General features: G+C 54.8%; 26 protein-coding genes, 2 long non-coding RNA genes and 1 pseudogene across 125 annotated transcripts; 17 read left to right on the top strand and 12 right to left on the bottom strand.

The window, feature by feature from the left end:
- The first annotated feature begins 4,839 nt into the window (after positions 1-4,839).
- Positions 4,840-28,746, top strand: Tjp3 (tight junction protein 3). 4 transcript variants are annotated; one of them, XM_087201342.1, is made up of 21 exons: positions 4,840-5,221; positions 14,091-14,150; positions 14,238-14,347; positions 15,158-15,260; positions 15,827-16,154; positions 16,538-16,641; positions 17,799-17,958; positions 18,105-18,222; positions 18,892-18,950; positions 19,275-19,341; positions 19,519-19,675; positions 20,026-20,134; positions 20,279-20,516; positions 21,531-21,742; positions 23,797-23,892; positions 25,396-25,466; positions 25,729-25,939; positions 26,009-26,109; positions 26,287-26,538; positions 28,097-28,143; positions 28,523-28,746. In XM_087201342.1, the coding sequence occupies exons 2-21, from the start codon at positions 14,103-14,105 to the stop codon at positions 28,623-28,625; spliced, it is 2,694 nt and encodes an 897-aa protein (XP_087057468.1). In that variant the 5' UTR covers positions 4,840-5,221; positions 14,091-14,102; the 3' UTR covers positions 28,626-28,746. The 4 variants fall into 4 exon arrangements, with proteins under 4 accessions (XP_087057468.1, XP_087057469.1, XP_087057467.1 ...); XM_087201343.1 differs by having other exon boundaries at positions 4,963-5,221; positions 14,061-14,150; XM_087201341.1 differs by lacking the exon at positions 4,840-5,221 and adding an exon at positions 11,326-11,493.
- A 60-nt stretch (positions 28,747-28,806) lies between these two features.
- On the bottom strand, positions 28,807-36,172 carry Apba3 (amyloid beta precursor protein binding family A member 3). 2 transcript variants are annotated; one of them, XM_013065949.3, is made up of 10 exons: positions 36,022-36,172; positions 33,679-34,278; positions 33,554-33,593; positions 30,937-31,082; positions 30,768-30,854; positions 30,536-30,697; positions 29,783-29,962; positions 29,488-29,700; positions 29,253-29,372; positions 28,807-29,100 (listed from the first exon to the last, which is right to left on the bottom strand). In XM_013065949.3, exons 2-10 carry the CDS (start codon positions 34,243-34,245, stop codon positions 28,888-28,890), a joined length of 1,728 nt encoding a protein of 575 aa, XP_012921403.2. In that variant the 5' UTR covers positions 34,246-34,278; positions 36,022-36,172; the 3' UTR covers positions 28,807-28,887. The 2 variants fall into 2 exon arrangements, with proteins under 2 accessions (XP_012921403.2, XP_004865916.2); XM_004865859.3 differs by lacking the exon at positions 36,022-36,172 and adding an exon at positions 35,412-35,574.
- An 82-nt stretch (positions 36,173-36,254) lies between these two features.
- Mrpl54 (mitochondrial ribosomal protein L54) lies at positions 36,255-39,980 on the top strand. The gene is made up of 3 exons (XM_004865860.4): positions 36,255-36,463; positions 38,790-38,955; positions 39,456-39,980. Exons 1-3 carry the CDS (start codon positions 36,346-36,348, stop codon positions 39,586-39,588), a joined length of 417 nt encoding a protein of 138 aa, XP_004865917.1. The 5' UTR covers positions 36,255-36,345; the 3' UTR covers positions 39,589-39,980.
- Positions 39,981-45,119: 5,139 nt separating this feature from the next.
- Matk (megakaryocyte-associated tyrosine kinase) lies at positions 45,120-51,231 on the bottom strand. Of its 4 annotated transcripts, none has more exons than XM_021244836.2 (13): positions 51,092-51,231; positions 50,075-50,133; positions 49,707-49,820; positions 49,500-49,615; positions 49,180-49,399; positions 48,785-48,878; positions 47,874-47,939; positions 46,895-46,994; positions 46,735-46,819; positions 46,587-46,660; positions 46,291-46,486; positions 45,657-45,743; positions 45,120-45,582 (listed from the first exon to the last, which is right to left on the bottom strand). In XM_021244836.2, the coding sequence occupies exons 2-13, from the start codon at positions 50,081-50,083 to the stop codon at positions 45,262-45,264; spliced, it is 1,482 nt and encodes a 493-aa protein (XP_021100495.1). In that variant the 5' UTR covers positions 50,084-50,133; positions 51,092-51,231; the 3' UTR covers positions 45,120-45,261. The 4 variants fall into 4 exon arrangements, with proteins under 4 accessions (XP_021100495.1, XP_021100496.1, XP_021100493.1 ...); XM_021244837.2 differs by lacking the exon at positions 51,092-51,231 and adding an exon at positions 50,791-50,808; XM_021244834.2 differs by lacking the exon at positions 51,092-51,231 and adding an exon at positions 50,248-50,770.
- An 8,723-nt stretch (positions 51,232-59,954) lies between these two features.
- On the top strand, positions 59,955-64,268 carry LOC147821187 (uncharacterized). 2 transcript variants are annotated; one of them, XR_015447457.1, is made up of 2 exons: positions 59,955-60,429; positions 61,048-64,268. It is a non-coding gene; the product is annotated as an uncharacterized LOC147821187 (long non-coding RNA). The 2 variants fall into 2 exon arrangements; XR_015447456.1 differs by having other exon boundaries at positions 59,955-60,688.
- Zfr2 (zinc finger RNA binding protein 2) lies at positions 62,411-95,010 on the bottom strand. Of its 8 annotated transcripts, none has more exons than XM_087201344.1 (18): positions 94,930-95,010; positions 82,055-82,163; positions 81,052-81,353; positions 80,876-80,948; positions 80,466-80,605; positions 77,778-77,930; positions 77,513-77,690; positions 74,833-74,952; positions 74,079-74,218; positions 73,543-73,675; positions 73,060-73,238; positions 72,015-72,183; positions 69,442-69,580; positions 65,977-66,071; positions 65,616-65,711; positions 64,432-64,543; positions 63,572-63,669; positions 62,411-62,934 (listed from the first exon to the last, which is right to left on the bottom strand). In XM_087201344.1, the coding sequence occupies exons 1-18, from the start codon at positions 94,965-94,967 to the stop codon at positions 62,704-62,706; spliced, it is 2,505 nt and encodes an 834-aa protein (XP_087057470.1). In that variant the 5' UTR covers positions 94,968-95,010; the 3' UTR covers positions 62,411-62,703. The 8 variants fall into 8 exon arrangements, with proteins under 8 accessions (XP_087057470.1, XP_087057471.1, XP_004865918.3 ...); XM_087201345.1 differs by having other exon boundaries at positions 62,411-62,865; XM_004865861.3 differs by lacking the exon at positions 81,052-81,353 and adding an exon at positions 75,515-75,675.
- Positions 95,011-101,700: 6,690 nt separating this feature from the next.
- Atcay (ATCAY kinesin light chain interacting caytaxin) lies at positions 101,701-125,375 on the top strand. Of its 4 annotated transcripts, XM_004865867.3 has the most exons (13): positions 101,701-102,009; positions 104,366-104,481; positions 108,532-108,590; positions 112,166-112,384; positions 114,727-114,912; positions 115,164-115,266; positions 115,669-115,800; positions 117,522-117,608; positions 119,106-119,204; positions 119,934-119,969; positions 120,479-120,550; positions 121,318-121,350; positions 123,072-125,375. In XM_004865867.3, exons 2-13 carry the CDS (start codon positions 104,405-104,407, stop codon positions 123,079-123,081), a joined length of 1,113 nt encoding a protein of 370 aa, XP_004865924.1. In that variant the 5' UTR covers positions 101,701-102,009; positions 104,366-104,404; the 3' UTR covers positions 123,082-125,375. The 4 variants fall into 4 exon arrangements, 3 of the variants coding, with proteins under 3 accessions (XP_004865924.1, XP_021100599.1, XP_021100598.1); XM_021244940.2 differs by lacking the exon at positions 108,532-108,590; XM_021244939.2 differs by lacking the exons at positions 101,701-102,009; positions 104,366-104,481; positions 108,532-108,590 and having other exon boundaries at positions 108,611-112,384.
- Positions 125,376-125,493: 118 nt separating this feature from the next.
- LOC110345923 (uncharacterized) lies at positions 125,494-142,083 on the bottom strand. Of its 9 annotated transcripts, none has more exons than XR_015447455.1 (4): positions 141,991-142,083; positions 128,749-139,092; positions 128,536-128,630; positions 125,494-128,377 (listed from the first exon to the last, which is right to left on the bottom strand). It is a non-coding gene; the product is annotated as an uncharacterized LOC110345923 (long non-coding RNA). The 9 variants fall into 9 exon arrangements; XR_015447454.1 differs by having other exon boundaries at positions 125,494-128,913; positions 129,490-129,593; positions 129,736-139,092; positions 141,991-142,082; XR_015447451.1 differs by having other exon boundaries at positions 125,494-127,511; positions 128,279-139,092.
- Positions 131,360-136,416, top strand: Nmrk2 (nicotinamide riboside kinase 2). 11 transcript variants are annotated; one of them, XM_021244947.2, is made up of 7 exons: positions 131,360-131,514; positions 133,282-133,372; positions 133,860-133,908; positions 133,997-134,153; positions 134,654-134,725; positions 134,850-134,956; positions 136,168-136,416. In XM_021244947.2, the coding sequence occupies exons 1-7, from the start codon at positions 131,483-131,485 to the stop codon at positions 136,392-136,394; spliced, it is 735 nt and encodes a 244-aa protein (XP_021100606.2). In that variant the 5' UTR covers positions 131,360-131,482; the 3' UTR covers positions 136,395-136,416. The 11 variants fall into 11 exon arrangements, with proteins under 11 accessions (XP_021100606.2, XP_004865928.1, XP_021100604.2 ...); XM_004865871.4 differs by having other exon boundaries at positions 136,163-136,416; XM_021244945.2 differs by having other exon boundaries at positions 133,845-133,908.
- A 7,315-nt stretch (positions 142,084-149,398) lies between the features above and the next one.
- Positions 149,399-157,528, top strand: LOC110345938 (lamin-B2-like). Of its 4 annotated transcripts, none has more exons than XR_015447445.1 (6): positions 149,399-149,699; positions 150,135-150,316; positions 155,009-155,942; positions 156,708-156,827; positions 156,938-157,042; positions 157,364-157,528. XR_015447445.1 is itself a non-coding variant. In XM_087201374.1 (4 exons), the coding sequence occupies exons 1-4, from the start codon at positions 156,062-156,064 to the stop codon at positions 157,403-157,405; spliced, it is 306 nt and encodes a 101-aa protein (XP_087057500.1). In that variant the 5' UTR covers positions 155,973-156,061; the 3' UTR covers positions 157,406-157,528. The 4 variants fall into 4 exon arrangements, 1 of the variants encoding a protein (XP_087057500.1); XR_015447446.1 differs by having other exon boundaries at positions 149,429-149,699; positions 155,761-155,942; XR_015447444.1 differs by lacking the exon at positions 155,009-155,942 and having other exon boundaries at positions 149,459-149,699.
- Positions 157,529-157,820: 292 nt separating this feature from the next.
- Positions 157,821-161,139, top strand: Timm13 (translocase of inner mitochondrial membrane 13). The gene is made up of 3 exons (XM_004865872.3): positions 157,821-160,206; positions 160,296-160,364; positions 160,640-161,139. The coding sequence occupies exons 1-3, from the start codon at positions 160,087-160,089 to the stop codon at positions 160,736-160,738; spliced, it is 288 nt and encodes a 95-aa protein (XP_004865929.1). The 5' UTR covers positions 157,821-160,086; the 3' UTR covers positions 160,739-161,139.
- A 427-nt stretch (positions 161,140-161,566) lies between these two features.
- On the bottom strand, positions 161,567-190,902 carry Tmprss9 (transmembrane serine protease 9). 4 transcript variants are annotated; one of them, XM_021245061.2, is made up of 19 exons: positions 190,857-190,902; positions 181,321-181,487; positions 178,641-178,768; positions 177,174-177,241; positions 176,844-177,019; positions 175,090-175,131; positions 174,691-174,804; positions 173,680-173,851; positions 172,857-173,131; positions 170,981-171,117; positions 169,539-169,842; positions 167,737-167,908; positions 166,851-167,122; positions 166,116-166,252; positions 165,189-165,591; positions 163,071-163,242; positions 162,480-162,745; positions 162,263-162,399; positions 161,567-161,866 (listed from the first exon to the last, which is right to left on the bottom strand). In XM_021245061.2, the coding sequence occupies exons 2-19, from the start codon at positions 181,460-181,462 to the stop codon at positions 161,705-161,707; spliced, it is 3,279 nt and encodes a 1,092-aa protein (XP_021100720.1). In that variant the 5' UTR covers positions 181,463-181,487; positions 190,857-190,902; the 3' UTR covers positions 161,567-161,704. The 4 variants fall into 4 exon arrangements, with proteins under 4 accessions (XP_021100720.1, XP_087057464.1, XP_087057465.1 ...); XM_087201338.1 differs by lacking the exon at positions 175,090-175,131; XM_087201339.1 differs by lacking the exons at positions 178,641-178,768; positions 181,321-181,487; positions 190,857-190,902 and adding an exon at positions 178,328-178,518.
- Positions 190,903-193,652: 2,750 nt separating this feature from the next.
- Sppl2b (signal peptide peptidase like 2B) lies at positions 193,653-206,961 on the bottom strand. Of its 6 annotated transcripts, none has more exons than XM_004865876.4 (15): positions 206,814-206,961; positions 201,989-202,108; positions 200,685-200,867; positions 200,242-200,331; positions 199,949-200,088; positions 199,523-199,665; positions 199,340-199,436; positions 198,597-198,713; positions 197,750-197,831; positions 197,568-197,642; positions 197,398-197,460; positions 197,180-197,279; positions 196,737-196,814; positions 195,977-196,137; positions 193,653-195,246 (listed from the first exon to the last, which is right to left on the bottom strand). In XM_004865876.4, the coding sequence occupies exons 1-15, from the start codon at positions 206,868-206,870 to the stop codon at positions 194,977-194,979; spliced, it is 1,776 nt and encodes a 591-aa protein (XP_004865933.1). In that variant the 5' UTR covers positions 206,871-206,961; the 3' UTR covers positions 193,653-194,976. The 6 variants fall into 6 exon arrangements, with proteins under 6 accessions (XP_004865933.1, XP_021100569.1, XP_004865932.2 ...); XM_021244910.2 differs by having other exon boundaries at positions 195,913-196,137; positions 206,814-206,960; XM_004865875.4 differs by having other exon boundaries at positions 199,523-199,662; positions 206,814-206,960.
- Positions 206,937-214,241, top strand: Lsm7 (LSM7 homolog, U6 small nuclear RNA and mRNA degradation associated). The gene is made up of 4 exons (XM_004865878.4): positions 206,937-207,022; positions 207,473-207,563; positions 212,520-212,591; positions 214,020-214,241. Exons 1-4 carry the CDS (start codon positions 207,017-207,019, stop codon positions 214,160-214,162), a joined length of 312 nt encoding a protein of 103 aa, XP_004865935.1. The 5' UTR covers positions 206,937-207,016; the 3' UTR covers positions 214,163-214,241.
- An 8,638-nt stretch (positions 214,242-222,879) lies between these two features.
- Positions 222,880-239,639, top strand: Lingo3 (leucine rich repeat and Ig domain containing 3). 2 transcript variants are annotated; one of them, XM_087201724.1, is made up of 2 exons: positions 222,880-222,986; positions 224,320-239,639. In XM_087201724.1, the coding sequence occupies exon 2, from the start codon at positions 235,748-235,750 to the stop codon at positions 237,524-237,526; it is 1,779 nt and encodes a 592-aa protein (XP_087057850.1). In that variant the 5' UTR covers positions 222,880-222,986; positions 224,320-235,747; the 3' UTR covers positions 237,527-239,639. The 2 variants fall into 2 exon arrangements, with proteins under 2 accessions (XP_087057850.1, XP_004865936.1); XM_004865879.3 differs by having other exon boundaries at positions 222,886-222,986; positions 235,703-239,639.
- A 2,255-nt stretch (positions 239,640-241,894) lies between these two features.
- Peak3 (PEAK family member 3) lies at positions 241,895-247,317 on the top strand. Of its 2 annotated transcripts, none has more exons than XM_087201725.1 (4): positions 241,895-242,261; positions 242,933-243,036; positions 243,537-244,066; positions 244,626-247,317. In XM_087201725.1, the coding sequence occupies exons 2-4, from the start codon at positions 242,934-242,936 to the stop codon at positions 245,412-245,414; spliced, it is 1,422 nt and encodes a 473-aa protein (XP_087057851.1). In that variant the 5' UTR covers positions 241,895-242,261; position 242,933; the 3' UTR covers positions 245,415-247,317. The 2 variants fall into 2 exon arrangements, with proteins under 2 accessions (XP_087057851.1, XP_004865937.3); XM_004865880.3 differs by having other exon boundaries at positions 242,902-243,036.
- On the bottom strand, positions 247,237-250,361 carry Oaz1 (ornithine decarboxylase antizyme 1). Its single transcript, NM_001289840.1, is given in 5 exon segments — positions 247,237-247,755; positions 247,842-247,927; positions 248,099-248,271; positions 248,492-248,637; positions 250,152-250,361. Coding segments are annotated over 5 exon segments (684 nt in total). The 5' UTR covers positions 250,298-250,361; the 3' UTR covers positions 247,237-247,621.
- A 9,512-nt stretch (positions 250,362-259,873) lies between these two features.
- Positions 259,874-264,989, top strand: Jsrp1 (junctional sarcoplasmic reticulum protein 1). Of its 3 annotated transcripts, XM_021245052.2 has the most exons (7): positions 259,874-259,932; positions 261,487-261,640; positions 261,919-261,956; positions 262,539-262,656; positions 262,923-263,096; positions 264,176-264,255; positions 264,370-264,989. In XM_021245052.2, the coding sequence occupies exons 2-7, from the start codon at positions 261,523-261,525 to the stop codon at positions 264,883-264,885; spliced, it is 1,044 nt and encodes a 347-aa protein (XP_021100711.2). In that variant the 5' UTR covers positions 259,874-259,932; positions 261,487-261,522; the 3' UTR covers positions 264,886-264,989. The 3 variants fall into 3 exon arrangements, with proteins under 3 accessions (XP_021100711.2, XP_021100709.2, XP_004865944.2); XM_021245050.2 differs by having other exon boundaries at positions 264,176-264,989; XM_004865887.4 differs by lacking the exon at positions 259,874-259,932 and adding an exon at positions 259,988-260,413 and having other exon boundaries at positions 264,176-264,989.
- Positions 264,990-265,106: 117 nt separating this feature from the next.
- On the bottom strand, positions 265,107-268,275 carry Amh (anti-Mullerian hormone). The gene is made up of 5 exons (XM_004865886.4): positions 267,221-268,275; positions 266,662-266,804; positions 266,396-266,504; positions 266,134-266,293; positions 265,107-266,042 (listed from the first exon to the last, which is right to left on the bottom strand). The coding sequence occupies exons 1-5, from the start codon at positions 267,627-267,629 to the stop codon at positions 265,181-265,183; spliced, it is 1,683 nt and encodes a 560-aa protein (XP_004865943.2). The 5' UTR covers positions 267,630-268,275; the 3' UTR covers positions 265,107-265,180.
- A 167-nt stretch (positions 268,276-268,442) lies between these two features.
- On the bottom strand, positions 268,443-276,415 carry Sf3a2 (splicing factor 3a subunit 2). 5 transcript variants are annotated; one of them, XM_013065851.3, is made up of 9 exons: positions 276,229-276,415; positions 272,438-272,604; positions 272,145-272,216; positions 271,133-271,179; positions 270,725-270,834; positions 270,333-270,382; positions 270,121-270,261; positions 269,351-269,419; positions 268,443-269,273 (listed from the first exon to the last, which is right to left on the bottom strand). In XM_013065851.3, the coding sequence occupies exons 2-9, from the start codon at positions 272,561-272,563 to the stop codon at positions 268,557-268,559; spliced, it is 1,332 nt and encodes a 443-aa protein (XP_012921305.2). In that variant the 5' UTR covers positions 272,564-272,604; positions 276,229-276,415; the 3' UTR covers positions 268,443-268,556. The 5 variants fall into 5 exon arrangements, with proteins under 5 accessions (XP_012921305.2, XP_021100708.2, XP_012921307.2 ...); XM_021245049.2 differs by lacking the exon at positions 276,229-276,415 and adding an exon at positions 275,685-275,820; XM_013065853.3 differs by lacking the exon at positions 276,229-276,415 and adding an exon at positions 275,542-275,718.
- Plekhj1 (pleckstrin homology domain containing J1) lies at positions 275,755-278,009 on the top strand. Of its 4 annotated transcripts, none has more exons than XM_087201563.1 (6): positions 275,755-276,014; positions 276,246-276,312; positions 276,598-276,664; positions 277,186-277,276; positions 277,372-277,435; positions 277,516-278,009. In XM_087201563.1, the coding sequence occupies exons 1-6, from the start codon at positions 275,755-275,757 to the stop codon at positions 277,624-277,626; spliced, it is 660 nt and encodes a 219-aa protein (XP_087057689.1). In that variant the 3' UTR covers positions 277,627-278,009. The 4 variants fall into 4 exon arrangements, with proteins under 4 accessions (XP_087057689.1, XP_004865941.1, XP_004865940.1 ...); XM_004865884.4 differs by lacking the exon at positions 276,598-276,664 and adding an exon at positions 276,107-276,174 and having other exon boundaries at positions 275,844-276,014; XM_004865883.4 differs by lacking the exon at positions 276,598-276,664 and adding an exon at positions 276,107-276,174 and having other exon boundaries at positions 275,844-276,014; positions 276,246-276,402.
- A 270-nt stretch (positions 278,010-278,279) lies between these two features.
- On the bottom strand, positions 278,280-327,613 carry Dot1l (DOT1 like histone lysine methyltransferase). 8 transcript variants are annotated; one of them, XM_013065844.3, is made up of 29 exons: positions 327,283-327,612; positions 316,054-316,097; positions 314,120-314,194; positions 311,452-311,566; positions 309,608-309,836; positions 308,183-308,277; positions 307,380-307,442; positions 303,792-303,847; positions 303,105-303,184; positions 299,210-299,278; positions 298,325-298,431; positions 297,467-297,508; positions 296,544-296,654; positions 296,168-296,402; positions 295,229-295,342; positions 294,580-294,671; positions 294,398-294,499; positions 293,917-294,054; positions 293,447-293,572; positions 290,903-291,390; positions 290,662-290,797; positions 290,001-290,147; positions 289,591-289,720; positions 287,360-287,943; positions 286,753-286,958; positions 284,870-284,934; positions 283,435-284,376; positions 282,309-282,918; positions 278,280-280,646 (listed from the first exon to the last, which is right to left on the bottom strand). In XM_013065844.3, exons 1-28 carry the CDS (start codon positions 327,361-327,363, stop codon positions 282,344-282,346), a joined length of 5,247 nt encoding a protein of 1,748 aa, XP_012921298.1. In that variant the 5' UTR covers positions 327,364-327,612; the 3' UTR covers positions 278,280-280,646; positions 282,309-282,343. The 8 variants fall into 8 exon arrangements, with proteins under 8 accessions (XP_012921298.1, XP_087057683.1, XP_087057684.1 ...); XM_087201557.1 differs by having other exon boundaries at positions 278,280-282,918; positions 327,283-327,613; XM_087201558.1 differs by having other exon boundaries at positions 278,280-282,918; positions 311,452-311,515.
- Positions 327,614-339,936: 12,323 nt separating this feature from the next.
- Ap3d1 (adaptor related protein complex 3 subunit delta 1) lies at positions 339,937-380,157 on the top strand. 10 transcript variants are annotated; one of them, XM_004865890.3, is made up of 32 exons: positions 339,937-340,269; positions 352,675-352,770; positions 354,198-354,278; positions 356,371-356,451; positions 359,173-359,280; positions 360,013-360,142; positions 362,865-363,004; positions 363,139-363,212; positions 364,699-364,748; positions 365,549-365,598; positions 366,216-366,264; positions 367,356-367,501; positions 367,785-367,933; positions 368,028-368,258; positions 368,893-369,124; positions 370,017-370,162; positions 370,588-370,729; positions 371,293-371,364; positions 371,946-372,021; positions 372,149-372,360; positions 372,706-372,779; positions 373,107-373,287; positions 373,862-373,933; positions 374,274-374,381; positions 376,131-376,280; positions 376,455-376,502; positions 376,800-376,989; positions 377,364-377,452; positions 377,587-377,672; positions 378,322-378,443; positions 378,615-378,694; positions 379,037-380,157. In XM_004865890.3, the coding sequence occupies exons 1-32, from the start codon at positions 340,174-340,176 to the stop codon at positions 379,130-379,132; spliced, it is 3,657 nt and encodes a 1,218-aa protein (XP_004865947.1). In that variant the 5' UTR covers positions 339,937-340,173; the 3' UTR covers positions 379,133-380,157. The 10 variants fall into 10 exon arrangements, with proteins under 10 accessions (XP_004865947.1, XP_087057692.1, XP_012921300.1 ...); XM_087201566.1 differs by having other exon boundaries at positions 378,518-378,694; XM_013065846.3 differs by having other exon boundaries at positions 371,916-372,021.
- Positions 378,057-384,589, bottom strand: Izumo4 (IZUMO family member 4). Of its 6 annotated transcripts, none has more exons than XM_004865896.4 (9): positions 384,320-384,589; positions 384,143-384,223; positions 383,978-384,049; positions 383,401-383,427; positions 383,228-383,303; positions 383,075-383,122; positions 382,397-382,414; positions 382,146-382,303; positions 378,057-381,845 (listed from the first exon to the last, which is right to left on the bottom strand). In XM_004865896.4, the coding sequence occupies exons 1-9, from the start codon at positions 384,531-384,533 to the stop codon at positions 381,796-381,798; spliced, it is 744 nt and encodes a 247-aa protein (XP_004865953.1). In that variant the 5' UTR covers positions 384,534-384,589; the 3' UTR covers positions 378,057-381,795. The 6 variants fall into 6 exon arrangements, with proteins under 6 accessions (XP_004865953.1, XP_021100713.1, XP_021100714.1 ...); XM_021245054.2 differs by having other exon boundaries at positions 382,146-382,160; positions 384,320-384,588; XM_021245055.2 differs by lacking the exon at positions 382,146-382,303 and having other exon boundaries at positions 384,320-384,588.
- A 213-nt stretch (positions 384,590-384,802) lies between these two features.
- On the top strand, positions 384,803-401,352 carry Mob3a (MOB kinase activator 3A). 3 transcript variants are annotated; one of them, XM_004865902.4, is made up of 5 exons: positions 384,803-385,112; positions 390,984-391,123; positions 396,625-397,132; positions 398,404-398,606; positions 399,633-401,352. In XM_004865902.4, the coding sequence occupies exons 3-5, from the start codon at positions 396,712-396,714 to the stop codon at positions 399,660-399,662; spliced, it is 654 nt and encodes a 217-aa protein (XP_004865959.1). In that variant the 5' UTR covers positions 384,803-385,112; positions 390,984-391,123; positions 396,625-396,711; the 3' UTR covers positions 399,663-401,352. The 3 variants fall into 3 exon arrangements, with proteins under 3 accessions (XP_004865959.1, XP_021100716.1, XP_004865958.1); XM_004865901.4 differs by having other exon boundaries at positions 384,806-385,112; positions 390,984-391,099; XM_021245057.2 differs by lacking the exon at positions 390,984-391,123.
- Positions 401,353-417,769: 16,417 nt separating this feature from the next.
- Positions 417,770-431,108, top strand: Mknk2 (MAPK interacting serine/threonine kinase 2). 16 transcript variants are annotated; one of them, XM_004865907.3, is made up of 16 exons: positions 417,771-417,927; positions 418,037-418,168; positions 419,443-419,625; positions 422,342-422,429; positions 422,533-422,634; positions 422,713-422,810; positions 424,971-425,050; positions 425,298-425,371; positions 425,644-425,748; positions 425,833-425,888; positions 425,998-426,093; positions 426,554-426,748; positions 427,424-427,588; positions 428,029-428,076; positions 428,300-428,343; positions 428,806-431,108. In XM_004865907.3, the coding sequence occupies exons 2-16, from the start codon at positions 418,118-418,120 to the stop codon at positions 429,041-429,043; spliced, it is 1,623 nt and encodes a 540-aa protein (XP_004865964.1). In that variant the 5' UTR covers positions 417,771-417,927; positions 418,037-418,117; the 3' UTR covers positions 429,044-431,108. The 16 variants fall into 16 exon arrangements, with proteins under 16 accessions (XP_012921301.1, XP_004865964.1, XP_004865963.1 ...); XM_004865906.3 differs by having other exon boundaries at positions 428,800-431,108; XM_087201381.1 differs by lacking the exon at positions 419,443-419,625 and having other exon boundaries at positions 428,800-431,108.
- Positions 431,109-434,378: 3,270 nt separating this feature from the next.
- Positions 434,379-439,613, top strand: LOC106007821 (serine/threonine-protein kinase PDIK1L pseudogene; annotated as a pseudogene).
- A 5,879-nt stretch (positions 439,614-445,492) lies between these two features.
- On the top strand, positions 445,493-457,926 carry Btbd2 (BTB domain containing 2). Of its 2 annotated transcripts, XM_087201385.1 has the most exons (10): positions 445,493-445,561; positions 445,674-445,895; positions 451,692-451,811; positions 452,549-452,705; positions 453,636-453,741; positions 454,228-454,425; positions 455,626-455,818; positions 455,966-456,053; positions 456,612-456,758; positions 456,866-457,926. In XM_087201385.1, exons 3-10 carry the CDS (start codon positions 451,729-451,731, stop codon positions 457,025-457,027), a joined length of 1,134 nt encoding a protein of 377 aa, XP_087057511.1. In that variant the 5' UTR covers positions 445,493-445,561; positions 445,674-445,895; positions 451,692-451,728; the 3' UTR covers positions 457,028-457,926. The 2 variants fall into 2 exon arrangements, with proteins under 2 accessions (XP_087057511.1, XP_004866134.2); XM_004866077.2 differs by having other exon boundaries at positions 445,508-445,895.
- A 3,921-nt stretch (positions 457,927-461,847) lies between these two features.
- Csnk1g2 (casein kinase 1 gamma 2) lies at positions 461,848-488,858 on the bottom strand. Its single transcript, XM_087201386.1, has 12 exons — positions 488,621-488,858; positions 469,363-469,794; positions 464,737-464,777; positions 464,592-464,661; positions 464,335-464,483; positions 463,924-464,158; positions 463,767-463,852; positions 463,602-463,686; positions 463,364-463,512; positions 463,134-463,217; positions 462,949-463,055; positions 461,848-462,859 (listed from the first exon to the last, which is right to left on the bottom strand). Exons 2-12 carry the CDS (start codon positions 469,547-469,549, stop codon positions 462,805-462,807), a joined length of 1,248 nt encoding a protein of 415 aa, XP_087057512.1. The 5' UTR covers positions 469,550-469,794; positions 488,621-488,858; the 3' UTR covers positions 461,848-462,804.
- Between the last annotated feature and the right edge of the window lie 1,033 nt (positions 488,859-489,891).

Genomic DNA, 489,891 nt, shown 5'->3' with positions numbered 1-489,891 from the left:
TATACTATTTCTATTTTTATTATATATTTATAGTATATGAATTGCATGTTTACATTAATAAATGCCCATACTCATATAAGTATAATACAAAAAATATAAATATCTGTGCTAATATTTCTGTTACGCTTTCGTGTAATAAAGTTTCATATTCATACAGTGTATTTGATTTTGCATTTATGAAATATGAATATAATAAAGTATATAAATGTTAAATGTTTATATTTTTACTGGTATGATTATACAACACCATTATATTGTTTACGTAATGATATTCATGTATATGAATAATATAAATACATGAATAACAAATATATAATTAAAATATATGATGTGTAACATATGAATGTATCATGAAATATGAGTAATATAAATGTAATAAGCACATATATAAATATATATTTGCATTTATTTATTTTTTGTTTTGGTTTGGTTTTTGGTTTTTGGGTTTTTTTTGCAGTACCAGGGATTGAACTCAGGACCTTGTGCTTGTGAGGCAGGCACAGCACCATTGAGCTAAATCCAGGCCCTGCATGTTATTTATATATCAATAGTTCATTTATATTATTCATATAATAATGTTCATATGTATGAATCATATAATGTACAAAAACATAAAAATCTATTTGTGTATTCTGTTATGCATATTATGTTTATATGTATATATAAACATATATATGTATATATAACTTAAACTTACACTTGATATCATATTTATATATTTGCGTGTTTCCTTTATATATGAATAATAAATATATTATTCATATAAACATCAATAACAAGTGTAATATATCAGTTGTATTTTACTAAGTTCAATATATGTTGGGATTTTATTTTATTTTATTTTTTGTACTGGGGATCAAATTCACGACCTTGTGCTTGCAAGGCAGGCATCGGAACCACTGAGCTAAATCCCCAGCCCTGTTTTTTCTGGTTTTTTTTTTTTTGAGACAGGGTCTTGCTATTAGTTCAGGCTGGCCTTTAACTCACTATGTAGTGCTGGCTGGTCTCAAATTCATGGCAATCCTCCTGCCTCAGCCTCCCAAGTGCTGGGATTACTGGCATCCAACACCATGCCTGGCTTGGATATATGTCAAGTATATAATAATATGCAATAAATACCAATATTGGGCCAGGGATTTAGCTCAGTGGTTCCGGCACCTGCCTCACAAGCACAAGGTCCCAAGTTCGATCCCCAAAAACAAAACAAAACAAAAAAATAAATACCAATATTAAGCAAAACTTGCCGGAGCTGTAGCTTAGTGGCGCTGTGCCTGCCCAGCAAGCGAAAGGCCCTGAGTTAGATCTCAGCTACTGAAAAAAAAAAAATTAAGCAAAAATTTGTGTGCTCTTATTAAAATATAAATATTAATATGCAATATATGCATAGTCCACATATTAATGTTCATAATTATAAAATAAGGGCCAGGGATTTAGCTCAGTGGTGCCGCTGCCTGCCTCAAAAGCACCAGGTCCTGAGTTTGATCCCCCGGTACCACAAAAACAACAACAACAAAAAAAAACCAAAAAAATAAAATAAGTCATGATTACTATATTATTATAACAAGAGGTTAAATGTTTATACCTTTGTGATCCCTCCCTAAATTAGGGACATATTTTTTTTTTGGTTTTATTTTGTTTTGTTTTGTTTTTTTGGTACTGGGGATCCAACTCAGGTCCTTGCGCTTATGCAGCAGGCAGCGAAACCACTGAGCTAAATCCCCGGCCCTAGGGACGTATTTTTTGTGATTTTGTTTCTTTTCTTTTTTTATTTTATATTTTTGCCCTACTGGGGATTCAACCCAGGGCTTTCACACTGAGGTACATCGATAGCACTCAGTAGTGAGTGCTTACCCAGCCTATGGGAGGCCCTAGGTTCCTACCTCAGCCATGAAATCCAGATTCAAGGTGAATCACAGATCCTAGCAGAGGCAGATGGTCAGAGAACTCTTTTATTTATTTATTATTCTTTTTTTTTTTTTTGAGACAGGATCTCTCTAAGTTACCCAAGCTGGGCTCAAACTTGCACCCCTCTTGCCTCAGCCTCCCAGACAGCTGGGATGACAGGCGTGTGCCACCACACCCATTTTCTTACTACTAACATATTCCCAGGACCTGACACCAAGCCCAACAGCCAGGAGACAATAGCATTTGAAAACATCATCAGCCAGATGGGCACTGTTCTCAGCCTCTTACTGGTGGGGAGCAGGAGCAAGGAGAGGATTGGGTGCCTGCTCAGGGGTCGGGCAAGGCTCAGAGCTGTGCATGCACCAGGCATGCCCAGGGCCTGGCTTCCATCCCTGCCCCAGAAGGCAAAAGTCCTCCCGTGCCTGGGATCACACGGAGCCTCTGCTGTGGCCCATTCCCATGCAATCAATTCAGAACACCGATGAAGGCCATGAGATGGCCTGGTGGATTTATCCATGACACGGTTTGATGGTTATGAATTCTTATGATCTGGGAATTCATAACCACTACTGTGGTCATCCCAGCACTCTGGGAGGCTGAGGCAGGAGGATCAAAAGTTCAAGCCCAGCCTGGGCATTTAGCGACTTAGCAAGGCCCCATCTCAAAATAAAAATAAAAAGGGCTGGGATAGAGGTCAGTGTGAAGGCCCTGGATTCAACCCCCAGTACCAAAATATAAGAGTAATAAATAAATAGCCAGGCGTGGTGGTGCACGCCTGTAGTCCCAGCACTCAGGAGGCTGAGGCAAGGGGATTACCGTGAGTTCCAGGCCAGCCTGGGCTACATTGTGAGTTTGAGGCCAGCTTGAACTACATAGCGAGACCCTGCCTCAAAAAGTAATAAATAAATAAATAAATAAATAAATAAATAAATAAAAGGAGAGTTCTCTGAACATCTGTCTCCACTAGAATCCCTGATTCACCTTGAATCTAGATTCCATGGCTGAGGTAGGAAACCAGGGCCTCCTGCAGGCTGGGTAAGCACTCACCACTGAGCTGCACCTGAAGGGGGTTTGGTTTGGTTTGGTTTTTTCAGTGCTGGAGATTGAAGCCAGGACCTTCACAATGAGCTCCATCCTGAGCCCAGTCTGGGCTTTCATGAGCTCCTGGGCCATTTGGGTTCCTGCAAGGTTTGAGGCTCTGATTGCAGCAGCTTGAGAAAGCCAGGGGTCAGATCTCAGTGCCAATCATGAGAAGGAAGCAAAAAAAGAAACAAAAAAAACACCAAAAAAACACAACTGGAAAATCAACAATTGGCATAACAGGCATGATTTAGAGATGCGGAAATAACAGTCGAAATAACCTATTAACAGAGGTAAAGGAGGCACTCCGGGGGGCCCATGTCCTCTCCATGACCTTCCTCAATCTGATGACTCAGTTCTTTAAAATGCACACATAAAAAATAAAATCTTACAGCTGGTTAAATTGGCCCACACCCATAATCCCAGCTACTTAGGAGACTGAGGCAGGAGGATCCCAAGTTTGAGCCAACCCTGGACAATTTAGGGAGATCCTGTCTCCAAATAAATTTTTTGTGTGTGTGGTACTGAGGACCAAACTCAGGACCTTGTTCTTGTGAGGCAGGCGAGGCACCACTGAGCTAAATCCCTGGACCTAGAAATTAAAATTTTAACTGTGGGTGTGGCTCAGTAGTGAACAACCCTGGGTCCCTCCCACTCCTTACTGCAAAAATAAAAAAACAGCGAGTTTTTTTTAAAAAACAGGGAGTGGTGGCACCCGCCTGTCATCCCACCCTTGGGAGGCTGAGGCGGGAGGATCACTGGGAGTTCGAGCCAGCCTCCACTACATAGGAAGACCCTGTTTCAAAACAAACAAACAAAAAGGCTTAGTGCTGGGGTGGAGGGGCAAGACGAGCTAGGGAGGGAATGACCGAGAGCTTCCTTCCCACAGCCCTGCCTCACTGTCCCATTTCAAAGATTAAAACCGAGGTCGCGGAGGTGCGATCGGCTACCTGGCTCCTGGCGCCCCCTGGTGGCCACAGTGGCAATGACCGTCTGCAGGAGACACGGAGCTGGTGGGACTTGTTCTCATCCATGCTGCTCTTCATATTCCATTCATTCACTTGTTCATTCATGCCAAGAGCATGTGTTGCGCCTGCTGTACACCTCCCACTGCTCTAGGACACAGAGAATGAACAAGGCAAAATGCCTGACCTTAAAGACAGCAAACGGGGTCGGGGATTTAGCTCAGTGGTGCCGTTGCCTGCCTAGCAAGCACAAGGTCCTGAGTTCGGTCCCAGGTACTGCAAAAAAAAAAAAGACAGCAGAAGAACCAGGCGTAAGCTACTTTCAAGGGCTAAATGCTTACAAAAGAGCCAGGCATGGTGGCACACATCTGTATTCCCAGCACTGGGGAGGCTGAGACAAGAGGATTGCTGTGAGTTCAAGGCCAGCTTAGACTAACAGTGAGTTGGAGGCCAGCCTGAACTACATAGCAAGACCCTGTCTTGAATAAATAAATAAATAAATAAATAAATTAGACAAAGAACTAGAAAAAACTTAGGACCCCCCTCAAAATAAAAGACCCCATGGAGTAGGGGGCTGGCCCTAATAGGCAGTGCTAGCAGGCGCAAATCTACCATCCACCCCACACAGCCTCAAGCCTTCAGTCTTGGGAATAACCCCAGGAAGCAGGTGCTGTGTCCCTCCTTTTACTTTTTATTTTTCCTTAGCAGCACTGGGGATGGAACCCAGGGCCTTACATATGCTAGTCAAGAACTCACTGAGCTGCATCCCAGAACTTAATTTTTTAAAATTTTGAGACAGGGTCTCACCAAGTTGCTAAATTGCCCAGGTCAGCCTTGAACTCACAGCGATCCTCCTGTCTCAGCCTCCCTAGTGCTAGGATGACAGATGTGGGGCACCACACCTGGCTTCTGTGCCTTCTCAGGCTGTGCAGGGCACAGGTGAGTCCCGGTGTCCCCAGCCTCTGGCCCAGCAGGGGTTAAGGCTGGTGGCTCCCACATGAGGTAACAGCACCTTGCGACAGAGATGCACGCCCAGGCTGGCGGCCATCCTCACGGCCACTCTCCTGCCCGCCCGCCTGTGCACACTTTCGCCGGCCCCACTTGGCAAGGGACCTGTTCTCCCATTGCTACCACGACAGAGGACAAATTGAGCAGACGGGCCAGCCGGCTGGAGCTGCAGGTTGGGGTCTACGCCCTGCCACCCATGGGAGGCAGGGACCCAGCTCCTGGCTCCTGTTGCCTGCCTGGAGTCCACGCACCCTGCTAGACAGGTGAGTTGCTGGCACCCCCAGGACTTTGTCCCAACCAGGCACCCCCAACTTGGGGCCCTGGGACCCCCGGGTGGCCTCCCCCTTAGCTCCCAGGAAGCCGGAAGCCGCCCCTGTGTGGGCAGTGACACAGTTGCCACGGACTTGCCTGGCTCTGCCCGCCTGGCAGCTGCCCAGGACTCCGCTGGGCCTTGAAAGGGTCATTGTTGGCTCAGGTGCTGGGGGTGCGAGGAGGGGCCAGGTTGCTCTCTGGTCTCGAAATCAGCAGCAGGGAGGGGACAGGAGGTGAAAGCTGGCCTGCCCTGGCGCTGAGCCTCCTCCTGGGACTTCCTAAGGGACCCCAAGTTTCTGTGGGTGGCACAGGCATGGAAGAGAGCCCCAGGAACTTGCTTTATGTTTAGGAGCAAAATCTCACAGCTGAGAAATGTGAATGGGGGGCTGGGCACCCAGGGAGAACAAAGGACGCCTCCCTCTGGGGGGAGCACGGCTTGGGCGACAGGAAGCTTTTCTGGGTCACTTGCTCCCAGAGATGACAAAGGCAGCTTCCCGGAGAAGCCAGTGTCCGATTGCATCTCAGGCCTCCTAGTCCAACCCCAAGAAGGGCCTCTGTGAGCCAGCTATGGTGGGCACCCCTGTGATTCCAGCACTCAGGAGGCTGAGGCAGAAGGATCACTCTGAGTTCAAGGCCAGCCTGGACCACATGAGACCCTGCCTCAAAAAAACAAAACAAAAGAAGGCCATCTGGGGCTGGGGCAGGCACAGAGTCCAAGTCCTGAGGATGGAGGGGGCTTGGCAGTGAGGTCACCCAGGACATCATGCTGAGAGCTTCGGGCAGTCTTGGGGACACATCTCTGCCATCGGAGAAGGAGGCCAGATGCTCAGACAGAGCAGGGCCTGTTTCCGGCTCTGCCCCGTGAGGACCCCAAGTCACCAGGTCACTGGACCAGGAAACAATGAAGTAATAGATTCTAGGGCGGGCTGGTCACAGTAAGCCGCTCCACCCAAGTCAGAATTCAGAGCACAAGGCAGCTGTCCCATCCGGCTCTCTGTTCTGCGCAGGAGGAGCCCGGGACTCAGAGAGGGGCAGCCATTCCCCCAGGGGTGCACAGCGGAGCAGAAATCACAGACAGACGAGGGAAAAAACCCAGCGGTAGGAAGTCTGGAGCCTGTTCCTGGGCTCCAACCAATGCCCGGGAGCAACGTCTCACAAGCGGCAGGCTGGGCTGCTTGCTTCCCGGTGACTGAACTCAGGGGGAAGTCCAACCTGGCCACGGGATTTCCAGCCTTCCTCCTGGGCGTGGCCAACAGAGCCGCGTAAGGCGGAGCCTGACACCCATTGGAACCACCTGGTTAATGGCAGCCTGGGCTGGGGAGGCACCGCCCAGGGAGGGAATCTGTATCTATGGGGCGGCTCCTGTCTACGGGGTGTGTTGTTAGCACACCTCAGGGCTCTGCAGTGAACAAGAAAGACCTAGGCCCCTGCTTCTGTGGGGCTTGTGGGGGGATGGAGAAAATGGACAAGAAAAAAATATCCAGCTGTGGTGGCGCTCATGAGTCACCCCAGCAACTCCAGAGGCAGGAGGATCTGAAGTTTGAGCCCAGCCTGGACAATTTAACAAATCCCTGTGTCAAAATAAAAAATAACAAGTGGCTGAGGATGTAGGTGAGTGGTGAGCTCTTGCCTAGCATTCATGAGGGTTCCATCCCCAGCACTCTGAGAGGCTGGGGCAGGAGGATCTCAAATTCAAGCTCAGCCTGGGCAATTTAGTAACTTAGTGAGACCCTGTCTCAAAATAATCCCCAACTAGACCTTGGCTAAGCCCCACAGAGGACTGTCCACAGAACCCCTGCCCAGTCCAGATCTCAGGACAAGGATGTCCACATGCGGTCCTGGGCAGAAAAGGACAGGACAGGAGATGCCAATAAGGGTTGAGTTCATTGTCTTGTATCAATGTTGGTTTCTTAGTTTGTTTTTATTTTTGTGGTTGGACCCAGGGCCTTGCCACTGAGCTACATCTCTAGCCTTTTTTTTTTTTTTGGTACCGGGGATCAAACTCGGGTCCTTGCACTTGCGCAGCAGGCAGCAAAACCACTGAGCTAAATCCCTGTCCCCTTTTTTTTTTTTTTTCAACTTTGAGACAAGGTCTCCCTAAGTTATTAAGTTGCCCAGGGTGGGCTTGAAATTGAGATGCTCCTGCCTCAGCCTCCTGTGTAGCAGAGAAGAAGAGCATGCACCACCATGCCTGGCTTGATTTCTTACTTTTGATCAATAATCCACAAGAGTAATGTAAGATGTAAACAGTAGGAGAAATTGGGGATGGAATACATGATACTTCCCTGCATATTCACTTTTCTACAAAGTTAAAATTATTCCCAAGTAAAATATTTATTAAAAATAAAATAAACTGTGCCTCGCAAGCACAAGGACCCAAGTTTGATCCCTGGTACCAAAAATAAATAAATAAATAAAATGAACTGCTGGGCATGGTGGCACATTCCTGTAACCTCAGCACTCAGGAGGCAGAGGCAGGAGGATACTGTGAGTTTGAGGCCAGCCTGGGATACATAGTGAATTCAAGGCCAGCCTGAAATACATAGAGAGATCCTCCTCAAACAAACAAACAATAACAAGAACAACAAAAATAATAAAATAACCTGCAAGCCAACCACAAGTTTGAGCCTGGCCTTGGCAATTTGGTGATGTAGGGAGACACGATCTCAAAATAAAATAAATAAATAAGTAAAAAGGACTGAGGATGTAGCTCAGTGCAAAGGTCTTAGGTTCCATCGCCAGTACCATAAAATAAATAACCAAAGAGATGAACGATAAATAAAATAATCTCACCAGTGCAGTAGCATAGACCTGGTATTCCAGCACTCTGGGAGGCTGAGGCAGGAGGATCTCAAGTTCCAACCCAGCCTGGGCAACTCAGGAACTTAAAAAGACCCTGTCAAAATAAAAAACAAAGAGAGCTGGAGTTGGAGCTCAGTGCAGAGGCTCTGGGTTCATTCCCAGTACTGCAAAAGAGAGAAAGACAGAAAGAAGGGAGGCAGGGAGGGGTCGACCTGGGGCTGGACTCGCTGTGTCTCCCACCTCCTCTCAGCCCGCTGAGCTCGGTTTGCAGCGGTTTCCTGAACCTGTGGCTTCTCCCTCTCCTCTGCCTCCACCTGGTCCCACTCAGTTCCCAGCTCCCAGCCTCCCCTTCACAGCCTGTCCTCCCTAATGTCGCCCCCAGAGGGCGCCGTGAGCACTGAGCCAGATCCTCCCGCCTCTCCCCTCAGCCTTCCATGACTGCCGCCTTCCTAGGGCCAAAGCCCAAGTCCTCCCTGCATCCCACAGGGCCCTCCCGGCCCACCTCCCGGCCCACCTCCCCACCTCCTTCTCTGCCCCTGGCTCACTCTGCTCCAGCCACACGGGCTCCTTGCTGCTCCTGCACCCTGCCAGACTCTGCCCTGCCCTAGGGCCTTTTCATGCCTGTGCCTCTGCCTAGGACAACCTCCAGCCTCACTCAAGGCTCCTCTCTCTCCTCAGCTCTCACGGCTCCCTCTGCCTGGCTCCTTTTCACCCAGGTCACTCCAAATAATATTCATCCCCTGCACCACCCCTCAGAGTAGCCACCCATGAGCCCCCAGCTCCTGCACCCTCTCCCACTGCTAGGTGCTCTCAGAAACCTAGTTTGTGCTTTTTCTAGGGGTAAGGGAGTTGAGATAGAGTCTCACTCTGTGGCCCCGGCTGGCCTTAAACTCACAGTGACCCTCTTGCCTCAGCCTCCCAAGTGCTGGGATCATAGGTGTGCACCACCACACCTGGCAGCTTACGTTTTTATTTGCATGTGTGATTGTCCCCGTCCTGTCTCCCCAGGACCAGCACTCCTGTCAGGGTGGAGGCCACCTGTCTCCTGGGGTCTGTTCTCCCGGTCTGCAGCCTTGGCAAACAGACCAAGGGCCTGGCTCCCGAGGACATTCTTGGGTACCGGTCAGACCTGTTTGGCCACTGATCTAACCTGAGCCTTCACCCAGGGAAGCAAATCGGCCTCTACCAGGAAGACCCCAGCCCAGCCCCCACCCTGGGCCTCAGTTTCCCCAGGGACACTAAGGAAGGACCACAGCTCCCTTCTCCCTTCTGCCACAGAGCACTGTTTCTCCCTTGGCCGATGCTGGGGCTGCGGCTTCTGTGATCTGATCTCCCGGACGTGGCGTCTCTGGGCATTTGAAATACTTTGTTGGTGGGATTCTGATTGAGTGGCAGAACGAAGGGTGATTGTAGTAGGTTATACATGGCAGAGTTTTACTTCCACACAGTGAGCTGGAGGACGGGAGTGGTGGTTAAGCGGACGACAGCACCAACCACATCTGTCATCCCAATGAGGATGGCAGGCAGATCACCACAAGATCAAGGCCAGCCTGAGCTATATGACAAGTTTAAGGCCAACCTGAACTTCATAGCAAGACTCTCTTTTAAAAGAAAAAACAATATTGGTGCTAATGGATACATAGTGAAGGCTTTCTAAGCATCTGACACACAATCACTCATGTTGGGTGAACTTTTTTTTTTTTTTTTTTTTGGTACCAGGGATTGAACTCAGGACCTCGTGCTTGCGAGGTAGGTGGTGGCACGACTCAGCTAAATCCCGGGCCCCACAATCACTCGTGTAACCCTTGGAGGCAGGTACAATTAGTGTCACCATTTACAGATGGGGAAACTGAGGCACGGAGCCTGTCTGCGGTTTACACGAGGTCACACAGCTGGAATAAGGCAGCAGCTCAGAGTAATGACTTCTTCCAGGGCCCCTTTAATCTTCCCAACTATTCTGGGATGTAGAAGATTTTATTTCCCCCAATTACAGAAGTAAAAAGGAGTGCACTGAGAGGGTGTACTAAGAAACTTCCCTGCCGACACACAGCAAATAGAAAGAGCTGGGTAAGAACTTGCCTAGCCCTGAGGTTTCTAATGGGTTCTCAGAGAAAGGTCAGGCAAAAATATATCACTCTGGGGAGTCTTTGCGGGGACCTCAAAGGTTTTCATTATGTACCATTGCCTTGCTTGTCTACATGATGAATTCTTCACCAGCCTTCAAAACCCCAACTGCAGTGCCCCTCTCTTCCAAGAACACCCACTCTGGGAGTCTCCTCCCTGCCTTCACTTTCTCATAGTCTGTGCTTTCTCTTCCTGCCCAGAGCTGACTAATTCAGGCTGGGAAAGGGGTGTGTGTGTCTAGATTTGACCCTTTGACCACGGAGTTGGGTGGGGCTCGGCAGAGGTGGGCTCAGGCTTATTTATTTATTTATTTATTCACTTATTGTTTTTTTAGAGTCAGGGTCTCACTCTGGCCTCAAATTCACTATGTAGCCCAGGCTGGCCTCGAACTCGCTGTGATCCTCCTGCCTCAGCCTCCCGAGTGCTGCTGCGAAAACAGGATTGCACCCCCTACCCCCATCCCCCACCGCCGCTTTTTCGTGTTTTGAATGGGGAGGGGTTGTGGGTGGTGCCTACAGCCGGCGCCCACCTAGGTGGCTTCTTCCCTCCCCACCCCAGGTAGAAGTCCAATCTCGGACTGCCGAGGGCGAGGCTGGGCTGGGTGAAAGGAGGCCTGACCTTTGCTCCCAGGAGCCTGGCCAATGTCCTCCAGCCCCGCCCACCTCCCCTGCTGGCCCAGGGGCTCAGCTCTGGCGGGGTGTGGAGACGGAGCGCAGAACTTCCTCCCCTTTGTGAAATGGAGTTGTAAGCCTTCCGCAGATGGACCAGCCTGCTGGAGATGGAGTGATCCGAGCAGGGCCAGGGCTTTCTGCCCCTCGATAAACTCCTCTTCCAAGAGCCACCCTCGAAATATGCCCGTTTCGCGGATGGAAAAACTTTGCACGCCTCTGGCTCCGTTCCGAGCGTGGCTGCAATCCGCTCCGGGTCTTCCTCGCAGCTTGGCCGGCTCCGTCTCTAGCGCCCGGTGCGGGCGCGGGCTCGACAGTGTGGAAAACCCGCCCTGGATTCAGTGTCCCAGGACCGGAGCCCGCGATGGAGGCAGCGAGGGGGAGCCCCGGCTCCGCCGCTTCTCGGAGGCGTGTCGGGCCGGGGCGGGGCGGGCCGGGGACCTGGAGGAGGAAGAGGGGCAGGTGCAGCTGGGAACAGAGGAGCGGGCCGGAGGCGGGCGAAAGCGGGGCTCCCAGCCCGCCGCGACCCTCCCCAGCCTCCTCCCCTACTCCGGGGTGGGGCGAATTGACTGTTTCCAGGACTCCCGCGGGCAGGGGCCGCCGGAGAGCCCGGGGGGTGGACCATGGCGGTGAGATTCCAGGCGAGTGGCTCGTGTCGGGCAGGACGGGGAGGAGATGGGGAGCGGGGTTGGGAGTGGGACCCAGGACCCCAGGACACCCCTTACCTACATAACAGATGGGTAAACTGAGGCCCAGAGGAATGCGGGGGCCAGCCCAGGTTGCACCCAGGAAGTCCAGGCGTGTCTGCGTCCCCGTCCCCGTCCCCCCAAGTCTGTCTCCTTTATCGCGACCTTTCTGCCAATTATGCTGTGCGTTTGGGGGGCAGTGACTCACCCTCTCTGTACCTCATCTGTAAAATGAGCGTCCAGCATTTTAAAGCAGGACGCGGCGCGGCCCGCAGCAGGTGTCAGGACCGCTGTCCACGCCGGCCCAGGGCTCCAGTCTCTCTCTAACCCGGGACATGAGTGGTGACTTCATTTGTGTTGTGAGTTCACCGTGTTGAACGCCGTGAGGCTACGGGACAAACCACCGCTGTTGATTTATTGGGCGCCGAATGCACACAGAGCTGTTACCCGGTGGAAGTGGGGTGCCTGGAGCCCAGATTTTGCACACGAGCAAAGGAACCTGGCTGGGGTGGGTCGAAGATGGTCGATCTTTGCATCGGGCCCCAGAAGGGTAAACTGAGGCACGGCCCTTAGCCCTGGGCCACCAACTCCGAGCTGGAGGGCTTAGCGATTTGGCTTCCCTCAGCCGCCAAGCAGATCGGCCGAGTCCGGAGTAGCTGAAAGTTTGTCCCCCAGCCTCGCTCGGGGCCTTTGTCCTGAAGAGGGGCGGGGCGGGGGAGGGGGCTCGGGAGCCACGTGCTGGGCTGGGTGACTCGGGCCCAGCCCTCCCCTCTCGGGCGGCGCCAGTAGGTGTTTCTGTCGGACAGGTGGTGGGAGGTGGGGACAAATCTCCCCCCGAAATTCACCTTGCCGGGGGCGGGGCTCTGGACACACCTGTTCTTCCACCTTCCAGCGACTCCGCCCATGCTCTCCCAGTGCCTGGTCCGGGAGGGCAATTCTGGGGTCCCAGAGGCCCAAGCCCAGCCCTCCGGGAGCCCCTGACTGGGTATGCAGGAGAGCCAGAGCTGGATTTGGACCCCCTAGGACCGGCCAAGGGGAGGATGCAGCTTGTGTGTAGAAGGAGTTAAGGACCCAATTTCTGCAGAAAGAGACAGTAGCCCTGGGGCTGTGGAGGATGAATAGGAGTTTGCATAGGAGTCCAGCATGGCATGACAGTTAGCTGGCAGGAGGGCCAGGATCTGAGTGGCAGGGGACAGCTACACAGAATCCCAAGGAGGGTGTTCTGGGCAACACAGAACAGACCACCAGGGCAGTAATTTGAGGGAAGCTCAGCCAGCCAGCTGGGTTAATCCCTGGGGCACTGGGGAGCACCGGAGGGTTTTAGACAGAGTCCCTGGTATCCACGGAGATAACGCGCTCAAGCAGGGACAAGCCAGGACCCCCTGCCTCCCTGCTCCCACAGGTACCCTGGACCCCTGGGGACTTTTCCTAAAGTACAGCCAGGAAATCAAAATTCCTTGTGTGGGGGGGGGATTTGCATTTAATCATGCAAAGTATAACATCAAAACAACGAAAATATTGTTTGGAAGCCAAGAGCGGTGGTGCACGCCTGTCATCCCAGCACTCTGGAAGGCTGAGGCAGGAAGATCAAAAGTTCAAGCCCATGGCTGGGGATTTAGCTCAGTGGTTCTGCCACCTGCCTCGAAAGTGAAAGGACCTGAATTCAATCCCCGGTACCAAAAAAAAAAAAAGTTCAAGCCCAGCCTGGGCAATTTAGTGACTTAGGGAGACCCTGTCTCAAAAATAAAAATAAAAGGGGAAGCCATAGCAAAAAGCAACAGATCCCTTGGGTCTGTGTGCTCACTTGGTGACTGACCTAGTTCCTGCATACCTCAATTTCTCCATCTGTGACACAGGGGTGGTAGATTGTACCTTCAATTAAATGAGATACTTTGGGGACCAAGGAAACCCTTGCTCACTCATTTGTTTGGCAAATACAGATGGGTTACCTGCTGTGACTGGATGTGGTTTAAGCCAGGCTGGCTATGGCTGAGGCAGATAAAGATCTTTGCCCTCAAAGATCCACACAATATCCTGGGGTCACCTTTTGTGAAGAAATAGTGGGTAGTGGTCAGGGGTGACCTCACCCAGGAAGTGGGGTGTGAACAGACACCTCAAAAGTCAGTGAGGAACATTCGCAGAGTGATTCAGATGGAGGGCACAGCTGTGCAAATGCCCTGAGGCAGCATGGAGGATGGGATGATACAGGAGCACCAAGCATGTGGCTGGAGCAGAGGGAGTGAAGGGCAGAGAGGGAGGAGTAGAAGCAGGAAGGGGAAAGGCAGGCCATACAGGGCCCTGTGGGCTGCAGGAGGACCTGGGCTTCGGCCCCAGAGAGGTGGGAGCCATGGAGGGCTGAGGGCAGAGGAGGGAGGACATTGCGCCCTCTGGAGGCTGCTTCGGGTAGGACAGGCTGTGGGAGAAGGATGGGAGTCTAGGCCCAGGGCAGAGGTGGCTGAGCTCTGCCAGGCAGAATGGGCCCTGACTGGGAACCGCCCCCCCCTTGCCAGGCCTGATGCCCCTTTCCCATCCCCTCCCAGGAGGTGGCAGACATGGAGGAGGTGACCATCTGGGAGCAGCACACGGCCACACTCTCCAAGGTGAGCAGGCCCCACCCGAGCACCCATGGTGCCCTCGTCCCCGTGTCCCACCGAGAACACTAATGCTCTTGTGTCCCTGTCACTCAGGATCCGCGCCGGGGCTTCGGCATCGGCATCTCCGGAGGCCGGGATGGGCCCAGCGGCTCCGTGGTGGTGTCGGACGTGGTTTTGGGAGGCCCCGCTGAGGGCCGGCTGCGGTGAGTACCAGGGCGCCCGAGGGCCTGGCGGGTGAGGACCTCGTGGCCACGGCCCAAGGCGGGAGGGCCTGGCACCCTCGGGCTCCGTCAACACCAGGCTGTGCTGCCCGCCCTCCCGTCCCCTGGGTGCTTCCTGGTCTGCCCTTCCCCGAAGGTCCTGGGTCCCAGTGGCCCCAGGTTCTCCTGGAAGACAAAGCCCCAGAAATCTCTTTTTTGGCAGAGGGAAGGGAGTCGCTGTGTTCTGAACCCATGGGTGTGTGTGTGTTGGGATTCCTGAAAATATTGTGGATAAAATGGTCCTGGGGCCTAAGAGGCTGATGGGCAAAATGGCACAGCTCAGCCCAAGGAGAGAAAGAGTGTGACACACAGACAGGGGAGGGGAGAGAAAAGCAGAAGGACCTGGGGAGAAACCCCAGGATGGTGGCGCACACCTTCGATTCCAGCTCTCAGGAGGCTGAGGCAGGAGGATCGCTGCAAGTTCGAGGCCAGCCTGGGCTCCATAATGAGTTCAAGGCCATCCTGAACTACATAGTGAGACCTTGTCTCAAAAAAAAAAAAACAAGTAAGTAAAATAACTGGAAAAAAGAGCAAAGTGCCAACTGTAATTATACCTTCATTGTGTTATGCTGGTTCCACCGCTGGGCCCATTTCACAGATGAAGTGACTGAGGCCAGGAGGCCTGGGGAACTGGCCAGTTAGACCTGGGCATTGCAGACCTAGACTTGCCGAGGACCGTGGGGGCAGGGGGAGAGGGATCCCAGGCAGGGTGTTCCCAGGGAGGCCTCAGCCTGAGCCCCGCCCCTCCCTCAGGCCAGGGGACCACTTGGTCATGGTGAATGGGGTCTCCGTGGAGAACATGACTTCGGCCTTCGCCATTCAGCTTCTGAAGACCTGCACCAAGATGGCCAACATCGTGAGTGTATGGGGAAGTGGCCCTGGCTCGGGGCCATCCCGTGCCCTGTGCTCGGCTGAAGCCGCCTGGCTCAGCCTCCCTGGGTGTACACAGTGTAATCAAAAGCATAGTGAATGTTTACATTTTTAGAAATGCTAGCGGGGCTGGGCATGCTGGTGCACGCCTGTAGTCCCAACACTTGGGAGGCAGAAGTAGGATAATCTCTGTGAGTTTGAAGCCAGCCTGGGGTACATAGCAAGTTCAAGGCCAGCCTGAATAAAATAGCGAGATCTTGTCTCAAAAAAAAGAAGAAAAAAAAGCAATGCATGGTGGCCTACACCTGCCATCCCAGCACTCTATGAGGCTGAGGCAGGAGGATCACAAGTTCAAGCCTGGCCCAGGCAACTTAGTGAGTTAGCAAGACCCTGTCTGAATATAAAAAATACAAAGGGTGGGGGGTGTCACTCAGTGCAAAGGTCCTGGGCACACGAAGTCTGGCCATTGAGGCTCGGAGAGGGCACCCCCTGCCTGGGGCCAACCTGCCCCGGCCCCTACCTTGGCTGAGCCCTCCTGTCCGCCACTCACAGACGGTGAAGCGACCTCGGAAGATCCAGCTGCCAGCCACCAAGCTGGGCGCCCCTGGCCCAGGCCGCCAGGACTCGGATGAGGAAGTCGAGCATGGCCGGGGCTATGAAGGGGACTCATCCAGCGGCTCTGGCCACTCCTGGGGCGAGCGCTCCCGCCGGCCAAGGACTGCACGCCGGGCCAGGGCCAGCAGCCAGGGGCGCAGGAGCCCAGGCGGTGGGTCCGAGGCCAATGGGCTGGCCCTGGTGTCCGGCTACAAGCGGCTGCCCCGGCAGGACGTGGGCATGAAGCCCTTGAAGTCGGTGCTGGTGAAGCGGCGGAACAGCGAAGGTGACAGCGGAGGCCGGGCCGGGGCACTGAGGCCGTGGGGCCCTAGGCTGTGCGATGCCTGGTTCCCGATTCCTGGGACCTGTGGCGCCTCACCTGAGATAGCAGAAGGGACTCTGCAGATAGCCTGGCTTGGTGACGCACACTTGTGACCCCAGCGCTCAGGAGGCTGAGGCACGAGGGTCGATACAAGCTCCAGGCCAGCCTGGGGTCCATAGTGAGACCCTGATTCACACAAATAAAAAAAGTTCTGTGGTGTAGCTTAGCACTCCCACGGTTCATCCTGGTATCGGGGAAAACCCATGGAGATGTCATCGGCTAGTGGGGTGAGGGCACAGTTCTCCAGCTCCTGGAGCCCTGCCTCAGTTTCCCTCCTCCCCCTGCAGAGTTCGGGGTCAAGCTGGGCAGTCAGATCTTCATCAAGCACATCACAGACTCTGGCCTGGCTGCCCAGCACCGTGGGCTACAGGAAGGGGATCTCATCCTTCAGGTGACCCGGGCTTCCCACCCCGTGGGTATGGAGACTGAGGCTGGGCTGGGCAGTGCCACAGAGGACTTTGGAGATGGTTAGGCATGGATCTCCCCTCCCTCCATCTCTTGTGCATCCACTGCCAAATGTTGGTTTCTAGTAACCCCTTGGGATTGGCTGTTTCCAGTATCCTCAAGCTTTGCTGTGCTTGAGAGTCCTCTGTCCAGCTGGCTACAATGCTGCTTCCTGGACCTGCCCTAGGGGTGGGAGGCTCATAGCCTGGAGACCAGGCTTGGAAGGACTGCCTTGCCTCAAGTCTGGATTCTATAAGTCTGTTTCAGTGATTCCTAGTGTTTGGCTTCCAAAGCACTCTCTGCTGATTGTTTCTAGTGTCTCCTTGGATTTCTTTGTTTCTAGTGACCTTGAGAAATAGTCTGTTGCTGGCGGTTTAGGGCAGACTAGAAACTGATAACTTGGTGGGGGCACTAGAAACCAACAATCCCTGGAATTATCAAAAGGAGACACTCGCAAGGGAAGATGTTAGAAATGGTGTGAGAGGTCCTTTCAGGAATTGTGTTTCTAGTTGGCCTCCAGATGTCTGTTTCTAGCACCTCCTAGAGATTCTGTTTCTTTTTTTTTGGTACTGGGAATTGAACTCAGGACCTCTCGCTTTTTTTTTTTTTTTTTTTTTTTTTTGGCACCGGGGATCGAACTCAGGTCCTTGTGTTTGCACAGCAGGCGGCGAAACCACTGGGCTAAATCCCTGGCAGGACCTCTCACTTTTGAGGCAGGCTCAGTGCTACTGGGCTAAATCCCCAGCCTGAGATTCTGTTTCTTGTACCTTTAAGTGGCTAATCCCTCTTCTTCAGTTAGAATTGCTTCTAATACCACCCTCAGATCAGTTTCTGACATTCCCTGGAAAACATGAGCTTTTCAGGAGAGAGATCATTTCTAATTTTTCCCTACTGTCCCCCACTCCTTATAGATTATGTTTCTAGAGTTCTGTGGACAGTCTGTTCTGGGTGACATCTCCACCCACAGCATGAATCCTCTTTTAACATTTGTCCCAGGGGAGTGTCTGTTTTTAGTAACCCCTGGAGATTGTCTGTTTCTAGTCCTCCCACCAAGATATCTGCTTCTAGTATCCCCATCTCTCACTCCTTCCTGGTCCCTTTCAGATCAATGGGGTGTCCAGCAAGAATCTGTCGCTGAATGACACCCGGCGGCTGATTGAGAAGTCAGAAGGGAAGCTGACCCTGCTCGTGCTGAGGGACCAAGGCCAGTTCCTGGTGAACATCCCGCCGGCCGTCAGTGACAGCGAAAGCTCTATCCTGGAGGGTGAGGGGCCCAGGCGGGTGGCAGCGGCTCAGGTGACAGGAACTTACCTACAGTCACATGGCATGCACACCGGGCCTTGATGTCCCCCCTGGGAAATGGGTCCCAGCTGGCTGGGGTGACAGTGGCTGACCAGTCCCCTCCCCCAGACATCTCGGACCTCAACTCGGAGATGTCACAGGCACCACCTTCACACGTCCCACCACCACCCCGGCACAGGCAGCAGAGCTGGGAGCAGCTGGAGGCCAGCGAGACGGACTCCCTTGAGTGCGTGAAGCGGGTGGGGCGGAGCCCGGGAAGTCAGTGTCACTGGTGGGCGGGGCTTGGAGGCCAGGTCTAGTACCCAGCTCCCAACGTTAGCTTCTCACCGTGCCCTCATTTGGGGCAGACAAGCATGCCTATCTCTATTCCTCTTTTTTTTTTTTTTTTTTCTTTTTTGCAGTACTAAGGATAGAACCCAGGGCCTTTGTATTGAGCTACATCTGCAGCCCTTTTTATTTTTTGAGATAGAGTCTTGCTAAGTTGCTAAATTGCCCAGGCTGGGCTTGAAATTTGAGATCCCCCTGCCTCAGCCTCCTTAGTACCTAGGATCACAGGCATGTGCCACTGCACCTGACTAATTAAAGTGGTTGTTTTTGGCGGGGGATTTAGCTCAGTGGTTTCCCCGCCTGCTAAGCAAGCACAGGGACCTGAGTTCAATCTCCGGTACTAAAAAAAATAAAGTGCTTGTTTTTTATTTTTTGAGATGGGGTCTCACTATGTAGTCCAAGCTGGCCTTGAATTCACTATGTAGCCCAGGCTGGCCTCAAATTCATGACAATTCCCCCACCTCTGCCTCCTGAGTGCACCATGCACCACCACGCCTGGCTTGAAGTGCTCTTTAAAATCACCCCTCCAGATCTAACTTTGCCTCATTCCAAATCTGTTCCCCACCAGTGAGAGCCCCCAGCCAAGGCGAGAAAGGTCGTTGGATTCCAGGACAATCTCAGAACCAGGTGAGGGCCGGGCTGGGGACATTGACTCTGAGCACCAGCCTGGGTTTTCTGATCTGGCCAGGGGGGCTGTGCCAGGCGGAGAGGGAGGGGTTGGCACCAGTCAGACAGAGGTGGAGCTGGGGGCAGGGCGCCACACCATGCCTCCCAGCACTCAGGAGGCTGATGGAGGAGGATCGCTGCGATTCTGAGGACAGCCTGGGCTACATAGTGAAACTCTATCTCAAAAACCAAAAAAAAAACCCAAACAGAGATGGGGGAGGGTTTGCGAGGGGCAGGACGCCCCAAGCAGAGGTTGAGAGGCCAGAGGGCTGGTTTGTCTTTCAGACTCGACCCAGGGAAGCAGCAGGGATGCTTACAGGGTTGCCAGCCTCCAGAGCCTGGAGGCCCATGGGTACGTCCAAGCCTCCAAGGCACCCACAGCTGGAGGTCACCCCCTCCTGGAGCAGCCTCGTCCTCCCCCAGGTTGAATGCGGCCACCCTGGGGCTCTTTAGGAAACTGAGGCTGGGGGGCAGGGCTCTGCCAAGGGTGCCCGACCTCCTGTGGCCTGACTCGCCTCCCCTCCTGCAGGTACAGCCCCGACACCCGGGTGGTCCGATTCCCCAAAGGGGCCAGCATTGGACTTCGACTGGCTGGAGGCAACGACGTGGGCATCTTTGTGTCTGGAGTGCAGCCGGGCAGCCCAGCTGACGGGCAGGGCATCCAGGAGGGGGACCAGATCCTGCAGGTGACAGGGGACACAGTGGTGGCATGGGCTTGAATTTGAGAACCTCCTGCCTCAGCCTCCTACATTGCTGGAATGTGGTGTGTGCCACCACGCCTGGCTCAGTTATCCATATTCTGACACAGTCACCGTGGTGGCAGCTCCTGTAGCAAGATGAGACCCTTGTGTCTCCATGACACAGCATCCTGCTGCCCAGGGGGGTGACACCTAGGCCCAGAGCTGTCCCTAAAGTGCCAGAGCCCTGGACAACAGCCCAGGGTGCAGTTGAGCTGGGCTCTGCTCCTAGTGGTTGGGGTCTCGCACATGGCCAGGGGGTGCCCCAGCCTGGTGGCCTCACGAACCCCTTCTGGCAGGTGAACGACACGCCCTTCCGCAGCCTCACACGGGAGGAGGCCGTGCAGTTCCTGCTGGGGCTGCCGCCCGGGGAGGACGTGGAGCTGCTCACCCAGCGCAAGCAGGACCGTGAGTCTCAGGCTGGGGGCTCCAGCCTCTGCCACCCCCGGGCTGCGGGTGGGGGGACCCTGCCCAGGAGGAGAGGACGGGAGGGGGAGGGGGAGGAAGGGGTGGGAGCGAGACGTGGAGCCTCACACGGCCCCCTGCCCACAGTCTTCAGGAAGATGGTGCAGTCGCGCGTGGGCGACTCCTTCTACATCCGCACACACTTCGAGCTGGAGCCGAGTCCTCCCTCGGGTCTGGGCTTCACACGGGGCGACGTCTTCCACGTGATGGACACGCTGTACCCTGGCCATGGGCACGGCTTCACCCGGGGCGGCCTCTGGCTGGCAGCGCGTGTGGGCCGTGACCTCCGGGAGCAGGAGCGGGGCGTCATCCCGAACCAGAGCAGGTGCGCCCCGGCCTCAGTTTCCCTGTCAGGAACCACCATCGCATCTGTTCCTAGCAGTCCATTGGCTCCTGAGTTTCCCGCTGGCTGCTCTAACAAATGACCTTAGACTAAGTGGCTTTAAATGATGGATTGTTTTGTTTTGGTGGCATTGGGGATGGAACCCAGGGCCTTCACACTGAGCTCTATCCCCAACTTTTTTTATTTTTTATTTGAGACAGGGTCTCACTAAGTCCCTAAGTTGCCCAGCCTGAGGCTCCAACTTGCAATCTTCCTGCCTCAGCCTCCCAGAGTGCTAGGATGACAGGCGGGTATCACCAGGCCTGGCTTTATCTGGTCTATATGTCAGAAGTCCTGAACTTCAGGTACAGGCAGTAGGGCTGCTCCTCCAGAGGCTCCGGGGAAAACCCAGGTTCCCGTCCCGGCTCCTAGAGGTGCCCACAGGCCTCGGCTTGCAGCCCCATCCTCCATCTGCAGAGCCCGCAGCCTCTCTTGGCCTCTCACCCTCCTGCGCCCTCTCAGCAGGACCCTGGGGGACACTGGGCCCCAGATGGTCAGGGTGACCCCCTCTCAGGGTCCTTCACATGATCCCATCCACAGAGTCCTTTGTGCCATCAAGGTGAAACGGCCACAGGTCCCCAGCATTGGCATGTGGCTTTTTGTTTTGTTTTTTCCTTAGGTATCCTGGGCCTTAGCGCTTAGCTACATTCCTAGTCTCCCCCCAGTTTTGTTTTTTTTTTGGTTGGTTTTTTTTTTTTGGTACCGGGGATTGAACTCGGGTCCTTAGCTTTCGAGGCAGGCGGTGGAACCACTGAGCTAAATCCCCAGCCCATCCCCCCAGTTTTTGAGACAGAGTCTAAGTTGCTAAGTTGCCAGAGCTGGGCTGGAACTCATGATCCTCCTGCCTCAGCCTCCCAAGTGCTGGGATTGCAGGTGTGAGCCACCACAGCCGGCCTGTCTTGGGGACCCTCTTTGTGGGGTCCCAGAGCTCAGGTTGTCCTCCTGCTGCTCTCCCAGGGCTGAGCAGCTGGCCAGTTTGGAGGCAGCACAGCGGGCCGCAGGCCTTGGTCCCAGTTCATCCTCCAGCTCCAACGCCCGAGCCGAGTTCTGGCGCCTGCGGGGCCTTCGAGGAGGAGCCAAGAAGTCGGCCCAGCACAACCGGGAGGATCTGTCGGCGCTGACCAGGCAGGGCCACTACCCACCCTATGAACGCGTGGTGCTTCGAGAAGGTGGGTGTGCGCCTGACATTGGACCTAAAGCCCCGGCCATTTCCCTCTCCTGGCCAAAGACCCCTGCCTGGGTTACCCTAGGGGCAGAGGGAGACAGGAAGGGGCTGCATTTTTTTAAAACCAGTTCCACCTGGGCATGGTCATACACACCTGCAATCCTAGCACTCAGGAGGCTGAGACGGGGTAATTGCCATGAGTTCGAGGCCAGCCTGGGCTACATAGTGAGACCTGTCTCAAAATAAAAAATGAAAAGGGCTTGGGTGGGTTGGGGGGGTGCAGTTGTGTAGTTCAGTGGAAGAGCACTTGCCAGCATGTGTGGGACAGGGCTCCATCCCTAGTACTGCAAAAAAATAAAAATAAAAAAGAAAGATTTGATGCCAGGGATTTAGCTCAGTGGTTTCACTGCCTGCCGTGCAAGCGCAAGGACCCGAGTTAGATCCCCAGTACCAAAAAAAGAGAAAGATTTGAAATTTATTTATTTACTTACTTACTTACTTTTGAGCCAAGGTCTCACTACATGGCCTAGGCTGGCCTAGAATGCATGGTGATACTCCTGCCTCAGCCTCCTGAGTGTTGGACAACAGGTGTGCATCACCACACCTGGCTAGTTTATTTAACATGCTGCATCCAAAGTATAATTTTAATAGATTATCAGTAAACAGGGCTTTTTTCTTGGTACTGGGGATGAACCCAGGCCCTCTTGTATAGTAAGCATGAACTCTTCCACTATTTCACCTCCAGCTCCTATACTTTCATTAACTTTTTAAAATCTAACACCCTATATTCCAAGTATAATTTAAACATAACATCATGTAAGAATTATTAATGAAACATTTCTTTTTTTCTTTTGTGGTGCTGCGAATGGAACCCAAGGCCTCCCCGCTTTTTTTAGGGGGGCTGGAGACAGGGTCTCACTATGCAGTCCAGGCTGGCCTTGAACTCACTGTGTAGTACAGGCTGGCCTGGAACTTGTGGCAATCCTTCTGCCTCAGCCTCCTGAGTGCTGGGATTTCAGGCATGCACCACCACGCCTGGCCCCATTTTAAAATATACTATGCTAAATAGTATATTTTGGAATTATTTGTACTGGGAATGGAACCCAGGGCCTATGCACTGAGCTACAATCCCAGGTTTTTTTTGTTTGTTTTGTTTTTTTTAAACTTTGAGACAGGGTCTCACTAGATTGTTAAGCTGCCCAGACTGTGCTCTAACTTTCAGTCCTCCTGCCTCAGCCTCCCAGAGTGCTGCAGTGACAAGCATGAGCCACTATACCTGTCTTTACCACAATTTAAAAGAATACAAGAACAAACCCCAGCACAATAATCATTTCTCTTGCTGAGGACCAGGGTGGGAGGAAAATCTCATCTGAGTCAGAAGGGGAGGAGATTAAGCTCCTGGCCTCCAGGGAGAGGGATTAAGCACCAGGTGGAGGAGACATTAGCAGAAAACGGAAAATGTGGGGTAGCAGGTGCCCAGCTGGCTCAGATTGACCTCCAGGGAAGCCCTCCAATGGTCCCTTCAGCTGTTACCCCAACATCCAGGGAAATCCTAAAAATAGGAGGGTACCAACCCTTCACTTCCAACCCGAGCCAATGACATTATACAGACCTGAGTATATCGAGAGATTTTGCTTGCAGTGCTGAGTGGAACCCAGGCCCTTTGCACTGAGCTACATCCCCAGGCTTTTTAAATTTCTTACTCTGAGACAAGATAAAGTTGCCCAGGCTGGGCTCAAACTGGTGATCCTTGTGCCTCAGCCTCTCAGAGTGCAGGGATGATAGGCGTGTGCCACCACCCCAGGGCTAGTTTCTCTTCAAGGACAAAACCCAGCTCTGTCCACATCAGCTCTGCCTGCACCCATTGGCCAGAGCGGAGTCATATGGTCAGTTCTAGCTGCAAGGGCGCCTGAGAAATGTAGTCTTCTTGCCGGGCAGGCATGGACCTGGCTATACATGTTACATACATGTACAGGAGGTGCACAGGTAGCCATGCAAAGCCCTAGCCATCTTTGGCACAAATTGGATCCTGATTCTTGTTGTTATGCTGCCCCTCAGCCAGCTTCAAGCGTCCGGTGGTGATCCTGGGGCCTGTGGCAGATATCACCATGCAAAAGCTGACGGCGGAGATGCCTGACCAGTTTGAGATTGCAGGTGAGAAACCAGGTCAGATGCAACAGGCTATGGGGACAGCATGAACTGGGGCAGGCAAGATCCCCAGAGGGGCTGAAGGTTTGACAGCTGTGGAAAGTGATGCTAACGCGGAGCTTAGAAATCTGTAGGTGTTGGGTCCGACAGGCCCACTTTCTGTGTTCTAGGTGCTGGGGCTGACCCAGTACCTGCTGTGTGCTGGGCAAGCACTCACCACTGAGCTGCAACCCTGGTCCTTTTTATTTATTTTAAAAAATTTGAGACAGAAGCTTGCTAAGTTGCCTAAGCTGGCCTCAAATTTGCAATCAGTCTACCTGCCTTAGCCTCCTGGAGCGCTGGGGTCAGTGCACCACTGCGCGAGGCTCTGAGTAAGATGGGAACCCCTTAGGCTGGGCGCTTTGGGGTGGCACGGGGCCCTCTTTCCTTGTGTTCTTCCTGCCCTTGTGGACACAGCAACATCCGGGAAGCTTTTCCAAAAGCTAAATCTGACACACAGGTTTCCAGGGAAGGGAACAGAGTGGGAGGTGGCTCCTGGGAGGAGGCCGGAAGTGGGCAGCGTCAGGGCCACGTCCTTAGTCATTAGGGAAGTGCAGGTCCACGCCAGGAGGGGCCACAAGCACGCCCCCTGGTGACCGGAGTGAAAACAAGATCAGAAGACTGCAGCAGCTGGGAGCATGAACAGCCGGAACCCTGTGCACTGCTGGTGGGAGGCATGGTGCCACCGCCTTGAGCAACAGACCAGTCACTCCTCTAGAAACCACACTTTGAATTTAGGAGGCAGAGGCAGGAGGATCAGGAGTTCAAACCCAGCCTGGGCAGCTTATCGAGACCTTGTCGCAAAAAAAAAAAAAAAAAAAAAAGGCTAGGGTGCAGCACTATGGCAGAGCACTTGCCTAAAGACTTAGGAGGCACCAAGTCTATTCCCAGTACCCAGGGTCAGGGGGAGGGAAATAATCAAACATTACCCAGGTGTGATGGCACATGCCTTTAATCCCAGCACTCAGGAGACTGAGGCAGGAGGATCACCATGAGTTCGAGGCCAGCTGGGCTACATAATGAGACCCTGTCTCAAAAAAGAAACAAACAAAAAAATCAAACATTGAATATTGTGTGATCTAGCAGTTCCATTTCTGGGTGTCTCTGCCCAAAATAATTGAAGGTGGAGACTCAAATAGATATGTGCATATCTATGTTCACAGCAGCACAACTCACAATAGCCAGAAGTGAGAAAAACCCACGTGTGCATCCATAGAGGAATGAATACACACAGTGGGGTCCATCTATATGCTGGAATATTACTTAGCCAGGAAAAAGGAACTCCTGTCACTGCTACAGCACTGACAGACGTTGAGGCCACAGTGCTCAGGGAGCTGAGCCAGACACAGGTGGACATGCACCACGGGGTCCCACTCCCAAAAATCCCTGGGGGGTCAGATCCACAGCCCGGAAGGAGGATGGTGGTGCTGGGGCACCTCAAGAAGATACTGTCACCTTCCCCTTCCACAGAAAGCATATCTCGGGCTGACAGCCCCTCCAAGATCGTCAAACTGGACACTGTGCGGGTGATCGCAGAGAAGGTGAGTGTGTTCTGGCTGAGGTCCTGTGTCACGGATAGGGAAACTGAGGCCTGGACATGCGGCCATGTGGTCCGGCCTGTTCCCGTGCCCCACCAGTGAGGCCTCCCGCGGAGCCGCTGTTGGAGTGTTGAGCCACAGTGGACCCCAACACGCTGGCCTGTGGCTGTGAGCGTCAGGGTCCACCCTGGTGCAGACTCTTCATCTTTCCCCACGCTGTCTCCTGGGTGTGTTCCTCTCTCTCAATCCCCACCCCACGGGACAGGACAAGCACGCGCTCCTGGATGTGACCCCATCGGCCATCGAGCGCCTCAACTACGTGCAGTACTACCCCATCGTGGTCTTCTGCGCCCCTGAGAGCCGGCCGGCCCTCAAGGCCCTGCGAGAGTGGCTGGCGCCCGCCTCCCGCCGCAGCACACGCCGGCTCTACACACAGGCACAGAAGCTGCAGAAACACAACAGCCACCTCTTCTCAGGTGGGGGCGCTGTGGGCCCGGGCGGGTCCCGGCCAGGTCCCTTGCCAGGCTGACGTGCCCTTCCTGCAGCCACCATCCCCCTGCACGGGACCAGTGAATCCTGGTACCAGGAACTCAAGGCCGTGATTCAGGAGCAGCAGACGCGGCCCATCTGGACCGCCGAGGACCAGGTACCGGGTGACCGGGCTGGGCTTGGGAAGGTGTCTGGGGTCTCCCTGAGCATGGGGGCACGGCGGGGCTCAGGGCGGGACCTGAGATGAGGGACTCGGCTGTGCAGCTGGGGTGAGGTGAGGCCGGGGGGCTTGGGGTGGTAGTCTCGGCTCAGCCAGGGTCCCCACTGTCTGCAGCTGGACGGCCCCTCTGAGGACAACCTGGACCTTCCTGGCCACGGCCTGGCTGACAGCTCTGCAGACCTCAGCTGTGACAGCCGGGCCAACAGTGACTACGAGGAGACTGATGGCGAGGGTGGGGTCCACACGGATGTGGATGAGGATCCCCCAGTGCTGGCCTTGGCCCGGTCCTCAGAGCCGGTGCAGATGGAGGAGGAGCCCTCGAGCCTGAGGGATCATGGGAGAATCCCGGCTCCCCGTGATGCCCCGGTGAGTAGGGCCTGGCTGGGGTCCCAGCGAGGGTCGGGGCAGGGACACACTCTGGGAGAACATGGTTTGAGGGACTCAGGCCCAGAGTGTGGGAGCCAGTGATCACATTAAAGCTAGAAGAGCTTCCCACGGTGGCCAAGCATGATGGCGCACCCTATAATCCCTGCACTCTGGAGGCTGAGGCAGGAGTATCACCATGGGTGCAAGGCCAGCCTGGGCTACATAGCAAGTTCAAAGACAGCCTGAACTTTGCAGTGAGCTCATGTCTGAAAAAAAAGCCATCACTCAGTAACCATGTAGACAGCTTCCAACCCCTGGGTATCAGATACTCATGACCCCTGTTGGCCGCAGTAGAACCTGCCCATGTCCCCCTGTAGACTTTATTCATTTAAGGAACCAGCGTCTCCAAGTTTCCCAGGCTGTGCTTGAATTTTCGATCCTCCTGCCTCAGCCTGCCAGAGCGCTGGGATGATAGGTGTGCCACCAAAACTACCTAGCTTTCTTATAGACTTTAAAGCATCTGTAAACTGGGCATGGTGGCGCAGGTCCGTCATCCCAGCACTCAGGAGGCTGAGGCAGGAGGATCACCATGAGTTCAAGGCCATCGTGGGCTACATAGTGAGACCCTGTCTCAAAAACAAAACAAAACAACAAATCATCTGTAAAGAAGGTTACACCTGATACCATGTAAATGCAGTCCAGGCAGCTGTTACACTGTATTATTTAGGAATAATGGTAAGAAAGAATTCTGTCCCTGGTCGGTACAGATTTTCTTTTGGAATATTTTGGATCCGTGGTTGGTTGAATCCATGCATGCGGAAGCTGAGGATGTGAGGGCAGAGTACTGCAACCTCGGTATCGCTTTCCTCATCTGGGACAAATGATAACAATGTTGGCATCATGGGGTTGAGAAAACTCCATGTCCTTAGCCCAAGTCTCAGTTTACTATAGTTGGATGTTCAAATGCTTATTCAAATGTTTATTCTTCTAAGTGGGGCTGCCACTGGGAATTCAAAGATGCGCCTTCTCCCAGACCTTCTCTTGGTAAATATTCTGGCGCTCTGGGAGGCTGAGGCAGGAGGATCACAAATTTGAGCTTAACCTGGGTAACACAGCAAGACTCTATTACAAGACAAAAAATACAAAAGGGCTGGGGTTGTAGTTCAGGGCAAGGGACTTGGGTTCAATCCCCAGTACTGAAAAAAAAAAACCCAAAAAACAAAAATCCACTATGATGTCTTTGATTAGAATGAGCTCCCTGGGGTTTTGCAGTGCCCAACCTGCTCAACTGTGCATGGCAGCTTGGTGAAAAGATAAGTCACTGTCTCAGCATTGCATTTGTGAACTCATTTAAGAACTCAAGCTGTCAACAGCCCTCTGGGGAACCCAGATCTTTGCTGACAGGCTGGGAGAGTTCGTCTAAGGTCTCCTTCCCTTCTTAGCCTCAACTTTTTCACTTGAAATTGCGAACAACTTGCAAAGGTGGGGAAGGCTTGTGGGTTCACACTTACTGTGCCCTGGGGGTTGACAGGAACCTCCTTTCTCCCTCTTCCTCCAGGTGGACAGGCAGCACCCCCAGGGCCAGTGGCACCAAGACAGCATGCGGTAAGGGCCTCTGTGCTCAGGAGTGGGGCCCCAGCCCTTCCTGTGGCTCAGACACAGGGGCTGAGGAAGCAGTCTGGGACCAACCTGGGGCTTCTTGATGCCTGTAGCCTAGTGGTTGTAACAGAGCGTGACAGAGCCACTCCAAGCCCCTGAATTCAGGGCCAAAGGAATAAGGATCCTTTTCCTGCCAGGACTCTGAAGGCTTCTTGGAGGGACTGGAGCTGGGGCTTTGTAGGATGCACAGGAATTTGTTCCCAAGGCCCTACCTTCACGGCCCAATCTCACTCCATCTCCTCCCAGCAGGGTCGGCCCCAGGTAATGGCAGGTGAGTCCATGTCTTCCCCACCTGAGGCCTCTACTCTTACTTCCTGATCCCCAGGACTTACGAACGGGAAGCCCTGAGGAGAAAGTTTACCCGAGCCCGAGACGTGGAGTCCTCAGATGAAGAAGGCTACGACTGGGGCCCAGCCACTGACCTGTGACCCCACTGGGTTTCTACCTGCAGGCCCTTCCTTTGCCTCCCTGGACCCGAGATTCAGTTTCCCCTATAGAACCTAGAGCCCTCCACCATGCTTGTGGCCTTTAATAAACCGTGTTTTCACAGCACTGGCTTCCAGGAAGGGCCAGGGTCAAAGGTCTGGGCCAGGGGATCGGATCTGAAACTGTGGTGGCCAAATAAGCTTTTAATCCTTTACATGGGAGAGCGGTGGGCAGGGATGAGGCACTGTGATGAAGCGCGCGGGCTCACAGGTACACGGGCTGCTCCTGGCCGGTGAGCAGGCGGTAGGTGGCGGCTGGCATGGTCTTGATATGCACCTCATCATGGGCCTCGGTGAGCAGCTCGATGATGCGGGCGTGCGGCGTGGCCACCACGCTCTGCCCGTTGATCTCGATGATGCGGTGGCCCACGCGGACGCCCCCGCGCTCAGCGATGCCACCCCGGAGAAGATTGCAGATCTGGGGGTCAAGTGGGATTCTCAGGAGGGCAGGCTGAGACTGACAGCCCCGCCCCACCCGCCCCCTGCTCTACCACACCCAGCCCGCCCTGGTCCCGCCCACCTCAGCCCCCCCACGCCAGGCCACACCCACTGCCCCGCCCCGCCCCTCACGATGCCATCTTCCACGCAAAATCCCAGCTGCTCCCGTGAGTGCAGTCGGCGGATGATGGCCGTGGTGACCGGTGGGCAGTGCACGATGCTGAGTGTCACCGACGTCTGTGGCTTCACCTCCTGCGGGACAGGAGACGTTGGCCTCGCTTGCCCACCTTGGCAGGCTGCAGCCTCCCTGGGGGCCTCAGTTTCCCCACTCGTTGCAGGAGAGCTGGAGCCCAGATCCGGGACTCACACGCACGGCAGCCTGGCATGCGGCCAGCGGCAGCCCCACTAGGCTGGCCCCGTTGACGGCCGTGACGCGGTCACCGATGCTGAGCGCGCCAGAGCGCTCGGCCGGGCCCCCGTGCAGCAGGTTGGCGATGACGGCCGTGGGCAGCAGCGAACCCCAGCCCGACTCCACCAGCGCCACGCCCAGGCCCTCGCCACGGCGCTTCTCGATGCGCACCTGGGACAGAGAGGGGAGCTGCTGGGAGACCGCGAACGGGCGGTGTGGGAGGCCAGGCAGGGCGGGCGGGGCTGCGCCTCACCTCCCTGCAGTTCTCACTGTCGGAGAAGTGGGCCAGGTCGCTGTTGTGCAGGTGGCTGGCGCTGGCGGCCCCCTGGCCTGGCCGGGTGCCCACCTGACTGGGCTCAATGCCGCTGTCACGCAGGAAGAGGCTGTAGGCCACGGCGAAGGCCTGGCCAATGGCCTGGGCAATGACCTGGGCCTGTGGGGAGGTGGTGTGTCCGGAAAGCATCCTACCTGCCTCCTTCAGGGCCCTGTGTCCTCAGAGCTGGGCCCTCCTGGGACAAGGTCCTCAGGACACAGCCTCCTGCCCTGGGGGTTTGGGGGACCTGGGGGAGGGGCTGTAACGGAGGAAATATATGGCAAGGACAGAGGGGAGGTATCAGTTGGCAAAGGCTATAGGAGAGTTTGCAGGATAACCACAGCATGAACTTATCTACCATTAAACTGGGGCTGTTCCTGTGGTAGGCAAGACTGGGTGTTCACTGGGAGGGCCTTGTAACAAACTCCTATTCATCCTACAAAGCCCAAACTCCAATGTCCTCTCCACCTAGAAGCCTTCCTAGTCCTGCCAGGGAGAACATTCCTTTCTCTTGGCCCTGGCTGCAGAGATTTGGAGTGGCTGTATCTTGGCTATGAGGCTTAGGGCACCAGTAAGCCATAGCTATGTAACTTCTTCAGCCCCACAGCCTGAGCTCAAGAGCAGGAAAGATTGGGGAGGCGGGGAGGCAGCTGGGGGTGACAGTCACAGCCTGGTTGGGACCCAGGAGCTCACATCTTCTGAGTGGAAGACGTGACACAACATCTTGTACAGGCGGCAGTTGTGGTCCTGGGCTCCAGGCTTCCGGGCCAGCCGTCGCCGGGCCATGAGCACCAGCACAGGGCCGATGTCGGCGATGTAGGAGATGGTCTGCAAGGCGTGGTCCATCATGGCCTCCTGGGGAGAGGGCGGTGAGCGGGGCCTTCCCCGGCCAAGCCCCTGAAGCCCCAGGCCGGCCCGGTCCTACCTGGGAGTCAGCCGTCAGCACCTTGATCCTCCTGGTGGACACGAAGAGGTCCACCCCTGTCATGGGCTGGGTCTCCCCATCAGGGGCCTGCGGGGCAGGAGGAGGAGGTGGAGCCCCGGAGCCCACCACCCGCAGTCCTGCGCCCCTCCTTCCACTCCCTCAGCCTCACCTTGACACGGGCCATCGCCTCCTGGGCCTGGGCCATGCGCGTGCTGGGGGGCGGGTTCCGCTCAGACAGCAGCTGGGTGGAGCCCAAGTACTTGGCCCCAAATATGACGCCGTCCAGGAGGTCCTCATGGTCACAGGGCCCAGGTACTGAGGGCGATGGGCAGTTCAGCCTTCAGGGCATCCCCAGGCCTGCCTACCCAGGGCCCTGCCACACAGCCCCCAGGAGTCCAGAGCCCTCAGTCAGCCTGGCCCGGTCAGTGTGACCCGGGCTGGGACCCTCTGAGGTCCAGACCCACAACCTGGGCAGACTGGTTTCTAGAACTCTTCAATAAGGCTGGAACCAGACAACCTCACTGCGGATTCTAAAACCAGCAATGTTCTAGAACTAGAGTCAACCCCAGTCCAGACCCAGCCGCATCTGCTCATCTAGACCCTGCTCCAGTCAGCCCAGGGCAACAGGTGACTCCAGTCTGTGGCTGTGGAAGGAGACCACTGCCAATTTCAGGGCCAAAAACTCCCTGAGCGCCCGGAACCCCACATGGCTCCAATCCTGGATTCTGGAACTGACTGACTTGTGTGGCTTCAAACCACACAATCCGGCCAGGTCATCCAGAAACCAACAGTGCGCCAGAAACACCTTCCCTCTACAAGTCTGAAAGTTCTGCTTTCTTCTTTTTTTTTTTTTTTTTCAGTGCTGGGGACGGAACCCAGGGCCTTCACACTGAGCTACACCTGCAGCTCTTTTTTTTGGTACTGGGGTTCAAACTCAGGACCTTGTGCTTGCAAAGCAGGCGGCAGAACCACTGAGCCAAATCCCCAGCTCTCTTTATTTTTTACTTTGAGCCATAGTATTTTTGCTAATTCACTAAGTTTTCCAGGCTGGGCTCCAACTTGCTGATCCTCCTGCCTCAGCCTCCCAGAATGCTGGGATTACAGGTGTGTGACACCATGCCTGGCAATTTCAGTGTTTTTAAAGTGTTTTTTTTCTTTATTTTGAAACAGGGTCTTGTTATGCAGTTCAGGCTGGCCTTGAACTCACTATGTACCCCAGGCTGGCTTCAAATTTGTAGCAATCCTCCTGTCTCAGCCTTCTGAGAGCTGAGATTACAGGCACGTACCACCACACCCAGCCTTTAAAGTGCTTTTTATATGGCCATCTAGAAAATTCAGTATCACTCATATGGCTCACATTCTATTTCTACTGTCTGGTTCTGCTGAAGAACTTTCTGATTACACCAGAACTGGACAGTTCTGCCCAGGGTTCTGGTTTCTAGAACAGCAGATAAACTCTGCTTGCTCCACATTCTAGAATTCTCCAGTCTGACTAGAACCAGGCAAGTGTGTACAACACTCCAGAACATTCTCATCAGCCCAAGTCCCTTTAATCCAGGACTACAAGTTACCAGGAGTGGTGGCACACACCCATAATCCCAGCGCTTACAGGAGGCTATGACAGGAGGATTGTCACAGGTTCGAGGCCAGCCTGGACTACATAGCGAGATCCTGTCTCAAAAAACCAAAACCAAAACCTAAAAACATCTAGAACCACAAGCAACACACCAAACTCTGGAGCTCCCTAGGTGAGTCACAGCTCCATCCGTAATTCTAGACCTTCTCAGTGCCACATGGCCCAACAGCCCCTCTTCCATCACCACCTTAGAACTTGCTACTGACTTAACCTAAAGTAATATGGAGGACAATTCCAGAACATTCCAGATGGCTAGAGTTGGTTCTTCCTGTGTCTTTAGGGGACAAACAAGCAGCCTTTTCTAGAAAGGCTCAGATGGTTGATATTTTCATTTTCGTGGACCAGATGCTCCATGCCCTAATCATGGGCAGGTCTGAGTAACTGGAGCTCACAGACCGGCCCTACACTGACTGCCACAATATCATTATGCCACAGACCTCACAGCACATCACACATGCGGTCTGTCATTGACTGACATGTCATTATGTGGCACATGACTGTACCCAGCTGTCTTTATCACACCAAAGCAGCCAGGCAACACAGATACAAATGGGCTGTGTCTCGATAAAACTTTATTGACAGACATGGAAATCTGAATTACACACCATTTTTATCTGCCAAGAAATGCTACTTTCCTTTTTTCTTTTTGGAATGAGGGATAGAACCAGGGCAAGTACTCACCACTGAGCTACACCCCTAGCCCTTTTTACTTTCTATCTTGAGACAAGGTCTTGCTAAGTTGTCCAGGCTGACTTTGAACTTGGGATCCTCCTGCCTCAGCGTCCTGAGTAGCTGGGATGTCAGGTGTAGGCCACCATATCCAGCTCCTTTTTTTTCAACTATGTAAAAATACAAAAGCCACTCTCAGCTCCTGAGGCCTGCTAGGACCGGCAAGGGCTGGACCTGACCTACAGATAACCTTTTGCTGACTGATGTTCTAGAACCAAGTGCTGTCAAGGGCCACGCCTGACTCATGTCTCACTCTGGAACATTCTCTGGAGCGTCTCTTCTAGGTCATCAGGACTCACCCTAAAACCACCCTCAGCCTCTCTAGAACTTCACCCTTGTTGGCACATTTGGTGCGGGTCTTGGGCACTGTTTCAGGGAGTCTGGACCCGAGTCCCAGGGCCAGGGTGGGAGGGACACTCACCTTCCTGGAGGGCAGGGCACGAAGCTAGGGCCTCAGGGTTCTGGAAGAAGACAGAAGAGGGGCTGGCCTGAGTCCCCTTGCTGGGCTCCAGGCTGCAGAGGACCCATGGAGGAGGCAGGCGCTACCTGGGCACCAGCCAGCGATGGCCTTTCAGGTGTCACCAGAGATGCAGTCTCTGGCCACGGCTCGGGGGAGCTGCTAGAGCTCCTGCTATCCCCCTGCTCAGCAAAGCCTTGCTCTGCCCAATTGGGGGGTGCAGGCTCCACATCGGGGTCCCCGGGGGGCTGCAGCAGGTGAGGCGCCGGCTCCAGAGACTGGTGGGGACAGGGCTCGGGAGGGGGGCACTCCTCACACCGCAGCAGGCTCAGCAGGTCGTCCTGGCTGGCCTCAGCCGACAGCGGCCTATGGGCAGCGACCACCTCCTGGGGTGCCAGGCCATGCCCCATAGCCATGTGCAGCTGGCAGGGGGTGTCATCTGGGGACAGGCTCGCCAGGTCCCCCGGCAGAGCCTCGAACTGTTGCACCAAGTCCTGGACACTTGATCCTTCGAGTTCCATCTGACTCAGGCTGCTGGGGCCTCCGGGCACTGGGTCCCATGGGCTGTCAGCGGTCGGGTCGCCAGGGGGATCAAGAGTCTCCAACCCTATGGCTCGAGGCCCTGAGGGGGACTGGGGTGCTGTCAGGAATTCCATGCCTGGACCCAGGCTCGGGCTGTCATCTCAGGGCTGAAAGACAGAGACCGGAACTGGAGGCTTCCCAGCTGCTGCTGTTCCCACAGGCATGTTTAATCCCCACTGTGCCCTGCAGGGAAGTTAGGTCCCCACATTCCTTTTTTTCCAGGCCTGGGGATAGAACCCAAGGCCCTCACACTGAGCTCCATTCTCAGCTCTTTGTGTATGTGTGTGTTGACTGGGGGGGGCGGGTACTGGGGATTGAACTTAGAACCTTGAGCTTGCAAGGCAGGCGAGGTGCCACTGAGCTAAATCCCCAGCCCGTGGTGATTTTGAGACAGGGTCTCACTAAGCTGCTAAGATGCCCAGGCTGAGCTCCAACTTGGAATCCTCCTGCCTCAGCCTCTCAGAGTGCTGGTATCACAGGCATGCACACCCATGCTTGGGTTAGGTCTCTATTTTACAGATGAGCACACTGAGGCACAGAATGGGGGCAGTCGCTGTAAGGCCCAGGGTGTCCCTTGTCACTCTCAACTCCTGCCCATAGATGGACTTTGTTCACTCCAGCCTTGGTTCCTCCAAGTCCTCCTGCCCTAAAACGTGGAACCCAGGCTGGGCACACAGTTCTTGCAGACTCGGACGCAGGTCCCAGAACCCCAGACTCAACTACTCCTAGTTTGGTGACCCTGAACCTGATACCCAAGACACCCAAATCAAGACTTCAGGGGCCGGGAATTTAGCTCAGTGGTTCCGCCGCCTGCCTCGCAAGCACAAGGTCCTGAGTTCGATCCCCGGTACCAAAAAAAAAAAATAATAATAATAATAATAAGACTTCAGATCTGGAGCTCAGAATTAGCACCAAAGTCTAAGACATCACAAGCTGGGGCCCAGTGGAGCGCGGTGATGCACGCCTGTCATCCCAGAACTCTGGGAGACTGAGGCAGGGGAATCGCAAGTTCAAGCCCAGCCTGGGCAACTTAGCGACTTAGCGAGGCCTAGTCTGAAAATTAAAAAAAAAAGAGCTGTGGATGGAGCTTAGTGCGAAGCGCTGAGTTTAAACCCCAGTATCTCCAACCAAAAAGAAAGGCGGACCCCAGTCTTGAAACTTCCCACATCACCCCAAGAACGACCAGACTCGGACCCCAGACCTACAGCGCTGGCCCTAGTGTCCCCGCTTCCATACTCACTTCCTAAACCGAGGTAGCTTCCACCCTGCGCGGTCCCAAGGACCCTGAGTCCCCGGCCCAGTCCTGGCATTTCCGGACGGTTCTGTCAGCAAGCGCAGCTGACTACCCCATCGGTTTAGTAGTCAGCAAGGCGCCCTGACTCTGGGCATGCGCAGACTCGCGGAACCTGCTGGGAAATGTAGTCCTCCCAGCCTGTCTCACCAAACGAGAGCGCTAGGGCTGCTGCGGGTATTGGAGACATGTGTTCAAATCCTGTCATTTATCCCCGCAGGGGGCCCCAATACTGCAAAATGGGGTCATTAATAGGGCAGGGGATTTAGCTCAGTGGTTCTGACACCTGCCTCATAAACACAAGGACCCCAGTTCAATCCCTAGTACCAAAAAAAAAAAGGGGGGATCACTAATCGCTGCCTGCTTCTTATTGCTGTGATGGCACAAAGGAAGAAATGGGGCTGGGAAATATTAAAAAAGAGTGTAAAGTGTGCTCTTTGGAACTTTGGGACACCCAGCTAATGTGTAATATTTTAAGCAAATTAGTAACTGAAGAAGGGCAAGAAGTCAGTGAAATATCCTTTAAATATCATACAGGAGACATCCTACAGGAACTTACCACATATACAAAAGTTCATGAAGCCGGGCATGGTGGTGCACAACTATAATCACAGCACTTGGGAGGCTGAGGCAGGACTGCCGCGAGTTCGAGGCCAGTTGGACTACATAGTGAGTTCAAAACCAGCCTGAACTATCCCTGTCTCAAAAAAACCAAACAAACAAAACAACCACAAAAGTTTAATGAAATCAAATATAATCCCTGGGAGAACTACACTTCCCAGAAGTCCCCGGGAGCCTACAACTCCCAAAGCATTCCCCTCCTCCCCGGGCTGCAGACGTCTCTCTCCGGGAAACGTGCGCGTGCGAACAGTCGGCATACGTCATGGCGGCCTGGCGCCTCTTTGTGGTTACCCGTACGTGGGCCGCCTGGGGGCCCCGGGAGCTCCCAGACCCCACCTACCCTGGAAGACTCTTGGTTCGGTATTATGCCAAGAAGCCAGGTGAGCTGCGTTAAGAGGGAGCAAGAATGGGGAAGGTGGATACACGTGAGATTGATAGTGCGCAGGCGCTGGTTGAGGAAGTGGGAGTTTAGAACCACTGCGCAGGCGCCTGTCTCGGAGAAACCTTGGGGAGAGTCAGGGCGCAAGCCCCAGAATGAACCCGCGAGGCCCTTGGCAGTGTGCTCCCGTTATGTGGAGCAAAGACGTTTCACTGCGCAGGCGCGAGTTGGTGGGGTTTGTAAGGGTGAGGCGAGTGGTGAATTTAGGTTCCAATACTGTTCTTGCGTCCAAATCATTGTGTGATCCAGGAATTGGAGAAAGACAGAGGTCCATTCAAGTTTGTTTTGGTTTGCTTTGGTTTTTTTTTTTTTTTTTTTTGGTACCGGGGATCGAACTTGGGACCTTGCGGTTGCGAGGCAGGCTGCGGAACCACTGAGCTAAATCCCCGGCCCTTGCTTTGGTTTTTTGAGAAAGGGTCTCACTCTGTAATTCAGGCAGGCCTTCAACTCACTATGTAGTCCATACTACCCTCGAACTCACAGGGATACTCCTGCCTCAGCCTTCGAGTGCTGGGATTATAGGCATGCGCCACCACACACAGCCAAAGTGTTAAACTTTATTAATTTTTTAGCTGGATACAGCTCATCTGATCGCCTTTGTTGGAAGGAGGAAATAGTCAAACGTTAAAAACACCTGAAGCCAAGAGAGGGAGACTTTTTCTATGAGATCAACAAAAAGAATTAAAATAGAATTGAAAGCGGGGCATGGTGGCGAATCCCTGTAATCCTAGCCCATCACTTTGTGAGGCTGAGGCAGGAGGATCCATCCAGCTTCAAGGGTAGCCTGGAAAATATAGTGAGACTGTCTGAAAACAAAAATTTTAAAAATAAAATTTAAAAGGGAATACGTTTAGTACCTAATTTTAAGACTTCTTCTAAAGCTACAGTAATCAAGGCAGTGTTGGTGTAAGGAAAGACTTACAGATCATTTGAATAAAACAGAATCTAGAAATAGAACCACACATATATGGTCCACTGAGTTTTGAAAGATTATTTAACATTAGCATTTTATAGAATATAAACTCAATTCAAGAGCTGAGGAAGAGACAGTGTTTTCAGCAAATGGCACTAGAACACCTGGTATCCGTATATAAAAAATTAACCTCAACCCTTTTTTTCCATACATGAAAATAACTTGAAGGAATCTATAAACCTAAATAAGAAAGCCTACAAGTATAAAACTTTAAGAAGAAATTATAAGGGAAAATATTTATGAATTCAGGGTAGGCAAGAACTACCAGCTGTAGAATTTAGTCCAATATTTTTCTCCAACTAGTGACAGGATCATATGGCTTTTTCCTTTCCTCTGTTAAAGTGATGACTTTTGGGGGTGGATCTTCCAATGCTGAACCAACACTGCCATCCCTATAACAAAACCACTTTCTACATCCTGCCAGATCTGACTTCCAATAGTTTGTTTTGATAAACAAATTTCTATCTATGTTCATACTTTTTTCTTCTATTATCTTTATCCAGTTTTGGGATTAGCACAATGTTGAGTTCCTAAAATGAGGGGAGAAGTGTTCCTTCTTTTTTCTGCTTTAATTGTTTGATATAATCTATCAGTTAAAATGTTTATGAGCCTGCTGTTGTCATATAGGTAGGTTTTCAAGCTAGGAATATACTTTCTTTAATAGGTGCTATTCAAACTTTATATGTCCTCCAGAGTTAGTTTCATTAATTTGTCTTCCAAGGTACTTCTTAGAAGTTGTCAAATTTATTTCAAAAAAGATTTTTGTAATATGCTTTCTATATCCTTTTAAATTCTGTAAAATCTGTGGTAATGTCTCCTAGATCTTGATATTGTAATTGAAAAAATGTATAACTGATACTGTGTAACAGGAAGAAAAGGTCTAAAAGAGCAGGGGAATTGGGAGGGGTAGGGGAAGGGAAAAAAGAGAAAGGAAAAAATATGAGAAGAGGAAAAAAAAATGGAAACAAGGTCTTTGCATATTGGGAAGGGTGGAGGGGGTGAAGGGAGGGCAAGGGAAGGGGAAAAAAAATAAGAACCAAGAGACTCATGTAATGGTACAAGATCCCAATGATGAATGTCACTGTATTGTCTACCTAAAATGTACCAGTAAACTTAATGGGGAAAAAAAAAGGGAATGAGTCACTTCAGAGCATTATTTGATGCTGGGTCTTTTCCCACACAGTCACTTTGTAGAGGACAGTAAGGCCAAGGCCACCCAGAGAGGGTCAGGAAGGGAAGTTGGGCTTCCTAGGGTGGAGCCAGGCTGAAAGGACTCCTGCCCTCCTCCCCGCAGTCCTGAAGGGATTGAAGGGCAGCAAAGGTGGTGTGGTCGGCGAGGCCCTGAAGGACCCGGATGTGTGTACAGACCCTGTGCGGCTCACCACACACGCCATGGGCGTCAACATCTACAAGGAGGGCCAGGATGTGGTCCTGAAGCCGGACGCTGAGTACCCAGAGTGGTGAGTGCCCATGGTCCCCTCCTCTGCAAGTCACACCCAGCCTGGCTGTCCATGGGGTGCTGGGTGCTGTGGACCCACCAGAGGATGAGACTAGAACACATGGGAATCCCCAGAAGTCAAGCTCTCTTTTTCTCTTTGTCAAACATTTACTGAGCCCTAGATATATGTCAGGTCCTCTTCTAGGTCCCAGGGGTCTAGAGGGGAACAAAACAGGCAAATATCCCCCCTCTGTGGATCTATTTGGGGATGAGGCAGATGCAGTGGTGACACACTTCTCAGAAAGGCAGTAGGAGGGTGACAGGCCGGCTGATCAGGTCTGAGGCTTTGAGAGGGCTTCCCCGGGGAGGTGATGCATGAGCCCAGGACCTGAGTGGGCCCAGCTTGTGCAAAGGCCCTGGGGCAGAACTGAGCCTGGTGCATTAGAGGAGCAGTGGAGAAGCCCTGTCACCACTTCTGCCTCAGGAGCTACACAGCCCTGACCCCCTCCCTCCTCCCATCAGGCTGTTCCAGATGAATGTGGGCCCCCCCAAGAAGCTGGAGGAGCTGGACCCTGATACCCGAGAGTACTGGCGGCTGCTGCGGAAACAGAACATCTTACGAGAAAACCGGCTGAACCGGAACAGGAAGTTCTAGTGGACCAGGAGGGGCACAGCATGTCCCCTCCCCGCCCAAGACTCTTTACAGGGAGAAAACAGACTTTGACAAGAATCTCAGGAGGCCCCAGCCTGGGCGTGTGTGGCCCCACAGTGAGGCTGGACCAGCCCCGGGTCTGTAAGGACCATTCCAGGCTGGGCACGGTCCCCAAGGCTCTGGCGGAAGGAGTACGGCACTTGCTTTGGCAGCACATATACTAAAACAGGAGGAGCGTGAGTTTGAGCCGAGCCTGGGCAACCCAGCAATTTAGTGAGACCCTGTGTCAAAAATAAAAGGGCTGAGGATTTAGCTCAGTGTGAAGGCCCTGGGTTCCTTCTCAGCACCACAATAGAAAAGAAAAAGAAATAAAATGACCTCCCTCGGCAGCCCTAGCACACCTTGGCATAGTGTGATGTGGAGACACAGTGGGGAGCTGGCCCCCCCTGACTGGGGGTCCCAGCCTCCTCCCAGGCCTGGCTACCTCCTGGGATCTCCTAACCTGGTCCACAGGCCCTGACTCCACCCTCACAGGAGAGGTGAGCCAAGCCAAGCTGGTGTTGGTGGCAGGGGATTCAGACCTGACCCCCACTGGGGGAAGCCGGTAACAGCTGCAGGCACTGCTGGGTCCGGGTGCTTGAGGACTCAGATCTGTAGCTGTCCACCCCGGGGCCTTTTGTCCCCTAGTGGGTGGCACTCTGGGGCAGGGGCAGCCTCAGGACTGCCGGCCAACACCCTTACCCTGCTCAGCAAGCGGAGCTGGGGGAAGGAACTGCCCTTTTTCCCCTGGGGCTGCAGGGGTCCTCATGGGCAGTCAGGAGCCCGGGGCCTGGTCCTGCCCCAGCCCTCCCTAGGTGACCCTGAGTCTCATCCTGGTGTCCGGCTGTGGGGCTTCCTGGGGTCAGGTCCAAGCCTGCTGGTTGGAGGTGCCCAGTTAGGGACAGTGGGGCTTTTGGGAGGACACTGCACCGTGAGTCTGCGATGGCTGGGCCCCTCGTCTCGTCCCCAGGCCCCTCAGTCCCATCCCAGGGAAGTGATCGCCCTCATCCTCTGAGCCAACCGTGCAGCAGCTCGAGCTCACAGCCCCGCCCACCCTGTCCCACCCATCATCCCCCGCTGCTCCAGCCACAGGGAATCGCTGACCTGGCTCACTTGTGCTGCAGAACTTTTGCTCGGCCGCAACTGAGCTGCAGGGCCCTGCACGGCTCCTCCTGGTGTCTGCTGAGCTCCCATCTGCTCTGTTAATGCTGCAGCCCCGGCCGCACCGTTACCCTGTGTGGTCTTTTCTGACGCTTCTCACTGATGTTCAGAGTCCTGTGCTTTGTGAGGCAGGTGCCGGAACCACTGAGCTAAATCCCCAGCACCCCCGCCCCACCCCGCCCCGCCCGAGTCCTGTGCTTTGTATGTGTGCCTTACTGCCACGTGGTGCTTGTGCACAGGGATACACCGGGTGGGCTGGCCGTCCGTCCCGGGTGTAGACAGTGGGGTCGAGAGGAAGTCTGGGCCCAGGGTGGCCCCTGCAGCCTCCCTGTCCCAGGCCTTGCCTGCCCTGCCCTGCCCTGTGTGGGTGGCTGCCCCTAACCCTGGGGACGTGCCCTCGGGACAGGCAGAGGCTGTGCAGCCCTGGGAAACTGGCCTCTCTCTCTGTGCCTTGGTTTCCCTTGTGAAGTGGGGCTGACAGCAGAGCAGCGGTGAGGGGCGGGCTTGTGTGTCGCAGTGCTGACCTTGGTCATTCCTGGGGGAACAAGCCCCAAGAGCCGGGTGCGTTGGTGGATCAGACACGCCCAGCGGTCCCCGAGTGCTGGCCTGAGCCTGCTTGTGCTCCTTGGCTGGCACCTGAAGCGGTGCCTCCTTCAGTGTGAAGCCGTCCACAAAGGCCAGAGCCAAGGTGCAGGGTCCGGGGACACCTGCAGCCCGGGCCCAGGAGGTGGGAAGGGCAGGTATTCATAGCCAGGGCTCCAGGGGCAGCTGCACTGAGGCCTCGGGAGCCTCAGGGCTGCCACCGCCCCACAGCCGGACTCCAGACGCTCTTGGAGGAGCCACTTGGCCTGGGTTCTGGAACCACAGCTGCGGAGTGGGGAGAGGGCTCTCTGAGCTCAGCCCCACCGCCTCTGCTCACCGTCCAAAGCCTTCCCAAGCTCTCAAGGGCTCCATTCTCCACTTGGACCTCGAGCCCTCATGCACGAAGCTCACCGAATGCCTCCAGCCTAACTCCACACCTTAGCTCATGCCATGCAGACGTGTGTCCTGGATGCATGGAAAAACACCTTTTCAGCTGGCAAACTCCTACTCAAACGTCAAGGCCTCCACTCCCCAATCCCTTCCTCAGGGAAGCCTGACTGTCTTTTTGTCTCTACTCCCCACACACGGGGAGGGCCCATATCTGGCCCTGCCTCCCACCTTCCAAAGGATGTCACCTCCAGGTAGTGCACCTTGGCTGCCAGCTCTGTGCAGCTCTAAGCTGGGTAGTGGGAGACCTCGAATTCACTCCAGCTGGTGCAGATGGGACATGGTGAAGATCCTGTGGTTGAGCGGCGCTGCTCCTTTGGGGCCTCCTCGCTCCGCGCCCCCAATGCCTCTCCCTCTCCCAGGCTCAGGAACAAGGCCCCTCCCCTGACAGCAGGGCAGCGGGTCAGTGGGTGTGGGGACAGCGGGAGGCGCTGTCAGCCTCCAGGGATGGCCTGCAGTCTGCATTGCTCTCCCACGGCCCAGTGTCTCTGTGTGGGTCTCCCTATGTAGCCCAGGCTGGCTTTGAACTCGCAGAAATTTCCCTGCCTCGGCCTCCTAAGTGCTGGGATCAGAGGCCTGTGCCACCACAGCGGGTATGGTGCCCTCTGTGGTGCGTCAAGGACCCCAGAAAGGAGGAGATTGGGGGACTGCCCCCTGAAGCTAAGTCTCCACCACTGGGCTCCCTGCACCCCTCCTGCCCACGCCACCTGCCCACACTCTGCCCAGAGCCGCCCCGGTGTTTCGGATGCCCACTCCCGGCCTGTTTCCCTAGCTCTAAACTGGCACTAGGACCTACTCCACAGGAGCCTTACAACTCCTCAATGAGAGCAGGCATGGTGGTACACCCGTGCAATCCCAGCACTCAGGAGGCTGAGGCAGGAGGATCACCATGCATTCAAGGCCACCCTGGACTACATAGGGAGATCCTGTCTCAACAATTTTTTTTCAGTGAGGTGAAAAAAAAAGGCATTGCAGGGCCAGGGATTTAACTCCGTGGTTCCGCTGCCTGCCTTGAAAACCATACTGGCCGCAAAAATGCGACCTCAGGAGGGCAGGGGTTACAGGGTTGCTTTCTTTTCTCTTTTGTTTCCCTCCTTCCCTCCTTTCTTCCTTCCTGTCTTTCTTCTTCTTTTTCCTGTAGTGGGAATTGAATCCAGGGCCTTTACACTGAGCTCCACCTCCCGCCCTTTTCCTTTTTTTTTGTACCAGGGATCGAACTCGGGTCCTTGCGCTTGTGCAGCAGGCAGCGAAACCACGGAGCTAAATCCCTGGTTCCTGCCCTTTTCCATTTTGAGACAGAGTCTAAGTTACTAAGTTGCCCAGGCTAGGCTTGAAAATGTTAGGTAATTTTTTTTTTTTGGTACAGGGGATCGAACTTGGGTCCTTGTGCCTGGGAGGCAGGCAGCGGAACCACTGAGCTATATCCTGGGCTCTGCTTGAACTTATGATCCTTCTGCCTCAGCCTCCCAGCGTGCTGGGATGACAGGTGTGCACCGCCATGCCTCACAGGGGTTGCTGTTTTAAAAAAGGGAAAGTGGTCAGAATGGGAGGCAGGGCACCAGGCTGCAGGCTCTGGATATGATTGGATGTGAAGGTGGGGTGCTGGGTAGCCATGGGGGGTTATAATGCAGAGGCACCACCATCAGCGGTAGGACAAGTATCTATTGTGGTAGGCCAGGAGCCAGGAGGAGGCAGGGGCTGGCGCCCAGTGGGAGAGCACAGAGCCTGGGCAGGGCAAGGGCAGCAGGGAGGGTGAAGCTATTCCCCAGGGAGGAGCTTGGGGGCGGGGGGAGTGGGGTGTCTCCTCCTGCCTCAGCTGCCCCATCCTGCAAGGGGTTTCCCAGGCACTGTGACCATGTGTGGAGGAAGGTGGAGGCTGGGTGAGGGAGAGGTGGTCCCCCAAGAGCCTTTAAAACACCAGGAACCACTTGGGTCTCAGACACCATGAACTGGTCCACCCTGGTGGGTTCAGAGGCGCAGGGGCTCAAGAGACTCAGCCGGGCTGAGCAAGCACTGTCAGCTTAGAGGGGATGGGGGTCAGGGGAGGGGTGGGACAGGGCCCTTTGCAGCCGGGCTATACAGGCCCTCTGGCTCCCCTCCCCCCAAAGAACCAGTAGATCCTTCCTGGTACTGGTGGGGAAACTGAGGCCAGTGGGTGGGCGGGGCTTCCAGAGGACATGTGGGGCGTCAGTGTAACTGGAAAATCTTTTTTTCTTGTTTTTTTGCGACAGGGTCTTGCTATGCAGTCCAGGCTGTCCTTGAACTCACTATGTAGCCCAGGCTGGCCTCGAACTTGTGATCCTCCTGCCTCAGCCTTCTGAAAGCTGGGATCACAGACGTGTGGCACCACAGCTGGCCACTTTGCCTCTTCTGCCTCTACCACCTGCCCTGCTCTTGACATCCAGGCTCCAGATCCTGGAGCCACATGGACACAGCTCTTTCGCATCTATGTCACCTACCTCAGGTGCTGGGTGACAGTGACCAGAACAGACTGAGGCAGGGCGGCAGCGGGCCTCCCCTGCACCCCTCCCCGGACAGGCAGTGGCTGTATACCTACCTGCCCCAGGGTGCCCAGCCCACCACACCCTCTGGAAAACACCCTGCTGCACGTGGGGGTTGCCCAGGCCCCAAGAAGAGGCAGAGTGCCCAGCAGAGGCCAGCTGGTCCTCGTTTCCCCAGGACCTCTCTACTGTGAGCACTGAAGTCCTAGGTCGTGGAAAAGCCCCCTGTGCAGGGTGAGTCCCACTGTGTGAGGAGCCACACAATGACCCTCAGCAGTTCCGTCCGAGTCACCAAGCAGGCGCTAGGTCCCTGGACATTTGGCCTTTGTCTGAGGACAGTGTCACCTGTGAGCTGTAACACCGGGGTGTGGGGTGCCATGCCCAGAAGGGTCAGCACACAGTAAGTGCTCAGTAGGGGTCCACTGAGCGAAGGGGAGGATGGGTAGATGGGTGGGTGGGTTCAGGGCACCTGGCTCCTCCACTGAATACCTTGTCCTGTGGGCCGACTGCAGTGGGGACCCCATGGCCCCAGGGAAAGGTGTCCCCACAGTAGCCCGTGGGTGGGCTCCAGTTCACGGGGGGGGGGGCAGGAGCCGGCTAGGTCCAGAACATAGGCGACCTAGGACCCACAGTGCCTACCCGCAGATTGCCACCCGGTGGGGGCTGGAGAGGCCCAGGGTCTCTGGGCGTGGAGAGGACCCAGCGAGCACACTCATGGGGCCGCCGTGCGTGGGTGGCTCCTGGCGTACGAGGAACACGGTCGCAGGTGGAGGCGCGAGGGTCAGAGAGACGCAGACAGGCCAGTCCTCGGAAGCAGTCTTTATGGCGGCGATCGCCCTTCGTTCCGGGGCTGCGCGGTCCACGGGCTGCCCTGCGCCCCGGCAAGCCGGCCCTGCACCCGCCACCATCTCGGTCCTCGAGGCCCTGGTCCCACATTGGCGGGGGCTCAGGGCTCCTGGCTTAGGGGCGAGGGGGAGCCATTGGTGTCCTGGCTTCCGCCTCCGCCGCCACCGCCGCCGCCGCCTCCGCCGCCGCCACCGCCGCCGCCACCGCCTCCGCCACCGCCTCCGCCTCCTCCGCCTTGGGCCGAGGCGCCCGCGCTGCGCAGCTCCCGCGCCAGCTTCTCCGCCACCTTGCGGAAGGGCGGCCGGCGCGCGGGCTCCGCCTCCCAGCAGCTGCCCATGAGCGCGTGCACGGGGCCTGGGCAGCCCTCGGGGGGCTCCATGCGGTACCCCTTCTCCACCGCCTCCAATACCTCCTTCAGCGACTGTAGACACAAGGCGTGCGCGTGGGCGGGAGTCTAAGCCTGGAGACCTCGGCCTCGCCGGGAACGCCACTCACCATCTTGGGGTATGGGGCCCTTCCGTATGAGAAGACTTCCCACAGGAGCACCCCAAAACTCCAGACATCTGACTTGCTGGAGAACTTCTGTGGGGTCAGAGGGCGGTTGAGGTGGGGCCCCCAAAGTTCCTGTTTCTTTTTTGGGGGGAGGGGTAGTGGGAATTGAACCCAGGGCCTGCACACTGAGCTACACCACCAGCCCCTTTTTATTTTGAGACAAGGTCTCCCTAAGTTGCTAAGTCACCCAGGCTGGGCTCCAACTTGAGATCCTCCTGCCTCAGCCTCCCAGCGTGCTGAGTTGACAGGTGTGGGTACCACCATAGCCGGCTGCCCCCAGGTTTGTGACCCTCCCTCTCTGGTCTCCTACCAATAGACTCCACCCCTCAGGCCCTCCACAGTTGAGTGGCGCTCAGACTGCAGGGCAGAAGCTCTGCCCACTTCAGTGAGGGGGAAACTGAGGCCAAGAGAGGGGGAAACTGTGGGCCTCTTGTTTAGTAGGCGGCACAGCCATTTCCCTTAGAGGTTAGAGAGGCCCAGGGATGGACTGAGGGTCATGCAACAGCGCTGGGCCCCAAGCCAGCTCTGCAGGACCCCAAATCCTCGGGAGGGGGTGGAGGGTCGGAGGGAGGCTCACCCCATGCTTGAGGGCCTCGGGTGCTGTCCACTTCACCGGCAGCCGGCTGGAGTCCAGCCCCTTGCGTTCGGCTTTGGCCAGGCCGAAGTCGCTGACCTTGGCCACCAGGTCCTCGGACACCAGTATGTTTCGGGCGGCAAGGTCGCGGTGGACCAGCTTCTTGCTCTCCAAATACTCCATGCCCTCGGCCACGTGCCTGGGGAGGGGCCTCGGGAAGCTCCCGGCTCCTCCCTGCCCCGTGCCTCGGTTTCCCCGAGCTCAGCACCCACCTCCCCCCCGCGGGGGCCCCCACTCACAGCGAAAACTGCAGGAGCTGAGCCGCATTGACGAGGGCGCGGCCCCGCGTGCGCAGGAAGTTCACCAGGTTGCCCTGCAGGTGGGGGACGCCATGGGCTCCGCCGCCCTGTCCCCGAGCCCGCGCCCGCCCGCTGGCCCGCGCCGAACCTTGCTCACGTACTCCATGACGATGTACAGGCCTTGGTGCAGGATCACGCCCAGGAGCCGCACCAGGTTCCGGTGCTGCAGCTTCCTGGGGGGCACAGGTGGGGGTGAGGACCATCCGGGACCCCAGCCCGCAACCCCCACCGAACCCCGGCGCGCGCACGTCATCACCGCCGTCTCATCCAGGAAGGCCTGGGCCGTCACGTCGCACTTGATGTTCTTCACCGCCACCTTCTGGCCCAGATACTCCCCCTGCAGGACAGCTGAGGTGCGGGGAACAGGGGTCAGGACCACAGCACACAGGGCACAGGGCCACATCTATGCACCCCCACGGCTGCGAGGTGGGGCCCAGAAACAAGGCCCACGGCCCTACAGGCCCCAGACCCAGCTCTGAGAGAGGCAGGAAGCGAGGGGGTCCGGAGGCGCCCCGGCCCAGGCCCAATCCGGTCCCCTCCTATTGTCTGCAAAGCCCTGAGTCTCAGAGTGGTTTGCAAGTTTTTCTTTACTTTTTTTCTCTTTATTTCCTTTAGGAGGGTGGGAATTGAACCCAGGGCCTTTGCACTGAGCTACATGGCCAGCCCCTTTTTGTCTTTTATTCTGAGGCAGGGTCTCACCAAGTCACTAAATTGCTCGGGCTGGATCTCCAACTTGAGATCCTCCTGCCTCAGCCTTGCAACGTGCTATATGGTTTAAAATCACTCGGAGCCAGGCATGGTGGGGAACTCCAGGAGGCTGAGGCAGGAAGATCACAAGTTCAAGCCCAGCCTGGGCAATTTAGTGACTTAGGGAGACCTGTCCCAAAATAAAAAATGGAAAGAGCAGAGATGTAGCTCAAGGTGAGAGCCCTGAGGTCCACCTCCAAGAGTGGAAAAAAAAAATGGAGTACTGATCTCAGGCAAGCAGAGAGACCAAGAACAGGGAGAACCTAGCAGCTCAAGGAAACTGTTCGGATTGCCTGGCCATCAACCCAGGTCATTCACGCCCAGGACACCTGCTATCCACCCCCCGCCCCCCACAACAAAATTGGGAAACTGAGGCTCAGAGTGTGCAAGCTCAGCCTCCATCACACAGCTCGTAGGCACGAGGAAGGGTCTGAATTCAGCCTGGGCCCCTGCACCCTTGCTGGTGGCCCGCACCCTCACCTCCGAACTCCCCCTCTCCAATGGGGCTGCCCAGCGTCAGGTGCTGCAAGTGCAGGAGCCAGCCGGCTGCGGGATGGAGAGAGGTCAGAGGCACCCATGGCCCACCCCAGACCTGTGTTCCTCCAAGCCGGGCATCTGGCATTGCACAGGGCTCCGGCCTTCCTGTTCCTCTCCCAAGCGCCCTCATTCCCTGCAGCAGCTTCTGGAGGCTCCTCCTCTTTCCCCCCAAGACACAAGCTCTGAAGTTGCAGGCAGTCAGGGTACACACTGGTCTCTCCCAGGCACGGTCCCCAGGACTCTGGGGACACCATCATCAGCTGGAGAGGCTGCAGGGATGACTGGGGAGTGGAGGCCAGGCACTGGCTTTTGGCCTTGAATAATGAGCACTGCAGCACTCAGGGGCTGGAAAAGCATTTCAGGGGAAGGGAACAGGACACAAGGTGGCCCAGAGGCATTCAAGAAATGTGGATGCCATGATTAACACAGGGATGTGTGTGGAGCAGGAGGTTCACAGAGGAGCCTGGAAATGCGGTAGCCACAGAATTCAGAGCAGGGACGGCATGCAGATAGATTTTTCATGCTAGAAAGATGTCTTGGAGCCCTGGTGCAGGGGCCAGGATGGAAGGGGAGCTCCTCCAGGAAAAAGGCTGGGGCACGGAGGGCCTTGACTGGTGTGAATGTCACTCCTGGAAGGAACTTGGCCTTGGAGGGCACAGGAGGTGGGCTGAGGTGCCAGATGGAGTTCTCAGGTCATAGTGGCTGATGGGGACACAGGAGGGGCAGGTGTGGTGGTCTGGTCTGTACGGAGCTTATGTGAACCTGTGAGTGACCCTCTGCCGGGCAGAGTCCGAAGAGTGGCTAAGGTGGGCCAGGAGGGTCCCGCCCCTGCCCCTGCCTGGGGTGACTGTTACCCCTGGCCAGCTCCTCCTCCGCCGACTTGGTCCCCTGCTTCCTCTTGGGCTTCACGAGCTTGGTACAGATGGGTCCCTTGTCCTTGCTGTAATGCTGGGGGGCAGGGCGGGGTGGTGTGAGCATGATCTGGGGCACAGGGAGCCCCTGCACCCATCCCTTCGTGGGTGGGGTCTCAGGGCAGGAGCTGGGGAGCAGGAGAGGGGGCTGGGTCCCTGCCAAGGTGGGCCGGTTTCCATGGGAACAAAAGGCTGCAGGACCCCGGGCCCAGAGGTAGAATCAGGGTGACTCAGGTCACCCAAGGGGTGGGGGTCCACGGGACGCCCCCTCCATCCGGGAAAGATGCGTCTCCGGGGGAGAGGGGGGCTCCCAAGGCCCGGGTGCCCTGCCCGGCCACCTCCACCATGTCCATGAGGTTGCAGAAGCACACGGCCTCGTCGATGGTGAGGTGCCCGTCCCGGTGCAGCACGCGGTAGTGGATGACGTCGCGGCCGAAGCTGACGCACAGCACGTAGTCGCCGGGGTGTCGCGCAGACTCGCGCACCAGGAACAGCCCGTCCTCGGGCGGCTGCAGCTGCTGCACGGCCTCTTGGCCCGAAATCTTCCCGTGGAACCACCTGCGGCGGCGGCGGCACCGAGAGGGCGCGTGGGCCGCCGGGCTGGGGACACCTCCGGCCCACCTGGTCCCCCAGCCCGGGCCTGCCCTCTCCCGCTCACGGCATGAGGCTGAGCTTGGGGTCCGCAGAGAGGGCCTCGCGCTCCCGCAGCGCCCCCGCCGCCAGCAGCCCCTCCTGCCCGCTCGCGTGGTGCTTGGCGCGGTACCAGCTCTTGTTCTGTGGGGGAGCCGGGGACAGGGCAGGGGTCGGCTCGGGATCCCGGCGCGGCCCCTGCCAGCCCGGCCGAAGCGCACTCGCGCGTCCTCACCTCGCAGGCCTCCAGGATGGTGACCACGTCGCCCTTGCGGAAGGCCAGCTCCCCGGGCTTGGGGCGCGAGTGCTCGCACCTGGTGATGCACTGCGTACCCGGGGCCCAGCGCCTCTGGGAGTGCAGGGCAGGAGGTGGAGGAACATCCAGGAGAGGCGGGCAGAGCGGAGCCGGAGCCGATGGGGGGACGGGAGGGACAGAACAGAGCGGCACGCGGAGAGGAGGTTAGGGCGAGAGCGCGACTTAGAAGCGCCAGAGCCCGGCCCCGGTGGCACGGAGGTCGGCGCGCGTCCTCCGCGGGGTGGAGCTGAGGCCCGCGGGCCCCTCCACCGCAGGGTGGGGGCAGGCGCCACGCTGGGGGTACTCACCGTTGGCATCCTGGCTGCGAAGGGCGGCGGTGCCCGGCTCGGGCGGAGCGAGGGTTCACCTGGGGAAGGGACAGGCAAGCTGGGGGCCCCGGTGTCCAGTTCCTTCCATCCAGCGGCGAGGTGGGGCCGACGGCCACGAGGAGAGTCCCCTCGCCCCTTGGAAGAGACCTTACCGGGGAAGTCCCTTAGCCGAGTCACGGCCACCAAATGCCAACCAGGAAGCCACGGAGCCTCACCCCGCCATTGCCCCCACAGGGAAACTGAGGCCCGAGACAGGCACAGAGGCGACGGTCCCAGGCTGGAGCGGGGTTGGGGAAATGGTAGGCTCAAGGGCCCGCAGCCAGCAGTTTAGGGAGCCGGGTGCCACCTGACTGAGCGTGGCTCTTCCTCTTTCCCGGCCAGTGGCCCGGCCGCAGTGAGGGCAGACATGAGTCAAGGTCATTCCTGAGAACCTCTGACCCTAGGGTAGGGCGGGGCTGGAGCCTCGACCCAGTCTGGCTGGCTCCTCGGTCCCCCACGGGAGCCTCTGTGATTGCCCCTGCCCTGCCTAGAACGGAGGCACCAGGCACCGAAGTCCTCGGCCGGGGCCTGGAGGCTCCTGGCTGCCTCCATGTCCCCAGGGCAGTGGCGAGGTGCGGGTGGGGAGCAGTGAATCCCATTCCCGTCCTCACTCCGCACCCCCATAGGCAGCCCCGCCCGCGCGTCCCCACGCATACCGATGAACGTACACACGCGCGCGCCCGCAGAACACACCCGGGCCCTCCCTGCGCGCGCCCGCGAAAGCCACCTGGAGACAGGTGCGCGCGTTCGGCGCGGCCGACACCAGAGGAAGCGCGCACCTGGCCCGCGCTCCAACACCTGGCGCGCGAGCTTCACCCGGCCCGGTGCGCACAACTCACGTGCGCGCGCCGGGGGATCGGGGCCGCGCACCCACCCCGCCGGGATCCCCCACCCGCACCCCGAGCCCTGGGATTCCCCACCGCCGCGGGGCGTCTCCTCCCATCCGCCAGTGCTCACCTGCTAAGAGGGTGCCTGCGGGCCGCGCTCCGCGCCCGCCACCAGGAGGGGCCCCCGCAAGCCGGCTGCGCACCCCGAGGCGGCCCGGGCTGCACAACTTGGATCAAGTTGCTGCTTCGTTTCCTCATTTTTTTGGAGAGGGGTGTAGGGGCGGGGGGCAGCCGGAGGCGCCGCGGCCTGGGAGCCCCCGCGGGTCCTAGCGCCGGCCGCACTGCGGTCCGCTCCGCGCGCCGCCTCCGTCGCCGGCCCCTCCCCGCCCCGCCCCCACTGTCTCCGGCGCCTCCTGCGCGGGGCCCGGGGGGGGGGGGGTCCCCGGGAACACTGGAGGTCCCTGACGTTGGCGCCGCAGGGCGCACACTGGCATCCACCCTGGGGAGTGGGGCGGGGGGGGGGGTGTCGGATGGCGGAGCAGGTGGCGCGCGCGAGTGCATGCTCGAGTGCACGCGCACGGGCGGGGTGGTGGGAGGGGTGAGCTGCCTATCTGGGAAGGTAAGCAACCCACTGAGCGATGAAGACCCTTCCCATTCTGCAATTCTGGCGCTCTCAGCCTCACTCCTTTTAGGTTGTGCTGCAGGGATCTGTGGGTGCTTGCCACAGAACAATGGCACCCCCAAATGCCAGCCACTATGGGTATCATCATCAACAGGAACGGAAATTGGGGCCAAGTTCGCTCTCCTTTGATGGACATCACTCTGGGTCTGGCCGCGGTGGTGGCCCTGGGAGCGGCCCTCACCCACCACAGGTCACAGTGCTGAGGAGGAATCGTCAGTGACACAGATGGGGCTCACAGAGGGACGAAGGGGACCCAGATGCCCGGGGAGGCCGCGCCTTTTTATTTCTTTTTAATCTTGGAGCCTGGAATGGAACCTAGAACCTTTGCAACTGAGCTTCATCCCCAGCCTGTTTGATTCTTTATTTTGAGTCAGCATCTCACTAAATTGCCCTGTCTGGGCTTGCACTGAGATCCTGCTGCCTCAGCCTTCTGTGAAGCTGGGATCAAAGGCATGCACCGTCATGCCCAGCTACCTGTGCCTTTTTAAATGTGTTCCCCCAAGGGACTAAGCATCGCTGACTCCGCCTCTCCCTTGAGTCTGGGAACAGAGGCCCAATAGCAGAACTCCAGAACGTCACACTGTGGAATATTATGCGGCAAGGCCCGGGAAACTGTTGAGACCATGCACTTGGCCGGGAATTTAGCTCAGTGGTTTCACCGCCTGCTGCACAAGCACAACGACCCGAGTTCAATCCCTGGTACCAAAAAAAAAAAAAAATTGTGAGACCATGCACCTTGATCCCTTTTGTGTTACCCATGAATCAATTGGAGGGGTGGGGACGTCCTCAAAAGCGACACCTCCACCTGTAGCAGTGGCCAGAGGGGGGGAAGCAGATGGTTCCCTAGTGGTGTTTCGTTTTGTTTTCATTTCCCATTGGCAGCGGCGCCCGCATTCAGCACCCACCGTTCTGGAGAGCTAGCTTTGAGGAGGCCTAGGCAGTGGGTCCCCCAAAGGGCCGGGGACCATGCAGCTGTCACTCTGTGGTCACGCGGGGCTCACACCTTATGGAAAGCCCCTACAGCTTGCCTGAAATAGAAGCGTCAAGAGAAAACAGAGCGGAAACCCAACCAGGACAGGTCTGTTGTGAGCCTGAACGTCGCATGCAGGCAGGGCACCATCTCTGCTCACAGGCGCCTGTGCTGCGTGGTGAGGGGCACTCAGGACACCCTGGGACCGATGGAGAGGCTCCCTGGACACACCAGGGATACAGAAAGGGTGCAGGAGGGGTCAGCTTTTTCTCGATGCAAATTGATGATCTTGATTTTTCTTTTTTTCTTTCTTTTTTTTTTTTTTTTGGTATGGGGGATTGAACTTGGGACCTTGCGCTTTTCAAGGCAGGCGCCGGAACCACTGAGCTAAATGCCCGGCCCCTCTTTCTTTTTTTTTTTTTGAGACAAGGTCTCGATATGTAGTCCAAGCTGGCCTTGCACTCACTATGGAGCCCAAGCTGGCCTCAAACACATTGATCGTCCTGCCTCAGCCTCCCGAGTGCTGGTGGACTTGCGCCCCACACCAGGCTGTAAATGGATCTTGTTGGTGCTGGAGATGCACCTAAAGCCCTCCCCAGGGCCCCTGGGTGTGCATACAGGGCACTGAACTGCACCTGATTTGAGGAAAACAGATTTGAGCCTATGACTTATCTGGGTCAGAGGGAGTGAGGTTCCCATCCAGGGATGCAACCAAAAACTGGCCACTTTGAATCTCTAAGATTCCATGGCTCTTTGAGTCCCCAGAGGTGGCAACACCACATATCCTGCTTCCAGCCACCTGGCTGTCACCCCACTTCACTGGCCTGGATGGAAGGAATGGGGGAGGGGAGCTGCACCTTGAGAATGCACTTCTGTTGGGCCCTGGTCCCCTGAAGGCTGGTGACCCAGGAGTCCACCCCTTCTGATCTTGCTGTCACTCCTCTCCATTGCGTAGCCAAGGAGGGGAAGTGACTGTGGTCCTCCCTTGCTCTAGATCCTTCCATAACTCCCCAGTGCCTGTGGGACAGAGCCCAGTGAGCTCAGTTTGGCACCCAGAGCTCTCCTTTCTCCTCCCACTGGGCTCCCACACTCCAGAAAGTAGGGCCTGCAGGAGTTCCCTGCAAGCAGCTCCCCTTCCCACATCCGGGTATCATTCATCTCCATCTTTGCATGAACACTGTTCCTCAGATTCCCAAGGTCCTCAAAGCCACATTTCTCATTTGAGGCTTGGAGGCCCAGGGAAGTGAGAACACTTGCCTGTGGTCACACAGCTGGCCAGGGCCAAAACAGTCGGCAGACCCCTCCGGTGGACTGCAGACTCCTGACAGGCATGCCACAGCACTTATTCCCCTTTTCCTAATGCCGCCATAAATCATAATAGGTAGCAAAAAAGGGAGCTGAGTGACAGGCACATTACACAATGCATCCTTTAAGATTAGCCTGAGTTCCATGGCATGGAAAACCCAAATCATTATTGAGGGAGGCCATTCAGGGCTGTGTCAGGGTCCCAGACATCTGCCATCTTGTTGCTCTGCCTCTTAGCACACAGATTTCCAACTCTAAAGTGGCTGCTCCAGCTCCAGCCATTGCATCTGCCTTCCCAGCCACTAGGAAGGAGGAAGGCCAGGAGAAGAGACCCGCTCCTCCTTTTAAGGACTCTTTTTGGGAGATCATATGACTTGTTCCTTCATCATAATGTGTGGAATGTGGCCAGAAGACCACACCCAGGAACAGGAGAAGCTGGGAGACATCTTTAGCTTGGAGGCTGAGGAGAGAGAGTTGCTTTGTTTACTAGCTGCATCCTCTCCTGAATGTCATCTCCCCAGGGCAGGGGACTTGGACTCTGTCACTTTGCTGTGAGCTCAATGTCTGACTGGCACATAGTGGGTCCTCAAAACAGACCCCCCACCCAGTACTGGGGATTGAACCCAGGCCATCTGCCCTGAGCTCCACACCCTGCCCAATTTATTTATTTATTTTTGGTACCTGGGATCGAAGTCAGAACCTTGCACTTTCCAGGCAGATGTGGTGCCACTGAGCTAAATCCCCAGCCCCAAGGCCATTTTATTTTTAATTTTGAGATCGGCTGTCACTAAGTGGCTAAGTTGCCCCAGGTTGGGCTTGAACTGAGATCCTCTTGCCTCAGCCTCCCAGAATGCTGGGATGACAGGTGTTCGCCACCATGCACAGCTTCAAAATCAATTTTTGGGGGGCCAGGGATTTAGCTCAGTGGTTTCGCTGCCTGCTTCGCAAGAGCAAGGGCCCGAGTTCAATCCCTGGTACCAAAAAAAATTTTTTTGGTACCGGGCATGGAACTCAGGACCTTGTGCTTTTGAGGCAGGCGGCGGAACCACTGAGCTAAATCCCCGACCCACAAAATAGATTTTTAAAGCCAGCAAAATTTGAGGGGAGTTAAGGAGCAGCGCCTCTCACCTGGGAGGGAGGCTTTTGTTGCATCATTTGTTTTTTTTCTTGGTCTTTTTTTTTTTTTTGGTACCTGGGATCGAGCTCGGGTCCTTGCGCTTGCAAGGCAGGCGATGAAACCACTGAGCTAAATCCCCGGCTCTAAAGGAAAGTTGGAATCATTTTTTGGGGGGGGGGGCATACTAGGGATCGAACTCAGGACCTCGCGCTTGTGAGGCAGGCTGCAGAACCACTGAGCTAAATCCCCAGCCCCTCTTCTTGTTTTGGGGGGGTTTTTTTGGTACCGGGGATCGAACTCATGTCCTTTCGCTTTCGGGCAGGCGGCAGAACCACTGAGCTAAATCCCCGGCCCAGCTAAATCCCCGACCATCTTCTTGGTTTTTTGAGACAGGGTCTTGCTATGTAGTTCAGGCTGGTCTGAACTCACCTTGTAACCCAGACTGGCCACGAACTAGCGGGGATCCTCCTACCTCAGCCTCCAGCGTGCTGGGATTACAGGTGTGCCCTACTACACCCGGCCTCTGTTCCCATTTTGCAGACTGGAAAACCAGGCTCCCAGTTGGGTACACGGGAAGGGGAGGGGCTGGGCACTGAGGTCGCAAGGACACCTAGGGCGCATGCGCAGGAGGTGGCCGGCCTAGGGCGCTTGGAGCCAGGCGGGTCCAGGCGGGGCGACTCGGGAGAAGCTGTCCCCGCCCATCCTGTCCTCAGCCCCAGCACTGTCTGATTGCATTGCCCCAATTAGCACACCTTTAAATTTAGCTTTTCTCCCCCTGCCTGGGGACTGCGGGAATCAGGGGCGGGCGCTGGCTCTTTCTAGGAAAACGTCACCTCTCCTTTGGCGACACCAGCTGTGGGCTGCGGGCCTACTCCATTCCCTGGGTCTCTCCAGGCCACCTGCTTCGGGTGCCTTGATGGGAAGCTGTCTGCTCTCCCCGCTGTGCCCGAACTCTTCCTTCATTGACTGAGTTGGGCTGGGTGTGGTGGCAAGGGCTGTGATTTCAGCATTCTGGGAGGCTGAGGCAGGAGGATGGAAAGTTCGAGGCCAGCCCAGGCAACTTAGCAACCTACAGAGACCTTGTCTTAAAATAAAAAATAAGGGCTGGGATGGAGCTCAGTGTGAAGGCCCTGGGTTTCATCCTCAGTACTGCAAATAAATAAATTAATTAATTAATAAGCAAGCAAGCAATGTGTGGACCATTCCCAAAGGTTTCATTGCTGGGCCCAGTTCTGTTTCTCTGCATTACTTCCACGTTTCCAAATAGTTTTACACACCTCTTCACTTATCAGTTGGACATTGTCTATCAATTATTCCTGAAGGTTGAGATTTACCTAGCTCTTTGGGAGTATTCCTTCCTTCAAATAGTATTTTTATGTTATTTTTTTCCATACCAGGGATCAAATTCAGGACCTTGGGCTTGCCAGGCAGGTGTGGCTCCACTGAGCTAAATCCTGGCCCTCAAATAATATTTAAAAAAATTTTTTGGCATATCACCTCACTATGTAGTCAAGGCTGGCCTTGAACTCATGGAGATCCTCCTGCCTCAGCCTCCTGAATGCTGGGACCACAGATGTGTGCCACCAGACCTGGTTCCCCCAAATAGTTTAATCATACTGTTTGGTTAAATGAATATTTGGTCTTATATTATCATGTGGAAATATTGCCCACATTGGAGCAGCATACACTAAGAGTACTAATCTTCTAGGACATGCTTTTTGATTTCTCTAGAGTTAATGGTCACTTTGGTTTTATGTGTCTATGAATCACATCCAGGTTTTCCTGTGGCTGCTGCCTAGCTGTGGTCCTGGCTCCTCTTTTCTTTAACACAAAGGGAGCTCTGCAATATAGCTTCTGCCCTTTAGTTTGCTCCTGTATTTGGGGAATGTGCAGCTCCTTGGATTCCAGAGAGAACATTTCTTGCCTAACTCGTTGCAGGAGCCCAGACTGACATGACTGCAGTCATCTTGAGTTATAACAGCCAGGATGGTTCTGGAATGACCCTGGAGTGTTTACCTCCTGCAGAATTTCCCAGCAAACCATAAATAAGCACAACCTTTGCCTGTTCTGTAGAATTTTCCAACCACATTCTGAGCTGAGCTGTCAATACCAAGAATGTGCCCGGGGTCTTTGATAGTAACTAGAGATAAACCAGGTACATTAGAGCTTGGAGGAAGTGGCTTTTTCTTTTTGGCCAGACTGGGGGTGGTATCCATGGCCTTCTCACTGAGCTAAATCCCTAGCCTGTTTTATTTTAAGACAGGGTCTTGCTAAGTTGCTGTGTTGCCCAGGCTGGGCTCAAACTCATGATCCTCCTGCCTCAGCCTCCCAAGTGCTGGGATCACAGGCCTGAGACATTTTGCCCAGTTAGGCAAATTTTCTTCAATGATATCATTGGTGATTATTTCTTCCACTTTTCCATCTTTGTTCTTTCATGTCTGGAGTGCTTCCCTCCCCCGATGTGGACTTCTTGGATTGATCCCCTTGTTTCTTTTCTTTTCTTTTTCTTTTTTTTTGAGACAAGGTCTCCCTATGTAGTTCAGCCTGGTCTTGAACTCACTATGTAGCCCAGGCTGGCCTCACACTCATGGCGATCCTCCTACTTCAGCCTCCCAGTTCTGGGATCACAGGCATGCGCCACCACACCCAGCAATCCTCTTGTCTCTTGCTCACTCCCCTTACCTTTTTCTTTTCATACTACTTTTGATGCCTTTTCCTTCACACTTTTCTCCAACCCTCCTGTTGACATTTGGGCTATCAAGACTTTTAAAAAAAAAAAAAAAAGACTTTTCATTTCCAAGAGCCCTTTCAGTTTTTAGAGATTGTTCCTCTTTATTTATTATTATTATTATTATTATTATTATTATTATTATTATTATTATTATTTTGTGGTGATGGAATGGAAACCAGAGCCTCCTGTATGCTAGGCAAGCACTCACCACTGAGCTACATTGCATTTGAGGAATTCTATGTAGCCATGAAAAACTGTATATCTTTCCACAATAGCCAAAATGTGAAAACAGCCCAAATATCTATGGATGGACAGACAGATGGACATAGTGAGGTCCAGCCACACACTACAATGTTACTCAGAAAAGGAGCGAGGCTGTGACGCTCACCACAGCATGGATGGACCCTGAGGACACCGTGCTCAGTGAGAGACGCCAGACACAGAGGACACAGCATGGGCTCTACAGACAGGAAATGCCCAGGACAGGCGACTCCAGAGACAGGAAGTGGACTGGGGTGCTGGGGCTGGGGAGGGGATAGTGTTTCTGGGGTGATGGGGTGTTCTGAACTAGTCAGAGATTATGGTCATACAATATTATGTTTTTGTTTTTGGTTTTTTTGTACTGGGGATTGAACTCAGGTCCTTGCGCTTGCCCAGCAGGCGGTGAAACCACTGAGCTAAATCCCCAGCCCATTGTACAATATTATGAATGTACTAAGTGCCAATAACATGTGTACTTTGAAATGGCTGACAAGGTCAATTTTTTTTTTTTTTTTTTTTTTGGTACTGGGGATCGAACTTGGAACGTTGCACTTGCAAGGCGGGCAGCAGAACCACTGAGATAAAGCCCTGGGCTGACAAGGTCAATTTTATGTCTTTTACTACACTTAATAAATAGATGTGGCTGGGTGCAGTGGCACACGCCTATAATCTCATCTACTCTGGAGGCTGAGGCAGGAGGATCTCAAGTTTGAGGCCAGCCTGGGCGACTTAGCCAGTTTCTTGTCTCAAAATAAAACAAGTAAAAGGGATGGAGATGTGGCTCTGTGGTGGAGGATTTTCCTAGCATGCGTGAGGCCCTAAGTTTCATCTCCAGCACTGATAAAAAGGTGTGTCTCGTAAAATCATCAGAAAAATTAGGGGACAGGAATTTAGCTTAGTGGTGCCACCGCCTGCCTCACAAGCACAAGGTCCTGAGCTTGATCCTCGGTACTGAAAAAAACAAAACAAAACACAGTAACTTCAAGAACCAGGTGATATATCAAAGTCATTATAATGTCCAGTGAGGGAAAAGCTGGAATCAAAATAGTATAAATGGCCCATCTGTAGCTAACAGTGTATTTTTCAAGAGCTGGTAGGAAATAGAGTTTGATGGCAATTGATTAATTTGTTTCCCCTTTTCCATTTTTTTCTGAATTTTCAAGGTTTTTTAAAAAATAGGAAAACCTCACTATATTAGAAAAACTGAATTGTGGTAAAATATATATAGAATTTGCCATGTTAACCATGTAAGGGCCTAGTTTAGCAGCATTAAGTGAACTCAGCCGGCTGTGCGGCTGTCCCCACTGTCCACCCCCAGCTGAGCTCTGTCCCCAGAAAACGCTGACCCTCATCTCCTCCCCAGCCCCGCACCACTGTCCTCCTTCCTGTCCCTGTGAGTTTGACCATGCTGGAGCCTCCTGGAACAGGGGTCAGAGTCGCCCTCCTTTTCATAGCAGTGTAATAGTCCATTGTGTGGCCAAGCCACATCATTGTGCCTCCCTCCCTCCCTCCCTCCCTCCCTCCCCTCCCTCTCTCTCTCTCTCTCTCTCTCTCTCTCTCTCTCTCTCTCTCTCTCTCTCTCTATATATATATATATATATATATATCTGCTTTTTGAGGCAGGGTCTCCCTTTGTAGTTCAGGCTGCCCCTGATCTATTAGCCCAAGCTGGCCTCGAACTCATGCCAATCTTCTTTTCCCAGCCTCTGGAAAGCTGGGATTACCAGCAAGCACCACCACTCCCGGCTCTATCTCTTCATCCTTCGATGGACACTCAAGGTTGTCCCACCTTTTGCTTGTTGTGAATCATGCTGCCAAGAACATGGCTGTGCAGCTGTTATTTCCCAACATGTTTATTTTCAAAACTGGGCAGAGGTGGGTAAGCACTGCCCCAGAACGCCTTCCCCACCTTAATGGGAAACGCATGTCCCCTCTCACAGGCTGGGCAGAGCCTCCCGCTGCTTTCCTGAAGTACCTGCCTGGCCCTAGAAGCCAAATCAAGGAGGCGGCTGGGAAGCAGGCGCAGTTACCCGTCCCTGCACACAGGGCAGAGACAGATGCTCCTCGAATCCCCGCGGGGCACTAATTTCAGTCCAGGGCCTCGTTCACGGCGACCTTCTCCTGCTATCCGTGACCTTGCCGAAGGAGCCGCAGCTCTGCCCTTGGGCTTCAACCCTCGGCCACCCGCCCCGCCAGCTGGGGTTACTGCCCCGCCCCGCGCGCTCTGCCCGCACTCACGGCGTCTCCTAGCAACGCCGCCGCCACCGCCGCAGCCGCCTGGGTCCCGCTAGGCTCTGGGGGCTGAAGTTCCCCGGGCGGAGCCGGCCGGCACCTCGGGCTTCCGGGCCAGAGTTGTTGCTGTCCCGCCACCCGCCGGCGGGCGCGCCGGGGTCCCCTGTCTGGTGCGCCCAGGGCTGGGGTGCCGACGAGGGGAGGAGAGGTTAAGAGCAACTGCGGTTCAGGCCTGGAGCGCCTCCCACCGCCCAGACGGCGCGTCCATCTGGGCCGAACTTCGCTCGGCAACTGGCAACCGCGAGGCTTTGCTGCCGGGCTTCGGAGTTGCTGGGAGGCCCGCTTAACTCTTTCTCGGCAGGGCTGTTTTCCAGCCACCTGGCGGTGACAGCGACAGTCTGCTTTCCTGGGGAACCGGGGGTGGGAACGGTGAGGGGCGGGTGGCGGGAAGGAGGGAAGAGGAAGAGCGGGAGGGGCGGAGGGAGGAAGCGGTCCGTCCTCGCTCCTGGGGTGCACAGCAGCCGGGCGGGGCTTTCCACGAAGCTGCTGTTGTGGGTGTCACACCTGCCGCGGCCCTGGTCAGGCCCTGCCCTTCCCCTGTCCGTTTCTCCCAGTGCCACCCCCAGCTACGAGATGGACATAAATGGCATCCCCTTAACTGCTAGGAAGATCTGCTGGGTGTCACAGGGCGTCTTTAAGCATCCAACGGAGAGCTGTTTATTTAGCTCCTCGCCTGGACTGGGCCTGCCCACAGCGCGAGTAATACTTTCACCATTTGTGCTCTAAAGGCTGGACGGGGTTATGTGACAGGGAGGCCTCTGAGCAGGTGACACTGGACCAGGCACCTGAAGAAAGGGCGAGGAGGAACATCAGAGAAGAGCTCACCGGGCAGTGGGAGCAGCATGTGCCAAGGCCCTGGGCCAGGACCAAGATTGGTTCATCAGAGAATCTGCAGAGAACGTGGATCTGAGGTGGAGTAACCAAGGGACAGGGTAGTAGGTCAGTACACGAGGAGGTTTTGTTTCGGTCTGGGGTTTAATCTTGATGGGGAGTGGGGTTCCTTGATAATTTAAGCAGCAACTGCTACCAAGGATGGAGAGATCAGAAGTGGAAAGGGTTGGATTTCCATGAAAGTTGGCTGAGAAGCCAAAGGAATCCCGGAAGACTCCATGGCGCAGGGAGCCCCTGCCAGCTGGGTGGGTGTGGGAGAGGGGGCAGGAGAGGGAGCAGGCTGGGACTGTCCCATGCACCCATCCCTGGGGGACTGCCTGTGGCCTGGGGCCGGCAGGGCAGAGCCTCCCCTGGAGGTCTGAGTGGTCACCTGTGTCCTCTGCTAGCTCTCCAGGACACCAGCTCCAGCCAAGTGACTCCTTCACTGTCTGTCTGAGAAGTGTGCCCCACCAGGCTCCCTGGCTGTCCCTACATGCCCACGAGTGTGCCCCGTGTCCCCCCCCTCAGCCACCGCCACCTTGCCTGCCTCTCACCTGCAGCCGGGGAGCCCCAGGCCTGGAAGCTGTGACCCCTGTGCCTGGTGTCCTTATCTGAACCCCTCCTGCATCCTGGGGTTTGTGAGGAGGACTGGGGGGCGCTGAGGGGACGTGGGGTGGGGTCAGAGCCATCTCCCATTGGCTTAGACGCCGCCTCCCCCAGGAACCCTGGAGCCGGTGTCCTGCATGTGCATGCCTGGGTGGGGTGGGCACAGCCTGAGGGAGGCCCCCCTTGGATGCACAGGCGTGGAATCGTCTGAGCAGGATGGGCTTTTCCCTCTCCAGGCACTGGGAGGGAAAAGAGGGAGAGGGGGCAAAGGAAACACCTGCCTCAGGCTGGCTGAGACTGGAGGCTGAGTCAGGATCCTCTCTGCAGAAGGTATTCAGGGAAAAGGCAAGACTACAATGTGTCTGGGGTCAGGCTAGGACCGAGGCTCACAGGTATCCTGAGGAAGCCCACCAGGTGTCCTGAGGGTGAACCTGGCTCAGGCCCTGCTGTGCCCAGAGTTGAGGTCTGTTCATAGCTGGGCAGGTTTGGAGCTGGGGATCCATGGACCCTGCCCACTGCATGGGGACAGCACCTGCTTCCCACCTCCCAGCCTGCCTAGGGACCTTTCTGAAATTTTCATAGCCAACCACCCCGCCTTCGATACTGGGGACCAAGACGGGTCACCTACTTTATTTTAAGTGCACACACAGCAGGGGTGTTCAAAGCCACCAAGAAATACCAGTGTTTGGGCTCAGCCATTGGGAGACAGGGCTTTGGGCAAGGGAGGAGCCCTTGGGGCCACCCAGTGTGACTTCTCAGGTATTTGGAAGGAAACAGACAGAACATGACTAAAAAAGGAAAATTTCCCTGTCCCATGTCAGGGACCAAGCAGCAGCTGTCTGTGTGCACCTGCACCCAGGTGTGGGCCCGCCCAGGTATACAGAGGGGCATGAGGACCCTGGGGTGGCTCACACCAGCCCCTCTCCACCCTGCCGCCCCCGCTTTCTGTCCCGTGTGCCTTCCTCGACCTTGGTCTCACGAGGCCTCTTCCGGAAGCGCGGCCGGGGCCGAAGGGGTTCCATGCCGAGGACCTTGTGGATCTGCCGGAAGGCCACCATTCTCAGGGCGTGCTGTGAGTGACGGGGTCTTATCAGGACGCTCTGCCAGGCTCTGCTCCCCGGGTCCCCACAGATGGAACCCTGGGGACACAGGGCCCATGTCTGTGCCCTAGGACCAGCCCTGTCCTGTGCTTTCTTGAACTGCTGAGCTCCAGCTGAGGTCAGAGTGGGGGCGGATTGTGGAGGATGGCAGGCGGGGGCTCTCCTGGGAGCCCCAGGAATGCTGGCTCTTCCTGCCTCACTGCAGGGGCCCCAGAGCCTGCCTGCCAGTGATTCAGCTCCTCCCATAAAAGTGGGACCCTGTGTGATTTTTTTTTTTCTTAGTGGAGATTGAACCCAGGGCCTTCACACTGAGCTGCATCCCCTAGCCCTTTTTATTTTATTTTTTAAATTTTGAGGCAGGGTCTCGTCAAGTCACCCAGGCTGGGCTCAAACTCAAGATCCCCTTGCCTCAGCCTCCCACACATGTGCCACCATGCCTGGGTCAGATTTTTTCTTATAAAAGCTTTCTGAACGAGGAAGCCATGGCTGGGGCTCGGAGTTTACAGATTGTGCAGCATGGCCAGCAGGACCTGAAGTCTAGGCCTCGTCCCCATGGCAGCCACAGTTCTGAGCTGCCAGCCCCACTCTGGCTGGTTGTGTCCCCACGAGCAGCCCTGCTGTCCCCAGCTGCCGCCTGTGCCAGGAGTCTCTGCAGGACTGCTGGGCTGTCCCCTACCTGGGCACTGGCCGTCACATCCTCCCGCTCCTGCTCCGTCATGGAGTCGAGCGCGTCCATCCGGTCTTTCTCACAGGGATCCTGGATCCCAGGTCCGTCTTTTTGAGGAGGAAGCAGGAACAGCAAAGATGCAAGGTCACCCTCATGAGGGTCTGCTGGTGACATAGGCCACTGTGCCACACCATAGAACCTCAGGGGTTCACGGCCCCCTGACCACAGGCCCTGCCACGCACACCCGGGTCACACCTGTGTGTGCTGGGCACAAATGTGTCAGGCAAACAAACCACGGGCACAGAGTTTTACCCCGGGGGGGCGGGGGCTGTGGGTGTGGGTTTAGTTCTGGGGACCGAATCCAAGGCTTTCTCACTGAGCTATATTCCCAGTCCTTTTTTTACTTTTTATTTTGAGACAGGGTCTCACTAAGTTGCTAGCTGGCCCATGCTGGTCTTGAACTTGCAGTCCTCCTGCCTCAGCCTCCCAGGGTGCTGGGATGAGAAGTGTGTCATCCTCTTCTCCCACTTGGCATCATCCCGTGTCAACAAAAGCTACTGGAACTGCCCTTTTCAGTGTCCTGTTCCCAACCACCCTAGGGAGTGTCTGTTGTGCCACTGCCTCCCTGGATTATAAACCGAGAGCTAGACAAGCTATCTGCTGCCTGCTTCTTTTGAATAAATAACAACATATCCATTCAAATCCATTTGAATCAGGTATCAGCCGGCCTCGTGACGGGGGCAACCCCGAGGGTGGACCCCTTCCTGCTCCTGTCGCACTTCTGTCCCCCGGTGGCCATACCGCTCTCTAGCCTGGGTGCGTCGCGATCACCTTCCTGCCTCTGCTGAAGTGCGCATGCGTGGACTCACCTGCCAGGAGCGTGCCCGTGGCCACGCACTCCAGGACCCGCCGAATGGCGTCCCCGGGGCTCAGGGGCCGGGATGCGCTGCTCAGTGCCTTCTCCACCAGGAGCTCCATGGCCTGGGGGACAAGAGGGACACAAGAGGGGACCTGTGCTCTCGGGGACCCCAACCAGCCCTTGTCCACCCAAAGCAGCTGTATCAGGGCTCGACCTGGGGAGACCCTGGGGGACCCACAGGCCCCTTGGGCACAGCCCCTCAATCCTCCCTGGAAGATGGGCTCCGGGGCCTCTGCAGCCCCCTGGCACCTCTGTGGCAGCTTCCCCACCTCTGTCCCTTCCGGTTTTCCACCCAGGGTGCCTGAGTGTCACCATGGTCCCTGGAACATTTAGCTAGGGTCACACCTACTCTGTGCAACAAGTAGCCTTCCTCTAAGACGCCTCTCCAGCCCAGCAGGTCCCTGTCACCCCAGCTCCTGAGGGCAGGGTGAGGACATGCATGCAGGCAGCCTCAGGACACTGTGCCGTGTCTGGGTGCTTGTGGGGTGGGGTGGGAGTCGGGGGGCCTGGGGCCTCACTGGAGGGGGCAGGGCCTCTTGTCTCCACCTCCCTCTGGGAAGGGCTCTGATGGGGGAACATCAGAGCTGAGGGGGCCCCTGGGGTCAGGATCAGGCCCAGCTCCCCTCTGATGCCCTGGCCAAGGCAATGGCCGCTTGTTCTCTGGTGCCACATTTGTGTGGTCTCTGGCCTTACTACAAGTTTGAGTTTTAGGTAGTGACAGTCCAAGGAGGCTATGGCCAAGGCCTGTCCCAGCCCAGGGCCTGAGGTGATCCTCGACCCTTATCCACCTGTCTGGGCTGAAGCTTTATGTGGTCCCTTCCTTGAGCACTAAGTGCTTGGAAGAGGCACAGTTTTTTGGTTTGTTTGTTGGAACCCAGGGCCTCCACCCTGAGCTCCATCCCAGCCCTTTCTATTTTTATTTTGAGACAGGGTCTCACTAAGTGGCTAAGTTGCCCAGACTGAGCTCAAACTTGCCATCCTCCTGCCTCAGCCTCCCAGAGTGCCAGGATAACAGGCCTGTGCCACTGTGCCCAGCTAAGAGGTGCTTTGCTTGGGGCGATGAGATCTGGCTTCTCAGCATAGCAGAACCTCCTGGGAGTGTTTTGGGGGCCCAAGCGCCCTGCACTGCCGTACCCAGGCTGGTAGGGCCCCCCACGTGGGCACTCGTTGGCGGAGGTCCCGCAGGACCCTGATGATGATCGCACAGGGCTGCAGGCTGCTGGCTCTTGCCTTTTGGGAGGAAGCACATGGTTAGCTCTCAGGAGCCTCAGCTGTGTGGGGTTTGATTTTTTATTATGAGATGGGAATCTTGCTAAGTCGCCCAGGCTGGGCTCCAACTTGGGATCCTCCTGCCTCAGCCTCCCAGAGTGTGGGGATGACAGGCGTGCACCACCTCGCCCAGCAACACCCACCTTTAAGAGACCAGCAGCCACTCATGAGGACCCTGTTTGGTGACATGGCCCGCTCTCCCCGTCCCCACCCTCACACCCCTGACCTGGAACCACTTGGCGTGGCGGAGGGCAGCCAGGGACTCCAGGCACTTCTCGGGGCTCAGGATGTCTGGGTCGGGCTGCGCTTCCTCCTCTTCTTCTGCAAGTAAGAGTGCGGTGAGCCCCAAGGCTGTGGGGCCAGGACAGTCCTGTGCTGCTCTGCTGCCTCAGTGGGTGGCTTGGGGCCTTGTATTTATCTGGCAAGAAAAACCACCACAAAACCCTCCTCTCCACAAAGGCTGTGCTGCACAGGAGCCAGTTCTCTGGCTTTGGTTCTGCCCCTCCTCAGATTAAGGTCAGCGTGGTGGCGCACACCTGTAAATCCCAGCACTCCGGAGGCTGAGGCAGGAGGATCCAAGTGAATTCAGGGCCAGCCTGAACTACAAAGGGAGACCCTGGGTCAAAAAAACAAAAAAAAGGCCCAGGGGTTTAGCTCAGTGGTTCTCTTGCCTGCCTCAGAAGCACAAGGACCCAAGTTCGATCCTAGTACCAAAAAAATAAAAAACCAAAAAAAAAAACCCACCAAAAAACGAAAACAAACTACAGATTTGGCCTGGATTCCAGAAACTTCCAAATACACCCTGAGATGTGGGCCCAGTGTGGTGGCACACACCTGTCATCCCAACTATTCAGGAGGCCAAGGGAGGAGGATCTCAAGTTTGAGCCCAGCCTGGGCAACTTAGGGAGACTGTGTCTCAAAATAAAAGGCGCTGGGGATGGAGCTCAGTGGGAAGACCCTGAGTTCCACTCCCAGTACTGAAAAAAAAGACAGAGAGAGAGAGAGAGAGAGAGAGAAAGAGAGAGGAGAGAGGGAGGGAGAGAGGGAGAGAGGGAGGGAGAGAGAGAGAGAGAGAGAGAGGAGAGAGGGAGGGAGAGAGGGAGAGAGGGAGGGAGGGAGAGAGAGAGAGGAGGGAGGGAGAGAGAGAGAGGAGAGAGGGAGGGAGAGAGGGAGAGAGGGAGGGGGAGGGAGAGAGCAAGTTTTCGGTTTGTTGGGGTCCCAGGATGGAGCAGTTTCCCTCTGGGGCCGAGAATGTAACACACTGCCCTCTCTTGGACATGTGGAGGTGGCACAGATAGGTGTGTGTGCAGAAGGGGGTTTCAGGAGGCGGCTCCCCCTCCAAGGCTGGGAGGGGACACTGAGGGAGCAGCCACAGGAAGGGCGCGTTCCTGGTGGACCAGCTCCCACCGGCTGTGGGTTGGAGAGTGTTGGGCATCCCATCAGGATTTGGGGCCTCTTAATCTGTCCAGTCAGGACTCCCAGAATTCATTGATTTATTTTGCAGCACTGGGGATGGAACACAGGGTCTTTGCAATGATCCACACCCCGGGCTTTTTTATTATTTTATTTTGAGATGGGGTTTTGCTCTGTTGGCCAGGCTGGCCTTGAACTTGGCATCCTCCTGCCTCAGCCTCCTATGTAGCTGGGATGACAGGCGTGCGCCCTCACATCTGACTTCCGCTGTGTTTATTTTTCAGATGACTGTTAATGACATCTGATTATGGCTTTCCACTTTTGGACATTTTCAGTTTTGAAAGCAAAATGATCAAAACTGTACTTTGTGGCCCTCTGGTCAAACTCCCCCCGAAATTAAATACAGATCACACGGAGGGTTCAAGGATGTCTATGGTCTGGAAAACCGGCCTGGAGACTGTTCTAGAAGGTTCTGGAGCTGAGAAACCAGGGTGCACAGATGGGGCGACTACTCTGCTCTCCCAGGAGTGGCATCTCTGCCTCCAAAGCCCCCCAGCCCGTGTCGGTGGCGTGTGGCCCTGGTGACAACAGGACACTGCTCAGATCTGCTCACTGCAACCACTTCTGTGGCATTTCACCCTGTCAGGGGCCACAGGGACCAGCGCTGGGCTGGCGCAAGGGGAGGTGGCCGCAGTGTCCCCCCACCATGAGACAGCCCCTGCAGCCTGCCTCGGGCTCACTGCTGTCTCTGACTCACTTCCTCCGCTGCCCCAAACCCAGTTCTTCTTTTTTTCTTCATCATCTAATTTCTACTTTTTTCTGAGTTATTTTCCCAAATAAGAATAATCTAACCTACCCTTTGTTTATGCTTACATACGTAAAAAAAACAGCCTGGCAACAACAGATTTATGGAATTGACCTTAGAAGCTATTTGCAAATTTCAGATTTAATTTGTGTTTTATGCATTTTTTTTTCCTTTTTGCAGTCCTAACAAGATAATAATCCAACAAAGGAAAAAAAACAGGGGCTGGGGATTTAGCTCAGTGGTTCTGGTGCCTGCCTTGAAAGCACAAGGTCCCAAATTTGATACCTGGTACCAAAATAAAAAAAAAAAATTGAAAAGTTGGCCCGGGGTTTAGCTCAGCGGTACCACCACCTGCTGCCTAAGTGCAAAGTCTCAAGTTCAATCCCTGGTACCAAAAAAAAAAAAAAAAAAAAGGCAGAAAAAAAAAAGTAATTTTTTTCTTTGGAAACATCTTTTCTTTTCTTTTTTTTTTCTTTTTTTTTGGTATCCGGGATTGAACTCAGGTCCTTGCGCTTGAGCAGCAGGTGGGGAAACCACTGAGCTAAATCCGTGGCCCCTGAAAACATCTTTTCAAACCAGGTGTGGTGGTGCATCCTGTCATCCCAGGACTCCAGAGGCTGAGGCAGGAGGATCACCATGAGTTTGAGGCCAGCCTCAGCTACAGAGTTCAAGGCCAGCCTGAACTACATAGCGAGATCCTACCTCAAAAAAACAAAACAATAGCCGGGCATAGTGGTGCACACCCATAATCCCAGCACTAGGCAGGAAGACTGTCAGGAGTTCAAGGGCAGTCTGGGCTACATAGTGACTCCAAGGCCAGCCTAGAATACACAGCAAGACCCTGTCTCAAAAGAAATGGGGGAGGGGGGAAAGAAAAGATCTCTTCAATTTTAGTGTTTGTCATGGACAAATTCTGGATAAATATATATATTTTTTGATACTGGGGGCCGAACTCAGGACTTTTTGCTTGCTAGGCAGGTGCAGAACCACTGAGCTAAATCCCCAGCCCATGGTTGTATATTAATACATGTATGGCTGTGGAAGTCTGAAGGGCATTTCATGACTGGTTATGAACATCTCTAAATTAATTTGCATTTGAGAAAATCACAATTAATTATCCTTTCCAGATCTAGGGGTGGAGTTCTTTCTTTCTTTTCTTTTTTTGCTTTTCCCAGGATCAAACTCAGGACCTCGCACTTGCAAGAGAGGCATGGTGCCACTAAGCTAAATCCTGGCCCTCTTTCTTTTCTTTACTTCATTTTGTGAAGACAAGGTCTATGTAGCCCAGGCTGACCTTGAGCTCATGACCTTCCTGCCTCAGCCTCCTGTGCCTTGGGATCCCAGCTCCCAAGACTTAGCTCTTGTGCCCCCAGGGGGGTGGGGGGAAGAGAGGAGCCACAAGGCTGTCACTGTGGCCCTGAGGATGGGTGTGAATGGCACCCTGGAAGCGTGAGTTGGAGGGGCCGGCCGCACCTTGGTCCGCAGAGGGGTCCTGTCGCATCAGGGGTGAGGTGATGGACACGGTGACCTGCATCCTGGGCTCTTCACAGGAGGAGATGACAACGCTGGCTTCGGGGTCAGAGGAGACTTCGTACTTGTCATCGCTCACCATCTGGGAGGTGCGGGTGCAACACAAGCCCCATTACCCCTGCTGAGGCTCACGGGCCACCGGGAGGGTGGGGGGCGGTGTATGTGCAGGGCCACACATGCTGGCTCCTGGGAGCTGCCCTGGGCTGGGCACTGCCATGGGACCCCACAGGGGCACACGTGTGTAGACATGTGTGCTGTAAGCGTCCTCCTTATGTAAAGGATGCCCAAAAATCAATAAGAGCAAGACATGTGGTCCAACAGGGGTGGAACGAAATGGGCAAATGAAATGACAGAAAAAGAAAACACAACCCTTTTACCACAGTGACAAGAATTATCCCCATGATCAGAGAAAGCAAATCAAAATTCATGGAGTGCCAGGTGTGGTGGCACACGCCTATAATCCCAGCACTTGGAAGGCTGAGGCAGAAGGATAGCTGTAAGTTTGAGTCCAGCCTGAGCTCCATAGTGAGTTCAAGGCCAGCCTGAACTGCATAGTGAGACCCTGTCTCAAAAAAACAAACACAAAAACAAACTATCATGGAGCTGGGCATGGTGGGACACGCCTGTCATGCCCACACTCTGGGAGGCTGAGGCAGGAGGATGCAAGCCCAAGCCCAACTTGGGCAACTTAGCCACTTAGAAAGACCCTTCTCAAAATAAAAAATAAGAAGGGGTAGGGATGGAGCTCAGTGTGAAGGCCCTGGGTTCAACCCCCAGTACCACAACAAATAAAAGTAAAACAACACTATGATGAGATACCATCATCACCTGTGGGCCAGACAAAGGTGTCAAGGCCTGTGCGGCAGCCCAGCCTCCCCATCCATGGTCACACCATCTGCGCTGCCTGCATCCACCCCTGAGCCCGGCCTCCCCTGAAATCTGCCTTTCTCCCACGCAGGGCTCCCCTGGGAGGTGCCCTGGGGCTCTGTGTACAGCCTGGGCGGGGCAACTCCAGCTATTCCACAGCCACGGCCATGTCCTGGGGACCCAGACTTCCTTCTCTTTGGAACTGGGCTGTCAACTTCTAGAAAGCAGCGCCCCCAAATTGGCCATCCCTGCTACCCCCATGGCACCCAGCAGGTCCTCAGGGGACGTGAGATTAAATCCCAGAGGTCGGAACATATCGCTCCTCTGCTTTGGACTCTGCGGTCTCCCTGAATCCCACCTCCTCTCATGGCCCTCAGATTCAGCTTGATCCAGGCCTTCAGGCCTCCTGCCCAGCTCTCCTGCCCCAAGTTCAGCCTCTGTGTAACGCTTTTATGTGCAATGCTGTCCCCCTCGGGCATCTCGTGGTGTCCTGACATCTGTTGGGGACGCTCGCCTCCCCTCACCTGTTTGAAGTAGCCCCAGTTCCCCCGGTTGCTCGCTCCATCCCTGAGGGCTTTAACTTCTCAGAGGAAGAACCAGAAGTGAGCTGGCTAACGCCTCTTCACCCTGGGGTCTGCCCAGGCCCCAGTCAGTTTCTACCTCTCACTGGACAGGTTGGGGTGGTGAAGGCAGATTCCCCAGAGTACATGGAGCAGACTCAGGGCAAAGAGACTAATCTGGGATCAGATTTGTTTGTTATTCTTTTTGCAGTAGTGGGGATTGAACCCAGGGCCTTTGCCCTGAGCTCCATCCCCAGCCCTTTTTATTTTTTAAATTTGAGACAGGGTCTTGCTAAGTCACTAAGTTGTCCAGGCTGGGCTGGAATTCATGATCCTCCTGCCCCAGCCTCCCAGAGTGCTGGAGTTACAGATATGCACCACCACTGTCACTGTTGACTTAAAAAAATTATTTTTTTTGAGACAGGGTGTTGCTATGTAGCCCAGGCTGACCTTGAACTCACTATGCAGCCCGGGCTGGCCCCAAACTCACAGTGATCCTCCTGCCTCAGCCTCCCCAGTGCTAGGATTGGAGGCTTGCGGCACCATGCCTGGCTTCTGCCCACTTTTCATTATGGTTTAACCTCTGCAAGGGTGGCTGTGGTTCTGAAGGGTGGGTGTGATATACATGACTGTCCCTGTGGCAGGACATTTGGACAGTTTCTCAGTTATAGCCTGACTTCTCTACAGCAGGGGGCCCTGAAGTTTCCAATACTCTCTCTCTGCAGCAATTTATAAACATGAACTCTCACCAGGCATGGTGGCTCACGTCTGTCATCCCAGCCCTTTGTGAGGCTGAGGCAGGAGGATGGCAAGTTGAAGCCCTGCATGAGCAACTTAAAGAGAGCCCGTCTCAAAATAAGAAAAGGGCCAGGAGTGTGGCTCAGTGGTGAGCATTTGCTTAGCATGTGCCAGGCCCTGGGCTCCATCCCCAGCCCTGCGCAAGTGTACACACACACACACACACACACACACACACACACACACACACACACACACACAGAGCGAACTCTGGCTGGTTTCAGGTCCCGATCTCCCAGGGTTCCTAACATGGTGACCTCAGGGTCGCGCAGGCGCAGAGCGCGGCCTTACCAGGAGCTGCTGGGGCAGCCGCTCAGCGATTCTGCACAGCAAAGCACGCGTGGGCTTCTGGGAGCAGAGCAGGGTCAGCCGCACGTTCCGTTCGCCCCGCAGGACCAGGCCCTTGGCCAGGATGCCAACCCGCATGACACCCTTCAGGACCCGCGGAGAGGATGCCAAGCTGCAGGGAAGAGCAAGGTGTTGGCCTTGGGGAAGGGGCGGGGGACCCCGGGGGCAAGGGCAAGGGGACTGGCAACACCCTGAGCTACCCTATGCCTCCCTCTCCTCTCTCTCTCTCTCTGAAATCAAACCGATACAGCTATGGAAAGGACGCTCTTCAGAGGAAGGACTTGGAAAGCTAACTCCTTTAGCGATGATCAAATCATATGACAATTAATTATGAATTGTTTTCTTTTCTTTTTGGTACCGGGGATCGAACTAGGGTCCTTGCACTTGTGAGGCAGGCGATGAAACCACTGAGCTAAATCCCCGGCCCAATGTGACAATTAATTATGGCTTGAGGGACCTTCCTGCTCCTCAGCATGATGATTCAAGCAGATCTTAATGACATTCTGTTCTCTGATTACTCAGCCATCCTTCGAGGTGGGGGAAGTTGGATCAGAATCACACGTAGCTTCCTGGAGCTTGTAGTTAACCAGGTTCATGGGGTTGACTCATCCTTTGTGAACTGCATTCTTCATTGTTTGCTTTTTTTGTGGTGCTGGGTATGGAACCCAGGGCTCCCACATGCGAGGCAAGTGCTTGGCACTGAGCAACACCTCCAGCTCTTTGCATTCCTTTATTAAAATGTTGAGACACAGTTTTGCTAAGTCTCCTAGGTTGGCCTCCGATTTGAAATCCTCCTGCCTCACCCTCCGAATGCTGGGATGCCAGGCGTGCGTCACCATGCCTAGGTGACAGCTAGGACTTTCTCCTCTGAGGGCTGTGAGCTTGTAGCCGCTGCTCTGGCCTCTGTGGGCCCAGCAGCCGCTTCTGTTCCTTGCCTGGCCCTCCGCCCAGGGGTGTAGGGCTTGGGGGACAGGACTGACTCCACTACCTGCACTCCCCCAAGCTCTCAGTGTCCTCCTCGGTCATCAGGTCGGACACCAGCCTGAGGGCCCGCTCCACATGCGACACGGCCTTCTGGATGGCCTGCAGCTCTGCTTCTGTGGGGTAGATGGCCGCGTGCTTGTACATGACGTGGCGGTCATCGCTGGTCTCCGGCCGCCGCTTGGCCTGTGGGGAGAGGTGGCCCTCGTCTAGCAGGGCTGAGGGGTCTCAGGCCCATGGGGCATGGAGGGGCCTTGCAGGCAGCAGGGGGGCCAGAGCCAGGGAGCTTCAGAGCAGCAGCAGGATGGGGAGCCAGGGAGGAGCTCATGGCAGTCCTGTCTCGTTTCTAGGACAGAGGCTGTGGTTTGGCCCGCGGGGACAGAGGACTCCGGATGGCCTCAGGGTGGGGACAATGGGTATGTGATGAGGTCCCCACCATATGATGTCCCCAGGGCTGCGGGAGGCTGAGATGTGGGGAGGTCACACCAACCTGGGCCCGGGCTGCCGGTGTCTTCGGCCTGTCCGCAGGGGATGGAAGGGCCCAGGCAGGGGATGAGAGTGGCTGCTCCTCATCCTGGGGCCTCGGCTCCTTCTTCTGGTCCCTGTAGTGCACCTCGTGGGGCCTGGGGACCAGAGGACAAGGGGCTGTGAGGCCACCAGGAGACTGAGGCTGAGTGGCCGCTGCCCTGGGGACTGTCTCCAGCACCTCCCACCCATTTGCTGCCACCGGACACTTCTTAAATCAGGTACTGGGCGGAAGATCCTCTGGAATTGGGAGGTGCAGGAGGAGATGACAAAGTGACTCAGGGATCAGAGGTCAGCAGACAACAGAGGTCGGTGGACACAGGACTGCAGGCTCCTGCTCACAGCTAGGCCACCTCCCCAGTAGTCTGCATGGCGGTGACACTGAGCTCAGCACCTGCTCCACTGTGACCCCGCCCCAGCATGGGTGGGACAGCAAGGCAGTGCACTGCCTGGACATCCACGTGGGGAAGCAGTGGGGGCGGCCTGTCCTGGGGGTGGCACCTCAGCTCTGCCTCCCAGCGCTTTCTGGTCTCCTCCAGCTGCCGCTGCATCAGCTGCCGATGCTTGCGCGCCTGGTCCTCCCGCAGCTTCTTCAGCCGGCTGGGCCCCGTGACAAGGGGCAGGCTGGGGTCCACTTTCCTCTGGAGGGCAAGGTGGGGTCACCAACGTGGGGCAGCCCAGCCATGAGACAGCCTAGCTGCATTTCTGGATGGCTGGGTTTATATCCCTCCAAGTCTTCAAACTTCTTGCTCCACTTCTCCATCCATCCACTTCTCCATCAACCCTTTCCTCCCTTCCTCCCTTGCTCCTCTGGCTCCTGAGTGATGGGGCTGCGTACATCCCTGCCGGTCAAAGCAGTGCAGGAGGAGCCCAGGAGGGACTACCCACAGCTAAGAGAGTGGAGAGGGCTGAGCCACGGGCAAGACTGCAAGGTGGAGGGCAGCACCATGGCGGAAGAGAGTGGGGCGCGCAGGCAGGCAGGGCGCCGTGTGCGGTGGGCGAACGAATCCCCAGCAGAGGAGGGGCCGAGAGGCTGCCGCAGACCTCACAGCGCCCAGTGACCCAGGACAACATGCAGGACACTTGGGTCCAGGATGTACCATCCAGGTTTCAGTCCCATGGAGGTAAAAGATGCGCTAGGAGCCATGAACCAAGGTGTAGAAACAGAACCGGGGCCCTTCCCCACGCAGAGCCCAAAGTTAAGCCAACCGCGTGGGGCCCCTCGGGCGGCCCGGACTCCCCCTGCCGGACGCACCCGGTACTGCAGCCGGTGCCGCCGCCCCCGCAGGTGCAGGTCCTTGGCGTTGCGGTCGTTGAAGTTGCACTGGCACAGTTTGCAGCGGTAGCGAATCACTTTCCCTTGATCGTTGCACACCTACAACAGAGCACAATTGCCATCCGCTTCACTAAGGGATAGGCCTCCTGTGGCATGGTCCCAGCTGGTGTCGTTTGTCCCCGCAGCCCTCCTGACGCTGAGCTACATCCCCAGCCCTTCTTTTTTATTTTGTGACACGGTCTCTGTTAAGTTGCCCAGGCTGGCTGGAACTGGACATCCTCTTGCCTCAGCCTCCATACCGCTGTGATGACAGGCATGTGTTCCATTCCCAGCTTAGCCTGATCATTTTGCACATTTGTACAGGTGATATTCTGCCTGTGGTTGGGAAACTGTTGCGTGTGGTGGTGGGGGAGCAGGAAACTAGGAAGCTGGTCAGGTGAGAAGTCTTAGTTGGGCATGGTGGCACATGCCTGTTCACCCCGCTACTGGAGAGGCTGAGGCAGGAGGATTGCACATGCCAGCTCAGCTTGGGCAATATTGTGAGACCCTGTCTCAAAATAAAAATATAAAAGGCTGAGGGCACATCTGAGCGCTGACACTTGCCTCGCATGTGTGAAACCTGGCCCTCCGTAGCATCACAGCAGCAGCAGCCTCAACCTACCTCCTCCACGAACTCCGGGCCCACCGGCTCTGCAACCCAGCCCCCCGCAGAGGCTTCCTCGGAGCCCCTCCAGGCAGCCGTTTCTCCGGGCCCCTCCGACTTGGACTGTGCTGCTGTTCCCTCCTGGGGTCTGCTGCACACTGTCAGTGGCTCGAGAGGCCCTGGAGGGGAACAGCTGTGTTACTTGTGACCGGTTCTAGCCAGAAGCCACAGCCATCCACATACCCGCCAGGCCATACTGGAGTGAGAGCCACACAGACCTAGGTCTGACCTTGTCCCTTTCTCCCTTGTGGTGGCCATGGGAGCCACCTGGTGGCTGGCCTCACTCTTCAGTGAATGCTGTCAGATTCAACATGACACTAGTGTCAACGCTGACACCAAGGGGAAGGCAGGAAGAGAGGGAGGATGGCGGGATCTGCCCAGTAACAGGGATTGTTATGAGGACAGAGAGGGGCTTATGTAAGAACTGCTGTCTGCCATGCTGTCACACAGGCCTCAGTCTAGGGGACAACCTGCCTGGCTTTGTCACTAGTCATGGACCTGCATCACATCGGAGCTGCTGTCCTCACTGACCAGGACAGCCCAGGGCCTTCACACTGACCTACATCCTGAGCCCTTTTTTATTTTTAGACAGGGTCTTGCTAAGTTGCTAAATTGCCCAGGCTGGGCTTAAACTTGTGATCCTCCTGCCTCAACCTCCAAAGTGGCTTGGATGACAGGTGTGCACCTCCATGCTTGGCTTCTTTCAAAATAACTTGCAAAGGTTTCATGGTCTGAATAAGACCCTTAACCCCTCCTTTGTTCTCTGGACACGGAGGTCATGCCTGCCTACAAATGCCAATCTTGTTTGTTGTTCTTTTCTCAAATACACACTCCTTGACTTTGAAACAGTGTGTTTCCAAATCTGAGAAACCAAAGATGCAGATTCAAATTTCTGCCTGGCTTTGGGTCCCTTGTTTGAGGGACCCATGAATTGTACAAAATCTATAGTCCTTAGTCGATCAACTATCAAACAGTGGGTGGAGTAGATTGTATGTTAGCTCTATAATTGGGCAAATTTGTGGCACCTCGGCAGAGAGAAATCTATCAAAATTCCTTGATTTTTTTTTTTTTTTTTTTAGAATTCCTTGATCTGATATTCAAATTCATACTGTGGGCTGGGGTTTGACTCAGTGGAGTGCTTGCCTAGCAGTTTTGAGGCCATGGGTTCATCCCCAGCACTGCAATTAAAAAAAAAAAAAGTGTTGGGATTCAGGGCCCATGCCTGTAATCCCACCACTTGGGAGGCTGAAGCAGAAGGATCACTGTGAGTTGGTGGCCAGCTTGGAATACATAGCAAGACCTGTCTCCCCAAAAAAGCATGTTATTATTCAACAAATTATGCTGCCGAGGCCAAAAATAAAACGAGCATCTCCTCTGCTCAGCAAAGAACATGGAGATCCAGAGCGGAGACGGCTGAATGGGCAGGACTGGCTTGGAATTCCATCTCCACAGCTGGCCGGGCGGACTGGCCCAGGCGCCTGACCCTCCCTCGCCGCGGTTTTCCACCTGCACATTGGGACTGGTGGCAAGATCACCCGAGGGAGTCGAGGCGCAGTGCCGGGCAGTGCACACTGGGCTCTTAGCAGGGTGCTTGGTGTCTCCCTGGGCATGAGCTCCTGTGTACAAGCGGGCTGTCCCCACTCTGGGGTCCACAGGCGAATGCCCGCAGGCCCACGCGGGGAGGCAGGGGCCTAGGGGCGGAGCCTCAAGGTGTCCCCACAGCCGGTGCCCACAGAACTCATCAGAACTCACCCCAGCGCGGGGCAGGAAGTGAGGGGCCCCTGCCGCTTCCGTTCCTGCCAGTCCCCTCTCCCACGCGTGTTCGCAAAATCACGGGTCAACCCTCAAGCAAACATTCACGTCCACGCGTACAGCCACGCGCACACGGACCCACAGACCACGCCCACAGAGCCAGGCCACGCCCACACAGGCCCCGCGCACGCGCAGAGCACGCACCCGCGACGTGCACGGTGGAGGCCAGACGTCTCCGGGCAGGCTCGGGCCCGTCGGGGGCGCGCGCGCCGGAGTCTCCCGAGTCTTCGCGGGCGGCGCTGTGCGGGGCGCGGGAGCCGCTCCTGGGCGCGGGCTCGATGGTGGGAATTGGCTTTCCCAGCCTGGTGTGCAGCTTGAACACCTGGAACGGACGCCGCCGCGGTCAGGGCCGCCCTGGAGAGCCCGCAGCGCACCCCGCAGGCTTTGCCGGGCCAGGCCAGGGTCGAACCTTCTGGTGCCGGGCACCCCGGATGTGCGCGTCGTAGGCGTCCTCCCCAGTGCAGGACACGGAGCACAGGTCGCAGTACAGCGAGTTGCCGTCAGGCCTCTGAGCCGCCTCCTTCTTCCGGTGCTTCTGCCCGTCCAGGTGCTCCCGGTAGGTCTGCCGCCAGAGCGAGCAGGTCAGCCGCCGGGCGCTGTCCCCTCCCGCAGGCTGCGGGCCCAGCTGGCGGGAACCCATGGGAGACAGAGCCCGGCTGTCCCCACCCTCTGCCCGCTGGCGCCCTGGAGAGGGACGAGAGTCCCTTTATCAGACACAGCAGACTCAGAAGCCAGCCTGTGACGCCCACCTACTTGGGAGGCTGAGGCAGGAGGATCTCAAGGTTCAGTCCAGCTTGGCAGCTTTAAGACTTAACAAGACCGTGTCTCAAAATAAAAAAAGGGATAGGGATATAGCTCAGTACAAAGGTACTGAGGTTTAATCCTCAGTGCTGCAAAAAACAAAACAAAATTTATTTTATGTAAAATAAAAGACATCAGTAAGGCTTCTTCCTTTTTCTAAAAATAAGCCAGTTTCTTACAAAATCCGCTCTGAGGATTACACATTTAGTTGGGGGCAGGAGGTGCTGTAAAAGAAACTTCTGGCATTTCTGAATTGGACCTCAGGATCTAAAGTGGCAGAACAACGTCACTGCGATTACTTTTTAGAAAACTGCTAAGAAACTCAGCCATTCCAAGCGACAGGAGCCAGCGTGACTCACAGGCTTTCACATCCGGGACTGCTGTGCCCCAAATCTCAGCCTGTGGGGTCTCACCCGGAATCCCCACTGGGTTCTTGGAATCCTCAACACCAGGCAACCCACAACCCACTTTTTTTTTTTTTGGTACCAGGGATTGAACTTGGGTCCTTGCGCTTGCGCAGCAGGCATTGAAACCACTGAGCTAAATCCCCAGCCCGCCACAACCCACTCTTCTTGTGTGGGTCCCCTCAACCCCTGTGCCCAGGCCTGGGATGAACATAGGCAGGAAATCTACACCATGGCTCTATTCTAGAGAGAAAAAACATAGGAGGCAGACCCAGCACTCTGGGAGGCTGAGGCAGGAGGATCTCAAGTTCCAGCCCTCTCTCAGAAACTTGGCGATTTAGGAAGACCCCATCTCAAAATAAAAGAGGCAGAAACATGGACAGGGTGGAAGGCGGGCATCCTACTGTATACTCTAGAATATTTTTAAATCTTGAAACTTGTAACCCAGGGTATTACCTAGGCAGCAGAATAAATACACTCATGCACGCAAATTAGGAACAGAGCCTGTGGAATACAGCCTGGAAGGCTCCACACTGAGGCGCTGCCAGCAAGTTATTTCTGGGTGGAAGGATTTGGCTACAGGCGCCTCTTGCCTGCTGTCATCACCCACACGGGCTTCCACCAAGTGTGGTCCCATTTTTCTTTATTACTTACTCCTTTTTTTTTTCTTTTTTTCTCCAATGCTGGGGATGGAACCCAAGACCTCCCCCATGGAGAGCACTCACCACTGAGCTACACCCCCAGCCCTTTTAATTTTTATTTTGAGACAGGGTCTTGCTAAATTGCTCAGCCTGGGCTTGAACTTGGGATCCTCCTGCCTCAGCCTCCTGAGTAGCTAAATGATAAGTGTGGATTACTGCACCCGGCCTTCATAGCCCCTTCTAACTCAGTTCCTGAGGGACTTGCCCTGCCTGAGTCACACTCCATATGCAGGGAGGGGGCTAGAAGGATGAAATCATCTACATCCTCTGCTTTGATGGGCCTCGCTCAGGGACAGCACAGTAGAAGGGAGGCTGACTTTGACTTGGGAAAATCCCACCTCAGGGGCTGGGGATTTACTCAGTGGTTCCAGCACCTGCCTCGAAAGCACAAGGTCCTGAGTTCGATCCCTGGAACCAAAAAAAAAAAAAATCCCACTTCAGTGGACAACTGGAGAAATGCAGCAGTGTGACCTGAGGCTCTCCGGGCAGCAGGTGAGAGGGCTGAAGGCTGTTGTGTGGTCACAGGTTGCCAAGGACAGTGGTGCACACCTGTTATCCCAGCTATCTCGGAGGCTGAGGCAGGAGGATCCCAGGTTCAAGCCCAGCCTGGGCAGTTTAACAACCCAGCAAGACCTTATCTCAAATAAAAAATACAAAAAGGACTGGGGATGTGGCTCAGTGCAAAGGCCCTGGGTTTGAGTTTGATCTCCAGTACTGGAAAAAAAAAAAAAAGATGAAAAACTGGTCTTGTGTTTTGCCGAGACAAAGTTCTGAAATTATCTGTCCAGGAAGTGTGCCTGTGCCCTCACCTGGTTATTTCTGAGCTTTATGACAGCATGCCTGCCTGTCTGGAAGGGAATCCTTTTTCTCCTAGTTATGAGAATAGTTTTATAAGTTCATGGTAGATTACTTGATCTTTTTATTTTTTCCCCAGTACTGGGGATCGAACTCTGGACCTTGTGCTTGTGAGGCAGGCGGTGCCACTGAGCTGCACCCCCAGCCCAGGAACTCCTTCTCTCAGGTGTCTGGAGCGCCATCTCCCACATGGGCGCACGCACCGGCATGCACGGATGTGCGCTTAGGCTCAGCAGTGCCCCAAGCTCATCCGCCCACCCTTGGCCCCACCGCTGCCCGAGGGACAGGGCCAGTGAGGCTGTGGGGATGTGGGGTGTGCGGGTGGGGGCCTCTGACCTGCAGCCCGGCACAGCTGACCCTGCAGATGTGGCAGTAGTGGAGCTGGGGCTGTCTGGTGCCCACCCTGGGCTTCGGTAGTCTGCTGGGACCCCTGGCTGCCGAGGACACAGACGAATCATAGCCAGGGGAGCTCGGTCCTAAGAGGGAGAGAAAAGTGAGAGAGACAGGAAGAGTCACACATACCACCGGGTAACTGGGGACAGTGATGTGGGGCCTGCTCATCCCTGAGCTCCATCCCTGGCCCTTTCTATTTTTGTTTTGAGACAGGGTCTCACTAAGTTCCCCAGGCAGGGCTTGAACTTATGATCTTCCTGCCTCAGCCTCCCAGAGTGCTGGGATTCAGGTGTGCGCCGCCACACCCAGCTCTGCTGCTGTAGCTTTAATGAGGTTCCCCTGCGGACACTCACCTGGCCGGCAGGGTGAGTCCTGTCTGTCCTGGGAGCTGCTGCTGGCTGGTGACCGTCTGGAGCTGTGACTGCCCTGCAGCAGGGTTTCCACAGCACAGAGACAGGGAGGGGCAGCTCAGGGACATGGGTGACACGCCCACACCCCGCTCAGCGCTCATGCTTCCTTTCATCCCCACCTGCTGGCCCGGCCCCCTGCTCTGTGAGTGGCCCTGCTCAGGGACACAGCGAGGAGCCAGGTGGACACACAGCTCTCCCAATGTTCATTCCCAGCAGCCTGCTGGCATTTACAGGAGGACTCTGGCTGCTGGGTGGCGTGGGAAGAGGGTGGGTCTGGAGGGAGAAATCCTCGGGCCGGGCCTTGTCGAGGAGTGGAGAGAGAGCCAGGCAGGGTGCACACACTGCCTGTAATCCCAGCACTCTGGAGGCTGAGGCAGGAGGATTCCCATGAGTTTGAGGCCAGCCTGGACATAGCGAGACCCTGTCTCAACAAAACAAAACAAAGAATGGAGAGAGGGAAGAAGAGGGTGGGTGCCAGGCTTGGGTCACTGAGTGGTCTCCATACCGAACCAGGGACAAGGTATGGGTGGCAGGAGCAGCACACTGCGGGTGGCCTGGTTGGCGTGGGGTCCGGGCATCTCCCAGGGCACACACAGCGCTAGATCCTCGGGGCCCGAGCTCTGGGCGTGGGAAGGTGGGGCTGACCAGCAGGGAGAGCCCCTGGACAAAGGAGCCCTAGCTCCTGGGAGCCTCCCGTGCTGGGGACAAAGGTCTGCCTGACCTCACTGTCCCCAGTTCCACTGAGTGCCCCTTGGAGGTACGAATGTGGCGTTTTGCCAGAGCAGGGGCTTCTCAACTAATTTACCTTTTTATAGTGCTGGGGTGGAACCCAGGACCTCTCACACGCTGGGCAGACACTCACTACTGAGCCACACCCCACCCTTTTAAGTTTTGAGGTAGAGTCTTGCTAAGTTGATCAGGCTGGCCTTAAACTTGCCATCCACCTGCCTCAGCCTCCTGAGGTGCAGGTAGGATGACAGGTGTGTGCACCACCGAGCTGGGCTGTGACCCCAGGGACACAAGGCATGAAGGAAAAGGTACAGAGGACCATGAGAAGGGGTGCAGAGGGGAGCCCCCATGCTTGCCCACGCAGCACCAGCGACATGTCCCTGTAGCAGGTACCTGGGAGGTTGGGGCACTGGGCCCTGGTGGCTGGGCAGCAGGGTCCTCCCCGAGAGCAGTGTAGGTAGCCCCAGAGGCCTGGAGGGGAAAGGCCGAGGGAGGCTCCGTGCTGGAACCACAAATAGACACAAAAGGCCCAGCAGGTCAGATGAACGCTAAGCAGTATGCAAGCTGAACGTGTAAATCCCAGCAACCTGGGGACTCTGTCTACATGGCCGACCTTAACACAAGAGACCCTTCCCAAGCCTGGGGACACGGTGTGACCTTCCTTGGGAACCAGGTAGTTTTAAAGGCTGTCATAAAAAATAAAAAAAATAAATAAAATAAAAAAGTTTAAAAAAAGGGCCCAGGATTTAGCTCCGTGGTTCTGCTGCCTGCCTCGCAAGCACAAGGTCCCGAGTTCGATCCCTGGTACCAAAAAAAAAAAAGAGTTAAAGGTTGTCATGAATTAACACCAGCCCAGTAGGGAAGGGGGTATCATTGGGTCTGGTGTATAGATGGGGAAACTGAGGCACAGTGAGGAGCCAAGTCCAGGCATAAATCCATTCAGCTGCTTCTCAGATAATCTACTTTGAGCAAGTCTGTTCTCTCACCAAGATTCTTCCAAGTGAGCGGGACATGGTGGTGCACGCCTGTCATCCCAGCACTCAGGAGGCTGAGGCAGGAGGATCACTGGGGGTTCAAAGCCAGCCTGGGCTCGAACTTGTGGCAATCCTCCTGCCTCAGCCTTCTGAGTGCCAGGGCTGTAAACATGCACCACCACACCCAGTCTAAATTGAAAATCTTGTAAGTCGAAAAAACATTGAATACATCTGAACAGCTGAGTCCCCTGGCTGCCAGAAACGTGCTCAGGACATATATAATACCTCAGTGGTGCAAGTTCATCTTAGGCAAATCCCATCTGAGTTATTTATTTGTTTTTGAGACAAGATCTTACAAAGTGGTCAAGCTTGCCTCCAACTTTCGACCCTCCTGACTCAGCCTTCTGAGTAGCTGGAATTACAAGCATGTGCCACTGCATCCAGCTTCAGTCAGTAGTTTTGTGCCTTTTCTGCTGAGCCTTCCTGCAGCATTGTGTCCTTGTTTCTCAGCACCGGGCACAGGCAAAGCCACATGCTTTGCATGCATTTCTGCACAACTCCCTTCTCCCAGGCAGGGCTGCACCTGCAGTGTCCTCTCGCGTCCCCAAGTGGCCTGGCTGCCGCACTTCCGCTGAGCTCCTTCTCTGTTCCTGGCTGCCCCACACCCCACACTCGGGAGCTGAGGTGTCCCACGTGGGGCCTCCAGCCTCGTGTGGCTCCTGGGCCCACTCAGTGTGGCTGAGGAACGGAATTCCAAACTTCGTTTCAATTCATTTAGATTTCAATCCCTGCATGTGGCCAATGGCAGCCACGGTGGGTGCCAGAGATCCAGTACACCTTCATCAATGAGTCTTGTCATTAAGATGCCCACAGCTCTGTGGCTGTCCTGCAGACTGCCCGGCTCTGGGGCTCTGGGCAGGAGGGCTAAAGGTGGTGGCATCAGAGGCTTTTTTTTTTTTTTTTTTTTTGTAACCGGGATGGAACTCAGGACCTTGCGCTTGTGAGGCAGGCAGCAGCAGCACAACTGAGCTAAGTCCCCGGCCCTTTTGTTTTTATTTTTTTGAGACGGGGGTCTCACTATGGAGCACAGTCTGGCTGCTGTGGAACATGCTGGCCGTTCCTCCAAAGGTAAACCATGCCTGGGCACAGTGCCACATGCCTGTTACCCTAGCACTCAGAAGGCTGAGGCAGGAGGGTTGGAAGTTCAACTTAGCGAGTCCCAGTATCAAAATTTTAAAAAGGAAATAAAAAAGACTGAGATATGGCTCAGCAGTGGGGCGCTCCTGGGTTTGGTCCCCAGTACCACAGGCACACGCACTGACCAAGGGGCGCTGGCAGAGAGACGATGGCCCTCACTGAGTGCTGAGCAAGCCTGTTTGAGGAAGCAGCCCATGAGGTTTGTCTCTAGTTGGGGACTTATGTCCCTTTTCAGCCACAGTATGGCACACGGGGCCCAGAGAGGACTGAGGGGAGGGATTTAACACTGGCAGCAGAGTGTGGCCACACTCAGCCACCATCTGACTCAGGTGTTGTATTGTTATGTTTTCATAAAAGCCCTGTTTTTGAGGATCCCATTGGTAACAACAGTTTTTATTTGTGGGGTTTTATTTTTGTATTTTTGAGACCAGATCTCATTGTGTACTTTAAGTTGACCTTGAACTCACTATGTAGCCCAGGGTGGCCTTGAACTCACAGGGATCCTCCTGCCTCAGCCTCCCAAGTTCTGGGATTACAGGTTCTACCCCACATCCCCCTAGTTTTTATATTTTTAAAGGGTTGGGAAGAGTTCAAGGGGTAATATTTCACAATGCACAGAAATAACATGAAGTTCACATTTCAGGTCCAAAAATAAAGTTTTATTGGCACACAGTAGGCCCATTTGCTGCCTTGGCCCATTCTGGGCTACACAGGCAGGTTTGGTCAAAGTCTGTGGGTCCTGCCATCAGGTGACAATCATGTTCATGTGACTGCAGGCTGGGCGGTGATTTCCTCCTCTTGCAGGTCAGCCTGGCAGGACCCCTGAGAAGAAGGGCACACAAGCCAGGCCTGTTGAGGCCCAGGCTGGGGATGGGGATGGCATCACTTTGTCAGAGTCAGCTGGCCCAGGCAGGACAGGAAGACGTGGTAGCCAGGGCCACCAGAGACAGACTGTGTCTAGACTGCAAGAGCAGTAAGGTCACGGGGAGGAAAGAAGGCAGGGTGAGCTCTGAGCCTGTAGCAGGGGGTCTCAAGTGCAGGTGACTTGGCCCCCAAAGGGCCCTGGGCCATGACTGAGGACATCTGTGGCTGTCACAGCTGGGGAGCTTCTGGCCTAGAACAGGTGGTGGAGGCCAGGGATGCAGCTGAGCTCCCTGCAGTGCCCAAGATGCCCCACAGAGGATTCAGCCCCAGTGTCCGCAGGGCAGCTGCTGTAGCGAAGCTGAGATGGGAAGGACAGGGCTGGTGTCCCCAGGGAGGGGACCACAAATGAGGCCAGTTCTGGGGAACGAGAGGCAGTGGTTTGATCTGACAGCTGTTGTTTTCATCTTGAGGGCTCCAGAAGGCCCATGTGTTGTTCTGGGGTGGTGCTCCTGGGAGGTGGTGGGCCCTTTAAGAGGTGAGGCCTAGTGGGAGGAAGTTAGGTCACAGGGGTGTGGCCTGTGAGGGGATTTTGCTACCCAGGTCTCTTCTTTCTCTCTTTGCTCTGTGGTGGAGTGGGCCATTTTCCTCCACTGTGTGCTTGCCATGAGCTGCTGCCCTGTCACAGGTTCCAAAGCACCAGCACAAACCAAACAGGGACTTGAATCTCTGAAACTATGAGCCAAAAGGACCCTTTCCTCTAAGCTGATGACCTCAGGTGTTTGTTACAGTGACCAAAAGCGGACACACTGGGCAATGACTTGGAGGAAATGAAGTAAAGTAGGTGAAGAGAAAACAAGGAAGATGAGTTGGGCGTGGGGGAGCACACGTGTGATTCCAGCACTCTGGGAGGCTGCGGCAGGAGGATGGCAAGTTCGAGGCCAGCCTAGGTGACTTAGGAGGAGGAGGATGGAGAGGAAGAAGCAGCAGCTCAGGAGCAGAAAGATCCCCTCACATTCATCCAGGGAACATGGGATGCTCCTGGTGACCCATTCCACTGAGAGCTGTTTCCTACCCACCTTCAGTCTGGGGATGGAACCAGGGCTCCCACACAGTAGGCAAGCACTCACCATTAAGCTGCATTGTGGATCTTTTTCTGTTTTGAGCCGGGGCCTCACCAAGTGGTCCAGGCTGGCCTTGAACTTTTATCCTCCTGCCTCAGCCTCCAGAGTTGCTGAAAAAAGCTGGTGATCCCCTTTCACTAGAGCCCCACGGGCTGCAAGACTAAGAATGAATGGGTGTAGGGCACAGTGGGAGAGATGGCATTCTTGTTTATTTTTTGCTGTACTGGGTATAGAACCAAGGGACTCAGGCGTGCCAAGCACAAGCTCACCACTGAGCCACACCCCCATCCCACAACGGTAGTTTTAAAAGATTAAAATATAATCCATATACCATAACTTTTTTTCTGGTGCTGGGGGTTGAACCCAGGGCCTTTGCACTGAGCTCAATCCCCAGCCTTTTTAAATTTTTGAGACAGGGTCCAAGTCACTAAGTTGCCCAGACTGGGCTGGAACTTGTGATCCTCCTGTCTCAGCCTCCCTGAGTGCTGGGACAACAGGTGTGTCCCACCACACCCATGTGATGATTATTCTTACTGTGCACAGTTGAGTGGATTTTTGTGCATTCACAATGGTATGCACCCATCACCTCTGTCTGGTTCTAGAATGTTCCATCACCCTAAAGCCAGCCCTGTCCCCGTGAGCAGTCCCCTGTCCTCTCCTTGGCCCCGCCACCCCCAAATCCACTTCCTGTCTCTGGAGTCGCCTGTCCTGGGCGTTTCCTGTCTGTGGAGCCCATGCTGTGTCCCGTGTCTGGCGTCTCTCACTGAGCACGGCGTCCTCAGGGTCCCTCCATGCTGTGGCCAGTGTCACAGCCTCGCTCCTGTTTTGGCTGAGTCCTGTTCTAGAGTTATCTTTGCCTTTTCCTTTTCTTAAACAGCTCAGAGACTTGATTATATGCACTCTCCATATGTCACCCCCACCCCTTCCCAGCCTCTGGCAGCCGGGAATCTATTTCCTGTCTCCGTGGGTCTGTTGGGGACCTTTTGTATCCATGGCATCACACAATATGTGAGCTTCTGTGACTTGCTGATAGGTGGCAGTTTAAATTCTGCAACTAGCTGAGTCGCCAAGGGAGAGGAGCCAGCCCCTTCTACGATGGCCAGCAGTCAGAGGAACCAAAAGCTGGGTACCATGGCGCAGGCCTCTCATCGCAGCCACTCGAGAGGCGGAGGCAGGAGGATTGCATGTTTGAGTCCAGGGTGGAGAATTTAGTAAGATTTGGTCTCAAAATTTTTTTGTTGTTATTTTTTTGAGACAGGGTCTCACTCTGTAGTCCAGGCTGGTCTTGAACTCACTATGTAGCCCAGGCTGGCCTCAAGCTCATGGGTGATCCTCCCAGTGCTGAGATTACAGGTGTGTGCTACCTCACATGGCAAAAAAAAAAAGAGGAACCATAGCAGAAGCAAGGGAGAGGCCCATCCAGCAATGGGAGAGACGACCCAGCAACTGGATGGCTGTGCCGGCACTGCCCTGAGGGCTGAGAGGGGACCTCTGGGGACATCCTATGGAATGGAGGGCTGGACACCAGGGTGCAGAGGACATAGGGAGCCTGGGAGGGGGAAAAGAGTGGGCAGAGATAACTCCTTTAGCGGTGGTTGTGAATGAAGAGGAGAAATAGGGACAAGAAGGGACAGTTAACCAGGCAGGTGGCAGATGCTTGCCATTTCGGCAGCCTGGCAGGCTGAGGCAGGAGGGTCACAAGTTGTAGCCCAGCCTGGGCAACTTATCAAGATCCTGACACCAAAACAATTTTTAAAAGGGGTGAGATATGAACAGTTCCCATCAACATCCAGCATGTGTTGAAGAGCCAGGGCAGACAAGGCAGAGCTGTCCCAAGCCCTAGTGGCCAGAATGGCCAGCAGAATCATAGCCACCCCTAGAATGCCCACATTCTCATCTCTGGAACCTGTTACATCACCTTCGCAGCAGGACAGCTCTGTGGTCGTGAGGACATGAAGGACCCTGAGACAGGAAGTTATCCTGGGTTATCTGGGGGACCAGGAGGTCAGAGGGCAGCAGGCAATGAAGGGACAGAGGCTGGAGTGACAGGGCCACACGGCAAGGGACTTCTGCCCTAGGAGGGGAAGAGCAGGAAGGACCCGGCCCTGCTCACACCCTGATTTGATCTGATTTGATTTGGCTTTATTTTTGTGGTCCTGGGGATGGAACCCAGGGCTTTCCCACTGAGCTACACCCCAGCCCTTTAATTTTTCACTTTGAGACAGAGTCTTGTTAAAGTCTCCAGGTTAAAATAAATAAATAAATAAATAAATAAATAAATAGTCTCCAGGTTGCCCAGGCTAGGCTGGAACTTGTGATCCTCCTGCCTCAGCCTCCCAAAGTGAAGGAATGACAGGTGTGCACCTCTTACTGCAATCACACTAGCAGCCTCAGCAGGCAGGCAGGTCCCAGGCAGCTCAGCCCCCTCCCTCCTCCAGCCCAGAGGCCCCGGAATTTAGACGCCCCCCTAAGCTTTGAGCCCAGAGGAGATGTGAGGGTCTGCATCGGGGACAGAGCTTCAAGGTCAGGAACTGAGAGGAACCTGGCCTGGGGCAGGGCTGCTATGGGACCTTGAGCAAGCCACAATCTCTTTCTTAGCCTCAGTTTACTTACCTGGAAGCCGGAAGCAGCCACCTTGGGAGGGGATGCATCTCAGTGGCGAGCATTTTGTCTGGCGTGACAGTATGGTGCTAGGAATCAGGGTTCCCTGTGAAGCTTCCTGATTTTTATGTTTATACTTATTTATTTGGTGTACTGGAGACTGAACCTAGGGTCTTTGCACTGAGCTCCATCCTCAGCCCTTTTTATTTTGAGACAGGATCTCACTAAGTCACTAAGTTGCTCAGACTGGGCTTGTGATCCTCTTGCCTCAACCTCCAGAGTGCTGGGATGACAGGTGTGTGCCTGTCATTCCTGACTGATTTCAGTCCTGACTGATTAATTGATGGATTGATTTTTTTTTTTTTTTTTTTTTTTTTGGTATCAGGGATCAAACTCAGGACCTTATACTTGTGAGGCAGGCTCGGTGCCACTGAGCTAAATCCCCAGCCCCTCAACCCAATTTTTGAGACAAGATCTTGCAGTGTAGTCCAGGCTGGCCTCGAACTCACGGTAATGCACCCGCCTCAGCCTCCCGAGTGCTGGGATGATAGGTGGGCACCACCACACCTGGACTGGCCCCCATTTTTAAATACTGGCAACCAATTCAAATAAAGCAGATGTGACAATTAAACAGGGAACAAGGACTCGGAGGAAAGCTAACCCTTAGCCCCTGGGCCTCAGTCTTTCCCTGCTGTGGGCTCGGTCTCCATAACAGTGAGGCCCTGGGAGGGAGGAGCACGAGGCCGGAAGCTGGGCCATGCACCAGTTGCCACCTGTCAGGCTTTGTTGTTGTGCACAAGGCTGTGGGGTCTGGGTGGTTTTGGGCTCTGAATATGTTTTGTGGACAAAGCCAAGCTTTTGTGGGCACATCTTCTAGATTAGATCTTAGAGTGCGAAAAAGTAGCAAGACTCTTTGATATAATTTGTTCATGCCGTCACTGAGTGCCTGGGGACATTAAAGGGCACAGGATGGAAAGGCTTCATCGGGAATCTCCTGGGCCCTGTCCCACGGTACTTTCTACTGGCACTCGCTCACTGGCTCCAAGGGACAGGTCAGAACTTGAGGGCAGATTTCTAAGGATGTTTGTGATCTACAGGGAGAGGGAGGGGACAAAACGTCTTAGAGACCATCAGGAAGAAAGATAGTGGGTCACTGTGCCTGTAACCCCAGGTACTTGGGAGGCTGAGGCGGGAGGATCCCCACGAGTTCAAGTCCAGCCTGGGCTACATAGTGAAACCCTGTCTCAAAAGCCCAAATAAACAACAAGGAGGTCACCTGTCTTTTGGGGTGCTGAGAGAAGCCCCCATGTGCATGTTCTGACCCTGGATAGCAGTGTGACACTGAGGGCCCTGCTGATGTCTAGGGACCCAGTGGGCAAGTCCACAGCACATGCTGATGTGGCCACAAAAGACACTCAGCAGGGAGACGGTTTTCAAGTCAGCTTTATTGGCAGCAAATCCCATTTCAGTCACTTTCTGGGACACACGGGGACACACACCCGGCCACAGTTGTCATCTGGCACTTCCATTCACAAGAGCTTTATATCTAAAGCCCATTGTACATTTTTTTTCTGGGGTGCTGGGATGGAACCCAAGGCCTGGCACATGCCAGTCAGGCACTCCCCTGGCCCACATGTCACATGCAATATGACAGCTGTGGTGTTTTTAACTGATGCTTTTTCTTTCTTTTTCCCTTGAAAGCCTTCAGCATAACGCCCTGTACAGGCCCAGGCTCCCCATGGACCCCAGTGACGACCGGAGAGGAGCTCCCTTACCTATGTCCTTGTGCTCTGGGAAGCAACAGCAGGGTTTTACCATCACCCTCACCAGCAGCTGCCTCTTCAAGGCCCAGTCAGAGGCCACCTCCACCCCAGACTCCCTGGGGACAGAGCCTGGCTGGCCGGCTCCCCGGCAGACTCCACTGCAGTGTGCCTGATGGAGCTAGCAGCAGGCTCCAGGGCTCCCCCGACATCCCATGCAAGGAGCACAGTATCCAGCAGGGAGGGGCGGCTCCGAGGCAGCCCCTGAGTCAGGCGCCATGGGCATCAGCTGGACGGCGGCACTGCTGGGCAGGTGGGAGGGAGAGCAGGAGGTGGCATTCCGGGGACAGTGCTTCTAGCCAGGGCAGGCTCCACACCTCAAGGTCAGGAACAGCAGGGCAGCGGCCAGCAGCCCAGCCCTCCCCTGCTGCCTTCAGGGATGGAAACGCTGGGCCTAGCACAGGCGCCTTGGTGGACAGGAAAAGGAAGCGCACACAGCACCCAGCTCAGGGTTTTTGTGAGCAAGCGCAACAGACACAGACAGACCCACCAGCCCCAGATGTGACTGACGACATTCAGACTGAAGAAGCCACTGGCAGCAGGACATGGTTGGTGCGAACCTGTCATCCCAGCACTCTGGGAAGCTGAGGCAGGAGGATCGCAAATTCAAGCCCAGCCTGGGAAAATGAGCAAGACTCTGTCTCAAAATAAAAAGCCACCCACTGGCTTTCTAAAACATTTGATCCAAGGGGATTCAGAAGCTGGAGTTTGCTCTGCTCCTGGGGGGCAGACCCTCCAAGGAGAGGACCTCACGCAACGGAAGGGACTTTCAGAGACACTGCTGCAGAATGAGACGGAGGCAAAGTCTCCACTCCTGGCCAGGACGGATGAGGAAAGGACCCGGAGCACAGTCGCTGTCAAAGGCGGTCGGAAGAGATGTGCCCAGGACGCCTACCTGGTGGGCGTCCTGCCCAAGACACCCACCACATACAGCATCTCACTCCCCGAACATCCACCAAAGGGCTTCTAACTGAGGGGATCCAGCGACTTCAGAACGACAACATGACACAAGCTCAGCGGCACACAGCAGGCAGAGAAAGTCAGCTTCCAGAGGCGCGGACGGCCTGGATGCCTTGCACTTGCTTTAAGAAAAGGGAAGTAAAGCTTGGAATGGCATATACACCTGTCATGCCAGCACTCTGGGAGGCTGAGGCAGGAGGACACCAAGTTCCAGCCCAACCTGGGCAACTTAGTGACTTAGTGAGATCTTGTCTCAAAATTTTAAAAAAGCCGGGGGATGTAGCTCAGTGCAAAGGCCCTGGGTTCAATCCTTAGTACCACTAAAAAACCCCAGAAGAACACAGAAAAGGAAAGGGAAGTGAGCCGGTGGCATACACCTGTTGTCCCAGCGACTTAGGAGGCTGAAGCAGGAGGATCACAAGTTCAAGTTCGGCCTGCAGCCTGAGTTAGCTCGCATCACCTGGCCAGGTGGCCAAGTCCCGTCAGCCCCCATACAACTCAGAGCCACGGTGGACACTGAAACTGGCACATGTCCTCAGACCTCTGGAAGGTGACCAAGGGTGGAAGACAAGGAGATGCTTCCTTCGGCTGAAGTACTCTAGGGCTCCTTAAATGACTATTCGGGGCTGCCTGGCATCTCCCTGAGCTGTCCCTGGGGGGCCGGTCCCACAAGCTCTGGTACTCTTCTGCCAGCACCAGAGGCTTCCACCCAGCAGGGGCTGGGGGCTCCCAGAAGCCGGGACAACCTGCTGCCCTGGCTCTCACCCTATTTGTGGATGACAGAGGAGAGAACAGCTGCCTTGTGGGCCACGTGCAATCTCAGGTGGGAAGTTTCTCAAAGTCTCAATCCCAAATAAATGATGTAAAGAGGAAGTGCCCAAGGCAGAGGATGCCCTTCTTGTGCCTTTCCTGCTTCTCTCAGGTCTACCCAGGTGTTTCTCCAGGTTGAGGGTCCTTGTCCCCTCACCTCTGTGCCCACGAAGAACCCAGTGACACCCACAGTGGAAGGTCCTCTACAAAGCTCATTTGAAAATGCTTTTGAAGCTGAATGTAGTGGTGCACACCTGTAATCTCAGCTCTTGGGAGGCTGAGGCAGGAGGATCTCCACAAGTTCAAGGCCAGCCTGGGCAACTTAGTGACTCAGAGAGATCCTGTTTCAAAAGAAAAAAATTTTTAAGGGGCCGGGGATGGAGTTCAGTGCAAAAGGTCTGGGTTCAATTTTTAAAAATGCAAAAAGGTGGCCAAATCCATCATCCCAGTGGGACTCTGAGAGAACTACTCAAGGAAGAGACATATGCCCCCAGGGACACGGGCAGCTGTGGCTGGGCTCTACCAGTGTCTTCCCCACATTCCGCTTCTGCTGTCTGTACCACCTGCACCAAATCGCATTCCCTCAGCACTCATGGCCTCACAACTAAAATCCGCCTTCCATTCTAATTAACAGCACTGCCAGATTCAAATGTCCTGAATTCTGAGTATCTGAAGCACTCAATAAAAGGATTATGAGATCCACAGGACCACATAAAATAAAATGAGAATCCATATTATCAACAGGTAGTTGCAAACTTCTCTTCTGCCTTCAAGAGTATGGCCAGCCGGGCGTGATGGTGCAGGCATGTAATCCCAGCACTTGGGAGGCTGGGGCAGAAGGATCGAAAGTTCAAGGCCAGCCTGGGCAACTTAACAAGGCCTTATCTCAAAACCAAAAATAAAAAAGGCTGAGGACACTGCTCAATGGTAGAGTGTTTGCCTGGTACATGTGAGGTATTGGCTTCCATCCCCAGCACCAAACAACAAAAGCCTTGTTATGATCCCAACCTTATTCTTAGAAGACCATAAAAGGAATATTTCATCAAGGGCTGCGGTTATCAATTTTACAAGCCAAGAAAATAAACTCAAAACCCCTAAGTTCCCAGGCATGGTGGCTCATTCCTGCTGTCCTAGTTACTCAAGAGGCTGAGGCAGGAGGATCATAATTCAAGCTGAGCCTGGGCAACTAGCAAAATCCTGTCTCAAAATAAAATCAAAAGAGCTGGGAGTATAGCTCAGTGGTGAGTGCTTGCTTTGCATGCATGAGGCCCTGGGTTCCATTTCAAGGCCCTCAGCCCTTTTTATTTTTATTTTTCATTGTTATTACTACTTTTTTTTTTTGTACCCAGGATGGAACTCGGGACCTTGCGTTTGCAGGTGGCAGAACCACTGAGCTAAATCCCTGGCCCCACTTTTTATTTTTTGAGACAGGGCTTTGTTAAATTGTCCAGGCTGGCTTTGAACTTTCCATATTCCTGCTTCAGCCTCCTAAATAGCTGGAATGACAGGCACGCGCCACTGTGCCTGAATGGAAGGGAATCTTAATGGCCTAACATTTAAGGTATTGTTCACATGGAATTAATTGAAAAGATGCATTGGAGGCAGAAAGGAAAGAGCTAGCAGTGGGCGGGCTTGGGGCCTCATGTTGCCAAGCAACTGGCCACGCCTACATCTCAACCTAGACCTGGCCATCCAAATGCGACCAAAGAGGATGGGAATAGGAAAGAAAAATGAAGAACTCTGTTTAGGGAAAACAGCAGGTTGAGCTTTCTTCACAAGAGGAAATTCACAGCCCAGCACGACACCCGAGAAACCACTTGGGGTGCCCATTATGCGCCCACCTGTCTCCCACACTTCCGGTTTTCATGAAATGGCTGGCTGCTCTTGAGGTTTCTATTAGAAGGAACCATGCAAGAGCACAAGCACTGGGCCGGGCCCAAAAGCTTGCCCCTGGCATCTACTGTCCACTTTGTCAGTGAAATGTGTGCAAAGGCCCCAGGCTCCCCGGGGACACTTGTCTTTGAGGTGCCAGAGGGACAGTTCGCATCGCACTCAGCAGGGGCTGGGAAACCGTCCCAAGAGTTTGCACCAGTCCACCAGCTGCAAACTGGCCCAAAGATGGTCCAGAAGAATGACAGGGGCCATGTTCCCCTCTAAGGGTGCCAGCCCTGGCTGCCTGATGGGGGAGTGCAGCCTGGGAGCGAGCCTTGGAGAACAATGCAGTGTGCGTGCTCTGTGGTCTGAGTGTCCTCACCCATGCGTCTCCTGCCCCCACCCCCTGCCGTCTCCCTTCCCTCCCTCCCCCCTCAAACTCCTGAGTCCCATCCTTTATGGTCCCTAAATATCCAAACAGGCCCCCAGTCAATCTCAAGGTCCCTGCTCCCTCCCTCCTCCCCAGGTGCCCACCCTCCTACAGCTTCTCAGGTCTTTCCAGGCCCCAAGTCAAGCCCGCAGCCCAACTCTCTGCCCTTCCTCTCCATCAGGTCTCAGCATCCCCTCCCAGGCCTCTGATGTCTCCTCCTACCGAGTCCTCAGTCCCGAGGTCTCGCTGCCCCCCAATCAGGTCCCAGGGCCCCCCCCTCCTGTGCCCTCCAGCCCCCCCCCCAGGTACCCTGTCTCAATCCCCTCTGCCCTCCGGGCCCGCCAGGTCCCCTCTCCGGGCGTCCTCAGGTGTCCCCGGTGCCCACCCCAGAGCCCATCCCCCGCTCCGGCTCGAGCTCCATCTCGCGTCAAGAGCCACGTCCTGGAGACCCCTGACTGACGCGCGGCTCTGTGGCCATGGCAACCGGAACCAGCTTCCTCCATCCCACCCCGGCGCGCATTCCGCCCCGTTCCCACCACCACGCCGCCCCTCCGGCTCCTCAGCGCGCGGCTTTCCCCAGGTCCAGTTCCGCGCGGCGGGAGGAGGAGCGGGCCATTACCTGGACTGCGCGAAGCGGGAGGAGCTGCTCGCCGCCATCTTGGCGTCTTCCCCAAACCGGTGGCCGGTGACGTCATCTGTCCCACCCCCAGTGTGGCCGCTCGGGCCCCGCCCCGCACCCAGGCCCCACCCCTGTGGAGCCCCGCCTTCCCTCCGAGTGCAGGTTCAAGCCCCGCCCTGGACGATGCCCCGCCGCTTACTCCAGCCCCGCCTTCCTGTCAACCACTCAGAAGTCCCTGATCAAGTCTCGCCCTGCCCCAGCCCCAGCTCTTATTGGAGCCCAACCTTCCTTTCAACTACTCAGAAGTCTGCTCAAGCCCCGCCCCTTGCTGGGCCTCGCCTTCCTTTGAACAAAGGAGCAGTGTTCAAGTCCCACCCCTTGCCAGAAACTCTGCCCCTTATTCTGAACCCCGCCTTCACTCAGACAGGAAGGACTCTGTTCAAGCTCCGCCCCGCCACAAGCTCCGCCCCCTCCTGGTGCCCTGACTTCCTTTAACCTGTCGGAAGTGAGGATCTCAACTTAGGCCCTGCCTCTTACCACAAACCCATCTTTTACTTGGAGCCTCACTCAGATGTCAAATCATTCTGCTTTTTGTATTGGTATGTCTGGCAGGAAGCACTGGTGCCCCAACCCGGAGTACTCTTAAACTGAGCTACATCCTCGCCCTTTTTATTTTTTTATTTTGAGACAAAGTCTTTCTAAGCGCCGAGGCATGCAATCGACTGGGCTTGAACTTGTGATCCTCCTGCCTCAGCCTCCCAGAGGGCTGGAATGACAGGCGTGTGCACTATATCACTTGGTTTTTTGATTTTGGAATATTACAAGACACCTGGAGTAAAAAAGCACATTTGTCGACAGTGGCGGGGTGGCGCTCCTTTGCTCTCAGATATGAAGCTAGTTAATTCTTGGATGGGCACTGCGGCAGCCCCGAGCCAAAAACGTCCTGGTCAGCTCAGGGATGGCAGGTGTCCGGGACCGGGTGGCCACTAGGAGCGGTCTGGCAAGCCCCACTCTCTCACCATGCCCTGGCCAACTTCCAGCGTGGTAATGACACCTGCTCCCTTACAGGGCCCTGTGGCTCTAATTAGATAGTTAGGGCCGCATCCCCTTCAGGAAGGTGGGTGTTTCCCGGTTTCCTCTGCAGGCACAAGATCTTTCCTCCTATTATTTATTACAAGCATCGCGCTAAACGATTTCTCTGCTCAGTCTTAGCTGGTTCTCACAACCCAGCTGATTCTCATTCCTTTTGTTGAATAAAGTCAGCCTGAACACTGAATTCGTGTACTGACCACGGCTCCTAAGCGAAAGGCCAGGTTCCTGCCAACCTCTAGTCACAATATTCCCATCAATCGATTGATGCGTAGCCGTATTGTACGTCTGTTTCTGTTTAGACGCTCGTCATTTAACGCATGTTATGAGTTCACTGACACTGAACTCACAGCCCGTGGCATTATATACACAGTGGAATATTGCTCAGCCCCAAAAAGGAAGGAGATTCTGACACGGGCTACAACACTGATGCCCCCGAAGGACACTGAGGTAAGCAAAGGAAGCCAGACACAGGAGGACACGCAGCGCAGGGCCCCACCCCCAGGAGGCCCAGCGTGGTCAGATCCACAGGGACAGGAAGGAGGAGGAGGTGCCGGGCTGGGGAGGGGACGGGGATCAGCGTTTCCTGGGACAGAGCTCAGCTGGGGAGATGGAAAGTCCTGGAGGTGGGCGGCGGCGACGGCACAGCGGAGAGATTCGATGCGCTCCAGGCCACTGAGCTGTGCCCTTGGAAATGGTTGAAAAGTCAATTTTATGTTAACAGGATTAAAAGCAAAGCAGGACAGAGAGCCCGGGAGCCAAGTTTGAGCCGCACGGAGCTCAGAACCAGGGACAGCTCCCCGGGCTGCAGAGGGGAGGGTTGGACTGCCAGACTGGCTCTGTCCTGACCACCTTCTTGCTCTCCTTCCTCCATCCAACTCCTACTCACGCCTCAGAACCCAGCTCACATTGTCTACGTCCCTGCTCCACGCCAAGAAACCTTCGCAAGGGCCCTGCACAGATTGCTTTTACATGGGACAAGTACTTGTCTCCTGACAAAATTAACAAAGAACCACGCAAAGAGACTTAAAACAACAGGTACCCATTCACTCATCGTCGAGGGAACTGAATCTGAAATCGAGGTGGCAGGAGGGCTGGTTCCTTCTGGAGTCTAAAGGAGAATCCATTCCCAGTCTCTCACCTCTAACTTTTTTTTTTTTGGTACCCGGGATTGACCTTGTGCTTGTGAGGCAGGCGCCAGAACCATCACCTCTAACTTTGTTTTTGTGCCTCTAATTTTTTTTTCCATTAAGTTTATTGGTACATTTTAGGTATAAAATACAGTTGCATTCATCATTGGGATCTTGTACCATTACATGAGTATCTTATTTTTTCCCCTTCCCCTGTCCTCCCTACACCCCCTCCACCCTTCCCTATTTGCAAAGACCTTGTTTCCATTTTCTTCCTGTTCTCATACTTTTTCTTTTCCCTTCTTTGCTTTCCCCTTCCCCTCCCATTTCCTCTGCTCCTCTAGACCTTTTCTTCCTATTACACAATATCAATTATACATTTTTAAAATTACAATATCAAGATCTAGGAGACATTACCACAGATTTTACAGAATTTAAAAGGATATAGAAAGCATATTAGAAAAATCTTTCTTGAAATAAATTTGACAACTTCTAAGAAGTACCTTGGAAGACAAATTAATGACACTAACTCTGGAGGAAATATAAAATTTGAATAGCACCTATTAAAGAAAGTATATTCCTAGCATGAAAACCTATCTATATGAGAACAACAGGCTCATATACATTTTAACTGGTAAATTATATCAAACATTTAAAGCAGAAAAAAGAAGGAACACTTCTCCCCTCATTTTAGGAAATCAACATTGTGCTAATCCTAAAACATCCAGGAAAAAGTATGAACATAGAAATTTGTTTAACAAAACAAACTATTAGAAGTCAGATCTGGCAGTATGTAGAAAGTGGTTTTGTTATAGGGATGGCAGTGTTGGTTCAGCATTGGAAGATCCACCCCCAAAAGTCATCGTTTTAATAGAGGAAAGGAAAAAGCCACACGATCCTGTCACTACTTGGAGAAAAAGTATTGGACTAAATTCTACAGCTGTTCATGGTAAAAGCTATCAGGAGACTAGAAGTAGAACAGAACCTTCTCAACAGATCAAAGACATGTACTCCATGCTTCCAGCAAAAACGCCTTATATGAATGGAGAAGATACAGTGGTTTCTCCTTTAGGTGGGGAACAAGGACAGATATGCCTACTCTTCATCTGTCCATTAAACTTTGAAACATAGGCCTAAACCAAAATAGTCTGGCAATAAAATGACACAATTAGGATAGGATTGGCAAAGGTAGAAGCAAAATCTTTATATGTAGATGAAATGATCACCTACAGAGAAAATACTAAGAAATCTCTAGGAGCCCCTAGAACTTGTATTTGAATTTAGCAGGATTAGAAAACACAAGGTATATATAAAAATTTAGGTCCGTGTATACTTGCTATAAATGAAGAATTGGATATTGAAATTTAAAAGTTATGTAGGAGTACAAAGGACCTAGAAAAGTAAAAGAAAAAGAAAAAAAAAGTGTTGGAAGACGTTTAGTACCTGATTTTAAGACTTCCTCTAAAGCTACAGCAATCAAGCCAGTGTTGGTGTAAGGAAAGACATACAGATCACTGGAATAAAACAGAGAATCTAGAATAGAACCACACATATATAGTCCACTGAGTTTTGAAAGATTATTTAACATTAACATTTTATAGAATATAAACTCAATTCAAGAGCAGAGGAAAAGCTAGTGTTTTCAGCAAATGGCACTAGAACACCTGGTATCCGTATATAAAAAAATTAACCTCAACCCTTCATTTCCATACATAAAAATAACTTGAAAGGATCTATGAACCTAAATATGAAAGACTAAAACCATAAAACTGTAAGAAAAAAACTTTAAGAAGAAATTATAAGGGAAAATGTTTATGAATATAGGGTAGGCAAGAACTTCCTAGGATACAAAAAACATGATGTATAAAAGAAAAAAATTGATAAATGAGATTCCATAAAAATTTAGACCTTTAAATGACATTGTTAAGAAAATGAAAAGTAGTCCTTAAACAGACCACATTTACAATGGATATAACCTATGACCAGGATATATAAAGAACTCTTACAGCTCATTAATAGACAACCCAGGGCCAGGGATTTAGCTCAGTGGTTTCACCACCTGCTGCACAAGCGCAAGGACCCAAGTTCAATCCCCGGTCCAAAAAAAAAAAACAGACAACCCAATTAAAATGTAGGCACAAGAAGATGATAAATAGCTAGCACAACACAAGGAAAGGTGTGCAACTCTAGAATCAGAAAAATACTAATCAGTACAATAACAAGATTGAATTATACACTCATTAGGAGATGAAGTTAAAAGTTTTAAAAGCCTTGTCATGACTTTTTCTTTTTGTTGGATTCTCCCCCTTTGTGTTTAATTTGTCATGCCCAAAGGATTCATTCTGCTGGGCTTCCTGCAGTTGTGATCCTCATTGTCTTTTCCTAAGATATTGTCTAAAATTTTGGGGGGTGCTTCTTTGGTATTCATGAAGTTCCTAAGGTGCTCTTTGTCATGAAAGTATCTCATTTCTCCATCAATTTTGAAAGATAGCTTTGAAGGGTACATCAATCTGGGTTGGAGGCTGTTTTCCTTTAGGGCTTGAAATATATCACTCCAAGCTCTTCTTGCCTTGAGGGTTTGCATTGAGAAGTCAGCTATGATTCTAATGGGGTTTCCTTTGTATGTGATTTGTTTCTTTTCTCTAACTGCTTGTAGAATTTTGTTCTTCTGTTGGGTCTCTGGAACCCTAACTGTTATATCCCCATGTGTAGATCTTTTTTTGATCATGGCTAGTTGGAGTCCTATATGCCTCACTTATCTGTATGTCAAGTTCTCTTCCCCTGCTTGGGAAGTTTTCTGCCATCACTTCTGTGAACAGTTTTTTTTAATGTCATCTGCACTCTCTCCTGTTTCTTCATTGACTCTGATCAGTCTTATGTTATTCTTCTTTGCATTGTCTAGCAGCTGCTGGATTGATTTCTTGTGGTCCCTTACAGGTTTAAAGCAATTTTTCTTTTCCTGGTCACTGATTGCAATCTTATCTTCTATATCTGAAATTCTGTCCTTACATTGGTTCATTCTGCTGCATAGACTTTTAATGGAGTTTTTAATCTCCTGGAAATCTGTTTGCATCTGTTTTATGGATTCCATTTGTTTCCTGTGTTGGGATTCCATCATGTTCCTAAGCTCCTCTATTTTTTTTTTATCTGTGTCCTCTCTAGATTTATTAATCATGTCTTGCACTATGGGCACAATCTCTGCTGTTATGTGAGAAATTATTTCTGATTTCATTTTTTCCAGATCCTCTTTTGTTACCAGTTCAGGGAGTCCAGGTGGTTGAGTATCAGATTGTTCCATCTGGTTTCCCTTTGGGGTTGCTGTAGGTGATCTGGAAGTCTGTTTCTGAGGCTTGTTTACGTGTCTTCTCATCTCTACGGGGTGGGGGGTGCTGCTGGTGCCCATGCAGCTCACCTCCTCAGCCCTGAGAGTGGTGGAATGGTTGCTGGGGACCCTCCTCCTGGGCGCTCTTGCACCTCTAATTTCTGATGGCTTCCCAATACCTTTGGTCTCGAATGTTCTCTCTCTTCCTCCCTCCCTTTCGGGATGATTCTCTCTCTCCCTCACTCCCTCCCTTCTTCCCTGTCTCCTTCTCTCTGGTTTTTTGAGACAGGGTCTTATGTAGTCCAGACTAACCTTGAACTCACTCTGTAGCCCAGGCTGGCCTCAATCTTTCAACCCTCCTGCCTCAGCCTCCTGAGTGCTGGGACTATAGGTGTGCACCAGCCCGACCAGCCTTGGGGTTTTTTGACTTGTAGATAAATCACCTCACCCCTGCCTCCTTCTTTCTCCAGGCCTCCCCTCTCCTGGAGGAGGTCTTTCCTTATATTGAGAACCTATCCTAGTCCAGGATGATCTCTCCTCCACATCCTTGGCCCGATTCCCTCTGCAAAGACCCTTTTTCCAAATTGGGACAAATGCACAAGTCTAAGCTAAGACTGTCTTTGGGGGGTGGGATACCATTCAGGCCGCTGCAGGGTCTCAAAATAAAACAAACCAATGCTAGAAAGGGTCACAGAGCTGTCCCCACACTAGCAGTCTCTCAGCGGCAGCTCAGGACACCCTGAAAGGCCTGTACCATCGCATCGACATTTTACAGATGAACTGAGTCCTGGCAGCCAGATCGATCCTCCAAGGGTCCCCCGCCTGGTGGATGGCTCCGGACCAGGATCTAAACCCTCTTTTTTATTTGTTTGTTTGTTTTTGAGACAGTCTCTCTATATAGCCCAGGCTGGCCTCGAATTCCGGGGATCCTCCTGCCTCAGCTTCCCTAGTGCTGAGATTGCAGGCAAGAGCCACTACACCCTGATCCTTGCTCTTCAGGAAAAAAACAGTGCCACCCCCGAACCTCCACCCTCTAAGGAACGAGGTTACCTCTGCATGTATTCATTTATCTGTTCCCTGTTTGGTTTTACATCCCTGATGCGCCATCAGAAAACCACTTCTGCGTCTGCCCCACCCCCATACCCCCCACCCCCGCGGCTGTCGGAGAGGCTTCCCGCTCAGCCAATGGCAAGCTGTGGATGCTGAGAGAGGGCGGGGCTCCCCATTCTCCCGCCCCCTCCCACTCCCCACCCGCGGCTCACAAAGGCACCATCGTGAACTCTCTCAGGGTCTCGGAGCCTCTGCCAGCTGCGAGCCGGAGGAGACGCCCGACAGCGATGACAAGGGGCAGGGCGACTCCTGGGGCTCCTGGAGCCCCCTGCTAAGCGGACCCACCCTCACCCCCAGGCCTCCAGCGGGCCGCCCGCTCTCCTGGGCGCGGGCCTGGTGACCTTGCTCGGATGCCCCCTCGAGCATCCTGCGCGGCTGTGGCCCGGGGACCGCGAGCGATGCGCGCCTTTGTCTCCCAGTGACGCGAAGGTGAGGGCTGCTCCGAGTCCCTGGCCGGGGCAAGGGGCGTTTGCGGGGCGCATGGCAGGGGACAGGCGTAGGCTGCCTGGGAGCCGGGGACCAGGATCTTGTGACTAAGGATGCTGGGCTAGAGGCTGAGCTTTGCCCCGGTGCAGGAGCACTCAGAGCTCCGGCAATGAAAGCCAGCTCATTCCCTATTTATAACACCAGAGGGACTCCGCTGGCTGCAGGTCTGGACAAAAAAATTACAAATGTGTCCATGAAGACTTGCTTCGGGAAGCAGGGAGGAAGGGAGCCCATTAACGAATAGATTCCTCCTCTTTTTCTGCAACCCTCCTGCCTCAGCCTCCCTAGTTCTGGGATAACAGGAGTGCTCCACCACGCCCGATTTATTTTTCTGGATTTCTGTGTGATGCACTACTAATGCAGCACTGTGGCTGTAATGAGCACTGCTGGGCTGTCCCTTGATGCCGTTGTCTTGGCTATTGCCTAATAGGAAGCAGGGATCTGAATGTGGGAGTGTGCGGGCTGGGCTGGGGACCCACGACCCCTGGGGTTAGAGGATGTGGCACCAGCCCCTCCTCGGTGGGTCCCTCGCCCCCAGGGAGCTCAGGTCACACCCAGCTCAGGGTCAGGAAAACAGACACAGGTCTCCTGCTCCAGCTAGGAAACCGGGTTTGCACCGAGAGAACTTCCTATGCCCAAGAGGGCTGGGTGGTTGCTGTTGCCTGGAGCATCTGGAAGGGATTTTTTTCCCATACTGTGTCTCACTGTCCCTCCTCCATGAATGAATGACGACATTGAAGATGGAGGAGAGAGAGTGATCCGGAGGGAAACTCTTCACCGGAAATTGGGGACAGTCTGGTTTCTGCTGTTCCCTGGTCCTCGGCTTCCCACAGGCACTCGCTGGGTGTGGGTTCCCTTTGGGTACCCCTGCACTGACCCAAAAGCAGGACCCGCGTCTCTGGGGGCTTGGAGGGACACACCCAACCGGGGCAGCCAGCAGAGCAGCAGGCAGCCAGGACTCCCAGGTGGTCTTCGGTGGTGTGAAGTGTGGGTCACAGATTAGCTCCTGGTGGGTGGGAGGAGTTAGTGACACAGTGCTGGGCAAATGCAGAAGGGGCCGTTTCTTTTCCTTTCCTTTCCTTTGTTTTTGTTTTATGAGACAGGGTCTGGCTATGTTGCCCATGCTGGCCTTGAACTCTCAATCCTCCTGGCTCAGCCCCCCTGCCCCCATGCTGGGATGACAAGCAGGCACCACCAGCCTGGCTCCATTTCCTTTCCTAGCAGGTTTCCCAAGCCTTGGGGCCAGATCGTTCTTGGTCGTGTGGTCCATCCTGGGCATTACAGGAAGTTGAGTGGCATCCCTGACCTCTGCCTGGGAACACAACCCCAAAATACCTGAAGATGTTAATAAGCGTCCCAGAAGATGGGTGTGGGGAGGTGAGAAATAGTCCCCGGTTGTGAACTGCTGGTTTAGGAACATGAGATTCCACATGGGTGTTGGCTGAGGCCCAAAATCCTAGAATACAATGTCTGGAAGGTATTGGAGCAGCCGTCTCCCATTCAACTCTTCCATCTACAGACAGGGAGACTGAGGCACAAAAAGATGAAGAGTTTGGGAGTCTGTCATGCTTCAAGGTAGATACAAATTCAGTCTCCCTTGGCAGGTCTTATTCTGTGATCAGACAGCCAACTGCTGAAGCCAATACCTGGAGCCTACCCTAGTCGGAGGCTCAGAACAATAAAAACCAAGCCTGCACTTTGTGATTGGTAGTGATTTTGATCTGATTTGAAACCCCAGGCTTTTTTCTACACTGTCTTCTTAGACTTGGGGTCTGCAGTTATCAGGACTTGCGAGAGGACAGAGGGGCAGGGCAGATGGCCTGGTGCAGGTAGAGGGGGTTTGGAGTGGGCCAGGTCCTCTTGAAAGTGTTGGTCCCAGGAGGGAAAATGAAGCATACCAGTCATTCACACTTCAGTGCAAGTTAGTGTTGTAGTTGTTGAATTCATTGTTTCTTGCTTGAGGTCCAAGGTAAGGGAGAGAGTGTGTCTGTTTTGATCATTGCTTGTTCTGGGGAGAGTGGATTTCAGAGGTCCCAAGGAAGAGGAGATTGTAGCAGGAGCCTCAGCTCCTAACCTGGGTTCAAACTCCATACCTGCCTAGAAGTTCCTCCCTCTCTCTGCCTCTGTTTCCTCATCTGTGGAATGAGGACACCTTATGGGGCCTGAGCAGATTTATTAAGACGATGGGCACACGAACTCTTTGCAGATCCGCCTCCCAAGGGCTGGAGGTGGAGGGAGGGGTGGGTTTTGCATTTTCTGTCCAGCGAAACCTGCTCCCCAATCTTCGGCTCTCCTGCAGGGCTTTTCCTGCTTCAGCGAGCCCCGCTTCCTGGCTCCCATGGGAACCACCGAGGCCACACTCCGGATGGAAAACGTGGATGTTCGGGAGGAATGGCAGGACGAGGATCTTCCCAGGTAGGACCTTCGGGTCCCGAGCCACTCACGGCCCAGCGCCTCTGGGGGTGGAGCTCAGGAGGTGCTGCTGATGCCATCTAGAGCCTCCTGGAGTGCCAGTGGTGGTGGTGCATGTCTGTCACTCCAGCTTCTTGGGAGGCTGAGGCAGGAGGATCACAAGTTCTAGTTCAACCTGGGCAACTTGGCAATTTAGTGAGACCTTGATTCAAAATAAAAATGTATAAAAGGGCTGGGGATGTAGCTGAGTGCGAAGGCCCTAGGCTTGGATCCCAGTATTACAAAAATAAAAATTAAAAATTAAATGAAAACAGATTGGAGAGAGGAGAGCAAGGAGCTGTGAGCTGAGGGCTACCAGTGCCTCTGGGAGCTGGTTCAGGTGGGTCCTGGATTCTCCCCAGGCTCTGGGAGGGACCAGTACACACCCACATCTGGACCAAAGCCCAGGGAAGCTGACTTTGGACTTGCTTCCAGCCTCCAGGATTGTGAAGGCGAAGCATGGGAGGTTCCGAGGCAGCAGCTCCATGGTGATCTGTCACCGAAGCCGTGCTGTGGGAGTCCACTCTGTGTCACTGTGACAATATGCCAGAGGCAGCTCACTTGATAAAGAAAAGGGGTTATGCGAGCTGGAAGTGGAAAGAGGAAGAGGCGATTGTGCTGAGGACCCCACTGACTGGGCCACCTCATGGCGGAGGGCAAGGGCAAAGATGTGTGTGAGAAGGAGGAAATCACCTTACAAAGAGGAAGCCACAGAGGCTGGGTGGGCGGAGCTCTTTGACAGGGTTCTAGCAGCCATCCCTGGAGAGCCAATCAGAGTCCCTCCAGACTACCCTGGTGCCTTGTGAGGCCAGGCCCACAAGGACCTAAAGTTCTCCACCTAGGCTCCGCCTTTTAAAGGTCCCAGCACCTCTGTATTGCCACACCAAGGACCAAGCTTCCAACACCTGCACGTTTGGGGGACAAACAACCATAACCTATGCTGAACAGTTTGCATGGTTATTTTGTCTATGCCTCTCTTCCCACCAAACAGAACACCTCACCAAAGCTCAGTGCAAAGGCCCTGGGTTCAATCCTAGTAACTTAAAAAATAATAAAAAGTTGAACAACCACAAAAAAAAAAAGCTATCTCTCCTCCCAAGCTGAATGGGGATAGAACAGGGACTGAACACAGCTGCAAATGGGGACAAGGCCAGTTCTGAAAGGGACGAGGACAGCTGTGCAGGAGCCGGTGGCATCTTTCCAATGAGTTCCCAGCTGCAGTGTCCCCTGGCAGGACAGTGGGCTCCTGTGCACCCCGCTCCCGTGCCACTGCCAGCTGGCACTGTGCCAGCAAGGCCTCTGTCTTCCCCGTCTCAGGAAGAAATGAGTGTGGCTCCTTGACGCGGGGCCCAGCTGTGGCCACACAGTGCTCCTCTGTGGATTTCAGATAATGCCAGTCTATTCTCCCAGCTCAGCTACACCCCCGCCCCTTTACATTTTTAAATTTGAGACGGAGTCTTGCTAAGTCACTAAGTTGCCCAGGCTGGGTTCAAACTTGCAATCCTCCTGACTCAGCCTCCTACAGTGCTGAGATGACAGGTGTGTGCCACCGCACCCAGCAGGCATCTGCTTTATTCTCTCATTTGCTCATGGTCTTCTTCATATACAGGACTCACACCAAAGACTGGGCGCGCACAGCCCTGGGACTGGCCACAAGGGCTCTGTGGGTGGTGGCAGTGTTTGCCCTCCAGGCTTTCAGCTGAGGAGTCCATGAAGCTTGGAACCCCCATGTTCTCAGCGAAAACCTCCTTTACTTAAAGGCAGTGAGCTGTAGATGTTGATCTCATTTACAAAATTCCTTCACAGCAATACCTAGTCTAGCGCTTGAATGAATAACTGGGGACTATGTTTTAGCCAACATGATACATAAAAATACCCACAAAGACAGGCACCCCTGTCTTCCCAGCACTGGGAAGGCTGAGGCAGGAGGATCTTCACGTGTTCAAGGCCAGCCTGGGCTACATATTGAGACCCTGTCTCAAGAAAACAAACAAAAATTAAGCTATAAACACCCTATGGTGGGGCCTGGCATGCATTGGCCAGCAGGCTGGTGGTGTAGAATAGAGTTCTAGAAAATTTGAGAGCAAAGGCCGTTTGGACTTAGGTGACAGTGAGAACTGGCCTGGTAAGCAGGAGCAGGAGCAGGAAGGAAATTCGCACCTCAGTTAGCATGGGAGACTTGTATCAGCCAGTAGAGGCCAGTTTGGAGGGAAAAGTGTCCTGATTTGTGATGATATGGAAATCTAGACTTTTTGTGTCACAGCTGTGATTTGACAGCAGATTTTTAAATGTTTTCTTTGAAATGCTGTGTGGGTGAAACAAAACTAGTTTGGGTATGTCAGTGTCAGCCTGCAATTTTTAAAAAATAGTACTAGGAGGGCCGGAGATTTAGCTCAGTGGTTCCGCCGCCTGCCTCGAAAGTGCAAGGACCTGAGTTTGATCCCCGGTACAAAAAAATAATAGCACTGGGGATTAAACCCAGGGGTTTGCATTGAGCTCCATCCCCATCCCTTTGTATTTTTTAATTTTTGAGAAAAGGTCTCACTAAATTGCCCAGGCTGGGGTTGAACTTGAGATCCTCTTCCCTCAACCTCCCAAATCATTGAGATGACAGATGTATGGCATCAATCATGGCTTTTATTTCATTTTATTTTTGGAGACAGGGTCTCACTATGTACCCCAGGCTGGCCTTGAACTCACGGTGAGCCTCCTGCCTCAGTCCCCTGAGTGCTGGGATTACAGGCATGTGCCACTGTGCCTGGCCAGGGCTACTTTAAAAGGATGTAAGTGTTTGCCTGCCACATTTCTTAAGATGATCTTTATTGTTTAGAATAGTCTCATTTACAGAAAAGTTCAAAGATAATAGGAAGAATTCCTATAGTCAACCATCAGTTTCCTCTGCCTTTAACATAAATTAGCGGTGGTGCACCTGTTCCAGTTGATGAATGAGCATCAACACATTATTAGTGACTGAAGTCCGTGGTTTATTCATATGCTCTTGGGTTGGATTGGTTTTTTCTTTTTTTTGTACTGGGAATCGAACTCAGGACCTTGTGGTTGCCAGGCAGGCACAGTGCCACTGAGCTACATCCCTGGCCCTGGATTGATTTTTTTCTGTTGTTTGTATTTATTTATTGACAGAACTGGGAATGGAACACAACCCTTGTTCATCCTAGGCAGATGCTTGCCCCTGAGCTACATCCTCATCCCTTTGTATTTGATTTTGAGACAGGGTCTTACTAAGTTGTCTGCGGATGGAAGTGGTGACTCTCCTGCCTCAGCCTCTCAGAGTGCTGGATGACAGGCATGGCCACCATGCCAGGCTTCCTGTGTCCGCTACACTGAAAGTCAGCAGCTCATCAGAGACCACATCTGCTCAGTCGCCCTGTGGAGAATTTGATTTCTATTCTGAAGGGGACAAAGCTTCAAGACAGTGGGAGACAAAGTCCTTCTTCTCTCAGGGTCACAGTTTGCTCTGTCTGAGAATCCCTAAAGCCAGGCATAGTTGTGCAGGTCTGTGATGTCAGCACTTTGGGAGGCTGGGGCAGGAGGATCTCAAGTCCAAGCCTATCCTGGGCAACTTAGGGAGACCCTGTCTCAAAATTAAAGTAAAAGGGCCGGGGATTTAGCTCAGTGGTCCCGCCACCTGCCTCACAACCTTAAGGTCTGGAGTTCGATCCCTGATACCAAAACAAAACAAAACAAAACAAAATAAAAATAAAAAGGGCTGGGGATGTAGCTCAGTGCAAAGACTCTGGGTTCCACCCCCAGCACTGAAAAATAAATAAATAAATAAATGTAAATAATTCTGAAAAACGTCATGTTAATTTGACAATTAGAAAGGAGTCCTCTGGCACCAGTGGATTGTGAATTTGCCATGCCCGGCGGAGCTGTATGTGAGGCCAGGGAATCCCTGGATCTGAATCTGTTTTGTCACTTTTCTTGTTTTGTCTGCCATGCTGGCTGCGTCGAATTCTTCCTCTGGATTTCGATGTCTGCCTGTCGGGGTCCCAGGCCGCTCCCGGAGGAGACAGGGATGGACCTGCTGGGCAGCCCCAGGGAAGATGCGTCCTGTAAGTTTGTGCCCAGACCTGGCTGGGGACGGGGACTTCGAGGGCAGGGGAGCCGCCCCACACCAGGTCTCCTTACCAGCGTCTGCTCTGCCCCTTTGTGGTCCAGCACGGTGCCCAGCTACAGGGCAGAGGTGACCAGAGAGGGACACGCATGGCCTGAGGTCACACAGCAGTGACATCTAAGTCTTCCTGTCCTGCTGAGCCCAAGAGGCAGCGGGGCGGGGGGGGGGCAACACTGGGGACACTCAGGCCCCCGGCCCCAGAGAGGCCGAGCTATCAGGGGTCTTGGTGTGTGAGCTCCGCCCTGAGCTGTGTTTGGGGGGGGGGGCTCCAACCAGGTTACCCTGGGGGAAGATGGTGGCTTGCTGCGTGCAGCTGCCTGAATCTGTCCACCTCGTCATCCCAGAGGCCAGCCCAGGTTCCCTTCCGGGCCAGAAAGATGGGGGATGGGATTCAGTTTGTTTTAGTTTAGTGGGGGCGGGGGCTGGAACCCAGCGAACTTTGGAACTTCGCTTGGGCTAGGTAAGAGCTCACCCATGAGCCACACACACCAGCCCTGTCAGGATACCTGCAGATTGAGCCACGTAGGATGGCACACATTTGTCATCACAGCCACCTGCAATTTCAAGTAATTTAGTGAAATCCTGTCTCAGAATAAAATAAAAAGGCTGAAGTGTGGCTCAGTGGTGAGTACCTGCCCGGCATGGACAAGGGCCTGGGTTCAGTGCCCAGAAACCTAGAGATGGGAGGAAAGACTGATGGCTAATTTTATGTGTCCACCTGCCTAGACCCTGGCACCTGGATATTAGGTCAAACATTATTCCAGATGTTTCTAAGAAGGCATTTTTAATTTTTTTTTTTTTTGGTACCAGGGATCAAACTCAGGTCCTTGGGCTTGCTCAGCAGGTGGCGAAACCACTGAGCTAAATCCCCGGCCCTCATAAGAAGGTATTTTTAGATGAGATTAAGATTTAAATTAGTAGGGGCTGAGGATTTAGCTCAGTGGCACCATCCCTGCCTGATAAGTGCAAGGTCCTGAGTTCAATTCCCGGTACCAAAAAAAAAGATTTAAATTAGTGGACTTTGAGTGAAGCCTATGGCCCTCCTTTAAGAGGGTGGGCCTCATTTAATTAGTTGAAGGCTTAAACAGAAAAAGACTGAGATCCGCCGAGGAAGAGAGAATTCTGCTGGCATGTGGCTTTGGTTGAGCTTGCAGTCCCAAGTCCTGCCTGGGTGTCCTCCCCTAGCTGCCCTGAGGAGTCCCCAGCCCCTTGTAACCACGTGAGACCATTCTTTACAATATCCCTCTCTCCACACACACATACTGCTGGGCCTGCTTCTCCAGAGGACTGTAATCTAACTAACATAGGAGATTATCCTGGATCCCGGCTCATCTGGAGCTCAGTGTCCCCCAGAGCCCCCCTGAGAGGGCAAGGGAGGGTGAGCGGACTAGAGAGGCTGAAGATGCTGTGCTGCCGCCTCTGCAGATGGAGGTCAGGGCTGCGAGCTGAGGGCTCCATGCTCCGAAGAGCAGACTTCAAGGGGTAAACAGGCCCTCCCAGCCCTTCTGTCAAGCAGCCTGGACCAACCCCCCCCCCCAACCCGTGCCAAACTCCAGGAATCCCAAGCCTGGGAACTGGAAGGAAACGCCCACTCTGCCATCCAGAGCCTTAAGGTAGAATTGCTATTGGCTTCCATCCCTGAGAACGAGAACGGCCAACCTAGGACAGTGGTGAAGGAAGAAGAGGCAGGCAGGATGGGCAAAGCCAGCATGGAGTGGGGGACCGGCTCCTGCCCCTCAAACCAAGTGTTCCAGCCGGGCTTGGAGGCACAAGCCTGTCATCACAGCACTCTGGGAGGCTGAGGCAGGAGGATCACAAGTTTGAGCCCAGCCTGGACAACTTAGTGACTTAGCAAGACTCTGTCTCAAAATTTGAAAACAATAAAATAAAAAGAACTGGGGATATAGGCCCCAGTGTGAAGGCCCTGGATTCAATCCCAATAGGGCAAAACCAAAACCAAAAACCAACCAAACAAGTCATCACACTGGCATCTGTCTGTGTGGCTTTTCTAGACCACAACAGGTGCCACCGATAAGGCAGCTTCAAAAATAGACATGGATTCCCACTGCCCACTGGAGGCAGCAAGTCGGAGCTCAAGGTGTGGACAGGGCCGGCTTCCTCAGGCTGTGGGGAGAATCTGTCCCTGCCGTTCCCTGCCTCTGGTGGTGGCTGGTGATCCTGGGAGGTGGACCTGTGGAGGGACCACCCCGATCTGTGCCTCTGTGGTCTCAGCCTTTCTCTCCATGTTTATCTGCGTCCCAGTGGTTCGCTTTAATGAGGACAGCATCACCATGGATGTCCTAGGACCCACTCTAATTCCACTGCAACAAACATGATTGATTGATTGACTAGTTTGCTTGTTTTTTGAGACAAGGTCTCGCTGTTTAGTCCAGGCTGGCCTTGAACTCACTATGTAGCCCAGGCTGGCTTCGAACTCACTGTGATCCTCAGCCTCTCAAGTCCTGGGATGACAGGTGTACAGCCCTGTGCCCCTGCACCCTGGTTCTTTTTATTTAGGGAAAATTCCATTGATGTTTTTAGTTGTGTCTTTTTTTTTAAATTAAGGACAAATTCCATTCACTTTCAAGGATTGAGAATAATCCTCTTTGGCTCCAGTTTCTGTCCTGGGGCCCACGTGGTGCTGTCACCGCCTTCTGGCTCTCCCTGGTAGTGACTGATGTCACGTCCACACACCCGTAGCTTAGCCATCACTGCACCGTGGCTTTTAGTTTTATCCCATCAGAAAGAGAGAGCAAAATTTTTACCAAACTCACTAAATTCACCCCCTAGACCCACTTCCCGTGAGGAAGATGGAGGAACCCAGAAACACAAACTGGAAATCCTCCTGTCTCGGTCTCCCGAGTAGCTGGGATTACAGGTATATACTACCATGCCCAGCTCACAGGCTCTGGACAAAACATGGCTGCTCTGTTTGTAGCATTTTCTGCCAAGGTACACGTTGATTCCTTCTAAAGCTCAGCTCTGACCCCTATGTAGACAGGACCAAGAAATTCAAAGGGAAAAAACAGGACCCAGGGTGTTTAGTTCCTGATAATTTCACCCTCCAAACACTGAGGAGTAGGGAACCACTCACTGCACCCTCAGTGGCCACAGAATGAAGCTGAGGGTGAGGCCCAAGGTCCCCCCAAAATTCCACCTCTGATTTAGACATTGCTTTGGGGCCAGAGGGTGGCTTTTCTCCCTGGCTCACTTTTGGGGATCAGCTCTGCTCAGCTTGTTCTCAGACTGGCTTTAACCCCAGGGGTCAGAAACTGCCTTAAAAGGGGACAAGGTAGATGTGGTGGTGGGTGCCTGTCATCCTAGAGTTTGGGAGGCTGAGTCAGGAGGATTACAAGTTTGAAGCCAGCCTGGGCAACTTCACAAGACCCTGTCTCAAAATAAAAACTAAAAAGGGCTGGGGTGTGACTCAGTGTGAAGGCCCTGGGTTCCATCCTGATTACGGAGACAGAGAGACAGGTGTCCAGGCCTGCTGTGCTGTCCCCCCTCCCACAGCCCCGCCCAGCGCGCTGAACTTCGGAGCTCATCGGAAGAGGAAGACGCTGGTGGCCCCAGAGATCAACATCTCCCTGGACCAGAGCGAAGGCTCCCTGCTGTCTGACGACTTCCTGGACACCCCTGATGACCTGGACATCAATGTGGATGACATCGAGACCCCTGATGAGACTGACTCACTGGAGTTCCTGGGAAACGGGAATGACCTGGAGTGGGAAGGTAAAAGGCCAAAGGTCTCTTTCGGGGCTCCCCTGCCCGCTTCCTAGAGCCTTCTCTGTACTCCCTGTGGGTGACAGAGTGGCCGGGGTCACAAGGACCTAACTCAGGGCACAGAGCTCCTCCAGGGGGGTCTGTCACTCTGCAATTGGATGCATGTATTTCTGGTTTCTTTTTTTTTTATTATTATTATTTTTTGGTACTGGGGATTGAACTCAGAACCTTGCACTTGTGAGGCAGGCACCGGAACCACTGAGCTAAATCCCTGGCTCTCGTTTCTCCTTTTTTGTATGTGGAGGGGATTTGAGATAGAGTCTCACTATGTAGCCCAGGCTGGCCTCAAACTTACACTGATCCTCCTGCCTCAGCCTCCCGAATGCTGGGATGACAGGTGCACACCCCCACACCTGGCTCGATGCACTTTTTTCTTGTACACTTTTGAGTGTTGTGAGGAACATGACCTTCCCACAGGTGCTCAAAGGTGATAGGGCCCATTGGACCACAGCCTGGCCACGCAGCATGCTGGCCCTGGCCATTCCCCTGGGGCAGGTCCTGAGTGCACACGAGGGACGCAGTGATGTGACAGACACAGTCCCCACCTGCACACTGAGGTGGCCAGAAAGACGGGTGCTGAATGATGAAATATGCACACAAAAGGCATTGGTCCTGGGGTTATAGGAGAATAAGAAGCAATGAGAGAGATTGGATGCTGGGCCATGTCTGGGGACACGTGTGGCTGTCACGACTAGAGGAGCTCCTGGCCTGGAGCAATATGGAGGCCAGGGACACTGCTGAGCACCCTGCAGTGCCCAGGATGCCCCTCAGAGAACCCGGCCTCAGTTTCCCCTGGGCCTAGGGCAGAGGCCCCGGGTGAGGGTCCCAGAGTGGGTTCCGTTTTCCAGGGCAGCCAGGCAGCTGGGTGATGTCGTTTGAGCTGAGGTCCCATGTGATAGGCCTGGGGCAGGGAGCCAGGCAGAGCCCGAGAGGGGACAGGGTGGTGACAGCAGATCGCATGGGACTCAGGGGTCCCCATGAGGGGTTGGGCTTTAGTGCCCGATGATTGAAGGCAGAGCGCACCGAATGCGGTGTGTGGCATGAGTTGGGAGACATTGCCTGCCGTGGCCAGGGCGGGCAGGACCTTAGGGACAGGGAGGCCCGACAACAAGCAGGATGGATGTTTTGCTAGGAGACGGCGGTGACAGGTGGGGGCAGTTGTCAGAGGGGGTCCCTTGGGAGGGGAGCCAGGAGCACTGGCAGAGTGGGTGTGGGTGGTGGAGCGGAGGCCTGGTCCAAGCTGAGCCCTGAGTTCTTGGCTTGAGCTTTGACCTTCAGTTGTCTTGAGGCAGGAAAAGCAGGAGGACACAGGGGCCCATTTTTAGAGCAATTAAGAAGCCCAGAGAGGGAGGTGCAGTGCACAAGATCACACAGCAAGTCGTTTGGAGAACCAGGCTCTATCCAGACCCCCTGACTTCTGTCCTTGAGCATTTTCTCATGGTCCACAGTTTGGTTTTTTTCAATCAGTATTTGAGTGTGACTGTGTGTGTGTGTGTGTGTGTGTGTGTGTGTATACGATGCACCCCTGGCCCTTTTTATTGTTTAGTTTGAGACAGAGTCTGGCTAGGGGCCGGGGACTTAGCTCAGTGGTTCCACCGCTTGCTGCGAAAGCGCAAGGTCCTGAGTTCGATCCCTGGTACCAAGAAAAGAAAAAAAGGCTTCTGCATAGCAAGAGGAGAAACCACCAACAGTGAAGAGACAGAGTCTGGCTAAGTTGCCCAGACTGGCCTCAAACTGGCAATCCTCCTGCCTCGGTCTCCTGAGTAGCTGGAATGACAGGTATATGTCATTGCATCCAGCTCGGTATGTTTTTTTGACTCCCGGCTCCCCTGTTTCTCCCAACAACCCATGCGAACATGGTTAGTCAGCAAAATACAGGAAAAGAGCTTTTGCTGGTGGCCCAGGAGAGAGAGAGAGAGAGAGAGAGAGGGACAAAAGGAGCAGTAATTGCCGGGAGATATGGGAGATAAGTAGACACTGATGCGGAGCAGGACACGAGACACTCATCTGGGGCCCTTGCTCCAGTCTTTTGGAAGAAGGTGGACACAGAAAATGGTCATTCAGAGGAAAATGGCCTGGACAGGGAGGATGGAAGGCACAGGTGACGTCGGACCACCTGCTGCCTGGGGTGCAATCCTGGACCCAAGCCTTGAATGGGGAGTAGGAGAGGAGGGTGGACAAGCACAGCCACCAGGTGGCAGCGATGGGAGGCTCAGGAGAAAGACCAGGTGAGAGGTTAGGATGACTCCAGACTCAGCTGTCCCTCTGCTTGCCCCCGGGCTGACTTCCAGATGACACCCCTGTGGCCACGGCCAAGAACATGCCCGGGGACAGTGCTGATCTGTTTGGGGATGGCACGGCAGAGGATGGCAGTGCCACCAACGGGCGGCTGTGGCGGACCGTGATCATCGGGGAGCAGGAACACCGCATCGACCTGCACATGATCCGGCCGTACATGAAGGTGGTCACGCACGGAGGTGAGACCCCGCCGTCCCCCACTCCACCCAGGAGTTGTGGGCAGATGGAGGCGTCTGCCTTCCTCTCTGGACTGTGGTCTCTTCTGCTAAGCTTTTCCCTTGCTTAGGGAAGGGGGCGGGCTGGGGCAGGACAGGCAGCGGTAGGAAGGGGCCAGTGTGGCGGGTGGGCTGTTGGAGGTGGCCCAGGACTCAGAGGGGCCTGTCCCATTAGACCTGGGGACACTGGGCCACTCATCCACTGCCTCCTGCAGGGTACTATGGGGAAGGCCTCAACGCTATCATCGTCTTTGCCGCCTGCTTCCTCCCCGACAGCAGCGCCCCGGACTACCACTATATCATGGAGAACCTTTTCCTGTAAGTGCCGCCTACTGCAGGCAGCCCTGGGCCAGCCCCAACACTGCTGAGATGGCCCAGGACCCTGGGGGACCAGGCTGAGGGGACCAGGCTGAGGGGACCAGGCTGGGGGCCCTGGAAGTACTCCCTGGCACCAGGGAAGAGCACGGTGTCAGTGGACCACAACATGGGCCAGCAATCTGCTTTTGAGGCTCCCTGTCTTTGATATCACCACCACCACCATCAACACCATCAGCATACCTTGGTTCTTGGGATTGGTTCCCGGCTGGAGCTGGGGCTCTTGGGGTTGGTCTTGGGAAGCATTCAAGGAAATCATATAAAATTCTTGGAACCTAGTACATGCTCAATAAAATGGTAGCTGCATCCTGAGCCTGCACTTTTACCTTGTGCACCCTCAATCAGGTACGTGATCAGCAGCCTGGAGCTGCTGGTGGCCGAGGACTACATGATCGTGTATCTGAATGGCGCCACCCCGCGGCGGAGGATGCCGGGCATCGGCTGGCTGAAGAAGTGTTACCAGATGATCGACAGGAGGTGAGGGGCAGGCCGAGGACCAGCTAGCTCTGTGCACAAGGGGAAGAAGGGGAGAAATAAAGAGTAACACATAGTGCAGGGCGTGGTGGCACATGCCTGTCATCACAGCATTCAGGAGGCTGAGGCAGGAGGATCGCCGTGAGTTTGAGGCCAGCCTGGGCTATGTAGTGAGACCCTGTCTCCAAGAAAGAAAACAAAAAGAAAACCCAGGCAGGGCAAGTGATGTTGAGCTTAAAAGTGGTGCTGTAGTTTTCTGGGGCTGCCATGGCAAAGCAGAACAAACCAGGCAGTTTGAATGACCCGTACCACCCCTGCCACTTCTAGAAGTCCAAGGTCGATGTGTGGGCTCAACCACCTCCTTCTTCTGTTTTGTTTTGTTTTTTGGTACCAGGCAGGGATTGAACTCAGTCAGGTCCTTGCGCTTGTGCAGCAGGCGGCAAAACCACTGAGCTATATCCCTGGCCCTTGTTTTGTTTCTTGAGATGATCTCACTGTGTACCCCAGCTTGGCCTTAAACTCATGGTGATCCTCCTGCTTCAGCCTCCTGAGTGGACCGGCCCCTTCTGGCCATACAAGGGAGAATCCATCCTGTCCCCAGAGTCTGGTGTTGGCTGCAATCCTCGGTGTCCTCAGCTTGTCCAATTGTCATCCCGGTCTCTGCCTCTGTTGTCACGTGACATTCCCCCTGTGTGCCTGTCTATGTTCAAATGTCCCCTTTTGCAAGGACCCCCGTCACATTGGATTAAAGGTCCATTCTCCTTTAATATGATGTTACTTTAACTCAACTTATTACTCCTGCAGTTTCCCCATTCTCAGATGAGCTCAAAGGCTGCAAGTACACAGGTCAGAGACATTAAGTATGCTCACTGGGCAGCCTCCAGGGCTTTCCATCTCCCCAGCTGAGCTCTGTCCCAGGAAACGCTGACCCCCACCCCCTCCCCAGCCTGGCATCAGGTCCTCCTTCCTGTCTCTGTGGGTCTCACCACACTGGGGCCTCCTAGGAGAGGGACCCTGTGCTGCGTGTCCTCCTGTGTCTGGCTCAGTTCCCTGAGCAGCACAGCCTCAAGGTCTGTTCATGCTGTGGCAGGTGTCAGGATTTCCTTCCTTTTCCTGGCTGAGTAATATTCCTACATGTAGCTGGACCCCACTGTGTGTGTCTATCTTTCTGTCAGTGGACACTGGGCTGTGTCCATCTCTTGACCAGTAGCTTCAGAATAGTTTAAAAATCGGCCCAGCCAGCAACACATCCATGTATTCAGGTCAGTGGAGAGGCTCTAAGACCATTTTGGATCCTTTTCCAGCACTAGATGGTAACAATATGGTCTCAGCTGCTTCAACCTTGCCCAGCTAGTCTGATTGCTCTGCACTGCAGGGGCCCCCCACCCACACACTGTGGTCTCTTAGCTTAGGGATACAAGGGCTGTGTCTGCATCCCCTGTGGGACTCACAACTCTTGGAGCAGGGAGGAGATTTGACCAGCACCTGGAGCCACTCTGGGAGGCTAAGGCAGGAGAATTGCAAGTTTGAGCCCAGCCTGGGAAACTTAGCAAGAATTTAAAAAAAAAATTTTAAAGGACTGGGGATGGAGCTCAGCGGGATGCAGGTGTCAGTGACAAATAGTAGTGCATGGCCCTCCATCCCTGCTCCTGGCCCTTCCTAGGGTCCCTCTCCCCAAAGCCTGCCCCAGAAGGACATCCTGCTCCATTTGTGTCCCCATACAGACTGCGGAAAAATCTGAAGTCCCTGATCATTGTTCACCCATCCTGGTTCATCCGGACCGTGCTGGCCATCTCCCGCCCCTTCATCAGGTGAGCCAAGGAGCCCAGGCCTGTGCTGGTGCCACGGGGCTGTGGTGTGGACCTGGGTGTGTTTCGATGCACTGGTAGCTTCTTTGGTACACAGAGGTATTACTGCCTCAAACTGTCTTTCGTAATATATATATATATATGCTGAGCGTCTCCCATCAGGAAATCCAAAATGCAAAATGCTCCAAAACTGCAAGTCTTTCTTGAGGGCCGACATAAAGATGCCACAGTGAATGGCATGTCTGACCCCAGGGGCTGGGTTCCACTCAAACTGCGAGGTCCTAAAAGCATGTGCACAAAAATATCAGGTGTGGTGGTATACACCTTTCACCCCAGCACCTCTGGAAGCTGAGGCAGGCTTGCTGAGGCAAGCTTGAGCCCACCCTGAGCACCTTAGCGAGACCCTGTCTCAAAATAAAAAAATGTCTTTCGAAGGCCCTGAGTTTGATCTTCAATAAGGGAAAAACAAAAACAAACAAACAAAAAAACTGGCTCTCACCTATTGAATGTTTTGGGGAAAAGGGTCTCACTATGTAGCCCAGGCTGGACCCAATTGCTCCTCCTGCCTCAGCCTCCCTTGTAGCTGGGATGACAGGGCCACAGCACAGCCCCCAACTTTTGAATGTTGGCCCTCTTTAATGTTTACATCCATGACCCAGAAGGCTGATGTCATCACACTCACCTTACAGATGAGAAAACCCAGCTCAAAGAGGTCACCCAGTCACGCAGCAAGGTCACAGCCCTCTGCCCCTTGGAGGTGAGCCATCAGCTCCTGACTCTGCTGGGGCCATTGTGTCCCCAGAAGGTGTCACATGTGAGGGGCCTCATCCACATCCTGGGCTCCGCAGGGCAGTGACCCAGTGCATGTGTGACCTGAGTCTTCCCAAGGCCACCTTCAAGTTCAGTGACTTATGAAAGGATTCAGGACTGAAAAACAGTTTATTCCAGTGAAAAGATCCAGACTGAAATGGAAAGAGGAGAGCGATGTGGAGGGGACCTGGGTCCTAATCATGTGGTGACACAGTCTGGCATCCCAGTACTCTGGGAGGCTGAGGCAGGAGAATCTCATGTTGGAGCTCAGCCAGGGAAATTGAGGAAGACATTGTCCCAGAATAAAAAATTAAAAAGTAGGGCTGGGGATTTAGCTCAGTGGTTCTGCCACCTGCCTCGAAAGCACAAGGTCCCAACTTCGATCCCCAGTACCAAAAAAATTAAAAAGTGCTGGCAGTGTAGCTCAGGGGTGAAGCATTCACCTAGCAATGTGGAGGGACCCTGGGTTCCATCCCCCGTACTACAACAAACAAACAGCAACAAAGATAACCCAAGATTGTCACTCTGTCACCGAGCAGCAAGGATTATGTTCCTTCTTGCCAGGGCTTTGGAGCTGGAACAGGGCAGGGTGGGCAGCTGGAGCTCAGGTGCTGGCCTCTGAGAGGGTGTGGCTGAGTAGGTGCTGGCATGGCTGCAGGGAGACTGCCCTCACCCCTCTCCTCCCACCAGCGTCAAGTTCATCAATAAGATCCAATACGTGCACAGCCTGGAGGAGCTGGAGCAGCTCATCCCCATGGAGCACGTGCAGATTCCGGAGTGCGTCCTCCAGTGAGTAGCAGGGTAGTCCCCACCCCGACGCCCCTATCCGGTCCCTGTCACCCCTCTCCCCCCAAGACCAGCAATGAGAAGAGCGGTGGATCTGGGACCTAAACTTATGCACTCTGCACCCCAGGTCCCCAAGGGGGCTTCCACCCCGAGTGTCTCCAACACTTTCTTACCCAGCAGGACATCCTCAACACCTCCCCACTGTTTCCTGCCCTAGAAGTCTCTTTAGCATCATTTTTTTTAAACTTTGATAAAATACATAGAACATAAAATTGACCGTTTCAGAGCTGGGTGTGGTGGTGCACGCCTGTCATCCTGGCACACAGGAGGCTGAGGCAGGAGGATCGCTGTGAGCTTGGGGCCAGTCTGGCTATACAGTGAGTTCGAGGCCAGCCTGGACTATACATAGAGAGACCCTGCCTCAAAAAAACCAAATATATTGATCATTTCAACCAAGCACACGGTTCTGTGGCTTTAGAGACATTCAGATGGATGTGTCTATGGACAGATGCTGGGCCATGCCAAGAAACCAATTTCCCTCCCCAGGGAAACAGGCCCAGCAGATCAGGGCCAGGCAGCTGCCCAAGCCATGGCTAACTTTTCCTCCTTGCTCCGAAGGCTGCTGTGTGAGCAGACATCACTCTCTGCTCCCAGTGGGAAGGGAGGTCCCCAGGAAGTGTGCCTGCCCCAGGAGGTGGAGGGCTGAGTCTGATGCCTTCTTCTCTCTTTCAGGTATGAAGAGGAAAGGCTCAAAGCCAGGAGAGAGAGGTCAGTGCAGAGCGGGCTCTGTGACAGCTTCTCGGGGCTGGGGGCTGAGCCAGGCTCTCCTGGGGACACGGAGGTCCCCAGTGGCTCCGCTTATCAAGGACCAGTGACTGGTCCCACAGGTGTCTCAAGACGCTCCGTTATGGCTTCCAAAAGCAGCCGGAAATGAATGGATAAAACTTTATTCATAAAAACAAGCTCAAACCGCAGAGGGTGATGGCGCACACCTGGAATCCCAGCACTAGGGAGGCTGAGGCAGGAAGATTCCAAGTTTGAGCCCAGCCTGGGAAATTTAGCAAGACCCTGTCTCAAAATAAAATAAAAAGGTAAAAAGGGCTGGATATAGCTCATTGGTAGAGCACTCCTGGCTTCCATTCCCCGGTACTACCAAAAAAAAATCTCCAAACTGTCCTTAGGTCTCTGGCCAAATGACCAGAGAGGTCAGTGTCAGCCAGAGGCCCCTGCCCAGGACAGCAGGCCACCTCCTGTCACCTGGCTTTGTCTGTCCACAGCTCCAGGCCCCAGCCCGAGTTCGTCCTGCCCAGGTCTGAAGAAAAGCCAGAGGCAGTGCTAGAGGAAGACAGGTCAGTATCCAAGCGACCTTGGGGCAGAAGGTGACAACCCCCAGGGGCTGCCATGTCCCCAAGGGGAAAAAGACAGGACTTGACTGAGGGGCAGAAAATTAATGGGGTGGCTGGGTGTGGTGGCACACACCTGTAATCCCAGTACTCAGGAGGCTGAGGCAGGAGGATTGCTGTGAGTTCAAGGCCAGCCTGGGCTATGTAGCGAGACCCTGTCTCCAAAAAATAAAATGAAAATAAAAGTGGACAATTCAGGGGGCTTTTGGTGCATTCATAATATTGTACAATCATTCTCCAACTAGAGAGCGTTCCCTCCTTCTCCCCTGTGCATCCAGCACACACGGGAGACCAAGTTCTGCCCTCAAACAAAGGTTCTGGAAGGTGATCTTTGTCCAAGCCCCACCGTGCAGGCTCCGCCTCTCCATGCCCACCAGACTCTGAGCAAGTAGGGAGTCTTGGTGGTTTCCTCACAGCTTTGGCTGACTTCCTCACAGCTGCCTGCCCTGGCTTGTTTGTTATTCGGCAGATGCTCACTGATGCCTGCTTTGTACCAGACCAGGACCAAGTGGTATCAGCCTTCATGGGGCTCACAGCCTCAGCCAACTGGAGGAAAATATCCAGTTCCTTCAAAATAGGCAACTAGGGGCAGGGATTTAGCTCAATGGTTTCATCACCTGCTGCGCAAGCTCAAGGACCAGAGTTCGATCCCCGGCACAAAAAAAAAAAAAAAAATAGGCAACTAACACTAAGCCTCCTTCCCTTTCCCACAGATCTGCGCCAGTCACAGAGGATCAGGAAACAAGGTATGGGTGATACAGGGTGGTCGGGGTGCCTTTCAGAAATGATGTAGTGGATCCTATCCCTGGGACAGTTGTCCCATGATTTACTCAGGGTGGGAGACACTGCACCAGGGAGCGGGGAAGTGGTGGTTACCGCAACCAGTCAGCTTGTCCTCCACACTCCAGGGGGCGCTGTTTCACAGACAGGGCCCCAACCACTACCAGGGACCCAAGCTCCACATTAAATCACCTCATCAGCATACAATGTGACTGAAAAACAGTGAATGTTTAAAATTTTAAAAATGTATTACAGTAAAAGACGCTACTATGAATCCCCCTCAAAATCCTCCCTCTCACTTCAAACACACTTATCTCACATTCTTGCCACTTTCTGAAGCAGTTTGGAAGTCCTCTCTCATGACTGTCTTTAGTTACATTATCCTGGCTTCCTTAACGTCCTGAATCCATTTAAAACATTTCTGTTCCATGATCATCTTGACTTTGGGGAGGAGCCAGAAGTCGCACAGTGCCAAATCCAGTGTAGAAGATGGATGAGGACACCATCGTGTTTTATAAGCTCTTTTCTGTTAGATGGCTCTTGGCAGAAGCATTTGCCATATTTTTTATCACACCTCATAGACAATGAGGAAAGAGGACTCCAGAACTGCTGCAGAAAGTGGCCAGAATCATGGTATGTATGTGTTCAAAGCAAGAGGAAGGATTTTGAGGGAGATTCGTGGCAATGTACTTTTTACTGAAATGAATGTTTTTTAAATTTAAACATTCACCATATTTTTCGATCACACGTCTTAGGCTGTCTGGTACGAGCCACAGTCCCCAGGTGAAGTTTTATCAGGCAGGATATCACAAGGCTTTAGCAATTATTTCCAGGAGCAAAGGCCAAACCTTACCTTAGAAGGCACGGGTTGATCCTCGGCCACACACGCTTCTGCAAGTCTGTCACACAGCCTGGCCTCGTCCCTTACTGCCCCACATGGCTCAGGAAGCCTCAGGCTGAGAAATAAACATCAGAAATGGTCTAAAACCAGTGCTGCCCCCTCCTGGGGACACTGAGAAAAAACAAGTTCCTAATGTATTTTGGTTTTGGTTTTTGGTTTTTGGTACCGGGGATCAAACTTGGGTCCTTGCGCTTGTGCAGCAGGCGGCGAAACCACGGAGCTAAATCCCCAGCCTTCCTAAGATATTTCTGGAAAGACCCTCTAACCCACACTCGCTGCAGATGCGCTCACAGACCCACGCACACAAGGAAGTCAGCCACCCTGGGCGAAAGTCAGCAGACACAACCAGGAGCAGAATGAAACCCTCTGCTGGGGATCCTTAGGGGGACATGATAAAATAAGCATTGCAAGAGATTAAAGATGCAACGGACAGAATTTTATTTTATTTTATTTATTTATTTATTTGGTACCGGAGATCGAACTCAGGTCCTTGTTCTTACGAGGCAGGCAGAGGAACCACTGAGCTAAATCCCCGGCCAGGACAGAATTTTAGACAGGGGTCCCCGGGGCCTGCTCTTCTGCTGGGCCCTAAGAGGGAGGCCCCTGAGAGTTCCCCTGGACAGGCAGGTGACCAATGTCCAGCCTTGAGGAGCAGGCACCGCTCCTGCTCCTGAGAGCTCACCCACCTTAAGGGAGCTCGTTCTTGGAACGCACACATGTGGAAGAGCATTTTCCACTTGTTAAAAAAATCCCAGTCCCTTCTCGCCCTGTGTCTCTCCCCTCCAGCATGTCCTGAGGTGGCCAGATCGAAGAGAAGGACATAAAAGAAGATTCCAGATGCCAAGAAGCCTCTGTCAGATGCCCTCTGGTCCCAGAACTCACCCCACCTCCTCCTGAGTCCTGCTCGCCCCAGGGGACCCGACTTCTCCATCCACCTCTGACATCCAGCGTCCCTGGTAGCTGCTTGGAAACGTTTTTTAAACAACGCAGTTTTAGCACATTCTGGAAAAGGACCCAGTTCTCAGCCCTCCCCATGTCCACGCTTGCAAGCTCACAGCCGAGGAGAGGGAGACTTGTGGGCTGCGGCCTGTGTGGCCCTGGTGACCTTCCTGCTGTTCCCAGCCCCGAGGCCACAGGACAGCCCTCCTGGGCACCAGGCGCCAGATCCTTCTGTCACTGGTCACCCCTCTGTCTGGGGCCACAGACGCCTTCCAGTGTGGCAAGGCCCGGGTTTATCCCCTGCCTTCCCTACTGGAATGTGTCCTGCTCCTGGCCCTCAGCCCTGGGATCTCGGTCCCGAGCAGGACTGTGTCTTGGGACACCTCTCAGCCTCCACTTGTGTCCAGAATTTACACCCCTGGTTTGTCCCTTGACAGTCCCTGTCGCCTCTAAGGACACCCACTTTCCTTGAGAGCCTCTGAGCTCATCATATAAGAATGGCTGTCAGGCCACACCCTTGCCTCCTTCTTGGACATTCCCAAGCCCCTCATCCTCGGATCCCACAGCCCAGGGCCAGCTCAAGTGACACCTGTGACAGCCCCAGTGCCAGGTCGGGATGCACTCAGAGCAGAGGCTAAGAAGCCAGCTCTGAAACAGAGTCCTCCTGGGAACGCAGACATCAGCTAAGGAAGACACAAGGTACTGGAGGGAGGAGTGTTTCTGAGGTCACTTGGGAAAATAGATCCCAGCAGGCTGGATGCTGTGGTTCCCTGCATTCCAAACTCAAACCCCTGTCATCCCAGCACTCAGGCGGCTGAGGCAGGAGGATGGCTGTGAGTTTGAAGTCAGCCTGGACTGCATAGCAAGATCTCTCTCAGAAAAACCAAAAAGAAAAAAGAAAGATGGGCTGTTCTTCTAGCGCCTCAAGACTATCAGGGGTCGGCTACAAGCAGTGAGCTCGGTCGGCATCTCCGGGGGCATTTAAGAAAAGGCAAAGCAGTGTTTGCAGAAAGTGATTCCCCTGTGTTCCCTTCATCCCTGTGTCTCCCTTTTGATCAAAACCTGAGTGGCATGTTTTCCAGGCCCTCAGCTTCCTGCTGCCTCTGAGGCCAAGCTTCAGCGAGAGCCACCGAGGTCAGGGTGACAGCCCAGACCTGGGACAGCAAAGGGACAAGTCTCGGGCTATCCCGACCACGGGATGGGACACAAATCTGAGACAAGACTACCAGGCTGTGCCAGGAGCAACTTGGCTTCCAGCATGGCCTGAGAAGGCTGGAACACTTGGGAAATGGCTTTGTAATGTGTGTTTCTCACATGTCAAATAAGGGACAGACAGAGAAGGTGTCCTGGGTCCCGGAGGCGAAGGCTGCCCCAGGCCTGTCCCTCCTTCGTGTCACCCAGGACCCCTCTGCTCCCCACGATGATTCTGGTAGTGACGGTGACCATGCAGATGTACAGGTGGCTCTGAAGACCCCAAACTCTCACTCCAGTGAATGGCACCCCCATCGATGGCGACACAGGATGATGGACCGGAGGGGGTCTCCAGCAGATGCCAGGTGTGGCCACCACGGCTTGTCCCCAAGTGGCCCCAGGCACATAGCGCCACCATGAACTTTTCTTGGGCCAGGACATCTGTGGGCCGAAACTTCTGCCCCCCCAGGAAACACAGTGGGACCACCTGTCCCCATGGCAAGGGACAGGCCACTCAGAGCCTTCTGGATCACCAGCAGCCACAGGCAGCCAGAGACAGCAGCAGGCCAGCGAGGTGGGAAGCCACCCCTGTCCTGGGTGTGAGCCGTGTACACAGCTCCAGGCTCGTCCTATGTGGGGCCATTGTTCCCAGGCAGCTGATGAGGTGCCACCCCAAGGTTGGCATTCCCATAGATTTGCATCTGGGAATACTTTGGGGTAAGAGGTGGTGGTGGACCCCGAGCCCTTGTGGTAAAGAGATGGTGGTTTCCCCTCTTGTGACATGTGGGGTGTGGCCTGTCGCCTCCTCAGAGTGGCACCGTGCATACCCACCCTCCCAGCCCATTCTTTGGTTTTTACACTCAGAAATAATCATGATGGTAGCTGTCGTGACGGGGAGATGCCATCTTTATGGGCTCTGGGGGGTTTATGGAAAATGAATACATCATTACTGGGAAGGGAGGTCTGTCTCCTCTTTTCTTTCTTTTCTTCTCTCTTTTTCATTTGGTGGTACTGGTCCTGGAACCCAGGTCCTTCCTACTGAGCTACATGCCCTCAGCCCTTTTTATTTCTTATTTCAAGACAAGTTCTCACAAGGTTACTAGGTTGCCCAGACTGGGCTCCATCATGTGATCCTCCTGCCTCAGCCTCCTGAGTGGCTGGGATGACAGGAGAGCTCCAGCCACACGTGGCCTGAGTGTATGCTTTAGTAAGTTACTTTCTTCAGGCCTGAAACTTAAAGGATATGCCAATCATCTCAATAATCTAGATAATCCCTATTTTAATGTAATCTCTTTATTGTGATAAAATGCACAAAGCATAAAATTTACCAACAGAGACATTTCATACATTCACAATGTCCAGTAGCCACCACCTCTAATTAGTTCAGAACATTCCGTCTCCCCATAGGAAGCCCCATCCGTCCCCATGAGCTGTCACTCCAACCCCTCCCAGCCCCGGCACCCACAACTCCACTTCCTGTCTCTGGAGTCGCTTGTCCTGGGCATTTCCAGTCCATGGAGCTCATGCTGTGCAACAGCATGGTCGCAGTTTAATGCCACCAGACCTGGGCTGTTTGGGTGCCTGGGCCTCCGCTGCAGCCTCGTGTGGACCCCAGAGGCCTCTGCAGGCATCCTGCCAGGTCTTGGTGACAACTCACTGTCACTAAAGCCCCCAGGAAATTCTCTCTCCCCAAGGGGCTGGGCTTTCCTGTGTCGGATGAAACTCATGTCACAGACTCAGCCGCTCTGCCCAACTGCCAAACAGGGAAACTGAGACCCAGAAAGGTCCAGGGCAGAAGCTCAGCCAGGATAAGAGAAGGAGAAGGTTAGGGGTCATCCAGGAGAGACCGCAGTGGTGGGTATTTGTACCACATCCATCCCACATGGGCCGCTCAGGAATGTCACCCACACCACTATCTCAAATCCACATGGTGAGTGAGAAGCTTTCTGGGGACGGGACATGGAGGATTCAGAGCAGAGAAGGGCCCAGACCTGACTTAGGCTTGTGTCACAAAGCTCCCTCAGCTACCACCTGGGCAGAGAAGAGGCCGTGGCAGGAGTGACCAGGAGGCCCTAGAAGCCGCACAGTTACCCAGGTGAGCATAGATGGAGGCCTGCAGGGAGGGATTTCCATCTGTGACCATCCCCTACCCTGAGGGCTTCAAACCACAGAAATGTGCGTGGCGCAGCTCTGGAAGCCAGAATTGCAAAATCCAAGTCTGTGCAGGCCGTGGAGGCTCCGGGGAGTTCCTTCCCGCCTCTCCCGGCATCAGGGCTCCGGGTGGTCATGGGCTTGGGGATGCCACAGCCAGCCCTCTGAACCAGGGGACTTGTCAAGGAATTAGGACCCTGGAATCCTTTCCGGGGACCCCAGGTCAAAGTCAGGCATGGGTGAAGTACAGGATCACTGCATTGTAATAGAACACAGGAAAGAGAGGAGTTCATAACCTGGAGGTGTCCAGTGTGGGGGTGAGAACACCCATTATTCTCTGAAAAGACCATTCCCATCCTCCTTTCTCCTTTCTCTCTGAGTAGCCAGATTGTCTACCTGTGTATCACGCAAACTAACTTCTAGGAACAGGTTGACCAGGTGTGGTGCAGGCTGTTACCACAGCACTTGGGAGGCTGAGGCAGGAGGATCACAAGTTTGAGCCCAGTCTGGGCAACTGACTGAGACCTGGTTTCCAAAAAAAGGGAAAAAACCAGCTAGCCCTGTGGAAATTTTCTAAGAATCCTGGCGCTGTCTCTTTTTGCTGTTTTTCTGGTCTCTTCCTGTTGTCATGGCGACTGTCAACCATCATGGAGCCAGAGGGCAGGAATCTTCCAGGGACACGCAGGACAGTGAGAGGTCTTCAGCCTGCAGGTGGCCCAAGTCAGCGTCACTATCCTGGTAGGGTTGCTGGGCGGGCGGTGTTACCACATGGTGTCCCTGGGGCCAAGTAGGCAGCACCCACTGTCCTGACTTCCAGGAAGCACAGAGTGTGACATGCGCCAGGTTCTGTCCCCAGCACCGCAAACACCAATGACAGAAGGGCCGGATTTAGCTCAGCAGCACCACATCTGCCTCGTAACTGCAAGGTCCTGAGTTTGATCCCTGCTACCGTAAAAAAGGAAAACAAAAATGACAGCAAAACAAAAACAGAAAAAGGAGGACTAAGAAAATACCAAAAACTGGGGAGGATGTGATATGGAGCAAAAGGAACTGCTCAGGGTCACCATGGGAACATGACCCCAGGCAGCAGTTGTGGGGAACAGCCTGAAGCTCCTCAGAAAGTGCACCTGTCATCAGGAGGCTGAAGCAGGAGGATCTCAAAGCCAAGCCCAGCCTGGGCAACCTAGTGGCTCTCTGAGACTTTATCTCAAAATAAAAAATTAAAAAAGAGTCGGGGATGGGACTCAGCATAAAGGCCCTGAGTTCTATCCCCAGTGCCACACACACACACGCAAAATTTTAGATTATGTGAATTTTATGTCACTTAAAGTTTAAAAAGCAGAGACCCTTTTCCAGCCTGGATAGACGAGATGTCACAATAGCAGAAGGGTCAGAAAGATGCTGTGTTCCTTGGCTCTGCAGGCGGAGGAAGCGGCTGCAGCCAGGGCAGGGACTGGGTTCTCTTGGGAGCTCCCCCACCAACCGAAACCGGACTCAGCCTCGGAGGCTGCCTAAATCATCACCCAGGGAAGAAGGGTCACCTTCGCTGAGCTTGCACTAGCGCCACCCTCTTTTCCCACCTGAGGGCCAACAGTTGGCAGTGACACCCAGGACCCCTTCAAGTGGCTCTGATCCAGCATCCGCACTTCGAGCTGTTCTCCTGCAGCCACTGCCCAGGGGTCCCAGGGAAAGCACGGTGACTCGGGACCCACCTGGCCACGGCCGCAAGGGGAGTCGAGCTGACCTGTGGGCTTAGCACCATGTTGAGTCCGGTCCTTCGTGTCCCTAGAAGATTTCTGCCCTCTGGTGCCCTCATGATCGACAGTCACCATGACAACAGAAGAGACCAGAAAAACAGCAAAAAGAGAGAGGGCCTGAATTCTTAGAAAATCCCCACCCATCCCAGGAGACCCCATGACTGTTCCTCCTCTCCATCAGTTGTCTCTCTCCTCCATTCCACTCAACCTACATCCATGACATTCTTGAGCTGGGTGTAGTGGCACACATCTGGCATCTCAGCACTATGGGAGGCTGAGGCAGGAGGATCGAAAGTCTGAGCCCAGCCTAAAATAAAAAAGAGCTGTGGATGTAGCTCAGTGCAAAGGCTCTGGGTTCAATCTCCAGTACTGTAATAATAATAATAATAATAATAATAATAATAACAATGTGTAGTGGTTCATACCTGTAATTTCAGCTACTCAAGAGGCTGAAGCTGGAGGATCACAAGTTTGAGGCCAGCCTGGGCAACCTAACAAGACCATACCTCAAATGAAAAACAGTAAGTCTGGGATTGAGGCTCAGTGGTATGGTGTTTGCCTAGCATGCGTGAGGTCCTGTGAGGTTCTATCTGTAGCACCAAGAAAGAAAAAAGAAAGGAAGGAAGGAAAGAAGGAAGGAATAAAGGAGGGAGGAAATAATGACTTACTTAAATCATTATGTAAAAAATGATGACTACTTATATGAACATTATTACCTAAAAAGCTTTAAAAATTGTTCTTACAAAACAGTTGTTTCTCATTTAATAATTATAATCAAGTTAAAATGTAGTGGGTAAATGTTATTATTTTTAAATATTAATGAATGCTTTAACTTTTCCTCACTGTTTAATATGTGATGTGCTACATCATGACTGTCACCCACTTCAACAAAAGCTACTTGGAGTCCTGAGTCCTTTTTAGGAGTAAAAGAAGCTGGATATTGTGGCACACACCTATAATCCAGCTACTCGAGAGGCCGAGGCAGAGGATGGCAAGCTCCAGCCTAGCCTGGGTAATTTAGCAATTTAGCAAGACCCTGTCTCGAAGTAAATAAGACAGTGTGAAGGCCCTGGGTTTAATCTCCAGTACTGCAAAAGAAAAAGAGACGGAGATGTGTGTTGGTCAACTCGCTGCAGTTGTAACAAATGCTAGAGCCAATCACTCACAGAGAGGAAAGGTTTATGCTGGCTCACAGTTTCAGTAGTTCCAGTCCATGGTCAGTGGCCTGGATGCAGGGGGAAGTGTGCGATGACATAAAGCTGCTCACCTCCTGGCCAGGGAGCAAAAGAGAGGAGGGGACCAGGACTCAGGGACTCCCTCAAGGCCACACCCCAATGACCTCACTTCTTCCCACTAGCCCCACCTCTTAAAGGACCCACCACCTCCCAACAGCAGCCAGCTGCAGACCGCACCTTCCAGATGTGGGCTTCGGGGGATATTCCAAAGCCTCCCAAACTACAGCAGCTCCCACACCCGCAGTCAGCTGCCCTTGAACTCCAAGTTGTCTGGTGGCTGTGCATCCTGTGGGCCTGTAGTGACACACTATCTGCGACCACACTTCAGCCTCACCTGTTTTCCCAAGAGCCTGGGGTCAGCAAGAATCCTGTCCAGAGGTTCGGCCAGAGCCCCCGCCTCGGTATCCAATCACCCTTGATGTGGAACTGAATCCCTCCCACCCCAGCCCCGCAACACAAAGTGTGTCTTAGCTTTTTTTTTTTTTAATGGCTGAACTGGGGATTGAACCCAGGACCTTCACACTGAGCTACCTCCCCAACTCTGTTTATTTTTTATTTTGAGATGGGGTCTCACTAAGTCTCTAGGTTGCCCAAACTTGGAATTCTCCTGCCTCAGCCTCCCTGACTGCTGGAATGACAGGCATGTACCACCACACCCAGCTCCATTGAGTATTTTAATAGTCATCCAATTATTTTTTTCTTTGCCAATAATATGGGGATCAGCACCTCTCCAGGCTACAATGGGGCTGATCCCAATTAAAGCAGAACTTAAAATATCAGTTTTCCTAGCTGAAAGCAGCTCCCCGCTCAGCAAACCCCCACCTCCCATAACTGCTGAGCTACTTCAGATAAGGTAAACGGCAAGATTCTTGCTAACAAGAGTCCTGTGAAGTCCTGGTTTCTCGGGAATCTGCCTTCCTACAAGGCTGACTTCCTCCTGGCTTTGATAAGGTAGACAGTCATATATTCCTGTAAATGAAGTCTGTAACCTCTGAGGAACTGTGTGCTCGCAAAAGATACAGTTAATGGGCTGGGAATTTAGCTCAGTGGTTCCTATGCCTACCTCGAAAGCACAAGGTCCCCAGTTCAACCCCCAGTACCAAAAAGAAAAAAGGATACAGTTACGACTGACAACTGTGATCCTGGTTTATATCATCCTCAAACTCCTGATTTCTGGTTCTCAGGGCTAAGCTGATGTCTTTGTTCCTTTCTGTGCCCACCCCTGCAAACATTGTATAAAAATAAGAACATTTCTTGGTTCCACACTTGGGTTTTTGGCCCGGAGTCCACTGGAGTGCACCTGATAAAGTCCTCCTGTTTCCCACCGGTCTCTCTCCTGCCTTGGAATTCTGCAACACAATTTCTCAGGCCACACCGTGGGCCCCTGGGGTCCTGCTGAGATTTTCTGGCTGGCCCAGGCCATGAGAGCAAAGCTATCTTGGGGTTCAGTGCCACTCTGGATCCTGAGTCAGTCCTGGGCCCCATCTTTGGGAAAAGGAAGTTCTCAGCAGGGCCGGCCAGGACTGAGTTCCCTTCCCTTGCCGTGACCAGGCTCAGTCTCAATGTCAGTCAGGGTCAGGCCCGGGGACACACCGTGGCTGATATTTTTAGGGAAGGGAGCTGTGCCCCTCATGATCTGGCTTCTCTGGCCAGGAGTGGGGAGGAGGGAGGAGAGGGGGAGGGGGAGGGGAGGAGGAAGGGGGCTCCCCGCCCTGGCTGGGACTAATTTAGGCAAAAGCACCCTGCGCTATTTCCAGCCACAGGAACAGGTGCCCCCCCACCCCCACCAGGCAGCCCTGCCTGCGGCTTCCTCCCCCGGGACGCCCTCCGGGATGCCTGTGCCTATAAAGGCACCAGGTTTTCTCAATGAATCGGGACAGCCTGGCAGCAGGTCACCGAGGAGTGCACCGGCCCCGCCCCCTCCATGGATATGAAGTTCGTCGTGGGCATCGGAGGGTGAGCCCGAGGGGCGAGGGCAGCAGGGAGGCGGGGAATGAACCCAGGAGGTTGGAGCCACCCAGCCAATCCCATCCCCTAAGGAACAAGGGGCCGCCAAGTGCAGGACCCGGTGTTTCATTTTTCCAGCTGGAAAGCATTCTCCCTCGACTTTATTTAGGGGAGTAAAAAAATCATCCGGGCAGGGTGGTCCACACCTGTCATCCCAGCATTCTGGGAGGCTGAGGCAGGAGGGTTGCAAGTTTGAAGCCACCTGGGAAACTTAGCGACTTAGGGAGACCTTGTCTCAAAATAAAAAATTTTTTCAAGGGCTGGGAGTGTAGCTCAGTGTGAAGGCTTTGGATTCAATCCCCAGGACAGCCAAAAAAAAGGGGGGGAAAAATCAGTAAATTAAGGCCAGGCACTCCCTAAAGGACCTTGGGCCAGCCTTGGGCTAGCCCAGGGACAGACACATGGGCGCATGGACCAGAGTCCCCAGAACACCACTGTCCCTGAGCGGATAAGGCTCTGTAACAACCAGAATTAATGTCGGGCATTTGCTAACTTGCTTTTTTTTAAACACAGGTTCTTCCCTGCTTCCTCCTCCAACCTTGAATATTAATTCTCTTTCTTTAAAAAATAAATAAATAAATAAACACAGGGTCTCTCCATGTAGTTCAGGCTGAGCTTGAACTCACTATGTAGCCCAGGCTAGCCTCAAACTCAAGACAATCCTCCTGATTCAGCCTCCCCAGTGATGGGAACAGGGGCGTGCATCATTCACTCGCTTCTAACCTGCTTTTTCCCTATAATATTTCAGGATCCCTTTTTCCCACCAGCCCCTTGTAAGGGTGATTGTCTGTTCCCCTGTCCCACACCTGCCTTCCTTATGCCCCAGATGCCTAGGACAGAGGAAACTGAAACAGGAGGTCATCACTCTCCAGAAGGGCCTGGAGGTTGACCTTTCTCTGATCCTTGGTCAGTCCTAGGAGGCAAGATGAGTCTTTTTCTTAGCCATGGGGAAGCCTGCTGTCCTGGTGCCCAGGACTGTCCTCAAGACTTTAAGATGTTCAGTGTCAAATCTAGAAAACCAGCTGGGGATTTAGCTCAGTGGTTCTGCCACCTGCCTCAAAAGCACAAGGTCCCAAGTTTGATCCCCAGTACCAAAAAAATAAATAAATAAGTAAAACTAGTAAGCCAGGACAGGATGGTCACCCTAAAGTACAACTGACTGTCTGACTCGCTCTTTCTTTCTCTTTTTTCTTTCTTTCTTTCTCTCTCTCTCTCTTTCTTTCTTTCTTTTTCTTCTTTTTCTTTCTTTCTTTCCTTCCTTCTTCCTTTCTTCTTTCTCTCTTTTTGTTGTTGTTTGTTTACTGGGGATTGAACCCAGGGAGCCCTGAGCTACACTCTCAGCCCTTTTCAATTTTTTATTGTGAGACAGGGTCTCACTAAGTCAAAAGCTGCCCAGCCTGGGCTGAAACTTGCGATCCTCCTGCCTCAGCCTCCCAGACTGCTGAGGTGACAGTCATGTGCCACCCGCCTTACCCATCTGGGTTGGGTTTGCCTGTTTCTGTTTTCTTTGTGTCTTTTGGTTCTAAGTGAGGTTGGACATCATTTCTGAAGTTGATTTCATTTTTCAGGGTTTGGTGGGGACTCCTAGCTTTTCTGCTGCAAATATCTCTTCTCCCCTGACTGCCCCTCCCACTGACCCTGGGCCTCTGGGCTCCTATCCACCCACACTGGTCCTTCCCCCGGTGCCCCACAGCCTCAAGCCTGCTCTCTCTGCAGTGTGACCAACAGTGGGAAGACCACGCTGACCAACAGCCTCCGCAAGGCCCTGCCCAACTGCTGTGTGATCCACCAGGACGACTTCTTCAAGGTGCCCAGGGACAATGGGCTGGAGGGGCCGCAGGGCAGCAGCCAGGCCCAGGCCAGCCGCCTTCTGCAAAGTGGGCTTATCTGGCTGCTTTGAATGAGTTTTCTTTTCCGAAACTAGGAAGTGAACCCAGACCCTTCACTCTGAACTACAGTCTCAGCCCTTTTTCTTAGTTTTCATTTAGAGACAGGCACTCACTGAGTCACTAAGTTGCCCAGGCTGGGCTTGAACTTGAGATCCTCCTGCCTCAGCCTCCCAGAGTGCTGGGATGACAGGCGTGCACACCCACACTGGCTTCCTATGGCTGCTTACTCAGGGTGGGAAAGGAGGATAATGCGCCACCTGGGACCTGGGAGCAGGGGGCAGAGGCTGCAGGAAGCCCCAGCCTCCCCGCTGTGGGCTCGCAGGTACCCAGTGGCCCAGGGAAGAGGAGGAGATGGGGCTGGCAGAAGCGAATACTGAGACCCCAGCTCAGGCTCCTCTGTTTCAGCCCCAGGACCAAATAGCTGTTGGGGAGGATGGCTTCAAACAGTGGGATGGTAAGAACAACGGCCACCCCCTGTCTCTTGGTGTCCTCCGTGGTCCCGGGGTCCCGTCCTCCAACACCCACTGTCCCTGCCTCCCCAGCGCTCGAGGCTCTGGACATGGAGGCCATGCTGGGCACTGTGCAGGCCTGGCTCAGCAGCCCCCAGAAGTTCGCCCGCGCACACGGGGTCAAGCTGCAGCCCGACGCCCCCGACACCCACATCCTGCTGCTGGAAGGCTTCCTGCTCTACAGCTACAGGTGAGCGCCAGTCCCGCCCCTCCCCAGCTACACTGGTTCCTGTGTTGACACAAGACCAAGCGGCGAGGCCATGGGAGGCCCAGGAATCCTTCTAGAGCCCAGCAACCCAGGCTGGACCTTTGGATTTTCTGTGACACATCCAAGAGCAAGACAGAGTACCTCCCTGTCTGAATTGAAGGATCTGAGCCAGGTGTGGTGGTGCACACCTGTCATCCCAGCACACAGGGAGGCTGAGGCAGGAGGATCCCCAGTTCCAGCTCAGCCTAGGCAACTTAATGACTTAGTGAGGCCCTGTCTAAAATTAAAAAATTAAAAAGGGTTAGGGATGGAGCTCAGTGCAAAGGCCCTGGGTTCAGCCCTCAGTACCTCCTCAAAACTGGAGGAGCAATATGACTCTATTCTCAGGGGTCTGCCATGCTGGGTCCCTCCCTGACCCTGAAGTGAGCTGGCTCAGGTCTCCTGGAAAGTCCTGGGCTCTGACCGTGTCACCTCCCCTCCAGGCCCTTGCTGGACGTGTACAGCCGCAGTTACTTCCTGACGGTCCCCTATGAGGAGTGCAAGTGGCGGAGAAGGTGTGCAGCAGCAGGAGGCGCTGTGGACCCGCTTCCCTGTGTGCGGTGCCTGGCTGTGACCCTGTGTGACCCACCCTCGGGGGCCCTGGCTGGGGGCCATTTCTGTCCTCTGTCTCCCTCGCAGCACCCGCAGCTACCCGGTCCCTGACCCCCCTGGGCTCTTTGACGGCCACGTGTGGCCCATGTACCAGAAGTATAAGCGGGAGATGGAGGCCAGTGGTGTGGAAGTAGGTAAGGGCCCTGCACCCCTGCTGCATCTCAGTCCCCTCCTCTCCTTCCCCACGGCGTTACAGACAGCTGAGTCAGGTAGAAATGTTCTAGGCATCAGACAGGGTGAGGCCCTCCAGGGAGGCCGGGCCGGGATGAAAACGCAGCAAACTGTGACTAGAGGCGCGTGGAAGATTAAAGTCACCATGGCCAGCTGTGCAAACTTCACTAGGGGATAGAGTGACGTTTGAGGTCATCAGTACCACCCTTTGGAGATTTCCCATATAAGCAGGCTGTCATCTGGCTGGCCGGCCAACCTCCCCCACCCACTAAGACTGCTAAATCTAACCCTAAAGACAGAAGGAAGCCAGGCATGGTGGGGCACACCTGTCATCACAGCACTCGGGAGGCTGGAGCCTGAGGCAGGAGGATGGCTGTGAATTTGAGGCCAGCCTGGGCTACAAAGTGCGTGCAAGGCCAACCCGAACTACATAGACCCTATCTGAAAAAAACCAAACAAAAAATAAAAATAAAGACAAGACTGAGACTATAGATTATCGACCCAGGTTAATGATGTCATCCATACGCCCTGGCTATGTGCCCTGCTTTCCTGCTGGATCAATAATAGTTAAGCAACTCTATTTGTAATCTCACTGGCTGAGTGTATAGTTTGATCCATGCTGTACCCACCTCATGATTTTGCCCTGTGAAAGTCTCTCAGGAAAGTGGGATCTGTGGCAACCCACTCTCGGGTCCCCTCCTGTCTCTCAGGAGCTATCTCTCCCAATAAATTTTCCTACTTTAACCTCTGTTGTTCCTTAGAACTTGTTCCTCAATTTAGGGGAACACAAACTCACCGTATCTGACATCTAGCAGGTTGGGAGTTACATTTTTCCCCTATCAAAATGAGAGACAATCTGGAAGTCCCTCCTTGAGTCTCACCTGCAGTCTCTTTTTTTGAAACAGTCTTGCTCTGCAGTTCAGGCTGACTTTGAACTCACCATGTAGCCAAGGCTGGCCTAGAACTCACAGCGATCCTCCTGTCTCAGCCTCCCGAGTGGTGGGCATGCCTGGCTGTACCTGCAGTGTCTCTTGTTGTTGGTGCCAAATGCTGTTCTATGCCCGCAGCCTGACTGCAAGTCCACTGCCTCTGCACCCAGCAGAGTCCCTGTGCCCCGCACATGGGTGGCCCTGGGACCCCAAGGCTGACCTCGGCCTCTCTGATTTCAGTACAGCTGGACGGCACGCAGCCCCGAGATGCGCTCTTCCTGCAGGTCCTGGGCGACATCCAGAACTTGCTGCTCAACCAGGATTCCAGTCCCAGGATAGCCGGTCCTGGGCAAGCAGCCGGCCACTGTGTGGCTGTGTCCCCTTTGGGGACATCTCCAAGGAGTGTGTGAGCGGTGTCGCGAGGTGCTGGGATCCCAATGCCTTTGTGACCTCGTGGTGGCTTACGGAATAAACTCGGTCCTGTTTTTATAATCCTTGGTGTCTGGCGTGTTCCGTCTGAAGGGCTGAGAGGACCCTCCTGGCTCTCTGGGGTCTCTGGTAGCCTCTGGGGTGGGACTGAGAGCCCTGGGCACTTACAGCCTTGGGCTATTTGGATCTCTGCGTGGGATTCTCTGGGGCCTCAGTTTCTCCAAATGGCAAATTTCCTGCAAGGTTTCAACCAACAGCCAGAACCTCAGAGCCAGGCCTGATGTTTTCCCTTCCGTGGGCTGAGCTCTGCCCTCTCCTGCCCTGTCATTGTCTTCTGTGACTAAAGCTGATGTCCATATAATAGGTTTTCCAGAATCTTCCTTGTCCCCAAACACCCATAAAGAGCTGGGCATGGTGGCACATGCCTGTAACCCTGGTACTTGGGAGGCTGGGGCAGGAGGATTGCAGTGAGTTTGAGGCCAGCCTGGACTACATGGTGAGACCCCACCTCAAAGAAACAAATACCAGGGCTGGGGATTTAGCTCAGTGGCGCCACATCTGCCTCGAAAGCGAAAGGTCCTGAGTTCGATCTCCCATACCGCAAAAACAAAACAAAACAAAACAAAACAAAACAAAACAAAACATGAAGGACATGCCTCTGTCCAGGAACTGAGCTCATCTTCCCTCCCAAGGAATTCACATTTCCTGGAGACCCTCTCCGCACACCCTCAGGGTGGCATTTTATTATTTCTGCCCACTTCACAGAGTGAGAAACTGAGGCTCAGATTAATTTGGTGGAGCTGGGATTTGAACCTGGGTGACCCAGATTTCATTTCCCCCCACCTGGTACTGAGGATGGAATCCAGGGCCTTTGCACTGAGCCACATCCCCAGCCCTTTTCATTTTTTATTTTGAGACAGGGTCTCGCTAAGATGGGCAAGCTGGGCTGGAACTTGCCATCCTCCTCCCTCAGCCTCCCAGAGGGCTGGGATGACAGGCGTGTGCCACCACATGCAGCTATTCTTTTTGCCCAAAGTGAACTGGAAGGTCCGGCGGACCCAGGATTGGGGTGGCAGGATGGGGCATCCCTTGGTCAGAGGGTGACACCTCATGGGCACCTGCTGAACCGCAGCTGCTGGCCCCCTTCAGTCCAGAAGGGCACAGGACACAGGTCAGGTGGGTTTGGACACAGCAGTGGACATTTGGAAAGCACATGGGTGCACAGAACAGAAAGAACCAAATCCCATACCGCACAGCACTCTCACTCCTAAGAAACTTTTTTTTGTTGTGTTGTTACCGGGGATCGAACTCGGGTCCTTGCTCTTGGGCAGCAGGCGGCAAAACCACTGAGCTAAATCCCTGGCCCTGATCTCACTCCTAAGAATACACAGAAAAGAATTGAACAGGGTGTAGTGGCGCACACCTGTCATCCAAGCTACTCCAGAGGCTGAGGCAGGAGGTTCACAGGTTCAAGCCCAGATTGGGCAACTTAGCAACTTAGCAAGACGAGACCCTGTCTCAAAATTGAAAGAATAAAAAAGGCTGGGGCTGTAGCTCAATGTGAAGGTCCTGGTTCAATCCCCACTACAACCAGGAAAAAAAACCCTAATTCTAAAAGAGTAATTATAATGGTATACTATAATGAAAGTTGTGTATAACTTATGGATTATTTATCTGGGGGATTTTCTGTTTAATTGTTTCAAACCGTGGCTGACTTCAGCCAGCTGAAACCCTGGGATGTTTAAGCACAGATAAGGGGAGTTGCACCCAGGTCAGCTAATTACAGGGCACGTTCATTTGTGTAGCCCAAGAGCTAAGAACTGTTCCCTATTTTGACTGTTTATGTGTTTATTCCTTTTCAGTGCGGGGGTCGGAACACAGGGCCTTTACACATGCTGGGCAGACAGTATACAACCAAGGTGGACTCCCAACCACTGGCTTTACAATTTTAAGTGGCCAGGGAAGAAAAAAATACAAAAAGAATTAAATTTTTCCACACAGGCAAATTATATGGAATTCAAATTTCAGTGTCTATAAATAAAGTTTTATTGGCACACAGCCATGCCCACTTGAAACTGTTCTGAGCTATTAACAGCTGAGTTGAGTCGCCATGGCCGTTCCAGGCTGTTCTGCAAAGCCAGAAATATTTACCATCTGTCCCTCTGCAGGAAATGTGTGTCGATCCATGTGGTACATGCAAGGTCCAGGGTGGAGGGCCTCAGGGGACAGATACAGCTTTGGGGACAGGTGACATCTGAGGCCCTCGTGCCTGGAGGACAGTCAGGAGCGACTACGGGAGAGAGCCCAGGGGCCTTGCCAAGCCATGACCTTTGCCACAGGCACGCACAGTGTCAGGCGGATCTGCCACCTGACACTGTGACCAAAATAGTCCAGGATGGGACAGGGACACGGGAGAGGTGGCTCTAGGACAGCCAGAGTGCTGCTTGGCCAGTCAGGCATCTTGGGCTTTATTGTTAAAAAAAAAAAAAAAGAATGATTGGCACACACTTGTAATCCCAGCATTCTTGGGAGGCTGAAACAGGAGGATCTCAAGCTTTAGCAGCCTGGACAATTTAGCAAGACCTTGTCTCAAAATAAAAAAGATAAAGGTCAAAGGATGTGGCTCAGCAGTATTGTGCCCCTGGGTCCGATCCACAGCGCAAGAAAAGAAAAGAAGGGCCGGGGATTTAGCTCAGTGGTTCTGCTGCCTGCCTCCCAAGTGCAAGGTCCTGATTTGATCCCTGGTGCAAAAAAAAAAAAAAAAGTAAAGAAAAGAAAAGGGGGGAGAGGGGAGGAGGGAAGGGGAGGAGGGAAGGGAAGGGAAGAGAATTCCTGACACCTGGCACAGCATGGAGGCCGTGCTGCTCAGTGAGATGAGGCAGACACGGGAGGACACGCAGTGCAGGGCCCCACCCCCAGGAGGCCCAGCGTGGTCAGATCCACAGGGACAGGAAGGAGGACGGTGCCAGGTTGGGGAGGGGCGGGGGTCAGCCTTTCCTGGGACAGAGCTCAGCAGGGGAGATGGAAAGCCCCGTAGGTGAACAGTGGGGACGGCACAGCCGTGGGATGCTCTCGATGCTGCTGAGCCAGGTGCTTAGGCATAGTCAAGATGGTGAATTTTGTTTTATGTATATTTTTTCAAAAATTTGTTAGCCAGGTGTGGTGGCACACACCTGTCATCCCTGCACTCAGGAGGCTGAGGCAGGAGGATTGCCTTGAGTTCAAGGCCAGCCTGGGCCACATAGTGAGTTCAAGGCCAGCCTGAACTATATAACAAGACCCTGTCTTAAAAATTTGGGGAGCGGGGCCAGGGATCTAGCTCAGTGGTGCCGCCACCTGCCTCACAAACACAAGGTCCTGAGTTTGAACCCTGGTACCAAAAAAAAATTTATTTTTTTTTGTTAAAAAGAACAGGAACACTAGCAATAGGGCGACCTGCTGAACATGATGCCTGTCATCCCAGCTCTCAGGAGGCTGAGGCAAGAACATCACTGTAAGTTCAAAGCCAGCTTGGGCTACATAGTGAGACCCTGCCTCCAAAAAATTAATAATAATAATAACAACAACAATAATAATATTAATAATAAAAATCCAAAGAACTACTGAACCTAAAAATGCTTGGTCACACATCACATCTCTCTCAAGGACACCCAGCAGTCAGCCTCCCCCTTCCTGAGAGTTTCAAGGCCAAGATCTATCTCAGTTGAGAGTATTCTCACTGGTCCTGCCCCAGAGGACCCGGGGCTGTGGATGTCTGGGGACACTTGGGCTCCTGGTGTGGAGCAGGCAGAGGCCAGGGCAGTCTGCTCTGGTGACAGCAGATGGGGGCTCCAAGCCCGTCCCCTGCCCCCTCGAGGCTCCCAGCACGGGACACATGGCTCCCTCAGGGCCCGGGCAAGGGCTGAGAGCCCAGCACCCCTGGCTGCACCCTGGTGGCCAATACCTGTGTGGGCCAGCACCTCCCCAGCCCCCGGACCTTAGTGGGGCCAGGCCTGGCCATGTCACAGGTCCCCCTGCCTGGGGGCTCCCTCCTTTGTCCCTGCAGGGCACCACAGGCAGGGAACCCAGCCTAGGAGGATGAAGGCCACCTGCCCCTGCCAGGAAGCTTGGAGGCGACCTTCTATGCTCCCCTGGAGATGGGCGACAGGAGGCCAGGAGCAGGGGCCTGGGCCCGGGGGATCCTAGAAAGTTGTCCCAGGATTCCTGGGGGCTGAGAGGACGCCTGGCTGGGATAAGGCTCCTCAGAAGGTTCACCAGTCAGGAAGCTGATCTGTACTCCACTTCCTGCTGGACATCTCACCCCTCCCCAGTGGCCCTCTGGAAAGACACGCAGACGGGCTGATGACCTCCCCTGTGGGCCGGACGTGCCCTGTCCCCACGGCTCCCCCACCGGGGCACCCAGCCCCCAGGTGGTCACCTGGCAGAACTTGGGCCTTCCCCTCAAGTCCTAACAGCTGTGGAGGAGAGAGGCAGAAACCCACCCACCCGGTCGGGAGAGGACAGAGACCAGCACTGGGGACAGAGGCTACACCTGTCACCCACATCAAGTAGCACTCAACCAGCCTCTTAATCAGCAGTTACTCAGCTGCCGCCACCCCCACCCCAGGGCCCCACTGGGGCCAACACAGTCACCTCCAAAGGCCAGCCCGCTCCGGCCGCTAAGGGGGGGTGTTTGGGGCTGACTCAGGGACCAGCCACGGCCAGGGGGAGGAGCAGGCTGAAGGGGAGAAAAGCTGACAGCTTCAGAGGCCGCCATGCCATCTGCCACAGGCCAGGAGCCCCCAAATCTTCCTGGCATTCTCAAGGGGGCTGAGGGATTCCAAGAAGCAGCCTCAGCTCCCCCTGTTCCCAAGGAACTTCCAGAAGTCCTGGGCAAAACTGGGAGTCAGAGAACACAGGGGCTCTGCTGCCTTCGAGGTAGGGGGACAGGGATGGCAGGGTTGGCAGCTTCTAGAAAGGGTGCCTTGGGGCTCCCACCAAAATGCCAGGCAGAGTGTGGTGATGCATGCCTATCAGCCCAGCACTTTGGGAAGCTGAGGCAGGAATTATCTCCAGTTCAAACCTACCTGGGCACCTTAGGGAGACCCTACAAAAGACAAAAAGGGCTGGGGATACAGCTCAGTGTTAAGGCTCTGGGTTCAATCCCCAGTACCACCAAAAAAAAAGAAAGAAAGAAAAAAAGAAACCTTCAAAATATAAAATCTCATGGGGCTGGAATAGGGGGCAGGAAGATGGGAGGGACCCCAGCTCAAGCCTGGCCATTCACCTCCCCCACAGCAAGACACACATGCATTCTTGGGGTCACCTGGCCTGAAGCAGGGGACCCCGGCTCCATCCCCTCTAGAATAAGGAGAACTGGAGGGCAGGTCCAGCCCCTAGACTGTCGCTGCTCAACTTCTTTCTCCTCCTCCTCCCACCATCCTCTCCAGTCTGGGACAGTCCCAAGCTGTCCTGAAGGCCACCAAATCAATGGCCTGGGACAACTGAGTGCCACCACGGATCTGTGTTTCTCTTGCCCTGTGAACGGGGCGTCTCATGCCCACACTGTTCGCTGTGTGACTCCGAGGCGGCCGCCGAGGGCCGACATTCTGCGTGGGGCCGGCCATGGGGTGAGGCGGGGGAATGGTTTTGGTACTTACTTTTCTTTTTGTCTCACAACAGGGGGGTTAAAGGTCTCAGGGGCTGAAGGAGCCACCCGGGGCTGGCGGGCCTGGCTTTATAGAAGTGTCACCCAGTGCCCAGGGGCAGAGTGCCCCAGTTATTAATAGCGGCTGCCGTGTCCTGCCCATACATGGTCAAGAACACGGCTGCCGTGGACTTGGCTGGGCTCAGCTGGCTGCCCGCCCCTGTTCCTGACCCCTTAGCCACGACAGCATATGTCAACTCTTCCCTACAAGAAGCAGGGATAAGCTGGGTGTGGTGGCGCACACCTCCAATCATAGCACTGGGGAGGCTGAGGCAGGAGGATCACTCTGAGTTCAAGGCCACCCTGTACTACATAGCGAGACCCTGTCTCAAAACACCTCCCCACATCAATCCTCGGTACCAAAAAAAAAAACACCTGCCCCCCAAAAGGCAGGTGGCTCCCTTGTCACTTGGCCAGTGATTTGCCTGCTGCTACATCTGCTGTGTGAGACCCTGATAATCCTTCCTGTCCCCTGCATGGCCCTAGAGGCCTGTGGTGTGCTCCTCCCCGGGGCTGTAAGTATTGTGACTAATAAACTGCAGGCCCTCATACATAGCCAGTATCAGGTGTCATGTGCTATGCCATCTGTGTCACCCTTTGGCAGGACCCCCACAGCCACTCATAGGGTGCAGCAGGCCACTGAAGCACAAGCTGCAGAGCCTGTGGCCTATGAGTCCACAGCCTGGTCCTGGCCAGCATTTCTGACCCCATCCAGCCGGGGCTCTGGGTTCTAGAATGTTCCACCCCCACCCAGAGCTGCCTGTCTGCCACACTTGGTCCGGTTTGAACTTTTCTGGAATTTCCTGTGTAGCTGCCCAAACCTCCCTGCTCGTCTTCGGTAAGTTGCAGACTGTACGGGGGAGAAACTGAGGCTAGGGAAGGTGAGAGGGTCACTCCGGGTGTCCCAGGGTGAGCCATGGCAGAGCTGGGGATGCCTGGCTGGTCTGCTCTGGTGGGCACATCCACCTGCCCCATGCCTCCTATGGAGGTCCCCCATGGTGACATGGTCCCTACCCAGCAGGGGACAGACACACTGTTATCAGTCACCCTTCTGTCACTGTGACAAAATACTTGACCCACAGAACTAGAAGAGAGGTTTAATGTGACTAATGGTTTCAGTCCTTCGTAGCTCAGAGTTTCAGGGGATTCAGTCCGTGGAAACCAGCACTGAGCAGCAACAGCATGGCAGAAGAGTTTGGCAGAAGAGAGCTGCTCTCATGGCAGCCAGGAAGCAGAAAGAGGGGAGGAGCCCGACAGGAAGGACCTGGGGACCAGATAGTGTCCCCAAGGCCATCTCCTCTGTGACCCACTTCCTCCAGCTGGCCTCAGTTCCATCACTTGTCATAATGCTGGGGAGGTCAGCACCCTCATGACCTGGTCACCTCCCTAGCCCCACTTCTGGGCACTGTGGCACAGGGATCAAGCCTTCTGGACATGAATCTTTGGGGGTTACTTCATGTGCAAACTGTGACTCACCCATGCCATACCCAGTCCCAGGATGTCCTTGAATCCATGCCCCCACCAGATGGGTCTTGCTTTGGTTTGGATGAGTTTGGTCCCCATCATGATTTTTAAAAATTATTTTATTTTGAGACAGGGTTTCCCTAAGTCACTAAGTTGTCCAGGCTAGGCTTGAGCTTGTGATCCTCCTGCCTCAGCCTCCCAGAGTGTTGGAGTGACAGGCATGTGCCACTACACCCAGCCTTCTGTCCCTCTTCCCATAAAGCTACCAGAATTCAACCATGGGGGCTCCATTCTGATGGCCTTATCTAAGCATAATTAGCCTCAAAATGACCCATCTCTAAACACCATAGTTCATTCTTGAGATCTGCCTGCCTCAGCCTCCTAAGGAGCTGGGATGACAGGTGTACACTAACCTTTCTTCTCTATGAAGTGATCCAGTCGCAAGCATTTAATTAGACTAACACAAAGTAGGCAAATATAGACCCCCAGGTCCCACCCCTTTCCTGTCCTCCTTGTCCCCCTCTCTGCCCCTGATCTCTACACAGTGTGACCATGAGGCCTTCTACCCAGCAGGCTGGGCCGCCTGCTGCCATGCTTCATCCTGCAGGCCGAACCAGCCAGCCAGATTCTGCTGGGGCAGCAGGAAAAGGCTCAGTCAGCAACCAGCATTTTCCTGACCTGGATACCAGGGAACCGCCAGGTACACACCAGTCCTGGTCACAAGCCCAGCATGGGTCCCAAAACGCCAGCTCTGTGGCAGCGGCCTTGCCCAGTAGTGCACACACAGGATGTCTCAATCTGAGAGCCAGTGTACACATTTGTGGGTCACCATGAACAATGACAACAAAAGCCAGGTGTGGTGGCACATGCCTGCCATCCCAGCACTGGGGAGGATGAGGCAGGATGATCACCACAAGTTCAAGGCCAGCCTGGACTGCATACCCATCCTTGGCAACTTAGTGATACAATGAGACCTGGTCCTAAAATAAAGCATAAAAAAGAGGCTGGGGTGCTGGGGATTTAGCTCAGTGGTTTTGCTGCCTGTTACACAAATGCAAGGACCCAAGTTCAATCCCCGGTACCAAGAAAAAAGAGGCTGGGGATGTAGCTCAGTGCAAAGGCTCTGAACTTGCAATCCTCCTGCCTCAGCCTCCCTGAGCACTGGGTTCACAGGCATGTGCTACCATGCCCAACAGCAAGTTTTTTTTATTGTGGAAAATATATCTAACTTGAAACTGACCCCCTTTGACATTTTTGAGCACCCAGTTCAGTGGCCTTAAGCACATTCTTGCTGCTATGTGACACGATCTCCACCAGCAAAGCATCTCTGTTCGGGTGCTGCAACGGGACCCCCACGCTGGGGCTGAAACAATTGTTCATTATTTGCCTGGAAATCCTCGAAGACCAAGGTGGCCCTGGGCCAGGTTCCTGCGGAGGACCAGCTTCTGAGCTGTGGACGCCACCTGCTGGTTCCATCCTCTCACAGCAGGAAGGGCGAGCTCCTGTCTCTTGCTTCTTACAAAGGCCTAATCCCAGGACTAGGGCCACACTTCCATCCCTTCTGTACCTAATTCCCTCCAAAGGTGCTGTGGGCCTGTCATCCCAGCTACTTGGGAGGCTGAGGCAGAAGGATCGCAAGTTAGAGCCCAGCCTGGGCAATTTAACAACTTAACTAGATCCTTTCTCAAATAAAAAAAATTTTTTTTAAAGGCTGGGGAGGGGCCAGGGATTTAGCTCAGTGGTTCGGCCGCCTGCCTCACAAGTGCAAGGTCCAGAGTTCGATCCCCGGTAACCCCCAAAAAAGGGGGGGACTGGGGATGTAGCTCAATGCAAACACCCTGGACTGTGGGGAGCGGTGTTAGCCATAGAGGCTCCATGTTCAATCTTACCCTCCATTGTATAGAGCTAGGAGACTATGTTATGAGGAACCGCGTCCTTGCCAACTTAGATGTTTACCTTTAGAAATTGTCCTGGAAACATGATGAGCATTCTGTAACCCTGAGAAACAAGAAAGCCCATGAAGGTGGGGAATTTCCAAAGAGCTAGAGAACAAGGAAGCAGGTGTCTTTGGATAAGGGTCATGATTAATGACCAAGCTCACCTGTGATATAAAGGGAAGGAGAAAAATAAACGGGTGCTCTCAGTCTCCCTGGGAGCCCTCCTGACTCTATTTCTGTGTCTTTCTTTTTCTTCGTCCTCAGTTCCCCATTCAGGTGCTGTTCGACAAGTGACAGCGGCCTCCGTCACTGGACTGAACCCCCAATACCACACACACCCACATCTCCCAAGGCCATCACAGGGGCTGGGGTTTCAGCAAATGAATTCGGCAAGGGAAAATCCAGCCCGTAGCCCTCCCCACCTCCAGGACTTTCCGTCTCCCCAGCTGAGCTCTGTCCCAGGATACGCTGACCCCCGTCCCCTCCCCAGCCTGGCAGCACTACCTCCTTCCTGTCCCTGTGGATCTGATGACGCTGGTACCTCCTGTGAGTGGGACCCTGCGGCACATGTCCTCCTGTGTGTGGCTCAGCTCCCTGAGCAGCGTGGCCTCAAGGTCCGTCCAGGCTGCGGCGGTGCCAGGACTTCCTTCCTTTTCCTGGCTTCATCATGCTCCAGCGTATGGTCAGACCCCATTTCTGTTCCCCTCCCTCTGTGAGTGGACACTGGGTCATTTCCACCTTCAGCCTGCCGTGAAGCATCCTGCTGGCACCACAGATGTGCGAGCCAGGCACTTATCTTACTAACAGGTGGCTCCATCACCCTGGGCTGCCCCAGCTGTGGCACCGGCGACCTGGGAGCTGGTTCCTTGCTGCCACCTAGTGGCTACCTGTTTGAATGGCTTCTGTAGTGAGGCTGCCGACTTCCTGCCCAGAGGTCAGCAAACTCCAGCCATCTGGCCAAATGCTGCGTATGGGGTTTTTTGGGGGGGGGGGGTGGAGAGAGGGTACTGGGCTTGCTAAAATGTGCAGGCTGGGCTTAAACCTGCTTTAGCCTCTCAGAATCCTGGGATTATAGGCATGCAACACTACACCCAGCTCCAGTGCCTGTTTGTATAAAGTTTTATTGACTCCCAGCCATGAACATTGATTCAACCTACAGTAATTTTTCCTCTAGGATGACAGGTAGTGACCAGAGGAACAGCCTGGTCTCCAAAGCTGAAAACACTGTTTTCCTTTGCAAAAAGACAGGAAAATGTCCTTGAGCAGCCGGAGCCTTACAATACTGCATCTCTAAAGAATTAAGTGCAAGACAACTACTATTGATCTGGACTTTGCTCTTTGGCTAGTCTATTGTGTTCACCACCAAAGTGGCTGAACAGGTCCAAGAACAGTAGTAAGTCTCTGAACTGCCAGGGCCAACTCCAGCTTGCAACATGAAAATGTCTCGCAAAAACCTGGCAGGGGCTACTCAGGAGGCTGAGGCAGGAGGGTCTGGAAGAGACACAGTGTATAGCACAGTTGAATATGCAAGGTCCAATTAATAGCACTAAAAGAACAACTGCTCCCGTAATCAGCAGTCATTTCTACCAGTGTGATGTAGGGAAAAGATGTTTCCCAAGAGGTTTCTAGGACCAGAGCTGTAGCTCAGCAGTGCCAAATCTGCCTGGCAAGCACAAGGCCCTGAGTTTGATTCCTCATACCAGAAAAAATAAAAGAGATTTCTGGACTAGACATACCACATACTCATTGGCAAAGGTCTTGACAGGCTGGGCCAATGAGTTACCAGGAATCTAAACACAACACTCAGCTTTAATGATGGCAGAGGCTCCCACCTAAGCAGTTGTTAAAATGTCAAAAGCCATCACATTTTGAAGAACCACTGTCTCATTAACTGGACTTGGGTATTTGAGAGACCGTCCTTGTTGGGAGTCATTAAAAGGTAGCTGAGTGTAGTCAGCTAGCGACTCTGCATGTGAATGACACCCTCTAATCCTAGAGAAGAGTGAAAATGGAGGTAGGGTCACAGCAGCGAAAGACACTTTGGGACCACAGCCATTGGAGGGCTGCTGCTGGGCGATGTTTCCTCCCATCTGGCCATATACAGTTGTCCCACACTGGACAATATTCATCTTGGCATCTTTGGTTATTAGGTCCGACAACAAGGCTGTGACCCAAGGATTTAAACAACTGGGGCTCAGCCAGTGACCACATGGCCAGAAAGGTCTTGTTACTCCCTGGGCCTGGAATTTATGGGCCACTTGGTTGCCTTGGCAGGATGGGCTGTCTGACAGACACCAGGGGACCTATCTGTCTGGTCAGTGAGGTCTTGTGACTGGCTCCAGTCCTCTCTCCAGAGGTGGCACTCACCCGGGCGTCCTGAGTGCTGGGTGTGGGAGGGAATTCACAGACCCCGCGTGCTTCTCCTTGAACCACTTCTCAAATTCCTCAGCTAAGAAGGAGTGCACAGGTTGTATAAGAGAGGCCACAATGACTACGAGAATTAACTACTTCTGAGAAAGTAGTCCTTTTTTTTTTTTGGTAGCAGGGATCGAACTTGGGTCCTTGGGCTTGTGAGGCAGGCGGCAGAACCACTGAGCTAAATCCCCGGCCCCAGAAAGTAGTCTTCTTAAATAGAAGTTTTAGGTCATCCCTGGGTTCACAAAAGTGCCCGGGTGATGGGTCGTGCTTTCAGGAATGTCAGACTTCCATGGGTAAAGCTGGGCTTGGTGTACCCAGGACTCCAGTCCCAACGCCTTGCCTGCTAAGTTCAAAGAATCACCAAGTTCGGCCCCTCCCAGATGGGCTCTAGAGAGAGGAGAGATGTCACCCCTATCAGGTCCCCAGGCTGAAATCCTGGGAGCCCCAGTGCCCGAGGTTGGGTGTCCATTAGTTGAAGAATGTGTTGAAATTTGGTCATCGAGGAGATAGGCAGCCATATCCTGGTCAACAGAGAGAACATTAGTTAAAAATGGTCCCCTGTGCAACATTTCAAAAGGGCTCAGCCTAGAGTTTGAGGTGAGTCTCTGTAAAGGCCACTGTGAGAAATATCAAAGCCCGAGAGTCTGAGGACACCTGAGGACACAATCTCATCATCAAGCACAGGCGCATGATGGGGCTTCATTATATAATAATGAATCAACATAGACAACCACGCATGTGCCACACAGCCTGCAAGGCTGCCCAGAATGTTTTGTCTTAGTAAGCTGATAAAAGCTACTATAACTTCTGTGCTGGTAATTAAAGTTTGGTTCCTGGTTTGTAATGTCTGCTCCATGCATGTTCTTTTCTTTGGGAACCCCTCCTGACCAGGCCTCCCTTCAGCCCACCAGACCCAAGCTTCGGCTACTTCCAGCCAAGGTCAACTAACTACAACCAAATTCTTCCCCTCTGAATTAACCATTTGTTCTCTTCTGGAAGAGATATCCCAGTGTCCTTGCCTGCGATAGTGTTACCAGCAGGTGTCCCAAGGCCTGGCCAGCTCCCTCCTCCCCCACGATCATAAACATTGGATGTCCTTGGTGTCTTTTTGTATTTCCAATAGCGGGGATCAAACACAGGACCTTGCCCTTGCCAGGCAGCCTTGATGTCTTTTGTCTTTGCTTCCCAAAGCAGCTTGGATCAGCCCAAGAGCCAGCTTCTCTCAAGTCTCTTGTCTCTGTGTCTTTTGTTCTCGCCTTCCTATATCACGGACGTCATACTGCCTCACAGGAGACCGAGACCCACAGTGGGGGTTTCCAGTATAAACCGGGGGCTCTTATACACTCCCCTCGATGGGGATGATTCCCCAGGGCTCCTTGCAAGCTGACAGTCTGATTGGAGGAAGACTGTGACGGGTCCCCCGGTGGCGAAGCCCAACCGACCTCCAATACTGCTTGACAAAGTCCCAGCTGGGGGAAAGGGTGGAACACATCGTACCCTCATGTTTTATTTTTTCTTGCCATAATGTTTATAATTGTTACTCTGATCACAGGAGTCATTGTGTTTGTGGCTAACAACAAACTCTCCATGAGGCAAATTGGCAATGATATATTGAAATCTGATCTGGCTCATAAGCCCCAAATTCCAGTTTCTCTTAGTTCTATTGCCACATCCACTCCTAAAGAAACCTCTCCTAAAACCCCCTCTGTTTCCCCACTACTATGACTCCCCCTCTTATTGCTGACATTCTGTTTACTAAAGGGGTCTTATGAAGAGACTGAAAGGACAGACTTTGGATGAAAGAAATAGTGGAAAGCGGGAAAAAGAAAGAAAGTTAAGACAGGTAAATGCATTAAGGGGGCAAGTTACTCAATATTTCTCAAAGTGCTGTAAATATCTCCTGCTCATGGACTGTGAACCCAAATGACATTTAGTTAAGATGAATAGAGGTATAGAAAAATAGAGAGCTAATAGCAAACTATATTAACCATTGTGCAGTTTCTCAAGGGCCAGCTGGCGACCACAAGTTTGACATTTAATTGATTAAATCTTGCTTGTACTCCTGCTGATATAGAGATTTTGATTAAGTTACCTTCTGTTCTGCTTAGGTGTGGGTAAATAAGGGAAAATTGTCATTTTTAAAAATGTATTCATGATGTTCAATGAAATGAATCAGCTTGGAAAAAATATACTCTGTTTAGCAAAAAATAACCTTTACTTCAATAGAAATTGCTAAGGCAACCTAAAATGTAAACATGTTCCGCCCATTGCCTCCTAGCTATTGCTTAAAAATATAAAAATAAATCAGACCCTGAGACTTCTCAGCGGGAACCTGAACATTGCTTGAGAAGGTTCTTTTCTCATCGCCGGCCCAGGACATCTCCCCTTCCTACCCTGCATCGACATCGACTACAGCTGGTCTGCGGCACCCTGGAGCCTGCAGTCCGGTAGGAGCACCTGGTAAGATGGGTTCGACCCTGGGACCTTCGTCTCTGGATGTCCAGTGATCCCATTACAGACTGTGGATGCATGGCTTGGGCAGCCTCTTTTGGGGGAGGTCCTGGTCACAAACCCTCCTGCAGTGCCTGGCTTCCCACAGCCATAGCAAGGGGGAGCAGCAGAGTGCATGTTGGCCTTAGGGTCCCTCAAAGGGCAGCTACCAAGGAAGCTGCTTTTTCCTTTCCTTGGCTTCCATCCGGTCTCAGTTGAAGACTGAAGTGGCAACTCTTACGAAACATCTAGTGAGCTCTCAGGGACAAAATCATTTTTTTATGACTTTCTCCTAGTACCAGAGACTGAGTATTAAATTTATCTTTAGGGATGACTTGTAGCTAGGTGTGGTGGTGCATTCCTGTAACACCAGCACCTGCAAGGCTGAGGCAGGAGGATCATCACCATGAGTTCGAAGCCAGCCTGGGCTACACAGTGAGTTCAAGCCCAGCCTGGACTACACAGCAAGTCCCTGTCTCAAAAAAGAAAACAGAAAGGTTGACTTGCTCTTTGACTGAGTCAGGAGCTAGAGAGGTGTATTTAGTTAGAGCTTCCCACAAGTGTGCTAAAACACCAAGGGGTTTTCTTTGCTTCCCTGATGAATAATTGACAACTTGGGATAATTGATGGGTTTTTATTTCATTTGTCTTTCTTTTTTGGTACCAGGGATCGAACTCTGGACCTTGCACTTGCAAGGCAGGCACAGCGCCACTGAGCTAAATCCCCCACCCTCAGGTGTCCTTTGTGAGAGGAATGCGTCCCCCACCGTCCAGTGCATTTAACCTGTGCAGTCAGGGTCACTTAGCTGCTCCCGTGGGTTTCTGCAGGGGTACCCTGGGGTGACGAGTGTGTCCTCCTCAGAGACCATCCTCCTCGTCCTTAGCCTTTTAGGGCCCCGCCTGACGCGGCGCGAGTGCTCACGTGGAGTGGGGGCAGGAAGGACACACTGGGCGTGGGGCTGGGCTGGAGTGGGCTGGTGGCCTGGACCGGGCGGGCAGGAGTCCCCAGGCTCGGCCCAGAGGCCCCACCGCCCCTCCAGCCTCCACCCCAGCGCCGGCCTTGCAGGCCCCGTGGGCGGCTGCTGCCCCCTGCTGGCGGGAGGGCCCGCGGCTTCCGGACCGGAGCGCTGCCCAGGTGACTCGGGTCGCACGGTCCCCTTGCTGGAATGTGGCCGAGTAGCGACCAGGGGCGACGATTCCGCAGTGTCCCGGCCCCCTGGGAGTCAGCACCGACCCGTGTGTGCCCGGGAGCGGGAGCGGGAGCGGGAGCGGGAGCGGGAGCGGTCACAGTGGCCATTCGCTGGGGACCCCGGGCCGGGCCGAGCGAGGTCAGCCACCCAGCCTGGGTGCGTTCCCGGCCTGCGCGCCTCCAACCTCGTGTGGTTAATGAGTGGGTTCCTCGGAGCCCCGCGGCGCCCGTGGCCGTGGTGATGGGGGTGCGGGGTCTGTAAAACATCCCAGCCGCAGGGGCGGCTTTGAGCTGGGGACCCGGATGTGGCTCGGTGGTGTCCCTAGCGCTGCCAAGCAGATAGCTGCACTTGATGGACTCTCAACTCCATTGAGAGAAATTCTTAGGCCAGCCCAGCCACTGGGAGAGACCCTGTCTCAAAATAAAAAATAAACAGGGCGGGGTGTAGCAGTGAAGAGAGCTCCTGGGTTCCATCCCCAACACTGCAAGGATAAATAAACAACGTTTTCTAAAATACCAAGCAGGCTGGGCCTTACCAGGTGCTCAGATTCCCGGCCCTCAGGTCTTTTGAGCAGTAACAGGCACGGCCTCCTGCAGCCAGGCCGACTTTGTCCTGAGGGATCCAGGCAGCGTTTTCCTTTTTGTTTGTTTGTTTTTCACTTTCAAACATATTCACAAGATCTCAATTTCTTAAAACGTAAGCGTGGGTATATTTATTTCTCTCAAATTCATACAAGACAATAATTACACAACAACAAATCTTTTGTTCAACAATGATTTGATTTATAAGCATTTGAAATTTACATAATTTCACATCAATACCTTTGTATTTTAATTTTTAATGTGTTAAAATAATTTAATTTCCCTGTACAGTTCTGTCTACATGAGAAATCAAGATGTGCACTTTAGGGCTGGGGATTTAGCTCAGTGGTTTGACGCCTGCCTCCCAAGTGCAAGTTTGAACAGTCCCTTCTGTCCCTGTGCGTACCTGTTCCCTTGGAAAGAAAGGACTTGGATTTTACTCTGTTATCTGTCGAGGACAGGGTCTTCTGAGGACATTCCAAGGCAGTGTGCGTCCTGTGGCCTACTTGGAAAGTATAGAGATGACATCTCAGGAGAAAGATACCCAATATACTCTGTTGGTTGCAGTTGGAGATTCGTAAACTTTTAAAAGAGATTAGTGATACAGCTAACCCTGATCTGTGAGTTTTGAATTTACATTGTTTCAGTCCATGTATAAAACCATTTTTTTTCCTTCAAAAAATCAAGCTCTCAGGGCAATGCAAAGACGCCATATGTAGAATTTTCCCAAGCTCCCAAGAGATGTGGGTGGCATAAAAAAGCGGCCATCATGGTAGCCCATGCTGCACTTCTCAAACACAGCATGTACTTTTATTTTTGCTTTTACCCTCTTTTTCTCTTTATTTGGCCCCAGTTCGATCTACAGAGCTGCTTTCTCCCATATCCATTTACCCTACACTTTTCAAATAAACGTTTGGCACCGGTGTTAGCTTGTCCCGTCCAATTCTTTGTTCGAGGCAAGAAGAACCGAGAATACTTTTTTTTTTTTTTTGGTACCAGGGATCAAACTTGGGTCCTTGTGCTTGTGCAGTAGAATACTTTTGATTGGTGAACCATTTCTAAATAGTTTGTTTACAAACAAGGTCACCTCCAGGCCAAAAAAAAAAGTCACATTGCCCTTAATCTCCCTCAGAATCCTCCCCCTTGCTTCTAGCACAATTACTCCATCATTCTTGCCACTTTCTTTTTTGTTGTTGGTTTGTTTAGCTTTTTTGTTGGTTTCGCCTTTTTGAGACAGTCTCACTCTGCAAGTCAGGCTGGCCTCAAACTCACTATGTAGCTCAGGCGGGCCTCAGACTCAGTGATCCTCCTGCCTCAGCCTCCCAAGTGCTGGGACCCCAGGTTTTCACCACCACCCCCAGGTGCTTGCCACTTTCTAGAGCAGTTTCAGAAGTCCTCTTTCCTGTCTTTACTAGGTGTGATCAAAACCTAGTGGTGAATGCTTCTGTTGAATAAAAAAATTTTAAATATTCACCATATTCTTTTTTTTTTTTTTTTTTGGTACTGGGGATCGAACTTGGGACCTCTCACTTTCGAGGCAGGCGGCGGAGCCACTGAGCTAAATCCCTGTCCCTATTCACCGTATTTTTTATCACACTTGCACATTATGCTGTAAGACGGAGGGCCTTAGCAAACGCTCCGAGGAGCTGACTGCAGTGAGGATCACCCAGGAGGGAACACACCAGACAGACTGAGATGGTTAAAAAAAACCAGACCTTTATTAGTCTGGCCAAACGGCACCCTCCAAGCAATAAGTTTAGAGAGGCCCCGAGCTCAGGGGGTTGGAAGGTTTTATAGGGGCTGCAGGGGTGCTTAGCAAACAGAACTACAGAAGCAGAATTTTTGCAGTTAGGGGACGGTTAGGGGAGTTTGCAGATGTTCTTTACTTATCTAACAGGATGTTCTTTACACAGAAACAATGGTACATTCCAGGGTGTCTTAACAGATAAACAAGTACATTCCAGGAACTCTGTTACCTTTAGTGAACCCGAAACCCACAGGGACAAGATGGAGGGCCTGTAACAAGATGGCATTACTTGTGCTAAGTCTCACCTGGGTCTTACAATGCCTGTGTCCAAAGCTTGCAGGAAAGGACCTGTAATGGCTTTGCACACTGCCTGCAGGAAGCGAGGTCCTGTGGCGTGGGGTGGCTTGGAAGACCCATGCACCTTTGCCCCGTCCAGCCTGGCTTCCTGTCCCGTGGTGTTGGGAGCCATGCTACATAATTCTAGGGAAAAATCATTTGAGTAGGCCTGGTTCTCCTGCCTACAGCCCAGCTATGACATTTCAGACATAATTGCATTTTGGCCTCGGGTCACAACTGAGACCTCAGTGATCCCCGGATGCTGTAATGCTCCAGGACAAGACCACACCTGCGGGAGATGCCAGGGAGGAACCAAGTCTTCATCTACATAGTTCCTCACTGTCCTTAGATTCCCACTGCCCCCCCAGTCCATTTACACCTCGTTTATCCCAATGTAAAGTACTGAACTCGGCATTTTCACTTGTTACATCTGTTTCCCCATGTACTGAATAAAAGGTGCTGCAAGCTAGGGGGCTTTTGTCTTTGCCGCCCAGAGCAGCACTGATCAGACCCAAAGCTCAGCTTCTTCTCAGTCTCATTTTTCTACCTTTCCTGTAATTCGCCGTGTGCTGCCGTGGCTCACAGGAGACTAGGACTCACTGCAGAGGTTCGGGTAACATCCCCTTCCCCTGTTCCCTACACCGTGGGATGAGGAACTCAGCCCCTTGAAACTGATGGGGCCCTGGGCTCAGGGCCCGCCGACCTTGACCCTGTACTCAGGCTTCCTGGTGTCTCAGGCGCTGCCAGAGGGACTCCCAGAGCCCATGGCCGCTTGCCCCTCCTGGCTGAGGTCCTCTCTTGACTTTCAGTGCCAAGAAGCGGGAGGGCGAGCTCACGGTGGCCCAGGGCCGCGTGAAGGACCTAGAGTCCCTGTTCCACCGGAGCGAGGTGGAGCTGGCCACCGCCCTCAGTGACAAGCGCAGCCTAGAAGGCGACGTGGTGGAGCTCCAGGCGCAGGTGGCCAAGGTAGGCCTGGGAGCCACCTCAGGTTGTCAGCGCTGCACGTGTGCACCTGTTGTCCTGTGTCTCCCAGGCAAGGGACAGTCACACAGTGGCCAAGCAGCAGCTGGAGAAGGAGACGCTGATGCTCGTGGACCTGGAGAGCCACTGCCAGAGCCTGTCCATCCCTCACTGGCTGAGTAGCAGGGGAGGCACAATTTTTCCCCAGATGTGGCTTCATGTTTCATCTCCTCTTTATAAGTTAGTTCCCCGGCCCCCTCCTTACTTGAGCTTGGATCTCTTCCTAACACTATCTATTCTTTGCTCTGGGACTTTCCCAGGGGCAGATGTTCCATCCAGGCGACCTCAGACCACCTAGTGATGACTATGTTTCTACTTTTGTCCTAGGTAGAAAAATGTTTTTCTTCTGCCCTCCGTACTCATGACTACATTCTACAGAGGCTCTCTTATTACTTTTATCTCTCCATCAAAGTCCCGTTCAGTTAGGGACTTCTTAAATGCATGCTTGAAAATGGACCACTTTTAAGTTTCTTTTTCTTACAAATCCCCTCCTCTTTCCTTTGCAACTCTCTTGGTCCCATTTTCACTTGTATTTTACCAGCTGTCTTTGGATTTCAAATCCTTCCAAGATTTACTGACTCTCCTCATCATAAGAGGTCAAGCCTGACTTGGGCATCTGTCTCATTATCGCTGTTTACATGTCTCTGAGCCGATCTGATCACCATGCACAGAGACAGTGAACACTTGCTGCTGTCACCGTGGCTCCGCCCCATGGGATGAGAGGTGAGGAGCGAGGCCGGCAGCCCTTTCCTCTGCCGATCTGTCCTCCCCACTGCTGGAGCCTGGGTCAACACGGCCAGCACTGTCGGCCAGTTCACTGGCCAGGGTGGGTCATCACCGCTATGACAGTTCCAGCGGGAGCTGTGTCACTGGGAATGAAGGTGCGACATTTCCCACCCTGCAGGGCACAGACGCCTCCCCTCTCTGCTCCTATGGGATCTACAGCGAGTCTGCCTGACCGGCTGCTCCTTAGTCGATGGCTCTCTGCTGATTATATCATTAATCCAAGCTACATTTTTATTCATTGCGGCCCACGGGAGGAGCATAGACTCAGACCTACAGCCATCTGATTTGGGGCTTTACCTCATCAGGGACTCCCCGGGGACTCCTACTGAGTCACTATGTGTATTCCAGTCAGAGGAGCCTGCTGCCAACCCTTTACTTCTATGTCCAGGTCCTGCAGGGGAGGCCTTAGGAAGTGCCCGGGGGAAGAGGTGGCCAGCTGAGCTAAGGCACGAGTCCCATCCGATTAGATTGTAGTCTAGCAAGCAGGGTCCTTTCTCCACAGAACCTCTAGACATTGGTGGAGGCAGGATGGAGAGAGGCAGAGGGCAGCACAGGTAGGGTGTCCAGGGTTTGGGGAGACCTGAGGTGCTGGAGTTGGCTGCAGGCTGGGAGGGTCACGCACTGTCCCCCAGGGAAAACCCCACCTAAGAGCCCATGGCCCGGGGCCACTGCTGACCGGTGGGGCTGTTCTTGGGTCCCCAGGTATGGGCAGCAGGCGCAGGGGTGCCCCACAGCCCACCCTTGACGCTCGTGCGGAAGAGCCAGAGCAGCTGGGACACCGGCGAGAGCTTCCGCACCGTCCTGGTCAATGCCGATGGGGAGGTGGGTGCTGGGGCTGGGGGGCTGGGGGCTGCATCTCCTGGGCCCACTTCTGGTGGCATCTGCCGGGGGGCCACAGTGAGGCTGAGCATGGTGGCCCTCGCCTGGCACAGGAAGTGGCTGTGAGAGCGGTGAAGCAGACCTCAGGCCTGCAGGAGAACGGGGAGGAGGAGGAGGAGGAGGCTGAGTTCGGCGAGGAAGACCTTTTCCACCAACAGGTAGAGCCCTGCGTGGGGGGGGGGTATGCAGATTCGAGTCCCTCCTGAAGTTGAGCTGGCGCAGCCCCAGCTCTGCCATCAGCGAGCTGCTTACACAGTGGCTTTGGGGAAGGTGGAGTCTGGGAATCCCGCTATGTTAAATGCTCACTCAGTGACTCCTCTGACTTCAGCACCGTGAGTGTGGGAGGCGTAGTGTGGCTCAGGCCAGGCGGACGGAGGGGCCGGTGAGGGGAACAGGGACCGTAGTGAGCAGCGATGCGTGGGGCACTGGGCCTCCCGCCGGCCTGACACCACCACCCTCTTCTCCCCTCCTTCCTGCAGGGCGACCCTCGGACTGTGGCGAGGGGCTGCCGGCTGATGTGACCAGCGACACCCTCGAGCACTCCTGCGGCCCTGGGGACTGTTTTGCTACCACGACTTTCATTTGTCCTGGACACATTTCTAGCCGGTGTACCGCCAGCACATGGGAGGGAGGGAGGGAGGGAGGGAGGGAGGGAGGGAGGGTCTCTGCAGCGCTTTCCTGTTGGTGGCCGGTGGTGTCCCGGGACCATCCCTTCGTCACCCCTTCTCTGCTGTCCAGGCTTTTGGTCCCTCCTCACCCCAAGTTGGCCACTAGGTTGAATATGAGGTTTGGGGCCAGGACCTGGAGGTCAGGAAGGTGGGGCTGCCGTTGGGGATGGGGGTGAAGCGGTATGGGGATTCCATAGCTGTGGGGTTTGTTCTTTTTAAAGCTGTTTCAGAACTAAAATCAGAAACCGGTTCCGACCTGGTGTGGGGGTGTTGGGGGCACCGGCCTATCGTGATTGGGTGGCACCCAGGGACCAAGAGCGGGGAGTGGCCTGGGCCGGGACACCTGTGGTGACTCCAGGTTCTGGAGCTGCTCCCACGGTTCTTGTCCTGACCCTGCAGGACCCACGGGCAGGAAAGGAGGGAGCTGGGGAATGGGGACCTTGCCGTTCCAAGCCTTGTCACCATGATGCAAGGAGGGGACAAAGCCAGGGACAAGTGGCTTGTGTCTGGGACCCCCAGAGACAAGTGACACGGGGCGGCCCTGGGTCAGAGGGCTGTAGCCCCGCCCTGTCTGCTGGGTACACGGTAGGCATAGCGAGAGCGCCACTTCCTCTGTGACCTCCTCCGAGGTTACAGTTCTCAGCCGACACCTAAACGCCAAGTGACCCCATCTGGATGGCTCCACATTGCAGCCCAGTCTGGGCCCGGATGACCCCTTCCTGCAGTCACCACTTACCCTGCCACGCAGATACACAGAAGTTATTTTTTTAACGGATATTTATTTTTTTACATAGGTCAGTACGCAGGTCACGGGGTGCTGCTCCAAGGGCTCCTGCCACCCTCCCCGCGGTGGCACAAGGACAGGGACCTGTCCAGGGAGCTCTGTGCCCCGAATAGCCAACTTCCTTCAGAAAGTGCAGCTGGAGTCTTTCCGACACCCGCACTGAGCCATGGCTGCCTGCTGTTCGAGGAAGGCGGCTGAGCAGCTCTCCCAGCTCTCCTGTCCCCCAGGGTCTGGCACGCTCTCCTTGGGAGCTGCTCTTGGCAGGGAAGGAGCCAGTGACAGACGTCACCGCTGGCAGCCCTAGGGCCTGCTGCCACCCTTGCTGTTAGAAGTCCCTGGTCCCACACGGTGACCAAGGCCCGGGGTGTGGGCTGTTTTCCCGGGCGGAGGGAACCGTGCCTCACCCACAGCCTCTCACCAAGGTCGGGTAGGCTGCACTGCCCGAGTGGGGCTGCTGGAGCGCTTGGCCTGCCTGGCTTCAGACGCGACCTCCTCTACCCCGACCTGTCGCCCTTTTGGGGTCACTGGGTGCCCTTGCTGAGGAGAAGGTGGGGTGCCAGGTGGGCGGCTGGTGCTGGAGGTTGATGTCGCTAGACACCAAGCATTCAGCCCTTGTGGTGATTTGCACGTTGGACTGTGGCCTGAGGAACCATGCGCACTGCCCGAGGTTGTGCTTAGCTTTAGGCCTCATACAGGGCCTTCCTGGGGAGGTCCGGCGGCCTCCGGGTCCACACTAAGTCCAGGCCTGTGGTCCGACCGGGTCGTGACTCTGCCACCTGCTTCCACAACTCATCTTTACCCTCCCCAACACTGCTGCGGCTCCGTTTACACTAAAGAACTGAGTCAGGAACGTTCCTGTGTGGACACCACACGCCCAGCTTTCAAGGGACACGGGGCTCCAATGGCACCAGGCTGGGGTTCTTGCTTTGGGGATTTTAAGATGTATGCCAAACGTGGGTGTTTTTTCCTCCTTCAATGATTTGTAATATACATTTTGCGAATGGAAACTGGTTTTTTTGTTTGTTTTTTGGCGGTGTTTTGTTTTGTTGAGAGCGTCTCACTTTGTAGTCCAGGCTAGCCTTGAATTCACTGTGCAGCCCACACTGGCCTTGAACTCTCGGCGATCCTCCTGCCTCAGCTTCCCTCCTATTATGATTACAGGTGTGGATACCAAGCCCAACTTGGAAGCTTTTTTTTCTATTCTTTTTTTGGGACTGGGGATCGAACTAGGGGCCTTGAGCTTCCGAGGCAGGAGGCGGAACCACTGAGCTAAATCCCCAGCTGGGTGGAAGCGTTTGTTCAACACTCCAATAAACACTTTAGTTTGGTCTCAAAAGAAGGGAACCGTTCCTGGCACGTGTGGACTGATCCAGTGCCTGGGGCTCCCACATGCCCTCAACAACCGAGTCTCCTAGGCTGTACAAACGCACCGTTCCCGTGCGCGTGCGCGACCTACGACCACGGAGCTGAGCCTAGAGGCTCCCAGCCGACTCCCGGCGCTCCCAGTGCGGGGCTACACGGAGAAATCGAGCTGCGCCTGCGCCAGAGGCCCCGCGCGGCCCTGTGGGTATTATACTCTGGACTCCGTTTCCCATGGTACCTGGGGAACCCAGGCTTCCTTCGAAGCTGCGGGTGGCGCGCGCGGCCTTGTGAGAGTCCGGACTACGCTTCCCGTGGTGCTCTGGGCGACTCACCTGAGAGCTGCAGGCTCCACGCGCTTGGCCCGCGGTCGGGTTCAATTTGTGGAGCCATGGAGGGAGGCTTCGGCTCCGATTTCGGAGGCTCCGGCAGCGGGAAACTGGACCCGGGGCTTATCATGGAGCAGGTTAAGGTGCAGATTGCCGTGGCCAACGCGCAGGAGCTGCTGCAGGTGCGGGGTCCGCTGGAATGGGGGTGAGGCAGCGGGTTAACCCCGGTCGAAGGCGGGCATCATGGCTGAGGTCTCGCGTGTGTTCACAGAGGATGACCGACAAGTGTTTCCGGAAGTGCATTGGGAAACCAGGGGGCTCTCTGGACAATTCAGAACAGGTAAGATCTGTCAGGGGTCCGCGTTTGCGGGCTTGACAGGGTCTGGACCGGCGAGGGGGAGCGTGTGCGTGGGCTAACGGCGCCGCGTAAACTCGCGTGCGCAGGTTGTCGGAGGGTCGCTGCGAGGCTTCTGCGCGTGTGCAAACTGAGGGACGATGGGGCGGGGAGGCTCTGCGCCTGCGCAGTCTCAACCCGCGCGACCTGGCGCACACCTGGCTGTCAGCGAGCGCAAGGGTTCGAACTGAGCCGCGTATCCCCTCCCTCTCCGCACCTAGAAATGCATCGCCATGTGTATGGACCGATACATGGACGCCTGGAACACCGTGTCCCGCGCCTATAACTCAAGACTGCAACGGGAACGAGCCAACATGTAACGAGGAGGCGCGGGAGCCTCCCAGGGGTCCGTCCATCCCGGTCCGTCCCCAACCCCCCATCCAGCTCCATAAATGTACTTTGTGAGGCGAGCACTAGCACGTGCCTGCTGCCCGCCCGTGACGTACGAGAATGGCAGGACTGTGAGGGGACAGTTGGGACTGTGTCGCCTGCAATCAGTGCCACTTGGCTTTTGGGGCCCCTGTCCTTTCCCAAAGCCTGGAAGCTGGGTGGACTTCCTGTAGGCCCGGGAGTTGCCACCCTCTCCCCTGGTGAGCCGAGGTCAGCTTCTGGCCTGGGCTGAGAACCCTTATTTGGCCCTTAGGGTCAGGGGGAGAAACCCCACCTTAGCTGTGGCCTCTTGAAGGTAGATCAATAAATTGCTGAGCCAGGGGCAGAGAAACCCCGTGTACTTTCCCTGAGGGAGGGGGGTCTCTGGAAGGAGATGTCACTCATCCTTGGGCCCCAGCCTTCTCTGAGGGCATCATTCTCTCCCCTTGGTGCCCCTGGGCTGCTGGATCACAGTCAATGCGCAGCTAACACAGGAGGGAGCCTTGAGCCATGCCTATCATCCCAGCACTCTGGAAGGCTGAGGCAGGAGGATCTCAAGAGACCCCGTGTCAAAAATTTTAAAAGACTAGGGATGTAATTAAATGGGAAGGGCCTAGGTTCAATCCCCAATACTGAAAAAGGGGGGTAAGGTGGGGAGAGGCTTGGAAATGGGATGACACCATCGCTGCACCAAAAACTAAGTAATATCCCCTCCTTTGGGAGGCTTGTTTTCCTGCTTCCCCCACTTCCAGGGACAGGAAGATGTTGACTCAGCAAGCTAAGGGCAAAGGTCTGTTTATTGTAAGAAAATAGGCAAACTGCACCCCATTCCCACCACCTGCCTGCACCCTAGACTGCTCTGGGCACATGGCACGTCCAGTAGCCCCTGCTGTCGTGTGTGGGCAGCCACGCAGCTGTCACTCCTGGATGTGCTGGCTTATCCAGCCTCTCACGGCCAACACCCGAGTGTAGACACCTGGGAAGTGGGGCCTGCCGCAGCCATAGCCCCAGCTGGTGACCCCAGTTAGCACCCAGCGGCCAGAAGGCTCCCTGCAGGCCAGTGGTCCGCCAGCATCGCCCTGCGGGGAGGGAAGAGAAAGGGCACTCAGGCCAGTCCCTACCCCAGTAGTCCGGGGCTGGAGAAGACTATGCAACTCAGAGAACCCCTGGGTCGCTGGCAGCTCCAGGAGAGACCCAAGTGAGTGCTTCCTTGCAGCCTCAACATTCGCCATCTGGGCAACGGGTTCGGTGCTAGGGCATTTGTGGACTGGGCCTTATGTAGCCCTGTCCAGTGCTTGTCCCAGGACCCCGGGTTGGGAACCGTGCCGTGAGACCTGGCAACTGGATGCCCAATAAACAGTTGTGGGTTAAAACTTCCCACAACGCCAGGGAACTGCCCAGTCCATCCGACTGCTGGGCTTCGGGCACTGCCGCACACCCTCCTCCCCAGTGGGGGTCCTGGAACCCGCGCTCACCAAGCAGCTGTCCACGCCGCCCTGAGGGAAGCCCGCGCACAGCATGCGGCTGCTGATCTGCACCGGGTAGAAGCGACGACAAGTCTGCTCGCTGAGGAGGCGCACGGCGGCCTTCTGCAGCTGTCGTGCCATGGAGCCTGCGGGTGGCGAAGCCTCCGGTGGGGACGTGAGCCCGGAGCCCTGCCCACCTCCCTGGCACGCTGAGCCCCGCCCCTACCTCCCTCGCGCACAGAGCCCCAGCCGGTGATCACACAGCGCGCGCCGTCCGTGGGTCTTGGTGCGGGGCCAGGCAGGCAGATGGGGTGCACCAGGCGGCTGCGGCGTACGGGCCCGGCCAGCTCGAGCAGTGCCACATCGTAGTCCAGCGTGTAGAGGTTGTAGAACGGGTGCTTGTAGATGCTCGCCACGCGCTCCAGCTGGCCCTCGGCGCCGCTCAGGAACGGCGTGCCCAGGAAGGCGACCCACTGCTGCGGGTCCCCGTAGCTGCAAGTGGACGGGCGTCGGCAGGGGACCTGGTGCCCCAGGTCTCCACCCTACCCCAGCCCGGCCAGGGTGCCGGAGTCTCCACCCTGCCCACCCCACCAGAAACGTGGTAAGCTTGCTTCATCCCTTCCTTGGGGGCACCCTAAATGACCTGCAGGCCGCACCATCTGCGCCTTGTGTCCTGGGAGGGGAGGGGCCCTGGTGGCCACGGGGACCACGGGTGCAGGTGGCACCTGAGCCTGGTGTCCCTGGGAACCGATTCCTCCCAGCCGCCCACTAAGCGCTCCTCGGGCTGGGGCCTCTGCAGGCGTGCCTGGGGACTCACACATCAAAGCAGTGCGCAGCCGATAGCAGCCACCTCTCTGCCACCAGCACGGCCCCGCAGCGGTGTTCCCGGCGCCGCAGCCACAGGCTCACCTGCCATGGCCACTCGCCGCGGCCCGCAGCGCTGCCGCCCACGATCCTGGCCAGCGCCACAGCCGGCGCCAGGCCACAGTCTGCGGGAAGGGGTGCGGTCGGGGTAGGCACGGCCCTCCTGCCCCAGGACCTTAGTCCGCACCCTGCGAAGGTCTCGATGCCAGTGTCCTTGTAACCCAGCGTCCTTCCTCTAGGATTCAGCTTTCCCATAGGGTACCCTTGGGGTGACCACCCTCCATCATGAGTCCAGTACCAAGCACAAGCTCAGGACACGGCTGTGCAGCACAAAGGGGTAGCTTCAGGGGCCTCACTGCCACTCACGGCGGGGGGGGGGGGGGGGGGACTTGTTACTCTCCTGATATCCCATCTCGCCTTTCCTACCAGCAATCCCTCTGTGTGTGGGAAATGTCTTCCTGCCTCAGCCTCAGCAAATACAAAGGTGGCCAAAAAAATAAAAGTGAAGACAAGCTGGGTGTGGTAGTGCACACCTGTTTGCCAGCACTCTGGGAGGCTTAGACAGGAGGATCACAAGCTCAAGCCCAGCCAGGACAACCTACTGACTTAGTGAGACCCCTGTCCTCCCTCAAGGATAGAAAGGGCCAGATAGTCTGGCTGCCCATAGTCCCACCAGCCCCAGGAAACCTGGAGCCTCTTGCCCCATCTGGACCTGGCCCAGTACCAGGTGATCTTGGAGCATCTATGCCACAGACACCTCAGCCCCTGTCCTGGGAAAATGCCAGCCGCCTGCACCCTGAGCTCTGCACCCACTCTAAGGGCTTCCCTGCCTCTCTGGGGCGCTGCAGTCTCCGTGCATTTCTTCATTCTGCCCCATGGAGCTTTGGGCTTTAAAGTGGCCTCCGAATAGGGCAGATTCCTGTCACTCTAGTTAATAAAAGTAGCTCCCAACCCCAGCACCTAGTGGTGCATCACTGTCATCCCAGCACTTTGGGAGGCTGAGGCAGAAGAAATTCGAGCCCAGCCTGGGCACCTTAGTGACTTAGCAAAACCTTATATCAAAAATAAAAAGGGGCTGGGGATGGAGCTCAATGCAAAGGCCCTGGGTTCAATCCCCAATACCACCAAATAAAAATTTTAAAACATAATAGTATATCTCCTAGGCTCTGTGTAAAGATCGCCAAGTTCCACTCTGTTCACACATCCCTTCAGCGTGACCAGTTGCCCAAGGCCCTGGGGACCAGCTCCAGCAGGAGGCAGTGTGCAGACAGGCTGAACAGGGAACCCTCAATCCAGAGCCCTCGCCCCACACCAGCTGGACAAGGCGTTTCTTTGTCATTAAGCAAGGTGCCTCTGAATACCTGTGACTGTATCCATCACAACCTGGGACAGGGTGAATGGAGCCCCCCAACCTCACTGCCAAGTTTGTATGTTGAAGCCCAAATCCCCAGGACCAGGACCTCAGAATGTGGCTGTGTTTGGAGAGATGGCCTTTAAAGAGGAGACAAAGTAAAAGGAGACCAGGGCTGGGCTCTAATCTAATGTGACTGGTGTCTTCTTTTTTTTTTTCCTTTGGATACTGGAAATGGAACCCAGGGCCTTCACACTGAGCCACATCCCTAGCCCTTTTTATTTTTTGAGACACGGTCTGGTTAAGTCACCCAGTCTGGGCTTGAAATTGAAATCCTCCTGCCTCAGCCTCCAAGAGTGTGGGGGTTACAGATGTCCACACCCATTCCTGCCTCTGGTGTCCTTATGAAAAGTCAGGGCCAGGCATAGAGGCACATGCACACCTGTAATCCCAGCACCCTGGAAGGCTGAGGCAGGAGAATCAAGAGTTCTAGGCCAGTCTGGGACAACCATGTGAGGTCACAGGGAGAGGACACCGTGTGCAAGCCAACCAGAGGGGCTCAGCAGGAACCAGCCCTGCAACTCCCTGACATTGGACTTGTGCTCTCCAGACTTCTGAGAAATAAATGTCATCTCACCACCTGGCTGTGAATTTCTTACTGCAGCCCACACAGACTCACATGGACACTGACACCCTCCCGTCCCCCATTTCTCATGGCACCTGGCAGCTGGAAGCGCGTGGTGGTCTCTGGGGCACCTGGAGGTGGTGTCTGTCCTCTGGTGGTTCCGCCCACAGCAGACAGAGTGGTGGTGCCAGGCAGGACAGTCACCCGGCTGGTGGCCCTGGGTGTGGAGGGTCTGCTGGTGGTGACTCCCAGGGCCATGAGGCTGGTCATTGTCCTAGGGGAGTGGCCGGTGGTGGCTGGTGTCCTCCTGGTGGGCGGGGGTGACGTGGGTAGGGTCCCCGAGGACATGATGCCCAGGACCCAGCCCTTCAGCCTGGTGATGCGCGCGTACACACCAGGCTTCTTGGCCTGGGCACAGCCGATGCCCCAGCTCACGATCCCCGCCAGGTAGAACACACCAGGGTTCTCCTCACAGGCCAGGGGGCCCCCCGAGTCGCCCTGCAAGACAAGGGCTATGGGTATCTTTCTGAGGGCGCCCCGGGCTGTGGGCTCGGATATGCCTATGTGACCCACACCAGCCACTTCTCCAATCTGAGCCAGCCTCAGTCGTTCTTGCTTTTGTTGTATGATACAAGAGCTGAGTGTGACGGAACAAGCCTGTCATCCCAGCGCCCTGGGAGGCTGAGGCAAGAGAACTGCAAGGCCAGCCTGGGGAACTTAGCGACTTAGCGAGACCCTGTCTCAAAATAAAAATTGAAAAGGGCTGGGAATGTAGCTCAGTATGCAGACCCTAGGTTCCATCCCCAGTGGTGGAAATTATGTATTCATTGCTAAGCTTTTCCCTCCAACTCCCTCCCTCCTCTCCTCTTTTCTTGTGCTGGGCTTGGAGCCCAGGGCCTTGCACATGCTTGGCAAGTGCTCACCACTCAGCTCACCCCCAAACCTCAGTCTCCTGGGGATGAGACCCCTGGCAGGACCCCCTCCAGTTTCCACACCCTGCCCGCCTCCCCACTGTTGCCCACCTGGCAAGAGTCCACCCCGCCCTCCAGGAAGCCAGCGCACAGCATGCGGTCGGTGAGTGAGAAGTTGTAGAACACGCTGCAGGTTTTCTGGTCCACGATGCCCACGGACGCCCGCTGCAGAACATCAGGCTTGGTGGCTGCCAGGAGAGGAGGGAGCTGACTGGCTCTTAGTGCGTGACCATGGTGCCAGCTCAGTGCTGATCGTCCTGAGAGGAGGTGCCATCCCTCCCCTGCAGATGCACGCACACAGGCCCGCAGCCTCAACAAGGAGGAGGCAGATGCCAGAGTCCCAGCATAGCACCCTGAAGTCTCCTCTCTGTCCCTGTAACCTGTACCAAGCCATTCTGGGCCCTCCACAGGACCACTGACCCGTCTCGGCGTCTCTGAATGGTGTAGTGCAGGGTCAGCAAGCTCTTTCCATAAATATGTTCAGTTTTATGAGCCAGACAGTCACTTTCCCCACTACTCAACCAGGACAGGAAAGCAGCCATGGACAATCTGTCAATGAATGTGTGTGGGCCATGTGCCAATAAAACTTTATTTAAACAAACAGGAGCAGGCCACCTGTGGCCCCCTGGCATAAGAGGCGAATGCTTCACAGCCTGTGGATTGGTCAGCACAGAGACCCCTGGGCAATGGGGCTGGTCTGGGGCTCAGGGAAGGCAGCCCATCCCCTCCTCCCCAGCCCAGGCCCTGCAGAATAAAGCCGTCCTTTCAGTTGTGGGGGCTGCTCACCATTCCCTTCCTGTGTGTTGCCCCAGCCCGAGATCATGCACTTGCGGCCCACCGGGAACTTCTGGATGGCCAGCGGGAGGCAGACGGGCTGGATGTACTTGCTGAAGACCAGGGGCCTGGCCAGCTCCAGCACAGCCACGTCGAAGTCCAGGGTGCCCGGGTTGTAGCGCGGATGGAGCATCACCTGCCGCAGCCCCAGCTTCACGGGGCTCCCGCCGATGCCCAGGAGGGACGTGGTGCCCAGGTGGGCCTGCACCTGCTCCGCCCGTGTGCTGCCGAGACAGGGCCTCAGCCCGCCACCCGCCACTGCCCACATCCCTGCTCCTGGGAAGCCAGGGGAGGGTCCCCAGCTGGAGGCCTTGGGCCAGGGAGGGAACCGGGGCTCACGTTGCTCCTTGTAACACAGACCCCTGCACCTTCCTTCCTCTCTTACTTATTTACTGCGGTACTGGGGATTGAACCCAGGGCCTTCATACTGGGCTCCATCCCCAGGCCTTTTTATTTTTTATTTTGAGATAGGGTTTCACTAAGTCGCTAAGTTGCCCAGGCTGGGCTCAAACGTGCAATCCTCCTGCCTCAGCCTCCCAGAACTCTGGGTCTCTGCAGCTTTATAAATGTCACAGATCAATACTGCCTGAGTGAGGGTCCACTGTGGTGGGAAAGGGCCTCTTCTCATCCCCTGGTTAGGCCCTGTGTGTCCTCCAAAGCCAGGACCATCCTATCTTGCTTACAATCACTTAGACTCCTGGGTCTAGGAACAGGAAGTGGCTCAGGGCAGCCCTGGCACACTGGCATGCCCTCAATAGCAGGCACTGTCCAAATGCATGAGGATCTGATGGACAGGGGTGGGCGATGAAGGTGGCTGGGAAGCCCCTCGTGGCCTTACTGGTTGAAGCAGTGGGCGGCAGACAGCAGCCAGCGGTCGCCCACCACAGTGGCTCCGCAGAAGTGCCTGGTCCCTTCCTTCAGGCTGGCCTGCCAGGGCACCTCCCCGGACATGGCCCCGGCCCCACCCACGATGCGGATGGGCTTCTCCATGGCAGGCCTGGCCCCGCACTCTGCAGGGAGACAAGAAGATGGCAGGGGGTCTTTGCCTGCTCAGAAACCGGTGTCCTGGGCACCAAGGCAACTTAAGGACACCAGAGCACAGCCTGCTGGCTGAAGTCACCCCATTCCAGAGGAAGCAGCTTCAAAGGTCACACAGTAGGCGGACATTTATGTTAAAAAGGTCAAACTAAAATTGTAAATCCCGCCAGGTGTGCTAGTGCACACCTGTAATCCTAGCACTCCTGAGGCAGGAGGATCACCATGACTTCAAGGCCAGCCTAGGCTACATAGTGAGTTCAAGGCCAGCCTGAACTGCATAGTGAGACCCTGTCCCCCCCCCCAAAAAAAAGTCTTGCTTATGAGTCCTTGTCCAAAGCTTCACACCCAGGTGGTAAACTGAGGCAGATTCTCAGTAGCAATCTGACTCCAATCCTCTTGTGAGGATCAGGTGCAGCAGTGTGCTGTGGATTTAGAGAACAAGGTTTTTGGTGAGGACTGAGACTCACTGAGGGCTTCTCGGGTGTCAACCAAAAGTAACCGTGTGATTCATACCCCCACCCCGCCCACGAGAAAGGAAAGCACACCCACACAGCCATGCACACTGTTGTGACTGTGTCTAGATGCCCCAAAGCCTTGGGTAGCCATAGGTGGGGCTTTTCAGAGGTGGCTGGACCTAGAGTGTGATGCTGGGATTAAGGGTGTGTGGCTACTAATCAGTCCACTGACTGGCTTGGCACAGTTCCAAGGACAGTACTACGTGGCGGGCAGCCTAGGTAAACCCTAAAGGGACAGGAAGAAGCTGCTGTTGAGACTTGTCACTTGCTTGCTCCTTGCTGCCTTCTGCCTTCTATAAACTGTTTCTCCTCTATGATGCCCTCCGCCATGCCACCCTGCCCTACAGCCAGCCCACTATGGACTGAAACCTCTACAAACCGTGAGCTAAATAAACCTTTCCCCTTTAACTCTGGGTGTTGGGGACTTTGCCTCAGTAATGAGAGAAAAGTAACTAGACCTACACCGGTGTCCACAACTCAGAGCAGGGAAGAGCGGACCCAGCCCCAGTGTCCACAGGTGGACACACAGCAAGGTCCACCCACAAACTGGAATATTACACAACCAGGAAAAGGAGCAAAGCTGTGACACTTGCCACAGTGTGGATGGACCTTGAGACACTGTGCTCAGTGAGAGATGCCAGACACAGAGGACACATAGCATGGGGCTCCATGGACTGGAAATGCCCAGGACAGGCAACTCCAGTGACAGGAAGTGGACTTGTGGGTGCCAGAGGCTGGGAAGGGGACAGGTGACTGCTTATGGGGAGGGCGCTTCCTTTTGGAGTGACAGAATGTTCTAGAATTGGTGATGATGGCCACATAATTCTATAATTGTACTAAAACCCACTTAAGTATAAACTTTGAGTGCTCGCTGACAGAGATCAATAATCCATAACCAAACTCCCTCCCACTGAATGACCCCTGACAGACATCAGTGATCAATCAACCATCTCTCACTGATTGCCTCCTGACAGACATCAATAATCTATCACCAATCTCTCCACCGAGTGCCTGGGAAGCCAGTATTAATCCCTCCAGCCCTGCACAGGTGTGGACACCTGTTTGCACCTGTCCACCTGGGAGGTACCTTGTGTCTTGGCTGCGGTGACAGTGTCGAGGGCTGCAGTGCTGGGGGCAGGCATGGCTTTGGCAGGGGTATTGGGGCTGGTGAGCTTGGCAGTACTGGCAGTGGCAGGGCCAGGAGCCACAGTGGGGGCCAGAAGTGAGCTGGCCACACCGGTGACCTCCAGGATCCAGTCCCGCAGCCTGGTGACCCGGGCATAGACCCCCGGGCGCTGGGCTTCTGCGCAGCCGATGCCCCAGCTCACGATGCCTGCCAGGAAGAACCTGCCCGAGGGCTCCTCACAGACCAGAGGGCCTCCCGAATCGCCCTGGGAAACAGAGGGCACCCTCAGAAGAGATCGGGGATCCCCAGCAGAGCCCAGCAAAGGACCCCTGAGACCTCTCTCCATGTGAGCTCAAGAGCAAATGTAAGCTGACAATCCATATCTCAGGACTTCAGTTTCCTCCTCTGTGGAGGAAAAGAAACCAAGACATTTGGACTATGGAATCTCTAACATAGCTTTTAACTCTACAGATGGCAGCCTAAATCTTGACCCAAATAAACAGCATTCCCTCCTCTCCATAACCCAGTAGACTTTTTTTTTTTGTACCAGGGATCGAACTCAGGACCTTCTGCTTTCGAGGCAAGCGGCCCAGTAGACCTTTGATAATATCACCACTTGCTTAGGGCTGACAGTGTGGCTGTTGGATGAAGTTTCCAGCCATCCCACTGGAAGCTGCAGCTTTTCTGCCAAACTGCTTGACCTGCCCTCACTCATCCTGCCTGGCTGTTCTTTGCCTTGTCCCCATACCCAGCTCACCAGGACTTACATTCTTTTGGTTTTGTTTGTTTGTTTGTTTGTTTTTTGGTACCGGGGATCAAACTTGGGTCCTTGTGCTTGCAAGGCAGGCGGCGGAACCCTGAGCTAAATCCCCGGCCCCGTTCTTTTTGTTTTGTAGTACTGGGGATTGAACTCAGGAAACAGTACGCTCCAGCCTCAGCCCTTTTTTATTTTTTATTTTGAGACAAGGTCTCACTAAGTCACTAAATTGCTCAGGCTGAACTTGAACTTGTGATCCTCCTGCCTCAACCTCCTGAAGAGCTGGGATGACAGGTATGTGTCACATGCCCAGCCTGACTCTCACATTCTTAAACACAAACTCTCATTACTTTCCAGGTTCCCTTTCAACATGGAAACCTGAGTGCAGGCAGCAGAGTCTCCTCCTTCATTTCTCCACCCACTGGGCAGGAGGATGGAAAGTTCCAGCCCAGCCTGGGCAACTCAGTGACTCACTGAGACCTTGCCTCAAAATGAAAAGTTAAAAGGGCTGGGGATACAGCTCAGTGCAAAAGCCCAGGAATGAATGGATGGATGGATGGATGGATGGATGGATGAATTTATGTACTTTTTCACCCTGTAGAGAGGAAACAGAGAGGGGTCCATGGGACAGAAACAGGGGACTCACCTGGCAGGAGTCCACCTTCCCATCCAGGTAGCCGGCACATAACATCCTGTCGGTGAGTGAGTGGCCATACAGGCTGGCACACACGGCCTGGTCCAGCAGCTCCACGGTGGCTTTCTGCAGCACCTCTGGCTTGACAACTACCCAGATGGGGAGAGAAAAGCAGGATGAAACCACCAGCACTTCAGCAGCCTCTCTGGGACAGAAGGCTGAAGAAAGTCTCTTCTCCAAAACTCAGTTTCCCTAGTTGCAAGCAGGGCTGCTAGCAGCACCCAGCTCAGAAACCAGCAAAAGACAAACCTGCCACAGATCCCCCCCAGTAATGCTCGTCATCTGGGCAACTAAGAGACACCATCCCTCCCCTCCCCTCCCCTCCGCTCCTCTGCCCTCCCCCTCTCCAACTCAGGGGATGTCAGCTCCTTGCTTCCAGATGCTCAGAGCCCAAACTCTCTCTCCATCATTCCCCTCATGGAGACCCTCATGCTGGCTGAAATGGCCATGGCTGCCATATCAGACCATGTAAATCTAGAATGTTCTGGATCAGGACAGCCTGATACATTTGCTGTGTGATGAGAATATCCTCTTCTGCACTGTCCACTCCTCCCACAATACGCACACCAGACTCTTCCTGCCTCCTGGAGCTCACTCTTGCCCCAGGATGTTCTCCCCTGACCCCTGACCCTTGGCCCCTGACCCCTGGCTGGCTGGCTACCACATCCATCTTCATGGAAGGCTCATCTTCCCAGAACCTCCCTCCCTTTTTTTTGACAGGGTCTCACTATGTAATTCAGGCTGCTCTTCAACTCACTACGTAGCCCAGGCTGGCCTTGAACTCACGGTGATCCTCCTGCCTTGGCCCCCCGCAAGGGCTGGTATCACAGGTGTGCACCACCAAATCTGGCACAGAACCCTTTTCTTAAAGCTGCTGCCCACAAGTCATTTATCCTGCAACTCTGTGTTGGTTTCCTTCCTAGACTGAGCCTACTTTCATCGCCCACTCAATACATAACCCTATTTTATGCTGTTTTGTTGGTTTTTGTTTTTTGGGTTTAGTACCAGGATTGAACTCAGGACCTTGCATTTTCGAGGCAGGTGGCAGAACCACTGAGCTAAATCCCGGGTTTTTTGTTGTTTTTTGGGGACTGGGGATTGAACCCAGGGCCTTTGCACTAAGCTACATCCTCAGGCCTTTTTATTGTTTGAGACAGGGTCTCCCTAAGTCCCTAAATTGCCCGGGATGGATCTGAATTTGTGATCCTCCTGCCTTAGCCTCCCAGAGTGCTGGGGTGGTGACAGGCATGCACCACCACACCCAGCTAAACCTATGCTCTTTATAAAGTGATGGATGACCTCAGGTACTTTGTTATAGTGACGGAAATCCGTCCTACACACCACATAAAGGACATGTGTCCTCGATGAGCTATAACAAGAATGTACACGGTGGTCTTGTGCCACCTCTGCTGGGGACAGGTGCCTCAGGCCACCAAATTCAACACCTTTCCACGAGTTTCTGTGAATGACTACAAAAATCTCACAAGTACCAATTCTGGGTAACACGTAAATGATAGCAAAGCTATCATGGTGGTGCACACCTATAATCCCAGCACTCTGAGGGGCTGAGGGCAGGACGATCACAAGTTCAAACCCAGTCTGGGCAGCTTAGTGACTCAGTGAGACCCTGTCTCGAAATAAATAAAAATGGGCTGGGAATGTAGCTCAGGGCGCAGCATCCCCAGCACCGTAAAAGAAAAATGAATGAATGAATAAATGAATGAATGAGTCAGCGAGTGGCGAGTTCGCAAACGCAGAGTCGCGAGGGGGCCCCAGCGTTCCCCTCGGCTCCTCCCTTCCCCTGGCACCGGGGCGGCCCGCAGCTCACGGACGTCCTCCTTGAGGTAGCCCCAGCCCGAGATGAGGCACTTGCTGCCAGGCGGGAAGGCGTGAGAGGCGGCCGGGAGGCAGGCGGGCTGGATGTGGCGGCCAAGGGGCAGGGGACGCGCCAGCTCCAGCACTGCCGCGTCGAAGTCAGCGGTGTCCGCGTTGTACAGCGGGTGCCTGGCGATGCGCGCCACGCGCATGCGTACCGCACCGGCCTCCAAGCCGCTCAGCACCGTGGAGCCCGCGTGCGCCTCCCACTCGGCGGGGTCCTGGAACCTGCAGGACGCAGCAGCTCAGGGGGCGGCGGGGGCCAGAGGGCCAGAGGCGAGGGGCGCCCGCAGGGCCAGCGACGCGGACAAGAGCTGGGATCCGGGCAAGGGCCTGAGGTGCAGGACCTGGGCACACTATTTAACAGGGCATCGGGTGGGCGTGGTGCGCACGCCTGCCCTCCCAGCGCTCCGGAGGCTGAGACAGGAGGATCTCAATTTTCTTAAGCCAGGCCTGGGCAATTGAGTGAGGCACTGTCTCAAAATAAATTTTATTTTTTTTACTTATTTATTTGGGGGGTGGGTACCAGGGATCGAACTCGGGTCCTTGAGCTTGTGCAGCAGGCAGCGAAACCACTGAGCTAAATCCCTGGCCCTCAAAATAAATTTTAAAAAAGGACTAGGGATGTTCTTCGGTGTGAAGGCTCTGGGTTCAATCTCCAGCAATGCAAAGAAGGAGAGAGGGAGAGAGGGAGGCATTCCTCAGGAAACCAGGGGAAGGTGAACAAAGGTGGAGGGCGGGCTGAGGCCCAGCCAGCCAGGCCCGGCGGGACTCACTCGTTGAAGCAGTGGGCGGCAGACACCAGCCACCGGGCGCCCACGACGGTGGCCCCACAGAAGTGTTCGCTGTGCTCACGCAGGCTGACCTGCCAGGGGAACTCGCCCGGAGCTGCCTCCGCACCGCCCACGATCCGGCCCGCAGCCCTCCAGGCTGGCCGCAGGCCACAGTCTGCAAGACACGGCATCACCCGCAAGGACCCCCACTCCCCCCATCCACCTCAAGTCCCCGAACACATGCCTAACTTCCCAGGACTCTGGGAGGCTGAGACAGGAGGATCCCCAAGTTCCAGCCCCGCCCAGACAACTTCGTGACTTACAGAGACCCTGACTCAAAATAAGGAATAAAAAGGGCTGGGGATGGCACTCTGTGAAGGCCCTGGGTTCAAGCCCCAGTACCAGAAAAACTAAAGCAAAAACAAAGAACCTTTAGCCACAAGCATAAGAGCTCTCTGCGGTCACTGGCCCAAGGGTGGTCTTAGGGACCCCCCCAATCAGTGTCCATAATTTAAGGACACTGTCCCCTTCCCTGAACCATCACCCTATCTGTCCAAGCACCAAACTACACATCTACTTACTGTAGACTTTTTTTTTCCAGTACTGGGGATTGAACTCAGGACCTTGTGCTTTCGAGGCAGGGCTCCACTGAGCTAAATCTCCAGCCCCTATTTACTGTAAATTTGGCAAGTTTCAAAATTCTTTTTGGTTTTGGTTTTTTGTTTGTTTTTTTTTTGAGACAGGGTTTTACGATGTAGCCCAGGGTGACCTTGATTTGCTGAGATTCTCCTGCCTCTGCCTCCTTAGTGCTAGCATTTCAGGTATGAACCCCCACATCCAGCTCTGGCCTGAACCGACCTTTGCAGCCTGATTTCTGTTCTGAAATCACCCAGGGATTCTGTACCCCACACTCCTGAACACATCTGTCCCCTTCCCAGTTTCCCCTCCTGTCCCTCCACCCAGCTCCAGGAAACCCCAGGCTCGAGCCCCACCAGGCACCGGGCACCAACTGACCACAGAGCTCCTCGTCCGAGCCATCCGAGCAGTCGGCCCAGTCATCACACTCCGGGTTCGCTTTGGTTACACACTGGCTATTGCGGCAGGAGAAGGAGCCCTCGGGACAGCGGCCTGAGGACAGAGAAGAGGCCGGATAGCCACCTTGTCTCCTGGTGCTGCAGGGCGAGGGGCCAATCTGAGCAACTTTCCTGGCATGCAAAGCCCTGGGTTCCACCCCTAGCACTGCAAATAATAGTAAGTAAACAAATAAATAAATCACAGCCCAACAACACTGTCCCAAAGTCACCCCCAGCCCTGGACACCCTCAATTCTCTGGAAAGAAGTTTTCAGGCAACACCTGGCCCTGGGGGACCTGGCCACACCTGATGCTCACTCACACCACAGAGAGAACCCTACCTGACTTTAGGTCCCTGTCGATCCCTGGTCCCTTCTGGCTTCCTATGCAGAATGGAGGAGACAGGCCTCACCAAGGGGGGCCCTGGTGACCTTTAACCCGGGACAGCAACAGAGGAAGGTGGGGAGGTGCACTGCCCACCCAAGGGCTACCTAAACCCCAGCTGAAGTCAGACAGGATCAAAGCCAGGCTCAGTGGCCAACACCTGTCATCCCAGCTCCTCCGGAGGCTGAGCAGGAGGATCTCAAATTCGAGCCCAGCCTGGACCACATAGCAATATCCTATCTCAAGCCACCCACTTCAAAGAAATTCAGATGAAATCAAATGAAGCACTCTGTTCCCTGACCACACCGGCCACACATCAGGCTTGACAAACACATGGGGCTTATAGCATGGGTAAAGTGACAAATCTTTAAGTCTGGACTCCAATTATTGTACCATTCAACTTTAATTATTTATTTATTTGGTTTGGGGGGGGGTTGTTTTTGTTTTATTTTGAGTCAGAGTCTATGTAATCCAAGATGGTCTTCAACTCACTATGTAGCCCAGGCTGGCCTCAAACTCATGATCTTCCTGCCTCAGCCTCTTGAGTGCTAGAAGTATAAGTGTGCGCCACCACGCCTGGTGCATCTTGTAATTGTAGAGAGTAGCATTTGCTCACTTCTGTGACAGAGGATGGTAATTGATGGTTGTGGGTCAAATACAGCTCACTGGTTATTGTTCCCAATAAAGTTGTTTTTGTTGGTTTTTTTTGTACCTGGATTAAACTCAAGTCCTTGCGCTTGTGCAGCAGGCGGCGAAACCACTGAACTAAATCCCCAGCCCCTGTTCCCAATAAAGTTTTATTGACACATGGGCCATTGTTTGTTTTGCCAATAAAGTTTTAGTGACACATGGCCACACTCATTCTTTCCTGTTCAGGGCCCCCTTATCTGCAGGACATGCCTTCCAAGACCCCCAGTGGGTACCTGAAACTAAAGACAGTTACAAATTTTATGTGCACTGTAGGTGAAGTATAATTCATTAATTAGGCACAGCGGGGGGGGTAATAAGAATTAATAATAAAATAGCACAGGACTGGGGTGTGGCAAGCACCTGCCTGACATGTGAGGGCCTGGGTTCCATCGCAGTACTCCAAAATATAAAATAGAACAATTATAACAAATGCTGTAAAAAGTTTTCCAGTATCACTACTCTTGTGCTTTTGGGCATTATTATTTTTTTAATTTATTTTTTTTTTTGGTACCGGGGATCAAACTCGGGTCCTTGCGCATGTGCAGCAGGCTGCGAAACCACTAAGCTAAATCCCCGGCTTTTGGGCATTATTAAATAAAGTGAGAGTTACTTGAACAGAAACTTTTCTTTTTTCTTTTGTCAGTACTAGGCATTGAACCCAAGGCCTTCACACTGAGCTCCATCCCTGGCCCTTTTTATTTATTTTGAGACAGGGTCTCACTAAGTTGCTAAGTCATTAGGCTGGGCTCTAACTTTCTTTCTTTCATTTTTTTTGTTGTTGTTGTTGGTACCGGGGATCGAACTTGGGACCTTGCACTTGTGAGCCAGGCAGTGGAACCACTGAGCTAAATCCCTCCTCCCCTCCGGCCCTGGGCTCTAAGTTTCAATCTTCCTGCCCCAGCCTCCTAAGTAGCTGAATTTGCAGGTGTGGACAAAGTATCTGAAAAAACGATTTTTAATGCAATCTGAGATGAGATGGTGCTCACCCTCAGTCCCCGAAGAGTCTCTCCCACCCACTCACCTGTGAGCTCAGCCGACACAATGGTGCCATAGGCAGCCATCGAGATGCTGCTTTCTCGAAGCTTCTCCCGGATGCCCTGCTGTAATAATTCCTCCTCCAGGTCCAGACTCAGTGACTGGAGGGCTCGAAGCAGAAAGTGCAGCCGGAAATGCACCAGGACGCTAGAATTCCCTTCCCTATAGATAGGAGGAGAGCCCCTTGAAGATGGAAGGGCTCCACTCTGCTGCAACCTTCTAGAATCTTCCAGAAACTTATAGAAGCCTCTGGAATCTTCTGACATCTCTGTGATGTTGATCAAGTTTCCTTCACCTGCACAGAACCCCAACTCACCTGTAACTGAGAACTGTGCAGCCCACGCAGCTTGTTTCTAACTCCGTCTTCTGGAAACTACTTAGAAACTACAACAGAGATAATACCAGTAAATGATGAGCCCCACAGCACAGCTCCTGCCATGAGGGCAGAGGCCTATCTTGCACTTGAGGGACCTGGACACAGAGTAGGCTCTACAGAAAGCATCACCTTCTAAAACTCAGTAAATCCAGTGAGTTCACAGAACCGTGAACAAGACAAGACAGAGATGTTTTAAAGTTATTCATATAAAAATATTCCTCCAGTCGAGCATGGTAATGCAAGCCTGTTATCTCAGCAATCTGGGAGGCTAAGGGAGGAGGATCACAAGTTTGAAACCAGACTGGAAAACTTAGTGACTTAGACAGACACTGTCTTTTTTTTTTTTGGTACCAGGGATCGAACTCAGGTCCTTGCGCTTGCGAGGCAGGTGACGGAACCACTAAACTAAATCCCTGGCCCTGTCTTTTTTTTTTTGGTCCTGGTGATCACACTTGGGACCTTATGCTTGCGAGGCAGGTGGCGGAAACGCTGAGCTAAATCCCCGGCCCCAAGACAGTCTTAAAATGAAAAAAAAATTTTTTTTCCATCAAGGGATAAACACAGCGTTGCCCATCCAGACAGTGGAATATTACTGAGCTACGAAAAGGAATGAACCCCACTTCTGGGTTATAACCTGAAGAGCTAAAAGCAGACTCTCAGGGAGGTGCACACCCATGTCCACAACAGCTCAAGGGTGGAAACAGCCCAGTGTTCACAGATGGATGAATGGACACAGAGCAAGGTTATCCCCACACTTGAATATTACTCAGCCAGGAGAGGAATGTGGCTGTGACACTCGCCACCGCGTGGAAAGGCCTTGAGGACCCCGTGCTCAGTGAGCCGCCAGACACAGAGGACACAGCATGGGCTCCATGGACAGCAAATGCCCAGGACAGGCAAAACACAGATGACATATGACGCGGTGCCTATCCATGCTACCTCCTAAAACTCCTTTAGTCTTGCTAAAGAAGCTTCTTGCTAAGTCATCTCACTAATTTGCTAAATTGCCCAGGCTGGGCTCAAACTTGTGACCCTCCTGCCTCAGCCGTCCCGAGTGCTGGGATGACAGGCGTCCGCCACCACACCCAGCTCACATTTACATTATGAAAGTGCCGCCGGCCTGTTCTCCAGAGCATCTGCTCCAGCTTGCACCCCATCTGCTCGTAGGACAGCTCTGTCAACGTGGCCCCAAGTTCTGGGTGACTGTTTCCAACTGGAACTACTGTTCCTGTGTGCCTTTGCCCCGGCCACACCCCAGATCCCGGCCACGCCCCCGGGCCCCGCCTGCATCTGCGCAGTAATGCGAGGCCTCCAACCGGCCACGCCCCAGAGACAAACCATGCCCCCAGACCCCGCCACGCCCCAGGCCCTGGGCTCCACCCTGTCCCCCCCACAGGCGGGGCCCACCAGCCTCTCCAGCGCGGCGGTGAGCGCGAGGTGATAGTCCGAGGTGTCGCGCTGCAGCGCGCCGGAGAAGCGGATTCCGCGGAGTTCAGCGTTGTGCTCCACCTGGACGCCCTGCGTAGAGAGGAGGGCTGGGGGCGACACCAGCCCCGTGAGAGCCCCTCCGCGGCCACCAGACTCCTTCCCACACATGCTGTGGACTCACATGCAGGTGCAATGGCCCGACTGGGTATTGAACCCAGGGCCTTCGCACTGGGCTCCAAACTCAGCTCCCCCCCCCCTTTTTCGGTTATTTGAGACAGAGTCTCAGGCTGGCCTTGAACTCACAGTAATCCTCCTGCCTCAGCCTCACGAGTACTGGGATTGCAAGCCTGCGCCACCACACCTGGCTGTATTTCTTATTTTAAAACAGAGTCTTGCTACTTTGCTAAATTGCCCAGTGTGGGCTCGAACTTGAGATCCTCCTGCCTCAGCGTCTGGAGTAGCTGGGATGACAGGTGTGCGCCACAATACCTGGCAAAAATATTTTTTAAATTTCAACTGCTTTCTAGTTCCTTTCTGTGCCTTCAGGGGGGACCGGCTGGGGTTATATTTACCCGTTGTTCCCAAACTGTGCTGTGCTTCTAGAATGCAAGTGTGAAACAGGCCCTCGCCCGCCGGTGCAAACACATGCACTCACTTGCCGACACTTGTATTTCACACACACTGCCACAAGAGGGCCTCAGTCAAACGAGTCTGGCTGCGGGATGATCCAGAAACTTCTCAGACAAACATTTAAAATATAACAATTTAAGATCCAGACCCAGGAGTGCTCACCTGTTGTCCAGCACTCTGGGAGCTTGAGGCAGGAGGATCACAGCCTAGTGACTTAGGGACACCTTGTCTCAAAATATAAATTAAAATGGGCTAGGATGTAGTTCAGTGTGAAGGTTCTGGGTTCCACCCGGATAAGGAAAAAAGAAAAAAGAAAAGGAAAAAAGAGCAATTACTTATACTCCCACCACCCACATCCATAACCCACAAGTAGACAAGTTTCATATTTGTTTTCCTTTTTTTTTTTTAATTTTATTTTTGTGGTGCTGAAATGGACCCAGAGCCTCACACAGGCTAGATAAGTACTCACCACTGAGCCGCACCCAGCCCTATTTTCTGGCTTTTGGGGGTTTTTTTGGTACCATTGCCTCCATATTATATAAGATAAAACACCCAAGTGGGGTGAGGTGGCCCACACCCGTAATCCCGCACTCGGGAGGCTGAGGCAGGAGGATCACTGTGAGTTTGAGGCCAGCCTGGACTCATAGTGAGTTCAAGGCCAGCTTGAATCTTGTCTCAAAGACCCTGTCTCAAAGAAACAAAACAAACAAAAATAAACACATGGGATTCTGAAGCTTCTGTACAATGTGTAAACATAAATAAAAGACATGCTTTCATATTTAAATAGATGGATCTGCACAATACCTAAGTTTACAAACAGCAGAGAACTGAGTTTGGACCCCATTACTCCAAAAAGATGGGCAGGAGAAGGCCCCAGAATAGTGGGTAAGCAAGTGTCCAGGTACATTATTCTGCCTAGGTAAATTATTTTCCATAAATCATTTTCCGGGAGGAAATTTCAGAGTCTAATTAATTGGTTGTCTCTGGGGCCAGAGAAAGAATCCTGAGCCATAGGAGCTGGGCAAACTTGTATTGACTGACATATATATATATATATATATATATACCCTTTGGCAGGGTTTGATTTCTCCAAAAGTTTGCATTTGAATAAAATATATAAAACCAACTAGACACAGTTGTGCACACCTGTCATCACCGCTACCTGGGAGGCAGAGGCAGGAGGATCACACATACAAATAGAGCCCGAGGAACTTAGCAAGACCCTGACTCAAAATAAAATATCTAAGAAAAATTTTTGAAAAGAGGGCTGAGGTTGCAGGTCAGTGGTGAGTGCTTGCCTCGTGTGCAGCAGGCCCTGGGCTCCAACCCCAGCATAGCAAAAAGGAAAAAGCAGCACTGTGTTTGCCTGTGTGCTGCATGAAGGGTGCTCTACAGAGCCTTCTGGAGTATGCTTCGTTCCCTCCGCCCTTGTGCTCTTGTGGGACACGAGCTCTTTCCCTTTAATTTGTCCACCCCCACCCCGCCCAGTGCTGGGGACTGAACCCAGGGGGGCCTTCACACTTAGCTGCATCCCCAGCCTTCTACTTTTTTTTTTTCCTTCTACCTTGTATCTTGAGACCTGGTCATCCTAAGTCACTGAGTTGCCCCAGCTGGTCTCAAACTGGTGATCCTCCTGCCTCAGCCTCCCAGATGACAGGTGCGCACTATCTCACCCAGTTGTGGTCACTCATTTTTTTAATGGTTTTTGGTACTTTTTCAAATTTCTCAAGATTTAAAACAATTTTGTGTCACTGTATCTGTTTATCTCCATTTCAACCTGGTAGGAAAAATCCCCTCCCTGAACTCCTTCCGCTGGGAAAGCAGAAATGGACGAATCCCCTGGCTCCCTGTCCATCTCTGGGTTCCAGGTGTCTAAGCTGTCCCTCCTCTCTTCAGTGGCCTGAAGGCTGAGCCTGCAGTTCAGCCTTGTCTGTGATTCTGGGATGATGGAGGACAACACCAGGCCACATGAGCATCCTTACCCCAGTCGCCTGACCTTGTGCACCCAGTGGATCCCACAGCCACTTACCCAAAAGAACTCCCAGGGCAAGGACGATCATGCTGGAGGCCACCACTGCGGTGATGGCCCCGCGACCACACATGCAGTCTGAGGCGGGGACTCGCTTTGCGGCCCTGGGAACAAGCTGCAAGTCAGCTGCAGAGGGGTGCATGGCTCTGAGACACGAGGACGGTGACCTAGATGGCAGAAAACAAGGGACAGACGGGGTCAGAGCTCAGAGCTGTGACGCTCCTGGAAAAATGGATTTCACAGCCAGGCGTGGTGGTGCATGCCTGTCATCCCAGCAGTCAGGAAGCTGAGGCAGGAGGATTGCCTGGGCTAGAAAAGGACATCTCTCTGTTGCTCCCCATCTCCACACAGCTGCCTGGGGTCCACTTATGGACAGAACTGTGTTTCTTATAGCTGCTGTGACAGCTTGATGGCTCAAAGGAACACAGGTATTTTATCTTACAGTTCCAGAAATCACTGTCCCAGCTCCTGGAGGCGCCCGCAGCTCTTGGCTTGAGGCCCCATCCTCATCTGCAGAGCTGGCAGCGTGGTGTCTTCAGCCTCTCTCTGCCTCTCACCCTCCCGCACCCGCTCAGGGAGACTCTGGGGCCACCGGGTCCTGCGTGTCACGATGGCCCCCTCTCAGAGTCCTTCACGGGACCCCATCTGCAGAGTCCCTTCTGCCACAGGAGGTGGTAGCGTGGCTGCAGGTCCCCAGGATTGGGACGTAGCTGTGTTTGTTTGTGCCATGTATACACTGAGCGAGCACGCACCACAGACCCTCATGCTCAGCCCTTTTCCTTTTCCTAGGTTGAGAGAAGGTCTTGCTATGCTGTCTAGATTGTCAGTGCTGGGAAATGAACCCAAGGCCTTTGCACGGAGCTCCATCCCCAGCCCTTTTAAATTTTTTAAATTTTGAATCAGGGTCTCACTAAGTTACTTGGTTGCCCAGGCTGGGCTTGAGCTTGCGATCTTCCTGCCTCAGCCTTCAGAGTGCAGGGATGACAGGTGTGAGCCACAATGCCTGGTTATTATGACATTTTTGTGACATGAGCATCAAGCATCGGCTGATTTTGGCATCTGAGGGGGTCCTAGAACCAAGTCCCCACAGATACCAAGGGAGGACTGTGAGAGAGAGAGAGACAGAGAGAGACAGAGAGAGAGAGAGAGAGAGAGAGAGAGAGAGTGTGTGTGTGTGTGTGTGTGTGTGTGTGTGTGTGTGTGTATTCAACTGCCTCTGTTCTCTGGAGACCCTTGTCCCCAGTATGTATTTTAGTATGAATGCTTCTGTTTTGCAATATTTGGGACATACTTATACAAGAAGTTTTTGTTGTTTTCCTGAAATGCAAGCCAGGTTGTCGGGAGCAATGCTATATAATTTTAGGGAAAAATCATTTGGTTAGCCTAGTTCTCCTGCCTACAGCCCAGCTATGGAATTCCAAGACATAATTCCATTTTGGCCTCCGGTCACAACTGAGACCTCAATGACCCGGTGATGCTGTCTGTGATTCTCCAGGACAAGAAACATCCTGAGAGCGGAATACACCCTGGGAGGAACAAACATCTACTTAGTTCCTCATTGTTCTTGGACTGTGACCATCTTGTTTACACGGATGTACTGAACTCTCTGCAAGTCATTTGTTACATTTGTTTCTCCCGATGTACTGAGTACTAAATAAAAGGTGCGGTAAACTGGGGGCTTTTGTCTTTGCTGCCCAGAGCAGCACTGATCAGACCTAAAGCTCGGCTTCTTCTCAGTCTCATTTTCCTACCTTTCCTGTAATTCGCCGTGTGCTGCCGTGGCTCACAGGAGACCAGGACTCACTGCAGAGGTTCTAGTAATGTCCCCTTTCCCTGTTCTGAACACCAGGTGTGGTGGCACACGCCTGTTATCCCAGCACTCAGGAGGCTGAGGCAGGAGGATTGCCACCAGTTTGAAGCCAGTGTGGCCTACATAGCAAAACCTTATCTCAAAAAAACAAAACCAAAATAAATAAAAAATGAAATGTAAATGCATCTGAGCAGTCTGTGTGTTTGTAACTAACTCTGGCAGGGGTGGGGGGAGCCCAGACATCCCAGCCCTCACCCTTTATTCCTCTACTTCAAAGTTCCTCCTCACCTTCGGAGGAGCTGGGAGATGTCTTAAGAATCCCTTGATGAAAAATTTCGAGGACAAAAGACCCTGAGCACCACTCTGTGCCTCAGGCTGGCCCTGAGGTTCCGTGTTCGAGCTCACAGTGCCCAGCACACACACTGCGCCCATTCAGCCCCAGCCTTGCTACCTGCACCCCACCAGGCTCAAAAGTGTCTTGTCATCACTATCACTAGTCACAGAAAGGATCCTGCTGCCATTGAGCTCGAGTATAGATGCTCCATTCATCCAGCCTCACTCATCTGCTCTGTCTCTGGCTGCATGGTGCAGAGGACACGGCCCTGACCAGGGAGATGCTTCACTGAGCTGAGACCTGAGCAGGAGAGACCCACGCACATTGAAATTCCACTGCTACGGGCCGGGGACTTAGCTCAGTGGTTTCATTGCCTGCTGCACAAGCGCAAGGACCCGAGTTCAATCCCCAGTACCAAAAAGAAAAGAAAGAAAGAAAAGAAATCCCACTGCTACAAGGATTCCCTACCGGAAGAGAGCCAGGGGGCTTTGAGTTTGTGAAAAGGGCTTGGATTTTTTGTTTGTCTGTTGAGACAGAGTCTCACTGTTTAGTTCAGGCTGGCCTTGAACTCACTATGAAGCCCAAGCTGGTCTCAAACTTGCAGGAGTGATCCTCCTGCCTCAGCCTCCCGAGTGCTGGGATTACAGGTGTGCAGCACCATGTCCAGCAAGTGTGGTTCAAGTTCTCATAGACACAAAGTAATTGAAAATATTCAGGATGGCACCATGAAAAAAAGGGCAGAAATTTCTTTAAAAAAGAACATCTAGAAATGAAAATTATAGTAATCAACATAAATTGTCAATCTATGAGCTTAACAAGAGACTGAACACAAATGGAGAAAGAATTAATAACTGAAGATCTATTACTCAGAATCTGCAAAGTACAGAGACAGAAGAACTTGGAGAGATGGAATAGATATGGGAGACAGCAGGAATGGGAGGCCCCACTCTGTCTCTTGGGAGTTCTGGGAGAGCATAGAGAAAATAGAAGAGAAGCAAGATTAAGAGAAATTAGCTCCAGGGCCCGGGATTTAGCTCAGTGGTTTCATCGCCTGCTGCGCAAGCGCAAGGACCCAAGTTCAATCCCCTGTACAAAAAAAAAAAAGAGAGAGAAAAGAGAAATTAGCTCCAGCACTCTGAGAGGCTGGGGCAGGAGGATCACAAGTTTGAAGTCAGCCTGGGCAATTTAGTGCCTTAACGAGACCCTGTCACAAAATAAAGTGGTAAACCGGGGATTTAGCTCAGTGGTGCCCTCTCCTGCCCTGCAAGCACAAGGACCTGAGTTCGATCTCCGGTACCAAAAAAAAAAGAAAAGAAACAAACAAACAAAATAAAGCGGTAAAATAATGAGTAAGATGGAATTTTATGTTATGTGCCTGTTACCACAATCAAAAAGAGGGGAAAATAATTAGAAGAGGGAGTGACACACGCCAGGGCCTGAAACACGAGGAGAGCTGGCAGGAGAGGCGGGGTGGGACAGGCCCCAAACCGTGGGACACCTGGGCCCTTTCCGCCCTCAAGTCTCGGCGCAGGGAGCGCCAAGAGCCAGTATCGATGACCGCGATCAAGCGAGGGAACCTGGAGGAGCCGGCGGAGACGACCCTGGAGCTCAGGGCCCAGTGACTTCGCAGGCGCGCGCCAGCGCCTTGCTGTCCCCACCCGACCCCAGCGGGCCTGGAGGAGGCTAGGGAGAGCCAACTTCGGGCTTGGCCGGAGAGGGCGCCCCCAGCTGGGCTCCCTGTGAACCAGCAGAGCTCGGAAACCGGCTGGCCGAGTGACAGTTCTCTACCTCCCTCCCCTCCCTTCCCCTCTCCCCTCTCCCTTCTCCCCTCTCCCCTCTCCCTTCTCCCCTCTCCCTTCTCCCCTCTCCCCTCTCCCTTCTCCCCTCTCCGCACTTCCTGGAAATGGCACTTTGCTTGCAGCCCGTGGCTGGCTAATTAATGGGCCCCCAAAGATGTCCGTGTCCAACCCCCCCCAAGCCTGTGGCCATGTCACCTCCGTGGCAGAAGGGACTCTCCAGATGGGTCACGTGGAGGACCCCAAGAAGGGGTCATCCTGACCACCCGGGGCCCAGTGTCCCCCAGGGTTTCCCTGAGAGGGCTCGGGAGGGTGAGAGGTGGAGAGAGGCTGAAAACACCTCACTGCTGGCTCTGAGATGGAGGACAGGCCGAGAGCCGAGGGCTGCGGAGCCTCTAGAAGCCGGGATTGGGACCAGGGCTCTCCCTGAGCCTTGGGAGGAGCAGCCCTGCCTCCTTGAACATGGGCACTGCCCTTCCCCCGCTCTCCTTGCAGGTCAGGTGGAAGGAATGCTGGCCACCAGAAGGCCTATGTACAACCAGGGATGGTGGTGCACATCGAGATCACAGCACTCTGGGAGGCTGAGGCAGGAAAATCCCAACTTTGAGCCCAGCCTGGACAACTTAGCAACTCAGTGAGACCTTGTCTCAAAAAATAAAATAAAATAAAATAAAATAAAATAAAATAAAAGACTGGAGATGTAGCTCAGTGTGAAGGCCCTGGGTTCCATCCCCAGTACAAATCTTCCTGCAAAGTAACTTCGTAAATGGTGCAAAAAAAAAAAGCATCCATTGGTTGAGTGAAAACATGGTAATTTTTGCAAAGAATAAATCAGCAGAGTGCTTATCAGCTTTGCAAAAAAGTTGACTAGAAATTCCAAAGTAGGAATGCAGCATACCGGGCAACAGGAAAAGAAACTGAAAGTCAGATTTACTGTGTGCTGGTTCTCAAGTATAATGATGGCAGTACAAAACCTAACTTTTCCAGAACACTTCTACTTCTAATTTGCAGCACGTGTCTACCAAGACATAAAGTTCATTAAGGGTTTTTAAAAAAATGAATCAAAACTAATTATTTAGCTGAGCATAGTGGCGCATGCCTGTCATCCCAGCACTCAGGAGGCTGAGGCAGGAGGATCACTGTGAGTTTGAGGCCAGCGTGGGCTACATAAGGAGACCCTGTCTCAAAAAAACAATAAAATGGGCCAGGGATTTAGCTCAGTGGTTTTGCTGCCTGCTGTGCAAGTGCAAGGACCCAAGTTCGATCCCTGGTACCAAAAAAAAAAAAAAAAAAAAACAATAAAAAAATTATTTAGTGCTGAGAAGACCAAAACACAACTCTGCCTGTGTGGGGAGTCACATCCTTGTCACCTGGGACTGACGGAGACAGCCTGTCTCGGGGAAGCGGGCATTTTACTTCAGAGAGAGGCAGAGGCAGGGAAGGTTCTAGGAGATCCTTTGAATTGATAATCTCAGGCTACAGAATAACTTCTAGGATTTGTTTTATTATTCTTGTTTTGCAAAGACCAGGGGTGGAGGGAATTGAAATGCAGAAGCCGCGGCGTGGCGTCGGGGGAAGATCACCGATTAAAAGCAGTAAGGCCGTCACTGGATGGCAGGATGACCCTGAGCTCAGCGAGTGACCCTGAGAGGAGGGAAGGTTTCTCTCTCTTATGGCCACACAGGAGGAGAAATTCCCCCGACTGGAGAGATACATGAGACTCCCTCAGATGCATCTGAAGGATGAATGTGCGGCTGGAAAACAAGAGAGAGGATGACAGAGCCCTTCGGTCCTGGGTTACAAGGACAATCGTGGAAACTTCCAGAAGAGTTGAACTGTACACCGAGGTGCAGAGAAGAAAAATGAATATGTGGGGCCTGGTGGTGCACGTCTGTCACCCCAGCATTGGGAGGCTGAGGCAGGAGGATTGCCGTGAGTTTGAGGCCAGCGGGGCTACATACATACATAGTGAGACTCTGCCTCAAAAAAAAAAAGACAATGATAAATGACCTTCTTCCCAACCGGCAACAATGGGGTGACAGAGAGCAATTCACTCTGTTTTGGGGCGACAGATCGCCCTGGGTGACCCTAAGCTGGTCCAGTTTTAACCTGGAAACTGGGTCATCTGGTTGACCTCTTGCTGGCCCGTGGGTCACAAAGGGTGTGGACCGAGCCTGAGGCTCCCGGAAGGTACAGGCAGGAGGGGTCTATGAACAGAGCCCTAGCTGTGGACGAGGCAGGAGAATGTCTGGCTCCCGCCTGTGGACCATGGCAGGGAGTTTCAGTTTCGGGCCAACATGTCCTTAATGGTCCCCTAGTTCTTGCCAATGTCGGTTCTCAGAGAAGACAGAGGGAGCTGCAGGCACAGAGCCTCCACAGCCTGGAGACAAAACTGAAGGGAGTCCCTCAGGGGCGAAGATGGCGCCCGCCTGTCATTCTGGCCCCTCAGGAGGCTGAGACAGGAAGATCACCAGGTTGAGACCAGCCCGGGCAACTCAGTGAGACCCTGCCTCAAAATAAAAAGGGTTGGGAATGCATCTCTGGGTTCAATCCTCAACACCACAAATAAATAAATAACCCAAACGTTCACCCCAGCTTTGCTTCCAAGTTGGAACATTATTATTATTTTTGTGTGTGTGTGTGTGTGTGTGTGTGTGTGTGGTACCTGGGGAGCGAACTCGGGTCCTTGCCCTTGCGCAGCAGGCGGCGAAACCACTGAGCTAAATCCCCAGCCCGGAACATTGTTTCTGCTCCTTCTTGCTTAATTCTTTAACTCTCCTATCCACTCTCCATTTATAGGGTTTTTCTTTCACCTAATCCGAGATGATCGTGGTTTCCGGAAACTTCCACCCTGTCTGTCTCCCCTTCTTCGGTCCCACTGTAGCCAAAGCCCATTCAAGGGACAGTCCCCTCTTGTCTTCTTTCTCCCTGTCCTCTCGGCAGCCCAGGTCTCGCCAGGAGACCTCCCCCCAACTTCATGAAATAAATCACTCATCGCGGCTACAGGAAATTTAATAAGGCGGCTCTTTTTCTCCCCTCTTCTCTTTGTCTATGGACTTTTTGTTAAGTTTGCATGGGAAGAGGGTTTGTGAGGGAACTATTCGCAGCAATGATATCTCGGATTCTTCCAGCTTTCAAATGTGCCCAAAGGAAAAAGGAGTTGCTGATCGTGTAGGAGGGGGAAAAAAAACACCTGAGAGCTAAGGGAAATGGATAAAAACTTGGAGGTTAAAATAAATAGACTTCCAACCACCCAAGACCCATGGAATTGAAAATTAACACAGGTCCTTAATGCAAGGTGGGAGCCAAGCACATTTGCAGGGAATCGGTAGTCACTGGGGAATTCCCACCTGGGTTAGCTCAGTCTCTGCGCTGTGCTCCTGGGAGATGTCAGCATCCCCCGGCTGTCTCTGCAGTAAAATGATTCTGTACTCTTTCATTTTCGTGGTGCTGGAGATGGCTGGAACCAGGATCTCACACATGCTAGGCAAGCGCTCACCACTGAGCTACTTCTCCAGCCTTTTAAATTTAATTTAATTTTTTGGTTTTGTTTTTTGTTGGTACCAGGGATCGAACTCAGGACCTTTCGCTTTCGAGGCAGGTGTCGGAACCACTGAGCTACATCCCCAGCCCCTTTTAAATTTTATTTTGAGACAGGCTCTCTTGCTAAGTTACCCAGGATGGCTTCAAACTTGTGATCTTCCTGCCTCAGCTTCCTGAGTAGCTGGGATGGCAGGTGGATACCCCTGCATTCAACTCAAAGTCTTTTTTTTTTTAATGAATAAAGGTAAGGTGTAAAGAAGAGCAGGTATCAGCTGATGCTGCAGAATTCCTCAAATCAGGGTCTCTCATAGGGAAAGGATGGCTGGGAGGGGCCCGAGGGGCAGAGGAGCCCATGGGAAGGACAGAGATGCTCATGCCGACAGTGGGCCAGCCCTTCCCATAATCCAACAGGATGGGGAGGCTGTGCAGAATGATGGGCTCCATTTCTTTGGGGGGGGGGGAGCAGGGCCTTGCTATGTAGTTCAGCCTGGCCTTGAACTCACTACATAGACCAGGCTGGCAACGAACCTGCAGTGACCTGGGGCAGAAGATGGAGCTCAGTGAGAAGGCCCTGGGTTCCATCCTCAGCACTTCAAGAAACAAAAATAAATCTGCATGGGAGCATCACACAAATCCTTGCTGAGCACAGGATCAGGGCCCCGGAGCTCCATGGGCTTGGGGACTCACACACCGTGGTCAGAGGCGCATACACGTGCGTGTCCCTGTCCAAGTGGGGACAACTGTCACACGGTGAGATTGTCCCGAGGGGAGAGGACTCCCCCAACAACCCAGGGAGCCTGCGAAGAGGGGTTCACGCACACACCATCCACACAAAATCACAACCTCATGCTCACACGACACAGCCCCCCAAAGCTCACATACGGTCATCCAGGATCTAGCACACATGGCCACAGCATCTCAGGACACAAACACAGTGCCTCCAACCATGCAGACACAGGCACAGGCACACTCACACACTACACACTCAGCCACACATGATCTCATAGAGACCACCATACAGTCACACACTCCCACAATACACACCTACAGCAGCCCTTCCATACAAAACCTCCTGGCCCTTAGTGGTGAGTTATTCTCCAGGCTGGGACCAGGGATGGGAGATGAAGTTTATTCCCCGAGCGCTGAGTCCCCAAAGCCCCGTGCAAGCCCTGGGCCCCACACTTTCTTTCCTCTGTGGGGTCCAGGACCCCTGTAACGTGGGGGGGGGGGTGCGATGCTGCACACCTGTGACCCCAGCACTCTGGGAGGCTGGGACAGGAGGATCACAAGTCTGAGTTCAGCCTGGGTAATTCAGGGACTTATTGAGACCCTGTCTCAAAATAAAAATTAAAAAGGGCTAGGGATGGAGCTCAGTGTGAAGGCCTTGGGTTCAATCTCCAGTATCAAGAAAAAAAATCTTTTTAATTTAAAAGTGGGAACAAGAAGGTATGTCCTGCTGAGGGCTTGGGCTCCCAGATCTTGTGTGTTGGGGTGTGGGTCCCTCAGCTAATTCACCAGCAATGCAACTGATTCCCGTCCGACTCAGTAACTTGGTGACATTGCACAGACCACAAGAGCCCTCCCTATGGCCTACACGACCCCTCATTTCAGGCTCTCTGATCCGACCCTCCTCAGATCGATGCTCCAAATCCTCCTCAGGATGACGCTCCAGCCCCAGGGCCGCCGGGATGGCAGAGGAAAGGGGGGAGCCGCATCACAGACTCCCAGGTTCATCTCAGACTGAGTAGAAAAGACCCGAAAGCTGCAGGTGGGGATGAGGCGGGGGTCCTTACGGCCCACTCCAGCTGCCACTACCACCCCTAACCCCGCCTATACCCCCCGGCAGCGTCCACACCCCACCTTTACACACCCCTGCCGAAACCACAGTCTGACCCGGTCCACACACCCTGGCTGTGTCTACACAGCGCGGCCACATCTACACACTTGACGTGGTCCTGCACACCCTGGCCGCGTGAACAGAGCCCTGGGGCTCGGCGCAGGGACACCCCCTGCTCCAGAGGGGTCGCCAAGCCCCGCCGACGACCCGACTCACCCTGCTCTGCTCCCGACGCCTGGGTCCCGCGCTTTGGACCCGGAGCTGCGGCTGGAGGGTGGAGCGGGGCGCACGGGGCGGGGCGGGGCGGGGCGGGGCGCCTCCCTCCCTTTCGCCCCGCTGGCCCCCAGCGAAGCCCCTCCCCCAGTAAACGTGACCCCACCCTCCGCAGCTGCCCGGAGGCGGTGGCGCCCGCTCCAGGTGAGGGCAGGTGATTTTGGACAGAGGCCAGGGATTGATGAGCCAGAGGACCCCAAGGACTAACTCCCCAGGGAGCAGAGGACAGAGCTGGCCAAGGTGTGTGTGTGTGTGTGTGTGTGTGTGTGTGTGTGTGTGTGTGTGTGTGTGTGTGTGAATAACTACCTTATTTTTGTAAACAAGCATTTCATTTTAGAACATTTTCACACAAAAATTGAGACTATAAACCCTGTGCAGTGGCGCACACCTGTCATCCCAGCACTCGGGAGGCTGAGGCAGGAGGATTGCTTCGAGTCCGAGGCCAGCCTGGGCTCTATAATGAGTTCAAGGCAGGGTGTCATTGTGCAGTTCATGCTGGCCTTGAACTCACTATGTAGTTGAGCTTGCAATCCTGGGTCCTGTGCTTCCTCACCAGGCTGAGTTTCCTTGGGCAGAGATGGGTTTGGGACTCACACATGATGTATGTATCCCCAGTCCCTACTGGGGCGTCTGACATATAGCAGTTGCTAACGGAGACTGGGGGTGGACAGGTGATGGGCGGATGCACGGATGAATGAGTGGGTGGATGTGTGGATGGATAGATGGATGGTGAGTAGATGGATGGATGGGTGGATGTGTGTATGAAAGATATTTAAGCTCTGGTCAGCTATTTGAAAGAAAAATTCCTATGGTTGACGCATTGTTTCACTTTTTTTTTTTTTTTTTTGGTACCGAGGATTGAACTCCAGACCTTGCGCTTGCCAGGCAGGGGGTGGTACCACTGAGCTACATCCCCGGCCCTGTTTCACTTTTTAACTAAAACATCTGTCTCAGATCTGCCCCCTACTTCCCTTTCTGCTGGCCCTGCCCCTCCCCAGGGTCCCTCAGGGAAGGCACTGCCCCCATCAGCTGTGCCGCAGGGTCACAGGGCGGGTGAACCCCAAAGACTCCAGTGCCGCCTGACTGGTCTGGAGGCCCTAGGTGCATCATGAACGCATCAGGAAGGCCCATGTCAGCAGTGCCTCAAAGCCCTGGATCTTGTGGTGTCTCACACTGTGCCCAGAGGTGACCTCGTGGTCAGCCCCCCCTACAGAGGACACTGGGATGGGCTGAGTGACTTACAAAGACCGATGGCAACCGGGGGTGGACCTGTGTGAGCCAGGGCTGTTTTCCTGAGACCCAGGGTCTGGGCTCAGCCAGCACTCGCCTCTTCACAGATATCCTTTGCATACGGGGAAGGACATTTAGAACAGGTTGCCAGACTTTCTGTGCAACCCCCAGATCAAGGCCACGAACGGCCATGTGGATGGCTTGCCAAGCCAAACTAAGAAGCTACACTGGCTTTCATGGCCCGATACAGCTCACGGTTACACCACACCTGCCATGGGTCCCCTCGGTTTGCAGTGTGGGGTCCTCAGCCCGGGGGGGTCATTTCTGGTGTCTCGTGGGTGGGGCTTTTCCTCCAGAAGGGAGGTGACTCTGCTGAGCCGCATATGGGGGCCTGAGCACCTGCAGGTGCCCCTCCTCTCTGGTCCCAGGGCGTATCAGAGACCCCCTTTCCTCAGCATGCAGGAAGGTCTGTGGAACCCAGTGACCATGAGAGGCCCTGGTCCACAGGAGCCCGAGACGTCCTCAGCCCTGCTGTCCCCACACACAAAGCCTTGTCCTTAACATCCCAGTTCCTACTGGCCAAACCCAAGCCTTCCTCTGTCTTTGCATGGCTGATGGGAAGAAAGGCCTTTGTTGAGCTGGGTGTGGTGGTGCAGGCCTGCAATCCCAGCACTCAGGAGGCTGAGGCAGGAGGATCGCTGGAAGTTTGAGGCCAGCCTGGGCTGCATACCTGGACTACTAAGGGAGACTCTGCCTTTTTTTTTGCTCTTTTTTTCTTTTTGAGACAGAGTCTTGCTATGCAGTTCAGGCTGGCCTTGAACTGTGATTTTCCTGCCTCAGCCTCCCCGAGTGCTGGGATTACAGGTGTGTGCCACCTTGCCTAACTTGTCTGCTCTTGAGATAGTCTTGCTAAGTTGCCCAGTCTGGGCTCAAACTTGTAATCTTCCTGCCTCAGCCTCCCAGACATGCACCACTGCTCCCAGCTTCACATTTTTAATTTTCTTAAACACTCAAAGCACTTTGACATGTGAAAATGCTGAAATTCTAGTTTCAGCTGTGACTTTCTTTTTGTTATCCTGGGGATGGAACCTAAGACCTTGCACTGATCTACATCTGCAGTCCTTTTTATTTTTTGAGACAGGGTCTTGCTAAGTTGCCCAGGCTGGGGTGAAACTTGTGATCCTCCTGCCTCAGCCTCCCAGAGTGCTGGGGGCCAGATGTGTGCTACCACATCAATCTGGCTTATGATGCTCTTGAGTGACAACAGCACAGCAGTTGTGACAGCCCACCTGGCCCATGGAGTGACTACTGGAACTGACCCTGGGACATTCGGAAGAAAATGAGCTGCTAGGTTTCCTTCAGGTCCGGAATCTCCTCAACCAGGACCCTGCATGGCACCGTCACCCCAGCACTGCCACAGAGCTGAGAGCTCACTGTGGTGGCTCTGCCTGCACTGGGCCAGGGCAGCCTCCACCTGCCACTGCACACATATCTCAGGGAGGCAGTAAATATCAAAAGCTATGTTTACTCTTCAGATCCAACAGGAGCAAGGCAAAACATACAAACGGAGACCCCTCACATCCGAGTAGAAAGCGGCTTCAGTGAAGACGCAGTCCGATGCAGAAGCAGGGCGCCCGGCCATCTGGGTCCCATCCCTGGCATTCACAGGGAGAAAGGTCCCGTTGCTCTTGTCCCCAGGTCACCTGTTCTTTCCAAGAAACACAGCATTTTAGGGGAACTGTCCCGTTTCTCTCCTCCGTCCTTTCCACTGGAGACTCCCAGGCCCCTGTGGGCCGCAGCGGCTGCAGGGATGAGGCGCTGTACAGTAAAGACGGTCCCGCCTGCTCTCAACACTGTCCGCGCAGAGCGGGGCCCAGCGTGGAGGGCGCCACCTTCACTGTCTGAGCTCAGTTCTGGAGGCTGCGAGGAGCGGGGCCCCACCCCCGTGCAGGAGGCCAGGCTCTGCCGCCTGGAATCTGGGAGCAACATGCAGCATCCCCCGGGGACCGCCACGCCTAGGAGGTAGCCCGACACAGGCAGCTCTGTCCTGGGGCCCAGAGAACCCCATGGGTGAGGTAGAGCACAGAAGGCTGATTCAGGATCATCCTCCCTCGGTCCAGAAGCCCTTGGCTGCTCTCGCCTGCTGCAGCCAGGGACAGAGCTGGGTGACCCACGGTGGTCCCTGCTGCCCGACCCTCCCCGGGGGCAGTGGAGACCCGAGCCGCACGGTGACCACCAGACTCAGAGAGCAGCGACCCTTTATTAAAGGAGGGAGGTGCTAGGGGTCTGCTCCGGGCCCGGGAGGACCACGGTCTCCTCTGCTGGTCCCCGGCTCCAGTCTCCACTGCAGTCGGAGTCCTGAGCTCCGCTGGCCTCACTCCACGCAGCTGGGGCTCGGGGTACCCTCTGCCCTGGCCCACCTCACACAGACAGTGGTGGCTGCTCAGTACTCTGTCCCTCTGCTGCCCGGAGCTGCACCCCGCAGGGAGGACAACCCCAAAGGGAAGCAGTGGCAGATGAAGCACCAGATGCGGTGGCCTCGGCCGCAAGCAGATGGCACAAGCGACCAGGAAGAGGACCTGATGGAAGACTGCGGAGCTGGAGGGGCTGAGGCGGCCAAGCACACAGAGGAGGGCTGGAGAGGCCAGGTGCAGCCGGGCGAGGGCAGGAGGGCCACCGGGCCCCGCCGGGGACTGAGCACCATGTTCGGGGCCGGCGCGGGCCTGGCTGGCGGGGGTGGCCGTCCTGCGTGTCCTGCAGGCGCCAGCAGCCCCAGCATCGTGGTGTGGTGGAGATGGCCGTGCGGGGCCTTGAGGGCTTGGCCGCCCCCTCCCTAGGCCGAGATCCCGGGCTGGGTGGTAGGGCTGGGCGAGGCTGGGTCCTGGCCCACACACTCTGGGGCGCTGGGGGCCCGACTCCTGGGCTCCTGGGCAGGCCCGGCGGCCCCTTCCTCCTCCGACGCAGATGGTTCTGGGGGCTGCTCCGTGGACAGGGGGCCCTTGGCCTGCTCTTCACCTGGAGGCTGCTGGGGGCAGGGGCCATCCGAGTCCCTCGGAGGCTGGGGGCTGTCAGCCGGGGCCCACGGTGACTGAGGTAGGTCTTTCTGCAGGAGAGAGGCTGTGGGTGACACGGGCACAAGCACTTGGGGCAGACCCTTGGCAGGGGTGGCAAAAACTGCTACTCACAGGCCACAGGCAGGGTGAGGGAAAGATGGGGCTGCCCTGGAGGTGGCTCAGGGCCAGCAGGAGGCCCTGGGGAAGGGACCATGCACTCACCAGCAACCCACTCACTCCTGTGGCACAGTCACTGCCAAGCCCTTGGCTCCAGGAGAGTCTGTGAGTACCAGGCTGGACACGGGGCCAGGACAGCTTGCCCGTCCAAGTGTGGCCCATCCTAGACAGTGGCCTGGCTCTTACTATAACCCCTCAAACCTAGCCCAGCAGTGCCCTGCAAGCAGCACTACCTAGCGAGGCAGTGTGTCCACCCCAGGGACAGGATGGAGGACACGGACACCTCTCTCCTGCACGGCTGTAACAGCCCTGCGCTGGGTCCCCATGGTGGGGATAGAGAAGGCCCCTGCCCATGCCAGTGGCCGTCACTGCCTTTCAGAAGCAATGCTGGCAAAGAAAGTGTCAGCCTTGGGCCACGCCCGGCCGATGGGACCCATGACTCACCCCCACAGGGACCACATGACCACAACCCAAGTGAAACCCTCTTAAAGCAGGGGCAGGGTGGGGCTTAGGGGGAACATGAGGAGGTCTTACTCAACTGTGACCCAGTTAGGGCCCATTAGGCTACTACTCCTGCAGACAGTCATAGAAACTGGTATTCACCGCAAAGCCACTGCCCGTCCAGAAGGCGCCCAGCTCCCGGCGCCACAGGGCTATCGCGAACGATGTCACCAGCATGCAGGGCACCAGGTAGAGGAGCGCAGGCTGGCCGCGCTGCATAAGTGCCAGCGCCACAAACGTCACCAGGAGGCCGATGCCGTAGGCTGGAAGGATGAGGGGTGAGGAGCAGCAGTGTCACTTTGGGAAGTGCCAGCCAGGCACCCCGACCCCACCCTCAGGGATGCCGTGCACAGGGCAGAAGCATGAGCAGCACAGCAGGAATGGGAACTAGAGGCAGAGGAGTGCGACATACCACATGTGGGTGATGGGCCCGGGAGCCCCCGTGTGGGACACCCCTCATCCCCAAGAGCCAGGTGGGGGATAATCACACAGACTTGGATTTTGTTTTGTTTCTACGGTACTGCGGATGGGACCCACGGCCTTCACACTGAGCTACATACTTAGCCCTTTTTAAGTCTTACTTTACATTTTGAGACAAGGTCTCACTATTTACTACATTGCTCAGGTTAGGCTTGAACTTGCAACCCTCCTGCCTCAGGGTGACAGGCGTGTGCCACCATGCCAAGCTGGAAAATACTGAGAGACAATCTGTGCTCAACAGAAAACGGTGATTCGTGTATGTAGTTCTAGCAACAAATGGGGAAGGTAGGCAAGAAAGACAAGAAAACAAAGGAGAGAAGAAAGAAAAAGAGCCAACTGTAGGAGCCAGGACGGGGCAGCTTTCCAGCACTCGAGTACCCACCGATGGTGCTGGCCACAAAGTAGACCCTGGAGGACTGCACCTGCACGTCGAACCTGTGGCAGTAGGCCACCAGCAGCCCTGCAAGGGGACCGCAGCCTCACCGGGGGCCCAGGCCACCTCTCCGGACAGTCTGCTAAGGTCACTCTCCCGCCAGCTCAGCACAGGGCTGGGATGACCCCCTGACCCTTGGCCCAGCATGGCATGCTTTAGGGCCGCCACGGGCAACCCTGGAGGTAAGGGGCACTGGGCAGACCTCCACCCTCTGCCCTCTGCACCAGGAGGCACAGCCCACCAGGCAGAACGACCGCAACACAGATGGGGCCAAGACTGCTCTGAGCAGGGGCCACCCCTATGCCCTCCAGAGCCTCCACGCCACCACCCCAGCAGACAGCCTCAACCCCAGCCAATCAGCTCCATGTCCCCCAACCCTCCAGCCTCGGCACCTGGCACCAAGATGTCTCCGAAGCCCAGGAGGGAGAAGGGCCGGTCACACAGGGCCAGGGGCGAGGAGTTCAGCCTGGGCACCTTCAGGACCATGGGCAGCTGCAGGAGGGCAGAGGAGGACTCTCTCCAGGCCTGTACCCCCGCCTGGCCTGGGGGGCCCCTGCACCTGGCTCCCCGTCAGACCCTGGGCTGAAGCCACACAGTTGGGGTGACACACCTTCTCGTGGGTGGCTGAGTCTGAAGGCCCGGTGGCCACCTCCACCATGATGCTGTTCCCACTCTGCACAGAAGGGGCCACATCACGGTGGGAATGGGGCAGAGGGCAGGGCAGGGCAGGGCAGGGCAGGGCAGGGCAGGGCAGGGCGAGGGAGGGTGCTGGGCACCTACCTTGGTCAGGAAGGGCGTGATGAAGACGAAGAAGACATCATAGATAAAGAGAACCAGCAGCAGCAGTGTGCAGGCCTGCAGGAAGCAGTGTGTGAGGGGCTGCCCAGGACGGGGTCTGAGCAGCTCCAGCCAGGCCTCAAAATGGTGGGGACATGCAGCATCCCCTCCTGGCCACACCTCACCTTGAAGGTCGGGAGGCGGATGGTCTTCAGCATGTACAGGCAGAAGGCAATGCCGAGCGCATCCTGCAGGACCCAGGCCCACCTAGAAGGCAAGGCCTTGGTGATCCGGGACACTGTGCCCGGCTCCAGCAGTGTGCACAGAGGCCACACTCTGCATGGACGCAGGGTAAGTGTGCCTCACCCTGGCTGGGCCCTGGCCTGGCGGGGCGGAGGTGGGGGGGGGGGGGGGTCGCTGCCTGGCCTGGGCCTTGCTGTGAGTCTTTGTGTACAAAGGACTCAAAATATTTTCTTGTCTTCCTCCTGCCAGTTAAATCTGTTGGGGCTCCAAACTGTACCAGAGCCAAGAGCGCTCGGCAGCCACGCGAGATGCCCAGGGAAGTGCCAGATGGTGTCAGCGACAGCAGTGCAGCTGGGTGGGGACAGGCGGCTCCGTGGAAGCCAGCCTGTGGCAGAAGCACTGCCATCCCCACACTGGCAGGTATAAGCAGGAGGAGGGGGTGTCAGTGGAACCATGGGCCTGCAGCATATGAATAGGGGTCACAACAGGCACAGTGGGGGAACAATGGTGGCACTGGGCCAGTGTCCCCCCTGCCTGGGGGCCCCGTGGAGATTGTGGACATTGAGGTCAGAAGGGTTCACGGCATCTCCGACCAGATTCCAATCAGGGCTTAGGGGGCACCCAGCCAGCCTGAGATGAAACTGGACCCAGGGCCGGCGGGGCACCCAGGCCAGCGGTGTGGGCTGGGGACAGGAGCTGAAGCAGCTCCAGGCAGGTCTCAGCAAAGGCAGAAGGTGCTGCCAGGGCATCTGAGGACAGGGGAGGGGACCCAGGAGCAGCAGCACTCACTGGTCCTCGTTGCGGAAGATGCCCCACACCACGCTGATGGCCACGCAGAAGAGCGCCAGAAGCAGCATGCGGGCCTGGGGGCGCTTGTGGAAGTAGGGCAGGCTGTTGTCAGGGACCCTGGTGGGGAACCACCCATCAGCACCTGGGCTCCCTACAGAGCCCTCATCATGGGGCCCACCACCCCGGCGCCCAGCAAAGCTCCTGTCCCCTCCTAAGAGCAAAAAGCCAAGGCAGGCAGGACAAGGGGTGCTACGCTGTACCCACAGAAGCCCCACTGCACCAGGCCTGCCCTCGCCCAAGCACAACAGCTGCAAGGGTCTCCTTGAGGGCCCTCTGAACCCCATCTGGCCTTGCTTCAGCCCCTCAGCTATCCCCAAGAACATACCAGCTCCTGGGCTAGGGCCTCTCTGCACCCCTGGCCTGCGGGGTACTCTGACAAGGTGGGTCTGCAGCTCCAGCGGTGACCCATGGGCCCTGAGAACCCTGGGATAGCTGGAGGAGGGGACCCTTGGGACCTGCATCCCCCAGATGGCTGCTGGATAGGATGCAGGAGAGAGGGAGGCAGCCTGGGCCCAGGGGTGGGTAGCAATCCCCAGGACAGCACTCGCCTCTCAGCTCTGCCCTGCTCTGGGCAAGCACCGAGTTAGCGCCTGCCCTATGCCCTGAACCATGCCCGAGGGGCTGGGGCCGCGGGAAGGAGGGGGCCTGGCACCTCTAGGGTGGAGCATATGGGCTGGGCTCACCTGCACCCACAGCAGGGCAGGCGCCGCACACAGGGCGCCAGGCAGCTGTAGAGGCCGGTGGAGGAGGCCAGGCAGAAGATCCCAATGATCACATAGACTGCACAGGGAAGGGCAGAAGTGAAGGGCGCAAGCCCCGCCAGCCCCACCTCCCGCCCCCCGCCCCCCAGCCTTTGCGGGGCACACCGAGGTGGTCATAGAAGTAGTAGAGCAGCACCAGCATGGAGCAGCACATGACCACAAACACGCAGATCATGACGGGTGTCACGTCCACCGCCTCGTCCTCCTGCTTCTCGGGCCCGTCATCGCGCTTGTGCTTCATGTACCTTCTTGGAGGACAGCGGGCTCACGGGGCGCTCAGGGGAACCCTCTCCCTGTGGGCAGCTCCCAGGCAGTCACCATGGGAAGCGCAGTGGGCAGCACCTGCACTCTCCCAACCCTTGGATCGCTGCTCCAAGGACCAAGCCAGGAGCCCCAAGTCCCCAGGAGGGGACCCTGCCTGCCACGCCCCACCCTAGCGATTGTCCTAATGGGCACCTCCAGTGCTCCAGCTCGGTGAGGTGCCCCCCGCCCCCTCCACACAGTGGTGCATGCACGTAGCCCTGCGCTCACTTCTTCACGTCCCGGCTCCCAGCCCAGTAGCCCCCGAGGGCAACCGTGCCCACCGCCATGATGAAGATGATGACCATGTTGTAGTCCAGCACCGGCTCGCTGGGCGCATACAATGCCACCCGCACCTTGTGGCCGAAGCTCTGCCAGAGAACACGTGGCTGAGCAGGGAACCTCGCCCTCCACACCCCAAGTGCTCCAACCCAACCAGCAGACTCGGGGGGAAACGTGCAGGCCCAGCCCTGGGCCATCACCCTCCTCAGAGCCCGGGACAACATGGACCAGATGGGACCTACCCGGAAGATGTCCAGCATGTCCTTGTAGCTGAGCAGGGCTACAGGAATACCAATTTCCTCATACTGCGTCTTGTTGCCTCCTGGGGGAACCTGGGGCCCAAAAGGAGGAGGTGTAGGGCGTCACCCCACAATCCCAGGGAGCAGAGTCTACACAAGATAGGGGCAGGTGAGGCCCACAGGCCCTGGCCTCTGCAGTCCCTAGGCCGCTGAGCCCAGGTCAGGCTAATGGCCACTGACAGGTTCCAGGCCTCGAGGAGGGGGTCAGGCAGCGCTGTGCCAGGCTGACTTGGGGTCTAAAGTTACCCAGAGGCCCACCCCAGGCTCTGTTGGACTGCAGCAGGCCCCAAGGCCACACATGAGGTGAACTACAGCAAAGAACAGACCCCTCATTTGTGCCTCGCCATGCTGCCTCTCATGCCCATACTTGGTGCCACCAGCCGTACCAGCTTCTCCTTGCTGACCACAAGCAGCCCGCGGGCCCCACTGCCCTGTGCCAGCCGCACTTTCTCGTAGAAGGTGCAGTTCCCTCGGGCCACCAGCGGGATCTGGTTGCTGAAGCCACCAGCAGGGAGGTCGCTGGGGGAGCAGAGCAGGGAGGACGACCAGTCACCAAGCTGCAGGAGAGACTGGGGAATGGGGGAGGGTGTCACGGAGGATCCCCAGCCACCGAGTCACCAGAAAGGACGCCGCCAACCCTCCAGCACCAGGCATAGGCCAGGCAGCTCTATCCTGAAGCCTCCCGGGCTGTGCAAGGGCTCAGCCTACTGCAATGGGATGGGAGGGGCCGTCCCTGAGGATCCTATGAGTGGACAGTGGGGTCCTGCGTGTGGCCCTATCTGCCAGGGTTTCTCCTGCACGGAGCCCCAGTGGCTGTGAGGTGAGGCTCCAGGCCCAGCATCCACACGGGACAGGGCCAGGCTGGGGCCCAGGGCCACTATCCAGAGCACAGCCCCCACTCTGGCCTCACAGCCTGCAGTGCCCCTGAGAGGCCTGGGAAGCCCCCTGCCGCCCAATGTGCACCCACTGAGAAACAAGGTCACCTCCTGCCTTGGGCCCAAGTCAGGGAGGTGCTGCCAGCTGTGTGGCCTCAGGAGAGCCTGGCTCTCCTCTGGGGGTCCACGACAGCCAGGCCTCATGAAGCCCCAGCCAACACTCGGCCCATCCTCCTAACCTCTCGATCCATCTCACAGGACCGAATACGTCCCCACCACGCACCAGGTACCACATGAGGCTGGACAGGGCCCCTGCTCTCAGACCTCACAGCCCAGCACAGGGCAGGGAGGCGGGGACACCTGCACATGCACACGAGACAGCTCACAGACTTGGGCATTCGATGTGCACCCCGCACTCACACTCATGCCTCCACACACACGCACTTGCAGACAGAAAGGGACAGAGATGTGACCATTTGGAGAACGGGCCTTCCTGGGTCTGTTACAAACATCACAGGAGGACAGGCACGGTGAGGAGTGGGGGCTGCACCTGGGAGGGAGGGCAGTGTGGGGAATAGCAGGGTGTGCACCTCCTCAAGTCCAGACCCTGCCCTCTGCTGTCACTGCCCTGGGACATGGATGCTGGCACAGAGCAGCAGAAATGGCACCAGCAGGCCTGGCCGGCACTCCTGCAGGCCTCTCTAGCACCCACAGCCTCTGGGCAGCTTTAGTTCTTGGCCAGGAAACCCAAGGTCCGGGATGGGGGCCTCACGTGACCCCAGCCCTCTCGCAGGCCAGGGCGCGTGGGGACTCACCGCCTTGCCCAGGTCATGCGGCAGGTGGGCCCACTGTGGGTTGTACAGGATACAGTAGTCCTTGCCTCTGGGGACGGCAATCTCAGACACCACGTGCACCATGCCATACTCACAGGCCACCTGCAGCAGGGACAGGGCAGTCAGATGGACTCCACAGGGCACAGGACACCTTAGGGGAAACATCTATGTTCACAAGGTGGCTGGGGTTGCGGTCCTCTCTTCGACACATCTTACGGTTGAGAACACCAGGGAGGAGGGTGCCAGGGACAAGCCCGCCTTCCCAGGGAGATTAGGTCTGGGACCATGGCTGTGTCCTGGGTCAGCAGGAACAGGAGGAAACCCAGCACCTAGGAAGAGGACTTTTGCAGGGGAGAAGGGTGTCTGAAGTTCTGGCCCTGGCCCTGGCAGTCACTGTGCTGGGTGAAGTAGGAGGGCCAGATGAGGTTCCCACACCCCGGCGGGTCTGACCATGGGTAGGTTTACAGATGGTCCTATGACCGGCCCAAGAGGCACAAATCAGAGGGGTCCCTGTCCAGCACCCCATCAGCTCCCAAGGAAGCAGAGCATGAAGTGGACAGACCAAAGGGCCCAAGGGCAGCAGGCACACTGGGGTGGCCGGAGCTGTACCCATGCTCCAGGGGGGCCTGAGGCCTCCCAGCAACCAGGGACAGAACCACCTAGCCACAGCAAGGTCCCCAGGGCTGCCCGGCTTCCACTCCCTCCCACATCCCTACCGGGTACTGTCCAGGGACAGCTGGCCTAGATCCGAGCAAGAACCTGGGAAATGGAGGGGTGCTGTGTGGGACCTTGGCACAGCAAGGGTAAGTGTTCACACCAGGACAGAAGCAGGACCCCAAGACAGGGAGACCCCAGCCTGGGACCACAAACTCCTCTCCTGCCGATGTGAGAACACTACCTCACACAGCACGGCCACCTGCTCGTCTGCCTCCTGCCTCCTGCCTGGGCCTGGCCAGGCTCCCACCAGCTCAGGCCGAGCTGGGTCTGCCTGTGCCGCCACCCTGACAAGGACACTCTCTGCCTCACATAGGCCCAGGGAGCCTGGCCAGTCCCAACTGCAGAGGCCAAGGGTCCCACACGCCTCGGCAGCCCCTTGGCCTTCTTGGGGTAGAGGGCCTATCTGCACCCTGGGCCCCCTCTTGTTCACTCCTCCCACAGGGCTGTGCGCTCCTCAGGACACTCCTGGTGTTCCCTGAGGACCTCCACACAAACAAGCAGGCAGTGCCATTGGCCTGATGATGCATGGACAGGCGCCAACCTGTGCCTTGCTGACGAGACCAGCACTGCAGGGTCCATGATGTCACACCAAGTCCCCTGTTCCACAGGTGGCTATCCCAGGCTGGGGCAGTGAAATGGGGGCTCTGACCTGGCCCAGAGTACCCATCCAGGCTAAAAGCATCTTGTCTGAGGCCCTAACCACCTGGAGGGGGCAGCATGTGAAAGCCCATGCCCCCAAGGCCCCATGGCTCCCTGGTCTCCACAGCCCACAGCTGACACGGGCTGCATGCTGAGCACCTCCAGCTGCTGTTCTAAGGCCCCCATGTTCCCTGAGATAACGACCCTGTGAGCCTTCTGCGGCTGCTGGCTGTGTCCTGGGCACCAGCCTGGAACAGATGAAGGGGGCCACTGTCACCAGCACTCAGGACCACAGCCTGAGCCCCAGGCAGGGCTAGAGCAACTGGCTAACAGTTTCTTCTCCTACCTCCTGGTTCAGTCCCAGCCCAAGCACCTCTCCCAATGCCACGTCCTTCCCCTCCTTCAGGTGCCCCCATTGCCTTGCCTGACTAAGGGCATCCCTCCGTGTGGCCGCTGGTGCTAGACACCCGTGGGTCCTTCAGATGGGTGCACCCGAGGTCCAGGACTTGGCACCAAGGTGCAGGACCCTACCCACCTCCCGTGTCTGTTAATAAAGTTTTATTGGAACATGATCACCTCTACTTCTGTGCTGAAGGTCCATGGTCTTCCACTCACCGACAGAGGGGAATGGTGGCAGCAAAGACCACAGGGCCCAGAGCCAAGACTACTAGCAGTCTGGCCTTCCGAAGACACAGCCCAGCCCTGTCCCACGATTGGGGCTGTCACTGAAATGCCTTTTGTGTGAAACAGAAATAGACAGAACCATTTCTCTTTTAAAAGATCATTTAAAGGCACAAAAGCACATTCACAGATATCCCACCCCCATAATCTGCAAAACTGGTTTTCCATTAAAAAAAAAAATAAGCCCAAGCTTTTGGCAGCCACCAGGAAAGCGCCTGCTCCCTTTGATGAGTTCCGTCCCTGCTGTGCTAAGAAACGGGGAGGAGGTCTTCAGAGGACCTGACTCAAGAGGTGCCCGACTCAGGACCAGGAGCCCAGGAGGGGAGGACCACCCAGTGTGAGTGCCTGACACAGCCACCTCTGGGGCTTCACAATCACAAAGCAGATGGGACACTTGTGGGGAACTGAGCCTCACAAGCACAACAGTGTGCAACTCTGTCGGTGGGGTCTCCAAATTGTCACGAGGAGCAGTCTCCCTCCAAGGGGTCTCCAGTTCCAGCAAAGGACCAGGCTGCCTGCCCAGGAACAGGGGGAGGTGCATACAGCTGCAGAAACCAGATCTCCTGCCCAGGGTCCCCACATCTGAGTGCATCTAGGACTGCCACCAAGCAGCGGCCCCGCCTAGAGGATAGCTGGTCCCATTCTTGGGCACCTACCCCTCTCCAGACCCCTCCCCCACCCCCACTTTACAACAGATTCCAGGAAGACCAGGAGGACTTGGAAGGCACTTCCTTGTTCCACCCTCTGGATAAAACTTAAACTCTGCTGCCCAGGACAAAGTTCAAAGAGCCCAGCACCCAGAGCCTTTTGCCACCTGGCTGACAGGTCCAGCCCAGGCCACAGCCCTGCCCCGCCCTTTCCCCCTGCCCAGAGCTGCTCCCTGGGCCCCCTGCCTTGCCCTCTGGCTGAGGGAGAAGCCCTGGCCTCCCTCCTAGGTCAGCATGAGGGCCTCCTCTGCAGGGACATCTTTGGCCGGGGAGCAGGGGTTAGCTCTCTCTGCAAGCATTAAACCACTCTCCACACCAGCCCTAGCCAATTCCCCACTGTCCCAAAATAAATCACCAGCTCACACCTCCCAACCCTGCTCCTGCTGCCCACAATACCCTTTCTCTCTCATGCCCACCAGGCAAACTCCTATTCATTTCAGAACACCCATGTTACTGCTTTTAAAACCTTCCCAGGGAGTGCCGGGGATTTAGCTCAATGGTTCCACCGCCTGCCTTGAAAGCGCAAGGTCTCGAGTTCAACCACTGGTACCAAAATAAAAGTAAAAAAACCTTCTCAGGGAAATTGACTCCCAGTCTCTGTGGTGTCCCTATGATCCTACAGCCATCTCTCACTTCCGCTTTAGTCACATTATCTAGCGAATGAAAAGTCCCTCCCCTGGCTGGAGCAGACTGGTAGAGGAAATGTAGGCCAGCACAGGGGAAGAAGGCCAGGGGACTAGAGAAGCAGCTGGGGAGATGAGGGGTTTCCAGACAGCCTCTGAGGGTAACAGAACACCCAAGACTGGAGAGAGACCAGGGACATTCCAGGGTGACAAAAAGGACTGGAGAGCAAGGGGCCTTCAGTGAACCTCACTATCCAGGGGGCAACTTCCTAAGCAGCCAGAGGCCTCATGAATAAGACAGGAAACTGCTGGACGGCCTGCAGCTGTATGTGATAAGACCTGACAAGCTTTGAAAAACATCATTTCTGCCTGGTCAAGAATGACTTGATGGTGTAGGGAACAAAAGCAGGCACAGGGAGACAAAGCAGCTGCTGGGACCTACATCAGAGAGATGTTGATGGGCTGCACAGTGGAGGTGAGAAGCAGTCTGGTTCGGGAGAGATATCTTAAGAGTTAAACTGTACACACACCTGTCATCCTAGCACTCTGGGAGGCTAAGGCAGGAGGATCGAAATTTCGATCCCAGCCTGGGCAACTCAGTGACGGCCTGTCTCAACAATTTTAAAAAGGGCTGGGGACATAGTTTAGTTCAAAGACTCTGGGTTCCATCCCAAATCAGAACTGTAAAGAAGGGTCAAGGTTAAGGGCTGCATTTGTAGACTTCGAGGAGCCTCACCCCCTGAGCGCCAGAGCCCAGATCTGGAACCCCACTACATACTTAAACACGGTGTGCATCTGCCACCCCTGCTGCAGGTCAGGGTAAGGCCCTGATACCCTTCTCACTAAATGACCCCTGGTCCCCACATCCTCTCCAGGACCCAAAAACTACTAGGCGCTTATGCCCCCTTTTGCAGAGGAGCAATTGTCGCTCAAAGTGGGGATCCCTCTTGTCCAAGGTCACGGCGTAAAAGATAGGGCGCAGGGGTTCGACCCCATTTCAGGGTTGGGTTCTTGGCTGCTCCTCAAGGCTGCCAGGTTTGGGGGAACACGGCAGACACACCCTGGGGCGCTTCTTGCAAGCACTGGGGTGGAGACCTAGTTTGCATTGTGCCCATTCCGCATAAGGGGAAATTGAGGCGCGGGGTGGGGGGGAACAGCTACCCGCCCAAGGCCACAGAGCACAGGAGGGGGTCTGTGGCGGAGGCTGGGAACCCTGAGACCTACAAACAGGGCGAAGGAAGGGTTCTGGCGACGGAAAGGGGAGGGAAAGGAACCAGGGACAGGCCCGCAAGGTCACAGCTAGGGTCTCGCCGCGCCTGGGGGGCGCGGATCCCAGAGGCTGGTCCCCACGACGGGCCGGGCGGGGTCCCACGCGTACCCAGGGACCGGGGTGACCGGCAGCCACAGCTGCGGGGCGTTCGGGGCCAACGTGGCCCTCACCTGGGCCGCGAAGAGTAGAAACACCGCTCCAAGCCGCACGAGAGCCGACGCCGCCATTCCGGCCAGTCCCGCCGCCGCAGCCAACAGCTGAGGTTTCCCAGCAACGCTCCGGGGCACCGCGTCGCGCAAGCGCTGCGCAAGCGTGTGGGGCCCGGGTCAAAGGGCGCGGCGTGGCGCCTGCGCAGAGAGGCGTTGGCGGCACGATGGCGGTGAGCGCGCGCCTGGAAGCGGGAATGGGAGAGCAGAGGGGCTGGGGACCCCAGGGGGATGTGGGAGCCTGGTGACTGTGGGCCAGAGGGACATATGAGCCTGGGACTGCAGACCGCGGGGAGGAAGGACTTGAAGACATAGGGCTACAGAGCAGGGACGTATCTAGGGGCCAGGAAGCTGCAGACCAGGGAGAAGGGGCCCTATAGATCGGGAAAATAGGGTGCTGCAGATAGAGGGTGCAGGAGGACGTGGGGCCGAGGGACTGCAGACTATGGGGACCGGGGCGATGTACCAGGGAGAGAGAGTGGGCAGCAGACCAAGGAGATGGGCTGCAGACACGGAGGACATGGGAGCCATGGAGCTCCCAATCCGTGAGACCTGGTGGCAGGAGAATAGGGAGCCAGAGACTGGGCCACGGTCCCCATTTCTTTTATTCTGCTTTCCCGCAGGACAAAGAGAAGAAGAAGAAGGAGAGCATCTTGGATCTGTCCAAGTATATTGACAAGACAATCCGGGTGAAGTTCCAGGGGGGGCGCGAAGGTGAGGCACTCTCTTAAAGATAGAAATAAAATGGGCTGGGGATTTAGCTCAGTGGTTCTGGCGCCTGCCTCGAAAGCGCAAGGTCCCGAGTTCGATCCCCGATACCAAAAAAAAGATACAAATAAAACAAATAAGGGCAGCAGTGAGGGGGAGACGGTGCAGAGGTGCTGATGTTTTTTAACAGGGACCACTTTGTGCCATCCTCCTATAAACGCTAGGAGATAGGAACTGGTCTGCCTGTGTTTCAGGTGGGGAAACTGAGGCAAAGAGAGGGGATCAAATGTAACTAGAAAGAGAGCTGACCTGTTTCTGTAGCTCCTCCCGCCAGGGGCTGCCCCAGCTCCTCACTGATTTCTTACTTCCCTTACATTGGCACTGTGGGCACTGGGGCCAGATAGGTTCACTGAGGTGGGGCATCCTGGGCACTGCAGAGTACTAAGAAGTATCCCTAGCCTCCACTTACTCCTCACCTGGAATCACCCCCAGTCTTGACAATGCAATGTCCCCAGACATTTCCCAATGTCCCCTGGGGCACAGGATCACCCATAGTTGGGAACCACTAACTCTATGGCCAATCTCTACTTAGTGGCCAGAGAAACTTGTTAAAAATGGAATCCCCTCCGCTGGGATGACACCAGTACTCTGGGAGGCTGAGGCAAGACGATGGCAAGTTTGAGCCCAGCCTGAGCAAATTAGCAACTTAATGAGACCCTGTCTCCAAATCAAAAAGGGCCAGGGCCTGGGATTTAGCTCAGTGGGGCCACTGCCTGCTTCGGAAGCACAAGGTCCCAAGTTCAATCCCCAGTACCAAAAAAAAAGAAATCAAAAAGGACTGGGACATAGTTCAGATGTAGTACAAAGGCCTTGGATTCAGTCCTCAGTACTGCAAAAAAAAAAAAAAATCTTCATTCTCCTGTTTAAATTGTTCATGGCACCCTAGTGTTCTGGAGTACAGTCCAAACCTTCTTTACCTTTAAGTGAAGTGTTGAGCTCTTGACTGTTGCATGTGTGAAGGGACCTGAGGCTCTCAGAGGCATCTATCACCTTTGGTAGTTTCATGCTCCTTAGTGCGATGCTTAAGGCTGCGTCTGACTCCTCCATGGAATCTAATGAGAGGGTGGCTCTCAAGGCTGGGTGGTGAGATAGTGAGAACAGCAGCCTTCAGTGGCCCTGGGTTCTGGCTCCAGACCACGTGGTTTAGGAGCAGCTCTTCTACACACCAGCAGTGGGACTTGAACGTTTAGCTACTGTTTCTGAGCCTCAGTTTCCTCATTTGTCATATGTTGGTAACTCTACCTACTTTTCCGGGTGGCACTAAGAAGTGAAAGGCTGAAAGCAACACTACATGTGCAGCAAGCATGGCATCAACATTTCATTTATTCAGCAGCCTCTCTGGTGATGAGGTTTTGTTTCTTTTTTTCTTTTTGGGGGGGGTACCGGGGATCGAACTCAGGACCTTGCGCTTGCAAGGCAGGCTGCAGAACCACTGAGCTTAATCCCCGACCTTCTTCTAGTTTTTTTTTTTTTTGGTACCGGGGATCGAACTCAGGACCTTGTGCTTTCAAAGCAGGTGGCGGAACCACTGAGCTAAATCTCCGGCCCTTGTTTTTGAGATAGGGTCTCACTATGTAGTCCAGGCCCGCCTTGAATTAGTGGCGATCTTCCTGCCTCAGACACCCAAGTACTGAGATTATAGGCATGCATCACCATGCCTGGTCAGTTTTTTCTTTTTGAGACAGGTATCTAGGCTCCTTTTTCTCCCAAGATACAGATGGGTGGGTAGCATCAGTCCTTAAAAGCTCCATGTCTTAGGGCCGGGGATTTAGCTCAGTGGTTCCGCCGCCTGCCTCGAAAGCTCCTCGAAAGCACCGCCTGCCAAAGCCCAAGGATCTGAGTTCGATCCCCATACCAAAAAAAAACAAAACTCCATGTCTGCCTGACCACCTAGTTATAACTTGAACAGGAGTGTTTGTTTTGTCTACACCATCCTGGTTCCTAGGCATGTAGGGTGTGTGAACAAGATGCATCCCTGCTCTTCAGGGAGCTTATGTTTGTTTTGTACCCTGGATAGCAAATTTCTGCCTATGTAGCAGGTTAAATGATGCTGACTTGTTACCTCACAATCTCTAGGCCAATGGCCTGGTGCTGTGGGTTCATGGCCCCCTGAGGTTGTAATAGAGTAGCACCTCTTGAGCCTGTCATCTCAGGCTGCAGCCCCTCTTCGAGCTCACCAGTTGTTGGCAGGACCCTGTTCCTTGGGGACAATCACTCCTGCCTTGGGGCCCTCTGCACATAGTAGTTGGCTGCTGTGCTGGTATGGATTGAGTACACATGTTTTTGGTGGCACTGGGAATTGAACTGAGGCCCTTCACACTGAGCTAATCCCTAGCCCTTTTTATTTTTATTTTTTAATACTGAGATAGGGTCTCAATAAGTTGCTCAGGCAAAGCTCAAATTTGGGATCCTACTCCCTCAGCCTGAGAGTGATGGAATGACAACTATGTGCCACCACACCCAGCCATCATCTCCCTTAGATTGACCCAGAGGCCTCTTATCAGGGACCTGAATTTCAGCTGCAGAGTTTCTTGTCATTGTCACATGACCTAAGCTTGGGAGTTACACCCTCACTCAGGGCAGTGTTACCCAGTGTGTTCGCCCCTCCTGCAATCTGCCTATGTCCTTGGCCATGCGAAGCCCTAGTGGGTTACTGCACTTGATGCTGTCCATGAGCCGAGGGGCCCAGCACAGAGGGACCCACAGAGCCAGGTGTGGACAGGCAAGAAGTCCACACCCGGGTGTGAAGGAATGTGCCAGGTGGTGGTGAATGTATTGAGGTCCGCACCCCAGACAGCCTCTGTCTACTGTGCTCTGCCGTTGCAGCCACAGACTGCACAAACAAACAAGCACGGCTTTGTGTGCAGATTTGCAGCCTAGTCCGTGCCTCAGGGGTACAGGAGCAGAGTGCTGGGGGGCAGATGCCATCCTGTGGAGCAAGTCCCAGGGAAAGGGAGCCAGTAGCACCCTGAGTGGTGTGTGGGGGTCCTGGAGACCACCAGAGGATGAGAAGAGGTGAAGGACAGCAGCCTGGCAGCATCTGGGGTTCCCAGAGCAGAAAGTCACCTGTGGAGCGGTGGCTGAGATGCATCTAGATTGCCTGTCAGGCAGGACAGGCAGGCCTGGCAGAGACACTGGGCTCATCCCTTCTCAGGCTGTCACCGGATATGGCAGATGCGGCACCTAGCCAAGGAGCCATAACCTAGGACAGCGAAGGTCCAGGAACAGAGGAGCCCAGGAGAGAAGGGCACAGCGGCTACATGCAGTGTACATGTACTGTGTGACCAGTGAGGGGCATTTCTCCAAGAGCCACTGAGGACCCTCATTCATCAGGGACCCTGCTAGGCACTGGGTTCTTCGGGACCAGGCAGAGGCCCCAGACCCAGAAGTGGAACCCTAGTGCCTGGAGCCAGGTGTTCCTGGCACCACACACACAGGGGATGGAACCCACCCAGGGCCTCGTGCATCCCAAGCAAGTATTCTGCCACTGAGCTGCACCCTCCTCCCTAATCCCCAGCCAAAATTAACCATATTTTTTGTTTGGTACCGGGGATCGAACTCAGGACCTTATGCTTGCAAGGCAGGTGCCAGAACCACTGAGCTAAATCCCCGGCCCAAAATTAACCATTTTTAAGTGTACTATTCCAGGGCATTAAGTAAGTCAACTCACAGTGGCAGCCACCACCACTATCCATGTCCAGAACTTTCTCATCTCTCAAATTGAAACTGTTCCCATTATGCGCTAAGCCCTGTCCCCTCCCCAGCCTCAGAACCCCTGAGTTGACTTCCTGTCTCTGGGTTCTCCTGTGCTGGGCGTTTCCGGTCCATGGAGCCCCACGCTGTGAGTCCTTCTGTGTCTGGGGTCTCACTGAGCACAGTGTCCTCAGGGTCCATCCAAGCTGTGACGAGTGTTAGCTTTTCATGCCTTTTTAAAATTTGTTTTTAATTGACACATGATCCTTTCCCATAGTTACGAGGTCTGTGCAATACGTCGGTCGTGTACAGTGTGTGGTGAGCAGACTGGGGTAATTAGCGTGTCTGTCACCTCACCCATCTACAGTTCCCTTGTTGGAGACATTCCGAGTCTGCCAGCTATTCTGAAATATACAATAAGTCATTGTCGCCCGTGATCATCCTGCTGCACTGCTGAGCCTCAGAGCTTGCAGCTGTGACTTTGTACCCATCACCGCCCTCCCCTGACCGCTCCTTCCCTCCTGCTGGCAGCCCAGCGTTCCAGCCTCAGTACACACTGCTGCCTGTTTTAAAATAGCTCCCAAGCTGAGAAAGGTTTTGACCATTTTTTCATTTGTTTTTTCCTTTGGTTTTCTGAAACTAGAGTCTTGCTATGTAGTCCAGGCTGGCCTTGAACTCACTATGTAGCTCATGGTGGCCCTGAACTCTTGGTGATCCTCCTGCCTCAGCCTTCCAAGTGCTGGGGTTACAGGCATGCACCACCATGCCCAGCTTGGATTTTATGATTTTTAAATCATCAAAGAAAGCCTAAAGAAGATCTCATGTCAGCATTCACGTGTCAGTGTCCACAGATAAAGTTTTTTTGGGTTTTTTTGGTACCAGGGATCAAACTCAAGACCTTGTACTTGCGAGGCAGGCGCAGTGCCACTGAGCGAAATCCCCAGCCCCTCGTAAAGTTTTATTGGCACACAGCCCACTGCACTGACGTATTCTCCATGTCTGCCTCCACACCGCCAAAGCACAGCCCAGCAATGACAGACACCAGGTGACCCGTAGAGCCTGATACACTGCCCATCAGGCCTCTGCAGAAGGTATTTGATGACCGTCTTCTGGCATCCAGGGGCCCCTTCAAGTGCCCCTGTCCTGGGGATGGATGCTGACCTCACTCCCCTCTCTCGGTTTCCTTCTCTTCCCGTTGCTTTTTCCAAGCCAGTGGAATCCTGAAGGGCTTCGACCCACTGCTCAACCTCGTGCTAGACGGGACCATTGAGTACATGCGAGGTGAGCTGGGCCTGCCCTGTCCTCCAGCCCCCTCCACTGCTTCCAGGGGACACCAGGGTGCCTGTGATCAGATGGTAGCCGGCAGGTCGGCTCCCCCCCCCATCCTGGTCCTGGGCCACTGGCACAGCCGAAGAGCCCCCCTGTAGGACTCGGGAGATCCAGCCCTGTCCGCCAGGCCTCTCCTTGACCTTTCTTTTCACCCCTATACTAGAGATGGGGCTTGGGGCCTTCACACCGAGCTGCATCCCCAGCCCTTTTTATTTATTTTTTTGGTACCGGGGATCGAACTCGGGACCTTGGGCTTGCACAGCAGGGCCACTGCACCCCACTCTTACTGATCTTTAAGCATGGTGAGGTACTCGGGCTGTGGTCATAGAGCGGTGTTTGCTGTGAGACCCCAGCTTGGCAGCTTCCCTTGGTTACCCCCTTCTGCACAGCCCCTTACCCCTAGGACCCCCTTGCTTCTCTGCCCTCAATGAGCCCCCCACTCCCGTCCTAGCCACTACCATCAGCCCCCACCCCCAGCTCAGCCCCTTTGAGCATTTGGGAACACCGAGGCCTGGAGGGAGAGGGAGGCTCTGGTCCCCGGGTCTCGTCCATGTGGCTGGGACAGGCTCTGCTGTCCTGGAAATTTCAGCATCTGAGTGCGCCATAGAAGTGGGGGCCTGGCAGGGCTTGAGGCTCCCTGTGCCACCCCCAGGGAGGCGCCTTGCCCTGGCTCTGTGCTTCCAGCTGGGTCTATCTGGTTCCCAGGACACCACGCTGGCCAGGCCCCCTGGACAACCGCCTCTCCCAGCCCAAGGGTCCTTGGGAAAACACAGGAGCTACCTGGTCCCCGCAGTGGTAGCCGTCGTCCCCCCTCTTGCAGGGCCAGCACGTGTCAGCAGCCACAGCACCCCTGTGCTCTGTACACCTGTACCCAGTGTCACCCCAGCCACCAGGCCCTGGAGCCATCGTGCCTCGTGGGAGGGTGGGAGCTTGGGGGATAGAGCTAGGGCCTGAACCACATCGGGAATCCAGTATCACACTCTAAGCCACCTGGTCCTCACCTGCTCCCAGTTCTTTGTGACAGTGACAGATTTTTAATGGCCTGCAACCTCAGAAGAGCCCAGCTCCAGCTTGCTGTCCCTCACCATGGGACAGTGTCACTGATAATAGGGTGAGCGATACTCGTCAGGGGTCCTGGGGCTCTCAGAGTCCTGGAGTCCAGGTTGCTGTCATTTCCACCCCCTGTGCACAGCCGTGGTCCTGGTGAGCCTGTCGGCTCAGGTCCCTGTGACCTTGATGAGTTCCAGAGCCAAGGCACCCTGAGTCCCCTGGGCCTCCTCGCTCCCATAGGCCCTCGTTCCAGGTGGCCTGGAAAGGTGAGGTTCCCAGGCTGCAGGTGGGTGACCGAGGCACCACAGTAAACCCCGTTGTGTCCCGCAGACCCCGACGACCAGTACAAGCTGACGGAGGACACGCGGCAGCTGGGCCTGGTGGTGTGCCGTGGCACGTCGGTGGTGCTCATCTGCCCGCAGGATGGCATGGAGGCCATCCCCAACCCCTTCATCCAGCAGCAGGACGCCTAGCTGGCCTCGGGGCGGGCAGAGAGGTTGCCTTTTTGTATAGGTTGAATTTTTGTTTTCTTAATAAAACTGCAAACCCCAAGCATTGGCACCCTGGCTCTTGCATTTCCAGCCTGGTCCCCAAGGAGGGTGGGTTTCCCCGGGACTCAGTTCAGCCCCCCAGGTTTGTTGAGCACTGGCCACAGTCTGAGCTGGGAACAGGAGAGAGTTTCCGAGGTGACCCAGGTGGGCTAGGCACTTCCGTCCCTGCCCCCATGCACCACTGGTCTGCTGCCGTCTGAGGCCAGCTCCCTGTCATCCCACACAGCAGGTCCCAGCCCGCACTGGCTTCTTGTCCCAGTGCCCCCAGTCCTGCCTGCTGTGGGCCCCAGTGAGATCTTCCTTCGGCCCTTTCTGGCTCCTCACTAGGCCAGAGTCCCCATTAGGAGCCTGCCCCCAGACCCTGCATCCCCAGAGGAGCAGCTGAGGAGCAGGTGTGTCTGATCCTCACAGGAGACTGGCACAGCAGAGAGGTATCACTTCTGGCTGTGCTAGGGGCTTGGGGGTGGTGAGGGTTGTCCAGGCAGGAACCTGCCCTTGATCCCCTATCTCACAGCTGGGGACAGGGAAGCAGGCTGGATGGGAAAGGAGCTCAGCCCCCAGGGCCTGGGTAAACTGAAACCTAAGGGCTTCGGGCTTATCACAGGCATCTAAGTCCTCATCCTTCCCCGCCCCTCCACCATCTGGCCTGGCAGAGGCCTCATGGAGGGGGCTTATCCACGGGCGTCACAGCCCCAAAGAAGGGCAGCCCAGCGCTGTGACATTCAACCCAGCAAGCCCCCACCCCCGTGGCCCTTTCACAGTGGGGAACCAGGGCCAGAGCAGGGCTGCCACATCGTGGAAGGACCGAGAGCCAGGGCAAAAGAGCTGGCTGCCTCCTGGGGAGAAAGCAGGAACTTCCCACCTTTAGCACCTGGGACACCAAGCGGGCATTGGGGGATCCCAGCTTTTCTCACAGAGACACAAGACTTGTTCCTGTGCACCTCAAAACAGCCCCCCAGGGCTGGGGATGTAGCTCAGTGGGGCCACTCCTGCCCGGCAAGCACAAGGTCCTGAGTTTGATTCCCGGCACCAAAAAAACAGCCCCTCAGAGTGCCACACCCACTCTGTCAGCCCCAGTGAGCCAATGGGGGCAAAAGCCATCCTGTACGACGCAAGTCCTCAGCTCCCATCTCCCACCACCAGCTGGGAGGTGTAGGGTGAGTGTTCCAGCCTCTCCAGTTCCAACTCAGGCTCAGGGGGGAGACAATATCCTATCCACAATGTGGACGGAGCCTCGGCCTAAGAGCAGCAAGCCCTGTGCCCAAGCCCAGAGACAAGCCAGATGGCATGAGGCCCAGACAGACACAAATCCCAGGGACTAAGGCCACACTCCTCAGAAACAGGCCTAAAGTGAGCCACATGTGGTGGTGACGCCTGTCATCCCACCACTCTGGGAGGCTGAGGCAGGAAGATTCCAAGTTTCAGCCCAGCCTGGGCAACCCAGTAACTTAGGAAGACTTGTCTCAAAATAAACAAAAAGGGGAGAGGGGGTAGCTCAGTGGTAGAGCACTTGCCTAGCATGGGCAAGGTCCTGGGTTCAAACTGCACTACTGCAAAAAATATTTTTTATGCTACTACATTTTGGGGATGTTTGTTATGCGGCAGTAGATCAAGAACTTCCTGATAGAAGGCTATGGCAAATTACCAAGGATGGGGGAAGTTTAGCACAATAAAATGTACGGTATAGTATCATTTATTCCATTTACTTAAGACAATGATTTCTAAAAGATTGTATTTTCTGTCCATTTAAATGTACCAAGGAAAGATCTAGAAGGGTCCAGGCCCACTAGGATTAAAGATTCTGGTCAACAAGGGGGCATCAGCTGGCTCTGAGAGTTTTAATATTTTAAAAGGAGAAATTTAATATTTAATGTTTTACTTTTAATATTATATTGAAAATTTAATATTTTACAAGGAGTAAGAGAAGAGAAAGGAGAGGAAAATAGAGATTTAGACATGGAGAGGCAGAGTGGGCAGGGACTCCTGGACCGGAACAGGAGGGAAAGGAAGGCACAGAGGCAGCAGGTGACATCGGATCCCCTAGCTCTCCCGCCCTCCAGCCCCACTATAAATCCCTGCCCACCTTGTCCCCGAGTCTGCGCCATGGCGATGGCAGTGACGGGAGGTCACCCCCTGACCCCGGCCCGGGTCCCCCCCTTCCAGCTCCCCGCCTGTGGCCCACACCAGCCCCCCAGCTCCATGCGGGGACTGCGGCCACCCTGCCAGGAGCCCAGCCTGCTGCACGTGCCCACGGTCACCATGGGCCTTGGCCTCCGGGTGCTGGCCCAGCAGCCTCGGGTCCTGTTGGAGGAGGCCCTGCTCTGGGAGACAAGGACAGAGGTCCCCGAAGACCCCAGTGTGAAGTGGGCAGAGCCCAGTGTGACCCCAGACCTGCTGGAGACCCCCAGAGCACCACCTCCCAGCAGGTTCTGGAAGCCTCTGAAGGTGGACGCAGTCTTAACGTTATTGATGGTCAGCGCTTTCCCTCCATGCCCAGCTGCCTGCCTCCAAATGCTTTGTTCCCTTCACTTGATCTTAGCCAAAAGGCCGAGAAGCGATGATGCTTTTTTCCCTTAACCCTGCCTCAAGACCTCTGGGGGGAATCTTTGTTGTCACCCTCATTTGCAGATGAAGCTGCTGAGACCCAGAGAAGTCAGGCAAGCTTTCCAGAGGTCACACAGCCTAGACTGGCATGGAGGCGGGGTGGGCTGCCCAGCACCTCCACAGCCACCCTTCACCTGCTCCATCCACCAGGCCTCCTGCCACCCCTGCTGGCCCTCTCCCTCTCTCAGTGGCAAAAGGAGGAGAAGGGGGAGGAGGGGGGAGAGGAAGGGACAGAAGAGCCAAGAGCGGGGACAGAGAAGTCACCTTGCCTCCCACTACAGGTCCCCTCCTGCCTCTCCTGGCCCAGGGGAGGCCATGCCCCAGCCCCAGAGCACCCTCAGAAGGACCCTGAAGGACCTGCACCAAGATGCGTGGCCCAGGACCCCCCACCGCCAGAGCAGGAGGCTGCCCCTTCCCCGGCCTCAATTCCCTGGTCAGTGAGATGGGAGACAAACCGGACTTCTCCTGAGCTCAACCGAGGACATGAAGAGAAACAGGTTGGTAAAGGGGCAGCTTCCAGCCAGCGTGGAGCGTGCACCTGTCATCCCTGCGCTCTGGGAGGCTGAGGTAGGAGGATGGCAAGTTCAAGCCCAGCCTGGACAATTTAGTGACTTATCGAGACTCTGTCTCAAAATACAAAATAACGGCTGAGGATTTAGCTCAGTGGCACTGCACCTGCCTCGCAAGCACAAGGTCCAGAGTTCGATCCCCGGTACCAAAAAATAAAAAATAAAAATAAAAAGGGCTGGGGTGTAGCTCAGTGTGAAGGTCCTGGGCTCCATCCGCAGCACTGCAAAATCAGCAGAAGGGGAGGGCGCTTTGCAAATTTGAAGGGCTTTGGGATCCAAGGCAGCGAACTGAACTGAGGATACTCCCATAGCTATCCTGCCCGAAGGCCAGGCTCCATATCTCCCAGGGGCCACTGTCCCCATCCCCGCCCCCCGTCAGTCTAGCAGCCTTGTGAGCTCCGGGTGGAGGTCTGTGGCTTGCACAGGACAGGCTGTGCTGGTCCCAGCCAGCAGGGGGCAGGACTCTCCCAAGAACAAGGCCCTGTGGTCACCAGATCTCCAGTGACCAACAGTGGACAACGTGGCTGGGAGCTCGGGGAAAGGGATGAAACGACCAGGTCTGGAGACCAGGTGCCACATGGGCAGAACTCAAACTCCAGCCGGACACCATGGCACACACTTGCCATCCCAGCTCCTCAGGAGGGTGAGTCTGGAGGACCTCAAGTTCGAAGCCAGCCTGGGCAACTTAGCAAGAAATCTTCCGTCAAAATAAAATAAAAAGGCATGGGGTGGAACTTGGTGGTGAGCACCTGCCTAGCGTGTGCCAGGCCCTGGGTTTTATTCCCAGCACCAGAGACCACAAAATTAAAATAGAATTGATCTCGAACCTTTTGAGGAACACATAACACCATTAGCCTCACCATGCAAAGACACAGAGAAAAAAGAAACCACAGGCCAATACTGCTCATGAACATAAATAAAAAAGTCTTTATTGGAAAACTGAAAAATTGAATCCACCCATCTACACAGAGGATTAATGTAAAGGCGCATACCTGCCATCCCAGCTACTTCGGAGGCTGAGGCAGGAGAACCAGCCCAGGCAATTTGGCAACTCAGCGACAACCTGTCTCAAAACAAAAAATTTTAAAAGGGCTGGTGATGCATCTCAGCACAAAGGCCCTGGGTTTCATCTCCAGTACTGCAAAGGGGAGGGGGGTATCCACCAGCTGCAATAAATGGACCTTTTGTTTGTTCATTTTCTTGAGACACGGTAGTATCGCTATGTAGTTCAAACTAGCCTTGAACTCACTTGGTACCCAGGCTGATCTTGAACTCATAGCCGTCCTCCTGCCTCAGCCTCCCAATAGCTGGGACTGCACCACCATGCCCCACAAATGAACTTTATTTAGATCCAGATTTGAACAGTGTGAAAAAAATATTACAAGGCAATCAGGGGAAAGAAGTAGCAGCTGGATATTTAAGAATATTAAGGAATTACTGTTAATACGTTAAAGGGTGACAGTGGGATTGCCCGTTATGTTTGGGGTTTTTTGGGTTTTTTTAAGACCTGATATTTTCGCCATGCAATGTTTACTGGTGATGGGGACTGCGCAGCAGCTGGGGTTGCCTCACCCTGGTCTGTCCAGAAGGATGGAGAGACTGCCTCAGCCGGAGGCCCCGTGCTCTGCGGATGGGTACACAGCCTTCAACCTATGACTCACTTTTGTTTGTGTTTGGAAATGTTCTGTAATAAAAGATTAACAGAAGTAAGAGGTCCCTTCACAGTGTTTCAGGGGTTGTTAATGTGTATCAGGGGAGAGAGGTTTGTTTTGTTTTGTTTTGTTGTCGTACGGGAGCTTGAACCTGGGGCCTTCACACTGAGCTCCATTCCTCAGCCCTTTCTGATTTTTTGCTCTGAGACAGGGTCTCACTAAGTCACTAAATTGCCCAGGCTGGGCTTGAACTTGTGATCCTCCTGCCTCAGCCTTGCAGAGGGCTAAGATGGCACCACACCCCCCTGGCTCTTCTACCCCCTTTGGCCTACAGGAGGCACCCTTCAGGGCCCTGACCTCCTTCGAGATTAACCTTGCACTGGTGACTTTGTCTTCCTGCCCTGTGATGGCAGTGGTTGCGTGCGGACACAGCATCCCAGATGTCTTGCCCTGAGCCTGCTGTTACACAAAGAGTGACTCTGGAAACCTCCTAGCTAATCCCATGGTTGCTGGCCCAGTGTCAGGCAGCCTTCTAAATATCCTATGCACTCAATCCTTCCAACTGCCACAGGGGCTCCTCACCAGATGGAGATCCTGGAGCTCAGAGAGGTTAGTCACTAGCCTAAGGTCACAGTGTGTAGCCAGCCACACCTGGGCCTGGCCCAGACCTCTGAAGCCCGAGCACCTAGCTACTCTAATTCCCTCTTAGGGATCCAGGACCTCTGAGAAGGCACTCGTCGTTGCTTCTGTGCCCACAGCCTCCCTGCGAGGCTGTGACAGCCATACTTGATTCCTGCACTTCATGCTGGAGAGACAGGACGAGGGGGTGGGCATTTAATTTTAGATATAATTACGCCATATCAGGGCTCCTACTGGGGGGCTCAAGACTAGAGGGACCCCCGCCAGGCACCCCCTCACACACACCTCCTCCCCGATGGCTATGCAGGGCTCCCACACCCCCACACAGTCAGCAGTCACTTCCCTGCCCCCAGGACCGCCCACAGCTTCCCCAGCGGGAGCTGCCCTTAACTCCTAGGTGGTCCATCTCCATGGCAACGGCCCCAAAGTAGGTGCTCTGTCTCCAGGGTAACCAGGTACCTGGCAGGCTGTGACCCAGCCTGCAGCCCCCTCCCACGCTCTCTCTCCCATGCCCCATCAAGGCAGCTCTGGGAGACAAGCCTAGGGGACCCTGCTGGGATGCTAGTCCCAAAGAGGCCAAGGGACAGCCCAAGGTCAACCAACAGGTGCCTTCGTCGTCCTGCCTGAGTACTTATTAAGTGCCAGGTCCCCACTCAGCTCAGGTGCAGTTCCTGTCCTCAGCTGACTCCCACTGGGGATCAGAAGGGAGAGACTCTGGCCAAGGAAAGAAAAGCCAGCGCCACACACTAGTCCTCTGGAAGGCTGAGACCGCAATTTTGAGCCCAGCCTGGGCAACACAGCAACTTATTGAGAACTTGCTTCAAAATAAAAAATAAAAAAGGGGCTGGGGATACAGCTATGTGTGAAGGTCCTGGGTTCCATAGCCAGTAGTCCAAAAAGAAAGAGGAGGGGATGTGGGAGGGAGGGGACATAAAGTCATGGTCCCAGGGAGCCACCAACGCCTCCAGCAAGGGACAGCGGTTAGTGCCACACATCACTCACTCATTTCTTCACTGATATTTATTAGCCGCTCACAGTGTGCTGGGGGCTGGAGATGCAGGAATGAAAGGGGAGGGCAGAGAATAAACAAGACAAATCAGCAAATTATAGAATAGCTCAGGAAATCGCTGCGGAGGCTGGGGAGGAGGGACAGAAGGTGGCAGGGGTAGCAGGATGAGTCAAGGGGAAGGGAGGGCTGGTGCTCCGGCTGAGGCAGGAACAGCCCGTGCAAAGGCCCTGAACCTCGTCCTAGCCTCCAGCCACTTCTGGAGGACAGAGGCACAGGGTGCCCTGACCTGCCCCTCTGTCACCGAGGGCAGAATCTGCAGCCCTGGGAGACAGAAACACTGTTTTTTTTTTTGAGACAAGATCTTTCTATGTAGCCTAGGCTGGCCTTGAATCTGCAGCAGTCCTCCTGCCTCAGCCTCCTGAATTGATTTTTTTTTTTGGTACCAGGAATCGAACTCGGATCCTCAGCCTCCTGAGTGCAGGGTTCACAGACCTACATCACCAGGCCAGGCTAAGACAGGAACTCTTCTGAGCTGCCATTTCACAGATATGGACACTGAGTCTGGAGGGGAGAACTCTCCCATGGTCACAGGGCTGGGACACAGGAGGACCTAGACTCCATCCCAGGGATCTTTCCTCGTGTTCCTTGGGGCAGCCTCCTGGTCCCCAGCTTAGATCAGCGGCCAGGCAAATCTGTTGCCCTCCCATGCCTTTGTGCTGTGTCACAGATCTGTCACCCCTGCCCCTCTGCTTGGTACACAGTAGGCACTCAATGAACATTTTTTCCCAAGAGACCAGAGAGGCAGAAATCAGAGCCTCAGGGGCCCAGAGAGGGACAGTGACCTCCCTGAGGTCACACAGTACCTCAGCAGCCCCTGGCCCCACACTCTGGGGAGAGGGGTCACGTCCTCTTCCTGGACCTCTCCTCAGTCGGCTGAGGAAGGCGCCCACCCTGTACCTGGTCCCAGGGGTCCCTGGCCTTCGGCCTCTCAGGATGCAGTTTCCGGGCTGCTGGCCAACGTGACAGTCTGGGAACGGAGCCGACTTGAGTCACAGGTGGCAGAGCAGATGCCAAGCCACTGCCAAAGCTGAGGAGGATGCAGAGGGCAGGGAGATGGGGGTGGGGATGGGGTGAGCAGTGCAGGGTGAGCAGTGCAGGCTAACTGGGGACACTCCGTGTCTCACCCTCTCTCTGCTCATCAGAGGCACCGTAAAGTGTCTCCCCACCCTGGGAACGGTGACAGAGGCACTAGCCACCAGTGCCTGGCAAGTCAGGACAGGCCCTGTCCTGAGGGTCTGGACGCCCCGCTCCTGGTCCTCCTGCTGCCCACTAGGCAGCCCCAGCTTCCTGGCCCAGGGTGGGAATGGGGACCCGGTGAGGACTCAGTGCCGGGTGCCTTCCATCAAACAGAGCTCCGAACCCCTTCTTGTCTCAAGCCTGGAAACACCCATGGCTCCCCAACTATACACAAAAGACTCCTGCTAAAGCCAGGCGTGGTGGTGCATGCCTGTCATCCCAGCACTCTGGGAGGCTGAGCCAGGAGGACTCCGAGTTTCAGTCCAGATTGGGCCACTCATCAAGACCCTATCTCAAAATTTAAAATAAAAAAGCGCTGGGCCGGCGATTTAGCTCAGTGGTTCCGCTGCCAGCCTCCCAAGCACAAGGACCCGAGTTCGATCCCCGGTACCAAAAAAAAAAAAAAAAAGAAAGAGCTAAAATAAAAAACTGCTGTGGATGTAGCTCAGTGTGAAGGCCCAGGGTTCCACCTTCACTATTGCAAGGAAGAAAAAAAAAAAAATGAGGTGTGCAAACAGGATCCTGAGGGTAATAGGGAGCTACAGGAGGTTCTGGAGCCCAGAGGTTAAGCTGCCCTCCGTGGCCGCCTGGGCTCGGGAGCGGCAGACCCTGGAGATCCAGCCTAGGGGGTGAGAGGAGGTGGCGGGTTCGCGGGTTCCAGACCGACCAACCGCCGCTCTCCCTGGTGTCTCCTCCCCCGCGGTCTGTGGGGCCAGGGGGGTCCTCGGGCCGATGTGGGCGCGGTGGCCCGGCTGCGTTTCCACCTGTGCCCACGTGTCCTCAGCACACCTGCGGCCTCGCTGCGCATCCCCGCGCGCCCCAGCCCCGCGCGCACGGGGTGGGGGGGGCTGGCGTCAGGCGCGCGCGGCGGGAACGCGCGCGGCGGAGGAGCCCGGGAGGCGGCGGCGGCGGCGAATCGTGTCTGCTTAGGGGCCCCGGCGCCGCAGACCGCGCCGTGTCCGCGCGGAGCCGCCCAGGTGAGTGACGGCGCCGCAGCCAGCCCGGACCGCGGCCCCAGGCGCGCAGCGCCCCGCGCACTCCTCTCCGCAGGCCCCCGGCTCTCCCCCTGGAAACTTCGGGGACCCCTAACCGCATGGGGTCCCCCTGCCCTCCCGGGGGCGACGCAGAGGAACGGGGAGCCGGGTGGGCACCTCCCGAGGTGGTGGAGACCCAGGGGGAAGATGCACTCCTCTCCATGGAGACCCTGGTTGGGGCCAGGGGCGTGGGGACCCGGCATGGGAAGGGAGCCCCCAGCCTGCGCCGCTCTCTGCCCCTGCTCTGGGGGCGCACAGTAGAAAGGCAAACGGGGTGTCTGGTGTTTGGAGTCCGCACCGATTGGCAGCGTCGCTAAAGCCTACAGAGCTGAGCAATCAGGAGGGAGGGATTCAGGGTGCGGGGCTCAGCCCCTCCTCCGCGGGCCTGTGTCGGGACATGGGGGGCTCTGTCCATCTCAGAGGCCGGGCCTGGGTGCCCCGGGGCCTCTGGGCCTGGCCCGGAGGTTGGGGGCGCTGCGAACCCCATTCAACAAGTTGTGGGGGGAGTACCTTGTGCCTCATTATGGGCACAAGGAAGATTCAGGTCCCTTGGTGTCCATGGACCCCCTTACAACTAAGCTTCAAGACTGGCGCCTGGGGCACTAAAGTGCAATTGTTCCCCCTCCCCAAGTCCTGAGGAATGGGAATTTCGGGGAACAGGGGCCCTGGAACCTGCATGTCTAACCCACAGCCTCCAGTGAGCCTGCTGTTTGAAGAGTCTGGTGTGGAATGACCCCAACAGGAGACCATCAAGGGGCCTGGTGGGGGGACTTTGGGGACAGTGGAGCTGGGGGAGCAGCCCCTGGGGGCTCCTTGGAAGAAGGCAGCAGCCAGCTTGTGAGTGACAGGAGGCAGAGGACCCAGACTGGAAACTGGTTCACAGAGTCCGGGCTATCTGGGGCAAGGATGCTTTGTCCCCCTCTGAACCAAAGCAGGAGCCATCAGAGACCCCTGGGGATCCTCTAAGGACCTGGATGGCATGGGGACATCCAGCTCAGGAGGGCTAAACCCAGACTCCTCACCCGATTTTCTGTTTCCTGTCCCCACTGGTGCGGTGGGGCAAGCATCACCCCCTCTCTGAAGGGAGATGAGGGTCACCGAGCCCTGGCACGGCGAATGACACAGATGCTCAGAAACACGGGGTTGAGGGGTTCTCACCTGCAGAATGAGGGTGGGCACTGCAGTCCACCCCCAGGGCACCCCGGCATCCAGAAGCACCTGGCGGAGTGGGAACAGAAAGCAGATCTGGGCTGAGGTTGGATGTGTCTTCTCACAGCACTGTCACCCCCAGGCACCCCTGAGTCACCGCCCCGTCACCCGCTAGAGCGCCTCTCCGAGGACACCAGGAGCCCAGCTTGTCTCGGGTGGGCCCCAGCAAGCCGCCCACCACCCCACATGGCACTCATGGGCCCTGGTGGAGCGAAGAGCTGGGATTCTATGGAAAGGAGCTGGTACCCGATTCAGGTTCCGTGCTGATTCTGTCCAGCCGAGGAATTGTAAGTGAGCTGGGGTCCACTCGGACCCTTGGAGTCCTTTTCTCTGAAATAAACTTCATTATCCATCCTTGGGCCTGGTGGGTGAGCAGCTGCAGCATACAGTAAGTAGGTGCTGGAAAAGTGCTTCGGGGTCGAGAGCCCCTCCCGAAGCTGATAGGCAGTGCCTGAGCACAGGCTAGCAAGGAAAAGTGGGTCGGGAGGCCCCTTCCCCCCAAAGAGCTGACAGGGAGTAATAGCAGATGGAGACTAATTAGGGCTTAATGAATTGTCATGGTCTGAAAACCCCGGGAGGGCCTAGATCTAGGACGGAGGACGGACCAGTCCTGGGGGGCCGGCAGTGCGTCCCCAAAAATGGACCTCAGAGAGCAACAGTGTGTCCCCAAAAGTGGGCCCCGGAAAGGCAGGTACTGAGACACAGGTGGGGGCCCTAATCCCTCCTCCCTCTCCCAAATGGTGGGGGCCCTGCGAGGGTCCCAAGCTGTGAGGGTCATCCCACACTTGGTGGCCTGAAAGCTCAAAGATTTCTATCTCGTGGTCCTGTGGTCAGGGGACTGACACAGGCTCCCAAGGCTGAGTCCAGGCACCAGTGGCAGGGCTGCTTCTCAAGAGGCTCCGGGAGAACCAGGTCCCCGTCCTGGCTCCTGGAGGACCCCGCAGCCCTTGGCTCAAGGCCCCGTCCTCCCTCTGCAGAGCCGGCAGCTTGGCGTCTTCAGCCCCTCTCTGACTCTTAGCCTCCCGCACCAGTTCAGGGAGACGCCGGGGGACGCTGGGTCCTGGATGGTCCTGGATGACCCCCTTGGGGTCCTTCACGTGACCCCATCTTCAGGGTCCCTTCTGCCACCGTGGGTGACAAGGCCACAGGTCCCAGGATTTGGATGTGAACATCTTCGGAAGCCACCATTCTGCTGACCCCAGGCCCCATTTCCCTGTTAATTGTCCTCCCGTAGCTCAGCCACTGTGTGACAATGGGCTTTAGATCCTTCTGCTCCCATAGACAGAGTGGCAGGGCTTTTGTGTTTCGCTCAATGAGAACAGCACCTGGCATACAGAAGGAGCGCATTAAATGCTTTTTGAACTGGATGTGAGGGAGCAAACCTGTCATCCTAGCACTCTGGGAGGTCAAGACAGGGGGATCTTGAGTTTTAGCCCAGTCTGGGCAACTTAGTGACTTATGAGACCCTGTCTCAAAATAAAAAAATAAAAAAGGCTGGAGATGGAGCTCAGTGTAAAGACCCTGGGTTCAATCCCCAGAACCACCAAAAACTTAAAAAGCACTAACTGGGAGCAGCTCATTGGTAGCCCATCCTCTGCACTCCCCCAGAAAAGCCCCGAGCAGAACACTTGGCATAGGGCAGCCATGCCCCTTGAGGCCCAGGCCACCGCAGTGACCTGAACCCCCTCAGGCTGCACTGCTGGGCTGGAGGAGGCGTCCAGACCTCCGGTCAGGGGTGGCAGGGTCTGTGCAGGCCCGGCCCTCGCCTCCCCTCCTGGCCAAGGCCGCTGCCTGCCCCGCCCTGCTGTGCTGCGGCTCCTGCATGGTAATGAGGCTGTGTCCTTGAAACTCGCCTTCCTGGACCCCCGAGGCCCAGCGGTGCATGGTGCGGCCTTGGAGGCTGGAGCCTGAGCAGGGTCCTCGCTCGCTCATACGTGGATCAGCCCTGGGTGGGAGGGAGCAGGAAGGTTCACGGCCACCAGTCCTGGCTTTTCTTTTTTTTTCCTTTTTCTTTTTCTTTTTCTTTTTCTTTTCAGTATTGGGAATGGAAGAACCCAGGGCCTTTACACTGAGCTCCATCCCCAACGCTTTTGATTCTTTATTTTGAGACAAGGTCTCACTGAGTCGCTAAGTTGCCCGGGCTGGGCTCAAATTTGCCAGCCTCCTGCCCCAGCCTCCCAGAGTGCCAGCATGACAGGCGTGCAGCACTATACCTGGCCCTGGCTTTGTGCCTGTTCCAGGGTGGCTCATCCTTGTTCCCTTGGCCAGGGTACAGAGGGGAGGTGACATTCCCCGAGGACACAGCTGTCCCCTGTTGCCTAACGGTCCTAGAAGTGTCACTGTGTGCTTGTTTTACCAACTGGAAACTCCATGAGCTTGGGATCTTGGCTTTGCTCCTCGCTGCTGTCCCATTCTGAGGAACGCCATGCGTGCATATGCTCAAGCCTCAGTTTCTCTATCTGGAAAGCAGAGTCAGCCGAGGAGCTGACTGCAGAGGGCTGAGGTTTGGGGGTTTAGCCCAGGGCTGGGCTGCAGAAGCACTTGGTCCTGGCCACTTATCTGCAGCAGCCCAGAGAAGGGGTGCCAGGCCTCTCTGAGTTCCCCGCTCTGTCTATGTCACCCAAAGCCATGCTGGACTTGCTGACCCCAAAGCCTCTGTGTTGGCAGAGCAGGCAGAAGTCAGGGTCTCCCCTGAGCTGGGCATGGTGGCACATGCTTGTGATCTCAGCACTGGGGAGGCTGAGGCAGGAGGATCGCTGCCAGCCTGGGCTACACAGTGAGTTCAAGTCCAGCCTGGACTGCATACTGAGACCCTGTCAAAGAGAAGAAAAAAGAACTCAGAGTGCCATGGAAGATGGGGTCCCACTGTCCCGGAGAGCCAGGGAAGGAACACAGGTTGCAGGGATGTGTGGTGAAGATTTGCAACTCCTCTGCTTGCTGTGTGGGTCTGGGCACATCGCTTGCCCTCTCTGGACTCCGCTCCCCACTCTGTATCAGGCAGACTCACCCTGCTCTGTCTGGGTTCACATGTGGCTGTCATGAATGGCGGAGGTCCTGGCGTGGAGCAGGTGGAGGCCAGGGATGCTGCTCAGCCCCTACAGTGCCCGGGACACCACTGGAGGTCACAGTGACAGATTGGCAGGGGCAGGAGACAGGGGAGGGTAGAGCTGGGGACAGCTCAGTGTTTCTGGCCATGAGGTCAGGACGTGGTGACCCATCCCAGGGGACATGGGGGACACGGCAGAGGCCCCAGGCTGACAGGAAGAGTGGCTTCCGGGAGCTGCCGGTGGCCGTGGTCAGTGAGCAGAAGTCCCAATCCCGAGAGGCCGGCAGGAGGCGCCCAGGTGGCCGGCTGGCCCCTGGGGGTACAGAGTAAGAGAGGGGTCCTGCAGGTTCCTTCCCACTGGGCCTCAAGGGGAGGCAGGATGGGGCAGAGAAAGTGAAGATCAAAGCCCGTCTACCGGCCCGGCTGCCTGCCTTCCTGTCTGGCACTGTCCCTTCTCCTGCCCTTCGCCCCTGCGGGGCCCTCTCCTGGTCAGCGCTCCCCGACCTGCAAGTACCTGATTTTCTCATTGGGTTTAGGTGGGGATGGAACCCAAGGACTTCACATTGAGCCCCATCCCCAGCCCTTTTTAGTATTTATTTTGAGACATGGTCTCGATAAGTCCCTAAGTTGCCCAGGCTTGAACTTGTGATCCTCCTGCCTCAGCCTCCTGAGCAGCTTGGTTGACAGGCATGAACCACTCTGCCTGACTTCAGGTCTGTGGGTCCAGTGTCTTCGTACCAGAAGAAGAGTTAAGACTGGAATCCAGTAGCTGAGTGTGGTGGCCCATACCTGTAATGTCGGCATTTGGGACGCTGAGGCAGGAGGATCACTGTGAATTCAAGGCCAACCTTGGCTGCATAGTGAGTTAAGCCCAGCCTGGACTGTGTAGCGAGACCCTGCCTCTAAAAGCAAAAACAGAAAGACCAGAGGTTTAGCTTAGTAGTGCCAGTGCTTGCCTGGCAAGTGCAAGGTCCTGAGTTCGATCCCCGGTTCTGTAAAAAAAAACCCCAAACAAACAGAAAAACTGGAATCCAGACCTCCACCTAATCAGGAACCAGGGTCCTGGCCTTCTAAGCCCTTGCCATGGGGAAACCAATGGAGACAGGCTCTCTGTTGGCTCGGGGGGCCAGCCCTGTGCCCCTCCAGGGGAGGGTGGTCTAGGAGAAAGGTCAGCGTCCCGGCTGTGACCTCCCTCCCCACCCTGCACTCAAGATGGCTTCCCGAATGCTGCCACCAGCAAATGCCTAGGAACGAGAGGCCCAGAGAGGCCAGGCACGCACCCTCCAGCCACACAGTGAAGGAGGCCAAGGATGGGAAGCAGCCCCTCGCCCCAGAGCCCCAGACCCTTCAGGAGAGGTGCCCGACGCTTCAGTCCAGCTGCAAGTCCTGCTCTGTCCCCACCAACCCCCTGCAGAGGAAATGACAGGGCAGGCCAGTGGGGACAGGTTAGAGTTGAGAAACTAGGTCACAGCGTGAGTGGCCCCAGCCGGGCAGGCTCGAGGGATCAGCTGTCCTCTCGTCCAGGGAGTAATTATAGAGCCAGAGCTTGTAGGGTGCCCAGAGAGCTCTGTGACTGCACACTGACAGGCAAGGTCCAGAGAGGGCACAGTTGTCACTAGGGATCACACAGCAAGTCAGGATCGTGGCTTCCTACTGGCCTCTCAGTAGCTGCAATTGGGCAACTTCTGACTGGTCAGTATTGAGAACTACCTGCCTTTGTCCTTATCCACATCCTATGGGGCTGCTTTGAAAATCCTTTGCTTTCAAAATCATGGTGCAGCAGAGCATGGTGGTACACACCTGTAATCCCGGCACTTGGCAGGCTGAGTCAGGAGGACCACTTTGAGTTTGAGGCCAGCCTGCACTACATAGTGAGACCCTGTCTCCAAAATAAATACATAAATCCTGGGGGAAGCCTGTGATCCCAGTTACTCGGGAGGCTGAGGCAGGAGGATAGAAAGTTCTACCCCACCCTGGGCAATTTAGAGATTTACTAAGACTCTGTCTCAAAATAAACAAAAGGCTGGGGATGGAGCTCAGTGGGAAGGCCCTGGGTTCCACCCCTAGTACCACATATACAGAAAACCCACACACAGAACCACATTTTAAATTCTAATAAGCTGAGGGTTCTGTCTTTATTTTGGGGGTTTTATTTTGTTTGAAACAGATCTCACTGTGTAGCCCAGGCTGGGCTCCAACTCACAGCAACCCTCCTGCCTCAGCCTCTTAAGTGCTAGGATCCCAGGTATACCACACCTGGCTTACTTTTTTTTTTTTCCAGTACCAGGAATTGAACTCAGGACCTTGCACTTTCGAGGCAGGTGCAGTTCCACAGAGTTAAATCCCCAGCCCCCTGGCTTATATTTTTCAAAGAGGGGAAACGGGAGAGATTAGCTAGCACTGCAGGTTGTGAGCACCACCCAGCTCTCCAGTTGGGACTTTCCTGGTCCCAACCGGAAGGACAAAGTGATAACTGAGACGTGAGGAGCCATCTCCCTAGGGCGCCCACAGTCTCAGAGCCCTCACCTCAGCCCCTGAGTCATCCTATGAGGAGCACACCACAACCTCACGAACCTTTACTGAGAGTGTGAGTCGAGTAGGAACAGGGTGTGGGTGTGCAAAGGTCCTGGGGCACAGGGAGCAGGTGGGGGTCTCAGTGGCCAGCATGAGGCTGCCTCCTACAGGGTCCAGTGGCCACGTCATAAGGGTGCTTCTGTCCTGAGAGTTGGGCAGGTTTTCCCCAGTGGCTGGGATGGAGAAGGTGGCCTTGGGCAGCAGTGGTGGGACTGAGACAGACATTGACTGGGAAGAGAGGGGCAGCCTAGGGGCACAGGGGATGAAGGTAGGTCCTGCCCACTCAGGGGGCCAGGCTTCCACCCAAATGGCCCCCAGCAGCAGGTGCATGGCTTGGGTCAACTGCTTGCTGGGGACTCGAGGCCTGCGTGTGTCTGGGGGTACTCCGTGCAGAGGAGGGGTCCTGACTGGCCTCTGCTCTCGCCATGACCGAACCAAGTGCACCCATTCCCTGGAGACACTCTCCCTGAAGTGGGGTGTGGGGGCACGTGCCCGCCATCCCAGCACTCTGGAGGCTGAGGCAGGAGGAACTCCAGGAGTCCAGGCAGCATGGGCTTCGGAGTGAGACCCTGTTCCAAAAACCACACAAGGGGCTGGGGATTTAGCTCAGTGGTTTCGACGCCTGCTGCGCAAGCACAAGGACCCGAGTTCGATCCCCATTACCAAAAATAAAAACCAAACAAGACAGTCTCCCTGTCACCCCATTGTCAGCACCACGCAGAAGGCTCTGGCTGTCTCCCTGTCAGAGGCAGCAAGTCTGTCGTGGTCCCAGCAGTGTCCAGGGCACGTGGGTGGCACACATAGGTGCCTAATGAGCGAGCATCTCATACGCAAGCCAGCAGACCCCTCTCAGAGCCGCTCAGGATGAGCCTCATGAAGCTGAGGAGGAGACATAGGTTGCTCTGAGCCTTGCTGTTGCCATCCATAAAGTGGGGGTGGCAGGGGGACCCACCGTGGGGTTGTTGTGGGGATAGAAGGGGAAAATCTGGGCAGGGCCCTTGGCCCAGGGCTGGGGCGGAGCAGGGGCTAAGAAAGGGTTTGGTGCTGTTGACACTATGGTCATCACCACTGTCACAGTCCCAGAAGGGACGGCAGCATCGAGCAGAGGTTTGATTGGCACTTTGGGAACACTGGAGATGTGGAGTAACCAGGGAGCTGACATTTTAGGGGAGGCCAATGTGAGGTGGAGAAGCAACAGGGAGGGCCATCCTGGCAGAGGAACAGCCGTGCAAAGGCCCTGGGGCAGGGCAGAGCCCAGTGTGTGGCAGAGGCTATGAGGAGGGTGTGTGGCTTGAGCAGAGGGAGCAAGGGGCAGAGAGGGAAGAGGGCAGGGGTTGGGAAGGCCGTCCAGGGAGGACTTTAATTTTATTTTAAGGATATGAAATTCTTTCCCACAGAGGAAAAATCTAGCAGCTCTGTTCCTACCAGGAGTTTTTGTGGTAGTGGGGATTGAACTCAGGACCTTGCGCTTGCAAGGCAGGCATGCTGCCACTGAGCTAAATCCCCACCCCTAGGAGTCTTTTTGTTTGTTTGGTTTTTTGTTTTGTTTTGTTTTTTTGGTACCGGGGATTGAACTCAGGACCTTGCGCTTTCAAGGCAGGCACCAGAACCACTGAGCTAAATCCCCGGCCCCTTTTTGTTTTTGTTTTTGAGACAGGTTCTGGCTATGTAGCCCAGGCTGGCCTCAAACACACGGAGATCCTCCTGCCTCAGCCTCCCTAGTGCTAGGATTATAAGCATATGCTACCATGCACAGCTTCTTGCCAGGGGTCTTGCTTCAGGGATAGAAAGGACACAGCTGTCTCCCCCTTGGAGCCAAACCAGGAGCCCCCAATCCCTCCAGCATAGGCCGCTGAGCCTCTTTCCCCTATTTGCAGGGAGGGACTGAAACTGACAGCCAGGAGAGGCCAGAGCCAGGCCAGGTTTAAGGCCCGAATGGTGGGAGTCACAAGACGGGAGCTGGTGAGAGCTGTGACAGTGGCCATTCTAGTCCTCTTGTCCCCTCCTGGGACCCAGTTTCCCTGCATCCTGTCCACAGCAAGGGCCACGGAAAGACCGATGTGGAAAGCCTTGGTGTGGAGGAGGATTACACTCCCCGGGCGGGATTAGGCCATGTCTGGTGGGTGCCAGCCCAGCTCTAGCCGGGGCCTACAGCCCCAGGAGGCTGCTGGGGTTGATTCCCTGTGCTGCGACCCCCTTCTTAGCACACTTGACATGCAGTTCCACAGGGCCGGTGACTTCCGACATTTTGGGGGCCATCAGCTCGTGTCCTGCCATGTCCCCAGACCTAGAATTCACTTGATGTTTCCTTTTATCCGAATAGGATTTCCCTGTCTGGAAATGCTTGGCAACCTCAATTTTTTTCCCTCTATAGAGCTAGGCTTCCGCTGTCTTTCCCCGGGGAACATATCTCCCACGAAAACATAAATCGGTAAACCACTGTTTATGTGACTGAGCCCTAACTGATGGGCACTTACCCACCCCTATATGAGTGGTTTCAACTGCATCTCTCTGCAGTCTACAACAGATATGGCTGGGCATGGTGGCGTATGCCAGAACTCAGGGGGCTGAAGCAGGAGAATCGCCACAAGTTCAAGGCCAGCCTGGACTACAGAGCTACAAGACCCTGTGTCCAAAAATAGTTTATTTGACAGATCCCCTGGTTTTGTTGTTGTTGTTTGGTTTGGTGGGGGGGGTTTTTTGGTACTAGGGATCGAACTCGGGACTTCCCGCTTGCAAGGCAAGCAGCGGAACCACTGAGCTAGATCTCCAGCCCTGGTGGGGGTTTTGTTTGTTTGTTTTTGGTACCGGGGATCGAACTTGGGACCTTGCTTTTGCAAGGAGGCAGGCACAGTGCCACTGAGCTAAATCCCTGGCCCTTTTGTTCTTTTGAGACAAGGTCTCCCTCTGTAATTGAAGCTGGCCTTGAACTCACAGCAGTTCTCCTGCTTCAGCCTCCTGAGTACTGGGATTACAGGTGTGCACCACCACACCTGGCACATCCATCCCCTACTGATGGTCACTTAGGCTGGTTCTAGTTTTTCACTGTTTAAAATAACACTACAGAAAGCCTGAAGATGAATTGCTCCAATCTCTGCGTCCATTGTCACAAAGCCTTGTGTGTGTGTGTGTGTGTGTGTGTGTGTGGTGTCCACATTTCCCTCCCCTAAGGACAAGAGCCATTAGAGTGAGACCTATCCCCCACCAATGTGACCTTTCTTTTCTCTCCCTGCCTTTTGTTCTCTCCCTTCCTCCCTTCCTCCCATAGCTCTGAGGACTGAGCCCAGGGGGTTCACACTGAGCTCCATCCCCAGCCCTTTTTATTTTATATTTATTTATTTATTTTTGGTACCGGGGATCGAACTCCGGTCCTTGCGCTTGCACAGCAGGTGGTGAAACCACTGAGCTAAATCCCCAGCCCCACAGACCTTTTTATTTTGATACAGAGTCTTGCTAAGAAACTAAGTTGCCCAGGCTGGGCTCAAATTTGTGATCCTCCTGCCTCAGCCTCTCAGAATCCTGGTTTATGACTTCATCTCAACTACAGCACCAGGGTAGAAGCTCCCCTGTTCCATCCCATCCATCACCACGTGAACCAGGCCAAGACTCGGCTTCCACATGAGTTCATTGTCACCTGGAGTTCTCAGGAGCACGGGGAGGGCAGGTGCTGCCCTCATAGGAGTTCAGTGGGTCCCCAAGAGCCAGGCTGAGGAACCTGGGTTCAGGCCTGAGGGGTTCAGGCCTGGGGGCTTCAGCTGCCAAGCTGCTGAAAATAGCCTCCTGGCAGACGGGAGGCACCAAGCAGCAGCAGCAGCAGGGCCATCTGGCTTCCTTCCCTGTCTGCCCGGCCCCACCTTGCCCCCCCCCCCCCGGAGCTGGGCTGCAGCCAGGCAGAGTTGGGAGGGAGAGGGAGAGCACTGCAGCCAGGAGACAGCCAGGATGTCGCTCCCTCGGGGACTCGGTGCTCCATCTACTAGCACTCAGCCACCCCAGGGCATTTGCACAGGCAGCACCCAGCCTGAAACACCCCACCCCCATTGCTGTGGGTCTGCATGAGTTTCCTGGGGCAGCTGTACTGAAGCACCCCAGACTCACAGTCCTGGGGCCTAGAAGGCAAAGGCCAAGGTCGGTGGGGCCACACTCACTCCGGGGCTCCAGGGGCTCCTTTCCACTTCTCCTGCATCCCAGTGCTCCAGACGTCCCCCGGCTGTGGCCACATCGCTGCGGTCTCTGCTCTGTCTTCACCCTGCTCTATCCCCGATGTGAGTCTCGGTGTCTGAATTTCCTTGCTGAGGCCGGCAGTCACTGGACAAAGACCATCTCATCCTGACCTGACCCCAACTGCAGAGACGCCCTTTCCAGCTAGTTCTCTGCACAGCCACCCGAGAGCAGGCCTTGAACATGTCCTCAGCTGGGAGGGACACATTCAGCCCACCACCAGCTCCTGGCCTAAGTCAGCCCTGATCATCGTCCTGCCGATCCCCTCACACCCTGGGACGGGGGCTAAACCCAGGCCCTTTGCACTGCATCCCCAGCCCTTTTTATTTTTTATTTTTTGAGACAGAGTCACTAAGTTGCCCAGGCTCAGCTTCAAGTTTGGATCCTCCTGCCTCAGCCTCCAGGGTGCTGGGATGAAAAGTGTGCGCCACCACACTTGGCGCTTGTCCGTTTCTAGGGGATGGGTCAGGGTTGGGGCTGGGGTGTGCACTTTCCCAGCGTGCTAAAGCCCCTGGGTTCAGCCCCACCACACAAAACAGAAAAAGAAAGCAAAGAGGAGTCCAGAAGTGTTTATCGAGCTGGGCTGAGTCCTGGGCGCAGCTCTCAGAGCCCGGAATCAGGGAGCTGAAGGTCCAGTTTATGGGTGTGGACAGGTGACAGGCGTTTATGGCACTATGGTTTCCAGTGGTGGTCAGAACAGTAGACACACAGGGTAACAGAGGGAGGGGAAGATGGGGAGGACTTTTAGCTGGGCATGCCCTTGGGGGGATAAGAAGACATTGGAGCCATCTGTGTCCCCAACTTATTACTGTGAGCCCCAGGAGAGCAAGATCCACGGCTGACAGGCGGGGTGGTGCACGCCTGTGATCCCAGCACTCAGGAGGCTGACACAGGAGGATCACAAGTCCCAGGCCAACCTAGGCAACTTAGTGACTTAGTGAGACCCTGCCTCAAAAAATAAAAAGGGGGCTGGGGATGGAGCTCAGTGCAAAAGCCCTGGGTTCAATCTCCAGTACTACAAAAAAAAAAAAGAGAAATAAAAAATTTAAAAATCATATTATAACATAAACTCCCCCTTTAAAGTGCACAGTTCAATTTGGTAGTATTCAGTACAATTACAAAGTTGTACAACTATCCATCCCCTCTAACTCCAGACCACGCCATCACCCCGGAAAAACCCGTTCCTGTGAGCAGTTCCCATCCCTCCACCTCCAGCACTTCCATTCTCTGGAGTCGCCTGTCCTAGGTGTTTCCTGTCTATGGAGCCCACACTGGGTCTGGGGTCTCTCACTGAGCACTGTGTCCCAAAGGTCGGTCCACACTGTGGCTAGTGTCACAGCTGTGCTCTTTTTTCTGGCTGAGTAATATTCCAGCGTGGGGATGGACCATGCCCCGTGCATTCCTTCCCTCCTTCCATGGACACCTGGGCTGTTCCCGCTTTCTAACCATTGGCCAGGCCGCTTGTAGGTTTCTAGGGTCCAGTTCTCTTGCCTGGAGACCCCCAGTTGTAGAGTTGGGGGTCCCGTGCTGGGGAACCACTCTGGAACCTCCTCAGATGGGTGGGCTGGGTCCGGAGGCTGGGAGCGAGGTGCTGACAATGCTTGGTCCCCAGGTGCGCGTGAGGATGCTGGTGTGGCCCTAGGCCAGGCTCCACACAATGACCTGCTGGCTGCGTGTGCTCAGTCTGCAACTCCTGCTGCTGCCTGCAGCGCAGCCCCCTGTGCAGGGCTGCCCGGCCCGCTGCGAGTGCACGGTCCTGACGCGTGCAGTGGCCTGTGGGCGCCGCCGCCTGACTGCTGTGCCGGACGGCATCCCTGCTGAGACGCGCGTGCTGGAGCTGAGCCGCAACCGCATCCGCTGCCTGAACCCGGGCGACCTGGCCTCGCTGCCGGCGCTGGAGGAGCTGGACCTCAGCCTCAACGCCCTCGCGCACGTGGAGCCCGGCGCCTTCGCCAACCTGCCATGCCTGCGTGTCCTGCGTCTCCGTGGCAACCAGCTCAAGCTCATCCCTCCCGGGGTCTTCACGCGCCTGGACAACCTCACCCTGCTGGATCTGAGCGAGAACAAGTTGGTGATCCTCTTGGACTACACGTTCCAGGACCTGCACAGCCTGCGCACGCTGGAGGTGGGTGACAACGACCTGGTGTTCATCTCACGCAGGGCCTTCGCGGGGCTGCTGGCGCTCGAGGAGCTGACCCTGGAGCGCTGCAACCTCACGGCCCTGTCCGGGGAGTCTCTGGGCCACCTGCGAGGCCTGGGCGCCCTTCGGCTGCGACACCTGGCCATCGCCACCCTGGAGGACCAGAACTTCTGCAGGCTGCCGGGGCTCCTGCACCTGGAGATTGACTATTGGCCGCTGCTGGAGGAGGTGGCCGCGGGCAGCCTCCGGGGCCTCAATCTGACCTCGCTCTCGGTCACACACACCAACATCACCGCCGTCCCCGCAGCAGCGCTCCGCCACCAGGCGCACCTGACCTGCCTCAATCTGTCCCACAACCCCATCAGCACGGTGCCGCGAGGGTCCTTTAGGGACCTGGTGCGCCTGCGCGAGCTTCACCTCGCCGGGGCTCTGCTGGCCATCGTGGAGCCCCAGGCCTTCCTGGGCCTGCGACAGATCCGCCTACTCAACCTTTCCAACAACCTCCTCTCCACGCTGGAGGAGAGCACGTTCCACTCGGTCAACACGCTGGAGACGTTGCGCGTGGACGGGAACCCGCTGGCCTGCGACTGTCGCCTGCTCTGGATCGTCCAGCGTCGCAAGACCCTAAACTTCGACGGGCGGCTGCCGGCCTGCGCCACCCCGGCCGAGGTGCGCGGCGACGCCCTGCGCAAACTGCCCGACTCGGTGCTCTTTGAATATTTCGTGTGCCACAAACCCAAGATCCGAGAGCGCCGGCTGCAGCACGTCACGGCCACCGAGGGCGACGACGTGCACTTCCTGTGCCGCGCCGAGGGCGAGCCAGCACCTGCAGTGGCCTGGGTGACGCCGCAGCACAGGGCGGTGACGGCCGTCAGCGCCGGGCGCGCGCGCGTGCTGCCCGGGGGCACGCTGGAGATCCTGGACACGCGGCCGCGGGACAGCGGCACCTACACGTGCGTGGCCAGCAACGCCGGCGGCAACGACACCTACTTCGCCACTCTGACTGTGCGTCCCGAGCCCGCCGCCAACCGGACCCCGGGCGACGCGCGCAACGAGACGCAGGCGGCCGCGCGCTTCCCGCTGGACCTCACCACGGTCCTGGTGTCCGCGGCCATGGGCTGCATCACCTTCCTGGGCGTCGTGCTCTTCTGCTTCCTGCTGCTCTTCGTGTGGAGCCGCGGCCGCGGGCAGCACAAGAACCACTTCTCGGTGGAGTACTCGTTCCGCAAGGTGGACGGGCCCGCCGCCACCGCCGGCCAGGGGGGCGCGCGCAAGTTCAACATGAAGATGATATGAGGGCCGGGCGCCGATCTCCGCGTCCTGCCCCGCTGGTTTCCACCTACGCATCCTCCGCAGGGGGCAGCCGCAAGACAGCTGACCCGCAGGACACCCCCTCCCCCCTTCCTTTTGTAGGCACCTAGCCGCGGGCCTGTTTTTCAGCGGAGCGGATCTTTTGCAGTTTCTCGAGACTTTTCTAAAGGTTTCCACCTGTCTTCCGCCCCCCATCCCGCTGTGGTCCCGGGGCTGGGGCTGGGGTGGAGGGATGGGGGGCTGGGCTCCTTTCTGCCAACCCTGCATGGCTGGGGGCTCAGAGTTCACACCAGGGGGTGACAGCCGCCCCCAGCCCATTCCACCCCGCAGCTGTCCCATCTACGGGAGACAGTGGCACCTGGGCTGCACGGAGGGCGCCCCAGCCCCAGGGCAGAGCAAGCAGAAGGTCTGTGCTGCTCATACCGGAGGCCCCATGGCTCACACGCAGAGCGCACAGATTCACACCTCGGGCCCCGACACAGCTCAGAGGGGGCACGCGGTGCACACAGATGGTAGAATCCAGTCCTGGCTCCGGAGCTGCCCCCAGGGGCACGCTCGGCTCACACCTAGGACACTCCACACACAGCCAGAACACTCATTTCACAATGGGCCACACTCAGCCCATACCTAGGACACTCCCCTGGTGCCCAAGGCACGCTCAGCTCACACACTCAGCTCCTAACTAGGGCACCCTAAATTCACACTTCGGATACTCCACACTAGGTACACACCCAGCTCACACTGGAGACACACTCAGCCCATGCTGAGGACACACAGAGTTTACACCAGAAACACAAGGCTCACACCCAGGGCACACTCAGCTCACACGCAGTGCACACGAGGGGTCCTTGTCAGTCCCCACAGCCCTGTTCCCATCCTTCCTCCCCAGGACCTGTCAGCCAGTGGGGCGCCCACCAGGAGAAGCCATGGCCCCAGCTCCCCAGCGCCCTCACGCGCCCAGCCCCTGGCCTCAGGGCCCCCAGCTGGAGGAGTCATCCGGCCAAGTTCACATGGAGCCCTGAGCTGGCACCCTCAGGTGTGGGGTGGGAGCAGACAGTTAGGGGTGGGCCCTGAGTCCCTGCCATGTGCCCCCAGGGCTGGTGACAGGGAGGAAGGCCGAGGACCCTCGTCGCTGAGAGACAGACACAGGACCTTGGTCTCTGTGACATGCGGGCAGATCTAGGAGCAGAGTTTGAGTCCCAGGCCAGTTGCAGCTCAGGGGGAGAAAGACCTCCCCAGGACCACTGCCTGTTGTCTGCAGGTAGTGAGCTCCCTGCCACTAGAGGTCAGCAGGCAGGAGCTGAGGTTTGTCAGAAGACTACCGGACCGGCGGCCTCCCTGACCGGCCTCCCTGACCGGGCTCCCCCACTCAGCTCCTCCCCACCCTCTACCTCAGCCAGATGACAGGTGGGACACTCTAGGGGGAAGAGGCACAGGAAACCTCGTGGGGCCTGGCCGGGGTGGAAGATTTTTCAGCCTGCCTGCCCCCTCCTGCCCTGCTGTGTGGTCTCAGCTCGTGACTGGATACCAGCCAGTCACTGGTGTCCTTGTCCCTGACATGGGTCCTAGAGTCCAGGCCAGCAGACGGGCTGCATGGCTTGGCTTGGATCCTGGATCCCTTGAGTCTATGGAAAGACAAAAGCTGGCTTCCTGGAGAGGACTCAGCAGGGTCCTGGCTGGGCTGTGGCCTGGGACCTAGGGACCCCTGGCCCTGCCCATGATGTGCGGAGGGGCCAGCGGAGTGTGGGCCAGGGGTGCAAGCTGTGGCCCCAGACTCTCTCAGGAGCCCAGCCAGCCAGAACAGTCCTTCAGTGGCCTCCAGGCCCTGTTGTCATGACAACCCCAAGGGCTTCCTGACCCTGTTGGCATGGCAACTCCAGGCCTCCAAACACAACATCCAAGTGCCTTTAGCAACATTCAAAGATGGGGTGGGGTGGACGTTCCTGGCAGCACTGGGGTGACACAGCATAAGTATTGGGGTTCCCCAGCCCCTTCTCCCCCAGTCCCAACCCAAACCAAGACCCCTCTGCCTACCTCCCTCCACATCCTGCTGTATTTGATTGGAATCAAATAAAACTGAAATTGATTTAATAACAAACTTCAGATTGTTTTTATTATTCACATGGGAGGAGTAGGGGGTGGGAAGGGGTCCCTGGGAGGGAATCCTCCTGGCTTCAGCTCCTAGGGTCCCACTTTATTGATGGACCAACAGACAGCAGAAAGACAGAAGGAGCCAGCCGTGGTAATCCCAGCACCAGGAGGCTGGGGCAGGAGGATCACTGAGTTCAAGGCTACACTGGACTATATAATAGTGAGATTCTGTCTCAATAAACAAAAAACAAAGCAAACAAACAAAAAACAGGACAGAAGGAATCAGCCCTGAGTCCATGGCTAGGGAGAAATAAGGACCATCAGGGAAACTCCTGCCATGAACTCAGGTGGAGAAATAGAAGTCAGGTCCTTGAGGCGCCTCTTCAGACTACAACCTCCTCCCTCTGTCCTGGGGAAGTCACCCCTCTTCTGAGGGGGGTCTGGGAAGAGACAGGCAGCCCTGAGTCCTGACGGAATACTAATAAAGTGCTTTATTGCTGGGCATGGTGGGACATGCCTGTCATCCCACCACTCTGGGAGGCTGAGGCAAGAGAATTGCAAGTTCCAACCCAGCTGGGGCAACTTAGTGATCCCCTGTCTCAAAATACAAAATAAAGGGCCAGGGATGTAGCTCAGTGGTTTCGCCACCTGCTGCGCAAACACAAGGACCCGAGTTCGATCCCTGGTACCAAAAAATAAATAAATAAATACAAAATAAAAAGAGGCTGAAGATGTAGCTCAGTGCAAAGTCCCCAGGTTCAATCCCCAGTTCTTTAAAAAAAAAAAAATTTAAGTTGCTTTATCCAACTCCCATTTGTTTTCTTTTTTTTTTTTTCCAGCCTCCGTTAACAGATGGGTAAACAGAGGCATAGAACAATGACAGGAACCTGGTGTCCAGGCTCCAACCCAACCCCCCCCTACGCCAACCCCTAAAGACACAGGGAGACACTTCTGCTCATTCTGTAATTTTTTTTTTTTTTTTGAAACAGGGTCTGGCTCTGTAGTTCAGGTTGCCCTTGAACTCACTATGTAGCCCAGCTAGGCCTCAAACTCAAAGTGATCCTCCTGGTTCAGCTTCTTGAGACCTCTTGAGCTTCCCTTGCAGGGAAACTATTTCCTCATGTGCCTCAGTTTCCTCGCTCAGAAAGGCTGCCATTCCCTGTCCAGTGCCTCTGAGTCCCTGATTCGAGGCGAGTACAGTACTCAAGATTGTCCCAAAACCTGTCAAATGGTGGGTATTGAGGGAGGGGACACTCCAGCCAAGGGGGGACACTCCTTCCACAGGGAGCCAGGGCCCAGCTGTAGTGAGCCCAAGAAAGGCAATCTGGGATCCCCAAAACACAGGGCAGGGCAGGGCAGGGCAGGGCCGTCTGCGCCCCGGGTTTTGGTTGTGCCTTGACCATCCCGGTCTCCCTTTCTCCTCCAGATGGGAAAAGACTGGTGAGCAGGATGCCCAAGCCTGCTCCTGGCACATCTCCAACCCCCAGCTCCCAACAGGGACTCGCTTTTGGGGGGATTTCAGGCCCCCACTCACCCTCTCCAATGTCTCCTGGAACCAGCAACTTTGCCAGGCAATTGCTGAGAGAGGAAAGTAACTTCCCCACCCTCCCTCCACAGGCGCCTCTGGCCCTGAGGGTTCTTCCCTTTGTGTTTGTTGTTTTGTTTTTTTGGTCCTGGGGATGGAATCCCTAAGTCCCTGCTCTTTTTATCTTTCATGTTGAGACACACTCTAGCAAAGTCAGAGTTCCCCAGGCTAGGGTCAAACTTGCTATTCTCCTGCCTCAGCCTCCCAAACGGTGGGTGTGCACCACCGTGCCCAGCTTCAACATTTTAAGTAAAGACAGGATCTATCACTTATATGATCCTGCCCCACTGGTCTGACACTGAACCTTGCCTTCGGTTCCAACAAAACTTTATTTAGAAAAACAAGTGGTCAAGCTTGCTGGGCACGGCGGCACATACCTGTCATCCCAGCACTCGGGAGGCTGAAACAGGAAGACTGAGGTGAGTTCAAAGCCAGCTGAGGCTACATAGAGAGACCCTGCCTCAAAAAAACAGAACAAAATACAGAAGGTGCAGCTAAGACAGGATGTAGGAGACGCTTTCTTCCTTCTCCGCAGCACAGAGCAGAGGGTGACTTACCCACAGTCACACAGCAAGGCTCTGAGCCTCGCAGAAGGAAGAGTGGTTCTCAGGAACTGAAAACCCACAGGAAAAAGCAGCCTGGTTTCATTTCTCCCGGAAGAGTTGGTGCTGGAGCTCTCTGCCCGCACCTAAGGCAGGGAGTCCGCTATGTCCGCCACTCCCAGTCTTGCAGGGTCCCCACTGCCACCGACCCACCCCAGTCATGTGGCTTCTGAGCCCTCAGCCTGACTTTCCTGCCTGCCCACCTGCAAGGAGTCTCCATCTTGGTGCAGGTTGTCCCCTCCGCTGGGACACCCTTCCCACCGCACACTGGGTTGCCTCCCCAGTTGAGGGAAATGATGCAAAAGGGGCCCCCAGCCCCACCCCGGGCCTGGCCTGTGGCTTAACAGTTGCTCCATGTTTCCTGTCCGCTGCCAGCCGGAGCCATTCGGGGAGGCCGGGGCTGCAGGACTCAGCATGTGCCCCGTATCCCTCCAGCCTGAAGGTAGGGGCATCAGGGGGGCTGGGCAGAGGCAGCAGCTTTTCTCTTTCTTGTTTTTTGTGTTTTTTTTTTTGTACTGGAGATTAAACCCAGGGTTTTTTCACTGAGCTACATTCCCCATCCCTTTTTAAGATTTGAGACAGAGTCTTCCTGAGTTGCTTAGGCTGGGCTGGAGAAGACTGAGATCCTCCTGCCTCAGCCTCCGAGAGTGCTGGGAGGACAGGTGTGTGCTACAACAAAGGGTGGGAAGCAGTGGGGGGGGGGGCTGGGAACTGAAAGCCGACAGCAGCAGCACAGCCTGTGGTGGGCTGCGTGTGGCTCAGTTCTTGGGACAAGGCCCAAACGTGGCTCCTGCTCATTTTCACTCACCTCCTGCTGGCCCCTGGGTAGCCCATCCTCTAGGCTGGACATTCTGTCCCCATGCTGAACATTCAGGCCCTGAAGGATGGATGGGTAAAATGCCAGGCTTGTAGATAAGGAAAAGAGCCAGAGAGGGCAAGGAGTTCACCCAGGGTCACACAGCAGACCCAAGGCTGGCAAGAGAGCCAGAATCTGGGTGTCGAGGCCCCCGGGAGCAGACAGTATAGTGGATCGCTCCCCCAGTTTTCCCCGGAAGTACTCACTCCCCTGCCTGTCCACACAGTCATCCTGCATGGGCCCCCTTCCACCAACAGCATGAGCAGCCCTGAGTCACCTGCAGAGACCCCCGAGTCACCTGCAGAGACCCCTGAGCCCGGCAGCCTGGCCCCACCAGCTCAGCCTGCATACTGCAACCTCGGTGAGCAGCCAGCTGGGAGCCCTGGGAGCCCTGGGCCAGGGAGGGCAGGGAGGGCAGCACTCAGGGAGGGGAGGGAAAGCTCTGGGGCCAAAGGCTTGTAAAACGGAGTCACCGGCACAGCCAGGCAGGAAATGGGGGTTCCTTGGGGCTGGATGGCATGACTCTCCTCCTGACTGCACCGGAGCAAACTGGGGATGGCCTCCTAACCTCTAGGACACCTGGCAGTTGGCTAGTGTGGTTTTGTTCTGTACCTGATGGCCTTTGCCCTGAGCTCCATCCCCAGCTTTTTTATTTTTTATTTTGAGACAGGATCTCAATAAATTGCCTCGGCTGGGCTGGAACTCAATATTCTCCTGCCTCTGCTTCCCAGAGTGCAGGATGACAGGCAGGCACCACCATGCCTAACATTATTCCCATTTTAGAGAAGGGGAAATCAAGACTGAGGTGTGGTCACAAAGGCCACTGGCTCTCAGATTCTCAACCCCCTATCTCCCGCACAGGGGAGGTCCGTGCCTACCTGCTGCCCTTCAAGACCTGCCGGTCCCGCACCCCTGGGTCTCTCTCCTCCTCCAACCCCCAGCCCCCGCCCCTGCCCAAGAAGAACCTGAGCAGGACGCGGTCTCTGCCCACTCGCGGGGTCCCCGGCGCCCAGACATCACAGACCCGGAAGCCGCTCCTCGGGTGGCACAGGATGGACGAAAGCCAGGCCGGGCCGGGGTCCGCGGGGCCTGCTGGGCCCTCTGAAGAGCTGACCTCAGGCGAAGACACTGCTGCAGCGCTGGGCCTCCTGCTCCACGGGTGGCACAGCCCCGAGGCCTTGCACAACGCGCTAGCCGCCCGCGAGCTGCAGGGGCTCCGTGCCGTCCACACGCGGCTCGGTGCACGGCTCACAGGCGGCCACCCTGGACCCTGCAGCGCCGGCCATGGCTTCCGCCTGCTGGAGCGCGCGCCCTGCGCCGAGAGCGGAAACACACTCTACTACCGCGTGGTGCGCGCAGGCGACGACACATGGCACGTGCTGGCGGCCAAGGTGAGCCCGCACTCCTCCCTGCCCCTTTTGAGTCGTGTCTTTCTATGTAGCCCAGGCTGGCTTTGAACTTAGTGGGACCATCCTTCCTAGACATCCTAGTGCTGGGATGACCGGTGTGCGTCACCAGGCAGGACCCCATTTTGTTTGTAACTGCCAGCCCAGCTCTGGGGCCTTAGTTAACACCTCCCTCTTTCCCAGGGGTCTCTAAGAACTGCACCCCTTGACCCCTGGCCACCACCACCACCATCCTCCTTTTTTTCTTTTTTTTCTTTTTGACACGGGCTCTCACTATGTAGTTCAGGCTGGCCTTGAAGTCTTGAAGTCACTACATAGCTCAGGATGGCCTCGAACTTGTGGTGATCCTCCTGCCTCAGCCTCAAAAGTGCTGGGACTGTAGGCGTGTGCCGCTCTCTCCTCTCTTTTAATTTTCCTTAAAGTTCTCCCTGGGCACCATACCAAATCAACACAAAGACTGCTTCCTCAAGTGTGTGTGTGTGGGGGGGTGTGGGCTGTGTGGGTCGAGTTGTATCGGTGTGTGACACACCCTCGTTTCCCCCAGGTGCCCAAGCCCGGAGCCAAGATGCCCCAGCTGTGGGGCCTGGAACTCCAGGCCTCCCTGCCTCAGCACTATAATGTGCAGGGACTGTGTGGCCTGTTGCCTGAGGGCGCACTCCCTGGGGCACCCTGGACAGGGCGGGTGGTGCTGGCCGCCGAGGTGCCTGAGCGCACGGTGGCCCAGTGGCTGGCAGAGTTGGGTGCGCGGCGGCCGGAGAAGCTTGCGTGGGCCGTGGCTTTCACATTGCTGCAGCTGAGTGCAGCCCTGGAGCTCCTGGAGACGCGGGGCGCCGCGGTGACTGAGCTGTGCCCCGAAAACCTGCTGTTGGTGGCGCCCCGGGGCTGCGCGGCCTCTGGTCCCCCGCGCCTGCTGCTCGCCGACTTCGGACGCGTCCACCAGCGACCCCCGGGCCCCCCAGGCCCCCATGCTACGCAGCTGGGCCGCCTCCTCCGCACCCTGCTGGGCCCCGCTGGGGTCCCGGCTTCGCCCCTGGCCGCAGGCCTGCAGCGCCTGGCGGCCCAGCTCCCGCGCGAGCGGCCCTCGGCGGCCCAGACGCGGGGCGCGCTGCAGGTGCTGCTCTGGGGACCCGGACTCGAGCTGCGCGGCCGCGGGGCTGCGCTGGGACCCTGGCTGCGCGTCAGCCGCGCTCTGCTGCTCGTGCACCTGGCAGAGCGCGCTGCGGGCGGGGAGGCGCCGGGCCTGGAGGAGTGGCTGTACTGCGAGTACCTGGCCGGGGCCACAGAGGCCTCCCTGGGCCACGCCCTGGAGCTGCTGGGGACCGACCCCAAGTGACAGTGACACCCCTGGCCCGGGTCTGACTGCTTTGCCAGGCCTGGGGCTGGAGTCTCCGTGACGCAGTGAACACCTGCTTCCAGCAAAGCCAGGGGTCCAGCAGACAATACTGGGGTGTGATACAGCCCTACGTGACCGGGACCCAGGGTCTCCCCAAGAGCGCTACTGCCCCTCTGGGTGCTGGACCAGTCACTTTCTAGGTGAACACTGGCCTTCCAATAACAGCATCCCCTGGCATTAAGGGGGGCAAGTGCGTGCAAACGATGACCACCAGTCTCTTGCCAACTATGGTCTGATGAGTAGGACATGGGAGCACACAACTGTCATCCTAGCTCTCTGGGAGGCTGATGCAAGAGGATCTCAAATTCAAAGTCCAGCCTGGGCAACTGTCTCAAAATAATAAAAAGGGTAAGGTTATAGCTCAATGCAAAGGTCTTGGATTCAATCCCCAGGACTGTTTAAAAAAAAAAAAAAAGCCCCGATGGCCTCACAGGCCCTGAGCTCAGGGCCCCAAAGGCCCTACCCACCTGGCCTCCTCTTGCAGGGAGCTCTAGGCTCCCCTCTGCAGAGCGGTCCCCAACACTGTGCTTTCAGTCCCACTTCCCCCAAGTAACAAAGGTGCTTCTCCTGGTTGCTCTCCAGCTCCACCCTGCCCCTCCTACATGATCAGGCCACCTGGGAGTATTCATTCTTTCCAGATCTGCGACTGTCCAACTTCACCAGCCTGTGAGCTTCCTGACCCCGAGACAGGGTGGCTCACACAACAGGTGCTCAATTAATAGCTAAGGTGATAGAATGACTGAATGAGACGCATGGGGGAACTTCGAAGGACCCCCCCAAAACCCGTGGTGCCCTCTATTCCATCCCCATATAGCTGCCTACGACTCACCACCACACAGGGCCAGGGCACTCTCCTGCTGATACCTCCCATGACTCCCTAGAACTCAGAAAAACAGGACTCCTCTGAATCCGGCAGATTCCCTCTAGGCAGCCCCAAGGCACATTCAACCCTGAGGTTGCCTTTTGGCCTCCAAGATTTTGCCGATCTTGTTTCTTCCGCTGGAAACTCCATTTTATTGCTGTTTCAGCCTATTTATCCTTCAGCAACCCAGCTCCAATTCTCCTTTGCTCTGCATTTGCGAAGCAAAGGTCGCTAAGAGCTGTTCAGCTGTCTCCCTGTGGCCCCCACCATGGCTGAGGAATACCCAAGGCTGCACTGTGAAGGTGTCCCTCTCCATTCAATGCTGGGCAATCTCAGGGCGTGACCCAGATGCAGCCAGCAGGTGGTGCTGTGGCACTGTGCATAACGTTAGAAGCCAGGATGGTGTCCTTTCTGCAGCCTCACCTGGCACTGCTGTCCCCAACACTGGCCTCAAAGAACAGGAGGCCATAGGTATGGGAGGTGAGAGACCCAGACTTACACCCCTGCTGTCTCAGCCCCCTCCCCAGTAGCTTCCAAAGAAACTTCAAGGGGTGCCTATGTCCCAGCAGGGTTACCCGGTCACCCGGCAGGGACACAAACAGGGTAGGTCATAAAGTACCCCCCACTGTCCAGGGCCTGGCAGGGGAAGGAAAGCCAGGCTGGAGTTAAGAAGCAGGACTCAGGACTCTCCCACAGTGGTGGCCCACTGGGTCTCCCCCAGAGCTGAGCCCATGGAGGCCCAAATCCTGGCCCTGAGTGCTTGGGGGCACAGGTGGGCCAGGGGAACCTTCCTCTGCCTTCCTACTGGGCCACCACTGACAATGACAGTGGCCCGAAGTCCCCAGCCCAGGGTGCCCTCTCCCGGGCTTCTCGACCCAGTAACACCAGAGTACACACAGGTCACGGAGGTGTCATCACGTTTATTCAGATTTGAGAGAGCAGAGAAGAGTAGATTAATGCCTGTCTTTCCAAGGGAAGAGACCTAAGACTGGGTCCAAAGACTTCCACTGAGAAACTCCTCCAGTACAAGGGGATCTGAGTCATCTTCAACCAGCAATAAAAAAGTAAAATATAAACTTTTATTTAGAATTAAAGCAAATACTTCAGTATCACAAACACAACATTAAACTTCAAGAAATATACCGCTAATTTGGAGTGAGCATTTATTTGCACAATTACGACATGCGGACAAACCCAGAAGAGAGGACTGAGTCTGTGTTCCCCAGTGCAGCACACTGAGGGGACAGGGACCGCCACTGTGGGGGCTCCCTTGGCAGCCGGGCCACTACTCCTCCTCGCCAGCAGACTCTCTCTCAAACGTGTAGGCCATGAAGCAAGCATCGGGTCTCTTGGGGACAAGGGGATGCCCTGGTCTCACAATCTCAAAGCCCAAAAAGCTGAAGGTCCGGAGCAAGGCAGCTGCAGGAAAAACAGCATCAGGACCTGCATAGGGGGACCCAGAGGAGCTCCCCGGGGTGGGGCGGCACCATGGGGGAGTCACATACCTCTGTCCTCCCGGTTCTTATGGAAGCAAATGAAGACGTGGTCCGCATGGAGCTGCTCCTCGGCAAACTCAAGGAGAACTGCGAAACTGAGGCAGGCCGGGCCCGTCAACATCTGCCCTCCCCACCCCACGCTCAGGGTGGACAGGAGGCAGGGTCCCCTCTGTGGGAGACCAATCATCCCTGCCCTGCCTCCCACCCACTGGGACAACTGAGGGTTGCCCTGGGGGACCCCAGGCCAAGGCCTGCCCCGAACCCACCTGTCCTTGCTTCCCTCAGGCAGGGGGCCGCCTGGGATCTCAATGTAGAGGCTGCCGCCGCTCCACACGGCTCTCCAGGTAATGTGTTTGGCATCTGTGAGCCTGGACTGGACATTTAGAATCCTCGTCTTGTTATTAGACGTTAGTTCCTCTGTTACATTCAGCCGATTATCCTGTCGCAAGTGAGAACAAGTCCCTGTCTTAGAAGCCTTGCCTCTCAGATGGCACTGCCCCCTCTGTCCAAAAGTAAGGCAGCTGCCAATCTGGGAAATCCAGAAAGCTCCAAGGTCACGGGGCAAAGCAGGCTATAAACTGGCTCCAGCTGCACACACAAGTGGGGGTCTCCTGCTCAGGCCGCTCCCCACTCCCAGCTAGGGGCACCCCAATACTTACAGAGTAGAATGAGTTAGCTGAAAGATTGTGATCCCGCTGACTATTCCCTCGCCCACCTGGGATCTTCAGGGGTGGGTGAGGGACATCAGGAGCACCACCGAGGCCCTGGACCCAGGTTACTACAGCAACTGACAGAGACCCTGGAACTGAAGCAAAGATCTGGTTACGGGGCAGCAGGTGGCTCACCTGTCTGTCTCCACTACCTGCGCCCCCCCCCCCGCAAAGTCTGCAGCCCAAACCAACTGTCTTTTTCCCCTGCCATTACCTGGGTGAGGGGAGGCCTCTGCCCAACCCCAGCCCCCATCACATCTCACTTCCCCATTTTTAACTACAACACCCTAGCTCCAGCCTCCAGCTGCAATCAGAAACTGAATGGCTAGCATTTTCCTGAAAAGCTGCCACCTGTCTCTGCAAGGAAACCTCAGCCACAGACCTCTGGCTGTCAGAGAGGCACAGCAGGGCTGCTGTGTTTGGATCCCAACGTGATGACACACTGTCCTGGCCCCTCCCGCACCCTGCCTGGCCCCTCGGTTGCATCATCTCAAAGACGCCTTGGCCCCAGGGGAGATTTTCACAATCGCAGATGACAGCGCCAGCAGCCATTTGCTGTGCAGTGTAAACAGCCCCAAAGTCGCCTCCATTTTGCACAGCTCCAACTCGAGGCCCCCAAACCACAACCCGCCAGCACAGGGTCACCGCCCGTGAAAGACCATAACGGTGCCCATCAACGCTCACCTGGGGGAACAGCCCCGGAGACTCGGCCGGGACCCCGGGAGCTCCAACGCCAGCGAAACGGGCACCGAGCACCCCAGAGAGGACCCCACTGCACCCGTTCCCTCTGGCTCCTCCCAGCCCCCACGGTCACGGCAGGAAGTGACCCCGGGCGCCAAGCACTCAAAACGGAACCCACAACAACGGCAGGTTGGCCACCGCGAAGCACAAACAGCTCTAAACAGTTCTGCAGCCACCACTCCCCAGCCTCCACCAAAAGTGCAAATTCACGGAACTCACACCCCAACACCCTCGGGCCAGCCTAGCCCCACAATTTCGGCCCCGCCCCCAAGCCCAACTCCCCTTTCTGCCAACCAAAATTGAACTCAGTCCTGCATCCCCACTCAAACCAACCTCTACATCCTGCACCTCCCAAACCTGACCCTCAACTTGCTTCCCTCCCTCGTGCACCCTCAAATCCAATCCCCCATCCCAAATTAATGCTGACACCGCCGTCTCCAGCCCCTACAAGTTCGACCCCCAATTCCCCGCATCTCTCCCCCAAACAAGAACCCCATCTAGGCCCCCAATCTCGGTATTCGACCATGAGCCCTTCCCCGATCTGACTCCCTATCCTACGATCTCTCGCTCTTGTCGCCCGAACCCCACCTCAAATCAGAGCTCTCATCCTGCGAACCCCAAATCCGATCCCCGCCCCCGCCCCTCCCCCTCGTCCCACCCCAAAGTCCACCTCCCTGCGCGCCGCCGGCTAAGGACTCCGGGACCGGCCCCGCCCCCACCCGGGTAGAACCCGCCCCACCCGGCGCGATTGTGGCCTCCACAAAGGGGCGGGGCTCGCGCTCCAGACCCCGATGTGGCGCCTCGACCAGTGTCCCTCGGTTCCGAAGGCCGGGCTTCTGGAAGCTTCGGGCGGGGGCGGGGCGCTCACCTCTCGCTGCTGCGACCGCCGCGGCTGTGCAGACTAAGAAGCGGCATGGTGTGGCTGGCGTGAATGGTGGCACTAGGTTTATCCCCTTCCTTCTCTCTGGCGAAGCAGTGGCTGTTGAGGATCCGCTGCAGGGAGGATTTCACCATCCGGCCGCTGGGGTCCGAAACCAGGAAAACCTCCGCTGCGCCTCTCCGCGCCGCCGCCGCTGCTCGCCGTTCGCAAAATGGCGCCGCCGCCGCCGCCTGCATTTATAATCGCCGCGCCTAGACCACGCCCCCACGCTGCCGCGAACGCAGCCGCAAGGGGGGGGGTGGAGCCGCACAGGCCGCCGGGAGAGCTAGGTGCGCCCGCCCTTTCTGGTGTCTGATTGGTGAAAAGCGAGGGGTCAAGGCAAATCCGTACTAACGATTGGCCTATGCGCTCTGGTCCCGCCTCCTCTCGTGGCGTCATCCTGCTAGCCCGTGGGGGACGGAGCCTTCGTAGTGCCGGAAACGCGCCGCGTGCGCCCCGCCCCCCAGCCAGGACTGGAGAGGGGCTACCACTCCCTGGCCGGTTCGCTGGGGCTCGCTGTTCGCAATATTTCCTTTACGGTCCTGTTGCCCTCTATAGGATCCCTTTATCCAGTGAGACACTCCTTCCCCAAGAACCTCTGGGCGACAAAGGTGGTGGGGGGAGGAGGGCCCCCAGGGCGCCCATCCCCCAGGAGACAAAATTATTTTCAATGATGACCTTGTAATAATAATTATTATGAAAAACAATTATGTTCTTGATTCGGTTTTTCAGTGTGAAAACAACTTTGAATTTTATAAAACTTTCAACGTTAAAGATAAATCTAGTAAGATGTGGGGTTTTTTTTGTTTTGTTTTTTTGTAAGGTAAGATGTTTCTTGTAAAATTTGGATTTAAGTGAAAATTTTCTTGCAGATAAATTCTGATAAATTTTGCCTATATGTAAGGATTGTAATTAACTCCAAGCAAAATTAAAATTCACCAGAGCTGGACGCGGTGGCGCACGCCTGTAATCCCAGCACTCTGGGAGGCTGAGGCAGGAGAATTCCAAATTGAAGCCCAGCCCTTCTCTAAATAAAAAATTAAAAGGGCTGCTTTGTAGTTTAGTGTGAAATGGGTTCAATCCCCATTCCAAAAAAAAAAAAAGTTTTCTTTTGCTGCTAAGCCCAATAAAGTACTTCTATGATCTACGATTCATACTTCAGCACAAAATTTAGAAACACATTTCATGCATTAATTGCAATATACATTCAATGAGCAAAGATAGAACTTGCAGTTAAATACAGGAATATATTTTGTATGTAGATGAAAATTTGGGTTTACCAGGCAAAAATATTCTACCTCACAGTTAAATTTAGTAGAGTTCATATTTTATGTATCAACTAAATTCTGCTGTTCCCAAGGAAAGACTCTACATATGCAGGTCCTGCTGTGTTTTGTGGGACAGAACCCAGAGCATGCTAAGCAGGTACTTTACTACTGCACTACACACCAGCCCATTTCATAGCTTTAATTTTTTGCTTTGTTTTGTTGTTGTTGTACTGGAGATGGAACCCGGGCCTTCACACTGACCTATGCCCCCGGCCCTCTTTTAAATATTTTTATTTTAAGACAGGGTTTCCCTAGGCCACTCAGTTGCCCAGGCTGGACTCCAGCTTTCCGTCCTCCGGCCTTGGCCTCTGCAGATGGCTTTTTAGTTAACATTAGATTGTCCTTGATTTTTGTGCAGAGAATGTACCCATCTATTCAGAGCATGGGTTTCCGGCTGCCCACCCACACGGAGAGCTCGAGTGTACTGACTCGGAGTAGGATTAATACCTCTGTGGTTATTTAAACTTGTTATTTAGGCTGGATAGGCTTGAGCACTTTTTTTTTCTTTTGTGGTGCTGGGATGGTACCAGGGCCTAGAGCAAGCGAGGCAAAGATTCCCCCCTTAGCCACAGCCCCCGATTTGGAAATCAGTTTCCTGACATCTGGTTAGGCCCCCTGGGGACACAGTTGGGCCAGGTGTGCACAGTCAGGCCCTGCCAGTGGCCAGCCCAGGGTACTGGGGCACAGGGACAATTCAGGCATGAAAGTGACTCCAGTCGCCAGTGGCACCGCACGGTGGGACCCAGACTGCTTGGCTTTGCAGTGCCCCGCCAGGCTGGGGAATGGCATTAGGCACCTGCTGGGACCTGTGCCGGTCACAGGGGACCCCGGAAACCTCCAGAGAGACACTGGGCAGGGAGGGTTTCTTCCTTGGCAGGCCTTGTCCCTTTGCTGGCCAAAAACAGGCTTCCATTTGTGGATGGAAATAAACCAGTAACTTGGTGAAAACAAGCCAAGCCTGGGGGTGCAGCTCAGTGCCCAGCACTTGTGTGGCACACATGAGGTCCTGGGTGCCAGCACATGCCTATAATCTCAGCACTCCGGAGGCTGAGGCAGGAGAATCACTGCCAGTTTGAAGCCAGCCTGGGCTACATAGTGAGTTCAAGGCCATCCTAAAGCACATAGTGAAACCCTGTCTCAAAAGAAAAGAAAACAAAAAAGACAGCAGCCTGCAGAAAAGTGGGTCGAAGTCAACATATGGAAGGAAGCCGTGGACATGGCTTGGAGGACTAAAGGATCTTGGCTTCTGTCACCCACACAGAGAGGGGGTTGTGATTCAGGCTACAGCTTCCCCCGCCCAGGACCTATTCCCAACATCAGGGAGGTCAGGGGCCCCAGCACTGGATGAGAAAGATCCAGTGCTCCTCCTCTGCTTCCTGCCACCTCCAAGCACTGTCCCTGATGCAGAATCCCAAACACTTTCTTTTTTATTTTGGGGGGTACCAGGGATCAAACTCGCGTCCTTACGCTTGCAAGGCAAACGGTGGAACCACTGAGCTAAATCCGCGGCCCCAAAACTTTCTATTCTTCGAAGTGCTGGGGGCTGGGGACTTTGTAGGAGACAAGGGAGCCACAGGCAACAGAAGGCCGGAGGGATTTCAGGTAGGGCTTCCTGGAGGCAGAGAGGGTTGAGAGCTGGGAAGGGTCAGCAGAAGCCAAGGGACAGGAATGCCAACAATGGTGGGCCCATGCCAGGATCACCCTCCAAAATCAAGTGATGGGGATCGAACTCAGGACCTTTCGCTTGCAAGGCAGGCACTGAAACCACTAAGCTAAATCCCTGGCCCTTAGTGATATATACTCGTCATCCCAGCCACTCAGGAGACAGAGGTAGGAGGATCTCAAGTTTGAGGACAGCCTGGGTGACATAGTCCTATCTCAAAATTTAAAAAAAAAAAAATTTTAAGGCTGTGATGTAGCTCAGTGTGCAAAGTCTTCGGTTTAGTCCCCAGTACTGAAAGACAGAGGGCAGAGAGGAGAGGATTCCTGGATTGTGAGTGGTCAGATGAATAATGACCTCAAAAGGTCTGCATCCTGATCCCCAGAATTTGAGAAGATATCACTTCTGGTGGCAGAAGGGACTCTGAACATGGGCTAAGTGAAGAACCCTGAGAGGGAGTCATCTTAACTACCCCAGGCCCCGTATCCCCCAAGTCCTCCTGAGCAGGCGCAAGAGGCTAAGAGGCAGAGAGAGGCTGAAGACGCCGTGCCCCCAGCTCTGCAGATGGAGGACGAGGCCTGGAGCCCAGGGCTGCAGGCGCCTCTAGGGGCCCAGACAGGGACTGGGTTCTCCCTGGAGCCTAGGAGGGAGAAGCAGCCCTGCCACTGTGCCTGGACTCAGCCCTAGGACCCCAGGGCAGAGAGAGAACGCTTAGTGTGGAATCTCCAGGATTCAGAGACCCGGAGGGCTGGGTATGCCTAGCATCTTGGTGCCCATGGCCTTCAAGCAGAACTCATCCCAGGCTTGTACATCTCATGCTGCATAACTTTTATCTAAAACCTAGGGCCAAGGATTTAGCTCAGTGGCACCGCGCCTGTCTCCGGGAGTGCAAGGCCCTGAGCTTGATTCCTGGTACTGCTGAATCAATCGATCAATCAATAAATCAAACCTAAACTACAGGTGGATGTTCATCTCTGGTCAGTAGTGTTATGTGCTGAAGTGTTTTGGGGACAGAGACAGAGACCTGCAACTGAAATGAAATTTAAGAAATAAGTAGACCCAGGGCCAGGGATTTAGCTGAGTGGCACCACACGTACCTTGAGAGCACAAGGTCCTGAGTTCAGTCTCCAGTACCAAAAAAAAAGTAGTAAGTAGGCCCAGGTGTGTTACCACGGACCTTAATCCCAGCATTCTGTGAGGCTGAGGCAGGAGGTTGCAAGTTCAAGCCCAGCCTGGGCAATTCAGTGACTTAGCAAGACCCTGTTCAAAATAAAAAATAAAATGGACTGAGGGTGTAGTTCAGTGGTAGACACGCTGAGTTCAACCCCCAGTACTGAAAGGAAAAAAAAGGTAAACAGGAGTGTGTCTCAGTGGTGAGCATTTTCCTAGTATACAAGAAGCCCTGGGTTTCATCACCAGCACCACAAAAAAAGAAAAATATACCAAAATATTACCCGTAGAGTCCAGCTGGTGTGTGGGTGTGTGCCATACAATTCTCTCAACTTTTCTACAAGTGTGAAAAATTTTCATCATTCACTATTAAGAGGTATAAATAAAAAGTAAAAATAGTAAAGGATAAAAATGAAAAAGATCGAAATTGGGTTTTTCTACTTCTCAGTATCATTTTGTCTTTCTTTCTTTTTGTTGTTTTTGAGACAGGATCTCACCACGTAGTTCAGGTTGGCCTGAACTCACTATGTAGCCCAGGCTGGCTTTGAACTCCCAGTGATCCTCCTGCCTCAGCCTCTGGAGCGCTGAGATGACAGGTGTATGCCATCACACTGGACTCTTTTTTTTTTCTTTTTGGTATGGGGGTTGAACCCTGGACCCCGGGGCCTTCGCACTGAATTACATCCCCAGTCTTTTTTGTTTTTTTGAGACAGGGTCTCATTATGTAGTTCAGGCTGGCCTTGAAGTCACTATGTAGTCCAAGCTGGCTTTTAATTCACAGCGATCCTCCTTCCTCAGCCTCCCATACTGGGATTAAAAGCTTGTGCCACCACGCCCACCTCCCCAGCCCTTTTTGGGGTTTTTGTTTGTTTGTTTAGTTTTGTTCTGTTTTTGGTTTTGGTACTGGGGATCGAACTCAGGACCTTGCGCTTGCTAGGCAGGTACCGTGCTGCATATCTCCTGCCCTCCCCAGCCCCTTTTGTGTTTTAATTTGAGACAGTCTTGCTAAATTGCCCAGGCTGGGCTCTGACCTTTGACCCTACCCTCCCACCTCAGCCTCCTATAGTGCTGAGGTGATAGGCCTACACCACCACTATAATTTTTAAGCCTGGCTTCCTCTCTAGATTAAAAATTGAGAATTCCTGTGGACACGTTTGCATAAACAGCATGAGAAAGAGGAAGGAAATGAGAAGCAAGCATCGGTAAAGTGCACCCAGCAGCCGCAGTGAGAACAGGGTTTGGCAGAGGAGGCTCAGGGGCAGGTCCGGAATTTGGTCTCAAAGCCTCACCCGCATCTGCTGCCTGCTGATAAAGCACAGAGCCCCCAGGTCCTCCTCCAGCCATGACTGGGCTGTGAAATCACCCGAAAGGAAGACCAGGAAACTGGCTCCAAGGCCAGCTGGCTTTTCTCAGAAAAGAGGTTTTCTGCCTCTTCTCTTTTTCTTTTTGTTGTGATGCTGGGTTTGGACCCCAGGGCCTTGGCACATGCTAGCAAGTATTCTTCTGTTTCTATGTTTTCAATATTTCTTTTGTTTTTTCTCAATCTTTCTAAGGTTGGCATGAAGATTTCATTGCACAGAACAGAAAAAAGGGTCTTTGGGTTGAATGTCTCCATGTTCCTGGAGTGTTTGCTGCCTTATTAACCTCATGCCACTGTGTTCCCGAGTTTCTTCCTCTATTTTCCCCCCACTGGGGATGGAACCCAGGACCTTTGTACTAAGCTCCAACCCAAGCCCCCCCCCCGCCTTTTTTTTGGTACCGAGGATCGAACCCAGGTCCTTGTGCTTGTGCAGCAGGCTGTGAAACCACTGAGCTAAATCCCCGGCCCCAACCCAAGCCCTTTTAATATTTTGAGACAGGATCTTGCTAAATTGCCCAGGCTAAGCTCCAACTTGCAACCCTCCCACCTCAGCCTCCCACACTCTGTGCCTGGCTCTTTTTCTTTTTTGTTGCAGTGCTGGAGGCTGAACTTCAGGCCTTATGCTTGCTGCCCAAGTGGTCCATTCCTGAGATCTCACTGTGTTATCCCAGGTTGGCCTTGAACTCATAGAGATTCTCCTGCCTCAGCCTCCTGAATGCGGGGATCACAGGCATGTGCCATCATGCCTAGCCTTCTCTTTTTAAAGGGAAAAACAAAATATTAACAGTTGGTGAAGATGGGGGACATTAGAACTCTCATTCCCTGTGCAAGGAATGTAAAATAGTGGAGTCGCTTTTGAGAAGCTGATTCCTCAAACACTTGAATTACCGTAAGGCCCAGCAATCCACTCACAGGTAAACCCCAGAAGAACTGAAGGAGGGACTCAAACACACTTTGCACACCCATGTTTGTAACAGCAGGATTCACAACAGCCAAAAGGTGGAAGCAGGCCAGGGATTTAGCTCAGTGGTTCTGCCGCCTACCTCGCAAGTACAAGGTCCCGAGTTTGATCCCTGGTACCAAAAAAACCCAAAAAAAAGGTGGAAGCAACTACAGTATGTGTCCGTCATACCAATCAGGGACACTCAAAATGCGCTTCAACCACACATTGAAATATCATGCAACCAGGAAAAGGAGTTGAGAGGTTTTTGCAAATTGAAACTACAGTTCTATCTTGCCGAAGTCAGAGTGGCTTGCATCAAGCATGCAAAGAACAGCCAGACATGGGGGTGCACATGTAATCCCAGCACTTGGTGAGGCTGGGGCAGTATTGTGGCAAGTTCGAGGCCAGCCTGGGCTACATAGCGAGACCCTGTCTCAAAAACAAAAGAACAAACAATACATTTTGGTAAAGATGCCAAACTGGGCCGCTGTCCCAGGAAACACTGACTCCTGTCCCTTATCCAGCCCAGCACCCTCGAAGCCACTTCCTGTCTCTGGAGTCGCCTGTCCTGGGCGTTTCCTGTCCACAGAGCCCATGCTGTGTCCTCTGTGTCTGGCATCTCTCACTGATCTCAGTGGTGAGCATCTGCCAAGCATGCATGAGCCCCTGGCTTCCATTCCTGGTACTTACAAAAGGCTCTGGACCCACCTCTCCTAGGGGCACCCGAGAGAGACGGCAGCATCTGCCCCTCACCCAGCCTCACCATGGGCTGCCCGGGGTCAAAGCCAGGTGTGGGCAGCAGCCCCTCAGCAGCCAGCCGCTCCCCATACGTGGGGCATGGGGGCGGGAGAGGAGGACTCAGGCCACGGTAAGGGCCGCTCCCTGTTTTGTGTTGGTCTCCTGCCCCGGAGAAAGGAGCTTGCTTGGGTATTTCAAGTTCTTCTCAAATTAGCTGAAGGTCAACACCACACATGACCCGCTCCAGGGAGGGTCTGTTAATGAGGCCTGGGACCTGCGCAGGCCCCGGGGAGATCCAGGACTCTTTTTTTCTTTTTGTTTTTTTTGGGGAGTTTTTTTGTACCGGGGATTGAACTTGGGTCCTTGGGCCTGTGCACCAGGTGGTGAAACCACTGAGCTAAATCCTCAGCCCCTCTTTTTGTTTTTTTGAGACAGGGCTGGCCTCGATATCTTGGCAATCTTCCTGCCTCAGCCTCCCAAGTGCTGGAATTACAGGCTTGGACAAGTGCCTAGCTTAGGACATTCTTAAAAAACAAAGCCCAAGTCCACTATCACCACTCCTGTTCAATATAGTTTTGGAAACATTAGCCAAAGCAATTAGACAATAGAAAGAAATAAAAGGAATAAAGATAGGAAAGGAAGAAGTTAAAGTGTCATTATTTGCTGATGATATGATACTCTACATAGAAGACCCAAAAAACTCCACCAAGAGACTTCTAGATTTAATTGACAGATTCAGTAGAGCAGCTGGATATAAGGTCAACACTCAAAAATCAATAGCCTTCTCATACACAAATAACAGACTCACTGAAAGAGAAATTAGGGAATTTCACAATAGCACACAAAAAAATGAAATATCTAGGAATCAATCTAAGGAAGGAACCAAAAGACCTCTACATTGGGAACTACAGCACTCTGAAAAAAGAGATTGAAGAGGATATAAGAAAATGGAAAGACATCCCCTGTTCCTGGGTAGGAAGAACCAATATAGTGAAAATGGCCATACTTCCAAAATTGCTATATAGGGCCAGGGATTTAGCTCAGTGGTTCCGCCACCTGCCTTGCAAGTGCAAGGAACCAAGTTCGATCCTCTGTACCAAAATAAATAAATAAATAAATAAATAAATAAATAAATTGCTATATAGATTCAATGCAATCCCAATTGAAATCCCAACAGCATATTTCACAGAACTAGAGAAAACAATCCAAAAGTTCATCAAGAACCAGAAGAGACCTAGAATAGCAAAAGCAATTCTAGGGAACAGAGTCATGGCTGGGAGTATCACAATTCCCAACTTGAAACTGTACTGCAAAGCTACTGTAATAAAAAGAGCATGGTACTGGCAAAGAAACAGACCCAAGGACCAGTGGAACAGATTAGAAGATGCAGAAACAACTCCAGACACACTCAGCCACCTCATCTTTTTTTCTTTTTTTTTTTTTGCTTAAATTCTTTTATTGGTACATTTTATTTTATTTTATTTTATTTATTTTTTGGTACTGGGGATCAAAGTCGGGTCCTTGTGCTTGTGAGGCAGATGGCGGAAGGTACATTTTAGGTATACGACACGTTTACATTTATCATTGGGTGCTTGTATCTGTACACGTTGTATCTTGATTCTTATTTTTCCCCATTACCTGTGCGCCCTTCACCTCCTCCGGCCTTCCCTATTTACAAAGATTTTGTTTCCATTTTTTTCCTTTCTCATAATTTTTCCTTTCCCTTCTTTCCTTTCCCCTTACCCTTCCACTTCTCCTCCCCCTTTAGACCTTTTCTTCCTATTTCAAATTATCAGTTATTCATTTTAATCATTTTTATCCTTATTTATCCAAGAGAAATCTTATGGGCACAGATCTTAATCCCAGGAATGGCTTCAAAGGTGACCAATAACCCCGGTGGAGTGGTGTATGGCTGTCATCCTAGCACTCAGGAGGCTAAGGCAGGAAAACCCCAAATAAATAAAGACAAATAGATAAAAAGGCAGCTAGATGAAAGCACATGCTGGCACTCAGGAGGCTGAGGCAGGAGAATTGCAAGTTCCAGCCCAGCCTAAGCAACTCAGCAACTGAGCAACTTACTGAGACCCTGTCTCCAAATAAAAAAATTCAAAGGGCTGAGGACAGAACTTGGTGTGAAGTCCCCAGGTTCCATTCCCAGAACCCGCCCCCAAAAGAAGTTTTGCCGACAGAATCACAGAAAGAGGGCAAGGTGACAAGGGGACAGCAGGGACACTGCCTTCCAAGCCAGTGCCCGTCAAACCAATCAGGGATACTCAAGAAGTGTGGGACAGGAAGCGATGGCTCCTTGGCTCTCTGGGATTTGCTCTGCACTGAAGTGGGGGTAGGGTCACCTCTGGGACAGGGTGGGGGCGGGGACACCGGGCAGTGCCCTCCTGCCTACCCCTCCCCCTGCCCCGCTGGCTGTCCCTGACTGCCCCCCCCAGCTGTCCACAGCCACCTGTCCCTGTCTGTCTCCGGGCCGCCCTTCCGCGCTCTATCGTGTCCGAAGGGCCCAGTGCAGAGGCTGTGGGGTAAGAGGGCTCGGGGAGACCTGGGTGGACTGTGGGTCCCTGGCATCTGGGGAGGGCATCTCTGAAGTCCATGGGGGTCCCCAACTCCCGAGGCGCCCCCCACACACACACCTGGGGCTACACTCCCTCCCAGCTCCCACAAGGGCTGAGGCCCTCCCCCAGCGCCCCGTCCACAGTCTCAGGGAAGGGGTAGTCCTGCTGCCCCGCCCAGGAAGGGGCCTCACGGAAGCTGACTGGCAGCCAGAGGACCCAGGGACCTCCAAAGAGCAAGGCTGTGGGGCTGGGTTCAAGCTTAGCACGTCTCCAAGGAGTCCAGCTCCAGCCTGTCTCCCCTCTGCCATAAGCACACAAAGGTAGCAATGGGAGGCAGGGACCCAGTGCGAGGATCAGGAGACTCCCAGGACCCCCTTGCCTGTCCTCAGCTGTCATCTGGACCAGGCTGGTTTTGGCTGCTGGAGCTTTGAGCCCCTAGATCTGTGGGGTGAGGCTTTTTTTGTTTTGCTTTGGTCGTCCCCACCACCGCCTCCCAGTCCTGGGGCTTGAACACAGGTCCTTCCTTCCCACCAAGCTACCCATCCCAGCTTTTTGTTATTTATTTATTTATTTTTGGTACCAGGGATCAACTCGGGACCTTGCTCTTTTGAGGGAGGAGGCGGAACCACTGAGCTAAATTCCCTGTTATTTTGTTGTTGTTGTTGCTGTTTTTCGTTATGTTTTATTTTGAAATAGGTCTTGCTAAGTGCTAAAGTTGCCCAGGCTGGGCTCAAACTTGTGATCTTCCTGCCTCAGCCTCCCAGAGTGCTGGGAAGACAGGCGTGTGCCAGGCTTTGGGGCAGGGTGTTGAGTGCCAGGTGCAGTGAGTGAGGATGGTCTGGGTGAAAGAGACCCCAAGGAAGGGACAGCCTGGAAGGGGCTGTGCCACCTCTGGCCTGGCCTGCTGGCTTTAGACACCAGATAAAAATAGTCCCCGGTCTCAGGGAACATGAGCTGACCTGGGCCTGGGTTCTGCTTTGAGCTGTATCTCTGCCTCACTGCTGTGTGGCTTTGGGTGGGTTCCAGTCCCTCTCTGACCTCCTCCAGCCTCGACCACCACACTCGCCAATGCAGGAGTGAGACCTGGAAGAGGCAAGACCATGGGGAAGGGCCCAGGGCCGGTGTGGGGGAGTCCAGGATGATACCTAGGCCTGTACTTTGTAAAATAGTCAAACTGCAGCGGCTGTGGCAGTGCCTGCCTGTCATCCCAGCACTCTGGGAGGCTGAGGCAGGAAGACTGCAAGTTGGAGCCCAGCCTGCGCAACTTAGGGACTTAGCGAGACCTGTCTCAAAATAAAAAAACATAAAGGGCTAGGGATGTAGTCCAGTGTAAAGCTCCTGGGTTCAAGCCTCAGTACCAGGAAAAAAAGTATGAATTTATCCAGGGAAGCTGCTCCAGAGAAAGAGGAAGACACAAGGGCTGGGAGGGGGCCCAGGGGCTGGTTACTTCCCGCCCACAGCACCCCTAGGCCACAGGTGACTGCTGCAGGCTCTGCGAAGGCAACACCCTTTCCCTCCCAGCCCCACTGTGGAGGGAGGGACGCTGCTCCTGTCTCCATGACAACCAGAGGCTTGGAGGAGCTGGACCAGGGCCTGGGCAGCTGCCTGGCCGGTGAAGACCTCTCTGCGCTGGCAGAGGCCACCCTGGGGTGGCTGCAGGAGGACAAGGCCCGAGGTACCCTGGTGTCCCTCCACTCTGCACTGACTTCTGCTGTGGTCCCTAGGGGTGGCCCCAGAACACAGGTGCCAGACACAGAGCTGGGTTCGAGTCCCAGCAGGCTGCTACTGAGTGCTGTGTGTCTTCGGGCAACACTGTCCCTGAGCTGGTCTGTTCTGTGGTGTCATCTGTAACACGGGATCTTCTCTGCTCTGGCCCAGCATAGCAAGGGGGTGGGGTGCGATGAGCCTTGGGGGGTGTCCCACAACCTTGACTGTTTCTATTTCCACTAACAGCAACACCCAGAGTGGCTGAGACCAGCAGCTGGCCTCAGGTGAGTAGCTGGGGACTTCAGAGTTAGGGACATGCTGGCCAAGGAAGGGACTCTGTCTCTTAGAAGACAAAAAGAAACACTACTGGCTGGGGATTTAGCTCAGTGGTTCCGCCACCTGCCTCACAAGCGCAAGGACCCAAGTTCGATCCCTAGTACCAAAAAAAAAAAGAAGAAACACCACCCTGGTCCCGCGTGGGTGCCATGAACTGTTGCCCCTTTGCCACGTGCCATCCTGCCTTGGAGCCAGCTGATTATGGACTGAAACCTCTAGAAACTGTGAGCTAAATAAACCTTTCCTCCTTTTAAGAAAAAAAAAAGAAACAAACACCATCCTGAACTAGGTTTGGTGGCCCATGCCTGACATTCTATCACTCTGGGAGGCTGAGGCAGGAGGATCTCAAGTTCAAGACTAGTCTGGGTGATTCTGGACGACCATGTCTCAAAATAAAACAATTAAAAAGGGGCAGGGGGTGTAGCTCAGTACAAAGGCCCTGCATTCCATCCCCAGTACTGAAACAGAAAAAAATAAAGGAAGAAGAGGAAAAAAAAGGAAAAAGAATGCCCGACCCCTCACCCCGACAGGTCTCTCAGGAGCTGCAGGCAGGGAGTGGTGTGGATGCCAGGCCCAAAAAGATGGAGAAGGAGCCTATGGCCAGGGGGACCCCAGACCTCGGAAGGGAGGAGCTGAAATCTGGAGCGCGTGGGTTTGCAGCAGGCTGGGGTGAAGCGGGGGTGGGCGTAGGGTGGCGTGGGGGGCGCAGGCCAGGGGCTGGGCCCTCCATGGCGGGCGCTGGAGGGTGAGGGGACAGGATGGACGGGGTGGGGGGCTCTGGCTGAGTGGCGTCCACTGTGGCCTAGGCTAGTCTGTGCGGCTCTGGCTTAGAAGCCGCTGGCTGGGCGCCCCACGCTCCCCGGCCCGGGAGTGCGCGGCCCCTCCCGCGCCCGACCTCATGGCTTCCCCCCCAGCTCCCCGGAGCGCCCCGGCCCGAAAGAAGACGCAGGCCGAGCCCCTCGCGCAGCCGCCCCCGCCGCCCCCTGCCCTGAGCGAGGAGCTGCCCTGGGGAGACGTGACGCTCAACAAGTGCCTGGTCCTGGCCTCGCTGGTGGCGCTGCTGGGCTCGGCTTTCCAGCTGTGCCGCGGTGAGCCTGGCTCCCCCCACCCCGAGGAGGCGCGGGGCTGAAGGCGCCCGAGTGCCCCGCCTCCAGGGAAGGGGGGGTGCACGCGGGGGTGGTGTCTCCGCTTCTCCTCGTCTAGGATGGGTCTTTTTTGTTTCCTTGCAGTGCTGGGGCTGAAATCCCGGGCCTTTGTTCTGAGCTCCATCCCCAGCCCTTTGAATGTTTTTTGAGCCAGAGTCTTGCTAAGTCGCTAAATTGCCCCCGCTGCGCTCGAATTTGCCGTCCTCCTGCCTCAGCCTCCCACAGCCCTGGGATGACGGGCATGTGCCACCGCGCCCACTTTAAGGGATGAATTTGCGCCCTCGCCCTTTGGCCAGGCCTGCAACCCTGTCGCTCCCCTGAGCCTGGGCTGACTCCCTCTCCCCAGATGAACCTCGCCCGGGGTCCTCACATCCCCCTTTCTGAAAAAGACTGTGACTGTGTGTGCCCCGTGGTCACCCCGAGCTCCGTCTCGCGGACACATTTTGCATGTCTCCCCGAGATGGGACCGGCGCAGGGCCCTTCCCCTTCCTGCTGGATCTTGAGAGCACCCTCCTACCCCGCCGCAGCCCAGGAACAGCCCCCTGTTAGCTCAGGCCCGCTTTAGGGGAGGGTCCTAACGCCCACCCCGCAGGCCTGAGACCTCACCCTTGCCCGGAGGCGGACCTGCAGTGTGTGTGGGGGGGGAGAGAATGCCCACTCCTTTTAAAAGGGGCGGTGGCACCGGGCTTGGGGGGGGCGCGTGCCTGTAATTCCAACACTTGGGAGGCTGAGACAGGAGGAACGTTGCGAGTTCCAGGTCAGCCTGGGCTGCCTAGTTTAAGGTCAGCCTGAATTACTGTGAGATCCTGTCTCAAAACAAGCAAATAACAAACAATGAAAAGGAGATCTCGAGGGAAGGGGTGGCCCCGAATCACGGAGCCCCTGGGGCTCAGAGGAAGCCAGGGAAGCCTCTTGGTACCCAGGCGAGCCCATGGCCCAGATAGGGGTGTTGGGGGGAGAGGGATGGTGGGGTCGGTGCTGCACCCCAGGCTGATCTGCCTGCCTACCCTCCCCCCTCCCAGACGCTGTGACTGCAGAGGAGGCTGTGCCCGCCCCGTGGATCCCACCCATCTCAGCCCCCAAGGCCCTGGCATCACCCGCGGTAAGCACTTCCTTCCAGTGTCCCTGGGCAGTGGGTGCCCATCCAGGGGTGGGGAGGCCGGGTGGTGAGAGAAGTGGGTTTGGGGCCCAGGATACCACACTGTCCACATTGCAGCCTAAGCCTTCGGCCTGGGCACCCCCATCAAGACCCCCCGCGCCCAAGGTGGGGCCACCCACACCTCAGGCAGAGGCAGGGGACAAGCCCAAGGTTCCCAGGAGCCGGGAGGCTGCAGAGAAGGTGCAGGGAGATCCTGGGGAGGCCACAGGAGAGGCCGCTGAGGAGCACGCGGCCCCCGCTGAGCAAGCACCCAAAGAGAAGCAAAGGAAGGAGGAGAAGCCGCGGAAGGAGAGGCCGTGGAAAGAGGAGACGCCCTGGAAGAAGAAACTTCGGAAGGAGGAGAGGCTGAGGAAGGAGAGACCGAAGAAGGAGGAGAGGCCACGGGGTGCCAGGGAACCCAGGGAAGCTCTGCCTCGACGCTGGGGGGGGCGTGAAGGGGGCCATCGGCCGTGGGCGCGGGAATCCAGGGACCTGGAGCACCAGAAAAGGCAGGCCTGGGCTTCCCCGAGGCACTCCGAAGAGGACAGGCCCCGGGGCAGACAGAAGCACCAACTGGGCAAAGGGCGGGACTGAGCTGTGCCTGGTGCTGCTCGAGAATCCCGGGACCCAGGACCCATCTACAATCTCCATCGTGGCCCCAGGGCTCCAGCAAAATAAAGCGAGTGCTGAGGCTGGGAGTCACCTGCTCCTTTGTGCCTCGACCGGGGCCTGAAGGATGGGGGTGGAAAGCACCCACGGGGGTGACGCAGGCCTTGTGCACACGACAAGAAAGCATCTACGCACGGTTACCCAGCTGGGTGCTTCTGGTCTTTATTGGGGTGGTGTTTGGGTCTGAATAAATACGGGAAGGACTCTTAGGCGACGAGGGTCACCGGCAGCCGCACTCGGTGGCCACCATGTTGGGAACGTGGTGTGCGCTGATGCGCTCCTCCGACAGGCTGATGAGGAGCTTGCCCGCGTAGGCCGTGGGCACACAGCAGGGCGGGCGTGCCAGGATAGCCCCGCGAGCCTGCATCTTCAACAGCAGCACCACGTGGTTGCCATAGTGCGGGTTGCGGTCGGACTGCGGCCAGCCACATGTGCCCTGGCAGTTGTTGGCCTGGTAGGTCTCGGGGATGAGCACAGAGCGCTCAGCGCGCAGGTCCACGCTGAGCTCGCGTAGAGCGCACGGCCCCTCCGAGGAGGTGCTGCGCTGAGCCCGAGCTGCCCCGCGCCCGCCCCGACCGCGCCACTCAGCACGCAGGCCCTGCAGCGCCTTGAGAAGCAGCAGGGCGCGCAGCGGGTCAGCAGGGGGCTTGCCAGCGTCGCCATGGTCACCCGGGCACAGCGCAAGCAGGCGCGCAAGCAGCGGGAGCGTGGCGGCCGGTAGCCCCGGGAGGCCTCGCAACTCAGCGGCCACGGCTTGCAGCTCGACGGCCACGCGGTGCGCCAAGCCCTGGGCCCAGGGTGCGGACTCGGGGCCCCGCAGTGACGCCGGGTATCCGGCACTGGACACAGCGGGTGGTGTCAGTAGCAGAAAAGGCTCGTCGCTGTCTAACAGACGTTCCAGCGCCGCAGGGTCGGACAGATTGACCAGGCCCTGCGGGAAGCTGGCCAGCGCCCCGGGGTCCAGGGCCAGTCGCATAGGAGAGACCCGGACCTGGGGCCCCCGCAGCACGCGCACTAGGCGCGTGAGCGTCCCCAGGAAAGGATCGGTGCTGGGCGGCAGCTCCTGGGGCTCCAGGGAAGGCCTGGAATCCACAGTGGGAGCTGAGTGTCACCAGGGTGTCGGGTTGCGCCGCCCCCACCTCCTCTGGGCCGCTGTTCTGGGCCTGCGCACACCTGGGCGGTGAGAAGGGCACCGTGTCCAGCTGGCCACGTGCGGGCAGAGGCGCAGGCCCAGATCGTGGTAGCAGGAGTAGGACAGGGGTCATCCGCGTGAAGCAGCGGGGGTCGGGCCCAAACATCAGGGTCTGCAGCTGGCCTGTGCTCAGGGTGGCACCTGCGCCCGGAGAGGGGTGTGGGCTGGCTCAAGGGCTGGGGGCCCAGGGTAGCTGCCTGGCCCCTGGTTCCTCCCTCCCCCTATGCCTCGGCCCAGTCCTACCGTCTCCGCAGGGCTGCAAGGTCAGGGAAAGCCCTGGGCCGTGCCAGGCCCCCTCCGGGTGGTCCACAGCCAGAGCCAGATATCGAGTATCCGGGGTCGGGCAGAGTCTCTGCGGAGATGGGGGCTCAGCCCAGTGGGAACACTGCCCCGCCCAGCCTGGCCCTGCACATCTTTTCTTTCCGCCCAGTGCTGGCACAGTTCTCCACGTGACCCTTGGAGCCCCTTCCCATACAGCCCCGGAGCCCCATGCAGGTGTTTTCAGGTACCTGGGCAGCTGGCAGCCCAGCCCCAGTGACAGTGACTTCCGGGCCAGGCCCAGGGTACAGCACCAGCAGTGCCTGCTCTTGGGGGATGGCTGCTCCAGGTGGGGGCTCCTGGAACCTCAGCAAAGGTGTTGGGTCCCATGTCACTGCAGCCAGGAGAGGGGGACTGCTGAGCCAGAGGCTGGGCTGTCCCCAAGTCTGACCTATAAGGAGCCCCTTCCCAGTAGAGAACCTGAATGGACGGGCCATAGAGGTCTGAAGGGACTTGGCCCTGCTCCCAGGATGGCAGGTGCAGACCTCTCCGGAGCAACAGTGGCCCCTCTCCCTGCTGCCTTCCAGGGGTGGATGGTGACCTTGCCCGAAAGATGTAGGGGACCACCCCCTGGGGAGGGTCCTTCCCTGTGGCTTCCTCCTGGGCAGGAAGGGGGCCACCTGGAAGCCTCTCACCTGATCCCCACTCCCAGGCATGATGGAGACAGAAGGCACAGCATTCCACTGCAGAGGGGACTCTGCCACCCTTACATGAGAGGTGCTGCGCTTAGGCCCCAGGGTCCCCATGTACCTTCCGCCAGGTGCAGGACCAGCAGCCGCTGCCCCCCAGGCTCCCGAAGCCAGTCCCCTAGGTGCTGCAGAGCAGGCAGAATAGCCTGGGTGTGGCCAGGGCTGCAGACCCCGAAGGTGGCCAGGTCGTGGGGTCTCCAGCGAGTGCCTTGCACAGCCTCCAAGAAGGCCCTCTCGTAGCTACTCAGGGTCCCCACCACCTGCAGAGGGGCCCTGCTCCCGTTGCTGGCACTGCTCAGTGTCACCAAGCACACAGGGTCTTGTGGGCTACCTGGTGACCAGACCCAGTCTTCAGGGAAAATAATGCCCCCAGTGCCAGCAACCTGCTCTTCTCCAGGGGTCTCAGCCCCCAACACGGCCCCCAGGGCCAGCAGCACCAGGGGCAGCTGGGTGAGAGGTGGGCTCTGCATGGTGGGTGTGCCGGGGCTGGGTAGCTGGCTCAGGCTTATATGGCCAGGGTGGAAGGTTTGGGGGAGGGAGGCCTCTATCTGCTGTGGAGGTGACCTTGGGGACAAGGCCCAGTGCCCCACTAGGGGCCTGGGCAGGTGGGAGGTGGCTTTCTCAAAGGGCTTTGTGTCTCACCCTGGCCTCCTATCTTTGCTCTCACCAGATAGAGTTCAGCCTGACTGTGCCAGTCACAAAGCTGTCCTTGAGGGTGTCTACTGGGACTGTAAACAGCCCTGGGGCAGCACAAAGCCCACAGAGCGCAGAGCCCCTGGCCCTGAGGACCAATGGGCATGGGGGTGGTAGTGGTCCCTATGTTGCCGAGACTCCCCAGGACCCTGCCACTCACCTTTTTGTACCAAGGATCGAACTCTGGACCTTGCGCTTTTGAGGCAGGCGGCGGAACCACTGAGCTAAATCCCCAACCCACCACTTTTTTTTTTTGAGACAGGGTCTCACTACGTAGTTCAGACTAGCCTTGGAGTATGTAGGCCAGGCTGGCATTGAACTCCTGGCATCCTCCTGCCTCACCCTCCCGAGCACTGGGATTACAAATCTGTACCACCACACCCAATGTCCTTACCCACTTCTGGGGCCCCAGCTAAGGCACCACAGCGGGACACCCAGGTGCAGGGACCTCACTCCTCCCTCTGCGTATGTGTGTGTGCACACGGGCACGAGCAAAGATGTGCTATGGGGCCCTGCCACTGGGTCCTCACAAAGCAAGCAGCCACCCCCTCGCCTGCCGGTGGTCGGAGCCGCCACAGCAATCCATGAGACACGGGGGAGGCTGTTTAATGGGCTCTGGGGACAGTACAAAAGCTCAGGCCTTCTCTCTGGGAAAATACAGAAAAACATGCGGCCAGACACAGAACAGGGAGGGCAGAGGCTCCTCAGTTGGTTGGGGGAGGGGGAGGAATGCTCCCAGGGCCCTCGGAGGGGAGCGGGGGCCTCAGCATTGGAGGCATGGGAGTTGGGGGATGCACCCCGGGATTGGAGGGGTGAACTCCAGGAGGCTGGGGGTGTACCCCTGGAGCTGCAGGATGGACCCCAGGAGGCTGAGGGTGGACTCCGGGAGCCTGTGGGTGAATCCCGGGGGCTGGAGGGTGCACGCCGGGGGCCTGGGGGTGAACTGCAGGAGCAGGTGGGTGCACTCCTGGAGCCTGTGGGTGGACCCCGGCTGTTGGGGGAGGGTGCACCCCTGGGGCCGGTGGGTGAACCCCAGGGGCAGGAGGGTGGACCCCTGGGGCAGGAGGGTGGACCCCGGATGTGGGGGGGTGGACCACAGGTGCTGGAGGGTGGACCCCTGGGGCAGGCGGGTGGACCCCAGCCGCGGGGGGGTGGACCACTGGTGCAGAGGGGTGAACCCCAGGAGCTGGCGGGGGCAGCTGGGGAGGCCCGGGGGGCCCTGAGGGTGCAGGCCCAGCAGGGGGCATGGGGGGCAGCGGCAGGCCTCCTGGAGGGGGCGGGGGCAGAGACTCTGGCAGCGGTGGCCTGGGGGGCAGCCCGTTCATCAGTGGGGGTGGGGGGCGCTTCACCCCAGGGGGCCCTGCAGGAAGGCTGGGCGGAGCCGGGGGCTTCTCCATCTTGAAGTGGAACTGGAGGAAGAACTAGAAGGGAGGGGAAAGGCTCAGCAGGCAGGGGTCCCGAGGGCTGTGAATCCCAACTGCCCAGGCCTGGCGCCCACCTGCTTGGTTTCCCGGTTCCAGTGAGTCCAGAACTTCCCTTCAGCCTTGTCAATCTCTCTGCTGGGCACCTGGTGGGAGGGGGAGAGTGACAGGGCTCCTGGTCCCCACAGCTTTCCAGACCACAGCGGCCAAGGCTGGAGGCTCCCGTTCAGACAAGAGCTTGGGCAGTTGGGGCACCTGCTCCTCATGCTGCCGCCCCCGCCCCCCCAGGAGCTCTGGGGAACCCTATGCTTTTACAGGACTGGGGTAGAAGCCAGGGCCTCCTGCATGCTAGGCAGAGGCTCACCACTGTGCTGCATCTCCTACCCTTTTCTAGGATTTTATTTTACTAATTTTTCAGGTTTTTTCCAGACACGGTCTGTGTTCAAGCTGGCCTCGAACTCACGGTGATCCTCTTGCCTCAGCCTCCTGAGTAGTTGTGCCACTTGGCCTCAAAAGGCTTTTCTGTGGGCTGTGGGCTCGATTTGGGGGCAGAACAGATGGAATTTAATCCCAGCTCCGTTACTTAACTAGTTTGGGCGGGAGACAGTTCACATTATTTACTTTGTTGCTGCTGTGTCTGGGCACAGGGCACAGCAGTCACCCATCCTGGCCTGGCCCCTGGGGTAAGGTGATATGGTCTCACAGATCTGGGCCCACACCAGCACCCCCCACAGGCCAGGGCCGAGACCTGGCGGGGACAAGCAGCCTACAGCGGGCAGCAGCTGTCCAAGCAGCCCACACAGACTCCTAGCCTCCGTCTCCGGCCAGGGGTGGGTGGCCACACTACCTTGAAGGCGATGGTCTCGTAGGGCTCAGCGGCCATCAGCAGGTACTGCCAACGCCGGTCCGGGGGCTCAATCCTCTGCTCATAGGCAGACATGAAGCGGTGGCGGGGCATGATGCCCTCGGCGATCTCAGGGTAGTCAATCTGGGGGGACAAAGCCACTCAGGGGGTGCCCTGAGCCTCCCTACACACCCAAGACTCAAGCCCCATCTCACCTGGAACAAGAGACTCTGCTGGCCCATCTCTGTGTCCCTCTGCTTGGTCACTGCAACACACGGGGTCAGGCCCAGAGACTCGTCTTCCCTGAAGCCCAGGGGCCCTGGCATAGTCTAATGCCACCCACGGAATGGGAGAGTGGGATGTGGAGAGGTCCCTAGGCCAGTGAGGGGGGCACTGGTGGCCCCATAGATGGCTGAAGTGGGGGTGGCAGGTGGGCAGAGGGGGGTGGGTCTCACTGGACAGGAAAGGGGCTGCTGGTGACAGGGATGTGACCACCCCTGGTGACAGTGGTGGTGGATGAGGGTGAGAGGGGCCTGCACTTAAGGCCAGAGTGGCCCACCCACCAAGGCTCATTTGCGTGGGAGTGGCAGGAGATACCCGCACACACCTTTGTAGCCAGGGCGGCCAATCTTCACAAACTTCTTCACCTCCACCTTGACCTTCTCGGGCGCTGGCTGGGCAGGGGCCTCCTTGGCCTCCTTGGCCGCTCGCCGGGCTCTGTGGGAAGGACAGATGGGGTGCTGTGGCCTTCCCCACAGGACACCAAGGCCACAGGCCCAGGTGCTGGAGCCCAGCCTGACCTTGGAGCTCATCTGTGAGGTGAGGAACAGGCGGAGGGGGCCTAGGGGGTTGGAAGGAAGCAGAACAGGGGCAGCAGACATAAGGGCCCCCCTGAAGCACCCCCTAGTCACAGCCCAGGCTGGCTCCGGGCCACTGCCAAGCCAGGGTCCCTCCCCTGAACACCAGCAGGGCAGGTGGATGGATGCTGGTGGCCATGAGGGAAGCTGACACTCACAGGTTGGTCTGGTGCTTCTTCCCCTGAGTATGTGCCAGGTAGCTCCCCTGGGGAGGGAAAGAAGTGCCGTGAGGGATCAGGGAGCACCCCACAGCCCCTCCCCGAAGCTGGGATGGGACAAACATGCCCCGCTGGTCCACACCGGGATTGGAGGGCCAGGTCAGGGTAGTTCCCGGGGCGAGGTGACTCATCAAGCTCTGGGTTTCTGCATGTGTGGGACAGATGTGCGGCCACATCTGGTAACACTGCCAACAAACACACCCTCTGACCCACACTTGGTGTGGAGTGGGTAGAAGCCAGGGACACTGCTAGGCACCCTGCAGTGCCCAGGACGCCTCACTGAGCATGAAGCAACCCTAGTGTGCACAGGACCGATGGCTTCAGGGCAAGACGGAGCAGATAGGACACCCTCCAGGACCAACTAGGCCGACTCATACAGATCCCTGAGTCTGGCATGCCAATGGCCGGCGGTGACGCCCAGGGCTGTCATGTGGCCAATCTCACAGCCCCAAGCAGCACTGGGAGCCACACCCGCCTCCCTGACCTCTGAGAGGCAGAGAAAAGGCCCGCTCATGGCCGGGAATTTAGCTCAGTGGTTCTGGCACCTGCCTCGAAAGCGCAAGGTCCCAAGTTTGATCCCCGGTACCAAAAAAAGAAAAGGCCCGCCCAGAGGGTGCAGGTGTTGCTGGCTGCACTCCTACGCTTAGAAACATACATAAGTGGTGACAGCACCAATAAAGGACTGGAAAGTCCCCCCGGAAGTCCACCAGAGAGAACTCCAGGTGCTGAGGGGGTGAGACACAGGTGAAGACGGGAGGGACTTGGCCTGCTCCCGCACCCCTTGACATCTTTCACAGAAAGATGCCCTGAAGGAAATGGGCCGCCAGTTCTGAGCAGAGGGTCCCAGGCAGACCTGCTCTGTCCTCTCAAGTGACAGTGAAAAGGCCCCCAAGAGGTCAGGTGTGGGGCTGGGGTGTGGCAGGGCCAGTTCCACAGCACAGCTTCAACGCACCTCGTTGTTGTGAAGGGTCAGGCAGAGCTTGCACTCGTAGGATCCCAGGTGGTTTTTCATGAAATATGGGTCCTGGGAGGGAACAGATCAGACTGGAAAATCACTGCCCTGTGGTCAGGGCCCGAGGCTGGGAAGGCTGGGAGCTGCTGTCCCCTGCCCAGGCAAACACCTGTGTGGGAGCCTTTGTGGCCCACATGGTGGGGGAATAATGATGACAGCCCAGTGACAATGGGAAGAGCCCAATAACGGCCCTCTTTGGGGACAGCCCACCTGGTGCCACAGGCGGTGCCCACCTTATTGATGTCGATGGTTTCCAGTGCTAGCTGCCGGAGGCGCTCCCTGCGGTCCCTGTTGCTCTCGGAGGAAGAGGCCACACCTCCACTGCCCGTCTTGCCCCCGGGGCGGTGTTGGAAGTCCATGGTGAAGGCCGAAGGGCTTCACAGTGTGACCAGGGCAGAAACTGCAAAGGCGAATGGGACAGGGACAGCTCTGGAGATCATGGCTGCTGCCTGCCACTGTGGCACACTGTGGCCAGGCAGTAACAAGGACAGTGAGCTGAGTTCAGAGGCTCCGATGTGGGGCTGAGGGGTTATCTGGACACTTCCCAGTGACCATGGCAGTGGCAAGGAGGAAGTCACTCCAACCCACAGAGCACTGAGGCTGGGACTGGAAACGGCAATGGGGTTTCCGGCAGAAGCCAGTCAGAGAAGATGAGGCCAGCCTTAAGCCTCACCACCTCCAGGGAACCTTCCCAGACTGACCAAGCCCCCACTTTACTCTTTCCTGAGTTTCCTTTCCCACTGGCTAATATCCACTAATCACAAACTAACTCCATTTCAGTGGCTTGCTACAAGCTTGCCAGGGGCCAGGAAGATATCTAGCTGTGGACCCTGCTGCCTAACACACAGGTCTCAGCAGCTGTTTATAGCCAAGGAAGAGTCCTAAGAGCCTCTTCCACACCCCTGCAGACCACCCTTCGACTCTCTTCCTATATTCTTTTTTTTTTTTTCTTCCTATATTCTATCAGGCTCTGTCAAACCTAAGCTCCAGGTGGCTTTCTCTGATCACCCAACACTGGTACCTGAAGTCTCCAATGTCTGCCCCAGGCCTTGGCTTTAAATCCAGGATGAGCTCAGAGACAAAGCCCAGAAAGACTATCAAGTTATACTCCCCTAGAACATCCCCATCCTCCTTCCCAAACCTATGGTATCATTTTATACAGCAGAATGGACTTCACAAATGGGATCACAGAGCTTGGGAGGGTGGGGGGAACATCCTGGATCAGCCAGGGCCAGTGTCATTACAGGATCTCACAAAGGGGTGGCAGGAGGATCAGAGAAAGAGGGGGAGAGAAAGAGACTGACTGGAAGATGCTGTGTGGCTGGCTCCAAAGAGGCAGGAAGGGCCTGAAAGCTGAGGGACGAGTGCACCTGTCGGAACTGCAAAAATGCAGGACACAGATTCTGCCATGGAGCCTCCATTTTATACCCAACCAAAATGCTACGTGTGTGGGTAAACAGGCCATCCACAGACAGCTACTCGGGAGAGCAGGGGCTCCAAGTTTCCACAGTGGCTCTGCTCTGCAGGGATGGACAGCAGCCAATCCAAGCAGAGTAGGAGAATGGGAAATCAATTTGTTTAAATCTGGGGAAGACACAAACAATGAGCACATGAGATGTTGAGGTTTAGGGAAAAACAATCAAAGATATGAAGAAAACACAACTGATGATAAAAATGAAGTTAAGTGATTTTGGAGGAAACAGTATGGCATCAGAAAAGTGCCTGAAACCAGATGTGGTGGCACATGTCTATAGTCCCAGCACTCAGGAGGCTGAGGCAGGAGGATCGCCATGAGTTCAAGGCTAGCCTGGATTACACAGTGAGCTCAGGGCCAGCCTCCACTACAAAGCGAGACTGTCTCAAAAACAAAACAAACCAAAAAAACAAACCAAAACAACAACAAACAAAACAGAGAAAGAGAAGCAACCTAGTTCAACACATTGTTTTACCACTGAACAGTATTTTCAACCTTAGAAAACCCAACAGAGGATGTGATGGACTTGAAGGGAGGGTGAATGACAGGAGACTTCACCTACCATAATAGGAAATCAGCAGATGACACCTGAAAATGGATACATCTAGAAACACAAGTTATAATCCTGGCATGATGGTGCACACCTGTCATCCCAGGCAAATTTGAGACCAACCCGGTCAACTTGGTGAGACCCTGTCTCAAAGTAAAAAGAGCTGAGGGTGTAGCTCAGTGTGAAGGCCTGGGGTTCAATCCCCAGTACCACCACAAAAAAGGAGTGTGTGTGGGTGTTTGTAAAGTAAAGACCAGGGGAACAGTTTTCAAGAATCGAGGAGTAGGTGGCCTCTGGACTGCGGCCTAGATCCGGGATTTTTTTTTTCTTCTTTTTTTCTTGGCAACGGGGGACCAAACTGTGAACCTTCGAGCTGAGCTACATCCCCAGCCCTTTTGTTTATTTTATTTTATTTTATTTATTTTTGGTACCGGGGATCGAACTCGGGTCCTTGCGCTTTCGAGGCAGGCGGCGGAACCGGCGTTTTATTTCGAGACAGAGTTTCACTAGGTTCCCCACGCTGGGCTCGAACTCGCGATCGTCCTGCCTCAGCCTCTCAGGAAGCAACCTATTTTTTGTTTCAGCGCCTGCCTTGCAAGTGCAAGGTCCCGAGTTCAATCTCCGGTACCAAAAAAAACCAACCACCTATTTTCCAAAGGTCCTTCTGGCTGTTCTGTTCTGCAATGCCCGGGATGCACTTGCAAAGCGGGGCCGCATCACCTAAAGGGGTAGGGTCGCCTTCGGCGCGGGGCGGACGCGGGAGCCCCGGATCTACAGGTAAAGGACCGAGGCAATCACAGGGAGTTAAATGATCCTCCAAGACTCAAAGCCAGATAAGTAGCACAGTTTTCAAAGAGGGCCTGAGGGACAAAGCAGCCACGACTCTGACGGGCCTTCAGAGAAGGAGTTCCGGGGTGCGCCGCCCGCCCGCAAAGGCCCACCACACGCGCCTTGATCTCACGCCCGCCCTTCCCCAGTAAGTCCCAGGGCCGCTTCCTTCTGCCCATAAAACTTCTCACCTAGGACGGAGGCCGAGCAGCCGAGACAACCGCCACGACTTTGCTGTGGGTACGCGCGTTTAGGGCTAAGGAACTACTTCCGGGGGCAACGGGGCAGGGTCTCACGTGTGCGCACGCCCAACCGCCCAGTAGCCCGGATGGATGTTCGGGCGGCTAGAGAGAAAAGGGATCTAGACGAAAGCGCGGGCTAGACGCGGAGGTGCGCGTGCGCACAACCCTCTCAACTAAATCTCAGTTAAATCGCGCGGAGTTAGCTCTCGCGAGAGGGCGGGCTGAGCCTCTTTAACAAGTTACCTCTCCCCCAACTGCGCCTGTCTATACAGGGAAGGGCCCAGGAAACTGAGGGCGGGTAGAAACAACCAGAGGTCTGTCGGCTGTGTGGGTGCTGTGAGTCAGTCCCACTCCAAATTCAGTGTATTTCATGGTTTTATACAGACTCTCAGGGTCCTCTATTACTGTCCCGCGCCGCCCCCGCACGCTCTCGCCACCCAGCGGTGGAACGTTGGAATGGCCGACCAACAACGCTCAGGCGCAATAGCTCTGGCGGTGCTTCCGGATTGGTGCCCTGAGACCTTTGTGGCGCGGTCTGCGGCGGAATCCGGGACGGTAGCCGGGAAGGAGGGCGCGGCGAACCATTCCGCGTTCTCTTTCGCGGATCCCCGCGGCTGCTACTATGCGGTACAACGAGAAGGAGCTGCGGGCCCTGTCCCAGCAGCCGGCCGAGATGGCTGCCGAGTTGAGCATGCGAGGACCCAAAAAAGGCAGCGGTGAGCGGTTTCGTCCCGGGGACTGGGTCTGGACGGTACGGGGTGAGGGCGGAGGTCCCCCGGCCGCGCTGAGCCCCGCCCTGTGCCCGCAGTGGCCAAGCGGCGGCTGGTGAAGCTGGTGGTCAACTTCCTGTTCTACTTCCGCACCGACGAGGCTGAGGTAGGGGGGATGGGAGCCGTGGGGGTCCCGCGCGGCCTGGCGGCCAGTGCTCACAGCCGTGTCTCGCGCAGCCCCTCGGAGCCCTGCTTCTGGAGCGCTGCAGAGTCTCGCAGGAAGAGCCCGGAGGCTTCTCCATCAGTGAGTGGCTCCCGCCGTCCCCGCCATCCCGGCCAGGCTGCTTCCTCCCTGGACACAAGAATCTCTTTGATGGTCCTCGGGCGGCCCAAGGTCAGGTCCTGGCCGCCCGTCCGGCGCACCTGCCACGCCACCTCTGGCTGGGCTCCTGCCCACGCCTCCCCGTCCTGCCCTGGATTCTTTCCTCCTGCGCGGGCGCACGGCCAGCCCCGCCCAGCTGCTCCTGCAGCTGCCGCCCAAAACGCCAGCGGGACCTTGTTTTTTGGCTGTTTCTCCCCTCCCTGTTAGCGAGATGCTGGATACCCAGGAGAGAGGGATGGACCTGCCGGTCACCTGTCATCTTTAAGAGATTCAGGTCTGCAGGGGAAGATGGATCCTCTCTGTCTCTTGGGGCTGTCATTACAGTGCCGCAGACTTGGTGATATATACCAGGAGCAGTTTCTGTACAGTTCTGGGGGAAGAAGTCTGAGATCTGGGCAGGGGTGGTCCCTTCTTAGGCTGTCAACACTGGTCCCAGGCCAGATGGCCTTGTTGGAGCTTTGGCTTCTGCCAGCATCATCACACTGCATTTCATCTTTATGAAAACACCAGTTACTGTATTTAGGGTTTTGTTTTGATTTTTTCCCCCACCAGTACTGGGCATTGGACCCAGGGCCTTCACAAAGACCCTGTTCCAAACAGGAGACATTCACAGGTTGCAGGGGGAGGCCAGGACTTGAATCTGTCTCTTGGGGAGATGCAGTTTAGCTCAGGACAGACAGAATGCAGTGAAACCATGATGGGGCCACGGGGGCAGGGGGCCAGTTTGGGGCCCTAGCAAGAGGAAGTGGAGCAAGTGAACACCGACCAGATGTGGCTCCCTCATTCCCTCTGCAGGCTTCATCGAGGACCCAGAGAGGAAGTATTACTTTGAATGCTGCACCCAGGAGCAGTGTCAGGAGTGGATGGAGGCTCTTCGTCGGGCCAGGTGGGGCTTGGGGACACCTGGGAGACCCTGGGCACAGCGGCCATGTAGGGTGGGTATTTGGAATATGACCAATTAGGTGCTGCCCTCTCTCTCAGCTATGAGTACATGCGGTGCAGTCTCATCTTCTACAGGAATGAGATCCAGAAGATGACAGGCAAGGTGTGTGCAGGGTCGGAGGTGGCAGGGTTGTGCTTCTCGGCCCCTGGCTCATGGCCACCCCAACCTGTCCCCTTGTATAGGATCCCCTGGAGCAGTTTGGCATATCTGAGGAGGCCAGGTTCCAGCTGAGCAGCTTGCCAAGGGACAGGCGGGCAGCTTGTGTCGGCACTCAGCTGGACGAGTTGGACTAACCCTATGCCAGGCCTGCCCTGGGGGGTGTTTGGGCTCAAAGCCTGAGGGTGGGTGGGGGTGGGCAGGGGCTGCATTTTTGGAGAAACCCACCAAGTGCCCCTTCCCTGTGCCTCGGGACCCACCAGAGGGTTGCCACACTGTGCTGCTAGGCCAAGTGCCCGGCCTCTCCCTGCCATGTCCCCACTGAGGGCTGGGTGGGCACCTGACTGGCAAGGCCTTCCTGTCCTGTGCCAGCTGAATGTACGAAGCTAAGGGAAGCTGTGAATGGTGAGGGTCTCCCTCTGCCAGCTATGAACTCCACTGTTGCTGATGAGGGATGGGGTGGCTCTGGTCCTGAGTCACCGCACTCACTCTGTTCAATAAAGGTACCTCTTTTTCTAAACTGGATGATGGCGAAGTGGATGGAGAAGACAGGGGCCCTAGCAGCTGGAGCCCTTTCCTAGGGAGAGTGGTCCCCACCAAGGCAGAATGGAGGGGAATCTTGGGTGCCCCAGGACCCTGCATCAGCTGGGTTTGAGAAGTTGGGGCACGGGTCTTTCCCTTGCTGCAGAGCAGCTGGTGGGACTCCCTCCAACCTGGGGATAAGGGTTCCCGCTCTAGGAAGGACACAAATCGCAGTGCTGTCAGGAAAAAAGGCTGCATTGAGACCAGGTCCAAGTGAAAACTGCTTTTATTACAGCGCCGACGGGTGGGAACAGTGCAGTGGGCGCCCTGGGGAGGGGTACAGAGTTCACTACAGACACAAAGCAAAGCCAGCAAGGGGCAGATAATGGGGTGTGAGGCGAGCTGTGTGTGGATGGACCATTTCACCATGAGGAGGAAGCAAGGCCATGAATTCTGTGGGTGGATAAATAGGGGATGGGTAAGTCTTAAATAAGTAGACATTCACGGGGCTCACATAAAGGATGGGAAGCCTGGTTCCTGGTGACCAGTGGGTCAGCAAGGTCCCAAGAGGGTGGATTGTCTGGTCCTGAAGGTTTCCTGACCAATTCCTGAGCAAGAGCTGTATGGCAGCTTCCCAGGAGTTGCCCGAGGGCCAGGGCAGCACCAGTCCCCAAGCTGGGTCGGCCCAGGACAGTGGAGCCACTGCCAGCACCAGACTCCAGGATGGCCTTGTGCCGCTGTCCTGCCCACCTCTTGGTGACATGGCTCAGCAGGTCTGGGTGAGAACCAGTGCAGCTCAGCCCCAGGGTTCAGAGAAGGGGAGGCGCCCTGCACATGGTTAGCTTACTGCAGGGGCACACGTCCATCCCTGTGGGCTCAAGAGGCGACTTGTGCCCATGCTAGATGCACCAAAACCCAGCAGTGGCTACACTGTGGGTGTGTTCCCCACATAGGGTATTTAGTCTCCCAACACTCAAGTATACATGTAGATATGTTCATGGGGCAGGGCTGTCTCGAGCTGGCGCCGGCCGTTACGCTGGCCAGCAGAAGCATACAGTGTTTGTTTAGAGAACATGATCCGAGAGCAGGGACTTGCTGCCTGCTGACTTTGCTACTGTCACCTAGGGCGCTGTGTGGTGAGAGATGACCCCTGCCCCCCAATGCCAAGCAGGGCGCTGCCCCGTGCTGAGTCCTGGGGCAGGGTCCGTGGGAATGAGGCGCAGCACCTAGAGGCCAGGCTGAGAGCACCAACGTGGGGGGAGGAGTCCCCAGCACCATCTTGAGAACTCACTGCTAGGTGGAGAGGAGTAGGGGTCCAGACACAGGCTGGCAAGGCTGGGTCAACCGGAAACCCAATACTAAGGCCTCCCACATGGAAGCAGCAGGACAGCCCAAGCCCTGGCTGAGGCCACAGCCAGGGCCAGCACACGCATGCCAGCACTCCAAGGCTGTTGGGGTGGGGCAGACACCAGGACCACTCACAGCAGCCAAGGGAACCTTCGAGGACACAGTGACAGGCAGGACCCTGGCTGCAGGTATGGGGGCATGCACTCCTGCAAGGTGTGGGGTGAGGGCCAGCCCTGGGGCCAGTGCCATTTTTGTGCATTTGAATAAATAAAGTTTCTATTCCCCTTGCTTTTCTTTCTTTTTAAGCTCACTGTGCATTATACAATCTAAAAATAAATGCAGTCAAGTCTATGAAATTTATAAATTTTCATCGCCATCTCTATAAAATACCATCACACATGAGTGTGACTCTCTCCTATACATAAACACTGGGGCCGGCAGCAGGCCTGCCCCACATCACCCAGCCAGCCTGCTCCAGCCAAAAACCAATGGAATACAAAAGTAACTGCACTTGTCACATGTGCCACCGCGGTGAAGCACCACTCAGAAGAGCTTTATGTCACACAGGCCCCTTCCCACCGCTGCTGGCCTGCTGAGCACTCCATCAAAAAGAAAGGCCCTGCGAGCCAGCTCCTGTGAGCCCGGCTGGCCATATGCCACAGTCAGGACCCTCTGCTAGCGGTTCACAGTTGGGTCCATCTCTGGCAGGGCGGTGGCTCCAGAGGAGTGGAGTGCTGGCCGCCAGGAACAGGGCCTTTTCCGATGGACTTTCTGACAGCCTTGGCCAGGGCTGGTGCCTTTGGCTGGGCATGGCAGGTGTCCGAGGACCGGCTTTGGCATTGGTCAGTGTCCAGGGCGGCACCAAGAGGCAGAGGCAGGCGCGGGCCTGGTGGCCGTAGCACCGGGTTTGCGGTGGCGGGTGTCTTGGCAGGGCTGCCCTGCGGCCCGAGTCTTTATATATAAGGTTCTCTCTTACATAGACATTTATACTTCTCAATAGGTTGCCTCTGACAACTCAGATGGAATAAAATAAGTCAGAATTGTTTATACTTTTTAAAAAATGATAAATACTTTATCTAAAACTATTGACAGTACAGACTGGACCAGTCCCAGCACCTCCTGCGGTGTGCTGCTGATTCACAGTGGAGCTCCTCATCCTGCCCGCCTCTGCTGTCCATCTGTCCTTCCGTCTGGGGCGGGAGCCTGGCAGCTTGAGCACCAAACAGCAGATGCTTGGTCCACACCGCCCTTGCATAGGTCGCGCGGGTGAGGTAGAAATCCTAGTTACCTGTGGGAACAGTGGCGAGAGCCTGTTAGCAGCACACATGGGGGAGCCCAGCACAGCCCGGGGGGCCGGGACAGAGGCCTCCTGTGAGCAGACCCACTGTAGAGCCACCTCCCTCTGCCAGCCAAGAAGGCCAGAGGCAGGTGCTCCTGTGGGCAAACACAGGGTGCTGGGCAACCCACTAATGCCAAAGCAAACCCTGGGCTTCCTCTAACTCCGTCATATGCCACAGGGACGCAGGGTCGGGGTGCACCCACTCTAGGTCTAGCACTTCTAAGGACAGAGCTCAGCCGGCCCCCCAGCCCTGGGGGACCAACACTGTCACCAGGAAGGTGTCACCATTCCATAGTTGGCCTGCTTCCACATTCGAAGGCAGGGCAGAACGTCAGCCCTGGTGGACACCCCTCAACTCCTCACCCAGCGGCACATCCTTGCCACAAACACCAGCCTCCTTGGGTGATAGGTGGGGCTTGCTGCCTTGGGGTTGTTTTGTTTTGCAGTACCTGGGAAGCAAGCCAGGGTCTTGGAACTGAGCTACATCCCCAGCCATTTTTTTTTTTTTTTTTGATACCAGAGATCAAACTGAGGACCTTACGCTTTTGAGGCAGGCGTGGTGCCACTGAGCCAAATCCCTGGCCCCACCAGGTACTTTATTTTGTGATGGTCTTGCTAGGTTGCCCGGGCTGGGTTCCCACTTACAATCCTGTCCTCAGCCTCCCAGCATGCTAGGATGACAGGCGTGGATCACATGCATGGCTTACAGGCCCAGGGCCCAGCCCTTTATGCATAGGGAGGACCTCCTCCGGGCCATGAGGCCACCCAGACTTTTTTTTCTTTGGTACCGGGATCAAACTCGGGTCCTTGTGCTTGCGAGACAGGCAGCAGAACCACTCAGCTAAATCCCCGGCCCCACCCAAAGACTCTTTCCTCCACTTCCACTACCTGGCAGGCTCTGAGCTGAGGGCAGCCGCAGCCTTCCTGTGGGTGGCCAGCATCCACCTCCCCACACACACAGCCTGGCCCTGGCTGTCCAGGGCGCAGAGCTCACCTAGGCACCCTCAAGTGCTTCATCTAGAGAAGAAAGGCCACCCCATTCTGGAGCCTGCTGTGAGCCTGGGCCTCATGGGCCTTGGGACTTTTTTTTTTTTGGTATTGGGGATCAAACTCGGGTCCTTGCGCTTTTGAGGCAGGAGGCCAAACCACTGAGCTAAATCCCCAGCCAGCCTTGGACTTTCTTAATACCCCATGGGGCGACTCAGCAACTGCTGGCAGAATGTAGCAGCCTCTCCAGGGCTGCGCCTGCCACCTCCAGGAGCCTCCTTTCCCAGGCTAGTGGGAAGAGCCAGGAGTGCATTGCCCCTGACCCTCTGGGCCTCTGCCCACAGCACCTACCGCACCTGCCCCACTCCCAAGGGCTCTCCTGGTCTGTAGGTGGGAGCTTCGCAAGCCCATGACCATGAGGACTGGGCAGCTAGGGTCCTGATACTCTCTTACTGAGCTCCTGGCAGGCCCTGTAGCCTCCCCTCCACCTCAGGTCAACTAGCCCACCCTTCTGGCCACCACGGTGCAGCAGCCTTGACCCAGGCCCTCTGTAGGCCCTCCTCTGTGCAGAGGGAGGGACGGTTTGGTTTCAGAGCGAACCATCTCATTTGGCTCTAGCCTTACCTTACAAAATACGAACTGCTAGCTAAGCAAGCTCTTTATCGGGGCTTAACCCCCGAAAGGTGCGCGGCATAAGGAGGCGGCATGCCAAGAGAAACCCACACAGCAGACGGCCCCGTGGAGCTGGCCTGTGGGACAGCGGGTGCAGCCTGCGCCAGGGCTAGCCGGGACAACGGCTGGTGGTGTACCGTGAAGGAGGGGCGGGAGGCCTTGTGCGGGAGAGAGGCGAGCTTGACAGACAGAGAGGCGTTAGCAGGCTGCAGAGAGGCGGCAGAGGAGAGGGGTAAAAAAGCTTTGTTAGCTGGGATGGACGCTAGGTTCTGCAAAAGCACGGGCTCAGGGTTAGAGGCCAGCAGCGCAGGGGGAGGAGGCAAGGTGACGTTAGGTGGAGGGGGTGCATGGAGGATGCCCAGGTGCTGAGGAGGAAGCGGGGGAGGTGGAGGGGGCGGCCGCGTCTCGGCCGAGGCCGGGGCCTGAAAGGAAGAGGCCGAGGTGCTGGCCGCCGCCTGCAGTGGGCCCAGGCCCAGCGTGGCGCTGCTGCACACAGCCCCGCTGCCGACACTGGCTCCAAACGGGCGAGCAGAGGCGGAAGGCACCGCGTGGTTAGAGACACCTGCAACGGGAGAGAAAACTCAGCTTCAACAGGTGGGCACGGTCTGCGCACAGCCAAGAGAAGCACAGGCACAGCTGTGAGCGAGGCAGAAGCAGCGAGCCGCAGCTCCAGGTCACAGGTGGCACAAGCGGCAAGCAGCAGGCATGGTGGCGGACACTTACCTATGGCCAGGCCGGGCCCTGCCCCTCTGGGCCCACCTGCCCGCCCGTGCCCAGACAGAACTGCTCGCCCCGATATCCTCGGGGCTGGGGCAGCCACCCTGAGAAAGGACTGCCCTAGCTATGTGCACTGAGGTCTTCTGAAAACAAGAAGGATGTGTTACAGTGGGAACCCAGTGTGTGCTGGCCACCTCCAGTCACACACAAGCCCTGGTCTGTAGCACGGAGCTTGGCCTTCGGAAAGGACCCATAAGGCAGCTTGTAACGAAGCCAGCGCTCCTAGGAGGAAGCGCAGCCTGCTGGGAACCAGAGCCCCTGCCCTGGGGAAGCCGGGCTCAGAAAGACGTGCCTCGCCTACCTCCAACGGTTCCGCCGGCCACCCCGGAGGGGAAGCTGCCCATAGCATGCGAGTTGGTCAGGCGGGTTGCGGCGGATGACACGTGCACCAGGCCAGCAGCGGCTGGCACTGAGCTGAACAGGGACTGTAGCACGGAAGAGCCAGCCACTGCACCCAGGTTGGCCTGCAGGGACACAGGGCCCAGGGTGAACTGTGGCCCGGGGGTGAAGGCGCCCAGAAAGGGGCGGTGTGCCTGGGCTGCTGAGGCCGCACTGCCTGTAGAAGATGCTGCTGGGGCAAGGCTGGGGCCACCCAGGAGGCCCCCGGGGGGCACGGTGGCAGCAGAGATGAACAGGTTGTGGCCATTCTTGAAGTCAAGCTCACGGTCCCGGGCCTTGCTAGCCCTACTGCCATGTGGCAGAGCAGCCTTGTCCGTGGGCCCACAAAGGGGCAGGCCTGGCTCGCCCGGCTCCTTGCCTGGGCCACCCTCGCCCTTCAGGCCACCTAGGCCCTCCAGCTGCCGCTTGTTAAAGAAGGGGTTGGCCTCCGGGGGAGCCTCCTTGGCCCGCTGCGAGGGAAAGCTCAGGCCGGCTGCCTCAGGGCCCTTGTGGGACAGGGAAGCACCATCGTTGAAGCCATGTAAACTGAGGTCCGCGGCCAGGGCCCCACTGAAGGCCAGGCCGTTGGGAGGGTTGGTGCCAGGACTGAGCCCATCGGTGCCAGACAGTGACCCAGAAAAGCTTTTCCTTGAGTGGGTGGCGAGCTTGGTATCGGCTGCTGCGGGTTCCTCCAAGGCTGGCCGGAATGAGAACAAGGAGTTCTGGCCCAGGGTGGAGCTGGCCTGCAGAGGGCTGTCAGCAGACTTGGCCAGGCCTATGTCGGAGATGGGTGAGAAGGTGGATTTCCACTTGCTGCTGTTGACTGGCTCACTTGCGGGTGCTGGCTTCCTTCCCAAGCTGCCACCTGATAGGAATGAAAAGCAGAGGCCATGAGGCCACTGTGCCTGCTGCTAAATATGGGACACTTGGACTCGGTGTACCCAAAACAAACATGCCAGCTGCTGAGACAGGATGGAGGCGGCACGGAGGGTGTGGGATCTGTGAGTGGAGGGAGGAGCCGTCCCAGCGCAGAGAGGCTCTGAGGCCCAGTCCTGCCCATGTGTGGAAGACAGGCTGGCCCAGGGCACAGGACAGCACAGCCTTGGGCCAGGCAGAGAGGAGGGGGCTTTGAGCCCAGGATATCCATTTCTGGGGAGGCAGGAAGGCAAGGAAAAGAGCCGGTCCGACTTAGCCAGGAATAAGGTGGTAGGTACCCACAAGGTCAATGCACAGCCCAACCTTACGTCATACCCTGGGAACAGCTATCCACAGAGCCACCGAGACCACCTGAACGGGCCTGGCCCGTCACTGGGCCTGGGCTCAGGTAAGGGCAACAGCAGGCAGCACTTGCCACTCACCATTTTCCAAGGTTTTCGGGGGAGATTTGCTTTCCAAGGAAATAGTTGCAATTTTTCTCTCAATTCTGTTAAGGAAAAGAAAAACTGTCCTTAATGTTTCAAATCCAACTGCATCCTGAAAGGGCTACAGGATCATCAGGATTGGGAACACTCAACAGCTTGGGGAGAGGACAGACACAGAGCTGACCCTCAGGACCCTCATGAGACCCCTGGACGTTGTCCTGGGTCAGACTCCAGACCCTCTGCCAGGAACTGGGCTGTGGCAGGTGCACATGGGTGTGGTTTCTCAACATATGGAGAAACATGTGGGTCCAGAGCAGAGTGGCCTGTTTCAACTTTCTGACCCTAGTGCGGCACAGTGTTCACCATTGCTGACACACACACACCCTAAAGGACACCCGCCACCCAGGAGTACGGGAGAATTCACATAGCCCTGGCAGGACTCAGGTGGGCATTCCCAACACAAGCTTGAAATGCCCCAGGGCCACACTTTACAGATTCTGTATCTGTGGCAGAGGAGCAAAAGCAAGTAACTCAGGACACCAAAGCGCCACAAACAGCAAGCGAAAAACAGACTCAAGGACCTAACACAGCACTGGGTATGCACAGAGGGCAGAAGAGACTCGCAGGTCACACGTCTGACAGGAGTTTGCTTCCTGGTGTGTGAAGAACGCTCACGACCGACCTGTTTCGAAGCAGGCAGAGCACATGAACAACACAGTGGCCGCACAGACAGGGACAGATGTTCACTCCAGACACTCAAAGAACTGCTGTGTGTGTGTAGGGGTGCGAGACAGGCAGCAGCAAGACAAAGGGGAAAAGTGAGCAAGCAGAAAAGCAGTGCCCCAAAGGCACAACAGCTGGGGGAGTGAACCAAAACACAGCCACAGGCGCCTCAGTGGGAGACAAGCTGGTGCCTCCCCAAAAGGAAGATTCTACAGGATCCTAAGTGATCCTGGGATTCCAAGGGGCACTGAGGAGATGGAAACATGATTTGAAGACAAAGACCTGCACACAAACGCTCACAGCTGCACAGTTCACAAGAAAGTAAAGACAGAAATAGACCCCATGTTCAGGGAAGGACGGATGGACAGACACACACAACAAGGTCCAGCCCAGGCCAGGACATCACTCAGCTAGGACAGGGAGTGAAGCCATGACACTCGCCACAGTGCAGACGGACCTTGAGGATGCTGTGCTCAGTGACAGATGCCAGACACAGAGGACACAGCAAGGGGCTCCATGAACAGAAAACACCCAGGACAGGTGACTCCAGAGACAGGAAGTAGACTTGTTGGTGCCAAGGGACATATTAAAAATAATTCTTCAGGGGCCAAGAATGCAGCTCAGGGGTACTGTGCCTGCCTGGCAAGCACAAAGTCCTGAGTTCAAGCCAGTACCAAGAAAAACAAAACAAAACAAAACTCTTCACAAACAACAGAGGCAAGCTATGTTGATACAACTCTGAAACTTTTTTCTAGGAGATGGGGTCTGGCCTTAAATCCCTGGGCTCAGCGGCCCTCCTGCCTCAACACCTGAGTAGCTGGGATGACAGGCTTGCATCATTCCCAGGTTCTGAAACTCAGTTTCTTCACCTTCCTTGCTGCGGCCCAGTTGCCTGCCCTGTGGGCTCTCACCCCAACCCTACTGTGCCTTAGGACACAATGCTGGACCAGCTGATGGAAGTGCACCTGGCCACTGTAGATTCACCGGGCAGCCCCAGCTTTGTATGGGGAACTTTGAACCGGCTGTTTAAGAATCTTCTCTGGGGCTGGTGCCAGTGAGCAGGTCAAGGAGCCCTTGCCTCCCTGCCACATGAATCCAGGCAGGCCACACTTGATGGGAGGCCTCCCTGCCTGCACACTGCCCACTCACGTACTCACCGGGCACTGCTGCGCTCATCTTCAGAGCCTGGCTCCTCGTCTGAGGTCAGCGGGGAATAGTGTGCCCCATTGGTCTGGCTCAGGGGCCGTTCCTTTTTGAGCACGGGAGGCTGGTCGTGGTCCTGGTAGGGGACGGGGGAGCTCTTCAGGGAGTTCTCAGGGGATGAGATGGCCGTGATCTCCAGAGGCTGGTTGATGTTACTGACCTGAGGGAGCCGAGGAGACAAATGCACTCATAGTCCACAGTGTCCTCAAGGTCCATGCATACTGTGGCGAATGTCACAGCCTTGCTCTGGATGCATGGGGCCCAAATCGAGACATCGAACGGCTTCACGCACTTTCTAACCTGCCCCAGAGTCTTGGGGACACTGAGGAACCCCTGGGACCGCCCAAGCATCTGGAGCCTGACCAGCAGCAGGGCACTGTCATGGGCATAGCCATGGTCACTGTTACTGTCCAGGCACCATGCCCACACCTATCCCAGCCCAGCTCAGTGACACAGACCCAGTCCTGCCCCTCAGCCTGCACCTGGTGGACCAGGTAGACCAGGCTTCTCAGACACCCCAGGGTCCTGCCCTCTGAGCTCTGCAGCACCACCCATCCTTACCATGGAGCTGAGGTTGAGAGGGGACCCTGAGGACTGGGTGAAGAGACCAGCAACGGTAGGCAGGGCTCGTCGCTTGGGGGACACGCCTGCACTCAGACTGGGAGTCCCAGCCGACGTGCGCTTCCTCCGGCCACGCTTGCGGCTGTCCTGCCCGTGGCTTGGCCCACAGTCTCCTCGGGTGCCTGGGGCCAGAGGGCTGTGCTTGGTGGAGGGTGACTGCTTGGCACTGCCCACACCAGCCGAGATGGTGAACACAATTCTCCTCTTGGCATCGCTCTCTGGGTCCGAGAAGCCAGGATCAGTGGGCAGATCACCTTTGCCTGTGTCAGGAAGCAGGGCCTGGGCAGCCCCCACAAGCCGGGGACTAGCAGAGAGCTGGTGGGTGGGAGAGGCAGGTCCCGAGTTCCGAGGCTGTGCCAGCAGAGGGGGGTGCTGTGGCGTGGTGCTTCGGGACCCCACAGTGGTGAAGAGGTTCCCTGAGCCTGAGGACTCGTCAAAGGTAGCTGGCTCAACTCCAGGCACCAGTGGTGCAGGACTGCCAGCCAGGGCCCCACTAATAGCCATGGAGCCAGCATAGGAGAAACCTGCAGAAGGGACATGGGGCTCTCAGGGTGGGGCAGGGCCCAGCCCACCTCGGGGCATGGAAGGATACTGAGTCCGAGCTTAGGAGGGGCCCGGGAGAGCTCAGGAAGTGAGGATGGACCTGGGGATGGCCCCCAGGGGTAGCCCTGGTGGGTGCTGGGGCAATCTCCAATACAGGAGGCAGGTACTAGGCCTCATGGGGCCCCTTGGAAGAAAGGACAGGGACCTGCCCCATATCATCTCGCCCTGGGACATGCTGCCAGTGACAACTTGGCCCCTAGCCCTGACTGCTCGGCAATGGCCACTGGCAAGTGGGACAGGGCCCCTCATGCCATCCAGGCTGTTGTGGTTTTCACCTGTCACCCTCCCAGCCATCGCAGTAGCCTGTGCCTTAGTCTCAGTGAGACACCTACTCTGGGGACACCTTTCTGGAGCTGGCCCTGGTTGGAGCCTCACCCCAGAGTCATTGAGTAGGGAAAGCCCACACTTTGGCAGCCAGAGAACACCCCTAGGTGGCGGTGCTGCCACAGGATGGAGCCAACTGGCTTCCAGGGTGTCTCCAGCAATGCTGTGACTTCAGCCAGGGTCTTCTCCCAGTGTGGGGTGGGAGGACGGAAGGGGCTGTGTAGGAGACCATAGGAGGGATCTGGATTTGACAGTGGCTTCTGCATATTACCTGCCATTCCTGGGAAAGCAGCTGCCAGGGCTGGCAACAACCACCCGAGGGGTGGCCCTGTGGAGTGACCCGCCACCACTGTGGTAAAGACAGCTGTACTGGTGTGAGGTCTTGTCCTATCACTCACATGTGGCCTCTGGATGCTTTAAATTATAACAAAACCTAAGCGAGGCTGCTCCCTGGCCATCACAGGAGGGTAGCTGAGCCCCATATCATCACAACAGGCTGGACACCGGGCAACTCCAACACTCACAGGGGTTCACTGAGCCACTTCTCAAACCCTGGGTCTCAGAAATCCCCACTTTTTGGCTGGGCAGGTGACAAGGACAACAGCTGACAGGCACAGGGACTATGTCACCCAGGACAAAATCTAGCCAGAGGTTGCTCGTTTACAGAAGCGCAAGGTCTCAGAGCCCAACCTCCCAGGGCTCAGCACATTGCCAAGCCCAGCTCAGACTGCGCTGCCAGGACAGATGTTAAGAACAGTATACGACCTGGACTGGCCACCCCTGAGGCCTGCAGGCCTCACTCTGAGACCTTCATCTACCCCAGGTTTTTTTTTTATTTTTTATTTTTTAACAGTACTAGGAATAGAATTTGGATGCTCTACTACTGAGTTATATTCACTGTAGACTTTTTTTTCCCCCTCTTGAGATAGGGTCTTGCTATGTTGCCCAGGCTGGGCTCAAACTTGTGATTCTCCTGCCTCACCCTTGCTGTTTTGGTTTTTTTTTTGTACTGGGGATCGAACTCGGGTCCTTGTGCTTGCGGGGCAGGTGGTGGAACTACTGAGCTAAATCCCCAGCCCTGCCTCACCCTTGCTAATGCTGGGATTACAGGCATGAGCCACCCTGCCCACACCTCCTAACTTCTTTAAAGAAGAGTGGCTGCAGCCAAAGGCCTGGGCAGGTTGGCCCCAGGCGGGGACAGTGGCCAGGCTATGAGCAGGCCAATGGGGTAGGACAAGGGTTACCTGAAGATGCCAGGGCCAGGCTCCGGCTTCCTGAGGCACTGCTCCCAGCACCGTGGGTATTAGCACTGATCTGCTTTTCAAGAGTGGATGAGGAGTCTCGGGGCTGCGGTCCAGGGCTAGGGGTGTTCCTCTGCGAGAGAAACCCATAGTGGGTCAGCGGGCTGGGGCAGGATTTCAGGCAGAGGACTCTATTCCACCCACTCATGCCACCTTTCACCAGAAACAGACTGGAGGTGAGAACAGCTAACATGCGGCAGTCAAACCTGGACTCCCTGTGCTCTAGTGGCTGGGGAGCAGCAGTGCTCTTAAAATAGAACGGCATCCAATATAACAAAAAGGAACTGGGTTGTGCCAAACACAAAATGCCCACCCCGGCCCCTCTGCCCACAGCAGCCTGGCCCATGGCTCACCACCCTCTCGGCGCGGCTGGGCAGCACCACGCTGGCCAGAGGAATGCTGACAGGAAGCTTGTTGGGCTGCACAGTGCTGAGTGGGATGCTGATGGGCAGGCTGGTGATGGTCTCCCCATGGCTGCTGTAAATGCGCTCCTTCCCGCCCTACACAGATGCAGACCTCAGCCCTCGTGTGTGAACTGCCTCCCCGACGAACCTCTGGGGACCACCCTGGGTCACCTTGAGGCCTGAGGTCCCCACACCACTCCCACACTGCCCCTCCTCCTACCTGCCTGGCCTGGTTTCCTAGCCTCCAGGGCCATTACTGGCCCCTTTACCACCTCCCTCCATGCCCCCATGGCAAATGCCCTGGGGCAACAACTTCTAAACTGGCTCCAGCATGGTCAGATTGAGGGCCAGCCTGGCAAAGTCCGCTTCTGGAACCTGCACCATAGGACTTGCCTGGGTCCCCTGCCCTGTCATTACCTGGCTGCACATCTCTGGGACCCTAAATAGCTCTATGGATCCTCCAGGCTAGGCTATGCCCCTCATGGAGCCCTAAAGTCACCCTGGATGAACTCTCCTTCTAGCACCTCTGAAACCTGGGGAGCCTGTTTTGTTTGGCACTCAGCTTGGGGGACCCTAGGGCCACAGACGGGACAGGGCCAGTGCCCCTCACCTTCTCGCTGTTCTTCTCCCCTACTGTGGGGATGGCCCCAGGAGAAGGGGGCCTTGGGTCCTGAGGGCTCAGCTTCATGCTGTTGGACAGACCAGGGCTCTGGTAGGAAAGGCTGTTCTCCTTGGCATGCTCAGCTCTGCAACAGGAAACCACGTCACTCTTGGGAACCCTCGGAAACCTCCTAACCTCTTCCAAACACATGTGGGCCTACTGAGATCCCAAGAAGCCCTGGGGTACTCACCTCAGATGTGGCTCACTGGCTGCTGCCTTGGCTGACCCTCCATGGTCCTGGCTCAGGTGCCGCCGCAACACGATCTTGGCCGGGGAAAGCCTGGTGTAGTCGGGCAGAGCCAGGCCAGACAGCTTCTCCAGCCGAGGCCGGCCACTGTGGCTGGGGGTGCAGGGCACAACCTCCTGGTCCAAGGGGGAAGCCAGGTACTGAGGGGTGTTCTGCTTGGACGAGGGCCGGCTCAGCGCACTACAGAGCTCATAGCTGGTGGCATGGCCATTCATGGAGAGTTCGGGACTCATGCTGCTGAAGGGAGGCAGGGAGAACTTGGCACAGTCCAGCTCTAGGTGCAGCCTGCCGGCGGTCTCGGCCTCTAGCTCTCGGCTCAGGGCACCCTTCCCACGCAGGTGCACAGACAGTGCATCGTCAGGAGGCACACAGGACTTGAGCTGCAAGAGCTCCTGCTGCCGCTGGCTCTTCTCCAGCTCCACGATACTGATCTGTGGGGCAAGAGGTGGTAGTCAGATTGCCAGGTGGTAGGGTGGCCACACAGCCCAGGGCACCCCCCAGGTCCCATCCCCTATCCATCCACGACAGGAGGGACCCTCCCGAGGAAGGAACCAAAGGTGACCACACCAGCAGCTGCCAGGATGCTCATCGCTTGTGCAGAGTGAAAAAGCCCAAGCTGTCTAAGGATAAGATGTTCTGCCAAGTACAGTGCCACACCCCTGCAATCCATCCACTTGGGAGGCTAAGGCAGGACAATTCCAAGTGCAAGTTAAAGGCCAGTCTCATGTAACTTATCAAGACCCTGTCTCCACACTGATTTTTTGTTTGTTTGTTTTTTGGGTTTTTTTCCTGTACTGGGGATCGAACTCAAGACCTTGTGTTTGCAAGGCAGGTGTGGAGCCACTGAGCTAAATCCCCAGCCCTTGTTTGTTTGAGGCAGTCTCACTATGTAGCCTAGGCTGGCCTCGAACTCACAGCAATCCTCCTGTCTCAAGTCTCCCAAGTGCTGGGATTATAAGCATGAACAACCAAACCTTAAAAAAAGGTGGGGCCATAGCTCAGTAGTATAGTGTTTGCCTATTTTTGTGCAAGACCTTGAATTTTATCCCCAGCTCCACAAAAAAAAAAAAAGAAAAAAGTCAGAAACTACCTGAAAACTTCACTCCCAGGCTAAAAGTGTAGAAACAGGCTTCATTTGATCACTAAAACAGCAAACCTTTTTTTTTTTTTTTTTTTTTTTTTTTTTTGAGATGGCGCTTCACCCTAGATCCCTGAGCTCAGCTGTGTGAAGTGGTGTGCACTTGACATCCTAGTACTCTGGGAGGCTGAGGCACAAGGATCACAAGTTCCCAGCCCAACCTGGGCACATCAATAAGACTGTCTCTCAAATAAAAAATATAAACGGCTGGGGATGGAATTCGGTGTGGAGCTCCTATGTTCCATCTCCGGTACTTACTGTGAAAGAAAAGAGGAGGGGTATGGAGAACCTGGGCTCAAGTGATCCTCCTGCCTCAGCCTCCCAGAGCAGTGGGATTACAGGTGTGTGCCACCACAGCTGGCTCTGGGTGGTGTGCACACCAAGGTGTTCTGGGGGTGACACCACAAATACAGCAGGGAGACATGTCATGGAACCTTTGAAAGCTAGTAAAACTACTTCTGGGAATATGTTATTCAGGAAATAGCCTTAAAAAGTCTCTGGACGGGCCGGGGATTTAGCTCAGTGGTTCTGCTGCCTCCCTCACAAGCGCAAGGACCTGAGTTCAGTCCTCGCTACCAAAAAAACAACAAAAAAAAGTCTCTGGGCCAGGTACGGTGGCACATGCCCAAGATCCCAGCACTCTGGCAGGCTGGGGCAGGAAAATGGCAAGTTCAAGCCCAGCCTGGACAATATAGTGGCTTAGTGAAACTCTGTCTCAAAATAAGAGCTGGAGATGTTGCTCAGTGCGAAGGCCCTGGGTTTAGTCCCTAGTACAGCAAAAACAAAAAACAGTCTAGTACAAAGAACCACATCCCAGAAAGAGTCCAGTGACGGGTGCTGTAAATCACAAGACACTGCACTGTACACAGCCTACCGGATGGGGATTTTAGATTCTGAAGCCAAGGCTACACATCTTGCCCCTAAAGTACTTGAGCCTTCATGCAAGCTGCCGCAGGAAGGCATGGAGAGGAAGTGCCTACACTCAAGCCTACACTCCCTTTCTTCTCCCGCTTTTCCCGCCTTGCTGAGCACACTTCTCTCATCATCAAAATAATCAGCTGGGGTTTTTCTGGTTTTTTGTTTTTTTGTTTTTGGTACCGGGGATCGAACTCGGGTCCTTGCGCTTGCACAGCAGGCAGCGAAACCACTGAGCTAAATCCCCGGCCCAATCAGCTGTTTGTTGAATGAGCAAATCCTACCAGTGACCTTTTAACAAGCTATTTACTTGGAGGCACCAAGATCTGAGGTTCAGAATGGAGCCTTGAGGCCCCTGAGCTCTCCATGAGGGTGACAGAGAGCTGGCCTGGAGTCACAGGCCCCTCAGTCATCTCTGGGGCTCCAGGGCCCACCTGCAGCTCCAGGCAGTGCCGCTGCTTCTCAGAGATCTGGCTCCGAAGTGCCTGCTTCTCCTTGCGTAGGTTCTCCAGGGAAAGTGTGGACCAGTCCAGCTTAAGCTCCTCGCAGCGTGCCCGAAGCTGTGGGGACAGGGATGGCGTCTCAGTGGAGCCTAGCCAGGGACACACTGGGGGAGAATGGAGCAGAGCGGGGTGCCAGGGATCCCCAGGCAGATGCCAGGGGCCAACTTGAGGCAGTTCACCTCAATCCTCTGGGACCAGGCAAGGTCTCCACCTAGAAAGCTGCACCAAAGCCAGGACTCCTCACAGGGCCCAGACAGGGACTTTCTGGCCACCTGTGCCTGCGGACTGCATAACTGACCAGGGAACTGGGGCATCAGGCCTCCACCCAGCCTGGGGCCCAGGACCAAGCATGAGTGCTCCACAAGGCTCCAGAGGGCCCTCCGACAGGCTGGTACACGTACCAGCTGCAGGCTCTGGCTTCGCAGCTCTCTGTTGTCCTTCTCCAGCTGCTCCGACTGCTCCCGAAGCTGCTGGTTATGGGCTGAGATCTCCTTCTGGGCTTGGATCAGGTCATTGTAGGTCAGTGCCTTCACACCCAGCTGGAGATCCAGGTGACAACATGAGTGAGGCTCATGGGTTGTAGGGACAAACCCTGTGGTGACCTGAGGGGCTCTAGTATGTCTTCCCAAAGGGGAAGGGTACAGCTTTCCCCTAGGTGCCAGAGGGGAAGGGACAGGTGGGGCCACAGAGAAGAGTAGAGGGAGCCTCAAGGATACAGCCAGAGCCTACCCCAGGTCCCAGGGAATTCTGTGAGGAGAGTACTTTGGGAAAAGCAGAGGAGCCAAGCAGGCTGATCCGCTGGACTTCGCCCACCCCCAGGGCCTGGTCAGAGCTCAGCTGGGAAAGGGTCCCAGGGTGGCCAGAATAAGTCCGGGGCACTACCTCATCGAGTTTCTGCTGGAAAAGCCTTCGGATCTCTTCCTTCTGGGCCTGGCAGTGTCCAAAGAGCTGCTGAGCCGTGCCCAGCAACTGAGCATTCCGTTCCTGCAAGCAGGAGGGGTGGTGACACAGGGACCATCACAGGGAAACAGACCCTGAGTCACCCCGGCCACAGCCACTCGAACCTTCTCCTGGTCCAGCAGCTGCTGCAGGTTAGCCTTGTACTGCGGTGTCTTCGTGTATGCCAGGAACTGCAGGTACTGGATCTTGAAGGACTCTAGAGACAAAGGACGTGGCTGTGGGAATAGGACACGCAGGGCAGGGCCCTCATGCAAGCCCACCCGAGGGAGAGGGTAGGGTGGGAGATATGTCAGACACAGGCGTGGGGGGCAGGTGGCTGGACAACCTCCAGAGATGGCCTCAGGCTATGTGTGTGGTACCCACACTGTACATGATGGTTCCCCATGGCTCCCCAGGACACTCTGACAGTGTGCAGGGACTCCAACAGTGAGGTGTCCTCTGGGATGCTCAGCAGTGTCCCTGATGTGTACCTGCCTCATGCCAAGAGCACCCTAGACACAACCGCACGTGTCGTAGACATCACTCAGGGTCCCCTGTCTCTGATGCTCATAAGGCCCCAACCTGAGCCTCTTCCAACCTGCCTGGTGCATCTGAGCCCAGCCCCTGCCCATCAGGGGGCTCAGCATGGGGTCACTAGGAGCCCCCAGCCTGATCTGTGAGGTGGGAGCCACGGCCCACAGAACCCGGCACCCATCCTGGAAGCCCACAGCCCAAGGCCAAGGTCCCAGCTGGCACCTTCCCGTCGAGACTCACCTAGCAGCTTCTGTAGTGCGGGTGGGGTGGGCGCCACCAGCAGCGGGTTGGGGCCGTGCCGAGGCATGCTTGGAGGTAGCTGGTAGAATGGGCTGTGAGGGGACCGGTAAGCATCTGCGGGGAAGAGTGCCACCCCTATGTCAGCCTCGCCACTCCCCTCAGCCCCACCAATCGGGTGGGCAACTATGTGGCTGTGTAGATGAGAGGCTCAGGGCGTTTCTCAGAGTCCAGAGAACTCCCTAAACACCACATCCTGTGGTCCTGACCACCAGACAACTGCTGCACCCCCCACCAGTGCTGAATCCATGACTTCTGAAACCTCTATGGGCAACACTGCTTCTGCCTTCATTATTTTTTTTTTTTTAAGTATTAGAGATTAAAACCAGGGCCTTAAAAAACAACAACAACAAAAACAAAACAGGGCCTTAACACTGAGCTGTACTCCCAATATCCCCAAACTTTCTCTCTTTCTTTTTTTTTTTTTGGTACTAAAGATCAAACTGAGGACCTTGCACTTGTGAGGCAGGTGGCAGCACGACTGAGCTAAATCCCCAGCCCTGCCCAACCTTTATTTTGAGACAGATCTTGCTAAGTTGCCCAGGCTGGGCTTGAGCTTGTAATCCTGCTACCTCAGCCTCCCAGAGGTGGTGGGATGACAGGTGTCCATCTATGTACCCAGCCCTGCCTTTGTGTTTTACACAAGACTCTGCCTTGCAGTGAGGTGAGGACCAAGCCCCACGCATTGTGTGGAGACCCCAGGAGGCCTGGCGCAGGATACGGTGCTGCTGTACTTCTGGGTGGTCTCTGCTCTTTCCACTGCCCTGACAAGGGTGGGCTCAAGGTGTGACCACCCCATGTGACTGTCTGGGGACCCAGACACTGTGCCTGGGTGAAAATGTGAGGCCAGGCATGGTGTGGACTGGGCCCATGGCTGCTCACCCTGGGGCGAGGAGGATGCCGTCTGGGACACAGTCTGGGCATGGAGGAGATCCAGTGCAGTTTGGTTCTTTTTGGGCTTACGCTCAGGGTTCGCAGTGTTCATTTTCTTGGGCCGCCCACGCTTCCGACCAGCCATCTTCCGCCCTTTCTTGTTCAGCTTCTTCTTCCGGGCTTTGGAGGGCGATGGCTTTTTGACGGTGGTCACCCCTGTCTTCTCTTCCTCAGCACCAGAATCCTGGTGGATGGAGAGTTAGGTCAACAGCAGGAAGGGGGCCTGCATGGGTCATATGCAGCCCCACAGGCGGCACAGGGTGCGTAGCACAGCCCTGCAAGACTCAAGTCCCCGGCATCCCAGGTGCATGTGGGCAGGTCTTACCATGGGGGTCTCGGTGGGGCCAGCCGCCTTGCTCTCAGGGACCTTGGTTGGAGTGGTTGCATTGCTCTTGTTCTCTCGCTGCTGCCGGCGCCTAGCAGCTTCCTGTTCCTCCTGGGAGGAGAGTCAGACAAGTGTCCTGATGACCCCAGTGCTGCCTGCATCAACTCCTCCGCCCAGACACAGATGAGCAAACTGAGGCACAGAGCCTGAGTGGCAGCCCTCACCGGGACATTCACAGCTGTGCAGAGGGACACAGGCCAGGGCCTCTGACTTTGACCAGGGAAAAAGGGAACGGCCTCTAGGATGGAGGAAATGCCAGAGGAGGAGGAGAGGTCCAGCAGCACCCCCACTGCCACAGAGAGGTCCAGGGCCCCCACAGGCAGGCTGGGCCGGACAGAGTTCCCCTGAGAGTCACTGGAAACTCTGGGTACCTCCTGGGCACACAGAAAGGACATGGCCTGAGGGCCAGCAGGGAGCCAGGCCAATGCATGCCCACAGCCCAGCCCCATCTGTCAGGGAACAAGGAAAGGGCTAGAGATGGGCATCCCTGTGCTGACATCTAACTCTACCAAGAAAGGTCACTGAGATAGGCATGTGGTCATCTTTGGTGGCAATTCACCAGGCAGCCAAGGCCAGAGAAGCAGGTCCTACCCACCTGGGTTCTACAGATTGGCATTTGGAACAACAGGGACAGGCAGACCAGGCTGGCAAGACCCCCTTTTCTCTAAGGGAGGGTAAAATGGGCATCTCCCAGGAATACCACAGACAGGGCTCCACAGGGATGCACACAGCAAAGCACTGGAAAAAGGCTGCATCCAGAGAGGACTGGGGGGAACAAGGTCCTCAAACTACCACCCCACCCTAGCAACTTAGCACCTCTCAGATGTTCCACATTACTGAATCATGGAAAAAGAAACACTTACCCTGAGTTTTGGATTTTTCAGACTAGAAAAATAATTTTCAAGCTAAAAAGAGAAAAACATGCTTATTAGAAGTGAATCGCAGACTGCCAAAATGAAGGCAACACCTCTGATGAACGTGTCCGTAAGTCACACCCACACCTGGGGACCAAGCACACCAGCAGGTGCCAGCAGTAGTGACCTGTGTGTGATAGGGCCCTGTAACACCCAGGGTGGCCAGGCACCATCCTCACCACCCAGTCACAGCTGGGCACACACTCCAGGGACACCACCTCCCCTCGCAGAAACATCAGCCCACCCCAGGACACCTGTTCAGGTCATGTGGCCATGGTGGCAGGGCAGCAAAGGTGGCTGCTCAGCTCATGCCCTTGCCCAGTTGCCCCATGTCACTTGTGGCCACCAGTCTCCATCCACACTCCCCAGAACGGACTTGTGTCACCCAGGCTGTGGTGAGCGATGGACATGGGTTGGGACACGTGGGTAGTAGCACCTCAGCACAGGGAAAGCAACAGGGCAGTCCATAGAGGGGGTGCTCAGGGGAAGGGGTGAGTCACACACCAGCCAGAGCATGTTGAAGACAGCCCAAGCCTCAGAGCTCTGTCTCATGCAGAGAGAGCTGGGAATAGGCAGTCAAGGACAAGACAGGCCACCTACACACTGCAGGTCTCTGGGTGACAAGGGCACACTCATTGTCCCATGTCATTCAGGAAGACATGCACCCCCCAGAGCCCAGAGCTACCAAGTAGCCCTGACCCAGGCCTTGCTGCCACTCCACGGGGAAGGAGCAGAGGGGAACAGCAGCCCAGGGACAAGGCAGGGGCAGGAACACTTCACAGTCAGGGCAGTGTCTGGGACACTCACTATGGTACGGTCAATAGTGTGCAGGTAGTAGGAGACCGGCTTCCCCGTCCATGATACGGAGCCCTTCAGGGGCGACAGCTCCACCACACGCATGATGGTGCCGATGTCTGGGGGCGGGGGGGGGAGGACAGAGACAGGTCAGGGCCTGTGCTGTGACCTTGGCTGCCAGGATCTGACCACCAGAGGTGTGTGCACAGCACCCCAAATGCCCAGCCAGCCAGGGAGACAGACCCTAAGCTACGGCCACCAGCCTTCATCTCTGCCCACCATCCCAGGTGGCCCATGGCGTCCCTGGGCTGGACCCAGTCACCAGGCCACAGAGGGCGGGCCAGCACATGACTGGCAGCCCATAACAGGAGGGCGGGGCTTGTCAGGAAAGGTGATGTGCCCAATCAAGCAGAAAGGCCCACCAAGTGACCAGGAGACATTCAGACTGCGGCCATGAGGACACCAGTGTTTACACAGGCAGCTCCTGAGAAGAACCATGCAAGTCAACAGCGAGGAACCTACAGAGCCCACAGTGGGAGCCAGCAGGATGCTGGAGGGAACAGCCCTGCCCCGCAGCTTCCAACACCCCAAGGCTTGTCCTTCTGCATCACCTCCTCTCAGAGGTGCAGGGCTCACCTAGGTGATCCTGCCTCACCAAAGGACAATGAGTGATGTCTGGGACATTTGTGGCTGTCACAATGTGGGCGGGGGGGAACCTGGCAGAGAGCAGGCAGAGGCCAGGGATACCACCTGGCACCCTGAAGTGCCCAGGACACCCACCCTGGAGAATGACCAGCCCCAGCAGGAACTCTGTCAAGGGGACACCCTGTCTTGGGGCATGTTAGTAGTTTACAGAGTGACCAAGATCATAAATCTAGCAACACAAGAGCTTATTACCACTCAAGTTTCTGCTGTTTATTCTGAAGTTCAGAGGTGCAAAGGGCTTCGAGGACACAATTCTGCCACCTGAAACACAAAAACTGATTATTGCCATTCATGGGGTAAACAAATGGACACACACATCACAACTGAGAGACATGGAACTTAAGAGTGTGGCAAAAAGTTACAAAAGGAAAAACGAGTGCTCTAAACATAAACACCAGGGCCTGACTCCTGTCTACTTCCTTACCCCTCAATGGGTAAATTTAATCCTGTCCTACACATAACTCTCCTTGAAAATGTTTTCAAACTGCTGTGGTGATGCTCGCCTTTAATCCCAGAGCTCTGTGAGGCTGAGGCAAGAGGACTGAAAGTTTAAGCACAGGGAGGACAACCTAAGTGATTTAGGGAGACCCTGTCTCAAAATAAAAGTAAGAACACATAGGGCTGGGAATTTAGCTCAGTGGCGCAACAGCTGCCTTATAAGGGCAAGGTCATGAGTTTGATCCCCAGTACTGCAGAAAAAAAAAAAAGAACACATAGTAGCTCAATGCAAAGGCCCTAGGTTCCATCCCCAGTACAGCAAAATAAATAAATACTCAGGTTCTCATAAAATCTCATTGGTATTGACCTCTGACTCCAGAATATCAAATGAAGGACAATGACCCTTCAGAGCCACCTTCACAGACAGCAATGACCTTGCTGCACAGTGTCTGGCTACACCAATGCTTGGGAAAAAGGTAGCAGAGGGGCTCAGGATCACCACACGGTGGAGGAAGAGACAGCCACAAGGGAGTGAGGCCACCACCACCACTGATGTGAATTCTGGGGTTCACTATTAAATGAGGAACAGCAGGGCAATTGGTATGCATACAGCAGAGTCTTTAAATACCCGCTACAGGACTCAGGATGTAGCTCGGTGGTAGAGTGCTTGCTAGCACGTGGGAGGCTCTGGGTTCCATCCCCAGCGCGCGCATACGCGCATACACACACACACACACACACACGCGCGGGCACAGTGGTGTAGGACTATAATTCTAGCACTCAAGATGCTGAGGGAAGGGCTGGGGATTTAGTTCAGTGGTTCCGCCGCCTGCCTCACAAGCGCAAGGACCTGAGTTCAATCCCTGGTACCAAAAAAAAAAAAGATGCTGAGGGAGGAGGATCACCAGCCTGGAATATATAGCCAAGACCTTGTCCCAAAATACAAAAACCAACCAAACAACACTAGAAGATCTAGAAGAGCAGGCCAGGAGGTGCTAAGAAAGGGCCCCCTGGGGAGTCAGCAAAGGCAAGGCTACATGTGAATGTTTCCATTCAAAAGCAGACCTGAAAGCTAAAAAGAGTAACCTGTATGTAACCAGAAAAAAAAAAAAAACCCAACTGCAGGATCAACATGGTAATGGCCAGATAGGACAAATAATTCTTCTAAATAACTCTTACACACAGTAGTCAGACTGCGCTGTTAAATTCTAAGGACAAAAGAGTAAGAAACTTTACATTTCACTAAGTTTACTGTTAAATATTGGTATTATTATTACTACCTGAAACTATGAGGGTATTTTATGTATGCTGCAAAAAAATCATACATACTAGGGCTAGGGATTTAGCTCAGTGGTTCTGCCGCCTGCCTTGCAAATGCAAGGACCGAGTTCCATCCCCAGTATCAAAAAAAAAAAAAAAAATCATACATACTAAACACACACTAAGAATAGATGTATCAAGTATTTATTAAATACATACTAATGCTTTTAGGAACCAAGCTGTTTATTGTAAGAATAAAGAAAAACAAATTAAAAATCAAAAAGAGCCATACATGATGGTGAAAGCCTGCAATCTCAGCACTTGGGAGGCTGAGGCAGGATGACTATCATGAGTTCAAGACCAGCCTGGGCTACATAGTGAGTTCAAGGCCAGTCTGCACAACAAAGACAGATCCTGTCTTAAAAAAATAAAAATAAAAAATAATGGAGGCTGAGGCAGGAGGATTACAAATTCAAGCCCAGCCTAGACAACTTTGTGACCTGGCAAGATCCTCTCTCAAATAAAAAAAGAGTTAGAAGGGCAGGGGATTTAGCTCAGTGGTTCTACCGCCTGCCTTGCAAGCACAAGGACCCAAGTTTGATCCCTGGTACCAAAAAAAAAAGCTGGGGATGCAGTCCAGTGTCATAGGTTCTATCCCCTGTACTACAGAAAATATGAAATTAAAGAAGTCCAAACACATATAACCGTTTACACCCATGCACACTCATGTACACCTCAAGGCTCTCACTCCCTCAATGCAAGAGGGCTGGGCTGGGACAGCACAGGGTCAGGCTGGGGGCCCTGCTGTGGAAGGGAGGGAACAAGCATCACAGATGACAAGCAGGGCACATCTGGCATCATCTGAGTTCCAGAGAGCAGGGATGGTGGTAGTGACCAGTTACCCATCGAGCATGATGACACCTCACCCAGTGGAGGGGTGTGATGGGAAGCTTTGTAGACCACCTCAGTATGCATGGCAGTGCTAGTCACCTCCCTTCTGCAGAGCCTCCTGTGACCGCAAGTGCCAGCAGGGTCAGTTGAGGTGACAGAGACCTTCTGAAGGCAGGGCCAGTAAGAAAGGGCACCTGCAGCACCAAGCCTAGCTCTCCTGACAACCAGACATCCTAGCACCCAGGAGCCAGCACATGAAAGGCTGGAGTACATATAGAGAGAAGTCTTGGATGTTCATGACATCACAACACAGCCCAATGCTCAAACTCGAATTGTTAAAACAAGGCTATCAGGGCTGGGGTATGACACAATGGTGAACACTTGTCCCACAGGTACAACGCCCTGGGGTCCATCCCAGGTACAAAAAGCAAAAAACAAAACAAAACAAAACAAAACTGGCTGGGTGTGGTGGCGTAAACCTGTAATCCCAGCCTGTAATCCCAGGGAGGCTGAGGCAGGAGGATCACTGTGAGTTTGAGGTCAGCCTGGGCTACATAGTGAGCTCAAGGCCAGCCTGAACTACAGGGTGAGACCCAGTCTCAAAAATAAAAAATAAGAACAAAAACCAGAGGGAATGTGAGAGAACAGGTCACAGGAGCAGCCACACATGAATGCTGGCTGGAACGCTGGGGGAACAGGTTCCTGACAGCTGCCCTTGGGACAGCTGAAACTAGAAAGGCAATCATGGCCTGTACAGGAGTCACTGTTCCTTCTCTGAGGTGACAACAGTGCCCAAGGGAGGAGTGCCCTTGGGGTGGAGCATGCAGCCTGGAGCTTGTGATTCTAAAGTAATCCAGGAACAGGCTTCACCACAGCTTCCACGCAGGCACACGCGCACTCACAGGACCCGCACTCACAGGACGAAGTGCATACGCAGACACGCGTACCACGTCCTGACAGCAGTGCTTGGGTAGCTGGGGACTCGTTTTACGCTGCCTGCCTGACATTTTCACAACAAAACTGGAAGAAGGCTATCCTCACCCCATCTGTCTCCTGGCTTGTGGCACGGGAAGCAGCCTGGCTGGTGGGCACTCTGTCTGTGAGGATGGGCAACGTGGGCAGATGTGCTGCCCACATCTCACCCTAGGCCAGGAGACCCAAGGAGCCATGGGCTGCAGGACAGTGCCCCAAGCTCACACTAGACACAGCCACAGCCCAGGTTCTACAGCCTGGGTGGGCAACTGTCAAGACCACATCAGCCATAGGCCTGTCTGACCTCCAGGAGAAGGCTCTGTGGCAGGGGCTTGGGTGGACAAGCCACCTCAACACCCGGGAAAGCAGCAGCTTGCAGGTTGTAGCCTGGGCACTGGGGATATGAATCCATGAGCAGTAGATTCCTGACTGAAAACCCAGGTTAGGGTATCAGAACACAACAGGAATAAGGTCCCCCTGCCCTGGGACCTGTAGACACAGGGCCTGGGTAGATGGGCTGCATTACCTTCCTTCATGTTTGCAAATCGCTCCTTCAGCTGGTGATCCACCTCAGGACCAAAGGCAAAGTTATTCACAAATATAACACTGCAAAACAATGTTCCAGTTGAGTAAAACCAATGTTCCATGTCACGAAAGTGCAGAGTCCCAGCGTGGACAACAGGCTGCCACTGCCAGGCACTGCCCACACCCATCCCAGGAACTCATCTGTGGGGCCCAGGGCCATGGGGAGACATCAGTCAGTCCCTTTTGGATGGGCCAGGGTTTGAACCACGATAGTTTGAAACCCACATCATCTGGAGACATTCCCTGGCAGCCTATGAAAGGCAGAGAGCAGGCACCAAAGACCGGACAAGCACAGAAAAGACAAAGACACTGCAAATGGCAGCTGACCGGAAACCAACTGGGAGCTGAGGACAGAGCAGGTATGTGGTGGTTTTAAGGGCCAGGAGGAGTGCAGCAGGGCCCTCTGGCAAAGCCTGTGACAGGACAGCTGAGGACACTGCTCATGCACAGGACCAGCACTCGGGGTCCTGGCCACCCACTGCCCCACACAGGGCCACGTGGCCAGGCTGGCAGCCACGCAGGAGCTTGAGTGGGGCTGGCACTCAGAGAAGAATGCATATGGCAGAGACCTGGACAGCCAGCACCAGCCAGGCCCCAGCCCATGAGCAGCACAGCCCTGCAGCCGTACCTCGTGTTGGCAATCCGCTCTCTCCACTCTTCTGATAGGAAATCGCCCCGCTCCAGCTGAGAAAGAAAACACAGACACATTTAACTTCCATGACTCTGTCCCCACGGCCACTGTGAAAAGAACATGAGATGAGCAGAGTCATGAGGGCAGGAAGGCCGTGAGCTACCAGGCCATCTAGGAGCAGGTCTGCCCCTGGCTTGGCCCACAGCCAGCCTTGCTGCTGAAGGACAGAGTGGAAAGGGCTGGCCTGGGGGAGAGGTGGTCACAGCACACGGAAGAACACCTTGAAGTCCAGGATGTGAACCCCATGCGGCCCCTTAGGGAGCTCCCCACAGAGGGCAGCCTATACCCCCAGGAGCAGCACAGTGTGGACTGTGCAAAACCCATAAATTAGGCAGAGCATCCACATCCCTGGTCACTGCCCACCACAAACGTGTGGGCAGATGAGGTGAGGCTGTCGCCAGTACCAGGGTGTGAGTCCCCCAAACCTTGTCACACCCTCCAGCCTGAGTCTACACAGCCGTGTGCCTGTAACCTGTGTCTCCAGCGAGTCCTGCTAAGAGCTCGCATCTCTCCTCTCACTGGTCTGCAGAGTCCACCAGCCAGGCCTGGGCAGAGACTCAAGTCCAAGGCCTATGCAGGCAGAAGAATACGAGATCAAGTCCCTGGTGCTGGGTCTCAGCCTGAGTGATGCCCTAGGGGAGGGATCTGCAAGCCCTGCAAGGTCTCCCAGCTGCCTCTGTGTGCCATTTCCCATGGCTGGCTCTACCCAGGTCCTGTTGCTTATAAAACCACCTCAGCCAAGCTCACTGGCTGTGCATGTGATACCAACACTCTAGGAGGCTGAGGCAGAAGGATTGAAAGTTCAAGGCCAACCTGGGCCATTTAACAAGTCCCCGTATGAAAATACAAGGGCTGAGATGTGGCTCAGCAGTAGAGCACTCGCCTAGCATCCATGAAACTCTAGGTCGCAGCCTCAGCAACACACACACAAAAATCAAAAACAAAGCCAACACAATCTCTAGGATGACCGTGTGCTGAGCCCTCTGACACCAGCTCACTCCTTCACAGCTCCCCTCCAGGGGAGACCTGTGCTAGCACCCCCGGGAAGTGTCTTTTTGACCCTGCATGCCCCAGTGAGGTTCCTGGCTGGCTGGCTCACACTTATGACGGGGGGTCCCCAGGGCTGGGGTACAAAGGCAGGAGGGGAAAACCAGGTGGCAGGATGCAAACACAGTCACAGTCCACCTTTCCTGATGAAGGAGGCTATGTCGGGCCACACAGCTGCTCCTGTGGCCAAGGTCTCTCCTGCCCTCTTCTGTGCACTGTGCACACTGGGCCCTCATGTGCCCATCCCCGGAGGGCAGTGGATCTCAGCACAGAGATGGGAGGCACCTCTCAACTCCTGTCCCTCAGCAAGCTTCAAGGCCTTGAAGGACAGGCGGGGACTCATGGCCAGAAGCTGAGGGAGCAGGAGGGGATGGGAGCTGGGATGGGAGGTGGACACAGGTTGGGTAAGAGCAGCTCATGAGAACCAGATGCAACTGCAGCCACAGGAGGGAGCCGGTCAGCAGGGCCAGCTGGGTGACACCATTCACCAAGTCTCTGCAGTGAGGCGGGGATCCCTGGACCCAGATGCAGCTGTGGGCCTGGAAAAGTACACTGGGCTATTTTAAGCTCCTGGCTTTCTTCTTCTTCCCTCGTTGAGTAACACAAGACAGGACTTAGAGCTTGCCAACCAGGGCGCCGTGTCAAAGCCACAAGAGCTGCTCAGAAGCTTGTTCAAATATCAAGACACAAGTTCCCGCCAAAATGAGGAGTTAAAACAGCAAAAGCCAGGCATGATGGCACAAGCCTGTAATCCCAGCACTTGGGAGGCTGATGCTAGAAGGATGACCATGAGTTCAAGGGCAGCCTGGGCTGCATAGTGAGTGCAAGGCCAGCCTGAACTACATAGTGAGACCCTGTCTCAAATACCCTCCCCCCCCAAAAAAACAGCCAAAGAAGCCCAGTGCAGTGGCACACACCTGTAATCTCAGCTATTCACGAGGCTGAGAAAGGAGGATCACAAATACTTTTCCCTAAATTCTGCTCACAGCCACAAGGCAAAAGCCACTGGAATAAACAGTGAGCACCCAAAACCTCTACAAGGTCCTGAGAGTAACAATGCACCAAGGCTACACCACAGCTCCAGCCCCATCACTGACCTGAACCCCTCCAGGCCAGGCACTGTCCACCAGGGATGACAAGATGAGGGGAGAAGGAGACCTGACCAAGATCTTCCATCCTCCTCCCTGCCACTTCCTCCCACAGCCAGCCCCCAGCTCATACACCTGTAATGCCAGTACTCTACGTAGCTGAGGTAGGAGGATCACAAGTTTGAGCCCAGCCTGGACAACTTAGTCCTATTTCAAAATAAAAGATAAGAAAGGACTGGGGATGTAGCTCAGTGTGAAGGCCCTGGTTCAATCCCTAGTGCTACAAAAAAGAAAGGCAGTGGTTCCACTGCCTGCCTTGCAAGCACAAGGACCAGAGTTCAATCCCTGGTACAAAAAAAAAAAAAGAAAGGAAGGAAGGAAGGAAGCGGGAGAGGAGAGAGAAAGGAAAAGAAGAGGCCAGGGATTTAGCTCAGTGCAAGGTACCGAGTTTGATCCCTGGTAGCAAGAAACAACAACAACAACAACAAAAACAAAGAAAGGAAAAGAAGAGAGAAGAAAAGAAGGCAGGAGAAAGACAGAAAAGGCAAGGTAGGCAAGGTGGACCCGGGCCACCACCTGGGATCCATGCACCAGCCCAGGACAAATAGCAGAAGCAGAGGAAGGATTTCCCCAAGGCCAGCGCTACCCAATACCAAAGCCTGACCAATGTGGCTCACAGCACAGGGCAAAGGTGCCTTGATGCAAATCTGCTGGAGAATTCAAGGCTACTGCACACCCTAACCCACCACATATCTGCAGGCACGGACACGAGGCCCCGGTGCCAACGCAAAAAAATAAAAGAAACACAAATCAACAGGTTAACACAGTAACACTCAGCCGATCTGAAACTGTCCACTCAGTCATCACACACACATGGGATATGAGTGCACACCCAACCACTCTCTTGTGGAGGGTGCCCTCACTGAGATGACCCCTGCACAGGCAAATCGGGGAGGACCACTGCCCATGAGTCCCCCAAACAGGAGGGCGGAAGGAAGATTGGGACTCTGCTCAGCCAGAAGGCTGGCTCTGGCAGCCCCTGGACAGTGAGTCTCCCTCCTGCTGGCATGAGGGTCCCCACATGCCCTGGAGGGAAGATGGGTGCAGGCTGGATAGGCCGGGGATGACAAGGCTCCAGCAGAGGTCACATGTGCCAACCAGGGCAGTGGGGGCTGGGGGTGGTGTGCCATGTCACCCACATGGCAAGACAAGAATGGGGGGTCAGGGGCTGGGGATTTAGCTCAGTGGTTTTTGTCGCCTGCTGCGCAAGCATAATCAATCCCTGGTAACCCCCTCAAAAAAGAAAAAAAGAATGGGGGGTCAAGAGAGAGCCAGGGCTGGGGGGCTGGGCTGGGGTCATAGCCACGGGGCATGGAGCGATGGCACTCACTGTGTATTCTGCATGCTTTTTTCCATACCATTTCATCCACTTCCTGAACTCTCGGTCCATGGTCTGGAAGGGAAAGAGGTCACACAGCCCATCAAAACTCTGAGCAGCCAGGATGGCCCGAACCAGCCCACATGTCCACATATCTGCAGCTCCCAGTGGTCCCTCCAGCCTGGCAAGATCATACAGATCAGGATCTGTTTTCACCCACAGCACGGTCCCACTAAGACACTAAGTTCCATGAAGACACTCCTGGTGTGGGGCAGGGCCCGCAGGAGGCAGGCTCAGTGGAGGTGTTCCAGGGCTCCCGACTCTCCAGCATCCAGAGGCCTCCAGGCCACAGACTGAACATGCTTCTGTGGGGCTGAGACGCCACTCACATGCCCACACCTTGCAACCCACTGCTCCCTACCCCGGGCAGAGGCTGTGAGAGGGTGGCCCCAGCAAAGCCCAATCCTCCATCAGGAAGAGAGGGGACAACCAAAGGAAGAGGGTGGGAGTGTCCAAACCAGGTTAGGTGCCAGGCTCAGTGGAGGAGCTCAGCACCAACCCCACCAGGAGGGTGAGGTCACAGGGCAGGGAAACAAGCACAGAGGCCTCGCCAAGCCTCCCTGCTCCTAGCAGCAAAGGCTGGCCATCTGCTGGGAGGGTGCCAGATATCACAAACACACTCACACCCTTGATTCAGACAAAACTCCTCAGCCTAGGAAGGATGCTGCCCAGACAGGGAAGTCCAGGTGCTGGGTGCTGAGGGTGCCATGCCTTTGACACCTGCCCCACACGGCCCAGGCCCCAGGACCACGTACCTCCGCGTACTTGGCTGGGATGTCTGCTTTCTCGACTCCATAGTGATGTTTGCAGTTGGTGGCTGCAGCAACCTGGAGGACCACCTGTCCTACACCTTCAATCACAGAGAGATGTGTCAGAGCCCCATGGAGCATTTGAGACAGAGCCTCAGTGCCTGCGGATACCACCAAGTGGCCAGCACTCAGGGGAGGGCATGTGATGATGGGACATGGGCCACGTGATGATGTCCAAATGACACCAACAGGTGTGGGACATGAGACAGCTCAAAGACCCACAATGTCCTCTGAGGTCACTGAGGATACCTCCAAAAATCCTGGCCCTTGCAGAGTCCCCATCAGGGGATGGACACCTCCACCCACCCCCTCAACCACACCAGCTATCTGTGGCCCCAAGAGAGACAGGCAGGGTTTAAGTGTTCCCACAGGCCCACCTGAGCTACCTGAGACTCGGTGGTGCCCAGAATGGCGTCCACAACCAGGCCCCCAAAGCACTGCTGCAGTGCAAACACACAAATTGTGGTGGTCAGACTGAAAACACTTCAAGGAAGCGGAACTGGCAACTTTGGTAGCTCTGGGCCTGGAGACACAGCTGTCCCCACATGGCCAACACACAGAGTCAGAGCACCTGGTGGCCTGAGACCGAACACCCTGTTGGCCAACACCCTGGGGTCACAAGGACTGAGGGCCACAAGCACCACTTCTATACAGCAAGTCAGCTGTTCTCAGTACTGGTACCAGCCACCTGATTCTCTGTGCTGAACGCAGTGTGTGCAAATTACACTGAGCACTGGGGAGGGAGAGGTGGGCACTGCCAGCAACAGGGCAGACTCATGTGAGGGGCACACCCTTCAGGAGACTCTGGGGTTCAAGCAAACATATCCCTCAGTGTTTCTGTGGAAACAGGATCCCAGAGCCAGTACTGAGGGGTGCTGTGACAGGTGACTGGGGCAGCACCTTATAAACATGTGGAGGGAGTAATCCAGGCCCTTTCCTGCCCTGCCATTCCCTCTCCTGTGAAGTCAAAGGAACAAAGACACTCCAAGGAGGGCAGGGCACAGGCTGAGCCTCTCAGGGACACAAGCAGCCAGGTCCAGCCTAAGTTTTCTTGCACACAGGTGAGGTCCTGACAGTGCTAAGACAGAGCCGTTTGGCAGAGAAGGAGCCGCACAAGCCAAGTGCCTTTTGGGGCTGGCCATGCAGGCAAAGGCATGAACAAAGCTGGAGGGGGCTCAAGGGTCACAGGGCACAGAGCCCCAGGTCTTGACAAGAGAACATCGGCAGTGAACAGTTGGGGCAGTGGCTGGAGCCTCCCTGAGCTGCTGGCCTGTCCCGCTGTGCCATCCTCTGAGCACACACACATGCACGAAGATAAGGGCACAGTCAGGAAACCAATGACAGCTGTCAGACTCCTCACTAGAGACCCACCACTGCCCAGGTCCACGAATAGATCATCCTCAGTCATCTTGATCTCATCGATCATCTGGGCCACCAGGTCAAAGGAGGTCTCCCCATACACCTCGGGGGAGAAGGGCTCATAGTTGTTAAGCTTCTCTGGGTCAGTCACCGAGTGGTTGTAGACCTGCTGCAGGATGTGTCGCAGAAGCCCGTTGGACGGCCGTGTGTTCAGCTTCATGGGTTGGGTGGTGCCCTTCCACTGGGGACAGATGGACATGATGGACAGGTCATGCACACGCGAACACCCTGCTGTGCCCACCCTACCCTGTTACTTTTCCAGTTAGATACAGTGGGGGCTGGGGCAGTGCTCAATGAGGGTTTGCCTGGCACTCGTGAAGCCCTGGGCCCCGTCCCCAACACCTCAGACTCAAAGAAAGTGTTAACGTGTGTGCGTGCAAGTGTAGGTCCTTTCATGAGGTGCACACCCAACTCTTCTCAGCTGTGACCTGCGGCAGGAGATGGGGAGCATGGCCTTGGCTCCCCTTGCTCGACACTCATCTTAGGCACCCAGTGCGCAGTTACTTTCTCATCCTGAAGGTCACTGGGGGACCAGCCCATTGCCTCCAGGCTCCCAGCCCACTGGTTGCCCCATAAGGAGCACCTGGGCCCCAGCCCTGAGGACCCATCCTTTGAAAGACAGCAGTCTGGCCTCTTCCACTCAAGCTCTCCAGCCTCAGAAAGGTCATCTTTGACTAAAAAGCCACCGGGGAGAAAAATAATCTAGCCGAGAACCTAGGTGTGCTGGCCGCTTCTCAGCCTTGGCATGGGACCCTGGAGCCCCTCCAGACCCTTGTGTAGCTGTCCATAACCCAGGGGAGTCAGTCCTGGCCCTGGGGCATCACTATGAGGACCTGTGCCCTGATTCCTTATGACAAGGGTGTCTGAGGCTCTGCCCTATGTGGCGCAAGGGTGCCTGCCAACATCACCACATCCCCTCAGCCATATTCAGCACCAGGACAGTGTGGGACAGTCGGTGGGAGCCTCCCAGAACAGGACTGCACAGCCAAGGGGCCAGGCCACTGCCACTGAATGGGACCCAGAACCTCAGTAACAGGCCACTGGGCCCTGCCAAGGCCCATCTCCAGCACCAGGAGCCACATGAAGACCCCCAGCCTATTGTTGTCTATGCGGGGGCTCCTAACATACTCAGCAGACTCAATAGTCCTTCCTGTGGTCAGCACTGGTGGTAAAGGCCATAGCCAACACCCACACAGGCCAGCCACCATCTGAGTGCTCCATGGAGCCACACATGGCACACAATTAGCCAGCCAAGGGCAGCTAGCCACATGGGACTCTAAGCACTGCCAGCTTGGGAGGGACCCTCAAGGCCACACTGCACCATCTCCACTTGCCCCAATAGAACCCACTCTGTGGCGGCTGCACATCCCCACCAGGGCCGAGCACCTGCACTTTCTCTTAAGAGGACCTTCCTTGGAAACAGGAAGGAGTGCACACTCTGCAGCATCTCAGCCCTCCCAAGGTGCCACTGTGACCAAGATGGAGGACACAAGTCACAGGCTAGCTGGAAGGCAGGGCTGGTCTTCACAGCCTGGGAAGCTGCTTGTGCTCACATCTCTGCCTTGTCCCTGGGGACAGGGGCATACCCAAGGATGACAACCCTCAGTACCTACTTCAGAAAACAAACAGCTGGGTCCTGATTGTGCTGCCACCTGGCTCCACCACTCAACACCAGTCACCACACCAGGTCTTCCATGGGAGCCCTGTCACACAACTAGTCTGCAGGGTCCAGGGGCCTGACTTCGAAAACCCACCAGGTGGAATGGGACAGGCTTCTGGGTGGTGAGGCCACCTACCAGCTGATGGATGCTGTCGATGGCCCGGTTGTACTTGTCACACAGCCTCTGCATGCTCTCGAAGCTGGAACAGGCAAGAGAGAGGTACCGTCCCAGAGCAGGACTGCCACTGCCACTGGACGGGACCCAGAACCTCAGGAAGGAGCCACTGGGCCATGCCAAGGCTCAGCTCCAGCACCAGGAGCCACATGAAGGCCCCCAGCTAGGGCCAGGGACACACTCCAGGCCTTGCACATGGGCAGGGCAGAACCAGGTCTGACCCCTGTGAGGGGCTCCAGGCCAATGCCAGCACATAGGCAGCCAGTCCTGACCAGGAAGTCCTGGCCAGGAGACTGTGCAAGGGCAGCTTGGGCTGCTTTGGGCCCAGGGGTTTAACCTAAGGTCAAGGAACGCCCAGCAGGCACAATTAGAAAAGGACTCTGCACAGTGGGTGAGACTCAGGAGGCCCTCACTGTACTGAGCTGGAAGCAAATAGAAACCCACCATGGCCCTTTTTGGCAGCCTCATAGAGTCTTCTTTCTCCTGGCCGGGGTCACCCACAGTGTCCCCAGAAGGGTTTCCATGCAGGAACACTGGGGCCACCTGGCTTGCTGAGGCAGTACCTGGTGCTAAAGAGCCTAACTCTGTAGGAAGCGCAGCTCCTCCTTCCCACACAGGGATCACCTCTGTCTAGAAAACTTTTTTTTGTACTAGGATCAAACTCAGGACCTTGCGCTTGCGAGGCAGGTGGCAGTGCAGTGAGACCTCATCTCAAAACCAAACACATGGAAGAGACCACAAGATCCCAAAGGCAGGATGCCCCAAAGCCTAAGGGCACCTTATAAAGCATTGTGTCAGCAGAACATGGGATTCCAACAATGTCAAAGACCACTGCTGTGTCAATGCTGGCATTTCCAAGCGGATGGAGGCCACCAGAGACACACACAGGCCTGAGGCAACCGGGCAGTGCCCAGGGGTCCTCGCCCACAACCTCACCTGTGCATTGGGTCAGGCAGGGGCTGGCAGCACCACAACCAACCAGGACTACACACAAGTCCCCCTGATGGGAACTGTGAACCCATGTGCGTTTGGGAGCTGTCTCCCTCCTGAGGCACCACCCCCTGAGCCCTGTCCTCACCAAGCCCTCAGGACACTTTACAGGTTTGTTTTCTCATATTCCAACCCTCATATCCTGCCTTCAACCTGAATAACTGGAGACCACAAACCTCTGGAGACCCACCAGGGAAGGACGTCAGATGGGGAGTGTGGCAGAGTGGGCCCAGTGCCTCAGCCCTCTGGGCTCATTTTGCAGTCATCTTGCATGAACACTGTGGGTCCAACCAGGAGGTCTTAAATTTGCTTTGACCCTGGGCCCACCTACCTGATAACCTTCCAGCTTCCTCACCCCCCCCCTTTTTTTTTGGTACTGGAGATTGAACTCAGGACCTTGCACTTGCAAGGCAGGCGGCAGAACCACTGAGCTAAATCCCAGGCCCCCCCCCCTTTTTTTAGAGGCAGGATCTCACTATGTAATTCTGGCTGGCCTTGAACTCTCAGCAATCTTCCTCCCTGAGCATTCCAAGTCCTGGGATCATAGGTGTGCACCACCATGGCCAGCCTTTCCTAAGTGGTATGCCTTGTGTCAAAGCCGCCATAAAAATCTCGCAGGAACAAAGTCAGGACGCTTCTTGGTGTGTGCGCACCCACAGGGTGCAGGAGGGTGGCACACCCCTACTCCATAGGGACACAAGTTCCTACGCCTAAGCTCTTGCAGACCTCACCCTTCAAACCACACCCACCATCTGGGGACTGCTTGTCCAGGTCCTTATCACATTCCTCCTAAGAAATCAGTCCCCTAACAGATATTTCCCTGAGGCCAGGCTCCAAGGACCCAGGAAGTGGTTTACCTCAGCTCCAGCAGCACCAGGTCACCTCTGCCCCAGAGCCTCTGCTCTGATAGGAGTGACAGGCTTCCCTTCCCTCCCTGTTGAACACCAATGTGCTGGCTGCAGAGGGCCAGGGCTGGGCCAGGAGACAGGTCCAGCTGTCATGGAGGCTACACTGCTTGCAGCACAGCAAGCTCTTTCTGTGTCTAACAGTGAAGTCAGAGATTGGGCCACACACGCTGGGTGAGGCTCCTGCAGAAGCCACAGGGCCACTCTTGCCCGCCCAAATGCTCCTGACACAAGGCAGGTTACCAGAGCTGGAGCAGTTGTGAGCCTGGACCACCCCCTTCTTTCCAAAGAAAAACAAACCTCTCCAGCGGGCATTCCAGAGATGCCAGGCCCTCCACCCACTCTCTGGGAGGAAAGTGCTAAGAGCTAGAAACACTGAGGGCCAGAGTCACAGCCCCTGGCCAAGCCCTCTGCTGGCCAGCTGAGCTGCAGGCCCAGGGGCTGCTGAGGGCAAGCAGTGGTGGCCTGGGCGGAAACAATGACATCTGGCAGCCACTGCCAGCTATAAAAAGAGCTGCTGTTTATGCTGGGTAATTCCACACACACCAATCCAGTTTCAGCCTGTGGGGTTTCCAATTTTGTCCTCACTCGGACAGCTCTCGCCAAGGCTCAATAAACATTTCCAGCCAAAGTAACCGTATGGAGCCACAGCCAGCTCTGCAAGGAAACTGCAGCTGCTGCGCCTTCGAGGAAGCACTTATCCTAGAGGAGGTGGTTGGGCAGTGTCCGCTTACCTTTTGGTATCATAGTCAATTAAGACATAATTCTCCATGGCCAGCTTGAGATCCGGGATTTCCTCACAGACCCATCTGAAACAGAAAAGCAAAAACCACAGGAATACTATTACACAGGAATCGCTTTTTTTGTTTTTTGGGTTTTTTTTAAAGGACTCAAATTAAAATCGCCTGAACAGTGCTGACTCTAAAATGGCAAAACAAAATTTGCACTGGGTGTGGTGGCACACGTCTGCCACCCCAGCACTGTGTGAGGCTAAGGGCAGGAGGATCACGAGTTTGAGCCCAGCCTGGGCAACTTAGAGAGATCCTGTCTCAAAATAAAAAATAAAATGGCTGAGGGCCAGGGATTTAGCTCAGTGGTTCCGGCGCCTGCCTTGCAAGCACAAGGTCCCAAGTTCGATCCCCGGTACCAAAAAAAAAAAAACCAACCAAAAAATAAAATGGCTGGGAGGTAGCTCTGGGACCTGGGTTCCAATTCACAGTACCACAAAGAAAAAAAAAAAATCCCATGATTCAAAATGTAAAAGAGAGAATGATCCATTATCTTGTAACAAATGCTGAGGTTGTTGTGAATCACACAGATTTTATTCGACTTCAAGATCTAACAGTGTTGGCCCTTGGGAGCAAAATAAACTCACATGTCACTATAAAAAGTAAAGCATATGCCGGGGATTTAGCTCAGTGGTTCCAGTGCCTGCCTCGCAAGCACAAGGTCCCGAGTTCGATCCCCGGTACCAAAAAAAAAAAAAGTAAAGCATATAAGGCTGGGGATGTGGCTCAGTGGTAGAGCACTGTCTAGCATGTATAAGGACCTGTGTTTGATCCCCAGCATTGCAAAAGCAAACACAACAATAAAAAGTAAAAAAATGTTATGCCAGGTGGCACATGCCAGTAATCTTACACTCAGGAGGTTGAGGCAGGAAGATCACAAGTTCCAGCCCAGCTTAAGCAACTTAGTGACTTACTGAGACCCTGTCTCAAAATTTTAAAAAATAAGAGGGGAGACAGGCTGCAGCTCAGTGGTAGAGTACTTTCCTAGCATGCACAAGGCTTTGGGTTCTATCCCTAGCACCATTAAATAAATAGGAAGAGGAGGACACTGCTGAAACCCTGAGACATGGGCCATGCAATGAGGATACAATCTGCTGTAAAATCACAGCATGACAAATCTTCCTAAAGAAATAGAAAGGCAGTGAGAAACCAAGCTGGGAGAACCTTGTTTTGAGGCTGGTGAGGCCAAGGAGAATCCAGAGCATCCCCAGATGGGGAGCAGGTTCTGGGGCCCCCTGCTCACAAGCTCAGAGCCCAGATGCTATTGTTCTGGGCTCCTGCTACCTGACAACACTCTGAGAACACCAGGAAAACAATAGACCCAAAAAACCAATCCCGTACATAAGGATCCACCAAGTGCAGTTGGTTTACTAGACATCGTGGTCATGTGGCTCATGGATGGCACAGTGACAGAAGTTCAAGAAGGGCAAGGCTCAGAAAACAGCACCCCAAAGGCATGCTCTGACCGGCTAAGAGGCCTTAGCCATGGGCCCGGCATGCAGGTCCCGCTGGCTCTGCCTCCTCCCAGCACAGGAGGGTACGCTCTCTGGAGCTCCACATTTGCCTGAAGATGAACACTCAGGATCTTGGTCTTCCCTGAGATCTCCTGTCTATGGTGGAGGAGAAGCCAGGTGAATGACATCTGCAGACAGCCACTCTTAAGTCCACTTCTGTCTCCAGGGCTTTTATCCAACAACATTGGGAATGGTGAGAATAGACTGAGGGGATTATGACAAGAGCAAAGGCACATGTGCAACAAGTCTGCTTCCCACTGTGAGGGCTGTTCCCTGTGCCATGTGCACCCACATGACAGCAGCAGAGCCCAGGGCCCAGTTCTATGCCATCTCACCCCACAGGTGCCCATACCACCCAGCACTCACCGAATAGTCTCGATGATTTCATGAGCAGCATCGTGGTGTTTGTCCTGAAAAGCAAGGAGCAGTGTCTCAGACATTAGACTGCTTTTTGCCCACCCAGTGACAGCAGGAATTGGAGGGGTGGCTCTTTCCTCCTGTGCGACCATCACTCCAGACTTTCATTACCTACTGACGTGGCTCCCAAGCCATCCCCACAGGAGCCCAGGTGCCCACCCCAGCCCTGGTGGCTCCTTGAGCTGAGGCCTGGCTGTGCTTTCTGCTTCTGCATGGGCCTAACACATGGCTGGCAGGTCACTGAGCCCCTATAGGACACAGTTCCCCTATGTAAAGTGGCAAACACCAATCACAACCACTGGCCACCCCAATGCCAGAACACTCCACGCGTCCAAGTCATCTTCAACCCCCAACCATCCTCCACCCAAGGATGGTGTCATCTGAAGAACCAGGCACACAGCTGCCATTCACACATCATACATATGTGTGACAGATTAACAAAAAAAAGCAGGACAAGCCTGCCATTGTGGCACAAGCCTGTAATCCTAGTACTCAGGAGGCTGAAACAAGAACATCACCGTGAGTTCCAGGCCAGCCTGGGCTACATAGTGAGTTCAAAGCCACCCTGGACTACCTATGGTGATCGTGTCTCAATAAAACAAACAAACAAAAAACAAAAGAAAGCATAAGGACAGAAAAGGATAAAAGAAAGGAGGCGCAGCGTTGTGCTCCCTGCCTCCTAGGCAACCCTGTGGGTCCAGAGGGTACCAGCCTGGTGTGGTGACCCCTTCACCCTCATCACGGCCCTCGAATAGCACCCACAACCACAGCTCCCCAGCTGGCAGCGGACATAGCCAGTGATGAGCGCAACACCCCTCTCAGTACACGCACAAGCACTTTTCCCAGCCCTGCCCCCAGACAGGAACAGCAGGATGAAGCCACAAGTCCACCTCTCCAGCTGACGGATGTCCCAGGCTTGTGGGGCTCTCACCCATGTGCACAGAGGCTCGACATTCCCACCCATCTCCCCATAGCTCTGAGGGCACTCCAGGCCTTGGGTTGCCCTGGCCATCTCCTTCTCCAACCAAGCAGCTGTGCACTTTCCCTGGTGCAGACCCAGGCCATCCAGTGCACAGCCCCATGTGACATGGGACTCTCAAAAGATACTGAGTGATTGCCACCACCGTCAGGCTCAAACCTCAATGTGTTCACACTGCAGCCATGCTGTGCAAGGGACACACTGCTCACTAAGACTAACTTCCCTCCCCTCACTGCTTAGCACGGCCACCAGGGATGCTTGCTCATCCATGAGCTGGGCTCTAGTTTGGCAGGGATCCTTCCTCTGCTGTCCACTGAATCTCCCTGCCCCACACTCCCCTCAGGAGCCTAGGCCTTACTGCACAAGCCACTCCTAGGTACCTGGGGTGCACAAGCATCCTGAGGACAGCCAGCACAGGGCCACACATGGCCTGGAGCACAGACAGGCCTGGGTAAGCCTCACAGGAGGGCCTAGTGCCCACATCATCCAAAGCTGCCCAGGCCACTGGAGGTGCTACCAGCGGGCTTACACCAAGAAGTTCAAAACTACTCTGTGACAGCAACCGCTCTTAGCCCAGGCCACAGTGTTCACACCTCCATTGCAAGGAGAAAGGCACTGCCAGGCAGAGATACAAGGAGAGTGTATCTGAAAGGGTCTCCCACCATTCAAGAGGATCAAAATAACTAAAAAACCTGAGGGTGAGCATGACTGTAATTCAGCACTTTGGGAGGCTGAGGCAGGAGGATCACAAATTTGAGCCCAGCCTGGGCAATTTAGCAACCTAAAGAGACCCTTTCTCAAAAAACACAAAGGCTGGGATGTAGCTCAGTGCAAACGCCCTGGGTTCAGCCCTGGGTTCAATCGCCAGTATCACTAAAAGACCCAAGGTATTACTTTTCCTAACAGCTCTACTGAGGTATAATTCACACACCTATAATTTACCCAGGCACAGTGCATAATCTAGGCTGGGGTGCAGCTCAGTGGTTAGCACTTGCCTAGCACTCATGAGGCCCTGGGATCCATCCTTAGTACTGCAAAAACAAATTCAAAAATTTAAAAATAAGAGATAAAGTATACAATACAGTGACTTAGCACATCCACAACCATCACCACTATTCTTCCCACCCACCCCCAGTACTGGGAGCTGACTTTAAAGCCTTCACGATGAGCTATATTCTCAGCTGCTTTTATTTTTATTTTATTTATTTATTATATTTTTAGTACCAGGGATCAAACTTAGGACCTTGTGCTTGCAAGGCAGGCGCGGTGCCATTGAGCTAAATCCCCGCCCCGCCCCCTTCTTATTTTGAGGCAAGGTCTCACTAAGCCACCAAGTTGCCCGGGCTGGGTTCAAACTTTTGATCTTCTTGCCTCAGCCTCCCAGAGTGCTGGGATTACAGGTGTGTGCCACAATGCCTGACACTAAACCTTATCTTTCAAGGGTAAATAAATAAAAATAACCCAACCTTCTAGCTCTTAACAAAACCTTCCAGAGCTAGAGGTGCAGCTCAGTGGTAGAGTGCTTGGCTGGCACAAATGAGCCTCTAGGGACCATCTCCAGCACCGTAAGAAAAAGAATAAAATCCTCTAACGTACTGAAGACCAACCTGCCGATATTTGTGGATCCTTGGTGTGCCCCTGACCTCTGCTTGCCCGTAGCCTCTCTTCACTGATTCACAGGACTCCAGGAAAGGGACATGAGAGCAGCCAGGATCCCTGGGTTTATAAGCAGCCCTCAGTCGCCTCATGTAGGGCATAATGGGTAGTATCTAGATGTTCCCCCAAAGCCTCATGCAGTCAGAGGTGGAGAGTTTCAAAGGTGGCTGGATTAGGATATGTGAATATGGATTAAGGGTGCCCTTCCATGGGTATGGGTGGAACTAACTGATAGGTTTGTAGACTGGATGGAATATGGAAGAGACAGAAAGAAAGCAGGCTTGCTGCTGTTGCTTGCTGCTTTTGCTGCCTCCTGCCTGCCATGCCATGAACTGTTGTTTCTCCTCTGTGATGACCCTCTGCCATGCCACTTTGCCTTGAAGTCACCTGGTTATGGACTTAAACCTCTCCAAACTGTGAGCCAAAATAAACCTTTCCTCCTTTAACTTTGAGTGTAAAGTACTTTGTTTCAGCAATGACAAAAGTAACCAAGACACAGGGACACCTGCATCTGTACTCCTCCACCACAGGCAAAGGACTCCGGCCTTTTCAGAAACCCCACTGCTGGAAAAGAGAATTGTTTCCTGTTATCTGCTCAGGGGTTAAGACAAAGTAGCTGAGAAGAGGTTTTTTTCTAGTACAAAGCTGCCTCAGCAAGATGCTGGGCAGTTCCTCCATTCTGGGGCTGAGTAAGACCTTCCTTAGTACACACAGCCTCCTGCCTTACACCGTACATGGTCGTATCTACAAGGAATATATCTTAAGACCCCCAGTAGATGCCTGGAATCACATTAACGCTCTATGTAGACTGTTTTTCCTAGGGATAGATACCTATAACGTTTTTTTTGGCGGTGGGGGGGGTACCAGGGATCGAACTCACGACCTTGCACTTGCAAGGCAGGCATGGTGCCACTAAGCTAAACTCCCGGCCCTATCAGGCTCTTTTATTTTTGTGTTTTGGTGTTGTAGAGACAAGGTGCCACTACATACTTAGCCCAGGCTGGTCTCAAACTTGAGATCCTCCTGCCTCCTGTCTCCACCACAGGGATTACAGGTATAGGCCACCACTCCTAGCCCGTGATAAAGTTTAATTTACAAATTACACAATGTAGAGATTAACAACAACAAAAATAATAATAACATAATTATGCCAATGTACTGTATGTTATAGCTGATATCAACATGTCCACTCATAGGTGGGGCTTTTGGGAGGCCACTAGATCATAGGATCATGGAAGTGTGGTAAGTCCACTGATTGGTTTAGTGTCATTCTGGGTGTGGATAAACTGATAATGAGGAATGCCCACCTTGGGTGTGAGTGGCACCAACCAATAGGCTTGTAGCCCGAATGGAATAAAAAAGTAAAGGAAGACACGCTGCATACTGCCTCCTGCCTACCCTGCCATGGACTGTTCCTCCTCTGCCATGCTGCCTTGCCTCAGAACCAGCTGTCTACGGACTGAAATCTCTATGAACTGTAAGCTAAAATAAACCTGCCTTCCTTTAATCTGTGGAAGTCAGGTATTTTGTCCCAACAACAAGAAAGTAACTAAGACACTAAGTTTGCACTTTAGGGCCATTAGTACTAAGGAAAGTAGTGAGTTCTGTGGAGCAACAGCCTCTCTGATAACCAAGCTGACTGCTGAGTGAACTCTTGGTGGTGGCCTATGCCATCTGGGGACTAGACAAGGGATGAATCCCATTTAGGCAGAATGTGTGGGGCAGCCTGAGATCCCACGATACAAAAACATGCAACTTCAGCTCAGAAATTGATTATGGCATTCTCCACCCAGTATTTTGGAACAGAGGTGAACCACAGGTAACTGCAGCCATGGCAAGCAAGACTTCAGGTTTGCCTAGGAAGGTGGCTCCCTGCTCCTCAGTGACAATGGGGTGGCTCCTTCCAGGCCCACCTACCTGTCCCATATACACACAGTCCAACTTGTAAGAAGTGGGGTAAGTGTTGGCAGGACCTATGTGAAAACCACACCCAGGACAAGGCACATCAGGTCTAGAAGCAAGTCTGGGTGTGGCCTCTAGACCAGGTGAAATCTATACCATAAGGATCTTGGCCACCTTCCTCCTCTGGCCCATAGAGGCCCTGGGGCTCTGAAAGAAGCTCAGACAGGGGCCTTGGGTCCCTTTCACATGGGACATGCCCACCAGTCTTCAGTGCTTCTTTCCTCTTCATCCTGGGGGCTACATCTGGGGGAGATCAGGAAGGAAACCAGGGGACAAAGGCAGGTGGTGTGCACACAGGGTGTGTCCCGTCTGGCATTACTGTCCTTCATTTGCCTGGCACTCAGCTCTCCTCACAGCCTTTTTTCTTTTTCTGTGTTTTCTTTTATTTTTGTGTGTGGGGTGTGTGTGTGGTACTGGGGATGTAACCCAAGGCTTCTGCAATGATCTATATCCCTAGCCCATTTCTCTCTCTTTTTCTGGTACCAGGGATCAAACTCAGGGCCTTGCACTTTTGAGGCAGGGAGCAGCACCACTGAGCTAAATCTCTGACCCTTCCCTAGCCCATTTTTAAAACTTTGAGATAGGATCTTGCAAAGTTCCCCAAGCTGGGCTCAAACTTTTTGGGTTTTTTTTGCCTTTTATAAAAGAAGACTTTATTGAAGACTGGGCTCAAACTTGCAATCCTCCTGTTTCAGCCTCCCAGAGCACTAGAATTACAGGCATGCTCCACCATGCCCAGCTTTTTTCTTTTTTGTAATACTGAATGTCAGGGACAGCTCAGCAGGGATTGAGCTTGCTCTGTGGGGGAAGGACACGGGCTCCCAAGAGCTGCTTAGTCAGGTCTACGCAGCCCGGGCTTTTGCATCACACTGGCTGTGAAAACTCTTACGTGGCTTCTAAAATAGCACCACACTATGAAAGGGAAAGGAAAGGGCAAATGACACTGCCCTGAACAACTGCTGAACTGGGGGCTCTGAGTCAGGATGCCAGGATGCCTCCGCCTGTGATTCATCTGACTCTCAGGAACAGTTTCTGCTCATACTGCCATGGGAGAAAAGCCAGGTGCTGAGTCACCAAGGAGGGCAACTGACCCAGCCAGACCCAGGTCCCTTGAAGCCCACACTGCAGTTCACAGCTGCAGCAGCAGGGCCCTGACCAGAAGTCTAGCCTAGGCCTTTAGCAAGGATCACAGCTCAGCCCTAGTCTCTGCGGGGGAAGAGGAAGGGCCATGGAGTTCCCACCAAACCCTAATTCTAAGTGGAGGCATGAAGGAGCCAAAGGAGAGATGAGCTGGCCATAGTCAACTTGTCAATGTAGTCAACATGCCAGGCTCAATTATAATAGTGAAACTCTGTCTCAAAAACCCAAAAACAGAGGCAGCATCTTGCAGGATTCAGCATGCCCAGCTCCCAGGGTTGCCCATCACCCACATGCGCTCCACACTGCATTTTGTCGGGTGTAGAGAAAGCAAATCCCAGAGAAGAGGCCACTGACCTGTGGCTGGCTGCACTGCATGTGTTGAGTGCAAAATCCACACAGCATTTCAAAACTGATGGAAATGTACACTCATACACAGAACACAGAGTAAACTTACTCCAACTTCTTGTTTGTTTTTTCACACTGGGTCTTGCTGTTTCCCAGGCTGGCATGGAACTCCTAGGCCCAAGCAATCCTGAGGCAAGGCCTCAGCCTCCCAAGTAGCTGGGACTACAGGAACACACCACCAAACCCTGCCAATGGAACATTTTAAAAACTGACCCTGCATCTGAAATTCACAAAGGGCCTGGGCCCTGGTCCAAGTTAGGTACCTAATTCACTGCAGCGCTGACACCACTCATAAGGAAATCCTTTTCGGTCTGGCCGTCTTTACGAAGGAAGGAGGGCAGGTGTGGAATGGGGACTCAGATGTCACAAAGTAAGAGCACCCTGCACAGCTCTGGGGTAGGCCTAAGACCAAAGACAGCTGTAGAGAACCATTCAGCTGACTGAGTGACCACCCAGAGATCAGAACACCCATCCACACTCAGCGACGTGGAGTAGCGATCTGTGCCTTTGTTTGATAAAGGGCAGCACTGCTGGATGTGGGTGCACGCCAGTCATCCTAGGTACTTAGAAGGCTGAGGCAAGAGAATCCAAGCAAGTTTGAAGCCTGTCTGAACAATTAGCAAGACCCAGTCTCAAAATAAAAAGGACTTGAGGTGTAGCTCAGTGGCAAGTACGTGCCTAGCATATGCAAGGCCCTGGGCTCCATCCCTCCCAAGTACCACAAAAAAAATAAATAAATAAAGGACAGCATCTTTCTGAGCCTCAGCACTACTGGGGGGGGGGGCACGGTGTCCAGTCAGTCACAGGCTTCCCCTACCCACTCATGACAACTGCAAAGGTCTCCACACCACACGCCTAAGTGTGCCTGGGCGCAGAAGCCTCCCATGAGGGCCCTTGTTGATGGCTTCTGCCTGTGCCCCTAGCCCGGAGTGCCCCACCATGGCGTCACATGCCCCACGGAGACTCTGTGAGCAAGGGCTCTGTGATGGCTCACTGGGGACTGAAATAAGGGAACATAAGGGGAACACAGGATCTCTCAATTATTTCTTTCTTTTGTGTGTGTGAGTGTGTGTGAGTGTGTGTGTGTGTTTAGACAGAGTCTCTCTTTTTTTTTGGTACTAGGGATCAAACTCAGGACCTTGTGCTTATGAAGCAGGTGCAGCACCTCTGAGCTAAATCCCCAGCCCTAGACAGTTGACAGGTTCTCACTATGTAGATCAGGCTGGTCTTGAACTCACTATGTAGCCCAAACTGTCCTTGAACTCACAGCAATCCTCCTGCCTTAGCCTCTAGAGTGCTGGGATGACAGGCGTGCACCACCACACCTGGGTTCTTGATTATTTCTTAAGAGCATCTACACATGTGGCTCAACGATTACCCCAGAATAAAAAGTGTAGCTGAGTATGGTGGTGCACATCTGTCATCCCAGCACTCACTCAGAAGGCTGAGTCAGGAGGATCATTGCTAGTTTGAGGCCAACCGGGGCTACATAATGAGTTCAAGGCCAGCCTACAGAGTGAGACCCTATTTAAAAGGGGACGGGGGAACTTGAGCTCAGTATGAAGACCCTGAATTCCATCGTCAGTGTTGCAAAAAAATAAAAAGTTTAACTTGACAGCACCTAGGAGACTAAAGCAGGAGCTCAAGGCCAGCACAGGCTACATGGTGAGCTCAAGCTGCCTAAGACACAGCAAGACCCTGACTCAAAAAATAAAGCTTAACTTAGAAAAAAAAAGACACCCGGTGTGGTGGTACATGCCTGTAATCCCAGCACTCAGGAGGCTGAGGCAGGAGGATTGCTGTGAGTTTGAGGTCAGCCTGGGGTACATAGTGAGTTCAAGGCCAGTCTGAACTACATAGTGAGACCCTGTCTCAAAAAAACAAAAACAAGGGCCGGGGATTTAACTCAGTGGTTCTGATGCCTGCCTTGCAAGCTCAAGGTCTCAAGTTCAATCCCTGGTACCAAAAAAACACAAAAGGACAGAGCTTCCAGTGAGAGGCTGGGCTGAGGGGAGGCTCCTGAGTCGTGGATGCCATCAGGAGGAAGTAGGCAGAGTGACTGTGAACCACAGAGAACACAGCAGGACACTGAACACTTCATGATGCAAAGGAAGGCCTGCCAGTCATTGTCATCCAGTCCCTTCTGAAGCCAGCCAGCCCTCAGCTCACACACACATAGCAGTCTAAAGGCCGCCCTGCCTCCGCCCGTGAGTGGGAATTAAGTGGGACATGCTTCCGAGAGGTCAGCACAGAAAATACCTTCTGAGTCACCCTTCCCTCACAACTCACTCAGGCTTCCACCTATTCACCAGAAGGGGACACTCATCTCCTCCACTGCCCACAGCTGAGCCGCCCACAGCTGACTGAGTCACTGAGAGATGGCCACCCCGACACCCTCTCAGGTTTTTCCCCCATGCTGCCTGCCGGGTAAGCAACCAAAAATACCACTTTTGCCCTTCCTGCCAGAGAGCGGCCATCGAGCACTAGAAATGAGCTCGTGCCCCAGAACCCTAAGTCAACTGAAGACCTGACTTGCCCCTCCCTCCCGACTCCTGTCTGTCATTGTGCAAAGCAAGTTCCGAAGGTGGACATTTCCAAGTATGGACAGCTGCGGCTGTTCCCATTTCCTTCCTCCCTCAGAGGGCCCCCTCTTCTGAAAGACCACTCACATGGTGGGGGGCTGGCAGCCCCGCCCTCAGGGACCTCAGCTGACCCCCCTACTTGTGTGTGGTACTGTAACTCTGCAGACCTCTTCCTAACCCACCTTGGTCTTAGAAGGCTCCTGAGATCAGGACTACTCTTACTGTCCCCCTCTCCCTGTTGCAGAATAGATCCTGAACAGGCACACCCCATCATTTCAAATTTTCAGCCAGGAGTACTCTGCCCCTGCAGAATCTCAGCCTGGGCAACACAGCATTTCCTTAATGGGATAATCACGGGATTCCAATGAAATATGAACTCTTAGCAAAATGCCCAGGGTCCCGAGGCAGGTGAGAGGGCACTTCGAACTCCTGAAAAGCTGCTGCTCCCTACTTACTCCCTCTGTGAGATTTTCCATGTGCCCTACACACACCTGCTAGCCCTGGCTGAGCAGCACAGCCACAGTGGGAAAGAATGCCCAGCCCCTGCCAAGTGAGGCCCGGCCAGCGGCCAGCCTCAGTCCCGCCCGCCACTGGAACACCAGCTCCCGCCAATAAGGCTGTGGGTGGGGACACGGACACAGTCACTGGGTGAACTTTCATCTCAGGACCAGGACAACAGAGCAGAGCCAATCTGGCAACACCACTCTGCCCAAGGCCCCACAGTGGGATCCAGGGGATTTCTTGGCTCCTCCAACACTCAAAGGGGCAGAAGTGGACTCAAAGCTTTCAGCACAGACCCGAAGGCCTGGGTATCACACAGAAAGAAACGACACAAGACTTCTGTCCACTTAGACACCTGCCCTCTCATGTTGCTTTATTCTATTCACAAAAAAACTAAAAAAAAGAGCCCAGTGTCCTGTGACCTAAAGGCAAATGACAACCTGTGGCCCACTGCTCCAAGAGATGCAACTCAGCAAAAACAAAAGGAGTGGGGCTGGAGATTTAGCTCAGTGGTTTCGCTGCCTGCTGCGCAAGCACAAGGACCCAAAGTCGATTCCCGGTACCAAAAAAAAAAAAAAAAAAGAGTGACTTTGGAAAGGTGTATGGTTCTTGGACGCTTCCTGCTAAGTGAATACTGCAAAGCTAAAGGGCTACACACTTGATTCATTCACATTGAGTCTCTGATAAAGGCAACACTACAGGCTTAAGGCAGAGTACAAGCTGGGCCCGTGACTGTCATGCCAGCACTCTAGGAGACTGAGGCAGGAAAACAGCAAATTCCAGCTCAGCTGTGGTAATTCAGTGACTTACTGAGGCTCTGTCTTAAATTAAGAAATAAAAAAGGGCTGGGGATGTAGCTGAGTACTGAAGACCTGGGTTCTAACCCCAGGAACCTCACACACAAAGAAATGGGTACGAGGTAGGTGACTGAGGGGCCATGGAAGGGAGCCCTGGATCCCTGGAAGTGTTCTGCTCCTGGAGCATGACAGAGGTTAGGGACCCCAGGCGTTTACCAGAACTCATAGAACTACACCTCAAAAAGAGTGAATTATACTGTATGTCACTGAAAGAGGAAGAAGTAAAAATTAAATTTCAAACTTCTGCAGCCCAATAGGATGAACTCTCACAGAAGGGAGAAGGACGACGGGAGTTTTGAGTGTGGAAACGGTGGGAGTTTCCATCCCTGATTTACACAAGCTGCCCAACTGGAAAAGCCACAGCAACATACCCGCCCTCCACCACACATGGCCACCACAGCTCCAAAAGCTGACAAGACAGAGAGGGGCCCCAGTGATCATGCGTTCCCAAAGGTGCCTGCCAACCTGTCTGCTCAGATTTCCACCCAAACACACACAGGCCGCCCCTCGGACTGGGGCGCTGACCCTTTCTTGGAAGAGCATTGGACTTCTGGAACCCCATGGCGGGCAGTTTTTACATTTACACTCCGGCTGTCATTTTCCAAGGGTCACTAGGACTAGGGGAACAAAGATCAGTACCTTTCTGCGGTCAATCCCATCCGACCCGTCAAAATGCGGGGGACAAACTCCCAACTTCCCTAATCCTACCCACCAAGTAGAGAGAGGAGAGACCTCCCCAACTTCCCGCAGTCACCCCGATCTTGCCTGCCAAGAAGGGGGAACAATCTCCCCAACTTGCCACGGTCACCCTGGTCCCACCAACATTCCATGGAAAAAAATTACTAATTTAAAAATACACCTGGGGGAACGAGGAAGACAGGACACTAAGCAGAAACACTAGGGCCGCGGGGTGTCAGCGTCAGGAACACCCTGGAAACAAGCTGCCCATCCCCAGCTAAAGCTCTAGCGCCCGCCCGCCAATGGCAGCCGTGCGGGCGCGGGGGGACAACGGTCGGATCCCCAACCGCGACTCTGGGTCCCTGCTGTTGGGAAGGATGGGGAATCAGGATTCCGGCGAGACACTCGCGACACTCACGTAGACCGGCAGTGGCCACGGATAGACGGCGGGCTCGGCCCCCACGGGCGACTTGAGCCTCAGCTCCAGCTTCTCCCCCATGTCTGCGCGCGCGGCCGCCGCACCATGCTAGTCAGGCGGTTGGGGGAGGGGCGGGGCCGCCGGCGAGAGGGCGGGCGGAGTAGGGGGCGGTCGCAGGGAGGGGCGGGAGGCTAAGGGGAGGGAGGCCCGGCCTGGGCCTCGGCCGGCCGCCGCCGCCGCAGCGCTCCCGTCCGGCCCCCGGCTCCCTCTTTGTGGTCACAGGCCCGAGGCCTCCAGCGCCGCCGCCATCTTGGGCCGGCGTGAGGCGAGCACAATGAGCCGGGGGCTGGGTGAAACCACTCCTGCGCGCTCGCGGGGGTCCCCCGGCGCGAGTAGGCGGTTCGTGGAAGCAGCCCCGTCCGCCGCACCCGCGGGCCACCCCTCTGTCGGCCCGCCCCCGTGGACTCGCCCGCCAGTGCGTACGTCACGCACGCACGCACGCACTCTTGGCTCGCAAATCCTCGGCTGCCCTCGAACGCCCCCGCTGGCCGGAAACGGGGACTCAGGGAATCCCTGCGGGCGAGCTGCGGAGAGTCTCTAGTTCGAATCTCACCTCCCTAAAATCCCTCTGTGCAAAAACCATCAATCAACTTTTAGTGATATAGGGGAAATAAATGTAACTCCCAACCTGCTAGACGTCAGATGCACCAAGTTCGTGTTTCCCAGAATCGAAGAATGATAGGGAAGGGTGGAGGGGGTGAAGGGAGGGCAGGGGAATGGGGAAAAAATAAGAACCAAGATACATCAGGTAAAGGTACACGTTCCCAATGATAAATGTAAATGTATTGTACACCTAAAATGTACCAATAAAAGAATTAAAGGAAAAAAATCGAAGAATGAATTCTAAGGAATAACGGAGATTGAGAGTAGAAAAACTTTATTGAGAGAGATAACTCCTGAGAGACAGGAGGGGACTCGAGAGTGGGTTGCGATGGACCCCACCTAACAGGAAGTTTTATGGAGCAAAATCACGGAGCAGGTACAAAATCCTGGGTACAACATGGGACAAAACCACAACCAAACAATAAGATTACAAGTATAGCCGCTTAGGTAATACTGATCCAATGGGGAAGCAGGTCACGTAGCAAGTGTACGTGGAAAGAACAAAGACCTTTCATAGTAAGAGAGGGATCTAGAGGTCTTGGTCTTCCACTGGGGTGACTGATGTCTGTCTGGACTTTATTGGACCAAGTGATGCCAATGATCTTATCCCCTGGGGAGGCATGTAGGCCTGGTCATTCCATCTTCATTTTGAGGCCTGGCCTCCAGTGGATGTACCTCTGGCCATAGTTATAATGTGTTTCATCCTCTGCAATGACTCCCTCCAGGGCCTAGCCCTGTCTGTCTATAATATTTCTACTTAGCTGTCTGTAATATTAGTATAGGACACTGAGTCCAGGACCCTGCTCTAACTCCGAGCACAGCACTCTTACCACAATAATTCTGGGTTCTAGATTCCCACCCCCCAATACTGGGGATTGAACGCATGGCCTTCACACTGAGGTACATCTCCAGCCCTTTTTTCATTTTTAAAAATTTTATTACAGGGTCTTACTCGGTCACTGAATTGCCCAGATTGGGCTCAAACATTCCATCTTTCTGCCTCGGCCTCCCAGAGTATGGGCCTCCGAGTCTGGCTAATAATGCTGTTTATTGAGCACCTACTATATATATATACATCAGCCACTGGTCATTGACAGGGTGAATATAAGGAAAGGTTCTTCCCAAAGAGAACCTCCTTCCATTTTAACAGGAAGAGTAACATAATGGTCCTGGGGGAAAACATTAATGAAAGTGTCAAATGCCCCAAGACAATAGTTGAATTCCTTTGTCCCCTTGCCTATGAGTTTTTGGGTTTTTTGAGCCAGGGTCTTACTATGTACTTCAGTCTGGCCTTCAACTCTGTATACTTGAGGTGAACTCATGGTGATCCTCCTGACTCAGCCTCCAAGTACTGGAGTGACAGACGTGCACCACCATCCTGGCTTGGAGCTGAGCTTTGTGTTGTTGTTGTTGTTTTGGTACCTGGGATCAAACTCAGGACCCTGCGCTTATGAGGCAGGTGTGATGCCACTGAGCTAAATCCCTGGCCCTGGAGCTGAGTTTTAAACCAAGCAATATTCTGGATATCACTATTATAGGCAGCTAAGTTAGATCAAAATTAATGTAGTCAGGGCCAAGGATTTAGCTCAGTGGTTTCGTTGCCTGCTGCACAAGTGCAAGAACCAGAGTTTGATCCTCGGTACCAAAAAAAAAAATTAATGTAGTCAGAGGGCCAGGAATTTAGCTCAGTGGCTCCTGCCTCACAAGCACAAGATCCTGAGTTCGATCCCTGGTACAAAAACAAAACAAACAAACAAAAAAATTAAGTAGTCCAACAGAGACTGGGCTCCAAAGGAAGTTGGGACAAAAATAAAGACATTAGAATTGTGGCTGGGGGAGCATCTGAAGAAGGCAAGGCCTTAAGATTAAAGTTACGGTCCGGGGATTTAGCTCAGTGGTTCTGCCGCCTGCCTCAAAAGTGCAAGGTCCCGAGTTCGATCTCTGGTACCAAAAAAAAAAAAAAAAAAAAGATTAAAGTCACAATGGCCAGGCTTGCATACTTCCCTAAGAGATGAATGGAAATTTGAGATTATATTGTAATTGGTACCACCCAGACCATTAGGTCCAGATATCAGACACTGGGTGGGTGACCAGAACACTGAGCGCATTGGTTTCCCTAAAATATTTCTGTTTTAGAAGTCATAGGTAATAGCCCAGGCATGATGGTGCATGCCCATAATCCCAGCACTCCTGAGGAAGATCGCCAAGAGAGTTCCAGGTCAGCCTGGGCTACATAGTGAGACCCTGTGTCAAAAAAAAAAAAAGGTCATAGATAAGCCAGCGTTAACAATGTCATCCATATGCCCTTGCTATGTTCCTCCCTTTCCTATTGAATCAATATTAGCTAAGCAGCTATACTTTAATCTTTTCTTTTTTGGTACTGGGGATTGAACTCAGGACCTTGCGCTTTCAAGACAGGCATGGTGCTGCTGAGCTAAATCTCCGGCCCCTATACTTGTAATCTTATTGATTATAGTTTGACCCATGTTGTACCCAAAGTCGTGACTTTGCTGTATGAATTAGCCCTGATGAAGGGCCTCAGTCTCAACCCATTTCTGGGACCCCTCCTGTCTCTTGGGACCTATTCCTATTTCCCCATAAATCTTTCTTCCTCTTCACCTCCTCGTCCTTTGGAATTCATTCTTTGATTTCAGGGGAAATGAACCCAGCACATCTGACATCTAGCAGGTCAGGAATTATATTCCTTCTCCTATATCATCATTGTGAAGATATTTTGTTTTGGTTTGGATGTTTTGGGGGTGCTGGGGATAGAACCCAGTGCTTCACACTTGCAAGCTAAACCCATTACCGCTGGCTAAGCCCTCAGCCTAGAATAGGCCTCTCCAATGATGGTATATCAGCGGACTTTGCGTTAGGCAGACAAGCCTACCAATTAAAAACCACAGGAGGTCATTGTTTGTTCTAAACCCCACTAGACCAGGAGAAAAATCAAAATAGAATCACTCCTAAAATTCCAAGTCACCAGCCAGGTATTGTGGCGCACACCTGTGATCCTGGCACTCCAAAAGCTGAGACAGGAGGATCGCCATGAGTTCAAGACCAGCCTGGGGTCCATAGAGAGTTCAAGGCCACCCAGCACTTACATAGTGAGACCCTTGTCTCTAAATAAATAAATAAATAAATGAAATTCCAAATCACCAAACCAAATTATGTTATTATCCAGCTTTCCCAGAAATCAGAAAAGATAACAGCCAAATTTAATTCCCTGACAGACCAGGTGTAGCCAAATTTAATTCCCTGACAGACCAGGTGTACTGGGCACAATGGTGAAGTTTCTACTGGGTATAGTGGTGCATGCCTGTAATCCCAGCACTCTGAGGCTGAGGCAGGAGGATGGGAAGTTCAAATTCCCCTGGGAATTTCGGGAGACCCTGGTATCTGGGGAGAAGAGGGGGCTGAGGATGTATCTCAGTAATAGACTGCCCCAGGGTTTGATCCCCCGTACCCCACCCCCACAAAAAAAGAACTCTATTACCTCTGTTTAGCAAGAATTTTTTTCTCAAAGTCCTCTTTAGCTTTAGTTTCCTCTTAGTAATTTTCCTTCCACTGCCCCCTTCTCTCTGCTGCTTGGATATAAACTGTCACTTTTCCTCGATGTATTATTCAGTTTGCAACAGGCCTCATCCAATCAGCTGAATGGCTTGCCTTTTGTTTTGTGTTTTGTTTTTCTTCTGCATCGCTGGGCATTGAAGCCAGGGCTTCCTGCGAACAGGCAAGTGCTCTGAGGGCCCCCAGCCCCTGAAGACCTTAAGGGGCCAAAAGGAGGTCCCCAAGGAAGGGGAATTCTGTCCCCACAGAGTCCTGGACTTGAGCTGTTTATCCTCTCTTCCCTGGGTCTCCAGCCTGCCCTGCAGAATTCAGATTTGTCAGCCCACACATGAGTCAGTTCCCATGAGTCAGTTCCTTAAAATAAATCTCTTTCTATATATATGCAGCTCGGCTCTATTTCTGGAGACCTGATAGCTGGGGAGCTATGGGCTCACACTTTCAGTATCTGCCAAGTCCCAGTTCCTCAGTTGGTTAGGATCACAGAATGGGGTGCTAGGAGGCCCCCTAGAGAGGAGCTTTGGACCTCAACTCAAATCTGTGTGGGGTAGGCTCTTGATTTGTCACAGAAAAGCATTGCAGAACCAGGCATGGTGGTGCACGCCTCTAACCCCAGTACTCCAGAGGCTGAAGCAGGAGGATTGCCAGGAGTTTCAGGCCAGCCTGGGCTACATAGTGAGACCCTGTCTCAAAAAAAGCATTTCAGGGTGTATCAGAGAGAGGAATCAACATTTTTGTTGTCATTGTTGTTTGTTTGTTGTGGTTCTTTGTTGAGACAGAGTCTCTCTGTGTAGTTTTGACTGGCCTTAGACTCACTGTGTGGCCCAACTGGCCTGGAACTCTTGTCGATCCTCCTGCCTCAGCCTCCCCAGTCCTGGGATTACAGGATGCCAAGCTGAAAGGTCTTTTTATGGTATCCTTTCTTTTAGCTAGTTTTTTTTTTTTGTACCGGGGATCGAACTCGGGTCCTTGCACTTGCACAGCAGGCAGCAAAACCACTGAGCTAAATCCCCGGCCCTTTAGCCAGCTTTTATTAGAGGGCAAGTCAGAGAAACAGCAGGCCTAGGGCCTGCTGACAGGTTCTCTGGGAAATGCTGGTGACCTAAGTGGAATGAAGCCCAAGTCTCTCTTAAGACACCAGGTGGGGTTATTTAAAAGCGGGAGGTCCCTGTTTGGGCTCTATCACTGGGGCTGGGGGGATTTATATGTACCTGGGGTTGGAGATTTGTGCAATCTGTAATCTATAAAAAGCCTGAGGTATGTTGGGTATGGAGCACAGGCTGTAATCTTCATATTCAGGGAGGCTGAGGCAGGAAGATCCCAAGTTGGAGTCCAGCCTGGACAATTTAGCAATTTAGTGAGACTGTCTCAAAATATAAAATTTTAAATAGAAAGAAAATCAGGCTACATTTATAGGTGAAAGGGCTTAAAAACAAAACAGTTGCCCAACTTATACTACCTTTTTTTCCCTTCTAGGAAACTCATCCAAAGAAAATTCCAAAGAGCCTTAAATTCCTATGAGAAAGATAAGGTAAACCTATAAAATGGGCTTATCTTTAAGGCTCTAAGGAATTGGGGGTGGGGGGTGCAAGTTTCCTAGATGGGAAGAAAGGGATTGTTTGTAACCTTGGGTAGCTTTTTTGAGACAGGCTCTTGCTGTGCATTCCAGGCTGGCCTTGAACTCACAGCCATCCTCCTGCCTCTGCCTCCCAGGTGCAGGATTTACAGATGTGGACCACTACTACAGTTAGAAACAAAGGAGCTGAGTCACTCCTTCCCCTTTGTTCAACTGTAAACATCACACCACCCCAGTGATTGCCCAGGTTTAAGCTTAGGAGGTCACTCAGATTGCTGATGTCCGAGAGAGTGACAATGGGAGGTGCCCCATCAGTGGTGTCTGACCCTATAGATACCAGAAACCTGCATTATCAAAGTCCCTTTTTTTCCCTTTCACCTTTAAGTCCTTTTTTTCCTTCACTCTCTTTTTTTCATCGCCCTTCTCCCTGTTCCTGCTGACATCTTATGGTCTTCAATAAATGCAGCTACTTACTACTTGCTACGAGGTATCCGCTTGGCAATTCTCTCCTTGCCATACACAAGAACCTGGACTATTTTGGGCCCACTCAACTGTAACACCACCGTGCCCGGCAAATACATGATTTTAAACAGGGAGTAGTGACCTATGACTATAATCTCACCACTGCCAGAGGCTGAGGTTGGAGGATCACAAATACAAGCCCCTTCTGGGTAACTTAGTGACTTAGTGAAACCCTGTCTCAAAATAAATAATAAAAAGTGCTGGGGATGGAGCTTGGTGCAAAGGTCTTAGGTTCAATTGCCAAAAATAAAACAGAAAGTACTCCTGAGCCCTGAATTCAGCCTTCAGTGCTTCTGATCTCTCCCTGTACCTATCCCTGGCACTTCCCTTGTTTGAGAGCCGGTGGAACCCAGCCCTGGCCAGGAGCAACATTGGGCTCCGGACACTTTGGGCTCCTTGCAGCCCTGCAGCTGACAAAGTCATAACCTTAGCCAGTGTTAGTCAACAGCAAGCTGGAGTCAGGCAGCTGGGGGCCAAGAGATGCAGGGTTTTTTGACCCTTTCTTAATTATAAGCTATAGGTAAGACCCACATAAGCTTCTGGTTTCAAACTTTAGCTCAAGAGCCAGGCATGATGCTGCACAATTGTGATCCCAACCCTTGGGAGGCTGAGCCAAGAGGATTGCCATGAGTTTGAGGCCAGCCTCAGCTGTCTAGTGATACTTTGTCTTGAAACAAAACAAAAGTTAAACTCAAGAGATTGTAACATCCTCTAAGTGTGTTGGTGAAGTCCTGGGCCCATTTAAAGTTCAGACCATTGGGCCGGGGATTTAGCTCAGTGATTCTGGCACCTGCTTCAAAAGCTCAAAGTCCCGAGTTTGATCCCCAGTACCAAGAAAAAAATTCAGACCATTGACAAGGAGTTGGATAAAACCCACAGTCCCAGAAGAAGCTAAATGGAGACATCTACCCGGGGAGTAAATGGGACCTACTTCTCTCTGAAGCAGGTAAACACAGCCCATTTTATTTCTACAAAAACAATAACCACAGTCAGGAATCCCCATAGGAATGGAGGAAGAGAATCCTGGGCCCTCATCTGCTGATCATTAAAAGTGTGATTTCTAGCTGGGTGTGGTGGCACACACCTGTGATCCCGGCATTTGGGAGGCTGAGGCAGAAGGATCACTCAAAGTTCGAGGCCAGCCTGGACTACATAGTGAGACCCTGCATCCCACCCAAAAATTAGAAACAAAACAAAAGAGCCAGGTGTGGTGGTGCATGCTTTAATCCCAGCACTCAGGAAGCTGAGAAAGAAAGAAACAAACAAAACAAAACAAAAATATTCTCAATGGTGGGGGACTGACTGCATCCAGGTGTTTAGAAACAGGGGACTGTAGGTAAAAATTCACAGAGGGAGGGTATGGCTTCCGGGTGCAGCTCCTGCCCTGCATTCCTTCCTCAACACCAAAACCACAAATAATAATAACCAATAACATAAAACTGTTTCCTTGATATTACTGGACTTGCATTCAGGTTTTTCTTTTCTTTTTCTTTTTCTTTCATTCTGGAGATTGAACTCAGGGCCTCACACATCCCAGCACTCTGGGAGACTGAGACAGGAAGATTACAAGTTTCAGCCTAGCCTAGGCAACTTGGCAATTAGCTAGACACGGTATCAAATTTTAATTTTAATTTTAAAAGGACTGAGGTGCCAGGCATAGTGGTGCATGGCTGTAATCCCAGCACTCAGGAGGCTGAGGCAAGAGGATCACCATGAGTTCCAGGCCAGCCTGAACTACACAGCGAAACCCAGTCTCAAAAAATAAAAAATAAATAAAATAGGACTGGGGATTTAGCTCAGTGACACCATGCCTGCCTTGCAAACACAAGGTCCTGAGTTCAATCCCTGGTACCCAAACTAAATGAATAAATAAAGTCTCACCCAGTCTGGACTCAAACTCAAATTCTCCTCAGTCTCAGCCTTACTTCTCAAGTACCGGGGGTGACAGGCATATGCCATTATCCAACACTTCCTTTTCCTATGTATGTTATACTTCAAGTAAAAGAAAGAGAAGTTGGATGTGGTAGCTTAGGTCTGTCATCCCAGCACGCTGGGAGGCTGAGTCAGGAGGATGGAAAGTTAAGGCCCAGCCTGGGGAACTTAGCGTCTTAGTGAGGCCGTGTCTCTGAATAAAAAATAATAAAAGGGCTGGGGATGTAGTTCTGTCTGAAGGCCCTGGGTTCGATCCCCAGAACTGGATAAAACAAACAACCACAACTAGCTGAGGCCGGCAGTGAGCGTTTCAGCACCACGGAGAGTTCCCGGCCGCCCTGACCAGGTGCGGAGGCGGAAGTGGAACGCTCTTGATGGCTTTGCTTAGTTGGGCTCTACCATTGAGCTCCAGACTCGACCTTCTGAGACCTTTACGTTGTATGAAAAGCTTGACCATTCCCCTTCCCGATTAAACTAAAAGAAACCATCGAGACTCCCCGGAGCACTTGGTTATAAGATGTAATTCTGTAAGTGCTGTCTTTGCCACTTAAAAAATTTCCATTGCTAGCTGGTGCGGTGGTGCACGCCTGTGATCCCAGAACTCAGGAGGCTGAGGCAGGAAGAGTGCCCCGATTTTGACATCAACCTTTTTTTTTTCTTGCTTTTGCTATATTGGGGAAGGAATGGAGGGGTGTTCTAACACTGAATTGTTGTTTTGTTTTGTTTTTGAGACAGGGTCTAGCTATGAAGTTCAGGCTGGCCTTGAACTCACTATGTAGCCCAGGCTGGCCTGGAACTAGGATCAGTCCTCCTGTCTCAGCCTCCTAAGTGCTGGAATGACAGGTGCATGCCACAACATCTGGCTTGACTTGTTTCTAATGACATTGAAACACATGTAGCATAAAAATTATCACCCAAACCACCTTTTTTTGTGTGTGGTACTGGGTATCAAACCCAGTGTCTTGAGCGTGCTAGACAGCACTATACTATTGAGCACCACTACCAGCCCTTTCCACTTTTTATTTTGAAATGGGGGGCCAGGCATGGTAGCACATGGCTCTAATCCCAGCACTCGGGAGGCAGAGGAAGGAGAATTGCCCTGAGTTTGAGGCCAGCCTGACCTACATAGTGAGTTCAAGAGCAGCCTGAAAGAGAGAGAGAGAAGGTCTCACTAATTTGCTAAATTGCTCTAACCTGAGTTCCTCCTGCCTCAGTTTTCCCAGAGTGCTGGGATGACAGGCTTGTCATTTTTTCTTCTTTTTTTTTTAGACAGGGTTTTCCCATGGAATTCAGCTTAGCCTTGAATTCACTATGTAACCCAGAATGGCTTTAACTCATTGGAATTCTCCTGCCTCGGCCTCCTGAATGCTGGAAATACAGGAGTGTGCCACCACGCCTGCCTGCTTTAACCCTTTACTTTGTCCTGATGTCTGTCTGGTATACTTTTCCAAACGCTTGTCCTGGTTGGAACTTTGTCCTTTATCTCTATTCATTGCCAAAGTTGGCATATAGTGGATACTCAGTACATTGTTATGGAATGGATGGATGGCCACAAGGGTGCATGGCGTGGTGGGTGGAGGATTCACGAATAGGTGTGTGGGTGGACAAGCAGGTGGATGGGTGGATGGTGGGCAAATCATCTGTGGATGAGGGAACCAATTTGAGGCTGGAGATGGGATTGATAACTGATGTCCAAAGTTCAGGCCAAGTCCTATGGCTCATGGCTCAGGGTCCAGCTCCTTCCTGAGAGGCGGCCCTTTTCTCCAAGCCTGCCCTACCACTGCTCTCTGCTGGTCACTCTGGGAGTTGCAGGAAGCCCACCTACTCTCAGGGCTATAAAAACGGGCTTCTGTCAAAACAATTGTTCAATCGTCATTAATGTAAACTTTTTTTTTTTATGGTACCAGGGATTGAACTTGGGACCTTGCACATGGGAGTCAGGCGGCGGAACCACTGAGCTAAATCCCTGGCCCTAAACATTTTTTTTTTAAGGAAAGAGGTCTATTTGATTTAATTTAAACATTTCTGGCACGAGTGGTGGTTCATGCCTGTAATCTCACCAGTTGGGAGGCTGAGGCAGGAGGATTGCTGTGAGTTCAAGGCCAGCCTGAACTACATAGTGAGAGGCTGCCTCAAAAACAAAAAACAAAACAACATTTCTTAGCCAGGCATGGGGGCTCACACCTATAATCCCAGTACTCAGGGAGGCCGAGGCAGAAGGGTCTCAAGTTTAAACTCAGTGAGGGCAATTTAGTGAAACTCTATCTTGGAATAAAAAGTAACAAAGGATGGACCAGGGATTTAGTTCAGTGGTACCGCCCACTTTGAAAGTGCAAGGTCCTAAATTTGATCCCTGGTACCAAAAAAAAAAAAAAGTAACAAATGGCTGAGGATATAGCTCGGTGCAAAGGCCTTGGGTTCAATCTTCAGTACTGCAAAAAGTCAAGAAAACAAATATCTTTTTTTTTTTTTTGGTACTGGGGATCAAACTCAGGACTTTGTACTTGCGAGGTAGGCAGTGGAACCACTGAGCTAAATCCCCAGCCCCTAAGTATCTTTTTTTGAGACAAGGTCTCACTATGTAGTTTGGGTTAGCCTTGAACTCACTATGTAGCCCAGGCTGGCCTCAAACTCACAGCAATCCTCCTGCCTCAGCCTCCCAAGTGCTGGCATTACAGGGATGCACCTCCTCACCCGGCCAAATTTCTTAGGGTCCTTCTTTTGTAGCAAACACAAAAACAGATCTCACTCACTGAATTTATTTTTCAGTGGAAGGAGACTGTATAGATGAGTAATAAGCCAAATAACTTGGTCAAAAACACAGTGTCTAGCTTGGTGGTGCACACCTGTAATTCCACCTACTCAGAATACAGGCAGGAGGATCGAAAGTTTGAGCCAACCCTAGTGAATTTATCCAGACCCTGTTTCAAAATTAAAAAATAAAAAAAGGGACAAGATCCAGGTGTGGTGAGTCACACCTGTAATCCCAGCACTCAGTAGGCTGAGGCAGGAGGATTGCTGTGAGTTCAAGGCCAGCCTGGGCTACATAAGGAGACCCTGTCTCAAAAAGCAAAACACACACACAAATCACAACCCCATGCTGTGTTAGAAAATAATCAGAGTCATTTTAGTGTATGTATGTGGTACTGGGGATGTAACCAAGGCCATTGCACTGAGCTACATCCCCAACTCATTTTCATTTTTTAATTTTGAGATAAGGTCTTGCTAATTTGCCCAGGCCCAGCTTGAAGTGCAATCCTTCTGCAGAGTAGGTGAGATAACAGGCGTGCATCGCCATGTCTGAGCCGATGCAGTCCTACCCACTTTGTCTCATTATAAATTAGTTGGTTTTTTTTTTTTATTTTTTGAGATTGAGTCTCACTATGTAGCCCAAGCTGGCCTTGAACTCCCAGTGATCCTCCTGCCTCTGTCTCCCAAGTACCCGGGATTACAAGTGTGCACCGCCAAACTCGGCTGGTTTTCTTTTTTTTTTTGGTACCGGGGATCGAACTGGGGTCCTTGCGCTTGCGCAGCAGGCGGCCAAACCACTGAGCTAAATCCCCGGCCCCTCGGCTGGTTTTCTAATTTCTCCTGCAGGACAGAGACCAGGAATATCTCATTCACAGCTTCATGTCCCAGTGTCTTCATATGCCCGTCACACAATAGGCCCTCAGTAATTTAATTTATTTATTTGAGGCAGGGTCTCACTATGTAGTTCAAGCTGGCCTTGAACTCACTATGTGGCCCTGGTTTGCTTCGAACTCGCTGTGATCTTCCTGCTTCAGCTTCCCCAGTGCTGAGATAACGCGTGTGGCACCACTCCCGGCCCCTCAGAATGTATTGAATGAATGACTGCGTTGGAGCCCTAGTCCGGGCCCATTACTTCCGGTGGGCCAGTTGTTTCTTGTCCTGCCATATCACAGGTTTTGTGAGGCTGCCGGGAACACAGGATTGGTTCGCTGCAGCGTGGGATTTGGAGGTTCTCAAATAGCGTCATCTTTACGATTCAGAAAGGGCGGGGCTGGACTCTTCCTCAAGAACCGCAAGGAGAGTTCCACGTGGGCGCCCCGCCTACCTCGGCCCCGCCCACAACAGGGCAAGTCTACATCCGTCACTTAGTCGAGGGGCGGGACAGGACTGAAGCTCTCGGGGGCGTGGTTAGAACGCGGAAGGAGGAAGTAGGTGGAGTTTCTGTGGCTACTGACCAAAGAGAGAGCAGAGTTTTGAGTCGGAAGAGGCGGGAGCGAACTGCCAAAAAGGACGGTGTCCACATCACCATTGGGCTGCCTGTGGTCGTCAGGGAAACGGAGGCAGGGGCGGGGTGGTGGTTTCTAAGGAGGCGGGGCTTCCGGGGGCCGACTGTCTGAGACCCAGCGGCCACCGTCAGCTGACCTGCAGCCATCTTGTCCGCCATTTGCCAGCGGCGGGGTGCTGGAGCGCGGTTGCTCATCTAGCGGGTCGCTCCCGCCTTTGCCTCCGTTTTGGGCTCCTGCCGCCGCCCTGGCCTGGACGCCCTCCCCGCCGAGGCGCCCGGCAGCGCAGCGGTCTGAGGGTGGCAGGTGCGGCCCTGAGGGTCCCAGTACTGCGCCCGGCCGCGGTCCTCCGGGGACCCGAGCGCCTGGGCTGCCGCGATGGCCCTCAAGATGGTCAAGGGCAGTATCGACCGTATGTTTGACAAGAACCTGCAGGACCTGGTCCGCGGCATCCGCAACCACAAAGAGGACGAGGTGAGGCGGCGCGGAGCGGGGCTGCCCTGCCTGGTCACCGCCCCGGGGCCGCTGGTCCTGCCTGCTGGGCCTGCTCGGCCTCCTGCCCGCTCTTGGGGTCATCCCCGACCCTGCACCGCGCTCCGGCTCCGCTGGTCCCGAAGCTGCCTCCTTGCACATGCTCTCCCTCCCAGCCTCAGTTTACCCACGATTGGCTGTTCTCTGTCCACCTAGGGAAAGCGCTGCCCAAAAGGCCACGCCTGGAGCCCGGCTGCTTGCTGGTGTTCTTCTTCCCCAGCCTCAGTTTACCCTCCTGGAGGGAGATTCGATCGCTTCCTCCCTCCCCGCGCGGATTTTCTCCAAGAGACTGCGCAGGTGCCCAAGCTGTGGCCCTGCCACCTGAGCGAATTTCTGGGTCGCTGGTTGAAGATGCCGGATCTTTGCCTGCCCCAGCGCTCTGGAATCCTCCTTGGGAGACTGAAGCATGCGGGTCTCCCCCCTTGAGGGAGACTGTGGAAACATGTGTCCAGGTTGCTCCTTGAGGCCTGGCTTGAACCTGTGTGTTCTCAGGCCCTTGCCTCCGGGCCCAAGCTGGGCCACTTTCTCTCAGCCTGTGCACCATAAGGGAAGGACCCAGGGTCCTGGAATGGGGAAGCCTACTTCAAGCAGGAACCCGAAAGCCAGGGTGTGGAGATGGTTTTCCAGAAGTAAAACTGTGGGCATGATTTCCTTCCCTTTCCCCCCTTCCCTTCCCCTCCCCTAACCTGTGAGTGACCTAGATTAATGAAGAACGAGGGCAGTTAGTGGCCATCAAGCCCCTGGCTCCCTTGGAGGGTGCCTGAGCCAGAGACAGGGCAGTGGAAGCCTTATGGTGTCTCCCTGCTGGACAGACTTTCGTAAAGGAAGGCAGCTGTGTGTTGTCCTACAAGCCCCAGTGCCAGATTCACCTCACAGTGGAGCACCAAAAGGGGCAGGGAAGCCTGAAATTTGCTTCAGGTACCTGCAGCCGGGTCCCTGTCTGGGAATTTGAGTCCTTGCCTAGTTCATCCCCCTTCCCTTCCCTATGACTGACCTAGGCTCTGGGCCCTCTTTGCTGCCCCAGTTACAGTGTGTCACAAACTTGCCATCACCCTTTTGCCTTTTGAGTTGAAAGAGTAGCTGACTGGCCGGGGAATTGGAAATGTGGTTTGCACCCTTTGGTGGCTTTTCCACCCCTGTAGGGTGTCCTGGCTGCCCTCCCACCACTTCATTCAGTGGGAGTCCCTGAGTACCTGCCACACGTATTCTCCTTAGGGTGGCTGGTTTTTAGGGGCGTGTGCTATGTCCTCATTGCCAGAGGATGGAGGCCAGGGCCTTGCACAGGCAAAGCTCACAGTCCACAACTGAGCCACATCCCTAACCCAGGACCCTTGGGCTCTTTATTGGAATTGCTGTGTATTAACAGGACTTTTTTATTTGTTTTACTTTATTTTATTTTTTTGTGAGAGAGGGTCTCACTGTGTAGTCCAGTCTGGTCTTGCACTCACTGTGTAGCCCGGGCTGACCTTGAACTCACAGTGATCCTCCTGCCTCAGCCTCCCAAGTGCTGGGATGACAAGTGTGCACCACCATAGATGCGTAGCTCCAGCTTTCTACGTGACCCTTACCATCTGCCAGATGGTGATTCTGGGCAGGCCATGTTTAGAGGTCCTGGTTCTCAGAAGATAGTCTGTCCCGAGCTTTCCTCCTGTGCTCACCTCTGACTCCAGGCTCCTGTCTCTGGCAGCTGTTGGGGTCCTGAGCTGTGCAATGACTGCTCTGCCCTCACCTATTTATTTACTTATTTTGGTGGCACTGGGGATTGAGCCCAGGGCCTTTGCACTGAACTACATCCCCCGTCCTTTTTTTGGGGACAGGGTCTGACTGTAGCCCAGGCTGACCTTGAACTTGAGACGATCCTCCTATCTCAGCCTCCTGAGTGCTGGAATCACAGGTGTGTGCCACTATGCCTGCCTTTCCCACATCTTTAAAAAGGCAGCTTCCTTGTAGACTCTGCCCTGTGGCCCCTCTGCACCTGAAGGAAGATGTCCCACAGTGTGCTTTTCCTGTAGCAGCAGTTTTCCAAAGAATATTTCCTTTTCATGGTAGGTTTTATTTAAAATTGCACAACATCTCACATAGGCTCAGTGGTGGGTTCGGGAAGAGGCAGTGTGACCCAGTGTAGTTCAAGATGTTCTTGGCCCTGCTTAGCCAGGTGGCCTTGAGGGAAGCCCTGATCTGTTTGTGTGAACAGCAGGGGTCTGGTCCCCTCCCCCTCTTCTTGCTAAGTGGTTTTGAGGCTGCAGCAACGTTAGGCTCTGCCAGGTGCCCTGAGCAGAGGTATGTGTCCCAATGTTTGTGTGTGGGGTTTTTTGTGGGTTTTTTTGGTACTGGGGATCGAACTCAGGACCTTGCGCTTGCCTTGCAAGCGGTGGAACCATTGAGCTAAATCCCCGGCCCCCTGTTGTTTATTTTTTTGAGACAGGGTCTCTGTGTAATCCAGGCTGGCCTGAGTAATGAGATTACAGGTGTGTCCCATTGCACCCAGCTCCAGTTTTCCAACTCTCAGCCTGTGACTTCTCCGGTGCTGTATGTTCATTTCATGTGTCACATTAAGGAAAAAGGCCAGGTGTGCACAGCTGTGATCCCGGCACTCACAGGCCCAGGCAGGAGAATGACCACAAGTTCGAGGGCAGCTTGGACTACATAGCAAGATTCTGTCTCATCAAGAAAAAAAAAAAGATAGTAGAAAATACTGGAGTGTGTGCTGGGAGTAAAGGTCTTTTCCTGGACCATCTAGTTCTCGTCGGTACTTGGGAAGTATATTGTGTTACCATGCATAATATATAAGTAAAATGTATTTAGTTCTGCCATGTTAGGGATAGAACCCAGGACCTTGCAGGTGTTAGGCAGATACTCACTGCTGAGCCACATCTGTAGCCCCAAGTGACTTTAATATTTTATTCTTACCGGCACTCTCCATAACTTGGAGAAAGCTTTTGTGTGGTAGGGGAGGGGTTTTTCTTTTCTTCTTTTTTTGGGGGGGTTGGGCAAGGTCTTCATGTGTGGTCCAGGCAGATCTTGAGCTCACCATGTAACCCAAGCTGGGTTTGAACTCCAGGGATCCTACTGCCTCAGTCTTCTGAGTACTGGAAACATAGGTGTGCATCACCAGTGTACTTTTTTTTGGGGGGGTAACTGGGAATCGAACTCAGGACCTTGCGCTTGTGAGGCAGGCGCAGTGCCATTGTGCTAAATCCCCGGCCCTGTTTGTTTTTTGTTTTCTTTTGTGTTTTTGTTTTTGTTGTTGTTGTTGTTTTTTGAGACTCACTATGTAGCCCAGGCTGGCCTCAAACTCCTGGTGATTCTCCTGCCTCAGCCTTCTGAGTGCTGGGATTACAGATAGGCGCCATCACGCCCATCTGTTCGTGTTTTTAATTATATAACATAAGTCATAATTTTTCACCCTTCCCTGAGTGCTGAGGGTGGAAGGTAGGGCTTAGCATATTCTGAGCACATGCTTTATCATTGAAACGCACCCTCAGCACTTTACTTTTTTTTTTTTTAAACACACTCACTGTTTATGTTATTCCATGAGTAGTGAAAATGTCTTTCTCTAAACATACTGCAGTTCAGCCTGGCACGGTAATCCCACCGATCTGGGAGGCTGAGGCAGGAGGTTCATAAATTTGAGTTCTGCCAGGGCAGCTTAGTGAGTAGTGAAACCCTGCCTCAGAATAAAAAATAAAAAGGCCCTGGGTTCCATGCCCAGCACTGGCAGGAAAAAAACCCAGCCCCTCTCCTATAACCCTGCCACAGCTCTTATATAGGCAGCGTGTTGCTTTTCTGCCCAGAGAGCTCGTATATGTCCTGAGTGTGCACAGGGTCTGGCATGCGCCCTGCCTGGCAGTCTTCTGCCTGGCAGCATGGGCTTTCTGTGTGTGTGGAAAGGCCCTGCCACTCATTTCCGAGCCTCCCTGGTGCAGCTGTCCTTGGTTTTCTCACCATACCCCTTTGACAGGCATCAAGTGCGCAGGAAGTGCCGCATCTGCTCCAGGGGACAGATCTGGAGATCTGGAAGACAAGGTCCTTAGGCAGCCCTGCTGCCCAGCGAGCCCACCCTTTCCATGTAGTCCAGGCTGGCCTCAAATTCTCAGTGTTCCTCCTGCCTCAGCTTCCCAAGTGCTGGGATTACAGGCGTGTGGCTCCATGCCTGGTAAGGCACACCTTTTTGGACATGGGTTACCTTGGCCTTGCTGGACTGTCCCTGACCTCAGCAGCAGTCACAGGGGATGCTCTCATCCACTCCCTCTCAGTGCCCTCCGACAGCGTCCAGCATGCACGACCTGTCTGGGGAATCAGTGCCGCTGGGGGGCTTGGAGTGAGTGTTTGCTTGACACCTTTGCTGGCCCTGCTCCCCTGCATGCTGGCAGCTACTTTCACCTGGGGTTAGGCCAGTACAGCTGCTCCTATGGTGGTGGCCTTTGAGTGGGCCCAGGCCCCAGAGTGACCTGTTACTACCCTGCCTTCGTCCCAGGCCCCTTCCCCCTCCTCTGTCCACTGCCTGCTCACCTGCTCCTAGCATGAAGCCCTCTTCTTTTTTTTTTTTTTGGCTCCAGGGATCAAACTCAGGACCTTGCGCTTGCAAGGCAGGCACCAGAACCACTGAGCTAAATCCCTGGCCCTGAAGCCCTCTTCTGTTGCCTGTCACCTTTGCTCAAGTGGAGCTGTGCCTCCCTGAGAATGGGCCTCCTCCTCTCTGCCCCTCCAGGGGCAGGTGGTGCCCATTGTTTGGGTCTGGGGTAGGACTGGCTCTGCTTGTGGCCTGGCCCTCCTGCCAAGGCCTCCCACCCTGGTCCAGGTGTCCTGGTGCCTATTCATCTGGGGGTGGAGCCGCCTCTCCTCCTGATTTTCTTGCTGCAGCTCCCCAAGCCAGCTGTGGCTCCTGCCTCCAGGCCATAGTCTCCTCGAGGCCCCAGTTTACTTGGGTGCCTCCAAGGGTGACCCTACCCTATGCACGCAGCTGAATACTGTTCCCCAGCAATGCCAAGTGTCAGTCCTGGGACCTGTGGGTATATTGCTTCACGTGGCTGAAGGGACTCTACAGATGTGATCAAGTTCAGGATCCTGAGGGGGGTCATCTAGGACCACTGGCGGCCCAGAGTACCCCAGGGTCCCCTTGAAAGGGCGTGGGAGGGTGAGAGGCCAAAAGAGGCTGAAGATACTGGATTGCTGGCTCTGTAGATGGAGGACAGGCTGTGAGCCGAGGGCTGCAGGTGCCTCTAGGGGTCGGGACAGGGGAATAGCCTAGCGAGGCTAGAATCTCGGCTGCTGTTGGCTACCATGTTTCTGGTGATTGTTTCACACAGACCAGCCCCTGCTTCCCTCCCACCACCCGGTCCCATCTCAGCTCCCGACCATGGCCTTCCTATCCATGCCACCAGCCCCAGCCATGGCCCCCACCGCTCCAGAACCTGAGGTGTATCACCTGTGCCTGGCCTTGCTGATGCTCAGGCTGTTGGCTGGAATGCATTCCTCCATGACGTCCTCCCCAGGCCTTCAGCCCCAGCCCTGGCAGTGCAAACAAGCCTGTCAGCTGGCCGTGAGGAGTGTGCCCCAGCGCCACTCCCTCAGGTGCACACTGCCAAATCCATCACAGGAGGGACAGCAGAGGACAGGAGCGGCCAGGAAGAGGGGACAGCCTGTCACCCGTGGTGTCCTCCATGGGTGCCCTGCCCCTGGGAGAGGAGCTGATGAGGATGCCAGAGCTACAGCAATGGTGGCCAGGCCCAGGAGGTATTGGGTGATTGATGCCACTGCTGCCAGGAGACAGCCCCATTCTGCAGCAGTACCAGCCACCGGCAGTTTAAAGTTTTCCTGTAGTCTTATTTATTTATTCATTTATTTGTAGTACTGGGATGGAACCCAGGGCCTTCACACTGAGCTCCATCCCTGGCCCTTTTTTTATTTTTTATTTTGAGACAGGGTCTCACTAAGTCATGAAGTTGCCTAGGCTGGGCTGGAACTTGGTGATCCTGCTGTCTCAGCCTCCCAGAGTGCTGGGATGACTGGTGTGTGCCGAGCAGCATGGCTTCTAGTCGTTTTGTGTTCACCTTGTGTCCCTGTGGTGGCATTTGGTCAGGCGTAGAGCTCTCTGGGATGTCCTGACTGTAGCTGCCTGAGTTCCCCTCCCTCCAAGCCCCTGCTTGATCCCTGCTGCCCTCATCCCTGTCCCTTCCAGCCTGGGCTCCTGGGACCCTTCCTCCTGCCACGTCATGAACTCTGAACTTGGGCTCTGGGATTGTGCCCATAGTGCAAGACATGATTAATAAATCTAGGGAAGGGCCGGGCATTTAGCTCAGTGGTTCTGGTGCCTGCCTTTCAACTGCAAGGTCCTGAGCACGATCCCCGGTACCGTAAATAAATAAATAAATAAATCTAGAGAAGACAGATAAAAAAATAGAGGAGCTGAGGAACATGATGGAATCCATAAAACAAATGCAAACATTTCCAGGAGATTAAAAACTCCATTGCAAGTCTACACAGCAGAATGAGCCATGTGAGGACAGAATTTCAGACATAGAAGATAAGATTGCAATTAGTGAGCAGGAAAAGAACAGTTGCTTTGAAATTGTAAGGCACCACGAGAAATCAATCCAGCAGCTGCTAGACGATGCAAAGAAGAATAACATAAGACTGATCGGAGTCAAGGAAGAAACAGGAGAGAGAGCAGATGACATAAAAATAACTTCACAGAAGTGATGAACTCGAGCTCTGGGCCTTTGCACACCTGGCCTTTGCCCAGGGCCTCCTTGCTTTCCTCATGTTCACATGGCAGGTGCGGCCCCTGGTGCATGTGCAGCTTGGGAATGTGGAGGGATAAACGGTGAAAGCCTCCCTGTCTGCCTACGTGAAGTCACCTGTCCCAGGTGGCAGTGTGTGTGTGGGGGGGTGGCCGGAGTGCAAATAGGGCTATGAGTGAGCAAGTGCACAGAGGATCTTTGGGCTGTCACAGCAAAGCAACTGCATCTCTGGAGCTTTCTAGCCCTAACCAGGTGGCAGACATTTCTGCTTGGGTATGAGAATTTCCAGCCCGCTGCACTGGCGCTGCTGGACATTTGTTTGTTCTACTGTTGTTTATTTCCTTGCTGGGGATAGAACCCTGAGCCTACAGCTGCTAGGCAGGACTCACTACTGAGCTGCACCCCCAGTCCTGAACATTCACTTTGTTACAGCTGAGTTTGTATGGAATAGTCTTTGAAGCTGCCATGAGCTAGGATTAGGATGGGAACTGAGGACGTGCTGGTAGGTTGTTGCCTCTGGCCTCAAGAACAGCCTTTTTGGCTAGGCCTGGTGGCACACACCTGTCTGAGGCAGCGCTCTGAGAAAAAGATTGCAAGTTGGAACCCAGCCTGGACAGGTTAGGGATTTAGCAAGCCCCTGTCATGTAGATTAGTACAAAAGCCCTGGGTTCAATCCCCAGGAAAAATAAAAACAAAACAGCCCTTTCCTGCAGCCTTGGTATTCACGGTGCCACCATGGGAACCCTGATCAGAATGTGTCCACTGGTCAGGCACGGAAGCATGCTGTGCTTGCTGGGTGGTATTTTTGTAAGATTTCACAACTTTTTAGTTTTTTGAGATAGCCTCACTATGTAGTTCATGGTGGCTTTGAATTTTCTCTACCCAGGCGGGCCTCAAACTGATAATCCTCCTGCCTCAGCTTCCTGAGTGCTAGGATTATAGGTGTGTACCACCACACTTTGCTAAGATTTCATAACTTGTGAGAAGAATAAAATATCAAGTTTGAGCTGAGTTATTCCATTCCATTCATTCATATTTTACGATACTGGAATTGAACCGAGGCCTTTGCACTGAGCTATATCCCCAGGCCTTTCTTATTTTGAAATAGGGTCTTGCTAAGTTGTTAAGTTGCTTGGGCTGGGCTTGAACTTGCAGTCTTCCTGCCTCAGCTTCCCTGAGTGCTGGGGTGACAAGTGTGCACTACCATGCCTAGTTTATTTCTTCTCTTTTAGTAACATCAATCATACCTCTAAATGAGGGTCACCTGGGCACTGTGTAGACTGGAGCCGAGGTGTTCCTGAGGCAGGCATCCTGGGCACTATAGAGTGCTAAGCAGCGTTCCTGGCCTCCATCCTCTCTGTGGCAGGAGCCTCTCTGTCATGACAACCACCTGTAGCCCCAAGCATTGCTCAGCATCCCCTGGGAATGGGGTCACCCGGCTTACAGCCACTGCTTGAGCTCTGGGGTTGGCTGGTAGCCTGGTTGACAGGATGGAGACAGGCAGTGGAAGGTCAAGGAGGTCGGAGGGTGGCCTTTTGCTTACCTATCATGTAGCTACTCTGCTGAGTTGTCCTTGATGCCTCTTTATTTTTTATTTTTTAATTATTTTTTATCTTTTGTACCGAAATCGAACTTGAGTCCTTGCACTTGCAAGGCAGCCGGCAGAACCCCTGAGCTAAATCCCCGGTCCTTGAGGCCTCTTTATGAACCCTTCTGTCCCTACCCTGTTTTGTGTGGTTTTTTTGTTTGTTTGGTTGGTTTTTTTGGAACCAGGGATTGAACTCTGGGTCCTTCTGCTTGCAAGGCAGGCCATGGAACCACTGAACTAAATCCCTGGCCCCACCTCTTCTGTTTTGAGACAGTCTATGTAGTCCAAGTTGGCCTTGAACTCATTGTGTAGTTCAGTATAGTCCACTCACTGTGTAGCTAGCCTTGAATGCATGATGATCCTCCTTTCTCAGCCTCCTGAGTGCTGGATTTCAGGCATGGGCCACCACACATGGCTTCTACATATTCCTGGACAGGGACCTGAGAACCCTGTGCTTTGCCTGAGGCTGCAGTAGATGTAGACCTGACTATGCCCTCCCAGGCTCGGGCACCTTACTGTCGCTTCCTTGTTTTTGGTCGCAGAGCTGCCCACTTGGGTCACACAAGGCTGAGAGAGGTGCTGTTGGGTGGGAGACCTGGGGGCCAGCATGGGAGGCTTAGGCACGTAGGGCCAGCTCCTGCCTGTATTTCACGGCGAAGGGGTTTGAGGCCTTTGGATGCATCTCTGCCTGTGTGCAGACAGCAGACCAGCCCGGAAGCCCCTCTGCCAAGACTTGGTAGCAATGAGCTTGAGAAATGCTGGCCACAGTCAGGTGTGGTGGTGCGCACCTGTCATCCCAGCACTCAGGAGGCTGAAGGAGGAGGATGATGAGTTTGAGGCTTCCATCCCCTCACAAAAGTGAAAAAAGTACCTGACTGGATTCATTTAATTTAGGAGGGGCCCTGAGAATCTGAATTTTAAAAAAGAGCACACCAGGGAATTCTGGTACGCAGTGGTGGTTGAAATGGCCCATTTCCCTGTTGCCTGAGTTCTTGTGTGAAGAAGTATCTTACTGCTGCAGCTCACATAGCTAGAGAGAAGTGTGAATTTCACATGAAACTGATGAGGTGTCAGAAATTTCATTAGGCTGCACCTCTCGTTTTTTTGGAAGTGTTAATATGTAGCCATTTATACTTTACACCACAGAATATTTCTAGTTTAGGGTCTTAGTGTACAGCCCTCCCTTGGTATCCTTGAGGGCCCCTAAGGACACCAGAATCTGCAGATGCTGAAGTCCTTTCAGTAAATCGGGTAGAGCTGGTGGGCACAGGGCTGTAATCTCAGTGCTTAGAGAGGCCGAGGCAGGAGGATCACAAGTTCAAGTCTGGTTTGGGCGATTTAGCAAGACCCAGTCTTAAGATACAAAAAATAAGGAGAGGGACTGGGGATGTAGTTCAGTGGTAGAGGGGCCCTGGGCTCAGTCCCCGGTACCATCAATGAATCAAGCAGGCAGTGGGTAGTTTTTGCACAGAACCCATACACCCTCCCCAGATGGCTCCTGACACCCAGTGCAGTGTAAACGCTGTGGCATGGCATGCCGCTGTGTTGTTTGGGGATGACACACAGGTGTTCAGTATGGGTGAAACTTTGTTGTCAATTCTTTTTTTCTTTTTGGTGGTACAGGGACTGGAACGCCAATCTGAGGTTGGTTTAATCTGTGGACACTGATCAATATTTTATTCTTTCTTTGTTTTTTTGTGGTTGATGAGGAATTTTTTTTTTTTTTTTGAAACAAGGTCTCACTATAGAGTCCAGGCTGGCCTTGAATTCAATACATAGCCTAGGCTGGCCTCAAACTCATGGTGATCCTCCTGTCTCAGCTTCCCGAATGTTCGGATTACAGACATGTGCCACTGCACCTAGCCAGTTTTTTTCTTATAAAAGGATGTATAAATTTTCTACTTTTCTGTTAGCAGTGCTGTATGAAAAGAAAGAACATTGTCATCCTCTTGCCACATTCCTTATTTTATTTTATTTATTTATTTATTTTTGGTTCCGGGGCTCAAACTCAGGACCTTGCGCTTTTGAGGCAGTCGGCAGCACCACTGAGCTAAATCTCCGGCCCACATTTCTTATTTTATCTTAATATGACCCTGAGACAAATATCTAAGTACTTTTGAGAATTTTTTTTCAGGGCTATGGATGGAACTCAGGGCCTTGCATATGCTAGATAAGCACTTTAGCACTGAGCTACATTGCTAGACTATCCTCCTACCTCAGCTGCCCTTAGTGCTGGGATTACCAGTGTGCACCACCACACCTGGTTGGCCCTGTTTCTTCTGAGTTGTTTTGGGTTGCTTTCGGTTGTTTTGTTTTGTTTTGTTGCAGTATCAGTGATTGAACTCAGGACCTTGCAATTGCCAGGCAGGTGCAGTGCCACTGAGCTACATCCCTGGCCTTGCTTTCTGTTGTTTTTGGTTTGGTGTTTTGTTTTTGTTTTTTTTTTGAGACAGCATCTCGCTTTGAGTTCAAGCTGGCCTTGAACTCAGTATGTAGCCCAGGCTGGCCTTGAACTTCTGGCAGTCCTCCTGCCCAACCTCTTGAGTGCTGGGATTACAGGCATCCACTACCACACTTGGCTGTAATTTTTTTGGTACAGGGAATCGAACTCAGGACTGTGGTCTTACGAGGCAGGCAGTGGCACCACTGAGCTAAATCCCCGACCCTGTTATTTTTTTGTTTTTTGAGACAGGGTCTTGCTATGTAGTTTAGTTTGAAGTCACTATCCTAGGCTGCTGGCCTTGAACTCACAGCAATCCTGCCTCAGCCTCCTGAATCCTGGGATTATAGATGTGAGCAACCACGTCCAGCTTTGGATTGCATTCTGGGCATTGTGAGTGATGTTACCAGAAAGTGATTTTGTCAGCCCCTCCTGTATGCCAAGAGGAAGGCCAAGGTCTCTCTGAGTTTTCCTGAGGAGGTTTGGCTTGAGCCCCTGTTGGCGGTATTTGCACTGTGTGCCTGGGAGCTGGTTTGCCTGTCAGGTGCCAGCACTTTCTTCTTTGAGGCTCTGCCAGCCTGTTCCCCACAGCGGCTGTGCCCTCATCATTCCCACCCCCAAATGTGAGGGTCCAGTTCTCTCACTCCCATGCCTTCATTCTTCCCCTTTTTAAATCAATAGCACTTTGAGATGCAGGCAGGGGTGCCCCCACTCTGCACTCTGGGCAAGCACTGAGGACCCCAGAGCAGGACCTTATAACTTGAGGCATGTTGGCAGGATACGTATCACATGTTCAGTTGTCCTGAGTTGTCAAAATATTTAACCCAGCGTCCTGTGGGACAATGGTCTCTCCCCTGTGTCCCCATGGGGGTGGCAGGGTGGGTTTCAGGCTGTGTAAGGGTTGGGGTTGGGTGACAGGACAGGCATGTGTGCTGTCTGAGGGTGTGAGGGCAGCTGCATGGGGATGTGGGACTGGCCTGCTCTCTGCAGTGCCGAGCTGGCTTCAGGAGGCAGCCGTCCTGTGTAGAGCCCTGGGGCCTACTGTCGGGGACAGTAGAGGGTCCCACAGTAGGACTCTTGGTTCTGTTGTAACACACCAGCAAGGTGGTGAGCAGCACCCTTGGGTCAGTGCATGTCCTCGAAGGCAGTTTGGGTTCCCCCGGGACTGACGTGATGTGGTGCTGGCTCTGCAGTGGGAGGAGCTGCTCCCCAGGGGCACGTCTGTCCATCACACAGCGAGGACATCAGGTCAGAGCTGAGTGAACCTGGAGACTGGTGCTCAGTGGTGGGAACCTGCACATGGGGTCACAGCCATCCAGGCACCATGCCCCAGATTTGAAAAAACCCAGATGTCTGTTCACTACGCAAGGGGCAAACAAAACACTTCTGTGCACGTGCTGGAGTACCATATGACTGTCACCATTGTCCAATTCCTGTCTTGATTTGCCTGTCCTGGACATTTCCTATCCATGGAGCCCATGTATTGACCCGGGTCTGCTGCTTTCTGGAATGGATGTTAACTGTTGTAGCTAGATGTCTGTAATTTATATTGGTGATGTTACTTTTTTCTATTTTAGGCAAAATACATCTCTCAGTGCATCGATGAAATCAAGCAGGAGCTAAAGCAGGACAACATCGCTGTGAAGGCCAATGCGGTCTGCAAGCTGACGTATGTAAGTGACCTTCGCCGCTCCTAGGTGGCACCTGCTGCTACCAGCCCCTCCCCCTGTCCATCCCCCACCATCCACCCCACCACCTGGGTGTCTGTCCATCTATCAACCCGTCTACAGCTATTGCTGCCATCTACCATGCAGGGTTAATCAGAGTGGGCCACAGGGCACGGCCAGCTCCGAGGGAGAGCACACCCCCCACACACACATGGGGAGACCGGCTCTCCTGCCTGTCCCTGCTGCAGGCGTTTGTCACGTTGTAGCTATTAGGAGGAGCTGCTTTGCCAGTCAAAGTTGGGGAGTGTTAAACAGTATAAGTAAGTGCTGTGTAGTAGGAGCTTGTTATCTTTTTTTTTAATCATTCTTTGAGTTTATTAGTACACTTTAGATATATATAATGATCACATTCATTGTATGGAATTTTTTTTTGTTTTATTTTTCGTGTTTTTTTTGAGATAGGGTCTTGCTTTGTAGTTCAGGCTGGCCTCAAACTCATGGTGATCCTCCTGTCTTGGCCTCCCAAGTGCTGGGATTACAGGGATGCGCCACCACGCCTGGCTCATCTTATGGAATTTGTACTTGTACATGATATGTCTTGATTCATATTGTTTGTTTACCATTCCTCTCCTCCCTTATTGTCTTTACTTTTTTACCCCCTTTTGTGGTACTGGAGATGGAACTGAGGGCCTTAACACTGAGTTACATTCCCAGCCCTTTTTTTTTTTTTTTGAGACCATCTCAGTAAGTTGCTAAGTTATGCAGGATGGACTTGATTTTTTTTTTTTTTTTGGCACCAGGGGTCGAACTCAGGACCTTGCACTTGCAAGGCAGGCGCTGGAACCACTGAGCTAAATTCCCGGCCCAGCAGGATGGACTTGAACCTTTTTTTTCTTTTTCTTTTTCTCTTTCTCTTTCTTTTCCTTCCTTCCTTCCTTCTTTCTTTCTCAGGATCTTGCTGTGTAGTTCAGGTTGGCCTTAAACTCACAGGGATCCTTCTGCCTCAGCTTCCCAGAGTGCTGAGATGACAGACGGGTGTCACTAGGCCTGGTGCTGCAGTCTTTTAGTATTCATTAGCCCATCCCTGGGATTTTATGTATTTATTTTTTTCTTAAGAGTAGGAAAATTTAGGGCCGGAGATTTAGCTCAGTGGTTTTGCCACCTGCTGCGCAAGCGCAAGGACCCAAGTTCAGTCCCCGGTACCAAAAAAAAGAGTAGGAAAATTTATTGGGGAATAGAAATGGGGAATAGGAATAGCTCCTGAGAGACAGGAGAATGGGTTGCCCCATCCCTGAGATTTAAATATCAGAGTCCTCTGTCAGAGCGTGGGGATGGAATAGGAATGTTGGGGCTATGAACACCGTGTTAGGATTTAAACTCTTTGCCTCTGCTGTGGCTCATGAGTTATCCTTACCATGCCTCCTCCTTAACAGTTACAGATGTTGGGGTATGACATCAGCTGGGCCGCCTTCAACATCATAGAAGTGATGAGTGCCTCCAAGTTCACGTTCAAGGTAAGTTTCAGGGACGGTGAGATGGGGGGTGGTGAGTGGGAGGTCTCTGGGGAGGAGAGACCCTTTCCAAAAACCCTGACGTCCCTGGAGGTTGTCCCGTGGCTGCCCTTCCCATGTCCTGAGCCCTGACCATGTCCTGAGCCCTGCTGCTGCGAGGGCACTGTGGTGTGATATCACCCAGCTCCTACGCGCCAGGCTGTGGGTGCCAGGCAACTGTCCTGAAACCCATGTGCATGCCACTTCACAGGCGGTGAGCTCAGGTGCAGGAGGAGCTTCTTGTTTTTAAAAAATTCTCTGAGCTCAGGGCGTTGTTCAGTGGTGAGTGCTTGCCTAGCATGGGTAAGACCCTGACTTACATGGCCAGCACCTCAGAGAAAAAAAAAAAAGAACAAAAAAGTCAAGCATGGTAGCACATACCTATTATCCCAGTATTCTAGGAGGCTGAGGCAAGAGGATCACAAGTTCAAGGCCAGCCTGGGCAATGTAGTGACTTAGACCTTTCCTCAAAAAAGGGCTGGGTAGGGGCCCAGGGATTTAGCTCACTGGCACTGCGCCTGCCTCACAAGCGCAAGGTTGTGAGTTCAATCCCTGGTATCAAAAAAAAAAAAAAGAAAGAAAGCTTGTGTTATAAATAAAAGTAAGGCTGGCATGATATAGTGGCTTAGAAGACCCTGTCTTGCCAGGTATGGTGGCACGAACACACCTGTAATCCCAGAACATGGGAGGCTGAAGCAGGAGAATCACCTAGAGTTTAAAGCCATTCTGAACTGCGTAGTGAGACCTTGGCTCAAAACAACAAAAATACCCTGTCTCGAAATATAAAAAAATATAAAAGGGCTGGGGTGCAGCCCCGTGGAAAGGTCCTGGATTCCATCTCCAGCACCTCAAAACAAAAATGAAACAACAACAACAAAAAAAGACCAAAAAACCAACATAACAAAAACTCACTAATGGACTAATCGAGTTCCCTAAGCTTTCTCCACTTAAGTATCTCTACAGATTTTGTCAACTTATTTATTATTGTTGTTATTACTATTGATGGTGGTACTGGGGATTGAACCCAGATCCTTTGCACTGAACTACATCCCCAGTTCTTTTTTTATTTTTTATTTTGAGACAGGGACTCCCTAAGTTGCTAAACTGCTAAGTTGCCCAGGCTGGGCTCAAACTTAAAATCTTCCTGCCTCAGCCTCCTGAGTAGATAGGATCACAGGTGTGGGTCGCCACATCCATCACTAATTACTTTGTACAGAGGTCACCCCTTGTTACCCTGTCCCTTTGCCTCTTAAACATTTTCTGCCTCAGCCTCCCAGCATGCCAGGATTACAGGTATGCATCACTGTGGTTGGCTACTTGTTACTTTAAAAATTGTTTTTTATTAACACATATTCATTGTTGATATTAGTGGGGGCTGGGCGTGGAGGTGCACACCTGCAGTCTCAGCACTCGGGAGGCTGAGGCAGGAGGATCACTGTGAGTTTGAGGCCAGCCTGGGCTACATAGTGAGACCCTGTCTCAAAAAAAAAACGGCCAGGGATTTAGCTCGGTGGTTCCAGCGCCTGTCTCACAAATGCAAGGTCACAAGTTTGATCTCTGGTACCAAAACAACAACAAAAAAGATATTAATGGGAGATCAAGTGATCTTCCCTTCTACAAATGCACTCAATGTGCACTGATCAAATCTGGCCTTATCCTCCACTGGTTGCTCCAAATGGAGAAATGCCTAGGGCAGCCATTGAAAGCAGTCTGTGTGTTTGGAACACAGCTCTGCATATCCCCTGCAGCCCAGCGTAGTGAGCTCTGCATCTTCCCATGGCCCTGCGATGCACTTGGGCCTCCCTGCATTGGAGCCTGGTTTGTTCCTGGCTGCCGCAGGCAGCGTAAGTGCAGCATGTTGGCACCCCTTAAAGCAACGCTGTGCCTCAAGGGCCATGCGTGGCCAGCTCTGTGGGGGTTCCTCCTCTTGAGGGTTTTAGGGACTGGTGTGATCTGCTGGTGGCCTCCAGGTGCCCCTGCCGTGGCCCCCAGAACCTGGGCTGCCCAGGAGGCCCTGGGCATCTTCTCTGACCCTTGGTCTGCTATTGGCTCACAGCGCATCGGCTACCTCGCTGCCTCCCAGTGCTTCCACGAGGGCACCGACGTCATCATGCTGACCACAAATCAGATCCGCAAGGTAGGCCCTGTGCATGAGCCGAGCCTTTGGGGCTTGCTCCTGCAGTGGTTGCCCTCCACACTCAACATGACAAGTGGCAAGCCCAGAGCCGATGGCCCTGGAGCTCACCAGGTTTCACACAGTTGTGGTTTATTCCCTCAGCGAGCTGATGTGGCTCCTATGTGACCACCCCTATGTGAAGACACGAGGCTGTGGCCTTTGCAGGTCTGCACTCACGTGCTCTGGCTGGTTTGTGAGGCTCGGGCATTGCTGAGTGTCCCCTTTCTCATGTCCTCTGCATGCTACAGGAGGGCTGGTTTGGATGCTCCCTCCATTTCCCATCCCTCGTCTTGGAGCCATGCCTGCCCTGCTGGGTTCTGTGCCCTTTCCCACCCCTGGGCATCCTTTGTGCCTGGACCTTGGGGTTATGTGACGTGTATTTTCTGGCATATGTGGGTTTTTTAAAACTATTTTTCGTGGTCCTGAGGATTGAGCCTAGTGCCCAGGGCTTTTGAACTGAGCTACATTCTCAGCATTTTTTATTTTGAGTTAGTTGCTGGGTTGTCCAGGCTGTTCTTAAACTTGCTGTCCTCCTGCCTCAGCCTCTGAGAGTGCTAGAGTTACAGGTATATACCACTGTATGGAGCTTAGGTCTGTTTACCTTTTAAGATGGTCTTTGAGGGCCGGGGGCTCAGTGGTTCTGCCACCTGCCTCGCAGGCACAAGGTCCCCAGTTCAATCCCCGATACCAAAAAAAAAAAAAAAGATGGTCTTTGAGGCTGTGGAGTAAACATTTCCTCTTGGGCCCCAGTCCTTTGAGCATCTTTCCTTCCTGCCCTGTGATGGCTTTGTCACAGGTACTGGAGCAAGGCAGTCACCTTTTCAGTGGGTGGCTGGCCCATTTCCTTTCCCAGACTGTGCCCCAGAGGCCACAGCCCTGCACTCATAAACAGCCGGGGCCAGGGCTGGGCCCTGGGAGGTATCACTGGCCCTGCAGGTGACCATGAGCGTGTGGGGAGTCAGTGCTTGGTGCAGAAACCCTGACTCTACCCCTGTGCTGCCTGAGGTGCTGGGGGGCCTGTGGCCGGCCGGGCTGCTCACAGCGCAGTGTAGTCCTCAGGGCAGCAGGGTGCGGTGCCCTGCAGGAGGGGTGGGCTCCTGAGAATGAAGGGTGAATGGCAGGAAAGGGAGGCAGGTTTTGGCCGTCTCCAGCAGCACCTCATTGGGGACCAGACTCAGGCTTGTCACCCTGCCCAGAAGTGTGCTGAGGCGTAGGTCGGGCCCAGGTGGTGGGGATGCCTCCCACCTTCCTTCCTAATGGAATGCACAACTTGTTGGCCCCATCAGGAGTGCTCGGGGGCCACCAGTGTTGCCGCCGCTCCCAGCTTCGCAGGTGCTTTCCTGGCTGGGACACGGCATGGTGTCTATGTAGCCGAAGCCCAGCTACTGATAAACGTTCCCTCTGTTGTATGAAGTCACCACAGTTGTGTGCTTCAGGTTGTGGTCCCTGTGCCTCTGTCCCTGAGACCCACTTCCTGGTGACATGGGCCAGGGGCTGTTCCAGGCTCGTGACAGCCTGGTGAATCTGAGTGTTCCCTTTTAGGAGGCCCTGAGGCAGCGCCTGTAGCAACCCTGCTGCTCTTCTGTGGCCTTTGGTACATGATGCTGCGCTAGGGCCAGGCTGTTGAGGGGAGGAGGGCTGTGCCAGGGCTTCTGATGCGGTTTCAGCCCTGGGCCACATGGTGGAGGGCTCCTCACCCAGATCGTCTTTTTCTTTTCTTTCTTTTTTTTTTGTCCTGGGGATAGAACTCAGGACCTTGCACTTGCAAGGCAGGTGGCAGCACCACTGAGCTAAAATCCCCAGCCGATCACCCACATCTTTTACCATGGAAGTTACCCCTCACCCCAGGCCCTGGGCCTTCACATTGAGCTACATCCCCAGCCTTTGTCATGTTTTATTTGAAATAAGCTCTCACTGAGTTGCCCAGGCTGAAGCTCCAACTTGTGATCCTCTTGCCTCCCAGAGTGCTGGCATGTGAGGCGTGCACCACTGTGGCTGGCAGAAGTTAGCTGTTAGAGCTCCTGGCGTGTCTGTGGTTTAGTTTGGGAGGCCCCTTCAGAAAGCCGTCCCTAGGAGCAAGTGTGTGGCGTCTGCATTGGGTAGCCTAGAGTCAGGAGTATCCTGCACACTTGTTAGGATAGGGTGCTGGTGTGGCTGGAGGAAACAGAGGAGGCTTCTCCCAGGCTGGGCCACACTTTCCTGTTCTCTGGAAACATGTTCTGCCCCCAGGGCAGTGCTTCTTACAGCTGTGGGAAGGACGCAGAGACGTGTCTGTTTTGCTGTTGGTGATGAGGCCTGGGTAGAAGCAGGGTTCTGGGTTGCATCCTGTGGGTCTTCTGCTGCCCTGGGCCCGCAGGGGGTTGGTCATGGTGTGCTCTGGTCACCTCCTGGGACTCAGGGCTGTGCTGGGAGCTGGGGAGCCCTTTCCCAGGCTTTGTGGTGACTGGTGAGTTGGGCCCTCTGTCTTCTGGAGCCAACAGACTCTGGCTCTTGTACCCGGTGCTCTGCATCTGTGTCTTCATCCATCCCAGCTTCTCTTGACAGCACTGTGGAAATGGCAGGGATTGTCCCCCTTGCCCAGACCCAGTGCCAGGCCCCTAGCCGGGCAGTGAGATATGATTGCACCTTTTGTGGTGGACATGCTGCCCGGGGCCACCCCTCACCCTGACCTCTTCCCCGCAGGACCTGAGCAGCCCCAGCCAGTACGACACAGGAGTGGCACTGACTGGTCTGTCCTGTTTTGTCACCCCAGATCTTGCCAGAGACCTGGCAAATGACATCATGACACTGGTGAGTTTGTGAGTGCCCTGGCCACCCCCTTGTGAGGGTGGCACCTGGCACCTGGGGCTCAGGCATCGTCCCGAGGAAGTTCAGATGAGACAGGAGTCCCATTGTGGTCACACCTGTGGGCCCTACTCTGGGGCCACTTCTGTCCCTGCACTTCTGAGTTCCCCCTTGAAGTCCTCCTCCTGGCAGAAGGAAAGGCTGTGTCGCTGACCCATTGGCCCTGGCGGGATGTTTGTTTCCTTGCCAAGGCCTTTCTCAGTGGCCAGCCAGCTTCACTATGGGCCCATCCCTCCTCTGTCCCTTTGGCCACCTAGGTTCACCCTGTCCACGGTCTGGCTTCTCAGGGCTACTCCCCATGGGGAGTCCCCACGGTGCTCTGCAACATGCCAGTCCTCCCAGCGCCCAGGATGGGGTGGACACTGCATGGGTAGACATTGGTGCCAGGCCGTAGTGTCAGGGTAGAATGGGCAGCTGTGGGGAAGGCCTGGTGGAGCCCTTGGTGTCCTACATGTCGCCAGGAGACAGCAGGCTCTGCCCTCTTCCTGTCCTTCCGTGGCCTCAGTGCTGCCCTGGAGCAGGGAGGGGGTGAGGGGTAGGGTGTGAGGGTCAGGGGAGGTGGGGAGGAGATGACGAACAGGGTGGAGAGAGTGAGGAGCTGTTGAGTAGGTGAGCAGCAGGGAAGGTGGGGGTGCAAAGGGACAGGAGCCCGAGCACACCCGCTACCACTCTTCACAGATGTCACACACCAAGCCTTACATCAGGAAGAAGGCCGTGCTGATCATGTACAAAGTATTCCTCAAGTACCCCGAGTCACTGCGCCCTGCCTTTCCCCGCCTTAAGGAGAAGCTGGAGGACCCCGACCCTGGTTGGTAGATTGGCGACCTGGGGCGCTCAACCCATGTGCTGGGGAGATAGAAGGGCTGTTGTGAGAGAAGAGTGGGGGTCACTGGGTGCAGAACCCCCTGGAAGTCCCCTACAGAGTGCTTGGTGACAGCTGGCTGTGGCCTCTCCACATCATGGCAGACACAAAATGCAGTAGCTGAGCAAGCAGGGCCAGCAGGGTCTGGGTGGACACAAGGTCCAGTATAGCCAGCCACCAGTGAGGTGGCACTGCCTTGGGGGGCTCCAGGGTGCTGGAATGATGCCCAGCCAGTGGGTGACCTGGAGCCCAGCAGAGCAGGGGAACATGCACAGTGTGGGGATGGAGGAGTACAGCTGTGTGCCATGTTTTGTTGCAGTTGTTGTATTTAAGTCCTTAAGATGGAGAGCACCCTTCTAGGGATTAGGACAGACAGGCAGAAGGGATGATGGTACAGTCACAGGTCCTGGGGTGCACAGTCACACAACCCTGTCGCGGAGTATGGACTGGGGAGGGGGGTGAAGAATGGGGGACCTGGGGCTACAGCCTTCATTGGCCCAGGGATTGCAGTGGGTGGGGATTTCCTTTTGTTTTGGCTTTTTGAGATAGTTTCATTGTAGAGTTCAGGGTGGCCTTGAATTCACTATGTAGCCCAGGCTGGTGTTGAACTTGTGGCAACCTTCCTGCCTCAGCCTCCCAAGTGCTGGGACCAAGGGGCTTTAGAGCACATGGCACGACTCCCCCAGGCATCCTGAGACAAGAGAGTTCACCACACACATCTGCGTGGTCCACGAGGGGTGTGGTCAGTAGGTGAGTCCAGCAGGCTGTGTCCAGTGTCCTGCAGGGAAGACCCCCCAGGAGCAGCTGCACCTCTGGCCGGGCCCCATGGAGGAGCAGGGGGAGTACAAGCTGGAGCCTGCCTGGGTGACCCAACCCCACTGCCAAGAAAGTGACACTGTTGCCAGGGGCTGCTGTGGCCCAGGACTGTGGTGTGGGTGCGGAGGAGGGGTGAGACCAGGGTCCATGGTGGGGCTGTCCTGAGGGCATCTGTGCCACTGTCATCGCAGGCGGCGCCTGTGCGGAGCACTGTGCAGGAGGCTTGGCTACAGCTCCCCCAGAACACTTGGCCAGCAAGCACCAGGCTCCGGGCCCCAAGCCCAGGATGGGGAAAGCAAATAGACCGTAGCCCCAGCTGCTGCCTGTAGTCACGACGGGGCCTGGTGTCCTCCGTGGGGTGCTGTAGGGAGGTTGCTGGGGTCCTTACCTTGTGCTGCTGACTTTAGCCCTGGCCGCTTGGTTCAGGTGGCCCCACCAGGACACCCACTGTCCAGCTCTCCTGGCCTTGTCACTTAACGAGTACGGGTGGCCCTCCCTGTCTGTTCCACCTCCACAGGTTTAGCCAGCCTTGAATCGAAAATGCTTGAAAAAGAAATTGCCTTGGTACTGAACGTGTACAGACTTTTCCTTGTTTTCTCTCTCTTTTGACTTTCTTTCTTTCTTTCTGAGACAGGGTCTTGCTGTGTAGTTCAGGCTGGCCTTGAATTTTCAGCAATTCTCCTGCCTCAGCCTCCCAAGTGCTGGGATTACAGGCTTGCACCCCCATGCCCAGGTTCTTGTCATTATTCCTTGAACACTATGGTACAACAGCGTACATAGCACATCCATTCCTTTAGGTATCACAAGTCACTTAGAGGTGACTGGAAGTTGTCGGAAAGGTGTGCAGGTCCTACAAAAATGCTCTGCCATGTCAGCTAAAGGGCTTGAGTGTCCTTGAACCCTGGTCTGGAGGTCCTGGAACCTGGCCCCCATGGGTGTGTGGGTGACACTGTCGGGTGGTGACCCTTGGATCCTGTGGACCTTTGCTCTTTCCTGCTAACTCAAGCACCTGTGGGGCAGTGGCAATATGTGTGCCAGAGCCTGCTCCTATGTCCCTTGCTCCTGTGTTTCTTTCTTACCAGGGTGCCCGTGAAGGAAGAGCTGTCCTGCTTATTTACCTGTTTATCCTCCGGTTTCCTGGCATCAGAACAAATCCACAGACACGTTTCCTTCTACGGGCCACAACCTATCGTCTGTCTAGCCATCTAGACTATCATCTGTGCCCCCACCCTGAAAGTGCTGGGGATGGAACTCAGGGTCTCACATATGCTAAGCAAGTGCTCACCACTGAGCTACACCTGCAGCCACCCCCCACACCTTTTGGGGTTTTGAGACAGGTTCTCTAATTTATGTGCCCCAGGCTGCCTTGAACTTGTGGTGATCTTCCTGCCTCAGCCTCCTGATTGTGTGCACCACCACACCTGACGCTCCCCTTACCTTTGAGGACCACTTTACTTTCTGGCACCTCGGTTTGCTTCTGCCTTGTCTGGAATACATGTTCCTCCTCATAGCCCTGGGTCCTATAGTAGAGCTAGAGTGTAGGTGCTTCTGGGCTCCTCTGGAGACAGAGCTAGGGAGTGTATGTGTCTCTGTGTGTGTGTGTGTCTGTGTGTGTGTGTGTCTCTGTGTGTGTGTGTGTCTGTGTGTGTGTGTGTGTGTCTGTGTGTGTTTGTGTCTGCATTACCGTTGCGCACACCCGTCTCGGGCTCACTCTGGCTGGGTGAATGCATGTACCAGTGGAAAGCGTGTTCTCAGGCCTCCAGGGCCTATTCTGTGCCCCAGGGGCTTATCTACCTGGCTGGCCCCTTGTTGACGAGGTTGCCCCCTCCTGATGGCCCCCCTTGGTCCTCAGGGGTCCAGTCGGCAGCCGTCAATGTTATCTGTGAGCTGGCCCGGCGTAACCCCAAGAACTACCTATCCCTGGCTCCGCTGTTCTTCAAGCTCATGACATCCTCTACCAACAACTGGGTCCTCATCAAGATCATCAAACTGGCAAGTGCCACCCTGGGATGCTGGACACGCTGCGGGCCTGTCTGGTGGGCACTGCTGCCGTGGGAGAGAGGCATAGTCCTACCCGTGCAGCCACTCCCGCTGCCCATAGTGACTGTGGTCCTCTGTCCTTTCAGTTTGGTGCCCTGACCCCTCTGGAGCCGAGGCTGGGCAAGAAGCTGATTGAACCCCTCACCAACCTCATCCACAGGTAGGGATCTCCTGAGCCACGCCTGACTGGCTCTGGTGGGCTGTGGCGGCGGCACAGGACCTCTCAGGAGAGCCTTGCAGGGTCACTAAGTGGGGTGCTCCCCAAAGCAGCAGGCACACCTTTTCAATTTTGCTCCAGCCACTGAGCAGCCCTTTTGTGGAGTCCCTTAGGCCTCCAGGCCCCAGTGCAGGGGTTTATCCTTTGGAGTCCACTTTTTTTTTTCCTCCAGTACTGGAGATTGAACCCAGGGCCTTTGCATTGAGCTCCATCCCCAGCCCATTTTGTATTTTGAGATAGGGTCTTGCTAAGATGCGCAGGCTGGGATCAAACTTGTGATCCTCCTGCCTCAGCTTCCCAGAGTGCTGGGATGACAGGCGTATGCTGCTGCACCCAAATCCCTTGAATTCACTTTTAAGACAGCAACTAGAGGGTGACTGTGGAGGTGCACACCTGTGATCCCAGCACTCAGGAGGCTGAGGCAGAAGGATTGCTGCGAGTTCAAGGCCAGCCTAGGCTACACAGTGAGTTGAAGGCCAGCTTGAACTGTATAGCAAGACCCTGTCTCAAAAAAACCAATAAATAAGTAATAAAAAATAAAAATAAATAAAGCCTGGGGAAGTCAGATCTGCTGCAAGGGCCGAGGCCTTTGTAAAACCTTGAAAAATCCTATAACTACATAATCTTCCACTCGAAAAAGAAAACAGAAACAGCAACTGCAGGCTGGAAACATCAGGGAATTGTTGTAAATACATTAGCTGCTTAATGAAAAAGTCTGATGTAACTTCAGTGTAGGCTTGGAACCTTTTGGTTTTAACCAGCCACACTTGCTGAGTCTACAGTGAGGTGCAGTTCTCAGAGTTGTGTTGAGTGGCCTCGGTTCTCACTCCCCTTGGGGTTCAGTGTTCTGAGATGGTGCAGGCTTCTGCTGCCCACCCTCCTCACCAGCCGCTGTGCTGGCTATGTCCTCCTGAGGACTGGCCTTGGGGCCAGGATGCCACACCCTGCTCCCTTTTCCTGGCTGTGCCCTGCTATGCCCCACTGTCCCTGTGGTGTCTGGGCTGCTGGCAGGGGTAGGGCTGGGGTTTTCTTTGTGGTCTTGCAGAGTTTAGGGACAGGGTCTGGAGCCTTCAGGCCAGACCGTCTTTGTTCCCAGAAGGGGGTGCTTTGTCCCTTGACCACAGAGAGCAGCCCTGTTGATAGGTGGAAGTCAGGGTGGAGGACAAGTGACATGCCTGAGCAGGAGTGCAGAGGGGACACCAGGTGACAGGGGTGGGGAGGATGAGTTGGGCCACGCGGTGGAGGAACCCTGGGCTGACTTGGATGTGAGGATTTCTCACACTCCCTTCCTGGGGAAAGTGAGGTATAGTGACCGGGCTCCGGGGCCGATCCCCGTGCTGTGTCCCTGGGGCCTACAGCAGAACGTCCCCACCATATGTCTGATGGTGACCTTGACCTCAGTCCTGATGCTGCTTCCCTCCTCCCTTAGCACGTCTGCCATGTCCCTTCTCTACGAGTGTGTGAACACCGTGATCGCAGGTGAGGCCCGGCCACGAGCCCCGCTCCCAAGCAAGTACTGCCCGGCTAGGGGGAGGGTGCCAGGCCTGGAAGATGAGTGGAGGGGCTGCAGCTGGTGGGGCCCGTGGCCACACCTCTGTGCCTTGTTCCCGCCATCCCTTAAAGCTGGGTGTCTCCTCGGGTGTCTGATGGAGCTCACAGTGCGGCCCTGTCCTGAGCGCCTTCGCAAAGGTGAGGGCCACAGTCTTGGGAGCCCCAGCTCCCCAGCACACCCCTTCCCCAGGGGTCACACAGGACACAACGAGCTGTGGCAACATGAATGTCACCTAAGAGCTCACAGAGACCCAGCACCCCAGGGTGTTTATTTGTTTTTGTGTTTTTAGTTTTTTGAGAAAGGGTCAAGTTACCCAGGCTGATCTCAAACTTGCCATTCTCCTGCCTCAGCCTCCCAAGTACTGGGATTAGAGGCCCAGTATGCCCAGCTTGAGCCTGGGGCTTTTATAGGAGGCACATGGCCCCACTGCCTGGCTTGTGCCAACATCCTGGACTCTAGAGGCCAGCAGGGGCTGAGCGTGAACCGCACTATTGGCATCGTGGTTTAGACCCAGAGTCCCTCCTGTCAGGCCAAGGTTCCCAGATGCCACTGGGACAGCCACCTTCTGAGTGCACAGCCAAGGCCTGGGGCGGCTCTGCTTAGATACCGCTTGGACAGCAAGTCCAGTTTAGAGGCCTTGCCTCTAAGTCCTCTGGCTGGGCAGAGTGCAGGGAGACAGGCTGCTAGCTGCCTGGCTCCTGCGACTGACCTGGACTCTTTGTTTCAGTGCTCATCTCTCTGTCCTCCGGGATGCCCAACCACAGTGCCAGCATCCAGGTGTGTCCCAGAACCGGCCAGGACCCTGCCGTGGGGTAGAGATGGGCACTGAGGGAGTCAATGCCCCATACCAGCAGCGGCCCTGACGCTTCTGCCTGGCCACTCCCTGGGGGCAGCTCTGTGTCCCCTGCACTGGAATCAGCTCAACAGTTGAGGCCCTGTAGGTGTCACTGGCTCATCACTGAAAACAGCTGTCCCGTGTCCCTGAGCCTATGATATTCGTACAAAGCCGTATCCCCTTGGTCTGTTGGGCCCGGGGTGTCCCTGATGACACAGAGGCCAATGGAACAGTCACCTCCAGGCTTAGTCTAGTCACACAACAAATATAGAAAGGAAGTCCTGGGACTCAGGGAGCACCAGGAGGCCCTGGAGCCCCAGGGCCAGGCCACCTGCCCCACATGGTGCCACCAGAGGTGCCCTTGGGTGCTCTGTGTCCCAGTCACCAGGACATCACTCTGGTTGTCCTTTCTGGCATAGTCTTGCGGAGCAGGTCCCCAGGACAGCCTCAGGCCACCCTCCTCCACTCCCCACCCTGCAGGTTCAAGACCCTAGGCCCTGGGGCAGGCCCAGAGCCTTGCTCTTGAAGGGTGTAACCCAATGGGTTTTCCTTTTTTCAGCTCTGTGTTCAGAAATTAAGGATATTGATAGAAGACTCAGATCAGAACCGTAAGTGGTCCCCTCACTCCAGGCTCTCATTTCCCATGTTCCATAGCTTTTGTGGAATGTGAAGGAAGGGGACGGGAGCATTGTGATTCCTGGTATCCTCCTCAGGGGGCTTTCAGGGTGGAGGCTGCGTGTGCTTGTCCCTGGGGACACAGGGCTGCATGGAGCTTAATGACACTGCACACAGAGGTCCTAGCACTGGGCAGAGCCACACTGAGATTGTCTATGTCCCTGTCCCCATCAGACAGGACGAATGGCACCTGGCACCCCTGGGAAGCCCTTGGTGTCTGCACTGGCTCTGTGCTTTCTCCCCCAGGCTCACCCGGTACAGAATGCAGCTCAGGGCTGCCTCCCAGCCAGGGTGACATTTCCCATGGTCACTTTGAGTCCCTGCCTTTTAGATTAGAGATGGGGGTCACAGACTTTCCTCTTAGGGACCCCACAATTTTGCTAGCAACTGCTTGCCTCTGGGTGGTTGCCCCAGTCCCCCCATGGGTGATCTGTGGATGGGCGGGTCAATCCCCTGTGGTGGGACCTCATCAGAGAAACCCAGGCATGGCTTGTAGCTCCTGGTCCCCACAGTGTGTCTGCTCGATACCTCCTTCATGCACCAGTTGTGGGCTCCTCGGGGACCTGAGACCCACACAGGGCCCACAGGCCCAGACAGGGCATAGATGTCTTGCCCTGTGCCGGATGGTGGGAAGAGGGGCAATAACTAACAAGTATTATCACACTCTACATGGGTAACAGATGAGGAGGGTAGGCGGGTGGGGGTTCGGCAGGGATCCATACAGGTGAGGATCATGGAGCTCTTCCTTGCCCACCCTGAGACCTGCTTCTCCCACTGCCCCCTGGAGAGTCCTGCATGGGGACTGAGCCTTCCAGGGGGTGTGGTGTGCCACTTGCACCCAGGTCTGCAGGGGGCCCACAGCAAGCACTAGCCAGGGGACACGTCCCATCTGCACCCTGGTTCTTGGGGCCAGGCAGCAGCCAGACATGCCTGCAGTGAGGCACCTCCTGCTAGCCCCACACTGCCCCGTGGCACTGGCCGCCTACTGTGTCCTAGGGCCCACAGCTTCTTGGTCTCCCCACAGTTAAGTACCTGGGATTGCTGGCCATGTCGAAGATCCTGCGGACACACCCCAAGTCTGTGCAGTCCCACAAGGACCTCATCCTGCAGTGCCTGGACGACAAGGATGAGTCTATCCGGCTGCGAGCCCTCGACCTGCTCTACGGGATGGTGCGCCCGGCCCCGCTCTTCCCTCCTTAGGTCTCGGTCTCCCGAGTCCCCTCCTGGGCAGGGTCAGTCAGCAGACAGTTGGGAGCCACTGGGGCCAGCAGAGGGCCACCTGCTCCAGGCCAGCCTGTCGTGAGGGCCTGTCTGGACTGGGGTGGAGCCGGGCCGTGGCCTGTGGTGGCTGACACACTGGCGGATCTTCCTGTGGCCTGAGCTCCCCGTGCATCCTCAGTTCCCTCGGGAATCACACGGCCCTCAGTGCCAGCCTTACCTGCCATGTCCCCAGGTTTCCAAGAAGAACCTTATGGAGATCGTCAAGAGGCTGATGACTCATGTGGACAAGGCCGAGGGCACCACCTACCGTGATGAGCTGCTCACCAAGATCATCGACATCTGCAGCCAGTCCAACTACCAGTACATTACCAACTTCGAGTGGTCCGTGCCTGCCACACCATGCTGCCTCACGCCTGGGCTGGGGAGGCGTCATTGCGCTCCTGTGGGCGCCTCTCATGGGTCCCCCCACTCGCAGGTACATCAGCATCCTGGTGGAGCTGACGCGGCTGGAGGGCACCCGCCACGGCCACCTTATCGCTGCACAGATGCTGGACGTGGCCATCCGCGTGAAGGCCATCCGCAAGTTCGCCGTGTCACAGATGTCCATGTTGCTTGACAGCGCCCACCTGGTAGCCAGCAGCACCCAACGGAACGGGATCTGCGAGGTGCTCTACGCCGCTGCCTGGATCTGCGGGGAGTTTTCGGAGTGAGTGGGTGCAGGGTCCCAGATGGTGGGACCAGAGGAAGGAACATAGTGTCCTACTGTCTGCACCCTGCTGCCCTTGGCCACTTCCTGGTAGTCCCTCCCTGCTGTGTCTGCCATGACTGGACCTGCTGAACACAGAGGAGGTGCTTCTGCTCTGGAACACCAAAGGGGGCCCGGCCGCAGGCATGATTCTGCCATTCTCTTAGGGGAAAAGTTTAAAGATAAACATTTTTTAGTCCCAAAGGAACAAATCAGAAGTCAGCAAAAAAAGAAAAGAAGTCAGCAAGCTAGGCCACACCGATTCATTGCAGTTACTAGGCCTTTCCCATTTGCTTTCTGACTCCCTTGCCCCAGTCCTAGATTCCTGAACAGCCTGCCATGGGGTTGGTTAGTGTTTCCTGCCCTCTTCTCTTGCCCCTTCCCTGCCCGGCTGCTCCGAGATCAGCGTGACTTTGCCATGCTTGCTTTAGTTGAGTCCCCATTATAGGCTGTTTCTCCTGGCTCTTCCAAATCCTGTGTGGTCCTGGCACCTACTCAGGGAGTGGAACTCTCAAGGTGGTGCTTTGGTGCAGAGGCCTGGGCCCCTCTCCCAGCTCTCCACTGCCTGGGACCTCACCTGGCCCTTGTCCTCCAGGCACCTGCAGGAGCCCCACCAGACCCTGGAGGCCATGCTGCGGCCCAAAGTGACCACGCTGCCTGGCCACATCCAGGCAGTGTATGTGCAGAACGTAGTGAAGCTGTATGCGTCCATCCTGCAGCAGCAGGAGCAGGCAGCAGAGCCTGAGGCCGCACAGGAGGTGACCCAGCTCATGGTAGAGCGGCTGCCACAGTTTGTGCAGAGTGCCGACCTGGAGGTGCAGGAGCGGGTAAGCAGGGTCTGCATCTCTGACATGGCCTGTTGTCCCTTTTGCATATAAGTTGGTCAGTGTTTGTATCAAGGCTCTGCCCCACTGGGCTTGTGTCCCTTAGTAGGGTGTGGGGTCACTTGGCCTGGGGGGCAGCTTCAGGGGTGACCACAGGAGTCTGTGGGAGTGGAGTGGGGTCCTGCTCCTTTCCCTGGGAGAGCTTGGCTTCAAGGCAGCAGGCAAGCAAGAGCTTTGGGATGATGGCCTGGGTGTCAGGCTGGTGGCTGTGACTCAGTGAGCTAGCCTGCCACCCAGCCCTAGATAGTGAGTTGCCTGTCTCCACAAGGGAAGAGGTCAGATAAGTGGTACTGACCTGTGTGACAGGAAGGAGATCCAGCCCAGAGGTGTGCGTGTCCATGGTGGTCACCTCCAGCGTGTGGTCACTGCACAAAGAGGGCATAGGACTGTCTAGTCGGGCCATGTCCCAACCTGAGGCTGAATGCCCAGAGCCATTCCCCATAGGAGGTGGCACTGTGGACATTGCCGAACTAGTGTGGGGTGTTTGCATTAGAGCAAGCTCCCTCTTATCCCTGATAGACTTGTTCCTCACCTGTTTAAAAAGACAGCCGCAAGCCAGGCGTTATGGTGCACGCCTGTTATCCCAGCACTCTGGGATGCTGAGGCAGGAGGATCACAAGTTCAAGCTGAGCCTGGGCAACTCAGCAAGACCCTGTCTCAAAATAGAAAATACAAAAGAGTTGGGGTTGGGTAGCTCAGTGGAAAGGCCTCGGGCTCAATCTCCAGAATACAAGGGCTGGGGAGACAGCAGCAGGGGTAGGCTGGGACTCTGTGGCTATGGGCATTGCCATCCCTGGAGGCCTGGCCAGCTGAGTGACCCCTGTCCCCCCTGCAGGCGTCCTGTATCTTGCAACTGGTCAAGCATGTGCAGAAGCTGCAGGGCAAGGGCGTGCCCGTGGCAGAGGAAGTGAGCGCCCTCTTTGCTGGGGAGCTGAACCCAGTGGCCCCCAAGGCCCAGAAGAAAGTCCCAGTCCCTGAAGGGTGAGGACAGAGCCAAGGCAGGGGCCAGCGGCTGCAGCTCACTGAATGTGTCCTTGTGCTGGGAGTGGCTGTGGGAGGTGGGATTGGCCAGCACCACGGCTGTCAGCTGGGAGAGGTGCAGGGGTGAGGGGCCTGACCCCCGCACTCACTATGCCCAGGGCCATGCTCTGCAAGGTCCTTGGGCTCTGTTTGGCCCTGTTGTAACCTCGTGGGCTACCAGCTTATCACATTTCCTGGTCTTCTCTAAGGGGCAGTAATGTCCCATCTTTGGTCACATAGTTGATGGATGCTGGTGTTCAGGGTGTCACACAGTTGGGCACATGGTGGCTGCCATTTAGGGTGGACACCTTGGGTCTCGCTGGTACAGCAGCGCTCTGTCGCTAAGTGGCCCTTTGACCTCCCCATGACCTCCCTGTCTGGTACAGCCTGGACCTGGATGCCTGGATCAACGAGCCACCCTCGGACAGCGAGTCTGAGGACGAGAAGCCCAAGGCCATCTTCCACGATGAGGAGCAGAGGCAGGCGCGGCACCGGCAGCCCGAGGTGGATGAGGAGGAGCTGGCCCGGGTAAGTGGGCAAAGCAGCCGCATGCTCTCCTTCCCCTCATCCCAGGGGTCTTAGGACAGTGTCCCCATCCATGCACAGATGCCTGACCCCATGCCCATGCATGGCCTGTCACCTCAGGGGTTCATGTCCCACTGTCCTGAGCTTTGTTGCCATATGGGCAACCTGCCACCCATACCTCCTGAATGCCCGCTGGGAGATGGTTCTGCCACGTGCCACGTCCAAGCATCCGCAAGGAGCACAGGGACGAGAAGGGAAGCTGGGTCCCACTGTACCCCAGCTGCCTCTCCCCCATGTCAGTTTCCTTTCTTCCTGGAGAGGAGTGACCCCTCCACTCTGTCCTAGGCTGGGCGCCCTAGGCAGGGCCCTTGCCGTATCGGACACTGCTTGAATGGAAGTGGTCATCCCACCTGCTAGAGCGCTAACGCTTCTCTCAGCACCTGCTCTTCCCCAGGAGCCCTGGGTTCTGTGTGGAGCAAAGCCTCAGAGTGAGAGGAGTCCCAGGCCCCACCCCCACCCCGGGCATGGGGAGTTGTCAGGGGTTCACCCAGCTCTTGTCCCCACAGCGAAGAGAGGCCCGGAAACAGGAGCAGGCCAACAACCCCTTCTACATCAAGAGCTCCCCCTCCCCACAGAAGGTGAGTTGCCCCCTCTGCGTCTGGGACAGCACCGGGCAGCCACCCCAGCCAGCCCTGGCCACCTGCCTGGTCCTGACAGAGCACACAGCACCAACTGGCTCCACCCAGCTGCCCCGAGGAGGTGCCACCTCGCGCAGTCTGTGCCCCAGCGCAGGCACCCTAGGCCCCTCATGTTCCTGGTGCCTCCAGCTCTCAGGTCCCGGAGTGGGATAGGAGTCACAGTGACCGTGTGGGACCATGAAGAGCCTCTGGACCTTCCTAGCTCTTGCCTGAGTGTGGTCCTCACTCCTCACCCCAGGTCAGGCTGACTGGCTCAGGCCTGCGTCGCTTTCCCAACTGGAAAAGAAAAGCAGGGTGTAGATGGGAAAGCTGACGGGAGCTTTCCTCTCACTCTGTGGCACACTGGTGTTTCACCCAGTGACAGTTTCCCTGTCCTTAAGGAAAGGCGTAGAGAAAGATGAGCCATGTTCTGGGGCTCTGGCAGGACCCTCCTTCCCAGGGACGTGCCTGCCATGTCCCCAAGGCTGCTCCTCTCGTGCCCGTGACCCCAGGCACCAGTGACTGCGGCCTTGCTTTCGCAGCGGTACCAGGACGCGCCGGGTGTGGAGCACATCCCCGTGGTGCAGATTGACCTCTCCGTCCCCTTGAAGGTCCCAGGCAAGTGCCTGCTGGCTCCTGGTGATTCCAGAGTCCTGTGGGTTGCAGGGGCTCCTTGCCTGTCCCTGTCCCCATCCATAGAGGTGGCTTCTGTCTGGGTGTGCTGACCGGTCACGCATCCCTGCAGGCATGCCCATGTCTGACCAGTACGTGAAGCTGGAGGAGGAGCGCAGGCACCGGCAGCGACTGGAGAAGGACAAGAAGAAGCGCAGGAAGAAGAAGGAGAAGGAGAAGGACAAGAAGGGCAAGCACCGGCGCCACAGCTCACTGCCCACCGAGAGCGATGAGGACATTGCCCCTGCCCAGCAGGTGGACATTGTCACCGAGGAGATGCCCGAGGTCAGTCCCCACCTGGGTACAGGCATGTCACCCTCATGTCACATCCCTGTCCAGAGCGGCCAGCCCCTGGGACACTGGCTTTTCCTCCTCGGCTGGATGGGGCCAAGGAGAGGCTACCAAACCAACCCTGTCCTGTGTCCCCCTCCCCCACACACCCCCCCTCCAGAGTGCACATTCCTGAGGGCTGGTAGTGCTCATGCAGGTCACGTGGGGAACGTCCTCCAGCCAGAGCTGCACACTGCCCGCCCTCGGGGACATGGAGCTGACTACGCCAGGCAGCTGTGCCTGGGACGAGGACTGGTAAGGGGATGCTAACTGGACGCTGCTTCCTCCCTGTCTTCTCAGAATGCTCTGCCCAGTGATGAGGATGACAAAGACCCCAACGACCCATACAGGGCTCTGGACATTGACCTGGACAAGTAAGGGGAAGGCGGGTGTGCTGGTGCCCTGAGGTGGCCACAGATGGCCTGTGTTCAGCCATGGCAGGGTGGCGGGGTGGGCATCTCTGTGCTGAGATGCCGATGAGGGCTCTGAGGTCTTCATTCCTGAGGTGCCAGAGGAGTCCCCAGGCCTGGAGTGACAGAGCAGGTGCAAGGCCCCTATAGGAGCCAAGATCAACTTGGCCAGGCGTGGGGTGCTAGGGGAGGTAGTAGAGCCTCCAGTCCTGTGGCTGGGGCCTTCCTGGGCACACCTGGTGTCCTAGGAACTCATATCCGCCTGGTGACCCGGCCCCTTCCTGTCCCAAGACCCTTGGCGGACAGTGAGAAGCTGCCCATCCAGAAACACAGAAATGCTGAGACCCCAAAATCCCCCGAGAAAGAGGATGTCCCTGTGGTAGAAAAGAAGAGCAAGAAACCTAAGAAGAAAGAAAAGAAGCACAAAGAGAAAGAGAGAGAGAAAGAGAAGAAAGAAGAGAAGGAGAAGAAGGTATACAGTGCCAGGCTGGGCCCGGTCCTTCCCTGCCATTGCCTGGGGTCCTGGGTGGCGTGGCACACCCAGGTCATTAACGGGGCACAGCCACAATGAGTTGGGTCCCCAGCTGATGCCCATAAGGCTCCAGAAGGGCATGTGCCCAAGGCCCAGGCAGGAGTTCAGCCTTCAGGTCCTGTGGTGCCACCCCATGAGGTCCCCAGGGCGTTTGACTAAGTGCTCACCTACAGCTTTTATCTGAAAGAACTGGGGTTTTAAGGAGCCACAGCATGGCCGTGTGGCTTTGTGGAATAGCCTAACTCCCCACCACACTGTCCACATGTCAGCCCTTCTGGCCAGTCCTCTGCCATCCTCGTGGGCCGATGTGTGGGCTCTCGCATCCATCGTGGTAGGGATCCACGGGCGGTCTGTTAACGCAGTGGCCAGGGCTATTCATGGCCTATGCCGCAGAGTAGCCAGTCCTGGGCTCGGTGGATAGCCAGGAACGAGAAGGGAAGAGCCCTGCCGTTCCCATCACTTCCCCCGTCAGGGTTGTCCCCCTGCTGAAACCCTTGTCTTCCTATGGTTTCAGGCTGAGGACTTGGATTTCTGGCTGTCCACCACCCCACCACCAGCCACTGCCCCTGCCCCCATCCCGTCCACGGTAAGAGCTGGCCGACATCTCACCTGGACACCGGATGCAGGGGCAGGTGCTGGGCAGGCATTACTCTGTTGGTCCTGGGTGCAGGCCCAGAGGCCGGCACTGTGGGGTATCCTCGCCAGGCCTGCACCCCCTCCTCTCTGCTGGCTTCCTAGTACTCCCGTGGGACCCAGCAGTTGGTTAAGACCCACTGAGGCAGGAAGGGCAGCCAGCCAGAGCCTCTGTCCACAAGCTCCCTGTCCCATGGAGGGTGTCCCCAGCTCCTCCAGGCCTGCGGGGTGGTGTTCAAGGTCCCCTTTCTCCCTTCGAGCCGTGAGCCCCCGACCCTCTCGGCTCCCTGCAGGAAGAGCTTGCTGTGAATGCAGTCACCGCCCCTGACAACACCTGTGAGGGACTCAGGAGAGAGGAGGCAGAGGACGAGAATGATGAAGCAGAGCAGGACCCAGAGAGGGTGAGGAGCCAAGGCAGGCGAGGGGCCAGTGGGCTGTGGGTGGGCAGGGCCAGGCACATGGAGGTGGCCCTGCTTGTGTGGCCACATGGGCTGGGCCCCACCATGAGGGTGGGACACGGCAGCCGCTCACACCCAGTGCAGAAGGGCAGAAGGGTGGTGCAGCCAGACCTCTTCACCGGGGGCCTTTGTGCCACTGTTTTTGGTTTTGGTTATTTCAGTAACAGATTTGTATATGTATTGGGGTTTGTTGAGTTGCTTGCTTTTTGAGATAGTATCTCCCTATGTGGTCCAGATTAGCCTTGAACTTATGCCTCACCCTCCCAAATGCTGAGATTATAGCCATGTCGTATCACATCCAGCAGATTCCAACCTTTTAAAAAATGTATGGTGGGGCCGGGGATTTAGCTCAGTGGTTCCGTTGCTTGCCTTGCAAGTGCAAGGACCAGAGTTTGATCCCTGGTACCAAAAAACAAACAAACAAAAAAATGTATGGTTTGGGGCCAGGGATTTAGCTCAGTGGTTCCGCTGCCTGCCTCACAAGTGCAAGGTCCCAAGTTTGGTCCCTGGTACCCCCCCCCCCCAAAAATGCATGGTTTCATGGCCTAGGCATGGTGGTACATGCCTGTAATCCTGGTACTTAGGAGGCTGAAGCAGGAGGATCACAAGTTTGAGGCCAACCTGGGCTACATAGTGAGCTCAAGGAAACCCTGAACTACATAGTGAGAACCTGTTTCAAAACAACAAAATAAAAAATAAATAAAGTGTATAGTTTGGTGAGGAAGAAGAGACAAAAGTTTAAGTCCAGCCTGGGCAACTTAGCAGGACCCTGTCTTAAAAAACAAAAACAGGGCCAGGGATTTAGCTTGGTGGTTCCATTGCCTGCCTCGAAAGCACAAGGTCCTGAGTTCAATCCCCAGTACCAAAAAAAAAAAAAAAAGGAAACAAAACAAAAAAAGAAAAAAAAAAGGGTTAATAATATGGCTCTGCTTGAAGGAATTTGTTATACTAATAATATGTGTGGAGAGTAGCATTTAGTATATTGACACTGTTATAAAATCATCATCTCTACCTAATTCTAATTCCATAATACACAATTAACTCCCAAGGAAGCCCCACCCATCCCTATGAGCGGTCACCTGTCCCCTCCCAGTCCTGGCACCCACAAGTCCACTTCCTGTCTCTGGAGTCACCTGTCCTGGCCATTTCCTGTCCACAGAGCCCATGCTCTGTGTCCATGTCTGGCATCTATCACTGAGCACTTTCAAGGTCCGTCCACACCATGGCAAGTGTCACAGCCTTATCCCTTTCCTGTCTGAGTGCTGTCCCAGTGCCTGGATGGACCTCACTGTGCCCATCATCCATCCAGGAGCCCTAGAGCTGTCCCTCTATCGGCTGCCAGGCACTTCTGTGCCCTCGCCCCCTCACCGACCGTTTTCTTCCCCCTGGAGTGTAGCTGAGGCCAGTGGGAGGGTGCTGTGCTGTTCCTGCCAGGCCCCTCTTCTGAGCAGCACCAGCTCCCACCACTGAACTGCATTCCCAGGTCCTCTTCTCAGCCAGGTCTGTCCTGGTCTGGCCTGGGGGAGACAGTGAGGGGGACAAGGACATCTTGTGCTGCATCCCTCTGCACCCCTTGCTTTGGTATCATCAGTCCCTGTGGCCCTGCCACATGATGGGAGGGCAGAGAGCGAACACTGGGTGCTGCTCACTGGGGAGAGGTTTGGGACATGAGCCCAGACTCCCCCTATGCAGAAATCCTCCAGGCATAAGAAGAAGAAGCACAAGAAGGAGAAGGAGGAGAGGACCAAAGACAAGAAGAAGGTTAAGAAGAAGCAGCCAGAGCCTGAGGAAGAGGCAGCAGGACCAGTAGAGAACGGCGCAGCTGAGGAGGAGCCAGCCCCGGTGAGTTACCCCAGCCCCTCCCCAGGTCAGGCACCTGCCTGAACTCACAGCTGTCCCCCCTAGCCTGCGGGGACCTGGGGCCTGCAGAGGCCTCCACATCTCACACCTGAGCTCCCTGTAGCTCCTGGGCCTGGGTCCTTGTCACCATAGCTGACGCAACTTCTCCTTCCACAGCCCATGTCCAGCTACTGCCTTCTTGCTGAGAATTCCTACATCAAAATGGTGAGTGGCGTCCGCTCTCTGCAGAAGGACCTTGAGGATCTGAAGGCCACTCCACAGGCCCCCAAGGCTCCAAGACATCATCCCAGGGTGCTGTCATCCCAGCACCACCCAGACTCCAGCCATGTTCCTGGCTGTGTGTCAGCGGAGGCCCCGTCCCTCTCCCACAGTGCGATCACAGTGGCTCTGCGTCACAGCAAAGCAGCTGTCAGTGCTGCAGTCTCTGGCGATGAGCTCCCAACCCAGCTGATCCCCAGGGTTTGTGCCCACCCCACTGAACCCATGCCTTGTGTGGCACAGACATATGACATCCAGGCCAGCCTGCAGAAGGATAGCCAGGTCACCGTGTCCGTCATCCTGGAGAACCAGAGCAGCAGCTTCCTCAAAAACATGGAGCTCAACGTGCTGGACTCACTCAATGCCAAGATGGCCCGGCCAGAAGGCTCCTCCGTGCACGATGGTGTCCCTGTGCCTTTCCAGCTGCCCCCAGGTGAGTGTAGGTTCCTTTCCCTTCCTCCCTTGTCCCCTCGTTCGTGAGGTGACTTCGAAGCCACAAACTCAGGTCTCATTGCTGCTCTCAGGTCTGGTGACCTCAGCGGGTGGCAGTGAGGACCCCAGGGCAGGCGGAGGCCGTGGGCCCTTGTCCTGGGACAGTTTCACTGATCAGACAGGGTCAGGACTAGGTCCAGGCCAATTTGGGGACACCAGTGGCCCATGTTCCTGCCCGTTTCCCTGCCACTGCCTGGGGCCTGAGCCCAGCTTCCCACCCAGCCATGGGAAAGTCGAGAGCCAGCACTGGGCTCAGACCTTGATGGCCCAGCTGAGCCCCACCGCAGCTCAGGACCCCTTTCTCATCCACATGAGGCGTCTCCAATGAAGCGCAGTTCGTGTTCACTATCCAGAGCATCATCATGGCTCAGAAGCTCAAGGGCACCCTGTCCTTCATCGCCAAGGTACACACTGCTGGGAGCCCACAGCCCCACCCTCTCTATCTCCCTTTCACGCCACCCAGTGGGTGCTGGGTATCCCCAGGGGCAGCGAGCGCCTCCCCAGGATTCCACACTCAGCCGCCTCTCCTACCCCACAGGACGCTGATGGGGCCACACATGAGAAGCTGGACTTCAGGCTGCACTTCAGCTGCAGCTCCTACCTGGTCACTACACCCTGCTACAGGTGCATACGAGACCTCACAGCCGGCCAGGCCGCCCTCCTTGGCTTGCCGATGGCAACTCTTCCCTGTGCCCTCCCTCAGCTCCGCCTTTGTACATGTGTGTCCTGACTCAGCAGCTGCCCACTCTAACGACCTTTTGCCTCAATGACTTTCTTTTTTTTTTTTTGCAATACAAGATATTGAACCTAAGGCCTTTGCACTGAACTGCATTACTAGCCCATGTTATTTTTCTATTTTGAGATAGGGTCTTGCTAAGTCACTCAAGATGCCCTTGTTGGGCCCAAACACGTACAGTCCTCCTGCTTCAGCCTGTGATAACAGGCATGTGACAAGTACCTGGCTCCTCAGTGACCTCTTTAGAGGCCCTGAGTCCAAATACAGTTACATTCTGAGGCCCTGGGGTGACGGCTTCAGTGTAGGGATTTTTTTTTTTTTTTTCTGGTACTGGAGATCGAACTCAGGTCCTTGCGCTTACGCAGCAGGCAGTGAAACCATTGAGCTGAATCCCCGGCCCCCAGTGTAGGGATTTTTGTGAGGATGCAGTTTAGCCCCTAACATTTCACAAGACCCTCAGAGACCTCCAGGGCCCCAGGCACTCCTCCTGGGGGGTATTTGTGTCTGGGTCCCTTCATTCCTTTGTCCTTTCCACAGTGATGCCTTTGCCAAGCTGCTGGAGTCTGGGGACCTGAGCATGAGCTCAATCAAAGTTGATGGCATCAGTATGTCCTTCCAGAACCTTCTGGCAAAGATCTGTTTTCACCACCACTTTTCTGGTAAGGGATGTAATGCCACTGATTCTGAGCATAGCATTGACGACCGGGCTCAGCCACCCTGCCTTGCCTCACAGACCCCACCCGGGCCCAGGCTGCCTCTCCATTCTCGACCTTGGCCTATGGCCTGGTTTCTGGGGACCCTGCTCAGGCTCAGCGCTGGTTCCCTTGCAGTGGTGGAGCGAGTGGACTCCTGCGCCTCCATGTACAGCCGCTCCATCCAGGGCCACCATGTCTGCCTGCTGGTGAAGAAGGTGAGGACCCAACCCCTGCCCCATGGCCAAGGTGGAAGGCACAAGGCCTAAGGGCCCCCGGGTCCTCCTGATGGCTCCTCAGGACTGCAGGTGGTCTCTGTGTCTGCTCTGTGGGGGAGAGAGAGGCAGTGTGCTTTCTCCTGTCGCCTTTCTCACCTCAGGATCACTGGAGCAATAATACTCCAGAAAGCATCTCCAGATGAAGAACAGAATGGGCCAGGGAGGCAGCTCAAGGCGGAGGCCCTGCCTTCACTCCCAATACCAGGCGAAAAGCATAGAGGGTCAGGGACGGCAGGGACTGCAGGCGGGAGGCAAGGCAGCCAGGTCCCATTTCCCCACCAGGGCGAGCACTCGGTGTCCGTGGACGGGAAGTGCAGCGACTCCACCCTGCTGAGCAACCTGCTGGAGGAGATGAAGGCGACACTGGCCCAGTGCTGAGAGCCACCGACCCCCACAGAGGACGCCTCCATGGACAGATGCACAGACACGCGGAAGGACACTCCTGGCCTCTCCTCTGTCATGCGTGCTGTCCCATGCCACAGCATTAATTTAATCCACCGTCGTCCACTGTGCAGACACCCAAGGTCTGTGTTGCTTTGATGTATCTTTTTGGTTGTCCGCGGTCTTTCCAGAGGCCCCAGCTGGCCCCTCCTCAACAAGGCTCCCCCAGCTCTGCCATGGGGGCCACCAGGGAGTAGTAGAACCCCCGGGCTGGGACCTGGTGGGCACCAGGGTGCTCGGCAGACAGGGCAGGGCTCGTGGAACCCCTGCTGGCTGCTTTTGCCCCAACCGTCCTGACCGGTGGCATCTGCGGGAAGGTGACAGGCAACTGTCACTGAGCTGCTGTCCCCTGGGCCCGTGGTGGAAAGGATCCTGTGGGCACTAGCTGCTGTCTACATGCTTGGGAGCTGGCGGCCAGGACGGGGACCCCAGACACAGGCTTGGCCATGCACAGAGTTGCTGATAGGGAGGGCGGGGACCGTGGTTCTTTCTCTCATTCCACAGAAGTATGCGGGCCGCTGGGTGTGTGGTGGCGACACTGTACGGTTCCCTGCCCCAAGCTTGTCACCAGATGCACCATAAGGCTTGTCCCTGTGTGGCGTCCAGGTGGGACTGGGAGCGCTACGGGAGGACACAGCTGCCCGTGTCCTCTGGCTAGACCCCAAAACACCACCTCCGGCACAGCAGCCGCTGGCGGGGTGAGGGCCCTTGCTGGTCACTCCAGACCTTCCTCAGAGATGACGCTACCCATGGCGTCCTACCTGTTCCTTTTGATGACAGTTGTCACTTTAGCATGTAGAATAATCTATTACAGAATCCCGTGCCGTGATTCTAGAACTCTGAAATTGTATGATGTGTTACATAACTATTTGCTATCGACATTCCCGTATAAAGAAGAGAGACATATCACGCTGCTGTAATGATTTTTGTGTCAAGATGATCCAATAAAGTTGCAAAACAAACATTAGCATGTCACGTCTCCTGCCTGTCAGCACCGAGCTCGGGGTCGCAAGGTGCTAAGACTATGGCTCATGGCCCCTTGAGAGGTGACAGGTCCCCTTCACACTGTCCAGACTTCTGACCCACGAACAGGGTGCTGTTGCCTGCTCTGCCTTTCCTGGGGAACCCTCGGCTCTGGGCTGTGAGGAGTGGGATCAGAGGCTGCAAAAGGGCATGGAAGAGCAACTGGCCTCACTGATTCCAAGTAGACCAGGAACAGTGGAACAAAGTCGGCTTGGTCAGCAGAAGACAGGCCCGGGGAATCAAGGGACTGCTGGACTCTGGCTGCCTGTCGCATGCCACGCCTCTTCTGGGAAACCATGCTGGCTGCAAACACCACCCAGGGGCCTCTGTTGCCCTGACCCCCACGCTGCCAAGGACCCTCAGAGGTCAGCATTGGTCAGTAGAGGCACGGACGCGATGTGATGAGCAGTCCTGCTTAGCTGATGGCCACTGAGGGCAGGGCTGGCTTCCAGTGGTTCCTGGCATCCATGTGTGGGTGCCCAGCCCGAGTGGGGCTCTGACTTCCTAGTCCGTGTGGCAGGCAGGGCAGACCTCAGGAGCCTGCTGTGTGCTGGTCCACATAATGCCCATGCCTCCCGGGAATGCAGGCAGAAAAGCACTAGGTGGAATCTCAAAACCCTCACGGGCCCAACAGTCCCCTAGGATGGGCAGCTAAAGTCAGCAAGGAAACCACCCAGCCCAGGTCAGAGAGAAGGAAAGAGGACTGAGCCCTGAGCCGGGCACTTGTTCACACACTCTCTGCCACCCCACCTGGATCCGGGCCGCAGCTGCTCAGTGTTGGTGCTGCCCAGAAAGGATGCGCAAGGCCTGAGCTTCCTGCTCCTTTAGCCTCGCTCCAGCTTACGTGACCTGAACACCACATTGAAAGCTGACCTGGCTTCACCCAACTACAGCCTCATTCTGTGTCATCAAAAAGAATTCCTTGCTGTTTGCAGTAGTACACACCTGTCATCCTAGCCATCTGGGAGGTGGAGGCAGGAGGATCAAGTTCAAGACCAGCCTGGGCGATTTAGTAAGGCTAAGAAAAGGTCTGCGGGTGTGGCTCCGTGGTGAGCCCTTGCCTAGCATCCACAAGGCCCTGGTTCCATCCCCAGTACCCCAAAAAGAGGAAAAACCCAGTTCCCATGAGCCTGCCCAAGTTTGCCAACGTGGGCCAGGGTGAAATGTTGGGGACCCCTGGTCCCTCACATGCACCTCCCACCCATCAGCCCAGGCTCTCCATTCCCCAATCTGTGGACCTGGGGCTTGGATCCACCCCTGTGCTCAGACAGGGACCTTCAGGCCTCCTCCAAGTCCCACCACCTGCTCTTAAGCCCCGTGAACTGTTTCTCCTGATGGCACAAGAACTGTCCCTCTGTGAGAAATGTCAGGCACTTTAATTGTCATAAATGGCATGGTGGCCCTGCCCGGGGGCTGACGCTATACACAAACCCGCCCCCTGCCCCCACCCCAGCCCAGCCTGGGCCCTCTGGGAGCTGATGGGGACCCAAGCCAGAGCGACAGGCCAGTTCAGGCCAGCTGAGTCCCAGTCTCCACAGCAGCAGCTCCTGTCAGACACTTCAAGGTGTCCTCCAAGGTCAGGTTGACCAGGCGCTGTGGCTCCAGACACAAGATGCTTGGTGATAGGCTATGGGGGACACAGGACCCTCAGGCCTTCCTCACCTTCCCTCCCTGGCTGATCTCTGCCCAGGAGCCCTGGGCCTCCTCTCAGCTGGGATGTATGGTCCTGTGCACAGCTGTGTCCCCCAAGAAAGCACCACGTGGAGTGCCCCACTGTCCTTCCCCATCACCCAGGTGACTGGGTCTGTGTGTGACAGGACATGATGAGGTCTGCAGCAAAGTGGCAGGTGTGTTGGGATCTCTGGTTTTGTGCACTCCAAGCTGGGGCCACCTGCTTCTACATCACCTCCCTCTCTGGGTCACTCACAAGGCTGGGGTGGTTCTGGGTGTCCCAGGCGAGGAGATGCAGGAGGAAGGAGGCGAGGTTTGTTCATGAGATGACCACACGGTGTTACATGGGTGAGGTGGCAGAACAGGTGGCTGGCAGTCCCAGGTGCACAGAGAGCCCTGGCCACAGTGCCCACCCTGCCCAACACCCCTGTCCATCTGTCCTCACTGACCCAGAGGACCCCGCACCACCCTTTCCCCCACTCCCCTCTTCCGAAGGCTGGGCCTTACCTCGTGCTGGTGTCCTGTCTGAAAGATACACGGGGTTCAGGTCAGACCCCCAGCTCTGGGGCCCAGGCTGTGCGCCTGGTTCTTAGGTTCCTCCTCTGGGGCGTTGGCCACAGCTGTGCCACTGACTCAGGATAAACTAGACTCTTTTTTTTTTGTCCAGTACTGGAACCCAGGGTCTTCATGCTGAGCTACATCTCCAGCCCCCCCCCCCTTTTTTTTAAAGACAGGGTCTCACTAAATTCCTAAGTTGCTCAGGCTGGGCTTGAATTTGCAGGCTACCTGGCTCAGCTTCCCAGAGTGCTGGGATGACAGGCATTTGCCACTGCACCCAGCTAGGGTAGACTAGACTCTGGGGACACGTTAGCCAGATGCTCTGTCCCTTCCAGCTCAGCTGAGCCCCTGAAGAGAAGGGACCTGGGGCTGCCTCCTGTACCGGCTGGGACAGGATGAGGTCCTGCCTCCCTGCTGCACCTCTGCAGGCCCCAGGAGCCCCTCCAACCCCACGTACCCCTGAGGTACTCATACACACACAGTGCCTCTGACAAAACTTGTGTTGGATTGGAGGGTGGGGGACTTACTTGTGGCAATTAGATCTGCAGTGACAGCAAGTTTGGAGTCGGGGCCAAGAGGCCTCAATCGGTTTCCCCACCATATGCCTGCCCAAAGACCCCAACTCACATGTAAATGAGAAGGCCCCGCACAGCGCTCTCCCACTCTACCGAGGACCTGTGAGGACAGGGGTATTAGAGGTGGCCACGCCCACTGCCCCAGGCCCCACCCTACCCAGCACTGAGCCCAGAGCCTGCTGTGAAGGTAGGGTGCCAGCCCTACTCGCAGTTGTAGCCAAAGCAGACGAAGTGCGAGTCAGAGCAGTTGTGGCAGGAGATGGTCTTGTACTGGAAGATGCCTGCAACACAGGAGAGGCATCAGCGGGCTCCCCTGGGCCTCTGGGACAGACCTGCACTGCTCACTCTGCCCCTCAGCCCGGACCAGGTATCACTCACCACAGTGACGCTGACAGTCAATTTGTCCTGTGGGGGCATGGGACAAGCATTTTTTTGTTGATTGTTTTTGCAATACTGGAGATTGAACCCAGGGCCTTCACACTGAGCTATATCCTCAAAATACAGGTTTTATTTTGAGTCAAGGCATTGCTGAGTCACTAATTTTCCCAGGCTGGGCTCGAACTGGTGATCCTCCTGCTTCACCTTCCCAGACTTGGGATGACAGGCGTCCACCATGCTCAGCTAAGGATGCCACTTCTTACCAGAACCAAACCCACCTCTGGCTTTGCCCAGAGGCTCAGGGCCTGTCCCTCAGCCACACAGGGCATGGGCACACCTGGATTTCAGAATCCGAGGGAAGAGGGTCCCTGAGGTGGCCCCCAGAGTGAAGGAGGGGGATTGCAACACCCCTAGGCCTTCCAGGGGATTAGTTTGGCAGGTGCTTCTGGGGTGCTGTTCCCTTCCCCCTCTGCCTGAGGGCAGCTGCCAGCTCTGAGTCCCGGTCCCCAGCAGGGCCCTGCCCTGGGGGTCCCTGACACCCTCTCCTGGCTCTGGTCCTGTCCCCTCCTCAGCTCACTTTTGATGATGGCATTCTGGATGAGATGCACCTGCTCGCGGAAGATGACTCGCAGCTCATTGGGGAAATATCCTGGTGTCAGAGGCAGAGGAGGAAGTTCAAGCTCCGGCAGCGTGGGTGGGCAGGTTAAGAGGTCCCTCCCTGCCTCAGCTGCCCGCGCCTTACCAGGGAAGTACATCTTCCCCTGGTACAGCTGATCCATCTTCCGATACACAGTTTCAGCCACCTGGTTCAGATCCTCACGGGCTGTGAGCGGGAGGAGGAGGCAGGTGAGCCACCCTGCTAGGCCCAGGGGGGTCCCATATGACCGTGGAGCTTCCCCACTTTGGGCTCCACGCTCACTGATCTCCGCCGGGATGGCTAAGTGTAGCTTCTTCATCGTGTCCTTGCTCCAGTCGGTGAGCAGAGCCCCCGAGACAGGGATGTCACCCACCCACCAAGACTTGAGGTTCACGTTGTGGCGGTAGAAGGAGAACTTCTCCGAGAAGTTATTATGGCAATGAAGGCAACCGCGGGCCAGCGCGACAGTCAACCCCAAGCACAGTAGTAGGGCCATGGCCAACCCCCACCTGCTACCGGCCAACCAACGGTGGCCCCCCGCGCCACGCCCCTCGCCGCGCACCAACCAATGGCTTCCGCTCGGATCCAGGGCCGCGCCCCTGTCCTGCCCCCCAAACCAGGCCCAGCCGAGGTCTCAACCGACAGCTGACTACGCTGGTTCCGCACTCAGGTCCCGCCCACGAGATGCCACTCACAGGGAAGGCTCCACCCCTATCTTGGTTCCCTATCTTGGTTCCCTTTCCAGACAGCACCTCACGCATGCGCCAACAACGAGAGCCAGTTCCGCCTTCTGGGTCGGCCACACCTAGCTCCCCCATAGAGTAACAAGCTCCGCCTAGAGGTCGCCACCAGCTAATAGGGACCCGGCAATTTAGTGGTTGTTAGGCAACGAGAGAGTCCGCAGCCTAGGAGCACAGACGCCTGGAGTTCATTCGGAAACGGGTCCTTTCAGGGAAGTAGGTCCGGCCCGTGGGTGCGGCAGGGGCGTGGCCTTCGAAGAGTCCCTCCGCGGGCGGCGGCAGGCGTGGGAGTCCCGAGGCTGAGGCGAAGGCGGTCGGCAGCGTGAGACGACGAGGTGGGTGTCGGGTGTCGGTCGGGCTTTCATTAGCGGCTTTCTGTGCTGGGGCCTGAGAGCCACGGAGCAGGTGCCGCGGCGCCCCTCGTGCTGGCTGACCCTGGGGCTTGAGTTTGCTTTATAGTTCATTGAGAGGGGGAAAGGGCGGGGGAGATTGCAGAATAAGGTCACAAAGCAGAAAACAGATCCCGGACAGAGCCGGTGTGAATTATTTTGCGGTTTATTGAGACAGGGTCACGTTCTGTAGTTCAGGCCGCCCTTGAATCACTGTGTAGCCCAGGCTGGCCTCGAACTCGCGGTGATCCTCCTGCCTCAGCCTCCCAAGCGCTCTGGGATTATAAGTGTGCGCCACCACGCCTGGCCCTTTTTATTTTGAATGTGTGCCTCCTTGAGTTGCTCGGTTGCCCAGGATGGGCTGGAACTTGTGATCCTCCTGCCTCAGCCTTCCAGAGTGTAGGGATCTCACGAGTCTGCCCCAGAGATCTGCTGACACTTGCTTGTTAGAGGGGGGCAGTGACCAGCCCAACAGAGGTCTTAGTAGCCCGGCTCTTCGGAAGAGCAGTTGCCTGAGGCCCCACGGGCCAGAGTCCCCATCCAACGCCCCCCATGCCTTCAGCATGGAGTCCACACCGCGGTTTTGACCTGTGAGACAAGACTAGCTTTCCTCCTCTGCTCTGTGAGATCCACTTCCTTTTCGGGTCAGCTTTTTTTTTTTTTCTTTTTCCTTCACTACAGAGTTGAAGGAGGCCGGGGATTTAGCTCAGTGGCACCTCGCCTGCCTGGCAAACTTAAGGTCCAGAGTTCGATCCCAGGTACCAAAAGAAAAAAAAAGTTGCGGGATGCTTGTGTTTTGGGCAGTCAGGGCAGCAGTAGCTGGGAGAGAGTGACGCTGGAGGTTTGGACAGGAAAGGTGCTGGGGGCCAAGGAATCCAGGTGCTTGCACCTGCCTGACCCCATCTTTCATTAGAATTCGTTGACATGTCAGCTGATTGATTATACAATGAGACCAGGGAAACTCCAGGGAGTCCCTGCCCCTGTCCCCTACTCCCCAGTGTCCTTCCCTTCCCTAGAGCCAAATCATACCCACCTCCAGCTACACCTGCACCTCAGCGTATATCTCCCTCTCTCTTTTCAGTACTGGAGATTAACCCAAGGCCCCCCCTTTACATCACCACCCCTTTTTCATTTTTTGTGACAGGGTCTCAGTTGCCCCAGATAGGCTGGAACTTGGAATCCTTCTGCCTCAGCCTCCCAGAGGGCAAAATTCTTTTTTTTTTCCCCTCTGTACAGGGAATCAAACTCAGGACCTTTGGCTTTCAAGGCAGGTTCAGCGCCACTGAGCTACATCCTCAACCCCTTAGAGGGTTGAATTCTAAGCTTTGCCTCCCTCCCTCTCCTCTTCACCAAAAGCAAGAGCTGAATTTTTTTTTTTCATTGTGTTATTTTTTGCGTGTATGTCTGTGTGTGCTGCCAGAGATCTAACCCAGGGAAGAACATTATGCTCCTCTAGGGCCAGGAATTTAGCTCAGTGGTTCCGGCACCTGCCTCACAAGCACAAGGTCCTGAATTCGATCCCCGATACCAAAAAAACACCCCATTATGCTCCTCTCTCAGGAGGTTTGTGAAACCGCTATTTCAGTTCCTGAACTTGGTACTTTTCATATTTTAATCAAGTGGACTGGTCTGTGTCATGTGTAAAAAGTCCCCAGGTCCTCTGAAAAGTCCGCCTTCTGTTCTCTGTCCTGTGGGGGTCCCCTCTAAGCCACTCAGCGTGGAGGCTGCAGTGCCGGGCCTGTTGTGGGAAGTTCTGGGCCTTCCCAGCTGATGGGTGCGGTTCCTGTTTTCCTGGAATTCTGGGGTCTGGATGCTTTAACCAGAAAAGGCAAATCCCACTTGAGAAATCCGATGCTGGGCAGGAGGCCTTCACTCCAAGCCCGGAAGAGGATGTGCTTCGGTTTTCTCTGGGACCACCACACCTTGCCTTCTCTTCCTTTCCTTTTTTTTCAGCCCTGGGAATGGACGAGGGCTCCCCATTGAGCTGCATGCCAGTCTCCGTTCTCCTTTGGATTTTCTCAGAATGACTTTTTTTTAGGTGCTCAGACCAGAAAACTAAATGTCTGTTTATCATAAAGATTCCCAGACTAGCTGAGCAGGGTGGCATGTGGCTGCAATCCCAGCATCCTAGAGGCTGAGACAGAAGGATTACAAATTCTAGCCCAGCCTGGGCAATTTGGCCAGATCCTGACGCAAAATAAAAAATAAAAAGGTCTGGGGCTATAGCTCCCTGAGAAGGCCCTGGGTTCATCCCAAGTAACCCCCGCCCCTCAAAAGACCTAATATTCACTGTTGAGCAACTTCTTCTTTCACAGAATGAGCACTAATTGTCCATCCACACCAGGGCCTGTTTCTTTTTTTCTTTCCATTAATTTTATTGGTACATTTTAGGTATACAGTATGATGACATTCATCATTGGGAATTTGTACCTTTACATGATATATCTTGGTTCTTATTTTTTTCCCCCATCCTCTGCCCTCCTTTCAATTCCTTTACCCCTCCCTATTTACAAAGACTTTGTTTCCATTTTTTCCTTTTCTCATATTTATTCCTTTCCCTTCTTTCCTTTCCCCTACCCCATTGGACCTTTTCTTCCTGTTTTACATATATAATTATACATTTTGATCCTTATTTACACTTTTAGTTTCTCACACCAGAGAAACTATTCGGTATTTACAGATGTGTGTCCTATTTATTTCACTTAAGATTATGGCCTTTCTTTGGAGTTGTTTTTTTTTTTTGTACCGGGGATCGAACTCAGGTCCTTTTGCTTGCGTAGCTGGTGGCGAAACCACTGAGCTAAATCCCCGGCCCTTCTTTTGGTTTTTGAGACAGGATCTTACTATGTAGTTAAGGCTGGCCTTAAACTTGCAGTGATCCTCTTGCCACACATGTGTGCACCACCATGCCCAGCATTTGGCCCCTTCTTTTTGTTGTTTTGGTACCGGGGATCGAACTTGGGACCTTGTGCTTTCAAGGCAGGCGACAGAACCACTGAGCTAAATCCCCGGCCCCTCTTTTTAGGTGCTTAGGCCGCACTGTCCTAGGTTCAGCAAACATCTAGAGGTCTCTGGCTGAGAGGCTCCAGCTGGGATTGTCACTGTTCCCTAGCCTGTGGCTGTGGGAGGGACACAGGAAGCAGCTGCTCCCTTGACCAACTTGGGCCAGCCTGGGATGATGGGGGCTGCATTCCTTATGCTCAGGATTAATCTCACATCTCCCACAGATCTTGCTTACCTTATTCTAAGATCTTCTCCAGTTTGATTTGAGCTGATATTTTGTTTTTCCTTAAAATATCACATGTGTTTTATTTGTTTCTGTGGTACTGGGGATTGAACCCAAGGCCTTCCCTGAGCTACATCCCCAGCCCTTTTTTATTTTCATTTTGAGTCAGGGTCTCACTCAGTTGTCTAGGCTGTAACTGAACTTGTGATCCTCCTGCCTCAGTCTCCCAGTGTGTTAGGATGACTGGCGTGTACCACCATGTTGGACACATTACTGCATTTAATGCCCTGTTCTTTCATAGGGTGGGGTTAGTAAGGAACTGGTATCTACTACTGGTGTGGGGCTCTGGACAGGGCCTACGCAGCACTGTGGACGCTGGGACTGGGTCCTTTTCTGGGATGTGGGCTGCAGGGTGCTGAGCAGAGTCCCTGGCTAGGAGTTCCCCCAGCAGTGACAACCAAGGTGTCCTCAGACAAGCCAGGGTCCCGAGCTGGGGGCAGGGTGGGGCAGGGGTGAGGGTGGGACCCAGGTCACTCAGTGGAGCTCAGAGGAAGGGGCAGTAGTCAGGGGTGCGAGCAAGTCAAGGCAGCATCAGAGGTTGCTGAGTTGGGGAGTTGGGCCCCAACTACCCTCAGAAATCAAGACAGAGCTGGGCACAGTGCCACACGCCTGTCATCCCTGCAGTCTGAGAAGGTGAGGCAGGGGGCCGGAAAGTTGGAGCCAGCCTCAGCAACTTAGCAAGACTGCCTCAAGATAAACAAAAAGAGCTGAGGGTGTAGCTCAGTGCAAAGGCCCTGGGGTCATCCCCAGTACTAGAAAAACAAAAAGAAAACCAAAAAAATGAGTGTCAGTCTGCCATCTGTACCCAGGCTGTGGATATGGGTTTTGGAAATGCCCAGGCAGCTGGGGACGCCAGGCCAGACCTCCAGAGATGTGGGCCAGGCTGGGGGAGCCCCTCAGGGAGTCCCTGGTGCAGAGCGGGGAAGCTGTTGGGCAAACCCAGAGGCTCAAACCTGAATCCAGTTTGGCTCCGGGGATCCATGGGTGGTGTTTGGGTCCACGAGTGGCTGTCACACATGTGGGCTGAGGGGGGCTCCTGGCATGGAGCAGGTAGAGGCTGGGACACTGCCCAGCACCCTGCCGTGTCCAGGATGCCTCACAGAGGCAGTCCGAACACAGTGTGCGCAGTGCCCTGGGGACCCTGGTCTAGTGGAAGATGCACCAGACTCAGATCCTAAGGGTTGAGGCTCAAATTCAGCCCCTCAGACTTCATGCACCTGGGCTCAGGAGAGACCATTGACCTGTTTCCTGATCTGCAGGCTGGGCAAGTGCCTGACCAGAAGTGGTCAGTCTCATGAAAGTGTCCCTTCTGGCTCCCAGCCTGGGTTGCTGGGATCATTAATAACAGCAAAAGCCCTTGGGTCAGCCATCCCAGAGTGAGTGTCAGGAATGGTACTGGCCAGGCATGGTGGCGCACACCTGTCACCCCAGTACTTGGAAGGCTGAGGCAGGAAGATCACCACGAGTTGGAGGCCAGCCTGGATACATAGCAAGTTCAAGGCCAGCCTGAACTATAGAGCGAGACCCTGTCTCAAAAAACAAACAAAAAAAGGGCCAGGGATTTAGCTCAGTGGTTCCTCCGCCTGCCTTGCAAGCGCAAGGTCCCGAGTTTGATCCCTGGTACCAAAAAAAAAAAAAAGCCACTGAACAGGCCCTGTAGACTGGCACCATTTTTTTTTTCCCTTCAGTACTAAGGATTGAACTCATGGAGCACCAAACTACACCCCCAGTCCCTTTTTGTTTGTTTGTTTATTTGTTTTTGGTTTTTTGAGACAGGGTCTTGCTATTATTCAGGCTATCCTTGAACTCACTATGTAGCCCAGGCTGGCCTGGAACTCACAGCAATCTTCCTGCCTCAGCCTCCCAAGTGCTGGGATTACAGGTGTGCACCACTTATGTGCAGCTTCCTTTTTTAATTTATTTTAAGATGAGGTCTTGCTGAGTTCCTAGGTTGTTCAGGCAGGACTCAAACTTGGGGTCCTCCTGTCTCAGCCTCCCAGGTAGCTGGGATGACAAGTGTGGACCACACTCATTACTACAATCCTGTCTACACATGGCCATCTTCTCCCTCTGTCTTCACATCACCTTTCTCCTGTGTGTCCAATTTCTGAGTTATTTGTTTCTTTATTTTTGTGTGGTGCTAGGTTTGGAACCCAGGGCCTTGAGCAAACAAGCACTTATCACTGGGCCACCCCCCTAGATCCGAGGTTACCGCTTAGATTGAGAGGGGCAACTCTGGGGTCCGACTTTGTTCTTCCAGCCCAGTATTGGACACCAGTGTTGCAGTGATCAAGAACATTATAGAGCCAATTTCTGAGCTCAGGCTGCCCATTGCTGCAGCAGGATGTGGAAAGTTCCGGAAGGAAGTGGGTGACTGTGAGCTGAGATCTGCCACACCTCAGCCCCGGGAGGGGGCAGGACAGTTGTTAACGTAGAAGAACAACTTGTGCTGTGTTGTTTTCTGAAAAAAGGGAAAAGGAGGGAGGGTGCTAGGGCAGAGGAGTTTATCATCTTACCTTTTGACCTTCTAGAAGCTTCCAGTGTCATCAAGTGTTGTCCATCTGTGGGAAAACCCAGAGGGCCAAGAGCTGTTAACATCCAGTTTTGAGAAGCTGTTGGGAGATCGATCGGAGAGGACCAAGAAACGGTGACTGGGACTTTGGGGACAGTGGTGAGAAGGTTGTGGCCTAGGGCCCGTCTGTGGGGAAGGCCAGTCATACCTTGGCCATGTATTGTGCATTTGTTTCTGACAGAAGCGTGTTGGCTTTTTTGGGGGGGATTGAACTTAGGACCTTGCACTTATGAGGCAGACGCGGTGCCACTCAGCTAAATCCCCAGCCCTGAGTGTTGGCTTTTGATGGGGATTCTGCCTATCCATAGAAGTTTCTAGAAAATAATTACTTTCACCTTAAAAAAAATTTTTCCCAACTTTTCTTTGCTTTTGGGCGGGGCTCGAACCCAGGGCCTTTGAACTAAGCCACATCCCCAGCCCTTTTTTAGTTTTTTGTTTTGAGGCAGTGTCTTGTCAAGTCATTCATTACATTGAGACCCTCCTGCCTCAGCTTCCTAAAGTCCTGGGACTACAGGTGTGCACCACCATACCTAGCTCTCCTACTTTCTGAGAGGAGACAGCAGTATGAGTAGGGACTCTGCCAGCCTCACTGCCACCCTGTTTTCTAGAACAGTCTGGTTGGGAGTCTGTAGCTGGGCATGAAGGGTTGTAAAGACAAGCCCCAGAGATACTCGCTGGCCTGGTCAGGCCAAGGCTCAGTGGGTTGCTGCTGGGGTGGGGGATGAGGGGCCCCACTCCTGCCTGCCCTGTGCAAGAAGTATCATTGGAGGGAACCCCCGGAACTGTCGCTGGAAAGGCCCTGAAAGAAACAGGGCCGCCACTGGGCGGTGGGGTCAGTTGTTCTGTGGTTTCCCTGAGCTTTGGAAAGTTTGTACATGACAAATGAGGAACCAGAGGTAAAGCAGGAAGGGGAGCTGGGTGTGGTGGCACATGCAGGTCATCCCAGCACGCTGAGGCAGGAGGATTGCAAGTTGGAGCCCAACCTGGGCAACTTAGCAAGACCTTGTTGCAAAATAATGTAAGGGTGGGGATTTACCTCAGTGGTGCCGCCACCTGCCAGGCCAGTGCAAGGTCCTGAGTTTGATCCCTGGTACCAAAACAAAAAAGTGATCAAAATAATGTAAAAATTAAAGGGGGAGCGGGGATGTAGCTCAGCTGCACAACACCTGCCTGGCAAGTGTGAGACCCTGAGTTTGATTCAGGATACACCCCCCAAAAAAAATTTTGAAAGGGCTGGGGATGTAGCTCAGTACGAAGGCTTTGGTTCATTCCCCAGGACTGCAAACACACACAAAACAAAAACAAAAACAAAAAATAGGAAAGAGAAGGAAGCAGGTGGAGGCCAGTGGGTGGCCAGCTCCGCCCCACTGAGTGGCTGAGGGACCTAGCGTCAGCCTCATGTTGTCCTTCCCCAGCCCCAGGTAAAATGAGGCTGTGGCTCATCCCGCTGGGATGGTGTTTAAAAACTAGGATGGGACTCTGTACAGGGTACCCAGTACACAGGAGCCTCGTGGGGGACATAGGAGCTTTCCTCTCTGTCCCCCCAATAGATGGCAGTGAGTGGCCGAGCTGTGACATGTGTGGGTCCCTGGCTGTACAGCACTGGATCTGTCCCCAAGCACCAAGGTGGTGGTCGGGGCTGGCCCTTCCGAGATGCAGAGAGGCCAGCAGGAACTCAGCCATCCAGCCAGCACTGTAGGGGACCTTCAAGGGGACACTAGCTTTAGGGCGGGATGGTGGACATCTCGACCTCAGAGTTGGGGTGTCTGGGGGTATGTGACCTGCATGGTCTGGCCACCCTCTGTCTCACAGCTGTGTGGCTTCAGATGTGACTTAAAGAGCTGTCACCTTCCAGCCCTGGGGGGTTTCCCCACAGATGCTTCCCCAGGGAACAGAAGGCCATGTCTGGGGACACGTGTGGCTGTCAGGCTGCGGGAGCTCCTGGCCTGGAGCGGGTGGAGGCCAGGGATGCAGCTCAGCACCCTGCAGTGCCCAGGATGCCACGCAAAGCACACGCAGCTGGTGTCCCTGTGCCAGGGGAACAGCCTGGCATCAGGGCAGCCATCTGCAGGGTGGAGATGGCGTCTTCCCCCAGGAAGCTGTGAAGCGCCCATCAAAGTCAGGTGGCAGGCAGTGCTGATGCAGCAGGGCCCAGGCCAGCTCCAGGACCCCTGGGGCTCCGTTCCACCTCACGACTGGCTGCAGTGGTGCCCCTGTGAGCACAGTGGCTGCGCTTGTGTGATGTGTGCTCTCTGTGCCTGTGAGCGACCCCTGGGAGTAGTGGTACTGGGCCACATGGTGACTCTGTTCAATCTTTTGAGGGATGGCTACCTTTCCTTTGGGGCTGTACCTTGTCACATATCTACCCACCATTTGTGAGGTCTCCCTCTGCCACAAGCTCGAGGATATCTTCTTGCCTCAGCCTCCCCCGAGTGCTGAGATGCTGAAACGATGGTTGTGCACTCCCAAAAGACTTGATAGCTCGATTTGCAAACTGCTGAGAAGTTGCTTCATCCCTTCCCCGCCCTGGGCCCTGGGGCTACTCCTATCTCCTTAGCTCCCCTCTAACACTGAGCTGTCCTAAGTCCTTGTCCCAGCACCCAAAGCCCTAAGGCAACTTGGGCGACACAGTGCAGGGACCTACGAGTGACTCTGCCCTGCAGGGCATTATGAGTGTCACCAGCACCATGGCTGCTTCTCCTGCTTCTTCCTGTTGATGCTGTGACAGATCCTCACAGACTCAGTGACTAAAAAAACACATTTATTCTCTCAATCAGGAGGGCCTCCAGGCAAGGTACAGACCTGCTCCTCCCAAGGCGCCAGGGAAAGAGAACTTCTTCAGCCTCTTTGCCCCTCAACCTCCTGCTGCCTCCTCCCCTTTTTATAGTACTGGGGATGGAACCCAGGAACTTGGCCCTGAGCTGTGTCACCAACTCTTTTTATTTTTTAGTTTGAAACAGGATCATGCTAAATTGCCCAGTCTGGGCTCCAACTTATGACCCTCCTGCCTCAGCCTCCTGAGTAGCTGGGGCCTGCAAATCACTGTGTGTGGTCCTGAGTCACCACTTTTGGTATTTTGCTGCAGCAGCCACAGGAGACACACGTCACCAGGGCAGAGTCCCAGGGGACAGGCCACAAGAGCAGGCTCATTGGTCAGGAATGAAAGAAACACTCCAGCGATTTAAGCCAAAAGAAAAACATAAGTGCTGGGCTTTGATAGTATTTATTGTGCTAGTCTAAGTGGCTGTTTATTCTTTTTTTTTTTCCCCATTAAGTTTATTGGTACATTTTAGGTATACAATACTGTGACATTCATCATTGGGATCTTGTACCATTGCATGAGTCTCTTGGTTCTTATTTTTTCCCCATTCCCCTGCCCTCCCTTCACCCCCTCCACCCTTCCCTATTTACAAAGACTTTGTTTCCATTTTTTGCATTTCTCATATTTTTTCTTTTCCTTTCTTTTCTTTCCCCTACCTCTCCCCCTTTCCCTACCCCTTTAGACCTTTTCTTCCTATTTCACGATATCAATTATACATTTTGATCCTTATTTACACTTTTAGTTTTTCACCCCACAGAAACTATTCGGTATTTACACACGTGTGTCCTGTTTATTTCACTTAAGAGTATGGCCTCGTTGTGCATTAAGTGGCTATTTATTCTAAGCAAGGCGCATGTCTGTGACCCAGGACAGCAATGCCCCCCCACACCTCTGCCACTTCCCATTTCTGCTGCTTCCTCTCCCCATGTCCCCAGGGAGGAGTCTGATTGGTGTCCCTACCCCACCACAAGGCCTCATAGGTCACAGCCAGGTCCACACTGCCAGGCGCCATCATCAGTGGTGACCCAGGGGCAGGCACACCACATAGCACACAAGGTGTCATCTCCTCACCCGGCTGGGACGGAGTCTGGCCCTGCTGGACCAAGGGACCTTGCAGGGAGAGAGAGGCAGGGGCAGGCAGGGGTTCAGCACAGGCTCTGGGGGTGGGAGCCCAAGCACTGGCAGTACCACCATCACTTGTCCTGGTGCAGCCACCATCAGACGCCGATAGGACTCCGACGTGCTCCTCAGGCTTGCTTTCTTTTCTCTCTCTCCCTTTTTTTTTTTGTGCTGGTTATTGAACCCAAAGCCTTTGTACTGAGCTGCATCCCCATCTACAGCCCTTTTTATTTTTTGTTTTGCTTTACTTTGTTGTTTTTTAAAGGCAGAGTCTTGCTATGTAGTCCAGGCTGCCCTTGAACTCCTGGCGATCCTCCTGCCTCGGCCTCCCCAGTGCTGAGATGACAGGGATGCACCCAGCTGGAAGAATGGCCATTGGCCATGTGATTAGATTAAGATGAATAAGTCAAGGGCCGGGGGTTTAGCTCAGTGGTTCCACCGTTTGCCCTGCAAGCGCAAGGACCCAAGTTCGATCCCTAGTACCAAAAAGAAAACAAACCAAAAAACAAACCAGTAACAAGATGAATCAGTCATACCTCAGTCTCACAGGCCTTGTGCACTGACTGAGATTTGGACACAGTTACGCAGAGCAGAGCCCAGAAAGGGCAGGCATGTTTTATCTGTGAGTTCGGGAAGGTTCTAGATCAAGATGTGGGCAGGGCTGGCTCCTTCTGAGGCCATGGGCAGAATCTGTCCGCAGAATCTGTCCGCAGTGTCTGGAGGTGGCCCTGGTCCTGGTTGTTCCTGGGCTTCTGGCTACCTCGTTCCAGTACCTGAGCAGCTGTCTTCATGTGGCCATCTGCATCTCCACCATATCTGCCTCTCTTTTTTTGTTTTTGTTTTTTGTTCTTTTTTTTTTTTTTTTTTTTTTTTTGGTACCAGGGATTGAACTCGGGTCCTTGCGCTTGTGCAGCAGGTGACAGAATCACTGAGCTAAATCCCCGGCCCCCTTGCTGTATATTCTAAGCTATCCTTGAACTCACTAAGTAGCCCAGGCTGGCCTCAAACTCACAGCAATCCTCCTGCCTCAGCCTCCTGAGTGCTGGGATCACATGCATGTGTCACCATGCCCGGCTTCTTCTGACTCTTCCAAGGACAGCTAGTCTTTCTTGTCTTTTTTTTTCCATTCTGGCAATGCTGAGCTATGTCCTAAACTTTTTTCTAATTTTTATTATTTTAGCACTGGGGATTGAACTGAGGGCCTTCACACTGAGCTCTCTCCCCGTCCCTTTTATTTTTCGTTTTGAGACGAGGTCTTGCTAAATTTCTAAATTGCCCAAGTTGGGCTTGAATTTGCAATCCTCCTGCCACAGCCTCCTGAGTGCTGGGATGACAGGTGTGTGCCACCATGCCCGGCTTCTGTCTCTCCCTAGGACACTGGCCATTGGACTTAATGCCCCCCAGGGAGTCCAAGATGACCTCATCTCCAGACCATTAACTTCCTTGCATCCCCAAAGGCCCTTTTTCATATAAGGTCCCACCCAGAGGTTCCAGGGGTCCGGATGTGCGTATCATCTCTGCAGGCGCCATCAGCCCACTGCTGTCCCTCAGTGTGAAGGCCCTGGGTTCCACCCCCAGTGCAGGACAGCTAGAGGGAGGGGGAATGGCAGGTGGGCTCCAGCCACACGCAGGCCCTAAATTGTGCCTCTCTGAATTTCAGAGCACAGGGAGGAGCCGGGAGCTTGGCCAGGTCCTCTAGGCACCTGACCTCCTCCAGGAAGCGGCCCCGCGCAGCCCCAGCCCCAAGATGTCCAGCCCGTTCCTGAAACAGGTCTTCAACAAGGACAAGACCTTCCGGCCCAAGCGCAAGTTCGAGCCGGGCACGCAGCGCTTCGAGTTGCACAAGCGGGCGCAGGCGTCGCTCCACGCGGGGCTGGACCTGCGACAGGCCGTGCAGCTGCCACCAGGCGAGGAGCTCAATGACTGGGTGGCCGTGCACGTGGTGGACTTCTTCAACCGCCTCAACCTCATCTATGGCACGGTGAGCGATGGCTGCACCGAGCACTCATGTCCCATCATGTCCGGGGGCCCCAAGTACGAGTACCGCTGGCAGGATGAGCACCGGTTCCGCAAGCCCACGGCGCTGTCCGCCCCGCGCTACCTGGACCTGCTCATGGACTGGGTGGAAGTCCAGATCAACAATGAGGACATCTTCCCCACCAATGTTGGTGAGCCATGGGTGGGCTGGGGCTGTGGGCTCCTCTGTGCTGGGGCACCCGCCTGTCTTCCCCACACTCGGGAGGCTGAGACAGGAGGGTCGCGGTGAATTCGAGGCCAGCCTGGACTACATTGCCAGACCCTCTCAAAAAAACAGCAACAACAACAAAAGAAAGGCCCCAATGAGTCTTAGCTCTGCTTTCTGGTTTTCGAAATAATGGTTTTGTTGAGCTATAATTCCTATATCATATCATTCATACACACATGCCCTTTATTCCTTGTGGTACTGGGGACTGAACCCAGAGCCTTTGCATTGAGCTGCACCCCCGCCCTTCTGGTTTTATATTTTGAGAACAGGGTCTTGCTAAGTTGCCAGGCTAGGCTTGAACTCTAGATCCTCCTGTCTCAGCCTCCAAGAGTGCTGCTGTGAGAGGTATGTGCCACTGTCCCCAGTTTCATTCACCCTTTTCAAGTGTGCCATTCAGCCAGGCATGGTGGCACATGCCTGTAATCCCAGCACTCGGGAGCCCAAGGCAGGAAAATCATAAGTTTGAGGCCATCATGGGCTACGAAGCAAGACCATGATACAAGGGGAAAGATGGGCAGCATGCTGGTCATGTCTCCCTACAGGCTGTGGTCAGGCTGCGTCTGGGCCCTCAGTGTGGCCCCTGCTCCCCATCCTATACTTTGGGGTTAGCATGCACGCATCACGGGAGTCCCTGTGTGAGTCTCCAAGGGCCGAGCCGCACACCTCAGTCACCTTGTTGTCATGGGGTCCAAGGCCGACTAGGGCAGCAGGGCTGCTTCCTCTCAGGACTCCAGGGAGAACCTGGGTCCCCGTGTGCTCCTGGTGGCACCCACAGCCCTCGGCTCATCAGTCTCTGTTCCCCACTGGCCGGATTGAGGGACCCCTGCAACCCAGGGAGAGAGACACATGAACTCCTATAGTCAGTGCCCTGGGATGTCTGTACAGAGAACTCTGGGATGAGCAGGAAAGGAAGCTGTGGTGGGGAGACCGAGGCTCCTGTGGGAGCTGCAGGAGGGGGCACAGGGCAGGAAAAGCAGGGTAAGGTGCTTTGAGGAAATCTTGCCCAGTGACTGGGGTGTGGGCTGTGTGACCTTGGGCAAGTGTCTTAACTTCTCTGAGCCTCATTAGCTCACACATCTGTGATTTAAAGGTAGAGCAAGGCCTGAAGGGTAGACCTGCTCTGGCTGAAGCTAGGGGTCTCAGGCAGAGCTGGCCTCTGTGGTCCCCCCCATTCCCCCCCTCTGCCTTCTCCAGGCACCCCGTTCCCCAAGAACTTCCTGCAGGCTGTGCGAAAGATCATGTCGCGCCTCTTCCGTGTCTTCGTACACGTCTACATCCACCACTTTGACTGCATCGCACAGATGGGCTCCGAGGCGCACGTGAACACCTGCTACAAGCACTTCTACTACTTTGTCACGGAGTTCGGCCTCATTGACACCAAGGAGCTGGAGCCTCTGGTGAGCGGGGAGGGAGTGGGGAGGGGCAGACACAGCCTGAAGCCTGAGGCCTCCTCATAGCAGCCTAGGGACCAGCCCAGGCCCTGGGTGCCTCAGCACAGTCCCCAGTTCCGGCTCCTTTGCCCCGCATGGCGCTGAGCTCAGAGAGAGGTTCAGATGCCCCCAAGCACACACCTGACATCATCCCAGCACTCTGGGAGGCTGAGGCAGGAGGATTACAAGTTTGTCCCCAGCCTGGGCAAATTGGTGACTTAGCAAGACCCTGTCTCAAAATGAAAAATAGAAGGGCTGGGGATGCAGCTCAGTGTGAAGGCCCTGGGTTCAGCCCTCAGTACAGTTTAAAAACAAGAAAAAAATCTTACAGGGGTGTCGGGGCCTGGTACCCCCAGGGCTCTCGCTCCCACTCTGGTGGGCATTGTGCGTGCCCAGCATGCACAGGGTGCCTGACCAGCTTCCCTGCCCAGGCTCTGGCGCCCATAGTTGCCATCGCACCCTGCTGCCTCCACACCCCGTCAGAAGGCAGAAGCCCCAAAGCCTGGGGCTGCCACACTGACCCCACTTCTCTGAGTTCCCTGTGGCTCCGAGCACCATCACCAGGGCCCCGAGGTGTGGGTCCCTGCATTCCAGGACAGACCAGAGACTGCAGAGCTCCTAGTGCAGCTCCCTCCAGTGGCCCTGCCCGCTTTCCCAGACCCGCAGTGCCTCCTGACCAGGGTCCCCAGTGCCCCAGCCCCACCCAGCGGGATGTGAGGAGCAGCTTTTCCATTTGTTGTTGTGGTTGTGTTTGAGACAGGGTCTTGGTTTCTAGCCCAGGCTAGTCTCAAAATCACAGTGATCCTCCTCCCTCAGCCTCCACACGCCTGGCTTCCCATGTGTTTACCATGTGGCCTCCTGTGTGTCTGTGTCCATGTCCTGTTCACTATTTTTTTTTTTTTGGTACGGGGGATCGAACTCAGGACCTTGCGCTTGCGAGGCAGGCGGTGGCACCACTGAGCTAAATCCCTGACTCCTGTTCACTCTTAACAGAAAGAAATGACTGCTCGGATGTGTCTCTAAGGCCCGGCCAGCCTCAGAGACTCACGGGAGGGTGTCTTTGAGACTGTCAGCTTCGTCCTGCAGCTGAGTGTCATGAGGACTTTGTGTCCCTCTCTGACTGGCTGCACAAGGCCCTCAGAAGCTGGGACCATGGATTCCTCCCTCTGTGGCCACAAGTTGCCTCCATGAGCCTCAGCCTTCCATCTGCCCAGGCGGAAGCAGGACTTGAACTCTGGGACCAAGTGTCCTCAGCAACCGGGAAACCCACTGTGTCTGGGAGGGCCCGCCGCCTGCCCCCCTCAGGTCCCCCTCTGAAGACGTCCCGCCCCACCGGCTCCTTGTCCTCATCCCGGCCCCTACCAGCCCATTTCCAAAGAGGTACTACTGGACCCCTCAGGGCCTGCATCACCCCCGTGTCCCTCCCTTCAGCTGCCCCAGAACAGTGGGCTCGGCCTAGTGTGGTCATCCTGCCTCAGCCACATGTGTCTAAGTGATTCAATTTGTAGATAGCCTCATTTACAAGCATCTTGACATGTTCTTAAAGATGTTTTTAGGGACCAGGGATTTAGCTCAGCGGTTTTGCCGCCTGCTGCGCAAGCTCAAGGTTCGATCTCTGGTACCAAAAAAAAAGATATTTTTAAACCAGCCATAGTGGCTTATGCCTGTAATTCTAGCACTTAGGAGGCTGAGGCAGGAGGATCACCTGAAGTTCAAGGCCAGCCTGGGCTACATAGACAGACCCTGTCTCAAAAAAAAAATTGTTGGGGCCGGGGACTTAGCTCAGTGGTTCTGGCACCTGCCTCACAAGTGCAAGGTCCCAAGTTCGATCCCCTGTACCAAAAAAAAAAATTGTTTTTTAACCAGTAAACAGTGAGCCTGCCTTCTCTGGAGTTTTTCCCCTCCATCACAGGGTGCCCAGGAATGAATTCCCCTGTGGCCGACTCCCTCATCCACCCATGCCAGGAATTGGTCCAGCCTGGGTGCCTGAGAACCTTCTGGCAAAAACCATTTGTAAGCTGGGCATGGTGGTGCCTGCCTGTCATCCTAGCACTCTGGGAGGGTGAGCCAAAAGGTTCACAGGTTGGACCACAGCCTGGGCAATGCAGCAACTTACCAGGACCCTGTCTCAAAATTTTAAAAGGGCTGGGGATGTAGCTCAGTGCAGAGGCCCTGGGTTTCATCCCCAGTACCATAAAAACAAGCAAACAAGATAATCACTGTGTGTGGCCCCTGCTGGGCCACAGGACCTGACCCCAACCTCCCCCTCACCTTTGAGGACTGTGAGTGTGGGGCCCAAAGGGAGCCACGCCTGCCCTAGCTGCACCCCACCAGAGTTGTCAGTGGCCTGTGACCCCAGCAGCCCTTCCCTGTCCCCAAGCGCTGTACCCAACCATGCATAATTCTGGTGCCTGGGGTGCTTGCAGCTGAACAAGTGCAATTAACACAGTGTCACCACTGAGCACCAAGCTCTGGGGACTCATCCTTGGTCCCCCTAGAGACCACCAGGCAGCACTCAGAGCCCCAGGACTCTTGAAGCCCGACACAGTGGCCTGGCTGTGTCTCCTGGATGTCGACGTCCCAGCAGCCTATGGGCCTGCCTGGGGCAGAGGTGCCGCCCCCATCCCTGTCCTCACCGCCCTCGCTCCATCTTGCCCATCTTGCCCCCAACCCCAACGTGAACATGAGAATAAACTGTCATTTTGATACCAGGGCTGCTGGCTGTCATTCGCACTTCCCTTGGCGGGGCACCACCAAGGTGCAGGGGTAGTGAGCTGCGGGGAAGCATCGGGGGAAGTCAGGGCAGTTAGGACAAAAGCGTCTAGGAAAAAGGGTAATGGGGGCCGCGGAGGTGCACAGCGGTAATCCCAGCACTCCTAGAGGCTGACCCAGAAAGATCACCACCTTCTAGCTCAACTTGAATGACTTAGTGACTTAGTGAGATCCTGTCTCAAAATAAAAAGGGCTGAGGATGGAGCTCAGGCAAAGGCCCTGGGTTCCATCCCCAGCTGGTACAAAGAGGGCCCACCTGGGTTTCTCTCTCTCACTGTCTGTTTTGTTTTTTTGAGACAGAATTTCACTATGTAGCCCAGGCTGGCCTTGAACTCACAGCAGTCCTCCTGCCTCAGCCTCCTGAGTGCTGGGATGACAGGCGTATGCCACCATTCCTGGCTGGGTTTCTAATTTTTATGTGACCTGATTCACCTTCAGCTCCTACCAATGTCACTTTCACTCTGGACCTTGTTTACTTTGTAAAAGAAAAGGAAACGGAACGTTTAAGCAAGTGCAAAGAACACATTGCAGATGCACATCTGTAATACCAGGACTCAAGAGGCTGAGGCAGGAGGATCACTGCAAGTTCAAGGCCAGCCTGGACTACATAGTGAGTTCCCCAGCCTGGACTACATATTGAGACCCTGCCTTAAAAAAAAATAGGGCCAGAGATTTAGCTCAGTGGTTCCACTGCCTGCTTCGCAACCCAAAGGACCTGAGTTTGATCCCCAGTACCAAAAAAAAAAAAAAAAATTGAGAGTAAAGAGGGGCAGACTGTTCCACCAGAGCCCTGCCCTGCTCTGCAGCTTCCCTGCCTCAGCCTCCCAGAGTGCTGCGATGAGAGGCCTGGGCAACCTTACCTGGTTCTTTTATTTTGTTTTATTTTTGTTTATTTTACATGTGAAAAATGTGGGGATATGCAGACCATCTTGGGATCCCTTTCAATGTACAATGCCATGGCCCTTGGGCTGCCATGGTGTTCAGCTCTGACGCGGTGGTCCTTTGCGTTGCTGTCATAGCCGGTACTGTGGACCCTGTAGGCTGAGCCAAGGGCCCCCCCCCCCCCGCCCCGTACCCTTTGGGCCCTGCGCTGCAGCTCCCCGCCCCTAGAGGGTGCACAGCCCCGGGAAGGGAGCGAGGCAGATTCCTCTCAGCAGAGTCACCGGATGCCTCCGAGCCTCCTGTTCCCAGTGTCCAGTGTTCCTGCAGGGAGGCAGCTGTGGAGGGAAGGGGCAGAGTCCTGGCTTTAAGGTTAGCAGAGTAGGCGCAAGAAGAAGGCTTCCCACGTCTGGATGGAGATGGCGTGTGCCTGTCCCCCATAGACACTTTCCATGACTGCAGTAGGTGACTATGCTAGCTGTCTGCATTAGCGAGCTACTGCTGTGTAAGGAGTCAGCCAGCAGGGAGCAATGGGAAATGACCCATATGTCCTCTCTTAGCTTTGTTTGTTTATTTTTTGGTACCCAGGATCGAACTTGGGACCTTGCGCTTGCAAGGCAGGCGGTGGAACCACTGAGCTAAATCCTTGGCCCCACTTGTTTATTTTTTGAGACAGGATCTCGCTATATAGTCCAGGCTGGCCTTGAATTCACTATATAGCCCAGGCTGGCCTTGAAATCTTGGCGCTCCTCCTGCCTCAGCCTCCCAAGTGCTGAGATTATAGACATGTACCACCACACCCAGCTGTGTTATTATTATTGCAGGTCTGGCAACAGAACCCAGGGGTCCATGCATGCTAGACAGGCATTCATCCCTGAGCTACATCCCCAGACCTTTTTATTTTACTTTGGAACAGAATCTTGCTAACTTGCCCAGGCTGGGCTCAAACTTGAGAACTTCCTGCCTCAGCTTCCTAGTAGCTGGGATGACAGGTGTGCGCCATGGTACCCAACTTTCTGAAACATTCTTGATGTTTCCTCCTCCAGCAGGGTCTCTTCTTCCCCACCCCCCGGGGACTGTGGGCACTACGGGTCATCCTCTGGGGCAGGCACCCTAGTCACCTCAGGATGCTGAGCACCATTCCTGGCCTCCACCTATGCCATGTCAGGAGCACCCCCTACCCCCACCATGACAGCCACAAATGTCCCCAGACATCACCCAGTCTCCCCTGGGGCAGGATCACTGCTGGTTGAGACTCCCTGATTAGAGGGTACCATGGACCCCCAAGAGTCTGTGCATGCCATCCAGATGTTGCCCAGCATGCACTCAGAGACATGGTCTCCCTGCATATGAAGCCAAGCACGGTAGTGCATGTCTGTCATCCCAGCAGTCTGGAAGGCTGAGGCAGGAGGATCACAAGTTTCAGCCCAGCTTGGGCAACTTAGCAACTTAGCAAGACCTGTTCTTAAATAATAAAAAGGGCTAGGGATAGAGCTTAGAGAGAAGGCCCTGGGTTCAATCCCCTGTATGGCAAAAATGAAAGAAAAAACAAACCCTCCTGCTCTGACCTGGGCTTTGCCCCTTGAGCCTATGCACCATCACCATCAGCACAGCATTCTTCCTTACGAGGCAGCAGGATGTTTCTGCGTGTCACACTCCCCATCCTGCTCCTCCCACAGCAGCAGGCCCTGTGACTGACTCCCTTGGGCACAGGGTGGTGGTGGTGGTGTCCCCTCCTCTGTCACAGACTGGCAACACGAGGTCAGGATTGTTGAGTTGGGTCCAGGCACAGCCATCAGCACGCAGGCTCACTGATGCCCACCGGGCACTGCCAGCTTGCTTGGGTCACCTGGGCACCATCATGTGCCATGTCAGGGCTGGGGCTTGTTGCTGGAATGTCTTTGTTGAAGTCCAGTTCGCACAGCATTCCAGCTACCCATCTAGCCATCCAGCCACCTACTCATCCATTCATCCATCCGATACACAAATTCATTCCTTCTTCCTGTATTTGCTATAGTGCTCAACAACTACTTCTATCTACTTTCAGAACATTCCAGTAATGAGGTGGGGTGGCACACACCTGTTATTCCAGTACTTGGGAGGCTGAGGCAGGAGGATGGCTGGGAGTTCAAGGGCAGTCTGGGCTACATAGTGAGTATAAGGCCAGCCTGCATTGCATAGTGAGATCCTGTCTCAAAAAACCCCAGAACATTCTGTCACCTCAAAAGGAACCCCCGTACATCACTACAAGTAGTCACCTATTCTCTCCCCAGCCCCTGTTACCAACAAGGCCACCTCCTGTCCCTTGATTCACCTGTCCTGGGCATTTCCTATCCACAGAGCCCATGTTAGGTGTCCTTCTATGTCTGGTGTCTCTCACTGAGCACCACGTCCTCAAGGTCTATCCACGCTGTGGTGAGTATCACAGCCTCACTTCTTATGGTAGGTTACCTTTCCCACATGGGGACAGGCACCCTGAGGGTCTGTCCTTACTCTCTGGACCCTGGGCCACTCCCACCTCTCACTGTGCCCGCCTCCTGCCGCCAGGCTCACCGTGTGTCCAGCGTCCGTGTGTGCAGCCGTGTTTACCCTGTATCAGGCTGACCTTCTGGTGCCCTCCCTGGCAGCCACCCCAGGGGCGTGGCCATATTCCTAGATATTTCTGGGGCCACTGCCCTCCTTTCCAAGCCAGAGTCAGTGGGTGGAAAACAAACGCAGCTGACAAAAGTCACCATGTCCGACTCGGCCAGGGATAGGGATGCTCCAGGGACTCCCGGATCCTGTCACTCCACGGCTGGGCCTTGGAAGTCTACCTGTTCGTGGAGCACAGGACCAGGCTGAGCCGCCATCCCCAGGAAGGCAGAGGACACAGAGTCAGCCCGGGTCACTCTTAAGTCCTCAGCTGGGTCCCTCGAGCTGATTCACCACCTTGCTGGAAACTTCTGCTTTTAGCCAGGCACCGGCAGTTGCCCTGTGCTGACCCTGGCATGTGATGGGCATAAGGCTGGCCAATACCCCATGGCAAGGTCCCAGGAGGCTCATGGCACAGGGGTGTCCTGTGGCTCTGGGGGCTGAGCTGGCCGTTGGCTGAGGCCAACGGACAGCTCAGATGGGGCACGACTGCCCACTGTCCACCAAATGTCCTCTGTCAGTCCAGCCGCCAACAGACTGAGGAGCAGCACGCCAGTCACTTGTCAGAGTGGCCGCATGAGACAAAGCCCTTTGTCTGGTGGGGCCAGTCAGGCCAGACAGGCTGGTCTCCTGGGACTCTGTAATAGAAGGCTCATGGGAACATAGGTGTCATCTGACACTTCTAAAGGACCACAGTCTGGCCAGGCATGGGGCATGCACCTGTAATGCTGGCTACTGAGGAGACTGAGGCAGGAGGATGGCTAGGGCCGTTCTGGGAGTAGTGCCCTGCAGTGCCTGTCCTTTTGGGTCTGATTCAGTTCTCTGAGCAGCATGGCCTCAAGGTCTGCCTTCTCTGTAGCAGTGTCAGGGTTTCCTTCCTTTGTAACCATATTGCAGCCTACGAATGACCACATTTAAGATAGTAGTTAATTAATCATGGATACTTGGATTGCTTTCACTTTGAAGCTTATTGTAAACACTGCTTCTATGATCATGGGAATAGCCTTCCTACGTTTTCAAATGGTATAAGGCAGGTGCAGCGGTACAGGCCTGTCATTCCAGCACTGAGGGAGGCTGAGGCAGGAAGATCACAAGTTCAGGTCCAGCTTGGGCAACTCAGCAACTCAGAGACACTGTTTCAAAATCAAAAGTAAGGCCTGGGGATTTAGCTCAGTGGTTCCGCCGCCTGCCTTGCAAGCGCAAGGTCCCGAGTTCAATCCCCAGTACAAAAAAAAAACAAAACCCCACAAAAGTAAAAGACTGGAGATGTAGTTCAGTGCAAAGGCCCTGACTTCCATCCCCAAGTAGTGTGCGTGGATGTGCACACACATATACCAAAGAAAACAGGAAGGATGAATGGGTGAGAGGGAGGAAAGAGGTAAGGCAGTGAAAATTCATCTGACCAACTGCAGCCCAAGATGGTTCAAAGGGATGGCAGGGAGGCAGAGGACCCACGCCACTCAGAGACCAGTGCTATCCAGATGTGCGAGGTGGCAGTGGCCAAGGTGGTGGGATTCCCTGCCATCTGGGCAGTGTAGGAGGACAGAACAGGTACAGGTTGCCCGGCTGTGACAGGTCCCTGGAAGACATGGGCCCATCAGCCCAGCCACCAAGAGACAAGGAGGAGCTGGGCTGGGAATTTGTCATGGCAGCAACAGGACCCAGAGCTCTGGTCACATTCTGCTCCAGCCGGGCCACCTGGGGACACCAAATGTGCTAGTGTAGTGCAGGGGCCTGAACTAGACCATTTAGACTTCCATGTCCAGCTCACAGTGCTGCTCTGATCTGATATTGGGCCTCTCACATAGGGGCCAGGCTGGGGTACTGGGGATTGGACTCAGGACCTTGTGCTTGAGAGGCAGGCAGGGCACCACTGAGCTACATCCCCGGCCTTTTTTTTTTTTTTTTTTTTTGAGACAGGGTCTCACAAAGTCACTAAGTTGCCCAGGCTGGGATCAAACTTGCAATTGTTCTGCCTCAGCCTCCCAGAGTGCTAGAAGGACCGGGGTGAGCCACCACACCCAGCTAGGTACACAGCTTTTCTGGCATCTATGGGGCAGCAGGGACCTGGGTAGAGGAGATGTTTTAGCTGTGTGTGTCTGTGCTGTTCATTGTCATTCTGTTTGTGGGAACCAATTCTCCCACCATTTTAAGTCTCCACCTGGAGTAAAGGAAAAGTAACCTTAGCTTACTCTAGGGACTGCTCTACCCATGCGAATGTGGCCTGTCATTTGGAATTTGTCCTTACTTACAGTCTGGGAAAGTTCCTAATTGTGTTTTGGGGCAGGACAGACCACTCCCCGGCCTAAGTGCATTTGATCTTAATGATCTTGTTTTCTTGGCTCTGGCTTCTTGCTATCTCTGCTGACTTCACAGTCTTTTAAGGCTGACCTGACTTCCTACCCTCCTGTCTCTTCTCCCTGTGCCTTATCTTCATTTTTATGGCCTTAAAGACTGGCCCACTATTTTCTTTTTTTCTTTTTTTTTTTTCCTTTAGAAATCCAGGGCCCTGGATTTAGCTCATGGGCTGGGGATTTAGCTCAGTGGTTCCACTGCCTGCCTCAAAAGTGCAAGGTTCCAAGTTTGGTCCCTGGTACCAAAACAAACAAACAAACAAAAAATAGAAATCCAGTTACCTTTGAGTTAATTTAAACTAAGAGGAAAAGGTCATAATGTTTTTATGCAATACATACTTGGTTCTTTAAATAACAATTGTGACAAATAGCAGAAAGAATTAAGGACTGCTGGATTTGTGATCCATACAAAACACCAACATTTTGGGTTGTACATAATTAAAGAAATGTCTCACTTTTGAAATACATAGAGAAACAAATGCAATTTAGAAAGGAAAAAAAAATCACATTGGAACTACACAATTTCTTTAAAATCACTGAGCAAGAAAAGCAACACTGAACTTTCATACTGATTTGATTTTTTTTTTTTTGTACCAGGGATCAAACTCCTGACCTTGCTCTTGTGAGGAAAGCAGTAGCAGGACCACTGAGCTAAATCCCTGACCCAGTTTCATACTGATTCTATACAACTTCTATACAGTACCTTGACTTAAATCCAAGAGCAAAAGTTAAGACTCTCCTCCTCCATTTTTTGGTAAACAACTGTATGATAAACTTAGATGGCTTTCCCCCCTGGATTTTACCTGGGAGTGGCCTGTTTAATATTTTATTTAAGAGAGGGCAGGTTTGGCATTTTTATACTGATGTTATCAATGTTAGTATTTCTTGAAATCTCAGGAAGATTCATATTCTTTTGGTTTTTTTTTAGGTACCGGGGATTGAACTCTGGTCCTTGCGCTTGAGCAGTAGGTGGCGAAACCACTGAGCTAAATCCCCAGCCCAAGATTCATATTCTTTACAGCAGATACAGCATGGGCTGGAGCTCCTGCTAAGCCAGCCTCAGATTTCTCCAGTTTATTTTATGCATCAATTTGTTTAACAATTTCATTCATGTTGGTCTCTAATACCATTCCCCCATTTTTGCAAGAATATTGTGAACCGGCTGGGGATTTAGCTCAGTGGTTCTCGGGCCTGCCTCACAAGTGCAAGGTCCTGAGTTCGATTCCCTTTACCAAAAAAAAGAATATTCTGAACCTTGTCTACATGGAAAATTAAATCCAGTTCACAGACATTTTCAAAACATTTGTCTAATGTTTCCACGAACACTTGCATTAAATCTAAAATGCCAAGTTCACTTTCTGAAGAATCCACACAGAAGACAAAATACAGTGTTGCATAATGTCTGTGAATTGGTTTGTTGTCAGATCCTCCAATTAATTAGATTTTTTTTTTTTTCTGTACGGAGGATCAAACTCGGGTTCTTTCGCTTGCAAGGCAGTCAGCAGAATCACTGAGCCAATTAATTAGATTTAACTCCATAGGTCACAGTAAGTTACACAGCTTAAGACTGATTACCAAAATCCTCCTTCTAGGAAATTACAAACAATTTCGTCTCTCTTAGATACCAAATGGAAAGTCTCCCTGATAGTTTGTTGTTGTGCATCTTCACTGTAGGGCTGGTAGAACTTGGAGAGCCGAGGCTTTCCATGGTTGTTGAAGATGAGGATCACCTTGATCATGGCTGGGCCGGGCTGACTTGGTGGGCACTGGGGCCAGAGCGGGATCTCACTGGGGTCCTTCCCACCTGTCCCCTCCCACACACACGCCCCCCCCCCAATTCTCTGGGATATCTGGTAAACCCATAAGACTGAGGGCCAGACTAGCTGTCTCACATCTATCCCCAGCACTAAAAAAAAAAAAGGCTAAGCATGCTGGCTCATACCTGCCATCCCAGCACTCTGGGAGGCTGGGGCAGGAGGATTACAAATTTGAGCCTGGGCAACTTAGTGACTTAAAGAGACCCTCTCTCAAAATAAAAAATAAAATAGGCCTGGGGATGTTGTTCAGTGGGAAGGCCCTGGGTTTAATCCCCTGCACTAAAATAACAAACCTAGAGGAGGCTACAGGATAGTTGTGAGGGTCAGGGTAGGAGGCACCCAGAGGAGGGGCTGCCAATCAGATAGGGGTGAGGCCCTTGGGAAGTCAGGGGGCATGTAGGGGGATATGCTAATGAGGTGGATATGGGGCTGCAGATGTAGCCCCAGAAAATGGGATGGTGAGGCACAGCAACTGGAGAGGCCCAGGGAAAGAGGGAAGGTTGGGATAGGAGTTTCTCACTGGACCAATGCCCCCAGAGAAGAAGCGAGGTGGGGCAGGTGGCATCTGCCCAAGGCAGGGCAGGGATGGAGCCCCACAAGAGAATGAAGAGTACAAATATTGCAGGGCGTGGGCTGGGCAGAAGAGGGTCTCCTAGCTGACATGGTTAGTGTGGCTTATGTAAGGAAAAAAATGTATCAGGAAAAAAATCAAAGACAGAGAAAAAAGTAATGCCCAGTACAGTGATGCAAGCCTGTAATCCTAGCTGCTCAGGAGGCTGAGGCAGAAGGATCCAAAGTTCACGACCAGCCTGGGCAACTTAGCAAGACACTGTCTCAAAATAAAATTTTAAGCCAGGGATTTAGCTCAGCGGTTCCGCTGCCTGCCTCGTAAGCGCAAGGTCCCGAGCTTGATCCCTGATACCAAAAAATAATAATAATAAAAATTTTTAAAAATAAATTTTTAAAAGGGTTGGGGTGCAGCTCAGTGCTTCCTTGGTTCAATTCCCAGTATTAGGGAAAAAAGGGGGGAGGGTGTAAACCTTTGAAAGTCTCTCTTGCAGGATATTAGACACCCCTAGTGGGAAGCAGGAAACTAGGTCTTGTGTTGGCTGCAGAGGGGAGACCCCATGGTCCCAGTGGGAACTGAAGGTGGGTTTGGGGGGTCTTGCAGTCCATTGAATAACAGGTCCCAAAAATGTCCAAGTCATCACCTTGTGAATTGGTCACCTCCCATGGCAAAAGAGGCCAACCCCATACTGGCCTCCAGCACGTCCACTCCCCAAGGGCCACCTTGGGGGACACTCCAGGCTTGGCACACCAGGAGTGCCTGGTGAGTGGGCTTGCGGGGTTCCTTTGGCCCCTGTCCCTATTCCGGTTCAGCTGCAGTCGGCTTGACGGCCTAGCCGCGGCCCCCAGAGACAGCAGTCACAGCCTCATCTCCTCCTCGCTGCTGGGGGCCCCGCCTCCCGACCCCTCCAGCCGAGGCAGGGTTCTTGGAAGGCACTGTCTCCGGGCCAACGGGGAAGAAGCAACAGTGCAGGACCCCTGGGGAAACAGGCATAGGAGGCCCAGGCCCGGTCCGGTTATCACACAGCTGGCCAGAGGAAGATGTAGAGCTCAGCTCGACCTACTGATCTCCCCCACCCTGAGGCTGTGCCCTTTGCCCTTGACCAGGCCTGCTACTCCACCCCCACGCGGGACCACAGGCTTCTCAGAGGCCAGCGAGTCGCCGAGTGACGCGCGCGGGCCCTTTAAGTGGGACTCGTCCCTCCCCTCTGGGCCTGGACAACAATATTCTCATTGGCTAGAGAGCTCGCCGTGGCCACGCCCCTCACCGCATTTTCTAGAATATTACTGGTTCAGCACCTGCGCTCCGCCTCCCACCCCCTCGGAGCCCTGCAGTCTGGCCTGTTGGGTGACGCAAACGCATTTCCCCGGCAACCGCCTTTGCCCTGGGGCAAAGAGGCCGGGGCCCCGGAGCCTGGGCTGAGGAGTGCGGCCACCCCTGCCTTCCCAAAGCTCGTCGCTTGCAGCGCTTACCCCTAGATTCACTGTGCCCGTCGCATCCCTGCCAGTGCCTGTCACCCCGGGGCAGAGAGTGATGGGTGCCCCCAAAGCTCAGGCGTCCGGAAGAGGAGTCGTCCCTAGGAATGCACGCCCGGGAGAGGTCACGCGTGGGAAAAGGCTTGGCGCCTGCAGGAATTCCGCTGGAGGAGAAGCCAGGCCTCTGGTTCACCCGGTTCCCACACCGCTTCTCTGTGCCTAGCTCTTCCAAGGGCGTTACAGGCAGGGGACCCAGACAGCAAATTGGTCCGCCTCCTGCCAACTGGCTGAATTTCCTCAGCTGCAAAGTGGGAATGCCGCCCCCCCATCCCCCGCATGAGCGCATGTGTGTACCCTGGGAGGCCGAGGCAGGAGGACTGCTGGTTCAAGTCCAGACTGAGCAATTAAGCAACTTAGCGAGACCCTGTCTTAAAACAAAAAATAAATGGGCTGGGGATTTAGCTCAGTGGTTCCGCTGCCTGCCTCCCAAGCAAAAGGTCCCAAGTTTGATTCCCGGTACCAAAATAAAATAAATTAAATTGAATAAAAAATAAAGGGCCAAGGATTTAGCTCAGTGTCGCCGTGCCTGCCTCGAAAGCGCAAGGTCCTGAGTTCGATCCCCGTTACCGAAATAAATAGGAATAGCTGTAGCTCTGTGTAAAGAACCACTGTTAAAATGCTTCAGGCAGAGTCCCCTCTGGAAGTCTCTGCTGCTGCAACAGGTGAACATAATGAAAAGGACAGAAATTGACCATGTCACATTTTTGGTGTGGGGAGCCAACAAGGGCCTTGCTGGGCTGAGTCCAGGTTCTGGCAGCAGGGCTGCTCCTCCCGAGGCTCTGGGAAAACCCAAGTCCCCTAGAGGCGCCGGAAGCCCTAGCCTCTTGGCCCCATCCTCCATCTGCAGAGCCAGCCTGCAGTGCAGGGTCTCCAGCCTCTCTCCCTCCCACACCCTCTCAGGGGAACGCTGGGGGACAATGGGCCCCAATGGTCAAGATAACTCCCTCTGGGTCCTCCATGGATCCCTTCTGCCATGAGAGGTGACATGGCCAAGCTCCTCCCAGGGTCTACACCCATGTCCTGAATCCCCCTCCAAACTAGGAATCCTTGAACCTGATGCCCAAATCTCTGTCCAGGAGCAGGTCAGCTGGACCAGGTGACCAGGGTCCCTGTTTCCCTGAGAGCAACTTGGGTGCCCTCAAAGGTTCATCAGAGGACAAGGCAGGGAGGAAGCCAGATGACAAAGCAGGTGCCTCGGCATGGTCACTGGGGCAGGACAGTGGCCTCTGGCGATCTGCTGGTCCAGCCCTGCCAGCCACACGCCCCTCCCCAACACCTCCCGAGAGGACAGTGCAGTGCCAGGCCACTAGGGAGGCAGGAAATGTGCCCCAGTCTCAGCAGGAGGCGACAGGCTACCCACACACCCACAGCTACCCACAGGCCCCACCCAGCCTGGCCCCACCCTCAGCACTGGACAGCCAGCCCTGGCTCTGTCCCTGCACTGCTGAGCCACTGAAATGGAGCGCCTGAGTCAGCCAGCAGGAAGGACATTTACAGCCACTTGCATCAGGTAGGCCCAAAGCCAGTGAGCCAGCCCAGCAGGGGGCCTGCAGTGCCTCCCCGGTGCCCCTTACTAGCTGGGGACCCTCCTGGCTGTGGTTCCCATCCCTGAATACAGTGGGTGCGTGCCAGGCTGGGTGCCAGGCCTGGGTACCTGGACTGCACTTCCCCCAGTTACCTCTGAGCTTCAGGTGCCTGCTCTGAGTGGGGCAGGAGGGAGCGCAGCCTTGGCCTGCAAGGCCCAGGTTCATGAGGATATTGCAATGGTCCCAGCACTGGCCCCACACAATAAACCCATGTTGGGCACCCACTGTGTAGTTGTGTGCGTGAACACAAGTGTATACAATCCCGCACCCCACATCTCCCCTACCACATGTGCACACAGTCTGCTCTACTTGGACACAGGGTTGCTGCCTGAGCATCTACACCTGCCTTCACAGAAAGACTCCCCCAATCTCTCACCTATGTGCTCTAATTTTTTATGGAGGGGGAGGAGAAAGGTCTTTACTCTCATGCCCAAATAGGTTAGCAAATAAAATACAGGACAACCAGGTGCCGTGGTGCACATCAGTAACTCTAGTCACTATGTACTTGGGAGGCTGAGGCAGGAGGATTTCCAGCTCAAGGTCAGCCTGAACAACTTAGTGAGACTCAAAATGAAAAATAAAGGGGAAGGGAGCCTAAAAAAAGAATTAAAAATTTAAAAATTAAAATTAAAAAAGGAGGGGCTGGGGATTTAGCTCAGTGGTTTTGCCGCCTGCTGCATAAGCACAAGGACCCGAGTTTGATCCCTGGTACCAAAAAAAAAAAAAAAAAAAAAAAAAAAATTAAAAAAGGAGGACCAGGGATGTAGCTCAGCAGCACCATGCCTGCCTGGCAAGCTCAAGGTCCTGAGTTCAATCCCCAGTACTGGGGAAAACAAACAAACAAAAAAACTCTATACATACATAGATGTGTATACACAGTACAAAAATCTAAAAAAAGGGGCCGGGGATTTAGCTCAGTGGTTCCAGCGCCTGCCTTGCAAGCGCAAGGTCCTGAGTTCGTTTCCCGGTACCAAAAAAAAAAAAAAAAAATCTAAAAAAAGGGCTGGGGATGTAGCTCAGTGCAGAGGCCCTGGGTTTAATCCCCAGTAATGGAAAAATAAATAAAAATAAAAATGGAATGGGTCATAGCTCGGTGGAACAGCACTCCTATTCAGTCCTCAGTACCACTAAATAAATAAAATAAAACACAGGCTGTCCAGTTAATTTGAATTTCTGATTAATAAAGAATAATTGTTTTGGATCTACTCATACTTGGGATGTATAGTACTTATGCATGGCACTTACTTATGCTTAGGATGTCTACTAGAACTTTATTTATTATCTGAAATTCAAATTTTGGTTTTTTTGGTTTTTGGAGGTTTTTTTGGTGCCGGGGATCGAACTCGGGTCCTTGTGCTTGCGCAGCAGGCGGCAAAACCACTGAGCTAAATCCCTGGCCCCTGAAATTCAAATTTATCTTGAAAAATTGAAACTCCAACCCCTCTCCTTTGGTAGCATACCTTGATCTAAATGAACTTTCCTCTTTTCTACAAAAGAAATTTAACTGGACACGGTTCCTGGCTGTGGGACCCTGGTAAAGCAGCCCTGAGAGTGGCTGGTGGTACTGTGGTCCGGGACATCCTGGTGCTGGCCCACAGAAAATGTGACTCATCCCTGGGAATTCTGAGAACTGTGTGCCACTCTGCCTGGGGGTCAGGAACCTTTGGCCACGGGACACTTGAAGGCCACCTGGAGCAGGGACCAGGCCAGGCTGGCTGTTGGTCTTTCGTGGGAGAAGGGACACAGGGCTGAGCATGCCTGGGAGGCCGGCCGAGGCCACTCAGAGAGGCAGAGATGGCCATGGAGGGCTGGTGAGGGCCACATAAGGGGACAAAGCAGAGTCCACTCACATACCCGTCCTCCTGGGAGGCCACTTTAGCCCCCTCTTCGACCCTGCTTCCCTGGGCCTAATCTGTCACCAGCAAGTCCCAAAGTGAAATAGTAGGGGTCTAGGCCCTTTAGGGTGACTCTCACCTGTCCCAGGTACTGATGTTCCTGTGGCCAGGTGGGGAGGAACTGGGACTTCTGAGGGGGAAGCAATGAGCTTGCAGAGGGGTTGGTGTGGGAGCTGGGAATTGTGCCAACTGCTGCAGGATGCTGGCACCCATGCCTGGGGCCCCACCTGGCTTCCTGTTTGTCCTCCTTCTGGGGCCAACCCCTCCCAGGACCTTCTCTTGCTCTGGTGGCCTCAGCCTGGCCAGTCCGTTGGAGCAATTTTGAGTACCCTCCCAGGCTAGCCTCTGCCTCTTGGATCCTAGGGGACTCTTCCCAGGCCCTGCATGTCCAGCATGCCCTGTGCCCTGTGCCCATTTGTCCTTTGCCCCAGTCACCTTCATGGTGCAGCCCACCCACACTCCAGAAGGCAAGAGAAAACTGGAACAGAGGCCAGGATCTGGGGTTCCTGTGAACTTTCCAGTGCCCTTTCCCTGGGGAAGGTGGGGTCCTCCTCCCAGAGTCCTGCAACTGAGGCACAGCAGGCAGGAGAGGCCAGGGTGGGAGGCTCCTGGGTGCTCAGCACCTCTGGGGGCCACTTGTGAACAGGCATCTGTGAGGAAGAGATGGTAGTGGCTGGGCTATGTGACAAGGGGCTGCAGGAGGCCATCCCATTCCCAGTCTCCCTGGCTGCCCCACCCAGTGCAGGCCAGCTCTGGGACTGGCTGCCTACAGAAGGTACACCTTGCTCTGGCCGGTCCCCCGTTCCAGGCTGAGTGCTGGTCTCTGGGAGTCTCCAATCTCTTTTCCCAGATGACAGCATTGATGGAATGCACCTTCCTGTATATTCCAGCCAACAGGGTGACCGGTAGGCCTGCACCCACGGCCACACATGCATACACAAGAGTGCACATCCCAGGCATGGTGGTGCATGCCTTTAATCCCAACACTCAGGAAGCTGAGGCAGGAAGATCACAAGTTCAAGCTCAGGCTGGCAACTTAGTGACTTAGTGAGACTCTCTCAAAAAATACAAAGGGAGGGCCGGGCATTTAGCTCAGTGGTTCCGCCACTGCCACCTGCCTCACAAGCAGAAGGACCAGAGTTCGATCCCCAGTACCAAAAAAAAAAAAAAAAAAGGGGTGGGGATATAGCTCAGTTCGAAGGCCCTGGGTTCAAGTCCCAATATTGAGAAAAAAGGGAGGGAGAGATAAATTTGGACTCTGAGACACAAGGAAATGGGCCTGTGACAATGGAAGCAGACTGCAGAGATGCGGCTATAAGCCAAGGGTCACATGGACCCACCGGAACTTGGAAGAGGCAGAAAGTACACAGCCTTGCATAGCCCTGGATCTCAGACTCTGGTCTCCAGGGCTATGGGAGAGTAAATTCCTATCATTGAAGCTACCCAGTGTGTGGACCTTGGTCACTGAAGCCCCAGGAAGCCATCTACTTACACACTCATGTGTGTATGTACACACTTGCACATGCATGCACACACATACACTCAAACACATCTTCAGTGTGCTAGGTGCTGGCCTGGGGCCTGGACCTGCAGGGGACAGGTTGATGCTCTCACGGGACTTCTCGTGGGATTTCACTGGGACTTCTTTTTTTTTTTTGGTACCAGGGATTGAACTTGGGACCTTGCACTTTTGAGGCAGGCAGCAGAACCACTGAGCTAAATCCCTGCCCTTCATGGATATGACATTTGGAGGCAAGCAGTGACACATGCATAGGTGTCTTAGGTGTCTTTAACATACACAGCTACAAGGAAGCCTGTAAGAGCAACGCCTGGGTCTACGCAGGGTGACCCTCCACACAAAGATCAGGGCCCAGCCTGGAGGCAGAGGTGGGAGGGGACAGCCTGACAGGAGGCTGCAGGAAGGATGGTAAAGGCCTCTCCCCGGCAGGCAGGTCTGGCAGCCCCACCCCAGCACCCGGGGCCAACGTGTGAGGCTCTACACAAACACATGCATGCACACTTGCACACACATAGCAGGCAGGGCCAGGCCAGGCCTCCTGGCTCACCATCTATGGCCAAGATTTACAGAGCAGCAACAGCACTGGGCTGCCTGGGGAGGTCCCTTCAAATGCCCCAGGGGTGACCTTCAGGACACCAAGGGAAGCAGAGGCAGCCCACCAGGGAAAGGGGTCCCCTCAGCTTCAGGTCAGTGGGGCTTGAGTCCCTCTGAGTTCCTGGCCTTCTTGGGGCAGTAAGGATGGGCTCTGGGAGTGCAGGCTGGGGACCTACCCAGACCGTCAACCCGGAAGACCTAATTCCCCCTAGGGCCGGGGATTTAGCTCAGTGGTTCTGCTGCCTGCCTCAAAAGTGCAAGGTCCCAAGTTCAATCCCTGGTACCAAAAAAAAAAAAAAAAGTAATAATTCCCCCTGACATGGTGTTGCTCTAGGTCCTTGTAGATCTCAGGCCCTACTCCCTCCTCTGGTCCCTGCCAATAACCTGGCAAACCCTTGGGTAGGCTCCTTTGTGGGTGACGGTGCCTGCTCCCTGAGCAAAGGTGCCCAGTTCGGTTAGGATGCAGGTGGCTGCAGCCAGTCCTCCAGAGCTAGGAGGAAAAGGGTGGACTTCGAATTGTGTTGGGGGTGTGCAAGGGAGCCAGGTGGAGACAGCACTGGGGAACTGCAAGAGGGAGCCATGGCAGGTTATAGATCAGGGGCGTCACTCAAGAATATCAGTATCCTCGGCCCAAGCCAATAGGCCAGGAATGTTGCCCTGCATGGGACCAAACGGCAGGGCCAGGCTTGGTGCCAGGATCCCGCCTGTCCCGGGAGCCTCCGGCAGCCCACAACAAGCCCACTGAGGCCACGCAACCTGGAAGACCGCCTGGCTTCTGGGCCGGCCAGTGAGCCATACTGCGCAAGCGCACTCGAGGCAGCGCCAAACGCACCCCCCCCCTGCACCGGAAGTGCGCAGCCGCACTCGGCACAGCTTTAAGCTCCGCCCCCGACGCGCGCAAGGGGGCGTGTCAGGAGGCGGAATCTGTGGCAGGGGCGGGCACGAGTCAGAAGCAGGGACTATAAAAGTGGCGGTAGCAAGCGCGCGCCCGGCTCCTCTCAGCGGCGGCGGCCCAGGCGGAGGAGTCCGCGGTGGCGGCGGTGGCGGCGCTGTTCCCCGCGCGGTCTGCGGAGCGGGGTCCGGGCTGTGCGACGTCGGGCGGCGGCGGCACTGAGGCCCCGGCCCGACCCCGACCCCGGTGAGTTCCCCCTTCCACCAGGGACCCCCGACTCGGGCGCGGGGACCGGGCCCCGCGGAGCCCTCGCCGCCGCCGCTCACCACCCTCCCTTTGTCTGCTCCGCCCGCAGGGTCCCCTCGGCCGCCCCCCGCCCACGGGCCGCCCCCTGGGCCCTGTGTCCCTTCCCCCGCTGGCGGGGCCCGGACAGAAGATGGTGCAGAAGAAAACAGCCGAACTTCAGGGCTTCCACCGATCATTCAAGGTGAGGGCCCTATCGGTTTGGGGGCGCTGCAGGCTGGACCACCGGAGTGGTCGCTGGGGGTGACAGAGCCAGTCCCAGAGGCTCCGGCGGGAGGCGGGGTCCCCCACCCCCTCTCTTGGGGCTGCCCCAGCCCGGGGTGCGCTAGAGTGTGGGGGGGGGGGCGGTCAGCAGGCCGCAGCCGCGTCCCTGGCTGTGGCCTTCGGGAGTCTGTCTTCCAGGAAACCTGTCTTGTGCCTGTGTGTCCCCTACAAGCCTCAGCCAGATGTATGCTTGGGGTGGAGTGGTGGGGACAGCAGGCCGCAGTCCCGTCCCCCAGCGCCGCGTGTGGTCCCTTCTCCCGGAATTACGGGGTGGCTTGCATACCCTGCCACCCTCAGCTGTTTGTGCACTGGTCTGGAGGAGTCAGCAGGCCCATCCCCACCTCTGTCTGGCCCGTGGGGCCCTTGGTCCAGGAACCCTTGGCCCTGTTGGCGGCCGTGTGAAATGGGGGAGTGGAGAGGATGCCCCTCCCGGACACCCCAAGCCCAAGTGCTATTTCCTGTCTGAGCGGGAAGTTTTCTGCAGTGATCTGGTGGTGGTTGGGGCCACAGAGGCGGCGCAGTGGCTGGCGGCTGCTGAGTCCTGGTCTCAGATGAGCGAATCTGGGGGTGGCTCGGAGGGCAGGTGCTGGGCAGAGGCCCCCATGGGGCCTGGCCCAGGGGACGCAGTGATGTCAGCCTGCCCGCCCCACTCCGCAGGCTGGGTTATGTAATGGCTTGGCTTCCCTGGGCTTCCTTGGGCAGGGACCTGTTGCCCGGTGGAGGAGGCAAGACTTGAGAGTGAGTGTGTATGTGTGTGTGTTGTACACACAGGCTCGAACCACTGTGGGAGGAGCGTGGAGAGTCTGGGAAGAATTCCCAGGCTTGTCCAGCCAGTGTTCCTGGCCAGCTGCCCCACCCCTGCCCCACATGCCTGTCATCCCTGTTTTTCCCTAGGGTGGCCCAGGCCTTGGCCTCCAGTGTCTGGTCTGGGTTCGAGAGGGGTGGGTTTGAAATGTCACCGATGGTGGTCTTTCCTCTGGAGGGAGGGGGTCAATGCACAGGCCAGTGAGGCAGCAGCCAAAGCAAACCCAAGCTTTCTGGATGGTTCCAGCCACCTTCTGCCAAGGCCTGCTGACTCCAGGCAGTAGCCAAAGCCTGGGCGGGCTGGGCTAGGGCAGGCTGGGCTGGGCTGGGCTGGGCTGGGCTGCACCGCACCGCCCACACGGCATGGGACTGTGGCGGGTCTGTATGCAGGGCGGCTGGACGGCTCTTGTCAGAGCTGGGACTGTGGGAGTCCCCAGAGGAGAAGGCCCTCCAGGAAGCCAGGGGCTGTTCGCTCAAGAGTATCTCCACCTCTTACCCAGGCTGCTGTTCCCTGGGGTTGAGGCCACCTCTACTGGACACAGCCCCCCACCCCCCAGGTCTGGAGCACAACAGGTACTTCTGCTAGACCTCTTGGCTTTATTTTTTGTGATGCTGGGGATAGAACCCAGGGCCTGGTGTGTGCTAGTGAGCACGTGACCCTGAGCTGCTCCCCTAGCCCTATTCACCCCCCCACCTTTATTTTTCCAGTAGTAGGAATTGAACCCAGGGCCTTTTCATTGAGGTACATCCCTAACTCTTTTTGTCCCGGTCCCCCCCCCCCCCGCCCCGCCGGCTCTGTAGTTCAGGCTGGCCTTGAACTCACTATTTAGCCCAGGATGGACTCGAACTCTCTGTGACCCTCCTGCTCCAGCCTCTCAAGTGCTGGGACTAAAGCGTGTGGCACCATGCCTGGCCCTTTTTTAAATTATGAGATGGTCTTGTTAGGTTGCCCAGGCTGGGCTCTAGCTCACGATCCTCCTGCCCCAGCCTCCCAGAGTAATGGTGTTACAGGTGTTCACCACCACACCTGGCTTTTTTTTTTTGTACCAGGGATCAAACTCGGGTCCTTGCGCTTTCGAGACAGGCATTGGAATCACTGAGCTAAATCCTGGGCCCTCTTTTTTTCTTGTTTTTTTCTTGTTTATTTTTTTGGGCGGGGTACCATGGATCGAACTCAGGACCTTGTGCTTGCAAGGCAGGCGGCAGAACCACTGAGCTAAATCCCCAGCCCCTTTTTTTCTTTTGAAGATGCAAAAACGAAGGCTCCTTGGCAGCACTGGAGTCCCCCTGCACATGGGGGACCCTACCTAGCACCTCAGCTCTGGCAGGTCTGTCCTTCATGGTTGTGGCTCTGTCTTAGCCATCTGTCTTACCCTTTCTGTGGGGATGGTGACCGGATAAGGCCAGAGGCATAGCCTGTGTTCTGAGAGCTGGGGGCAGCTGTCCTGTCTCAGCGTGATAGTCAGGCCCAGTGCTAAGGGCCCTAGGCTGAGATCAGGGAGCAGGTGCCATAGCTGCCCTTTGACCTCGACCTTCATGTCCACCCCTCCTCCTCCTAGTTGCCCCATGTGCGGCGGCTGCTCTGGTGGGGAGCCTTATCAACGTGCACCTGCCTGTCCCCCCACCAGGACTGGGTTGGGGTGCCCTCCTTCTATACTGGCCTCCTAGCAACTATCTGCCAGCGAGGGAGGGTGGGGAGGCATGGTGGCAGAGCCACCTCCCTCTCCACTGCAAGCCTTGCTGGCCTTGGTCTGGAGGAATCAGTGGGGCCCTCTAGGGACTCCCTGGGGTCTCCCAGAGTGAGTTGTCTGCTGAGTAACTGACCCTCCTGTCAGCCCTGCCCGCTGGTTTGGAGGTGAAGAAGAGGGGCAGAGACTTGGCCCAGGTCCTCTGTTGTCAGCACTGGTGTCACTTGCTCCTCACCACATCTCCAGCCCCCTCAGGTTCCTGAGTCTGCTGTCTGGCTCTCAGGATGGGGCAGGCTAAGTGAGACTTGGCTGGGCCTCAGTTTCCTGGCTGGGAAGGCCCTGCCCCTCATGCAGGGGACCCTGGGTCAGGACTGAGTCATTGGTCTGTGCAAACAGATTTATTCCAAAACTCTTCTGTTTGGGGACTAGAGAAAGGTCTCTCTGACCTGCAGTGTCCTTGTGCCAGTCAGGGTCTTAAACCCTCCCACCTATCCCTATCCTGGGCTGTGTCATTTGACTCTTACCCAAGCTCTAGGCCTGAATTGGAGTCCTGGCACCACAAACCCCTCCGCACAGGGTTAGGTATCTCAGTTGGGTACTGGATCCTGGAGGGGTTCCCTCTGTGTGTCAGGCTGACCCAGAACGATGTGGGCTGAGTAGGGCTGGTACACTTGTGCCACAGGTGCCAAGAGTGACCCAGTTGGACCTTGGTCACTACACCAATAGGGCAATGGTGTTTGCCAAACCACTGTCCTCAGTGGGGGCCTGTGGTCCTCAGAGGATAAGGAAGGTGAAGTGGAGACACCCCCAGCCCCGAGCCGCTGGACTCTCAGGACCTCGCTGGGTTCATGGACTCCCCACCTCAGTGCAGGAGCAGTAGTAGGCAAAGGGGAGGCAAAGGGAGAACTGGTGACGGCCCACTTTGCACAGGGAATCTGAGGCCTGCAAAGCTGAGGACCATGCCCAGAGCCACTCAGCTGGGGCTCAGCTGTCCTGAGACAGCCCAGGAGGCTGTGACACAGCAGACTGGGAACCTAGTTACACTCTTGCTGGCTGGGGATACGTCCCCATTCTCCGGATGAGCAGACTGAGGTACCAGACATGGCTTGGGCCCCGTATGACTCAGGCCAGAGGGAGAAGTCAGGCAGAGACCTCTCTGCCTATGCATGTGGCCATTTGGGACCAGATTGTTATCTGGGGTGGGCATTCTGGGCACTGCCGGGTGGTGAGAAGTGTCCCTATCCTCCACCCACTCTGTGGCAGCAGCACCCCCAGTTTTGACAACCACAAATGTCCCTAGACATGCCCTAGTGTCTCCTGGGGAAACTAGGTTATTAGAACCTAGGAGCCCCGGTGTCCCATGATCACTTGCCTTGCTGAGGTCCTAGACTGCTACCTACAGTGACATCCACAATGAGTGGAGTAGGAGAGAGGGGTCAGGCTCAGACACTGGGTCCCTGGGTCACACCGCCTGTCCCAGCAGGAGTTCTACTGTCCAGTGTGTGTAAGGGGCATGCTTGATTTTTTTTCCATGTGGGGCACTTCGCCTTGGCACCGTTGGTGATGAGCCTGAACCTGCTTTCTTCTCTGGTCCTCTGCAGGGGCAGAATCCTTTTGAGCTGGCCTTCTCTCTAGACCCAGGCCACCACAGGGACTCTGACTTCAGCCCACCGTGTGAGGCTCGCCCTGGTGAGGGTCCTGGGGAGAGCGGATGAGGGCTGGGGATCGTGGGGAGATGGGACAGTCTGGGTGGTGCTGAGCTCCTCCTGAGCCAGTGGTATGCATGGTACAGACATGCCCACCAGCCAGCCCATCGACATCCCAGATGCCAAGAAGAGAGGCAAGAAGAAAAAGCGGTGCCGTGCTACTGACAGCTTCTCGGGCAGGTTTGAAGGTGTGTGGGGTGGCATCGGGTGGTGGGGAGGTGGAGCCATGGTGGCAGCCATGGCCCTCACCCTCCTGTGCTCCCCAGATGTGTACCAGCTGCAGGAGGATGTGCTCGGGGAGGGGGCCCATGCCCGCGTACAGACCTGCATCAACCTCATCACCAACCAGGAGTATGCGGTCAAGGTGAGCCCTGCCCTCCCTCACAGCCGCCCTGGGCACTGGCACCCACCTGCCAGGAGGGGTAGTGGCACTGGAGCTTCCAGACCACAGCCAGGGAAAACCAATACCTAAAAATGGACCTGGGACCTGGTGACTCAGGCCACCCCTGAGAATCCAGGTCAACCCTACTGAGCCTCCACAGCCACCGGGAAGTGACAGTGAGGGCTGGCCTCTGCCCACGCCATGGTCTGGTAACCAAGGACCTGGTGCCAGGGCAGCTGCCAAGAGCCTAGGGTTTGGGTCAGAGGCCAGTCCTCCACCTCTGAGCTTCCCCAAAGAGGACACCTGCTGGGAGGATTGGTCACAAGAACCCAAAGACAGTGGCATCATACCTAGGTCCCAGAGGGGCGGCCGGGGCGGGGGAGCTGTGCATTTGGAGGAGCCCCATGCATGTCCATGGGAGCTTCCTATGGGTCCCCTCCCCACCCACATGACTTCTCAGCCCTGGGTGTGTCCACACAGCCCGAAAGCCAATCCCTGGTCTGGCCTCCTGACCTTGCACGGGCAGCTGGCCATCCCCTGTATTCTGAGAAACCGTCTAGGCTCTCTTTGTGACCTCACATCCGGCTCCTGACTGGGCAGGGTGGCAGAAGGGCTGGCTGCCCAGGAAGGAGGCCAGGTGCTCCCTGATGAGGGGGGCCCAGGTGGACAGCCAGTGGCTGCCGCTTGAGGGTGACAGGAGAGGTGGCTGTCCTGTTTGTGTAGCGAGCCTCGTCGGTGAAAGATGAAGGAAGGCCCCGGGCTAGGTGCAGTGGCTGCAGTGGGGGACCTGGTTCTAGGGCCTCACAGGAGGGTGGGGTGAGAACAAGGCAGGTAGCCTGAGCCATTTCTCCTTAGTGGTCCTGTAGAGCAGTCTTCCTTCCTGTTCTTGTTTGACAGAGCAGGAAACTGAGGCTCAGAGAAGGTAGGTACCCTGAGCCACCCTGCGTGGCCTCGTGGTGGGTCCTGCCCCCCCAACTGCCTCCCATCACCTTTCGGTGACCCAGTGTGGTCCATACTGGGATCTGGGGGCCATGGAGGTTTCCTAGTGGAAGTGTCAGGTAGGCACTGATGTCTCATGGCCATGAGAGAAGGAGGTGTTCTGGGTGCAGGAGACAGGAAGAAGTGGGGACTCAGGCTGTCCAGGAGGTTTGAGGAACGGTGGGACCTCTGTGGCCAGGGCTCCAGGCACTTTTATCTGGAAGGAGCTGGCAGTTGGGTAGGAACCCTGCAGTGACTTTGCAGAAGGTGCCCTTCTGAAGCAGGGGTTGTAGCCTCTTTCCAGAGGGACAGGATGAGGTTCGGTTTAATCACTCCTTGAACCTGGCGCTCAGCAGCTACTCAGGTGACGGTGGTGTCTCCCGAGCCCCTTGCTGGGACAGGTGTGTGTGCTGCTAGACACATAGGTGGCAGGACACAGCATACACCTACATATTAGACCACTGTGGTTGGCAGATACCCTGGGCATGGGTAGTCACCCAGCCTCATAATCACTCATTTAGGGCCTCAAGTGTCCAGCTGGGGGAAGAGGAGCCCAGGGTGCCGGGAGAGCTGGGAGGCTCCTCTGACCAACCCTCTGGGGGCCTCCAGGGAGCCGGCGCTGGGGTTCTGGGAGGTTGAGCCAGGGCTGGCATGAAACAGACCTAGGCTCATGGGCAGGTAAAGCCATCACCCAGCCTGGTGTGGAGCCAGAGAGGCAGACTCAGCGGCGTTGCAGGCACAGACCACAAGGAGATTGGCTGGGCTGGCAGCCAGGTGCCAGGAGGCTTGTCTAGTTCTCTGGGTCATGTGGGAGCCAGCTGCACTCCCAAGAGCTATGGTGCAGGGCATCTGTCCCAGGGTCCCCACACCTGTAGCAAGCTCTGGAGGCCTGTCCAGCAGAGTGGAGGGCTGGTCCAGCCTGTTCTCCTACCTTTCCCTCCCCGCCTCGCTTTCCCTTCCCTGGAACCTGCAGGCCGGGAACATGGTGCCCCACCCCCAGTCTGTGCTGACACCACACTTCTGTCTTCCAGAAAATTCTGGGCCCCACATGCAGCTCTGCTTTCCAAAGCTGAAAAGCCTTAGCTTGGTGGTGGGATTTCCAGAGGGATCCGGGGCAGGCTTCTGTGGGGGTAGTGGGTGGCATGTGTCCCTCACCTATTTCAGATCATCGAGAAGCAGCCGGGACACATCCGAAGCCGGGTGTTCCGGGAGGTGGAGATGCTGTACCAGTGCCAGGGACACAGGTAAGATGGCCTGCCTTGCCACAGCACCAGGCCCCAAGCCATTTTTCTGTGAACAGATGCTCCTCACCCAGAAGGGTGTTGTTACCCGGGCCCTCCTTGGCTGGGCTGGGTGGGTGGGCCCAGTGGCAGGCAGCTGGGGTCAGTCAAGGGGGCGGGTCCCAATTCCCAGCCTCCCTGTGGCCCACTGAGCACTGGGAATGTGGCTCAGGAAGCCTCAGTTCCTTTCCTGTCCCCGCCCCTCCCCCAGGAACGTTCTAGAGTTGATCGAGTTCTTTGAGGAGGAAGACCGCTTCTACCTGGTGTTTGAGAAGATGCGGGGTGGTAGGTCGGGGGGCCTTCTGGTTGGGGGGTGGAGGTGCTGGTTCGCACAGTCTGGGGGCTCAGGGGCCCCAGGAGTGACTTCTCCACTGTCCTAGATACTGGAAAAGGCCTGTGGGACCAGTTTTCTGTCTACACTGTAGCTCAGGGTCAGGGACTTCCGGCTCAGGGAAACCACTGGGGGGCATGCCTACTGGGGTGCAGGGGGCTGCTGGAGAGTGGCCTAGGGACCTCGGACGTGACCTGTGTTCTCCTTGGTCTCGGCTTCATCCCAGGGTCCATCCTGAGCCACATTCACAAGCGGCGGCACTTTAACGAGCTGGAGGCCAGTGTGGTGGTGCAGGACGTGGCCAGTGCCTTGGACTTCCTGCACAACAAAGGTGGGCCTAGGGCCTGCAGGGTCCCTGTTGGTCCCGGCCCAGGGCCAGCCCCACCCATTGGAACCCCATGTGGCTTCCCCCCAGGCATCGCCCACAGAGACCTAAAGCCGGAGAACATACTCTGTGAACACCCCAACCAGGTGAGGATGACCCCCATCCCGCTTGGGCAGGTGGCCCCAGGAGTTTCCCCCAGGCGACCATGCCGGACCCCTGTCAGCCCCCTGTCACAATACCCTGTCCACCTCCCAGGTCTCTCCCGTGAAGATTTGCGACTTTGACCTGGGCAGCGGCATCAAACTGAATGGAGACTGCTCCCCCATCTCCACTCCGGAGCTTCTCACTCCGGTGAGGGCGTCCAGGGTCAGGGCCACCCCCAGAAGGGTTCGGGGAGGCCTGGGGGCCCTGGGGGAACAGAGGCATTGGAATGCCTGGACTTGCATAACCTGGAGATGTCTGTGCTTGCTCTGCAGCCTGGACCCACACTGCCAGCTTCCCCTTAGCAACAGCTGTTGATTGGCTGGGCAGGGGTGGTGGGTGGGGTGGGCATGGTGGGGGCAGGGCGGGCTCCCAGTAGTAGCTGCTGGTTGGCCGGGCAAGCAGGGTGGGGCGGGGCCCTGGGCTGTCAGGGTGGGGCAAGGTGAGTTCTGGGCATGCTAATTGGGTGGGCCAGGCTCCAGCAGCGGCTTCTGAGTGGCCTGGTCGGCAGGTTGGGAGGAACCGTGATCCGCTGGCTGTGGGGTGGGCTTGCAGGAGGACCCCAGAGCTGCGGTGCGGCCTCAGCTAAAAGCGTGCTCTTGGCCTTCAGTGCGGTTCTGCTGAGTACATGGCCCCTGAGGTGGTGGAGGCCTTCAGCGAGGAGGCTAGCATCTACGACAAGCGCTGCGACCTGTGGAGCTTGGGCGTCATCCTCTACATCCTGCTCAGCGGCTATCCGCCCTTCGTGGGCCACTGTGGCAGCGACTGCGGCTGGGACCGTGGCGAGGCCTGCCCTGCCTGCCAGGTGACCCCAGGCCTGGCCCTGCGCTCCCTGTCCTCGCAGGGGCCATCCATGTACCCAACACCAGTCACTGACCAGCGTCCCAGCCATGCCAGGCCTCCTTCCTGGGTTCCCCAAACCAGGGAGGAACTACACATGTGGGGCAGAGGCTGAGCTAGCTGGATGTTCATAACTTCTATCCCCTGGAGCCAAACCTCCCACCCCCAAATTACTTTTACTTTTATAAATCTAGTTGAATGTGGGTAGAGCCTGAAAGCCTCTTCTAGCTGGGTGTGGTAGCACATGCCTGTGATCCCAGTGCCCTGGGAGGCTGAGACAGGAGGATACGTGATACATGTTCAAGCTCAGTCCGGGCTACTTCGTGACTTAGTGAGTCCCTGTCTCAAAAAATTAAAAAGGGCAGAGGATATAGCTCAGTGGGAAGCACCTGGGTTCAATCCCCAGTTCTGTAGAAAAAGCTGTCCCCAATGTCTGACCTTTCCCTTTGCCCTGCAGAGCCTCACCCTGCCAGCTGGCCCCGGGACCTAGGCCATCTCCAGCCCTCTGTTCACTCTGCAGTTTGGTGACAGGTCCTACCTCCTTGCCATCTGTAGCATCCAGATCTGTCCACTTAGGGTGCAAGGGACATGGCCCTGACCGTGTGTGCTGCTCCTGACCCCTCGCCCCTCCTGCCCCCAGAACATGCTGTTCGAGAGCATCCAGGAGGGCAAGTATGAGTTCCCCGACAAGGACTGGGCCCACATCTCCTTTGCCGCCAAAGACCTCATCTCCAAGCTGCTCGTCCGTGACGCCAAGCAGCGACTGAGTGCTGCCCAAGTCCTGCAGCACCCCTGGGTGCAGGGGGTGAGCCCGGGATTCAAGGACCTGGGGTGGGTCACTGATGTCCACTCGGGCCTAAGGCTTAGCCCTGGGCCAAGGGTTGGAGGCAGAATCCCCACTGCCCTGACACTGAGGTCAGGGACTCATGGGAGTAGCTGCTCAGGCATCTGGACCTGGCAGGAGTTAGGCGGGGGGCAGGTGCCAGTGAGCCTGGCAGAGCAGGGCCTGGTCAGGGTCATGGCAGCCTCTGGCCGAATGCCCTCAGCCAGAGCCCACCCTGGCCCCAGTGCTGGCTTGGGCTCCACTCCAGGAGGGGCTGGGCTCTCCCAGCTCAGGCCTCATAAGAGCCCAGCTGCCACCTCAAAAGAGCCAGGCCACCAGGCAGTGGGCTCAGCTAACACAGAGGAGGGCTGGGAGCTGTCAGGAAAGGCATTTATTTGGAGCCTCTGTGCCTACCTCCCCAGTGCTGCTGGATTCCTCCATCATTTGCCACCCTGCCTGGCCTGACTCAGGTACCCCAGGCTCCCCGGGCTGGTCCACAGGGACCTTGGGGGGCTGGGTGGGGCCTGGTGCACTGGGTGGCCAGCTGCATTCCTGGTCCTGGAGGTGGACTTGGGGGCCTCCCTTGATCAGATCCCTGTTAGTCTTTGAGGACACAAGAGCCAACAAGGGACCTGGGGCCAGTCCTGGCTGGGTTGGGGTGCTGTCTGGCCGCTGACTCTTGTCTACTTGCAGTGCGCCCCGGAGAACACCCTGCCCACGCCCATGGTCCTGCAGAGGTGAGGCCTGCACCGGCTCGGAGTCTACAGTGGGACATAGTGCTCAGATGTTTTTTAAAAGACCAGAAGTCAGTGGGGTATGGTGTCGCACGCCTGTAGTCCCAGCACTCTGGAAGGCTGAGGCAGCAAGATCACAAGTTCAAGCCCCATCTGGGAAACTTAGTGAAACCTTGTCTGAAGCAATATAAGAGGGGCCAGGAGTATAGCTCTGTAGAAAGGTCCCGGGTTCCCTCCCTAGTACAGGAAGAAAAAGACCAAAAGAGCCTCTTTAAGTGAGAAGGGCCATTTCATGCTTGGCTGTCTTTGTCCCAGGTGATTGGATAGAGCTCCCAACTGGTGTCGTGGTACCCAGAGTCGCCCCAGGGTGGGGGACAGATTTTGCAGCTGCCAGGGGTCCCCAGAGGGGAGCGACGAAGATTGCATCCATCCTCAGTGACGCCCTGCCCTGTGCCCTAGGAACAGCTGTGCCAAAGACCTCACATCCTTCGCAGCCGAGGCCATTGCCATGAACCGGCAGCTGGCCCAGCGCGAGGAGGACGCAGCTGAGGAAGCGGCCGCGGGGCAGGGCCCACCAGTCGTCATCTGCGCTACCTCACGCTGCCTGCAGTTGTCCCCACCCTCCGAGTCCAAGCTGGCCCAGCGGAGGCAGAGGGCCAGCCTGTCCGCTGCCCCTGTGGTCCTGGTGGGAGACCACGCATGACCCCTTCCCGGCTGCCCCTGTACATAGGTTGCCCCTGCCCCATCAGATCTGAAAGGTTTTAAGCTACGGCCAGCAGGGGCCAGGGCAGCCCTCCCCTGTGGCTGCTTCCCCAGGCCCAGCTCAGCTGGGGGTGGATTTTTATAGAAGGTTTTGCTGTTCATTTTTTCCCCCAGTCCCCCTCCTCCCATCTTTTGTTTTTATGTGTTTTGTCCTTTTAACAATGTTCCAAACAAGTGCCCGGGGAGGAGAGCAGAAGCCTTGAGGCCGGGAGTCCCCCGCCACTGCCCCGTGATGTTCACCTGTACTGTGAAGGTCTCCACCCCACCCAGTCACCTGAGCCCCTTCCTCCCACGTTACCTGCCTCCAGCCACTTTGCCGTCTTCCAACACCAGGGGGCGCACAGGGCCCCCAAGCCCCCTTCCCAGCCCTTGGTATTTTCAGGAAAGGTCCCCTCCACGCCCGAGGGCAGGGGGCGCCCCATCTGTAGGCAGGGTGGATGGCCACTACCCCTATTCCTGAGCTCCCGCCTGCCCTCTCCCCGAATTGACAATCGGGGTTCTTCCCAGGCCTGTCTGAGCAGGCCCATGCCAGCTGGTCATGGCCTCTGACCTTGAGTTTATACGACAGCTAATTGGGGTCACAACACACCCCCAGGACTGAAGCTGGACCCTAGTGTCTGCCATTTGCCCCTGTCCCCAGCCAGCCCCAGCAAGGTGGATGGGGGGCTCACGCAGGTGTCCATCTGCTAATGTGGGGCCCAGAAGTGTCCCTACCCCCTTTGGGCACCCTAGTGCCCCTTCTCAGGGCTCAGTCTGGCCACAGCCATGTTCTGCCCCACACTGCCCTGGGTCTGGCCTTTGAAAGCTCTGCTGCCCCCATCCCCATTCTTGGAGCTGGAGCTGGAGCTGGAGCTGGACTTGGGGTCCTCCAACAACTCTCCCACCATACTCCCCCCAGGGCAGCAATTTGGCTGTACCCTCATTCAGGAAATGGGCTGAAGCTGCCTCAGCCTCCCGTGGGGCACCCAGAAATGGTCAGGGAGGGTCCCCTGGGTGCCCCCTACATTTACCCCCAGCTCTAACCAGGCACCTGGTCAGCCTGCCTGAGGGCAGGGGAGCCTGGGCCACTCCTGTCCTTGGCTGGCCATGAACTACTATGCAATACGAGTTCCCATTTTCTACGTGCACGCGTGGCCCTGCAGGTTGGGGGGGGGCACCTGGGCCCCGATATGCCCTGCCCACCCTGGCCCAGGGTCTGCTCAGGTGTCTGGGCCAGGGCAGGGCCTCCCCCTTGGCCTCCAAATCCGTGGTCGGGATTGTTTGTTGTGTTTAGTTTTTTTAAAAAAGAAAACAAAAAGTATCTGACTTGCTTCTCTGTTCTTGAAGAATACTTGAATGTCGAGGGGCCTTATGGGTAGGGGGCTTGGACACTGCCGCCCCACCTTCACCCTCCCCCCAAGTCTCGTGTGATTGTCAGTCTGGTGGCAGGCAGGGGTGACGTGCCCTCTCTGGTCCTCTGCCTGCTTATATCCATGGACTGGCCTTTCCAAAGACCCGGGAGCTAGGGGAGCTGCCTGGTCCTGCCCCCCGCTTTCTTGCCCATCTATGGTCCCACCTGCCTGGGGGTTCTCAGCTTTCTCTTGTAAAAGAACAAATGGACCTTTCCCCGCTCCAGGCACCGTGACCATTGGATTCTGGAACACAGGGCAATGAGCAGCTTCTGATTTTTGTGTTTTTTCTCCCAAGAGGTGAAACTGTCACTTTCTGTCCCCCGTGTCGCCTCCACACTGCGACAGAGAGGACTGGTCAGAACCGTTACTGTGAATGAGTGGATGACCCTGCAGCAGCAGCAGCGCTGGCTGGGGAAGGGGACAGCCACTGCCAACATTGACGTGTTAAAGAAGACACACTTCGAAAATTTTTTTAAAAGTGGGACAAGGACATCCTAGCACTTTAAGCAGCGTTGTACCAGGTGAACAGAGCACAGAAGTTTTCCTTTATACCAACTGTCAATGCCAGAATTTTGTATTCTGTTTTGTAAGGATTTAATAAAAGTCAAAAACCTGGCTTTCTTCACTGCTGCTCTGCTCAGCGCTGCCTCTGCCATACCTGGCCTGAGTTGCGGTGAGGAAATGTAGTGTGAGTTGGGGCTGGAGGGCACCGGGGCAGGTCTCTTTCTGCCAGGGTGTCTGGGACAGTTGAGAAGGATTAAGAGCAAAAGCTGGGTTCTTAAATGGGCATGGTGGCACACACCTGTCAGCCCAGCATTCTGGGAGGCTGAGGCAGGAGGATCGCAGGTTCCAGCCCAGCTTAGGCAACTTAATAATTTAGACCTGTCTCAAAAAGTAGAAAGAGGGCTGAGATAGGTAGTTCAGTGTAAAGGCCTTGGGTTTAATCCCCAGTACTGGGGTTGGGGGCTGGACTCTTCCTGTCTCCCCTCACCCGGTCTAGGGTCCCCCACTGATCTCAACAGCATAGTGGCTGTGACAGGGCCCCCATGTGGTTTGGGCTTCCTCCTAATGTGGCAGTTTGGTATTGGCCTTGGGACCCAGGGAGACTCAGCCATAATTAAGCTCTTGCTGTATGGAGGCCTCTGAGCAGAAGTGTGGGGGGACAGGAGGTGAGCTGGACAGCCAAGGGGTGGTGGCTTCATATCCTAGGGACAAGGAGGGCATCTTGGAGGCTGGAGCTGAAGGGACAGTGTAGTTCAGTGGTTAAGGACGGCAACCTCGCTGAAGGTCCAGATGCCTGCATGCCTGCATTTTTGGACCCATACAGATTGAATTCTGAGAGCCACCCTGTGAAGTTTCCAGCAGGGCCAGGTCACACAACAACAGAAGGGATGATGCAACCGCTGCAGGGACTGGAAGGGGCAAGGTTTGGTGTCTGGAGGGGTGGGTCTTGGAACCTTGGGGCGTGGCTTTGCGGAGAGGGCGTGGTTTGGGCCATGGGCGGGGTTTGAAACCGGGCTAGACTCGGCCTGAGGCTGGAGGGCTGGGCCTGAAACCCGGAGTGGGGTGACCTGTTGTTTGGATGGGTGTGGAAACAGGATGGGCGTGGAAGGAACAGTTACCTACAAACTGGATGGACGCTAGACGGGAACAAGTGGGGTGTGGGGGACTTGCCAATCACGCAGCAGTGGCTGGGTCCCAAAGAAAATGGGAAGCCCTTGCAGCTATTTATTTTTGGCGATACTGGAGATGAACCCAGAGCCTTCACATTTAGCTTAGTAGCTAAATCCCCAGCCCTTTTATAAAAATTTTACAGTCTCTCCCACTAAGTCACTAAGTTGTCCGAGCTGAGCTTGAACTTGGTAATCTCTTGCCTCATCCTCCCAGAGTGGTGGGATGACCGGAGTGTTCCTCCACGCCCCGTTTAGTCTCCTTAGCCCCATACATCAGCATGTCCTGCCATCTTTTTACATGGCTGCCCAGGTCACAAGCCTGATCAGACGTGTTCTGGATGTGACAAGATCCAGCGAGCTTGCAGGTGCCTCTTCCCCGGCTGGGATGTGTGGCACTGAGCACCAGCTGGGTACTGGGCCATAAGCAGGCAGCCCTGATCACGCAGCCTAAGAAGATCGCCTGGTTTCTCCAGTTCCGGGATTTTCCTGCCACTCTGCAAGAAGACAGACGTGGAAGAGGGCGGGCACAGGCCGGCTGAGCTGAAACCACAAAAATAAAATGTAGAGCAATGGCTCTGAGGACAAGCTGTCCCTGGCAGGCAGTAGGGGCAGAGAGCGGTCATTGGCGAGGCCTGGCAGGGCCCGGCAGGGTGTGGTGCTGCCTGGGAGGCAGAGATTGGGCATGTGATACTCCACCATGGCCTGTGTGCACACACACACATACAGACTCAGTCCAGGACAGGAAAGGAACAAGGAAACAGGCCAGAGAGCCCTGGGGATGGCAGGAGGGTGAGGGCTGGGCAGAGACCAGCTGTTCTTCCTAATTCCTTCCATCCTTTCTTCACTCAGTATCTGTTGAGCAAACACTCTGCGATCACAAACAGTTGTCAGAGCTGGAAATGGTGATGCACACCTGTAATCCTGGCACTGTGGGAGGGTGAGGCAGGAGGATCACAAGTTTGAGTTCAACTTAAGCAATTTAGCAACCTAACTAGACCCTGTCTCAAAATAAAAGAATAAAAAGGGCCTGAAGATGTAGCTCCAGCAAGAGGGCCCTGGGTTCCATCCCTAGGGCCAAAAAATAAAGAGAATAAAAGGGTGGGGCCAGGGACTTAGCTCAGTGGTTCCACTGCCTGGGTGGAAAGCAGAAGGTCCTGATTTTGATCCCTGGTACAAAAAAAAAAAAAAAAAAGGGTGATTTGTGGCTGAGGGCTGGCCTTGCATGTGGGAGCTCCTGGGTTTGTCCCCAGCACCAGGGAAAAGAAAGAGGGGTAGGAGGGTTGTGTGCTGTGAATTTCCCCCAACCAACATTAAAATGGCCATGGCACAAAGCCTGCAGAGGGTTTGGTACACAGTAGGTGCTCAATAAATCCGCCAAGGAATGATTGGACCGCAGGGGTGGAGAGGAGTCCAGCATGACGACCTGCTCCCTCCTAATCGTCCTGTGAAGCCTCCTTGCAGACCACCCCATCTTGGTCTCATCTTCAGTTGTCCCTGTCACCAAAGGAAACCCATGGGCTACTGTGGTATTGGGCTCACCTGGAAGGAGGAGAAACTGGTTTTAAGGTGAAACATGTAGGAATCAAGTTAGACAAGAAGTGGGACTTACCATGTTGACCAGGGCTGGGACAGAGTGAACTTAGATGGACCAGGAGGGCCGGATTCCATGGTCAGGTGTCCAAGAGAGGTTGGGTCTGCCCTGCCTGCCTGGCTCCCAGCTGGGATTTGGGTGGATGAATGGAGTTCAGTAGGTTTTTGGAGTCCGTGCAGATTTGTTGTGGGATTCTGGAGCCCTTCTCTGGACGGGTCTTCCCTCTACCAAATAGATCTTTCTTTTTCCTTTGCAATGCTGGGAACAGAACCCAGGGCCTCACGCATCCCAGGCAAGCACTCACCACTGAGCTACAGCCAATCCTTTGGAGTTTTTGTTCTGAGACAGGGTCTCATTAAGTGGCTAAGTTGTCATGTCTGAAGATGGCAGCCTCTGTAGCAAGGGGTGTTACGGCGCCTTGTGTTGGTGGTCCGGTTGCTTTTGCCAGGAAAATTCCCTGGACTGCAGCATTGAATGAGCTGCGAGAACACTTTGGTCAGTGTGGCCATATACGAAGGTGCACTGTTCCCTTTGATAAAAAGAGTGGCTTTCAGGCCAGCCTCTGACCAGAGGCCGAGACGGAGGCATGGTGGTGATGATGACGGCCTGCAGAGCCAGTGAGAAGGAGAAGCGACGGTGGCTACCCTGAAAACCTTGACCTTGAAGAAGGTGAGTAACCAGCCAAAGTACCATCCAATACAGAAGGTAGGCAGAGGCAGTTACGCTGTTGTGCACAAAGCCATCATACACTTCTGCATGGGTTGCAGTGAAGAAAATTCAATGCTACGCACCCAAAAATGTTGAACTAGCCGTTCGTGAGTTCTGGGCACTAAGCAGTATCAAGAGCCAACATGAAAATGTGATTCACTTGGAGGAATGCACCCTACAAAAAGATGGGATGGTGCAAAAGATGTCCCACGGCTCTAATTCTTCCCTTTACTTACAGCTTGTAGAGACTTCATTAAAAGGAGAAATTGCCTTTGATCCCAGAAGTGGCTATTATTGTGGTTTGTGATGGATTTTTGTGATGGAGGAGATATGAATGAATATCTGCTGTCCTGAACACTGAATCGTAAAACTAACACCAGCTTCATGCTTCAGCTGTGTGGTCCTGGGTTTCTTGCATAAAAACCAGATCATCCACCAAGATCTGAAGCCCAGTAACATCCTGATTTCTCAAAGCAGATTGGATACAAGTGAATTGGAACCCATCTTGAAAGTGGCTGATTTTGGTTTAAGTAAAGTTTGTGCAGCCTCTGGGCAGAACCCAGAAAGAACTTGTCAGTGTAAAGAAGTGTATCCTTTCCACCGCAGGTGGAATGGATTTCTACACGGCACCTGAAGTGTGGGAAGGACACTACACAGCGAAAGCTGACATCTTTGCTCTGGGGATCATCGTCTAGGCAATGCTGGAAAGGATCACATTCATAGACACACACAAAGAAGAAGCTCTTGGGGGGTTATGTAAAAGAAGGAACTGAGATTGTGCCTATTGTGGAGGAACTTTTGGAAAATCCCAAAATGTAATTTCTCATTCCTGTGGGGGAAAAAGTCTATGAATAAATAAAAATAAATAGATAAAGAAGTAAATAAAAAAAAAGTCTATGAATGGGTGAACGAAACAACTGATCAAGGAAATGCTGGCTGCAAACCCTCAGGATCCCCCAGAAGCTTTTTTTTTTTTTTTTCGTACCGGGGATTGAACTCGGGTCTCGGGTCCTTGCACTTGTGCAGCAGGCAGCAAAACCACTGAGCTAAATCCCCGGCCCTGCCCCAGAAGCTTTTGAATTAGAACTCAGATTAATACAAATTGCATTTAAAGATAACAGCTGGGAGGGCCGGGGATTTAGCTTGGTGGTTCCACCTTGACTCCTAAGTGCAAGGACCCAAGTTCGATCCCGATACCAAAAAAAAAAAAAGATAACAGCTGGGAATCATGATGGATTATTTGCAAATATCTCAGATGATTTGCTGCTTCTGATTTAACAGTGATGCAACATTATGTGGCTGAAAAAGGATACAAAAAGCTAATTCTGCATTCTAAAGGTTTAGATTTTATTGTGGGATGTTTCTTTTTCTTTATTTTTCTGAATTCAAGCTGGCCATCTTATTAGTATGTTTTAAATGTTTATTACCAATGTAAGTGTAAAAAAAATTTTTAAATGACCATTGGTGGAAGTTTGGTGGGAAACTTCTCTAAGAGTCCAGTTTTCTGAAAATGTCGCTGAAGTATTTTAGACATTCCTCCTCGTCAGTATTAGGCATTTCCATGGAAGAGTTTTTCGTGCTGGTAATGCAACCTTTGAAGCTTTGTAAGGGAAACATATATGTATATATTTATGTATATGTAAGTATGTGAATCTGTCCATTTTGCATTCCATATGAAAAAATACCATTTCTGTTTAAATTATGTTATAGGTTTGAGTTTTTGAGATTTGCTGATGAAATCAGTGATGAAAAATAAATAAACTCCCCCTCATCTCCCGCCCTCTCCCTCCCACTCTCTCCCTCCCTCTAATGAAAAATACTAAGATTTTTTTTTTTTGGTAATAGTATACAGTTTTTTGGTTGTTGTTTTTCTTTTCTTTTGGTACCAGGGATCGAACTTGGGACCTTGTGCTTGTGAGGCAGGCAGCAGAACCACTGAGCTAAATCCCAGGCCCCTACAGTTTTGTTTTTTAGCCATCATTTTGGAGGGGCTAAAATTATGAGCAGACATAGTTGAAATTAAACAATCAGAAGCTGCTGAAGTATGTTTGAGCTCTCCAGTGCACTATAGCTGTTAAGAGTTAATATACAATACAGGGCTGGGGATTTGGCTCAGTGGTTTTGCCGCCTGCTGTGCAAGCGCAAGGACCCGAGTTTGATCCCCAGTACCAAAAAAAAAAAAGCATTAATATGCAATCATATAGTGGGTTGGCAAGGACACTGATAATTTAGTCACACCTTTAAGTAACTGGGTGCTTGTTTAATTAAACCACTGCATTGGGCCGGGATTTAGCTTAGTGGTTCCACCGCCTGCCTTGCAAGTACAAGGACCTGAGTTCGATCCCCGGTACAAACAAACAAACAAACCACTGCATTGGGGAAAAAAACCCAAACAAGAACAACAACAAAAACAACAACAAAAGAGACTGGGTTTCATAGAGGTATGGGTTGGATTCGGTGTTCTTCAGAATCCAATGCAACATGAAAATCACATAATTGATGGAGTAAAGATCCACATTCAAGTTCCAAGACCAAAAATTTTGCAAGAGGATCAAACATCTGATGAAGAGAAAGATTTCTGAGATGCTTACTGCCCATTAAAGAAACCCAAAACAGAAAAAGAAAATTACTAAATTGTCCAGGCTAGCCTTGAACTTGTGATCCTCCTGCCTCAGCCTCCTGAGTAGCTGGGGTTGCAGGGGCATGGTGACAAAATGCATCTTCTACTCCCAGCCATATGGGGTTTGGGTTTTATGAGCAGCCTCAGGAGGGTGCTGGGGAGGGGGGATCTGTTACATCCATTTCCTACCCCTCTGCCACAGAGACTCAGTTTCTCCATGTAGAAAGTGGGGTTTTTTTGTGGTTTTTTTGTTTTTGTTTTTTTTTTTGGTACCGGGGATCGAACTTGGGACCTTGCGCTTGCGAGGCAGGCCCCGGAACCACTGAGCTAAATACCCGGACCTCTCCATGTAGAAAGTGAAGGCAACAGCTTCATATGTCCCCTGTGTTAGTTTACCTTTTGTGAGTTGCAAAAAGCTGGACACCAGAATGGGGCGCTTGCCCACCCCAGCACCCTGACTCAGCAGCCATGGGGGTCTGAGGATCCCAGGATGTCTGTGCCTCAGTCAGAATCAGCAAACAGAGAGAGAGACCTCAAAACCATGAGGCCTGAGACAGGCACAAAACCACTTTGACCACATCTGTGGGACGTGGCCATTATTTATTTAGGTGCTAGAGGTAGGATCCAGGGCCTTGTTCATGTTAAGCATAGCATGCATTCTAGCCACGGAGCAACAAACCCAGTGGCCAATGCCCCCATTTTACAGAAAGAAGCATGAGGCCTCTGTCAGTTCTGGCCCTGAAGTGATCCACAAATCTCTCATGTAATCCCTGAGTCCCAACTTCAAGAACTGCTCAGGGCCTGGGAGTTAGCTCAATGGTGCTGCACCTGCCTTGCAAGTGCAAGGTCCTGAGTTCAATCCCTGGTACTGGAAAAACAAAACAAAACAAAAGAACTGCTCAGCTGTCTGGGTGTTGTGGCACATGTCTGTAATCTACCACTCGGGAGGCTGAGGCAGGAGGATCACGATGAGTTCAAGACCACCCTGAACTACATAGTGAGAACCTGTCTCAACAAAACAAAACAAAACAAAAAGGACTGCTCATCTCAGCCAAGCATGGTGGCACAGACTTGTGATCTCAGCACTCTGGGAGGCTTGAGGCAGGTAGATTCCAAGTTACAGCCCACTTGGCAACTTAGCAACTTAGCAAGACCCTGTCTCAAAATAAAAAAGAAAAAGGGTTGGGGATATAGGTCAGTGTGAAGGGCCTGGAATACATCCCCAGTTCTAAAAAACAAAGCAAAACAAAAAGAAAAACCTGCTCATTTCATACAGTGTGGGACTCAGAATGCAGACACTGACCTGTCCCCAAATGAGGGTTCAGTAGCACCTGGTGTCTCAGTGGGCTTTGGTGGCCCTTTTGACTCCAGCAAGGTCCTGAATCATGTAGTTGGCTTGGAGACATGGAAGGTAGGACCCTACACTCTGGTACAAGTTTTATTAAGTGGGAGAAAAAAGAAAATCCCAATGCTGTGTCTCACTAACTAGAAAAACTATTTCACACTGAGGACTTCACATTTGCAGGCTCTGGGCCAGAATCTGCTGTCTGATCAGAGAAAGGTCACAATGTGTGAAAACAGGGAGGGACAACCCTGCTCACTTTGGTGGAACCCTCACCACTTGCTTTACTGAGCACGGGCCTGAGAACCACATGATCCTCTTGACCAATACCTGCAGAATTTTCCATAAGATTCTGGAATCAGGGCCGGGGATTTAGCTTAGTGGTTCCACCGCCTGGCTCACAAGGGCAAGGTCCTGAGTTCGATCCCTGATACCACAAAAAAAAAAAAAAAAAAAAAAGATTCTGGAATCTTCCAGAATATTCCTAGATGTTAAAAAAATTCCCTGACCAACAACTCCTAGAGGAGTAGAACAGTCAGCCTCAAAGCTTGGAGAGGATTGGGTTGGTTGGTCTGTATCCAGATATACAGAGCAAAATTTGTTCAACTGAGTTGTAAAAAGAGAATAAATGAGTTAAACAGACTCATCTTCCTGTGAATCTCATAGGTTGTTCTATGTGAACAACTTTAGGTCTTGCAATTTTAGTTCTTCCTCTTGGCGTGTTTTTTTGGGTACCAGGTTTCTCTCTACAAGACCCTCAATCAATGACTTGTGGGAAGGTGATGTATGAAGATTCTCCAAGAAAATCCAGTGGGACCAGGATAATTCACAGGGGTGAATCAGCCCCCAGGGACCCTAGGCCATGTCTGGGGACATGAGTGGCTGTCATGACTGGGGGAGCTCCTGGCCTGGAGTGGAAAGAGGCCAGGGATGGTGCTCAGCGCTCTACAGTGCCTGGGACGCCTGCCCTGGAGAAGAACCGGGACCCAGTTCTGACAAAGGGACCTTGTAGTGGGGGCAGGGCAGACCCAAGAAACACAGGAAGTCATTTTTCTTTCTCTGTTTTTCCTTTCCTTTTTCTTTCTTATCTTTTTCCACCTCTCCTCCTCCTCTTCCTCCTCTTCCCCCTCCTCCTCCTCCTCTCTCTCTCTCTCTCTCTCTCTCTCTCTCTCTCTCTCTCTCTCTCTGTCTCTCTCTCTCTGTCTCACCTCCCCTCCCTTCAGTTTTGGCTTTGTCTTTTTCTGCCTTTTTTTTGGAGGGGGTATTGAGTATCGAACTCGAGTCCTTGCGCTTGTGCAGCAGGCAGCGAAAGTTTTGTCTTTTTGAGACAGGGTCTCAACTATGTAGTTCAAGCTGTCCTTGAACTTAATTATATAGTCCAGGCTGACCTTGAACTCATAGACATCCTCCTGTTTCAGCCTCCTAGTGCTGGGGTTACAGGTATACACCACCACACCCACCTTCTTTCTCTTTGGCATTGGGAATTGAACCCAGAGAGTGCTGAACTATAGCTCAATCCTTTTTATTATTTTTCAAAATTCTGAGTGGGCTGGGGATGTAGTTCAGTGATGTCGCGCCTGGCTTGTAAAGTGCAAGGTCCTGGGTTGGATCACTGGTACTGAAAAAAAAAAATTCTGAGGGCCAGGCATGGTGTTGTCTGGCTGTACTCCCAGCACTCAGGAAGCTGAGGCAGGAGGATTGCCATGAGTACAAAGGCAGCCTGGGGTACATAGGAGTTTCTGTCTTTCTCTCCCTCTCTAAGGTTTGTTTGTTTATTTGCTTGAGACAGAATCTCACTAATGCAATTTAGGGTGGCCTTGAAACTGCAATCCTCCTGCCTCAGCCTCCAGAATGCTGGGGTTCCCGGTGTGTGCCAAAAGACCCGTTAAGAGGTGGTTGACACTCCATCCTGCCTGAGCTCGGGTGGTGTCTCCTGGCTCTGTGGTTAGAGGCACCATGATTTGTCTTGGACCAGAGTGAAGGACCAGCCATTATCACCTGGAAGAGCTTCACCTAGTGCAGGGACCTGGCCCTCCCGCCATCCCTACACCACTGAACGCCACGGCCTGGATGAAGAATTTCACCAAGGGCTCCAGACTCCTCGTCTGTCTCAGTCTGCTGCATCTCCTTTTTTCTCCAGTCAGATCTTATATATGATTTAACAGGGACCAGGCTGTGAGTGATGTGGGAAACACCCTTTTCCACATGAAGGAATAATAGGGCCGGGGATTTAGCTCAGTGGTTTTACTGCCTGCTGTGCAAGCTCAAGGACCTGAGTTCGATCCCAGGTACCAAAAAAAACCAAACACACACACATGAAGGAATATTCGAGGCTGTGCCCAGACAAATCCCACAGACTGACTGAGCACCAAAATATGAATTACCTAAACTGAGTGTGGTGCCGCACGCCTGTAATCCCAGCACTTGGGAGGCCGAGGTAGGAGAATCACAATGAGTTTGAGGCCAGCCTGAACTACACAGTGAGACTGTCTCAAAAAAACAAATTATTATTTTGGTTTTTTTGAGACAATGTCTGGCTATGCAGAGCACACTAGCCTTGAACTTGTAGCAATCTTCCTGCCTTAGCCTCTTGAGTGCTGGGATGACAGGTGTGAGACACCAAGCCTGCCTTGATTTTTGTTGTTGTTTTTTTTGTTATGGGGATCAAATTTTTTGCCTTTTTTGTGCCTGATTTTTTTTTTTTTTTTGTACGGGGGATCGAACTCAGGTCCTTGCGCTTGCTCAGCAGGTGGCGAAACCACTGAGATAAATCCCCGGCCCCCTGCCCTGATTTTTAATTTTCACGCACAGGAAGGAAATGAAGGCCTGTAGGAATGGTGGGATCGGCAGTTTACACTTCCTATTGATAGGGGCAAGGGAGGAAGAAAAGGCCACTTGTGGGAAAGCAAATGATTTTTTACCAAGATAAGCAGGCCCTGAGGAGGGAAGATGCGGGTTGTGACGGTGTCCTTCTCGGGTCTGGCTGCAGCACTGACTTCTTGTCTCTGAGAAGCAAAGGTTAGAGGGTTTATGAGGCCTGAGTTCTTTTTAGAGGCTCAGCTTTCAGGCAGATGAAAATTACTTCATCTCAAAATAAGTTTTATGCCAAAATGGCATATTTTAAGATGCAAAGCCGAGCCTGATCTCCTTCCATTGGCTCCTCCTAATTTTTTTTTTTGGTACCGGGGATCGAACTCGGGTCCTTGCGCTTGTGAAGCAGGCGTCAAAACCGCCGAGCTAAATCCCAGGCCCAATTTTTTTTTTTTTTGAGACAGGGACTTGCTTCTCCATATGTAGATCAGACTGGCCTTGAACTCAGAATGTACCCTAGGCTGGCTTTGAACTCTGGAAGATCCTCTTGCCTCTGCCTCCCAAGTGCTGGGATTACAGATATGTGCCACTACACTTGGCATTTTTGGGGTTTTTTTGAGACAGGGTCTCACTATGTAGTGCAGGCTGGCCTTGAACTCACTATGTAGCTCAGGCTGGCATCTAACTCCCGGGGATCCTTCTGCCTCAGGTTCCTGAGCACTAAGATTATAGGCATGCACCACCGTAAATTTTTGGATGACTCTCTGATTTTTTTTTTCCTTCAATGTCAGGGATTTCTGGTGTAAATGATATTCCTACGTGACAGCGCCAGGGTTCCCGAGTCAGAGGCAGGGGAGGTTGGAGGAGGGGCAGAAATGACGTTCCAATCTGTGGGCCAGGGATGATTTGGTACAAATTGAAAACTGCAGCAATGCATTACAATTTCAGGGAGCATCTTGGTACCGCGCGCCCTCTAGAGGCCAGTGTCGCGCACACAGGGCTGGGTCGGTTATTAGGGGAGTAGCTGTGTGTGTGTGTGTGTGTGTGTGTGTGTGTGTGTGTGTGTGTGTGTGTGTGTGTCCCTGCCTACTGAAAAGGATCCTTTAAAAAATCGCTAGTTTAGGACCGGGGATTTAGCTGAGTGGTGCCGCCGCCTGCCTCAAAAGCGCAAGGTCCCGAGTTCGATCCCCGGTACTAAAAAATAAATAAAAATAAACAATCGCTAGCTTCCTGGTGTGGTGAGGCAGGAGGATCACAGCAAGTCTAGGCCAACCTGGGCTACATAGTGAATTCAAGGCCAGCTTGAATGGCATAGCAGGACCCTATGTCAAACAAACAAATTTTTAAAAGGAGACAACAAAATTGACTAACTAGGCTGGGGATGTAGCTCTGTGATGGGTCCTTGCCTGGGATCTGTGAGGCCCTGCATTCCATCCCTAGCACCAAAAGGAAAAAATTAAAATTAAAAATACCACTTTCACCTCGAAATCTATTGTACATGTTTATTATTTTCTTTGTTTCTTAAATAATCATGTGACAAATAAGAAAAGCAAATAGCTCTTCAGAAAAAAGGACAAAAGTGAAGGGAGATAGGAACATTTGGTGAGGCCATAAGTCTAGTTATTTAAAATATCATTTAAACAACATAAAATCCCCAGTAGAAGACAGAAGAAGGAAAAAAAACAACCCTCTTAACCATTCCCACTGATCAAATCTTTTCAAAAATCAGTAGGCAACATAGCCGTGGGGTACATTTTCTTCTTTGAAAGTAAAATCGTCAGATAGCATAGTCAGTCAGCATAGATTTGCTGGGCTGTGTAACTGAAATCTTATGGGTTTCCAGAACATTCTGTCCACCAGAATACTAGTCCCCACAGATGTCCATGTCTGACCCTCAAAACCTATGAATGTTCCTTGACATAGCAAAACTGACTTTTTATTTGTATGTCTTTTGTCTTTTTGAGACAGGGTTTCACTGTGTAGTCCAGGCTGGCCTTGACCTCACTGTGTAACCCAGGCTGGCCTCAAACTCACAGCAATCCTCCTGTCTCAGCCTCCTGAAAACAAAAAAATAGGAAACTCATACATATTTCCAGAAAATTCCTTCCCCTCCCATCCCAGTTAATTCCTAGCTCCCTGTCCATGCCAGCACAGCTCTCCGTCCATCTTGCCCTGGTGTGTTCTCTGCTAACAGGTCACAGAAACCCTTCATCAGCTGCTCTTTATATAAATACCCACACAGTGGCAGGCATTATATATTCGTGGGTTTTTTTGGTTTTTTTTGGTACCGGGGATTGAACTTGGGTCCTTGCGCTTGCAAGCCAGGCAGTGGAACCAGTGAGCTAAATCCCTGGCCCTGAGTGCCAGGGATTATAATAAGGATTCTTATAAGGGGTCCAATAGGAGGTGTTCTGAGGTGGCCACCAGGGCCAGCCTCCGAGGTGACATGCCTTTGGCCACAAGTAACACAAAGCCTAACTTGGCTTGCTTGACACATCTGTGACATCCATGAACTCCCAGAACCAGAAGCATGACAGCAGCACACAGGCATGAACCATCAAGCAGAGCAGGAGTGACCGTCTCACTCAGCTTCCGTCACAGGGTGTGCGGGGAGGGGGGGTTGTCATGCACCCTCCTGTCCTCTCCCTCCTGTCTGTCATCTCACTGGGCAGGATAGGTCACCATCTTGTCCCAGGACCCCTCAGCTAGGGAACTGCTCATACTCATTCTTTTTTTTTGGTACCGGGGATTGAACTCGGGTCCTTGCACTTGCGCAGCAGGCGGCGAAACCACTGAGCTAAATCCCCGGCCCTGCTCACGCTCATTCTGAAAGTTGCTATATCTTAGATCTCATTTTCAACTCAAAAGTTACTTTAGATCCTGTAGATATTGCCAGTATGGGTCCTTTTTTCTTTTTCTTTTTTTTGGTATCAGGAATCAAACTCAGGATCTCGAGTTTGCTAGCCAGGTGATGCTCTGCTGAGCTACATCCCAGGCCTAGTACAGCCCGTATAATCTGTATTTTATTTTATTTTCCAGTAGTGGACATTGAACCCGGGGCCTTCACACTGAGCTCCATCCTCAGCCCTTTTTAAAAAATTTTATTTATTTATTTATTTATTTATTTATTTATTTGGTATGGGGAACGAACTCAGGACCTTGCGCTTGCGAGGCAGGCAGCAGAACCACTGAGCTAAATCCCCAGCCCGCTTTTTATTTTTTATTTTGAGACAGGGTCCTCCTAAGTCACCCACTAAGTTGCTCAGGCTGGGCTGGAACTTGCGATCTGATCTTCCTGCCTCAGCCTCCCAGAGTGCTAGCTTTCACCGGGCCATTTGTTGAGTCTCAAATGCAGAGACAGCCCTCCCCTCTCCAGGTTTTCAGTAGCAGCTTTGTACAGTCTGTTTCCTCCTCTGGGAGGGCAGGTCAAGTAGGTCTGGGGTGGAGGATCTGACATCAAGGCGTGGGGGGCATCAGGCTGGGATTTAGTCTGGGGTCTGGGAAGTGCGATCTAGAATCTGAAGTTCCGGGTCTGAATATCTGGGGTGGTTCAGAATATCTGGGGCCTGTGGCCCAGCATTTAGGATCCCTAGTCTGGGATCTGGGCCTGGGGCCCCAGGTGTGCAATTCAAGGGATGAAGACAGGGTTTAGGACCTGAGTCTGGGGTCCCAGTCTAATGTCTGGGGTTCAGAATCTAGTGTCTGGTTCAGAATCTGATATCCAAACTCTAGCTAGGGTGCAGCATCTGCGGTCTGGGGTCCTGGTCCGCGGCTGATTTCGGGGCCTGAGTGCTTGAGTCAGAGTCTGCGTCCAGGCCTCAGGACCCAGCATCTAGCGTCTGGAGTGGGGTCAGGGTCTGGGCTCTGAGAGCTGAGCCAGCTCCTCCCTCGGCCCACCCTCCTCCACTACCCTTCTTGCTCTGCCCCTCTAGCTAGTCCCGCCCCTTCCCTCATCGGCCCCGCCCATTCCTCCTCCCCTCCATCTCTCCTGGCTTTCCCCTTCCTCCTCCCACCTCCCCTTCCTCCTCTTTCCTTCCTCCGAGGCCCCCATACCCTCCTCGTTCTTCTTCTTTCTCTCCTATTCCTCTTCCCTCCACCTTTCCTTCTCGATCTTCCGTCCTTCCTCCGAGCCCCGCCCACCACCAAGCCCCTCCCCCTTCCCTCCCATTTCAAGCTCCTCCCCTTCTCTTCCATTCCTCCTCCTTTCCCTCCTAGCCCCGTCCCTTGTCCCGCCCCGCCCCGGCCCCGCCCCTCTTCGCTCCGCCCGGCCCCCGCGCCGCAGCGACAAGATGGCGGCGGGTGGCAGCGGCGGGCGCGCGTCGTGCCCGCCGGGGGTCGGCCCGGGCGCGGGGGGCGGCCCGGGCCCCAGTGCCAACGCGGCCGCCCCGGCCCCCGTGAATGCCGCTGCGGCGCCCGCGCCCGGGCCGCCCCCCAGCTCCCCGCCGGGCCCCGGGGCGGACGCGCAGGCCGCGGGCGCCGAGCGCGAGGAGGCGGCGGGCGCGGGGGCTGCGCTGCTGCGCGAGCCCGTGTACAACTGGCAGGCCACCAAGCCCACGGTGCAGGAGCGCTTCGCCTTCCTCTTCAACAACGAGGTGCTCTGCGACGTGCACTTCCTGGTGGGCAAGGGGCTCGGCTCGCAGCGCGTCCCGGCGCACAGGTGGGCCGCGGCGGGCCTGCGCGGAACCCTGCACCCACGACCCCGCTCCCCGAGACCTTGCACCCTGGGACCCTGGATCCCAGGATCCCCGCACCTGAGCGCACCCCGGGACCCCCGCTCCCCACCACCCTGCACCTGGCACCCCTCCCGGGACCCCTCCACCCCCAAGTCCAGGCCCTGCACGCCAGACTCCCTGGACCTCTATAATCCCCACCTTGGTTCTCAGACCCTGCACCTGGGATCCTCATCCGGGCTCTGGTCCCTCCTTCACCCCGTTTGTGAACCCCCCAGACCCCTTCACCTCTGGGTCTTGACGACCCCATGCCCCTAGACACATACTCCTGCTACTCCCTGCACCCCCACCCCACCCCAGGACCCTCTGGCTCTGCAGTCTCCATCAGAGACCCTTGTGTTTCCCCAGACCTCTGCCAGAACCCCCGGCCTGCCCCCCAGCATCCTGCCTGCAATATCCTGCCTGTACCAAGACCCCAGAACAGACCCCCACCCACCTGGAAAACCCTTCCCACCCAGGGACCCCAGCTCCCGGACCCTTCTCCCTGTCCAGTATCCTCTGCATCCTCGCCCCCATGCCAGCTCTCTGATCCTTTCCTATTTTACAGGATTAGGGTCTCAGCGTGTGGGGTGTTGCTGAGTGGCCCCAGGGGAGCCTTCTGACCTGTGGCTTGTGCAGACCCCAGTTTCTGGGGACCTCTTTTGCTGGCGGTGTGTGCCTGGGCCTTCTGTGCTGGAGGATCCCATCCATGTAGGGTCCCAGGACTTCCCCTGCCTGTACATCAGCCCTTTGCTGTCCCCATAGGGGTGCGGCTTCTGCCCTTCCCCCAGGCCCAGAGCAGGCAGCTGGGGGGTTCGCAGCCTGTGACCCCTTCTGTGTTCACCCACTCACACCCACCTGTGCTGCTGGACTTCGAGCAGGCATCTTGAAAGATGCTCCCTCCTCCTGCCTGGCCTTGAGCCCTTTGGAGTGCATCAGGGAGCCCACCCAGTGCCCAGAGTTGGACACAGGGTTTCTGCTGCAGGAGCTGACGGGTCCCCACTTTGCTCTGGCTGACCTGGTGCATGTACTTGATTCATCTTTAAGGCTTTATTGGCTTGGTGGCAAAGCAGGGACCATAGTGGTGGGTGAAGACTTGGGGAGGAGCTGTGTAGCAGCTCACCCCAGGGGTGTGAGGACAGGAGGAGACTGCAGAGCCAGAGGCGGAGTTGGGTGTGTGGGAGCCACAGCAAGGCTAGAGCAGAAGTGAGGGGGCCCTATGTCTGAAGCACCTGAATTGGCTTTGAAGTGTGGAGTGAGCAGCCAGAGGCCTTGAGGCTACTCTGAGGCTTGGTAACACTGGGGCTTGGTGACATTGGGGCTTGGTGGGGAGGGCCAAAACGGAAGGCCAATTCAGCTTCTCCGGAGTAGATGTGGCCTTTTGGCCCAGTGCCAAGGTGGGTTGGCAGGTGAGGTAGCATCAGGGGCTGCGGTGGGGGGTCTCCAGACTTCTGGCTTGAGTGTCACAGGTGTGGACAGACTTGTAGGGACAGGTGTTGGCTTGGGTGGTAGCATAGCAATGGCTAAGCAATGGTATCTTGAGCTTTCTGTGCCTCAGTTTCCACATCTGTTCAATGGAGTGTCATACTTGCTTGTCACAGGTTTGCTGGAATGCTTTGACCTGACTTAGTCCTGTCACAGTGGCCAGGGCTCATTCCCAGAAGGGCGGGATGAACTAAAAGTGGACTGAGCCTAAGACAAAACGGGGAGAGAAAACAGCAAGGACCCAAGTGCTGCCATAGGGAGGGAAGCACAGCAGCTGCCTACTGGATCCCACGCTGGGGTAGTACTGCTCTCGTCCACAGGATGTTGGCTGAGGACTCAAGGATAGAGCAGAAGTAGCCAGGTCTTGTGGCTCACACCTGTTATCCCAGGACGCAGGAGGCTGAGGCAGGAAGATTGCCCTGAGTTCGAGTTCAGCTTGGGCCATGTAGTGAGTTCAAGGCCAGTCTGAACTACATAGAAGAAAGAAAGAAAAGCAGAAGTTGAGTGGGTAGGGTATTGCACATCTGTCATCCCAGCAATCTGGGAGGCTGAGCCAGGAGGATCATGCGTTCCGAACCAGCCTGGGTAACTTAGCGACTGCGCAGTACCCTGGCTCAAAATTAAGACTAAAAAGGCCTGGGGATGTAGTTTAGTCAAAGGCCTTGGATTCAATCCCCACTAACCTCCCCAAAAGGAGCAGAAAGGGGAGGATGGTGATTGACTCTAGGAAACCTGGAGACCGTCCCACACCAGGAGGTCATGGTCAGCATCACTGGTGACATGCTGTGGGCATGAGGTACCCTGAGAGTATGTGTCAAGAAGGGCACCGCATGCCGAATCCCGCACCCTCAGTGAGTAGAGTAGGATGGTGGGCCTCAGAGAGAGATGTCCACTTTCTAATCTCAGGGCCCGTGAGTGGGTATTCACTCGGGACAAAACCTTTGCAGATGTGATTAACTTTAGGGTCTCAAACTGGGGTCATCCTGGTTTCTCCAGTTGGAAGCTAAATCCAGGGCCCGTTGTCCTTGGGAGAGCAGAAGAGGCGCTATAGATTGAGGGAGAAGCCGAGTAAAGACCGAGGCAGAGCCAGCGTGCTTTGGGTCCAAGCTGCAGGTTTCCTGAATCCCTGATTTCAAGACCCCCCAGACCTGGGTCTTGGGTAATCATCTCCAGAAGTGTCAGATAAATTCTTTTTTCTTTTTTTAAATCTTTTTTTGCAGTGCTGGAGCTAACCCAGGGCCCTGCATGTGTTAGGCAGACGCTCTCTAATGAGTCTTTATTTTATTTATTTTACTTTGAGACAGTGTCTCCCTAAGTTGCCCAGGCTGGCCTCGAACTTGTGATCTTCCTGCCTCAGCCTCTTGGAATGACAGGCATGTGCCACTGTGCCCAGCAGTTCTGTGGTTTAAGCTGCACTGTATTGGTCATTTCTGCTGTGCTGGAAGAAACCTATGCACCCAGTGTAAATGCAGGGAACCAGACTCATGCAGATTGGACTGTGGGTGCTGTGCGGGACACCTGGCCACACCACAACACTGTAAGGGTCACCAAAACTAGGGAATGTCTGGGGCCTCTGTCAGCCCAAGGAGGCACAGTAACTAAATGCCATTGGGTGGGGTCCTGGGGCAGCAGGTGTATTAGGGGAAGAGCTGGTGCTATCAAAGTAAAGTCTGGAGTTTTATTTGTTTGTTGAAACTGGTCTCGTTGTGTAGCTGAGGCTGGCCTTGAACTCAGTGATCCTCCTGCCTCACCCTCCTGAGTGCTGCGATTACAGACATGTGCCACTATGCCTAGCTGGAGTTTATTTAGAAAGCAGGTGGAAAAAAAAAAAATCAAACCAAAAAGATAAGAGGGCTGGAGGTGCTACTCAGTGATGAGCCCTTGCCTGGTGTGTGCAAAGCCCCCGGGTTCCATCCCCAACACTAGAGAAAGAGAAGTGCTGGGGCCTCTTCTGATTTCCGGGTCTGGGGGTCTCTACCATCTTCCCAGTGTGGAGTGGACATGGCAGAAGGAAGCTGAGGTCAGGCCTGGGCACCTGGGACCACAGCTCGGAGTCTGTGTGAGGGAAGGGGCTCAGGTTCTCTGCACTGCAGGGCTCGACCTGGTCCTGTCCAGCCCAGTGTCCCATCCCTTTCCATGGCGTCAGCAAAGCCTTCCTCCCAGCCCTGCCGTGCAGTAGCCGCTCAGTAGCCATGTCGGGGCCCTGCTGGAATTCCATGTCTGTGGGGCAGGAAGCGTGGACCATCCTGAGGGCACTAGCTGGCCTCTGAAGTCCTCCTCACTATGTAGCCCAGAATGGCCTCAAACTCCAGGGAATCTTCCTGCATCAGCCTCCTGAGTGCTGGGATTACAGGCATGTGCCACTACTCTCAGCTAAAATTTTTATTATTTTTTTCTGTGTGGTATTTAGGATTAAAGCCAAAGCCTTTTCACTGAGCTCTTTAAAATTTAATTTGTTTTTAAATTTAATTTTTTATTTAGTTTGAGACAGGGTCTGTTTTCTTTTTTGTTTTTTTTGGTACCAGGGATCAAACTCAGGACCTTGCGCTTGTGAGGCAGGTGGTGGGACCACTGAGCTAAATCTGTGGCCCTCCCAGTTTCTTGAGTGCTGGAATTCTGAGGCAGGTACTCCCATGCCTGGCATGTCTGGCCTTTTATAAAAAATGTTTAGTTTGTTTATTTTTGTTTTGTTTTGTTTTGAGACAAGGTCTCGCTATGTAGCCTAGGCTAGCCTTGAGCTAGCAGCTATCCTGTCTCATGATTACAGGTGTGCACCACCAAGCCTGGTAAAAAAATGTATAACTTTTAAATTGTGGTAAGATACTCTGGTTTCTCTTCAGATCTATAAATCTTTCACCTTTTACATTGTGTTAAGATAACATAACATTAGAGCTGGGCATGGGGGTGCATGCCCAGAGGCTGAGGCAGGAGGATCGCTGTGAGTTCAAGTCCAGCATAGGCTACATAGTGAGTTCAAGGCCACTCTGAACTACATAGCAAGACCCTGTCTAAAACCATCAAAAAAAAGTACCATCTTAACCATTTCAGCACACAGCTCAGTGGCATTAAACACATTGACACAGCAGTGTGCAGCTCTCCCCACCCCGTATCTCCAGCACTTCATCTTCCTAAACTGAGCCTCTGTTTCCACGAAACACTGTCCCTTCTTCAGCCCCACACCTCCGAGGCCACTTCCTGTCTCTGGAATCGCCTGTCCTGGGGATTTCCTGCCCATGGAGCCCACGCTGTGTCCCCTCTGTTGCATCTTACTGAGCACAGCACCCTCCGGGTCCGTCCACACTGGCGAGTGTCACGGCCTCGCTCCTGTCGTGGCTGAGTGACCTCCCAGTGTGCGGCTGGACCTCAGTGTCCCTCTGTTCATCTGTGACACTGGGCTGTCCCCAGGGCCCAGGCTGCTGTGAACACTGGTGTGTGTGGCCCCATGTGGACATCCATGGTCATTTGTTCCAGAGGGAAAGAGGTGCCGGAGCCCCGTGGGTGGAAGCAGAGGTGCTGCCGGGTGCGTGGATGTGAAGCTTCCTGGAGCTCTGGAGGGGAGGCTGCCTGGAGCCCCACCTTGCAGCTGGCAGAGCCACCTGGGCTGTCCCGGGATGGGCTGGCATCACTGTGCGAGGCCTGTGTCCTTGACCATCCTCCTCTGGTGGCTCCGGGGCCACCACCTACATGTAGCGCAGCTGGGTGCCTCTGCTTTCCACTTTTGGCTGTTGAATGGTCCTCAGAGATTTCCCTGCAGGGGACCGAGATGCTTTTTTAAACGAGCAAGAAAAGGCGCTGCAGAGGGGCTTTATTTCTGGAAGCCACCCATGTCGGCGGGGAGTGCGTGGGCTGGGAGCTGGCTACACAACCATGAGCAGTTGGGGCACAGGTTCCTGTGACTGGGGATGTAGGGGAGGTCGGGACAGGGGAACTGCTCAGGGCCTCATGGTCCCAATGCAAGCCCTCTCAGCCCAGCTTAGGCGGCCTGGCCCTCAGGGATCGGGTCTGCTCCACCACAACAGCTAGGCCTGGGGCAGGAAGGAGAGGGATGGGGTGTGGGCACGGAGGGAAGGATGGATGTGGGGTTCCTAGGCCTCGCTGGTGCTCATCGGTCAGTGCTGCTCCCACCCTGGCCGGCCTTCTGGGGGCAGCTGTCCCCAGTGCGCTCTGGCCTGGTGCCTTCCTGGGTGGCTGAGGTCCCCAGTGGGGGTCACGACTGGGACCACCAGCCGGGCTGATGAGTGCCCTGTCTCCTGCCCCAGGTTTGTGCTGGCCGTGGGTAGCGCCGTCTTCGATGCCATGTTCAATGGCGGCATGGCCACCACATCCACGGAGATTGAGCTGCCCGACGTGGAGCCTGCAGCCTTTCTGGCGCTGCTCAAGTGAGCTTCCGGGGCCTGACGGGGTGGGAACAAGGGATGCCCACAACCTTGCGCCTGCTCCAGAGAGAGCTCCAGAACCATCTTCAGGAGGGGACCGGCTCCAGGCTAATTCTAGTGTCTCACTTTTTTTTTTCCTTTCCATTTTTTGAGACAGGGTCTCACTATGTAGTTCAGGCTGCCCTTGAACTTACTATGTAGCCTAGGCTGGCCGCAAGCTCACAGTGATCCTCCCGCCTCAGCCTCTCAGAGTGCTGGGATGACAGGCGTGCACCATTGCGCCTGGCTTGCTTTTTTCTTTTTTAATCTGCCCCAGTTGTGGTCCATGTTCAGTGTGTTGTGGGTGGGGCAGGGTCATCCACACATACCTGTGGCTCAGTTTGATGTTTGGGATCCTCAGAGTCACAAGGTTTGCAGTGGGTTTGTGCTCTGGGGAGGAGGGGAAGGCGACAGGAAGGAGCTGCATATTGTCACCCTCTCCCAGCTCCCCTGCACATAGGCTGAACCGAGCTGTGCAGACACGTTGCTGAGTGTGCCTGGTCAGGGCTCAGTGGACCTGGGTTTAGCCTCCTGGTGACGGCATCCTGGGTTGTGTCCCCAGCTCAGAGCACCCATAGGTGGTGATTCTGGATGGTTCCTCAGGGATCCTTCTGACCCATGCGGCGGGGCAGCTGGATTCTGCCAGCTTTGGGTGGGGGGTGTGGCCGGGCCTGACATCCTCACGGCCCCACCCACCTCAGGTTCCTGTACTCGGATGAGGTGCAGATCGGGCCCGAGACCGTCATGACCACACTGTACACCGCCAAGAAGTACGCGGTGCCCGCGCTGGAGGCCCACTGCGTGGAGTTCCTGAAGAAAAACCTGCGGGCTGACAACGCCTTCATGCTACTCACACAGGTGGCGGGGACCATGGGGACAGGATGCAGCCAGGCCGGGATCAGGGAGGGTGGGTGGGTGGCTGTGGGTCTTGCCCTGAGGTTAGATTGGATATCTTGTTCCTTGAAGACATGTTTTTTTCTTGCAGTGCTGGGGATGGAACCCAGGGCCTTTCCCCTGAGCTATACCCCAGCCCTTTTTATTTTTTATTTTGAGACAGGGTCTCGCTAAGATGGGCAAGCTGGGCTGGAACTTGCCATCCACCTGCCTCAGCCGCCCAGAGGGCTGGGATGACAGGCAGGCATCACCACACCCGGCTTGGCTCGGTGGCTGTCTCATCACAGGGAAGCGGCGGGTTGGCAGGGAGGTGCTGGGGTCCTGGGGCACACAGGTTTGGACTTTCGGGGTCTGATGGCCTGGTCGAGCTAGTGCGGCTGCAGACTAGGGGGCCACAGTGGGCAGGCAGCCGTGGGAGCCTTGAGCTCCTGGTCTCACGCTGACAGCCAGGGTCCCTCGGGTTCAAGGCTATCCAGGTGGCCTCTGCCTCAGGGTGTGCCGTGCCTGGAGTGTGGCTAGAGGGGACTGGCCGCCCAGGGCTCATGCTTGGGAGGCCTTGGGTCCCAGCTCTGGTGCTCAACTTGAATTCGTGCCCTGTTTTGCTTTTGAGACAAGGCCTCGCCCAGTTGCCCAGCCTAGCTTAGAACTTGCGCTCCTCCTATTCCAGCTCCCCTAGTAGCTGGGGTGACAGGCTGGGAATTTTTTCTTTGAGATGACATCTCAGTGTGTGTCCCAGGTTGGCCCCAAGGCCCTGGGCTCCACTGGTCTCTTGCCTCAGCCTCTCACGTAGGTGGGACGACAGGTGTGTGTCACCGTGCCCGGCTGTGGTAGGTGTGGAGTGGGGCCCAGGGTGGCCAAGCGCCGACATCCTGAGCCTAGTCCTTGCATTGTCAGGCGCGCCTGTTCGATGAGCCACAGCTGGCGAGCCTGTGCCTGGAGAGCATCGACAAGAACACAGCGGACGCCATCACCGCTGAGGGCTTCACGGACATCGACCTGGGTGAGCTGGGGCCGCAGACCTGACGTGGGGCAGGCGAAGGGTGGGGCTTGGGGCTGGTTTGAGGGTTCGCAGGGAGACTTGTGGGGGACCTAGGACTGACCCACTGCTCTAGGTGGCCACAGACTCGGAAGCTCCTGGGGCAGTCTGGGGGGTCCAGGCTTTCCTGTCCTGCTGTCACCATGATCCCAGCCTGTGGGGACCACCTGGTCCTCCCAAGAGAGGCTCAGCAGGCTTTTTGTACAAAAGGCCCCATGGTCTGTGTGCCTGGCTTTGTTGGTGAAATGGCTTCTGCTGAGATACTTTGACTTTGCCCTTGGTGGGTAGAAGCAACTGTAGGTGGAGGGACAGTGAACTGACATGGGGGTGTGCCAGTAAAACTTTACTGACAAAAAACCTTTATTGACACACATGAGCCAAGGGCCTCAGTCACTAGTGCCCAGGGGAGGCCTGTGGGCACAGCCCAGCTCATGGCTGCTCCACCCGCAGACACACTGGTGGCCGTCCTGGAGCGGGACACCCTGGGCATCCGGGAGGTGCGGCTGTTCAATGCAGTCGTGCGCTGGTCTGAAGCTGAGTGTCAGCGGCAGCAGCTGCAAGTAACACCAGAGAACAAGCGGAAGGTTCTGGGCAAGGCCCTGGGGCTCATCCGCTTCCCGCTGATGACCATCGAGGAGTTTGCTGCAGGTAATGGTGTGACCCTCTCCAGGGCCAGGAGCCTAGAGGTTCAGTGACAGTCCCTGAGTTCACTGTGGCAGTTGGGGAAATGCATAAAGACCAGAGGGAAGCCTCCTGTGGTGGCACATGCTTATCATCCCAGCACACTGTGAGGCTGAGGCAGGAGGATCACAAGTTTGGGCCCAGCCTGGGCAACTTAGCAACTTAACCAGACCCTGTCTCAAGGTTAGAAAATAAAAAAGGCCGGGTTGTAGTTCGGTGCAAAGGCCCTCCAAAAAACAATTCGGGGAAGGAGTGATTTGTTTTTCTTCTTGAGACAGGATCTCCCTATGTAGTTCATGCTGGCCTCAAACTCCTGGTGATCCTCCTGCCTCAGCCTCACAGTGTGCTGGGATGACAGGCGTGCACTGTCACACCCGGCAGGGGAAGGAGTGATTCTTGTGAAGTGTGATGCGGAGCATGTGAGGCCCCTGCCCACACCTGGTAGCCCCTCAGCCAGTCTGTGTCCTGGCTGTGGCCATAGCCCCATCCGTGTCACAGCTCTGCACCTGGTCTCAGCTTCTGCACTCCTTTGGTGCTGGCCTGGCTGGGGCCAGCACAGTCAGCTATGGGGCTCTTTGGAAGTGGCCAGTCAGTGCCTGCTCTCCGGGGCCAGTCCTAGAAGCCAGGGCTTGACCTAGGGCATGCTGGCCTGGGAGGCAGTTGGGAGCGACACCCCTGGCCGTGACCCGGTACGTGGACAGGCAGGGCACAGCCTCCGCGTATTGTGACCTGAGACAGCTGGTCCTGGAATGGGTGCTTTTTTTTTTTTGAGACAGGGTCTTGGTGTGTAGTCCAGGCTGGCCTTGAACTCACTATGTAGCCCTGGCTGGCCTCAAACTCATGGCAATCCTCCTGCCTCAGCCTCCCAAGTGCTGGGATTACAGGTGTGTCCAAGCACACCAGGCCTTTGGAGTGGGTCCTTTGACCTGGAGCTAGCATGGCTAGGAAACTGGGTCTGGTCTTGAGATTTCATCTGTGAGCAAGCAAATCTGTTACCTTCGGCTACTGAGACCCTGCCCCAAAATACCAGGGCAGAAGCCCCACCCCCACCCCCTAGCAGAGGACCCAGGGAGGAGGCACCTGGATCCCCAGGTCTCAGGAGTTGAGCCACCTGTGGCCCCTTGGAAGACAGGGAGTGTCCTGCTGAGCTCTCCCACCCCACCGCAGGCCCTGCGCAGTCCGGCATCCTGGTGGACCGGGAGGTGGTCAGCCTCTTCCTGCACTTCACCGTCAACCCCAAGCCGCGAGTGGAGTTCATCGACCGCCCTCGCTGCTGCCTGCGTGGCAAGGAGTGCAGCATCAACCGCTTCCAGCAGGTGGAGAGCCGCTGGGGCTACAGTGGGACCAGTGACCGCATCAGGTGTGCCCATGGGGCAGTTGCCTGGGGACTGCATGTCCTCAACGCCCAGCTCTTTTTGGCCTTTTCTGTTTGGCTGATGTCTGGCTCTTTGCTCGCTCGGGCCCAGCCCTGACACTGATGCAGTGGGCCTGTTTCCTTCTTCTGCAGGTTCTCGGTCAACAAGCGCATCTTCGTGGTGGGCTTCGGGCTCTACGGATCCATCCATGGGCCCACAGACTACCAAGTGAACATCCAGGTGAGCAGCAGCCCCACCCACAAAGGTCACGCCACAGCCACAGCCACAGCCACAGCGGCTGTCTTGATCCTCCCATGCAACAGCCAGGCCCCAGGCCATGCCCACACCAGACTTCCTTTTCATCACACACCTGGCCAGCCTGAGGCTGTGCCATACTGGCTCCCCATTCCCGTGCTCTAGGCCAGGCCATGCCTCACCCAGGCAGCACTGCAGGCCACACCCACACTAGACCCCGCCCCATGCCACATTAACATCAGCTTCTAGGCCACACCTACCTCAGGCTCTTCCTCCACCTCAAACCCAAGCCCTGGTTGTACCAGGCCCTGCTGCCAGCCATGCCAGACCGGTATTCACTTTTCATCTCCACCTTACCCAGGCCCCACCGCTAGACTATGCCCACATCCAGGTCCCACCTCCACCTCACACCCAAGCCACGCCCACACATGAGGACCTTTTACTACACCACACCCACCTCATGCAGGACCCACCCCATGCAAGCCACACCCACACCACCATCAGGCCCCACCCAGGTCCTTGAGCTCCCCCTCCTGCCCACAGATCATCCACACCGACAGCAACACAGTCTTGGGCCAGAACGACACGGGATTCAGTTGCGATGGCTCGGCCAGCACCTTCAGGGTCATGTTCAAGGAGCCGGTGGAGGTGCTGCCCAACGTGAACTACACGGCCTGCGCCACCCTCAAGGTCTGTGTGGCGGGCATCTCCCCCTCCCCTGCCCGACTTCCCCAGGACATCCTTCACCCGATGGGACTTGGGGGGCTTCCCAACCTTACTGTCCCCACCTCTCACAGGGCCCCGACTCCCACTATGGCACCAAAGGCTTGCGCAAGGTGACACATGAGTCACCCACGACAGGGGCCAAGACCTGCTTCACATTCTGCTACGCGGCAGGGAACAACAATGGCACCTCGGTGGAGGACGGGCAGATCCCAGAGGTCATCTTCTACACCTAGGCTGAATGGCCCCAGGGCATTGTCCACGCATCCACTCCCTGCCACCTGAGCATCCAGAAGGGGCGTCCCTGTGTCCGTGGTACAGCGTGGCTGGTGTCCAGAGCCCCGGGTGGCTGTGAGACAATCCCTCAAAATGCCATGGGCCGGACAGGGCGGTGCCTCCACCCTGGGGCCAACCTAGGCCAAGGGTGGCAGGCCTGTGGGGGTGGCTGTCCCCACTGTCCGGGCAGCTCAGGGCCGGCAGCCACTCACCTACGCGGATGGAGCGGTGTGGTCTCCTGTCTGTCGAGTGCACATGCAATGCCTCAGACCCCCTTTCTGAGCTCAGAACCCTAGGTGAGGGGTCCCACAGGCACTAATTGGGGTCTTCTTTCGTTCTTGTCTGCTCACTGGGGACACCAGGGCCTGGCCAGCCATGTACCTGAGGCCACCCTGACCCCTGGCCTGCAGAGAGCGTCCCCCCTCCAAGACACTGGAGACACATGAGTGGAACTCTGGCGGGGCTCAGCCCCAGTGCTTTCCCCAAGGGCAGCCCCTGTCCAGGTAGCAGGTGGTTTGCTGTTTCTGTTCTCGCCCCACCTGTGGGCCAGTAGGGCCGTCACTGTCCTCTCTGGACAGAAGGCTCGAACCCAGCCCCTGTAGCTAAGCAGGGCCCAACCCCATGTGCCTGGAGGGACGAAGCGGGAGGCTGCCCCCTGAAACAGGCAGGACCCCAGCTGGCCTGGTGTGGGGTCCAGAGGCGCTGCCCACCCCCTGTACATACTGTAGCCCCAGCTCGCCACCCCAAGCACCCATGTGTCTGTCCCAGTGACTCCCCTGGAACCTGCATCCTCCCTGAAGCCATGGAAGGTGTGCCCTCCTCACACCGAGTCATTTTTTAAATAAAGGAAAGAAATGCACTGGGTGTGAGCTGCTGATTTGCGCCCCACCTGACACTGCCAAGCCCAGGCGCTGACTACCCGAGCAGAGGCCAGGGAAGCTGTTCGAGGCAGGGTCTACAAGGTGCCAGCTTCCCAGGACAGTGCAGGGTGAGGGCAGCACCTCAGGCAGTGTCCTGACAGGCTTGGAGGTCTGAAAGGATCTGTGGGTGCCCAGCTCCTGTGAGCAGCAGCCAGTGACGACACCACCGCCGTCAGCACAGACCTGGAGTGTGTCAGTCCCAACACAAAGCCAAAAGCTACAGAGCGTTCCAGTAAATAGAGGGCTGAGGGAGAGAGAGCATGGAGTGGGGGACTGTGGTGAACACCTGGGACCTCAGCTGCTTAGGAGGCTGAGGCATGAGAACTGAAATTTGAAGCCAACCAGGGGAACTTTGTGAGACCGTCTTACAATGGCTCAGTGGTGGGTGCTTCCCTAGCATGTGTAAAGCCCTGGGTTCTATCCTGACCACCGCAATAATTAAAAAGTCTACAGCCCACTTACTCCCAAGTACTTCAGAAATGAGTTAGCAGAGAACTTACAGATTCAGGACAGCAAAAGCGATGGGTGTGTACCGCATGCCTGTCATCCCAGCACTGGGAATCTGGGACAGGAGAACTGCAAGTTTTAGTACAGCCTAGGCAACTTAGCAAGACCCTGTCTCAAAATAAACAGGGCTGGGGAATGTAGCTTAATGCAAAAGATCTGAGTTCAATCCCCAGTATTGAAGAAAAGACATGTGGAGACAAACCTAAAGGTCTGACTTCCAGAGGGGAAAGAGCGCTCCTAGGTGAGCAGAGCTCCCAGCATCCCCTGCGCCCTGGGTGGGGTTGGCAGCGCTTTAGGCAGAGCCATCTCTGAGGAAACCCAGGCTGGGTGGGTGTCTGCTGAGCCTGATGGTGAGGCTGAGGTGCCAGTGCAGGGTGAAGCCTCCTGCTGTCCTCCGACACTGGGAATCAGGCTCTGTGGGACTTGGGGTGAGCTGAGGCCGTGTGGTGTCACAGCCTAGCTGGCAACCTCAGCTCCTAACTAGAATGGAGAGCAGGACCTGCCTGCACATGGTGCACCTTTCAGAAAGCATTTACCCAGGAGCCTTCTGCACAGCACCTGGCTCACGGAAAAACCACAATCAGCCCCCGGCCCTCCCACAGGGGCCCACCCAGGTGTGAAACACATGGAGGTTCTATACTGGCTAACAGAACTGAGGGCCTGGGCTAAGCACCTTTTCTTTTTCTTTTTTTTTCTTTTTTTTTGCGGAAATGGGAATGGAAACAGGACCTTCACTGAGCCACACCCCCATCCCCTTTTAAAATGAGGTCTAAATTGTACAGGCTGCAGCCAAACATGCATCCCTCCTGCCTCAGCCTCCTAGAGTGCTGGGATGACAGGTGTGTGCCACCATGCAAATAAATAGGATGGCTAACAAGTAGACAAAACAAAAGAGATTTAATAGGTCAAAACAAAGTGTCCAAACTAAACAAAAAAAATTAGAAAAGCCAGCAGCCAGTATGAAACCTGTGAAATACAAATGGTCCTGCAAACGGGAGCTGAGGTCCTGGGGCAGAAGAAAGGTCTCAGGAGCTAGTATCCGATGTTTCCTAAGTGATGAAAGGCACTGCTCCATAGATCCAAGCTCGGGAAATTCCAAGGAGAATACATACAAGAAAACCACACAGCAATCAATGGAAAACTAAAGACAAAGAAATTCTGGCACGGTGCTGCACATTTAGTCCCAGGCCTCATGTCTACTAGCCTGGCAAGTGCTTTGTCGTCAGCAGCTTCCCCAGGGCAAGTGCTCTGTCGTCAGCAGCTTCCCCAGCCCAGGAAAAACTTAAAAGTAGCTAGCCTGCCAGGTGCAGTGACCTATGCCTGTCATCTCAGCACTCTGGGAGGCTGAGGCAGGACCACCAAGTTCAAATTCTGCCTGGGAAATTTAGCAAGATCTCTCAAAATAAAGAGGGTGGGGATATAGCTCAGTGAAAAGGCCCTGGGTTCAATCCTCAGCACCAACAATAACAAAAAAGGCAAATAAAAAGGTCCATTATTTTGAAGTGAATGACAATCACTGATGCTAACAATTTCTCAACAAAAATAATGGGAGTATTTGAAATGCTGAAAGGCAAGATAGCAAAACAAAAACTCATTCTGAGTTTCATTCTGAGCAAGACATCCTTTGCTAGTGACATCAAGGTAAAGATCCTGTGGGCAGCTAAGGCTGGGAGGCCGGACTACAGGAAGAGGTGTGGCCCAGTCTCAGGTGGAAGGACACTCACAGGAGGGAACGCAGAGCGCCCCAGAGGGACACTGGGGTGCAGCCTGTGTACCGAGCCCAGCTCACACGAGCCACATAAGGGCTCACAGTGGAGCTGCACCTTCACCTCTCTACCTTCTCACTCTGAGGTCAGAGTCTCACTGAGTTGCCCAGAGTGGGCTCCAACCTGTGATCCTCCTGCCTCAGTGTCCCATGTGGCTGGGATGACAGGCGTGTGCCAACACATCTGCTGTATAAAATGCATTTTAAAGAGTACAGGACAAATTCAATAGCAGGAAATTGTGGGGTTGTAAGATGTAGAAATAAAAATAATACTGAAAAAAGGGAAAAATGAAAACAGGCTATTTGTATTATATCAGTATACACACACACTCACTCATGCATTCTCCACGTGCATGTGCTGAAAGCCAGTTAAGCAGACGTGCCAGCTCCAGTGTGACATGATAGGGTTCAATCTTTTTTTGTACTGGGGATCCAACTCAGGACCTTGTGTTTGTGAGGCAGGCATGGCACCACTGAGCTAAATCTCCGGCCCCGTTTTGTTTTTTTGAGACAAGGTCTCGCTATGTAGTTCAGTCTGTCCTTGAACTCACTATGTAGCCCAGGCTGGCTTCGAACTCCAAGATCCTCCTGCCTCAGCTTCCTGAATGCTGGGATTACAGGTGTGCGCCACCATGCCTGCTGGTGGGCTCAATCTTAACTCTCCTTTCTGCCCTTCCTTTTGGACTTAACCATGAACAGGGTCCCACTATGCTCTCCCATGCACAGGTGACATGTGAATGACCTCTAACTCCACACCACGTCCAGCACAACCCCTTGAACCTGTGGTGATCCTCCTGCCTCAGCCTCCTGAGTGCTGGAATTACAAGTGTGCTCCCACACCAAGCTGGCTCATCCATCTTCTCCCATCCAAGCACTAACCAGGCCCGACCGTGCTTAGCTTCCGTGATCGGGCACGTTCGGGTGGTACGGCCGTAGACCGCACCCATCTTCTGCACGGTTTCTACTTCATCACTGCACTTTGGTGCTCTTGTTCTCCACCTTTGTCCTGTCTTAGAGGTCCATTCCTGAGGGAGTTCGCCTGCCCCCAGGTCCTGTGGCCTTGCTAAGTTCCCCAGGCTGGCCTGGAACCGCGATTCTTATCTCCCGGGACAAAAGGCATGTAAACATGTCGGCCCAACCTCTGCCGCCCTTCCACAACTCTGTTGTTGGAAGGAAACCAGGGCTGGCAGGGCAGGCTTCGGGGTTGCCTTGCTCAGTGGTACAGGGTCCCAGCCATGTTTTCTGGACCACTGCTGCTCTCCCAACCTGCTTTCCAGCCCCTGCGGAGAAGCTCTCTTTCTCTCTCTGCCCCAGTCACGGGGTGAGCTGTGACTCTAGCTGGGACACAGCTATGCCAGAAACTCAAGGCCAAGCCATGCTATGGCTGTGACTCCTGTCCTCCGGCCGCACGTCCGTGTTCTGCCCTTTTTGGTTGTCTTTCTGGTTAGCATGCTTTTTGCTCTCCCTCAACAAGGCAGAACCTGGCTTCCACGCTTACTTCTTCCTGTCTGTCCAGCCTCCATTCCCAAGGGTCACCGACAGCTTTAGGGTGTCCCCTTCGGAAAAAAACAGATGCCACACTCACAAGTGATTTTTTTTTTTTAATTTTCTTAAAAAAGCCCCTAAATTCTATGGCTTCAAGGAAGCGTCAGAGAAACGTAAATGCCATTTCTGTACACTTTGTAAAGCAAGAACTACGCCTGAATGACCACCACCTTGGAAGTGGGCACCTCGCCCACCCAGCAGTTTCCCGGGTCCTGCAGGGGTCGCCACCTGGCTCTGCGGCTGCCCCACCAGCAACCAGCAACACCTGCGGGTCGCAGGGCTTTAAGGCGATTCGTCTCCCGCAGCTGTGCCCCACTGGCGGCGCGGAGACCAGAAGCCCCAGCTGCAGCTGGCGCAGTGAGGGCCCAGCCGGCCCAGATCCCAGGCAGGGGCAGTGGACACCCACCCAGGGGCCGGGGTGTCTCCGGGAGCAGGTGCACCCTCTGGCACAGGGCTGCCTCCAGCCGAGCTTTGGTGCAGCATTTTGGTTGGGGGGCTGGCTCCAGCCGGACTGCGCCCCGCCCCGCCTTCCCCTTTGGTCTGGGGTTGGACCGAGCCGGTCTCATCCCACAGCAGTGCCAGGGTCCCCTCGTGGGCAGCGCCTCCAGGGCTGGGCCTGGCCCTGCCCCTGCCCCTGTCCCCTCGAGGAAATGGCCTTTGGATCAAGGGAGACAAAATGGACTTCATGAGGCTAACGGGCGGCGCAGCATCCAGCCCGGTCTCGCTACTCACTCGGCAGACGGGGAGGGCAGCGGGCCTCTGGGTTCCTTTGTTTCTTGTTTAAATAGTTAATGCTCTTGGAGGAGAGGACTAGACACAGGTGTAGAAATTTCGGCCAAAGTCTTACGTGAAGGAAGGGACCCACGTCTGGGCCAGGCGGCCCTGCAGTCTAACTCGGGCTGCAGCTAGTCGCTGGCCGGCCTGTAGGTGGCCCATGGCCTCGGGGACAAGCTGACCCGAGGGCAACATCGAGGACAGTCCCATGCCAAGAGCGCCTGGGTCACTTGTGCCGCTGCAGTGATTTTCTCTTCCTCCTCTTGAAGAAACAGCAGCACCTGCAAGGGTGGACCAGGGGAGCGGGTCAGCGCGAGGACAGGGTCATGCTGACTCCCTCCCAGACCCAACCGCTTGTCCTGGGCCTTACTTGGTGTCATCAGCCACCTCAACCTCTGCCGGGGCTGTGATGGGAGCGTTGGAATGCCCTGCAGTGGGGTCGTCCGCATTCAGCTCTCCATTGGTGGAGTTCAGCGCCTGGGCCAGCGGTGGAAGGGTCAGGGGTAGGGCCAGCCAGCTCAAACGCTGGGGCGGGGGGTCTCACCCTGGCCTCACCTGGTTTTTGCTGTGGGGCTGGACTTTGTCCCGATGTGGGGGCTGGGAGGGCAGGTCGGAGTGCACGGCGCCGATGGGCGTGGGCTGTGGAGCCAGCAGGCGTCAGGATGGCCTGGCTTCCTGGGTTCCAGCCCTTCCCCGAGCCCTGTACGGGCGGCCTAGCCCTTGCCTCCTGCCAGGGTCCCCACCCACAGCCCCCAGCTGGTGGAACGGCCCTCAGACCCGCATACCAGGGGTTTTCCGGCCCAGTCATATTCATAGTCGAACACAAAGCCGCTGCGCTCGAAGAGGTCAGTGAAGAGCTTCCGTAGGTAGTCATAGTCCGGCTTCTCGAAGAAGTCCAGGCGCCGCACGTAGCGCAGGTACGTGGCCATCTCCTCTGCAGAAGAGGACGGGAGGGAGTGGGCTGGAGGTCGTGGGAGGAGCAGGGGACCACAGGGCTGGAGACACTGGCGGCAAGGGCCACACCTGGGAAGCTCTCACACAGCGCCTCGACGGGCGTGGCGCGCTTGGTGTCCCCAATCTTCTGATACCGCTCCTTGAGCGTGTCAGCCTGCATGGACAGGGCGCAGATGAGCGGCCAGCTGTGTCCCCTCGACCCCCCCGCCCTCCACCCCCCCCCCATCCACCCACCTTGAGCCCCTGCCAGGGCAGGCTGCCTCGGAGGAAGTACAGGAACATGTGGCCCAGCGCCTCCAGGTCATCGCGGCGGCTCTGCTCTGTGGGGGCAGCAGCGGGCAGCGACTCAGCTCGGCCCGTAACCCCGCCCCCAACCGCACCCGCGGCTCACCCTTGCCCAGGTGAGTGTTGATGCTCATGTAGCGCGCCGTGCCCGTGAGGCTCTTGTGCTCGCGGTATGGGATGTGCTTCTTGGTCTCGGGGTCGATGTACTCCTTCGCCAGCCCGAAGTCGATGATGTGGATGGCGTGCTGCCGCTTGGTCCCCGGACGGCCCACCAGGAAGTTCTCCGGCTTCACATCTCGATAGATGAGGCTCTTGGTGTGCACGTACTCCATGCGTGTGATCTGTGGAGGAGGCGGAGCCTCAGCAGGCCAGGGCACACCCCAGGCTCGCCCTTCCTTCCAGCCCCTAAAAAGGCCCCGCTCACCCTCATGGACCCGCCTATTTCACCACTGGCTCCTCCCTCCTGGTCCAGGCCACAGCCCTCCCTGTGCCCCACCTCTCCCAGCACCCTGCGCACCAGCTGGATGGCGATCATGAGCACCGTCTTCAGCGTGAAGGTTCGGTCGCACAGGTCAAACAGGTCCTCCAGGCTGGGCCCCAACAGCTCCAGCACCATGGCGTTGTATTTCCCACAAGGGCCGAAGTAGTAGACCTGAGGGACGCCCTCTGCAGGGGGAGTCAGAGACTCCAGCTGGGCGCCGCCCCTACCCTCCAGAACTAGCCCCACCCGGGCCCGGGCCCCCACCTACCGGCCCCCAGGGGTACCTCCCGTACCTGCGGCGCTGAGCTGCTTGTAGTATCGGTACTCCAGGTGCAGTTGCGGGGCCCGGGACTTGATGGGCTCCTGCGGACAAGCACACCCTTACGCAGGCTCTCTGTGCCCGCCCCAGGAACCCGAGGGGGGGGAGGACCCACTCACCAGTTTGATAGCCACATACTCGTTTGTATAGAGGTTCTTTCCTGTGGGGACAGAGAGGCCATCAGGACGGCAGGGCCCCTAGCCACCTTACTCACCCCATCTCCCCAGCCTTACGGTCGGCAGAATGCAGACCCCTGCCAGTGCCTGGGGGCACCAACCTCTCAGGAGATGGCAGCCCAGCCCTCCTCACACCTGTACGCCAAAAGCCACTTTTTTTTGGTTTGGAACCAGGGATCAAACTCAGGACCTCATGCTTGCCAAGCAGGCACGACGCCACTGAGCTACATCCTGGCCCTCACGAACCACTTCTGCACAGGAGCCCCCACCCAAGTTCCCAGTTTCTGCTACACACTGGGCAGGGAGCTTCATCCCAGGCTGCCAGGACAGAGCCCCTCCCCACCTGCACGCCCTCACCCGCACTCCAAGACCTGGGCAGGTGTGGTCTCTCCTGCAGGACTGTGAGATGTCTGCTTGACCCACCTCCTTGGGGCCACTCATGCTGCCTGGGCCCCGTGTGGGAGGTGGGCATGACCTGCCTCAGCTGCACACAAGGTGGAGAATCCCACTCGGCCTCTCAGGGTCATTCGTTTGTTCACTGTGCACACAGCACGCACAGCCTGTCAACTCTGCCTGTGCACCCCGGCTGTCAACATGGGAAGGCCATCTTTGGCCTCCCCCTCCCCAGTGACCACATCCTGCCTGACTGCCCCACCGTGTCCCCTGCTGTATGTTTGCGGGCACTGCCTGGCACCCATATTCCAGGAGCCCTGTGTCCTCTGAGGACAGCAGCCATGGACAGTGAGACCACAGTCATGACCTCCCTCGGCCAGGTATGTCCAAGCTGCCTCGCTGTGGCCCTCCCTGGCCTTGCGGGGTTCAGCCCTGCTAGACACACACGGGGCCTTCAGTGTCCAGCCATGGGTAGTCCTCAGCTTGCAGGGCCTCCATAGCTTGCAGGGACCTCATCACACTGCAGGAGGACTTGAGAAAGTGACATCTTGAGAACCCGGAGTGATCCTGGTGAATGAGGTGAGTTCTGGTACCAAGGGCACCTGCCTCTTCATCGGCTCAGCCTGATCTAGCACAGGGCACAGGGTGGCAGAGCAGCCAATGACATGCAAGTGTGTGCCACCCAGGCAAGAGTGCAGGACAAGCCCCCAGGACCTGCCTGTGGCCAACTTGCCCACCTCCCTCTCAGGGGCTTCTCCCCGATTATGTCAGCCCTTCTGTCTGTGTTTCCCCTCGGAAGGTGGGGGTCTGTGAGCTTGGTGCTGTTCTCCCGGTGGCCTCTGCCCACACCCACTAGGGGTGGCTCCAGGGCCTGAGGTTAGTTCCTGCATCCTGAGTGGAGCATTTCACAGGCAACCTGACTTGTTGTGCCCACTGGGAGACACCTGGGCTCTTTCCAGCTTGGGGCTCCCAGGAATTAAGCAGTGAACGCTGCTGGGGGCACTGGGGGTCTACAGAGGCCACATGTGGAGCATGACTGGTGGCAGGTGGCACGGCCCTCCCTAAGGCCATCCCTTTTTTTTTTTTTTTGAGACAGGGTCTCCCTATATAGTTCAGGCTGGCCTTGAACTCACTATGTAGCCCTGCCTGGCCTCAAACTGAACTCATGGTGATCCTCCTGTCTCAGCCTCCCAAGTGCTGGAATTAGAGGCATGCGCTACCACCCCCAGCCATGTTCCTGTCTTCGGAGATGGGTCTGTTCAGGTCTTCTGGCTGGTTGTCATCTGGCAGTTTGCTTTCCAGTGCAGAGAGCCCGGAAACCAGGGCTTCCCTAGTTAGACACCCCAAGGTCAGTGCCTGCAGCTGTGGCCAGCCTGTGCCCTGCAATGCCACCTCCCTGGTGGCTCTTTGTTCCAGTGATTTGCTCTCTGTGCTCTGCCGACCCAGTCCCAGTGTTGACTGTGGGGTGGAGCTGTATGAGGTGAGACCCTTGGGGGGTGGCCTGGGGCCGCGTGGCCTTGTCCAGGGGTCTGAGGTTCCCTGGATGCTAGACTGGGAGGAGGAGCTTGGTGCTCTGGCTCTGTGGCTGCATGGGGTCCCTGTGGTGGTCCTAGGTGCCATGTCCTAGACAGGCAACTGTAGAGCTGGACAGAGAAGCACCCAGGGGCTGCTGGAGGACTGAGGGCCAGCTCTCATGACAGGGACCCTCCCAAACTCCCCAGATCCAGCTGAGACCCCAGAGCCCATGGGTCCAACCCTGTAGCAACAACAAAGCTGAAAAAGTGGTCAGCACCCAACACGACCCTCAACTCTGAGAGATAATGGAATCCACTTTAGACACACAGCACCCTCCAGCCCATCATACAGTAAAACTTTACCAGACCCAAGGGAAAGGACGGACATACAAGTGGTAGCAAGGGGAACAGGGGATCCAGGAACAGGGTCTGATACTGGTGTTTAAATCCTGGTTTTTGTTGGCAGTGCTAGGGATGGAACCCAGGGCCTTTGCACATGCTAGCCAAGCACTCACCACTGGGCTACACTTCCAGCCCTGGACACTGGTATTTAAAACAGTGCTGTGGCTTGGCGGTGTCCCTAGGCCTCACGGCAGGGGTCTAGGGTGTCACCTTCGGGCAGAGTCAATGCCATTATCCCAGGACGGTACTGTTACCTCCCACCCTCCCCTGCCACCTGTCATGTGTGTCTCATCAGAGGTAACCCTCAACCTTGAACTTTCCAGTTTCCCGAAGCACCAGCTGGGGAACTGGGGATGGAAGCCAGGGCCTCCTTTGTGTTAAGCATGCACTTACTACTGATTTCCCCTGCTCTGACCACCCACGGTACCGGTGAGGACAGAAGCAGCCAATTTTCGACCGGCGGAGCCATGAGTAGAGGTAGCTATGGAGATGGGACTCCCAGCTCCTCCCACACACAATGACTTGGTGACTGGCGCTGTCACTAAGACACTCACGCCCAGTCCCCCAGGACGTCCAGGCAGTTCCACTGCTAAGAGCCCATACTGGGAGCCCCAGAGGCCCTGCAATGGAAGTGAGATGGGGGGAATCCTACTGACGGCTGACCTCCAGCAACGCCCAGTGCTGCTGACGGGGACACATGGCCACTGCTCTAGACAATGCTGGGCCAGAGACCAGACCAAGAGCCGCACACAGCACAATCAGGAGTTTGGGAAGCAGAAGGCACCACAGTCACAGTCGCCCTGCACATCTCCTTGGTGGCACCTGTGCTGCCTCACCTTCGCCCCGAGACAGGACCTGCAGTGACTATCAGGGTCCCCTAAGATGCACAGGACCGCCACTGGGCTGCTGGCCAGATGAGGGTGCTGTACATGTGCACCTGTGTCTGCGCCTGCATGTACTCAAGGGGCTGTGTGAACACGAGTGTGAACATATTATGCTTCTGTGTGTGCATACAGATGTGCCACCCAAGGGGCAGCAGGCTGCAGGGAAGACTGTGTGGCTCAAGAGAACACATGCCTGGTGCGGGTAGGGGAAGAAGGGCCTGCCAAGCTCCAGAACCAAACGACTACTTGGAGCAAGCAGTCAAATGCCATTCCCCATGCCGCCCTCAAGAGGGGAACTACCACACACTCCATAAACAGGAGGAACCTGGACTGAGGGGGTCTCAGATCCTCAAACAGGATTAAGAACTTGTGGCTGGGGAGCTAAGTTCAGAGGCCATGCAGCCAAGTCATGTCCATTCCCTGGGCCTCAGTTTCCTTCATCTGACAACCAAGGTGGGGGCCGGAGGACTGATGTTGGCACCTCATGGCATGGGGTATATGAGGCTTCTTGCTGCCAACTCCATGACAGGCACTGGTGTGGAGCCCAGTTGTCACCTGGGTCCCTGACAAGGATGGAGGTCAGCTGCCTTGTGCCTCCAGCCACATAGCTTCCTTAGGGCTGCAGGGGTCTGCAGAGAGCCAAGGGATTTCAGCTACCCAGGAAGGGTCACCTGTATTCCAGGGACACCAGGCCTCCCAGTGCTGGTCAGGTCAGACCCACACCTAGTGCTCAGAGAAAAGTCTCTCAGCCAGGTGCTGACCACCAAGACCTTCACGCAACTCAGTCCTGGGCTGGCAGTGCTCCAAGCTTCTTTGGATGCCCTGGGAGGCCTGGTCACACCAAGGGTTGAATTTCTTTGCAGGACAACTGCTCTGTGCTCCCTCCACTACCTGCTGAGCCCCTATGTGATGACAGGCTCACCATCAGCTGAGCACAGTAGCGCATGCCTGTCATCCCAGCACTCTGGGAGACTAAGGCAGGAGGATTATGAGCTCTAGCCCAGTCTGGGCAACTTAGCTAGATCCTGATTCAAAAAAAGGCTGGAGGCTGGGGATTTAGCTCAGTGGTTCTGCTGCCTGCCCCGCAAGTGCAAAGACGCGAGTTCTATCCCCAGTTCCAAAAAAAAAAAAAGGCTGGGGATTCAGCTCAGTGGTGCCGCTGGCTGCCTTGAAAGTGCAAGGTCCTGAGTTTGATCCCCGGTACCAAAAGAAAAACAAACCAAAAAACAAAACAAAAACAAACCAAGCAAAAAAAACCCCTGCCTTGATGATCCCTAACAATCCAAAGGGTGTCCACCAGCAGACTGGGAACCCGTGTCCCCATGGGCAGCCCCTGGTGCCCTCCCGGCTGCCCTCCAGCCTGAGCTGGGGCTCACCTAGCCGGAGCTCCCCAAAGTTGCCGCAGCCTATCTTCTTGCCGACTCGGAAGTTGGGGCCCACCATCAGGACCCCCGAGCTGGTCCCCGAGCTCCGAACGCCGTGGGTGCTGCGGCCCCCGCCAGTCTTGGACATTCTCCGGCCCTCTTCCAGCTCCCCTTTCCCTCCTTTCTTGTCAAAATCCATCAGTTTGTGATACCCTGGCCTCTCCACGGTGGCTCTGCACCTGCAGGTCCCAAGTCTGCAGAAGCCAAGTTCGCTGCTGCCTAGCACACCATCGTGGCCCCGTGGGCCCCCGGCTCCAGCTAGTGGGTCGTGTGCACTTTCGTGGGCCTGGTGGTGGTGCGCATCTTGGTGGCCTGGGTGTCGCTCGCCGGGAGAAGAGACATTCTGCTGACGGATTCCACCACCTCAAATCTCAGGGCACCCAGCTGTGGAGAGACACAGGCACAGATCAGGAGGCTGCGAGCCCCAGGGTGGCCAGTGTGCAGGTCTACTATAGATCTCTCAAAGTCTAAGCATGGCAGGCAATGCCCCCGCCCCCACTAGCACTGATTGGCTACAGATCAAAGGTTGCAGCCAAGGCTGGGTGCATAGCCTACTGGAAGGCAGTGGTACTTTCTGGGGGAAGCTCTGGCTTGGGGCAGATGGCCAAGGGCCCTCGCACAGCTACAGAAGCACTTTGCGTAGAGGCTACGGACCCCACCACATGGGAGAGGCCTGGAGGGCTAAAGCCAGGAGAGAGGCCTCAAAACTGGCGCTGAGAGCCGGGGAGGACAGAGCAGATGGCTCCCGGGACAGGAGCCTCCCCACTGACCTAAGCCAGGGGCAAGGAGGTGGAGGATGCATACACGAGGCACCGACCCGCCTCGCCTTCCAGCAGCCACAGTGGGAAGTGGTCAGAGCCTGAGGGACACACAGGAAGGTGGGCCTGGCCCCTGCAGGTGGGAAGGTGGAGCCCAGGGAGCAGAAGAAGCAGTTCCTGACCAGGGCCCAGATGAGGCAGGGGTCCTGAGAGCCAACTCACAGTCCAGGTTCCCTGACAGCTGAGTCCCCAACAGCGGGCTCCCCCTGGAGCTGGCCTATACCCTCTCCCTTAAAACACAGAGCCCAGGAGCCGAGGATTTAGCTCAGTGGTTCCAGTGCCTGCCACGCAAGCGCAAGGTCCCGAGTTCGATCCCCAGTACCAAAACAAAGAAAACCACAGGGCCCAGCTGGGTGCAATGGCACAGGCCTGTCAACTCTCTACTCTAGGAAGCTAAAACAGGCAGATCACTAGTTTGGGCTCAGCCTGAACAACTTAGTGAGAACCTGACTCTAAACAAATAAAATAAAGGTTAGAGATATAGCTCAGCATCATGACCCTAGTTCAATCCCTAGTACCGCCAAAAAAAGCTCCAGCCCAGACAAGGCTCCTCAGTCACAAGCACGTGCACTATAGACTGTTCCCTGTTACCCTACTGCTTCATGCCCTTCCCTGAAAGAAGCGCACTCATCTCTCATGCTTCTGGCCGTTTCCCCTCTGGTTCCCAAGCCAAAGCTGAAGGAACTGATTTACAAACTCACGGAGCCCTCAGCATGTGTGACGCCCCAGGCTCCATTCCCAACACCAAAACCTCAAGAAACAGCAACCCAACTGCTCTGGCAAGCCCCACACCCCTGCCCAGCATTGTCACTGCCCTAGCTGAGAAACCTGGCCCCAGAGAGCCCTGTGAGTGGCCAGGATGAGAGCAGGAGGTGAGGGGAAGCAGTGACAGAAACACGGGCACCAAAGCTTTGGCCAGTGGTGACCACAGTGTCTCATGGGAGCCAGGGGCACCTGGCCCAGGGTCAGATGGCGCCCATCCTCTCCAAGGTCCCTCTTGCATCAGCAGTGACCAGAGGGGGGCCCCAGGTGGGTGTGGCAGGATGGCCACTACTGCCCAGACTGCAGGCAGGAGGGGTGATGCCAATGCCCCAAGTGTCTGAGCCCCCATGAATCCAAGCTGGAAGGCCTGGCTGGCTGCAGGTGGACAGAAAGATCAGCAGCACTCAGGTCAGATGGGGACTAATGTGGCGGTGACACAGCCACCAAAGTGTGGTGACATGGGGGAGGGGGGCTTTAGGGTGAAGCATATCTCTGCAGGCCTCAATAAGAGTCCAGACCCACTTGACTGAACCCCCACTCAAAGTCACCCAGCCCATGGAGGGACAGGCTGGGGACAAGGGCTGGTGCTGGAGGCCACTGTGCAGGGTCGGCTGAGACCAGGAGGAAGACAGTTCCCTCCCCAGCCCTGGTCCCCAGCTGGGGACCCAGCTCGGAGCTCAGGACCAGGGTACAGGGGACATGCAGACCACTCCCCAGGTCACATGCCTGGGAAGAGGCAGGACCACAGGCAGCAGAATCTGACAGGTGGGACACCCAGATCTGATGTACAGCCTACAAGTACTCAAGTGTCTGCTGAGTCATCTGTCACCTCTGGCCCCGAGAAGTGACCCCTCTGTGGCCCCTCGCTGTGACCCTGCTGCCTCTTCCTTGCTGGCTGTCAGGAGAGAGAGCACAGCCCGCTGTGAACGGCACTGGCCCGTTTGGACACCGCTGGTGGCTCTCTCGGCTATCACTGTCCACCACAGTGGTGTGGTACCCAGCTGACACCTTGTCTGAGACACTGCCTGTCAGGGACAATGCATGAGTCACGAGCTTGTGACTGGGCCTTCATGGCAGAGAGATCACAGCTGAGGGGACAGGGAAGGGGTCTCTCCAGGGCAAGAGGGCTATTGGGCTGTAGTATAGATGAAGGTGAGCCCTTGAGTAACTTCACAGAGGCCAGAACAGTCATTACAGAGGAGACCTGGCCCAGGCCTGGAGGGCACCACAGCATGTGGGAGCCATGGACACATGCACCCTCCTCCACTGCGGCTTCAAGGGCCAACCCAGCACTGGCTGTCCAACCGTCCATACTGCTTTCATGGCTTCCTCTCAGCAAGCAGGGAAGCAGCCAGTCCCTGTCATGGGCAGCTGGGCCACAGGGGCAGACACAGCCCTGGCCTGCACAGCATCTCAGAAACCAACTGTCACCCCTCTGTCCTTCACGGGCATGGTGGGAGGGGGAACAACCTGGGAGCCACCTGTGCGAAGCCGCTGCCTGCCTCAGGAGTGCAAGGTCCTGAGTTTGATCCCCAGTACCAAAAAAAAAAAAAAAAAGTCATGTCAGAGACAAGGTGGCTCATGTGCATGCTCGGTGCATAACTTCCTGGAGCTGGCTGTGCCCCACTGTCACCCATGGCCCTGGGGTCATGCTCTTCCATGGTGTCCCAGGGAATGGAGCCCTGCTGCCCAGTGCTGGACTCAGGGACATTCTTGAGATCGGCCACAGTAGAGAAGCCACATCTTGAAAACGGCCAGCATGCCAGCCTGGCTGCAACTCTGGACCTCACCATGCAGGAACAGAAATAACGCAGACTGAATGCAGAAGTGGTCATGGGCCAAGTGGGGTGGCACATGTCTGTCATCCCTGCTAGCCAGGAGGCTGAGGCAGGATTCCAAGTTTGAGGCCAGCCTGCACAACTTAGTGAGACTCTGCCTCGAAATAAAAGGGGCTGGGAATGCAGCTCAGTGTGAGGCCCTAGGTTCCATCCCTAGTGCAGCAAAAAGAAAAAGTGGTCATGGCTCCGGGCATCACTTGATGAGCAGCAAGAAGAACCAAGACAGTGCTCACTCCTCCAAGCAGAGAGGCATTTGCCAAGGCACAGGAGGCGCTTAGGCTCTCACCAGGAACAGCCACAGATCAGCCGCCATGACAAGAACTTAGCGAAGCCAACAAAACCCTCAGTGGGAACAGCACTGTGTGACGTCCAGCAGAGGATCACCATCCATTTTATATTCCTAACCGCGCGGCTCAAAATTCACACAAACCATCACTTTTACGTTTTGTCTCTGGAGTTGCTATCCCAGACATTTCCTGTCCTTGGAGCGCACGCTGTGTGTCCTCTGTCTGGCCCCTCGCTGTGGCGAGTGTCATGACTGAGTGACATCCAGGCATAGGGTGGCCCCTTGCTGTGTCCCTCCGTGGACACTGGGCGGTTCCCAGCCCCTGGCTGCTGTGAGCACCACGTGCGCATCATTTCTCCTGGGTTCCCACCCAGAGGTGGCATTCATATCTCTTCTGGAAGCCACCAGCTGGTTCTCCACAGGAGCTCACTGCTTCATGGTCACAGCACCCTGTAGGTGGGAGGGGACATTGCACTGAGGGTTCGATTCGCTTTTCCTCACCGATCGCTGTTTATCAAGGACACAGCTTTCTCCACTGGGCTGAACACGGGAGGTGGCCAAAGTCCCTGCTGCAGATGAGTGACCATGGCTGGGTAAGTGACGAGGGTCCTGGCCACCTTCATTACTGCCTGGTTGCTATCAGATTCCTAGCTTGTTTTCCTTACTCTCTAAGTGAAGGGAAGCCAGGGTGGTCAGCCAGTTTCCTCAAAACATCCCAGCTGGCATGATGGGCATCTTTCCATGCAAAATGGTGTCCCAAGGAGAGGACCAAGGAGGCGCGACTCGCCCTCAAACCATGAGGACACCCACTGTACAGAGGTAGGGGACTGGTCTCTGTTAACACCTCCAGACCTCCTGGTACTGCTGTGTTGGGATCCCAGGCAGACCCACGGGCCTGCTGGCCCTGAGGAAATGCCTGCTCAGCACACAGCCCAGGGGACCTACTGCTGCCACTCATACCACCTGCCCAGGCCGCCAGAAGGGCTGGGTGGCAGCCGAGCCTGTTCCTGTCAGTCAGGAAGTGGCATCCATCTGGCTGCCCTTCCACTGTAGGTGCCCTTCTGAGAGGAGCACAGGAGATGGAGGTGATTCAGGTCAGGTGGTGCTGTGAGAGGACTCTGCACAGGTGGGAGGCAGCTCAGAGCCAGGGTGACTCCTTACTTGCTTGACCCCTACATCATAGGCGGTGATGCTTGCCACAGAGCAGGAAACTCAAACCAGGTGACCACACAGCTGTGCCCTCTGCTCTGCCCTCCCCAGGGTCAGGAAGTCCACCCGCCATGACATACCTGGTCACAGCCGGACAACGTACCAAAGAGGCACACCCTCCTTCCTTGGCAAACTGGGAAAGGGTCACCCAAATGGATACATCTGCTCCATTACTGACACCTAGGGTGTGGTAACTTGAGCTTATATGCACATGTGCACACACATGGCACCCCCAGAGGCCACCAGGTCCATGGCTCATCACCCCATGTCCAGATGCAGGCAGGCCACAGCTCTGCCCTGCCAGAGGACAAGAGGTCACCTGGTGGAGCCATCATCCTGGGACACACATGAACAGGAAGGGGCTTTGGGGTGCATGGGACTCCAGACAGACAGCACATTGTAGGCCCACAGACCTGCTGGGGTCCTGACTTGGCACCAATGCTGAGCTTGGGGTGACAGGTGCCCCGAGCACAGCAGGGCATGAATATGACATCCTCACTCAGCCCTGTACCACACTCTCTGGCCACTCCTGAGCTGCATCTTCTGTGATGGACAGGCAGCAACAGCATCTGAGATCACACACACACACACACACACACACACACACACACACACGACACGGGGCTGGCATCTGAGCTGGACCAGTGCTGCAGAGAATGTTCCTGGGGTCAAGAACTTAAATGAAGGGATGGGGATTTAGCTCAGTGGTTCCGTCACCTGCCTCACAAGCACAAGGTCCCGAGTTCGAGCCCCGGTACCAAAACAAAAAAAAAGAACTTAAATGAAGCCAGGCATGGTGGTAAAAGCCTGTAATTTCAGTTATTTGGGAGTTTAAGGCAGGATGATCATGAGTTCAACCCTGGCCTGGGCAACTCAGTGACCTGGCAAGACTCTGTCTCAAAAAAAAAAAAAAAAGGCTGAGGGCTGGGGACTTAGCTCAGTGGTTCTGCTGCCAGCCTCACAAGCACAAGATCCTGAGTTTGATCCCTGGTACCAAAAAAAAAAAAAAAAAAAAAAAAAGCTGAAGAAGTAGTTCAGGGTCAAGTCCCTGGGTTCCATCCCCAGTACAGAGAGAGGAGGGTGGGAAGGGAGGAAAAGTCAGGTCAGTTTGAGAAAGGATTGCCGCCTTAAAGGGTATGGGAGACAGCAGGAAAATGTGGGCTCCTGGGAGAGAAAAGGGGCTGCAGGGAAAGAGCAGCCTCGGTGAGGCTTGCACCCTGGATAGCAAGGACACTGTGTTGGCTTAGTGCCCGTGGCCAACATCCTCATGGGCCGTGTGGGAGTCTCTGTATCTTTCTGCTCATCTTCTCTTTCTTTACCTGCGTGTCTGTGTGTGTGTGAGTGTGTGTGTATGTGTATGTGTGTAGTGGTGGGGATTGAACTCAGGGTCTTTGCACTGAGCTACATCATCCCCAGCTCTTTTTATTTTCTTACTCTGAGACAAGTCTTGCTAAGTCACTAAGTTTCCCAGGCTGGGACTGAACTCGCGATCCCCCTACCTCAGCCTCCCAGAGCACTGAGATGACAGGTGTCCTCCATGGTGCCTGGCTTCTGCTTGTTTTTCTCTACACATTTAAAACTGCTCTAAGAAATAAACCTATTAACCTAAAACAAAAGAAAGCCTGCAGAATCCAAAAAACTTCCTGGCTCCCTCCTCCTCTTGGTAGGTGGCTCTACTATCCCCAGTGAGTGCTGCTCAGCCACTGTCCCCTGCCACCAGTGAGTGATGAAGGCCCATCCTGCAGAGGGAGGGAAGCCATCCATACCTGAGAGTGCATGGCTGTGGGTCCCACTGCGTACTGTCATCTCTGGGTACAGCTGCCACACCTCCTCCTCCCTGGTAACCTGCACACTCCCCCAGCCACACCAGATCTGTCACCAGATCAGAGCAACACATCAGATCTGTCACTACTCTGTTTGTTTTTGATACTGGGGATCGAACTTGGGACCTCGCGCTTTCAAGGCAGGTGGCAGAACCACTGAGCTAAATCCCCAGCCCTCTGTCACTACTCTGAGCAACAAGTCAGTACTCAGCCCTGAGCAAGAAGGGTCAAAGCTGCAGGGTAGCCTCAAACTTGCCACCCTCCTGCCTCTGGCTCCAGAGCAGCTGGGACTATAGGCCCATGCCCATGATGCCCAGATGTACACATTCTTTAAAAGATAAATACTCCAGGGGTGGGGATTTAGCTTAGTGGTGCCGTCACCGGCCTCAGAAGCACAAGGTCCCGAGCTTGATTCCCAGTACCAAAAAAAAAAAAAAGGGATAAATACTCCATTCCCTTGAACCCTTCACACGGGGAAGGTGGTGACCAAGGGGCCCCTCCCAGGGGACCGTGTGAGGAGGCAAGGCATAGCTGGGAGTGCCCACAGTGTGGGGTCCACCAGGGTGCTAGCAGGCACCACCCACAACCCCAAATCCAGCCCAGCTGGGGCATCTGGCCTGGTGTCTGAGGTGTGCCTAGGGCCAGAAAAAGTCAGGGGGCTGAGCAGTTCCCACACCTCACCGGGGCTCCAGCTTCCGGCCCTGGTTCCACTGTGTGTGTTATCCTGACCGGGTGGAGCTGGCTCCACATTCCAGGCCTGGGGAGGAGACCCTCAAGCCTCACATTCTCCTCCACCAACACCTAAGATGAGGTACGGAGAATAAGACCTAACTGGAGAATAAGTCCTAGCATGATTTTTCAGGATGCTTATAAGCCCTATCCTCAAAACAAGCTCCAGTTAAGACTGTCAGCCAGACGGTTGTATTATAGTACATCCATTACAACAGACAACACATACTGAATAAAATAACAATATTAATATATAATTAAATGTAAGTACATAAAGTTGACATTAATACTTAAATAATAATATAAATTATAATTAGGTATTTGTAAATACCTGTTTAAACAGATGAACTCGAGAGTTATTGCTGAATGACAGGAGTACAGACACAACACACAACATGAACACTGGATAAAGAAGGGACTTGGTCATGTCTAACATGAATCCTGATTTAATCTCCTGATTTAACACGTCGTGTGACTAACGATGCATGATAAGAAGGCTGCATGGACAAGATGTGCTCATTTAAGGAGCGCTCTTGCTGGACATCAGTGATTGGGGCCAATGGTTCTACAGAAAATAAAGCTGCAAGAAATTCAGGCCAGGATTGGAGGTCTGGAGAGTATAACAATGTTTAAAAAAGATGTGGTTCCGGCACCTGCCTCGAAAGTGCAAGGTCTCAAGTTCAATCCCCAGTACCAAAAAAAAAAAAAAAAGTAGACTGTTTTATGTGAAAAAATAAGACATCCCCTGAAAAGAAGCCCTACTGCATACTCTGGAGCAAAAATTAATATAAGACCTGGTCTTATTTTCAGGGAATTATAGTAACACCCAAAAAGGAAAGCCAAAGTGACCCTCTCCCAGCCAGGCATGGTAGCACACAGCGATAATCCCAGCACTCAGGAGGCTGAGGTAGGAGGTCTCACAAGTTAGAACCCCCTCCCAAAAAGAGAGGTTGAGGCAAGAGGATTCCCACAAGTTCAAGAAACCAGAAAGCAAGATCCTGTCTCAAAAAACCAAAACACAAACAAGCAAGCAAACCAACCACAAAGCATGCCTCAGCCTGCCCAGAGTGCCTGCCGCTGGCCTAGCTGTGCCCTACATGTCCAGCCCCCTGAGCAGCAGGCCCTGCACCATGACAAAGTCCAAGCAGGTGCTCAGTACCTTCAGAGGCGCTGGGTGGCCAGTGAACGCTTGCTGTTCTTCCAGTGGCAGAGGCTGAGAGGCCACCCTCCTGGCTGGGAGCCTGGCCAACAGCCCTCTCTGGCCCACTCCCTCCAGGCCTGTGGAATTCACCTGGAGGCATCCATTGTTCACTTTCCTTTCCCGACCCCTCACTTTCCACCTTGCCCTCTGGCCACCAAGGCTGACGCTGGTGTCCGCCCTATGAACCCCAGCAGCCTGAGCTGCTCAGGGTCACCTCGTCCTCTATCTTCCCCATTCTCCTCCCCACCTGGCTGCTACACCCCCAACCCCAGGCCTACAGGGCTGCTGGGCCAACTTGCACACACAAGTGTGATGGAGGCCAAACTCCGGAACCACACTGGCAACCCAGTGGCAACAAATATGGCATGTGCTATGCTACACCACACCAGGGCACAGGTCACCCCTCTTGCCTCCAGCAAAAGACCCCACACCATGCTCACAGAGGCTGAGGCCCACGACGGCCAGCACCCACAGGAGGTAGAGAGCCAGAGACAGGCAAGGAGGAACCGTGTCCAAGAGTGTCATGTCCCCTGGGCCAGGCAGGCCTGGGGACGACAGCCAGGCAAAGCAGGAGACACCTGCCCATCTACTCTCCCCTCAAGTTTCTTCAGCCCACACATGCCCTGGTGATAACTGCCCACTTCCCCTGAGCCCCATGGAGCCTGCAGGCCGGTGGGCACAGAGCCCCATCTGCCCCTGGCGACAAGGAGAGGTGTGATCAGAGGACAGGAGCCACCTGGGGACAGCAGGCTTAGCCTCAAGGACACAGTGGCTTCCCCATACCCGGCCCTCCACCCTGTCACATGCAGGTGCTGGCAGCCCCACACTCCAGCTTCTGAAGGGGCTGGTCACAGCCCAGGCTGGACAGTCACAAAAAGCTGTGACCATGGGCTGGGGATTTAGCTCTGTGGTGCCGCCGCCTGCTTCGCAAGCGCAAGGTACTGAGTTCGATCCCCAATACCAAAAAAAAAATCTGACCAGTGACACGGAAGACTGCCCCAGCAGGGCGGTGTGAGTGAGCCAGACTTGGTGGTATGGGCACAATGGCAGGAGTGAGTCACTGAGGGATGCAACAGATCAGAGCCTAATACGTGAACCTTCGGCCAGTCAAACTCCGGCCTGGGGAGTGGTTCCAGCCATGCCTGGGCAGGACACAGTCACCCTGGGATCCCAGAGGGACAGAAATGTCAAGATTAGTCTTGGCTGGCTCCCACCTGGCCTGGGCAGAAGATGGCCCCTCACCCTAACCCCAACTCCGTGGTGCTTGCTGCCCAGCCAGGGGCCTGCCACTGGCGGGGCTCAAATGGGAAGTCACCTCACGATAGCCCAGGGCAGCACGCCCTTCTCTGGAGACTGCCCAGCTGAGTTACCTGCCCTCTTCTCCTTGGGATCCTCCATCTTGCCAGGGCCCTGGCTGGCTCCCCTACTAGAGCCCTGGGGAGCTCCAGTCTCTCTAATCAGTGATGTCACAGTCCCTGGCTGACATCACCAGCACAGCCCAGAGCTGGTGCTCGTGTGAGGGCCATAGATCGGCGGGACCCTCCCTGGGCCTGGGCGAGCACAGGCCTATACCCTGTACCCTGTAGCCCCTACAGGGATGCCACCCTGAAAGCGCCTGGTCCAGGTGTGAACCCAGCTGGGGCTGCTCCCCTCTGGCCCCACAATTTCTGTGGTTGGGCCCTGAATAAAGAGGCTTAGGTCTCTTGCCCACTTATCTGTGCCTGAGGTACCCTAGCACCACGAGTCCTGAGCTGCAGTTTCTGCACCTGAGGATCCCAGTGGGCTCATGGCCAACCCTGGGGCTGCAGCAACAAGGTAGCATCTGGGGCTCCTGGCAGACAGGAAGGAAGCAGCCAGTCCAACCGCAGGAGCCAGCCCCACCCTCACGATCACTGTGAGGCCCGGGCCACGGGGCTCCCTGTACAGCACTTGCTATATCTGGGGCACCTGAGGATTCCTATAAGCTACTTGAATAAAAGGAGATGGATCCCGGGGTGGGAAAGGGGCAAGGGGAAAGTCAGTGACATTCACCATGAGGGACACAGGTGGGACAGGAAGAGAACTGGGGCTGTCCCCTGCTCCCAGCAGTCACTATCAGAACACATTCCTGCTGGGGCAGGTGGTGTAACCAGGGGTCCCCAGCTTCTGACACTGACCTCTCTTTTCTCTCCCCACTCAGTGTGGATGTCACTGTGGGGAGAGTCCTAGGACCTCAGCAGAGCAGGTGACCATGAGACACAGACCCTTGGGATCAGTAGAATCCCTCAATCTAGGGACTCTTCCCTGGGTGATGGATGTCTCAGGACACGTGGTTGTCATGACTGGGGGAGCTCCTGGCAAGGATCAGGTGGAGGCCAGGGACACTGCCTGGCACCAAACAATGCCCAGGATGCTCCACAATGAACCAGCCTCAGTATGCAGAACCGGGGAGACCCCAGGCTAAGGAGACATGGTCCCAAACTCATGCAAGTGGCTCAAGATGTCCCACAGAGATGTGCAAGAAGACAGGAAGGCTTGTCATCATAAGCAGAAAGACAGCTACACAGCAGGTAACAAAGTGCCGAGGGAGACAAGGAACCAACTGGTAACCGTGGTCCACAGGTGGTAGCGAATTTTCATTTTCTTTCTTTCTGGTTTTTATTTTGAGACAGGGTCTCACTATGTAGTTCAGGCTGGCCGTGAACTCACTATGTAGCCCAGGCTGGCCTTGAACTTGGAGCAATCCTCCTGTCTCAGCTTCCGAGTTCTGGGACTACAGGCGTGTGCCCTCACGCCCATCTCAAATTTTCATTTTCTTTCCGCTATTTTTCATACGTCCCCAAAATACACAGAGATCATGCGCTCCTCTCACAGCACAGTTTGCCCTGAAAGCCAGGCCTAAAAGCTTTTGTGATTGACGGGCATGGCCAGGACACGCCTCCCAGACCAGCCAGTCACAGGTGGGGGCTTCCTGCACCTTGATGGGAGTCAGTCACCCAGGTGCTACCAGACAAGCCCCAGCAGACCCAGGAGACTCCCTGACACAGGGCCCATCCTGGGGGGGGGGGGGCGCCAGAGAGAGGAGAGGGGGTGGGTCCAATAATCTTTCCGGAAGTGTAACGGGGCTGAACAGTCATGCAGAGCTTTGGTGGACTGATTTTACATTAACTTTCCTCTTTTCATTCCTGGGGACTGAACCTAGGACCTCTTGCTCTATCACAGACTACGCCCTCAGGCCCACATTACTTTTAATAACAGAACCAGTGAAGATATAAAAATTCAATGTACACAGATTATTTTTACAATAAGTCAAAATAAATGTGAAACTTAATTTTGAGGGAGTACCCACCCCAGCAGGTACCCCAAAGGCCCAGAGCACAGAGCGGGCTGTGCCCAGGGCCAGGCCTGACCTCAGCGGGGCTCACACAGGCCACATCCAAATGCCTGGCCTCTTGGGGCAAAGAGGTGGGGTAACATGTGAACAACAACGAATAAAGCTGCCATAAACAGTGAGCAGCACACAGAGGACAAGGCCAGGGGAGTTCAAGTCCTTGCTGAGCCACATGGGGGGTGAGGGGACAATGTTCAATGGCTTTGACGGTACAGATGGGGACGACCCATAAATATTTCAGAGGAGGGCCAGGGAATTAGCTCAGTGGTTCTGCCACAAGCACAAGGTCCCAAGTTCAATCCCGTGTATCAAAAAAAAAAAAAAAAAAAAATCAGAGGAATGCAGGGATGGGCACACACAGGAAGTACAAGGCACCAGATGTGGCAAGGCAGAGTGGAGGGGGCAGAGCTGTGGGAGCCTGGGGCCAGCCACCTGTCTTCCCCACTGAAGCAACATAGGGTGTGACCCCGGGGGGCAGAAAGGCACCCCATTCCCACACAGGCACACACCCACCCCTTAAAGGTTGGAGACCCCAGGGCAGGCTGCAGCAGACGCTCACCCTGGCCCCTGCATGGACACGAGGCCCCTTGCACTCTTAAGTCCACTCCCAGAAGCAATCAAATGGGGTAGGGGGACTAGTACCACCTGACTCTAGGAGCCCCCAGCCCTCCCACTGTTTCCACTAGGAATAATTCCAAGACTTCCCCGCCTTGGCTTCCTAATGTCTGGATGTCCACAATAACTTACAAAAACTAAAACTCCAGGAGCCAGCTTCCGCCCTGCAAACAAATGTACAGAGTGAGTGTATCAGGGCACATAGTTCTGATACCCACTGAGGGGTGACGTCCAAGCCCCCATGGCCCAGAGGACTCAAAACGCACAACTAGTAAAACTTCAAAGGGGCACTTGTATCCCCAGAGTCACTTGTGTCCCTAAACTTGGACAAGTGCATTCCCCTACCATGCACCTCCAGCTCAAGCCATACACAGAAGCCCATTTGACTATATGCTGGCCACCCTTTTCCCAGGACCCCAAGATCAGCATGGCAAGTGAGGACTTGGGAGACTACAGCAGGGCAATGGAAAAGGACAGCTGTTACTGCAGGTCACACTAAAATCCTCGGGTTACCTCGGAAACAAGGTCCCTGAGGAAGGCAGGCCCTCCAGATTGCATCCTCACCTGATCTCAAAGTTGGAGGTTCTGCCAAGGAGTCTAAGCCAGATGTGGCAGGGCTTTATCATGGGGAGCAGGCATTTCTGTGACCGAGGGGTCCTTTAACACGGTTCAGGTTGAACCACTGCTGGTAAATGCGTATCTGTCCCATTGGGTGGCTGGTACTATTGGTGATACAAACGGATCTAATCACTGTTACTGATCTTTTTATTAATAAAATTAACAAAAAGTCTATAAATGGACTGAATCTAGTTAGTTGCTTGACTTTGAATAATTACTGTCCAAATATAAATATTACTATTATTACACCAATTAAAATTATTAGAGTAATCAACAGGTTTACTTATTTCATTAAATTAGAAGAAATTAATTTGGGCCGGGGATTTAGCTCAGTGGTTTTGCCGCCTGCTGTGCAAGCCCAAGGACCCGAGTTTGATCCTTAGTACCAAAAAAAAAAAAAAAAAAAAAAAAAAAAAATTAATTTTATATTCATGAGTAGTCTATCAACAATTCTCCAAATTTTCTTTTCTTTTCTTTTTTTTGGTACCGGGGATCGAACTTGGGACCTTGCGCTTGCGAGGCAGGCAGCAGAACCACTGAGCTAAATCCCCGGCAATTCTCTAAATTTTAACATGGAACTCTTACAAGTACCTCACTGCTGGTATATATAATATGCTTTTACAACTGTTGTACCACAAGTCAGCTATGTTACTATTTTTTATTCCGTTTTAATGTTTTCTCTAAGGAACTGTAATTCGATGACATATGGTCTGCTAAATCAATGCCTTTCTCTACATTACTGTAACCAAAGACCCCTGAGAAGCGGTACAGCCCACCCAATAGGACAGTCCTGCAGGCACCATCAAGTGGTTCAAGCCAGTGGACTGATCAGATTCAAATCAGAGCCGCCAGGCAGCAAGACATACGAATTACAGCCCTGTCATGAACATGTTAAGTACAACTCTTTTAAGCCTCCAAGGTAACTTATGTATCAAGGTAAACTTATGAGCTACAATAACTCATCCTCCAGCTGAGTGCACTGGCACACACTTGTAATCCCAGCACTGTGGGAGGGTGAGGCAGGAAACCTGCAAGTTTGAGCTCAGCCTGGTAAACTTAGCAAAACCTTGGCTCAAAATAAAAAAATTAAAAAGACTGGGCATGGGGCTCAGTGCAAAGGCCCTGGGTTCAAGCCACAGTATCACCAGAAAACAAGAATCATCTTCTGTATCTATCTCTGCCTTTTAGACAGCTGGACAGCCCAGAAACCTCCTCTGATCCTATCCTTAGATCCCTCCATAACCCAGGACGACCCAGGACCACCCATATGGTGCTGGGCCACCCTGGTTCCCTGAGGTCTTCACACTTGTCCTTCCTCCAAGGGCCCTGGAGAAGCAGAGGCCAAGCCCTTCAAGAATGGAACCAGGGACTCCCCTGCCTCTTACAGAAGCTCTGGCAGGTCGTAGTTCCAGAGGAGAGTTAGGTGGTCATCACACCCTCAGCACAGCTCAACCAGTGACCTCTCATCCACTCCCTCCACCTGGGAGGCTCTGGGCCGCTTCTGCCACCTCATCCAGAGGGAGGTGTCCCTGGGGTCACTGGCCAGCCAGGAACCTCTGCTCCACCCCCACACCAGAGTCCATCCCTGCCCCTCACTGGGCACTCATGTCTCTTCCAACACAGCCTGGAACTTGACTCAATGATCTCTAAGGACAGGCGGCATCACAGGGCTGGACTATGGCACACATGAGAAAGAGGTTGGAAGAATCTGACTGTTATTTAACAGGATGTGGCCTCAAACTGTCTCTGGCTCCTGGTGTTCAGCTATCCCGAGAGGTGTAAGCATTGGGAAGAAGGGGCAGGCCCTGAGGACTCGGAGAACAAGATGGTCCAGGGAAGGGGAACCTAGATGGAGCTGCACCTTACCAGAGTCCATGGCACAGCTTATTCCCATGTGCAAAGGAGCTCTCGGGCATCCCAGCAGGAAAGATGGGCCACTCTCTACACCTGCCTGAGAGCCCCTTGGAAGGAAACCCTTAGCCAGAATGTGACCTTGGGGGTTCTGTATAAGTGACTCAGTGGGAGGGCAGACTGTGGTGGGAGGGCGGCTGCAGGGAGAAGAGAGGTTCCCTTCTGGGCCTGAGCAGTGAGCACCCTCAGCTAGCCCCACCTGCAGCAGGTCCTGGGGCCCTACAGACACCGAGCGCTCAAGCAGGACCCCTGGAGTGGACCTTGGCAAGAGGAAAAGATGCTCGATGGCACCTAGATTCCTCAGAACCCTGGCCAGGTCCCGTCAGGACCAGTGATGGATGTGGGGCAGCGAGGGCCTGTCCGACAGTGGTGGGCTCCCAGGCTCAGGTCGGACTGCTACTCCTGCTTCTATGGTGTCCTGTGCCCTCCCTCCGCCCAAGATGCAGGAGCTGGGACATGAGCAGAAGAGGGAAGGTGAATAGTAGAAGCCACGCTGAACTGCTCAGAGAGAAGCTCAGCAGCCTCGGGCACCGGGTAGGCCTGCGAGCGCGCACACACACATACACACACACACACACACACACACACACACACACACACACACAGGCACATGAGCAGGCAATCCCTGCCACCTGGGGCCCCAGGGGTCACCCAAATGCTCCAGGTGTACTTTTCCAGGAGTTGGAGAGGACCTGCTGGGTCCACAAAATGTCCCACCCTGAAGTCAGATCCAGCCTCGGGGCACAAAATGACTGTCCCCCAGTCAGGGGACCAGAATGGGGTCCACCCAGCCCCAGAAAGTCCATCAACAGGAACCCTGTGTGTGAATGCCGGCAAGGCGGGGCTAATACAGCTGCAGGACCAGCAGAGGCGAGGCGGAGTAGACAGACACCAAGAGGATGGGAACAAGTCCTTGTGGCTCCACATGGCAATCAGATCATCAGCCAGCTTCCTTAGGACTTAACCCTCCTTGCTCTATCCACCAGCACCATAGGTCACTAACAGCCCAGGGTACCCCCCTCTACCCCACAGGTCGGCAAACCCCCCTTGTAACTGGGGAGCTGCAGCCACCTCATCAAAGCTACACAGCACAGGTCCCATGAAGGCTCTGGGATAAGCTGCATGTTTTTGGGACCCTCCTAATTGCTTCTTGGCCTTTTGGCTAAGATCAAGTGTAGGGGACCCTCCTAGACCAATCTGTCCTCACTCGGACATCCCCATCCTTGACTGAGCACAGTTACTATCTGGCTGGTTTGCCATTTCAAGCCTCAGGCCTAGAACCTAGCCAATATCAACAGATACCCACCATCGTCTCCCTGGAACATTCACAGACCAGCTAGACAGGCTCTGCCCCATACCCCTGATGCCTTGTTCCCAAGGACAGGCCTCAATCAAACATGAGTATGGCCAAGCCTAGCAAGGTATTGGGCACGAAGCTGAACCTTGGACAAAGCCACAGCTACTGTCCCCTCCACCCCCACCACTACGACACAGTCCAGGATTCCCAGTCCCAGGGGCACCTTCACAAGAACCAGCTGCTTACAGTTTATGGGAAAGCAATACCCTACCCAACCCGACCGGCCTGTTGCCACCTGAACCTCACAGGACTCTCGGCTCCAACAGGCCCCCACACCCAGACCTCTCCCACCTCCTACTGGCCCCTTCCCACAACATAGCCTCAGCCAGGGCCTCAATGGACCAAGGGGCCGGATGCTGGTTGGGGCAGTTCTGTGGGAACACAAAAGGGACAGCAAAGTCACACACAGGTTTCCCCTTGGAAATTCCCAGGAAAATGCCCAGTCTCCAATGGCTGCATGCACATGTGTCCAGGGACAGAGCAGGCCAAGGCCAGGGTGGCACCATCACACCAGCAAGTTCCCACAGACCCAAGGGGCGCCACGTCTGTCTGGCATGCCACACAGCTGTCCTGGCTCCCAAATTAATGGCTGGTGTGCTGGCTTCCCCAAAGCCTGGCATGAGCAGATAGGCTTTCAATTAAAAAGGCCTCACCTACTTCCTTTGGCAACCCAAAAGTAATTACTGTATAATTAAAAAGGATAAGAAAAAAAGGCAGAAGACACTTGAATTGGTAATTCCAAGAGATCTGTCTGCACAAAGTTCCACACAGCTACTGACAACACTGAGCTGGCTTTCCGACTGGTCCAGAGCCCATAGCAACTATCTGTCCCTCATTTCCCTCAGGGGAGCAAGGGGCACGAAATCAGACAGGAGGCTGCTCCAACCAGCTGTAACTGGGACGTGTTCAAATCCACCAGCTTCTGTCCACCACTATGGGGGGCCAGCTCCTTTCAGTCCCCACCCCACCATCCAGCTGCTTGCACAGCTGGAGACTCAGCTGGCCCCTGGCCCTCCCCGGGGACCCCAGCTCACCACCCCACAGCAGCTCTCCTGTTCCCTCCCATGAGTGGCTCTGAGGCAGAGCCAGAGCTCAGCACAGGGGCCGAACACAACCTTCTAGGCCCTGGAGACCCGGGGCAGGCGTGAGCACGCCTGCACGTGCTCCAGGCACTGCCTGGGAAATTCATCAGGCAACAACGCCCAGCTCTGGTGAAGACACAAGCCGAAAACAAAAACAAAACGACCAGTGCCTGAGCCGGCCGCAAACTTCCCCCTTTCAAATCTTCGGGCCCCAGCATCCAATCTGTTCTCTTCCACAGGCCCCCAGGCCCCCCAGGCCATGCAGGGTGGCCCCATCCCCAGGAGTCACCCCCACACCACTTACCGATCTTCGGCGTAGTGGTTGGGTTTTCCCCTAGACTGGTGAGGGCTTTGTACCTTCCCTCTGCTCTCACATCCAACAGCTTCCAGAACCTCTGGGCCAGAGAAACCCAGAGAATCCTTCAAGGACCCTTCGCGTCCCTGGGGTGGAATTGGAAGAGCCCAGGAGCCAGAGTCCCAGTAGAGGGACATTCGGACACTCGGGCCTAGGCTTCTCAGCGACGGGAGAAAATGCTGGCTTCCACCTACACACAACCCTTCAGGGCAGCTTCCTGCAAACAATGCCATCCGGAGGCCGAGGGAATCAGAACCAGCTGCCCTCAAAGCCGGCCTCGCGCAGGACACACAGGTCCTAGATCAGGCCCTCTCTGTCCCCCACCTTAAGGGAAGTCATCCCTCAAGAAGTTAGGGCAAAGGGGCCAAGCAGGGACCCAAGAAGCTGGATTAGAGGTCTCACTCCTCCCTCAATGATCCGTGTGTTTCCAAAAAACAAAGCCTGTGGACAGAGCGGAAGGGGGAGGGTACAGCCAACCTATCTGGGAGTTCCCAGGCACTGGCTGCAACAGGTAACCCCCCCCCCCGCCCCCGGACCCCTCTCTTCATCCCCCTCAAATGCTGGGCTGACCTCCAAACACTTGGGAACCCGAGGTGGGAAGTACGTTATTCGTGAGGAAGGACTGTTAAGTAAGGGACAGAGAGGCCAGGCCTCCTATCTAGCAAGCCATGAGACCAGGTGGGCAGAGGGCCTCAGGACACGAGTGGAAGATTGGGGGAGGGAGAGGGTCATGTGGACGGGCGGTTGCCTAGAAAACTAGAGGAGCAGAAAAGCGACAGGTGGGCTGGGTACCGCGGGGGTCTGTGGAGGACGGCGGGGTCAGACAGCGGGGTGGGTCTGGAGCGTGGGATACACCGAGGGAGGACTAGGAGGTCCAAAGCAAAGGGTCGGCGGGGATGCGGCGCTGCGGGATCCAGAGTGCGTGGTCGGCGAGATGTAAGAGCTGGTGAGGTCCCCAGCGTAGAAGTGAGGATCACTGAAAGACGCTGGGGGTAGGTGGGGTCCCCAGCGTGGGGGTGTGGAAGTCCGAAGCTTGGCGTCGACAGGGTTTAAGGGGCGGTGGGGTCCTTAGCGTGGTACTGAGGGTCGCTGGGGGACTCGGGTCTGGTCTCAAGGTCCACGGGATGTAGGGGGCCGTGAGGCTGGGCGGCGGAGCCGCGGGGCCACAGGCCCGGGTGGGGTGGGGTGGGGTGGGGGTGGGGACCCAAGTCGGCAGGCGGGCGCGCGCGTCCTTACCTGCGCTCCGTCTGGGGCCCGCGGGCGGCGACGGCCGGCCTCAACAGCGCGGCGTCCCCCGCTCCGGGCCCCGTGCGCGCTCGCGCTCCGGCTCGGGCTCCGGCGCCTGCTCCGGCCCCCGCTCCGGATCCCGCGCCGCCGGGGCCGGCCTCGACATGTTCGGCGGGAGGGCCGGGCTCGCCGCTCCGCCGCGCCCGCTCTGGGTCCCGCGCGCCTTACGCCGCCAGCGTCGGCCAGCTGGGGGCGGTGGCCTGCGCACTACAATGCGCAGGCGCGACAGGGGCGCGGGGCGCGCACGCCGTAAGCGTCACAGCGCAGGGCGGGACTAAAGCTCGACCGGGCGACGGGCGCGCCGCTTTGCGACAGCAGGGGGCGCCTCACGACGGCTGCTGCGCTTTGCGGCCTCTCCAATGCTGTCCCTGGGAACGCCGGGGACGCGCGACCGAGGGTTCGCGCGCAGGCAGGGACGGGGGGCAAGCCCCTCCTACACCCGCTTTGGGGGCGGGGATTCTGGCTCCCTCTCGACCCCGCCCACCGTCGCCATGGTGACGCGTGGCCTGGCACCCTGGCGCCACCCTGCCGCCGCGTCTGTGACGTCACAGTCTCGCCACTTGACGCCATGGTGGGCGGTGTCGAGGGTGTGGCCTGAGTGGGTGGTGGCGGGTGGTCGGTGGGTGCCTGTGCCCATTATTGAGTAGAGTTGGTGCCAGACCGTTTCTAAACGGTTTTCTTGGCCTGAGGGGAAATTGTCCTAGAATAGTGGTCAATACCAAAAAAATACATAAATAAAAGGAGAATAATATATAGAGAGAAGCTGGGCGCAGTGTAGCACTCATATAATGTCAGAACTCTGGGAGGCTGAGGCAGGAGGATCACAAGGTTGAGCCTAGCAAGCGCAAGGACCCGAGTTCAATCCCTGGTACCAAAAAAATAGAGAGAGAGGGGGTGAGGGAGAGATGTAGAGAAAACTCTGGTCATTGCCTGGTAGGTTGGCAGAGGAAGAGTATCTGCTTCTTGGTCTCCTAATTCCTGGTGACTTAAGGAACAGAGGAATCTCAGCGGGTCGCCTGGGGCAGCTGGTCAAGTCTGCTGCTGGGCCTCCCATACCAAGCTGGGGCCCCACACCCAGCTGCCACTTAATGCATGTAGCTCTCAAAGTGCTTGTTCATACGTTGTCTGCCACAGAGCCCTACACTGAGCAAGGAACTTGAGGAAGGGGTAGCTGGCCAACCCAGGTCTACTTCAGGGCAGGTCCTGGAAGGGGAAAGGGG

The sequence above is a fragment of the Heterocephalus glaber genome, unplaced genomic scaffold (assembly GCF_053883595.1).
Source record: "Heterocephalus glaber isolate CG9 unplaced genomic scaffold, H.glaber_assembly_v1.0 deba00001760, whole genome shotgun sequence".
Lineage (NCBI taxonomy): Eukaryota > Metazoa > Chordata > Mammalia > Rodentia > Bathyergidae > Heterocephalus > Heterocephalus glaber.
The sequence above is the reverse complement of the archived record's forward strand: the minus strand, read 5'-3'. Positions and strand labels throughout refer to the sequence as shown.

Excerpts from the sequence above, each read along its gene's own strand:
- Tjp3 (XM_004865858.3), top strand. Across the intron at positions 16,642-17,798 it reads AAGGGGATCTCATCCTTCAG|ATCAATGGGGTGTCCAGCAA; the intron begins GTGACCCGGGCT and ends GGTCCCTTTCAG. Across the intron at positions 17,959-18,104 it reads CGAAAGCTCTATCCTGGAGG|ACATCTCGGACCTCAACTCG; the intron begins GTGAGGGGCCCA and ends CCCCTCCCCCAG.
- Apba3 (XM_013065949.3), bottom strand. The coding sequence starts at position 34,245 with ATGGAATTCCTGACAGCACCCCAGTCCCCCTCAGGGCCTCGAGCCATA. Across the intron at positions 31,083-33,553 it reads GTGCCCTGCCCTCCAGGAAG|TACCTGGGCCCTGTGACCAT; the intron begins GTGAGTGTCCCT and ends CATCGCCCTCAG. Across the intron at positions 29,101-29,252 it reads TTTGCGTGGAAGATGGCATC|ATCTGCAATCTTCTCCGGGG; the intron begins GTGAGGGGCGGG and ends CTTGACCCCCAG.
- Mrpl54 (XM_004865860.4), top strand. The coding sequence starts at position 36,346 with ATGGCGGCCTGGCGCCTCTTTGTGGTTACCCGTACGTGGGCCGCCTGG. Across the intron at positions 36,464-38,789 it reads GTATTATGCCAAGAAGCCAG|TCCTGAAGGGATTGAAGGGC; the intron begins GTGAGCTGCGTT and ends TCCTCCCCGCAG. Across the intron at positions 38,956-39,455 it reads GACGCTGAGTACCCAGAGTG|GCTGTTCCAGATGAATGTGG; the intron begins GTGAGTGCCCAT and ends TCCTCCCATCAG.
- Matk (XM_021244836.2), bottom strand. Across the intron at positions 49,400-49,499 it reads CCCAAGCTCAGCCTCATGCC|GTGGTTCCACGGGAAGATTT; the intron begins GTGAGCGGGAGA and ends CCGCCGCCGCAG. Across the intron at positions 46,995-47,873 it reads TGGAGAGGGGGAGTTCGGAG|CTGTCCTGCAGGGGGAGTAT; the intron begins GTGAGGGTGCGG and ends CCCGCACCTCAG.
- Zfr2 (XM_087201344.1), bottom strand. The coding sequence starts at position 94,967 with ATGGCGGCGAGCAGCTCCTCCCGCTTCGCGCAGTCCAG. Across the intron at positions 81,354-82,054 it reads CCAGTGCCCCAACCTCCCAG|GGTCTCGCTATGTCCAGGCT; the intron begins GTACCTGCTACA and ends TTGTTGAGACAG. Across the intron at positions 73,239-73,542 it reads CACCGGCAGCCCGGGCCCAG|GCCAAGCGGCGGCCGGAGAC; the intron begins GTTGGTGTGACC and ends CTCTCCCCACAG.
- Atcay (XM_021244939.2), top strand. The coding sequence starts at position 111,949 with ATGTGGTGGTGGGTGCCTGTCATCCTAGAGTTTGGGAGGCTGAGTCAG. Across the intron at positions 114,913-115,163 it reads GAAGGTGGTCACGCACGGAG|GGTACTATGGGGAAGGCCTC; the intron begins GTGAGACCCCGC and ends TGCCTCCTGCAG. Across the intron at positions 120,551-121,317 it reads GCAGTGCTAGAGGAAGACAG|ATCTGCGCCAGTCACAGAGG; the intron begins GTCAGTATCCAA and ends CCTTTCCCACAG.
- Nmrk2 (XM_021244942.2), top strand. The coding sequence starts at position 131,425 with ATGAATCGGGACAGCCTGGCAGCAGGTCACCGAGGAGTGCACCGGCCC. Across the intron at positions 134,726-134,849 it reads GAGTGCAAGTGGCGGAGAAG|CACCCGCAGCTACCCGGTCC; the intron begins GTGTGCAGCAGC and ends TCTCCCTCGCAG. Across the intron at positions 134,957-136,167 it reads GGCCAGTGGTGTGGAAGTAG|CTGGACGGCACGCAGCCCCG; the intron begins GTAAGGGCCCTG and ends ATTTCAGTACAG.
- LOC110345938 (XM_087201374.1), top strand. The coding sequence starts at position 156,062 with ATGACAGTTCCAGCGGGAGCTGTGTCACTGGGAATGAAG. Across the intron at positions 156,101-156,707 it reads CTGTGTCACTGGGAATGAAG|GTATGGGCAGCAGGCGCAGG; the intron begins GTGCGACATTTC and ends TTGGGTCCCCAG. Across the intron at positions 156,828-156,937 it reads TGGTCAATGCCGATGGGGAG|GAAGTGGCTGTGAGAGCGGT; the intron begins GTGGGTGCTGGG and ends CGCCTGGCACAG.
- Timm13 (XM_004865872.3), top strand. The coding sequence starts at position 160,087 with ATGGAGGGAGGCTTCGGCTCCGATTTCGGAGGCTCCGGCAGCGGGAAA. Across the intron at positions 160,207-160,295 it reads ACGCGCAGGAGCTGCTGCAG|AGGATGACCGACAAGTGTTT; the intron begins GTGCGGGGTCCG and ends GTGTGTTCACAG. Across the intron at positions 160,365-160,639 it reads CTCTGGACAATTCAGAACAG|AAATGCATCGCCATGTGTAT; the intron begins GTAAGATCTGTC and ends CTCCGCACCTAG.
- Tmprss9 (XM_021245061.2), bottom strand. The coding sequence starts at position 181,462 with ATGCACCCCTCTGCAGCTGACTTGCAGCTTGTTCCCAGGGCCGCAAAG. Across the intron at positions 173,132-173,679 it reads GCCGCCCACTGCTTCAACGA|GTTCCAGGACCCCGCCGAGT; the intron begins GTGAGTCCCGCC and ends TGCGTCCTGCAG. Across the intron at positions 166,253-166,850 it reads CAACACACAGGAAGGGAATG|CCACCAAGCCTGATGTTCTG; the intron begins GTGAGCAGCCCC and ends CTCTCCTGGCAG.
- Sppl2b (XM_004865876.4), bottom strand. The coding sequence starts at position 206,870 with ATGGCGGCGTCGGCTCTCGTGCGGCTTGGAGCGGTGTTTCTACTCTTC. Across the intron at positions 197,461-197,567 it reads TCACGCCCTTCCTGACCAAG|AGTGGGAACAGCATCATGGT; the intron begins GTAGGTGCCCAG and ends CCTTCTGTGCAG. Across the intron at positions 195,247-195,976 it reads GGACGGGCAGTGGCTTTGCG|AAAGACCTACCTCAGTCACC; the intron begins GTGAATACCAGT and ends TCTCTCCTGCAG.
- Lsm7 (XM_004865878.4), top strand. Across the intron at positions 207,564-212,519 it reads GTTCCAGGGGGGGCGCGAAG|CCAGTGGAATCCTGAAGGGC; the intron begins GTGAGGCACTCT and ends GCTTTTTCCAAG. Across the intron at positions 212,592-214,019 it reads GACCATTGAGTACATGCGAG|ACCCCGACGACCAGTACAAG; the intron begins GTGAGCTGGGCC and ends TGTGTCCCGCAG.
- Lingo3 (XM_087201724.1), top strand. The coding sequence starts at position 235,748 with ATGACCTGCTGGCTGCGTGTGCTCAGTCTGCAACTCCTGCTGCTGCCT.
- Peak3 (XM_004865880.3), top strand. The coding sequence starts at position 242,174 with ATGTTTCCTGTCCGCTGCCAGCCGGAGCCATTCGGGGAGGCCGGGGCT. Across the intron at positions 242,262-242,901 it reads CGTATCCCTCCAGCCTGAAG|TCATCCTGCATGGGCCCCCT; the intron begins GTAGGGGCATCA and ends CTGTCCACACAG. Across the intron at positions 243,037-243,536 it reads GCCTGCATACTGCAACCTCG|GGGAGGTCCGTGCCTACCTG; the intron begins GTGAGCAGCCAG and ends TCTCCCGCACAG.
- Jsrp1 (XM_021245050.2), top strand. The coding sequence starts at position 261,523 with ATGACAACCAGAGGCTTGGAGGAGCTGGACCAGGGCCTGGGCAGCTGC. Across the intron at positions 261,641-261,918 it reads GCAGGAGGACAAGGCCCGAG|CAACACCCAGAGTGGCTGAG; the intron begins GTACCCTGGTGT and ends TTCCACTAACAG. Across the intron at positions 261,957-262,538 it reads AGACCAGCAGCTGGCCTCAG|GTCTCTCAGGAGCTGCAGGC; the intron begins GTGAGTAGCTGG and ends TCACCCCGACAG.
- Amh (XM_004865886.4), bottom strand. The coding sequence starts at position 267,629 with ATGCAGAGCCCACCTCTCACCCAGCTGCCCCTGGTGCTGCTGGCCCTG. Across the intron at positions 266,805-267,220 it reads GGTCCTGCACCTGGCGGAAG|TGACATGGGACCCAACACCT; the intron begins GTACATGGGGAC and ends TCCTGGCTGCAG. Across the intron at positions 266,505-266,661 it reads CTGGGCTGCCAGCTGCCCAG|AGACTCTGCCCGACCCCGGA; the intron begins GTACCTGAAAAC and ends CCATCTCCGCAG.
- Sf3a2 (XM_013065851.3), bottom strand. The coding sequence starts at position 272,563 with ATGGACTTCCAACACCGCCCCGGGGGCAAGACGGGCAGTGGAGGTGTG. Across the intron at positions 272,217-272,437 it reads AAACCATCGACATCAATAAG|GACCCATATTTCATGAAAAA; the intron begins GTGGGCACCGCC and ends GTTCCCTCCCAG. Across the intron at positions 269,274-269,350 it reads GGAACCGGGAAACCAAGCAG|TTCTTCCTCCAGTTCCACTT; the intron begins GTGGGCGCCAGG and ends CCTCCCTTCTAG.
- Plekhj1 (XM_087201563.1), top strand. The coding sequence starts at position 275,755 with ATGGCCGACCAACAACGCTCAGGCGCAATAGCTCTGGCGGTGCTTCCG. Across the intron at positions 276,313-276,597 it reads GCCCGGAGGCTTCTCCATCA|CGAGATGCTGGATACCCAGG; the intron begins GTGAGTGGCTCC and ends CCTCCCTGTTAG. Across the intron at positions 277,277-277,371 it reads GAGGCTCTTCGTCGGGCCAG|CTATGAGTACATGCGGTGCA; the intron begins GTGGGGCTTGGG and ends CCTCTCTCTCAG.
- Dot1l (XM_087201557.1), bottom strand. The coding sequence starts at position 327,363 with ATGGGGGAGAAGCTGGAGCTGAGGCTCAAGTCGCCCGTGGGGGCCGAG. Across the intron at positions 311,567-314,119 it reads ATTGACTATGATACCAAAAG|TGGCAGTGGCAGTCCTGCTC; the intron begins GTAAGCGGACAC and ends GGTCCCGTCCAG. Across the intron at positions 303,848-307,379 it reads AAAAGCATGCAGAATACACA|CTGGAGCGGGGCGATTTCCT; the intron begins GTGAGTGCCATC and ends TTTCTTTCTCAG.
- Ap3d1 (XM_087201565.1), top strand. The coding sequence starts at position 340,174 with ATGGCCCTCAAGATGGTCAAGGGCAGTATCGACCGTATGTTTGACAAG. Across the intron at positions 363,213-364,698 it reads CTCACCAACCTCATCCACAG|CACGTCTGCCATGTCCCTTC; the intron begins GTAGGGATCTCC and ends CTCCTCCCTTAG. Across the intron at positions 376,281-376,454 it reads CTGAGGAGGAGCCAGCCCCG|CCCATGTCCAGCTACTGCCT; the intron begins GTGAGTTACCCC and ends CTCCTTCCACAG.
- Izumo4 (XM_004865896.4), bottom strand. The coding sequence starts at position 384,533 with ATGGCCCTACTACTGTGCTTGGGGTTGACTGTCGCGCTGGCCCGCGGT. Across the intron at positions 383,428-383,977 it reads CCAGAATGCCATCATCAAAA|GACAAATTGACTGTCAGCGT; the intron begins GTGAGCTGAGGA and ends ATGCCCCCACAG. Across the intron at positions 381,846-382,145 it reads CCCAGAACCACCCCAGCCTT|CCTATCACCAAGCATCTTGT; the intron begins GTGAGTGACCCA and ends TGTCCCCCATAG.
- Mob3a (XM_021245057.2), top strand. The coding sequence starts at position 396,712 with ATGTCCAGCCCGTTCCTGAAACAGGTCTTCAACAAGGACAAGACCTTC. Across the intron at positions 397,133-398,403 it reads CATCTTCCCCACCAATGTTG|GCACCCCGTTCCCCAAGAAC; the intron begins GTGAGCCATGGG and ends TGCCTTCTCCAG. Across the intron at positions 398,607-399,632 it reads CCAAGGAGCTGGAGCCTCTG|AAAGAAATGACTGCTCGGAT; the intron begins GTGAGCGGGGAG and ends CACTCTTAACAG.
- Mknk2 (XM_021245043.2), top strand. The coding sequence starts at position 418,118 with ATGGTGCAGAAGAAAACAGCCGAACTTCAGGGCTTCCACCGATCATTC. Across the intron at positions 418,169-419,442 it reads GCTTCCACCGATCATTCAAG|GGCGGCTGGACGGCTCTTGT; the intron begins GTGAGGGCCCTA and ends GTCTGTATGCAG. Across the intron at positions 425,889-425,997 it reads TCTGTGAACACCCCAACCAG|GTCTCTCCCGTGAAGATTTG; the intron begins GTGAGGATGACC and ends TCCACCTCCCAG.
- Btbd2 (XM_004866077.2), top strand. The coding sequence starts at position 445,528 with ATGGCGGCGGGTGGCAGCGGCGGGCGCGCGTCGTGCCCGCCGGGGGTC. Across the intron at positions 451,812-452,548 it reads GCCTTTCTGGCGCTGCTCAA|GTTCCTGTACTCGGATGAGG; the intron begins GTGAGCTTCCGG and ends CACCCACCTCAG. Across the intron at positions 452,706-453,635 it reads CCTTCATGCTACTCACACAG|GCGCGCCTGTTCGATGAGCC; the intron begins GTGGCGGGGACC and ends TTGCATTGTCAG.
- Csnk1g2 (XM_087201386.1), bottom strand. The coding sequence starts at position 469,549 with ATGGATTTTGACAAGAAAGGAGGGAAAGGGGAGCTGGAAGAGGGCCGG. Across the intron at positions 464,484-464,591 it reads CAAGCAGCTCAGCGCCGCAG|AGGGCGTCCCTCAGGTCTAC; the intron begins GTACGGGAGGTA and ends CTCCCCCTGCAG. Across the intron at positions 463,513-463,601 it reads GCTGTGTGAGAGCTTCCCAG|AGGAGATGGCCACGTACCTG; the intron begins GTGTGGCCCTTG and ends CCTCTTCTGCAG.